The sequence below is a fragment of the Balaenoptera ricei genome, chromosome 2, assembly GCF_028023285.1.
Source record: "Balaenoptera ricei isolate mBalRic1 chromosome 2, mBalRic1.hap2, whole genome shotgun sequence".
Classification (NCBI taxonomy): domain Eukaryota; kingdom Metazoa; phylum Chordata; class Mammalia; order Artiodactyla; family Balaenopteridae; genus Balaenoptera; species Balaenoptera ricei.
The window spans coordinates 33,082,152-33,630,336 of NC_082640.1; the positions used below are offsets into that span (position 1 = coordinate 33,082,152).

At 42.1% G+C, this 548,185-nt stretch overlaps 4 protein-coding genes, 2 non-coding genes and 3 pseudogenes across 16 annotated transcripts; 4 read left to right on the forward strand and 5 right to left on the reverse strand.

The window, feature by feature from the left end:
• Positions 1 to 50,314: 50,314 nt before the first annotated feature.
• TRNAE-CUC (transfer RNA glutamic acid (anticodon CUC)) lies at positions 50,315 to 50,386 on the reverse strand. Its single transcript has one exon. It is a non-coding gene; the product is annotated as a tRNA-Glu (tRNA).
• A 617-nt stretch (positions 50,387 to 51,003) lies between these two features.
• Positions 51,004 to 348,238, reverse strand: MTHFS (methenyltetrahydrofolate synthetase). 7 transcript variants are annotated; one of them, XR_009501074.1, is made up of 6 exons: positions 348,055 to 348,238; positions 339,895 to 340,156; positions 241,556 to 241,641; positions 237,662 to 237,806; positions 235,807 to 235,859; positions 51,318 to 51,332 (listed from the first exon to the last, which is right to left on the reverse strand). XR_009501074.1 is itself a non-coding variant. In XM_059915346.1 (5 exons), exons 1-5 carry the CDS (start codon positions 348,169 to 348,171, stop codon positions 51,329 to 51,331), a joined length of 525 nt encoding a protein of 174 aa, XP_059771329.1. In that variant the 5' UTR covers positions 348,172 to 348,238; the 3' UTR covers positions 51,247 to 51,328. The 7 variants fall into 7 exon arrangements, 5 of the variants coding, with proteins under 5 accessions (XP_059771330.1, XP_059771329.1, XP_059771328.1 ...); XR_009501073.1 differs by lacking the exon at positions 51,318 to 51,332 and adding an exon at positions 161,779 to 161,799; XM_059915346.1 differs by lacking the exons at positions 237,662 to 237,806; positions 241,556 to 241,641 and adding an exon at positions 161,711 to 161,799 and having other exon boundaries at positions 51,247 to 51,332.
• LOC132360297 (AKT-interacting protein-like) lies at positions 101,713 to 102,614 on the reverse strand (annotated as a pseudogene).
• On the forward strand, positions 276,583 to 285,968 carry LOC132360798 (riboflavin kinase-like; annotated as a pseudogene).
• A 5,630-nt stretch (positions 348,239 to 353,868) lies between the features above and the next one.
• On the reverse strand, positions 353,869 to 362,418 carry BCL2A1 (BCL2 related protein A1). The gene is made up of 2 exons (XM_059915349.1): positions 361,834 to 362,418; positions 353,869 to 354,042 (listed from the first exon to the last, which is right to left on the reverse strand). The coding sequence occupies exons 1-2, from the start codon at positions 362,251 to 362,253 to the stop codon at positions 353,935 to 353,937; spliced, it is 528 nt and encodes a 175-aa protein (XP_059771332.1). The 5' UTR covers positions 362,254 to 362,418; the 3' UTR covers positions 353,869 to 353,934.
• Positions 362,419 to 422,096: 59,678 nt separating this feature from the next.
• ZFAND6 (zinc finger AN1-type containing 6) lies at positions 422,097 to 497,422 on the forward strand. Of its 4 annotated transcripts, XM_059912314.1 has the most exons (8): positions 422,182 to 422,262; positions 463,115 to 463,271; positions 473,079 to 473,202; positions 481,135 to 481,305; positions 482,549 to 482,657; positions 483,551 to 483,651; positions 493,758 to 493,871; positions 496,507 to 497,422. In XM_059912314.1, exons 4-8 carry the CDS (start codon positions 481,152 to 481,154, stop codon positions 496,653 to 496,655), a joined length of 627 nt encoding a protein of 208 aa, XP_059768297.1. In that variant the 5' UTR covers positions 422,182 to 422,262; positions 463,115 to 463,271; positions 473,079 to 473,202; positions 481,135 to 481,151; the 3' UTR covers positions 496,656 to 497,422. The 4 variants fall into 4 exon arrangements, with proteins under 4 accessions (XP_059768299.1, XP_059768296.1, XP_059768297.1 ...); XM_059912313.1 differs by lacking the exon at positions 463,115 to 463,271 and having other exon boundaries at positions 422,178 to 422,262; XM_059912316.1 differs by lacking the exons at positions 463,115 to 463,271; positions 473,079 to 473,202 and having other exon boundaries at positions 422,097 to 422,262.
• On the reverse strand, positions 475,168 to 475,274 carry LOC132361865 (U6 spliceosomal RNA). Its single transcript, XR_009502130.1, has one exon. It is a non-coding gene; the product is annotated as a U6 spliceosomal RNA (small nuclear RNA).
• An 11,697-nt stretch (positions 497,423 to 509,119) lies between the features above and the next one.
• Positions 509,120 to 538,757, forward strand: FAH (fumarylacetoacetate hydrolase). 2 transcript variants are annotated; one of them, XM_059912311.1, is made up of 14 exons: positions 509,120 to 509,304; positions 513,960 to 514,070; positions 515,232 to 515,353; positions 515,846 to 515,895; positions 516,258 to 516,348; positions 518,115 to 518,212; positions 518,303 to 518,355; positions 522,832 to 522,931; positions 523,689 to 523,819; positions 525,654 to 525,729; positions 527,878 to 527,924; positions 529,788 to 529,889; positions 530,647 to 530,764; positions 538,506 to 538,757. In XM_059912311.1, exons 1-14 carry the CDS (start codon positions 509,224 to 509,226, stop codon positions 538,583 to 538,585), a joined length of 1,260 nt encoding a protein of 419 aa, XP_059768294.1. In that variant the 5' UTR covers positions 509,120 to 509,223; the 3' UTR covers positions 538,586 to 538,757. The 2 variants fall into 2 exon arrangements, with proteins under 2 accessions (XP_059768294.1, XP_059768295.1); XM_059912312.1 differs by lacking the exon at positions 509,120 to 509,304 and adding an exon at positions 513,657 to 513,805.
• A 6,806-nt stretch (positions 538,758 to 545,563) lies between these two features.
• Positions 545,564 to 546,385, forward strand: LOC132359068 (annexin A2-like; annotated as a pseudogene).
• The last annotated feature ends 1,800 nt before the right edge of the window (positions 546,386 to 548,185 follow it).

A 548,185-nucleotide genomic window follows, 5' to 3' on the forward strand; every position in this document is an offset into this window, starting at 1 on the left:
GCCAACCCCACTCTCCTAAGCAGGCAATGTCCACGGGAGAAATGCCTACTGTAACTAGACTATGTCATAGTGTTATGGCCTGTGGGGCAGATATAATAACAGAAAACAGGAAACTTCCTTTCCTCTATCCACTCCATCGTCTAATTTACAAAATGGGTGCACATACGTCATGCCACACAAATGCCATGGTCATGTTGTAGGAGATGATTAGGGCTTGGATCTGCCCTCAACTGTGCCCAAATATTCTGTGACTTTGAGACGTCACCTCCTTCTTCTGGACCTCGGTTTTTCCATTAAAAACAAACATGCGAACAAGCAACAACAATAAGACACTCAAGATGATTTAACTTGAGAATCAGCAAGTTCTCCCTGAATTCTCATATTCCATGATGCTATTTTAGAATTTTCAGGGATATTTTAAGTCCATCAAGAATTATACAGGTTCCATACATATGTGTTAGTATATGGTACTTGTTTTTCTCCTTCTGACTTACTTCACTTTGTATGAAGTGAAGTAAGACTCTAGGTCCATCCACCTCACTACAAATAACTCAGTTTTGTTTCTTTTTATGGCTGAGTAATATTCCATTGTATATATGTACCACATCTTCTTTATCCACTCATGTGTCGATGGACACTTAGGTTGCTTCCATGTCCTGGCTATTGTAAATATGCTGCAGTGAACATTGTGGTACATGACTCTTTTTGAATTATGGTTTTCTCAGGGTATACATATATGGAATCTAAAAAAAAAAATGGTTCTGATGAAGCTAGGGGCAGGACAGGAATAAAGACACAGATGTAGAGAATGGACTTGAGGACACAGGGAGGGGGAAAGGTAAGCTGGGACGAAGTGAGAGAGTAACATTGACATATATACTACCAAATGTAAAATAGATAGCTAGTGGGAAGCAGCCACATAGCACAAGGAGATCAGCTCAGTGCTTTGCGACCACCTAGAGGGGTGGGATAGGGAGGGTGGGAGGGAGACGCAAGAGGGAGGGGATATGGGGATATATGCATACATATAGCTGATTCACCTTGTTATATAGCAGAAACTAACACAACATTGTAAAGCAATTATACTCCAATAAAGTTGTTTAAAAAAAAAAGAATTATACAGGGCATCACATCCATTAAATATGCAGGTCCCACGTGAAACTCACATTTTCTAGTCATCAGGCTTGGGAAGAGAAATATCATTATTTCACAATGTCCCCCAAAGAACAGAGCTGCCAAAATGTGTCATTGTGCCGGGTCCCTGCAGTGAGACCCTCATGTGGTTTCTCACCGGTTTCCTCACAGGGTTAAGACAGAAGAGGTTCTTGTGCACACACATTTGAACAGGGGAAGGGTAAACACCCAAGCTACTTAAATTCAGAAACACCTTTGTTTTGACCTCACTTGAATTTAATTTCCAAATCACAATATTACAGATTTAAATAGAAGGTCCAGAGGTGCCAGGGAAGAGTAAAAATAGAAGCTAGAATGACAGAGGGGACCATCCTCCAGTGAGTGGTATCTGACTTATTAACAGACAGAAACGAAAATTGATTTATAAATGATCTTGCGGAGGTAAAGGCTGCTGCCTACATTTTAAAGTTAATGTGTAATTATATATGAAATTCTTAATTACACTTGTTATCCTTAATTACACAAGCAGTATAGGAATACATTTCCCTTTTCAAAAATTAAAACACTGCAGATAGGGCTTCCCTGGTGGTGCAGTGGTTAAGAATCCGCCTGCCAATGCAGGGGACACGGGCTCGAGCCCTGGTCCGGGAAGATCCCACATGCCACTGAACAACTAAACCCGTGCGCCACAACTACCGAGCCTGCATGTCACAACTACTGAAGCCCGCGCACCTAGAGCCCGTGCTCCGCAACAAGAGAAGCCACCGCAATGAGAAGCCGGCACCCCAACAAAGAGTAGACCCCCTGCTCGCCACGACTAGAGAAAGCCCACGCGCAGCAACGAACACCCAACGCAGCCATAAATAAATAAATAAATAAAAACACTGCAGATAAAGCTGATGTCCTCACTGATCACACCTCACCCTCTCCATCCTGAGTTCCTGTTTGATGCATATCCTGTAAGAACATTTTCCTTGATTTTACATAATTTTGATATATATTGATAGATCCATAAAATTATGTCATTTAGTAGTACATTAATTGTTATTGATTTTTAATAGCATATATAATTTTATTCTACAACTTGTTTTTCACTCAATGAAATGACTTGAGTTTCCACCCATATTCCTATATACATTTATGTTGTTTCAAGTTTTTCACTTCAAACATGACTGCAATGAGCATTTCTGTACCTGCCCCTTTGGGTACATATGGGTCGTGGGTGAATTGTTCTTCAAAAGCAGCTGTATCATTTTATAGTTCTACCATTTCCTGTTTAAGTGTCAACACTTTATATTATTTCCAAACTCTCTTGATTTTGCCAGTCTATGGGTGAAAAATGGTATCATTGTTTTAATTTGATTTCTTTATTTATGAGAGAGTTGAGTATCTTTTCATTGTATATTTTCTGTTATTTACTGTATATATTATATGATCACTTTTCTATTGGGTTATTTGCATTGATTTTAGGAATTGATTTTTAGGAATACTAATTTTTTTCCAATATTTTTTACAGATGTATTCTCCCAAGTTGCAGACACCATGCCCCTTCCCCCTTTAAGATATTTGTGTGTGTTTCCTAAGAATAACGACATTCTTTTCTGTAACCACAGTCCCGATATTAAATTCAAGAAATTTTACATTGAGGCTGTAATTTTACCTAATCTAACCGCTCATATTCCAATTATTTACTTGTCCCAATAATATTCTTAATAACCTTCTTTATTCTTAATAGCATTCTTCCCCTCTAGTACATGATCCATTCTGAACGCAAATATTGCACTTGCTTCTCCTTTGTATTTGGTCTCCTTTGATCTGGAATAGTTCCATAGCCTTATATTGTCTTTCATGACATTGACATTTTTGAAAAACTGAAATCAATTATTTTATAACATGTCCCCCTCTTTGGTTTTGTCCGATGTGTCCTCATGATTAGATTCCAGTTTTGTATCCCAGACGGAGTGAGTACTACAAACGTGACCCTTCGTTTTTCTCAAGGTATCACATCTGGAGTGTCCATCAGACTTGTTGGTGATATTAATTTTGACCACTTGACCGCGGTGTAACTGATCAGTATAGTTACTATTACCCTTGATCTTCATCAAACTATCCCCCTAGATTTAGCATTCTTGCCTGAAACAATCTTCACTATTATGACTACAAAATAGTGATTTTCCACCACTTATTCCACATTTACCAGTCAGGTTTCTACTGTAAGAAAGAGCCCTCCCAACCTGATGTTCATCCATTCATTCATTCATTCATTCTCTCTCTCATCTACCTATCATCTATCTATCTACCTATCTATCTATCTATCTATCTATCATCTATCATCTATTTATTATTCGAGTAGATTCACAGATTCCTATTTTATTTGGTGATAACTCATCACTGTCTCTATTGTTTTGGTTGCTGTAACAAATACCCACACACTTGGTGTCAGGAGTGCTGAGAGGAGAGAGAGAAAATTTTTCCTTTAGGAGGGGAAGGTGATGAATAGGCTGGAACTGAAGAGCATGAGTTGGAACTCATGAGGACAGACTAGAACCATCTCTAACCTTGAGGATGTAGGTGCCCTGCAGAAGTTGCGGCCCTAGTCACAGAGCTCAACACACATACCTGACCCAAGAGTCAGAGGAGCTGAAGGAGGACCTAGGAGACAGTAGAGCAATTGCACACCCACTGGCTACTTCACACCTACGGGTGAATCAGCAGATTGTCAACAAGTGCGTGAGCTACAAAATGGCTGTGGCTTCCCTTGGGCTTTCCAAATCGTTCATGAACCTCCCCTGGGGCCACCCTAGCCAGAAACATGTGAGGAAGTGAATTCTAGGAAATGTAGTGTAGCCTAGCCAAGTTGATAGATTCCAAAGTCTCAAACTTTTTGAGTCATTAAATCATCAGACGGGGTCTTTCTGGGCTTTACTATCAAGGGGAGCAACTTACAGCCACCATTTGCTTCATCTACTGCACTGGTTACCAACATCATAATCTAAATTCCACTGTTTGGTAAATGTCATAACGTCATGGAATCACCTAGAAGAATAAGACAAAAAGCACATAGAATTAGGCAGAATAAGAGGGCTTAGGGACTCCCCTCCAGGCTGCATCCACCCACTACTCACAACCCCTCTCCCAGCACTGTTTTTCTTTATCCTGGACTCCTTCACTTCTGCTTCTTGTTCATTTTCTTATTCAGTCTGGACTCCACAATCTGTCACTCTGGCACCCCCCTTACCAATACCCACACTTCCTTGTCCTTTTGTCTTCTTTTCTTTAGTTTTTTTTCCAGTTATACATGCATGGAGGTTGAAAGAACCAAATTGTTATATGACTTGCAACTAGAATATCAGTCTTCTACCCTCTTACCCCCACAATCTTCCATTTGTTGGAGCAACTACCTTTAATTCTATTAGCTTATTCTTTTGGTATTTATCTCTCTGTCTCTAAATAACACTTATTTGCTCTTAATTTTCCAATTTCAGGCTCGTCTATGGTCTTTCTACTATGGGGAATGAGAATATAGCCCTTTTTCATTCTCATGAAATCCTCGCTTCCCTTTGCAAGTATTCTTTTGGGTGCTCCATCCTTCAAAATAGTTTTATGGTCATTTAGTTTAGTTCGATACTTAGTGTTTACCTAGGTATGACTATGTAATTTCTACTTAGAGTGTCTTTCTTGCAAAACTTTTTGTCTTGCTTGGAGTTCATATTTGACTTCTTTTTCCGTAGTTTTTCTGTATTTGTTACTAAAGTAATCTCAAGTGTTTCAATTTTTCAACACACTGAGATTCTTCAGGTCTATCAATGGCAACTCCTTGAAAAAAATCTCTCCGACCGTCTGAACTCTGGGCTACTCATCGACCTCACCCGGGGTATAGCTCCTATCCTGGGACGGCTCTTCACCATCATCTTTGGAATCCTCCAGCTCTTTCCCCTGGTGGCTCCTGAATGCCAGGTCTCCCTATTTCTCGGCCTTTTCATCTCTCCTATTCTCCCTTCATGGTTGCAGTATCTTCTCTTCTTCTCTGAAGATGTTAGTGTTAGTTTTCCTCTCCCTGCAGATCTCTTTCCTCAGATGTCTGGCATTTCGTGGTTGTCTGCTCATATTGAAGAGTGAGGCAATACAAATCTGACTGGCAGCTCTGCTGCAGTGGGTTTCACTTTATAAAGGTCTGGCTAGTTTATTCCACTGGACAATCCAGTTGCCCAGGATCTTTATGTGATTACTCATGGTCAGTCAGATCCTCTGAGAAGGATCTTCTAGCTCCTGGCTAGACAGTGAGAGCCAGGCTTCCAGGATTTGAGAGCTGAGTAACAAGGCTGAGGGCTTCTGCTTTCCTTAATCTCCCTGTTTCTAGGGTGGTCTTCCTGTTCACGACTCTTCCTGTTACACTTCAGTGCAAATGCCCTGTTCTTTCCTCTCCAGAAAATAAGCCTCCACTCTTCTGCTGCAACAATATAGGGCTAAAACCATCAACCCCTTTACATTTACTTTTTAGCTTCCAGGATTTTGTTGTTGATACCTCTTCTTCTACGTGTGTGGGCTTATACTTTTTAAAAAGTACCTCTAAGTGTTTCTTTTCCAAGAGGGAGCAACAGTAAATGTATGTGTTCAAGATGGCCTCTTTACCCAGAATTCCTCTGACTTCCCAGCACACGTGCCCATCAAAACAGCAGCCTTGGAGGCAGAGTCAAGATGGTGGTGTGGGAAGACACAGAGTTAGCATCTCCCCACACCTAGGGCACCTCCTGGCCACAGGTCAGGGACTCCGACGCCCATGGAGATGGGAGGAAGCCCAAAGTGAACTGGATCTTGGTTCACGAGCTGTGGGTTGGGCCGAAGCTCATGCGGTGGGGACTCAGAGTCAGAACAACTGGACTAACAAAGGACCTCAGACCCCAGGGAATATTCACCTGAGGGAGATCTCACAGAGTTCCTCATCTCAGCACCAAGACCCAGCTCTACCCAATAGCCTACAAACTCCAGTGTTGGAAGCCTCAGGCCAAACAACCAGTAAGACAGGAACACAATCCCACTCATTAAAAAAAAAAAAAAAAAAAAAAAAATATATATATATATATATATATATATATATATATATGTCATAGATGAAGGAGCAAGGTAAAAACCTACAAGACCAAATAAATGAAGAAGAAATAGGCAATCTACCTGGAAAAGAATTCAGAGTAATGATAGTAAAGATGATCCAGAATCTCTGAAATAGAATGGAGGCACGGATTGAGAAAATACAAGAAATGTTTAACAAAGATCTAGAAGAACTAGAGAACAAACAAACAGAGATGAATAACACAATAACTGAAATGAAAAATACACTAGAAGGAATCGATAGCAGAATAACTGAGGCAGAAGAACGAATAAGTGAGCTGGAAGACAAAATGGTGGAAATAACTGCCGAGGAGCAGAATAAAGAAAAAAGAATGGAAAGAATTGAAGACAATCTCAGAGACCTCTGGGACAACACTAAACACACCAACATTTGAATTATAGGGGTTCCAGAAGAAGAAGAGAAAAAGAAAGGGTCTGAGAAAATACTTGAAGAGATTATCATGGAAAACTTCCCTAACATTGGAAAGGGAATAGTCACCCAAGTCCAGGAAGCACAGAGAGGCCCTGTGCTTCCCTAGGAAAAACATATCAAGACACGTATTAATCAAACTAACAAAAATTAAATTCAAAGAAAAAATATAAAAGCAGCAAGGGAAAAACAAAAAATAACATACAAAGGAATCCTCGTAAGGTTATCAGCTGATTTTTCAGCAGAAACTCTGTAGGCCAGAAGAGAGTGGCAGGATATACTTAAAGTGATGAAAGAGAAAAACCTACAACCAAGATTACTCTACGCAGCAAGGATCTCATTCAGATTCGATGGAGAAGTCAAAAGCTTGAATGTAAATGGATTAAATGCCCCAACCAAAAGACACAGACTGGCTGAGTGGATACAAAAACAAGACCCATATACATGCTGTCTACAAGAGACCCACTTGAGACTTAGGGACACATACAGACTGAAAGTGAAGGGATGGAAAAAGATATCCCATGCAAGTGGAAATCAAAAGAAAGCTGGAGTAGCAATACTCATATCAGACAAAATAGACTTTAAAATAAAGACTGTTACAAGAGATAAGGAGGGACACTACATAATGATCAAAGGATCAATCCAAGAAGAAGATATAACAATTATAAATGTTTATGCACCCAACATAAGAGCACCTCAATACATAAGGCAAATGCTAACAGCCATGAGAGGAGAAATTGACAGTAACACAATAATAGTAGGGGACTTTAACACCCCACTTACACCAATGGACAGATCATCCAAGCAGAAAATAAATAAGGAAACACAAGCTTTAAATAACACAATAGATCAGATAGATCTAATTGATATTTATAGAACATTCCACCCAAAAGTGGCAGAATACACTTTTTTCTCAAGTGCACATGGAACATTCTCCAGGATAGATCACATCTTGGGTCACAAATCAAGCCTCAGAGAATTTAAGAAAATTGAAATCATATCAAGCATCTTTTCTGACCACAATGCTATGAGATTGGAAATCAACTACAGGAAAAAAACTGTAAAAAACACAAATACATGGAGGTTAAACAGCGTGCTACTAAATAACCAAGAGATCACTGAAGAAATCAAATAAGAAATTTAAAAAATACATAGAAACAAATGACAACAAAAACGTGATGACCCAAAACTTATGGGATACAGCAAAAGCAGTTCTAAGAGGGAAGTTTATAGCAATTCAATCTCACCTCAAGAAACAAGAAAAATCTCAAATAAACAATCTAACCCTACACTTAAAACAACTAGAGAAAGAAGAACAAAGAAAATCCAAAGTCAGTAGAAGGAAAGAAATCATAAAGGTCAGAGCAGAAATAAATGAAATAGAAATGAAAACAATAGCAAAGATTAATAAAATTAAAGCTGGGTCTTTGAGAAGATAAACAAAATTGATAAACCCTTAGCCAGACTCATCCAGAAAAAAAGGGAGAGGGGGCAAATCAATAAAATTAGAAATGAAAAAGGAGAAATCACAACTGACACTGCAGAAATACAAAGGATTATGAGACTACTACAAACCACGATATGCCAATAAAATGGACAACCATGAAGAAATGGACAAATTCTTGGAAAGGTACAATTTTCCAAGACTGAACCAGGAAGAATTAGAAAATATAAACAGACCTATCACAAGTAATGAAATTGAAACTGTAATTTAAAATCTTCCAACAAACAAAAGTCCAGGACCAGATGGCTTCACAGGCAAATTCTATCAAACATTTAGAGAAGAGCTAACACTGATCCTTCTCAAACTCTTCCAAAAAAATTGCAGAGGGACAAACACTCCTAAATTCATTCTATGAAGCCACCATCACCCTGATACCAAAACCAGAAAAAGATATCACAAAAAAGGAAATTATAGACCAATATCACTGATGAACATAGATGCAAAAATCCTGAACAAAATACTACCTAACAGAATCCACCAGCTCATTAAAACGATCATACATCATGATCAAGTGGGATTTATCCCAGGGATGCGAGGATCCTCAATATACGCAAAACAAACAATGTGATACATCACATTAACAAGTTAAGGAATAAAAACCATATGATCATCTCAATAGATGCAGAAAAAGCTTTTGACAAAATTCAACACCCATATATGATAAAAACTCTCCAGAAAATGGGCATAGAGGGAACCTACCTCAACATAATAAAGGCCATATATGACAAACCCACAGCAAGCATCATACTCAAATGGTGAAAAACTGAAAGCATTTCCACTAAGATCAGGAACAAGACAAGGATGTCCACTCTCGCCACTATTATTCAACATAGTTTTGGAAGTCCTAACCACGGCAATCAGAGAAGAAAAAGAAATAAAAGGAATGCAAATTGGAAAAGAAGAAGTAAAACTGTCACTGTTTGCCGACGACATGATACTATACAAAGAAAATAGCCAGGACATGGAAGCCACATAAATGTCCACTGACAGATTAATGGATAAAGATGTGGCACATATATACAATGGAATATTACTCAGCCATAAAAAGAAACGAAATTGAGTTATTTGTAGTGAGGTGGATGGACATAGAGTCTGTCATACAGAGTGAAGTAAGTAAGAAAGAGAAAAACAAGTACTGTATGCTAACGCATATATATGGAATCTAAAAAAAAAAAGGTACTGATGAACCTAGTTGCAGGGCAGGAATAAAGATGTAGACATAGAAAATGGACTTGAGGACATGGGGTGGGAGGGCAAAGCTGGGGCAAAGTGAGAGTAGCATCGACATATATACACTACCAAATGTAAAATAGTTGGCTGGTGGGAAGCAGTAGCATAGCACAGGGAGATCGGCTTGGTGCTTTGCGATGACCTAGAGGGGTGGCATGGGGAGGATGGGAAGGAGGCTCAAGAGGGAGGGGATATGGGGACATGTGTATGCATATGGCTGATTCACCTTGTTGTGCAACAGAAACTAACACAGTATTGTGAAGCAATTATACTCCAGTAAATATCTATTTAAAAATAATAATAAAGTTATAAGATATTGGCTAAAAAAAAACCCAAACAGCCTGATTCAAAATGGGCAAAGGACTTGAATAGACATTCCTCCAAAAAAGATATACGAATGTCCAATATGCACATAAAAATGTGCTTGACAATACTAATTATTAGGAAAATGCAAGTGCAAATCAAAACCACAATGACATACCACTTCACTATTAGTATGCTTATTATATATATAATAACAGGAGAAACTGGAACCATTGTGTATTGCTGGTGAAAGTGTAAAGTGATGCAGCCACTGTGAAAAATAATTCGACAGTTCCACAAAAAGTCAAATGTATAATTAACGTATGATCCCACAATTTTACTCCTAGTTATACATCCAAAAGAATTGAAATCAGGACTCAAACAGATATCGTTCACCAATGTTTATAGCAACATCCTTTACAGTAGCCCAAAGGTGGAAATGCCTCAAATATCCATCAACTGATGAATGGATAAACAAAATGTGGTATATACATACAATGGAATATTCTTTTAAGAAATGAAATTCTGGTACATGCTACAACAGTAATGAAACTTGAAAACATTGTGCTAAGTGAAATAAGCCAGACACAACAGGACATATATTCTATGAGTCCACCTATATGAGGTACCTAGAATAGACAAATTCATAGAGACAGAAAGTAGAATAGAGTTTACCAGGGGCTGGGAGGAGGGGAATTATTGTTTAATGGGTATAGACCTTCTGCTTGGGATGATGAAAAAATTCTAGAAATGAGTAGAATTCTAGAAATTCTAGAAATGGTTGTAACAATGTTATGAATGTAATTAACATCACTGAACTGTATGCTCAAAAACAGTTTAAATGGTAAATTTTCTACTCTGTATATTTTGCCACAATAAAAAAAATCTGTTGACTATAAAATAAACAAACAAACAAACAAACAAAAAACCCAGCAGCCCTAAATCAATCCCACCCATCCTTGGTTGTCCTTTACTTCTGAAGAGCATCTCACAATCCATTGGATTAGTGCTCCTGTAAACATGTTATCTTAAGCCACAGCTGAGTCTCAGAACTGCCCAGGAATCCTTATTTATGTTCCTTGGGAGCTCTAATTCCCATTCCACACCCACCCCTTCAGTGTCTCCTAGAGCTTCCCATTGGCCTCAGACTTTGCTTTCAGCAGAGCACATAGTCTCCTCCTTCATAGACAAGAGAGCCATAGGTCAGGAAGCCATCGACCTTCCTGGCACCACCCCCTTTCCAAGCTTAGCTGCATCTATGCCCGTCCTGGCCTCCTTCTTCCTTTCTCTCCCCTGAGTGAGGTTCAACCCTGCACCCCTGCACTGGGCCCTCTCCCTTTATCTTACCCCCATGGAGCCCACTGTTTTGTAACCCCAGCCTCTCCCTCTCCACCAGCTCCTGCCCATGGGGACATGGATGCATGTCCTTTACTGTCTGGTCTTTGACCAGTTCTCCTGACTCATCTCCCCATCCTCCCCTTGCCCATCACGCTCCAGCCTCGCGAAGCATAGCCAGTTCCCTAAACACACATATCTTCTCTTCACTCTGGGCTGCAAATGCTGATCCCTTTCCCTGGACCACCCTATTCTCCACCGGCAGATCATGCCTGTCCCTCAGAAGTTAGCTAAAATCCTCCTCGTCAGGATACTTTCCTCCCACCCCAAAGCTTGGTGGGGCCACTCCTGTGAGGTCTCATCTAACCCTCTGTCTACTCCCATGAGCCACTTGCCACACTGAATTGAACTCTTTTCTCATCTGTCTCTCCCACTGGACTGTGTTCTCCTTGGAGGCAGGGACTGTACTGACCACGAATCACCAAGACCCATCACAGTGCCCAGCATACGGTTAATGTTGAATTCCTTTTGGACTCACTTTCTCCTTCTCTGGGAAGAATCAAGCCTTTTGGGAGAATGGCAAGCAAAGGGGAAAACAGTCCAAACAGCAGGCTGCTACAGTTTATCCACTGAGAAAAGGAACTCCACAGTTCCTCCATTCAACTGTCTCTCCTCGTCATCATGGCAACAACTAGAACAAGCAAGGCAACAGGGAGGTGAAGGACTTGCCTTACGGGGGTGCCCCAAATTCCCAGTCTGTAGATATTCCCTGAGATAAAGTTAAATAGGTCACCTGTTACACCACCATTCATTACTCTGCTTAATTTACATGTGTTTTCCTTCCTAGCATGGGGAGGGAGCTCCACTGCGAGGGCAACTAGGGGTAATACACGCCCATCTCAGCCTTTACCAAAATCTGAACTCTGCTTGGTCAAACATCCATTGGGCCCTTCCTTCTGTGATCCAGAGGACAAAAACTTTCTTCAGTTCTGTCTGTGTTCTCTCCAGGATCCCATCAATTCCTACATTACTTTCTAAAGTTAATCTCTTAATACAAAGATATATTGTACCACATGGGGAATATAGCCAATATTTTATAATAACTATAAATGCATATAACCTTTAAAAATGGTGAATCATTATTTTGTACACCTGTAACATGTAATATTGTACATCAATTATATTTCAATAAAAAATAAAAACAAAAAAATCTTAATTAATTTCATTAGTATTAACTAACTTTGATACTTTCCTGGCTTCCAGTACGATAGATTCGACCTCTAATCAACACTGTTACTCAAGAATAAACATTCAATAATTACTTACTGAATGAATGAACCTCAGTCGATTATCAACACATCATTTGTACCTACCTTGGCCATCTGGAAAGCAAGGTCCATTTCCTATTTCGCATTATGACACAGGTAAATAAATTAGTCCAGACAAGTGGCAGATTGTGAAATTATGAAAATGAATAAATCATCCGGGCAACAATAAATCACATTAAGGTATAGAATCACAAAGCTTTATTTCTATCAGCCCTAAGGATAGCATCCACTCTCCCTGCATCATCATAGTCTAATAATTACCACTGCTTGCAAAACAAAGCAACAAACAAACAAACAAACAAACAAACCCACAAGATTAGTTGTCTTGGATGTTTAACCTACATTCATATGCTGGATGTCCCCAGCTGAAAGTGAACTCTTCCTCTCTTAAACTCCTATATTTCTATTTTTTAATGGATTTGAGTCAAAATTGATTTGAGTCAAAATTTCTTTTTTTTTTTTTTAAGCTGAAAAGTGTCTCTACTGGATGCAGGGGAGCAGAGGTGCACGGGACATTTATCAATTAGTGGCCAGGGAAGGCTCTCTTGACGAGAGATGAGAGAGGCCAGCCACACAGCCCACTGGGGAAGAGCATTTTGGGAAGTGAGAAGAACAAATGCCAAGGACCCTTGTCAAGGTTGGCACATGGAAAGGGGGACAGTTTGGAAAACTGAATAAAACAAATAGAAATGAACAGTCTCCCTCCTCAAACATAACCACTTATCATCTTTCCTTTCTATATAGTTTTTCCCAACCAAAATTATGGCTAGACTTTTCCTTAGCACTGGCCTGCATTTTCCATGTGGCCATAGGTATACATGCCATCATTACTTAAGCACTCCTTTATTGTTGGACACCTGCCCATCATAAGATGAGGTGGGATTTCCCCAAATCCTTCTCCTCTGCATCTTCCAAAACAAGTCCACACCCACTCACATTTCAAAATTCCATTGAGAAACAACAAGGCAGCCGTCCAAGAGGGCCCCATGGGGAAGACTAAGATCCCAGCTTTGCATGAAGTCCTCAGGGTCTCTGCCCCTGAGCTCTGTGGGTCCTGGGTCCCTATATTTCTCATGCCAACCTCTTCCTCCAGTGCGTCAGCCTGGATGTAAAGTCAAGATAGAGACAAATGATCCAAATGGCCTTCTGTCTGAACATCTCCTGGTCAACTCCACCCTCCCACCCCCATGCCCTCAAGGTCCCTCTAGCAGTCTGACCCTGCAGAGGGAAAAGGGCCCAGTCACCCAGTGGGGAATGATTACTAGGCATCAGGGGTTCTGCTCTCCAAGAGTATTTTGGTCTCCTTGTTCACTTGCTCTAGGAGGAAACCTCACCCTGGGGTGTTGACTCACCCACATTGCCTCTCCCGCAGGAGGAAGGCCAGAGGCGGTGGAAGAGTGGGGAGCAGGCTGGTGCTCTGACCATGACCATGGAAAGACGCTGTGGAGTGGGCAAAGCCCCCCACCTCATATGGCCCGGGAGGAAGCAAGAAGCTGTTCCAACTCGGCAGCTGTTATTTACACTTCCGATAACGTGTGACCCTGGGAGTATAGAAACAGTAGTAGATGACTCGAGAGAATAGGGAAACGAGGCCTTTGACAAAGATGTGTACTATTTATGTGAAACCCGATGCCTCTGCTAAAAATAGAGCCCGGCACCAAATGCTCCATCCTGTTACAAGCACTACACAGATAATAAAGTTATTTCACATCCATCTTTCGCCCAGGCTGCTGGCCCACGTGTTTGTCATCTAACAGCATCTCAATTTTCCAGGGGCTGATTTCAGCATAATATTACAGAAGTAGCATGCTGTTCTAGCCCCAGCTCCTCCACCAGCTAATTGTGCCAGTTGCTGTTATTGGTAAAATGAAAGGTAAGGAGATAAAATGGAGTTTAAGACTCACTTCCAGTTCTATACTTTATGAATCTAAGAAATCATTTGGGTAGTTGATGGCTTAGATGGAAATGTGGCATTTTCACTTCCAGGAATTGTTTGGAATTGCTTGTAAGACATGTAATGGACACGTAGGTTGCTTCCGTGTCCTGGCTATTGTAAATAGAGCTGCAATGAACATTGGGGTACATGACTCTTTTTGAATTATGGTTTTCTCAGGGTATATGCTCAGTAGTGGGATTGCTGTGTCATATGGTAGTTCTATTTTTAGTTTTTTAAGGAACCTCCATACTGTTCTCCATAGTGGCTGTATCAATTTACATTCCCACCAACAGTGCAAGAGGGTTTCCTTTTCTCCGCACCCTCTCCAGCATGTATTGTTTGTAGATTTTTTGATGATGGCCATTCTGACTGGTGTGAGGTGATACCTCATTGTAGTTTTGATTTGCATTTCTCTAATGATCAGTGATGTTGAGCATCCTTTCATGTGTTTGTTGGCCATCTGTATATCTTCTTTGGAGAAATGTCTATTTAGGTCTTCTGCCCATTTTTGGATTGGGTTGTTTTTTTTTTTTTGATATTGAGCTGCATGAGTTGCTTGTAAATTTTGGAGATTAATCTTTTGTCAGTGGCTTCATTTGCAAATATTTTCTCCCATTCTGAGGGTTGTCTTTTCATCGTTTATGTTTTCCTTTGCTGTGCAAAAGCTTAGATGAATGGATAAAGAAGATGTGGCACATATATACAATGGAATATTACTCAGCCATAAAAAGAAACGAAATTGAGTTATTTGTAGTGAAGTGGATGGACCTAGAGTCTGTCATACAGAGTGAAGTAAGTCAGAAAGAGAAAGACAAATACCGTATGCTAACACATGTATATGGAATCTAAAAAAGAATAAAAAATAAAAAAGGTTCTGAAGAACCTAGGAGCAGGACAAGAATAAAGACACAGTTGTAGAGAATGGTCTTGAGGACACATGGAGGGGGAAGGGTAAGCTGGGACGAAGTAAGAGAGTGGCATGGACATAGATACACTACCAAATGTAAAATAGCTAGCTAGTGGGAAGCAGCCACATAGCACAGGGAGATCAGCTTGGTGCTTTGTGACCACCTAGAGGGGTGGGATAGGGAGGGTGGAAGGGAGGGACACGCAAGAGGGAAGAGATATGGGGATATATGTATATGTATAGCTGATTCACTTTGTTATAAAGCAGAAACTAACACACTATTGTAAAGCAATTATACTCCAATAAAGATGTTAAAAAAAAAAAAAAAGAAGACATGTAATGCATGTCGAATGAATGGCTTTATGCACCAAGCCATTCAACTTGAATTTTTGTAATTATGAAATTTCACCCACATAGTCTGAGTTCAACCAACCCCACCAGATGCAGGGAAAATCCCTGCATGACTTTGAATAAACATCAACTCTTACCTGCAAGTGAAGAAATCTAACTAGAATGAGCAAATAAGACAAAACAAGGATTTTCTAAAAAGAAATTCATATGATTAAAATGTAGAAAGGGTGTGGGAAAGGGTGGCTGGGAGCTGTCCTTGGGGTTTGCTGGAACTAGTGACTAGATGCTGTCAGGAAGCATTCTCCCCACCCTCCCCTCTGCTTCCCCCCACACCCGCACCAGGCTGGTTCCCTCACGGGCTGACTGGTGGGATGTGGGGTGGGGAAATGGGGAAGAGCCTGGCAGCTGGAAGTTCCAGATTCATGTCTTTATAGACCCAGGGCTTCAGAAGAAAAGAGGCTTCTCTTCTCTCAGCTCAAATTTGAAAAATCTCAGGGAAGGACTGTGATTGGCTTGCTTTGAACCACAAGCCTTCCTATTGGTCCATCTATCTGTTCAAGGAGGGGGGAATATGATTGGCTCAGCTTGGGTCACGTGCTGCCCCCACCCCAGGGGAATGGACGGGGCTCTGCTACTACAGGAAGTGGAGAAGCACTCACATGGCCACAGGAGAATTTGTGACTGAACAGGAAGGAACTGAAACACACATTGCTCTTATTTGGCCTCCATTTAGAGATAGAGTAGGAGCATGTCACAAAGTGGTTCTGAGATTTATAATAATCTGAATGTCTGAAGATGTTTATAAAAGCAGAATCTCTTCAGAATGATCCCGCCCACTTCATGGTAGGGACAAGAAGGAACTGATATTTGGGGGAGATGTAATTTTTAAGGAAGCAAAAAGGATTTCTCTTTAAGGAAATGATTTTACATGTTGTAAAAATTTTGCTAGGTCTCACAATGTTTTCTAAGAAAGGCGTAATGAGACTTATGTGTTTTAACTTCATACAGAAAAAAAAAAGGAGCTCTGTGTGGATAAAATGAAGTGTCAGGACTAAAATAAGCAGTTACTGAGACTTGAGGATAGGGCTTTAAAAGAACCACACGCAAATTAAAACAATTCTCTATCCTTTTACACCTATTAAATTAGGGGAAGTTTTTTTTTTTTATGATAATACCTAGTTTTGGCAAAGTTCCAGTGAAACAGGTGCAATTAATTGCTCATTGCTAGAGGGACTATGAATTGGAAAGTGATTTAACAATATGCACTTATAGCCATTAAAGTGCTTGGCTCTTTTGATCCAGTAATCTCTCTTCAAGGAATTTCTCCTTAGGAATTAAACTAATAGAAGGTAAAATAAAAAAGCTCCTGGAGCTTTAATTTTTTACTGGAGAATAGTGAAGACCAGGGTCATGTTTTATTTATCTTTGTGTCTCCAACAAGTATGACCCAGAGTTGGCACTTTAAAGTTTGTTAAAATAATAACTGAACATACAATGTTCACAAAAGGATATTTAAAAAATGAATCATGTATGATCATTTCAAGGTGAAAGGATGTTGTCATTAAAATTAAGAACTATGAAAACAACATTGTAGTTTGGGAGAAGGCTTATCTTACAGGTCTGGGGGGAAAAAAGAAACTAGAGCCTATATAACATTGTTCCCATGTTCTGATTACAAGTACGTAAAATTTATCTAGGAATCTGGACATGGAGTGGAAAGGAAACAGAAGAAAGCAAACAATTGCTAGTTGGGGTGAATTCTTTATTATATGGTCCCTTAATACTTATGCAATGACATGTTTTAGATTAATTGATATGTTTGTGAAATAGAACTGTTATGGCAGAATGGCCAACAAGACCCATCTGGGTGGCAACAGAGCCCTCACGAGCCTGCCAGGAAGGAATTCTCTGCTCTTGTCCTCACCCTGTGTCTTGGTAGCCCTTAGAAATGGAATCTCCCAAAGCAATCATATCTGCACCTATGAATGTGTCCCCATAAGGGTGTAAGTACATAGATTCACAAATATATGAACGTGATGTTTGACAGACCAGCATGTAGAAGTATTCAAAATGATACCAATCAAAGGTAGACATTTTCTTGTTGTGATATTGTGATTTATAATAAGAAATATGTATTTAACCTTTGTCCCTGTTCCTGGCACAGAGCTCTTAAATCCTTGTAAATTCCTAAGTGATAAGAGCACTAGGGCATTTTTTGTTCTAATGAGGTGACTGTGGGTGGGCTCCTTGATGGAGGCTTGTCACCAGAAAGACCAAACCATGATTAGAAGCTTGGAATTTTTAGCCCCACCCTCCATTCTCCAGAGAGTGAAGAAGGGTTGGAAATGAAGTTAATCATTGATCATGCCTACATGATGGTGAATTCATAAAAATCCCAATAGTAAGGGGCTCAGAGAGCGTCCATGTTGGTGAACACGTGGAGGTGCTGGGAAAGTGTTGTCCAGAGAGGGCCTGGACACTTCATACCCTTTCCCACATACCTTGCTCTGTGCATCTCTTCCATCTGTATCTTTTATCATATCTTTTTATAATAAACTAGTGAACAGTAAGTAAACTGTTCTCCTGAGTTCTGGGAGCCATTCTAGCAAATTAATTGAAACTGGGGAACGGGTCATGGGAACCTCTAATCCATAGCCGATGGGTCAGAAGCACAGGTGATAACCTGGACTTGGGATTGGCATCTGAATTGGGAGCAGTCTGCTGGGACTGTACTGTAAGATTAAAAATGTTTTCTTTACTTTTTGTGTGCGTTTGTTTTTTATGTATCATTCATGTGAAAAGTATTATAAACCTACTACAGTACAGTACTATACAGTTGACTGTGTTAGTTGGGTACCTAGGCTAAATTTGTTGGACTTAAACGAACAAATTGGACTTATGAACGTGCTCTCGGAACGGAACTCGTTCGTATGTAGGGGACTTACTGTACAACGCCCCAACTCAGGGGAACATTTCTTAAAATCACCCACCTTCAGATTCAGCCTGATGCACCCTCCCCTTAACTCCCCATTAAAACACTCATAAAAAGATGAAAAGGAGAAAATTCACAACCGCGGGACATGACGGATAATAACCAACCATATGGCGGAATGCAGGGGAGCGATCAGGACTGCAGCGTCAGTGGGGCTGTAGTAGCAACAGCAGCCGTGGCTGCAGCTGACTCCCTCCAGTGAGGCCTGGGGCTCTTTGTCCACCCAGAGCTGCAGCGTCCCTCAGGAAGGTGCTTATTTTCAGCTAGGGCTTCTGCCTTCCGCCAAAAGCCACGAGTTCCCTTCCTTCCACCTCCTTCCCCACACACAAGGGAATGAGTGGCACTGACTCCTTTGGAAATTTTGTAGCCCAGTTTATTCTTCTAGCCTACTCCACATCCCTCATATTCTTAATCACTCTCTTAATGTCATTGTCCTCACTCTGTCCCCTCCTGTGATCTCATCCTCAGGCTGCTCTGGGCTACTTCTCCCTGATTCAGTTCCCCAATGCTTTCCTGTGTCCTTTAGAATTCCATGCGCTTTTTTTCTTTTTAAAATTTTTACTGGAGTAGAGTTGATTTACAATGTTGTGTTAGTTTCAGGCTTATAGCAAAGTGAATCAGTTATACATAGACATATATCCAGCTGAAAATGGGACAAAGGACCACTGAATGAGCTTTGCTACTGTCTTGAGTGGGACATTAAGGGATAGAAAAAGCATTTGAAAACTCCCTGTCTTTGGTGTCCTAAAATTTTCCTACCTTTTGAGTAAAAGAATCATGATAAAGTCTCACTAAAAGAGGAATGTGTCCTTTGATTTTGAGGTTTTCCAGCAGATGCATGCAGCTGGGCAAGGCCAAGGGAAGATGCTCCTCTTTTTCCAGGTCTCCTCTGACCAGGTGCTGGGCTGGAGCTGAAAGCCACAAACTCCAAGATCACCACAGCATTTCAAGTCATGGGCATCAACCCAACGTGATCAAGAAGGTGGGCACCAAAAAAGAAGAAGAAGAAGAAGAAGGCGGGCACCACAGCTCCTGTTTCCACCACTGGCGACCAACAGTGACCAAATAAGCTTTCCAGGGGGATGGGATCTACGCCGAGGAAGAAAGAGAGAGGGGAGCCTGGGATGGAATTTTGGACTGCTCTGAGTTCATCATCCTGAGCTGACTGCTCAGTCACAGGAGTGGGCTGAATATTCTGAAAACATCTGGATTAAGACATCTGCTGGAGGGTGGGCTGGAAGATCAGAGACAGAAATTAAGGGCAGTTTTAGAAATAAATGAAAGACTACATATTCGTATCCAAGTCTAGGTCTGCTGAAATATTTTACCTCTCACATAAAATTCTCTTAAGCCTCCCTTTAAACCTCATCTTTAGTCTAATGAGGACCTCTGGTACCTTGATCCTCGACTGTCTCCTCAACCTGCAGCCTCCTCTTGCCCTCATTTCCCACCCCTGATGTCTAAACCCACAGGACCCGCTTTCCTGACGATGCACTTACTTTTTGCCCTTTTCTCATACCTACTGAGAAAAAGACTAGCCTGTATCCACCCAACTGCCTGCTTCTTCCAGTCCCATACCTTGGATTCTGAGTACTGTTGGAGAAAATTGCATAACCATGCACATTAGGGTCATTACAGATGTGTGACCTCCGAGCTCAACAAGGCCTTCCACATTGCTTGGAAATACTTTCTTATTTCTCAAGTCAGCTTTCATTTACATTTTTTCTCAGTAAACTCTCCTGACACCTCCTAGCCACTCCACCACACTCATCTTCCACCCATCTTCTCGTCCCCCGATATTCATGTACACATGTACACACTGCCCATCGGGAAAGGAGAAGTTGTCAGACTAGACTTCTTGGAGCTCAGTATTTTGGAAATCTGTTTTATTGTCCAGGGTTTTAGTTTTTGATGGTGTCTTTTTAGTACACATATAAATTCTTACTGTAGGTTTCTGGAAGGGAAACCTAATACAGTAAGTCCCCTACATATGAACCTTCAAGTTGCAAACTTTCAAAGATGCGAACATGCATCTAGTTCCAGCAAGGAACCAGAACCTGTACCATCAAAGTCAGGCATGAGTGAAATTGCAGTTTGCCCTCCGTCTCCTATTGCTGACAATCCTTCAGCTCTACCATCTCACACCTCCTCTCCCTCCTCCAGTTAGTAACTCTTCTTGCCTGTTCACTTGATGCCAGCCCCTGTATGCCAGCTGTTGTACTGTACTATTGTACTTTTCAAGGTACTGTACTGTAAGAGTCAATGTTTTCTTTATTTTTTGTTTTTTTATGTATTATTTATGTGAAAAGTATTATAAACCAATTACAGTACAGTACTATATAGCCAGTTGTGTTAACTGGGTACCTAAGCTAACTTTGTAGGACTTAAAAACAAATTGGACTTATGAATGCGTTCTGGGAATGGAACTCGTTCATATGTAGGGGACTTAATGTGCCTGTTCCAACTTTCCTAGTTTTCCTTTAATCAAAAAACAAAAACAAACAAACAAAAAAACCCAATCCCTCCCCTCCACTACGACAACAACAACAAAAAAACACCTTCAAAGATAATGGAAAAAGTCAAAGTAGTACACAGGCAGAGAAATTAGTTTCCTAGAAGGAAAATCAGCTGGCTCAGACTTTTCCTTCACAATATTCAATTCCAAAAGATAATGAGAGTTTTTTGCAGAACTTTTTTGGGGAAAGGAAATCTAAATACAATAATTTTTTAATAAGAGAAGGCAAAGAATGACATCATAGATAAACACATGACCGTACATCCCACCACTCAGATACCTCTCTTGCAAAAACTACTCAAAACTTTCCTGTGGACAGACAGATAAATTAAATACATGAGTGGAGAAGTTGAAGCTTAAAAGAAACTGGAAGAAAGCTTGGAATTCCATTTAATGATAGAGTGGATTATATCTATAGTGTTCGCAAATACATTATAGTTAGAAAATTGAAGGAAAAAGCCAAAAAGTTTCTTGTAAAGATTTAGAAGAGAAATAACAACAATCATGTGAAGCTCATCTAACTCTTAAGTCTATGTAGACCTCACCACAACTGCCCATTCCCCAGGAGCTGGACCCGATAGACATGAACAGACCGCTCAGCTATGTCTGTACTAGGTGATTCTGCTTCACTGGCCACAGGTAGGCATCTGACTCAAGCTAAGCCATTAATCATCCCTACCAAGAGTCTGAATCTTGTACTGAGAGACGCAGCACCTGAGCACCTTTAAACTGAGCTATGTTACAGTCTTCCAGAGTGAAGGCTCGTGAATCCCTCCAACTAGGACCACTGAATCTGCCCTGGTCCCTGTCCATCTCAAGCCATGGCCATATCAATAAATGTCCTCTTTAAGTTAAGCTAGCCATGGTCCATCTCTGCTATTGTTGACCAAACGAAGCTTAACTAAGGCAGAAGTTGCTACGAGCAGTGGAGATTTTCAATTATCAGGATATAGAGAAAAGGAGTGTGGTGAGGAGAGGAGAGAAGTGAGGATGCGCTTGAGACAGGCTGGGACCTGGGACCTGGGACCCTTTGCTGCAGTGCTGGCACCTGGACAAACATCTCCTTGAGAACCAAAATACAAAGAAACTATAAGGGACTTAAAATAACTGCATGCATGCACAGTTGGGGCGAATTATGGACAACAAGATACAAAAAGACCAAAAACCCAACTGCCACTTCTGAAGAGCCCAGAACTGCACATGCCCCCTGCACACAACACCACCTAAGGGGTGGGCAAACCACCTAAGCCACCCCTCCAGCCCGACCCCTGGACCTGACCCTACCCTCACCCCATATAAGGAACAAGCTTGCCCTCCCTCAGCAAGCAAGCAAGGGAACCTGTTGTTTGTTCCTGCTCCCCGCTGCTGCAGCAGGGGTCCAAATAAAGCCTTGCCTGAATTTCTTTTCTGGCCTCTGATCAATTTCTATTGATTAAGGAGGCCAAGAACGCTGGTCAGTAACATGCTCACCTTCCTATCCTTGTCTGGGAAGGTGGCAATCTTTGCCATGCAATAGTGACATAGTTAGTGAAACTGTTGCTTATCTGCTCTTGGGACTTGACTCAATAGTAGTTTCATAGGATTTTAGCATGTTTCAGTTACTTCTTTAGACTTTATGGTACAAGATGAGAGATACAAGCTCCAGTCCAAGATAGCCATTCTAAAAATTGATAGAGAATAGCATAAAGTATGTGACTCTGTGAAACAAGGCCTTTTATGGACATCACCAGAAATCTGAGGCAGCTGAGGATCAAATGATCATATACCTGCCAAACTGCAGCAGTCAACCTTGCCAGTTCATCTTCTTTATAAAGCTAAAGTTAGTGTCCTGATCAGAAAGCGGTAGAGTTATGGCACTTGGGAGGTGTCACGTCTGGGAGAGGCCAGAGGAGTCTGGGCATCCTGGGATTTCCCGTTGCCCCGCTTGTTCCTCCAAATCACCTTCAAAAGAAAATGAGTGGAAGGGGACTTCCTTGGTGGTCCAGTGGTTAAGACTTCTCCTTCCAATGCCGGGGGTGTGGGTTCGATCCCTGGTCAGGGAGCTAAAATCCCACATGCCTCGCAGCCAAAAAAACCCAAAATATAAAACAGAAGCAATAGTGTAACAAATTCAATAAAGACTTTAAAAATGGTCCACATCAAAAAAAACTTAAAAAAAAAGAAAATGAGTAGAAGAAGGGATAATCCCCAAAGACTGTGAACCTGGAAAAGAGAGGGTCAACATCATGTTAGATTTCCTTGCCAGATGGGACTTCAGCTCGTCTCTCATAGGGGAGAAGGAATTTGGTGAATCACACGAGGTAGAGCCCTATTTGCATGTATGGGGGAAAAGGATGTGTGCATGTATGTTTGCACATGCGTGTAAGCCTGTATGCTGGGAAGTCAAGGGGAAGAATGTAGTGAACAACTATTGCGTGATTCGCTCACCTTCTCTTATTTTTCTGGAAAAGGACTTTGTGCTCCTCCATCTACATGGAGAAGAGGAAGCCGTGTTTACACAATATTGCCCTGCCTCCTGGCTACCTAACTCAAGCTCTATTGGATTCAAGCTGAATCAAAGTCCTTTCTCACAAATTTCAAATTCAAATTAAGATATTGATATATCAGCCTGTCTGCTCTCTGTGTCTGGATGATACATTCTGGAGCCATTACCAGTGACTGAATTCCTTCATGTGAACTAGAGAAAGAAAGCTGGACTGCATGACAAGCAAAGTATCAAAAATGCATGCTGAGCAGAATACATAAGAAAGACCTGCCTGAGTCTTTAATGCCGCTCCAGTCTGTCTGTGAAGGCTGACTGCATCCTCGACTGGGATTTAGGATTTCCTTGATTTGCATGATTCCTCTAAATTCTTCATATAACACGCTTAGTAGTCACACTTTGGCTTAAGGTTTCTATTTCTAGCAACCAAGAGAATTTTAATAGCCATGATCATATATCGAATTTACATTTCTTTTTTTTTTTTATTTTATTTTAACTTTCCCTACAATCCAAGTGAAAACCAGCCGAGGAGTTCAGCTTCATTAGTTGTGGCACGTGGGCTCAGTAGTTGTGGCTCACAGGCTCTAGGGTGCAGGCTCAGTAGTTGTGGCGCACGGGTTTAGTTGCTCCGTGGCATGTGGGATCTTCCGGGACCAGGGCTAGAACCTATGTCCACTACATTGGCAGGCGGATTCTTCACCACTGCGCCACCAGGGAAGCCCTAGAATTTACATTTCTTAACTTTATCTTACGTATATCACCCTTCTCTCAAGTTTCATCAACAACTTTAACGAACTTTTATCACAGCTCCTATGACAGTAAACAGTAATTATTTTGCACATAGACCACCCACTATACTATGAATTCATGAAGAGACAGGATGGTGTGTTATTCATCTCTTGATCCCCAGACTATCAAGGGCTAAGCTGTCTCACTGAGCACCTAAAACCAGGTGGCAGTGTCTGCAGTGGGAACAGAATTTCCTGCCTTGGCTACTGCTTCCAAGGGAAGCTCCTGACTCACCTGAGAGTCATGATGTGTCCTTGTCACCCCAGCACAAGAAGGCCAGGAGATTGAGATAGTGGGGACAAGTGGGAAATTTCTAGGGGAATCACAAGCTCCAGCACGTCTAGAGCTGCACTGCCCAACCAGTAGCCCCACGTGGCTCATTAAACACTTGAAACGTGGCCAGTCCGGAGTGAGATGTGCTGTTACCATAACATACACACTGGCTTGTGAAGACACAGTAGGAGAAATACAATATAAAGTATCCTGTTAATAACGTTTACACTGATTACATGATCTATACTATATTGCTTTATATAAAATATGTTATTAAAATTAATTTTACCTGTTTCTTTGTACTTTTTTTCCTAAATTCTGTTTTTTTATTGACGTATAATTAACATATAGCATTATGTTGGTTTTAGGTATGCTACATAAAGATTCAATATTTCCATGTATTATGAAATGATCACCACAATAAGTCTAATTAACATCCGTCACCATACATAGTTATAATTTTTTCTCGTGATAAGAACTTTTAAGATCTATTCTCTGAAACAACTTTCAAATAGGCAATACAGTATCATTAACTATAGTCACATGCTGTACATTGCATCCCCAGGACTTATTTTATAACTGAAAGTTTGTACCCTCTGACCCCCTTTACCCATTTCACACCTCCCCCCCACCCCCGACCTCTGACAGCCAACAATCTGTTCTCTGTATCTACCAGTTTGTTTTTTTCTTTTTGCACCTTTTTAACATACCTACTAGAAAGCAAAACGACACATGTGGCTCTCCCCGCATTTCTATTGGATTGTGCTGTAGACTTTCTTTGACTGAGGATAGAGAACAGGGAAAAAGGAGGAGATGGAGGAGGAGGGAGAGGAAGGTGAAGGAAGAGAAATTGTCTTTTTTCCGTGAGGAACTTTGCTTCAAAGTTAACATTCATTGAACACTTACTATGCTGCAGGCACCAAGCAGAGAACTTTTACATGTAGTATTTCATTTAATCTTCACAACAACCGTATAAGGTTTCTATTACAACGATCGCCACGTTATTGATGAGGAAACTTAGGAAAGTGCAAGTAATTGGCTCAAGGTCCTATAGAGAGTGAAATGGTAGAGCTGGGGTGTGCACAGGAGCCACACCCACACTCTCATCCTTTATTCTTCATCCTCTGTCCTCTGTGTAGTCCAAGCCAGAAGCTCTGTGTACGTTCTTGCTGACTTCTCCCAGAATCTCTGGGCCAAAGCTGCATTGTATAATTTTCTTTAGTAGAGAGTTCACTGTTTTTTCCTTGAGCAAACATAAGAGGAGTCCTGGTGGATTCAGTGATTCTGGATATCAGATCTCAAACCCAGCCTCCCTGGGACCATCCCACCCCGCACCCCTTCGTGATAGAGATGGAAGAAGCCGGATTCTCTGAAACCCTGGCTCAAGAAAATTGGATGGGACCTAATCAGCTGAAAAAACAAAGCTGCAAATTGATCCTGACATGGGAAGTCATCAAGTATCTGCAACGAAATTTCCAAGCTGTCAAAACTGTTCAATATGCATTCACTTAGAGCGTGCGGGATTAAGAATTCCAATTCTCCACCAGACACCAGTGACGAGCGGAGAAAATGAATGGGGCATTATGAATCTAATTTTCTGATGCTAATTGTCTCTGGAATAGCACAGGTCACAAACACCATCTTCCCCTGTAGCAGCCTTGAGAGCGTAATTGGATTTCCATCTGGTTCTTTGTAACCAGGGACCCCACCACTTGGAAGATGAGCTACAGTGCTTACTTAACACAGCAGGGATCCAGTCCTGGATGATGTCTGTGCACCTTCTGGTCTCTCTTGGCACCAAACAGCAGTGCTGGGTCCTTTCAAGTCAGGCGATGGCACCAGGGCTCCCTGGAATTTCTCAGTCCAGGCCTGACTACAGGGCTGAACGCAGGACACACATCCCTGGAGCTCTGGTGTATCAGTGTCCTAGGGCTGTCATAACAAAGTACCACAAACTGGGTGGCTTAAACAACAGAAATGTATTGTATCCCAGTTCTGGAGGCTAAAAGCCCAAAATCAAGGTCTTGGCAGTGTTGGTACCTTTTGAGGGTTGTCATGGAGAGTCTGTTCCACACCTCCCTTCTAGCTTTTTCTGGTTTGTTGACAATCGTTGGGGCTCCTTGGCTTGTAGAATCATCATCCCAATCTCCACTCTCATGTTCACACAGAGTTCTCCCTGTGTGTGTTTGTCTCTGTGTCCAAATTTCTTCTTTTCATAAGAACACAAGCCATACTGGATTAGGGTCCACCCTGATGACCTCGTCTTTACTGGATCATCTACAAAGACCTTGTTTCCAAATAAAGTCACATTGACATGTACTGGGGTTAGAACTTCAGCATCTTTGGAGGAGACGCAATTCAGTCCACAGCACCTGGGATGGCCAGTGTTCCCTAGGAGGACAATTCTGTCCCTAAACAACCGTCCAGCTTGGAGGCAAAGTCATCTGTCCACTTGACTATTCCCTGCCACAGACCTGGTTTTCCCTGGGACCCTTGCTGTGGTGGCTGGGGACAGGCAGTGCCCTGTTCTCTCTTGAGCCCCTGGAGCCCTTGGGAGAAAAAGTTCTAGAGCCATGACTGTCTTGTTCTGTGCCAGCTCGGGCACCCAAGGGTGGGGTGGGTGGGGGCAGAATGTACGCTGTCTCTGTCTTTATTCTTTGCCTGCACCTGTAACAGGCAGTGTGTCACCTAGATCCATATTCAGGTCTAGGCTCTGCCATTTACCGTCCGTGTGACCTTGGAATGTTCTTTGACCTTCTTCAGCCTCATTCTTCTCATCTGTCAGTAGGGACCAGGCTGCTCACTTCCTTCCACACGTTGTGGTGAGGAGCACAGGGGGTGGTTTGGATAAGGCACGGAACACAGGGTCTGGCGCAGAGTTGGTGGGTAATAAACAGTAGCTTCCATCACTAAGCCTCGCTTAGGCAGAGCCTGACTTGGGGGGAAGCAGCTCCCACCCTCTGAGAGGCCACCCAGCAGATGTCATTCCGAGGACCAGCATTTCCGGGAACCATTTCTTCTGACTAACCACATGCGTGCCTGGCTTCACACACTCTTGAAGATTCTCACTGTACAGCCTGTCGGCATTTGAGTTCCAGAGACAAATGCTGGGCTCAGCAGCCCTGGAGTTGGGAGCCGGATGCAGAGAGGGAGAGAAAATGCATGTGAATGAAGGAGACTGGAAGACTCATAAAGAATTCCACTCGTGAGGATCTACCGGAAAAACAAAACACCCTTTGACCAATCTCCCAGGGCCCAATTAGACCACTGCTTTAGCAAAGTTGATTTTGAGAGGTGAGTATTCTTTCCTCTGTGTCTTAGAGAAGAAAGGAGAAAAAGAGGGAGGGAGGAAGGAAAAGAAGGGAAGAGAGGAGAGGAGAGGGAGGGAGGAGAGGGGAGGGGAAGGGCAGGGGGAGGGACAGAGAAGGGGAGAGGGAGAGGGAGCAAATGAGAAAAATCTATGCTTCTCCTCCTAGAGTACACATTCATCTTCTCTGATGAACTCTTTCTCAAAAGACTGAGGCACGAGTTACTCTGACCCCTCTGGCTCCAGGGATGGGTCAGCTAAAGGCACATGCTCACTGTTTCCACAATGCTCCATGGGTCGCCTTGGAAGTCTGTGCCATTCTTGTCTATTCATGCGCCTGCCATGAATATCCGGTGACCTCCTGGTGGCAGAGACTCTGCCTTATTCACCTTGGAGTCTCAGGGACACGGTAGGTGCTCAGAAGGTTTGTAAAACAAGTCAACGGGCAGATGAGATGCGTCCACTACCACACACACACGAGGAGGAAAAGAACCGTCAGCAAAGATGCTGTTCCCCCAAATCCTTGATGCCAGCCTGCACTCTGTCAACAGTTGGGGTCCACGTCAGGCCTGGAGTCCTTGGAGGGGTGTCGTCGTCTCTCCTTCCGGCTGGCTTCACGCCTGGTGTAGGGTGGACCAGGCTGGCAACACGGAGGGCTCTCCTTCTGGGAGCTGCCGTGTGCTCTCGCTGTTGCCCTGCTGAAGAGGCATTGCATGAATGGAGTCACCTTCTGTCCCTCTCCGGGACTTAGCGTTTCCACCTCCAAGACAGGAGTGGCTGGACTAGACCACCTCTAGGTGTCCTTTCACTATCAGCGCGTCTCTCTACCAACCACCGATGCAGGTCGCACTGCGCACAACAGTTACCCAACTGAGGAAGCAGGTCACTCCGGGAAACCAGCGTGCACTTCATGTGCCAGGCTTTGCTCCATGGCTGAGGCCACACCCACAGGAGAACATAGGCACCTGTTCCTCCTTTGTCCGCCCAGAAGGGTTACCCTTTCCTAATCCATCTGCCCAGGAGGGGCTATTTTCTGACTTGTCCATGAAAGGGAGTCTTTCTTCTACTTCAAAAAGAAGTACTGGGACTTCCCTGGTGGTCCAGTGGTTAAGACTCCACCCTTCCACTGCAAGGGGTGCGGGTTCGATCCCTGGTCGGGAAACTAAGATCCCACACGCTGCGTGGTGCAGCAAAAAATAAATAAATAAATAAAAATTAAAAAAAAAATAGATAATAGATTGAAATGTCAAAACATAGGGGAAATTAAAAAAAACAAAAAACAAAAAAACAAAAAAGAAGTACTGTGTGGGCTAACATCCACCCTACAACCAACTGCAACAAGAATGACCCAGTAATTTTCATCCAAGTGTGGGAACAGGAAGCTCATCTTAGGCTTCAGTTTTCTAGATCTTTTCCAGAATGTTCTGTAAAGCCTGGCTTTGAGGTTATGCTCCAAAAGGTACTTTCCTTTCCTTGAATCTTCATGATGCAGTGATAGGGGGAAGGGTGGCTTCCCATTGATGTCCATTATTAACACCTTCATTATGTGTTAGAGCCCCAGGCTTACCACGCTGGCCCACGCCATGCCTCTTTGAACTTACGTGATGGTTAATTCTACGTGTCAACTTGGCTAGGTCACCATTTCCAGATATTTGCCCAAACACTGATTCAGACACTGCTGTGAATGCATTTTTTAAGATGAGATTAACATTTAAATCAGTGGACTTTGAGTAGAACACGTTAGCCTCCATAATGTGGGTGGGCCTCGTCTGATCAGTTGAAGGCCTCAAGAGAAAAAAGACGGACTCCCCCAAAGAAGAGAGAATTCTGCCTCCAGACTGCCTTGTGGGCTCAGGCTGCAGCATCAACAGTTCCCTGAGTCTAGACCCTATTTCCAGGTTGTCTCCCTCTCTGACTTTGTCCTAGTTTTGTTCCCCCTGTGAAATCTAGGTCTTTAGGAAAGGGTGTGCTAGGAGAGCGAATGAAATAATTTTTCTGGGTTTCCAACCAAATAGGTCTCTCCATATCTGTTGAGGATGCCAACAAGAAAACAAGTCTGGGTGGAAGGGCTTGAGGCTAGGTAGCGACAGGGAAGCCTGTGGGAGATAACAAGTCTGACTCCCGAGACAGCAGAGGGTAAGCTGCCCTCGCCATCCAACTCAGCACCTGCTGACCCAGGTGAGCCACCCAAGCCTGCTATTCGCATCCTAAGATCCAGGGCACTGCCCTCCAGATTCCACTCCAAATGAGCCTGGTTTAGGGCATTATACTTACTGAAAAATTGACGAGTCAAATATCTCAGACGTTGGACCCATTTCCTGAAGGGCCTATTCTAGTTACAGAATCCCACCTTCAAGCCCATTCTACCAAGGAGAATTCATAATCAGTAACATCCGAAGGGAAAATCGCCTGGCAGGAGAAGGCAGGACAGTGCCTGAGAGTGGACAAGTTCCTCGAGGGGAGATGTTGGATCTATTGGCCTCAAGAGCTCCAGGACCCAGCACGGGACCTGATACAAAGGAACGAAACTCTGCTCAGCCGAAGGCCAGAACAGAGCCCGGAGGAAAAGCCTGGAACACGCAGGATGCAAAAAGGAAACTGCAGGAAAAGGAAGGCATCTGGAAGCTTGGAATGGGCACAGGATTTGGACTTTTCGGTTTATAAAAACTACTTTCTGTTACCCTCCATCAGCTCTTTCTGAAGCCACAAGGATTAGGGGTAAACATGTCTCAATCCCCATTTGATAGACAGAAGCTCAGGAAAGTCTATTGACTTGCCCACCCAGTCAGAGCCAGAGCTTGAACTTGAACCATCTCCTTCCAAATTCCAAGCCCTGTGGAGGGAGGAAGGTCCTAAGAAAGGAACTGGGGTGTGCTTTTTTTTTTTAGATTTTTTTTTTTTTTTTGATGTGGACCATTTTTAAAGTCTTTATTGAATTTGTTACAATGTTGCTTCTGTTCTATGCTTTGGTATTTTTGGCTGTGAGGCATGTGGGATCTTAGCTCCCCGACCAGGGATTGAACCCACACCCCCTGCACTGGAAGGTAGAGTCTTAACCACTGGACCGCCAGGGAAGTCCCTGGTGTGTCCTTGATGAGATGATTCATTCTCTTCATAATAATCGGCCTGGGGCAGAACTGGATGAAAGCTACCTCCAGGCTAATTATTTTTCCCACCAAAGAAAAGCCCCTCTCCGCAGATACCGTTTTGTCCCCCTCATTCTGACACCAATTCCCATGCGGAAGGACACAAGAACAACTCAGCTCAGACCAGCCCCATTCCGTAGCCTTGCTTCTAGCAGCTAAAATTGTCATCTTTGTGCATCAACTCGTATCAGGGCTGCAAATTTACCAGTGGCACGCAGATTTGCAAAGAAAACATAGCTTCTTCATTTTCCACAATTGATGTAAGGAAATTCAATCTGATCTAATAATGTAAAACAGTCTCTTTAGAGAACTCAGCTTCTTTTGGATAAATGTTTTGTACTTTTTAATCCCTTTTCACCTTGCTTATCTCCAAGATGGCATCTGGAGGTATTGATATGAGAGAGCTGGTTTGTGTGACCTAAAGGTGCTGAGAAAGACCTCAGATCCACACGGGCCACACTCCCACGGTCCCTTCCGGCTCCTGTAGTCTGTATGAGGATGCCGCTGTCCACCTGATCGACAGGAGCCCTGCTGGCTCCAGAGGCTGAAGCCTGTCCTCCTTGGTTCTGTCTGGGCTCGACAGTCCTGCTCTCTTGATTCCAAGTCAATCCTCTCTAGGACTGCGTGTCCCCTGAGGTCTAGCTGTGCTGCATGGCCAGTTCTTGGTCAGGATGGTCTGCCATCTGGCCCACAGCTACAGCGTCCCTCACCACAATGCGGCAACACCCGTCTCCCCGAGTAAACCTCCCAGCCAACACCATCAATCCCTGTGATCTTCTGGGGGACCAGGAAAAAAATGGACACTGTCCTCGCCCTCCCGCCCAGCCCCAGGAGCTGAGGAAGCCTCTGGAGGCTTAGCTGGGAGGTTCCTCACTTCAGCTGGGAGAGGGTCAGAACACACCTCTTTCCCTACTTACTCACCTGCTTCTGACAGCCTCCTTCCTCCCGCAGTTTTTTTGAGGCCAGAAGGGGTGGGATTTCCCTTTCCTTCTTCCCTGATAGAGACATCCCCTATCCTGTACTTTTAGGAGGCATTTGTAGTCCCCTTTCCTGGCACTTTGGTGGTGGAATTGCTGCCAGGAAACGTCGCGTTTGGGTGAGAGGGATGAAAACCCGTCTGGTACTTTTGAAAGATGACCTCATTACACAAGAACATCAGTTCCTCTGGCCAAGCTTCCAGACTGGGCAGAAGACCACTCTCTGGCCACACGTGCTCTTAACACCTCAAAGACAGGCAAGCAGGAGGGAAAGGAAATTACTTAGACCCGAAAGAGAACTGATGTTTTATAGCAAGGTGAACATTTATTCCAACACAGAGCAAAAAGCTCCACTTTCAAATTGGTCAAGGGAGCCTCGTGGCTGAAGTCCAAGCACTGAGCCCCTAAAGGCACAGACAGACATTGAAAAATGTTTGTTTTATAGGAATATTTTGCTGGTAGCATTCAGGGCAAAATGCTCAATAGCTGGCAATATCTGAGGTGTCCAGCCCAGACGTTTGACATGGCAGCCTCATTTGCCAAGGTCGTGCCTCTGGTTCCCATGTGGAATGAGAGGACTCTGGTTCCAGGACCACAGGCTGGCTCCCCGGGGTAGGCCAGCTGGAGCAGAAGTCTGAGCTTTTGGTGTTAACGGGAGGCAATATGAGCGAGTGAGTGTGGCTGACTCAACACCGTAAGTTATCCCTTTGGAAAAAAATGCATCTTAAAACTCACATTCTACCAGTGTAAGAACCATGGTTCATAAACCTCCTGCATCTGCCAACAAATCAACAAAATGTGTGTGTGTGTGTGTGTGTGTGTGTAAGTGAGAGATGAGGGGCGTATAATTGATTTGTTTTGTTTTTACCAAACATTCAAAGGAGTATCAGACCTGTATCAGCATCCGGTGGAATGAATTTAGTGCAGGGACTTGGTTACACTGGTGAAATATGGAGAGGAGGAAATAGCAAATAATAGGAATTAATGAAATAGAGGACGAAATCTGTAAGAGAATCAGCAAAGCAAAATAATGGTTCTTTGAAAACGCTAATAAAATTGATATCTTTCTATAGGGGCTTTAAAATGTGTCCACAAATTCTCTGACAATCTTCTCAAAAGTGGAGCCTAATCCTGTTCCCTTTGAGTGTGGGCTATACCTCGTAACTTTCTTCCAATGAGTGGAGTAAGTGGAACTGATAATGTGTGACTTCAAGACTTTGCTGTCACTTGGATCCCTCTCTCTGGGGGAAGCCACCTGCTATGTTGTGAAGACACTCCAGCAGCCCTAGAAAGAGGTTCACATGGTGAAGAACAGAGGCCTTGAGGAATCTGAACCGCCTGCCAACAACCAGCACTGACACACCAAGCATGTGACTTAGCTAACGGGGAAGGAGACCCTTCAGCTCCAGTCCCAGATGAGTGCAATCACAGACGGCACCTTGACTACAGCCTCGAGGGAGACTCTGAGCCAGACAGCCAGCTAAGTCATTCCCAGGACCTACCCCCTCACACAAGTTGTGTGAGATAATAAATGCTTATAGTTTGAAGCTACTGAGACTTAGGGTAATTTGTTATGCAGCAAGACATAACGAATACACCCCTTACTCCCAAAGGAAAGCTAATCAAGAAAAAAGAGAGAGAAGGCACAGGTCAATATCAGGAATAAAAAAGAGGATATCACAAAAGATCTAACAAACATTAAAAAGCTGTAAAAGTTATTTGAAGAATTTTGTGACCATAATTTAAAAATTTAAAAAGAAAAAATTCTTAAAAAAACACAATTCACCCAAACTGAACCAAAAGAAATGGAAGACTTACAGAAAGAAAATTCCAAGCCCCGGTCCAAAGAATGCCAACTCGTTTCATGAGGCCAGTAAAACTGTGATAGAAAACCTGAGAAGGACATTACAAGAAAAATCAAATATAAGCCAAACTCTTTATGAATATAGATGCAAAAATCCTAAATAAAATATAGCAGTTCAAATCCAGTGATATGTGAATTCTTTTTTAATTTTAGCAATGCACGGTTGCTTTAACATTCAAAAATTAATCATTATAATTCACCACTTTAATGGAGAAATAGAAGAGAGGTCATATGATCACTTCAAATATGTGCAGAAAAAGTATTTGGTGAAATTCAGTATCTGTTTATGTTAGAAGCATTTAGAAAGCTAGGAATAGAAGAGGACTTCCTTAATCTGATAAAAGGTATCTACAAAAAGCCTGCTGCAGTCATTACACTTATGGAGGTCTCCCCTGAGGCTGATAATGCACCAGAGTTTCTTGCTACCCTCAGTTTACTCAACACTTCACAGGAGATTCTAAATCTTCTCTAAAATAAGAAGGTAAAGGAATTAGAAATGAAGGGGAAAAAATTATGTTTAGTCATAGATGGCCTGATCACATAAGAAAAATCCAAAGAATACGGATATTTTCCTCGAATTGGTAAGTGCACTTAGCATACAAGCTCCCTGTTGCCTGTACCCCAGACCCAGGCTTCCAGTCATCTGGAACCTTGCCAGTCATCAGGGTGAGGAGAAAGAGCTGATGAACCATGCTCTGACTCTGAAATCTTTTGCCCGACGTAACCCGCATTACCTGCGTCACATGTCGTTGGCCAAAGCATGTGACACGGCCACTCTACAGGGTAGGGCCTGTCATCCTCCTGCAGGGAAGGGCATGGCAGAGGTGAAGTGATGCTACAACCTGTCCTAAGAGTAAGGGGCAAAGGTGTGGAGGACAGAGAAAGAAGCAGGGAGAGAGACAGGTGTGATGGCAGGTGACAAGACAGCAGGATTACAGGAGAAAAGTAGCCAGTGAAAACTTCCTGGGGCAGAGCTGCCAAAAGAGCGGGTAGGTCTCATCCTCATCTTCATACAGTAAGTCCCCTACATACGAACGAGTTCCGTTCTGAGAGCGCAATCATAAGTCCACTTTGTTCGTAAGTCCAGCAAACTCAGCCTAGGTACCCAACTAACACAATCGGCTATATCATACTGTACTGTAATAGGTTTATAATACTTTTCACACGAATGATACATAAAAAACAAACACACAAAAAGTAAAGAAAACATTTTTAATCTTACAGTACAGTACCTTGAAAAGTACGGTAGTACCAGCTGTTTTACGCTTGTTTCTGGACATCCTAGGCTTGAAATAAAGATACTGTACTACTGTGCTCTATACAGTACTGGACAGTAAAGTACACAAAACCACAACCACTTGTAGAGGATGCACGCACGTGATAATGTACACCAGACACATGAACTAACTTACGTGATTGGACATGCAAATGCAAGTTCGCATCTTTGAAAGTTCACAACTTGAAGGTTCGTATGTAGGGGGCTTACTGTACTTGTTTGCTTTGGTATAACATGAACTCCTATTTCACGAACATCTGATAAAGTCCATCACATACATAAACGCTTTGTGTGTTTTTGCAGGATATCAGGGACAGGAGATGAATTTCATATTTGAGTGTGCAGAGCAGGGAAGAGACTAGCCATGGGAGGTAAGAAGCCCACGAGGACAAAAGTTCAGCAAAAGCAGGAAACTAGAGCCGTATGTGACTGAGAATTTACGCCCCTGGGAATTTTCAGAAATCTGGAGACAGGCATTGGAATTCCCATAGATATGGAATTAGAAGCTTAAACTAATTTTCTCTAAATCTCAGCCTTCTTGGCTAAGATCCAGGTTACATCTATGACAAGCAAGCATTTCTTAAATTAGAAACTAATTAACAAATATTATGGTTGTTCTGAAAACTCCAACCATATCCGTCAGTGATGAGATAGCTGAAGTGAGGTGGGTAAGTGGAGGTACAGTGTTCTGCTGGGTTCTTCTTAGTGTTGGCACAAAGTTACTCAGGGAGATCATTAAATAATTTTAATCCTTGTGTATTGCAAATGGTGTGTAACTAGGTTTTCTTCTTAGCTAATAAAGGCAATGGAATTAATAAATATTACCCAAGACTTTAAAATAATTTCAAATTTCAGAGACATAAAATAATGTTTCTGATGTTAAATCTAAACAATTCTTTAAGAAAAACAACAACAACAGGGATCTAGATAAATATTCAACCCAGAGTCAACCTTGCTGTTGTGTCACCCCTAAACAGGGGCTTAGGTCATTTCCATGATGTCAACCTTCACTACAGCAGCAAGAATTTTATGCCAGTCTACATTGAAATGGGAGCCTTTAAAATGTGTTTGGACATAAAAGCCAATGCAAATGAGAATGCACAAATCTACACAAAATCTTTGCCATCTAGAGCTTATATTTGCTTTAGCTATGAGAAATCAAGCCAACCAATCTGAAAATGAAACTCAAGGAAATTTGGGTTTCCCTGGTGGCGCAGTGGTTAAGAATCCACCTGCCAATGCAGGGGATGTGGGCTCCAGCCCTGATCTGGGAAGATTCCACATGCTGCGGAGCAACTAAGCCCATGCACCACAACTACTGAGCCTGCGCTCTAGAGCCTGCGAACCACAAATACTGAGCCCGTGTGCCACAACTACTGAAGCTTGCGCGCCTAGAGCCCGTGCCTCACAACAAGAGAAGCCACAGCAATAAGAAGCCCATGCATTGCAATGAAGAGTAGCCCCTGCTCGCTGCAACTAGAGAAAGACCGCGTGCAGCAATGAAGACCCAACGCAGCCAAAAATAAAATAAATTTTTAAAAATAAATAAATTAATTAAAAAAACATAAAACAAAAACTTAAAAAAAAAAACTTAAGGAAATTAAATTTTGCACGTGGCCAAACATGTGCTGTGTGCCAGCACATTTGACGTTGCGTATCTGTGTGCACCCTTCTGTCTACGTATAGACAGAGGCTTGGAGCAAGTAAACACCAGGTCTTCTTCATCTATCAGCATTCAGTCCATGTGCTGGTTTGGGTTTCCTCAAGGACAGACTTTACATTGAGGGTGTGAGCGCAGATAGTTTATTTAGGAGGTGATTCCAGAATGCAGTAATAGGAGGGAGGAAGTGAGATAGGGGAGAAAAAGTAGCCAGTAAACAGTGTGTTAGCATGCAAAAACCCTACTGGGATAAGGAGAAAACTGGATATTAATCCTAACCCAGAACCATAGAGCCAATGTAAAATACTTGTGTCAGAGTATTGTCAGAAGGGGCAAGGGAGCTGGAGTATACCCCAGTTGCCTTCAGTCATTCGTTAAGAGCTCCTTGAGGCAAGGCACTAATTCTCCAGTACTTCCAGCTTGTCCCAGGCTCTGCCACCTACAAAAGCCCTCAGGCAGAGAGATGCAGAGACTGGCAGATGGAAATCAGCCCTACTAGACCATAATGCCCAGAGCTGAAGAGACACAGGTGGGGCTCTGACAGCCACCTCTGCTTCCATTACATCTCCTGTCTTCCAAACCATCCCTGTTTGTCTGTTCCTTTATGTTCTAGTATTTCTTGCTGACTTTTATGCAGATTTTGATGAGGGATAGGGGGTCTCCTGTCCTCTGCTCTGCACTATCCTGTTTTAAGAACTGACATCAAATGTTTACCCACTAGTAGGGTCTGAAGCAGATGCAACAGAATAACCAGGACAAAGGCTTAAAGTGATCAAAGTGTTTTCCATCCTGATCCACAACGAAGAAGCCTCCGAAATTAGCCCCATGGTAGCACAAGTGTCAGCCAGCCGGCTGCTTCATTCTGCCAGCGTAGGCTCCACCCTTATTCTGAGACACTCGCTCCCTCCCGGAGAAGAGCCCCCATGTGCTCTCTCGAAAAGCCTCACCAGGGACCTTCAGCTGTAAAAAAAGCCTTGGCTGAACCAAGCCCCGCTCAGAATAGCAAGTATCTAAGCAGATCTGCATGGCACTGTCTTCCCAGCAGGGAAACGCTGCCACGGTGCCCATCACACTCTTCCTTAATTATCTCAGCATAGCACAGAAGCTAGAAAGCCCCCATCATTAACTTTTATGGAGGATGTTTTCCAAGAGGCTGCCCATGTCCCACCCCGCTCTTCAGAACTGGCAAGTGATATACCCAGAGCTTGCAAAGAGTTTGAAAAGTTGAAGGTGGCCACGATCCATCTAAGACAGTTATTCTCAACCAATGGTGTTTTTTTTTTTTGTTGTTGGTTTTTCTTTTGGGCCGCTCCGTGCTGCACGTGGGATCTTAATTCCCCAACCAGGGATTGAACCCGTGTCCCCTGCAGTGGAAGCGCAGAGTCTTAACCACTGGACCGCCAGGGAAGTCCTCAACCAGGGGTGTTTTTGCTCTCCCCTTCCACCAGGAGACACTTGCAACGTCTGGAGAAATGTATGAGAGTGTGCAGGTGCTAGCTGGCATCTAGTGGGTAGAAGCCATGAAAGCTGCTGAGTCTTCTACAAGGACAGGACACCCTCCCACAATAAAGAATTATCTTGCCTAAAATACCAGTGGTGTTGAGGTTGAGAAACCCTGTTCTAAGGAGATAATTCTGCTGGACCCTTAGACACCCCCTTGCAATCGTATTTCATCCCTTCAACCCTGACTCTGCCCCTCGCAGACTTCCTGTTTTGCGAATTAAGCTCTAAACAAGACCTCCTTCCACTCTCCAACCCTGTTATGGTCTCAGAATTCTCTGCTCAACTCAGCAGCTAGTCCCTTTCATCATTCTAGTCTCAGAATTTCTCTCTCAATGTCCCCTCCCCAAATCTTTTACATGTCAAAGTTCCTCTTCCAACATCCATCTACTTTTCTTCATCCTAAGCCCAGAATGTCCCCATCTCTGCTGTGAGCCCATCATCCCCCAAACAAGCCTTTCTTGGTTCTTGGATCCCGATGAAGAGAAACTTCTGTGATGCCCTCCCAGCTCTGAAACAGCAGCTCTGGGGCCGACCTTTCCCAGGGAGCAGACATCTGAGTGTCTGGCTAAGAAGATTCTAGGATTCGGGTTCTCTGGTCCCTGCCTCTGACAGCCGGAGCCCTCATTTCTGGTGCCCATGCTAGCCGGTGATGGTGAGACGGAGGCCGCTCTGTGTGCTGGCTGCGATAGCAGACAGGCGCCCTGTTGTAGTAGCCAGCCCTCCCTCAAGCAGAGTCATCTTTGGGCCTGGGGTTAGGATGAACAACCTGAAAGCTTGGGCACTGAAGGTCCAGGGATGGTTGGCTTGGGACTGTCCTGGTTCTAAAAATGAAAGTCCTGCAACCCAGGTATGCCCTCAGGATGGTTTTCCCCCCCTACCTGGGTGAGCTCAGTGGGAGCAGCTGGAGGGCAGGGCAGAGCTGCGGCCTCACTCTTCACTCGGGTTCATTTGGGACAAGAGGCGTTCTCCCTGATGCTTCTTGGGTTTAAGTCTGGAAGTCTGTCTCAGAAACTCAGACTTGATAGTTTCATGCCATGTAGTTAGGTTCAACAGACCTCCTTGGAGCATTGCAATAGACTTCCTACTCCTTGCCACGGGCACAGAAGACACGAGACCACGGCTCCTGCACCGGAGGACCTCTGGGTCTAGTGCTGTGTGGAAAGACAGAGAAAGTGCAGAGTGGCAGGAGCTATGACAGAGGCCAGGGCTGGGAAGGAAATGGAGAAGGCAGTCAGGGAAGGCTTCCTGAAGGTGTCAGCGCCACAGAGTGCGGGCCGAAAGGACAGAGAAGCTTTGCCAGGCAGCAAGGGAGGATTAAGGAAATATTTTCCAGTTGAATGAAATAACAAGAAAATAAATACATTGAGAAGCCTTGGCAATGCTTATAGACTTAGATGGAGTGGAGAGAGAAATGTAATTCTCTTTGATCATGGAATGAAAGTATATCTGTATGCTTATAAGGTAGGCTTACCATTTTTGAAGACATATCTCCACCTATTGCCCCGTTTTTCATTTTCATAACCCCGCTTGAGGGTAAAGAGATAGAGATTGTTATTCCAATTTACACTGGGGGAAGTTGGTCCCACGGAGATAAGCAGTTTGTGCAACTCACATGTCTAGTTAAGGTCTCCAAGTTTTGACCTTGAGGGAGGCTGCCGAGTACAGTGTGGACCGCCTGGGCTTTGGAACTAGACAGACTTTGCAAGATCCCAGATTCTTTACTTATTAACTCCATGACCTTAAGCACATTACTGAGTCACAGTTCCCTCTTGTAGGAAATGGGGAAAATAACATCTCCTGTGCAAGGGCTGTCGTGAGGGTGAGATGAGGATACCGATTTCAAGGGCCTAGTAAGAGCTTGGACCAAGTAGGCCATTAAGAAATGGTTTCTAACAGACACAGAGAACAAACGTATGGATACCAAGCGGGGGAAGTGGGGGGGAGATGAATTGGGAGATCGGGATTGACATATATACACTACTATGTAGAAAATAGATAACTAATGAGAACCTACTGTATAGCACAGGGAACTCAGTGCTCTGTGGTGACCTAAATGGGAAGGAAATGCAAAAAAGAATGGATATATGTATATGTAGAGTTGATTCACTTTGCTGTACAGCAGAAACTAACACAATGTTGTAAAGCAACTATAATAAAAAAAACCCCAGAGAAACCAAAAAAAAAAAAAGAAAAAAAAGAGAAAAAGAAATGGTCTCTACAAGAATTTGGGCTCTTAATTACGAATATCAAAGGATAAGTTTGCTGTTAAACTGAAGAAGTTTCCACTGTTTAGATCTTTCTTTTGTGGGTTTGCTTGCTTGTACTTCTAGAACTCGATTCTCAGTGTGCTCAAATTAATTAAACAACCTTTCTTCAAGGATGAGAAAGCCGATGTGCTTTTGAGGGGCTGCTAATTACACTCGATATCTCCTTTAATAATATGAGGTTAGAAAGAGCTGAAAGTGAGATTCTTAAGTGCACAAGACAACCATGGTGATGACACGTGGACCTGGATTGAATCCGTAAACTTGTGTACTTGGATTCTTTTCTTCGTGTAGTGCTTATATATATATTGAAACCAAGGAGTGGAAGATGTTATCTTAGTGAAGATAAGCCACTTCAAAGGGCGATGCAGTCCAGCCTCCACGCTTTTATGACCAGCAGCTGAGGAGAGTGGATTCATGCAGCTCCCTTATCCCTGACCCAAAGCTGCTCATAGGATTCACCTTCCCCCCTGACTGCCTGGTGATGGCCTTGGTCATTGTTGCTGGCTTCAACTTCAGTCTTATTTGTTCCTTTTTTTTTTTTTAAAAAAAAAAAGCATTCTTCTTCCCCTTTATCTACATAGAAGGAACGTCTACCGTTTCCTTGGAGATGCCCCTTCTCTACCAACGTTGCTGAGGGTACATTGACCCCATGTCTGCCCCCAGCTGCTCCAAGTCTCTCTCTAGTTCACCTAGGAAATAGCAACACAGATGAGAAAGAGCCAGGCTGGTTAGACAAGCCTGAGCTCACATCTTGACTCCGCCACCAATACTGCAACAAGGATCGTGTTTACAACTTCCACGGAATCTCCTTTGTCTCTAAAATGCAGGTGGTGAAAGCTACTTGTAGAATTGCTATGAAGATGAAATGTGGCCAAGTCTGTAAAGCACCTAGAACAGGGCCCACACAAGGTAAATGTTAAATAAATGAGGTTTTCCCCTTCCACGTGATCACTGCCTCAAAATCCAGCCACTGCATTCATTAGTTTGAGTCTCGCAAAGTCTATTACAAAGACCTGAAAGCAGATGAAACCCAAAGTGATTTTAGCCAGTACCACTGCTATAGTCATTATTCCAGAATAAGACCCCAAGGGCTCACTCCAGTAGATAACCTACACATCAGAGTCTACCATGAGCCTTCTGTGTGCCAGGCACTGAAGTCGTGTCTGTGACCAGGACATACATAGTCTCTACCTTCTGGAGATTATAAATAATGAGTGAATGTCCACCTTCAAAGTAGCATAGATGGTTTCTGGGGGGTGGGGAATAGAGATGGAGATTGTTACCCACAAGGACGGTGGCTATCATTTTCCCAAAACTCAGCAGGGCAGGCATGGGCAAGTAGAACCTCCAACAGGGAAAGATGCGTATTTCCAGCCAGGGCTACAGTAAACCCCGGGGGCTACCTGGGAGGACCAGTAAGAAGTATCTCCTAAGGAGAAAAAAGCAATAAGGGGCAAGCCCAGTCCAGGGAAAGTCAACGCCTTTGACCCGGCTCCGCCGTTGCTACAACAAGGCTCTAAGAATCCTAACATCTAGGATGCCTTAGTAAACGATGCTTAGATGAAAAGTCACATGGTGCGGGGGAAGGGTTTATCTAGTAGCCATTTGACCAGAAGCCTAAAACTGCCTAAGAAAGCAGAGATTGATCAGTAGCTAGAGTCAGGCAATCCTGGTCCCGGCGCTCTAGCTGGGAGGCATTTCTGCAACATGGGGTTTTGTGCAATTCTCAGAGAAAGAGAGGCTGTGCCATGCTGACCTGTAGCTGAGGAGAAGAATCCTTGGGGTCTGAGTCACAGGTCAGGATCCAGATGCAGCAGGAGGCTGGATGACCGCTGCACATTGCAGCCAGTTCAACAAGCCCAGAGTGGAGCTCAGGAGGCCACGAGCAGGCATGACATCACAGTGGTTCATGGGGGGCCAAACAGGATGCTGATGTCCTTGGACAGAATCTTCGGTCACAGCTGGGGGTGCTCATAGCACAGACAGCAGCCCCTAACCAGAAAACATACGGCAGGCACTACTATATCTTCTTTGCATATGCCAAGGGAAATTATTTATGTTAAACTTGGATACACATTTAAAATTGTTTTGCTTCTGTTTTTGCTAAGTCACTTGTTTATGCAAAGTCCCAAAGGTCTCTTTGAATTAGAAATTTTAGGTCTTATTGAACTAGAACGACCCCAAGCTAGCTACACCCAACTCATCATCCTGGGGCAGTGGTTCTCAACTGGTGGTAATTTTGCCTGCCTCCTTCCCCACGGTCCCGGGGTCATTTGGAAATGTCTGGGACGTTTTTAATTATTGTGATTGGGGCGGTGTTATTGGTATCTGGTGGACCCAGGGATGGTGCTAAAAATCCTACAATGTTCAGTACAGTTCCCACAACAAAAAATTATCCAGCTCGAAATGTCCATATTACTAAAGATGGGAAGCCCTTCTTTAGGGCAGTCCTGCCCCTAATATTCGCAGGGTCCAGAACAAGTATGCAGACACAGGGCCTTGGCTTGTGCCTGCCCCACCCTTCCCCTCTGCCCTAGCTCTTTCCTGCACTGGGATAGGCCTTGCACACACTTATGCAGACAACCCTGTCTGCACATGGAACTCTGTCCACACCCCCATAGACCTAGAGGAGCACAGATCATGGGGACAGCTGCAGGGAAAAGCAATACAGAGTCTGGTTGCAGACTTGGGGACAGGGAATTCTGAGGCCCTGAATACTTGGACAGTGATGTGGCAGAGGGGGTGGGTCACAATTTCATTGTCCCTTAGAGCAAGGTACAGCCAGAGGAGAGCTAGGGCAAGGCCCTGTAAAGCCTGGGCCCTGGGCCAGGGGCCCTTCAGCCAGAGTCTGTGGACAATGCCGCTGCAGGCTCTACGCAGGTGTGAACCATGAGTCCAGGTCATGTGACACCACCAGGGCCGGGAGCTTAGGGAGGGTTAGGAACTAAACATGACCCTCTGAAGACCTTGGCTATCTATTTGGCGCCGGCCCCCTCCGTCAGCTCTTTGGACCCCAGAAGGTGGGGGAAACCCCAGTTTCAGAAGAAAGGCTCATCAGAGAGCAAAGGCTGAGAGCCTGAGAAAGAAGGAGATCCCAGGGTGAGGAGAGCAGAAGGGGAAGAAGCAGCATGAAAACAGCCATGAAATTCCAACCGTCTGCCAGTCCTCTTTGATTCCCCGGACTCTGAGATAGAAACATTTCAGCTCCTTTCCCTCATTTGACTTAACCTAACTTTATGCTTTGGAAAATGACCCGGTTAAAATGATGTGCCCAGACGTAGAAATTGGAGAGTGGAATGAATGACCCGCTGCTCCCAGACGTGTGAAGATCGATGTCTTCCTGCCCTGGCATCCTTACCTCCCAAATGTCCTTTCCATCATTCCCCTTGCTCCACCCCTCCCCCACCTCCATCACTGTCTCGGTTCAGGTGCTCATCATTTCTCCCATGAACCATGGCAACTGTCCTAATTGGTCCCCTGATAACAGTCTCCACCAGTGCCTCCTCCACATAGGCTGCTGGAAAACCCTTCCTATAACACATCTCCAGACACGCCACCCCAAGTTCAGAACCCTTCCGCGGCTCCCCACGCCCACAGAGTACTGCCCACATGCCTTAGCATGACACTGTCCCCTGACTCGATGCTTTCTGCTCCAACTTCAAGGTTCCTGTTTTCATGTCTGGACCCACCAACCGGGGGAGCTTTCCAGGTTTATCTCCCGGAACTCAAAGCCCTGTTACTTCTGTAACTTCTCCCATAGTGCCTCTCAGACCTGACGCCTTCAGGGCCCTGAACTTTTTCTACATTTCCAGTGCAAGTCCAGGGGAACGGCTAACAGAGGCATCATCACCGCATCCCAGAGGCGCTTCAGAAATACCATCAGGGACCAAAGCTAAAGAGGTTTGTAATAGACACAGAGATGCACTGCCCAGCTCTCCCTTCCAGGAAGGACCTACCCAACCGCAAGGCCAGGAGTCAGCAAAGAGCTGTGGTTGTCAGCTCCTCCAGGGCCACCTCTGCTGCAGAGCCCTGCCTTGCCGAGATGCCCTTCCCTGTGCAGCTCTCACCTGGTGACTGAGGTGGGAGTATAAAGGCCTGGCCATTTGGGTCCAAAAGAATGCAACTCTAATGACCACTGCTTGCTCCAGAGAGCCCTGTAAGAGCAGCAAGGTTTTGTTAAGCCTACATTGCATTTTCACCTCTCCTTTTGCCCAAATTGACTGGAGCCTCCAGCAGAGGATTCGGTTCTATAGGAAGACCCAGAAAGCACACTATTTACCAAACCCAGAAGGAATGTGCCCCCACTGCACTAAGTCCAGCAGGGGTCTCCTCTGTAAGCTGGGGCTGGCAGCAAAAGAGGCTGCTACAGAACTTGGCTTATGCAGGGCATGGGGGCTTAACCACCAAAAGCCAAGAAGTTGCAATTATTGTAATGACCAGTGAGGACAGAGCGGTAGCTATGGGACCATGACCCATAATAGACTATGGAATCTCTAGAGGCCAAATGTATAGGCAATAAACAAAGGTACTGGCCAGCTTATAGCAGCAGAAGAATTCAAGGCTAGATGACCAGTAGGTCGACAGAAGTTGACCCAATGTACAATGCTACAACTTTTGCCTGGTTCCTGTACCTGGGTCAAATTTTAGACCGAGAACTCGTGGACTGAACAGGTGGCTGGGTCCCCAAGAGGAAGGATTCCGCAACATTCTGGCAAGTATACACATCAAATAATCTTCCCGTCCTTTCACAAAGGAACCTACAACTATGTACTAAGGTAGCTGTATACCAAGGAGAGGAGAATGCCCAGATATTTCAAGGATTGTTAGTCACAGTTGACATTGATCCCTAGAGACCAAAAGCTTCATCATGGCCCTGCTGATAGGGAAATATGGGGGCCAGGTAATAAATAGATCCTTTCCCAACATCCAGGTTATGGAGGGCCTGCTACATCCACAGACTCACACAGCGATCATTTTCCTGGTCCCCAAGTGCATAATTGGGATTGTAACACTCAGCAGTTCATTGGGTCCTTGGCCTGTAGGGTACTAGCTGTCTAGAGGAAAAGCCAAATGGAAACCTCTGAAATTACCCCATCCTGACAAGAGAATAAATCAGAAATCATATTGCATCCCTGGGAAGGAGGCAGAGATAAGTACTACCCTCAGGTAGGAGCAGAGGTGTTGTCACCTGCATGTCTCCAGGGAATTCTTAAGTATGGCCCCTCTGCAGAAAGCCCATGTATCCTGGAGGATGGCTAGAGACAACTGCAAGCCCAACCAAGTGATAACCCTGATCACAGCTGTAGTTTCTTTGTTACGACAGATTAATATGGCTTCAGGTACATGGTATGTGGTCACTGATTTGGCAAATATGTTCTTCCCTATCCCATTCAGAAAATAGGAACGGAAATAATTTGTATTCACATGGAATGGACAACAATATACATCTACGATTTTGCCCCAGATATATGTTAACTCTCTTACCCTCTGTCATGATGTAATCGGAGGAGATCTGGACCATCTGAACATCCTATATAGGATCACATTGATCCATTACATCGATGGCATTATGTCAATCAGGAGAGATGAGTAAGAGGTGGCTAGTCACATTTGCACTCCAGAGGGTTGGAGATAAACAATATGAAGACTCGGGGCCTGCCACCTCCATAAAATTTTAAGCCCCTGTGGTCAGGGATATGCTGGAACATTTCTTCCCAAGTAAAAGACAAATTATTGTAGCTTGTCCCTCCCACCACAAAGATAGAAGCACAACACCTGGTGGGCTTCTTCAGGTTCTGCTCTGCAAAGGACGCATGGAGGTGGACCTGTGAGCACGAGATCCTCTGGTCATATGTACCTTGTCATCCTGAAACTGCCGGCCTGAGAGACCATTGGAACAGCCTGTGAAACCACAGCTGAAGCGCCAGCCCAGAGGCAATATTCTGCAAGGACAGGATGCCATCCCTCAGGTTGGCATATTTGCACAAATCAATGATCTTTAAATGGAGCCGTGTCCCCAGGAGGAAGAATACGAGAACCCAGGATCCACGAGGTAGAAGTGGTGAGCGACCCCACTTACCATGAATTCCTAATGATTCCGGGTAGGCTGCATACTTCCCATCCCCATTACCATGGGCTCTGCAGGCTTAGGGGTCCTGCTCCCCAGAGGGCACACACATCTTCTCTAGGGGCCACAGCAGGGGTCCCATTGAATTCTATGGTGTGTCTGCTGCCTGGGCACTTTGGATTTCTTGTGTTGAGGGACCTTGTGTTGAGGAAGAAGAGAAGTCACCATCTGGTCAGGGTTAGATGACCCTGATCACCAGGACAGGAGCAGGTTGGTGTCACACAGTGGAGCATGGAGGAATGTCTGGGTCCTAAGTGATCTGCTTGGGTCCCTCTTGAGATTCCCCTACCCAGCTGTGATTATAAATGGACAAGTACACAACCTCAGCCTGAGAAGGGCATGGTGATGAGGCATTCAGAGATTTGAGAATTCATGGTCCTTCCCTTCCTAAGCAAAATCATTTTTTATGGGCCACGCCTCTGTCTCCGTGCCTTGCCAATGCTTCAAGGTGTCAGGCATGCCGAGTCAGGCAGGATGGCCTTGGAAGCTCAGGAACTGACTCAGCCTGGACGGGGGAGAAACAATGAAAGAAAGGCAGCCTGGGGTCCAGAGACACCAGAGGGTGGCTGCATCATCCCTGCTCTTGCCTTCAGATCTGGCCCAGCCTCCTCCTTCCCTGGACTCATGACACATTTAATCCCGGCTACCGCCCAGCAGTCCCATGTGCTTTGTGGACCTCAGGGGCCCCAGCCTGCCGCCTATGTTCCGTAACTATCTGAGGGTGGGCTGAGTCCTCTTAGAATTTCCAGTCCCCCATTGCTCCTTCTCAACAGCCGCTGTGGTCTTCCTGTAACAAGGGGAGCTGTGCCCAGCAATGGCACAGACTCACTGAACGAGTGAACCTCAGAAATGTCAGAGAAGACCCGGTCCAACGTCTTCCTCTTCCACATGTGGAGACTGACGCCCAGAAGGTTTGGGTTTCTCACCCAGCTGGGAAGAAAGACAGGCACGTCTCAAGTCTAGGCCATAGGACTACAGGTTTGGTGCTTGTTCTCCATTTTCTAGATGCAGTATTTGGAGACCTAACTCTCAGCAACTGAGACTGGGGCATATCCCCGAAGTAAACTGGGAAGGGAGAAGAAGTCTCTCTATACTCATTCACGCCTTCATTCCTTTATTTAACAGATATCTGTGAGTTCCTGCACCGTGCCAGGAAGCCGAGTTCATAGGGACTTCCCTGGAGGTCCAGTGGTTAAGACTCTGAGCTGCCAATGCAGGGGGTAAGGGTTCGATCCCTGGTTGGGGAGCTAAGATCCTGCATGCTGCATGGCACAGCAAAAAAAACAAAAACAAAACCAAAAAATACAGAGTTCATGCTCCCGTGGAGTTTACAGATTAGTGATGGACACAGACGAAGATGACTTAAAATGATTACATAAATAAATATGCTTGTGAAATAAATATCACTTGTGAAATGAAGGAAGAGAGAAAGGGAGGAGGAGGAAAAGAGAGAATGCAGAATGCTTAATTAAGAAGTACTTTCTTGCTAAAAAATGCTAACCATCATCTGAGCCTTCAGCGCGTCATAAACCTTTTGCTGACGGAGGGGCTTGCCTCCATGTTGATGGCTGTTGACTGATCAGAGCTGTGGCTGCTGAAGGCTGGGGTGGCCGTGGGCATTTCTTAAAATAAGGCAATAAAGTGTGCTCATCGATTGGCTCTTCCTTTTGCTTGAACACTTAGAGCCCCTGTAGAGTTTTAATTGGCCTAATTTCAATATTGTTGTGTCTCAGGGAATAGAGAGGCCCCAGGAGAGGGTGGCTGGTCAGTGGAGCAGTCATAACACACACAACATTGTCAATTAAGTTCACCACCTTATGTGGATGAGGTCTGTGGTGCCCCAAAACAATTACAATAGTGACATTCGAAGATCACTGATCACAGACTATCATAAAAAAAATATAATAACAATGAAAAAGTTTGAAATAGTGTGAGAATTACCCAAATGTGACACGAATTGAGCAAATGCTGTTGGAAAAATGATGCTGATAAACTTGTTCGACAAACCAGCAGTTTGTAAAAAATGCAATTTCTGCGAAGCCCAATAAAGCAAAGTGCAATAAAACGAGGTATGCCTGTAGATGGAAAACATGTGATTTGGAAACTGATTTTGGTTTAAATTCTAGTTTCACCAATTTCAGGTTTGTTGATGCAAGCCATTTCACCTCTTTGAGACTCAATTTCCTTATTCACAAAATGGGAACAATAATACTGCACAGAGTTGTTGGCAGGGATTAAACGTTTTGTACCATTCTTGGCATAGAGTAAGTGTTGATATTAGTTTTCTAGGGCTGCCATAACAAAATATCACAGACCGAATGGCTTAAACAACAGAAATTTATTTTCTCACAATTCTGGAGGCTGGGAGTCCAAGATCAAGGTGCCAGCAGGGTTCGTTTCTGGTGACAGCCTCTCTTTTGGACCTGTAGATGGCCACTTTCTCACTGTGTGCTCACATGGTCTTTGTTTCTGTGTGCACACAGCCCTAATATCTTTTCCTCTTCTCATAAGGACACAAGTCCTATCGGATGAGAGTCCCACCCTTACGGCTAATTTAACCTTAGTTACCTCCTTAAAGGTCCTATCTCCAAATACAGTTGCATTGGGGATTTGAGCTTCTACATATGAATTTTAGGGGACATAATTCAGTCCATAACAGTGCTCAATAAAAGTTCCATCATACCTTCTTCACTTTTTCTCCTAATTGTGAAAGCAATGAAAAAATAAAATGGAGGGATACTTTTACAATCTGTTAAGCATCAGGGTGTTAACCAAGAAAGTGCCAGGGGTGCCCAGTTATTTCTTTATGAAGTCGACAGTATTTCATGTCAGAACTGATAGACCTACAAGTAAACCTTCACAGGGACCCACTTTGCAGTGAACACACTCAAAAACGGAGAGGAAAAGGGGTATTTGGATATGGAAAAATACTTGGGAAATCCTATATGCCCAGCTGCTCATTAAAGAAAAAAATCATTAATAACAGTAAGGATGTCAACAATGCAGTAATAACAGAACTGGAGAAAATAGAATTGACTACGAAAAATTAATTTGTTTAACTAGAATAAAATTGTGGTCCACAAATAAGCTACAAATAACTAAAACTGGGGGAAAAAGGTGAGAAAAAATAAAGTAGCATCAAAACCCAGATTTTACCAATGAAGAAATGGATGAGAAAGGAGGACAAAGGAAAAGAAGTAAAACCTGTAAAACTCATCTTTCATCGGCTATAAAGAGGAGTTAAAAGTTGTGCTTGTTTAGAAAGTTTAGAAATGGTGATTGTAGCTGTAAAAATGTTCGTGGAATGTCTCATTGATCGCAAATGATTTTTTAAAAATTAGAGGGTTACTTTTTAAAATTCTTTAAGACAGAAAATGAAGTATAAAACAATCGTTTATCAAAACACACATCAAAAGAGAAGACAGAGGACAAGTAGACATAAAGTGGGATGACAGATGATAAACACGGTGTGGTGTTTATAAAAATGAATGTAAGTGGCCTATCAAGCTATTTAAAGATTGTACTTTTTTTCTCCTTTTGGCTGCGCCTCTCGGCCTGTGGGATCTTAGTTCCCCGACCAGGGATTGAACCCGGGCCACGGCAGTGAGAGTGCCGAGTCCTAACCACTAGACCACCAGGGAATTCACTAAAGATTATATTTTTTAAAAAGTTACCATTAAGTTGTCCGTAAGATATGTTTCTGCAGCAGATTCTAAAAGTTAAAAATAAATTCATGGGCCAGAATATGCCTGTCAAATTCAAACCAAGGAACAGCCTGATTAATTCTGGACAGCACAGTGTTTAAAAGCAAAAGTTTTACATAAGACTTGCAAGCACATACAGCAAAATACTATAAAAATACACGAGAAATGAAACAAAAACGTGCTTTTTTTGGTTTTTTTTGGTTGGGAGAAAGTAATTTACCATTATCAGTCTATTACAGATCCAAGTAGACAAGAGATTAAATAAGGACATAGAAAAAACGAAAGACACAATAAATGCAGTACATATAACAGACTTATACTAAGTTTCATAATCCACAAATATGGATTACTTTTTCTTTTGAAGTATACATACCTGCTCTATAAGCAAAAAATGATCGCATACTAAATCATATCTATAAACACAAGAGCAGAAGTTTTATAGATAATACTTTGAGATCACAATGCAATAAGTTAAAAATTCAAATAGATATTAAAAAGAAAAAATACTCAGACATCTAGAAACTAAGAATAACGTCTTGCATGTTGCTGAGACAAAGAGGAAATTGAAACCGAGAGAAACAGAAAGAGACAGGGAGAGATGGGAGAATAAGTGAGAATGAACTTAACACTTCTGTAATAGAAAATCACATCAAGGGAAAAATAAAAGAAATAAAACAATACCAGAAAAAAAAACTGAAAGAAAGAAGCAATGGAATAAGAAGAAAAGAAAAAAAGAGAAAAGCAGTGAAATGTAGGGTTTAAAGGGCTCCAAAGCTGAAGTCAAATGGACCTGGGCTGCTTATCTTCACTCCAACACACACAGCTCTGCAACCTTGGAACATCTGGTTAATTTCTCTGTGATCCATCTTCCCATGTTTCTCATCTGTAAAATATGGGTAACAGTGCCATTTTTATAGGGTTGTTGTAAAAATTATATTCAATAATGTCTGGTAAAGCTTAAAGCACAGTGTCTGGTAAAAAACTGATAAAGGATGAATGAACCTTAAGAGTTTGAAGTGGTAGTTACTGTTTCTGTAAGAATGGTAGTAGTAATAGCAGTGTTACTAAAAGCTACAACTTTGAAAGGCAAACAGAACAATCAAACAAAGCCTCTGGTCAACCTTTTAACAATATAAGAAATACAAAATAGATCATTAAATATGAGAATGAGATTCTAGTAACTAATAGTACAGGAAAAATTTTAAGTATATGGCAATATTACATATAGTTGTAGGATAAGAAATTTATCAATTTCAAGGATAGTTATTCTTCACGTGTGTGTGTGTGTGTGTGTGTGTGTGTGTGTATGTATGCATGCAACTGTATGGGTATGAGTATGTATAAAGATGACACAACACATACTCACACACCCCTAAAACAGATGGGGTCAAAGACAAAAGGAAACACGAATAAGTCATTAAAATTTCTCAAAGGTCCTCATGGATTTATTGATAAACCTGTCTAAATATTTAGGACATTTACAATCTCCACCCAACACCATAAGTTCTTAAGTACTAAAAAAATTTTTAATTCATCCTATTTGTTTCTAATTTCTACATCTAACTGAGAAAAAGTTTGAAATGGATTAGAAGAAAATATCAGAGAATATTTTTATAGGCTGAGAGTAGGGAATTATTTCTTAAAGGTAAAAAGCACTGATCACAAAGAAAAATATTTTAAAATCTGACTGCATCAAAATGACAATTTTTTTATTTGAGGTATAACTGATGTACAATATTATGTAAGCTTTAGGTGTACAACATAGTGATTCACAATTTTTAAAGGTTATACTCCACTTATATTTATTATAAAATATTGGCTATATTCCCTGTGTTGTACAATATATCTTGTAGCTTGTTTATTTTATACCTAGTAGTTTGTACCCCTGAACCTTTACCCCTATTTTACCCCTCCCTCTTCCCTCTCCCCACTGGTAACCACTAGTTTGTTCTCTATGAGTCAGCTTCTTTTTTGTTATATTCACTAATTTATTTTATTTTTCAGATATCATACAGTACTTGTCTTTCTCTGACTGACTTAATTCACTTAGCATAAGGCTCTCTAAGTCTATCCATATTGTTGCAAATGGCAAAATTTCATCCTTTTTATGGCTGAGTAATATTCCACTGTATATATGAAGCACATCTTCTTTATCCATTCATCTGTTGATGGACACTTAGGTTGCTTCCACATCTTGGAAATTGTAAATAATGCTGGTATGAACATTGGGGTGCATGCACATGTTGGAATTAGTGTTTTGTCTCTCTCCCTCTCTCTTTGTTATATATCCAAGAGTGGAATTACTGTGTCAAATGGTAGTTCTATTATTAGTTTTTTGAGAAGCCTCCATACTGTTTTCCACAGTGGATGCATCAATTTCCATTCCCACTAACAGTGTACAAGGGTTCCCTTTTCTCCACATCTTCACCAACATTTGTTATTTCTGGTCTCTTTGATGATAGCCATTCTGACAGGTGTGAGGTGATATTTCATTGTGGTTTTGATTTGCATTACCCTGATGATTAGTGATGTTGAGCATCTTTTCATGTTCCTGTTGGCTAACTGTATGTCTTCTTTGGAAAAGTATCTATTCAGATCTTCTGCCCATTTTTTAATCAAGCTGTTTGGTTTTTTGCTGTTGAGTTGTATGAGCTGTTGATGTATTTTGAATATTAACCCTTTATCTCTCATATCACTTGCAAATATTTTCTCCCATTCAGTAGGTTGTCTTTTAGTTTTGCTGATGGTTTCCTTTGCTGTGCAAAAGTTTATAAGTTTGACTAGGTCCCATTTGTTTATTTTTGCTTTTATTTCCTTTACTTTAGGAGATAGATCCACAAAAACAATACTACGATTTATGTCAAAGAGTGTTCTGCCTATGTTTTCTTCTAAGAGTCTTATGGTTTCGGTCTTACCTTTAGGTCTTTAGTCCATTTTGAGTTTATTTTATCAATATATGATGTTAAAGAATGTTCTGAAAATGACACTTTTGGGCATGATAAAAATGCAGTAAAGTTAAATAAAAAGATTAGAAAATATATGTGTGGCACTTCTAAAGACAAAGAATTATTTTCCAAAATACCTAAAGAGCTTCTACAAATTAACAAAGATAAGAACAACAGAAGAATAGAAAAAGAATGAGCAAAGATAATGACCAGGCGATTCCAAGATATATGATGCACAACATAAAAAATACAAATACCTCTATGTTCTCTAAAAATAACAAAAATCACAGCAAAACCAGGGAAAATATTCTGGAAGTGTCCCTATCAGCCATATTGCAGTGAAGTGATATTTTGGTTTTGACTCTCTCTCTCGCCATCCCCATCCCTGCACTGTATTAGGAAATGGAATACACATATATCTGTGTATCTTGCACTGAATGTGCTGGGCACATAGGCGCACAATCAATGTGGAACTGCTGAACTGAATTATGAATTCTATTAGGGGCACAAGGAAAATGGTTATTTACAAAAGAGGAAATCTGACTAGAAAACTGACATATGGAAAAAGATTTAGGCTCCCCAGTGATCAAAAAATTGCAGATTAAAACAGCCAGGCATTACCATCTTTCACCTACTTCATCAGCAAGAAGTCAAACAAGATCACAGCCTGGTGGCCTCAAGCAACAGGGCAGCGAGGTTGTGACCACTCTCGCCCCCTCACTGGAGCAGAAGTTGCTGAAGATTTACCATGGTGGCTTCAGCACTGCTGTTTCTTTGATTTGCTTACCAAAAAATGCGGTGAAAACCAAGTGTAAGCACCTTGGCTGCCAGAGACCCTGAATGCCCCATCTTTCCATACTAGCAGTTACCGAAAAACCTCAAAAGGCCATTTTAATTTCCTCTCCCTGTTCATCTGAGATCTGGTTTCTCAGGCAGCCGAGGTGCTGGATGAACGCAGGGAAACCCATCCATCAATGCTGTGGCTGCCATAGCATGGCGATTTTGAATCTTGCAATAAAACAAGATTAATGGGCTTGACTTCAGTTTGACATTTCAGCAATGAGGGTTGTGTTTGCCAGGTTTCTACACCCCTTTCCTTCTTGTCTCCCAGCCATTTTGTAATCACCAGCCAGGTCCCTCCTGCTCCTTTGGATTCCTGAAGCGAAATCATGGAAAAGGAACACGTATCGTGAGCTTGGAAAAGGCAAATCACTCTGATTTCTGCTCGTCTTCAAAAGCTAGTGGGGATTTCAGTGGGAAATGGACTCTCACAGCCATGGTGATGGGACCAAGCATTAACTGTTGAATTGTCTGAGTGATCACCTCATCCAGCCAAATGCACCTACCGTGTATGCGCCTACCATGCCCACTGTGTGGGCAGCTGGGAGAGGGGAGAGGGAATATACAAAGAATTCTAAGGTGTCTTCTCTAAAGGGGACTGAGGGCTGTTGGCGTGGTCAGAGCTCAGGGACGTGGTTCTAAATAAAAGTACAAGGAAAGAGCAAATGGGTTAGAGAGCTGGGGACAGGCTTCTTGGGGAAAGTGGGACTTGAGTTTGACTTTAAAAGAAGATGGGAGGGGGGTGGAAAAAGATGGTGGACTAGGAGGACAAGGAATTCACGTCTCCGCACAACTAGGGCACCCACCAGGCACTGGCAGGGGACCACAGACACCTAAGGGGATGGGGGGAACCCCCAGAGACCAGGTATGATGTGGGGCATGGGGAGGAGTGAGGGGGGAGGAGAAGTGGAGGCGGGATGAGACTGGCGCCCCTGAGCTGTGGTGGGGGGAGGGGAAGGGATCCCACGCCCAAAGGGGGAAATTGGGGGACAATTTCCCAGGGGCCAGGTTTCCCCTGCTCACTAGGGCCCCTGGGAGCCTGCTAAGATCCCAGGCCTTATCCTCTGCCCACTGAGGCCCCCTCTAGCCACTCGGGTCCTGAGGGAGTGGGAGGGAGGGAAGGGGAAGCAAAAGTAAAGGCCGGACCTCTGGGACCTGCACCCCTGAGGGGTGGCTGGGGGAGGGGAGGAGTTCCTACACCCTGCGGGACCCACCCATGGCTTGGGGTCCAGTGGGGATGGGGGAGACAGTGGGGAGGGGCGTGAAGCAATGGAAGGGAACGCGGCCAGCGCGTTCCCTGCCCACTTAGGCACCAGGGAGCCTACTGGGCTCCCGGGCCTAAACTTCTGCCCTCGGAGCCTCCCTCCTGCCACACAGAGCACAAGCCCCGCCCCACACCCCCACCCAGGCCCCTACCTCTACACTCGGAGACCCCCTCTGAGACCCCCTCCAATGCGCTGGGCCTAAACCCCACCCACACACCCTCACCCAGGGCCTTACCTGGAAACTCCACACTCCAGAGGCCCTCCTTTCCCGGTGCTGCCTCTCCCCTTCCACGCAGGTCCTAAGCAGAGGCCCCGCCCCTTGAACATCACCCCACCTAGGCCCCGCCCCAAGGCCTTTTCCGGCTGCTGTGTCCTGAGCCTAGGCCCCGCCCCACACTCAGACGTCACCCCCCCACCCGGCAAGGTCCACCCCACCCTAAACCCCGCCCCTGCCTAAGTTCCACCCCCACCTAAACTACACAACCGTAGACAAGGCTTTTTTTTTTTTCCTCTTTTAGAGTGGGGTTCTGTTTTACCTTGTTGATTCATTTATATATATATTTTTTCTAATAAATATTTTATTTTTCTAATTTTATTTTATTCTTTCTACTTTGTTATTGTTCTTTCCTTTTGGCTTGTTCCCCCACCCCCACCTTTTTTTTTTCTTTTTTCTGTTGTGGTTTTATTTTACCTTGTTGCATTTGTTTCATTATATTTTTATTTTTCCTAATATATTTTTTATCTTTCTAATTTTATTTTGTTTTTTATTCTTTGTTATTGTACTGCTCCTTTTCTTCTTTCTTTTTTTTTTTTTTTTTTTCCTGCCACACCACATGGCTTGCAGGGTCTTGGTTCCCAGGCTGGAAGTTGGGCCCAAGCTCCTGTGGTGGGAGCTACAAGTCCAAACCACTGGACTAACAGAGAACCTCAGACCCCAGGGAATATAAATCAGAGTGAGGCCTCCTGGAGGTCCTCATCTCAGCACCAAGACCCAGCTCTATCCAACTGACTGCAAACTCCAGTGTTGGACACCTCAGGCCAAACAACCAGTAAGACAGGAATACAGCCCAACCCATCAAAAAAAATTAAAAAAAAATATGTTACAGACGAAGGAGTATGGTAAAAACCTGCAAGACCAAATAAATGAAGATGAAATAGGCAACCTACCTGAAAAAGAATTCAGAGTAATGATAGAAAAGATGATCCAAAATCTCGGACAGAATGGAGAAAATACAAGAAGCATTTAACAAGGATCTAGAAGAACTGAAGAGCAAACAAACAGTGATGAACATCACAATAACTGAAATTAAAAATACTCTAGAAGGAATCAACAACAGAATAACTGAGGCAAAAGAATGGATAAGTGAGCTGGAAGATAAAATGTAGGAAATAACTGCCAGGGAGCAGAATAAAGAAAAAAGAATGAAAAGAATTGAGGACAGTCTCAGAGACCTCTGGGACAACATTAAATGCACCAACATTCGAATTATAGGGGTCCCAGAAGAAGAAAAAAAGAAAGGGTCTGAGAAAATATTTGAAGAGATTATAGTAGAAACTTCCCTAACATGGGAAAGGAAATAGTCAATCAAGTCAAAGAAGCGCAGGGAGTCCCATACTGGATAAACCCAAAGAGAAACACACCGAGACACATATTAATCAAATTATCAGAAATTAAATACAAAAAAAAATATTAAAAGCAGCATGGGAAAAGCAACAAATAACATACAAGGGAATCCCCATAAGGTTAAGAGCTGATCTTTCAGCAGAAACTCTGCAAGCCAGAAGGGAGTGGCAGGACATATTTAAAGTGATGAAAGGGAAAAACCTACAACCAAGATTACTCTACCCAGCAAGGATCTCATTCAGATTCGATGGAGAAGTCAAAAGCTTTTCAGACAAGCAAAGCTAAGAGACTTCAGCACCACCAAACCAGCTTTACAACAAATGCTAAAGGAACTTCTCTAAGGAGGAAACACAAGAGAAGAAAAAGACCCACAAAAACAAACCCAAAACAATTAAGAAAATGGTAATAGGAACATACATATCGATAATCACATTGAATGTAAATAGATTAAATGCTCCCACCAAAAGACACAGACTGGCTGAATGGATACAAAAACAAGACCCTTATATATACTGTCTACAGAAAAATCACTTCAAACCTAGGACACATACAGATTGAAAGTGAGGGGATGGAAAAAGATATTGCATGCAAATGGAAATCACAAGAAAGCTGGAGTAGCAATACTCATATCAGATAAAATAGACTTTAAAATAAAGACTGTTACAAGAGATAAGGAAGGACACCACATAATGATCAAGGGATCAATCCAACAAGAAAACATAACAATTATCAATATTTATGCACCCAACATAGGAGCACCTCAATACATAAGGTAAATGCTAACAACCATAAAAGGAGAAATCAACAGAAACACAATAATAGTGGGGGACTTTAACATCCCACTTACACCAATAGACAGATCATCCAGACAGAAAATAAGTAAATAAATAAGACACAACAGACCAGATAGAAACTGCTTTTTACTTCATAGTACTTTTTTGGTGCCCTGCCTAAATCCTGCTAGTCTTCCTATAATTAACTGATGGTAAAACTCGCCCTCATTAAGTCTTAATTTATTCCAAGATTTTCTCCATGGTCATTTTTCAACATTCTCTCAACAATGTTAGCATATTATAGAAATTAATTCTAACTGTAAAAAAAATCTTTGTCTGCCTGTCTATCTATCTATTATCACTGTTCTTACCTAATATATCATCTATTGAGATATATAGATTCTTTTTTCCTATTATATATAAATATTTGGTTATTTTAAATGTTATATAAATATCCATATGCTGATATATATATATATATATATATATCAAAACCTGAGATTGTATTCCCCCAAATTATCCTCCAATAAAAAGAGTATTGCCTTATATTCAAGTCCTTAAAAATTCTCTATTAATTTCCATTTCTTAGTATTCTGAATAGGAAATTGCTGTTTGGGAGAAGGCATATTTTTTCCAGATGATTTCATTCAGTGCCCAATGATAATTGAATTGAAATGCTGTGCTGGATTGTCTGATGTTAACCTTATTTAACTTTTTATGACTTTAAATATTTTTGTCAATATTCTTGAATACCCTATATTGAAAAAATTATTACTTTCAAATAATGATAATTTTTTCTAATATTGATATATTTTCTTTATTTTAATATATGATCTGTCACATCAGAATACTGATAAATAATGGTGGTGGCATCATACATTTTGTTATTTGTTTCTGCTAGTAATGTGATAAATCAAGTATTTCATTAAGTGTGGTGTAGTTTCTGGTTCTAGACTAAATTCTTCATTATGTTTAAAAAATAAACTGTTATTCCTAGTTAACTAATAATTTAAGAAACTGTATTCTGTTTGGCATGAAAATATTTTAGGAGAGTTTTGTTTATTTTGATCTTTTTGGTTTAACCTTTTTATAAATTTCTGGTATTAATGTAAGAAGACAGGAGAAAATGGTCTGTATGATTGTATTTCTCAGAATTTATTAAATTTTCTTTCTGGAAAAAAAAAACCGAAAGAAGATGGGGACTTCCCTTGTGGTGCAGTGGTTAAGATTCCACGCTCCCAATACAGGGGACCCGGGTTCGATCTCTGGTCAGGAAACTGGATCCCACATGCATGCCGCAACTAAGAATTCGCATGCTGCAACTAAGACCCGGCACAACCAAATAAAATTAAAAAGCAAAACAAAAAACGGAAAAAAAAATTTGTTTAAATAAATAGAAGATGAAGGCGGGACTTCCCTGGCAGTCCAGTGGTTAAGACTTCGCCTTCCAATGCAGGGGGTGCTGGTTTGATCCCTGATCAGTGAACTAAGATCCCACATGACTTGCAGCCAAATAACCAAAACATAAAATGGGAATAAAGATGAAGACCTACTAGAGAATGGACTTGAGGATATGGGGAGGGGGAAGGGTAAGCTGGGACAAAGTGAGAGAGTGGCATGGACATATATACACTACCAAATGTAAAATAGATGGCTAGTGGGAGCAGCTGCATAGCACAGGGAGATCAGCTCGGTGCTTTGTGACCACCTAGAGGGGTGGGATAGGGCGGCTGGGAGGGAGGGAGACGCAAGAGGGAAGAGATATGGGGATATATGTATATGTATAACTGATTCACTTTGTTATAAAGCAGAAACTAACACACCATTGGAAAGCAATTATACTCCAATAAAGATGTTAAAAAAACAAAAAAAAAAGAAAAAGAAAAACAGAAGCCATATTACAACGAGTTCAATAAAGATTTTAAAAATGGTCCACATCAAAAAAAATCTTAAAAAAAAAAAAAAGAAGATGAGAGGACATTCTACAGGGAGGCAAACAGCATGGGGAGGTACTCAGAAGTGGAGGGCAAGACGAGGGCAGGAGCAGATGGGCCCAGAAATGCCTTTATGCCTTCTCATGTCCTGTGTCCTTGCCTGTCAATCTAGCTCAGACACCGAGGCCAGCATCCACTCGTGGGCACCTCTCTTCCTCCAGAGCCTTCCCTTCTCTGCTCTCCCTTCTCTCTTCCTTTTCTCTGTGCCTCTTCTTCCTCTTACTTATGTTGATTGACTCTGTTCTAGTTGCTACACTGCTTTATAGCTACTTTTTATGATTTTAAGTTGATAGTAAATTACTATGTATACTGCCTTATAGGACTTCCCTGGCGGCACAGTGGTTAAGAATCCACCGCCAATACAGGGGACATGGGTTCAAGCCCTGGTCTGGGAAGATCCCACATGCTGCGGAGCAACTAAGCCTGTGTGCCACAACTACTGAGCCCACAAGCCACAACTACTGAAGCCCGCGCACCTAGAGCCCGTGCTCTGCAACAAGAGAAGCCACCGCAACAAGAAGCCTGTGCACTGCAACAAAGAGTAGCCCCTGCTCGCCACAACTAGGGAAAACTTGCACACAGCAACAAAGACCCAATGCAGCCAAAAATTAATAAATAAATTTATATATACTGCCTTATAATTCTTATGTTGATATGTTCATCTCCTGTAATAGTTATTGAGTAGCACAGTACCTGGAACATAACAGGTACTCTGGAAATGTTTCTTGACCTTACTGAATTAATTCAGATTGATTTGTATATGAGGCTACAGGGGCTGGACAAGTGCTGAGGAGGAAAAGGAGGAGGAGACCATGAGCATAGCTTTAACAGCTCACCTGTATACAGCACTTACTACCTGCCAGTGCATTTAATCTGCACGACAGATCTATTGAAGAGGACGCTGTTAATCTCCCCATTTCACAGAGGAGGGCGTGGAGGTGGAGGTGAAGTAACTCTGAGTCTCAGAGTCAGTGAGCAGAGGAGCTGGGCTGTAGAGGCAGGCAGCTGGCTGTCAAGCCCCCTCTTAACCACGATGATGGGTGCCCCCTCGGCAGCCCGGAGACTTGTCACTGCAGATAACAAACTGGTGGCTTAGAAGCCTGAAGCCTGAAAGGGAACTCTATCCCCATTCTTATTTAAGTCCATTCGGGCTGCTGTAGCAGAATACCATAGACTGGGTGACTTATAAGTAACATTTATTTCTCACAGTTCTGGAGGCTGGAAATCCAAGATCAAGGTGACAGCAGATTCAGTGTCCGGTGAGGAAGCTCTTTAGGGTGTCCTTTATGAACACATTAATCCTACTCCTGAGGACTCCACCCTCAAGACCTGATCACCTCCCAGATACCCTCACGTTGGGGGTTAGGATTTCAACATATGGACTTGGAGGGGGACACGAATATTCAGTCTATAGAAATTCCTTACTCAGCATAAGAATACTCATAATTAACCTTAACAAACCTTGTTTATTTTCTGCTTGTTTAAATTCAAACTTCATTAGTTGACAAGGCAACGTATGGTTTAAAGTGTAGCATGGGAAAACTTAATTTGAAAGAAAACTATGAAGTTTGAGATTTCTAACACTTTGGGATTCATAATAATACTGATAATAACACTAAGACATGGCTAAGCATTTGACATGCACGATCTTATTAATTCTTCCAACAACCCAATGAGGCAGATACTATTATTATTATTCCCATTAAAAAATGAGAGGAATGAGGGTTTGTTACACTAAAAATGACAACAAAACAGATAACAAAAACTCCCAGGAACCAGGAATCATGGTTATTTTTAAAAGACCTGCTAAGATGCTAAGTTAAGTTTGGGCAAAGATATACCAGAAAAATGTGAGGGAAAATGACTGTAATATCAATATCAGAAAAAGTAGAGTTCATGGGTAAAATATTACAGAAACAGAGGGAATAGTCATTTTTTGTTGTGAGGCCCAATTCATAATGGTGTGGACCTTTATCAAGTTGCACTGTTAACAGAACATTGCATCTAGATATATTTAAGAAAAAAGAAGAAAATGAAAGAATAGCAGTGAGAGAGATCAATATACCTTTCTCAATGCTTCACAGATGAGGAAGGCATATAACAAACAAGAATACAAAGGACCTAAATAATAAAATTATTAGGGTAGATTTAACAAATTTACATTACATTCTGGGCCCTATCAACCAGACTGGTGCCCCTAGACATGACATGGTCTGTATTGGACTACAAAGAAAATTTTAATTAGAAACTTGTAAAAGTAGAAACTGTATGCACTCATTTTTCAAGCCTAATAAAATATTTATTTTTAAAATCCAATCACTTGAAAAATTTAAAAAGCAGTATCCTAGGTAACTCTAGGGTAAAAGAAAAACATCTAAACAACGAAGAGTAAAGTGCTAAGAAAACTGAAATGAGAATGCTACACATCAATATCTCAGCAATAATAAAAACAAAGTTATCGCATTAAATTTATTTACTGCAAAAGAAGAATGAATGAAGCTAAATCAAGTATTTAGCTCCATATATTAAAGACAGAGGGGGAAAATAATGAAAAGAGGAGGAAAGAATAATATGAACAAAAATTAATGATTAGTTTTTAAAAAGTAAAGTTGATACATTTATTCAGAGGTTGCATTTTTCATTAAACCCATAATCTAGGCAAAACTAGTCTAATCAGGAAAAATGAGTGACTATTCAAGATTAGAACTAAGGATGGATATCTAGTTATAGACAAGAAGGAAATTAAAGAGTAACACTTTAAACTCTATCTTAATAGGTTTGAAAATCTGGATTAAAAATACTTTAAAATTGTACCCCCAGAGACACCCAAGTCCCTGTTCTGCATCCCTGTAGATACTCTCTGTCCCACAGTACTCGTTAGGGCCTGTCCATAGAATCCTAGTGCTCTTAGGCCATAACTGTGAAGCCATTGGTCAATAAAAATATCAGTTACCAAAACTAACTCCAAAAGAAATAGAAACAGTGAGCACTATAATACATATTGAAGAGATAAATAGCCAAAACAGCTGCTTTCCCCACTAGACCATGAGCCAAGTGGGGGTAAGGACCACACCTTATTCATACTGCATATTATTCATACTCACTTTCATACTATAATCAAAGCAGTATGGTAGTGGCATAAAGACAGACACACAGATCAATGGTACAGAATGGAGAGCCCAGAAATAAACCTACACACATATAATCAACTAATCTTTGACAAGGACGCCAAGAATCCACACTGGGGAAGGACCGTCTCTTCAGTAATGGTGTTGGGAAAACTGGATACCCACATGCAGAAGAATGAAACTGGACCGCTATCTTACACCACTCACAAAAATTAACTCAAAATGGATTAAAGACTTAAATGTAAAACCTGAAAACATAAAACTTCGAGAAGAAAACATAGGGTAAAAACTCCTTGACATCTGCCTTGGTGATGAGTTTTTGGATATAACACCAAAAAGCACAGGCAATAAAAGCAAAATAAACAAGTGGGACTACATCAAACTAAAAAGCTTCTTCACAGAGGAAACCATCAACAAAATGAAAAGGCAACCTATGGAATGGGAGAAAATATTTGCAAATCATATATCTGATATGGGATTCATATCCAAAATATATAAGAAACTCAATAGCAAAAAAAACCCACAAAAAACCCAAATAATCAGATTTTTTAAATGGGCAGGACTTCCCTGGTGGCTCAGTGGTTAAGAATCTGCCTGCCAATGCAGGGGACACAGGCTCGAGCCCTGATCCAGGAAGATCCCACATGCCGCAGAACAACTAAGCCCGTGCGCCACAACTACTGAGCCTGTGCGCTAGAGCCCACAAGCCACAACTACTGAGCCCACATGCTGCAACTACTGAAGCCCGCGTGCCTAGAGCCTGTGCTCCACAACAAGAGAAGCCACCGCAATGAGAAGCCCACGCACCACAAGGAAGAGCAGCCCCCACTCGCCGCAACTAGAGAAAGCCCACGTGCAGCAATGAAGACCCAATGCAGCCAAAAATAAATAGGTTAATAAATTAATTAAAATGGGCAGAGAACCTGAATAGATACATTTCCAAAGAGGACATAAAAATGACCAATAGGTACATGAAAAGGTGCTCAACATCACTAATCATCAGGAAAATGCAAATCAAAACCACAATGAGATATCACCTCACACCTATTAGAATGACTATTATTGAAAAGATAAGACATAATAAGTGTTGGCGAGGATGTGGAGAAAAGGGAACCCTTGTGCACTGTTGGTGGGAATGTAAGTTGGTGCAGCCACTATGGAAAACAGTATGAAGGTTCCTCAAAAAATTAAAAATAGAACTACCATATGATCCAGCAACTCCACTCCTGGGTATTTATCCAAAAGAAACGGAAACACTAACTCGAAAAGATATCTACACCCTCATGTCCATTGCAGCACTATTTACAATAGTCTAGACATGGAAACAACTTAAGTGTCCATCTATTGATGAATGAACACAGAAAGAAAAAATATGTGTGTGTGTGTTTGTGTGTGTTCATGTGTGTATAAAATGAGATATTGATACTATTTGGCCACAATAAACGAGGAAATTCTGCCATTTGTGGCAACATGGATGAACCTTGAGGGCATTATGCTAGGTGAAGCAAGTCAGACAGAGAAAGACAAACACCACACGATCACACTTATATATGGAATCTAAAAAAACAAAACAAAAAACCTAACTCATAGATATAGAGAACAGATTGGTGGTTGCCAGAAATGGGGGGGGGGGGAGGGTGAAATGGGTGAAGGCAGTCAAAAGGTATAAACTTTCAGTTATAAAATAAATAAGTCCTGGGGATGTAATGTACAGTACAGTGACTGTAGTTAATAGTACCTTATTGCTTGTTTTAAACTTGCTCGGGAGTAGATCTTAAAAGTTCTCATCACAAGAAAAGAAAATTTGTAACCTTATTCATAATCATATTCATATGCATATTATTCATATTCACATTCATAGTATAATCAAAGCAGTATGATACTGGCATAAAAACAGACACATAAATCAATGGAGCAGAATAGAGAGCCCAGAAATAAACTTACACATATATAATCAACTAATATTTGACAGGGAAGCCAAGGTGTGGTGATGGGTATTAACTAGACTTATTGTGGTGTTCATATTGCAAAACACACATATATCTAATCATTATGTTGTACACCTGAAACTAATATAATGTTATATGTCAATTACACCTCCATTTTTTAAAATTTACTTAAAAACAGATATGGAATGACCAGCAAGATATTAATTAAGTGAAAAATCTAGGTATAAACCAATTTACCATGTGTGTAATATATATATATACATATATATACACACATACACACATATATACATACTATTAATATATATACACATATACATACATATTCATATATATACCTATAATCTGGATATGCATGCAGTATCTCAGGAAGGATATATAAGATTCCAGTATCAGTAGTTGCCTTTAGAGAAGGGCAGTAGGTGATGGGGGGCAGAGGAAGGGGGAGGGATCCTTTCTTTTCCCTATGATCCCTTTGAATGTTTTAAATTTGGTATATATGTGTATATTCCCCACTTAAAAGCAAACAGGGAAAATTTCTGAAAAATATGTCAAAAACTATTCCCACTAAAACAACTACCAAAAAACTATTACAAACAAAAAACAAACACTCTAAATAGGAAGTCAATTGGGCAAAAGACAAGACCAAACAATTCTCAAAAGAAGAATGGTCAGGGACTTCCCTGGCTGTCCAGTGGTTAAGACTTTGTGCTTCCAATGCAGGGGGCATGGGTTCGATCCCTGGTTGGGGAACTAGGATCCCACATGCTGTGCAGCGCGGCCAAACAAACAAACGAAAAACGGTAATAAAAGTGTATTACAAAGTGCGGTCAAAATAAATGTCAACAATTGGTCAGTCTCACAGAGAAACAGCCCCCAAACCCCACAGTTTCTCAACCCAAAGTGCAGGACGGGCCAGTGATTGGCTTAGATTCTCCAGCATGGATCCCTAGAGGGAGGGGGTAAAGAGGAAGGGAGGGAGTTAGGAAGGAGCGAAGTAGGAGAAGGAGGGAAAGAGGTAAGGATGGAGGGATGACACCTGATCTGGTCCTTGGGTGGGGAGTGACAGGCAGGAGACTGGGACAATTTTCTCCCCTGAGCAGGAAACAGGATCCGAGGCTACATGTTCACTTTTCCAATCTAAGGCTTATCATCCCTTACAGTATTTATAATCACAGCCCCATGCAAATTTACGTGAATTTTCTTCCCTTTCCCTGTTTTAAAGTGAAACCTTAATGAGTCAAAGAATAGAGTCTTCAGGAAGAGATTCTGAATGAGCTCAACTGCCTCCTTCACAAGTTAACTCTTTCTAGAATAGTCATAATGGCAATTAGAAACAATCCAAATGTTCAATAATTACAAGCTGTTGGTTGCTCTGCTCTACTTTTTATCTCACCTCATTGACTTTCCCCAATAGCCTTATAAGTTAGGATTTATTTCCATTTTATAGATGAAGTCGTGGAGGCTCAGAGCATTTAAATAACTTTCCAAGCATCCCACACGCCAAACGTGGGGTGGCCAGGATTTAATACCAGGCTGCACGGTCCTCTTACATGATGTCCAGATGGAGACCATTTTCTCTCTACCTCACAAGACCGTACAAATAGTGTGGAAGGGATGGCCACCTTTATAGTCAGGGATGGGCATGTCCCACCCCACCTGTCACCACACCCCACATGGATCAGAGCCAGAGTGAGGAGACAGAGCCAGGACGGGTCACTTGCTGACATTAGCACAAAGAGAAATGATTAACAAATCAATGAGATGAGTTTCCATGGAAACCATCCACCTAAAGTGATATCAGTGTGCTCCTGGATGGATGAAGGAGCTTCTGAAATCTTAATAACCAGCCTCAAGGAAGACAAGCTGTCAGGCTGAAAATTGTAAGATCCCATTGTTCAACCTTTGTTTAAACATCACTGGGCCAGGCAATAGAGTGGACAAGAAGCTCTATTGCAGCCAACAAAGCTTTTGTTGACTAATAAGGAATTTTAGAAAAGTGAAGTTGGATGAGTCACTAGTACTTGTCCGTATCTATCCAGGAGTGAGACCTATCTGAAAAGCATCACCCCAGACACTACATGTCATCTCTCGTCAGTCCTCATGTCACTGTGCCTTTGTGCTACTTGATCACACCTGCCCTCTCATCTTCCTTTCCTGCCTCTCTGTGTTACTCTCTGTGTCCTAACCTGGGATCTCTTCTCTGAACACCCCAATTGTTTGTCTGCCTTCCACTTCCTCTAGTGACCAGGACTTTCCAGGAGTGCCTACTGACAAGCCCCAAGCAGCATGTTCAATCGTCACCCCATCTCCACCTGATGTCTCTCTAGGACCTGTAACCTCCTCCAAGCTGAAATCACCTTCCCCTCCTACACTTCTGTCTCCTCCTTCTAGGTCCTGAAGGAGGACCTAGAGACAATCACACAGAGTGAAGTAAGTCGGAAAGAGAAAAACAAATATCGTACAATATCACTTATATGTGGAATCTAGAAGAATGATACAGATGAACCTATCTGCAAAGCAGAAATAGAGACACAGACGTAGAGAGCGGAGGTATGGATACCAGGGTGGGAAGGGGAGTGGGATGAGTTGGGAGATTGGGGTTGACATATATACACTACTGATACTCTGTATAAAATAGACAATTAATGAGAACCTGCTGTACAGCACAGGGAACTCTACTCAGTGCTCTGTGGTGACCTAAATGGGAAGGAAATCCCCAAAAGAGAGGATATATGTATATGTATAGCTGATTCACTTTGTTGTACAGCAGAAACTAACACAAGATTGTAAAACAACTACACTCCAATAAAAATAAATAAATAGTAAATAAGAGACCACCATCCTTCCAAGCACCTGAAGGAATAGACTCACCCATTCCTTTTATTCACCTCCAGGGTTTCATCAGTAATCATTTTCTAATTGATCTGCTTCCTCAACATCTCATAGATCTAGCCTCTCTTTTCCATCTCCGTTTATACAACCTCGGTGTGGGTCCCATCATCTTGAAGGTTGCTCTATTGAAAGTACCTCCTAATTCGTCTTTCTGCAACTTACCTAACCCTAGCTACGTGCCATCAATAGTGCTAACTTTCTACAAATCCAATCGTGCTTTCACTGTTTAAAAGCCTCCATTGTTCCTGAGTCCACACAGCACATTAAAATCTGACCTCAACTCTGTTTTATTCTTGTCCTTGTTCCCCTCCCTCCTCTGTCTCACTGTCCCTTGTCACTCACGGAAGGCAGTGTCCAGCCTCCGGTTTCTTGGTTGGAACCCTCATGTCCCCTCTTCAGTCAGGGGAGACCCACTCTTCCTTCCACACTGGCTCTGATTCCCTCCAGAGGGAAAGCCTTTCCTGACTTCCTGGAGAACTCCCCTCTCCTCTGCTATGTGCCCATAGCTCTTTGTTCATCAAGATAAAGAAGACGAGGGATCAGAATAACAGGAGCCAACTCTTACTGGGTGCTTGTGAGCCACATACTGTGCTCAGCACTAACTTGCTGCCTTATCTCGGTGAATCCTCACCATAGCCGTCCGAGCCCACCTGCTTTAAAGGCGAAGAAGCCATTATCAACACGTGTGTGCGTATCGTGTTTCCTTATCTGTCTCCCCATCAGATTGTATATGAGCTCCCGGGGATAGAAACAGTGATATGTATATTCCCAGTGCCTGGCAAAGACCAGACATGTGATGAAAGCTCATTAAACCCTGAATGGAGGGAGGAAGAGAGGGAGGGGGGATAAAAGGGAAGCGGGAAGGATAGAAGGAAAAACAAAGGAGAAGGAAAACATTCCAGACTCTTATCACAGCCTCAACCTGCAATTCCACAAGAAGATCCTGTTCCCTTTGCTCCAACTTCACACATACCAAGCATCCTTCTGACTTGTAATCTGTCTCCTGAGCACACCTTCCCTGTCACTGTTCCAGGCTCTCCAATAGCAAATAAAGAAAGCATAGCTGGACTATACTTGGCCTCCCGTGGGTTTTTAAAGTTTTTTTTTAATATTTATTTTATTTATCATTATTTAGTTTTGGCTGCATTGGGTCTTCATTGTTGTGCGTGGGCTTTCTCTAGTCGTGGCGAGCGGGGATTACTCTTCGTTGCGGTGCGCGGGCTTCTCATTGTGGTGGCTTCTCTTATTGCAGAGCACGGGCTTTAGGTGCGTGGGCTTCACTAGTTGTGGCATGGCGGGCTTGATAGTTGTGGCTCGCGGGCTCTAGAGCACAGGCTAAGTAGTTGTGGTGCATGGGCTTAGTAGCTCCGCGGCATGTGGGATCTTCCCGGACCAGGGCTCAAACCTGTGTCCCCTGCATTGGCAGGCAGATTCTTAATCACTGCTCCACCAGGGAAGCCCCTCCCGTGGGTTTAATGTGACTTGTGTTCCCCGGATCTGGCTCCTCTGTGTGACCAAATAAAGCCAAGGTTAAGATCATCCAAAGCTGGTTCCAGACCTCTTGCGGCCTCCAGGAAGGTGTAAATCTGCCTTGCCCTGTTCTACCATCCTCCAGGCTATGCCTAAACACTTTCTCTGTCTCTCCCCCTATTGTCTCTCAAACCACCTTCACTACAAATAGACAAGCGATGCACCAAAAGTTGACTTTCCCATTATTTCAGTTTCCCTCCCTAGACAGCTCTTGGGGCCTAAAGTTGATCTCATATTCAGATCTATGTATGTCATGTTGACAGAAGTATCCAGGCTGGCTGGCTCAACAAGCTGAGTCTTTCTTGCATTAAAGCAACAAAGAAGCTGGCTTCTGATTAACAAGGAAATGACTCAATGGGAGAAATTTCCCAGACTCCCATCCAACAATTCATATAAGGTCAGAAGAGGGTACTGTTCAGAAGGCAACACCACGATATTGACTTCCTGAGATGATATATCGGAGCGAGAAGAAGGACTTAAAGAAATCAATCTCACTGAGCTTAGCTGCACAGAACTGGTTTTGTTGTGTGATGGAGCCCCAAAAGCTCAGTTACTTCTTTAATGCATGTGAGTCTGTGCCTCGTTTTTCATTAAACCTGTCATTTGACAAATGCAGGCTTCCACATGGCCAGCCCCGGGGGTGGCTGGCTGAGAGAAGGCCTGTCTGGAATGGCCATTTTGGGATCCAAGGGAAATTAAAGTATACCAAGGCCATAACAAAGGCCCTGGGCAGCCTGGGGCTGGGGTAGGGACACAGGGTCAGGCTTGGTCATTGTTCCGCATCAGGGGGAGCCTGTTCCAGGGTCCGTGACCAGACCAAGAACACAGGGGAATCGGGTCTATTCCAGTCCCTTCCTTTAGCTGATGCGGTTGCTTTTCTCCAAGGAAATGAAAGGGAACAGAAAAAGATTCAGCACTTATTAAGCACTTACTGTGTGCCAGCCACTGGGCATTGTACTCTATATATACCATCTCATTTAATTCCTACCGCAGCACTTTGATCAGGACATTCTACCTCATGGATGAGGAAACTGAGGCTCAGAGCTGGTAGAACTTTGCCCAAAGCCACATAGCTAGGAAAAGGTGTTGCTGGAACTTGGGGTCAGTTTCCTTTGGCCTGTGTGTTGTGCTCCTGGATAATTTTGACCAGAGGGACAAGGACTAGTCTTACAAGAGGGTCTCCCAGGCCATTAGATGTCTTCAGGCCCAGAGGAGACCCTGTTACAGAATGAAACTTCCCAGTGAAAGGTGATTCAAATCCTGTAATTCATGCTGTCTGCACAAAATAATCTCACACATTACCAGGCTTCATGCATGCATAAAAAAAAATTATTCAAAGTGAATCTATCCACTGATACTTAGATAAATAAGGTATTTATATACTTGATATTAACCAGGTCAGTTTGTGTGTTTTGTGTTTATATCTGAAACAAGGCATGTGTCCAACACGCACATGACAACACAATAATAATATCTTACATGATACCACGGTTAATAGGAAATGCAGTCCTAGCAAAACAATGAAGATGTGTTTGATGAAAAAATATTCTATACTACTTTAATTTTTAAGTTTAAAGTAATTAAAAAAATAAATAATTCAGTTCCTCAGTTGTACTAGTCACATTTCAAATGCTCAATAATCATATGTAGCTAGTGGCTGCCACATTGGATACCACGATTTTATATTATTTTAGTTCTACTTTCCTATTAGCCTTCCAAAAATTAGTTCTTATTGATATTATTAGTTTGACAATAAATGCTTATTTAGATAGCTTCTTATATCCCAAATGTTCTTTTGCACCCAGTGTTTTTCATATTGTATTATATTCTTTAGTAGTTGTTTCAATAATGATCTATAAGTAGTAACCTCTTATTCAGACTTTGAAACTTTTCTCTTATATTCTCTCTCTTGAGTAATAACTTACCCAGGTTTGGGATTATAAATTGTCAGTTATTTTTCCTCAGTACTTTGAAGATAACATTTAAATTTTTATAGTCCCTAATGATGTTGAAAAGAAGTCTTCTGTCATTCTAATTATGAGAAGATTTTTGCTTTGTTTTTAGTTTAATGACTTTTTTGCTTTTAAGACATTTTGTTGTTACTGGTCTGTCATCTCATTATGCTATGACTAGTTATGGAGTTTATCTTGCTCTGTATCAATGCACTTTTTCAATGAATAGAATTGTATCTTTAACTTGGAAACTTCTCATCTACTATTTTTGCAAATATGTTCTCTGCCCACCGTTTCTGGAACTCCTATTAAATACACGTGAATCTTCTCTTTCTTTCTTTTATGTCTCATATTTTCTATCTCTAAACTCTGTGCTATACTCTAGGTGGGTTTCTCAGATCTATCTTCCAGTTTACTAATTCTTTCTTTAGGTCTGTTTAAACTGCTATTTAACTGATCCGTTGTGTTTTTCAGTTTAATGACTGTAAATTTAATGACTATATATATATTTTATCTATGTAGGTTCTATTTTTTCCTATATACTTTTTAATGTATTGTTTAGGTCTTCCATTATTTTAATCACTTTAAACAAATTTATTTTGTGGTCTCAAATGGTCTTAATAGTTCTAATTGTTTGGGCGAAAATCCTATTTTTTGTTGTATCTGCTTTATCTCACAGTGATCCAATTCCTTATGCGGTTTGTAGATAATTATTGTGAGCTCATATTTACTAGATATTGTTTTTTTCCCTGAGATGTCCCATATGCCATAGTTTTGGAAGTATCTTACAGAAGGATATTTTATTTTGTTGGAGCCCCAAGAATTCTGTCCATCCTTCATGCTTACAGTTTACACATCTGGTGGCTAGTAAAAACCCATAACCTATACCATGTAAGGTATAGGCTTGGGACTTCAGTTTCTGCTCAGAGCCCCAGGTATGTAGCAAGCTTCCCTGCAGTTTCTCTTGGCTAGTGGATAGAATTTCTATTGCTTCTTTTTATAGAGTTATCCTAGCACGTTCAGGTTCTTTATACAGTTTACTGCCTCAAACATGCCCAAACCACAGGTTTTGTCCCAGTATAAATATTAGAACCCTCGGTACCCATATCTGGTCCCCCTACCCCTTAGGGCTTCCACTGCATCTGCTCAAGTGACCTCTTTCTTCATTCCTAGAACCTAGGGACTTCTCTCCCTTTTTTCAAGCTTGGCTACACATTTCAGAAAAATTATATATTTTTTTAAAAATTTATTATTTATTTATTTATTTATTTTTGGCTGTGTTGGGTCTTCGTTGCTGCGCACGGGCTTTCTCTAGTTGCATCGAGTGGAGGCTACTCTTCATTGCGGTGCATGGGCTTCTCATTGCAGTGGCTTCTCTTGTTGTGGAGCATGGGCTCTAGGTGCGCGGGCTTCAGTAGTTGTGGCTTGTGGGCTCTAAAGTGCAGGCTAAGTAGTTATGGCGCACGGGCTTAGTTGCTCCATGGCATGTGGGATCTTCCTGGACCAGGGCTCGAACCCGTGTCCCCTGTATTGGCAGGTGGATTCTTAACCACTGTGCCACCAGGGAAGCCCAGAAAAATTATATCTTATAAGCAAATGAGCGTGTTTATTGTGGGAAGAAAGTATACACCCATGTCTCCATGCAAAGGTTTTTGTCTTGGATGTTCCTCCAGCAACATTTGAATTATACAGTATAAGAAGCAGAGAGAGAAAGAGCATTTATCAAGCCAAGGGGAGAAAAAAAGTCTTATTACTATCTTCCCTCAAAATTGAAAAATACTGTTCAAATTCTTTCTTCCAGGGCAAGAATGTCTTTTCAGATCTCTTACAGATGTGGACAGAATTTGTTAACTCTTAGCTGCTCTTACTGACAAAACCATTAAGGCACTCCTGTGCCTGCCCTGCCCTCTCCAAAAGACCTTATTTTAAGAGCAGAGCAGCTCAGCAGGAACCACGGAGAGCAATTCTGTCCTTAAACTCAGAAGCCCTCGTACATATAACTCTAACACTTGGTTTTTCTTATTCCTAAGGCCAAAGAAATGACAGCTTGAAGAAAGAGAGAGTGGTATGAGAATAAGTTCCAAAAAGCAATTGATTCATGTGGAACTCTCAGGAATGCTTTTGTTTGCTCCTTTAGGACTGTAGGGAGGTGGATAGATAGTCTGGCCTGTTGACAGGGGCAGAAATCAGTTATACATCCTGTATAAGCAGAGTCCAAACACACACACCAGCTGCTTCCTCCCCTCTGGTCCTGGGACATAGCCGTACTCTAAGTTGCCTCTTTTCGTGTTACCCCCAAGTGCATTAAGGTAAAAGAATATGGAAAAATCCCTTTACTCCTTTAGGGAACAGAGCTTGATAAAAACCTTTATCACAGTTTTGTGTACTTATCCATACTTACCTGTCAGGATCCTTTGACTTCAAGCAACAGAATTGATTCTAATTTAAAAGGAATTTTTTTGCAAGAATACTAGGAAGCTTGCTTTCCTTGTGTCAGTCTTCATATTCCCAGGCAAGAGAGTCTAAATGGCATCACTTGGGTCACATGTCTATCCCTTGGTGATGGTGGGGGTGGGGAAGGAGATGGGGTATCATTACTGACAGAATCAACCATTCCACAACGAAAGGGGAAGGGATACAGGAAGACAAAAATTAACAAGCTTCCAAGGCCTTATGGGAACCAGATATAGCTACTGGGGCCGGAGCTTTCACATTCACACTGAGACAAGATAATGGACTTAAATTACTTAGCACAGGACCTGGAATATAGCAGGTACTCAAAAATATTTTTTAGTTCCCTTCTTTCTTAAAACTTTACTTTAAAAAATACACGTTGGGCTTCCCTGGTGGCGCAGTGGTTAAGAATCCACCTGCCAGTGCAGGGGGCACGGGTTTGAGCCCTGGTCTGGGAAGATCCCACATGCCGCGGAGCAACTGAGCTTGTGTGCCACAACAACTGAGCCTGTGCTCTAGAGCCTGTGAGCCACAGCTACTGAAGCCCGCACGCCTAGAGCCTGTGCTCCACAACAAGAGAGGCCACCACAGTGAGAAGCCCACACATCGCACCGCAACGAAGAGTAGCCCCTGCTCGCCACAACTAGAGAAAGCCCACGCGCAGCAACGAAGGCCCAATGCAGCCCCCCAAAAAATTAAATAAATAAATAAATAAAATAAAAAATACACCTTCCCAACACCTCTAATCTTTTCTAATGTAATGTGATTATTTATCCATCATTAGTTATTGAACAACTGAGTTTCAGGTGTTGTGCTTGGTGCCATGACCAGTTATGTCCTGGAGTGGGACGTGGCCCCTGGGAGTAGAGAATTTGGATTGGAAGAATGTGAGGGGTGGAAAGGACCTTAGAAACCATCAAATCAGAATCTCTCTTTTTCAAATGGGAAAAATGAGGCCCAGAAGTGATAAACGACTTGCCTATGTTCAAAAGGACAATTAGTGATGTAGTCAAGGGTGGGACCCAGGTTTCTTAACTCGGTGAGATACCCTAAGTAAAGCACCCAGTGCTGGACCTGATGTATAAGATGTTTCAGGGCTTGGGAGCTTCTTCTTATCTTCCAAACTCTAAGATAAGAGCCCATAGGGACCAAACAATAAATAAATGAATAAAGTAAATAAATGAGGCAAGCGTTAGATAACCTTCACAGTGAAAGAAAGATGGTTAAGGACAACCGACCCTCAGCTCAGTGGTGGGGACTGAGGCAGACTAGACTTCCCACATCCTATCCGAATCCAGGATTGGCCTCTGCCAGCCCCAGCTGGCTGCTGCCATGCTGCGATGCAAGCCCAGTGATACAAGATCTCTAATTTTTCAAGAGAAGCTCAAATTTGGGTATTTGTATGAATTCTCCATGTTTTAAAATGTTGATTCAAATTACTTTTTATTGTAGCTTCACAAAACATAGTTTGGGTTCACTCTAAGCTCGGGGCTACCTAATTTACCTTCCAGGAGTTTCTATAGCCTGGAACTCTGTGGAAAGAATTCAAGGGATCTGTGAACTTGGTTGGGAAAAAAAATTATATCTTTATTTTCACTTAGCTCCAGCTTAAATTTAGCATTTAATTCCATTTTAAATGTAGGTTACAAGTCTCATTATCAATACCTGTAACTTTTGTCCCCAGTAGAAATCACAGATGCTTTTATAAGGCAAATCAGTTGTCATAGATATTTAGAAATATAATTTACACTCCCACTACTTTGAAATTAAGGTGGATATTAAACTCTCCCCTGGATCTCAATCTCCCTGTCTGCAAAGGCCACAGCCGACCAATGATTGAGCACACCTGCACCTGGTAGAAGTTCAGCCACAAAATGATGAGGTGGTGCGATTTGGTCACTCCCAGGGGATGACCCAGTCACCTATGTGGCTTTCCAGCATTCCCTCTATCTGCAATTGCTGGTTGATTAATATGAGAAAGACGTGAGTCAAAGATTATCCCAGGGTAAAACGTTCAATTCAACTAAGCCACAAGCAGTTCATTATGTCTTTAAAAAATAAAACTTAAACTTTTCTGAATTTTAAACACATTTCCTCATTATTTAATGGATTTAATGGGTTAATAAAGAAGCACAAAATGACTATATCTCATACTCTTCATGTCATTTTTAGTATTTCTATAATTATATATTAATACATTTGGTTAACTTTGTAGTCCTTTGTATTTTATTTTATGCATTTAAAAACTTGATTTCACTATCTAATATATGACACAAATGAGCTTATCTATGAAGCAGAAACAGACTCACAGACATAGAGCAGGCTGGCGGTTGCCAAGAGGGAAGGGGAGCTGGGGAGGGATGGATTGGGAGTTTGGGATTAGTAGATATAAACTATTATATATAGGATGGATAAACAACAAGGTCCTCCTGTATAGCACAGGGAACTATAGTCAATATCCTGTGATACACCCATAATGGAAAAGAATATAAAAAAGAATGTATGCATATGCATAACTGAATCACCTTGCTGTACAGCAGAAACTAACGCAACATTGTAAATCAACTATATGTCAATAAGAAAAAAATTTTTAAATAAAAAAAATTAAAAAAATCCCGACCATGCTACTATGCCCTGGGAAGCTAAAGTGAAAACAAAAACAAACAAAAAACAAAAAACTTGATTCCACTAAATGCCATGTGGTATCCTGGATTGGATTCAGGAACAGAAAAACGGTTAGTGGAAAACTGATGAAATCTGAGTAAAATCTGGAGTTTAGTTCATAGTAATGTAGCATTGTTAATTTCTTAGTTTGATACCTATACCATGGCTATGTAAGATGTTAACAGTAGGGGAATCTGGGAAGGGCATACATGAATTCTTTTACTACCTTTGCAACCCTTCTGTAAATCTAAAATTATTTCAAAATAAAAAGTTTAGAAAATACTCTCACATTTCCAAAAAAAAAAAAAAAAAACAGTCCATAGCCTCATGAGACTGCTGTAGGAGTCCACAATGCAGAAAAAATTAAGAATCTGTGCAAGGTAAGAGAGGTTTTCTTAGAGCCAGGGCTATATTGATGGGAATTTGGGCTAAGCTAGAGAGGGTGGACACTGGTTCAAGTCCAGCAGGATCTCAGAGGAAAGAAAAGGACCAGACTGCATTCAGGGAACTTCTGGGACCTTAACCAGGCATCCTAGATTCCCTTCAATCAAAGCAGAGCCTCATTTCCAGCCAGTCTCCAGAATACTTCTCAAATTTCAGCTGTGATGAGTACCGGGTCCCTCTCACTTCCATGTCTCTGATTCTCTGATTTCTTTTCTGGATCAAATCATATTTTTCCAAGATTCAGTTCACTCACTACCCTAGGAAGCTGTCCTTGATCTCCTACTATCACATCCCTGCCTGCATCCAAGCTGGGATGCATGACTTCCTCGGGGATTCCACAGAGCCCAGGGCTTCCACCCATGTGGCACTTTCATGCCCTAGTGTGTTCATCTCTTCCTTTGTCATCCCCCTCACTAGGCTGTGGGCTCCTCCATGGCAGAACTGTATCCTTCTCATCTCTGTATTCCAGGAACAAAGTCCCTGAGATGAAGTAGGTACCCATTTGTTGAAGGAGTGGGACAGGCAAAGACTCCGTGTGGAGAAATTAAGAAACGATGTCTTTAAGGGCAGTAACAGTCATGTAAAGTCTTCCTGAGACCTTGAACTCTTGTGCTACTCAAGTCCAGGCCTGGGAGCTCCTGAACTCCTTCAGAGGACCCCAACAATATTAGGGGCCATGTTATAACCTTAGCAGGACCCCGGAGCCCCAGAATCAGCATTCAGATCCAGATGTGTTTCCTGAACTAAGAATCTCCTGGCCTCACAACTCCTGGAGCTTAGGAAGTAGGATGGGGTTTTTCTCTCCTTGCCCGACCCAGAGGAATGAGGGGGAAACCCTTGTTCCAGAAATAAGCTCCACATACCTCTATCTCCAGCCCAGCTGTCCCCCACACCCACGTCAGCCCCGCAAGGTTTCCATGCCTGGCTGGTCTCTGTGCCCATTGACTCCAAAAAATGTCCCCTCTGTAACGTCTGAGACCCTCCTGAAAGGGAGAAGCTTCGTGCAAAGAAAACAGGCTTTGCAGTCCATAGAACACGGGTTTAAAATCTGGCTCCATCCCTTGGCAACTCTGTGAAAGAGAAAGCTGCTTGCTCTCTCTATGTCTCAGCTTCTGAATCTAGGGTAGGAGTGGACATAAGACCGTGTGACCATACATGAGCTACTCCACGTGAAGGGTTTGGCATGACCACAGAGAGCGGCTGTAACAAATATAAAAGGCATCCTTTGCTAGTAAGAAGAACAAAGTCTAACAAGGAAGACAGACAAATTAAAAAAACAAAACAATCAATGTGCAGTAAACTGTGTGGTCTACTAGAAATAGATGGAAAGACGTCCCAGGAGCCATGGTAACCCAGAGTTAGTGATGTCTGACCTGTAATTTCAGAGATGGACCAGGAAGGTGTCAGTGGTGGTGGTGGAGGGGGAAGGTACATATTGACAATCCTAGAGATGAGACAAAAGCAAGGCCTTTCTAGGGAATTACAGATAGTTCAACAGGGTCAAGAGAGGGCCTGAGCAGTGGGTGCTGCCTGAAACATGAAGCCAGAATGTTCAGCTCAGCCTCCCCTAATCCCCTGGCATTTGCTAGGGCCTCAGATGGGGCTCTTGCCTCAAAGCCCGGATGACACTGCAGTTCTACCTCGGGTTGAATTTGCCAGAGACTCTTGTGCAATTTCTATTCTGAATTTTATAGCAGATCATCGTCAGAGGGGTCTTCTTCCTCTGTGTCTGTCAGATGCTGTTCCCCATCTTTTATTTTGCAAGGTGTTTTTTGGTAGAACCCATTTCCACCCATGTGGCACTCTCATGCCCTAGTGTGTTCATCTCTCCCCTTGTCATCCCCCTCACTAGGTCGTGGGATCCTCTAGGGCAGAACTGTAACCTACTCATCTCTGTATCCCAGGAACAGACAGTGTCCCTGAGATGAAGTAGGTACCCGTTTGTTGAAGGAGTGGGACAGGCAAGATATAATTGTTAGCAAAGAAGATGGTTGTAAGCAAACAAGGTGGGAAGACTGCCCTTGATCTGACTTTCTGTCGCCTTGTGAAATAGCCAAATGCCTTCCTTATATTACAGTCGAAGATAAATGGACATGTGCAGATCCCAGGGTAGTTCCCAGATTCCACACAACGTCTATCTACTGGAACTCTAGTGAAACTTCAACCCTGGATGCCATTTCTCTAATATCGTGGACTGGGGGAACTTTGAAATTCCTGTTCCTAGCATACACTGACTGCTTTCAGAGGTTTCCCACTCTTTCAGGAATGGCACTTCCTGGGATATGATGTGTCACTTCCTTTCCTACTTACCACAGGGTTCTTTTCTGGGAGTTTGCTGTCAATAAAGCAGAAGTAGCAGGCAGCCCATGAGGAAACAAGAGCCGGAACACTTCATATATCAGGCGGGCCATGGGCAGTTTTCTAGGTGGCACAATCCCTGGTCACTGAATCAAGAGAAAGATACAGGAGGCAGCTGGGTACCATCTTTCCATGAGCCTTCAGGTGGCCTTGGCATCAGGCCGCATAGCCCAGGACTTCCACGGGAATCCTGGTGGGGCTCCCTTGACCCAGCTCCACCGACTTGGCGATTAGTAGAGTTCCACTCAGATTCAGACACGGGTGTCTCTGTCAGCCCTAGGTGTAGGGGGAGTGAATCTCTATTTTTGATGTACCTTCACAGGTATAGTGGGGACCGTGGAGAAGCTGTGATGAAGGTTGCTGGGCAGACATTGTTATAGATCTAAAGCCACCAGTGGTCTGTTACTAACAAATCCAAGGACATTTTCTGGCCCCCTCTTCTTGGATTCTCTGTGTTTCAGACACTGTTGCCTGTTTCCTCCCCATCTGTTCCCACCTCTACTCCAGTTCTGCCTCTGCATACTGTTGCAGAAACATCTGCAATTCTCTGGACCCGTGACTCCCACTCTTCTAAGACTTTCCACACTTCCTTCTTTTTGGCCATTCCTCTGCCCCTTGCCTATCTAGAAGACTCTCTCATTGTTAAATACCCTTGACTGAGGTTGAGTTTCCTCGCCTCTCCCACACATGAGCCAAAACAGAACTACGTTGACTCATGGACGCAGAGGTATATTTCTTGCACACGTGAGTTTTCAGTAGAAGATAATTGCCTCTCTACACCCCTCACGGTCTAGACTGGGACACTTAACAGAGGGGTCCATGTCTTATTCACCTTTATCTCTCTAGCGTCTCTTAAGGAATTACATTTATATAAGTGCTCAATGAATGTGTACTGAATAACAGTTTTAAATTAAAAAATTATTCTCAATTATCTTAGCATATTAAACTGACATTCTTGATTGGCCATCTGACTTCTCCATCAGATGAGGAAGTCCTCAAAGGCAAACACTATGTTTTTGCCTCTGGATTCCATTCCCGATGTTTAACTCAAGGCTGGGAGCATAGAAGACAGACACTCAGAGGTGATGGCTGATCAAAGGAATGGATGAAGAAATACATGAAACAGTATGCTGGTAGGAAAGAGAAAAAAGGAAACCTGCCCTTTCTGAAACTTCCTAGCTGATTTCCTCATCCATAAAATAAAGATAATAATATCTATTGCACGGAAATGCTTTGACAATGAAGTTAAAGGCGACAGCATTTGCGAAAAGACTTTGCAATTCAAAGCATGCAGGAGACATCTTAAAAATGTGAAAAACAAACAATCAAAAATCTTACTCATTGATTACCTACAGATATGCCATTTGAAATATTCATTTTTTCCCCCAGATCCAAAACAAGAATAATAGTCCCTGACTCTGTGGAATGAGATCTGCTTGGAATTCCTTATAGGTGCATAGATTACAATTGCAATTTTGGTTAAAAAAGAAATAAAACAGAAGAAATTCCCTAGAGAATAATGTTATTTTTTTTTAAAAAAGAAACCCAAAGTCAACCCCTAAAATGTTTATTTAAAAAATTGAAAATTTTGAGCCCTATCGCAAATACATTACCGTTAGATTACCTGACATTATGATTCATAAAATATCACCAGGCTGCTCAAGTACATATTATAAATCGTCTTCCAGACACCTGGTTGGACAGTGTCTCTGACAGCTGTTCCCACAGCCAGGAGTGTCGTCAGAGTTGGTGGGCACCTCACCTCGGGGGCTATGACTCATGCAGACCCGCTGGGAAATTCAGTCATTAGAAGCAGTGCAGTAAGGCTACAAAATGGCAGAGCAAGGGGTCCCCTTGGAGGCTTTCTCCATGCTTGCCAGCAGGGGTGAAGTGCATTCTATGGCATTTGAGGTCACATGGCCTCCCAACCTGCATGCTTCCTTTTCTCCACTGTAGCCTCCAGGGGAGGGGGGGATGGATTACTTTGCTCAGAAGGCAGAATCAGCAGATGTTACTGATATGGGACTGGAATTCTGTACTGTGGCTACCACACAAGGCTTTTTTTCTTTTTCTTTTTATTTAAAGCCAAAGCAGCATCAGTAAAGGTTTTAGCAATAAGCCTGCAGTTGCCATTTTAATAGATTCAGCATTGGGTCATGTGCAAGATCTGCTATTTAAGATGTGCATTTACAGGCCACCATTGAAAATAGCTGCCTTTAAAATTCCTTGGGCTTCAGACTTCCTACATGGGGCAAGACTCTGTCACCAGAGTTGTAGCTTTTATCAGCATCTGTCTTCCCTGGTCTGTTGGAGACCCTGACCTCCTATTGCAGACATCTCTACTAGGGCATGGGATATGACATTTGCCCCCTTTTTGTCTCTGATAGCAAATGAGAGAGCAAGAACACTGGGCATTGGCAAATGAGAGTGAAACAATCTAAAAAGAAATAGAATTTAAACCTCTTCTCTGTGAACACTCTGCCCCTAAGAGTATGCTCAAATCACATGACCTTGCCTTTGACCCATCAGTTTTACTCTCCAGGGGCTGCTCATGCGGAGTCTTGAGCTCCCCCTAGAGGCTAGGGCACGTTAGGATCAGGAACCACAGCTCCACCTGAGAGGAGGACATAGACTTACTCTTGTGGACAAAGATTTAGCACCTGAGGAGAGCCCTGGACATCCTATGTCCATCAGGTCAGAGTCTTTCCCTGACCCTCACCTTCTTTTCTGAGTCCAACACAAATGATACCTCCATTCCCTTGCCTGGCATCTCCGGCTGATAACTGTTAGGCTGGGTGGGGACCAGGATGCTGGGCCCTGACCCCAGAACTTCCAGCTGCCGGGTGCTGCTCTGAATGGTCCATTCACCCAGAAGCAAGATGTCCATGATCACACAGCACCTTCTGTCCTTACGCCCCACCCACCGGAGCACCCCTACCACACACACACACACACACACACACACACACAGAGATGGCCGTGCCAGCCAGGGATAGGTTGAAATCAACCCCAAATCATTATCTAAAAAACCTTGACTTCTCTCCAAGGGCCCCTTACAGCCCAGACGATGCTCCCAGGCTCCAGTCCTGCAGAATCCGAACTCATCTTCCCTTTCCATTAGCCTTGGGGGCTGAGGTATCCACTTGCCTAGGCTGTTAAGACTATAAAGCAAAAGACACTCATTCAACAGTCTCCCCCAACCCCTACCATGAGCCAGGCCCTGTCCCCAGCACCCATTCTGAAGAAACACAGTTCCAGAAGTGGATGGGTTCACTGTCTGCTCCAGCAGACACAGAGGTGGGTCCTTCCTGAGAGGGGAGTTAAGCGCTCCCTCTGTTATAGGCGCTATGTCAGCACACCCACAGGACTGGGTTTCCCACGAGGTCTATTAAGCAGATGGGCAAGGCAGAGACGTAAAAAAATGGAGAAAATATTTTTTTAAAGAATATGGATATCTCCAAAAAGGAACTTTGAATTATCATAACAGGAAAAATCAGAATTTTGGGGGACTTTCTCTCACAGCTTTTATGGCTCTGGTGTTTTAATTTGAATTATGTATGAGACCAAGGTGTCAACATGGCTCTTCATGCTAAGGTCTCTGAAGGTCAAGTCCATCTCTTCCTTGGGGGTTCAGGAAAAGCTCCCCAACCATCACTTTCTGGAGCCATTTAGACAAAGAAGGGAGATCCTCTTCTGCTTTATACCATGTTTCACTGCTGTCTTGTTTAACAGAAAAATAAGCCTGTTGGGGACGGGTTTGCATGTCTCTGGGTGCAGTTAAGGACAATGGGTAATATATTGTCTCAACAAATATGTAACCACATTTCACAGTACCCTGGGGAGGGGCCGTTTGCTGCTGCCAGCGGCTGGCTCTATATCTTCGAGAGAAAAATATTCCAAGCACTGCAGACATGATACATTAGCAGAAAAGGATGGTACTGTATGGGCCATCTGAATGGGAGCTGTAGGAAGAGAAGCTTGGGATAGCGGGGTGAGGGGCGGCACATAAGCTTCATATAATTACTGCCCCTGAATCCAATCTTGAGATCTGCATTACACCCTGAGATTCTAACGGGGACCACGCCCCTGAGATGGATAAACTGTTAAAATGCTCACTTTCTCTGGCCTGCTCTCTTGCCACTAGCTGTGCCCTTGAGATGGGTTTGAGATAGGCTAGGACCTGGGACCCTTTGCTGGGATCTGGGACCTTTTGCTGCAGTGCTGCAGCGCTTGCACATGGACACACCTCTCCACGAGCAACAAAATACAAAGAAATTGTAAGGGACTAAAAGTAAGTGCATGCATGCGCAGTTGGGGCAAATTCTGGACAAAAGATACAAAGAGACCAAAAAAAAAAAAAACAAAACCCTACTGCCACTTCTGAAGAGCCCGGAACAAAAACTGGGTGTTGGGAGCAAAAGCAGGGTACTGTGCATGCCACCTGCACAAAACACCATGTAAGGGGTCGCAGAACACCTAAGCCACCCCCTGGCCCGACCCCTGGACACACCCCTACCCTCACCCCGTATAAAAAACAAGCTTGCCCCTCCTCAGGGAGCGAGCAAGCAAGGGAACCTGTTGTTTGTTCCCGCTCCCCGCTGCTGCAGCAGGGGTCCCAGTAAAGTCTTGCCTGAATTTCTTGTCTGGCCTCTAGTCAATTTCTACTGATTGGGGAAGGCCAAGAACCCTGGTCATTAACAGGTTTAAAAGAGTCCCTTTATCCCTAACTCCCCTACACAGTACTTTGTACCATGCAGAACCTTCAGATGGGTTGTTTCCATTTGTAGAACTTTCCTCTCTCTGCACTCCCCTTCCCTCCATTGTCTGTAGTAGTTCACCCTGTAGGCCTCCCTATTAGATAGCAAGCTTCAGAGGGCGGACACCACATCTCACCCCTTTCTGGTCACCCATCTCCCACCAAGGGTTGGGCTGAGCACGTGGTGAAGAATGGGTGCTTACTTAAAGCTTGTTGAATTGAATTGAGAGGCATAAATCACAATTCAGATTCCTGAAGATTCAGTTCCTGAGTTTAAATACATCAGAACAATTTTCTTCACCTTAACACAAGTTAGCAACTTCCCCAGCTTGAATCTGCCGTAGTGAACTCCTCCAGCAGAAGTGAAGCAAGATTATAAACTGTGCCCGAGTCTGGGAGCTTTTTAAGGAAATGGGAAGTGACACATTTGTTGGCAATACTCATGAATGGGAGCCCAGGTCTGGTCTGAGTAGACAAACAGAGATTCCTCCAGGCTGTTACAACTTTCAACTGGGTCAACCTGTGGTAAATATCCACATCCTCTTAGCTCAGTAAAATCACCATCCGTTTCCCTATGTATCAATACAATGCAAAAGCCCAGATTTCAGAAGGTGAAAGCCAGGCATCTGAAAGACCAATGGCTATCTGCTCAGAAGTCCTCGGCTTGGTAACACCATGGAGTTGCAGAGCAGTTACAAGTATCACCGGCTGAGTTCCTCTTAAGTGCCAGCATGCAGACCACACAAGTAACTTAGGACAAGGTCCCTGAGCTCCAGGGGTTCAACGTCTATCTGGAGACAGAAATGAGTAATGTTATGTAGTCATTACTGCATAGAGTTAGCAACAGGGACAAGCATGGCGAAGTGGCACTAGACCTGACCAGGGTTGGAATGTCAACCACAAAGACTTCCCAGCCCCCTGAGCTGCATGTTGAGAGACAGAAAAGGATTACATGGATGAAGGAACAGTCAAGGGATGAATGAAGAACACTGAGGCCTCCTGCAGGAGGGAATTATATGTAGTACAGAACAGCTGAAGTATGTATGAGGAGGGGAGAGGCTGGAGAGGTTTGCCTGTGATGGGACAGGGTAGGGGGACCGTGCTAAGGAGCATGAGAAGATGTTTCAGCCCAGAAGCAGCAGAGAGTCACGGAGGGGTCTTGGGTGTAACTGGGGACTTGCTCTGTGTTATAGAAAGATCACAGGTCTGGAAAATAGATTTGAGAAAGGTAAGTCTGGAGGCAGGAACACCACTTAGGAAGCCACCAGGTGAGAGGCAAAGGAGAAAGAATCGAAACCTATTAATCAGATTAAATTAGTGAAGCCAGTGATTAAACAATCACACAGAGAGGAGAGGAAAGCAGAAGTAAAGGATGCTAGTTCCAGGTCTCTGGTAACTGGGAGGAGGACAATTCCATGGGAATGGCTGAAGGAAAGCACTGAAGAACAAGGAGGCTGGTTTCCAACGTGTCTACTTTGAGGTTCCTGCAAAACATTATACGGGAGAAATCTACACAGTTAGAGGTATGGAGCAAATCACAGGAGAAGAAGGCTGGGCTGGAATTAAAGTTCTTCACAAAATATTATTGCCTGTGCCTTACAATGGGAGACTGAGTAAATGAGTTTGGGAATACTGTATTCTGTATCCTAGACTATACCCCCATCTTGGAGACTCTCAAGGCACTGTAGCATATTAAGTTTCCAAGATATCCTGCAACAAAGACATCTTCTTTATTTCATGTTGCCCAAGCTTATTTGTCTGTGGAACACCTTTTCCAATGAGGAAATGTCAACCAGATGTTGACATTGAGGGCCACAGTTGGGGACGGCCAGTCATAGGTGATGGGTAAAGCCACAAGAGTGCAGATTGGTCCGTGTGTGTGTGTGTGTCTGTGTGTCTGTGTGTCTGTGTGTTGGTGAGGGGAGAGTTAAGGACAGAATCCCAGCAATATCACGTGGCACTGTCTCCTGTGTGTGTCTGTCCAAGTTTCCCCTTTTCATAAGGACACCCAAATCATACTGGGTTAAGAAGGTGATTGTTAGCAAAGAAGGTGGTCGTTTGTCTTTAAAAGCTTCCTCAAGATAATTAGAAAGAAATGTTTGGAAATGAATTGCCATCAAGTACCTACTATGGGTCAGGCACTGTGCATTTGCATAAAGTATCTCATGCCTAGTGCCCAGAAATTCCATCCATCGTTAACTTCAACGTTCCTGGAAGAGAGCTTTGGTTCCAGAAAAAGCGCCAGATTGGTCTATGGATCAGTGATTCTCTCAATTTACACCTAATGAGACTCATATAACTAATTCTGCCACTCTGTTGCTCAGAAAATTGCACTGGTTCCCCCTTTAAAGTTACAAAATAAAGTCCAAGTTCCTAATCTGATTCTCAAGGCCTCCACGATCTGTGTAACATTATTTCCTGCTATTTTCCTTTGCATACCCCACACTAGAATACGCCCCTGCATTGCATCTTCCCCCTCGCTGTCGGGTCTCACACTCTTCCCTCCGCCAAGCACACCTGCCACACTGCCATCACTGCTGTCACCCTGACTGCTTCAAGATCCACTACATATGCCAACTCCTTCAGGGACTTTTCCCTGACCCTTTACAACCGGAAGTAACATCTCTCCTCTCACCTGCACACATTTATCTGCATCCCCTATGACATGATCATGATCAACCTGTCTATCACTAGTTCTGCACAAGAGTCACCTTTCCTCCAGTTGTGGGGCATATAAGGGCTAGTTCAGCATTTGATGCCTGCTCCCCAAAGCACCTTGCAGTGTCTGGCACACAGTAAGATCTCAGTGGGTATTTGCCAAGTGGATAAAAAAAATTAAAGACACTGTTCTTGATTGATAGGAAAAGATCAAAAAATAATATTGAGAGGCCTGGCCTAGGGAATCTTTCACGATAAGCAAGCCCAGATCATGGAGAGGCCCTGTAAACTTACCTGCAGCAATGTAAAGACAGTGCTGGAAGGACAGAGTGTAAAGGAGGGTTAAAGTTAGGCTCTTTGGTCACAAGCAACAGAAACCAACTCTAGCTGGTATAAACAAAAGAGGGAATTTATTGGAAGGATACCTGCATACTCATAGAATTGCCTGGAAGACTGACCACATAGGACAAAAACCACTTGACTTTTGGGGGCCACCAGTCTGGAATTCATAAAGTCCTAACTATTTTTGTGTCCCTCCATTCAAGAAACAAAGTTCCAGGACAGAGTACAAATAGCCTCAACATAGGTCACATGCTCAGCCCTTGGCTGTATCAGGGGTATGAGACAAAATATCCAGCATAATTAATATTATGAGTATTCTGAGTATATTCTCAGAGCCGTATATTGTGTTGGCTGCCATCAAGACAGTACTACAGCCGAGTGCTATTTCAGGGGGATTTGGACATTCTGAGTGCTTTGCATCTTCTAAACTCACCCAGCTATCCCTACTGCACTTGTCAGGACCTCGTTCTTTTCTCTCTTTTTTTATTTTTAAACTTTTAAAATTGTATTTTATTTATTTATTTTTGGCTGCATTGGGTCTTTGTTACCGTGCGCGAGCTCTCTCTAGTTGCGGTGAGCAGGGGCTACTCTTTGTTGCGGTGCGTGGGCTTCTCATTGCGGTGGCTTCTCTTGTTGTGGAGCATGGGCTCTAGGTGCACGGGCTCAGTAGTTGTGGTTTGCAGGCTCTAGAGGGCAGGCTCAGTAGGTCTGGCGCACAGGCTTAGTTGCTCCGTGGCATGTGGGATCCTCCCGGACCAGGGCTCGAACCCATGTCCCCTGCATCGGCAGGCGAATTCTTAACAACTGCGCCACCAGGGAAGCCCAGGACCTCATTCTTTTCTGATTAACGCTTCAACTTACAAATGATCCCTGGTGAGGCTGTATATTCAACTGACCTTGTCATTAAAAAATCCATGGGATCCAACTCTGAGTTTGATCTTCAGTTATTTCAGTTCTAAAATTACAAGAATTAAGAGATCATTTTGGAACTTTCACAAAACATCCCTGAGTTTCATTGTATTCCTTGATGTTAGAATCTAGGAATTTGAACTGTTGGTTATCATGCTTGAAGTTATTGAATGCTATTGGAGACACCTACCTTTGCCTACCATATCAGACAGTGTTCCTGGTCAAAAACAATAGAAACTACCTGCAGCATACTTAATACACCTATAAAGAAGATATTAAGGCACTCACAGAATTAAATGGAAGGCTGGACAACCAGACTTTGAGGCAGGATGAAAACCATATCAGGAACAACTCAACCTTCAGGAATGGGCTACTGGAATCTACTTCCCATCATTGTGCTCGAGATCCAACAGCCCAGGAAAAGGAACATGGTGGGCAGAGTGTAGCTGAGGGCCATCTATTGGCTGAACCAAAGCAGTGAGAGGACCTCCCAGAAGATGTAACCTGCAGGGCTCCTCCTGGGTGGGCTGTTGGAGACAGTAAATTTGGCTTCCTTTTTCCAGGGTTGGTCTGAAATATGGGGTCGTCACAGCCCCAGGGTAGCCCTTATCAACTGTTGGTGGGAGTTGGTGGATGAATAGCCCACCTCCCTCACCCCTTGGGAGACAGTTCTGAGATGTGTCCTTTGCCATCCCCCAGAGGTCCCTAGTAGGACTGAGCCCAAGATGCCCATGGTGGTGACCTGCTCAGGGCCACACTTCCCTTCCCTGTCTCACTTCCCTAACCTCCTACCACCGTTTCTGAGATCACCTCCCAAATAAGCTAACTGTACCCCATCCTTGTCTCAGTTAGGGTTAGGGTTAGGATTCTGGAAGAACCCAATCTAAGACACCCATACTGCTTCTCATCCAGCTTACCCCAACCCCATGGGTCTCCACTCTCAAGTGAGAACTAAATAGGGAAATTTTATAAAGGTGAGCTTCTCAAAAATCAGAAGAGACCGCAAATTATGTGATTCCATTCATATGAAATGTCCCCAGTAGGCAAGTCCATACAGACAAAAGTAAATTAGGGGTTTCCAGGGAATAGGGAGTTACTGCTTAAGGAGTTCAGAGTTTCTGTTTCTGTGATGAAAAAGTTCTGGAAGTAGTGATGATGATTGTACACACTGCGAATGTAATTAAAGCTATGGAATTGTACACTTTAAAACGGTTAAAATGGTAAATCTTATGTTATATGTATTTTACCACAATAAAAAAATAGTAAGAAAATCAGGTTGTAGATTTTTACATTTCAAGTATAAGAGAGACTATACATTTACTGTTGTCTTTTTTTTTTTTGCCTAAGACAACACCCATAATAACCCTCGCAATTCCTGCCATCCGCCGTCTGGGTTCCCCTTTTGGGTTCCCCTGTCCTCGGGCTCACTTTGCTGCAGTGGTGATCACATACAATGTTTGCTGGGCTTGTGGACACCCACGGTGAACCTCAGGACTTAAGCTGGTCTGCCTGCACCGTTCTCAGGGCCGGTCACACGCAGCTGGGTCCGCAGAAGCCTGTGGTCCACAAACAGATGGGAGTTTCCTCTTAATTTACCCCCTGTGAACTCCTTCCACACCACTTAGCAGTCTCCTCTCACATCCAGACCCTGAGGGTCAATTTGGAGGTTGATGACACCCATATGCACGATGCTTGAACTGAACGTGGGTGCAGCTGTTGGGGGCTACTAGGACCAGATGTTCGGCTGATGATCTTCTGGGGCTCAAGAGGAACTCGTCTGAAGCGGTGTTCATAGGAGACTGCCTGCTGAGAAACTACTGCTCTGTCTTAGAAAACCGTTGTCTTTCAGTGAGCCTTAAATAGCCTGAGTTTCAAGGACTTAAGGAGAGAGAGAAAGGTGAAGGTTTGGAAAAGCAGAGGTCACCCACCGGTAGGTGTGTGCCTTGCAGCTACGTTTTGTTCGGCCCTCCCTGCATTTTTAAAACTCAGTTGCCATGATTTACAAATTGCTCACCCACTCGCCACCTCCTACATCTCACGCCTGGCTTGCTTTCTCTTTTTCACTTCACCTGCCTGACCAGAGCATGCGTTCATGTTTGTCCTTCCCAGTTTTACGACTCTGAGGCATGACGGTGATATCGACCAGGGGGCTCGGCCTTCCCCAAGCAATAGAAATTGACTAGAGGCCAGACAAGAAATTCAGGCAAGGCTTTATTGCAGCCCCTCTAAAGCAGCGGGGAGCGAGAGCAAACAACAGGTTTCCTTGCTTGCCCGCTCCCTGAAGGGGGGTAAGCCTGTTCCTTATATGGGGTGAGGGTAGGGGTGGCTTAGGTGGTCTGCCCGCCCCTTAGGTGGTGTTGTGTGCAGGGGGCATGCACAATACCCTGCTTTTGCTCCCAACACCCAGTTTTTGCTTTGGGCTCTTCAGAAGTGGCAGTTGGGTTTTTTTTTTTTTTGGTCTCTGTATCTTTTGCCCAGAATTTGCCCCAACTGCGCATGCACGCAGTTATTTTTAGCCCCTTATAGTTTCTTTGTATTTTGCTGCTGGAGGAGAGGTGTGTCCAGGCGCCAGCACTGCATCGAAGAGTCCCAGGTCCCAGGCGGTCTCAACAGGATTCAATGACTCCTCCTGAGCTGCTGTTCCTGGGTGAACGCTGAAGAGTGGCTCATAGGCAGAATAATCATGTCTTGTCTTTGTTTCTCTAAAATGGAGGAAATCTGTTTTCAGCTTCCCCTCAAAGAACACGATGTTTCTTTTTACTGAAAGGAGTTTTGAAGCTCTCACCCGAACATGCAAAGAATGCGGCCACATCAGAGATCCTATAGGCCCACGGGGCAGTCAGATAGGGGATCCTGAGTTCTGAGATCTCAGCCACGACTGTCACCAGCCACCTGTTTAAGGAAGCAGAACCTTCATACGTCTCAACTGATACAACCTCGTCCGTCGAGATGGTTCTTTGAGTAAAGGGCATGCCGCAGACCCTCATACCCCAGTTCCTTGTCCTTCTGGGGGTTCAGAGGCCACATTTCCCAGCCTCCTTTACACTTTGGCGGGGCTTGTGGCTGAGTTCTAGCCAGCTGGGCTGAAGCAAGGTGTTTCCCACGCACAAAGCTCCATCCTCTCTCCCTTTCCACCGGTGGCATGGAGAGGGGCTTGGATGTAGAGCAGAGCCACGAAACGGAAGAAGGACCCTGGGTTCCTGAGTCGCCGCCACCTCCCACCGAAATGACTGCTCTTCCTTCCCTCTTCCCCTGCTGTCCTTCCTCATTCCACACTCCGAATCTCAGTGTTCTCCAGGATGGAATTTTCAGTCCTTTCCTCTCCTCATGATGTATGCTCTCCTTATGTGACCTCAGCTACCACCTATGGGCCAGTGCCAAATACCAAACACCAGTCCACATCCTTTCTGACCAGACATCTGCATCCCAGGGGAAGGGACATGGAGAATTCACAGGCACATGCATTAAAAAGTAAGAACATCCTAGATAGTGATAACGGTTTTGAAGAACATTCTAGATAGTGATAAGGGCTTTGAAGAAAATGAAAACAGGGTAATGAGACAAAAAGGGCCTGAGAGAAGGGACTTGCTGGTTTCCATGACGTAGTTGGCCGAGTGAATCCTGTGAATGATGAGGATTAGTGACAGCTCCAGTCAAAGCGTGCAAGCTGGACCAAGCTCAGTGAGTCAAGGAGACCAAAGGGGGGCCAGAGTGGCCAGAGCCCTGTGAGAAGATGGAAAGGAGCAGAAAGAAAGACCAGAGAAGAAGGCAGGGGCAGATGGTGCAGAACATTTCCAGGCTTGCTAGACACTTGCACTTTTAAAAGTGCATTAAAAAGCCATTGGAGGATTTTGAGCTTGCGGTTGTTATCATCTGATTTACATTTTTAAAAGATTACTCTTGCTGCTCTGTGAAGGACAGAGTGTCAGTACCACGGACCAGTAAGCAAGCACTGCAGTAGTCAGGGGCAGGGTTCCAGGGCCTGGGACTAGGGTGGTAACCAAGGAGGTGAAGAGAAGTGGGATCTGAGAGCAAGGCCAGGTCTTGCTGCAGGATTGATGGAAGGGATGAAGAAGACAGAATCAAGATTACAGATTTCGTCATTTAGGCAGATGGAGTGGAACCATTCAATAAAGTGGGGCAGTCTGCGGGAGCAACAGGTTTGGGAATATAATGAATTTAGTTACGGTGGGTAGTGATAAAGACAGTGGTCATGGTAGTGGTAGTAGAAGCAGACGAAAATCAGAATAGTGTACAGGACAACCTCATTGTTCCTATGGAGTCTTTAGGGAGATAAGTTATTTTAAAAGCAGTTTTCAATTTAGAATATGTATATGGAATTATTGAGGAAACTTTTTCATTTCATTGTTAATAGAAAGTCAGTATAACTGAATCTAACATCCTAGTTTAAGAGATGGAAGTTACCTTGTATATAGAACAAGGTCATTAAGACTTTCTTTTCAAATGAGGCTATGTGTGTGTGTGTGTTTGCTGAACTATTTTTTAAAATTATGTAAGTTTTGGATATACAGTATCACAATTCAACATCTGTATACACTATAAAGTGATCACTACCACAAGTCTAGTTACCACTCATCACCATATAGTTGAGCCCTTTCACCCATTTTGCCCACCCTCCAACACTCTTTCCCTCTGGTAATCACTAATCTGATCTCTGTATCTGAATTTGTTTTTGTTTTATTTTGTTTGTTCACTTGTTTTGTATTTTTAGATTCTACATATGAGTGCAATCATATGGCATTTGTCTTTCTCTATCCGACTTATTTCACTTAGTGTAATACCCTCAAGGTCTATCGGTGTTGTCACAAATGGCAGAATTTCATTCTTTTCTACGGCTGAGTAGTATTCCATTGTGTATATGTACCACATCTTCTTTGTCCATTCAACTGTCAATGGGCCCTAAGGTTGTTTCCATATCTTGGCTTTTGTAAACAATGCTACAAAGAACATACAAGTGCATACATCTTTTCAAATTAGTATTTTTGTGTTCTTTGAATAAATACCCATAAGTGGAACAGTTGGGTCATATTGTACTTCTATTCTTAATTTTTTGAGGAATCTCCATACTGTTTCCCATAGTAGCTGCTATGGGACCAATATATAGTCCCACCAACAGTGTACCCAACAGTGTAACAGGGTTCCCTTTTCTCCACATCCTCTCCAACCTATGTTATTTCTTGTCTTTTCAATAACAGCCATTCTAAGAGGTGTGAAGTGATATCTCATTGTGAGATATCTCATCTCGATAAATGCCAAAAAAGCATTTGACAAAATTCAACATCTATTTATGTTAAAAAAAAAACTCTCAACAAAGTGCGTGTAGAGGAAACGTACCTCGATATAATAAAGGCCATATATGACAAACCCATAGCTGACATTATACTCAATAGTGAAAAGCTGAAAGCTTTTCCTGTAAGATCAAGAACAAGACAAGGATGCCTACTCTCACCACTTGTATTCAACATAATATTGAAAGTCCAACCACAGGAATTAGGCAAGAAAATGCATTCAAATCAGAGAGGAATAAGTAAAACTGTCACTATTTGCAGATGACATGACACTAGACATAGAAAACCCTAAAGACTCCACCAAAAAATACAAACAAACAAAAAAAACATTAGAACTAATAGATGAATGCAGTAAAGTTGCAGGATACAAAGTCAATATACAGAAATCTGTTGCATTTCTATACACTAGTAGTGAACTATCAGAAAGAGAAATTAAGAAAACAATCCCATTTACAATTTCAACAGAGAATAAAATATCTAGGAATAAATTTAATCAAGGAGGTGAAAGATCTGTACACTGAAAACTGTGAGACACTAATGAAAAAAATTGAAGAAGACACAAATAAATGGAAAGATATTCCATGCTCATGCATTGGAAGAATTAGTCTTGTTAAAATGTCTATACCCAAATTCAAAGCAATCCTTATCAAAATTCAATGGCATATTTCACAGAACTATAACAAATAATTCTAAAATTCGTATGGTACCACAAAAAATTTCGAATAGCCAGAACAATTTTTGAGGAAAAAGAACAAAGCTGGAGGTATCATTTTTCCTGACTTCAAACCATACTACAAAGCTATAATAATCAAAATAGTGTGGTACTGGCATGAAAACAAACACACAGACCAATGGAACAGAATGAGAGCCTAGAAATAAACTCACACATATATATGGACAATTAATTTATGACAAAGAAGCAAAGAACATACAATGGAGAAAGTATAGTCTTTTCAGTAAATGGTTCTGGGAAATGGGACAGCCACCAAAACTGCAAAAAAAATGAAACTAAACCACTCTCCTACACCATACACAAAAATTAACTCAAGTGGATTAAAAACTTGAATGTAAGATATGAAACCATAAAATTCCTGGAAGAAAACATAGGTGGCAACCTCGTTGACATTGGTCTTAGCGACATATTTGTGGATCTGACTCCAAAGGCAAGGGAAACAAAAGCAAAGATAAACAAATTGGGATACATCAAGTTAAAAAGCTGCTCCACAGCTAAGGAAACCATCATCAAATGAAAAGGCAACTTACTGAATGGGAGAAGGTATTTGCAAGCCATATATCTAATAAAAGGTTAACGCTCAAAATATAAAAGAACTCATACAACTCAACAACATAAAACCAAACAATCCAATTTTAAAGAAGGGCAGAGGATCTGAATAGACATTTTTCCAAAGAAGACATACAGATGGCCAGCAGGCACATGAAAAGATGTTCAGCATCACAAATTATTAGGGAAATGCAAATCAAAACCACAATGAGATTAAGATTTTTATCATTATCATATTAGCTTCCTCCCAAATGATTATTTTTTAAATTCCTCCATGAACTCTGAGTAGTTACTATATGAACTCACTGTCCAATAGCGGAGCTGTGAGCCACATGCAGCTGCTAAGCACATAAAACGTGGCTCATCTGAATTGAGATTTGCTCTAAATGGAAAATACATATTAGATTTGAAGACTTAGAGAACCAAAGAACGGAAAATATCTCATTAATACATTACATATTGATTACATTTAAAATGATCATATTTGGGGCATATTGACTTAAGTAAAATAAAATATTCAAACTAATTGCAACTATTTATCTTTACTTTTTAAATGTGGTTACTAGTAAATTTAAATGTAAGTAAATATAAGTTCACAGTCTTATATGGGCATGATTTGTGGTGCCCCCAAACAATTACAATAGTAAGATCAAAGGTCATTGATCACAGATCACCATAGCAAATATAATAATAATGAAAAGGTTTGAAATATTGCAATAATTACCAAAATGTAACACAGGGACATGAGCTGAGCAAATGCTGTTGAAGAAATATTGCCAATATATTTGCCTAACGCAGGGTTGCCACAAACCTTCAATTTGCAAAAAGTGCAATATCTGAATTGCAATTAAAGCAAAGCGCAATAAAACGACGTATGCCTGCAATTTTTAATAGGCATCATTTTGGGTTTGAGTTTAGCTACACGTAACAGAAACCTACTAACAGTGAATTGACCAAATAAGGGTTTATTTTTCTCAGGCAACAACTAGACCACAGTTGCTAGCAGTTCAAGGAGGGCAGGGATGAAGCCTCTCTGAGTCTCTTGGACTTTGATTCATGGTCACCAGAAGGTGGCTGCAGCTCCAGCTATCACATCCAATATAAACACAGGAGACAAGCAACAAGATGTCACCTGTGTTTGGTCCCCATTAAAAAAGTTTTCCCAGAAGTCCCACCCAATGGCTTCTTTTTTACATCCCATTGGCTTGGAACTATGTCATATGGAGACTAAGAAATGTAGGTTCTTAGCTAGGCAGACAGACATCCCTGCCACAACAATGGTTGGAAATATCCATTATCCTGCCAAATCTGTCCCCCTGGGAAATAGTCATTGGCTGATTGTCACTATTATCCCATCCACCTTCCCTTATTTTATGTACAAGGCTGACTAGATCAAAGAAAAAGAATCAGGATCATATCAGTTCTACAAGGTTCCAACCACTGTTGTGTTAACATTGCTCAAACTTATCAGGTAGATTTCCATTAAGTCATATCCTTCTCATTCTTTCAAAGTAAAATTACGATACAGTTTTAGGGATACACTATATGCATATGTTTTGCAAATTCAGTGGAGGAGAAATGCTTAATCTAATGCAAAGAGAAAGTCAGGTCTCTTTCACTCAAAATTATCTGTCCAGCTCCAAGAGCACGTCTCTGTTAGGCACTCAGGATTTCAAATGGAAAAAGGACCCCTGTTCTCAGAGAATTTGTAGGCTACTGGGAGGACGGGGTAGGAAACAGAGATGTCACATGCACACATATTTGTCATAATAATTAGTATGCTTATTGCAACAAATTTTAAACTTCTATCATTGCGTTGCTTTCAGGGAACAGGAAGAGCTTGCCATACACATAATTACATGTCACTGATTAAAAATATAAAATATAGTGCACCATGCTTGGTGTGCCCCGGGTATTGCATGCGCTATTGACTGTACATGCATTGCCTCATTTGCTCCACTGAATAGCCACCTTCAAGGTAGAAATGGTTATTATGCCCATTTCAACACATGAGCAGACTAGACTGTTTGGCCCTCTCTACTGCTCTTCACAGTCTTTATCATGATCACGACTAAATACGTAACTGTGGGATCACCTGTTCACTACTGATGCTTCCGGATGGAGGGTCAGCTCCCTGAAGGCAGGAACCACATCTGTCTCATCCTCCACTGCATCGCCAGGGCCTGGCTCAGCGCTGGGCACAGAGTGGACACTCCCGTTTTTCTGTCCAGTGAATTCATTAATAATTAGATCCAGGGTAGCAAATCTATCGGATGGATAGAGTCTGCTTGCAGAGCTGGGTTAAGAAGACCTGACTGATCTAGAAAAGTACTGTGATTTATCAGTGAAGTTCATGTGGGGAATGAGAGTGGGGAAGGGTGGCACCTGTGTTATGAAGTTGCCAGCTCCAAATTAGATTTCATGAATTCGATTCTAAAGCCCTTGTATTATGCTGCTTTTATATTAGTCATAGTAGCCAACCAGTACTAAACATCTAGTAAGCAAACAATTGCTTTAATTAATTGATTTGGTGCCTGGCTAACAATCAGGCACCAAAAACTAGTTTTATTCAGTAAAGATCATCTTCAAAATGTGCTCATCCAAAAAAAAAAAAAACAAGACAAAAAAACCTTGTTAATGCCCCATTACCTGGGACACCAATCTGGAGTTCACAGATAGAACTCAGGATCCCCAAAGTCTCTAAGGAGATTCATCAAATTCTGCATCAGCCTGGCCAGCGATGTTTGCCAACTTTTCATATATTTCTTCATCTTCACACTGGAAACAAGGCTATTTCTCAGCCGGAGATATTGAGAAGCATAAATAATCAACAAGCATTTGTAAAGCAGTTGACACGAGCTAAAGGGCTTGCTGACTGAGAACAAATGAGAGGATTCATAAATCCCGTTTCCATCATCCCATCCATCTCGACCTCTCCCTGTCCATTTACTTACCATCATTTAGTTTTAATCAGAAAATAAGTTACCTCAGCACAGAGGAGTTTTTAAAGATCACATAGAAAATATGACAGAAGGAGATCAGGTATAGGCTATGAAAAATGCATTGACTGCCAGCAAACAAGGGATCCAAATTACTCAAGCCCAAGCTATTTTCACTTATCCTTGGCTCCCGCTGCCTGCTACCTGTATTCAATCAAGGCATTTGAGAGCAAACTATGATATATTTTCCCTTCAAGGCCTTGTATGTGGTTGCAGTTAGCCCCTTGAGCCAGAGAAAAACGAAAAGACAAAGAAGTAAAGAAAAGAAAAAGAAAATCAATAATGAAATGAAAAAACAGAACACATAAGCTTGAGTGTATGGGTGTCCACATGTAACCAACACCAGCATGTCTTGTCTTTTTCTTTTTTTTATTAATTTTAAAAGTATTTATTAAGCAAAAGGTGGGATAATACATTTGTACATATGGGAACCTAACAACTTAGTAATGAAATTAAGAATACAATTCTATTCAAAATAGCATCCACAAGGAAAAAATACTTATGAATAAATTTAACAAAAGAAATGTAAGACTTGTACACAAAAAATTTTAAAGCTTTGCTAAAGAAAATGTAAATAAATGGAGAGATAGTCCATGTTTATGGAAAGAAAGACTCAATATTGCCAAGGTGATTATTCTCCCCAAATTGATCTATAGATTCAATGGATTCAATGCAATTCTTTTTTTTCCTTGTTGGTTATTTATTTTAAATATAGCAGAGTCTGGGATTGACATGTACGTATGTCTTTTCAAACATTTGTTACTGTCTACTTGACCTGCTATGGACACTCCAGAGAATGGTTGATTCGTTAATACATCTAGGTAGGTGTCAGGTGTTGAGCAGGCATTCAATAAATCATTGTTACACATGGAATTTACTTCAAATGAAGCAGCAGTAAAACTAAATCTTGGGCTTCCCTGGTGGCGCAGTGGTTAAGAATCTGCCTGCCAATGCAGGGGACACGGGTTCGAGCCCTGGTCTGGGAAGATCCCACATGCCGCGGAGCAACTGGGCCCGTGAGCCACAATTGCTGAGCCTGCGCGTCTTGAGCCTGTGCTCCACAACAAGAGAGGCCGCGATAGTGAGAGGCCCGCACACCGCGATGAAGAGTGGCCCCCGCTTGCCACAACTAGAGAAAGCCCTGGCACAGAAACAAAGACCCAACACAGCCGTAAAAAAAAACAAAAAACAAAAAACTAAATCTTTACCTGGCACTGATACATTTCAAAATAATTATGATACTGTACTAATCCTTAGCATTTCTCTTAGTTAAAAAAAAAAAGTCTTCTGCCTTGCCAATCCCCTGCCCCACAAACCTGTCATAAAGCTTATTAATTCCCAAGCAGGTGCTGAAAAGGTCCAAAAAAGCAAGGAAAGGTAACTTTGAACGCCATGAGAAAGAGTTCCGACTTTATTCTATAGCCCCTGAGGAATCAGCAAAATGTTTTAAACGTGAAAGTAAAATGGTGAGGTTTGTGATCAATAAAAATTATACTCATGATGATATGGAGGAGGAACTACAGGAGAGAAGCTGGATGCAGGAACACTAGTTAGAAAGGAGGCTGGTGGCAGTAGTTGAGGTATCCTGGCGGAGGTATGTTGGCAAAGCAGAGGTGACGGTGGGGGATGGAGCTGAGGGACCAGCAGAGTTGATGAGCACTGAATATGCAGACAATGAAGATGGAAATTAAAGGCAGGAAAAAGAGACTTCCCTGGCGGTCCAGTGGCTAAGACTCCACGCTCCCAATGCAGGCAGTGCCAGTTCCATCTCTGGTGGGGGAACTAAGATCCCACATGCTGTGCAGCACAGCCAAAAGAAAAAAAAAGAAGGCAGGGAAGAAAGAGTAGTTATACAGCAGGAAGAGTCAGTAGGCCAGGCAAACACTGGCACGGTGAGGGAACCAATAGACAAATTCATTTTTGTCTAATAACAACACAAATTGAAACTCTGTGGTGTCCCCATAGTATAAAATTTAACTTCATCTTTGAATCAAGAGCACATCTTAAAAGTTATCACGTGCCAGAGAAAGCCCGAACACACAGGTAGGAGAAGCAAATTGCAATTGGACGTCCAAGTTGATGCACTGGCCCTGCATAGACCTGATGGAGGTGTTTAGGGGCTGGCAACTTAGCTAACCTGGGCCAAATGACAGGAACCCTCAAATGAGCACTTAGGTCCATGAGAGACTGTGTCAAAGGGGTGAGAAAACCTGCTATCAGTGAAATGTTTTCTAAAGCAAATTGTATGGCATATCCTGAAGGTGATTTAAAAAGCAGTAAAAAGGTGAAACTAATACTTATTTCATCTTAAAATTTTAATCAATTTATTTCCATATAGGACATTATGATTCTAATTTAATTTTCTCCTAAAATAGTGAACCATGTATATTAATATTTTTCAATTTTTATCCTACCAATTACAAATGCTATCTTTATCATGTGTGATAGTCTGTTTAGGGGGTGGGTTAACTCAGACTCAATGACTAACAAGGGGAGAAGGGACCAACAAGCTTTGCTTGTCCAGTGCAAATGGAATCATTCCAGAAAGCAGCCAGCGTGGTGCCTGCAACATCTTGGTTTTACATTAAAAAGGGGTACCTATCTCTTTGGGGGAAGCGTCAAAGCTTCCCCCACTGTCTGAAACAAAGACAGTGAAATCTGTTTCACTCCACTGTCTGAAACAAAGTTGCTGGCTCAGAGGGGCCCTCACTTCACAGAGGTTCCCCTAAGAGCCTGGGCCTTGTTCATTGATTGTTCAGCTGAGCTGAAACCCAGGCAGCTGTGGAGAACTGAAAACTGTGTGGTCATTCTGATCAAGGGGCAGACCTCAAGGCTGTGCTCGTAGCTCTGGCTGTTGCCATGGCTCACCTGTTTGGAAACAAGGCTTTCCTAGGCACTTAGAAACCTATAACCTGGCAGAGCAAAGACACCACACACACAAACACACACACTATATATATATACCAAACTGGTCTCCCTGTGCTATGCGGCTGCTTCCCACTAGCTAGCTATTTTACGTTTGGTAGTGTGTATGTGTCAATGCCACTCTCTCACTTCGTCCCAGCTTACCTTTCCCCCTCCCCATGTCCTCAAGTCCATTCTCTATGTCTGCGTCTTTATTCCTGTCCTGCCCCTAGGTTTTTCAGAGCCTTTTTTTTTTTTTTTAGATTCGATATATATGCATTAGCATACGGTATTTTTCTCTTTCTGACTTGCTTCACTCTGTATGACAGACTCTAGGTTCATCCATCTCACTATAAATAACTCAATTTCATTTCTTTTTATGGCTGAGTAATATTCCATTGTATGCATGTGCCACATCTTCTTTATCCATTCATCTGTTGATAGACACTTAGGTTGCTTCCATGTCCTGGCTATTGTAAGTAGAGCTGCAAAGAACTCTGTGGTACATGACTCTTTTTGAATTATGGTTTTCTCAGGGTATATGCCCAGTAGTGGGATTGCTGGGTCGTATGGTAGTTCTATTTTTAGTTTTTAAGGAACCTCCATACTGTTCTCCATAGTGGCTGTATCAATTTACATTCCCACCTGGGAATTTAGTATTTTTTAAATACATATAACAAGCCTTAATTTTCCAAACATCCAGAAGTTTGAAAACTTCTTCAGGAGAAAATACAACCATATTGGAAAAAAAAAAAAAGCAACTACAAACAAGTGTTCTGGTTTCCTCTCACTCACCTAATATGTATGTCAGTGACAGCAGTTTGTATACCAGTAACACAGTAGGCTGAACACTGAGGTTCAAATGTTCTTCCACTTAAAAGAGCTAATAAATTATGGAAACTGCTCTCTGTATACCTCTCCTTTCCATATCCTAACATATGTATAACTGAAACCACTGATTTAAAAATCATTACATAGCGCTGAACTCTGCCTCCATCAGTTTAAATGAATGCAACTTCCCTTTAGCATTATATTCCAAAAAATACATAAGCCCCAATAATTTGGAGTACTAAACTAGATAACCCGCCTAAAGACACTTTTGACAGAGGTAATGCATTACATATAAAGAGGTTTCCAGAACTTGCTGTCAGAACCTAAGCATACACGGACAACACTGACATCGGCCACTGCGCACACCGTTTTACTCTGCAGGCAGTCCTTTGCCATTGGTCAGCTTTACTAGCTCGAGTCCAGCAGGAAAGCGCACGGTGCACCAGATTCACCAGCTCTTAAGTTGCTACTGTGTTCTCTTCTTTACTGAAATGTTTTACTGAGCGAGGCTTTACCCACGACAGGCCAGCAATGTGAAAACTTTTATTGTGCTGTTCTTCAGGCTTTTTCTGAGTCAGCATCTTCTCTCTGGCTTCATCGGGTACAGAAGGATTCCACAGAGAAAAGCTAATTGCATAGGGGTCTTCTACTTTAGGTTCGTCAAACAAAGGAGCAGTGCACACCTTAACACTGTCAACTGAATATCTTTTTCGTACAGTACTGCAGCCTCTGGATTTAGGGGGCTTGCTGTATCAATCTTGTAGAAAACTCTCCTTGCTTACATCAATACTTGCCAAATATTATTATGGATCCGCCTCCATTTTGCAAATGCTTTCTTCACATTCAGTTCAGCTGAGGTGGAATCAACTAGCAAGTGAAGGACGGGAATATCAAACACCAAACGTGGACAGTCACCATCTGGGTACTTATCGGGGATGTAAACTGTAAACTTAAAGACACCATCTTGATAAAGTCCATGCTATATGAATATTACTCCAAACCACAGTAATGCCGATCAATAAGATGGCTGCACATAGACACCTGGTAGCTTCTGCTTCACAAGCAAGGTAAATTCTGCAAGAAGGGAGTATTCCAGGTAGAAAGGTCTAAGAAGCATGTGTGCCATTTGTTGACTCTGTTGCTGGGCAGGAGATGAAAGCTTAGTTATGGGCAAAGCATTTTGGGGACTAGAAGGCAGCTGTTTCTTCGGAGCAGTGCGTGGAGGACTGGTTTTCACATCCCCTGTTAATGTCTTCTCTTCACCATCAGATCGTTTGCGTACAGAGCTTGTAGACATGATCCAGAGAAGGTTCATAACGTGTACTCCAAACAAAGAAATTCAATGGTCTGTGTCATCAAACTCTTCCATCCTCAGAATTCACTTTACCTCGGTGTTTTCAATGCAGTGCTCCAGGCTGCCAAGAACCATCGCGGCCCTACAGCATCTCAGGCCTCAGTGCCAGCCCGGCCCCAGCCTACTCCCTGCCAAGCCCAGCCCAAGAGAACTGACACCTTTTTTTTTTTTCCAATTAGTTCCTGACCAGGAATCGAACCCGCGCCCCCTGCAGTGGAAACTCGGAGTCTTAACTACTGGACCGCCAGGGAAGTCCCGACCTCACTAAGTTTTGATAGTTTTCTAGTTGCTTATACTGGGTTTCCTAGGTAGACGAAAATAATAGTAATAATTTTACCTCTTACTTTCCAATATGTCTATCTCTTATTTATTCCAATTTATTGTTTTGGCTAGAATTTCTAGAAATTTATTAAATATATAATAACAGCGGGCCTCCTTATTCCTGATTATCACAGAATTAGTCTATTACTATTATATATAAAGTTGGTTCTATGTTTGAAATAGATTTTTTCTTACGTTAATAAAGCATCCTTTTGCTTTTTAAATGATTGAAATCTCTTTAATGGAGACGGTACAAACTGGGAAGCTCTGTGGCGAGTTGGAAAGCACACCCCCATCCAGAGGTGTAATCAGTTCCAGCCAATGGCTGCCATAGGGGCCTGAGGTGGCCAGACTTGCTCTTTTTCCAAGAGAACGCCCAAACATGGATTTTTAAAAGTAAAAATCTATTGATTTTTAAAGGATGACATTATTCCACTTTTTAAAACACTATTTGGGCCACTTCTGTGAGCCAGATGCAGCCCTCAGACCACCAGTTTACCAACTCTGATGTTTGGGATTGGAAGACTCTGAAGAATTCTAAGCTGGGGGACATCAGGTTTTAGAGAGAATAATATAAATGTAATTTTGGACATGTTAAGCTAGAAATAAACCAATGAAATCTTCCAGTCAGCAGTTGGAAACATGTGCCTAGAAAATCCCTTTACATTGTTCTAAAAAGACCAAAAGGTTCTATGAGGATGTTAGTATCCCTGACGGCTCTTATACATTTGACACCATGGATATCATTCCTCTGACAGCAGCATTTGGTATGTTCCAGGCTCTGCGCTAAGGGATTTATATGTGGTATCTCACTGAAACTCACACACTATGACTTAGTTACCATTACTAGTAAGGAGGAATAAAATAGACAATAAAAGTTATCAGTATGTTCAAGGTCATTTCAAATTTGAGAAACATGAATAGGATATAGGGTTACACTAAAACACAGATCAGAAAGTACACACACGGGACTTCCCTGGTGGTCCAGTGGTTAAGAGTCTGCACTTTCACTGCAGGGGGCTTGGGTTTGATTCCTGGTCAGGGAACTAAGATCCCACATGCCGCGCAGTGTGGCCAAAAGAAAGAAGAAAAAAAGAAAAAAGGAAAGTACACACACAAATACACTCTTAACATCAGTTGGCTTCTTCTTCAAGAGCTAACAAGATGTAAGTATCTGGCATTCTTTTCACAATGGGACATGGTATAGTCACCACAAATGAAAGACAGGGCAGGCTCCAAATGGGATTGTTTGGAACATGATTCCCCCACCCAGCCTGTTACGGACATAGGAAACTGGGGTGTGGATCCCGTGAACCTGGGGTCAGCAGCACTGTGGGACTTCTCAGGAAGAGCACTAGGGAGGAACTAGAGGGAACCAAGGAAGGCGCAAGTTGTGTACAAGTGCCAGTCCAGTGAGACTCACCTAGAAATTTGGGGCACAGCAGATTCATTGTGGGTAATAAACAGGTGGGCACATAGCCACGGTGTCTCCCCTATTCACTAGGCAGCCTCATAACCAGAAGAAGCCTTGAGGCAGAAGACAGCTGGGCTCGGCTTTCCTCATGCCCTGTAGGAAGGTTCTGGTCTAGAAGCAGTCTGCACAGCTTATTGCTGATTGCTGTCCTGACCCTTCCTGAGACAGCAGCATCTAGACCTGCTCCGTCACCTGCCGAGCAGGTCCATTTGGCATTTCACAGGTACCAACGGGTGTGGAGGGAAGTCTCATGCCAGAAGCCTCCAGAGTTGGTGCCCTGGTTTCTGCAGTGAAACGAAGACAGATGGGTTGGAAACAGGAAGCAAAACATCCTGTATGGAATCACACAGGGAGGGGGACCCCGACGGAGCAGTTGTCTCCCAGGAGATTTGAAGCTTTAAAGAAAACAGCTCCGAGCGCCTTCTAGGAAAGGAGAATGTTTAAAGGACGCAAGGTGGTGTTTCTCCCTTTCCCTCTTGTCAAACATCATTTGCTAAACTGATTTTTAGCAAAAGCTGGCGTCTTATGCTCAGAGTCTCTTTTCACATTAAATATACCCCTAGTTCATATCTTTCTAGCCCGGGATGAATTTGACCTGGTATTGAAATTGTCAAGGGAAATCAGTTGAGGAGACAGTGTCAGAAACATTGTCTGAGGTGAGAGCTTGAAGAAGTTATTTTCAAACAAAACAGCAGCCACAAAGAGGAGATGGGCAGCTGTGCGTGGGGTAGGGGGAGAGAGGGAAGCACCTAGGCGCCCCCAGCAGCAGGGTGCAAATGTGTCACAAGGAGGTGTCAGACAGTCCATGCAGAAGGATTCTGAGCTTCAGACCATCAGACATCACCCACTTCCAGACATCAAATGAGATAATTCATGTAAGAGTGCTTTGACGATATAAAGCATTCAGGAGCCATAAATGTCATAATTATTGTTACTCTCATTACTAAATCAGTGGTGCTGGCTGTCTCTCTTGCGGAGGACACTTTCAGACCCGAGGTGGATGAAAAATGTCTTTAATACACATTTGGGCTCTCTTCTCTATATTTCTCAGCTCCCACATATGAGTCAGGCTATCAAATGGAGCAAGACAAGAGGACACTCTGTATCAATAATAACCATCCGTCAGGCGTGCAGAGGAACCCACAGTCTGCAAAGCACTTCCACTCCCATCACCTCGCATCTCCCCACCACTGTCGGGAGCTGAGTCCTCTCCCCAGGGTCAAGGACAGGGTCAAGGACACAACTCTTGGCCTTTCTGCTTTTGTCTCCCTGACATAAGAACTCCGCCCTCTTGGTGTCTCTGAGGTGGTCCATCTTTGGAAAAAAAAACACAGAACAGTTGGAGGGCGCACTAGCTCCTTGACTCCTTCTGTTCTGGAGGCCCCTTTGTCAGAGAAAAGAATGTGTGCAGGTAACTTCTTCCTTTAGCCCATGCATCTGGGAAACACCAGGGCTGGCCCTCCCCTTTTATTTTCACACGTCTACGTGCCCCACCAGACGGTGCGCAGCTGGAGCTTATTCACTGCAGTAAGTACACTGGTTAGCACAACATCAGGCCTTAGGAAGTGTCCAATAAGAGATACTGAAGGAATGAATGAGTGAAAGGCCTTTGGCATTGCCAAATTACTCCACTGGCCAGTGGACTCCAGTATCTCGGCCCTAGATCCTTGATCTTTCCCACATCCTACAGGGGGTGCTCTTTTTGCCATTCCCGCCTTCTTCCTTCCTGGCAGAACATGATTTGTTCTGGAATCTACCCACACTGCTTTGTGCTTCCAGATCCACCTCATGCTCAGCTCCAGAGATGGATCCTGATGAGTCCAAGCTCAACATTTCGCTTTACATGGAAATCCTTTAGAGTGCTCATTGAAATGCATATGCCTGGGCCCCATCCCTAGTGAATCAGACTCACTGGGCCTGGGAATCTGAATTTCATGAGCTCTGCAGGTGATTCTTCTATCTGGGTAACTCTGGCGTGCCTCATCTAAGCTAAGTAATGTGTCAGCCCCTTGGCAGTTTTATTGGTTCAGGACAACAAGACCTAATCAGACGGAAGGGAAGTGTGAACATCCTGTGGTATAGGGAGAGGTCTCTCAAACTCTGTAGCTGGCTGTAAACAAGGAAGAATATATGTTGTCCTGAAGGCTGCTGCCACCCTCCTGTACCCACCTGGGGAACCAGCCCAAAGATCCAGCTACCCGCTCACCGGGGTTGGTAGAGAGGAGCGACAGAGACAGTGTGTCCTTGATAACAACACTGGGACATTGAATCAACCAACCCTGGAGACTGCCCTAGGTTAAACTTCTCATTATGTGAGATAATAAATGTCTTTACTGCGTAAGCCACTGTGGGTCAAGTGTTCTGCTCCCTGCTGAAAGCATCCTGATTAATTCAGCTCCTGGCAGGCAGCAGCTATACACATCTGAGCTGCACACCTAAGCAGCCGGAATCCAAATAGTAATAAAAATAGTGAACACGGACTGAGTTTACTATGCCAGGCACTGTGCCGAGCAGTTTGTATGGATTATTTCGATCATTCTTCATAGCTATCCTATCAGGTAGTGAGTTACGGGCTGCCCTCATTTACAGATGAGGAAACTGAGGAAGAGAACATTTAAATAACTCATCCAAAGCCAGTGGCAGAGCCAGAATGTGAATCCAAGGAAGCTGACCCCAGAGTTTACCATCTCAAAGCCAAACTGAGACGCTGCGTGTTGAAGCCTGCTAGTGTTCGAACAGCCCCTCCGGTGGGGCTGAATTCTGTCAATAGGATTTTACCATCTGGGGCAATTTGTTCAACTCCACCAACCTAGGTACTAACCCACGCCGAAAGCATCAGCCAGGAGAGAAATGCCAGCTTCCCACTGGAAGAACAACGGCAGGGCTGGGACCCTCAGAGACCTTGAATATGTCCAGTCCTCAGACACCAGAGGGAGGAGGGGCCCAAGGAAGGAGCCACTGATGATCTTTTCTGTTCAGATTCTCCTGCTGTGTGAATTGTACGGCAGTAACCCCAGCTGCAAATCCGGACCCATCTGCCGATTTTAAATTCACCTGAGTGGATGGGCAAGAGCAGGGGATTCAAATGACAACTGAACATGTTCCAGTCACTTTACAGGGCTCATCTCTGTTTCCCGTATTTCTTGAAGTGGAGTAACTTCGCATCGATTTTAAAGCGGACTGCGTCTTTAAAATGGAACAGAAATGAAATACCCCTCTCCATACATACGATACATACAATACACAGACTATGTCCAAATACATTCCAGTCTCCAGGGCCACAATACAAAGCCAATTCAATCAGCTAATGAAAGACAAAAAAAATGTCAGCCAGTTTTTGTTCTCTGTTTTTTGTTTTAATCCATGTAGATAACTAGTCTGTAGCTTTTCTTTTTCAGCTGGCTATTCTAGCAGCTAAAAGCATGGTAGCATGTCTACTTATTTTTAACTATATATGTATATACACACAGCCACATCTGTTCCTAATATGTTCACAAATGTTTTACAGTTCTCAAAGTATATGTGATACCTTACTTGATCCCAGAACATTTACGCTGTTAACAAACACTGAATGAGATTCTGCTTTAGCCTGGGCACTGTTGCGCATTGAGACTTTGCTACCCGGAGCGGGTTCCCCAGGCCAGCAGCCTCAGCATCACCTGGGAGCTCGGTAGAAACACAGCATCTCAGCCCCACCCCACACCTGCCAACTCAGACTCTGGTGACTCCATTGCACTGCTCTAGAGCAGCGGTCCCCAAACTTTTGGGCACGAGGGACAGGTTTCACGGAAGACAATTTTTCCCCGGATGGAGGGGGTGATGTTTCAGGCGGTAACGCGAGTGATGGGGAGCGATGGGGAGCGGCAGATGGAGCTTCGCTTGCCCGCCGCTCACCTCCTGCTGTGCGGCCCGGCTCCTAACAGGCTGCAGACCAGTAGCGGTTCATGGCCCAGGGATTGGAGAAGGTGACAAATAAAATATAGTCCTTGTCCTCAAGGAGCTCAGAAACTAGAGGAAGAGAGGAACACAAAATCGGGGAATCACGATCCAGCGTGCCAATTGCCGTGAGGGAATCAAGGTCAGCGGGTGCTGGGAGCCCAGAGGAGGGTGTGCTGGCCCTGGGAGGTCAGGCAAGGCTCCTGGCAGGAACTGATCTTGAGCTGGCCACAGTGGAGTGGGGGAGACACCCTCCCGAGAAGGTATGGGAGATGGTTCACACAGAAGAGGGGCCCCTGTTGAGAGAGTGAAGCTGTCTGGGATGATCTCCACATCCAAAGCCTTATTGGAAAACACTGGCAATGATATTCTTTAGGCACCAGTGGCCTTTGCATACCACAGATAAAGAGGGGACTTTGTTTGCACCTCTGAATCTGGGAAGCATGGATGGGTATCTGTGGAAGATGAGGCTGTGTGTTTAGCAACATAGATGTGATCCCTGTGATACGCCATAATGTTTCATTTTCACTTAGTAACAATTTAGTTTGCACGTGCTCCTTGGGTAATCCCTCATCCAGCCTTAATAGCATGCAGGGACATCTGAGTCCCCTACATAAGAAGCAAATGAAAGAAGAATGCCTCTCTCTCTTTTTTTATTTTTTAATTAATTTTTATTGGAGTATAGTTGCCTTACAATGTTGTGTTAGTTTCTGCTGTACAGCACAGTGAATCAGCTATACATATACATATATCCCCTCTTTTTTGGATTTCCTTCCCACTTAGGTCACCGCAGAACACTGAGTACAGTTCCCTGTGTTATATAGCAGGTTTTCGTTAGTTATCTATTTTATACATAGCAGTGTATATATGTCGATCCCAATCTCCCAATCCATCCCACCCCCACTTCCCCATCTGGTATCCATACATCTGTTCTCTACATCTGTGTCTCTATTTCTGCTTTGAAAAATGCCTCTCTCTTGACCCATTGCATGGAAGAGGTCACTGACACCCAATAATGTCATTTCTGGTACCTTCCAGTAAGGCATACATGACTGAAGTCAGACTTTACAGAGTTGATGGACTCAGCCCAAGATTCCACAGGCTCTGTGAGAGTCCTGGTCATCATATGTCACAAGCTGTGATCTGGCAGGGGGAAGAAGAGGCTAACACAGGGAGGGTCTGCCGTATGCCCAGGGCTGTGCTAGGTGCCTTTCTTTCTTCGGTCTTCACAGCAGCCCTGGGGGTGGGTATTACTTCCCCTGGTGACAAATAACAAAGCAGAAGTGAGGGAGACCTCTGTTGGTTCCTATATCAGACTCCAAACTCCTCCATCTCCACTCCTATTTCTCATACAAGGTACTACAACCCCCAAGACTTCTTTTTTCTGCGCCATCCTTCCCCATCTCCATCCCTCTCCTTCCCTCTCTCAACCTCCCATCCCCCCCAGACTCTGTGTCTCAGGCTTTCAATAACAGTACTCATCACTATGGTGCCCATGGGTCCTGCTGACATCCCATTAGTGTCAGCTTCAAAATGCATTTCCATCTGCAGTTCTGCTGCTGATTATTTCCTGCCTTTTAAAAGCATTGATCTTGATCTGCACTTCAGCTCTCTTCTGTCTTGCAACACCCTTTCTGAGAGATCACTGTGGGGCTTTCACCTCTAACATCCTGTATGTTACATTCTAGCAGCTCCTTAGTTTTCAGTTTCCCCCTGAAGGACACATGGGAAGGCTCATGGGGCCCTGATACTGGGAGGGTAGTGATGTTGAGACAGGACCAGGGTAGAGATGAAGCAGGCAGGGTGCTGAAACCATGTGGCCTGGGGAAGAAAAGCTAGCGAAAGCCCATACAAAGACCATGCCCAATGTCCGATACCAAGAGCAAAGTTCCAACATAAATGAGACAAACAAGTAGCTTGAATGACAAACAAGTCATTCCAGAATTGTCCTTTTATGCAATGCTGCAGTTTCTACAAGTGGAACTTGAAGGAACCTGCAGACCTGATCACACGTCGCTTTAAAAGCTCTTTCCTCTGGTATGGAAAGCTGGATGGTCCACCAACAGGGCAACGCTACCTTCAGTTTGAAACATATTTTTTCTGTCCAATTCCTCCCTGGGTGGTTTAATCAAAACAACAAAAGCAGAATGCTGCCTTACTTCTTCTAAGCATCCTGGTAATCATTTTCTGAACTTTCTTTGGGTGCATCTATTTTGAATCTTGTGGAATAAAGGGAAACATATTCAGACTTCAGAGCAGGATGAACTATTTTCAGCTACAAACTAAGGAAGAATGATCTTCCCCCTACACATGCATACCCCTGCACCAGTGACTAAACAGCTACTGTCAAGTCAGTGGCAAGAGAGAGAAATAGTTTAGAACAGGGTCACAAACTTTCTGTAAAGGGCAGATAGTAAATAGTTGATACCAGAGAGCACACGGTCTCTCACAACTACTCAATTCCACTGCTGCAAGAAAGCAGCCGTAGACAATATGTAAATGAATGGGTGGAGCTAGTTTACAATATTTGAATTTCATATAATTTTCATATATCATGAAACATTATTCCCTCTTTGCTTTTTTCTTGTTAACCATTTCAAAATGTAAAATCCATTCCTAGCCCATAGGCCAACAAAAGCAGGCAGTGGGCTTCATTTGGCCTTTGGGCCATAGTTTGGCAACCCCTGGCTTAGAAGGTCCCTATGCAAAATGTGATCCTTCTGGTGACTTCCCTAGCGGTCCAGTGGTTAAGACTTCATCTTCCAATGCAGGAAGTGAGGGTTCGATCCCTGCTCGGGGAGCTAAGATCCCACATGCCTCGTGACCAAAAAACCAAAACATAAAACAGAAGCAGTATTGTAACAAATTCAATAAAGATTTTAAAAATGGTCCATATCAAAAAAAAATCTTTAAAAAAAACAAAAAAACTGTGATCCTGGAATTAAAAATAATTTACTTTCCAGAATATTAGACATTCTCCTATCAGTGGTTCTTAATCTTGTAGGCAAATCAGAATTATCTATGGACCTTTTATTTAAAAAAATACGAGGGCTGGTACTTCCCTGATGGTGCAGTGATTAAGAATCCTCCAGCCGGGGCTTCCCTGGTGGCGCGGTGGTTGAGAGTCTGCCTGCCAATGCAGGGGACACGGGTTCGAGCCCTGGTCTGGGAAGATCCCACATGCTGCGGAGCAACTGGGCCCGTGAGCCACAACTACTGAGCCTGCGTGCTTGGACCCTGTGCTCCGCAACAAGAGAGGCTGCGATAGTGAGAGGCCCGCGCACTGTGATGAAGAGTGGCCCCCGCTTGCCACAACTAGAGAAAGCCCTCGCACAGAAACGAAGACCCAACACAGCCATAAATAAATAAATAAATTAATTAATTAATTTAAAGAAATAAAATCAAAAAAAATTATTAAAAAAAAAAAAAAAGAATCCTCCTGCCAATGCAGGGGACACGGGTTCGAGCCCTGGTCTAGGAAGATCCCACATGCCACGGAGCAACTAAGCCCATGTGCCACAACTACTGAAGCCTGTGCGGCTAGAGCCTGTGCTCCACAAGAGAAGCCACTGCAGTGAGAAGCCTGTACACTTCAACAAAGACCCAATGCAGCCAAAAAAAAAAAAATGAGGGCCTAAGCTACCAAATTAGAGTCTCTAATTAGAGAGTTATTCTATGGAGTTACTATGTCATAATTTAGTGATATGCCATAAATTATTGAATCCCTTACTGATGGACATTTAGGTTGTTTCCAGCTTTTCACTATGATTGTAAAAAATCTAATGAATGTCACTGTACACATATTATCCAATTGTGTCCTTAGGATAAATTCCTAGATTGTTTTTTTTTTTTTTTTTTTTTAAATGTCTGAAACATTTATATTAACATATTTCCATACAAATACAAATATAAGATTTTTAGAAATTTCATGTAATGTCTGAAACATTTATATTAACATATATACAAATTCCTAGATTGTTAACTGGTGAGCCAAAGAGTATAAAAATTTCCAAGTTTCAACTCTGTTCCAGATGGTGCTGTGAGTTTGCACTGTAAGACACAAAACACAATCCTCGGCTCCAAACCGAAGCAATGCTCAATCTTAAACATTGTTGTATTAAAAAAAAAAAGTGATAAACATTCTGATGGACCAGAAATGGGAGGTTAATACATAGCCCTGGGCAGGGCTAGAGCTGTGGACCTTCTGGGCGCCAAGGCCATTAATAGACAGAAGTAGCCCGTATTCAACTTCAGTAGGGGGCGGATGTCAAGCCTGGCTTGTGAAATCAGGAGGTGGAATACAATGAGGCGGGGCTCCCTTACCCATGAGCAAAGGTTCAAAGAAGCTGGCCCAGCTCCCTGGCTGTATTCTACATTAAGCTGTTGTCCAAGGTAGCAGGAGGGATTAGCCATTTACCCAGGCAGGACTTGGGCCAAGCTACCCATCGGCTCCAGAACTAGATCTGAAATGTCCTCGTGAAATAAGAGCTTCAAGCTTCTAACGTAAGTCCAGGTTTTGAGCTGCAAAGCTGAGGTCATTATACTTCTCGACATAAAGAAGGTGAGTAAGAGACAGAACCGAAAAGGCCAAGAATGGTTCCTCCCCATGAACCACAGACTAAAACTGCAAGACATATGAGGACAACCGATGCCATAAAAGACAGACATTTAACACAACTTAGAGATCATTCAGTCCTGGGAAATTTAAGATAATAAAGCAATTTTGTAAAAAAAAAAAAAAGCCTCTAAGAAAAGTATGGTCAATATTATCAAAAAGGTAATGGAAGTTATAGTCACCTATTTTAAACTTTGAGGAAAAAAATCAATTTTTGGATATAAGTTAAAATTTTAAAGAAAAAGAAATGCAAGGCATAATTTACACAGTAGCAAAAGTGAGAGAAAGAAAGGGAGAGATGGGGACAAAGAAAACTTTACCAATCCAAGAGAAGGCAGGAAAGGAGAAACAAATAAATAAATCACACTATAGAAAATAGAAAATAAGATAGAAGAAATAAGTATACTGTACAGAAACCAGAGAAAATGTAAACAAATTAAACCCATATATTTAAATTAGAGACTATTAATTGGATTTTTTACTTCAATTATGTACTGGTGAAAACAGACATGTTTAAAATCTAACAGGGTCAAAATTTTTAAAGTAAAATTTCAGGTGGAAGTTATCATTATAAAGAAGGAAAATTGACCAGGAAGAGACTTCCAATGAACATTAAACATGGCAGATTGAACACTCTGTGACTTCAACCCTTTCAATCCCAAAAATGACGATAAAGAGAGGAAAGGCTTAAAGCTCAAAACTGGCACAGCATTGCTTTCATTGCATTCTGTTGGTCAAGAAGTTACAGAGTTCAGATTCAAGTGGAAAGGACATAGACCTCACCTCTCGGGATCAAAGAATTTTGGAGCTATGTTTTTAAAACCACCACAATTATGAAGAATAGAAATTAAAGTATCAGCTATCGTATAACAGCAGCCTGAAAGGGGTGAAAGAAACAAATGGAAGAAAGGAAAATCTACTGACTAAAAATTTCCCAGAATTCACCTATGTAAATTCTTGATATAGATAGCTCTTAAGAGTATCGAACAGAATAGGCAGGAGGGGGAAAATACACGGTTAGACATTGTGGTAAAATTAAAGGACACACACACACAATCCTAGGAGTTTCCAAAGATAAAAAGGAACAAGCATCAGAACAACAGAACAGGAAGAAACAATAGATAGTATTTTCATGCCCCACCCCCCAATTTAAACCTAAAGAGAAGTAGAGGAAAAGAAGACCAGAAGTTTACGACATGCTAAAGCATTTGTTGAGTTTGGGGTATAACGTAGCTACACATAAGTGGAAGAAAGTAATAGAGAAAAATAGAATCAGGTATGGAAATTAATAATTTAAGGGTAACCTAGAGAAGAATAAAAGGCAAATGTATAACTTTAGAGTCAGCAGAAGAAAATGTTCAATAGAATAAATAAATACATAAATAAATAGAAATAGAAAAGACAGGGGGGCAGAAAAAGTTCTACTACTCTTACATTAATTACAATAAATGCAAATGGAGTAAACTGACCCAAACAGGAAGCTCTCATATTGAATTTAAGAAAGAAAAAGAGAAAGAGGAGCAATAAAACATAACAACATTCAGCAACATATGGTCTCCAACAGACACGTTTTTAACAAAATGATACAAAAAGGAGTGGGGAAAAGATACCAGGCAAAGATGAACTCGGCCGAGAAAGCAAGTTCAGTATCAGACAAAACAGAATTTAGAGGTAAACATGATAAGAAACAAAGCTTTATATTATACACAGATAAAAGAAAAAATAGATGAAGACGATACATGTACCTAACAAGATACCCAAAGAATATGTACAACAATGCAATAACTAATAGGAATATGAGGAGAAATAAATCAACAATTCTAATAGGAGACTGTAACATTTCTCTCTCAGAAACTGATTGCTCAAGAGACTAAAAAATAAGCAAAGATACAGAATATTTGAATAACATGATGAATATACTTAAAATTTTTTTAAAATGTAGAGAAGTTTATTCCCAATAGAAATGTAGCATTCTTTTGAACCCACATAGAATTTGGTAGATGGTGCATTTTAGGCTGTGCAGGAAGCTCCAATAAATTCAAAGAATTGAGGATGTTCTCTGACCATAATGTAATAAAATTAAGAATAAAGAAGAACAGAAGCTGTATTTTATTTTCTTAAAACCTATATATCTGCAAGTTTAGAAGTATACTATTAAACAAAACAAAATCATAAGGGAAATTGTGAAATACTTATTGCTGAATGACCGAATATTACATGTCAAAATTTGTGAGATATGGATAAAGCAAAAGGGCATTTTTAGTTTTAAGTACTTTTATAAGAAAACAAGAAAAGTTGAAGTAATAGACAAATCATTCAACTCAAGAAGCTAGAAAAAGAAAAAAAAAGCAGGAAGGAAATAATAAAGATTAATCCAGAGAGAGAACTAGAAAATAGTAGAGACAATTAATTAATTATCCAGTAAATCTACTGGGTTGAAAGACTTCTGATGAGACTGACCATGAGAGAGAAAGAAAAAGGATGAAGTGAACAAAACAAGAATAAAAAGGGGGAAATAATTACACACAACAGCAGAGATTTAAAATATAATGAGAGATAACTTTGAAAACAAACATGAAATGAACACATTTCTGGAAAAAATTTTAAATGGCAAAGTTGACACAGGGGAAATAAGTAGACGAATGAACAGTTAAAGGATTTAAAATGGTAACTGAAGATCTCTCCTGCTCGCAAGATGTGGCTTAAATGTAGATTTCCCCCAATCCCTCTACAAAAACAAAAGAAAAGCCATAGGCAACATCTTAAAATTAGGTGATAACGGGAATTCCCTGGTGGTCCAGTGGTTAGGACTCCACTTTCACTGCCGGGGACCAGGGTTCAATCCCTGGTTGGGGAATTAAGATCCCGCAAGCCGTGGCAAAGACCAAAAAACAAAAACAACAAAAAACTAGCTGATAACATATTCCCAAGAACTTCAGAATGTGGGCAGCTGGGGGTAAGCCAACAACATCAAGAGTCTCACAGCTGTGTGGGAGCAACCCAGGGGCACATGAATGGACTAAGAAATAAGAAATCCAGAAATTACCTACCAATACTCACCTCCAAAAGGACGGAACCCTCAGATGAGGACCCTGCTAGCCAATATGAGAACACTAATCAAAACAGGAGTAGCCTCCCAGGTTCTAGGGTATGAGTGAGTTGTCCAAAGATTAGGACAGAATTTCTGGAGGGATGGGGCAGTCAGAAATCTCAAGGGAAGGAGAGAGCCCTGCACCAGGGAGAAACAGCTAGGAATGGAACACAAATTGATCAGGGCAGGCATGCATGGGCTGAAGGAGAAAGGGGGTTTGGATATTACCAGGGAAGAGAATCTAGGAAGACAGATCTCAGGAAGGAGAATTCAATATTAGAAACCCACTAACACAATTCATCATATTAATAGAACAAATTTTAAAAAGTCATCTCTATAGATTCTGAAAAGAAAATTTAATACCCATCTTAAAAACACTCAATAAAATAAAAACTGAGTGATGTTTCCTGAAAATGATGCACAGACCTCAGCGTAAAACTGCCATCTGACTTGAAGAGAAATCACTAGCAAGAATTCTTAATCATATTTGTTAATCTATGCATTAGATGGGTAGAATAATTACACCTTTATTTTCACTAACCTCCAACAGAAATTTAGCTTTTCCTTCAATTATGAATGCAGGTAATAAACTACCGTGGTATTAGAATTACCTATGACTTTGTCACTAATAGAAATCACAGATATTTTCATATCATACTACAGCTGTTGCAGGTTTCTCAAAATAGTATTTATGCCTCTCATTGCTTTGAAATCATGGTATTTATTAGACCTGCCACTGTATCTAGTATTTAGTGCAGTAGTAATATTCCAATAACTACTTTAATAGTTTCCTTTGCAGTCCTATGTATTTTATTTTATGCATTTAAACTCTTGATTCAGAGAAGGGGGTCCATAAACTTCACTTGACTACCAGAGGGGTCCAGTGCACAAAAAAAAAAAGGGTTATGAAACTCCTGCCTTCAGGGGAGAAAAGGAGGGTGGGATGAATTGGGAGATTGGGATTGACATATATACACTATTGATGCTATGTATAAAATAGATAACTAATGAGAACCTGCTGTATAGCACAGGGAACTCTACTCAGTGCTCTGTGGTGACCTAATTGGGAAGGACATCCAAAAAAAAGGGGATAAATGTATACGTAGAGCTGATTCATTTTGCTGTACAGTAGAAAGTAACACAACACAGTTGTAAAGCAACTATACTCCGATAAAAATTAATTATTAAAAAAAAGAAACTCCTGCATTTGTCACTTTCCTAATAAAATTAGGAACAAAAGATGGATGTCCATCATCTCCAGTGGTGCAAAGGATCCTCAGGCCAGAAGTCTAGCAAATTTGCAAATGATAATCGAGCCTTTACACACATACACATGCAGTCAATTTTTATTTCTTGCTAAGTGAAAAGCTAGGGCAGGAAGATGAAGAATGGGAATGAGAAAATTAATCCCAAGCAGGATGCAATCCTGCCGCCAACATTTGCAAATTTCTAACCCTCTCAACTGAGGGTACAGCTTTAGCCTGCCTGGGTTCCCAAGAGAATCCAGGCCAGACCTAGCAGGAGGCAGCAGGTCAGCTCCAGCAGCAGGGGGCACTTGGAAACAAGGGTCCTGTCTCCGTCAGTGCCCAGTGTGTCTCGGGGGGTAGCTGTGGGCCCACCGGAGAGGCGCCAACATTATTCCTCTTTTACTGCTCCTTCTGGCTCTTTGGGCCCCCGACTCCTGCTCACGCTCTGGTTCCCTTGCAGATACTACAGCCCTATGCTGAACCTCTGTCCATTCGTCTGGAGCCCCGACTCCTTATCTGGCTTTAACAAACCTTCTCCCCCAATAAATGGGAAGAGAAGGGGTCAGGGTCTGTCCTGGGCTCCCAGGGGCTCACTGGAACCAACGAGGCCATGATGTTGTCATCGACCTAATAATGAAGACTGCCGTTACTTAGTGAAGTGTTGCAAACTCAAAGTTTGCAGAGGTTCCAGCAGCTATATACAATATATTAGGGAGTTGTGAGGTCGGGAGCTGAGATGAAACAAGCATCTTCACCTAAAGACATTTTAAAAAATTTTTTATTTTATATTGGAGTATAGTTGATTTACAGTGTTGTATTAGTTTCAGGTGTACAGCAAAGTGATTCAGTTATAAATTACACATATCCATTCTTTTTCAGATATTTTTCCCATATAGGTTATTACAGACTACTGAGTAGAGTTCCCTGTGCTATATGGTAGGTGCTTGTTGATTATCTATCATATATATAGTAGTGCACAGCCATAAAAAAGAATGAAATACTTCCATTTGCAGCAACACGGAGGGACCTAGAGATTACCATACTAAGTGAAGTAAGTCAGACAAAGACAAATATCACATGATATCACTTATATGTGGAATCTAAAAAAATGATATGAATGAAGTTATTTACAAAACAGAAACAGACTCACAGATATAGAAAACAGCCTTATGGTTACCCCAGGGGAAAGGTGGAGGGGAGGGATAAATTAGGAGTTCCCCTAAAGACATTTAAATAATGTATAAAAATACAGGCGCTCCACCAAGTAAGCCAAACAAAGCAAGTCTGCAGGCTTTATTCAGCCCCAGGGGCCATCAGTTTGCAAACCTCCAGCAATATGTGCGGCCTCTACAAATGTCTCAGTCCTGAGCGGAGAAGCTATGCCCGAAACCAAACCTATATACACGATAGTCTCTGTGCCCCATAATCTGGACTATTTGGTCCCTGCAAGCCCTGCCATATCAGATTCCTTGTTTCTTATACGCACCAGCTCAGCTTCTGAGAAGCCAGCATGCCTGGGGTCTGGCTAATGACCCAGGTCAGCACACCCTCCTGTGAGTTCTCAGATCCTCTCTTCCTAAAAACATGCACAAAATTGCTGCTATAACCGAAGAGAATATTTGGCCAAAGAAGGTGGCATTTAGAATCTAAATATAGTTATCAGTCATGTGCAATTTCTGCATTGAAAGGAGAATATATAAACTGGAAATTTCTAAACTCTTGGAGTAGAATATGATTGTGGGCTTCATTCATGAACCAATTCTTTTACATAATTCATGCTTATTTAAAAATATCCTTGTCATTTGACAGCCTACAGAAAGGTAGGTTGAGTAGAAAATTAGCATTAGCACTGCCTGCAAATTGCAGGTTTTAATAGCTCTAGTCACAGTCAAAGAAATAACCGGAGAAGACAAAATTAAGGAACTGGAGCAATCCTAAAAGCCCAACAGAAAAAAAAAAAAAAAAAAAGCCCAACAGAAAGGGAGAAATGGGAGTCCTTACCATTGACACAGCAGCCCGCCGTTTGCAAAGGGCTTTCATGTTTATTATGCACTGTGATCCTCACAGGCTATGTGTGGAGGGCTTATTATCCCAGATCCACAGGTGAGGAAACAAGGTCCACCGTGGTGCTCTCAGCACCCCAACTAGTAAGTTCCAGAGCCAGGATTTGAAGAGGGAGGTGCTGGCTCTACCTTCCATGTTGCTCCGCTACATGGGTCAGCAAAACTTTTCTGTAAAAGACCAGACAGTGGAATTCCCTGACAGTGGTTGAGACTCTGCTCTTCCGCTGCCGGGGGTATGGGTTGGATCCCCAGTCAGGGAACTAAGACCCTGCAAGCTGCCTGGTGCTGCCAAAAAAAAAAAAAAATAAGACCAGACAGTAAACATTTTAGGTTTTGAGGTCATGGGTCTTCGTTACATCCAGTCAACATTACATTTGTTACATCTGCCAAAGCCGCCAAAGACACTATGTAAACAAATGGGCATGTCTGTTTTTCGATTAAACTTTATTTACAAAAACAGGCAGAGGGCTGAATTTGGCCCCAACTGTAGTTTGCTTACTCCTGCTCTACCACCTTCAAGTGGTCACTCTTCCCTTGTAGTCTTCTGAGTCACCTCACAGTTGAACTGGTATAGAAGACGGAACAGTGCCGAAAGAACAGGAAGTAGAGAGGCAAGTGCTGCGATAGGAGAGTCCCAGGAAACGACATTATTTAAAAGAGAGTTTGGTCAGAGTCCTGGGTGTTTGAATGTCGGGGAGGACGTAGGATAGACATCCCTCTAGCTTTCTCATGAACAAAAGGGCACCGCCAGCGACCAAAATGATTGTGTTTCCTAGAAAGGAAATAAGAAGGAGTTTTGAAAGTACAAATCTGATTACCAGTTTGCTTAACAAGAGTTTTGTGATCAAAGTAAGACTAGAAAGAAACTACGAACCCCATATCATATTTGGTTTCATGTCATTTGGCACTCACATCCACGGAAGCCCAGGAGGCTCATCCATGTCCCAGTACATTCTTCCATGCCTGCCTGTGTCATGCACATCTACCTTCCTCCCTCCCTCATTGCAGGGATGTCTTTCTCCTCCCCATAGGAAGACAGGCCACACCGAACATGCTACCTCTTTCACAGTAATATGGACTACCTCCTTCTATCCAAGGACCACAGAAGAGCCATTTACAAACATTATTAACTTTGCATAAGCAAATCTCCTTTGGGCAGATACAGATTCCTTACTGGTCAATGGTAGAACCAGAAAGTAAATGTGTCCCTTCCTTGTCATCTATAAGAGAGAAACCGGAAAGTCAAGCTACAAGGAAGCAGGGACTGGAGTATTAAGGAGGAGCCATGAACACCCAAGAGATAGAGAAGCAGTCCTGAGAAGGTGCAAACCCTAGAGTCTCTATAGAGTGAGGGGATGGAGAGTCTTGAGGTGTGAGTCTGTGAGTGGCAAAAGGACATCTGCAGCCCAGAAAAGAGTCTGCAAGGAGTTCAGCTAGAGGCTCTAGCCCTCATCTGGGGGTGTGGGGTGAAGTGGGGAAAGCCATCGGGTACCCCCAATCTGGCTCTCCTCTCACTGCCATGATGGGGAAAGCAGTCCTCTTCCAGGCTTGCCACTAGGAACCTGGATAACATTTAGGCTGGTGTGCAAAACAGCCCACAGGCACTTGGCCAATCTCTTTATCCTGATGAGGGGAACCAAGTACAGACCCCTGACTCCATGATGGCCATTGAGGAGATAATTACAATGGAGTGTGATCAAAGTGGGCAGAGGGGGCCAAAAGGAGACATCTAACCCAAGGAGGGTCAGGAAACATTTCCTGGAACGGTGACCAGGGAGTGAGTCAACAGGGAGCACGACTCATGACTTAACTTGCTTCATTATGTCAGAATCACAAATTGGCTGCATCTGATCCAAAAACTTTTTTTCTCATCTAATGTTTTGTTTTAAAGTTCACTGCCAAAAATAAAAAATTTCACATAGAAATCTGGACTCCTGATTTCTTTTTAAAGAAATGGAAAGAGCTACGATTCTAAGCCACATTTTTGCATGGTACCAATCCATTGGATCTGAGTAGCTAATGTACCCTTTCAAGAGGGTGTATATTCCAGAACAAGTAATTCTAAAATTTATATGGAAACACAAAAGACCCCAAATAACCAAAACAATCTTGAGAAAAAGAACAAACCTGAAGGCATCACATTCCCTGATTTCAAGCTATGCTACAAAGCTACAATAATCAAAACAGTATGGTACTGGCCCTAAATAGACACATAGATCAATGGAACAGAATAGAGAACCCAGAAATAATTGCCCACACTCATATGGGCAATTAATCTACAACAAAAGAGGCAAGAATATACAATGAAGAAAAGACAGCCTCTTCAATAAATGGTGTTGGGAAAACTGGACAGCTACATGCACAAGAATCATACTGGACCACTTTCTTACATCATGCACAAAAATAAATTCAAAATGGATTAAAGACTTAAATGTAAGACCTGAAACCATAAAGTTTCTAGAAGAAAACATAGGCAGTACACTTTTTGACATCAATCTTAGTAATATTTTTTGAATATGTCTCCTCAGGCAAGGGAAACAAAAGCAAAAATAAACAAATGGGACTACATCAAACTAAAAGCCTTTTGCACAGTGAAGAAAACTATCAACAAAAGGAAAAGGCTGCCTACAGAATGGGAGAAAATATTTACAAATAATATATCTGATAAGGAATTAATATCCCAAATATACAAAGAACCCATACAGCTTAGCATCGAAAAAGCAAACAACCTGTTTAAAAAATGGGCAAAGGATCTGAATAGACATTTTTTTCAAAGAAGACATACAGATGCACAACAGGTGCATTAAAAGATGCTCAGCATCACTGATCATCAGGGAAATGCAAATTAAAACCATAATGAGATATCACCTCACACCTGTCAGAATGGCTGTCATAAAAAAGACAACAAACAACTCTTAGCAAGGATGTGGAGAAAAGGAACCCTTGTACACTGCTGGTGGGAATGTAAATTGGTGTAGCCACCAATGGAAAATAGTATGGAGACTCCTCAAAAAATTAAAATAGGACTACCATAGGATCCAGCAATTCTACTCCTAGGTATTTATCTGAAGAAAATGAAAGCATTAATTAGAAGAGATATACGCATTGCAGTATTATTTACAATAGCCAAGATACTGAAGCAACCTAAGTGCCCATCAATAGATGCATGAATAGAGAAGGAGTGGTGGGTCCCTGCCTTGCATACAATGGAAGTCATTCTTAGTAGCCTGTACGACAGATATTCTTCCCATCTTCCTGACTCAGACCCAGAACCCCAATTGTGTTTGGAACAGCAGTTTCCCAGACCTGGTGATTAATGGTGATTTGACCTAATCCCAGCATTTCACTCTTGTTCCATTTGCCAAACACATGACTTCCCAGCATCCTTAAAAGGTAGAAGTTGACATGTCTCCTAGCTCCGGACAATGCAACTTAAGGGGAATCTGCTAGAAGCACTTAAGAAAGATTTGGCTCTCCTGATTAACCGAGTAGATGCAGATGGTACTATTCCTCCATGCCTCTTCCCACCTTGAACGTAGCTGTGATGCCTGGGGCTACAGAAGCCATCTGGTAGCCATATGGGGACCAGCTATCACATTAAAGACAGCTGAGCAACCAGACAGCAAGAACAGAAGAGAGGTAGACCCTCACGACATCATGGAGACCCTACACCATCCTCGGACAGCCTCTCTTTGGACTCCTTGTAATGTGAGAGAATTAAAACCTTTATTACTTATGGTACTATTAGTGCTTCTGTTGTTTGTTCCTGAAAGAATTCCTCCTCCTTCCTACCTTTTCTCTGGATTTCCAAATTCATTTTGTTATACTGAAGATAATTTATGTATTTCACCTAGAATAATGTCTGGCTCACAGTAGGCACTCTGTAAGTCACTGCTATTCCTGCTTCTGCAATTCCTCGTCTTTAAGACTCAGATTCTAATTCTCTTCCACCTCCACGATTTCAATTGTCTGGGTGAATGCTTTAATAATGAATCACATAAGGTTGCCTAAAACGCATATTGAAATATCACTTTTTTCTGGATATCTTTTCTCCTTTGCTATATTATGAACTCTTGAGAGGGTGAAATCTATCATAATTTTCCCCCACAATATTGTATTTGGTCAGATCTAAGATGTCATTCATTTTTAAACACACCATTATTTTATGAACTACAAAGAAAGAAAAAACTGTGTCAATTTAATAACGCCATGTTGTAAAATATCAGACATAACCTAATTTCAGATATGTTGAAATATGGGAGGAAAAGGTGCCTTTCAGAATTGAGAGACTGAATGTACAAAGAGGCAATGGCCAGACCCTATACCAAAACAGCTCTGACTCACAACCTGTAGCAACCAGTCCAGAAAAGTACACCGCGACCTCTGTAATAATCAGCCCCAGACGCTCAAGACTTGAGCAATAACTGACAGCTTCTTTCATTTTTGCCTCCACTGCCAACTTAGTAACAACTGGGGAAGGCCCAATATGAATCCCTAACTGATCACAGAGGATGCCACGCTTCTAGTTAGCCCGTCTCCTGCATCCCCTCGCAAACAGCCTCCCCTCAGGGCACACCTGAAGCCTTCCCTTTTGCCCACTCTAAAGATATCCACTCCTCTGCCTGCCTTTGAGTCTCTGCCAAACGCAAGGGATGAGGCTGATTCCCCTACAGCGGCAAGTTCAGAAAAAAATAGCCTTTGCTTGGTTCCATTCAGGCTGTCTGTGTTTATTTCCACAGAATCAATGACTTTCCATAGTAGTAGTTTTCATGGCAGTGTTCATTTGCTCAGCAAGCATTTATCTTCTGGGTAATAGGAACAGTGAAGCCGAATCTGGCCTCTGTACCCCGACACCAAATTAAGTCTCAGAGACAGAGTTTTGGGTGAAGTAGAAAAGAATAGCTTTATTGCTTCTCCAGGCAAAGGGGGCCACAGCAGGCTAATGCCCTCAAAACTGTGTGTCCCAACTTGGAGAGGGTAGTGAGAAATTTATAGTAATGGTTCAAAGAGGGTGTGATCAGCTCATGGACCTTCTTCTGATTGGTTGGTGGTGAGGTAACCGGGTGTCAGCATCATCAACCTTCTGGTTCCAACCAGTCTGGGGTCTATGTGCTTGTGGGCAGCACACCGTCATTAATGGCTAACTTCTCCCACCTGGTGGCGGCTTCAGCATCCGCAAAACAGCTCGGAGATACTGTTGTGTGTATCCCTTGGAGGGGCACCAGGACCCTGCCCCAAGGCTGCACTATTGTTCCTCTTGACTGTTTGTTTCTCCCTGGTCTCACATCCCCTCCCTTCCCTAATTAACAAGTGCTTGAATCTGCCCGTTGGAACCCAGGGAAGGTCATGGAGGCTGAACGAAGCCTATTTTCTGTAATCAAGAAATGGGGGACACAGAAAGTCCCCCACAGGGCCCTGCTCGGTATCAACAGTACAGGATTTCGGGTTGGGGGATATTTACAGGGAGGGCCTGGACCAGGGAACCACTGATTGTAATAGTTTAGCTGCGGGGCCACTCAAGCCTGAACCGAGGGGATAGCTGTGAAGAGACAAAGGAGCATGGGATTGGGTACAGTCTAAAGAAAGGAGATGACAAATTTGAGGTGGAATCAAAGCAGAAGGAGACAGACCTACTAGAGAACGGACTTGAGGACACGGGGAGGGGGAAGGGTAAGCTGGGACAAAGTGAGAGAGTGGTATGGACATATGTACACTACCAAACGTAAAATAGACAGCTAGTGGGAAGCAGCCACATAGCACAGGGAGATCAGCTCGGTGCTTTGTGACCACCTAGAGGGGTGGGATAGGGAGAGTGGGAGGGAGACGCAAGAGGGAAGAGATATGGGAACATATGTATACGTATAACTGATTCACTTTGTTATAAAGCAGAAACTAACACACCATTGTAAAGCAATTATACTCCAATAAAGATGTTAAAAAAAAAGAAAAGCAGAAGGAGAGGCCACTCAGGCTGAGGACGGGGAGAAATCCCAGGGGACCCCGAGACATGAAGCCCCGTTAGGCCAGAGGCTCCGAGGACACCACGGTAACTCCAAGAGGTCAGGACAGGGAGCAGGTTCCACAGAGGAGAGCTGACCCACAGATGCTGAAGGAACACCCTCGCCACCATGAGGAGGGGAGCAGGTGAACGGAACCTGTCGTGTGCAACCCGGTGTGTCACGTGTGTGTTCTTTGAAGGGAAAAAGATGCGACACAGGGCCACCGATGGATATGGCTGAATGTGACTCTCCCTGGACGGCATCATGGCTACTAGACTGCATTTGGTTAACCTATGTTCCATGGATGTCGCTAATGAGGTATCACTGAATTAACTGGAACCACGAAATAAAAGTTAGTCATTTGTCAGGCCTTTCTCCCTAAAAGAACTCTCTTTTGGAATTATTGATGCCTTGGAAATGATGGGGTGTGCCCCTGGGCGTGAAGCTCTGGGTAACAAGTGAGCAGAAGACTGGAGAATTCATTCATTGAGTCTGTGCCATTGAATTCACCCCTTTAAAAGCCTCAGGGGGCTGAGTATCATTAAACAACATTAATTAAAATACTAAAGACCAGAAAAGGGCAACCGGCAGAAGGGACAATGGAACGACATCAAAGAGATGGAAAATAACAAAAATAGCAGCCATCACTATGCATTAAAGCCCAGGAGGCTGACAGCTCAGCTGGAGCTCCTGCAGAGGAAAGCTTCATGGACACCAGCCCTTGAGCACAAGAGGAAACATGGTGGCAGGCAGGAAGGGACCCAGGGGTGCACAAAAGGGGTTCCTTTCACTTTCCACAGACATCCAAGAGGTTCAGGCCTGCGCAGATCATAATTAAACACTGTCCTATGATTACCTTAGAAGTTCCTATGAATACAGAACGTACCACTGCCTTTGTGGTTTAATATGCGGCTGCATAGTCTCAGTGTTTTAGGTTTTATTTCAAAAGGAGGAATTCTAGCATTTTGCTAAATTACAGAATGATTCTCTGACATGAATTTCTCTAGCGCAACCTCTATTAGATGTAAAAATAAAGCACTTGAAGCCACCATGAGTAGTGGTGTGGTTCCAGTTCAAGGTGGGGAGATATCAGTACAGTGAGGATGGATGACCCCCAGGTGGAGGTGTGAGGACCATGTCAGACCAAAAGGGTATTGACCTCAGGCAGCCTGGCTCTGAGTTCCTCTCCCCAGAGAGAACAAGTGTCATCAACTTCTTGTACATCCTTTCAGAGATAATCTATGCACAGATCAACAAATATATGCAAAAATACATTATTTTTTACAGAAAAACTAATATATATAACACCTATATATATTTTTTCTTTTAGAAATATAAATGGAAGGGTCAAGCTGTTCACAGAGACAGAGACCAGGTGAGAAGGAGTAGTTTTCAGTGCTGAAGAAATGAAGCCATTCTTGGCATGTTAGATTTTGAGGTATTTATGGTATATTCAGGCGGATATTTCATTAAACAATTAGAAGTACAGCCAAACTGTAGTGAAACTGCCCAGTAAATCTGTTGAATAGAATTAATGTTAAAGTGGGTGTACATCAACACCTTTCTGTGAAAACCTGATCAGCGCAAAATAAAAGAGTTTAATAAATAAGTAAATAACAAATAAATAAATAAATGAAAATACATCTTAGAGACCTTTACATACTAGATCATGCAGAGCTGCCAAACTCGTCTCAATACCCATGGGAGTATTCCATTGTATATATTTGCCATATTTTGTTTAATCCGTCCTCTGGTTAAATGTCCACTCTTCATTACAATTAGTGCTGGAATGAATAACCTTGTACGTGAATCAGTTTCAGATGTGCAAAGATAGATATAGGATACATTCTTATGAATGGAATTGCTGGATCAAAGAGTATGTACAGGGCTTCCCTGGTGGCGCAGTGGTTGAGAATCTGCCTGCCAATGCAGGGGACACGGGTTCGAGCCCTGGTCTCGGAAGATCCCACATGCCACGGAGCAACTAGGCCCGTGAGCCACAACTACTGAGCCTGCGCGTCTGGAGCCTGTGCTCCGCAACAAGAGAGGCCGCGACAGTGAAAGGCCCGTGCACCGCGATGAAGAGTGGCCCCCGCTTGCCACAACTAGAGAAAGCCCTCGCACAGAAATGAAGACCCAACACAGCCAAAAATAAATAAATTAATTTAAAAAAAAAAAGGCAAGAGCTGAAGATCAGCCTGTGAGTAGGCCCTTGCTCTAAAAAAAAAAAAAAAAAAAAAAAAGAGTATGTACAATGAAGATAAAAACAGCATCTACTTCCTTGAATTGTTTTGAGAATTACATGAGCTTTTGCATGTAAAATCAGACTAAGGTCTCAACAAATAGATGTTTTGCAAGGCACTGTGTTGGACGCTGTGGAGAGGAACGGTGTGGGGTACAGAAGTTCCTAAACGGAAGTGAATTCACAGTCCCTCCCTTCAATGCTTCAAGTCCAGTTACCCCCTGGTAATTCTTGGTAGCAGGGCACACTAGTAAATGCTATCTTGGGCATATACACACAACTCTACTAAGTCCAGGGAAGAAATGGATAAATTCCAAGCGGAGAAGTTTTCACAAGAAATGGAGTTTATGAGACGGGTTTTGAGGTTGAGAAGGATCCAACTAGGCAGTGAGAAGGGAGAGGCGAGTTTCCAGATGGAAAGAATCACAGGAGCAAAGATCAGGTCGCCAGAACTGACCCTCCGAAGACCATGGAATTCTCGGAGATCAGGTTAGTCTGTCCGGATAAGCCTCACTTTGCGGCCACTTTGAAAAAAATCAGATAGGGACTGGCCATAATACTAAAACATAGTCAAGGTTGGTGCAGAGCCTTGGTTGATTTCTCTGCTCTGAGAAAGGGGCTCCAGGAGTTGGGAGGTTCTTCTTAAATCTTCCACATGGAACACTTACTCGCTCATGCCAAGTCCCCTGAGAAATTACAGCAAAGCCTCCTCACTGGTGTGCACTTCCAAAATCAAAAGGAATAGTGATTCCAGGTGCCTTTTAGCAGAAACTGGTATTTCATCTAAATGTTGCAACTACCACATCTGTTTTTACTGATAACAGTCTCTTCCTGGGGAATAGGGACTAACAGTTCACATTTCACAACTTGGCTTAGAAACTTATGGGCACCGCATGGCTTAGCTGAATCTCAACGGTGTCACTGAAAAGTTTACAAAGGAAACCTGCAACTTGCAAGTTTCTATGAATGCCTGAAAGGATTGCTGCACGATACTTGCCTCTGGAGTTCCGTGGATGTTTCCTGAAGCGGCCCTCCTAGTTGGGGCTGAGAGGTGGCACCTGGTATAAGACCACATTGCTCAGGAATAGCTAGCAAGGACATTCTCCCCAGCCGGGTTTCCCATCTGTATGTTGGGAGTAACAGGTCTCGAAAAACGTGGAAGTTTTCATGCAGGAAAAGAACATTTGCAGATTTTATGTACCAGGAACTCATTCCTTATATAGTAACTGTTGGATCATTTTATAAAATTCTTAGGTCAGCCCTGCTGACATATCGTTCAAGCTGCAAATCTCAGGGCCATCTTTTGATTCCTTTCTTTCTAATCTCCTCCCCACCTCTGCCATATCCAATCACTTCTATTGATACTTTTGCAGTCTCACATCTACACGCCCCTCCTACCTTTCTCACCTCCATGGCCCTAAGCTCTGGACCTCATCCTGTCTTCCCCGCATCATTGCAGCAGCCTCCTAACCAGTTTGCCCTGCATCTGGTCTCCTTCGGGCCTTATCCCTTCTCCATGCAGCTGAGGGAGGCCGGAGAATGTCACCCCCAAATATACCACTTTAGCATATTGATTATTTGGGGTTAAGGGCATTTGAGAAAGAGCGGATGCAAGAAAAGCACTCTGACCCTCCATTTTATTCCTGAAGGCAGGAGATGAAATGCCTACTTGAAAGATGTCCTCCCTATACCAAAAAGAAATTAACATTCTTATCATCAAGGCCCAGAAGTCGAGACCCAGAGAATTCTAAACAAACAGACCTTGTGAAAACAATTCTGATCTCCCCTTAGCCTCCCACATACTTGAGTAACTTTTCCATGATTGCCTCTCTTTTACAAGCTACTATAAAGCCTGTAGCTTCTGCCATTTCTTTGGGTCTTTGTTCCATTTGAGGGCTCCCTTGTCATGTAGAACAATATCAATTTGTAGGCTTTCTCCTGTCTGATGTCCGTTTAATAACCAGACCCAGCTGAAAACCCTAAGAAGGGAAAAAGTCAACGTTTGCCCCCCCCAATTCGGTTACCAGAGTGCTCTTTCTGAAACCTAGATCTTGTATCATTCTCTCTTTAGGGTGTGCTCATGGCCTCCAGAACGAAACGTAAACTCTCTGGTTCAGCATTCAGGACCCCGCCTGGTGTGGCCCTGCCACCCGTCCAGCTTCATCTCTCTTTCTTCTCTCCCATTCCCTGTGCTACCCACACAGGCTGAAATTATTTGGCGTTCCTGGAATAGACCATAAGCTTCTAGGGCTTCATTTCTTTACTCTCACTGTTGATTCTGCCCGGAAGCCTCTTCTTCTCCCCTCCCCATTCCTTAACCCCCATTTCCTGCTGGAGCTTCCCAAATAACCACCAAGCAGACGCACTAAACCTCCACGTGGCTCCAAGAGCGCCTTGTGTCCCTCCAAAGGCCTCTCCCCAAGAAGACTGTGTCTGAGAAGAAGTCAAATCCAGACCATCTTTATGGGAACAGAGTTCCAAAAGGCAGATTTTAAAGTCTCTTTCGATATTGTATGATATCACTTATATGTGGAATCTAAAATAAATGCAACAAACTAGTGAATACAACAAAAAAGAAGCAGGTTCACAGACATAGAGAACAAACCAGTGGTTACCAATTGTGGGGAAGGCGAGAAAGGGCTGGGGGCTTGGGAGGTACAAACTATTGGGTGTAAGATAGGCTCACAGATGTATTGTACATCGTGGGGAATATAGCCGATGCCTTGTAATGACTGTACATGGAGTGTAACCTTTAAAAATTGTAAAAAACTTTTAAAATAAAATAAGAAGATAAAATAATAAAGTCTCTTTGGAAATGCATGGGATTTAAATTCACAGAATTCTAGGAAAATTTTTCCAACTTCATAATGCTATAGATATATGTGCTTAATAGCAAAGACAGTCCCAGCTTGCCTGGCTGTAAAATATGGGTCTGAGTGAAAAAAGTAATTTCTGATTCTCCTACATCCTATAAAATTAAACCATCCCTATGTTTCCTCCTTAAGACTGCAGGTGCTTATGTTAGCTTGTTCAAGCACAAACCTTACTGTTTTACATCTTGATTTTGTGACACACTGTCATTAAAACCTTGTTGGGAAGTTTTTTTTGAAGACTAATGATCATATCATCTTATTTGAATTATATATACTAATTATAAACATTCAAGTAATACCTAGATAACTAAAACTATAAACAGAAAACAAACCCCAAAAATCTCCCCCAAATCCATCCCCCCATGTAAGTCTCATTCATATTGGTGACCAGTTCAAATACTGCTCTTTTTGTTATATAGAAACTGAGATTGTGCTACTTGTGTTATTAAAATAAGAGATATTTAATGTAATTTTACTTATATTTAACAGAACAAAGAGGAATTGACAAGAATTTGAAGAAATTTCAAACTTCAGGCAAATGTTTCCTCAACCACAAGAGATAATCATTCTTAAAAGTTCCCTCTAAACTTAGGAAAACTTTAATTAGGAATGACGGCATGAGAGCCCTTTTTTTAACTTTATATTTGAATTTGGGCACAAGACTGGAATTCATTCATCTATTCATTCATTCACTGACCACTGACCACATGCAAGACTGTGTTCAGGCCCTAGCAATTCAACACTGCAGTTAATAAATATAATTTCAGGTGGAGGTGTGTGCTAGGAAGAGAAACAAAGCAAGGTAAAGTGTTAGGGGGCTAATTAAGATCAGATAGGCATAGAGAGCTTCTCTGTGGGAAAGAGAAGGAACCTGAATGAGATGAAGAAGTGAACCATGAAAATATGTGGGGAAAGAGTATTCCAGGCAGAGAGAACTGCAAGTGCAGATGCCCCAAGGCTACAGTCGGCTCGGGTATAATAGGAACAGCAAGGAGGCCAATGTGGTGGGACCTGAGTGAGCAATAGGGGAAGGGGCGGGAGATGAGAAGAAGCTGGAGGCCAGATGAGGCAGAGCCTTATAAGCCTGGGTAAGGCATTTAGATTTTTTTCCATATGTAATGAGAAGCCATTGGAAAGTCTTGAGCAAGGGAGTGACATGACCTGGTTTGTTTTTTGAAAAGAGCACGCTAACTGAAATATGGAAAATAGTCTGTGGTGGGCTTGGGCAAGAGTAGAAGCAGGGAGGCTAGTTATCAGTTTACTGCAGTAGTCTAGAAGAGAGAGGACCAAGGCATGGGCTGGAGCATGGTGATAGAGGTCAGAGGTGCCAGATTCAGTCTATCTTTTGAAGGTAGAGCCAAGAAGACCTGCTGGTGGGTGGACCGTGGGGTGTGTATTAGTGTCCCAGGGCTGTAGCAGCAAAGTACTATAAGCTGGATGGCTTAACAACAGAAATTGATCATCTCCCAGTAGTGGATGGAGGCTAGACATCTGAAATCAAGGTGTCCCTCTGAAACCTGTAAGGGAATCCTTCTTTGCCTCTTCCTAGCTTCTGGTGGTTTGCCAGAAATCTTTGGCACTCCTTGGCTTGCAGTTGCATCACTCCAATCTCTGCCTTCACTGTCACATGGTTTTTCCCCTGTGTCTGTCTCCACATGGCTGTCTTCTTATAAGGACACCAGTCATATTGGATTAGGGTCCACCCTACTCCAGTATGACCTCATCTTAATTAAGCACATCTGCAAGGAACCAACTTCCAAATAAAGTCACATTCTGAGTGTTGGTGCCCAGGGCAGGCTGCCCCCAAATTTGCTTCAGTGGCATATTGATTATTTTAAATTAAAGTTCCTTAAGAAACAAGTGGTATAAGAGGGACACTTTGACCTGCCTCTCTGCCTCCCTGAAAGCAGGAAATAAATCTCTCATGTGAAAGGTGCTCTCCCTGTATCTGGAGGTAGAAGGACACCCTCATTGCCAGAGATGGGGAACTGGCGCAGAGAACCCTGTATAAACAAACCCTGTTATTCCTTTAATTTACTCTCCCAAGCCCAAACTCAGTTTAGAGTCTTCACTACTTAACCACTCAAAGTTTCTTTGTCTTGTCAATTCCTCACAAATTTATTATTTCTTTGTCTAAAAAGTATAAATGCTGCCTGCTTTGGCCACTTCTTAGGTCCCATTTCTATGGGACCTGTGTGCGCAGGAATTACAATTTGTTTCTTTTTCTCTTGTTAATGTCTTGCGTCAATTTTATTAGTAGTCCAGCCACAAGAACACAAGATGGGTAGAGGTGGAAATTTCCCCTCCCCAATATGAGGTACTTGTAGTAGTTAGGATTTCAACATCTCTCTTGGGGGTGAAGGAGGGTAGGAAATGGGGGGCAAACACAAGTCAACCGTAACGGGATATAAAAGAGAGAGGGGAATTGAGAAAGATGTCTTGGTTTTTGACCTAAACAGTGACGTGAATGGTGTGCCATTTATGGAAGTGGGAGAGAAGGGATGTCTCCAGGTGGGACCAGATTTGTGGGGGAAAGTAAATAAAGAATTGTTTTGAAAACGCCATGTTTGCGATATCTATGGGATGCTTGAGTTGCCAGTATAGGGAAAACAGTTGCATTTTCAAATTTGGAGATCAGAAAAGAGGTATGGGCTGAGGAGGTAATTTTGGAAATCGTTGGTTTATTGAGAGTTTTTTTAAAGCCACGGAACTTGATGAGATTATCTAGCAAAGTAAACGCAGGGAGAAGAGAGCAAAGATCTAAGAACTACACCTCGGGACACTCCAACATGTAGAGGTGGTGAAGAAAAGGAGGATCAAGCTAAGAAGACAGAGACAGAGCGGGCAGTGAGGTAAGAGGAAAACCAGGAGAGTGTAGAGTCTCAGAAACCAAGTAAGAAAGCATTTCAGGAAGGAGGGAGTAAACTGCTGCGTTAGATGCACTGAGGGATCTAGTAAAATGAGGATTTGGTGTTGACGTTCGATTTAACATGAAAGTCATCAGCGATGTTGACACAAGTAGTTTCAGTTGAGTGTTGGTAATTAGATCTGTTTAAGAGAACATGTAGGACTTCCCTGGTGGCGCAGCGGTTAAGAATCTGCCTGCCAATGCAGGGGACACGGGTTCGATCCCTGGTCCGGAAAGATCCCACATGCCGCGGAGCAACTAAGTCCATGAGCCACAACTACTGAACCTGTGCTCTAGAGCCTGCGAGCCACAACTACTGAGCCTGCATGCCACAACTACTGAGCCAGAGAGCCACAACTGAGCCCGTAAGCCACACTACTGAGCCTGCGCTCTAGAGCCCGCATGCCACAACTACTGAAGCCCGTGCACCTAGAGCTCGTGCTCCGCAAAAAGAGAAGCCACCGCAATGAGAAGCCCACACACCACAACGAAGAGTAGCCCCTGCTCTCCGCAACTAGAGAAAGCCCGCGCTCAGCAACAAAGACCCAATGCAGCCAAAAATAAATAAATAAATAAATTTTAAAAAAGGAGAGAACATGTAAATATAGAAAACACTTTAAAGATGTTTTTGCCTTTAGAAGAGCAGATAAGGGGCTTCCCTGGTGGCGCAGTGGTTGAGAATCCGCCTGCCAATGCAGGGGACATGGGTTCAAGCCCTGGTCTGGGAAGATCCCACATGCCACGGAGCAACTGGGTCCGTGCGCCACAACTACTGAGCCTGCGCGTCTGGAGCCTGTGCTCCGCAACAGGAGAGGCCACGATAGTGAGAGGCCCGCGCACCGCGATGAGGAGTGGCCCCCGCTCCCCGCGGCTGGAGAAAGCCCTCGCACAGAAACGAAGACAGAACACAGCCAAAATAAATAAATAATTAATTAAAAAAAAAAAAAGAAGAGCAGATAAATAAGGTTATAATTGGAGGAGGATGCAGGGTCCAGGAAGAGTTATTTTTTCTATGAGAGATATTGTGGTATGTTTAAATGGTGCTGGGAATGGTTCAGTAGAGGGGAAAATCGTTATTGAAGGAGAGATGATAATTACAGAAGCAAAGTATATGAGTAGGAGAGAGGGTTCGGGATTCAGGGCACAAGTAGAGAAATTGGCCTTAGGCAGAAGCAGAGAGAGTTTATCCTTTGAGAAAGAAGGGAAGACACACTATGTATGTATAGGTATTAGTAGCCATGCAGAGCTGGTAGTAGACAATAAGGATGTTCTATTCTGATCACTTCTATTTTCCTACATTTTAAAAAAGCTAGATCATTAACTTAGACTGAAAAAGGGATGGGAGTGGGGCGTGGGGCTTTGGGAAGAAGGTTCAAATAGTTATCCAGGAGGCTGGGCAAAGGAACTGACCAGAATCATGCAGAAGGCTTCGAGAGCAAGAGCCCTGAGTGTGGTTGCTTTTTTCTCTAGTTACATTTAGCAGCTTAGCTGCAGGTGAAATGTCACCAGATTAGGTGAGTATGACAGAGGAAGAAGGGGGAGAGAGTTGAGCGGTTAAGCAAGTGAGTTGTCATAATGATGAACCATGGAATTCATGATAGATAAAAATGAAAGTCAAGAAGTAGAGTTCATGACTAGCAGTCCTTAGAGAGTCAAAGAATTGACCCTCGAAGAAGTGTGCTAGAAAGGTAAGAGGTGGTGGTAGAATGGTAAATTTGAATCAAGATGTTGGAAGTGGTGTGACTGCAAGTAATGGCTGAAATGTGACAGAGGAAAAGCTCGTGAGAGGAGAGGAGATCAAGAAGCCAAGAGGCCGTGCTTTGGGATGAGAAGTCTACCTAGATGTTTAGGTCACCAAGCATGATGACTGCAGAGACAGGCAGTAAATGCAAATGCTAACATTTCAACGAATGAATGATCAGAAGGGAATGAGCACAAAGACTGGGCAGCAGTGCTACAAGGAGGATTAATGGGTAGTACAACTGATGACATTTGCTAAAGGAGCTGGGAGCCCTTACAGAGAAAGGAGCTTTGGTCAGGTAGCAGCAATGAAAAATCAAGGAGACTTACTCCTTTATCAGGTCCTATGACATAAGGGTGTCGGGGTTAATGGTGGGTTTCTTCTCTCCTGCTCAGCTTCTCTTCTACCCTGCTCTCCTGCTCACCCATCTTCTAGCTGACCTATCCACAGCTGAGCATAGGAGGAAAGGGAATGGAGGAAAAAGTCTTACTTGGCTGGTACTTTTGTGACATCTAGAGACTTTTATGGGTTTCTTGGAGTTTGGGAAACTGGGAAACTTCATCTTAAATTTCTGTGATGTGCAATGTTCACTGCAGCTCTATTTACAAAAGCCAGGACATGGAAGCAACCTAAGTGTCCACTGACAGATGAATGGATAAAGAAGATGTGGCACATATATACAATGGAATATTACTCAGCCATAAAAAGAAACAAAACTGAGTTATTTGTAGTGAGGTGGATGGACCTAGTGTCTCTCCTACAGAGTGAAGTAAGTCAGAAAGAGAAAAACAAATACTGTATGCTAACGCATATATATGGAATCTAAAAAAAAAAAAAAATGGTTCTGAAGAACCTAGGGGCAGGACAGGAATAAAGACGCAGATGTAGAGAATGGACTTGAGGACACAGGGAGGGGGAAGGGTAAGCTGGGATGAAGTGAGAGAGTGGCATGGACATATATACACTACCAAACGTAAAATAGATAGCTAGTGGGAAGCAGCTGCATAGCACAGGGAGACCAGCTCGGTGCTTTGTGACCACCTAGAGGGGTGGGATAGGGAGGATGGGAGGGAGACGCAAGAGGGAGGGGATATGGGGATATATGTATATGTATAGCTGATTCACTTTGTTATACAGCAGAAACTAACACAACATTGTAAAGTAATTATCCTCCAATAGAGATGTTAAAAAAAAAATTTCTGTGATGTGGATGATGCCTTTCCTCTAGCCTGGCTAGTTATGACTCCAACACTGAAACCTGGCATCCAGAGGTGGGCCTCATATACATTCTCCTTGTGGGAGCCCAATTGCCCTCCTGGTGGCCCTCTTGGACCAAGACCCTTGGGCAAAGTCTACATTCCATGCTGGTTTTCTCCCACAGGGCCCATGCCTGCTCTATGGAAAAACTCTTGAGAGCCTGCCCTGCCAATGGTGGGAGTCCCCCCTCCCACCCAGGGCAGCCCTCCTTCTCCAGGTTCTGCTTCCATGGGTTGAGAGCATGCTGCAGCCTCTTGCCTTTAGAGTTCATAGGCCTGAGTCCACTACTGTGTCCCGTCAACCTAGTAACACATTCAAGCTCTAAAAGTGAAGACATTCTCACTAAACCTGGGGTGATCTCAGTGGGAAGATGCCACAGCACTGCAGCAACTTTCTCCAGAGACATTTTCTCTTTCTCCTTCCACATTCACTCTTTTATACTCTGCAGGAAAGTGATGGACGAGGGGACAAAAGAACCTGGTTTTGGCCACTCCCTCCAAAAATTCTGCAAAAGGGGCAGCAGCAAACTTTGAAGCATGGGGAAACATGGCGCCTATTATTTTATTCTTAGCCTCAGGGCTATAATGAGTCTCAGATAACACTGCTTAATGTTCTCAGCCTTCTTCACTCCTCTGCAACTCGAAACTCAGATTTTGTTAGTGACATTATTTTTACTTTTCCAAGGTTTATAAATCTTATATCTGGCTCTGTCACTATAATTCCCACAATAAAAGGACCACCAGTCCTCAGTTTTTTCATTCCTCAGGGTTTTTTTTTTTGTTTTTTTGTTTTTTTAATGTCTTGGTTGCCTTGATTTCATTGTCAGTTAGGTTTTTTGCTCACATATATTTTATTCACATATGCCTGAAAGACCTTTGCTCAGATACTCAAAAGACTGCTTGACTACACAGAAGACTCAGATGTTGCACCTTCTTTTGCTCAAAACTTTATAGATACTGCTGCACTGACTTCCGTCTCTAAATGACCATCTAGTTCTTTTACCGTGGACTCTCCTTTGTGAATTTGTTGCCTCGATTTTATAGTCGAGTTGTTTTATTGTTCTTCTTTTCTCCCTAGAAAAGCTCGTGTGTGCTATAATTCTCATTTGAGCATTTCCACATATGGTCTTCATACTTGAAGGATGATTTGGGTGGTATAAAATTATTGGGTCAAACCTTCTCTTCCCTTGAACTTTAGTCATTGTGCCACTGTATTGTGGCATTGGATTTTGCTGTGGAAACATCTGAGGTCAGCCAGATGTTTTTCTTTGTGGGTATCTTGCTTTTTCTGCCTGGTACATGAAGAGATCTTTTTTCTTCTTTTTTTAAACTATATAAATTAACAACCTGTATTCAGCAAATCCTAATATCCCGTATTATTCTATGTCCATTTTTCCTGGAACATGGTGGGTTCTTTCAATCTGTATCTTTCCTGCTTATTTCAGGGAAGTTTTTTTTTCAGTTACATTTTAGGCTGTGATTTTTTGTTTCATTTGTTTCCATGTCATTTATTCTCTACTTTCTGGCACATAATTTATTTTATGTGGGGCCATCTTTATTGATTATTTATATCGATTAGTCCTTCTTGAATTGCTTTTATCTCTGACTCCTCTCCAGTCACTCAAGCCCTTCTTCTATGTTGGCAATTCAGTTTTCAGTATGTCTTTTCCAATCCTTGATAGTTCTAATTTAGTTATTAGTTATGTAATCCTGTTGTTTTGGTTCTCTCTCCTTTTTCTTTTTATTCTATTTTTAAAAATCTGTTGTCAAACACTTAGTTTATGGAATTCACATTATTAAGATCTTTAGAGTAAAGTACTCTCCAGTAATCTTCTTTTCCTTGGGATATCCTCTTTTGCAGACTATTTCTTGATCAATCTTTGACTTGCAATAATAATCTTACCATTTTCTGTGTTATTTTAATAAAACCATTATTTTTTCAGCTTTGTTGAGGTCTAATTGACAGATAAAATTGTAAGATATTTAAAGTGTATAACATAATGATTTGATATACATATACTTTGTGAAAAGATTCCCCCATCAAGTTAATTAACACATCCATCACCGTATATGTATATATATTTTTTTCTTTCTTTTTTAGTGAGAACATTTAAGTTCAACTCTAGTAGCAAATTTCAGTTATACAATATAGTGTTATCAATGTTTCATATTAGATCCTCAGATCCTAATTCACCTTGTAACTGAAAGTTTCTACCCTTTTACCAACCTCTCCCTATTTCTCCTACCTACTCCTCAGCACCTAGCAACTACTTTTCTACTCTCTGTTTCTATGAGTTCAACTTTTTTAATTTTTTCTTTTTAGATTCCACACATAAGTGATACCACGTGGTATTTGTCTTTCTCTGTCTGCCTTATTTCACTTAGCAAAACACCCTCCAGTGAAACCATTATTTTTACTGCTTACAGTTAGTGAGTGATTTCCTATGTGCCAGACCCTGTTCTATGCACGTTCTATTTATTAACCCTCCAATTCTCATAACAATCCTGTGAGGTAGGTACTAGTATTAGCCCTATTTTAAAGATGATGAGATTGTACGTTTGAACAGTTGCTATGATATTTGTTTTCATCTTGCTCATTCTCATGTGGGCAGTATTATCCCTACTTTTCACTTGCTCCAGTGTAGGATGGAAGAATTCTCTTTGACACCATTTTACCTTCATATGACATCTGATTATCTTCTTTTCTGGCTATAGTTTGGGAGCTAGAGTAATGTGTCCTGTTGTTCTTTCTACAACCATAGGGTTTGGGAGGAGAGGGGAGAAGAAAGAAAAATCTCCTTCAAGATTTTGTGAAATGTCCTGGTTCACTGCCTTTCATTTAAAATGCTCTAATATGGGACTTCCCTGATGGCGCAGTAGTTAAGAATCCGCCTGCCAATGCAGGGGACACATGTTTGAGCCCTGGTCCAGGAAGATCCCACATGCCGCGGAGCAACTAAGCCCTTGAGCCACAACTACTGAGCCCTAGAGCCTGTGCTCCACAACAAGAGAAGCCACCACACTGAGAAGCCCACACACAACAACGAAGAATAGCCCCCTCTCACCTCAACTAGAGAAAGCCCGTGTGCAGCAACGAAGACCCAACGCAGCCAAAAATAAATAAATAAATATAAAAAAAAATAAAATAAGATAAAATGCTCTAATAAATCCCCAAATTTAGTAGAGAGCCCTAAACAACAGAAATTCCTGGATTTTGTTCTGTGCATTAGAGGATATTCTAGAAGGCTGCAATGACTGGGAACTGAAGCGCATTTCCTTGAGGATTTTCCTTGATGTTTCCTCCAGGTAGCTCACTCACCTCCTTAGTGTTTGAGATCTGAGAAAAAAACTCTCAAGATTTTTTAAACAGTTGATCTTTCCCCAGTACACTTTTGAGGTGAGATAGAAGTGGTACTAAGACCCATACAGAGTCTTGCCAATAACTCTGAATTCTTTCTTAGGAACTTTTTTTTTTTAAGTTGGGACATGAAAGAGTACCACTTTAAATAGTACCACTTCCTGCTTTCCTTTTTGGTGATTTTACTATTTTTTTACTTATGTGGTCAGATATTAGGAAGGGGGAAGTTTCTATGACCTGGCTTCATTCTATCATCTTTACCCAAAACCTGGCTGGTATTTTATGACTTCCTTAAATAACTGTTTCTGGCAATCAATGTTTGTTTTTTCCCCAGGACAGAAATTTCCATTTTATCATAAAAGCCATGCTAAATATGATATCAAACTACTGAGATTCAATTACAAGAGATGTTTTGTTTTTGCTTTTTTTGAATATATGTGTTCCACAGACTAAGTATAACCTGAAAAAATACAATCCTCAGAAGCTCTCCCTTCCTCACAGGGGGCCTATTTGTACAGTCATTTTTGGTCAGGATGCTTTTGTTTCTGGACATGGTCTCCATACCATCTGAGAATAGAAGTTGATCTTTAAAATTAGACCTTAGAAACTTTAATTATGTCAGGAGTAAAATGAATAAACAAACAAACAAAAAAACCAAAAGGAAATGCTTCTATTATTTATGTTTTAAATGAGTTTCTTCCTCTGGAAGCCTCAGAGGAGGAGATATTTTTAAATGTTCTTAAAAAGTAACTTTTACAGTGTTTTTCCCAATTGCTAAGTTGAGACCTGGTTCATGCTTCTGATTTTGTTCGTTGGGATGGGAGAAGGGGGAATAGAAATGATGGCTAATTGCAGAAGAGCCACTTCTACAAAGCCACAGCAGGGGGAGGGAGGAAGCAGAGGCCTCTGATTCACTTTGAAGGGGAGACTCGCTCCTCCTCCTCCTTCTTTGGCTTGTGCTTTTGGCTTGTGCTTTTGGCTTGTGTCGTTTTGCCCCCAAGAGGGATGTGTTTTCACATTTACTTTGTGTTGAGAAAAAGACACATCCAATCAAAGGGATGAAGCTGCCCTTGACATTAATAAAGTTGATGAAGATAAAAAAGGGAAATGTAGGTACATCAGACTTCTCTACTCCTAAGGTTTCAACTCCAGTGACTTCTTGCATCTTTAAGCCGTTTCTCTCTCCTGAGCTCCAAATGCCTACTTGACTTCTCCATCTGGAGGGCCCTAGAACTCAGCATGTCACAGAGCAACCTCAGCTCTTGCCAGATTCACACGTATCAAATGTTCACAGATCTCTCCTTTACTCAGTGGATGGGACCACTAATGTAGACCAGGAATTCAGGAATCATTCCTTCCTCTTCACTCAATCCACTCAGGAAACAGGTCATATAAATTCTACCTCTGAAACATCTCTCCGTGACATACTTTTCCATCACTATTGTTCCTGCTATGTTTCAGGCGTCCTGATCTCTCGTCTGAAAGATTGCAGTAGCCCAACTAGTCCCTATGGTAGATGGTGTTTACCAAGGTAGCTGCACCAATGTCTCCCATCCCCCATGATCTTGACTCTCCTGCATGGGGAGTGCAGGTGGGGTCTACTTTCCCTCCCCTTGAATCTGAGCCGGCACTGGGACCTGTTTCAGTTGATGAATGCAGCAAAAGTAAGTTCCCAGGCTGGGCTTCAGAGATCTACATTTCCTACCTTTGCCACTTGGAATGCTCCCTCCAGAAGCCATTCTCCTGAAACCACTGTCTTGTGAAGAATTCCAAGCTACCACCCTCCCACTGGAGAAAGAAAGGCCTCTCTCCACTGGGAAGGGGGCTGAGGAGTACTGAAGGGCCAGACAGCAGAACGAAGCCTTCTTAGACCTTCCAGCCAAGTTCAACCACCAGCTGAAGTGTAGCCAATACCAGTGGAGCAGATCTGTCCAGCCCAACCCTGCCTGGATTCCTGACCCACAGTAAGAGGAGTGAAAGAAATGACTCTTGTGGACTTCCCTGGTGGTGCAGTGGTTAATGAATCCGCCTGCCAATGTGGGAGACATGGGTTCGGGTCCTGGTCCGGGAAGATCCCACATGTCGTGGAGCAACTAAGCCCGTGTGCCACAACTACTGAGCCTGCGCTCTAGAGCGCATGAGCCACAACTACTGAGCCCGTGTGCCACAACTACTGAGCCTGTGCTCTAGAGCTTGTGCTCCGCAACAAGAGAAGCCACCACAATGAGAAGCCCGCGCACTGCAACGAAGAGTAGTCCCCGCTCTCCACAACTAGAGAAAGTCCATGCACAGCAACCAAGACCCAGTGCAGCCAAAAATAAATAAATAAAATAAATAAATTTAAAAAAAAATAGAAAAGCACTAAAATACACACACACACACACACACACACACACACACACACACACATATATATATAAAAGAAATGACTCTTGTGTTCAGCCAGTAGGCTTGGGGTAGTTTGTTACACAGAAATAGATAGTAAACACAGTCGCTGTACGTCTAGTCCCACTGTTCTAGACCCTTTGCCGTACTGCCACCAGTGCTGTGATCCTGAACTCAGAGTGATCACATCACTGCCTTTCCTACAGAATCAAAGCCAAACCATATTTAGCCCTTTGCTGAATAACCTTTTCAGGCAACCCCTTCTCTCTGGCCCAGTTCCAGCTTTAATCACTCCTTCCTTCACTCCTGACACGCCCAGTTTCCTTAACAGCCCAGACGTTCATCTCCCTGTGCATGGTATCACATGATCCTGTATCCCACTGATGTTCTTCCTTCATCAAAACCATACCTGGTGGAAAGTTCAATTCCTCTGTGACGTCTCAGAGGGCCCATAGCTTTCCCCTACCCAGCCCCTCTGCTAGCTCTGCTTGTTCAGGACCTCCTCCCAGACCTGACTGCACATTGGAATCACCAGAGCAGACTGAAAAACAATTTCCTCAACTTCTCCCCAACCTATGGAATCAGGGACTAGGGGTGAGGCCTAGACATCTGGATTTTTTAAGCTCCCAGGAGGCATGGACATGCCCAGCAGAGACTGGCATCAAGGCCTGACTTCGTACTGAATTATTTGCCACATTGCCTGCCTTCTCCAGCAGCTGGAGTTCCCAGACGACAGGAACTGCTTACTCATATCCATGTCCCTGGGTCTAGCCTCCCCCTTATTGAACACAGGAAGGAAGGAGTGGTGTTGGGAGGTCTATAAAGCAGAGTCAGAAAGGCCAGGAGAGGGGACTTCCCTGGTGGCGCAGTGGGTAAGACTCCGCACTCCCAATGCAGGGGGCCCGAGTTCAATCCCTGGTTGGGGAACTAGATCCCACATGCGTGCTGTGACTAAGAGCTCACATGCCACAACTAAGGAGACGGCGAGTGCAACCAAGGAGCCTTGGAACCACAACTAAGGAGCCCATTGCTGCAACTAAGGATCCCATGAGCCTCAACTAAGGAGCCTGCCTGCCGCAACTAAGACTGGATACAACCAAATAAATAAATAAATAAATAAATTTTTTAAAAGGCCAGGAGACCAGTGTCTGCCTTGAAGGAAGAAAGAAGCCAAAGAGGCCAGAGACAGACCTGTTTGTCACCTGCTCTCAGCACAGTACTTCCCATGCTCCAACCCATCATGTTTCTAGACCCGTCCAACTGGGAGCCCCGGAGGAACAGGGGCTGATTCTCCTCCCTACTGCAGAGCTTGATCTTGTGCCTATAAGAGAATAACCACACATAAAAATTAATGGAATGAACGAATGAGGCTTAGAAACCAAGAGGAAACTGACCAGTTCCGACTGAGTTCTCTCTTCTGGTCGGCTTCTACACCATGTGTCTCAGGCCTGGTCTTGGTAACACTGACTTACTGTCCACAGGACATAATCTTCTCTACCTCGTCCAGTTCTGAGAGTACAGAGTGCCAGTTAGGCCAACCTGCATGAAAGGATTTGCCTAGAGCTACCTATGAGTCCTTGTTCAATTTCTACTCACAAGAGCTGCTTGCCATGCCTGTATCCGAGGGGGATGTGTCATTATATCAAACCCATTTCTGTATCCACAAAGGTTACTGTTTATTTCTGCGGCTGGGTCCCTTGCCGAATAGGCAAACTTTAGCTAGATGCCCAAGAGAATAGTTACTGATGTATATTAAGGATGGAATGAAACAGATAGAAACAGTAATGACAAAAAATGAGCTAAAAAGTCAAGTGACGGCGTGTTTTCTCAATTAAGCTATACTCTCTTTGGTGCTAAATATCCAAAAGTCAGTTAAATGAGTACCAACTGACTACAACTCTCTATTCCTTGAATGAGATTCTATATACTCTTACCCACCTTTACAGATTTTCTATTGGAAAAATATTTTTCTCAGAAATCTGTTTCTGGAGAACAATGAGAACAAGAGAGTTTTCAGTTTGGCAGAATCATTTTCCTATTTTAACAAAGGAGACCCAGGGTTTGAATTGGAGTCAGCCCTGGAGGGAGGGGTGACCCTAAGTCAACAGTCAAAGTAGCCCCCCTCCCCCCTCTCCCCTCCCCTTACCCCACATGCCTTTAAGGGGTCTGAGAATGCTTCGTGCCCTAGCTGACCAGCAAACGTTACCACCCCTTTTCATTTCATGTAATGCCGTCTATCTGCTAGTGGGTTTGACGCTTGTCCGGATAATGAGCAGCCTGCCAGGCTGCCAGCGAGCGCTGCTCTTTAATTCAGAGCTTCCCCCCGGAACCTCATTCCTGCTGTTCTGTAACCTGGGCTCTTAGGATTTCCTGCCAAGTGGGACATGGCCTTGTCTCACATCTGCATGTGTGGCTTATTCTCAAAGACACCTGTTTTCTCCAGTGACAAGACTCACACTTCAAGAATCAGCCAGGCTTTAACACAATGGACCTTGGCCACATGACGTTTTCATTTTTCTTGAGTCAGAGCCTTGACTCTCAGGTTCAGTCCTTGAATAGCTTTGCAGAAAAGAAGCTGACATGAATATCATGCACTTAATTTTTCCTATCTAATTGAATTTTTTAGAATCTATTCTTGAGAATGTGTCACATGCGAGACACAGGTCTAAGTGCTGGGAATATAGCAATTAAGCAAGACAAACTGTGGGCCTACTTTAATAAAGCTTACATTCTTTGTGGGGAAAGAAATTGAGAGAGAGAGGATAAATAAATAAACAAAGAAATAAGAAAACTTCAGATGGTGAACTGTGCTTTGAAGAAGATAAAACAGGGTCATGTGATGGAGGGAAGCTTCTCTGACTAGATGATGTTTGAGCTGTAACCTGAATGTCGAAGAAAAGCGAGCTGTACGGTGATCTGGAGGAAGAGCACTCTATGCAGAGGGAACAGGAAGTGTAAAGGTCCTGTGGCTAGAACAGACTTGGGATGGCTGAGTGTGAGAGAAACAGAAAGCTGGCTAGTATAAATAATGTGAATTGATGAATGTGGTACAGTTTGTCAGAGAGGTGGGCAAGGGCTAAATCATGTCATTTAATAAAATGTGCTGTTTCTTAATCTCTCCCTCTCTCTCCGATCATATATATATATATATATATATATATGAGAGACAGACAGATACAAATGTCTCCTGTGAGGAGCAGCACTTACATGGGGAAGGGAAGTGCAGTGGGGGATGCTCCCAGTGGCACAGGTAAAAAAATGAGCTTAAGTAACCATATATTGATAAGCTATTCAATATCCTTATCTCTCTACTCAATTTAGAATCTCAAGTACATGTGTATTACTAAGGATACCATGTATCCTTCGTAATAGTGAATAGACACTAGATGTCTATTCATTAACATTTATTCAATACATAAGTGGTGCCAGATGGTAAGCTAGAGCAGGGATCAACAAACCTTTTCTGTAAAGGTTCCGATAATGAATATTTTAGGCTTTGCAGGCCATATACAGTCTCGCTCACGTATACTGTTTTGTTTTTTGCCACTCTTGAAAAATGTAAAAACCATGCCTAGCATGAGGGCTGTACACAAACAGGCCACAGGCTAGATTTCCCCTGTGGACCATAGTTTGCCAACCCCTGGCCTGAAGGTCAACAAGACATGTCCCTACCGTAAAGATGCCCTAAATCTGGTGGGGGAGAAGACAGACCTGATAATACAGAGTGATAGAGATGAGTTCTCAGCAGGATGAAAGGACTCGGGGAGGGCAGTTAACCCAATACCAGAGGACCAAGGCAGGCTTTCTGCGGAAGCGACGTCTAAGAGGATGGGTGGGAGCCAGCCAGGTGAAGAGGGGAAAATGAAGATTCAAGCAGGAAGAAAGACAGCATAGGCAAGGGCCTGGAGATGAGCGCAGTCACAGGATAAATTCCAGGAGCAGCAAATCTCTTCACTGTGTCTGGAATCAAAGGTTGTAAACACGAATGCTATAGAGGCTGGGTGGTGAGCAGAGGACAGCAGGCCCTGGGAGGAGCCGCGGCACCACATAGCACTGCTGACCTTGGGGTCAGCCTCTCGGGTACGGCGAGGGGTGGTGGAGACTGTGCCCTGGCTAAAGAGCGGCTGGTGCTTAGCTCCTGCTGACGGAACGTGGCCCAATGTTGGCAAATCTGATTCTTCAAAAGACAGAAGAAGTTTTGATTTTAAGGTGAGATTCCATATTTTCAAAGATTGGTGATGAATTTTTAATCAATGTAAATACCGTGAGGATCAATATTCTGTGGGCACAAAGATGTCTGCAGGCCAATTTTGGGCACTTGGCCTCTGGTTTACAGGCTCTGGACTACAGCATAAAGGGCCGGGGGTGAGACCACAGAGGCCAGTCAGGGCCCTAGGGGCTGGATGATGGAGAAGAAGAAGAAGAAGAAGGAAGGAAAGGGGAGGGGAAGGAGGAGGAGGACATGGGTGGCAGGGGAGGGGGAGGGGGAAGACGAGGAGGAGAAGGGGAAAACAAAAGGAAACCTGGCCACGTGTCAGAGCTCATGTGTAACCGGACCACACGATGCAATTTATATTTGTAAGGGAGAGGCCGTGTGGTGAGCTAAGCCTGCAGAGCACACGGCTGCACTCATCTGGGAGGTTGGGGGCCTGGGGGGCGTGGGAGACACTCGTACCTTCTGAAGAGGGGTGGCGGGAGCAGAGAGGTCTCTAAGACTCTGAATCTGCTGGGAGACAGCCGCCCATGTAAGATGAATCCCTCTCTGGAGTGACGCAGTGGAAGAGAATAAGAATGGGTTCCAGCATATATACACTACCAGACGTAAAATAGATAGCTAGTGGGAAGCCGCCGCATAGCACAGGGAGATCAGCTTGGTGCTTTGTGACCACCTAGAGGGGTGGGATAGGGAGGCTGGGAGGGAGGGAGACGCAAGAGGGAAGAGATATGGGGACATATGTGTATGTACAACTGATTCACTTTGTGATAAAGCAGAAACTAACACACCATTGTAAAGCAATTATACTCCAATAAAGATGTTAAAAAAAAAAAAGAATGGGTTCCAGGCTCTGGACCAAGTTCATGGGCAGCTGGCCAGCCACTGAAGCTGCAGACTGACAGAAAACCTCAAACTGAACTGAGAACACCCAGTATGAGGAAAACAGGGAGAGATGAAGGCAGGAAGTTTAGAGTCATTGTTAAGAAAAGAAGATATGCAGAAGATAATCAAGGAGCAAAAGAAAACCCTGCAGAGGGAATTGGGGGAGTAGATGCTGGGCCAGGCTCTACCTGTCCTCAGGGGCCAGGTGCCACCTGTCCTCAGGGGCCAGGCTCCAGCCTCCACACCCTTGCTGCCTCCCATTCCTCCAGCTCGGAGGCTCAGCCACCTCACTCAAAGCTGCTACTGGCCGACGTCTTCCATGAGATCTGGTGCCGTCCCCCCATCAGGCCCTGGAGAGTCCCTCTACCCTGCTCTAGGTTCCTTCAGACCAGTGGGGCATCAAAGTTGGGTTCCCCAGGTAGTCCTCAGCTCATATCGTATTTCAACATAAAAAATGTTTAGTATTTTCCACCTCCTAACAGCAAAAAAAAAAAAAAAAAAATTGTATCATAACTTCTAGACTAATTAGTTTTTAGTGGTGTTTAGCTTTCTCTCTCAGTTAACATATAAGGAAAAAGTGTGGTCATGCTGTCTCATAAAATTAGTGGAGTTATTTCTCATCTTTATATTTGACTCATTTAATTATTTTCCAAAGCAGAAGACCGATGTTTGATACACAGACACATCATACACATTTACCAGGTTCATTTCATAAATGTCCTTTTGCATACCTATTACATTGCCAGATTGCAAATTCAGTAAAGAGAAACTGCATATTGATTTATGTTCTTGTTTTTATAACATTATAAAATGGATGAATTAATTACATTAGTTCTGCAGCATTTTAATCCTGACTTTTCTGCTTTTATTATCTATCCCGCAAGATGGGTTCTATAATTTTTTTCCAGTGGTATTTATAATAGTCCTTGAGATCCTCATTAGCATGTTTGATTGAATTGACAAAAACATCAGATGTTTGTCACAACGGACAGTAAGAACTATCTGACTGAGTGGTTTTACAGTGAGGATTAACTTTGTCAAATAGATTATATGGCAGATATTTTAACATACATTTAATAAAACAAACTTATAGTTCCAAGGTTTGATGAAACTATATTCAAAGCACATGGTAATAAAAAAACACTATATCAAAAAAGATTGTCTCAGCAAAAGTGGAAGGCATTAGCAAACAATATGTTGCTATTTTAAAACTATAACAACAATTTTAAAATTATATCTGGTTAAACAAGGTGCCTCTAAGCAAAATAATAGTCTGGATTATTAATAGATAATTTATAATATTGTAAAAGCCTTTTCTGTATACTTCCCAGTAACTGAAAAAGTGAATGACTCTCCGAGTGGATAACTAATCCTTTTCCAAGCCGGGTGGCTCTTAATTCTTTGCCTTTAATAAAACTGAAAAAAATTTGATGATAAATCAGTGTGAATTTTAGTAAATAAGTCAAAAGGCATTCAAAGCATTAAGCAACAGTGATGTAGCAAAGTTTTATTTCTGTGTAATTTTTTTTTTTTCTGTGTAATTTTTTATGTGAACAAGTTTTCTCAATGTTTCCATCTACTAAAAAAGGAGTAGGAACAAAATAGATGCCGGACTCCACTTCATTGCATACGTAAGTCACATTCATACAGAGATATAAGAAATAATTGGGAAAACCCTCATTCTCCTCATTAATAAGTATATTTCCAATAAAAATTACTTATATTTAATAATCATTAGTAAAAAGTTAATATATGTTGTGACTTTTGATCATGTGCTTCTAATGATTATGATTTTGACTCAGTACATAAGACTTTTTGAACAATTAAAGCCTGTGGTCACAGAAAAAAAAACAAAATTTAAAATTTAAATTTATAAGACAATCTTATTGTGATAAGTGTGATAGAATGATCAATAAAAAAACTTTCAAGCATGAAATATATGTGCACTAACATAAAATTCTGTGGAAGAAGTAGAAGAAAAAACACGAATTCATGGATAAAAGGAAAACATAAAATTTCAAAATGTTGAAGAAAGGAGTTTAGGTATTTCTGTAAGTGGATAAAGGGGGTTTCATATCACATGGCATTTAGATTCCATTGGATCCATCTTTAGATATATGAATTCTTACTTGAAAATTGTCCGTTTTTGCAGCATATTGGAAATCACATCCTTTGCTATTATTTAAATAGATGCAAAATTTTAGATACTAACTTTTGTGCATAAGAGTCATAGTTTTTCAAAAAGTCATTTAGAGGTATATGAGCAAAATGCTTGAAGACCACTGTCCTAGACCCTTAGAGCTTCAAAGACTTTTGAGGATCAAGAATTCCAGTCCTGGGACTTCACTGGCGGTCCAGTGGTTAATGCTCCGGCGCTTCCAATGCAGGGGCACGGGTTCTATCCCTGGTCAGGGAACTAAGATCCCACACGCCAGCGCGGCCAAAAATAGCAACAACAACAAGAAGTCCAGCCCCTCCACACCTCCACCAGCACCATTCTACAGATGAGAAAACTGAACCCAGAGAGAAAGAGAATGAGCTTCCTGCCCCCCCAGCGCTTTACCCTTGCCTAAGGCACAGAGTGAATCACATCCAGCCCTGGCTAAAAACGCCAGGCACCCTGACCTGCCCCCTGGTGCTCGTCCCAACACGATGCTCAGTGGTGATAGACACGCCCTCACAGGTGCGCAGGATCTACAGTAAACGCCACCCTTGCCGAGCTTCAATGTCCCATCTCTCTTCCGGGTTTCCTCAGCATTTTGTGCACCTCTCTCTAACAGCTTTCCGCTGTTGCCAACATTATCAAACATCACTGGGGCTGCTGGGACAGAAATGACATCCTGGGACCTAGAAAGACAACAGGGACAGACAGAGGGAGGAGGGTAGGCCTCCACGGGCAGGGCGCTAGTTGAAGACACAGCGAAGCTGGGACAGAGAAAAAGATGTTAACTACACTTGTTCCCGTGCCAGCCTCAGTCAGGGCTGAAGGACAGCAGAGCCAAGTGCATGGCTGGAGGCTTCTAGGGTCTCCTTAGTTATTCAGCCTCTGTCACACTTGATACCTATTCTTTGGGTCCAAGATAGACATAGAACTATAACAGTGACATGACACTTGGGTCCACAAATACGGTAGGGCAGGCAGAAGATTGCCAAGCCTGAATAATTAACAATCAATAGCTCCACACTTGCAAAGAAGAGTAAATTATATGCATTGAGAGCCTAGTTGTGATGTCTCAGTCATTATTAAACTGGACTTTGTTATCTCAGGTATAAAACCAAGTTTATTTATCAGTATAAAATGTATGTGGCCTTCAGGTAGTACTAGCGTGCTACAATTGCAGCCTGAATTTTAAGGTGTATGTCTTTACATTGAAAAGGAGATCAATACACTTGGAATCTTTAAGTCAAAAGCAACAGAAAAACATAAACAAAACTTTGTCATAAGGCATTTAATTCAAGTTAAACTGAGTATGATATTTTGGAATAATGGTTTTTGGTTATTTTATTTAAAACATTTATGTTCATCAAAGAGAAATGCCAACAATAAAACAAAAATGGTACCACTCAAATACATTTTTTTGCTGACATTTTAAAAATAAATGTAATATGGTTAAGAGAACGGAAAGACAAGCTACAGACTGGGAGAAAACATTTGCAAATTACGATCTGACAAAAGATTTCCATCCAAAGTACATAAAGAACTCTCAAAACTCAACAATAAGAAATCTAAATAAAGTCTGAAGTTTAGTTAATCATAATGTACTAATGTTGATTTCTTAAGTTTTGACAAATAAACCAAGGTGATGAAATATGTTAACAAAAGGAGAAACTGGGTGAGGATTATCAGGCAACTCTCTGTACTATTTCTGCAACTTGTTTGTAAATCTAAGTTTTTTCCCAAAGTAAAGTTTATTTAAGAAAACTCGACAAAAAGGAAATACGCAACTAAATTCAAAAATTGGCAAAAGACATGAATAGACACATCACCAAAGAAGACACATAGAGGACAAATGTGAACATCAAAAGGTGTTAAGAACATCGGTGAAAATAATGGTAAGACTAAGGACTTCAAAAATTCTCTCCTCCGTTCCTCCATAAAAGTAACAAGAACACAGGCAAAAATTGCCTAAATCAGCTTTTTCCAAACTCTGATTTTAACCAGAAGCTCGCAACAATCTAAAGAGCATTTATTTTTTTAATTTATTTTTTTTAAAAAGAGCTGGATTTCAGTAAGTATAACAAACTTTGTGGCATTTAACTTACCCATTTAACTCAAACTTCCTTATTCCCTGATCCCAGTTCCACAGTGCCCTTGAAAACCAGTAGCCTGCAACCACAGCTTCGGAGACTAAACAATGCACTTCTAAGTAACACATGAATCAAAGAAGAAGTTTTGAGAAAAATCTAAAAATATTTTGACCTAAATGAAAATGCAGCTTATAAAACTTTGCATGATGTACTGAAAGCAGTACTTGGAGGGAAATTTATAACACTGAATGCATGCACTGGAAAAGAAGAAAGATCTAAAATCAGTCATCTGAGTTTTCACCCTAGGACTATAGAAAGAAGAGCAATATGAGCCTAAAGCAAGCAGAAGAAAACAAATATCAAAAATTAGAGCAGGAATCAATGGAATTCAAAACTGGAAATCAATAGAGAAAATTAATAAAACCAAAATCTGGTTCTTTGAAAGATCGGTAACATTGATAAACCTCTAGTCAGGCTGAAAAGAAAGAAGACACAAATTATTAATATCAGAAATGAAAGTGGGATCCATCACTACTGATTCCAGGGACACTAAAAGGATAATAAAGGAATACTAACCTTTATGAACAACTTTAATAGCATAGATGAAATGCAACAATTCCTTGAAATACACAAACTGCCAAAACTCACACAAGGAAAATAGATTATATTAACAGGTCTATGTCTATTTTTAAAGTTGAATCAAAAGTTAAATTTCCAAAATAGAAAGCACCAGCCCAGATGGCTTCACTGGCGAATACTACCAAACATTTAAGGAAGAAAAGTTACCATTTCTTTACAATCACTTCCAGAAACTAGAGGAGGAGGGGACACATCCTAACTCTGTGCAGCCAGCATTACCCTAATACCAAAACTAGACAAAGATAGTACAAGGAAGAAAAACTGCAGTCCGATATCTCTCATAAACATTGATGCAAAAATAATAGCAAATTGAATCTAGTAATGAAACAGAGAAGGACCCCATGGTCCTTACCCCCCATGTCCTCAGCCTGCCTCTTGTCTGTGGAAAAACTTTAGCCAAAGAATAAGTTTAATCAGAGAAGTTAGAAAATGCAGAAACAAAAGAAAACAGTCCAACAAGACTAAATAATAATAGTTTAGTCATTAAGCATAGTCAAGGAACTTCAGTTCCTCTTCAAGGGCTATAGATAATATTCTGAGCCATATCCTGTGAGCTGTCTTGTAGATACTGAAACCCCCAACAGGTGGAAGAAGTTAAGTACATGATGACCAGGCTGTAACCATGACATAAGCTGCCACAATTCTGAGAATTGGTCTCAAAGAAATGGGAACAACCCGACCCTGGAACTGAAGATTAACTGTACTTAAAACAATCAAGATGACGCTGATCAGACCACCACAGGACCAATTTCAAGATGACTGTCAGAGCTGCCTGTGCTGTTTCTGCATGTAGCCCCCTCCCTTCACCTATAAAAGCTCTTGCTCACTGATTGTCAGTAGGGGGGCAGGGGAGTGGGCCTTTGGACAGGAGTCCGCCCTCCCCCTAAAGCCCCACCAGCTGCCAGCATCCAAAATAAAGCAAACTTTCCTTTCCACCAACCTTGCCTCTTTATTGGCTTTTGAGCAGCAAGCAGCCAGACCCCACTTTCAGTAACAGTTACATATAAAAATAATTATAAGCTATGACCAAGTGGAACTTAATCCAAGTATGTCAGGCTGGTTCAACAGTCAAAAATCAATTAATGTAATCTACCACATCAACAAGCTAGAGGAGCAAAGTTACATGATCTTATCAAGAGATGCAGGAAAAGCATTTGACAAAATTCAACACCCATTCATGATAAAAACTTTTTTTAAACTCTCAGAAAATGAGGAAAAGAGGAACAGAGGGGGACTTCCTCAATTTGATAAAGAACATCTACAGAAAACCTATATTCTTTCTAGTGAGAAACTATATGCTTTTCCCCTAAATTCAGGAGTAAGACAAGGATGTCCTCTATCACCATTCCTATTCAAGATCATACTGGAAGTTGTAGCTAAAGAAAAAGACAGGAAAAGGAGATAAAATATTTACAGATTGGAAAGAAGAAAGAAAACTCCTTGTTCACATATAACATGATTGTGTAGAAAATACCAAAGAATTGACGGAAAACTCTTGGAACTAATAAGCAATGATAGCAAGGATATAGGATATAAGGTTAGTATAGGATACAAGGAAATAAATCTTGGTGAGGAATGTTTAGAAATTGGAATTCTAATACATTGCTGGAGGGAATGTCAATTGCTTTCCTGTATACCAACAATGAAAAATTGGAATTTGAAATTAAAAACACAATACAATTTACATTAGCACCAAAAAAAGAAAGGAAGGGAGGAAGGGAGAGGGAAGGAAGGAAGGAAGGAAGGAGGAAGGAAGGGGAAAAAAAGAAATACTTAGGTATGAAGGGCATCTGTAAAAAACCCACAGCTAACGTCATACTTAGTGGTGAAAGACTGAATGCTTTCCCTGTAAGATCTGGAACAAGACAAAGATGTCTGCTCGTACCATTTGTATTCAACATTTGTACTGGATGTTCTAGTCAGGGCAATTAAGCAAGAAAAAGAAATGAAAGGGTTATTAAAGAAAAAAAAAAAGAAATGAAAGGGCATCCAGATTGGAAAAGAAGAAGTAAAACTATTTTTTTTGCCTATGACATAATATGATATATAGAAAATCCTAGAGGGACTTCCCTGGCGGTCCAGTGGTTAAGACTCCGTGCTTCCAATGCAGGGGGCATGGGTTCGATCCCTGGTCGGGGAACTAAGATCCCACATGCCGTGTGGCATGACCAAAAGATAAACAACAACAACAAATATATATATATATATATATATATATATATATATATATATATAGAGAGAGAGAGAGAGAGAGAGAGAGAGAGAGAGAGAGAGAACAAATTGGGAAGAAATATTTGTAACATATATAATTTTTTTAATTAAAAAAAAAAAGAAAATCCTAGAGAATCAAAAAAACCCTGCTATAACTAATAAATGTATTCAGAAAAGTTGCAGTATACCAGATCAATATACAAAAATCAATTGTATTTCTGTACACTTGCAATGAACAATCCAAAAATAAATTTAAGAAAGCAGCTCTATTTACAATAGCATCAAGTAGAATGAAATGCTTAGGAGTAAATTTAACAAAGGAAATGAAAAACTTATACTCTAAAACAAGAAAACATTGTTGAAAGAAATTAAAGGAGATCCAAAGAAATGGAAAGGCATCCCATATAACACTGGTACCAAATTGATCTCCAGTATCAAAGCAATTCCTGTCAGAATCCCAGCTGACTTCTTTAGGTAAATTAACAAGCTCTTTCTAAATTTCTTATGGAATTGCAAATAACCCAGAATAGCCAGAACAATTTTGAAAAAGAAGAACAATGTAGGAGAACCCATACATTTCAATTTCAAAACTTACTACAAAGCAACAGTAATCAAGAGTGTGGAACTGGTACAGGATAGGCATATAGATCAGTAGAGTAGAATTGAGAGTCCAGAAATACATCCATATGTCTATTAATATTTGACAAGAGTGCCAGGACCATTCACTGGGGAAAGAACAGTCTTGTAAATAATCACCTCCAACACCTCCCACACTGATACTATACTTTTATTAATTAAGCCTAATATACAACCTAATAAGAAGCAGATGGTTTCTCATTGCAATAATTCTGAAGAGTGACTGCTTTGTTTTTGTTTTTGAAAATAAAAATGCATGGCAAATCTTGGAATTTTTGAAACTGGAAGGGACCAAATTTATCATATAAGAACTCATCTAATCTTTGCATTTTACAGCTAAAGAACTCCGTGATTTGCTCAAGAACACACAAATAACTGTCGTAATTGGGAAAAGGGCTAACTAGTCAGGTTTCCTGCCTCCCAATCCTGGGTTCTTTCTGTCTAATGAGTTTGTGTCTCTAAATTATGTCTCTTCTATGCAGGTATGAAGAAAATTACTAACCAAGGCAATCTATCAGAGTGACTAAACACACACACACAACACATCTTATTTTGTGTAACTAGCCTAGAAACTTATGAGAAAGATCCTCTTCTTGTTTAAAGCATGCACAAATCTGGAAAGATGTTTTAAGAAGAACATTAATGGTCTTAGAAAAAGAATTGATTTATTCAAAATGTAACTCAATATTCCATATGAATTAATGCCTGGGTTTATGTATGAGCTGTCTACATTTGATTTTTTGTATTAGTCATAAAGATTATTTGGACCACAGGTTTTACCCTACCCATTTCTAGTTTATTCCCTCTTCCATCCAGGTCCTATGCTCCATGGTTCACTTCTAAGACTAGGAGTTGTGTCAGAAGGAGAGGGGAGCAGTGCCCCATGCCATGGGTGTTTGTGCTTTTATGCTATCAGTTTTACCCTATATTGACAGCAGAGAGAGTTAAAAGACATCTTCCCTCCCTCCCTCCCTTCTTCCTTTTTCCTTTCTTCCTTTTTCCCTTAACACAAAGTGTGTAACCTCATTCTCTTTGTAAAAGACTGAAGTAATATGAAATTACGAAGCATAAAATGTGACTGTTCCTTTGCAAACCCTCCTACTGCCCTCCCTGGACATAACAACGATTCATAATTTGGTGGGTTCTCTTATTCCATAGTCTCTCTCTTTATTCCTTTTCATCCACACATATGTAAGTATGAACATATTTTTATTGAAATGGAACCACACTCTATACATTGTCCTGCTTTCTTTGTAATAGTTTGAGATGATACTGAATCATTGCACATTGGTCCACCTCATTTTTTTTAAGTGCTCCGTGATAAAGTAGCTAGTACTTAGGTAGAGGTAACTATGTGTAAGGATCTGTTCAAAGTGCTTTACATTATTAATTCATTTAATCCTCACAATAACTCTGTGAGATAAAGGAAATCCTTATGCTTAATTTATAGATGAGGAAATTGAGGGAGTGAGGTAATTTTCCCAATGACACATAGCTAGTTAATTGGTGCAGATGAGATTCAATCCCAGGCAGTCTGGCATCAGAATGCCATGCATTTAACTGCTAGGCTGCATTACTCCTCCATAATGTAAATGTTCCATAATGTATTTAAATAGTTCCTTATTAAGGAATCTTTAGATTGTTCCTAATTTTTCACCATTATAAACGATGCTGTAATTACCTCCTCATACATGTAATCAAGTCTATCAATCTTTTCTTTCACAGCTTCTGAATTTGCATCTTGTGTGGGAAGGCCTTTCCATCCCTAGGTTATAAATAATCCTTCATTTTCTTCTATAACTTTTATGGTGTGGCTTTATTCATTTAACACTTGAGTTCTTCTGGAATTTGTATTGATGTATGGTGCAAGTTAGAGGTCTAATTTGATTGTCTTCCATATGGATAGCCAATTGTCCCAATATCATTTTTTTCATCTTTTTTTTTTTTAGTTGAAGAGATATTTCCCAAGAAAATCTTTTAAGACTTAAACAGCTTACATCAACATATTCAGATCTACCCATGCTTAATCAACTGTTGAGAAATATAATCATAGGGGTTCCCTGGTGGTGCAGTGGTTGGGAGTCCGCCTGCCAATGCAGGGGACACAGGTTCGAGCCCTGGTCCGGGAAGATCCCATATGACACAGAGCGGCTGGGCCTGTGCACCGCAACTGCTGAGCCTGTGCTCTGGAGCCCGCCAGCCACAACTGCCGAGCCCATGTGCCACAACTACAGAAGCCCGTGCACCTAGAGCCCGTGCTCCACAACAAGAGAAGCCACTGCAATGAGAGGTCCGCACGCTGCAGCGGGGAGTGGCCCCCACTCGCCACAACTAGAGAGGGCCCGCGTGCAGCAGCGAAGACCCAACTCAGCCAAAAATAAATAAAATAAATAATTTTTTTAAAAAAGAAATATAATCATAAAATGTCTCATTAAACCTACAGGAAAACGTTTACAGGATGGAGAGAACAAGAATAGAAATCAGGGATTTCCCCTCACCCCCCATATCAAATACACTGAATGGATATTTTATCATGGAAAGATTTTGAACTTAGTTCAGACCCTGGATCTGTCCCTTAAAAAATAGTTGGTCTTGAGTAAATCTTCTATGCCTCTGTTTCCTCATCTGTAAAAGGGGAAGATAGTAACACCTGTCTCAGAAAGCAGCTGTAATGATGAGAGCACCTGGTACTCATTAGGTGCATCATCCAATGTGAAAGGTTTGATTTCCCTTTTTTTTTGTTAAAGAACTAAAGTGTCCCCAAAAGACAGTCCTGTTCTTATACCCAAAAGCCTTTAGGTGATACAATGTCTGTTATTTGAGAGCATTTGCTTTTCTGAGACATTGTACAATGTTCTCAGTTTGACCTTGGTTTCAAGGGACAGAGTTCCAGAAGCAGATGTAAAGGTTATTGTTGATTTCTTGGTAAAATAAAGAGAATTCAATTCCTTTTATTTATCTTTACTGACTCAAAAACACTAGGAGAAAAAAAATTGTTGAAAGTCAAGTTATGCCTCCCTTTGTCCTATCTTTCTTCTCCATAGCTGCTATTTCAAACCTTGTTCTTTCTCTGACCTTCTACTCTGCCACCACATTTGACAGCTAGCCTCATCTCACCTCCTCCATCAGAGAAAATGAAACTCATCTTCCCTCAACTTCCTGCTGCCAAAGTCACCAGCACTTGCACCTATACTTGACCCATTCTCCTTCCCACCAGTCCCTCCCGCCCAAGTACTGGTCATTTGTCTGTCTCCCTCACTGGTTTATGAGCATAAGGACCAGGTCATTGGAATACTGTTTCCCATCACTTAGCACAATGTAGGATCAGAGTAGACATTCAAAACACTAAAGGAAACCAGAATATGTCACCCAAAATATGTCTCTTTGACATAAAAATTATTTTAAGCTGGCAGTAAACATATTAAGAAGCAGTAAACTTATGAAAAGCTCTCTCTAACCTCCTCTTTTTCTGCCTAAAGGCTGGATATAAATTCTACTTTTACTGAAGACAGACTCCTGACAGCACCAGGAGAATCTGCAAAGAAACCTAGCTGCACTAGTATCCTCCCATATATTACCTTCCAAAGTTTGCTGCCCTTTGAAGCCTAAAACTTCTTTCCTTTGTCCTGTCATTTCTCTTCAAACTCGTTGTTCTTTGTTGAAGATGATACATAAGCCAGAGTTCTAAGCCACTATTTTGAGTTACTCTTCATTCAGTTTTCTCCCATGTATGCTGCATGAGTTAATAAACAGTTTTTCTCTTATTAATCTGCCTTTTTTTTAAGGAATCTAAGCTGAAAACCTAATATGGGTAGAGGTAGATGTTTGCCTTGCCTACAACACATTTTTAAATGAATGAATGAGACCTGCTTCCTTGGTACTCACTAGTTTATCAGGAAATGTTATACCTACAAACATAGTACTCTAACCCAGACAGTTAGTCAAGGTTAACAGGAACATATAATTGATATGGTCTTTTTATTTGAAAAAATTGCTATCAGTATTTATCAAAATAAATTCTATTTAAAAATTATAATAAATGAGATGCCATTTATGGCAAAATTTGTCTTTTAAAGGAACATCCCTGGACATCTGGAGATGCATTCCACCTCTCACTACATCACAGATGACTATTTCCAACCTGACTCCACCCAGAACTCTTGCTACTTCCCACCTGAAATTCCCACTCACAGAGCCCAGGAGCCTGTCCATGTCCTCAGGAGACCTGGGACATCTTGCTGCAAAATGGATCAGAGGCATCAGGACTCAGCAGAAAAGCGCCTCTTCAGGATTTGAATCCTCTGTTTTTGCAGCTGCAATATTCAACATCAAATTTCTTTACATCCCAGCCATTTTATTGGACGTACTAACAAACAAACTCATATTTTCTTGATATGATTCACCTGAACTGAAACTAAAGCTTTACTAACCCAGCATTCTACATGGCACCCCTCTCTATGCTCATCCATAATAATCAGTCATTCACCACAATAACTCTCAATGCTTTTTCCTAGCAAGGAGCAATCTAAAGGGTCACCTTACAAACAATGGGTGGTTACTAATTTATCTTTCTACTACCCCCTCAAAATCACTGGAAATGTGCACTTTACCCTGTCAAACTGCTCTATTAAGAATTGAAAGAGGCAACATTGTGCAGAGAACATGGAGTTGCAATAGCACAGATCTGAGTGTGACCTTGGCAATTTACTTAACCTCTCTGAGATCCAGTATCTGAAAAAAATAGGAATAATACACCAACTTCATAAGGTTGATATGGTATGAGGATATTACCACCAGCGATTTTGACTTAATTATCCAGGTAATTTCAAAGCATCTCCAGGTGATTTTAATGCACAGCCAGAGTTAAGAACCGCTGGGTAAATTCTTCTCAAAAGTATTATCTCCATGACCACCCTTCAGAAACTTTAAAATGACTTATGAATATTAAAAGCGGGATTAAGAATATAAACAACCTCTTTTCACCTGTGTAAGCAAAACTAGAATATGCTTAGGAATGGAAAATGCTAACATTCATAGTAAAACTGTCCAACCACTGAGTTAAGAATGAATATACATACAGGGCTTTTGAGGAAAGCTTCGTCTTCAACAAAGAACGCAGAGTTATATATCTGAATTATTATGTCCCTCCAAAGTAGTTACTACATGAAGATAAGCCATAAAACCTATTTTAATGATGTTGCCACTATGGAAAAATAAATTTATTAGAGAGAAATTGCCCTTTGAGACTGAGGTAGATTTATTAAAATGTCTTAAATGGCGAAAAAATTTTGATCTTTGGTTGCAGATTTAACTTCTGGAATCAATAAAGTATCATTTGAAATCAAGTCAGGTGAGTTTGTAGTTAACCAAGATGGGAGCTCTCATTGTAGGCATTGGGCCTAATGTCTCTGAGGGGTTCTTGCTACATATCATATCCTTCAGTAACTAGCACTCAACCTAGCACAAGTCACGGCTCAGTGATTGAACTTAAATGAAATATTCAATACAAAGACAGATTATCACAGGTGGCCTTGAAGGTCATTCTCAAAGAAAAGATTAGAAATGGTTGGAGCAATATTGGCCTCATTAGAATAAGGATGTGGTTTTCCAGACAGGCAGTGTTCATGCCACATGTTTGTTACAAAGACCATTTCAGTTCTTCCTAAATATGTTTGGATTAAAGGGGAGTGGACCCATGACAAAACCATGGTATCTCTAAGAGATGGTGGTGGCTGTGTCTTTGGAGCTTTCACAGGGGGACATTCATTATAGTAAATAACCCAAAATGTAGGTCTGACCCTTGGCTGTGCAGGCTCAGAACAATAACTACCAGTTTGTGGAGAATAGGTCTGACTCTCCAGGCTGGACTCCCATTAATCAACATGATGAGAATGATGTATAACACCAGAATTCCAATTAGTTATGTTACAAAGAGAAGTATAACAGTTGTAGGGCCCAGAGACCTCTGGTAATTATGACCAGCACACTTTCTTTCAGAAAGCAGACCTGGGTGGGAAGTTCAGGTCCATCAGAAGGTGGCACAGTGAACAGGAACTTGAGATTGGGTGAATGAGTGAAGGCCTCCACAGCATCCAGTTGGGATAACCTGAGGACTATTTCTCACAATAGGGAGAGCACTTTGGTGGGAATGCCACACTCAAGTTCAATGACCAGGATTGCTTCTCCCCCTTATTTAGGAGGAAATGGCTCAAGTTCACCTCTCCACTATCTTTTAATGTTCATTTCCACCACTGTCCAACTTCTTTTCTGACATATTTATAATCTATATTAGTACATTCAGTCATGTTATATCAAATCTTGTGAGCCTTAAAAACAGTGTCTTTTTAAGATGACTTTTCACCTTTTGCTCTGGTCTATTGTGAATTGACCTTAATGCTTGACTCTTATTTCCCTGTTTCCCAAATTTATGAAGTTCAGGAGATACCTAGCCCATTATGTTCTGACAATACTTATAGTACCAGAAGTCTCCCATGTAAAAAAAAATTTTTTTTCAGAAGAAAAATCCATTAGTCTCTCAACAAATATCAATTGCACCAGATACTTTTCTAAATGCTGGCAATTCCATGGTAAACAAAACAGATAAAGACCAAAACCTCATGGGGCTTACATTCTAGTTGAAAAAAGGAAATAAATGAGAGAATAAATACTTATATAAAATGATTTCATATGGTGATAAAGTAAAAATAAAATTAGAAACTCCTACTAAAATATTCATTTGTAAATTAAGAGAAAATTCTTACCTCTGGGAGATTTTCAAGTCTACCTTACATGGTCCCAAGATGACTAGAAATATCATGGTCAAAGTAGAAAAATAAAAGGGAAGGTCCCACTGGAAAAAAAAATGCAGAAAAATATGAGATCAGGGACCTTGGAAATTCACATACCCATGACAATGAGAACAAGACCGGTGTGGTTCTGCAGTTCCAGAAACCTATGCCTGTGAATTTTCTCCCCGCTAGTGCTGCTTGTATTTCTGACAGTTTCCTCAGGATCTATGGCCTTAAATGATGCATGGAGAAGGGGGAAAGTGGAATTACTCCTTTATGCCATACCTGAATTTAATGTCTTGCAGCAGTGCCCCAGATTTTTACTTTGGGTCTTGCAAAAGTAATATCTCTTGGGGAAAAATGGAGGCAAGAAGTACCTGAACAGAGAACCATCATATTTAGCCTAAGAAAAAGGAAAGCGGCAGCCAGAAGTAACTATGATCGTTATAGCATGTATCATTTATTGAGTACCCACTATGTCTCACGTACTGAAGAGGCGTTTGCGTATTTTACCCAAATAAACTCAAAGACCCTGTGTAACCCGATTTCCAGGCAAAGGCACATTCAAAGAAATGCAATCCAGTAGTCAAAAGAAATTTTAAAATAGTTCTGTTCATTACTTGCATTTGAAATAAACTCCTTAAAATTCCCTTTTGTCCCCTCTCTATTCTCATATACCCTTTGCAGTTCTACAGTATCTTATCCCAGCCTCACCCTCCACTTCTGCACAGAATGCACTGAAAACCCGCCACCACTGGGATAGGCTCTGGTCTCTCCTTTTTCTTCCCCTTTTCTGCCTGTTTATCTGATTCTCCATCTCTAACCATTCTCCTGATTCTAAATCACAGACACCCAGAGAGTCAGACAAGCAAGGCAGAAATCATCTTATAAGAAGGGGAATGGGTGAAATCGGAAATACAAAGACAATATTATCTTTATTAAGTTGGGACAGGGGGAAGTAGTAGGAAGGGGGAAGGCTGAGAACATTCACATGTTAATAAGTGTGAGAAATGATTATAATTATGGCCCTAGTGAATCCCCTTCCTTGCTCCCAGCCGCTCTGCAATGAGACATCCCTCTCCTTAAATCTGGACTGGCCTTGTGATTTGTTTGGGTCAACAGTATGTGGCAGAGGTGATATTATGCAAGGTCTGGAATCTTGTCCTGAAGAAGTTTTGCAGTTTCTGGTTTTGCTCTTGGAACCCTGAGACCATCATGCTGTGACGAAACTCAGTCCAGCCTGTTGGAGGATGTGGAAGAAAACCAAACCATCCCAGCTACCAGCCAACACCTATGGCCAGACGTGTGCTTGAGGCCGTTTTGGACTCTCCAGCCCCAGTTGAGCCATCAGATGACACAGTCACATGAGGGATTTCAGACAAGACCTGAAGTAGAACTGACGAGATTGCCAACCCATGAAATTATAAGGAAGCAAATCATGGTTTTGGGATGGTTTATAACAGAGCAAAGGTCATTCACATATAAATCATTAGCTCGTGTAATTCTTACAACACAAAGTAGGTTATTCTTACTTTATAAATGAGAAACTGAAGTTCTGCAAAATTAAGTATCTCATTCAAGGTCACAGAACTTCCAAATGATTAAACTAGCTTGGTATCCTGGTCTGCCTGCTTTCAAATCTCATTTTTACATGGTCCTTTGACTCCACCTCTGAGATCTATGAGTTACATCTACTAAGAATCATTCCTTCTGTTAAACTCCTAGAAACTGATCACTGAAAACAGTCTCTTAACATCTCCCCCTTCCCAGAAACTTTAGGACTTATACCTTCACATCCATACTGTTGGAAATCTGTACACTTTGTGTTCCAGTTTGTGTCTCCATGGCACATTATATATGGTTAAGGGCATTGTTCAATTTGGACTTTTAAGGCATTTTAATGGCTGTCTAACTTCATTTTTGTTCATTTATTTACTCTCATTAATTAGCTATCATAATTACTATCAACTGTTGAATGTTGTACTCTGCATGCATTATCTAATTTAATCCTCACAAAAACCCTACCGTGTTGCCATTGTCACCCCCGTTTTTCCAACAAGGAACCTGAGGTTCAGAGAGTCATACAGCTAGGAAGTGTTGTAGCTGGGACACAAACCTAGGCCTGTCTGATGATAAAGCCTGTGCATTTAACCAGTGGATTGTACCCAGTGGTGTTCTGGTAAGTAGTTTACAGCTGGCTCTATGAGAAAAAGAAAGCCATGATTTGTAGCTTTTGTGATTCCCGTGGTATAAATACTCATATTATCATTGATGTCAAGCTAACAGACTGACTTCACTGAAGGCAGAGTTGGGGAAAGCAGAAAATCTAGAAAAGCCCCTAACCCCACCATCCTCTCCAACAGACAGACATGGCTTATGACATGGGAGGTGCAAGAACTTGGCTGACAGCACAGCTGGCCATCTTGAAGCAAGAAAGCTGATAAAGAGCTGTGGCACAATCCAGAAAACTTAACCAACAGTCAGACGTCCCAAAGATGTTTCTGTTTTCCCGTGACACCCTGCCTATTCACTGGCCACTGTTATGGCAGGCCATGTTCCAAGAAGCATCACATGAATCACCTAGTCCAAAGCTTTCAGAGCCCTCAAAAGACCCCTCATCCAACCTCCTCTGGATAAACCCCTTTCTCCTCATGGCCAGGGTATTGGCTTCATGGGTTGGGGGTTCCAAAGGAGCTGAAATGAGGGAACGGATTTCTTTCTTTCTTTTCTTTTTCATAAATTTATTTATTTATTTATTTATGGCTGCATTGGGTCTTCGTTGCTGCACGCGGGCTTTCTCTAGTTGCGGTGAGCGGGAGCTACTCTTTGTTGCAGTGCGCGGGCTTCTCACTGGGGTGGCTTCTCTTGTTGCAGACACGGGATCTAGGTGCTCAGGCTTCAGTACTTGTGGCACGTGGGCTCAGTAGTTGTGGCTCGTGGGCTCTAGAGTGCAGGTTCAGTAGTTGTGGCGCATGGGCTTAGTTGCTCCGCAGCATGTGGGATCTTCGTGGACCAGGGCTCAAACCCTTGTCCCCCGCATTGGCAGGCGGATTCTTAACCACTGTGCCACCAGGGAAGTCCCAAGGGGGTATGGATTTCTATTGAGTCAGCATAGGGTATGGACACCCAGAAAGTACAAGTCAAGTCAAAGAAGCAGGAGAGGAAATATGGCCTGATGTCTAAGAGTGTGAACTCCCAAATCAGAGAAATCTGGATATGATTCCCAGTTCTACTTACTATTAATCATGGGACCTTAGAAAATTAATTTAATTTTTCCATGCCTCAGTTTCCCCATCTATAAAATGGAGATCCTAATAATACCTTCCTCATAGAGTTATGAGAAATACATACGCTAATGTACATAAAGATTTTAGGACAGCTCCTGGCACATGAAAACATTCAGTAAAGAATAGTTCTGAGGGACTTCCCTGGTGGTCCAGTGGTTAAGACTCTGAGCTCCCAATGCAGGGGGCACGGGTTCAATCCCTGATCGGAGAACTAAGATCCTGCATGCCGCATGGCACGGCCAAAAAAAAAAAAAAGACACATTTAAAAAAAAAAGAATAGCTCTGAGCATTATTAGCTACTACTCTTTAGGGAATGCTGAAGCTCAGATACCAAGAAGATGAAACGTAAGTACTGAATGGGATCGGCAAGAGCAGAGTGGATGTCAGGCTACAAAATCAACAATGGGGAGTTTTAAAGCAAAGAACTTGATTTCAACTTTTATTTTAGCAGAAAACCCTGGCCGGCTTTAAGAGTATATTAGACCAGAGAAAAGGAGACCCCTGTCAATCCAACCGAGCGATCACGAAGGCTTGAACTAGGAGTGGAGATGGTAGGAGAGTTTTGAGAGGAATACCAGGGATGGATGAACCTCGTGATGTCAACAGTGAGAGAGCTTCCAGTCTCTGGTGAGGGCGGTTAGGTAGATGGTGAGGCTGCCGGAAGCACAGAAGGCTGAGGGTGTGTCTGATGAGGAAAGCTGCAGCCATGGTAGGTCAAGATTATGTGGCAGGTGGCTGGGGAGGTGAGTCTGGAGCACTGGATTTGGAATCAGGAGGCATCGGGCCTGGGGGTTCCTATCTCCTGCAAGCAGCCACCCATGGCTTCTCCTTCAGGTGCCAAAGCTCTTGCCGACATTGATCTAAACCTCAATAGAGCATGGAGTGCTGGGAAACTAGCAAAAAGGTAAAAGAGTTTTTGTCTGAATAAATAAGGAGGTGATGAACAGCAGCTGCTGGAAAGATAACAGCTTTACATGGTGGTAAATAGGATCTTGTAGAAATTTTAAAGTACGGAAGTATTTTAGAACCACAGCAAAACCTCTCGAGATAGCAGTAAATATAACAGAAGTCAAAGAAATTAGAAAACCAAGATTCCATTTTAGGAAGAATTCTTCCCCATAAAATAAGTTTTCCATTTTTTGTGTATATGAGAAGATTAGAAAATGACCGAAAAATGGAAAGAAGGAGAAAACTATAAAACACAGTTTCATACAAACAATGTAGTTATAAACATTTTAGAATTGTTTTCTTCCAGTCTATGTTTACTATGTGTAAAGTTCTTTTCTTGTATAGTTGAAAAAATATATATGTATTATATGTATATATACATATAATACATATATATATCTTTGTATTTTGCTTTTCCACTTAACATTATAGCAAAAGCAATTTTTGCAAGAATATACAGGATAATTCATTCAACAGAAAAACTAGTCTTAAAATAGACCATTTCATATAGAAGAATTTATCAAATTATAAAAGGAGTGTTAAAAAACAATGAGAAAGGGAAGGTTTATCAATAAATAGGGCTGGAAAATTGATTAGCAATTTGAAAAAAGCATTCATTTAAGTCCCTATCTTCTCCTTTGCACTAAAATGAATTACTGGTGGATTTTTTTAAAAAAGAATTTTTTAAATCAAATACAAAAGCTAGAGCAAATGAAATTAAATATTTATTGGACTTCTGGAGAAAAAGGACTGTCTCCTTTCTAAGCTAAGACTTGGTAGAATAAATCAAATGTAAATTACAAAGGATTAACATCTTCTCTCCTTTGAGAACTCAATCAAATCAATAAGAAAATCACTAAACCCCTAATGATAAAATGGGGAAGGCCATAAACAGACAAAGGAGATAGTCAACCAGCCAACAAACAGGGAAACCTGTGACTCCAGTAATAATCAAAGAAATGTAAACTAAGCACAATGTTACCTTAATTTTTCTTTACCCATTAAATTAGCAAGCTTTAAAAACTGTAATCAAGAAAGCAATCAGGAGAAGCCAGTTATGCTGTAATAACCACCACAAAAAGTAAGGGACTGAAAACAGTGATTGACAAATTTTTTCTGTAAAGTGCCAAAGAGTAAATATTTCAGGCTTTGTGAGCCAACTCTGTTGCAACTCTGTTGCAACTACTCAACTCTGTCATTATACCAAAAAAAAAGCCACCATAGATAATTCATAAATGAATGGATATGGCTCCATTCCAATAAAATTTTATTTAAAGAAAAGGAAATGAGCCAGATTTGGCCTGCAGGCCAATAGTTTGCCAACTCCTGGCTTAAATTTTTTTTTTTTAATTGGGGTATAGTTGCTTTACAATGTTGTGTTAGTTTCTTCTGTGCAATAAAGTGAATCAGCTATATGTATACATATATCCCCTCCCTCTTGGACCTCCCTCCCACCCATCTAGGTCATCACAGAGCACCGAGCTGACCTCCCTCTGCTATATAGCAGGTTCCCACTAGCTATCTATTTTACAAATATAGTTTATATATGTCAATCCCAACCTCCCAATTCATCCCATCTCCCCTTCCCCACCCCCCGTCTCCACACGTCCGTTCTCTACATCTGTGTCTCATTCCTGCCCTGCAAATAGGTTTGTCTGTACCATTTTTCTAGATTCCACATATATGCGTTAATATACGATGTTTGTTTCTCTCTTTCTGACTTACTTCACTCTGTATGACAGACTCTAGGTCCATCCATGTCTCTACAAATGACCCAAATTCGTTCCTTTTTATGGCTGAGTAATATACCATTGTATATATGTACCACATCTTCTTTATCCATTCATCTGTCGATGGACATTTAGGTTGATTCCATGTCCTGGCTACTGCAAATGGTACTTAAGTTTTATTTCTGCCTCATGCTACATGTACATTACAGGTCAGCAGGGATGTTCAGTTCATTATAGACACTTAGGGATGCAAGACGCTGGAGGCTCCAAATCTGCTTCTGCTTCTACAGTTACTTTGTTGGGGGAATTCTAGAAAGTCACACACAGACAATTCAATGCTCTGACCTAGAAGTGACATACATCACTTCTGCTCACATTTCACTGGCCAGAACTCATCATCTGGTCCTGCCCAACCACAGGGGGGCAGGAAGATCAGATTTCCTTCTAAGCAGATCTGGTTACCAGTGAGCAGCGCTAATGATAACCTCACTTGGTACTAGTAAGGATGAAGGGAAGCAGGCATCATCATCTTTGGCTGAATTTGGATGGTTGTCCATACGCAGTAGCATTGCCTGGCATAGCAAATCAAAATACAGGACAGCCAGTAAACTTCATATTTCAAATAAACAACAAACAACATTTTTTAGAATAGACATTCCCAGCCACTCCTTTCTGCCAACTTGCATTAAGTGGCAGAAACTATGTCTGCCATGTTGGGACCACCATGCTGAGGATACCGGAATGAAACAGCAGCAAGAGTTCAGGTTTCTGAAACTACTCATACCAAGTGCTGACTTTGTGCTTGGCACCTGCGTCGTGCTTGAGAGCAATTGTTTTCATTTTACCGGAAACAGAGACTAACAGAGTTTAACTATCTTGCACAGATCATAAATGTGGCAAATGGTGGATCAGAGGTTGGATTCTTAATCTCCATGCTATACGGGCTCCCTACTACGCTATCAAAGGGAATGTCTGGGAGATGCAGGGTTCTCCTCCTCAGTTTCCTATCAGTGAAGCAAAGGGGCACACCAGGAGGTATCTAAGGGGCCCCTGGTTCTGACAGCCTCTGAATCAAGGATGCTTTGAAATCAATCATTTCAATACAGGAGAGTTGCGGGACAAGAGATGTGTATTTTTGAGAACTGTTCTAGTTTAACCAATATCATCACCAGTTTTGGTGATTTCAAATGATTAACTGTGCCAAACCCAGTGACTCACTTACACCAAAGAAAGTGCCTGCTCGGTGGAAGACAGCAGGAACTTCAACGTGGGGGCCTAAAGAAAGAGCCCATGTGTTGGTCTAACCTGGGAGCCAGACCCCCTGGAACTGACACCAAGCTCAGCCCTTAACTAACTACGAACACTCAGGCAAGTTACTTATGCTTTCTGTGTCTCAGTTTCCTTCTCAGCAAAAGGAAGGTAATAAGAGACAATGCCTCGCAACGTTTTTATAAAGAGTAAAGGAGATGATACATAGAACACACTTAAAACACATCGCCTGGCTTATACATTACAAATAAGTAAACAAACAAATAAATGATAAATAAATGCTATACTTTATTATTATCGTCTTCCTCCTGAGTTCACTCTCCTTGTTCCTTCCTTTCAGCTTTTGACCCTTTGACCCTAGAATGACCCAGTAGATTTGAACATCATACTTGCCCTGCTAAGACTCTGGCACCTATTTTTAAATGATCCTGGCCCTAGCTCCATCTCTCCTGCTAGGATAAGACATATTTCCAGGGCTCACCTAGGATCACCCCAAACCCTGCCTTTGGCTTTATACATCTGTTGTGGCCCCAGAATCCCATATATGCCCCCCTTCCCTGAGCTGCAGACAAAAACCCGTCCATACCTAGTTTGGTCCCATAACTAAAGATTCCCTCCCCTGAGGCAGGCACTGATTCAGGGAGTGAAGAATGCAGCAGGGAGTAAACAGGCAGTCTTCCTGCCCTTGACAGTGACAATGCAGGTGGCAGGTAATAAACCATCAGGGACACACCTGTCAGGTGGAGATGAGTGCAGAGGGATACAGTGACCACCAGGGTACTATTTTTGCAGACAGTGTGGTCAGAGTTGAATGAGAAAGTTCATTTTGTTCTGCGAAGTACAGTGAAGAACCGGACTTCAGCTGCTACTTGGAAGAATACAGCTGCGTGTACCACACGTGGAGAAACAGGGAACGTTCCACACTATGAGAAAGAAGTCTTTCAAGGAAGTCTAGGAGCCATTTAGCTTTTCCAGTGGGAGTACATGCTCATGGAGGCTACAACCCTTGTAAGCATCAGGGTTTGGATCCTAGCCAAATCTGTCTACTGCTGGAACCCTAGAGGTTTCAATGGGAGCGGTCATCTGTGGTCCCTGGGTTAGTTGTATGGGACTCCACGGCCATATCGCAAGTCAGCATAAAGCTCTTGGCTTAAGAAGCCACCTCAGGATGCTGAAGCCAGGCTCCCAAAGCAATGTGGGCATCATCTCCACGAGGGAATATCTGAGCAAAGCCCTCTTGATTCCTTGAGGACATTTGCAGCGGGTCCTTATGAACCCAAACCACAGAGAAGTTGCCTCCTTTCAAATCTTCCTCGTCCTCCTCCCCCTCCTCCTCTTCGTCACACCTCTTCAGCAGCAGCACACAGAGGGAAGAAACCTGATCTCTGAGAATCTTAGGTAAGAGGATGGTTTCTGACGGCCCACTGGGACTGCCTCACCTTCCCTGAGAGAAACCTGGGGGAAGGGCCCTGGTGGAGGATCCCTGTCTGCAAAGCCCAAGATGCAGAAACGTCACAGCCCCCCACCCTCCTCCCTGACCCACACAGACTCGTTCCCTTCAAAAAGACACATTGTATAGGAAAACACCGACATGCTTCGTAGAGCCTCTTCTTATTCTAAGCAGAACAACTTCATCTTGAATTGGCAAAAAAAAAAAATAATAGTAAGTTTGTAAGGGAAGTCATGCGCAGCCAGGGGCCTTTGGGGGAAGGGGACCATAACATGCCCAAGGGCTTCCTGTCGGTGAGGTTGGCAATCATTTCAGAGCAAGGTATGAAAATGCATTTCATTCATAACCAAATTAAAAGGCTTCAAGCTCTGTGAGTAATCTTGGGCTGGTCTCTCTCTCTTTCTCTCTCTTTTTTTTTTATTATCAGTCTCCTAATTTAACCATCTGGAATTCTTCTAAAAGTGCCATCCTATTCAGCATTTAGAAATGAAGGACTTGACTTTAAATGGGAAAACGTCCATTTCATTTTGAAGACAGAACTCAAGTTCTCCTATTCTGCACAAATCACAAATATGTATGCTTAGCGATGGTAAAGGTTAACTCCAGATAATTCATTTCACACATGACAGAAGACATGTAAATGTAATGAACTGACTGAAGAATGCACCCTCTCTCTAGGGTCCCCAGGTCCTAAGATATCTTTTCCAATCATGTGGAATGTTCGGTGTCGTCTATGCTAAATAATATTCAGGTGCAGGGTGACATGCAGTGTATGATGTAATCGTGGGCTGAGCTACTTGTCCTGGTCCTGCCAACACAGTTTAAATCAGTCTTGGTTTCTTGATCTCTAGATTGGAGCTGAAAATGAACCTCACAGTGTTTTTATGATGCTCATAATTTAAATAAAAGCATATTCCTACATTCTTGGGAAATCCCAAAGCACTATATAAACGTTACTTTCCAAATAAGTATAATTCTAGGGTCTAAGAATTGGAGGTCCCAAAGAGCCATGGAGGTAGGAAAGAGGTGCTTGAGTCCCCTTACTAACTCAGCTGTCATTTGGTAAAAGCGAACTCTGTGAGAGAAGGCAGTGGAGCTGGTCAACTGCTACGTGCAACAGAGCCAGGACTTGGAGACTGGTTACATGAAAGGGATTCAGTAAATAAGTCACGATATTGCAGGTAACTAGAGCCAGGTTGCTCACTGTCAAAGAAGAAAGGTGGCAAAGAGAAAGACTAGAATATATCCAGGGGCAGTGGATTGGAATTGGAGTATCAGTGTGAATTTATGATTTGTAATGGAGAAAAAGAGATAAATGTCTTAGCCCCACAGGACCTCAGAATGTGACTTTACTTGGTCACATATCTCTTGACCGTGATAATCAAGTTAAAATTAGGTCATTAAAGGGGACTCTGATCCAGTGACAGACACAGGGAGAATGTCATGTGAAAATAAAGGCAGAGGCACTTCCGTGGCAATCCAGTGGTTAAGACTTTGCCTTCCAATGCAGGGGGTGCAGGTTCGATCCCCGGTCAGGGAGTTAAGATCCCATGGGCTTCGCAGCCAAAAAAACCAAAACATAAAACAGAAGCAATATTGTAACATATTCAATAAAGATTTTTAAAATGGTCCACATCAAAAAATCTTTAAAAAAAAAAAGAAAAGAAAGGCAGAGATTGGAGTGATCCTTCTACATGCCAAGGACCACCAAAGATTGCCAACAAACCATCAGAAGCGAGGGGAGAAGCATGAAACAGATTCTCTCTCATAGCCCTCAGAAGGAACAAACCCTGCCTAGATCTTGATCTCAGACTTCCAGCCTCTAGGAATTATAAGAATTAATTTCTGTTGTTTAAGCCCACCCAGTTTGTGGTACTTCGCCAGGGTAGCTCCAGCAAACTAATATGATATATGTGCATGTGTATGTACTTACATATACATATTTCCTAGCTCTTTCCGTTAAGAGAGCCAAGACCTCCCAGACCACAGAAGGTCTTCCAGATCTTGGTTTTTAAATACCATTCTTCACCAAACAGAGCAGGACTCCATGAAGAAATGGTTAAGTCCAAGGCTGACACAAAGAAAATACAAGATGAACCTGGAACACCTTGATATGCCAGAAAGTCAGGAAGTACTCAAAGAATGATGAGCATATCTCAAAAGGACACAGAAGCTAGCCTGAAAAGTCTCCCACTCACCAAAGATGGAAAGATTTGAGCATCAAAATAACTGATGATAATAATGGATTAGATTCCCTTGAATAAAATAAGAATCCATGAGTCTGCATTGATATAAATAAGTGAATGAATAAATGCATAAAGGGAAAGCTTTACCTTATAGTTGAATGCCAACTAATAAAGGTAGAAGAAATTATGGAATTAGAAAACACTACAGTGATAATTATTTGGGCAAGAATCATCAGTAGATGCAAAAATCTGCAAGTAAAAGTTTGATGAGGAAGAAGATATTTACTTATTCCCAAAGAACCTCTCCATAAAATACATTTTAATCACTGAGCACAAAGCACTTATGAATTTATACACACACACACACAAATATATGGGAAAGAGAGATTCAGAGAAAGAATGATAACACATATGCAGTAAAATGTTAATAATGGGGGAATCTGGGTGAAGTGAGTGTATGGGTGTTCATTATATTCTTGCAACTTTCCTGTCAATTTCAAACTATTTCAAAATAAAAAGTTAATTTAACAAAATGGAACACACACACACACACACACACCCCTACCTCAGGATGGTATAAATGTTGTGATATTGTGATGCTGACCACTTCTCCAGATCTTCAAGGAAAGCACAAGCCTTAGGTCCATCTGCCTTTTCCAAAAGCGGAAGGAGACGGGCACGTAGATATTTCAGGAGAGATCCTTTCTGCCTGTGGTCAGTAGTGAGATATCACTGTCCATCAGATAATCACTTGTCTTTGGAAGTGTCAAAGCCAGCTCCTCCACCCCAAGATAAATGTAGCACAGACATCATGTAAGTGAAGAGAAAACATGTAGAGGATAAGACTGAGACCTAGGTGGAGCCAGAGAATGATGCTTCTCTCAAACCTCTCCTGCTGACAGATACAGGTGGGTGAGCCCATCTATGATGGTGCTACCTGAGGTAAGGGCCTGACCTCCAAGGTCTATTGCTTCATGTTTCCCCAGGCACTATCTGAGGGAAACTATAAAGCAAAACATCAAGGCATATTGCTAAGATGCAGAATTCAAAAAGATGAAGGTTAAATTCAAAGAGAACTTAACATTTACTCGGCACTTTTCTTATGTAACAAGAAGGCAAGAGGTAGCTGGTTGCTGACATTGATCCAGTAGCTTTAAGATCATAGAGCTGAAGTCTCTGAGATTTACTTGGCCTTTCCCTCATGAACCCAAAATAACTGCTGCAACTCCAGCCATCACATCTGCATTCCAGGCAAAAAGAAAAAGCACATCAGCTGAATCTGTTCCTCAATAGACAAGAGAGCTCTTAGAGAACAAAATGAAAGGTAGTCACAATGACTGATGACTCACTCCACTGTCAGAGAAGGGAATTGTTGTTTTTCCTATAAAGCATGACCAGTAACCACAGCATGCTGTTTTGCCTTCTTTCCTTTTCTAAGATGAGGTTTTGTTGTGGTTATCCAGTATAGCAATTATATTATGTTTCCTGCAAATAGTAATGCATGACAGAGGCCTAAGCAGTGAAAACATTTAATTATCTCACATAGCAAGATGGCTGGAGGAAGTGAATTCTGGTTTTGGTGAGCAATTCAAGTATATCAGCAAAAACAAAGCTCTTTCTGCTCTGCCATTTGCAGTAGGTTAGCTTCTTTTTCTTAGTTGTATAGTACTGAGATATAATCTCAGGAGAGATTTTCTCTCTCTGCTGGGGGTTTCCACGCTGGAAAGATGTGAATCTGAGGCCTTTGGAAGCCATTTTCCCACCACATGAAAAGAGAGTGTAGGCAGGAGAAAATCTGCAAGAAAGAGCCAAGACTCAGAACAAGAGACAGCGCCCTGGAACTCCACTGGCTGGAAGTTCACCTCCAAGTGTCCCTGTTTCTGTGCCCATGGGTCATCGTCCTTTTTAGTCTTTCCTCTAGTTTTTGACTAAAAAATTGAGTAGTCCAGAGTCCCACTTCTGTGTACGTACCCCCAAAAATTAAAAGCAGTGTCTTGAAGAGGTAGTTGTACACCCAAGTTCACAGTAGCATCATTCACAATAGCTAATATATGGAAGCAACCCCAGTGTCCATAAATGGACTCATGGATAAACAAAATATGGCATATACATGCAATCGAATATTACTCAGTCTTAAAAAGGAAGAAAATTCTCACACGTGTTACAACATAGATGAACCTTGAGGATGTTAAATGAAATAAGTCAATTACAAAACGACAAACACTGTGTGATTCCACTGATACGAGGTCCCTAGAGTAGCCAAAAATCACAGAAACAGAAAGTAGAAGGGTGGTAACCAGGGGCTGGAGGAGGAGGGAATGAGGAGATGTTTAATGTGTATTAAGTTTCAGTTTTGCAAGATGCAGAGTTCTGGAGTTTGGTTGCACAACAATACAAATGTACTTAACACTGCTGAACTGTACACTTAAAAATGGATAAGATGGTAAATTTCATATTATGTGCATTTTGCCAATTTTTTAAAAAAATTTTAATGAACTGAGTGGTGTTTCTGTCATGTACAACTAAAAGTTTCCTGACTTTAAAACCCCCAATGTAGGGGGCCCAGGTTCAATCCCTGGTCAGGGAACTAGATCCCACAAGCATGCTGCAGCTAAGAGTTAGCATGCCACAACTAAGGAGCCGGCGAGCCGCAGCTAAGGAGCCCACCTGCCGCAACTAAGTCCCGGCACAACCAAATAAATATTTTTTAAAAAGAGAATAAAAGGAGGGGGAAGAGGAGGAGGAAACATGCTGTAGAGAAAGAAGAGAACCGATTGGAGAACCCCAACATTTAAGGTCAAGCTGGAAAAAGAGTAAGAGTGTAGATGACCAGATGAAGTCTCCCAGAAATGAGGGTGATGAGCCAGGAGAAAATGATGGCAAGGAATCCAAAGCACAAAAGTCTCAGGATAGAGAGGATTTGTCAACAAATTTGACTGGCCTTCTAGTGGCTAAATAGTGCAAAAACTGAAAAGTGTCTATTGGATTTGACGATTAGAAAGTTTTTGCAGAGCAGAAGCAAGAACTACAATCCTGTAGCCTGTGGATCAAAAACCACATTCACAGGAAGATAAACAAGATGAAAAGGCAGAGGGTTATGTACCAGATGAAGGAACAAGATAAAACCCCAGAAAAACAACTAAATGAATGGAGATAGGCAACCTTCCAGAGAAATAATACAGAATAATGATAGTGAAGATGATCCAGGACCTCGGAAAAAGGATGCAGGCAAAGATAGAGAAGATGCAAGAAATGTTTAACAAAGACCTAGAAGAATTAAAGAACAAACAAACAGAGATGAACAATACAATAACTGAAATGAAAACTACACTAGAAGGAATCAATAGCAGAATAACTGAGGCAGAAGAATGGATAAGTGACCTGGAAGACAGAATGGTGGAATTCACTGCTGTGGAACAGAATAAAGAAAAAAGAATGAAAATAAATGAAGACAGCCTAAGAGACGTCTGGGACAACATTAAACACAACAACATTCGCATTCTAGGGGTCCCAGAAGGAGAAGAGAGACAGAAAGGACCTGAGAAAATACTTGAAGAGATTATAGTAGAAAACTTCCCTAACATGGGAAAGGAAATAGCCACCCAAGTCCAGGAAGTGCAGAGAGTCCCACACAAGATAAACCCAAGGAGAAACATGCCGAGACACATAGTAATCAAATTGGCAAAAATCAAAGACAAAGAAAAATTATTGAAAGCAGCAAGGGAACAACGACAAGTAACATACAAGGGAATGCCCATAAGGTTAACAGCTGATTTCTCAGCAGAAGCTCTACAAGCCAGAAGGGAGTGGCATGATATACTTAAAGAGATGAAAGGGAAGAACCTACAACCAAGATTACTCTATCCGGCATGGATCTTATTCAGATTCGATGGAGAAATCAAAAGCTTTACAGACAAGCAAAAGCTAAGAGAATTCAGCACTACCAAACCAGCTCTACAACAAATGCTAAAGGAACTTCTCTAAGTGGGAAACACAAGAGAAGAAAAGTACCTACAAAAGCAAACCCAAAACAATTAAGAAAATGGTCATAGGAACACACATACCGATAATTACCTTAAACGTGAATGGATTAAATGCTCCAACCAAAAGACACAGGCTTGCTGAGTGGTTACAAAAACAAACCCATCTATATGCTGTCTACAAGAGACCCACTTCAGACCTAGGGATGCATACAGACTGAAAGTGAGGGGATGGAAAAAGATATTCCATGCAAATGGACATCAAAAGAAAGCTGGAGTAGCAATACTCATATTAGATAAAATAGACTTTAAAATAAAGAATGCTACAAGAGACAAGGAAGGACACTACATAATGATCAAGGGATCAATCCAAGAAGAAGATATAACAATTATAAATATATCTCCACCCAACATAGGAGCACCTCAATACATAAGGCACTGCTAACAGCTATAAGAGAGGAAATCGACAGTAACACAATAATAGTGGGGGGACTTTAACACCTCACTTACACCAATGGACATATCATCCAAAGTGAAAATAAATAAGGAAACAGAAGCTTTAAATGACACAATAGACCAAATACATTTAATTGATATTTATAGGATATGCCATCCAAAAACAGCAGATTACACTTTCTTCTCAAGTGCGCACGGATCATTCTCCAGGATAGATCACATCTTGGGTCACAAATCAAGCCTCAGTAAATTTAAGAAAATTGAAATCATATCAAGCATCTTTTCTGACCACAACGCTATGAGATTAGAAACGAATTACAGGGAAAAAAGCATAAAAAACACAAACACATGGAGGCTAAACAATATGTTACTAAATAACCAAGAGGTCACTGAAGAAATTAAAGAGGAAAGCAAAAAATACCTAAAGACAAATGACAATGAGAACACGATGATCCAAAACCTATGGGATGCAGCAAAAGCAGTTCTAAGAGGGAAATTTATAGCTATACAAGCCTACCTCAAGAAACAAGAAAAATCTCAAGTAAACAATCTAACCTTACACCTAAAGGAACTAGAGAGACAAGGACAAACAAAACCCAAAGTTAGGAGAAGGAAAGAAATCATAAAGATCAAAGCAGAAATAAATGAAATAGAAACAAAAAAACAACAGCAAAGATCAATAAAACTAAAAGCTGTTCTTTGAGAAGATAAACAAAATTTATAAACCATTAGCCAGACTCATTAAGAAAAAGAGGGAGAGGAGCCAAATCAATAAAATTAGAAATGAAAGAGCAGAAGTTACAACAGACACCGCAGAAATACAAAGCATCCTAAGACTCTACTACAAGCAACTCTATGCCAATAAAATGGACAACCTGGAAGAAATGGACAAATTCTTAGAAAGGTATAACCTCCCAAGACTGAACCAGGAATAAATAGAAAATATGAACAGACCAATCACAAGCACCGAAATTGAAACTGTGATTAAAAATCTTCCAACAAACAAAAGTCAAGGAACAGATGGCTTCACAGGTGAATTCTATCAAACATTTAGAGAAGAGCTAACACCCATCCTTCTCAAACTCTTCCAAAAAATTGCAGAGGAAGGAACACTCCCAAACTCATTCTATGAGGCCACCATCACCCTGATACCAAAACCAGACAAAGATACTACAAAAAAAGAAAATTACAGACCAATATCACTGATGAATATAGATGGAAAAATCCTCAACAAAATACTAGCAAACAGAATCCAACAACACATTAAAAGGATCATACACCATGATCAAGTGGGATTTATCCCAGGGATGCAAGGATTCTTCAATATATGCAAATCAATCAATGTGATATACCATATTAACAAATTGAAGAAGAAAGACCATATGATCATTTCAATAGATGCAGAAAAAGCTTTTGACAAAATTCAACACCTTCAACATAATAAAGACCATATATGACAAACCCACAGCAAACATCATTCTCAATGGTGAAAAACTGAAAGCATTTCCTCTAAGATCAGGAATAAGACAAGGATGTCCACTCTTACCACTATTATTCAACATAGTTTTGGAAGTCCTAGCCATGGCAATCAGGGAAGACAAAGAAATAAAAGGAATACAAATTGGAAAAGAAGAAGTAAAACTGTCACTGTTTGCAGATGACACGATACTATACATAGAGTATCCTAAAGATGCTACCAGAAAACTACTAGAGCTAATCAATGAATTTGGTAGAGTAGCAGGATACAAAATTAATACACAGAAATCTCTTGCATTCCTATATACTAATGATAAAAAATCTGAAAGAGAAATTAAGGAAACATTCCCATTTACCACTGCAACAAAAAGAATAAAATACCTAAGAATAAACCTACCTAGGGAGACAAAAGACCTGTATGCAGAAAACTATAAGACACTGTTGAAAGAAATTAAAGATGATACAAACAGATGGAGAGATATACCCTGTTCTTGGATTGGAAGAATCAATATTGTGAAAATGACTATACTACCCAAAGCAAACTACAGATTCAATGCAATCCCTATCAAATTACCAATGGCATTTTTTACAGAACTAGAACAAAAAATCTTAAGATTTGTATGGAGACACAAAAGATCCCAAATAGCCAAAGCAGTCTTGAGGGAAAAAAGCAGAGCTGGAAGAATCAGACTCCCTGACTTCAGACTATATTACAAAGCTACAGTAATCAAGACAGTATGGTACTGGCACAAAAACAGAAATATAGCTCAATGGAACAAGATAGAAAACCCAGAGATAAACCCACACACCTATGGTCAACTAATCTATGACAAAGGAGGCAAGGATATACAATGGAGAAAAGACAGTCTCTTCAATAAGTGGTGCTGGGAAAACTGGACAGCTATATGTAAAAGAGTGAAATTAGAGCACTCCCTAACACCATACACAAAAATAAACTCAAAATGGATTAGAGACCTAAATGTAAGACTGGACACTCTAAAACTCTTAGAGGAAAACATAGGAAGAACATTCTTTGACATAAATCACAGCAAAATCTTTTTTGATCCACCTCCTAGAGTAATGGAAATAAAAACAAAAATAAACAAATGGGACCTAATGAAACTTCAGAGCTTTTGCACAGCAAAGGAAACCATAAACAAGACGAAAAGACAACTCTCAGAATGGGAGAAAATATTTGCAAATGAATCAACAAAGGATTAATCTCCAAAATACATAAACAGCTCATGCAGCTCAATATTAAAAAAACAAACAACCCAATCCAAAAATGGGCAGAAGACCTAAATAGACATTTCTCCAAAGAAGACATACAGATGGCCAAGAAGCACATGAAAAGCTGCTCACCATCACTAATTATTAGAGAACTGCAAATCAAAACTACAATGAGGTATCACCTCACACCAGTTAGAATGGGCATTATCAGAAAATCTACAAACAACAAATGCTGGAGAGGGTGTGGAGTAAAGGTAACCCTCTTGCACAGTTGGTGGGAATGTAAATTGATACAGCCACTATGGAGAACAGTATGGAGGTTCCTTAAAAAACTAAAAATAGAATTACCATATGATCCAGCAATCCCACTACTGGGCATATACCCAGAGAAAAACATAATTCAAAAAGACACATGCACCCCAATGTTCATTGCAGCACTATTTACAATAGCCAGGTCATGGAAGCAACCTAAATGCCCATCGACAGACGAATGGATAAAGAAGCTGTGGTACATATATACAATGGCATATTACTCAGCCATAAAAAGGAACGAAATTGGGTCATTTGTTGAGACGTGGATGGATCTAGAGACTGTCATACAGAGTGAAGTAAGTCAGAAAGAGAAAAACAAATACCGTATATTAACGCATATATGTGGAACCTAGAAAAATGGTACAGATGAACCAGTTTGCAGGGCAGAAATTGAGACACAGATGTAGAGAACAAACGTATGGACACCAAGGGCGGAAAGCGGCAGGGGGATGGGGCTGGAGGTGTGATGAATTGGGCGATTTGGATTGACATGTATACACTGATGTGTATAAAATTGATGACTAATAAGAACCCGCTGTATAAAAAAATAAAAATTTAAAAAAAAGAAAGTTTTTGCAGAGCTGATACAGTAAAAGCAAAAGAGAAGTTTCTGAATTACAGTGAGTTGAAGTGTTCAGAGGTGAAGAAAAGGGACAGAAAACACAGACAGTTTTTAATGACCGTGCAAGATGGTCACTTAGAATCAATTCCATAAGCATGGTTTACAACCAAGAACAATAGGGAGGCAAAAGTGAAGAAGCAGCACTAAGTGTGACCACATTGGGAGGAAAGGGCAGGAAGACCCGTGTCCCTGCCCAGCGGACTTTCTGCTGACAGTCTGTTTTGAAGACTCAGGCTGGCCTGCTCCCTGCGTCAGCCCCTCTTCTCCCCTAGAGTGGCCTGTGGATCCCCACCCTCGCCTTGGCCAGCAGCCTGAGTCTGATCTTGGCCAGGAGGGTTTTAATCAGGACCAGCCCCACACCATAGCACTGAGCCCCAAACCGTCACATGGTAGGATGTCCCTGCCCTTTTCACCTGATGCTGTTATGGAGCTGTCGCCTCATTCCCAAAGACAAGTGCTCCCCTCCTGTCCCAGTTTGAGGGTTCCACTTGATCCATTAGTTTACAGTAAAATCACCTGTCTCCCACCTACTGCCATCCTCAGCGGTCCCTATTCTCACGCCCTATGGCTAGACCCATCCAAGACTCTTTGCATGTGATAGGCTTTTTAATATTCACAATAATCCAATAATGGTTGGACCAGTGTAGAAACTGGTGCCCTGAGAGACTAACTAAATTGATCAAGATCAGATGGGTAGGGGCTTCCCTGGTGGCACAGTGGTTAAGAATCCGCCTGCCAATGCAGGGGACACGGGTTCAAGCCCTGGTCCGGGAAGATCCCACATGCCGCGGAGCAACTAAGCCCGTGCGCCACAACTACTGAGCCTGTGCTCTAGAGCCCACCAGCCACAACTACTGAGCCCATGTGCCACAACTACTGAAGCTCGTGCGCCTAGAGCCTGTGCTCCGCAACAAGAGAAGCCACCACAATGAGAAGCCTGCGCACAGCAACAGAGACCTAACACAGCCAAAAATAAATAAAATAAAATAAATTAATTAAAAAAAAAAAAAAAGATCAGATTGGTAGGAATGAACTGACCCAGGCATCCCCCCAGGTCATCTAGTTCCGGAGTCGATGTTCTTCCACACCACATCAGCTGCCACTCACAGCATCCCACACAGGCACACTGCAGCCGCGTATCTCTGAATGCCAACTGCTTTTTGTCCATATTACTATCCTTCACCACCTGTACAAACGCTCCTATCATCCTTTCACTCTGACAACTATTTTTTGCCTGAATGCCTCATACCTGCTGCCACCTGCTGAATACCATATTTTCTTGCTGCTTGACTTGTGGACCACAGACTAGCAGCACCAGGCATCACTTGGAGCTTGTTAGAAATGCAGAATTTGGGGTTCTGCCCCAGATCTACTGAATCAGAATCTGTATTTTAACAAGATCCACAGGTATATGCACATGGAAGTTGAGAAGTGCTACTGTATTTTACCTGCTAACTGGGCTTCCTCCCTGACTTAGCGGCTACAGCTGGCCCTCCACCCTCCCACCTCATGCGGGCAGGTCTCCTCCCAGGTCCAAGTGTCTGAAGTTGGCCCTGTCCACACTGCAGGGTGGCCATGCCAGGCAGAGTCCAGAAGTATGAGTTCATCCATGACTTCCATAATGTGATAACACAGTTTAAGACCTTTAGAAAGACGCTGGCTCTGTAAGCTACATTTGTATGCTTCTTTTCTTGGGTTCCTTAGTAGGAGTGTGAGTGTTTGCATCTGGAAGTGATTTTCATTTTTAGTCCTCTATAAATAAGCCAACACATGATTTCCTTCATTACACTCTGCCTGGGGCCCCTTCACTCATTCATCAGCACCCACAGCTGGAGCAGTCCACACCCCCATTTCCACCCTCCCCAACCCACAGGATCAGTGTAAACTGTGGATTTGAGGCTGCAGTGTCATCACCTGTCCTGTGGGCCTGGCCTGGACAAAATGCCGGAACTCACAGGTAGCTCCTGCTGGAGCCCCAGTCAACTTACCTCAGCTTGTACTTCCAGGTCGAGGCTTCATTCCTGAGTTTCTGTTTTGTTACCTGCCCATATCCAATCCCCCTTCTGGAGCCCTACACTTCCCTTTATAAGCTCCTCTCGTTACTGTGGCTGAATCTGCCAGACGCTTAGCTGTCAGGCTTGGCTCTCCTGCTAGGACACCTACCAATTTATCTCACCAGTTGTTTGCCAGTATCATCCAGAATCTGCCATAACCTTCCAAACTCTGCACTGATTTAAGTCTCAGACTGACTGCTCGAAGAGAGGACGCACTTGGCAGGAGATATGGGAGGAACTTCAAGAGGACTTGTCTGGTTAATGTTTTTTGAGGTGAACAGAATGGATTTTATGTCACCATAGTTTTCACATGAATTCTTTATACCATACAAACTGTCCTACTTAATATCACTTTCTTTTCAAGGTTGTCTGGATGCCCCTGGAACAGTAGATTGCCCAGGGTTCTGGCTAGGAATCACATCTCTGGGACCTGGAAGGTGCCAGAATTGGGAAGTGCTCACACTCAACTCTGGGGTGTGCCATGAGTTTGAGCCAAAAGAGCCCTGGGATTAAGGTAGCTCTGGAATTGCAGCCCAAAGATGTCAAATGGAAAAGGGAGGCAGGCAAAGAAGGAAAAGGGAGGCAGGCAAAGAAGTAAAAGGTCTAAAGTAAAGAATCTACCATTGAAATCAGCAAGACAGGACAGAAACAGGAAGAAGAATCTGCAGAGATTCCTGGGGATGCAGGTCCTAAGAAAGTGGGAGCACAACTTTAATACAGAGCCCATAAATTTGCCATAGGTGGGGGGAGAAATAAAAGGGCTAACCTGGTTCAGACCAAACAAAGCAGGGCAAGGGATGCTAGCTGATGCTATAGTACATAGATGCTGGACTGATAGCTTCATTGGAGAAAAAAATTGGATACAGGTCATTCTACCAAGCTGACATACCAGCCCAAAGTCAGGAGCATAGCACCAAAGGACACTGCACAACATGGCCAATAAACACACAAAAAAAGTTCAGCATCATTAGTCATTAGGAAAATGCAAATCAAACTATAGTGAGATATCCTCCTATGGAATGGTTAAAATGTTTGAAACTGACAATACCAAGTGTTGGTGAGAATGTGGAGCAACTGGAGCTCTCATAAACTGCTGGGAGGAATGTAAACTGGTATAACCACTTTGGAAAACCTCCACTCCCAGGTATGTACCCAAGATAAATAAAAGCATATGTCTACACAAAGATTTGTACCCAAATGTTCTTTTCACCATTTGTAATAGCCCAAAACTAGAAACAATACAAATTTCCATCAACAGGTGAATGGATAAACAAGTTATGGTATATCCATACAATGGACTACTACTCAGCAATGAAACAGAATGAACTACTGATACACACAAAGCATGGATGATTTCTACAAACCATTTGCTGGGATGAAGGAAGCCAATCAAAAAAGAGTACATGCTGTATGATTCCATTTATAAAAAATTCTAGAGCATTCAAATCAATCTAAAGTAACTGGAAGTAGGTCATTGTTGCCTGAGGATGAAGGTGGATGGAGGTATGGATGGCAAAGAGGATGAGGAGTGTTTTCGGGGTGATGGAATTGTTCACTTTCTTCACTGTAGTGATGGTGTCATACATCCTTTTTGATCCATTTTGCACGTGTCAAAATGCATGAAGTTATACACTTTAAGTGTATGCAGTTTATGATACTTCAGTTATACCCCCCCCAAAACTGAATAAAAGCAAAACAAAATAAAACAAACAAAAAATCCAGTGTGCAATTCACCATGTTCCCTTTCTTCTTCCTGCCATGGTGACCAGCAACCAACAGATGACAGTGAAGCCTCTGTCAGTCTCCATTCCTGAATGAGACATGGAAAAGGTTTGCCAGCCAAGCTGGAATGAACATGTAGCATAAGCAAAAAATAAACCTTGATTCTTCTAAGCAAGTGAGACTTAGGGGTTATCTATTACCGCAGCATAACCCTAACCCATCTGACTGACAACAATCCCCAAACCCAACATATTATCCAAAGTCTCATTAAAAAAAAAAAAAAGTTAACAGTCCAAAACATAATAGAATATGAAACACTACAGTATATAAAATCTGCCAAAGGAATTTATGAAACATAAATCAGACTTCTGTTTATTCAAGTGACAGAGTAATTATCAAGGTTAGTTCAAGATAGAAATTCTTGAAGACATCCATCATACCCGTCACAACTTAGGTGGTCAGAGGAGAGTTAGAACATGATAGGAACAGATGGGAATTTTGAATATGCCACAAGCCACTCCTGTATGACACTAGGATACTATTCAGAGCAGACTGAAGAACACAGAATACACTCTAAAGAAGGAAAAAGACAGTAACATGATGGTCACTAGCTGTGAGATGCACTGAAACATCTCTCTACTCTTGGGGAAGAAATTTGGTTACATAGAGACTATTTGAGGATCCATCCCAGATAGTTTAGACAGGACTTTCTCAATTAATACGGGGGCTCCTTGGAATGAGAGCTGAAAGGAGATCAAGATTAATGTTTCACAAGAAGTAGGGCAAATGGAAAGGCAAATTCCTGACAAGAGACTAGACTGGCCTTTGGAAGAAAATTAATACTTGATGTGATAAAGTATTTCATCTTGGGCATTTCAAGAAGGAATCAGATGCCAACATCACTAAGAAAATGAGACCAGAGTGTGGGCCTAAGGCAGGGTCTATCACAGGAGATGTGAGACGGACCACTACGCTCAGCCGTATATTTTCCCAAAGGCCTCAAAGGTACATGTTTTGACGTCATCTCCAGGTGAGACAGAGTCACAGAGTACACTGATAGGACAGAGAGATGATGTTTTCACCGGGGAGCATTAGGCGTGTAGCCCATCATCAAACCTACTGTACAGTGTTAGCTATAGGACATTTTTGTAGTAGAAGTATTCACTTGTAAAATGTAAACTTTAAAATATGATCATTTTTGCAACCACGCTTCATCTTCCCTTCATTTTTACAAAAACAGTGCCCCTCTAATAATGAGAATGGCCTGGGTATTCTCAGTTGCTGAGAAGCTGCAGACAAAGCATTCATATCCATACCCCTACCCTGCCAACTACCCACTCTACCCCCAACCTACAGGACTAGACCTCTTCACTCCCTGCTTCGGAGCCAGTAAAAGTTTAGGGCAAAAGTAATGTATTCTGAGGAAGGATGCAGCCATCGGGTGACAGAGCTCTCATAAAGGGTGCTGTGGGACAAATAGAAAGAGGACCAGGGAGGTAAAATTAAGAAAATAAGAAAGTGTCCATGGAGGATGCCTTCTGAAAGTCTCAACCATAATGTCTAGTCCACCTTTTATTCCATGAATGGTTCACGGAGCATTGTTCATATAAACTTTCCAATGCTATTTATTCTGCTTGCTCCAGGTTACTGGAATTTTCTGTAAAGTGAGTCACCTAAACTTTCTCCTGAATTCAAATCTTCCCTTCCAATCTCCTCCCAATTCAGTCTTTGAATGCCTCTGGTTATATGGCTTATCCATGGCAAAGTTCAGATGCTCTTCATTCCTAGCTCTGTTCACTTTTCCCAATACCAGACACAGTAAATAGATTTTATGTCCCAAGTCAACTATCATTGATTGGTAATGGCACCTGAAGGAGAGTGTTAAGAAAGATTTTTGAGATTGTACCTAAGCTTGATGTGAAACAGCATCCTAATTGATTACTGATTTCTTCCACGGGGAGGAAGAGTAAGGGCAGAAATCCCTGGGATGTGCTACCCCCTGCACTGTCTTACACTCATTTCCTTACCCTGGGTCTGGACTCAATCCTATTTTAAGACAAATCTCTAATTAGACTTCACACTGTCTCTATCTCTAAACCACACAATTCCTTTGGGAAGTATACAGGGTATAACTCCTAAATAATAGAGCCAAGAAAAATATGTGTGTGATTAAAGTAGCAAGATTATAAGGAAAATATCTGCAGAAGTTGGTGCTCCTCTGGAGACATGCAATTCATGCCGCGTTAGGACAGCATACCTTCCTTCCCCTGAGAGCGCACATTCCCTTGACACAAAAATAAAACAACGGGTGGGGGAGTTAACCTCAATTAAATTCCAGATCTGGGTGGGATGCAGTAGAGAGCAAGGGCATGGTTGTGTCAAAGACAGACACTGATTTTCATTTCCAGAAATCCATTATAGAGCAAAAAGCATAATTATGACAATTACACAATAAACACAGAATATGCTCACAATATACCAATATAAATATGACTGCCCTATGATGAAATTTTGTGTGGCCATGGGCAAAAGCTTGAACAGAGCACGAATAAATATAAATAGCTTGATTTGTTGTAGTCGTCAGAGCATGGGTTAACCTTTTCTTTCTTTTTAGTTTGGTTTCCAACAATGTTGTTCGTACAACAAATAATTTGTAAGAAGCCATTAAGGTGACTTGGTGACAATCGGAAAAGCAATTATAAATTCCTGCATCTCTGAAATGAGACTGAACCAATGGTGCAGAACCAGAGCAGGGAGAAGCAGAGCCTCTGCGCTCAGATTTTTTTTTTTTTTAATTTTGCCTGAGTAAAAAGAAGGTTTGATTTAAAGAGAAAAGACATCTTTATCTGAGTATCGTTTATCTATGTTTTAGTCTAAGAACATGACCGATTTACGAAGGATTGCTCAAATGGCCTCTAAGCTTTACCCCACGTATTCACTGCCGAGCAGTTTTGTTAGGCACTGACCTACTGCCACAGTGCCCCAAGTTGTACTATTCATCACTGCCTTGGGGCAAGCTGTGCATCTCCTCAAGGCTCTTCTGCATGCACTATTCTGATACCTGAAGGAGCCACATGATATCAACTGCTCCATCACCAGTGCCTTAGCAAAGCTGGATTGACTGCTGGTCCCCGAGCAATGTCCTCAATGTCCTGAGGTGAGGGAGGAGCCAGGACTCAGAGCCAGTGAGTGGATTCCACCCAACCCCCGATGTGTAGCAGTTTGAGGGTGCATCCTGACTGGTCTAAGTCAGTCCTGGTATTCTCATCCTCTTACCAATGAATGGGTCAAGACCCGTGGAGGACGTTAATCAGCACAAGGTTTTCCTGTGTCCTTATGATTGGCCCAAGTGGGGCCAGTGAGACTCTAGAAAAGGTTGCTGGGCATTTCTTTCTTTGGATGTGGCTGCATCCACATGTGAGGTCTAGAACTCTGTTGCTAGCCTGATTAAAGCAGAGTCAAGAGGATTACAGGAAAATAGAAAGTGTGCCACTGGATTAAGTCAACCTCAAGATCAGCCCACCCTTGAATTTCTAGTCATATAGCCCTCGTTGTTCATGACAGCTTGAATTCCATCTTCTGCTGCATCCTAACTGATGGCTAGACCTCATCTCTGACCTCCCTGCTGAGCCAGACAAAGGAACCCAGATGACACTGAAAGTTGAGACAGGCAGGCAAGACCCACCTCCAGGGGTTCTCTTATCCTCTTTATCCCCACCCATCTCCTGCACATTCACACACATTTACCTGGAATTCAGATGACAAGAGAAGTGAAACAGGCTGTAGAGATCATCTTAATTAAACTTCTCATAATACTGATGAAGAAACTGGGATTCTGGAAGGAAAAGGAACTTGCCAAATACTATTCTGAGAGGCAGAACTATATCCTTTGATATTCAACCAAAATTTCAAATTCTTGGCAAACTCCCCAATAATCACCTCCCCGACCACTTTTCCAAGCAGAATAGGTTACTTCTAATTCATTGGCATCAATATATTTGTACCTACCTCTATTTGAAATAACCCTATAACATTGTGATTACTGGCCCCCACTAGACTGTGCAGTGACATATAACATTATACTAATTTCAGATGTACAACATAATGATTCAATATTTGTACATATTGCAAAATGATCACTACAATAAGTCTAGATAACATCCATCAGCATACATACCTACAGAATTTTTTTCTTGTGATGAGAACTTTTAAGATCTATTCTCTTAGCAACTTTCAGATATGCAATACAGTGTTATTAATCATAGTTGCCATGTTGTACATTACATCCCCATGACTTGCTCATTTTAAAACTGGAATTTTGTTCCTTTTGACCCTCTTCACTCAATTCCTCCAACAGATTGGCAGCCACCAATCTGTCCTCCGTATCCATGAGCTTGGTTTTTGTGTTTGTTGGTTTTTATCTTGTCTTTTGTTTGTTTGTTTGTTGTTAGATTCCACATATAAGTGAGATTCTATGGTATTTGTCTTTTTCTGACTTATTTCACTTAGCACAATGCTCTATCCATCTATTTGTCACATATGACAAGATTTCACTTTTTTATGGCTGAATGATATTCCATTTTTTAATACATGCCACATTTTCTTTATCCACTGATCCACTGATGGACATTTAGGTTGTCTCTATATATTGGCTACTGTAAATAATGTTACAGTGAACGTAGGGGTGCATATATCTTTTTGAGTTAGTGTTTTCATTTTCATTGAATAAATACCCAGAAGTGGAATTACTGGATCATATGGTAGTTCTATTTTTAATTTTTTGAGGAACCTCCATACTGTTTTCCAGAGTGGCCGCACCAATTTACATGTCCACAAGCCATGCACAAGGTACCCTTTTCTTCACGTCTTCGCCAACAGTTGTTAGTTCCTGTCTTTTTGAGACAAGCCATTCTAACAGGTGTGGAGTGATATCTCATTGTGGTTTTGATTTGTATTTCCCTGATGATTAGTGATTTTGAGCATATTTTCATGTACCTGTCGGCCATCTGTTTGTCTTCTTTGGAAAGATGTCTATTCAGATCCTCTGCCCATTTTTAATTAGATTGCTTGGTTTTTTGCTACTGAGTTGTATGGGCTGTTTATATATTTTGGATATTAACCCTTTATCAGTCATATCATTTGCAAATATTTTCTCCCATTCAGCAGGTTGCCTTTTCATTTTGTTGATGGCTTCCTTTGCTGTGCAGAAACTTTTTAATTTGATGCAGCCCTACTGTTTATTTTTGCTTTTGTTGCCTTTGTATTTTGAGTCAAATCCCAAAAAATCATTGCCAAAACTGATGTCAAGGAGCTTACTGCTTATGTGTTCTCTCAGGAGTTTATGGTTTCAGGTCTTACATTCAAGTGTTTAATCCATTTTGAGTTCATTTTTGTATATGGTACAAGACAGTGGTCCAGTTTCATTTTTTTGCATGTGGCTGTCCAGTTTTCCCAATACCATTTATTGAAGAGACTGTCCTTTCCCCATTGTATATTCTTTGGCTCCTCTGTCATAAATTAATTAGCTGTGTGTCGGTTAATTCTGGGCTATTCTGTTCCATTGATCTATGTGTCTATTTTTATGCCAATACCATACTATTTTGATTACTATAGCTTTGCAATATAGTTGGAAATCAGGGAGTGTGATGCCTCCAGCTTTGTTCTTTCTCAAGATTGCTTTGGCTATTCAGGGTCTTTTGTGATTCCATACAAATTTTAGGATTGTTTGTTCTATTTCTGTGAAAAACACCATGGGAATTTTGATAGGGACCGCCTTGAATCTGTAGCTTGCTTTGGGTAGTATGGACATTTTAACAATACTAATTCTTCCAATCCAGGAGCACAGAATATCTTTCCATTTATTTGTGTCATCTTCAATTTCTTTCATCAATGTCTTATACTTTTCAGTGTACAGGTCTCTCACTTCCTTGGTTAAATTTATTTCTAGGTATTTTATTCTTTTTGTTGCAATTATAAGTGGGATTGTTTTCCTAATTTTTCTTTCTGATGGTTCATTATTGTGTATAGAAACAGATTTCTGTATATTAATTTTATATCCTGCAACTTTACTGAATTCATTGATTACTTCTAACAGGTTTTTGGTGGCGTCTTTAGGGTTTTCTATATATAATATCATGTCATATGCAAATAGTGACAGCTTTATATCTTCCTCTCCAATTTGGATGCCTTTTATTTCTTTTTCTTGCTTAATTGCTCTACCTAGGACTCCCAATACTGTGTTGAACAAAAATGGTGAGAGTGGGCATCGTTGTCTTTTTCCTGATCTTAGAGGAACAGCTCCCAACTTTTCACCATTGAGAATGAAGTTAGCTGTGGACTTGCCATATATTGGCCTTTATTATGTTGAGGTACATTCTCTCTATATCCACTTTGTTAAGAGTTTTATCATAAATGGATGTTGAATTTTGTCAAATGCTTTTTCTGTGTCTACTGAGATGATCATATAATTTTTATCCTTCATTTTGTTAATGTGGTATATCACATTGATTGATTTGCAGATGTTGAACCATCTTTGCATCCCTGGAATAAATCCCTCTTGAACGTGGTGTATGATCCTTTTAATGTGTCGTCAAATTCGGTTTGCTAATATTTTGTTGAGGATTTTTGCATCTATGTTCATCAGGGATATTGGCCTATAATTTCCTTTTCTTGTGGTGTCTTTCTCTGGTTTTGGTATCAGGGTAATGCTGGCCTCATAAAATGAGTTTGGAAATAATCCTTCCTCTTCTAATTTTTGGAAGAGTTTGATAAAGATAGGTATTAATGTTCTTTGAATGCTTGATAGAATTCACCAGTGAAGCTGTCTGGTCCTGGACTTTTGGTTTTGGGGTGAGACTGTGCACTTCTTGAAGGCAGAGACCACTGTCTTCAGGTGCCTGGTACTAGTAGGTATTTCACTGTTTGTTGAATGACCAGAGAAAAATCTTTAATTCAGTAGAACCTCATCATGTTAAACCCATTAATTCTAACTTTGTTCACATAGAATCTGTGATATTTCTGAATGGGGATATGGTAGGCAGAATTTCTAAAATGACCTCCCAAATCCTTCATAACCTGTGAATATAATGAGATACCACTCCTGTGATTATGTTATGTCATATGATACCATTGGCCTTTAAAAGGAGCCATTAACCAGATGGGCCTAATATGATTACAGGAGCCATTAAAAGTAGACAACTTTCTCTGGCTGGATGCAGAGAAGGAAAGCAGAAGAGAAGTCAAAGAGATCTGAAGCATGAGGAAGATATGATGCACCACTGCAGGCTTTGAAGACAGAGGGGTCATGTGCCAGGGAATGCAGGCAGCCTCTAGAAGCTGAGAACAGCTCCCAGCCAATAGCCTGCAAGCAAACGGGGACCTCAGTTCTATAAACACACGGGACTGAATTCAGGTCTGTCAAAAACCTGAAGGAGCCTGGAAGCAGACTTTCTTCTAGAACCTCCAGATCAGAGTCCAGGCCACAGACACCGTGATGTTAGCTTGGTGAGACTCTAAGCCCAGAACCCAGCTGAACTTGCCAGGACTTCTGAGCTAAGAAACTTTAAGATTATGAATGGGAGTTTTTTAAGGAGAGGAAATATTGTTTTAAGCTGCTAAGTTTGTGGTAAGTTGTTACACAGCAATGGAAAACTAATACAGAGGGTTATTAGGGCAGTGGGGGAGGGGAGTTTTGCTAAGCAAATTATTAGAGTAAACCAGATTTCAATTCTCATGTTAACCTACTTAGAAACAATTGGTTTCCAGGCAGTTTGTTGAAAGGACTTTGGGGATCATTTGACCCTGAGGAAAGAGGTTGCATCTCAAGCCAAGTCCAATCTCAATTTGCACGGCTACCAGGAGTGCCCTGTGGAGAAGAATTGTGAGGCCAAGCCTGGATTCGAGGTAAAATCAATCTGTAATTGATCAACAACATCTGCCAGGAGCAGAGAACATAGCAGTGATTGTATGCATGACAAATAGCTACTATTCCAACTCTAATCCTAACCTACCCATTTGGGAACTACAAATCCAGGGAAAGGATAAGATCACGTAGTCAATAAAGAGTAGAACTAGGACCCCAAGTCTCCTAGCACCCAAATCTAACTTTCTTTACGCTGTGCAGAGTTTACTAACTTCCGCTGAGCTAAAATATTGATCTTGCTCTGATTCACACCTCAAGACTCCCCTGGCCATGGCAGCAGCCCATGGCTCACATCATAAGTACTGGTGTCTGCCTGGGGACAGAGCCCATCTTGAGAAACTTACAGTCCTGCAACCCACTATGTGTGGTCAGAGCTGGCCAGTAGAAGGAGACCATTTTTCCTTCTCCTCTCTCTCTCTTCTCCTAGGAAGGTGGAAACAAACTAAAACCCTGGCATGAAATGAGAAGGCTTCAGTCCATGGAGAATGCCAAAAGGAACTCAGAGACACACGGTGAAAGTCAGTGGACACAGCAGAGAAGAAGCAAGCAACTCACAGACCCTGGGGAACTCCCCATGCCATCGTGTTTATTGTTACACATGGGGTGGCAGGCCTCACCAGGCAATACAGAGGCTCCTCTTGGAATCTTACAAGGGCCCTGGAAATGGCCATTTCTTACTCAGGGAGTTGTCTGATATTTGGTTTCTTCTGGAAAGCCTGTGATTATGACTGAACAAACTCAAAAGCAGCCTCCGGAAAAAGCTGTCCAAATTCTCTCTCCAAATAGTTGTTTCTGTAACGAGATAGATCCCAGACCCATCTGTGTGCTCCGGAAGGCTCCTTCCTCTTGCTGGCTTCTTCGGGTTCTGCTTAATGGACTTCTGATTATAGCAGTCCCAGAGTGAGCCCGGCTTATATATGAGGAAAGGAAATCAGCAGGGAACACTCACCTTATGATGCATAGAGAATGAGCTTCTCGCTGGAAATGCAAATTTTGAAGGATGCAAATCTCACTTCTGAATACATAATGGTCCCTAATTAGCTCACAGGTAATTAGCGCAATTACCAAGGGCCAGCACACTCTTAAAGCTGTGTGCCTAGGGTAATTTTCCCTAGGAAACATAAACTCAAATGGTTAAAATTCCCTTTCAGCAAAGATTACGTTTTTCCACACATTAACATTGAACCAATGTTGGTTGTATGTGGTCATAAACGTTCCTGTTTATAGCCTTCTTTGTAAGTCATTGCCAGCGGGATCTTAGCTCCACCCTTAGTTTAATAATGAGTGAAGCCTGTCTGACAAAGACATAGAGATGTAGGGGAGCAAAATTTGCCACACCAAAATGCCTCTTTGGCATGGGATGATTTGGAGCTGAAAACAATCAAGGCCAAAAAGACTCAGGAAGAAGCTTTGACCTTCTCCCTAACTGCCTAGAAGAGGACCTGTTCCAGAAGGGAGCTGTCACCACAGGTAACCGTAGTGTGAACTAGGTGTGGTAGACAGGGAGGAACCTAGCAAAGTCTGTTTCTTAAAATCCCTCTCTGTGTCCCACTGTCTCTGCTGGTGCAGCAAACATTTGTTTACCAAACACTTGCTTTTCAATCTCCTGGTCAATTGCTTTCCTCCCCTTTGAAGTCACAAACCACTATCCCCAACATCCTCTTTTGTCTTTTGCTGAAGATGGTATTTAAAGTGGGGACTTGGCCATTTTAGCAAGCTACTCCGTTTTCCTGGCTCTCTCCCATGTATACACGTTATTAAACTTTCATTTGATTTTTTCTTGTTAATCTGTTTCATGTTAATTTAATTCTTAGATCAGCCAGAAGAACATAGAAGGGTAGAGGACAATTTCTTCCTCCCCAGCTATAGTCATCTATTGGGTGAGCCAAGGGCCGGGGTGGGAGGTGGGGGTAGATTTGAAGTTAGTTATAAAGTTCTCAAAGGCATAGGAATATTCATACTTTTAAATTCAATAACCCCACTTTGGGGACCCTTTTAGACAACGGAAATCATCCTAAATAATGAAATAACTCTATGCACTGTCTCAGCCTGGGTTGCTCAGACAGCCAGAGTGAAATTTTAAACATTTATTTACCACTCCTTTATTATCAAGGAAGCAGGAGTGGGGGAAAAAAGGAGAATGAAGCAGAAAAGGAGAAACAACCAACATGGGGGATGAGGAGCTACCCATTGCTTGGTGTTAAGTAAGACTGATTATTTGATCTCACAAGACTGCTTTGAACAAGGCCATACAATGACCATGAATCAGCACAGTCCATCTGTCAGGAGGAAGTGAAGAAATTATCCCCCAGCTTCCATCTCCCATTGGTCAAAGTCTCCCCAATGAGGCATTAATTCCTTCATACTTCCAGGCTGCATGGGTGTGGATGCCAACAAGGTCCCTCAGTGTCTCACACCTCAGATTCCACAAGGGATCCTGGGGCATGCAATGAAGTGCAGTAGGATGTGCACTGAAGTTGGACAGAGTCTATCCGGATGTGGTCACCACAGAGGCAGTTGAGGCTGGACTACATGCCCCAAAGCCATAGAGATGGGGAAGCTAAGAGGATCTGAACAGGACTGATACATGCACAAAAATGTCCCTCTCAGTGTGGATTCCAATCAAAAAGCACAACCTTTGCAGTTAAATCATCTTCTCTGTGAATCCTAACTCTACTCCTCACTAGTTGTAGGACTTAGGGGAAACTAATTTCTTGGCACCAAGATTTCCACATCTATTAAATGGAAATAATACCTACCACATAGGAATGTTTCAAGGTTTGAATGAGATAATCTGTGTAACACATGTGGACCAGAACATAAACTTAGCAAAACTAAATTCCCCTCTCCCTATAATAATAAATTGAAAATAACATACATTTCCAACCATAGAGGAATGGTTAAGTAAATCATGAGGCAGCCAGGTAATGGATCTTCTCTGTGCATCCTTTAAAAATGACAATGGGGACTTCCCTGATGACACAGCAGTTAAGAATCCTTGCTCCCAATAATGCAGGGGGCCCGGGTTCGATCCCTGGTCAGGGCACTAGATCCCACATGCATGCCACAACTAAGAGTTCTCATGCCCCAACTAAGAGCCCACCTGCCGCAACTAAGGAGCCCGCCTGCCGCAACAAAGACCTGGCGCAACCAAATAAATAAATAAATATTTTTTTAAAAAATGACAAAGAATACGTGGGAAAATGGAAAATGGCTTATATATCGAGGAAAGGCACAATACAAAATTGTGTGAGTACAATGCAGGAGGAGGGTGTTGTATGCACACAACATACTATGTGCAAATACTTAGTGACATGAACACATGTGGCATTTCTTGGGGAAAGATTTGAAAACACTAATGAGTAATGCTACTAATGACTAATGTGTTTGAAAAATACTAATATGTAATGTCCGTCAATACCATTCACTCTTTTTCCTTGTTAACAGAACTCCAAATTTGTTCAGAGTGGCAATGTGCCCACGACCAAATGACCAATCATGATTTGTTTCAACCAGTCTGGAAACTCTTTCTCTCCAAATTCCCAACCACCCTAGCAACTGAAGAAGGCCATGTGATATGCTTCTGGAAAAAAAAAATGGTCTAATGGAAAATCTGCCCTATGGAGTTTATGAAAGCTTTGTTTTCCTGATAAAAAAAGAAGAGTAATATGGCAGGCGCTGTCCCTTCCCCTTTCTTTCCTTGGATGTAGATGTAAAGTCTGCAACTACAGCAACCATCCTGTGAAGATGAGGTGACCAGCGTGAGAGGAGGGTCCAGAAATTCAGCCCTGTCATTTTTCAGCCACTAAATCAACATCAAAAACTACTTTCAATCTCTACACATTTACTTGTTTAAACCTCTACCGTCAGGTGTTCTGTTATTTGTAACCAAACCAACTGATATAAGACACCGTGCTAGTCAATTTACATTCCTATATCATTGATTTTTACAGTAGACATTTAAGGTATGTTTTATCAATATAATTCCCATTTACAAATAAGTAAACTGAGAACCTAAGTGACTTACCCAAGGTCATCACACTATTACATCTCCAAACCAGAATTCATACCCAATCCTTATCTTAGAGTCCTTTCCACAGCCTCCATAGAACATAGTTGTGTACAGAATACAAGGGAGATTATAAGGCAGAGAAGCCACGAGGCTGGTAAGAGGCACCGAGTCCAGGTTAGAAATGGTGTTGTGTGCCATGTTAGGGGTTTTGACTTTATTGTATGGGTGATAGAGAGCAGCAATATGTCAAGATCTACCCTTCAGCAAACATCGCTGCCATGTTCCCAAGGCATTGTGCATGACAGAGCTCAATAAATATTAAATGAATCCACCCATCAATCAATAAACCAATAAATAATTGGATAAAATTCTCCATGTACACATGGAGAATGAATCAGAGTAAACAAGGTTAGAGGCAAGAAGACCATTTAGGAGATAACTGCAATACCTACTCCACATGAGAGATGTTAAGTAATGAACTATGGCAGTGTCTATAGGACAGGAGGGGGGAACAAATTCAAGAGCAATTCAGAAAACAGAATTGATAGGGTCACAATTCTCACATGGCTACCGGCTTGTCTTCTTAAAAGAATATTTTTATTAGGCCACTTGGCTGACCAAAAACCTTCAGTGGTTTCCCACTACTTGCAGATAGATTACATCCTAAAGTTTGCCACCTGGCGTTCATGGCCCTTCATTAGCTTCTAGCTCTAAATCTTCAGAGTAACTATTCATCAAAAACTGTTGAATAGAAAGACAAGTTAATTAATTATTTAATTTGCATAACATTTAATCATGTACAAATACCTTCATCTACATTATTTATTTGTTTGGGTCCTCCCTCATTTGCTATTTATTGTTTCCCAACAACCATGTGAGTTAAGCAGAGGCAGGACTGGGCAGTTACAAGTTGTATGGTCTTACAGATGAAGAAACCAAGATTCAGAAACACCAAGTGTTAAGTTGACCCTCTGGTCAGACGCTCCCCATCTGCTGCCTCTGTACTCAAGACGAATCCTGTACTGCAACTTGACCCCAAGGTCATGGTCAACTTACTCAGCTTATTGGCCCCAGAACAGAGGGCATGCCTGGTATCCACTGACTCTGTCCAAACCTCAGATGAACTCATGATCAAATCCCACACCCAGAAAGCTTTCTGAGCAAGAAAACTGAAGTCATCACTCTTAACCCAGAAATTGGTTTACAGATCTTTGTCCCACACAGATGGATCATAAACTGCTCTGTTGAACACTTTGTCAAATATGAAACTTCTGAAAGCTTTTTAATAGGCAAAGATGGTTCTAAATCTTTCACAAATATTCTCTTAATGATTGCTGTGGCAAATATTTTCCCTCTGGCTGGACTGTATGTCAATATCTAGAGTTTCTGACTAACCACAATTCATCCTTCAAACTCTGCATTAAGTATACCTCCTTCAGGAAGTCCTCTGGGGTAGAGTTGGCTTTCTGTCCACCAAAGATTCTGCTTCCTTCCTATAGGTTTGAGCTGTTTCTGGAGAAAGGCTGCCCAGCCAGGGACAGCATTTCCAACACTTTAAAGCCTAGATGGGCCCATGTGACTGGTTCTAACCAATGAAATGTGAGGGAAAGGAATGAGTATCACTTCCAGGCCAAGATGATTAAAAACTGGGTGTATCTTCCCTAATCTCTCTATTCTCCCATCAACTGGCCAGAGTTCAGCACTCATGGAGACCTTAGAAGCCACAACATACTGAAGATGCAAGGCTTTTGTTGGATTGAGTCTCCAGACTTGGAGCAGAACTTCTCTATCCACTCAATCCCTTACCCCTAACCCCAGTGCCCATTAACCAAGAACACCTGCAATCAACTATTAAATGAGTTAGAAATCTCTTTTATAATGCCAAACCCTTGAAATTTTGGATTTTGTTGTCATTGCTGCTGCCATAGCTAAAATTATCATGACTAATACACCCTATAAATCCCTTCAATAGTGTTTAACATTTTTTTTTAAAGCTCTACTAGCTTCATGAAAAAGCTATACTACAACTTCCATGGTTGTTCTTGTTGTATTAGAATATAACACAGTCATTCATGTGTCCATCTTTCCTACGAACTTATATCTCCCCCTTATTTGATTTCAGTATTGATCCCCACTCATTCAACATACTTTTATATAAAACTATTTTGTCCTCTAAGTGAGGAGACTACAACAATGTAGTTCTTATTATCCTGGTTTTACCCAAAATAAGCAAACAAACAAAAACCACTGAGGTTCTGAAAGTTTAAATTGTCAGTGTAGCCTGACTGAGTACAGACCCCAGGTGCCACATGGTTTGGTGGCCAGTAATGATAATCTCTAACTGATTCCCACTTCGATGTATATGGCCAAGGTGCCCTAGTTAATAACTTGTCTTCTGATATAGCAATGTTTTCTTCTCTTTTGTTCTTTTAGAAATTTTTAAGAGATTTCACTACCTAGTGGAATACATGAGGAATGTTGATTCTCTCATCCTCAGGCCAGCCTCAGCCCAGCCTGGGCAAATCCCATCTCAGAAACCTGCTTGTCATAATCTTCTATCTAGATGCAATGCCATTCTTAACAATATTGGGATTTCATTAATAAGAAAAAGAGGGTAAATGGCTACTGAGTAGAAAAACAGCAGTTTCTGCCACATTACTCTGTTATGTTCAGGGCTAAATTCCCATTGAAATAAGAGCCAATCAGAGTTCTTAATTGGAATATCCAGAACACAGCCAAAGTAAGCAGGTAATGGTCCAAAAGTATTAAGCATGAATGATCTATGACACCATAAAAAGTCCAACAAAGGAGAAACTACAGCCAAAGGGGACACAAACAAGGAATCTGGACAATAAAGCTGAGAGTTTAAACAATGATCTGTCCACAGCCCACAAGATGATTATGAAAAAGAAATGGTGCTTTGCCTCAGCCCAGAGATGTTTGGGCATAAACCAGTTGCAAGTGTGGTTGGTCCAACGTTTACTGAGATGGCAATGGAAAATTTGTCTGTAATGGAGGTGGGTGCAGAAGAGCAGCTATAAAACTGCCATTTAAATGACGTTACACTCCTATTCAAGAACCTTGCTGGCCTGGTTCTAGATGGAAATTGGAACCTAAGCATTCATCTTCCCATTCTTGTGATTTTCTAATAAAATATCTAAAGACATGAAAAATAGGAAATTTTGTATCAGTGCAATGGAGGGTGCCATCACAGGCTAGAAAATTTATGTAAGTTGTGCAGAATGGAACTGGTTGGGAAATTGGAAATTTCTAATCATCTCCTAACTGATAGCATCTGAAGAAAAAGCTCATCTAGAAAGGAAATTGGAAGCCTCCCTAATAGAACCACAGAGCACACCTAATTGGCAATGGTAGTGTTTAAAAACAAGTACAAGTAAAATCTAAAAAAGAGTGGATATATGTATATGTATAGCTGATTCATTTTGCTGTACAGCAGAAACTAACACAACATTGTAAAGCAAGTACACTCCAATAAAAATTAAAAAAAAAAAAAAAGAAAACAAGTAGAGGTAGAAGGGACACAAAGCTTATCCCTATAAATTATTTATGGACATGCCCCTGTATTGGGCACAAAGCGGTTGTCTATATTTCTCATCTCCAGCCTTTACATGAAATTAATTGAATAGTAAGAAAAGCAACGGTGTTACCTGCAGTGGGCTCCAAAGTCAGCACTGGGGGAGGGGTAGTGTGCAACTAAATAAGCTGCCCCAAAACAACACAGAAAAGCAACTGTTCCCCATGGCATGGTTAACTCTGGTAGCCTCTCCCTCTGTAATATCCACCACCAGGTAGAACTCTCTAGCTTGAAGAAACTCGTCTGAAAACTTGCAGCAGCGGGAGCAGAGACAAGACTGTCACAGGACAATTTAGATGGAAGAGACCCAGACACTATTGACCACTAAGGAAAGTGCAAGTTCTCACAGGACAGAATGGAGGGACTTTACAGGCTCTCCCAGGTCACGTATAGTGGGTGAGGGAGTAATGAGTAAAGCAAGGGCATAACCACAGCTGACATCCAACAGTGGCAGTGGTGCTGGTTAGATATGGCTGTGGCAGCCCTGCTGACAAAGATAGGGATAAATAATCATTCAGCACACTAGGGTAGATCCTACTAAAGATCTGCCTGTGGCTATAATTCCCTCCCATCTCTCACAGGTAAATGGACATCTAATCTAACAAACCCAACTACTGTGGAAAAAACATTTCCTTTCCCATTTTTCTGAAGCTGAAAGATTTTAAAGGGATCCATACAATTTTTAATAGTTCAAGACTCAATCATGGGAAGTCATATACCTCTCTCTGTCTGAATGAGAAAACATAGTCCCTGAACATATGAAAAGATTAAGGCATTAAGAAAAAAGAAATATATCATAATCACTCTGAGTGACAATGGTCTAAATGCACCAATTAAAAAACAAAGACTATCAGAGTAGATCAAAAAACATGACCCAGCTATATGTTGTCTACAAGAAACCCACTTTAAATATAAAAATACACAAATTGTATATCTGATAAGAGGTTCATATCCAAAATATATAAAGGATTTATACAACTCAACAGCAAAAAACCCCCAAACAATCCAATTAAAAAATGGGCAGATATATGTATACATATGACTGATTCACTTTGCTGTACAGCAGAAACTAACACAACATCGTAAATCAACTATACTCCAATAAAAAAAAAAAAGTTGGCAGAGCATATGATCCTGCAATCCCACTCCTGGGCATATATCCAGAGAAAACTATAATTGGAAAAGATACTTGCACCCCAATGTTCATTGCAGCGCTATTTATGATAGCCAACACATAGAAATAACCTAAATGTCCATCGACAGATGAATGAATAAAGAAAATGTGGTACATATATACAATATATATATATACTCAGACATAAAAAATAATGTCATTTGCAGCAACATGGATGGACCTAGAGATTATCATACTAAGTGAAGTAAGTCAGAAAAAGACAAATACCACATGATATCACATGTGTGGAATCTAAAATATGACACAAATGAACTTATGTATGAAACAGAAATGGACTCACAGACATAGAGAACAGACTTGTGGTTGCCAAGGGGGGAGGGGAGGGAGAGGGGAGAGGGATGGATTGGGAATTTGAGATTATCAGATGTAAACTATTATATATAGAATGGATAAACAGCAAGGTTCTACTATGTAGCATAGGGAACTATATTCAATATCCTGTGATAAACCATAATGGAATAGGATATGCAAAAGAATGTGTGCATATATATATATATATATATATATATATATATACACACACACACTATATATATATACTCTCACATATATAACTGAATCACTTTTCTGTACAGCAGAAATTAACACAACATTGTAAATCAACTATACTTCAATAAAATAATTTTTTTTATAAGAAGGGCAGAGGATCTGAATAGATGTCTTTCCAAAGAAAACATACAAATGGCCAACAGGTACATGAAATAGTGTTCAACATCACTAATCATCAGGGAAATGCAAATCAAAACCACAATGAGTTATCACCTCATACTTATTAAAATGGCTGTTCTCAAAAAGACAAGAAATAACAAGTGTTGACAAGAATGTGGAGAAAAAGGAACCCATGCACACTGTTGGTAAGAATGTAAATTCATGTAGCCACTATGGAAAACAGTAAGGGTGTTCCTCAAAAAATTAAAAATATAAACATCATGGGAACCAGCAATTTCACTTTTGGGTATTTATCTGAAGGAAACAAAAACACTAACTGAAAAAGATATGTGCACCCGCATGTCACTGCAGCATTATTTACAATAGCCAAGACATGGGAACAACCTAATTGCCCACTGATGGATGAATGGATAAATAAAATGTGGTACATAAATAAATAATGGAATATTATTCAGCCATAAATAAGAAGTAAATCTTGCCATTTGTAACAACATGGATAAACCTTGAGGGCATTATGCTAAGTGAAATAAGTCAGACAGAGAAAGACAAATATGTGATCTCACTTACATGTGGAACCTAAAAACAACAAGAGGAAAGCTACATACTGGGAGAAAATATTTGCAAAAGACACATATGATAAGGCACTATTATCCAAAATGTACAAAGGACTCTTAAAACTCAACAATAAGAAAACAAAAAACCCAATTAAAATATTATACTTCCAATTTCTCCTTCTCCACCTTTGTGCTATTGTTGTCATATATTTTGCTTTTATATATGTTATAAACAGACCGTACATATTTTTGCTTTACACAATCAGTTATCTTTTAGGGAAAAATGAATTTTATATTTCCTCTCATTTTATTCCATTTCCAATGCTCTGTATTTCTTTGCATAGATTCAAGTTTCTGTCTGGTATCATATCCCTTCCTCCTGAATTAGTCCTTTTGTATTTCTTATAGTTCAAGTATGCTGGAAGTAAATTATCTCAGGTTTTTCCTATAAGAAAGTTTTTATTTCTCCTTCATTTTGGGGAGATATTTTGCTGGGGATAGCATTCTGGGTTGACAATATTGTTTTTCAGTACTAGAGATGGCACTCCACTGTCTTCTGACTTGAACAGTTTCTGATGTCAGCTGTAATTCTTACCTTTGTACAAGTATTCTCTTTATGTAATGTATCTTTTTTCTCTGACTGCCTTTAAGATGTTCTCTGTCTTTAGTTTTCAGTAGTTTGCATATGATATATCAGATGGTTTGGTTTGGTTTTACTTAGCATGCTCTGAGGTTCTTGGATCTGTTATTTGTTGCCTGTTATTAAACTTGAAAAATTCTTGGTCATCATTTCTTCTGTCTCATTCTCTTTCTTCTCCCAGTGTTGGAATCAAATTACATTTGTTCAACTGTTCAATATCGCCCAGTGATATGCTGATGAATGTGCAACAACAAGCTCTCTACTGGGAAAAAGAGCCCTGATGTGTGGCATAATTTCCTTTGTGACATTCCCAAGTTCTGTGTCATCTGAGTCTGGTTTGTTTGACTTCTTTATCTCTTGAGAGTGCTTTTTTTTTTTCTTGCTTCTTCATATCCTCATAAATTTTTGTTGAAAGCTGATCATCTTATGTAGGACGGTACAGAATGAAATAAATTATTGTTATGCTTGGAAATTCCTTTCCTTCTGCTAGGTCTTTAATGTGAGGTTTGAATCAACTTAGTTAGAAGTTGAATAGGTTTTGGAATTTCTTGTGGTGGTTACACTAAGTGCACTACAGTCTTCAAAATCCTTTAGTGTTGATTTTTGTTTAAAGTAGGGGCTGGTATGCCAGAGGGTTTTTCTTACTGTATGCTCCATCCATAACTTTAAGGCTTCCCTTTGCACTGAATCTTGGAGAAGGTCTCTTTGCATGCTCTTGCCCCTCTCCCAGCAGTATACTACTGTTATTTGTTACTCGACACTTGACAGTCTAATAGGGTGAGGATACAAAGTGAAAGGCAATGTCCTCATTGTTCTGATCAAGTCTCACTCTTGGGCAGGCATGCTATTGGTACCCCTAAGTCTCAAAAGTGGGACATTATCAGCGACCCTTCCCTGCCTTCAATTGTAGATCTAGACCCAGTATATCTTCCTGCCCCTCCCTTAAGGATAGAGGGCTTGTTCTATTCCCTTCCCACAGCTGCAGTTTTCACCAGTAACCAGCAGGTGAGCGTTTTTGCCTGTTCTTCGGGGCTTGAGGCTTTTGTCCCATAGAGGAAGATATGCTGTTCCCCTCCACCATGTCTGCACCACAAAAGACACTTTAGTAGGTTTCTCACTCTGCCACCAACCTTTTTTGAGGCCACCCATTGAGGTCCTTGGAGAAGAGCTTCAAGTGAGTATTAATTCCCCTTGTGTCTGTAGCCCCCAGAGGTTCTATCTTCTCTCACTAGCTGGTACCTGCCTTTAACATTTTGTTTAAAATCTTAGCTGAATTCTTACAAATATCCAGAAGCATCTGCCCCAGGTAAGCCAGTACATATGTCCTATCTCTCCTTCCTTATTTTTCAAGTCAGTTGGTTTTCTTACAACTTCAAGTCTCTGGTAGATTCAAAGAAAGTCGTGAATCTGTAGGTTTTCAAGTGTTGTTTTGGTCATAAGTGTAGAAATTATTCTCTTTTCAGCTTTCTGCTCACAAACAGGAGCCAGAGTTCCAGATGTGGATTATTTTTAAATTATAAGACACTGTGTTCAACTTTATAGTAATAAATTTCAAAATCTCACCAAAATGTATTTATTTCTGCAAATCTTGTTTTCAACTTAAAATTATAAAATATTTTGCTATTATTATGAAAGATTGGAGATAGGTAACTGGTTTTTTTTTTCTTTTTTCTTTCTTTTTTTTTTTTTTTGATAACCTGAACTCAGTGGGACACAAACCTAAATTTTTTTTCTTTCCAACCACTGCAACCTTCAACTCTGCCTTGTCTGTTTCTCTTATCAGCACCTTGATGACATCGAGGGCAAAACCTATAGCTTTCTGGTCAGTTTTAGATAATTTTTTTAAGTCCAGTCCTATTTAAAACTTCAGGTTCTTATCATCCTACCCATCTCCCCAGCTGCTCTCTTGGCTGTACTGACTGGGCAGCTATGTCCTCTGCAGAACAGGCCCTTGTCTGGTTCTCAGGGGAGACCACCACAAGTTCTTCAGAAGGTAGTCTCCACTGTACAGTTGCCCAATGTGGGAGATCAACCCTAGCCTGCCCTCTTCTGAGTCAGACTCAGCCTCAGCCTCTGCCCTGTGGTACTTCCCCGAAAGCTTCTCACTGTCAGACCTCCACTCTTGGCTTAGAGGCATGGGGCTGATGAATTCTTCAATGTTTAGTCTTCTGCTCAGTGGTATAGTTGACACACCAAGTGAATCATTTTGTTGACACTCCCATCCTCTACAGGACAAAATTATTTTCAGCAATAAACATGAAATGAAACAAATAATCATAGCCAGGAAAAAAATGCCAGAGAGAAAAATGGTCATTGAACTTCATATATACAATCATGCCTATAAAAAAATGAAATAAAATAAATATTAAAGCACAAAAAGTTCAAAAGTAAGGGATTACTTCTTTTTAGCTAATCTAGTTTTAAAAAGAAAAACTTGTACCTACATATTGGCCTGTCACAGTAATGAATAATATCATTATGGTTTCTATTTTCAAGGCTTAATATCTGCACATTTGTCAATGACTTCTAAAAATTGATGTTCTTTTCATGTTCATGTTCAATAGACAGTATAGCCAGATTTATCATGTTATTTTGCTTGTAGTTGACAAAAGAACACCCTTTATAAATTCTAATGTCAAAAAAGTTTCTTTCACATGAAGCAAGAGATACACAAATAGGAAAAATCTTAAGTATAAGTTAGACAGAAATTCATTAAAAATCCCATTTCACAATAAATTCCAGAAATCAAAATAACATCCATGTCTTTGTTTCTTTGGGATTGACTCTGGAGACATTCAGATAGAAAATTTTCACTAAAATGTCATCACCAGAAAATTCAACATAAAGGTCTATTGCATTTGGTAAAAACTTCTGAAGTTTTTCTTCTTCTGCAAAGAGCAGAGAAAATGGCTGATAATAACAAACAGAGACACTATTTGACCCACTGCTTTAGAAAGATTGCTTGCTTTTTGGTGAAAATAATTCCCCTTTTGGCTTCTCCTGGCAGTGAGGACCAACATCTTTTGTCATTTCTCCGGGCATTCATAGAATGATAGAATTGAAGTCACTCAGGTCCTATTTCTTTGTCTTTACAATCACTGTGCTACACTTATAACGTGTTTCTAATCCACTGTATAGTTGTAGATATGTATAGTACAAGGAATGGAGATACCAATTGTTCCTGGAAAAAGCTCAAATGATTCAGAATCCTTATGAACTTACTCTCCAAAGGAATGCCTGTATCTGAGTTCATGGGCAAGGAGCGGGGAGGGGCATGTGCCACGGGGAGTTGTTCGAACTAACTTCCATGTAGATTACAATGTTTAATAAATAAGTCATAAATATGTGCAAAGGTGAGGCATAGAGTAAGTCCCCTATATACGAACAAGTTCTGTTCTGAGAGCGTGTTCATAAGTCCAATCTGTTCTTAAGTCCAACAAAGTTAGACTAGGTCCCCAACTAATACAGTCGGCTATATAGTACTGTACTATAATAGGTTTATAATAATTTTCACACAAATAATACATAAAAAACAAAAAGTAAAGAAAACGTTTTGACTCTTACAGTACAGTACCTTGAAAAGTACAGCAGTACAGTACAACAGCTGGCATCCAGGGGTTGACATCGAGTGAACAGGCAAGAAGAGTTACTGACTGGAGGAGGGAGAGGAGGTGGGAGATGGTAGAGCTGAAGGACCGTCAGCAATAGGAGACGGAGGGCGAGCTGCAATTTCACTCACGCCTGACGTTGATGGCACAGGTTCCTTGCTGGAACCAGATGCACATTCACATCTTTGAAAGTTCGCAACTTGAAGGTTCATAGATAGGGGACTTACTGTTCACACACACATTGCTAGAACTCAGTAACTACAGCAGTTGTTAGAACTTAGACTAAAATAATTAGGTGGGGGGAGGACAATTTTATTATTGACATTGTTTAAAATTGGCAGTGTAGGGTGTTAATAAAAAGCAGACCGTTTTTAGCTGGTGATACACCACAATGACAGCTTACATAGGCCGGCTTCAGAAGTGGGGCTGGTGAGAGTCACGGGATGAGTCTGGGCCTTCTGCTAAGACACAGGGAGATGTCTCTGGCACCCCTCTTGAAGTCGAGTATTTAGTACCTATTTTCCTCAGCGTTAGGACTCTAGCAGGTATTCTAAAACATGGAAATGCTTTTTTTAAAAAAAATATTTTTATTTATTTGGCTGCGCCAGGTCTTAGTTGCAGCACGTGGGATCTTTAGTTGTGGCAGGCGGGCTTCTAGTTGCGGCATGCATGTGGGATCTAGTTCTGTGACCAGGGATTGAACCCAGGGACCCCTGCATTGGGAGCACAGAGTCTTAACCACTGGACCACCAGGGAAGTCCCAACAACATGGAAATTCTTGCCTGTTACTCTGTTTCACACAATCTTCCTCCTCTCTGGTGTAACTCCTGCATTTCAAAGAGAGAAATCCCATCCAATAATGTCGTCTGGTTATCTTTCAGTAGCTCCCCAACACTAAAAAGACGATGCTTAAACTCCTTAATAAAGGGAATGTGAAAGAAGAGGGGCAAAGAGCTAACGTTTGCTGAAATTCTACTATGTGCCAACCACTTTACATGAGTTATTTTATTTAAACCTTACAACCTCCGTGAGAGGTAAGTATCATTATCCCACTTTTTCAACTGAGGAAACTAAGACATGGAGAGATGAAGTCTGTGAGACACAGAGCGATTAAGACCTAGTAGCACATAGCTACAAGCAGAGATCTGGGATTTCCACCTAATTCTAAATCTGAAATTGGACCCTGAACCTAAGTCAGTTTCCAAGCCCAGCTTGTCCCAAGACTCTATGCAACCCTCTTTCATCATGGACCTTCCTCTGTCTTTGAGCTGGAGATCCCCCCATATACACACCTTGGTTGCACATTGGAGTCACTTAGGAAGCTGTTTCCAAATATTAACAGGGGTGGGAGGGGCTGGAGAAGGATAAGCCCCAGGGATTTTAACATGCAGCCAAGACTGAGAACCACTGCTTTAGAGCTTACGTCTGCTCTTCCCCCACATCATTTGTTCTAAACTCACTGAGGTACTTTGGGGTTCCCCTACATGGGTCGTGTTAGTTCACACCTCAGGGCCTTTGTGCTTGCCATTCTCTCTGGCTAGAAAATCTCCCCATGATTTCTCTGTCTGCCCATCCCACAAGATTCAGCCTCAGTGTCACCTCCTCCGGATCTTTCCCCAGACCGCCCTGGACACAGGTTGTTGTTCCTCTACCCTCAGGCATTTTTTGCATAAATTTGCTGACACTTATCCCAAGTTATTTTCATTATTTTTTTGTCCTGTATCCCTTCTAGAATCTGAGTTCTTTTTTAAAAAACTTTTTTTAATTTTGTTTTTTCACATCTTTATTGGACTATAAGTGCTTTACAGTATTGTGTTAGCTTCTGCTGTACAACAAAGTGAATCAGCTATATGTATACATATATCCCCATATCCCCTCCCTCTTCAGCCTCCCACCCACCCTCCCTACCCCATTGCTCTAGATTGTCACAAAGCATCAAGTTGATCTCCTTGTGCTATGCAGCAGCTTCCCACTAGCCATCCATCTTACAACTGGTAGTGTATATATGTCCATGCCCCTCTCTCACTTTGTCCCAGCTTCCCCTTCCCCCGCCCCATATCCTCAAGTCCATTCTCTAGTAGGTCTGTGTCTTTATTCCCGTCTTGCCCCTAGGTTCTTCGTGACCATTGTTTTGTTTGTTTGTTTTTAGATTCCATGTATATGTGTTAGCAGACGGTATTTGTTTTTCTCCTTCTGACTTACTTCACTCTGTATGACAGACTCTAGGTCCATCCACCTCACTACAAATAACTCAATTTCGTTTCTTTTTATGGCTGAGTAATATTCCATTGTATATATGTGCCACATCTTCTTTATCCATTCATCTGTTGATGGACACTTAGGTTGCTTCCATATCCTGGCTATTGTAAATAGAGCTGCAATGAACATTTTGGTACATGACTCTTTTTGAATTATGGTTTTCTCAGGGTATATGCCCAGTAGCGGAATTGCTGGGTCATATGGTAGTTCTATTTTTAGTTTTCTAAGGAACCTCTGTACTGTTCTCCACAGTGGCTGTACCAATTTACATTCCCACCAACAGTGCAAGAGGGTTCCCTTTTCTCCACACCCTCTCCAGCATTTATTGTTTGTAGAGTTTTTGATGATGGTCATTCTGACTGATGTGAGGTGATACCTCATTGAAGTTTTGATTTGCATTTGTCTAGTGATTAGTGATGTTGAGCATCCTTTCATGTGTTTGTTGGCAATCTGTATATCTTCTTTGGAGAAATGTCTGTTTAGGTCTTCTGCCCATTTTTGGATTGGGTTGTTTGTCTTTTTGATATTGAGCTGCATGAGCTGCTTGTATATTTTGGAGATTAACCTTTTGTCAGTTGCTTCATTTGCAAATATTTTCTCCCATTCTGAGGGTTGTCTTTTCGTCTTGTTTATGGTTTTCTTGGCTGTGCAAAAGCTTTTAAGTTTCATTCGGTCCCATTTGTTTATTTTTGTTTTTATTTCCATTTCTCTAGGAGGTGGGTCAAAAAGTATCTTGCTGTGATTTATGTCAGTGTGCTCTGCCTATGTTTTCCTCTAAGAGTTTATAGTGTCTGGCCTTACATTTAGGTCTTTAATCCATTTTGAGTTTATTTTTGTGTATGGTGTTAGCAAGTGTTCTAACTTCATTCATTTACATGTAACTGTCCAGTTTTCCCAGCACCACTTACTGAAGAGGCTGTCTTTTCTCCATTGTATACTCTTGCCTCTTTTATCAAAGATAAGGTGACCCTATGTGCTTGGGTTTATCTATGGGCTTTCTATCCTGTTCCATTGATCTATATTTCTGTTTTTGTGCCAGTACCATACTGTCTTGATTACTGTAGCTTTGTAGTATAATATGAAGTCAGGGAGCCTGATTCCTCCAGCTCCATTTTCCTTTCTTAAGATTGCTTTGGCTATTCGGGGTCTTTTGTGTTTCCATACAAATTGTAAAATTTTTTGTTCCAGTTCTGTGAAAAATGCCATTGGTAATATGATAGGGATTGCATTGAACCTGTAAATGGCTTTGGGTATTATGGTCATTTCACAATATTGATTCTTCCAATCCAGGAGCATGGTGTACCTCTCCATCTGTTTATGTTATCTTTGATTACTTTCGTAAGTGTTTTATAGTTTTCTGAGTACAGGTCTTTTGCCTCCTTAGGTAGGTTTATTCCTAGGTATTTTATTCTTTTTGTTGTGATGGTAAATAGGATTTTTCCTTAATCTCTCTTTCTGATCTTTCATTGTTAGAGTTTCTGGGGTGTCAGTTGTAATCTCTCCTTTTTCATTTCTAATTTTATTGACTTGAGTCCTCTTCCTTTTTTTCTTGATGAGTCTGGCTAAAGGTTTATCAATTTTGTTTATCTTCTCAAAAAATCAACTTTTAGTTTTATTGATCTTTGCTATTGTTTCCTTCATTTCTATTTCATTTATCTGCTCTGATTTTTATGATTTCTTTCCTTCTACGAATTTTGGGTTTTCTTTGTTCTTCTTTTTCCAGTTGCTTTAGGTGTAAGGTTAGATTGTTTATTTGAGATTTTTCTTGTTTCTTGAGGTGAGCTTGAATTGCTATGAACTTCCCTCTTTGAACTGTTTTTGCTGCATCCCATAGGTTTTGGATCGTCGTGTTTTTGCTGTCATTTGTTTCTAGGTATTTTCTTTAATTTCTTCTTTGATTTCTTCAGTGATCTCTTGGTTATTTAGCAGTGCACTGTTTAGCCTCCATGTGTTTTTATTTTGCACAATTTTTTCCCTGTAATTGATATAAAGTCTCGTAGTATTGTGGTCAGAAAAGATGCTTGATACAATTTCAATTTTCTTAAATTTACCAAGGCTTGATTTGTAACCCAAGATGTGATCTATTCTGGAGAATGTTCCATGTGCACTTGAGAAGAAAGTGTATTCTTCCGCTTTCAGGTGGAATGTCCTAAAAACATCAGTTGGGCTCCCGGGGGCCCAAGTGGGCAAGGGAAACCTGGTCACACTCCCTTTTGATCCTCTGCCTTCCCAATGGTCCGCCAATATCCCCCTTTGGGCGTGGGATCCCTTCCTCTCCCTCAGCCTCCCCTCAGGGGCACTGGTCCTGTCCCGCCTCCACTTCTCCTCTCCCCCTCACTCCCCTGCATGCCCCATGTCCTACCCAGTTCCTGGGGGTTCCCCTGTCTCCTTAGGTGTCCATGGTCCCCCACTGGTGCCTCGTAGGTGCCCTAGTTGTGCGGAGATGCAAATTCTGTGTCCTCCTAGTCCGCCATCTTGAGTCTGCCCCTCCTGAGCTCTTTGAGAACACAGGTGAGCATTCTCCTCTGTGTCTCCAGCTCATAAGATCATCCATGATAGATAACAGGCTCTCAGAAATACTTCTTAAATTCATAAATTTTACTTTCGTAAGAATGAAAACCACCACTGAGCAAGGAAGGCTCCACTTGTTCTTTGATTCTGCTCTTCCTACCTATGGTAAGCTTGACCTTGAAAACCCATGAGTTGAGGCCAGGTTCCTTCACCAACCAGGTGACCACCGTCCCGATTTTCATCCTGACACACAGAGAACACAAGTAGATCCAAGAGCTGACCTTGCACACTCAGCCCCTCCAAGTGGCAGCTCATGAGGCAGCTGGTGTACAGCTGCTCCAGCCAGGCCCGGGTCCCAGCCGGGCCCTCCCTTACCTGCTGTCCTGTTCCCTGGACTCTGTTTGCAGGACAGGACAAGTCCTCTTGCCCTTTCCCGTCACTCGGGGAAACATCCAAATATGGATTTAGCTTGGAGTTCAAAATTCTCAGAAGTACTCAGATTTAGAATGTGGAGTAGGGAGCCTCAGGAGTGGAGGGTGGGGCTGACAATTAGCACATCCTTTCAGAGTCTGTGATCCACTCTCACACATACTCTCTCTTTCAGGCCTCTAAACTACTCTTGAAAGCAGACATTATCGGCCTTCCCTGGTGGTCCAGTGGTTAAGACTCTGTGCTTCCACTGCAGGGGGCGCAAGTTCGATCCCTGGTCAGGGAACTAAGATCCCACATGCCGCAAGGTGTGGCCAAAAAAAATAATAAAATTTAAAAAAAAATTTTTTTAAAGAAAGCAGGCATTATTATCCTCATTTTACAGAGAAGGAAACCAAAGCCAGAGGAAACAAGGAATGTGTCTCACATCACACAGCTAATCAAAGACAGAGTTGGGATCCAAGGCCAGATCTCCTGACTCAGGAGCCTGTACCCCCATCACTTGGTGCTGCCTGATTTCACTGGGCGCATTCCCTAGGAGAAGTTGAAGAGGGGTTTCTCAACCTTGGCACTATTGACATTTGGGGCCAGATCATTCTTTGTTGAGGGAGGCTGCCTTGTGAATTGTAAGATGTTTAGCAGTATCTTTGGCCTCTATCCACTAGATCTCAATAGCACCTCCTGGTTGTAACCACTACAACAAAATGACTCTTGAAATTGCAAAATAACCCCAGGGGGCAAAAATCACCCTGAGTTGTTTGCACGTTCAAGGATTTTTCCGCATTACAGTCACAAATCTTACTTTCAAATGACTGCAACTTATTCTGGTTAACTTAAGGGGAAAAAAAAGGGAAGGTATTGGAATAATATTGGACAACTCATAAAATTGATGGGGATTCTTTAGATGAGGTTCAGAAGAAAGGAGAGAGACCAGGGAAGGTTACTCTACTAAAATCACACCGTGGGAAGACTTCATTGTTTCTTTCAACAAATATTTAACTTTACAACTTGGGATTGAGTGCCTACTATATGCCAGGTACTTGGGATACATTAGCAAGTGAAACAGACAAAAGTACTCATCCTCATGGAGTTTGCACTCTAGTGGGGAAAAGCATATAAATAATAAATATAAAAAGTAAATAACATGGTATGTTAGAAGATGGCAAATGTAGCCTTTTGAAAATGTAGAGCAAGGTAAGGGGGACATGGGTGCTGGGTGTGAGTAGTGACACGTCTCATTAACTATGAGTCCAGGCGAGACATCACTGCCACACTCACGTCATTACTTCTGGCCCCTGCTGCCCATTGGAGACCACTAGGGTCACTGCTCCTCCAAGACGGTGGATGTCACTACGAGGGGGATGAATTCTATGTTCCCTGTTTCTTTTCAGGGCTAGCTCAGCTTCTCTCAGGTGTGAGAACTGCTTGGACAAACCTGGGTCACAGGAGTGCATCCCAGCTCCCAGGACACAGGACAGCAGGTATCTGGCCATATCTGCTTCTGTAGTAGTGAAACGGAGCAGGACCCTATGGTCCTTGCCCCCCGTGTCCTCAGCCTGCCTTTGGTATGTGGAAAACGTTAGCCAGGGAATAAGTTTAATCAGAGAAGTGAGAAAATGCAGAAACAAAGAAATACAGTCCAACAAGACTAAATAATAAGGGGACTTCCCTGGTGGCACAGTGGTTAAGAATCCGCCTGCCAATGCAGGGGACATGAGTTAGATTCCTGGTCCGGGAAGATCCCACGTGCCGCGGAGCAACTAAGCCCGTGTGCCACAACTACTGAAGCCTGTGAGCCTAGAGCCCATGCTCTGCAACAAGAGAAGCCACCACAGTGAGAAGCCTGTGCACTGCAACGAAGAGTAGCCCCCACTCACTGCAACTAGAGAAAGTCCGTGCACAGCAACGAGGACCCAACACAGCCAAAAGTAAGTAAGTAAGTAAATAAATAAATAATACATTTTTTAAAAAAAGGACTAAATAATAATAGTTCAGTCATTAAGCAAAGTCAAGGACCTTTAGTTCCTCCTCAAGGGCTACAGATAATATTCTGAGCCATATCCTGTGAACTGTCTTATAGATACTGACACCCACACCAGGTGGAGAAGTTAACTACATGATGACCAGGCTGCAGCTATGATACAAACTGCCACAATTCCAAGAACTGGCCTCAAGGAAATGGGAACAAACCAACCCTGGAACTGAAGATTAACTGTACCTAAAACAATCAAGATGACGCTGATCAGACCACCAATAACCAAGTTCAAGATGACTGTCAGAGCTGCCTGTGCTGTTTCTGCATGTGGCCCACCTCCTTCCGTCTATAAAAGCTCTTGCCCACTGATTGTCAGTGGGGGTGAGTCGGCCTTTGGACAGGAGTCCGCCCTCCCACCACCGTTGCCGGCATCCAAAACAAAGCAAACTTTCCTTTCACCAACTTTGCCTCTTTATTGTCTTTTGAGCGGCGAGCAACCGGACCCCACTTTCAGTTGCAGTAGGAGGTAGGTTCCCTATCCCACTATAATGTCCACATAAGATGCCAGGCAGAAAAAAGAAAAGGACGGCCACTGTGAGGACATAAACCCAGAAATCAGGCCAACTGGCAGGGCAGATGAGAGGAATGAGGTAACTATTTCAGAGCACATTAGCAGGGGGTTGATGAGAGGAGACCAACAGAAAAGATTCTGGTCTCAGAAGCGGGCTCAATTGAGCCCATTATGTGTCTTCTTATAAACAGGTCCTTTTTAAAAAAACCCAACAGACTGTAAATAATTATGTACAAACTCAATTTCCACTTCAATGAGTCTGTGTTAAGCAAGGTCTGATGAAGAAAAACTGAGCCACTTAAATTGCTGTTTCCATAACCAGTACTGAGTATCATATTTAAATTTGTAGAAACAGTGATTAGGGCACAGAGGGTCACCATTCCAAACACAGCATCCTTCTCCTGTGTTGTATTAAACACCTCTTCTAGCTGTTTGCCTGAATGTGTGGTTCTGATTCATCTTCTAATTGTTGTCAAGATACAGTTCAGTGGTGGAGGTTAAAAAAAACAAAATGTCTGGGCTTCCCTGGTGGAGCAGTGGTTGAGAATCTGCCTGCCAGTGCAGGGGACACGGGTTCGAGCCCTGGTCTGGGAAGATCCCACATGCCGCGGAGCAACTGGGCCCGTGAGCCACAACTACTGAGCCTGCGCGTCTGGAGCCTGTGCTCCGCAACGAGAGGCCGCGATAGTGAGAGGCCCGTGCCCCGCAATGAAGAGTGGCCCCCGCTTGCCGCAACTAGAGAAAGCTCTCGCACAGAAACGAAGACCCAACACAGCCAAAGAAAATTAATTAATTAGTTAATTAATTTAAAAAAAAAAACAAAAAAACAAAATGTCTAAATCAGCAGAGAAATGAACATGTGTGCTCCTTCCCTTTCAGTTCATCTTTTTAAGGCTCTTTGGCAGTCATCATTGGCGAGGTTTTCATGCTGGCTGGTGGAATCACAGGTAATGTTCATCTAGCCCACACCGTCATGAGCAGCATCCCTCTGTTTATGGTCAGTACCCACAACTGACAGGTAGCTGTACCATAGTGGACGTGAAGTATTTTAATACCGGCTGATAGAGCCTTTGGGGCAATTGGCCCTTCTTTTATAATAAGTTATGAAACAGGGATTTGGAAGTGACCTTACAGGGCATGGAACCTACTCTAATTTCACAGGTGTTAAAAAGAGAGTCCAGAGAAAGAAAAGGATTTCTTCAAAGATGTGCAGCAACTCAGTGTCTTTCTGGTTTCCCTTCCTGGTCCAAGATGGGAAAAGAATGAAAATACTATACAATAAGCAGCACCTGGAACAGCTCTGTTCCCATAGCCACATTTTTTAGAAGTCAAAAAAAGACAGGTAAAATAAGTACTACTAATATATATTTTTATTTAACTCAATAGATCCAAAACATTATCACTTCGACATGTAATCAATAGAAAAAATTAATATGAGATATTTTACTTTCTTTCCTTTATACTTTCCTTTATACTATTTTTACGGCACATCTTAATTGAGAGTGCGGCTGCTGTATTGGACAGCATAGAAGCTGGTTTATTTTTGCATCTGTGAAGTTCCTTCTCTAATTAGCAAATGAGTTCTCAAAACATCTTTAAGAGTTGGCAGAATGAGAAAAATTAATCAACTAATTAGAAATTTAAGTTTAAGCCTTTGGAAGAATTTCACTGTCTTGTAATGTGTTTCCAGGGAAGAGGAGTACATTTCCCTCTTTGGTGATTTCAAGGAACAATTAAGCTCCACAGATAGTCTTTGATGCCGGCTGTGCTGGGCTCTAGGGAAGCCCCATCAACAAGACAGGCTTTCCCTGCCCTCCAAGTTCTTGCCCCTCAGTGGAGGAGTGCTCTGTGCTGGGAGGGTCACCAAGGGCTGAGGGTGGATGGACACCACACCTGTTCTAGCATTGCTTTGTGAGAAGCCTGTGGCCATATGAAAGAAAATAGTATGAAGTGTTGGAATTGAGAGCGCTAAGAAAGCACTCCTCTTCCCTCTAGATTTTAACCAGCTGAGAGATGCCACAGAATTCAGATGAGCACCACTGGGCCAGTCTGACGGCTGCTAGTTAAACCCATGGATAAAACGGGCTTTCTTCTCCCTCCCTGTGGATTCAATGCCCTCCTAGTCATAGAGAGAATAGCTGGACAACTCTTAGCGGGCTTATCACATGGAGGAGGTCGCGTGCCAGAGTGCCTGCAGCCTGCCAGGGGAAAGAGGGCCAAGGAGAGGGGAAAGTGGGCTCTGCAGAGTCAGTGCCCTTTTCCAGTCTCACCATCAGATGAGTCATCCCACCTCCCCTGGGATGGTAAGGGTGGTGCTTTCTCCCCAACCCCTCCGTAACTCAGGATCCCCAGGGAACAAGCTGGTCAGGAGCTCCTGGTGTGGAAATGTCAGTTCCTCTTACACACGTGTTCTGTGGCCGTAACGCTGAAGCACGTGGTCAGCCGGAAGTGTTAGCATCCCCTGTGAGGTGGGACAGAAGGGGAGACCAGCCTGTCATCAGGACAGGCCCGCTCCTGCTGTGTGTGCATCACACTGCAGACACAAGCTTCTCTTCTGCGACTGGTGATGACCTGCTCAGCTTTAGGCCCCAAAGGACCCTGGAATGGAACCAAGCAACATATTAACTACAGGCCACCCTGAACTTCAGGCCAAAAATACACTCACTAGTCTAGTTCCAACTTTGAATTATGCCAAGTCACACTGTCTGGAACAGGCTACTCGGAGACAAAACAACAAGTACAAGTGGCAATACAGAATTTCTCCAAGAATTACAATGCCAGTCACATAGATAATGCCCTAGCTGGAACTATTCTGAACCCCTTCCCATTTCTTATTTCCTGGGAAAAATTGAGGTCCAAAAATTTAAGTTCCCTTCCCTTGTAACTTGAAGTTCATGCAAATTCTCACAAATTTTTCTCTTCCTGATCTCTCAGTCTGGCATTTCCAGCCATGGTGTTTTCACCCAGAGTCTGGGTGGAGAGAAGTTTCTTTCAGCAGCTTGAAGTCTGGGTTCTCTGTTTTTGGAGTGGTTGAAGCTCTTGTAGGTGCAACATTTTAGACTCCAAGTGTCCATAGGATACAGAAAATTATCACAGCACCAGCCCTCAACCATAGTCACTCTCAGACCCTAGAGCAGTTACCCCAGGGAACCATGCCCAATGGCACCCAGACCCGCATTGCTATTGTCGGCAAATGATCAAGTAGAGATGTAGTGGCCTCTTGGGTAAACAGAAAAATCACAAGAGGAAAGCGAAATCCTTCTTTGTTTCAGCCCTGCCAAGGATGCTGGCCCGTCTACACTGGCTGTCTAGAATTCCCCACCAATGAGGATTCACTCAAGTGGAAGGAATCGCTCATTAAGGGTGTAATTGTGCTCCCAAGTCCTTCCCCTCCCAAACCAGGCAGAAGGCCAACTGTCCCTCAGCCCTGGGGCTTGCCCTAGAACCCTGAATAGAGGCAATGCCCTCTGCTACATGCTTTACCCTGAATCTTGCCTTTCCAGCTTTTAATTTCCCATGCCTTGGTTAAGCTTCTCAATTTCAATGGGAGTATAACCATTCCTTTCCACCAACCTTTTCCCTGTTCCAGCAGGGTTTAATTTCTCCTGGCTCCCAGTCCCTTAACCAGAGCTAAGAAAGAGGATGAAGGTGGAAAACAAGCAAAAATACATTTACCTTCTACCCCTCAATGCTCAGCAGTACATAAATTGTAAAAGCTAGAAATCAGAGCACGCGCACTTGAGCCTTATGCCCCAGGGACCAGAGTAAAAACACCATGAAGGGTCTTATCCCTACTCTGCAATCTAGGAGGAAGCAAAGCCCTTGCCCTCTCCATGTGGGACTCTGAAGTTCCCAAGGACTAAAGCTGCTTTTTCAGAGGCGATTCCCTAAGAAAAATCTTCCTGGGACTCTCTACCTTGACCTGAGACTAGACCTCTGCATGCTAAGAGGAGGTTCCAGGCCAGCCCATCTTGCCTTAAGATGGACACAAGGCAGAGCATTGCTTGGGTAACCAACTGGTCCATGAGGTCCACTTGTAATAAAGAAGCTTGTTTAGCCAGCATCTATTTAAGGCGACTACACACCTACAAACATCAGTCACGATGTAAGCCCATTGCAGATCACAAATAGCAAACAGTCTAACTAAACCTTTCAACCCAGCTGCACCAGTCAAATCTTGCCATGTAGGATTGTGGTCATTGACTTTTTTGTTAAGTGGCTATTTTATATACATTTTTTATTGAAGTATAGTTAATGTGCAATATTATGTTAGGTTCAGGTGCACAACATAGTGATCCAGCAATCAAATACATTACAAAATGGTCACCACAACAAGCCCAGTAACCATCTGCCACCACACAAAATTATTACAGTATGATTGCCTATATTCCTTGTGCTATGTATTACATTCCTGTGACTTATTACTTTATAACTGGAAATTTGTATCTCTTTCTTTAAATTAATTTTTATTGGAGTACAGTTGCTTTACAATGTTGTGTTAGCTTCTACTGTACTGCAAAGTGAATCAGCTATATATCCCCTCCTTTTTGGATTTCCTTCCCGTTTAGGTCACCACAGAGCACTGAGTAGAGTTCCCTGTGGTCACTGACTTTTGACGGTTTCTTATTAGGGGTCCCGGTCGGCCCATCATATGGTGAAGATTCAGGGTGCTAGTTAATCACACCTCTCTCCATTCCACATTGTGAGAAATAGACACAGAAATTTTATTGCTGGTACAGTTGGATAAAATTAGAAAATGGGACTTGGACCCAAGGGCAAACTGCTCTTTTTCCCCTCCAGCTGCAAGCAGAGTATCTGAATATCTGAATAATATCCTCAGGTCTCTCCCCCATCCCCAACTCCACCACGCCCCTATGGGGGCAAAGCCTGTCTCTGGATACTTATCACATGTAGAAGGCAGAGAAGAAGAGAGAAGGCAGTGATAGAAAGATTCTAAAATAGAGAGAGCTATGGAGAAGGTCAGGCAAGGACACACCTGTGCGGTGGCACTTTTCCAAACCTCACCTATTAGGCAGGTCACCCCTCCCACGGGAAGAGCAAAGAAGGAGTGGGGAGAAAAGCAGACGCCACCTCCCAGTGCTCTCAGGGGGTAAGTTCCCTTTTTTCTGGCTGGCAGTAAGGGGGGGAGAGGAAATGGATGCTTCCACCTGCAAAAAGATAGGAATAATTCGCTCTGATACAACTATAAAATTTCACCCCAGAAGGGCTGTTAAGACCCCAGAGAAGCTAACTGACTTAATTCAAGGTAATACAATAAAGCTAACCTGAGATCCCAGACCTTTTATCCTGGGACCAAGTATGTTAATTTATTTCTTTCTTAAGCTAACAATTACTAATCACTCATCATATGCCAAGCATATGGTATCTATCACATTTAATCTACATAAGAATCTTATGAGGTGGGGTCTATTTTATGGCCATATTATAGATATAGAAATTTGGGCACAGAAAGGTTAAATAACTTCCCCAAGGTCACACAGCAAGTTAAAACAAAAAACACAAAGTCGGGCTTCCCTGGTGGCGCAGTGGTTGAGAGTCTGCCTGCCAATGCGGGGGACACGGGTTCGAGCCCTGGTCTGGGAAGATCCCACATGCCGCGGAGCAACTGGGCCCGTGAGCCACAATTACTGAGCCTGCGCGTCTGGAGCCTGTGCTCCGCAACAAGAGAGGCCGCGATAGTGAGAGGCCCGCGCACCGCGATGAAGAGTGGACCCCGCTTGCCACAACTAGAGAAAGCCCTCGCACACAAACGAACACCCAACACAGCCATAAATAAATAAATAAATAAATAAATAAATAAACAAACAAAAAAAAAACACAAAGTCAGGCTTCAGACTCAGATAGTCTGGCTCCTGGGTCTGTGCACTAACTGTACTGCTACAGTCAGGCAGGAGCCTGCTCCTAGAATCTAGACCCATGATTCAATCACTGTTCTCCCCGGTTCGTGCCTTGTGGGAGATGCATGCCCAGGCATGGAATGGACCTGGTAGGATTGTCAGGGGGCTCTCTCCCATCTGCCCAGGATGAGGCTGACCTCCTTATCTCCTCCTACACTCACAAAAACAGCCCCAGACAGTTACTTGGTTAGAGGTAGAGTGGTTAGCAAGACATTATCCCTGCTCTATGGAACTCACAGTCTTCTCGGGAAGACCAGCATTGAAAATAAGATTATTACAAGACCATGTGGTATGTGCTCAAGCAGAGGGTGTGTACAAGATCCATGAGGGTACAGAGGAGAATGTGATTAACTTCTGTATAAGGACACATATGACACATTCGAGCTGGGTCATTTGAAGAGAGACTAATAACGGGACTACCTGCAAAGGCGAAGCCGGGGATTAGGTACAAAGCCTGGGACTTGCAACCGCCAGAAGCCATCACCACCCCTAAGTCTGCTGGACAGCCCTCTAGACACATGTCCCCTCTCCAGATTCCAGAAACTACACATCATCTCCAGGAAAGGTGATCTTATAAAAACTAATTCTGCCACATAGCAGAATCGCCGAACTCCCAGTTCCCTGAAAGATATAGATAAAGGCCTGACACACATTCCTAAGCTGTTGTTACAGAAAGCAGACCTCCACCCAATGAAAACTGCTGACCACAAGAACATAGACCCTAGACTGTTTGAAGCCAGAAGGTTGATGATGCTTGAAACTTCACCTTGATGCCAACCAATCTGAGAACTGTCCAAGAGCTGATCATGCCCTACTCTTTGAACACTATAAAACTGCTCACTACCTGCTCCAGAGTGGGTCACACAGTCTTGAAGGCATTAGCCCACTAAGGCATTGAAGTCTTAGCCCACTGTGGCCCCCTTTGCCTGGCAAAGCAATAAAAGCTACTCTTTTCAGGGACTTGCATGGTGGTACAGTGGTTAAGAATCCGCCTGCCAATGCAGGGGACACAGGTTTGAGCCCTGGTCCAGGAAGATCCCACATGCCGCGGAGCAACTAAGCCCATGCGCCACAACTACTGAGCCTGTGCTCTAGAGCCCGCAAGCCACAACTACTGAGCCCATGTCCCACAACTACTGAAGCCCGCTCACCTAGACCCTGTGCTCTACAACAAGAGAAGCCACCACAATGAGAAGCCCACGCACCGCAACGAAGAGTAGCCCCTGCTTGCTGCAACTAGAGAGAGCCCGTGCACAGCGACAAAGACCCAATGCAGCCAAAAATAAATAAATAAATAAATTTATTTTTTTAAAAAGCTACTCTTTTCTACTTCAAAAAAAAGAAAAACAATTTCTGTAGACGACTCACTGGATCCCTGTTACTGGATCCCTGTTGCTATCCACTGAGAGGAGCATACTGGCAGTTTTTAAAGATTGCTCTTGGCTGCTGGATATATTTTGCTGAGTATGACTTTGACTTATACCGAGCCACTTGAAGCCCCAGCTCTTATGTGGGTTACATGTTTACAGAGATTCATAAAATCGTGTGTTCTGTAGGAAGGTTGGTGGAGACAGAGGACAGAGGCAGAAGACATAGAGGACAGAGCTTGCTGAAAATCTGGTTGGAACCAGATTGAGAGTATTCTTGTAGTCTGTGGAATGCCTGCTAGGAAAATACAGAGAGAGAATCCTGGGTCCAATGCAAGAAGTGAGAGCTGAACCAGGAGGTGGGGAGAGACAAGTCCTAGACTGGGGAGAAAAGCAGGAAGCTTGATTGACCCAGGCAACAAGCTACAAGAATTGAAGGGCTAGAAAGCTGGTAGTCAAGGTGAGGGCTGACTAGAGACTGCTGTGTCTACCTGAATGAGCGTGTAGCTGAAGTGTTTTGCTGACCTAGGATTAATTCTGAAAAGGCAGAACCTCTAACTGGCATGAGACTCCTCCAGACTCTCTCATTAAGGTCACCTTGCAGTCCTGGGCAAGCTGGAAGATGAAGCCCAATCACAAAATGTACTTGCCAAAGTCAAGCCATCTGAGTTTGAGTTGGATGGCTGGGCTTATGTTTAGAGGCCTGCTTCCCTGGCTTTGAGGATTTCTATCGTGGAGTGGGAGAGAAGGGAGTGATAAAGAAAGGCAGCAGCAGTGGAAAAGCAGAGAGTAACTCCATCAACAACAGCAGTGGTCCAGGCCCTGGTCTCTCTTTGCAGGCAGAGGAAACAGGATACAAAGTAGCCAACCATGGAGGGTCATCAAATACCCAAGGACAAGCTGACAAGGCCAATGACAGTGGGAAATCTCGGGAGGGTCTGATGGGACACCCTGTTTTCCAACCCATACCCTCTGCTCTCATATATTTAGATGCCTGTGCAAAAGAAGGCATGAGTGAATTTAGAGACCTGTCCCTTGGCTCAATGGGCAATCAGGATCAAATGTTAATATAATAACTATCCTTATCACAGGTGATCGCTAAATCTAGGGTCCTGGCCAGACTTTTAAAGGGAAAATCAAATATGGATATTTGAGGCTGAATGAATATATTTTTAATTAAACCACATACCCAAGTATATCAAGCGTTGGAAATGTGGTTCTGTTACACTGATGTTTCTGTTATTCACTGAGAATTTAATGAGCCTCTGTCTGAAATAACATCACTGAAAATGCTTGCAAATCATGTTTGCTAAGCATCAACAGCCGAATTTTCAGTACACCTCACTTAGAGATTAGCATAGTGTCTTGAGAGTAATTAAACATCATTACTTTAGAACCAAAATGTCCCACACAGTGGGTAAAATAACTGCATATGTAATTGTCTAGACATCTCTTTAAACAAAAGAATTCCTAGTTTCAAATGGAGATGGGTGATGGAATGGACAGACTATTATATTGGTTTTGTTTTTCTGTACAAATCTGAAAACCCACAGTGGTGGTTTTCATAGTTTTAGTGTTTTGCTTTCCACTAAGAATAGGAAATTTTTCCATGTTGACTTGAGAGGCTCATATTTCCTCTTTAATATCTTCATCTCTCTTACTGCAAATTTAGTGTTTACTGGTACTACCTGCTTACTCATGTTGAAGCCCTGAGAACCCAGCCTGCCAAGACTCCTGGCCCCAATCACTCACATGCACATGCACACACACACTCCAAGCCTTGGAGCAGCATTACTGATATTTGGGGCTGGATAATTCTTTGTTGTGGGGGACTGTCTTGTCCATTGTAAGCTGTTTAGCAGCATCCCTAACCTCTACCCACTATCACTGCCTGTGATACCCTCCCCATGTTATGATAACCAAACATGTCTGCAGAATTGTCAAATGTCCCCTAAGGACACCACTGACTACACAATCAAGGTCTGTAGCGGAGCCCTACCTCTTTTAAAAGTGAATGTGAAGAAGATGTGGTACATATATACAATGGAATATTACTCAGCCATAAAAAGGAACGAAACTGTGCCACTTGCAGAGACGTGGATGGACCTAGAGACTGTCATACAGAGTGCAGTAAGTCAGAAAGAGAAAAACAAATACCGTTTATTATTGCATATATATTGAATCTAGAAAAATGGTACAGATGAACTTATTTGCAAAGCAGACAGATACAGAGAACAAATGTATGGTTACCAAGGAGGGAAGGAGGGGGTGGGATGAACTGGGAGACTGGGATTGACATATATACACTACTATGTATAAAATAGATAACTAATGAGAACTGACTGTATAGGACAGGGAACTCTACTCAGTGCTCTGTGGTGACCTAAATGGGAAGGAAATCCAAAATAGAGGGGATATATGTAAACGTATAGCTGATTCACTGTGCTGTACAGCAGAAACTAACACAGCATTGTAAAGCAACTATACTCCAATAAAAATTAATTTAAAAAAATAAAGAAATAAAAGTAAAAGAGGGGGAAAAAAACAAAGTTAATGTGAGATCAAGGGCCTGACTTTTGGGAAGAACTTGGCAAACATTTGCTCTGTGCCCTAAAAGGGGCTGCCAGTCTGGGCACCAACAATGACACATAACAACCTACACAAATGGCACGAGGAATTCGCTGAACTGGTCTCAGAGCTACTCTGTTTTACTCCATTGTGATTGAACTGTTCAGAGAAAAGTACAGCTCTGTTAAGGAGTGTATGACAGAAGACAGATGTTAAACAAATGAAGGTAGCAAGTAACTGACCAACATAAAGCAGTCATAGATTTTTTGAAAGGAAAAGGATTTAAAACAATTAATAGCTTATGAAGGTTGGTGATTGGCTGATGGTGATGTATATCCCTATCTGATTCCCAAACATTTTTGAGACTATGAATGTGGTTCTTTTGAGATTTGTCCTGGTTGGACAGAAACCATGGCAAGTTTTTGTCCAGAAGAACGTCAGGTAGCATGTTCTCTTTTTCTCTCTGTTTCTGGTGGGGCAAGAAAGACAAATGAGGAGTGAAGGTACCACAGTGATGCAGTTTAAGGCCTTTCCCAGAAGAGACAGAATGGGGCAAAGGGAATTAACATTTATTTAGAGTCTGTTCTGTACTAAGAACTTCACCTGCATGGTAACCTCATTTTAGGGTCATCTTGTCCTTTGAGATTTAGATAAAATTGACTCAAAGTCTCTCTTTCAGGCCCAGAGGGGAATCCAATCCCTCTCTTAAGATTTCTGTGAATTCCCTAATTATTAGAGAAATGGAAATCAACACTACAATGAGGTATCACCTCACACTGGTCAGAATGGCCATTATTAAAAAGTCTACAAATAACAAATGCTGGAGAGGATGTGGAGAAAAGGGAACCCTCCTACACTGTTGGTGGGAATATAAGTCGGTACAGCCACTATGGAAAACAGTATGGAGGTTCCTCAGAAAACTAAAGATAGAATTACCATATGATCCAGCAATCCCACTCCTGGGAATATACCCAGACAAACTATTGTATAATTCAAACAGATACACGCACCCCTATGTTCATAGCAGCACTGTTTACAATAGCCAAAACATGGAAACAACCTAAATGTCCATCAACAGATGAATGGACAAAGAAGATGTGGTATACGTATACAATGGAATATTACTCAGCCATAAAAAAGAACAAAATAATGCCATTTGCAGCAATATGGATGCAACTAGAGATCATCATACTAAGTGAAGTAAGTCAGAAAGAGAAAGACAAATACCATATGATATCACTTATATGTGGAATCTAAAATATGGCACAAATGAACCTATCTACAAAACAGAAACAGACTTACAGACATAGACAACAGACTTGTGGTTGCCAAGGGGGTGGGGATGGGGGAGGGATAGATTGAGAGTTTGGGGTTAGCAGATTCAAATTATTATATACAGAATGGATAAACAACAAGGTCCTACTGTATAGCACAGGGAACTATATTCAGTATCCTGTGATAAACCATAATGGAAAAGAATATAAAAAAAGAATGTCTGTATGTGTATAACTGAGTTACTTTGCTGTACAGCACAGATTGGCACAGCATTGGAAATCAACTATACTGCAATTTAAAAAAATAAAATAAAATAAAAAGATTTCTGTGAATTCTTGCAGCCTTACATTCTCGTTGGCCACCTTTACTCAAATGCCCTGCTCCTCTGGCTTTCTCTGTTTCACTCACATCTCACTCTATTTGTTTTTTCCTTCAAATGCTGAATAGTCTCTTCCCTTGACTTTCTCAAAATATCCACTTCTTTCTTTCTTCCTTCCTTCCTTTCTTTCCCTCTAAATTTGTCTGTCTTTTAGTCTTTCAAATTGACCATTTATTACGTACCAGGCAACTCTGATAGGTCCTGGGGATAAAAAGATGAGTAAAATCAACATTGAACTCATAATAGAGAAGAGGGACAAAAATCAAATAAAGGATACAACTTAATATACAATCATAAGAACAACAAAGGAACAGTCCATGAGGCTTGAGAGCATTTCATAACCCAGAGAGTCAGGGAAGACTTCCCTGGGTGAATGACATCCCTAAATTCTGAGGGATGAATAGGAAGAGGCAGAAGAGAATCCAGGCAGAGGGAAGAGCATATCCTAAAACGTTTCAGCAGGAAGGAGCCAAGGAAACAAAAGAATGCCAAGTAGATGGGATGCAGAAAGATAGGATAAGTGTAAGGAGAGATGGGGAAGAGATGTAGGAGGACCAGGACATGCAAGCCAGGATAAAACTCTATGTGATCTTTAACCGGATAGCAGAGAGAAGACACTAAAGTATTTTCAGTGTTGGTGGAAAGGAGAGCCTGGCGATGGGATGACAAAGTGTTGAAAGTCATGGTTAGATGTGAATTTCTCTTAGTGAGCTATAACTTACCTATAGAAAAAAATGCATACGGACCAATGAAATGTAAATGTAAACACCAGTATAATCAATATCCAAACGAGATATAGAGCAATTCATCTCCCCAGAGACCACTGCTTAACCTCGTCAACCTCCTTATCCTTTCCCCACAATTACCACCGTTCTGAAATCCTTCACCATAGACTAATTTTGCCTGCTCTTATAATTCATGCAAATGGAATATACTCTTTTGTATGTGGCTGCTGTGTAAACAGCAGATTGTAGAGAGACAATGGTGGATGTGAAGAGACCCAGAGAGAGATAAAGACCATTAAATCCACCGTGGAGACGGTGGAGACAGAGAAGAAGTGGGTGGATTGAGGAAGGAGCTATTTTGGAGGTAAATCAATGGTGAAGGATTGGCTACAGAGGTTGAGAGAAGGAGGTATCATGGATGGCATTAATATGTTGAGAGAAGGAGGTTTCAATCTGAAGGAGGTATTAATGTGAAGGTTTGGAGTCTTGGAAAGCCCAGTAGCACCAACAACTTGAATTGCACATGACAATGGTGGTTCCTCAAAATATTAAACATAGAATTACCATATGATCCAGCAATTCCACTTCTGGGTATATACCCAAAAGTACTGAAAGCAGGGACTTGAACAGATATTTGTGCACCCATGATAGCAACATGATTCACAATAGCTAAAAGGTAGAAACAACCCAAATGTCCATCCGTGGATGAACAGATGAATGAATAAACAAAATGTGGTATATACATACAATGGAATATTAATTATTCTACCTTAAAAAGAAATGAGATTCTGATACATGCTACAACATGGATGAATCTTTATGAGAGTACGCTAAGTGAACTAAGCCAGACACAAAAGGGCAAATATGTATGATTCCACTTTTATGTAGGTACCTATAATAGTCAAATTCATAGTGATATAAAATGGAATGGCATTATCAGGGATTTGAGAGGAGGAGGGAATGGGGAGTTAGTGTTTAACGGATACAGAGTTTTAGTTAGGGAGGATGAAAAGAGTTCTGGAGATGGATGGTGGTGATCGTCGCATAGTGAATGTACTTAATACCACTGAACTGCTTACTTAAAAATGGTGAAGATGGTAAATTTTATGTTATGTATAATTTACCACTATAAAAACATAAGAGGAGAGCATAATTTGACCCTCATTTTCTGTGTTAATTAAAAGATTAAACGTTTCAATTGCACATAGATAGCCTTCTTAAAACTTCTCCAGCCCTCCTTGACTATTAAATGGTGGGTGGGTAGGGACCTGGTACTTTTCCACGGGTCCCTACCCACCCACCCAGAATCATACTCCCAGCCATTCTCTCTGTCCCTGCCATCTCTTCCCTGCTCCACACCAGTTTTCTGTCAATTTGCTTATTAAAGTTGCTTTTCTTTTTTGAATTATTTTACAGCAGGTTCTTATTGGTTATCTATTTTATACATATTAGTGTATATATGTCAATCCCAATCTCCCAATTCATCCCACCACCACCACTGCCCCCCCAGCTTTCCCCCCTTGGTGTCCATACATTTGTTTTCTACATCTGTGTCTCTATTTCTGCCTTGCAAACTGGTTCATCTGCACCATTTTTCTAGATTCCATGTGTATGCATTAATATACGATATTTGTTTTTCTCTTTCTGACTTACTTCACTCTGTATGACATTCTCTAGGTCCACCCACGTCTCTGCAAATGACCCAATTTCGTTCCTTTTTACAGCTGAGTAATATTTCATTGTATATATGTACCACATCTTCTTTATCCATTTTTCTGTCGATGGGCATTTAAGTTGCTTCCATGACCTGGCCATTGTAAGTAGTGCTGCAATGAACATTGGGGTGCACGTGTCTTTTTGAATTATGGTGGTTTTCTCTGGGTATATGCCCAGCAGTGGGATTGCGAGGTCATATGGTAGTTCTATTTTTAGTTTTTTAAGGAACCTCCATACTGTTCTCCATAGTGGCTGTATCAATTTACATTCCCACCAACAGTGCAAGAAGGTTCCCATTTCTCCACACCCTCTCCAGCATTTGTTGTTTGTAGATTTTCTGATGATGCCCATTCTAACCAGTGTGAGGTGATACCTCATTGTAGTTTTGATTTGCATTTCTCTAATAATTAGTGATGTTGAGCAGCTTTTCATGTGCTTCTTAGCCATCTGTATGTCTTCTTTGGAGAAATGTCTATTTAGGTCTTCTGCCCATTTTTTGATTCGGTTGTTTGTTTTTATAATATTGAGCTGTATGAGCTGTTTATATATTTTGGAGATTAATCCTTTGTCCACTGATTTGTTAGCAAATATTTTCTCCCATTCTGAGGGTTGTCTTTTCGTCTTGTTTGTACTTTCCTTTGCTTTGCAAAAGCTTTTAAGTTTCATTAGGTCCCATTTATTTATTTTTGTTTTTATTTCCTTTACTCTAGGAGGTAGATCAAAAAAGATCTTGCTGTGATTTATGTCATAGAGTGTTCTGCCTATGTTTTCCTCTAAGAGTTTTATAGTGTCTGGCCTTACATTTAGGTCTTTAATCCATTTTGAGTTTATTTTTGTGTATGGTGTTAGGAAGTGTTCTAATTTCATTCTTTTACATGTAGCTGTCCAGTTTTCCCAGCACCACTTATTGAAGAGGCTGTCTTGTTGTGTTTCCTTATTAATTTTCTGTCTGGATAATCTGTCCATTTGTGTAAGTGAGGTGTTAAAGTCCCCCACTATTATTGTGTTACTGTCGATTTCCTCTTTTATAGCTGTTATCATTTGCCTTATGTATTGAGGTGCTCCTATGTTGGGTGCATAAATATTTACAATTGTTATATCTTCTTCTTGGATTGATCCCTTGATCATCATGTAGTGTCCTTCCTTATCTCTTGTAACAGTCTTTATTTTAAAGTCTAATTTATCTGATATGAGTATTGGTATTCCAGCTTTCTTGTGATTTCCATTTGCATGGAATATCTTTTTCCATCCCCTCACTTTCAGTCCGTATGTGTCCCTAGGTCTGAAGTGGGTTTCTTATAGACAGCATATATACGGGTCTTGTTTTTCTATCCATTCAGCCAGTCTATGTCTTTTGGTTGGAGCATTTAATCCATTTACATTTAAGGTAATTATCGATATGTATGTCCCTATTTCCATTTTCTTAATTGTTTGGGGTTTTTTTACTTCTCTTGTGTTTCCTACTTAGAGAAGTTCCTTTAGCATTTGTTGTAGAGCTGGTTTGGTGGTGCTGAATTCTCTTAGCTTTTGCTTGTCTGTAAAGCTTTTGATTTCTCCATCGAATCTGAATGAGATCCTTGCCGGATAGAGTAATCTTGGTTGTAGGTTCTTCCCTTTCATTACTTTAAGTATATCATGCCACTCCTTTCTGGCTTGTGGAGTTTCTGCTGAGAAATCAGCTGTTAACTTTATGGGAGTTCCCTTGTATATTATTTGTCATTTTTCCCTTGTTGCTTTTACTAATTTTTCTTTGTCTTTAATTTTTGTCAGTTTGATTACTATGTGTCTCAGTGTGTTTCTCCTTGGGTTTATCCTGCGTGGGACTCTCTGTGCTTCCTGGACTTGGGTGGCTATTTCCCTTCCTATATTAGGGAAGTTTTCGACTATAATCTCTTCAAATATTTTCTCAGGTCCTTTCTGTCTCTCTTCTCCTTCTGGGACCCCTAGAATGCGAATATTGTTGTGTTTAATGTTGTCCCAGAGGTCTCTTAAGGTGTCTTCATTTCTTTTCGTTCTTTTTTCTTTTTTCTGTTCCACAGCAGTGAATTCCACCATTCTGTCTTCTGGGTCACTTATCTGTTCTTCTGCCTCAGTTATTCTGCTATTGATTCCTTCTAGTATAATTTTCATTTCAGTTATTGTATTGTTCTTCTCTGTTTGTTTGTTCTTTAATTCTTCTAGGTGTTTGTTCTTTAATTCTTCTAGGTCTTTGTTAAACATTTCTTGCATCTTCTAGATCTTTGCCTCCATTCTTTTTCTGAGGTCCTGGATCATCTTCACTATCATTATTCTGAATTCTTTTTCTGGAAGGTGGCCTATCTCCACTTCATTTAGTTGTTTTTCTGGGGTTTTATCTTGTTCCTTCATCTGGTGCATAGTCCTGTGCCTTTTCATTTTGTCTATCTTTCTGTGAATGTGGTTTTCGTTCCACAGGCTGCAGGATTGTAGTTCTTCTTGCTTCTGCTCTCTGCCCTCTGGTGGATGAGGCTATCTAAGAGGCTTGTGCAAGCTTCCTGATGGGAGGGACTGGTGGTGGGTAGAGCTGGGTGTTACTCTGGTGGTCAGCGCTCAGTAAAACTTTAATCCACTTGTCTGCTGATGGGTGGGGCTGGGTTCTCTCCCTGTTGGTTGTTTGGCCTGAGGTGACCCAGCACTGGAGCCTACAGGCTCTTTGGTGGGGCTGATGGCGGACTCTGGGAGGGCTCACGCCAAGGAGTACTTCCCAGAACTTCTGCTGCCAGTGTCCTTGTCCCCCCGGTGAGCCACAGCCACCCCCCACCTCTGCAGGAGACCCTCCAACACAAGCAGGTACGTCTCGTTCAGCCTCCTATGGGGTCACTGTTCCTTCTCCCTGGGTCCTGAGGCACACATTACTTTGTGTGTGCCCTCCCAGAGTGGAGTCTCTGTTTCCCCCAGTCCTGTTGAAGTCCTGCAATCAAATCCCACTAGGCTTCAAAGTCTGATTCTCTGGGAATTCCTCCTCCCGTTGCCGGACCCCCAGGTTGGGAAGCCTGAGGTGGGGTTCAGAACCTTCACTCCAGTGGGTGGAATTCTATGGTATAAGTGTTCTCCAGTTTGTGAGTCACCCACCCAGCAGTTATGGGAATTGATTTTATTGTGATTGCGCCCCTCCTACCGTCTCATTGTGGCTTCTCCTTTGTCTTTGGAAGTCAGGTATCTTTTTTGGTGAGTTCCAGTGTCTTCCTATCGATGATTGTTCAGCAGTTAGTTGTGATTCCGGTGCTCTTGCAAGATGGAGTGAGCACATGTCCTTCTACTCCGCCATCTTGAACCAATCTCCCCTATTAAAGTTTCTTTAATCTGTTGCCCTGATTTCTAGTTCCACCTTACATTCTATGAGTTTTCCCAGTGACCTTCCAAAAAGTCCTACATCTTTGTTTAAGCTACTTTGTTTTGCTGCTTAGGTTTTGGTACTTGGAAGCCAAAGAGAAAGTGACTTTATGTGTTTATAGTAAATGTAACACAAAACAACATGATAATGGAAACCAAACCTTTCACTAATATGAATAAATGTAAATAACCTAAACTCACTTAAAAATCTATATGTATATATAGATTTTAGATCAGTTAACAAAGCCAATAAAACTCCATGTTTTCTTAAGGGACACATACACAAAACCAATTCAGAAAGGTTAAAATAAAAGGTAAAAAAAATTTTAAGGTAAAGATAAAATGAAAGCAGGTGTTATGATCTTTGTGTCAAATAATCTATAATTCAAGATTAAAAGCATTGGAACTTCCCTGGTGGTGCAGTGGTTAAGAATCCGCTCGTCAATGCAGGGGACATGGCTTCGAGCTCTGGTCCAGGAAGATCCCACATGCCGCGGAGCAACTAAGCCCGTGCACCACAACTACTGAGACTGTGCTCTAGAGCCCATGAGCCACGACTACTGCAGCCTGCGTGCCTAGAGCCCATGCACTGCAACAAAGAGTAGCCCCTGGCTTCCCTAGTGGCGCAGTGGTTGAGAATCTGCCTGCCAATGCAGGGGACACAGGTTCGAGCCCTGGTCTGGGAAGATCCCACATGCCGCGGAGCAACTAGGCCCGTGAGCCACAATCACTGAGCCTGCGTGTCTGGAGCCTGTGCTCCGCAACAAGAGAGGCTGCGATAGTGAGAGGCCCGTGCACCGCAATGAAGAGTGGCCCCCCACTTGCCGCAACTAGAGAAATCCCTCGCACAGAAACGAAAACCCAACACAGCCATAAATAAATAAATAAATAAATAAAAATTAAAAACAAACAAAAAAAACCACTTATAAAAGAAAAAAAGGGCTTCCCTGGTGGCGCAGTGGTTGAGAATCTGCCTGCCAATGCAGGGTACACGGGTTCGAGCCCTGGTCTGGGAAGATCCCACATGCCGCGGAGCAACTGGGCCCGTGAGCCACAATTACTGAGCCTGCGCGTCTGGAGCCTGTGCTCCGCAACAAGAGAGGCCGCGATAGTGAGAGGCCCGCGCACCGCGATGAAGAGTGGCCCCCGCTTGCCGCAACTAGAGAAAGCCCTCGCACAGAAACGAAGACCCAACACAGCCATAAATAAATAAATAAATAAATAAATAATTAAAAAAAAAAAAAAAAAAAAAAAAACTGCCTTTAAAAAAAAAAAAAAAGAGTAGCCCCCACTCACCGCAACTAGAGAAAGCCCACGTGCAGCAACAAAGAACCAGTGCAGTCAAAAATAAATAAATAAGTAAACAAACAAGCCACTGGAATAATAAAAAAAAAAGATTAAAAGCATTAAAATAGACAAAGAAGGATACTTTATAACGCTAAAAGCCATAATGCATAATGAAGTTGTACATAAATTTCTGTGCACAAAATAATATAGCAGAAACTTTAATAAAGCACAAACTATAGAAGATAAAAGGAAAACTAGACAAATCCACACTAATAATAAGAGAATTTAAAACACCTTCCTCTGACCTAGACAGATTAAGGAGAAAATATCTAGCAAGGATAAAGAAAAACTTAATACATAATCAATAAAGTATACCTTATAGCTATATATCAACCCTGTACCATGATAATACAGGATATTCCTTCTTTTCAATTACATTTAGATCATTTATGAAAATAAACCATATTTTAAGCCATAAAGAAAATCTAAATTAATTCCAAAGATAGAAATATTATTAAGAGCATTCTGACCAGAATAAATAGTGGTTGTGACATGGTATCTCATTGTGGTTTTGATTTGCATTTCCCTAATAACTAGTGAGTTGAGCATCTTTTCATGTGCTTATTGGCAATTTGTATATGTTATTTCGAGAAATGTCTATTCAGATCCTTTGCCATTTTTAACTGGGTTTTTGTCTTTTTGTTATTGAGTTGTAAGAGATCTGAATACCAGTCCCTCTTCAGATATAGGACCTGAAAATATTTTCTTCCATCTTATGGGCTGTCTTTTAACTTTCTTGATAGTATCCTCTGAAACACAAAAATTTTTAATTTTGATAAAGTCCAATATAGCTATTTTTCTTTTGTCACATTTTCTTTTGGTTTCATATCTAAGAAAACATTTCTTAATCCAACATCATGAAGATTTACTCTTCTGTTTTTTCCTAAGAGTTTTATAACTTTAGCTGTTATATTTAGGTCTTTAATTCCTTTCAAGTTAATTTTTGTATATGCTTTGAGGTAGCTGTCCAACTTCATTCTTTTGCATGTGGATATACAGTTGTTCCAGCACCATTTGTTGAAAAGACTACATATATTTGTTCCCTTATTTGTTTTAGCACTCTTGTCAAATATTAATTGACCATAAATTTGAGGGGCTTCTTTTTTCCTGTATCCTCAATTATATCCCATTGATTTATATGTTTATCCCTATGTTAGTATCACACTGTTTTGATTACTGTAGATTTGTAGTAAGTTTTACAGTTGATAAGTGTGAATTCTTCAATGATTTTTTTTGGAGGGGGGTGCTATTTCAGTTTTTTTGCATTTTTGCATTTCTATGTGAATTTTAAAATCAGCTTGTCAATTCCTACAAAAATAGCAGCTGGAATTTTGATAAGGATTGTACATTTTACATCTTGTTTTGCTTCATTTAGTTTCAATGATGGGGTTTTTAATCTATGGACACTTTGATCAAAGTGTACTCCACTAAGCAGGAGACGTTGTGCTGTTTGCCCTCATGATGCCAGCAGACATCCTAAAAGTCTATAAAGTGCCCTAATAGACAATGAGCCAAGTCAGTCTGTCTTTCCCTGTGTCACCCAGTGAACCCACAGGCCACCACTACTAAGGGACAGGAGGTCTGAAAGTGGAGACAAAATATTCTCTCCTCACCCCCATTTCAAATATTCTTATAAACTAGAAACCCTGTCTGATTATTGCAATTAATGTTCTCAGGCCAGGAGTGGACATAAATCAGCCCTTTCAATAAATCATACCAGTTTGAGTTTGCTACCCATCACACACACACACACACACACACACACACACACACACACACACACTTTCCATTTGCCCTGCAAAGACTTAACACTTCTAGATAAGCTCAATTATTCATAGAAAAGTGCTTTTTCCTTCGTTTGACAATAGTTTTCAAGAGAGGCCTGGCAAAAGCTGAAAACTCAGCTGTGGGGCTTCTTTTGAAAGAAAAATTGGCTTCTGATTGTACATAAGTGATAATGAACAAAGAATACATATTATGTTGGCCAGATTTCATATGCAAATTAGACTAGCTTCGCTTCTTAACTTCTCCTTCTCCAGCAAAAATATGGTAGGGGATGCCTTAGTCTGATTAAATGTAAATATTCATGTAGACCTCAGCCATCTTTTGGTGAGTTAGGAACCAGTATATTGAATTACATCAGATAGAAAATCATTCTCGTGACTTCCTTGGTGGCGCAGTGGTTAAGAATCTGCCTGCCAATGCAGGGGACACAGGTTCGACCCCTGGTCTGGGAAGATCCCACATGCTGTGGAGCAATTAAGCCTGTGCACCACATCTACTGAGCCTGCGCCCTAGAGCCCATGCATCTCAACTACCAAGCCCATGTGCTGCAACTACTGAAGCCCATGCACCTAGAGCCCATGCTCCACAACAAGAGAAGCCACTGCAGTGAGAATCCTGTGCACCAAACAAAGAGTAGCCCCTGCTGGCCACAACTAGAGAAAGCCCGCACACAGCAATGAAGACCCAACGCAGCCAAAAATATATATATATATATATAAAAGAAAATAAAGTAAAAAAGTAAATCATTCTCACATTTATGTCCTAAATGTGGACTAACTTTGCATTAAATAAATTTATTTTTTCTTCTTAATGAACTTAAAATGGAGGCTGACACTATAAATAGGTATGCATAGCTGAAATCCAGGTTTGACTATAACCTAAATGCATTCTTTGTAAATTCATCCTTCAGGGACCAGACCCATGTTCTGAATATTCTGTACAGAGTAATCAGGTAAAAATAGTAACATATTGCTGACCTGGCAGACTCTCATCTCTACAGGTTCACTTGTAGTGCTGGAAAGCAGAGAACCTAAAAGCAGGGGAAAAAAATTAGGTGAAATAAGGTGATTTACACAGATGGTACTTTGTAGGCTATCGTATGATAAAAATGTTATTTATTTCTATGATAGTGATTATTATTATTATCAGAGTAGAAATCAAGAGGCCTTGATTCTACTCTCTGGCTATGTTATATATTTTTTAGTTTTCTGATACTTTGGCGATCCTTGGCCAGATGCAATAGAAACTAACCCTTTCTTTCATGGGCAGAGTAGGATTTCTATCCCACAAGAACAGGATGAATGGGGCTGTTCTGAGTTGAAGACTACAGGCCTCTAATTTTGGGATTAACCTTCAGAGCCTGATTCCAAGATCTTAGACTCTCCATCTCTTCAACCCCTCTCCCCTCCCACCCCCACTGCACTCCATCTACCACCTGCCATCACCATCAGAAAAGCTGAGCCTACACATGAACAACCTTAGCCTTGGAAATACAACCTATCAATGACAGATGTACAGGATCCACAAGGAGAAAGCTGAGGAGGCACAGTCCTTATGCAGCAAGATACAAATTCTGACTTAAGACCTGTAGTAATCCATCAACAGAGGAATGGAGATTCCTTAAAAAACTAAAGATAGAACTGCCATATGACCCAGCAATCCCACTCTTGGGCATATATCCAGACAAAATCATAATTCAAAAAGACACATGCACCCCAATGTTCATTACAGCACTATTTCCAATAGCCAGGACATGGAAGCAACCTAAATGTCCGTCAGCAGAGGAATGGATAAAGAAGATGTGATACATATATACAGTGGAATATTAGTCATAAAAAGGAACGAAATTGGGTCATTTGTAGAGACATGGATGGACCTAGAGACTGTCATACAGAGTGAAGTAAGTGAGAAGGAGAAAAACAAATAACGTGTATTAAAGCATATATGTGGAATCTGAAAAAGTTGGTATAGACAATCTTATGTACAAAGCAGAAATAGAGACACAGACGTAGAGAACAAACATATGTAAACAAAGTTGGAAAGGGGCGTGGGATGAATTGGGAGATTGGGATTGACATATATACACTACTATGTATAAAATAGATAACTAATGAGAACCTACTGTATAGCACAGGGAACTCAACTCAGTGCTCTGTGGTGACCTAAATGAGAAGGAAATCCAAAAAAGAGGGGATATATGTATACGTATAGCTGATTCACTTTGCTGTAAAGTACAAACTAAAACAATACTCCAATTTAAAAAAGATAGAAATTCTGACTTATGACCTGTGGCAGTCCATCAACAGAGGAATGGATAAAGAAGATGTGGAACAGAGGTACAAGGCCTTCACATGCAGCACCATGTGAGCAAGTTAAACTGGACCAAGCACAAAGGAAAGAAAGGGGAGACCTTCGAGGTGGTGGAGGAGTAAGACGTGGAGATCACCTTATTCCCCACAAATACATCAAAAATACATCTACATGTGGAACAACTCCTACAGAACACCTACTGAACGCTGGCAGAAGACCTCAGACTTCCCAAAAGGCAAGAAACTCCCCACTTACCTGGGTAGGGCAAAAGAAAAAAGGAAAAACAGAGACAAAAGAATAGGGACGGGACCTGTACTTCTGGGAGGGAGCTGTGAAGGAGGAAAAGTTTCCACACACTTGGGAGCCCCTTCATTGGTAGAGATGGGGGTGGGCAGGGGGGGAAGCTTCGGAGCCATGGAGGAGAGCATAGCAACAGGGATGCAGAGGGCAAAGAAGAGAGATTCCCGCACAGAGGATCAGTGCCGACCAGCACTCACTGGCCTGAGAGGCTTGTCTGCTCACCTGCTGTAGCGGGTGGGGGCTGGGAGCTGATGCTCGGGCTTCGGAGGGCAGATCCCAGGGAGAGGACTGGGGTTGGTTGCATGAACACAGCCTGAAGGGGGCTAGTGCAGCACAGCTAGCCAGGAGTCCTGGAAAAAGTCTGGACCTGCCAAAGAGGCAAAAGACCATTATTTCAGGGTTCACAAAGAGAGGGGAGTCCTTCCCCATCTGCCCACAGAAGGCAGAGCACCGCCTAAATGAGCTTCAGAGATGGGTGCAAGCCACGGTTATCAGCTTGGACCCCAGAGACGGGAGTGAAATGCTAACGCTGCGGCTGCAGCCACCAAGAATCCTGTGTGCAAGCACAGGTCACTATCCACACTCCCCGCCAGGAGCCTGTGCAGCACGCCACTGCCAGAGCCCCGTGATCCAGGGACAACTTCCCCAGGAGAACACACTGTATGCCTCAGGCTGTTGCAACGTCACGCAGGCTCACCCTGCATTCCAATTATAACTACTGTACCCCTTCCTCCCCCCAGCCTGGATGAGCAAGAGCCCCCTATTCAGCCGCTGCTTTAACCCTGTCCTGTCTGGGTGGGAACAGAGGCCTCTATACGCAGAGGTGGGGCCAAAACCAAAGCTGAACCCCAGGAGCTGTGCGAACAAAGAAGAGAAAGGGAAATTTCACTGTGCAGCCTCAGGAGCAGTGGATTAAATCCCCACAATCAACTTGATGTACCCTGCATCTGTGGAATACCTGAATAGAAAACGAATCGTCCCAAAATTGAGCAGTGGACACATATTAATCAAACTATCAAAAATTAAATACAAAGAAAAAATATTAAGAGCAGCAAGGGAAAAGCAACAAATAACATACAAGAGAAACCCCATAAGGTTAACAGCTGATCTTTCAGCAGAACTCTGAAAGCCAGAAGGGAGTGGCAGGACATATTTAAAGTGATGAAAGGGAAAAACCTAAAACAAAGAGTACTCTACCCGGCAAGGATCTAATTCAGATTTGACAGAGAAATTAAAAGCTTTACAGACAAGCAAAAGCTAAGAAAATTCAGCACTGCCAAACCAGCTTTACCACAAATGCTAAAGGAACTTCTCTAGCCAGGAAATACAAGAGAAGGAAAAGACTTACAAAAACAAACCCAAAACAATTAAGAAAATGGTAATAAAAATATACATATCAATAATTACCTTAAATGTAAATGGATTAAATTCTCCAACCAAAAGACATAGACTGGCTGAACGGATACAAAAACAAGACCCATATATATGCTGTCTACAAGAAACTCACTTCAGACCCAGGGACACATACGGACTGAAAGTGAGGGGATGGAAAAAGATATTCCATGCAAAAGGAAATCACAAGAAAGCTGGAGTACCAATACTCATATCAGACAAAATAGACTGCAAAATAAAGACTATTTCAAGAGACAAAGAAGGACACTACATAATGATCAAGGGATCAATCCAAGAAGAAGTTATAACAATTGCAAATATTTATGCTCCCAACATAGAAGCACCTCAATACATAAGGCAAATGCTAACAGCCATAAAAGGGGAAATCGACAGTAACACAATAACAGTAGGGGACTTTAACACCCCACTTTCACCAATGGACAGATCATCCAAAATGAAAATAAATAAGGAAACACAAGCTTTAAATGACACAACAGACCAGATAGACTTAACTGATGTTTATAGGACATTCCATCCAAAATGACAGAATACACTTTCTTCTCAAGTACGAATGGAACATTCTCCAGGATAAATCATATCTTGGGTCACAAATCAAGCCTCAGTAAATTTAAGAAAACTGACATTGTATCAAGTATCTTTTCCAACCACAAAACTATGAGACTAGATATCAATTACAGGAAAAAAACTGTAAAAAATACAAACACGTGGAGGCTAAACAATACGCTACTAAATAACCAAGAGATCACTGAAGAAATCAAAGAGGAAATAAAAAAATACCTAGAAGTAAATGACAATGAAAACACGATGACCCAAAACCTATGGGATGCAGCAAAAGCAGTTCTAAGAGGGAAGTTTATAGCAATACAATCCTACCTCAAGAAACAAGAAAAATCTCAAATAAACAACCTAACCTTACACCTAAAACAATTAGAGAAAGAAGAACAAAAAAAAACACACCAAAGTTAGCAGAAAGAAAGAAATCATGAAGATCAGTTCAGAAATAAATGAAAGAGAAATGACGGAAACAATAGCAAAGGTCAATAAAACTAAAAGCTGGTTCTTTGAGAAGATGAAAAAAATTGATAAGCTGTTAACCAGACTCATCAAGAAAAAAAGGCAGAAGACTAAAATCAACAGAATTAGAAATGAAAAAGGAAAAGTAACAACTGACACTGCAGAAATACAAAGGATCATGAGGGAATACTACAAGCAACTATATGCCAATAAAATGGACAACGTGGAAGAAATGGACAATTTCTTAGAAAAGCACAACCTTCCGAGACTGAACCAGGAAGAAACAGAAAATATAAATAGACCAATCACAAGCACTGAAATTGAAACTGTGATTAAAAAAACTCCAAAAAACAAAAGCCCAGGACCAGATGGCTTCACAGGTGAAATCTATCAAATATTTAGAGAAGAGCTAACACCTATCCTTCTAAAACTATTCCAAAATATAGCAGAGGGAGGAATACTCCCAAACTCATTCTATGAAGCCACCATCACCCTGACACCAAAACCAGACAAAGATGTCACAGAACAAAAGAAAACTACAGACCAATATCACTGATGAACATAGATGCAAAAATTCTCCACAAAATACTAGTAAACAAAATCCAGCAGCACATTAAAAGGATCATACACCATGATCAAGTGGGGTTTATCCCAGAAAGGCAGGGATTCTTCAATATACACAAATCAATCAACGTGATACACAATATTAACAAATTGAAGGATAAAAACCATGTGATCATCTCAATAGCTGCAGAAAAAGCTTTTGACAAAATTCAACACCCATTTATGATAAAAATTCTCCAGAAGGTAGGCATAGAGGGAACTTACCTCAACATAGTAAAGGCCATATATGACAAACTCACAGCCAGCATCATTCTCAATGGTGAACAAATGGAACCATTTCCACTAAGATCAGGAACAAGAGAAGGTTGCCCACTCTCACCACTATTATTCAACATAGTTTTGGAACTTTTAGCTACAGCAATCAGAGAAGAAAAAGAAATAAAAGGAATCCAAATCGGAAAAGAAGAAGTAAAACTGTCACTGTTTGCAGATGACATGATACTATACATAGAGAATCCTAAAGATGCTACCAGAAAACTACTAGAGCTAATCAATGAATTTGGTAGAGTAACAGAATACAAAATTAATGTACAGATATCTCTTGCATTCCTATACACTAACGACAAAAAATCTGAAAGAGAAATTATGGAAATACTCCCATTTACCATTGCAACAAAAAGAATAAAATACCTAGGAATAAACCTACCTAGGGAAACAAAAGACCTGTATGCAGAAAACTATGACACTGATGAAAGAAATTAAAGATGATAGAAACAGATTTAAAGATATACCATGTACTTGGACTGGAAGAATCAACATTGTGAAAATGACTATCCTGCCCAAAGCAATCTACAGATTCAATGCAATCCCTATCAAACTACCAATGGCATTTTTCACAGAACTAGAACAAAAAATTTCACAATTTTTATGGAAACACAAAAGAGCCCGAATAGCCAAAGCAATCTTGAGAAAGAAAAACAGAGCTGAAGGAATCAGGCTCCCTGACTTCAGACTATACTACAAAGCTACAGTAATCAAGACAGTATGATACTGGCACAAAAACAGAAATATAGATCAATGAACAGGATAGAAAGCCCAGAGATAAACCCACGCACATATGGTTACCTTATCTTTGATAAAGGAGGCAAGAATATACAATGGAGAAAAGACAGCCTCTTCAATAAGTGGTGCTGGGAAAACTGGACAGCTACCTGTAAAAGAATGAAATTAGAACACTTCCTAACACCATACACAAAAATAAACTCAAAATGGGTTAAAGACCTAAATGTAAGGCCAAACACTATAAAACTCTTTGAGGAAAACATAGGCAGAACACTCTATGACATAAATCACAGCAAGATCCTTTTTGACCCACCTCCTAGAGTAAGGGAAATAAAAACAAAAATAAACAAATGGGACCTAATGAAACTTAAAAGCTTTTGCACGGCAAAGGAAACCATAAACAAGATGAAAAGACAACCCTCAGAATGGGAGAAAATATTTGCAAATGAAGCAACTGACAAAGGATTAATCTCCAAAACATACAAGCAACTCATGCAGCTCAATATCAAAAAAACAAACAACCCAATCCAAAAATGGGCAGAAGACCTAAATAGACATTTCTCCAAAGAAGATATACAGATTGCCAACAAACACATGATTGAATACTCAACATCATTAATCATTAGAGAAATGCAAATCAAAACTAAAATGAGGTATCCCCTCACACCAGTCAGAATGGCCATCATCAAAAACTCTACAAACAATAAATGCTGGAGAGGGCGTGGAGAAAAGGGAACCCTCTTGCACTGTTGGTGGGAATGTAAATTGATACAGCCACTATGAAGAACAGTATGGGGGTTCCTTAAAAAACTAAAAACAGAACTACCATATGACCCAGCAATCCCACTACTGGGCATATACCCTGAGAATACCATAATTCAAAAAGAGTCATGTACCACAATGTTCATTGCTGCACTATTTACGAAAGCCAGGACATGGAAGCAACCTAAGTGTCCATCGACAGATGAATGGATAAAGAAGATGTGGCACATATGTACAATGGAATATTACTCAGCAATAAAAAGAAACAAAATTGAGTTATTTGTAGTGAGGTGGATGGACCTAGAGTCTGTCATACAGAGTGAAGTAAGTCAGAAAGCGAAAGACAAATACTGTATGCTAACACATATATATGGAATCTAAAAAAAAAAAGGTTCTGATGAACCTAGGGGCAGTACAGGAATAAAGACGCAGACATAGAGAATGGACTTGAGGACACAAGGAAGGGGAAGGGTAAGCTGGGACAAAGTGAGAGAGTAGCACTGACATATATACATTACCAACTGTAAAATGGATAGCTAGTGGGAAGCAGCTACATAGCACAGGGAGATCAGCTCGGTGCTTTGTGACCACCTAGAGTGGTGGGCTAGGGAGGGTGGAGGGAAATGCAAGAGGGAGGGGATATGGGGTTATATGTATACATATAGCTGATTCACTTTGTTATACAGCAAAATCTAACACAACATTGTAAAGCAATTGTACTCCAATAAGGATGTTAAAAAAAGAAAAAAGAAGAAGATGTACATATATATACAGTGGAATACTACTCAGCCAATAAAAAAATAATGAAATAATGCCATTTGCAGCAACATGGATGGACCTAGAGATGATCATACTAAGTGAAGTAAGTCAGACAGAGAAAGACAAATAATCATATGATATTGCTTATATGTGGAATCTAAGAAACTAATACAAATGAACTTATTTACAAAACAGACACAGACTCACAGTCTTAGAAAACAAACTTATGGTTACCAAAGGGGAAATGTGTGGGGGAGGGTTAAATTAGGAGTTTGGGATTAACATATACCCGCTACTATATATAAAATAGATAATCAACGACTTATGTTCTGTAATAACCTAAATGGGAAAAGAATCTGAAAAAAGAATGTATATGTGTAACTGAATCACTTTGCTATACACCTGAAACAAACACAACGTTGCAAATCAGCTATAATGCAATATAAAATTTAAAAATTTTTAAATTAAAAATTATGTGCTCAATTAAAAAAAAAAAAAAAGGACATGGTAAGATGATGAGTGAATTGTGCTCAATGGCCTTGGTTTGGAATCAGGGAAGAATGTACCAATGGACCACCATGTCCAGTTCCCCAGGCCACTAGACATGGCTTGACTCTGCGTGGTTGCTAAGAAATGGAGGAACTGGTAAGCTCTCTGTTTGGCCAACTGAGGCTGCCATTAGTGTAATCCACTAGACTCAGCAAGGCCACATAAAACCAAGGTGGGGGGAGGGTCTTGCACAAATCCCACGAATGCAGAAAAACAGGAGGACTCTAGTCCTGTCTCCTTGGTCCCTAGGACTCTACCACCATGGCACGTTATAATGGAAATGTTCCAGGATCTGAAGTTAGACACCCTGAATTCAAATCCTAGCTCCCTCACTTAGTGGTCACATGACTTTGGTTGACTCTTTTAACTTTTTTAAGTCTTGGTCTCTTCATCTGAATTAAATGCCAAAGTCAGTTCTTCTATGAAAATGACCAGTGCACATCAACCCTTACTTAGCTTCCTCCTATTCTAGACCTTGAAAGAAGCCCTGGTGACTAGCTAGACTCTGGTCCCACCCTCCCAGGGGCACCGGCACTCTTGCTGGGTGTGGGACTGGACATCAGCCACCTGGATGAGAAGCACTGAGTACTTGACTGGCCTCAGAGCCCTTGCCTGCTCACACTCGGCCAGTGCCACCTGTGCTTGAGGGGGAGGCTGCAGCCTCTGAGCGTCAGCAGTGGGTTGTCACATGCTAGCAATGGGGACACAGCAGGGCACTGTGGAGGTTCCAGGCACACACAGTACTGGGGAGGCCACAAAAGGCTGGCACTCCTGTCTCCCTGGGAATTCAGCAGTTTCATTGGCTTACCCAGGATGCATTGGAGGGGAAATGGCAGATAGGTATGGAGGAGATCCATGCCCGGAGTGAAACCGGTCTCCAAAGGAGAAGAGTAAGCCTCATCCTGGGTGGCTTTTTCTTGGCTACCTGCCATTCTAGGAAGAGTCATCTACACCCTTTCTCCAATTCTCCACCACACAGCTCTCAGCCCACACTGGTTCAGCACGAGCCTCCATCACTCCATGACCTTGCTCTCATCAAGATCATCCACGACCTCCACATTGGCAAATCCAAAGGGCACTTTTCCAGTCCTCACCACACTTGCCTTTCAGCAGCATCTTGCCAGTGCTGGCAACTCCAATCTCTCTCCTTCTTTGTTTTCTCTCAAGTCTTCTTTTGTTTTTAATCCCTTTGTTTTACTCATTCCTTCAACAAATATTTTTTCGTACCTCCCACATGTCAGGTACCGGCCTAGGCACTGGGAATGTGGTGGTGAGCAAAAGCAGAAATGATTCTGATCCTTATGAAAGCTACACTCTAATGGGAAAGTCCTATGTTCATCTAATAACCACGCAAATAAATGCTGAATTGCAACCCTACCAATTGATTCACTGGAGAGGGGCACCGTGCACGGAGGGAGGTCTGTATCAGGGAACTTGACCTTGTCAGGGAAGTCAACAAAGTCTTCCCCAGGGAGGTGATGCTTGCTGAGATCTGAAGGATGAATGGGCGTTAACTAGATGAACAGGGTGAGGAAGAGCATCTCAGGCAGAAGGAACAGCCCATGGGAAGGCCATTTAGAAAGAAACATGGTGGACAAGTCTGAAAGGTATCTCAGGTCACAGTCCCTAGTGCCTGGGGCAGGGATTCTGGTCCATGTGATGTATTGAGGAAGTGCTCTCAGAAGGAGATGAGGGAATCAGGATAAGGAACTAAGCAAGGATGTGGTCTTAGCCAATCCCACAGGGCACTCTCGAGTGTGAATTACACCAGGGCTGGTTTCACTTGAGGCAAAGTGATGGTCTTTAGTACTTCTGTAGAAGCCGGTCATCGGCTGTGGGTTACACAGGGGGAGGGGGTGTGGGGACACACAATCTGCCAGGTAAAGTAGCTCCTACTGACCAAAAGCAGTGCTCCAGAGATGGGGCAGCTCTGAGCCCTTTGCAGCCCACCCTTACAGCAGCTGGAGCGTGGACTCCCCAGCCCCGTAAAGGAGATCGGAGCAAAACACCAACAGCATCCACTACAGAAGCCATATGGCCAGATTCCTGAGCAAAAGGAAGCTGCTCTTCTCAATCCTTGGCCCTCAGCTAAGTCCTTTCCCCTCTCTCTTGCCCAAAATTTCCTTTCCTGTAAAATCTTCAAGTTCCTCTCTGGCCCATTCATACATCATAGTAATTTGGGGTTTTTTTGTTTTTTTGTTTGTTTGTTTTTGGCCGTGCTGCACGGCATGTGGGATCTTAGTTCCCCGACCAAGGACCAAACCCACGCCCCCTGCATCGGAAGGGCAGAGTCTTAACCACTGGATCACCAGGGAAGTTCCACACCTTGGTTATTTTTCCATCTTTTGGCTCCCAGGCTAGAGTTCACTTCAGGACACAGCCTTGCCCGCCCAGTTGTATGGCCTCAGTGGTCTGGTATCAGCATCACTTTCCAGCCCTCCAACAAAAGAACCACAGGAGTCAAATTCAGAGAACACCAGGAATGCCTGACAGTTCATGCTAGAGAATTCTGAATTTAACCTCTTATTTTAAGAGGTTAAAATAAGGCTGGTCACCCATTTATGTGAGAAGTTGGGAACCCAGAAGTGGGTACCCAGAGGTGTCAGAGCTGATGTGAAAGGAGAGCCTAGGAAGAGAGTGGGGCTGGGCCCGGGGCAAGCAGGAACGGGAAAGCCTGGCATGTTATAGAGTATGGCCCAGGCAGGGACAGCCCTGGAGGAGCAGATTCCCGTGGGGAGCCGTCGCGCTGTTCGCTTTGGCTCCCTCCCCGCGCCAGACCTTGTAGGCCACTGCCAGGCAAGTGGAGGCTTTTCTTCTTCACTTCTGGCTTTTCACGGAAATTTCCATTGAGCTAACACTCATATTCTGTGTAATAGGCTAAACACTAAATATTCAAATTCAGGAGAGAATGGAGCAGGCACCAGAAAAGAAAAAAAAAGAAAAAAGAAATGTTAAGATTTTTAGCTTTAAAGAAACTCACTCCATATATACATAAACGGTGCAAATAAATGCTAACAGTCGGCTCATGGTAATCCACAGAGCTTAACATCTCAACCCCACTCATGATTTGGTCTTTCATAAGCCAATTGCATATTACTGTATATACAGAACAAGAAAAATACGGCAATCCTTTATTAAACAACTGTGCTAAGCTTTGCGTACTTCATTTAAATAGTGCTAGGTTTTACATAAATCACCTTCTTTTAATCCTTTCAACAACCCTTAGAAAGGCATTATCTCCATTTTACAGATGAGAAAACTGAAACTCAGAGGTCAGCAAGCTGGTATTTGGCAGACTGAACATAAATGCAGATCTTTCTTTTGACCACAAAAAGACACCATTTACAACAAAAATACCAGATCTTATGTATCCAAATGAAGTTTGCTCCTTTCAAATAGGCCGTTGAGAGACCACAAAATATTCTTCCTTTGAAATAGCTTTGTGAGCCTAAAGCATAGTCTTCTGAATGTTCTCATTGCAGTCAAGGCTTTGTCCTTGAAGACTAGAGGTGATTTCCAACAGTCGTTTGAAGCAAAGGCTGGTTGGGCATGGCGGGGGGAGGGGACAGTGTGGGCCACAGAGCGCCTGTCCTTCAGTCCAGCCACCCTCTCTCTGTGGAGGCGTGGCCTCACCTCATCCCACTGTACGTGCCTCTTCTGTCTCCTGACTTCAATGTGAGAATGGGATCCAAGCCTGGCCATTCTGGCCTGGCTACCTCATCCTCCCGTTCATCGTGTTTGGTCCAGAAGTGGGCACAGGGGCAAGGCAAATCAGAGACCCTCTGTAAGCTTTAGTATATCAATTTTAAACAAAAGGGTCTCTCTTCCTTTTGGATTGTGTATTAGTTTCCTCTGGCTGCTGTAACAACTTCCAACAGATGTGGTGGCTTTAAACAATATGAATTTCTTCTTTTACAGCTGCAGGTCAGAAGTCCAAATCAGTTTCACTTAGCTAAAATCAAGATGTCAGCAGAACCAGTTCCTTCTGGAGGCTCCAGTGAAGAAGCTGCTTCCCCGCTTTTTCCAGCTTCTAGATGCTACCTGCATTCCTTGGCTTGTGGCTCTTCCTCCATCCTCAAAGCTCATCACTCCAACCTCTGCTTTGTCATCCCATCCTCTTCTCCTGCCTTTGATCTTCTTGCCTCCCTCTTCAAAGAACCTCTATGATCTCATTGGACCCACCTGAATAATTCAGGATAATCTCCCCATCTCAGGATCCTTAACTTAATCACATGTGCAGAGTTCCCCTTGTTACTGGACCAAACTTGGGTCCACTCACTGCACACAGTAGAGCCAATCTACTGACACCAGGTTGTGATGAAGGAAAATACAGAGTTTACTGCAGGGCGTCAAGCAAAGAGAACCGGCAGTTCATGCTCAAAAGACCCAAACTCCCTGATGGCTTTCAGAGAATGGTTTTTTTGGTTTTTGTTTTTTTAATTTTTATTGGAGTATAGTTGCTTGGGAATGAAACTGTGCCATTTGCAGAGACGTGGATGGAACTAGAGACTGTCATACAGAGTGAAGTAAGTCAGAAAGAGAAAAACAAATATCATACGTTTACGCGTGTATGTGGAATCTAGAAAAATGGTACAGATGAACCTACTTGCAAAGCAGAAATAGGGAAGGGGTTTTCAAGGCAGTGTCAGGGAGGGGGTAGCAAGGTGCTTGATCAGCTTGTGCTCAGTTCTCAAACTGGTTGGCATCAAGGTGAAGTTTTGAGCATCATCAGCCTTCTGGTTTCAACTGGTTTGGGGTCTCCGTGCCTGCAATCAGCAGTTTTCAAGAGGTGGAGGTCTGCTTCCTGTAACAACAGCTTAGGATTGTGTGTCAGGCCTGTATCTGTGTCCGTCAGGGAAGCGGCAGTTCGGTGATTCCGCTCTGTAGTGGATTTATAGTCTAAACTGTTTCGAATTCCTGGCCCAACAGCTATTCTTTGTTTCTATAGCTTCACGTTTCCTAATCATTAACTCTTGAGCCAGCATTGAGACTCAGGGGAGGCCTAAGGGACTAAAGCCAAAGCCTCCTGCTACGAAAGACAGGGACATGGTGCTACGAAAGACAGGGACATGGTGCTACAAAAGACAGGGACACAGAGGCTTATATATTGCTTCACTTTTGCCATGTAAGGTAACACAGTCACAGGTTCCAGGGGTTAGGCCATGGCATCTTTCAAAGGCCATTATTCTGCCTAGCACAGATTGTGAGTTTGGGGGCTCTCAGTGGCTATGACAGCAATGTGAGGAAAGTCTGACTGCAGGGGATAGAGTGAGTAGGAAGAGAGGACATAAGAGAGCAGAGGAGCAAGAGAGAGAAAGCTGGCAGCATCTTTGAGCCTCTGGATTCAGTGGTCCCTGAAGGAATGACAGAATGGGACCCTTGGGCTGCAGTGGCCAAGAGATGGAGAGAGAGAGAAGTTTCAGACCTTGAGCCAGCTGTACAACAGTCACCTTCATCCTCGGGTATCCAGCTGTGCTTACGTCACTATCCAACATGTACACACTGCTATATTTAAAAAGGATAACCAACAAGGACCTCCTGTATAGCACAGGGAACTCTACTCAAAGTTATGTGGCAACCTGGATGGGAGGGGAGTTTGGGGGAGAACGGATACATATATATGTATGGCTGAGTCGCTTTGCTGTGCACCTGAAATTATCACAACATTGTTAATCAGCTATACCCCAATATAAAATAAAAAGTTTTTAAAAAATAAAAATAAAAAAATTTAAAATTTTAAAAAATAAAATAAATAAATAAATAAAAGTGGAAAAAAATACCATATTTTCATCAAGATGGAAATGTGACTACCAAGAATAGATGATTTTCTTCTAGTGTAAAGTAACTGCTCCTCAAAGGTAAGCACCAGGGTGAGCAATGAAAAAAGGACACGGGTTTTGGAAAAAAGCACCTGGTATCCCAAGGGAGGTAGTGAAAAGGACATTCATTTGGGAAGTTATATATTCTTGTAATTTTTTCAAATGTTTTCATGTTTTGTAGAACAGATGCTTATTGTTTCTCCCCCTTCTCTTTCATCCAATTCTTAGAAAATACACACATGATTCATTCTCAAAGGACCCCACCACAGGATCACTGTTGATTGGATCAGGGGCAATACCCAGCCCAAGCTGACCAATTAGATTCTCTCACAGGCATTTGTAGTTGGAACTCAGAGCTGCTAGTTAGAGTTAGCTGGTACTTAAACAGAGTTTTTTGCTATGTCCACAGAGTCAGAGGAAACTGACCTACAAGGAGAGAAATTATGTGAATACACAGAGAAATACAAGATCAGAAGACAGGAAAGACAGAGGAAAACAGAGACACTGAGAGAGACAGAGACAGATAAAGCAAAAGTAAACAAACACAATAAAATTTTAACATTTGGGAAATCTGGATGACATGTATCTTAGGATTCTTTGTACTATTCTTGGAACTTTTATGTAAGTCTGAAATTACATTAAAATTTTTTTGATTTTCAGAAATAATGTAAACAATAAAAACACTCCAGGTAAAACACACTGCTAAGAAAATGAAGAAGCAAGTGCAGACTAGGAGTAAATATTTCCAAAATGTAGATTTGATAAATATATAAAGAACACTTCCATCTAAGTGCAAAGAAGACAACCTCATGTATTTAAATGGGCAAATAATTGGAATAGTTAACCCACCAAAGAGGATACATAAGTGGAAGCTAAGTACAAGAAAAGATGTTCAACATCTTTAGTCATTAGGAAAATGTAAATTAAAACCATATTAACTTACTTCACTCAGCATGACAATCTCTAGGTCCATCCATGTTGCTGCAAATGGCACTATTTTATTCCTTTCTATGGCTGAGTAATATTCCATTGTATATATGTACCACATCTTCTTTATCCATTCCTCTATTGATGGACATTTAGGTCACAGTGTGTGAAGTAAGTCAGACACAGAAGGTCAAATATCATATGATACTGTTTATATGTGGAATCTTAAAAAAAAAAGGGTACAAATTAACTTATTTACAAAACAGAAGTAGAGTCACGGATGTAGAAAACAAACTTATGGTTACCAAGGGATGGCGATGGCGGGGGGAGAGAAAAATTGGGAGATTGGGACTGACATATACACACTAGTATATATAAAATAGATAACTAATAAGAACCTGCTGTATAGCACAGGGAATTCTACTCAATACTCTGTAATGGCCTATATGGGAAAACAATCTCAAAAAAAAAAGAGTGGATATATGCATATGTATAACTGATTCACTTTGCTGTACACCTGAAACTAACACAACATTGTAAATCAACTATACTCTAATAAAAATTTTTAAAAAACCACATTAACATACCCCTGCATGTGCACTAGAATGGCTAAAATTAAAGACTGATAGTACCAAGTGTTGATAAGGATGCAGGACAACCAAAACTCTCATACATTGCTGGTTGGAATGCATAATATAGTACACCCACTTTGGGAAAGTTTGGTAGTTTCTCATAAAATTAAACATGCACTTACTCTATGACCCAGAAATCTCACTCCTAGTTATTTACCCACAAAATATGAAAACATAAGTCCACACAAAGGCATGTACTGTATTCAGAGCTAGATACAACCCAAATATCTACCAACTGGTGAATAGATAAACTGTTGTCTAGCTATACAATAGAATACTACTCAGCAATAAGAAGGAAGCAAGAATATAAGCAAGAAATGGGGATGGATCTCAAAATTGTGATGCTGTAGAATCCATGTACAGGAACTTCTACCCAGAGCAAAACTGTGACAGAAAGCAGAGCTTCTTGGGACCCGGGTGACGGGAGGGGACTGGTCACAAAGGGGCCTATGGGAACTTTTGTTGAGGGGGAAGGGGTGTGGAAATATTCTCTATCGTGATTGTGACAGTGGTTATACTACTGCAGTATATCTTCCACAAAGCTCATCAAATTGCACTTTTTAGACTGATAGATCTTACTGTGTGTAAATTATCTTGATAAAACTGACTTTAAAAATCCTCTTCTCTCCTAGAGCAAAGGATACATCAGCCTTCCAAAACAGTGAAGCTTTTTGCTAGCCCTTTGAGAGAAGGAAGGAGAAAACACCTAATTTCTCTAGCTGGCCATCCTGCCTCACTTATAAAACATCACCCTGCATTTTAATAAGTTTATATTGATTTCTCTCACTTGCAACCAGAAGAGCTCTAAGATATTTCTTGATGGAGAGAAAATTTAATTTCTTGAGGATTCAGAAGTCCAACCTACCTAGAAACGCAACATCATAAAATCTTCTAATATTGTATTTAGATGGCTTTATCCCTCCTGGAATGCTCATTTTCAGCTTGCCATCTTCCTAATATTGCTCCATGCGTATGCAGAGCAATTCACCACCCAACTTTCACAAAGTCCATTTGAGGACTCAACTCATCAGACTGTAATGATTCCAGAAATTAAGATGTTCCAGGCAGAATGGTCTCAATGTTCGTTCTTCTCACAGATCGCACAATTTAAAGTTTAATTCTCTGTGATGATTCCATCAAAGGAACAGTACCTGTAGATGAAATTATTCTAGTGCTGACCTTGTTTGGACCATAACATTCAGACAGCTCTGTATGTTTCTAGCCGAGGGGGAAATGGCAGAACTCTGGGACCCATCTAACTCCCAAGGGCTCCTGAGCTGTTGGTTCCTGCCTTCTAGTCCCGTGGCCCGTGTGACAGCTCCGTGGAGAACACGGTCCCCCTGGTTATTAGCCCACGTCGTATGTGCTGAGAACAACAGCCTTGCTGGGCAGTGAGCATCGCACAGGGACTGTCACCAGCCATGGCGCAATGGCTCATCATGGCGTTACAATTCCGTTTGACACTGGGAGTCAAGTCCAAGGAGACCAGCCTCCGAACATTTAAGTGTTTGTATCATGACAAACATCATTATGAGACAGAAAGAGCCTATCAGTTCTACTGTGTAATTTTAAACCTCAAACTGTCAAAAAGAAAATTCCTCATCTTCTCATTTTGAGAAGCCTGTTATCATTCCAGGGTCCTTAACAACTCACTCAGTAGCTGGTTAAGTGCCCTTTCTGAGCTGACAGAGGCTCATTCTGTGCTAGTTCAGGTGTCTGAAGAGTTTAGAAGCAGGAGGCTGAGCCCAATGGCCTGAGGAAGCTCCTAGCTTCTCTAAGCTTGAGTGTGAGATGCTGGACAGAATGTGCCTTACTGTCCTGTTTGTTTTTAATTAGAAAACCTAGGTTGACACCAACAGGTATACCTGTTTCTGCATATGTGAGCCTAAGTGTGCACACACTGGCATTTGTGGGTCTGCATGAGTCTCTGGGAACTTGTGAATGAATGTCTAGGCCCAGTCATCTGGATACTTTTCTCTAAGTGTTGACAGTCTTGGGGTCTGAGATCCTTCACAGCCTGGGCCTCGCAGTTAGCTGCTCCATCTCCACATGGTCATCTGCTTGGTTCAGACCCACAGCCTGTGAGTCCTGGTGATGGAAAGAAAAGTGCCCTGGGCAACAGACCAGGGCTGCAATTGATTAGCTGTTCAGCATTAGGCAGATTTCTTTACCTCTCTGATGTATCCCCATTTCATTATCAGTAAAATGAAACTAAGACAAATCCGTGGGACTCGTGGGAGGATTTGAGAAGCAGACTTGTGCTGGAGCATTTTGCCAGAGTGTGTATTATGTAATAATAATGGACTAGGACTTCCCTGGTGGTGCAGTGGTTAAGAATCTGCCTGCCAATGCAGGGGACACGGGTTCGAGCCCTCATCCGGGAAGATCCCACATGCCGCAGGGCAACTAAGCCGGTACGCCACAACTACTGAACCTGCGCTCTAGAGCCCGCGAGCCACAACTACTGAGCCTGCGTGCTGCAACTACTGAAGCCCGCGCGCCTAGAGCCTATGCTCCACAACAAGAGAAGCCACCGCAATGAGAAGCCCGCGCACTGCAACGAAGAGTAGCCCCCGCTCGCCGCAACTAGAGAAAGCCCTCGCACAGCAACGAAGACCCGATGCAGCCAAAAATAAATAAATAAAATTAATTAATGAATTTTTAAAAATGTTTAGACTTAGATTTAAAAACAAATAAATAATGGAATAGTGTTGTATTGTTTAGGAATACTTCTTGTCATAGTTTGGGTTCCCCTAGAGGTAGATTCTGAGACAAGGATTTGAGGTCAAGTAGTTTATTTGGGGTGTGAAGAATGAGGAAGAGAGACAGGGAAGGGAAGTCAGCCAATAAAGTGTGTATTATAAACCAGCTACCGTTATGGGGACAGAGCTTAACCCCACAGGGCCACTCTGGGAAATAGTGCAGAATACACCCCTCGGGGTTACCCCGACCTAAGCCTGAGGGTGCTGATGGGGTCACACACGAGCTCTGTGGGTCACTGGTGAAGAGCTGCTGGTGGGCAGACAGTTTTTCTCAGCTCTTGCAGCCTGACGTAGACAAGGGCCGAGAGCTGCAGACCTGGCCTATGGACCCTGGCCAGCTCCCACTAGACGCAAGAACTGTGGTCCGCGAGCCAGGGCCGGGCAGCGCCTGGTTCCAGGTTGGAAGAGCAACACTGCAAAGCTGGGTTTCACAACAAAGACCTAAAGTCTGGGCAGGCTTGGATTCCAAAACAGGAAGTGCAAAAAAAAGGGCAATTTCAGATCTGTGCCTGTCTCTCTTTCATTTAGTCACAAAAATAATTACTTTTGAGCACCGGCTCTACGTAGACCTTGTATTCAGTGCTGCAGATACGGCGATGAACAAGACAGACTCACTCTGCCCTCCTGGAGTTCTAGTACAGATGCCCGACTTAAACCATCACAAAGACAAACACGCACTTACATACAGTCATGAATGTCATGAATGATAAGTACATGTCATCTGAGTTGAACGGCGTGTGGGACAAGGGGACATCAGGGAAGGCTGCTCTGAGTAAGTGACACTTAAGCTCAGACTTAAAGGCTGCGTAGGCGTGGCCAGGCGAAGGGGAGGGAAACTCCAAGCAGATGGCCTAGCGTGTGCAAGGGCCCCGGGGCAGAGAAGAGCTTGGCTTTCTCCACGTGCTGGAGAACATGTCTGGGGCCTGGTGCGAGGGAACCTGCTGGGAAGTGAGGCTGGAGTAGGAGGGAGGGTCAAACCAGGCAGCCTAAGAAAGACTACGGATCTTATCCTGAGTGCCTTGGAGATCAGTGAAGGGTTAAAGCAAGGGAGGGACGGGATCCAGCTGGAATTTGGGGAGCTACTGTCTGGAAACAAGACACCCGGAGCAGCTCTAGTCGTTGTGTTACCTGGGCCCAGCTTGATGTGGGGCTTCAGGGAAGACCAGCCTCCTAGGGGAGCTCTGGCGGGGACAACACACAAGAGAAATGCCAACATCTACAAGACAGGTCTAAATGAAAAGGTTCAGAAGATGTGAGAAGGGGGAGATGGCATTTTGAGGCAGGCCTTGGAATATGGGTGATGTTGGACCTGAGGGTTGGTGTGGAGAGGGGGCCCAGACAGAGGGGCCAGAGAGACCAAAGGCAAAGCAGACCAGGTAGTTGTCCTTGGTGTCCATCCGGGCAGGAGGGGGCCTGAGAGGGCACAGCTCCTCTGCTCCTTTTGCCACCACATTCAGCCTCTTGACTGCCAGTGCAGGTCATGGTGATGGTTCAAGTGTCTGGAGTGGCTGCTCTGATCCCAAGGGGGCCAACATGGTCACTCAAGCCTGGGTGGGAGATCAAAGATGCCTGGGAGTCAGCAGGAAGCCACCTGAGGGCATAGCTGGACATCTGTTGGATGGGCTGGATGGTGGGGTTATTACTTCTAGTCAAACTCGCCCTTGCTCCATTCAAGCCCCACACAAACAAATGAATAACCACCTAAAACTACTTTTCTGTTTGGGAATTTCAGCAAACCTGCATGTGTGTGCGTGTGCATGCACACATGTGCACACATGTGTCGATACGAACATGCACCTGCAAGTGTCCATGAATGTGCCCCATGTCAACGTGCATGTAATTAACAGCTCAAGTTCATAGAGCGCTCACCACCACTCGAGGTTCTCGCTTGAATCACCTTATTTAATCCGCACCGTAGCCCTGGGCAGTAGATAATATTGTCATTCCCACTTCACAGACTGGGAAACTCAGGTGGGATGTTAGCCAGATACCTCTCTGTGTGCAGAATGCTTTCTTGTTCCTAGAATCCTAAATCATACATCGACTCCTAGAAGGAAAGAGATTTTCATCTTTCATCAAGGTCATGCACAGAGACAACAACCCATGCTTCTTTCCCATAAAGCCCTTCAAAAAACTCGACAAAAATTGGACATGAAACAAAACTAACATTTTTCATGTAGTCTATTAGCAGATGTCTGCCAGAATATTAGGAAAAGACAAGACATGCAGTTCACGCAGGAAAAAGAAAAATAACATGGTAGAATGCAGCAGAAAATGGCATGTTTCACGATTTCTCTGCTCTCTAATAAAACAAGTCATGAGTCTGATCTCCAAAGGCATCTGTTCTAAATCCACCACCTGACTTAATAACTCTTTAAAAACAAACAAGTAAAATTTAATCTGCTCATAATGAATATTGTTTTTAGGTTTCCAGCATATAAAAAAAAAATCATAGGTAAAAGGCAAAGCATTCAAGCCATCTTGGCTTTCCCATCTATTAAATCATTTCAGCCTCAGTCCAGCTTTTGACCATCCAAACTGACTTGTAAAATGACCCCGTTAATTAGTGTGGAGGAATCTAAAGTGTGCGTGTGAAGCTGCTGGCCTTCCCTTTATGATGACTCCAAAGAAAACCGTGCAGATCTTCGTGAATCCACCCTGCTGCCTTGCCCTTTGCTCATTCTTTCCTAAGGAGAATTCACAGAACCCTTAGAGCCATGCCTGGCACAAGGTAAGCACCATAAAAGTATTAACTACAAGTAGGATGCTGTTGGTCACCACCACTGGCCAATTTCCTCTCCTGTTCGTGCATCCTCTCAGCCCACAAAAGAAACAGCCTCCTACGACCCCTGCCTGCCCTGGAGTTTATCTTAAAGTCAACTGAGCACCTCACTTTTCACCACACGCCCCCAACTCTCCACTCCCACCACCCTCACCTTTCTTGAGTCCTTCAAATTTGCTCTTCTCCCTCCGACAATAAGACCTCGCACACTGTTCCCCAGCCTGGGACGCCCTTCCTCCCTCTTCTCCCACTTGACTCTTGCTCATCCCTCAGACTGCACCTTAGGTGTGGTCTCCCCAGGAAGCTTTCTCTGAGCTCCCCGCGAGTCAAACCGCCCCGCAGTGGACCTTCACCACCGCTTCATGTCCTGCTCCTTCAGGACGCTGTGGGGTGAACGTTCAACTTGTCTGATGGGTGGTGTGTCCCCTCTAGTGCATCTCCCCAGGAGGACTGGAATTCCAAAGAGGCACGACCACAGCGCCCCAGAGCTGAGCACCTGGTCTGCAGCATAGCGGACACTCGGCGATACCAGCTGCATGACCTTACACAAATGGGGTTGAAATAACAGCGTGAAAGGGAAGGGGCTAGAAGAGCGACAGCAAGAATGAGAACAGATGCTCTCCTTGGCTCTCTTTCATCCACCCTCTGGGTCTCTCCATCCCCATCCTGGTCCTTCCGCAGCCGCGAGACACAGGCCCATGCTGGTCGCCTCAGAGCCCATCTGGCTACAGTGCAATCACTCTGCCCAGAGCTCTTAGGACGCACCTGCTACATCTCAGTGACGAAGTGGCTCCAAGAAATACCCAGTCCCTGTGTCCAACCCTCCTCTCCTCTCCCCGCCCTGAGGGGAGCTCACCACATTCCAGTGCCATCTGCTTGGACACAGAATGCCAGGCTCCCCCCCTGGCAGGAAGGGCCCTGTTGGCAACAACGGTCCCTGGGCCACCATGGAACCGGCAGCCAGAGTAGGTGGGCAGAAGGTGGACACAATGGTCTGGGGTCAGGGACACAGTCCCAGCTGCTGAGTCCCATGGAGGACATGGGAGGTGAGCCGAAGGTCTCCACGGAAGGCAGGATGGTGGAACGGGCCGGCTCTGGGGGAAAACTGTCACAAGCCATGAGGGATGGCATCCTGCTGGCACTGAGTGTGCCCTGAATCCAGAGGGTGAAAGTAAAGAAAGAATGCAGTCAGGACAAGGTAAGGAGTCTGGCTCAACACCCCTAAAGGCCAGACTGGCTGGAGAAAAGGGGTGTTGGGACTTTGTTAACATCCGTTAGTAGAGCCCTGGGTGGGGTGCTGGATGGTAAGCCACGGTTCAAAGGGCCACAGGGGAAGGTGAGGTAGAGAGGTCTGCTCCTCCCAGGTCCTGGGGGTGGTCTGTGGCACACCTGGAGGGACCCCAAGGGGAGGTCAAGGCAGGGTGCAGACAGTGTGAGCAGCAAGGCGGGGGGCACGTGCCTTTATTAGGGTTCAGGGTGGAGTGTTTCTGGGGTTCCCAGGCTAAGGCAGGAGAGCAGGGTTTTGGCAAGCTCTGCGGGGTTCTGATCTAAGGGACACAGAAGGGGAAGGAGCTGGGAGGAACAAGGGACTGTTCATCACCAAGGCCTATGGGGGAGTCATGTCAGGAACTGACACTCTCCTGTGACTGTGGGCGGTTACCTGGGGCGTGCTCTCGAGGGAGGGGTTCTTGTCAGCTCACGGCCCCTGCAGGAGGCTCAGCCCACAACACGGATGCCGAGGCAACAGTGTTAAGCAGTCGTTTAACTAAACTCTCCACAAGGGGCTAATGTGTGTCCTCATGTACCAGCTGGAGTCAGGATCCGGTCTACACCAGCACAAGAGAAGGCAGGAAACATCATCCAGACTAGGAGAGAGGCCACCAACAGCAAACCCACAGTACTGCTCAACTGCGACAAGGCCCTTGGTGCTAAGATGAAGGCCACCTGCCATCTCTGAAACAGGCTTGCTGTGTGGTACTCCCTCAGGAATGTTAGTAGAAAGAGCAAGGCTTGTAACTAGGGAGACGTGGGTATGAATTCCAGCTCATCCCCTACCAGCTGTGTGACCTCAGGTAAGTCACTTAACTTCTCTGAGCCTCCTCATCTATATGGGATTTGTAAACACTGCCTCACAGGATTAAGGAAAAGATTTAGGTAAAGTGCTTACTGTGTGCCAAGCAGTGAGCAAGGCTCTGTAGATGAAGTTGTGAGCAAAGCCAGGCATGGCTCCTGCCCTTATAGGACTCGGGGCCTAATGGGAAAGATGGACATGAGGCAAGTTATCTCACAAATAAATGTTTCATCACAAATTGCAATAAACTCTAGGAATAAAATGTATCAGAAAGCTCAACATCTCTAATAATTAGGGAAATGCAAATCAAAACTACAATGTGATACCACCTCACACCCATGCGGATGGCTAGTATCAAAAAAACCAGAAAGAAACAAGTGTTGACCAGGATGTGGAATAATTGCAACTTTTGTCCACTGTTGGTAAGAATGTAAAAATGGTACAGTTGCTATGGAAGAACATTATGGGGGTTCCTCAAAATATTAAACACAGAATTACCATATGACCCAGCATTTCCATACCAGGGTATACACCCAAAAGAAATGAAAGCAGGATCTGAAATAGATATTTGTACACCCAAGTTCATAGCAGCATTATTCACAAGAGTCAAAAGGTGGAATCAACCCAAGTGTCCATCAATAGATAAATGGATAAACAATATGGTATATGTACAAGGGAATATTATTCAGCCTTAAAAAGGAAAGAAATTCTGACACCTGCTACAACATGGAAGAACCTCGAAAACAGTACATTAAGTGAAATGTCAGTCACAAAAGGACAAATACTGCATGATTCCACTTACATGAGGGCCCTAGAAGAGTCAAATTCATAGAGACAGAAAGTAGAAGGGTGGTTACCAGGGGCTGAAGAGGGGGAATGGGGAGTTAGTGTTTAATGGGTACAGAGTTTCATTTAGCAAGATGAACATAGTTCTGGAGATGGATGGTGGTGATGGTTGCACAACAGTGTGAATGTACTTAATGCCACTGAACTGTACACTTAAAAATGGTTAAGATGGGGATTTCCCTGGTGGTCCAGTGGCTAAGGCTCCACGCTCCCAATGTAGGCCAGGGTTCGATCCCTGATCAGGGAACTAGATCCCACATGCTGCAACTAAGTGTTCGCATGCTGCAACTAAAGATCCCACATGCCACAACTAAGGCCTGGTGCAGCCAAATAAATAAATAAATATTTTTTTAAAAAATGGTTAAGATGGTAAATTTTATGTTTCATTATATATTAACACATAACATTTTTTCAATTGGAAAAAAACCCATCAGAAGCTAGAGAGTGGGTAACAGTAGGCCTTGACCTGGTGTAGTTTTGGGGTCCTCCTGGAGAAAATGACATCAGAGTTCTGATGGATGAACAGGGAGATCAACAACAGCCTAGGATCAAAGGGGAGGGGAGGGGAAAAGAGCACCTGCAAAAGCGAGGGGCGTGTGTGGCAGCGTTGGGTGGGAGGAGCTGGCACTTTGGAGGGACTGAGAGGAGGTCACAGAAGCAGCAGGCGGATCCCAGGGGGCACTGTCACCCCCAACAGGAAGCTGTGACAAGCTTCCTAGGTCTGGCTTAGCATCCATCAGAAGGGCAACCCTCAGCCTTACACACAAAAGAGCACAGCACCTACCTCAGGATGGTTTCCAAATTATTCAGACATTCCCCCAAGAGCATAGGGCAGCCTTGATTGAGAAATCTTTGAGGTTTCTTGATTGAGAAGCCTCTGAATTGAGAAATCTTGATCCCTTTGTCCCCAGATCGGGCCTTAGTCCCAAAAGGCCTCTCTACTACTGCTCTTGGAAAGCCCAGCACATGCTCAGGACAAGGGTTTCTGGGAGCCAGGCTAAGATCCCAGGATTCTCAGGATGGGTGTGCACATAAGGTGAGCTCTGCACCCACCTGCCCCGGCACCCAGCCTGCTCACTCAACAGGACGGAACATGGCGCTTACATCCAGCAATCTCCTTGTCAAAGCACCAGCAGGGATTCTTTTTATGTATTTCTTGGCTTTCTCCCGAAAGTCACCTTATCTTAGAGTCTCTGCCCACAAGCTCCAATAGCTACAGCTTTACAAAAGGGGGAATGCAATACAGCAGTTTCCAACCTCTCAGCTCCCTTAAGTCTCTGCCTCTTCTGTCTCTCTCTGTCGGCTTCGCCTCTTCTAGAGCGTGTAATTAAACCAAAAGAGCATGGAAAACCCCCTTCTAACCAATAAATCAAAACGTTGGTCTCCTGTGACATTTTTTTCATTACAGTTCTGTAGGCCAGGCATTCATTAATTCTCCAGGATGGAGTTCACTGCTGGGACATCCAAGTAGAATTAATGTAGTCTTTGAGTAATTATGTATTTTTTAACTATCCTTCTTTTCTTTCCTAAACAGCCAGAAAGAATTGTTCATAAATGAAGGAAAATGTTATGGTCTCATGAGTTGGGTATTTGTAAAGAAGAAGATTCAAATGAGGGTACAAATTAGAGTAGCAGGAAACATTTGGGGTATTTGCTGAGTCAAGGAAGATCCATTTAGAAAGAGGTGAAAATAGTTCAAGCACCGCTTAAAAACTCCTGACATGACATTTCAGCTTTATAATGAGTACAACTGGGGTACAAGTGGCCTTGAGCTCTCGTCCTTGTGCCCTCTCCCCACCCCTGCCATCCCATCAACTCTTTCTTCCTAGCTGTGATAGACATTGCTAGTGGCTTATCCAACACTGATTCTCTCCTTCTCTCAATATTCTATTCCAATAATAGAACCCTGATTTTGTTCAGCATGTCAATATGTCTAATTTAAAACATCTCCCCAACTCCACTGCAGGTAGAGGTGACCTGGTGAATCTGACTAGCCAGTGATATGTCAACAGTAGTCTGGTGTGTGGGACCTTAGGGATAACAAAACCAACTCACCTGGCATATGGCTGTGCCTTTCTATCTTCTTCCTGCCTGGGATGTGAAAGTGATGCCTAGAGGAAAGGCAGCCATCTTGCAACCATGAGGATGAAACCCACAGGTTAAGAATGACAAAGCAGAGAGCCAAAAGAAACCTAGGCTCTTGGTTTCTCCCTTAAGCAGGTGCGCCGGCCCTGAATAGGCTTCTTTAGGAAATTCCTGTGTGTTTAAGCCATTGTTAGATAAGTTTTCTGTGACATGCAGCCAGTGCAAGCCCTATATGATGTACATTTCTAGCTATCAGGACACTTGCAGAGCCAACTAAATCATCCCAATTTGCAAGAGTTCCCCTCTGTTAACTGGAAAACTATTACAACAACCCAATTCAGGCAGGACTGCTAATGACCTAGGCAGTAATCAGCAAAATGTAGCCCACAGGCCAAATTCGTCTCTCCACCTATTTTTGTAAATAAAGTTTTTTCGTAACACCCATTTGTTTATGTGTTGTCTATGGCTGTTTTGCATTGTAACCACAGAGTTGAGCAGCTGGGAGAGAGACTCTATGACCCTCAAAGCCTGAATGTTTACTATCTGACCCTTTACAAAAAAGTTTGCCAATTCCTGGCCTAGATCCACCACGTAGGGCGTCTGCTGTAGGCAAAGGAAATATTGAATGAGTAATGAAAGAAGGCAATTATAAATGCCAGCTGTGACCAGTTGTAGAAAATGAGACTATAATACTCATGAATATTTCTTTCTTATTTTGATATAAATATTTGTACAAATAAGCCAAGTACTTTCCCCTTTATCATCATAAGCTGTGTTAATAGCAGTCAGCCTTATATGTCAGTATTTAATATCTCAAAGGGAGAGTGTGAATTGGCTAAGAAAACAGCAAACATTACCCCAAGACCAAAAAAGGGACTTTATATCCTGTTCTGAGGAAAGGGTTAGTGCCTCTTTGGCTGAATGCAGGTTAGTTGTAGCACATGACACAGAAGCATGACTTCATCGTTGTCTTTATTTGGAGACTAAGTATGGATTAAAGAGACGCGTGTGGGTGCCAAGCTGACAGAAGTGGACCATAGTGACTTTCTTAGGCTGAACTACATTTCCCAGAGCCCCCTTTCCTGTAGGCTTTTGGTTAGGGCAGGGCACAGGGGGATCACTGTGGGAGATCCGGGCAGTGGGAGGGGAGCAGTAGCCATTTTACTCACACGTATGGTCACTGCTCTGCTGACCCAGCCCATTGGTGTGATGCAGGAAATCAGGCCTGCAACTGCCCCACCTGCCTCTGAATCCTTCAGCTTCTCCAAATCCTGGGCCAGATGTATATGGTTAGCTCCAGGATAAAGGGCCTGGCTTCTGCAGACCACCCACACCATCGAGGTCAGAGGCAAAAGAACTGACACGGGTTCAATCTATCCTTGTGGCCCAGCTGGTATCTGTGGTTCCAGCATGTTCTTTCCCTCCTCTATCCATCTTCTCTTCCCTACGGCCCACCCCATGATCTTCAAGCTTCAACACCAAATGCAACACATGAAATTCCTGTAACTAACCCTGTCACAGAACCAAATATATATGTGTACAAGTTTCTAGGGTTCTGCTTCTCTGTTTAAACCCTGACTGATACACTGAGTATCTTCCAAATGCAAGGTATGTTTGAGGAGCTGCTGGCAGAGGAGGGGACAGAAAGCGATACCTGGAGCTCCCACTGTGACAGAAGGAAAATGGGTTCCAATTTTTTTTTTTGATTATTCATTCCTTTAATTTCTCCTCAGATGCAACCATAAATCCATATTATTAGATTTTCAATGAATATTAATTTCTTAAGGGAAATACATAGATGCTCTAATTTTCTTTTCCCCTCCTAGGTTTATTGAGATGTAAATGATGTAGGACATTGTATAAGTTTAAGTTATACAAAGTGATGATTTGATACAAGTATACATTGCGAAATGATGACCACAGTTTGGTTAGTTAACACCTCCATAACCTCATATAATTAACTTTTTTAAATTAATTTTTTATTAATTTTAATTATTTTTATTGTTGCTGTACAATGTTGTGTTAGTTTCTTGTTATACAGCAAAGTGAATCAGCTATACATATACATATATCCCCTCTTTTTTGGATTCCTTCCCATTTAGGTCACCACAGAGTGTTGAGTAGAGTTCCCTGTGCTATACAGTAGGTTCTCATTAGTTATCTGTTTTATACGTAGTAGTGTATGTATGTCAATCCCAATCTCCCAATGGACACTAGGGGGTGGGGGGAGTGGGATTGGCATTGGAATTGGAAAATGTGTTCCAGTTGCTCAAATAAAAAGGAAAAGGGGATAAAGGCCACAGAACAGGTATAAACAATGTGCTCCAGGGATGTGGAAGTAGCTAGAGCTTTGGAGACGGCCAGACCTGAATTATAATCGTGGTACCACCACCTACCAGCTGCGTGACCTTGGTAATATCACCCAGTAGATGCCTTTGTTCCTTCCCCTTTTCTCTCTGGAAGGGAACTTCAGGGAAATGATGTTTTTTGGTGGTGGGGAACACGTCAGGAAACGTTTCATAGAAAAAGATGTGATGTTTCAACCAGGCCTTGCAGGAGAGTGGTTCGTATTTTTCCATGGCGTGTAGAATGAGTTAATGCATTTCCGTGGGATAGAGTGGGAAAAGGTGATTCTGCAAATATTCAAAAGCAATTTCATGAACCAGTGAGCTCCCATCCATCTGCTGTAACAGACTGGCTGGGCACTGTGGAGCCTTAAGCAGTATACATTCAGTGAAATTATGACGCCCACCGGGGATATATCATATTTTCTTCAAGGCTGAAATGAAAAGATATACAGTACACTGTACACATAGGCCTATTAGGCTGGGAGAAATCTCAGAGCCATTTTGCTGTTCATGGAAGATCAGTGATAAATCAACCTGTATAATCTGCAACCGACTGTTTCATTTGTTCTTTAATGTTCCTCTGATCTTTTGGAGATGAAGGAATTTCACATAAAACAAGTAGTTTGATGAACTTTAATCTTGCCCATAACTGGATAATAAAATTGGGTACGTGCAGTAATTAAAAGGATTGTGAAAGAAGAGTCAATTTGCAGTTTCATATTGAGCCTCTTCCATAAACAGAGGAGTTCAGTTCAGGGCACACTCAGCATCAAAAAGTGGCCCCAGGGGCAGGAAAGCTACACTTTTTTGTTAGAGGAAAAAGTATTTATGGAGAAGATATGCCATGTCAGTCACTGCTCATATTACCACCTAAGGCACCTTGAGATCAGGGACATCAGTTTTAAAGATTAGGCTCCGACCTGTTAGCGAGCAGGAGGTTAACCGCTCGGTTTTTACTTAAGTGAGTTCATTTTTCCAGGTTATCTGTAGATTGGTTCATCTATTACCCATTCTCCACTGCTGCCGGTTTTGCATAAGTGCAGACTTGCAACTTGCACACAAGTCTGCATGTGTCAAATCTTTGTTTCTGGGCTCCCTAGTGAGGCCTGCCATGCTTGCTCCCAAACTTAAAAATCTCCAATCTCGGGGCTTCCCTGGTGGTGCAGTGGTTGAGAATCTGCCTGCCAATGCAGGGCACACGGGTTCGAGCCGTGGTCTGGGAAGATCCCACATGCCGCGGAGCCACTGGGCCCGTGAGCCACAACTACTGAGCCTGTGTGTCTGGAGACTGTGCTCCGCAACGAGAGACCGCGATAGTGAGAGGCCCGCGCACCGCGATGAAGAGTGGCCCCCGCTTGCCGCAACTAGAGAAAGCCCTCACACAGAAACGAAGACCCAACACAGCCAAAAATAAATAAATAAATTAATTAATTAAAAAAAAAAAATTCTCCAGTCTCTCCTCTGCCCAGTTGGGTCCTGCTGGGCTGGCTCCAACTCTTTTCTTAGGGCCTTCAAGTCCTATATCTGGACCCTGAGCTGGACCTACAGTGAAACCACCTTTCCTGGGTCAATCCCTGCACCTTGAGGAGCTTTCTCCGTCATCACTTTCTGGTTTTTCCAACACTTCTCTTTGGCCTGCTCCAGTCCTGGCCATGGCTTGCTACCAACCTCTCCATTCTCAACTAGTAACTGACCACAGACCCAACAGTGTGGACCGTCTGCCACCCAGATCCTGCCCAGCTTTAACTCGGCTACCACACCAGGCCATTCTAGTTCCTTCAAAGCCTTGCCCTTCGTGATCTTTAGGAAGCCTTTCTTTGCAATACAGCACATAAAAATATGATGGATTTCTCGTTTATCAACTGATAATAAAATAGCCAATGGCCTACAAATTGTTGATCTCCTTTGATCAATCCTGCAAGATACAGCTGTGAGGACAAAATCAAACAATGGATTAAAAAAAGGATCTGTAATCAGGAAAGTCCTAAACACATATGAATGCTATTACATGGAGCAAGGGCCACCTCTATTTTACGTATAAGGAAACTGCCCCTCAAAGAACAAAGGTGACCTGCTCTAAGCCTCTCAAAGCACAGGAGGCAAATTCAGAACTAGAATGCAAGCCACTCTTCCTACACTCTAGTGATCAGTATTACTGCTTTCTTTCTATTGTTTTTAATAAATCATGCTTCTTTGATTTTTGTGTATGATAAAACAAACAGAGATATAGCCATATTAACATTTTAGTATATATTCTTCCATTGATTTTTTTTTCCTACAAAATGCAATTGCTGTTTTTTTCCCCCACAAAATGCAATTATTGTGACATATTGCTTTGTAACCTGTTTTTTTTTAAACCTGAGAACTTCAACATTCCCCCTCTTTAAACATTCATCAACAATATTTTTAACGGCTATGCAGTGTATCATTGGTATAAATGTGCCAGTCCCTCATCGTTGTGTGGCTATATTTCACCAGATAACACAAGTTATCGCTCTGAAAACAGCCCCATGCTGAACAAATTTGTTATAACTCTGGGCAAATAGCTTACATTATTTCACTGGGATAAATTCCTGAAAGTAAAAATACAGGGTCAAAAGTCATGGAAAATTATAAGATATCTGTTACATTTTGCCAAATTGCTTTCCAGAAAGACTTAAAAACTTATACGCTCACAGCAGTATATAAGAGTGTCCATTTCCCTGCATCAGAGCCAAAACTCACTATCATTGTTCTGATTAGTTTTTACCACTCCCATGGTTTGACTTGGAGCTCTACGATGATATATGAAATTAAATATTTCTCACATAGTTGTGGCTATTTGTGTTTCATTGTTTAATTATTTTTTTAACATCTTTATTGGAGTATAATTGCTTTATAATGGTGTGTTAGTTTCTACTTTATAACAAAGTGAATCAGATCTACATATACATATATCCCCATATCTCCTCCCTCTTGTGTCTCCCTCCCACCCTCCCTATCCCACCCCTCTAAGTGGTCACAAAGCACCGAGCTGATCTCCCTGTGCAATGTGGCTGCTTCCCACTAGCTATCTATTTTACGTTTGGTAGTGTATATATGTCCATGCCACTCTCTCACTTCGTCCCAGCTTACCCTTCCCTCTCCCCGTGTCCTCAAGTCCATTCTCTACATCTGCGTCTTTATTCCTGTCCTGCCCCTAGGTTCTTCAGAACCTTTTTTTTTTTTTAGATTCCATATATATGTGTTAGCATATGGTATTTGTTTTTCTCTTTCTGACTTACTTCACTCTGTATGACAGACTCTAGGTCCATCCACCTAACTACAAATAACTCAATTTCATTTCTTTTTATGGCTGAGTAATATTCCATGTATATATGTGCCACATCTTCTTTATCCATTCATCTGTTGATGGTGTATCTCTTCTTTTATGAATTACCTTTTCATGTCCTTTTCCCTTTTTCCACTGGGCATATTTCCTTATTTTCTTATTGATGTGGGTAGCATTTACTGTGCAGTCCATGCATTAGGACAGTGAGAGACCTCCAAAGTGGGACATGTCCTCCTGAGCCAGACAGAACTAGGGAAACTGGTCTTACCATACAGTCCAGAGAAAAGGAATTTGACAACTTTATCCTCCTGTCTGAGCTCCCATCTGCTGAGAGGTGGTTCTGGAGAGAGCTGTGGTGAGGAATGATAGAGGGAAGGTACACGAGAGGATACTACAGCCCCTGTTCTGATTCTGGAATAGGGAGAAGGAAGAAGAGGGGGAGTGGTGTGAGGAGAAGGAGGAGAGAAGGGAAGAAGGAGAGAAAAAGGAGATAAGGAAGAGAAAACAAGGGGAAGACGTTAATGCAGGAAAATGTTATTGGGCGACTCAGCAGAACGGCAGGGAATCAGCAAGGAGATGGCAGGGGAGCCAGCAAGGGTTAAGAAGGATGTCAGTGGTGAAGTTCAGCACTGTACTCTAGTCCTACGACTGGCAATTGGAGGATGACAAACAGATATAGTCAAGCAGGCAAAGGGAGCTTACATTAATGCAGGGAGGAGAGGAGGTGGCAGGGGACGCCCGCAACTCCTAGGCCACCAAAGTACCCTGGGCTCATCCCTGATCCCCAGATTGCAGGTCCCTTTCTACATTATCACACTGCCTTCTGCGCTAAAGCCACTGCAAATTAATGGACTTCTACGAGGCAAATAACTTCCTCTTAGACTGAAATGCTGGCAAAAGACCAGTCATTTTTCATCTCTGATTAAAACGTCTAAGGAAGAAATTGGAAATAATTCAGCAAAAGGAAGCTCCCACTCTTGAAGGTGCAGAATGCAAAAGAAATTTGGAAGGGGTAGTAAAAAGGCAGCACTCTGCCCTCTCTGCCAGGCTCTTTCTCACCAGTATACACAGGGCTTATTGGTAGGTAGGTAGGGTCACTGGGGTAACTGGAATAAGCTTAGGCAAGCAGAATACAATCGGAAAGTGCTCAGGACCCTGGAGTCACTTGTTCAGTGTTTCCAAATTGTGCCTTTGTTAAAAGTACTTGTTAGAACTACAAATTACCAGTCTTTTTCCCTGGAGACTGTGATTCAGTATGCCTAATTTAGGACCAGGAAATGAGACTTTTAAACGAGGGCCTCAGGTGGTTCTTATGATCTAGCAAGGAGTTGATTCTGTCCAGTGCTTCTCACACTAAAACCGAGAAGATCAGACAAACAATACCAAGGAGTTTCGTTCTATGGCACACTAACTTATACAGATCAACATTTCTACTGCAAACAAATAGAAACTATGAACAAAATTACGTTTTTTAAAAATTCTGTTTAAAAAACAACAGAGAGCTAGCAAATGTGGCGAGATCTCAAGGCACTGAGACCTCAGAGAAGGAAATCACAGGAGGTGAACCTGACATTGGGCACAGCGTTTGGCCTTGAAGCATTTGCTGATTCTTAAGAAAAACCTAAAAGCTGAGAAGCTGTGCTTTGTAGAAACTGATCAGTGAAGAAGCCAAGAGAAGGAGAAACAAAGTAGAAACCAGAGGCCAACAGGGTGTGAAGCTAAAGGTGTTTTTGTCATCTCGGCAAACTGGGGGAGAAAAATGGGGGCTCAGGGCAAGACGGGGTATCCTGGTACACACCCCAAGATTTCAGCTAGAATCTGAAACCTAGGAACAAGGACTAACCAGAAACAGAGCCTTTTTCACAAAGACTAAAGCCTAGTTTCAAATCTGCTCAACCCAGACTGGATTATGATGATCTGCCACTCCCTTAACTTCCAAAAGCAAAAGTAGATCCTCTCAGAGTCTCAAATTATCTCACAATTTTTCATACACAATATCTGACATTCAATAAGCAAATTACAAAGCATCCTAGGAGATGTGAAGGGCCAAAAACCAAGAGAAAACATAGACATAGAAAGAGATCCAAGGAGATGCCAATATTGGAATTATCAGATAGACTTTCAAGATAACTGTGAGTAATATGTCCAAGAAAATGAAGGACATAAGGAAATCCAAAAAAGAGGGGATATATATATATATATATGGCTGATTCACTTTGCTGTACAGCAGAAACTAACACAATATTGTAAAGCAACTATACTCCAATAAAAATTAATTTTAAAAAGTATTAGTCATCACAATAAGGATTAATAATGAGTTCCAATCTGTAAGTTTGACTGAAGCATTTATCCTGCCTCTCTTGTAAAATCTACACCTCAATTAATCAAATAGTTAATGAGTGGAAGTTGCACCTTTTAGATGTTTTCCAGCTAATAATAAATGAAGATAGAATGATAGAGAATAGGATAGAATGTAACCATTTTGCAATCCTAATAAATAAAGCAAAAAAAAAAAAAGAAAGAAAAGAAAATGAAGGACAAGGTGGAAAATATTAGTAAAGGATTAAAATGTATTTTTAAAAATCAAATAAAAATTCTAGAAATGAAAATATAATAACTAAAACTAAGAACTCCATAGATGAGTATAATAGTAAATTAGGCACAGCTGAAGAAAGGATTAGAGACTTCAAAGGTCACTAGAGAATATCTGGATTGAAAGAATGGAGAGAAAAAAATAGATGGAAAATATTGAACGGGGATGGGGAGGCAAGTATATAAGACAAAATGGGACATGGCAAATAGGTCCAACACACATGTAATTGGAGTCTTGGAGAGGAAAGAGCAAATGAACAGAAGCAATTTGACAGAGATAATGACTGAGAATTTTCCAAAACTGACCAAAGACATCAAACCATAGATGAAAGAAGTGTTATGAACCTCAAACAGAATAAGTACAAAGAAAACCATATCTGGGCACATCCAGTAAAACTGCTAAAAACCAAAAACAAACAAAAAATCTGTACAAAAACCAGAGATTAAAAATTAAATTAAATTTTAATTTATTAATGTATTTTATTATTTACTTTCATTATTTTATTAATGACCAATTACATCAGAATCCCTGAGAGCTGGGCCAGGACACAGAGTGGGGAGTGCTTTTTACATATGTAGGTTCTAGAGCCCCACCATCAGAGATTCTGATTTGGTCAACGTGGAGAAAGGCCCACGAATGTGCATTTTCAACAATCCACTGAGGTGATTCTGATGTAGAAGTTCACGAAACACACTTGCTCAAACCTAGCTATGTCCTTATCCCTTTATGTTATAGCTGAGGAAACTGAGGCCCAGGCCAGTTGCAGGGTCACAGTTAGTGTACTGCATAGTCAGGGGTCAATTCTGAGATGCAGTTCTTCTAACCCAGTAACTGCAGCATCCTAGTCCACTGCAGGGAGGGCCTATAAGGACTCAAAACCAGAGGAAAGATGGCAGGGAGGGATTGGAAATTCCTGATCACCTAGATGAGACAGGCACTATACAAGGCACTTTCACAGACTTCCTCGGATTCTAAAAGTGGGCTCAAGCTATATATACCATTTACCCAACTTACTGTGTGCCAGGCACTGTATTCAATGCTTTATCCATTATCTTTTTAACCTTTACCACAAACCTACAAGGCAGATATTATTATCATTCCCCATTTTATAAAGAGGCACAGAGAAGTTAAGTACCTTATACAAGGTCACACAGCTCCTAAGTGGGGGAGCCAGGATTTGAACCCACAGAGCTTGATTTTAGAGTCTATACTCGTAACGCCTATGTTCCACATGCCCCTTTCACCTACCAACTCTCACACACTTACCACGGAGGCCAAAAGATGGCTCCTTTAACTGCTCCCCATCTAGACTGTTTTTGGTGGGGGAGTAGCCTGATAGAGCTAAAGGTGCACATGACCAGGACTTGGAAAACCCGGGCTACAGCCCTAGCTGTGCTGCTTCATCCTGTGGTTCTGTATTTAAGTTCCCTCCCTCCTGTGCTCACCAATTTTCTTCACCTGGAAAATAGGGGTAATAATATGTATCTCAGGATTGTGGTAAGGATTAAATGCCTCTGAAGACCTATCGCTAATCCAAGAGTGAGCTCCAGGGTGTGGGTTGACACCGGACGGGATGAGGTTGGGCTCTGCTGCTCTTGGACAGACCTGGACACTTCGCCTGCAGGGTGGCTGGCTGCACGGTGGCAGGTCCCAAGAAGCTGTGAGGCTCCATCTGCAGTGTGACCCTGTGCAGCTGGCCTGCAGCGTGCCACAGTGTTCATTTCCGCAACAGCCAACGCCTGCTGCCCAGGGTGAGCTCATCCTCTGTCCACAATCCGCACTGCCGACAATTCCCACGTTATTAAGTGGCTCGCCCAGCCGCACTTGGTTTCTTAAAATGGCATGAGCAGTCATGCAGTTATCTATAGGTGTTTCAATAAACTTAGAAATCTGATCATCTCATTCTCTGAAATTTCCCTTCTGGTGCCTGATGTGGGTGGGATTTTTTTTTAAACTTTATCTAAGCCTTAATTTAAAAATGGATGGATTCGATGGTAGAAATCAATGCATTTACAGGTGATAATAACACTGGCAGGACTAGGTCTGGGCAAAACTATCAAGAGGATAAAATGAGGTATGGAACCCTTCCCCTCTCCTTTTGTCACCTGCTCTCTCATTCTGGGGGCACGGATACCCACCTTCACCCCTGCAGCATCTGCCCCAAATCCAGCACCTTCCAGTGATTTTCCTTCATATTCAGGACTCCTTTATGGTCCCTTAGTCCCTAGCAGAACATACCCAGGGTACTGCTTTCTGCTAGATAACATTGGAGGTCTCATAATCATGTGACAAGGACCCTTCCTTTGCAGAAAGCCCCGTCCCCCTAGGGTTCAAAGTGAGGGTGTTGGGGAAGAAGAGAGGGGAAGGGAGAGACATAGAGATGGGAGACGGATTTGGAGGGAGACAAAGAAAGAAGGAGAGAGAGAAGGAAAGAGAGGGAGCAAAGGGATGAGAGGGGAGGGAGATGGGAAGGAAGGAGAGAAAGATAAGGGGGGGAATGCAGATGTGTAATGGTTGGACCATCTATAGAGAGACTGGAAAGCAAGAAACATAACCACTTGGTGGATGACAGAAAGGCTTCTAAGGAAATCGAGAGAAAACCCAGATTTGCGGGAAGTAGCCCACTGAGGACTGGTTGAGTACTGGCACTTTGTGATCAGAGAGAAGTAAACCAAAAGGGCATTTCTGTAGGACTTCCCTGGCGGTCCGGTGGTTAAAGCTCCACGCTTCCACTGCAGGGGGCACAGGTTTGATCCCTAGTGGGGGAACTAAGATCCCACATGCCATGCGGCAAAGCCAAAAAAACAGAAAGAAGCAAAACCAAACAAATGAACAAAACAAAAAGGCATATCTGAGCTCACAGAGAAACCCCAGCTGGCCCAGTCCTGGAAAAAGCTGATTTCAGGAACTGATTTCTACAGATCCAAACTGGAGGGGCTAAGCTAGAGCAGCTGCCCTCACAGGGCTCAGGGCTCCCCAGTGGGAAGCCCGGTGAGACCACTATAGCCACCTTTTTGGCCTTATGATGACAGCCTGGCCTGGCCCCCAGGCGTAGGTCCTGAAGGGGGGACCAAAGTCCAGCTCCACATGAAGGGACCCCTCTCCCAGTCTTCCCATTTATGCCAGGTGACTGTCTCTTCCAATCTGCCACATGCCCAACTTCGTGGACTCCAGTACTTGAGGGAACTCAAGCAACCAAGCCCAAACTGAGCTGGTGGCCCCAGGACCCAGGAGAGCTCCCTGTAAGCGTTCAGGAAGAGAACGAGGAGTACTTCCTTTCTCCAGCATTCTAAATGAAGATGGAGGCATGGGGTGGTGAAAAGAACATGGGCTTTAAAATCAGGGAAGACTTGGTTCAAATCCTGAGCCTCTGCTTATTTGGAATATGATCCTGGTCTCAGTTTCCTCTTCTGTGAATTGGGCATAGTCCTACCTCCTAGAGTGACAGGGACCTGAATATGTTAGTGTATGTATATACACGGGGAGTAGCTGTCCTGCACTTCCGTGTCCCTGGCTCTGGTGGGAGACTTCAGCCAGAGTAATACTCCTGCCCTCTCTCCCTTCCTCCTCCCCACCACTGGCTGCTAGGATTCACAGAAGGACCTGTGAGTTTGATGGATTCAGCCTTCCCTGGTTTCTTTGTTTTGGACCTGTCTCCCCATAGAAAAAGTGCTCTCTGCCACACGCTGAGCTCTTGCCCCTGCTAGCAGGGCCTGTGGGTGTCTGGCCAGTTGTACTCGTGACGGGCTGAGGATGAGTGCAGGAGCCAAGCAGGAGCCAAGTCTCAGGAAGCCCTACAGCTAAGCCACATCCTCCACCCACTATTGACAAAGCTGAGTCACAGGGGCTTCCCTGGTGGCGCAGTGGTTGAGAATCTGCCTGCCAATGCAGGGGACACGGGTTCGAGCCCTGGTCTGGGAAGATCCCACATACCGCGGAGCAACTAGGCCCGTGAGCCACAATTACTGAGCCTGCGCGTCTGGAGCCTGTTCTCCGCAACGAGAGAGGCCGCGATAGTGAGAGGTCCGCGCACCGTGATGAAGAGTGGCCCCCGCTTGCCGCAAATAGAGAAAAGCCCTCGCACAGAAAAACGAAGACCCAACACAGCCAATAAATAAATAAATAAATAAATAAAATTAAATAAGTAAATAATTAAAAAAAAAAAAAAAAGCTGAGTCACAGATGTAGAAAACAAACTTACAGTTACCAGAGGATAATGGGGGTGTGGGAGGTGTGGATAAATTGGGAGACTGGAACTGACATATACACACTAATATATATAAAATAGATAACTAATAGTAACCTGCTGTATAGCACAGGGGACTCTACTCAATACTCTGTAATGGCCTACATGGGAAAAGAATCTTTAAAAGAAAAAAAAAAAGAAAAAGGAAGAGTGGATACATGTATATGTATAATTGATTCACTTTGCTATATACCTGAAACTAACGCAACATTGTAAATCAACTATACTCCAATAAAAATTAAAAAAAACAAAGCTGATACTTGACTTACCCTCTGTCTGAGCCCTGTGTCTGTCCCTCAGCTGGTTCTGAACTCAAGAGGGAGAAGAAAGTTAATGTTTGGTGGTTCCTGGTACATAGAAAGCACTCCTTAAAAGCCTGCTACATATGCATCCCCCAGAGGTAGGGTCCCTCCACCAAACCTGGCAGAACTCCCAGGATTCTCAGTCCACCTGCGGGACATGTGCCTCCTATAAGAAGCAACCCAGCAAGCAAGAACCAGTCAGCAAACCTGTCTCCCGTTTTGGTGACGCACCCTGATGGACTTCGGGTAAAGTTTCCAGGGTTCTATTTCCACTTGCTCCTGCCCCAGGGTCAGGGGCCACCCTGTTCTCCGGCAACCTGTGAGCCATGGCACCCTCTGCTTAGAGGTCCAGTCCTCGGCCAACATATTCAGCTTCTCCCTCCAAGGAAACTCCAGAGACCACGGTCCAGAAGACACTGACTGTTTTTCTTTCTTGTCTGCTGCTCCATGTAGTTCTGATGGGGCTGCAATCACAGGGCCCTTCTTCCTGACCTTAACAAGCCCATCATATATTCCCTCCCAGGAATTTGAATATTGAGCAGAGATGCCCTGACATCCCTCTAAAGGATTTACAAGTTTCTGCCACTAGGATCCCCAGGGCTGCCCTGTTTTCTGTCCTTCGTGCATTTAGTTCTTCCTTCAGTTCTGTGAACTCCCAGTATCAGATTTCTCAGGAAACAAAGTGAGCTGGAGATTGGTGTGCAGGAAGTTTACTGAGGAATGCTCTAAGGCTTTGAGGGAGGGAAAGAAACAGAACCGGGCAGGGAGAGAACTGGAACTGCAACGCAGCTGTGCACAGCGCACAGGCTTCAGCCAGTCCCATGGGAGCTGCAGCTGGGCTGGCCCTTCAGTGGCGGCCTGCCTTGAAGCAAGGAGCCAGGCCTTCGTACCTCTACAATGACCAGACACTGGGTATGGGCTGTCACCGAGAAGGGGCGCTAACCTTGGGAAAGATGACTTTGTTTAGCCAAGAGCAATTCCAGGCGAGGGCCTCAGCTCTGAGCTGCCAGCAGCCAACATTCTGGCAGCTGGAGGAAAGCATATTTCAGTCCTAAAGGGGGATCAGGCAGCTCATCACAGTACCCACTGCTCCTTCCAATATCTCTTTTTCTCTTACTTAAGTTCGGTCTCTGCTTGAAGTAAAGGACCATAGCTGATATAGTCAGACACAAAGTAACCTCAGACAGTAGACTCCAATTTACCTCCTGCCTTTGGAGAGCTCTCTTCAACAACTAAATCAAGGTTTATCTGTCCACTGTACGTCACCCCCATTCAAGAACGAGAACAAGAACATGAACTTCTATCAACAGGAATGCCGTGCAGACTGCTGACCACCATGGAGTTCCGCTTCGGTGATCGGTCTGTGCCTGTCAGCTCTCCATGTACAATTACCATGTGTAAAATGTTGTTCCATGGGGCTTTTCCTTGTCCCTGGAATTTCTGCAGTCTCCAAGGCAGGGACAATGGTGACAGGTATCTACACATTCTGAAGAGAAGTGATGGACATGTTGTTTTAGCCTGGTGCCCTGAAAAGCAGATCCTGGGACAAGGAAATGCATGCAGAAGTATATTTGGGGAAGTGGCCTGAGAAACAAGAATGGGGGACTGAGAAGAGGAAGCAGAGAAAGGTCACGGAAGTTCAACGCTACTAGCCTGGTGATCCTCGGAGGAGCAATGCAGAAGAGAACTCAGAATTGTCTGCCCAAAGGTTAGAAGTGGAGAGAATTCATCCACGGGCTCCTGACCTGCACTGGTCAAGCACTGCCCCTTGGGATGCTGACTTCCCCGCACTGCCAGGTGTGCACATGTGCCAGGATGACTGAGAGGGCTCTTGCAAGGGTCTTAGTCAGACATGACATTCCAGGGTGGGAAGCCCTGCAGGTGAGGAGAGATGCTATCTTAACCTGTAGGCAGCCAGTTTGCTGCAGCCATGGCTGGAGAAAAAAGCAGCCCCAGAGGACGTAGGAGCAGCACAAGAGGTGTCCAACACACATATCCGTGCCGGCTTTACCAGCAGGTAAAAGGTAGCCAGCATGGTTCTTCAACTAGCCATCACAATCATCCATCTCCAGGTTGTATTAGAAAAGATAAGAGGTTAAGACGATTCTTTGAAATAAGGGGCTCTGCAGGTATAGAGAATGCTGTGTCATTTTCCTTGCCCTCCCTGTGCCTCTGGAGGGCAGGGGCTGGGAGGAGGCTACCAGAGGTCAGCGGGAGAGTGGTTCGGTGCACGCAGTCCCAGCAGAGGTTCTCACAAAGTGCCTCTATGAAAGATAGCCCGTAAGTGGGCATCTGGCATGCAGAAGGCACTGACGGCCAGGTTACGCCAGCGCCCACTCAGGTGAGCTTTGTCCTTTTCCTCCATTGTCAGAACTTTCTGAGCCAGAAGAAAGGAGCAAGGGAAGTGAAATACCACACCGAGACCTCTCCCCACTTCCCCACGAGTGGAAGAAAGAAACAAGCATGGAGTTGGATGAGAAAGTGAACTTTTGATATAAGGTTGGACTGAACTTTTTGAAACCTGAGAATGGAACTTCTTTTTATATCTGAAGGGTGATCCAAAAACTAGAGGATCTGCCCAAAATATGTTCCTGCACAGGAAAGGGAGATCCAAAAGATCTAAAGAAAAAGAAGAGAACTATTTCTGGATTGTACTTAACCTGGGTTGAGAGTCATCCCTGAAACTGAATGCAGCCTCTAGTCCTCACCAGATGTTAGCACCCAGTGGACCAGGAGGCATGTGGGATCAGAGAACACATCTGGGACAGGCTGCACACCTGCAGAACACTCCTGGCTTGAGGGGTTTATACCTCTTCCACCCTACATGGCTCTGGTGTCAGAGGTCAGCTCCACCAGGTGAAACCTACTGCACCTGTAGACAACTGGACATACTTCCCATGGCTGACAAGAAGGGCATTCCAATTTAAGCTGAGCTGCTTGCTCCGTGTCTGTCTCTGATATTTACCTATTCCCACATTAGACTTATCTCTAAACATAAGACTTTAGATCTCTGTAAAAGTTTTCCTATAACTTTAGCATGCATAAGAACCCACTGGGGTGCTTGTTTACAATGCAAATTTCCAGTCCCCTATCCCTCGAGATTCTGATTTAGTAGGTGACCTGTAGAAAACAGTCTGAAAAACAGTGCTCTAGAAAACAGTGCTGTCTAACAGAACATTCTACGGTGTTGGAAATGTTTTATCCCTGTGCTTTTCAATACAGTAGGCACTTGATATGTGGCTAGTGTGACCAAAAAAGTGAATCTTAAATTTTATTCAGTTTTAAACAATGTAAATTTAAAGAGCTACCTGTGACTAGGGCCGCCGTCCTGAACAGCACATTAAAAAGCTTAGGGCTTTGCTATTCAGAGTGCACAGCAAACCAGCAGCAGCACCTGAAGGTTTGTTAGAAATGCAGAGTTTCAGGTCCCACTGTGGACCTACTGAATCAGAATCTGCAATCTAACAAGATCCCCCAGGCGGGACTTCCCTGGCGGTCCAGTGGTAAAGAGTCCACGCTTCGAGTCCCCGTGCGAGCCGCGCCGCCACTGCCTCCTCCAGCCGGAGCCAGTGGCACAGGTTGCGCTGCCGTGAAGTGGTTCTCGCAGCCGTGGCGGCGGCACCGGACCAAGCCCGGGGTCCGCGCTGGGTGAGGAAGCCCGAACTCGCAGAGGGGAATCCCTCTCGCTTCACCCCAGCCCCTGGCTGCACCCGCGGTGGGGCGGGGATGCTCCGCCAGCCCGCGAACCGCAGAGGCGGTGGCCGCGACCAGACCCACACGTGCGCCTCCCAGGCAGGAGGAGGAAGTAGCGAACAGGGCACCCCGCATCTGGAGGGGACAGCCACGCGCCCCGCCCCTGCGTCCGGAGCGAGAGAACTCCGAGCCTCCCACCAGGCAGAGCGCGGAGGAGCGGACTGTGCACCCCGGGACCGAGGAACCTTGCACTCCTGATCCCTTGGCAGTGGCCGTCCGGGCCCAGCGGTGGGCACTGCGTGCAGCTGCACCCAGCCTGCCGCCCAGGCAGGGGCGCCAGGGTGGGGCTGACCTGCCAACAAAGTTGCGGACAGCGTGGGAGACGCCAGCACCCCCTTTCGCCATCTCCAGCTCATGGACGAATGATTCTGCCTGTCTCACCAAGGATTGATGCTACAGAGTAAGGAAACTGCTCAAAGAACTCATGCAAGTGGAACTTACAGCTTCCTTGATCAGACTCAACATTCAGACATCAAAGTAGACTGCAATACCTGTGTGGAAATAGAGGACAGAAAGCTGTGTGGAGGACAGGCTCTTGGTGCTACAGCCAGGCGTCAGGGCTGTGCCACTGAGGTGGGAGAGCCAAGTTCAGGACACTGGTCCACAAGAGACCTCCCAGCTCCACGTAATATCAAATGGCGAAAATCTCCCAGAGATCTCCATCTCAACGCCAAGACCCAGCTCCACTCAACGACTAGTAAGCTACAGTACAGGACACCCTATGCCAAACAACTAGCAAGACAGGAACACAACCCCATCCATTAGCACAGAGGCTGCCTAAAATCATAAGGCCACAGACACCCCAAAACACACCACCAGACGTGGACCTGCCCACCAGAAAGACAAGATCCAGCCTCATCCACCAGAACACAGGCACTAGTCCCCTCCACCAGGAAGCCTACACAACCCACTGAACCAACCTTAGCCACTGGGGACAGACACCAAAAACAACGGAAACTACGAACCTGCAGCCTGCGAAAAGGAGACCCCAAACACAGTAAGTTAAGCAAAATGAGAAGACAGAGAAACACAGCAGATGAAGGAGCAAAGCAAAAACCCACCAGACCTAACAAATGAAGAGGAAACAGGCAGTCTATCTGAAAAAGAATTCAGAATAATGATAGTAAAGATGATCCAAAATCTTGGAAATAGAATGGAGAAAATACAAGAAACGTTTAACAAGGACCTAGAAGAACTAAAGAGCAAACAAACAGTGATGAACAACACAATAAATGAAATTAAAAATTCTCTAGAAGGGATCAATAGCAGAATAACTGAGGCAGAAGAATGGATAAGTGACCTGGAAGATAAAATAGTGGAAATAACTACTGCAGAGCAGAATAAAGAAAAAGAATGAAAAGAATTGAGGACAGTCTCAGACACCTCTATGACAACATTAAATGCACCAACATTCGAATTATAGGGGTCCCAGAAGAAGAAGAGAAAAAGAAAGGGACTGAGAAAATATTTGAAGAGATTATAGTTGAAAACTTCCCTAATATGGGAAAGGAAATAGTTAATCAAGGCCAGGAAGCACAGAGAGTCCCAAACAGGATAAATCCAAGGAGAAACATGCCAAGACACATATTAATCAAACCATCAAAAATTAAATACAAAGAACAAATATTAAAAGCAGCAAGGGAAAAGCAACAAGTAACACATAAGGGAATCCCCATAAGGTTAACAGCTGATCTTTCAGCAGAAACTCTGCAAGCCAGAAGGGAGTAGCAGGACATATTTAAAGTGATGAAAGAGAAAAACCTACAACCAAGATTACTCTACCCAGCAAGGATCTCATTCAGATTTGACAGAGAAATTAAAAGCTTTACAGACAAGCAAAAGTTAAGAGAATTCAGCACCACCAAACCAGCTTTACAACAAATCCTGAAGGAACTTCTCTAGGCAGGAAATACAAGAGAAGGAAAAGACCTACAATAATAAACCCAAAACAATTAAGAAAATGGTCATAGGAACATACATATCAATAATTACCTTAAATGTAAATGGATTAAATGCTCCAACCAAAAGACATAGACTGGCTGATTGGATACAAAAACAAGACCCGTATAAATGCTGTCTACAAGAGGCCCACTTCAGATCTAGGGACACATACAGACTAAAAGTGAGGGGATGGAAAAAGATATTCCATGCAAATGGAAATCAAAAGAAAGCTGGAGTAGCAATTCTCATATCAGACAAAATAGACTTTAAAACAAAGACTATTACAAGAGACAAAGAAGGACACTACATAATGATCAAGGGATCAATCCAAGAGGAAGATATAACAATTGTAAATATTTATGCACCCAACATAGAGCACCTCAATACATAAGGCAAATACTAACAGCCATAAAAGGGGAAATCGACAGTAATGCAATCATAGTAGGGGACTTTAACACCGCACTTTCACCAATGGACAGATCATACAAAATGAAAATAAATAAGGAAACACAAGCTTTAAATGATACATTAAAAAAGATGGACTTAATTGATATTTATAGGACATTCCATCCAAAAACAACAGAATACACATTCTTCTCAAGTGCTCATGAAACATTCTCCAGGACAGATCATATCTTGGGTCACAAATCAAGCCTCAGTAAATTTAAGAAAACTGAAATCGTATCAAGTATCTTCTCCAACAACAACACTATGAGACTAGATATCAATTACAGGAAAAAATCTGTAAGAAATACAAACACATGGATGCTAAACAACACACTACTTAATAACCAAGAGATCACTGAAGAAATCAAAGAGGAAATCAAGAAATACCTAGAAACAAATGACAATGAAAACACAACGACCCAAAACCTATGGGATGCAGCAAAAGCAGTTCTAAGAGGGAAGTTTATAGCTATACAAGCCTACCTTAAGAAACAAGAAACATCTCAAATAAACAACCTAACCTTAAACCTAAAGCAATTAGAGAAAGAAGAACAAAAAAACTCCAAAGTTAGCAGAAGGAAAGAAATCATAAAGATCAGATCAGAAAAAAATGAAAAAGAAATGAAGGAAACGATAGCAAAGATCAATAAAACTAAAAGCTGGTTCTTTGAGAAGATAAACAAAATTGATAAACCATTAGCCAGACTTATCAAGAAAAACAGGGAGAAGACTCAAATCAATAGAATTAGAAATGAAAAAGGAGAAGTAACAACTGAAACTGCAGAAATACAAAGGATCATGAGAGATTACAACAAGCAACTATATGCCAATAAAATGGACAACCTGGAAGAAATGGACAAATTCTTACAAATGCACAACCTTCTGAGACTGAACGAGGAAAAAATAGAAAATATGAACAGACCAATCACAAGCACTGAAATTGAAACTGTGATTAAACATCTTCCAACAAACAAAAGCCCAGGAGCAGACGGCTTCACAGGCGAATTCTATCAAACTTTTAGAGAAGAGCGAACACCTATCCTTCTCAAACTCTTCCAAAATATAGAAGAGGGAGAAACACTCCCCAACTCATTCTACGAGGCCACCATCACTCTGATACCAAAACCAGACATGTCACAAAGAAAGAAAACTACAGGCCAATATCACTGATGAACATACATGCAAAAATCCTCAACAAAATACTAGCAAACAGAATCCAACAGCACATGAAAAGGATCATACACTATGATCAAGTGGGGTTTATCCCAGGAATGCAAGGATTCTTCAATATATGCAAATCAATCAATGTGATACACCATATTAATTAACTGAAGGAGAAAAACCATATGATCATCTCAATAGATGCAGAGAAAGCTTTCGACAAAATTCAACACCCATTTATGATAAAAACCCTCCAGAAAGTAGGCATCGAGGGAACTTTCCTCAACATAATAAAGGTCATATATGACAAACCCACAGCCAACATCATTCTCAATGGTGAAAAACTGAAACCATTTCCACTAAATCAGGAACAAGACAGGGTTGCCCACTCTCACCACTATTATTCAACATACTTTTGGAAGTTTTAGCCACAGCAATCAGAGAAGAAAAAGAAATAAAAGGAATCCAAATTGGAAAAGAAGAAGTAAAGCTGTCACTGTTTGCAGATGACATGACACTATACATAGAGAATCCTAAAGATGCTACTAGAAAACTACTAGAGCTAATCAATGAATTTGGTAGAGTAGCAGGATACAAAATTGATGCACAGAAATCTCTTGCATTCCTATACACTAACGACGAAAAATCTGAAAGAGAAATTATGGAAACATTCCCATTTACCATTGCAACAAAAAGAATAAAATATCTAGGAATAAACCTACCTAAGGAGATAAAAGACCTGTATGCAGAAAATTATAAGACACTGATGAAAGAAGTTAAAGATGATACAAATAGATAGAGAGATATACCATGTTCTTAGATTGAAAGAATCAACATTGTGAAAATGACTCTACTACCCAAAGCAATCTACAGATTCAATGCAATCCCTATCAAACTACCAATGGCATTTTTCACAGAACTAGAACAAAAAATTTCACAATTTGTATGGAAATACAAAAGACCCCAAATAGTCAAAGCAATCTTGAGAAAGAAAAATGGAGCTGGAGGAAGCAGGCTCCCTGACTTCAGACTATACTACAAAGTTACAGTAATCAAGACAGTATGGTACTGGCACAAAAACAGAATTATAGATCAATGGAACAGGATAGAAAGCCCAGAGATAAACCCACGCACATGTGGTCACCTTATCTTTGATAAAGGAGGCAAGAATATACAGTGGAGAAAAGACAGCCTCTTCAATAAGTGGTGCTGGGAAAACTGGACAGCTACATGTAAAAGAATGAAATTAGAACACTCCCTAACACCATACACAAAAATAAACTCAAAATGGATTAAAGACCTAAATATAAGGCCATACACCATCAAACAGAGGAAAACATAAGCAGAACACTCTATGACATAAATCACAGCAAGATCCTTTTTGACCCACCTCCTAGAGAAATGGAAATAAAAACAAAAATAAACAAATGGGACCTAATGAAACTTAAATCTTTTGCATAGCAAAGGAAATCATAAACAAGACGAAAAGACAACCCTCAGAATGGGAGAAAATATTTGCAAATGAAGCAACTGACAAAGGATTAATCTCCAAAACATACAAGCAACTCATGCAGCTCAATATCAAAAAAACAAACAACCCAATCCAAAAATGGGCAGAAGACCTAAATAGACATTTCTCCAAAGAAGATATACAGATTGCCAACAAACACATGATTGAATACTCAACATCATTAATCATTAGAGAAATGCAAATCAAAACTACAATGAGATATCATCTCACACTGGTCAGAATGGCCATCATCAAAAAATCTAGAAACAATAAATGCTGGAGAGGGTGTGGAGAAAAGGGAACACTCTTGCACTGTTGGTGGGAATGTAAATTGATACAGCCACAATGGAGAACAGTATGGAGGTTCCTTCAAAAACTAAAAATAGAATTACCATACGACCCAGCAATCCCACCATTGGGCACATACCCTGAGAAAACCATAATTCAAAAAGAGTCATGTACCAAAATGTTCATTGCAGCTCTATTTACAATAACCAGGACATGGAAGCAACCTAAGTGTCCATCAACAGATGAATGGATAAAGAAGATGTGGCACATATATACAATGGAATATTACTCAGCCATAAAAAGAAACGAAATTGAGTTATTTGTAGTGAGGTGGATGGACCTAGAGTCTGTCATACAGAGCGAAGTAAGTCAGAAAGAGAAAAACAAATACTGTATGCTAACACATATATATGGAATCTAAAAAAAAATGGTCAGAAGAATCTAGGGGCAAGACGGGAATAAAGACGCAGACCTACTAGAGAATGGACTTGAGGATACGGGGAGGGGGAAGGGTAAGCTGGGACAAAGTGAGAGAGTGGCATAGACATATATACACTACCAAACGTAAAATAGATAGCTAGTGGGAAGCAGCTGCATAGCACAGAGAGATCAGCTGGGTGTTTTGTGACCACCTAGAGGGGTGGGATAGGGAGGGTGGGAGGGAGGGAGATGCAAGAGGGAAGAGATATGGGGACATATGTATATGTATAACTGAATAACTGATTCACTTTGTTATAAAGCAGAAACTGACACACCATTGTAAAGCAATTATACTCTAATAAAGATGTTTAAAAAAAAAAGACTCCATGCTTCCACAGCAGGAGGCACGGGTTCGATCCCTGGTTGGGGAACTAAGATCCCGCATTGCCCGCCGTGCAGCCCCCAAAAATAAATAATAAATAAAAAAAAATAAAAAAAAAAAGATCTGCAGGCAATCGATAAGTCACTTTCGAGAACATTTTGGTGCCTCATTGAGATCTCCCATTCCTGAACCACCTGCTGTTAACACAGCTCTCTTATTCTAGATGCATTCTAATAGCCAACTGTATAATGATCTAATCTAGCTCTTACCCAGATTATGGGATTCTGATGTAACTAGAATTATTGGTCTAGAAGAAATGAGGTGTGTGTGTGTGTGCGTTGAGAGAGAAAGAGGGAGAGAGAATTATGAAGGGAGGTTGTAGTCAAGTTAGAAAGGGTCCTAGATGCTAGCCAGGGGTTTACACCTTATTCTTTGGGCAACAGAGAACCATCAAAAGCTGTTAAGCAGGCAAGTGATATAAGTAGAGTTATATATTTTACGACGATAACGCATGGAAGCGTGGAGGATGGAGTGGAGGAGGTGGCTCGCCACACAGGTATCTCCATTGTCCGCTGGGTCTTATATCAATATTAAGCATTACTACAGGGAGTAGCACTGGCTACCTTATCTTCTTGTTAGATTTGAGGAACAGCAAATATTTAGGACTTATAGGATCTATCTATTCTCCAGCATCAATGTCCACAAGTATCCAACCCAAATCTTCAGAATAATATAGTACTCGTTATCTCTGTTCTTGAGAGGAAATAAACACTTATTGCATTTCAATCCTAAAGAGATTATTTCTCAGTGATAAACCAAATGTTCACCATTTTTAATAGTGAACTCCTTGGGATCTGATTCACCACTGAAACAATTGTTTACTTCTAAAGTATGATTTTTAAACATATCATTTTAAGACTAAAAGTATAGGTAGGGACTTCCGAGGTCGCCGGCGTTCCGGAGCCCAGACGCAGCCTCTGAGTCGCCCCGCATCTTCTGTTCGGTCAGCGTCGTGAGGGTCTCGCCTGGGCGTGTCGTCCGCGACGCTCGTTCCGTTGTACCCCTGTGCGCTCGTCCCGCCGGCCGGCCTGCGGAGCTCCCACCCGTGTCCCCCAGCGGGTCCGGGCACCGCCTCGATGGCGGCTCCGCCGGACGCGCAGGCTGGACCGCAGCCCGCACCCCGAGCTGACGGCGTCATGAGGCACCTGCCGTACTTCTGCCGCGGCCAGGTGGTGCGGGGCTTCGGTCGCAGCTCCAAGCAGCTGGGCATCCCCACAGCTAACTTTCCTTAACAAGTAATAGATAATCTTCCAGCTGATGTATCCACTGGCATTTATCATGGTTGGGTCAGTGTTGGAAGTGGAGACGTCCATAAGATGGTGGTGAGCATAGGATGGAACCCATACTACAAGAATACAAAAAAGTCCATGGAAACTCATATCATGCATACTTTCAAAGGGGACTTCTATGGGGAACTTCTCAATGTGGCCGTCGTCGGCTACCTCAGACCAGAAAAGAACTTTGATTCTTTAGAGTCACTTATTTCAGCAATTCAAGGTGATATTGAGGAAGCTAAGAAACGACTAGATTTACCAGAACATCTGAAACTCAAAGAAGACAATTTCTTCCAGGTTCTTAAAAGCAAAATAATGAATGGCCACAGATGGAAAAGCATCTTATTTATTCATTCACTGTTTTCTAATATTTTACTGCTCATAACTCTACAGTCTCATCTTGGTTATATTTTAAAAATCAAACATTTTCCTACAGCTGTGAATTAAACAGTACAGTGTAGTTACCATGTTATGTTCCAACTGTTCAATTAAACCCATCATGTTACAGTACTAAAAAGGCTCATTTTAAAAATCAAGATTCTTTTTTATGTAATATGCTGATTAAAATGTACACTCGAAAGGTCTTAAGTGTTTTTTAACTTAAGATGTGTACTAGTATTGTAATTTTCCAAGTAAAAGTGTCCCTAAAGGCCACTTCCCTATAAGATTTTCCCCAGTAAATGATGAGGCAAGCAATTCTAAGATCTTTCACAAAATATCTATTCATCTAAAATGGAGAGATGAATCCTCCTGCCTATACAAACAAGCTAGCTATTAGAGGGTGGTCGGGGTATGCTACTCTTAGGATTTCAGAGTGTCTTCAAACTGAAATCTCAATGTTCTCAGTATGAAAAACCTCAGATCAGATGCTTATATTGTAAGGAAAATGCTATTCGCCCAGTAAACCCAAAAAAGCAAATGGATGAAATGAAATATATATAAATATGGGTAACAGGCAAGTCACTAGTTTGAGATGAGAACTATAATTCTCATGGTAAAATTTTAGCATGCATGTACTGTGTAGCATGCTCTGCCAATCAGAAGGCTTATAAAAGTAACTATATCAAGCAGAGGTTTGACAGTTTATTACAAACCTAAGGGGAAAAATCCAGACTTCGTATTGTTGATATTTTGTGCATTTATATATTATTATAGACATAAAGACTTGTGAAATTTCATTTTAATTAGTCATTTCCTTTAAGGGCTCAAATCATTGTACTGGGTTCCATTTTTGTTACAGCTGCCTCAGTTCTAATTGGTCTAGACTCTCTCCCTATTAATTTTTTTGCTTTTCTTTTAAAACAGTAAAATGACTGTTTTTCGAATCTCTAGGTCTCATTTTTGTGTTGTATAACACTTCTCTCTTTAAGAGTAGATATTCTTCAACATTTTTCTTAACCTTTGTTTTCTGTAAACAATTGTCAGTGTTTTTCCATTTAGAATATCCAACTCTACATTTACAAAATGTAGAGTTTCATCTGCGTCTGTATCTGCCATCCCATCCCTTCACTATATGAAGAGTGATTAAGCGCCTATCTCTTGCATTTTAGAAAAAACACCCAAAACTTCATCTGTAGGTTTCCTCAAAGTTTAAATGAACACCTAGCAGTTCATTTATATATACCAGTTTCTTAAACAACACAAAATACTTGTTTCTCCCCTAGGGAAACTATTTAAGAGCCAACTAAACTATGAAATACAAAGTTATTTGTTTTTAATGTAATTATATGTTCCTGAGCAAATGCAAACTGTTGTAGTTGTGTGTGCACAATGTAATTGAAGGCTAAAGAGTGCTATCTAGAAGATAATTTTAAAGATAACTCATTATAAAACCATTTTCTCCTAATCTGCATAAATGAGAGAACTGATTTTAACAAAACTGTTTATATAATATTTAGAAAAACATCTAAAGCTAATGTTGGAGAAGGAGCAAGCAGGAATAAATTCAGTTGGATTGTTTTGACTTTTTGGTGTATGAATTTATGACAAACAATGTAGTATGTGTCTTTTTCATTTCTTCTTTATAGAAATACTTAGAAAATATAATTTAATGTTAGAAATCCTATACTTGAAAGAAGCCTCAATTATCAGTGGTTCTGAGACAAAGTTAAAAACAAACATGGAAGGTGTAAAAAAGATTTGTGTTTCTTTGAGTAGCTTGTGACTGATTGTACCCTCATTAAGTGTGAAAATTCTTTGATATTGTCACCTTACATTTTGTTAAATAACTATTGTTTCTGAAAAACCTATAGTGTGTGGTTTAGGAGTTAGTTAATAGTGTCTACAATTTTTTAAGTTTTATATTAAGTATTTATATATTATAAGAAATTGCAATAGGGCCACTTTTGATTAGTCAGTGTTTTCAGGCCTTGAAATAAATCTTGACCAAGTGAAAAAAAAAAAGTATAGGTAGGATATTCACGGGACACATATAAGAAAAACAGCTGCAACTGGGGGGTGGGCAGAGGTATGAAATGCAAAGAGAATTGAGGGACTTAAAAAGTGCTCCTCGTCTTTTATCTAAGCTCAGAAGTCCTTTGATGCACCCAAACAGTGGATACTGGTCAGCCAGGCGAAGTCTGAGAGGAAAAGAACCGAAAGAAAGGCATCTGCTGTTTCCTAGGTGACAGGGTTCTTTAAGGCACTCTGTTTGTCAAGGACTAACTTAGAGAAATTATTTCTCCTAGTACTCAAACACTGTGGGCAAGAGAACAGCCCCAAAAGAGCACTCAGAAGACAAGGAGACCGGTATTGGGACACAGGGGACCAGCGAGATGAAAGGGTCATGGGAGGTCAGATACATACATGCGGTCAACAAGAGCCAAGGAGACGAGGGGCAGATGAAGTCAGTGCCCTGCAGCTCAGGCCGTCTCTTAGTGGAGGGACCGGAGAACCAAACCCTCTACCCATCCAGCTGGGAGGACATGTTCTTAGAGCAGTGGTCTCCAAACAGGGTGACACGCCCGAGGGAGTGGGCAAGGTGAACCACTGGGGCTTGGGAAGAAATTAGAATCTCTAGTTATATTTATTTTTTATCTTTAAAAGACAAGGAATTAAGTTTTGCTGAAGTTTAAAACACAGACTGACATCGGCTCCTCACTCTGCCAGCACATCAGAAGGCCCCACGTCCAGTTAGTATGCAAGCCAGAAAATAGCTGATGGATAGTGTGAAAGGAAGTGTTTCGTTCCTTTCAGCACACTGAGACGTACTGTGTTATTTTAATATTTCCAGGCACACGGATTTATGTGTTATATTATGTAGTTTTTACTAAACCAACCCTCTTAAAATGGAAAAGTGGCTTAAAAAGATTCTTGCAAAGAAACAGTAGCACAAAGATAATTCGAATAATGCAAACACAAGCGAGCAACAATAGCTGATATACTTCTGCTAAGGGTAAAAGCTATTCATCAGCCATATGACAAGGAAAAAAAAACAGTGAGGGCTTCCCTGGTAGCGCAGCGGTTAAGAATCCGCCTACCAATGCAGGGGACAGGGGTTCGATCCCTGCTCCAGGAAGATCCCACATGCCGTGGGGAAACTAAGCCCGTGCACCACAGCTACCGAGCCTGCACTCTAGAGCCCGCGTGCCTAGAGCCCGTGCTCTGCAACAAGAGAAGCCACCCCCATGAGGAGCCCACGCACCGCAACAAAGAGTAGCCCCCGCTCTCCGCAACTAGAGGAAGCCCGGGCGCAGCAATGAAGACACAACGCAGCCAAAAATAAATAAACAAAAAATAAATAAATTAAAAAACAAAAACAAAAACAGTGAGATTTGCCAGGAGTGAGCGGCCAAACTTGAAATGATCACAAAGATATTTTGTAGCAGGGATCTGTGCTCATCATAGTAATGATGAACCTCACTCTTCATATATATATTGAAAAGTGTGAAGCCATCGTGGTTAGAGGAAGCTATGGGTCCAGAAGATGAAGACAAACCTCCATAATGTTTTCAGTAATATTTAATATCATGAATTACTAATATATTTTACACAATGTTCCCTAAATATAATCCTAAATGTTTATGTCTTTCTTCTTCCTTAATAGTAAAAACCCAAAAAGTAGCATACCATGTAGAAAACACTTGTTCTTCCTGCCATGGAAATATGGATGAAGTACTCATAAAACAATTTAGGGGTAAAAATATCTGGGCACATCTTTTTTGTCAAGATATACTATTGGATACCATGTAGAAAGCACTGCTGGGACTTCCCTGGCGGTCCAGTGGTTAAGACTCTGCACTTCCACTGCAGGGGGCCTGGGCTCGATCCCTGGTCAGGGAACTAGATCCCACATGCATGCCGTAACTAAGAGTTTGCATGCCACAACTAAGGAGCCTGTGTGCCACAACTAAGGAGCTGGCGAGCCACAACTAAGGAGCCCAGAAGCCACAACTAAGGAGCCCAGATGAGGAGACTGCCTGCTTGGACTAAGACCTGGTGCAACCAAATAAATAAGTAAATAAACATTAAAAAAAAAAAAAAGATGAGTTTTGCATGTATTTTTTTACACAAAGGTGAGTATTCAAAACGTTTTGACTTTTCTATGATTATAAATGGCCACCAGTAAATTGCTACCTAAGCAAATATCTCCCCACGTTCCCACCTCTACACCAAATACATCTCATTTGAATCTTCAGGGTAAAAGTCATATATCATCTAAGACACAGAAAGGAACTTTTTTCAGAAAGAAACATGATATGGAGAGAGCATACTGAAAACGGTCATTTGAAAATATTTTCATCATTATATGATTATGTTGCGATAAACTATGCTTGACACCTATAAACACTTTCATATCTGCACAACTAAAAAACTTGGAAGCAGAATTTTCCTAACTCAGTTAAAAATCTTTCAAGGAGTTTCAATAAGTTTTAAACCCATTTACTAACAAAGTAAATGTGCAGCATCTTCTGATTAATATGCAAGAATAATCCACCTCAAGAATATGGATACTTACTCGCCCAATTTCAACTTTTTAAAAAATTTGCAAAACTGACAGAACTGCAAATGTTAGTGTAAGTGCAGTACTGCTTCCATGTGGATCTGCTTATTTCTGGAAGGCATCTTTTTCAACTATAGAAGCCCTTAAAACCAAATACTAAAATAAACTGAAATTAGAACCAGACTTTTGAATCATTCAAAAGGGGTTAAAATAAGGTTTTCAAAAATAGTAAATTTCCAAAAATCATCCATCACATTGCTCTCCTTTATAGAAATTGAGTACATTATATTATAAATTATAGATATAACTGTTTCAATGATCTCATCTTTTCCTTTTATGTGTATGTTTCCTAACAAAAATAATTATTATTTAAAAAGAAATTTGCCACTTATTTTTTTTAACATCTTTATTGGAGTATAATTGCTTTACAATGGTGTGTTGGTTTCTGCTGTATAACAAAGTGAGTCAGCTATATGTATACATATATCCCCATATCTCCTCCCTCCCACGCTCCCTATCCCACCCCTCTAGGTGGTCACAAAGCACCGAGCTGATCTCTCTCTACTATGCGCCCATCTCTGGAGCTTGCTTAGGTGGTGCTCTGCCTTCTGTGGGCACACTGGGAAGGAATCCCCTCTCCTCATGCACGCCGAAACAAAGGTCTCTTGCCTCTCTGGCAGGTCCAAACTTTTTCCCAGACTCCCTCCCAGCTAGCTGTGGCGCACTAGCCCCCTTCAGGCTGTGTTCACGCAGCCATCCCCAGTCTTCTCCTTCGGATCTGACCTCCGAAGCCAGAGCCTCAGCTCCCAGCCCCCGCCCACCCCGGCAGGTGAGCAGACAAGCCTCTCGGGCTGGTGAGTGCTGGTCGGCACCAATCCTCTGTGTAGGAATCTCTCCGCTTTGCCCTCCGCACCCCTGTTGCTGCGCTCTTCTCCGTGGCTCCAAAGCCTCCCCCTCCCTGCACCGCCCCTCAACCCCCACCCCGCCCCCGCCACCCCCGTCCCCACCAGCGAAGGGGCTTCCTAGTGTGTGGAAACTCTTCCTCCTTCACAGCTCCCTCCCACTGGTGCAGGCCCGTCCCTATTCTTTTGTCTCTGTTTTTTCTTTTGCCCTACCCAGGTATGTGGGGATTTTCTTGCCTTTTGGGAAGTCTGATGTCTTCTGCCAGCATTCAGTAGTTGTTCCGTAGTTGTTCCGCATGCAGATGTATTTTTGATGTATTTATGAGGAGGAAGGTGATCTCCACATCTCAGTCCTCCGCCATTTTGAACATCTCCCCACTTATTTTTAAGCACATAAATAAACATATATTTGGGGCAGGGGCTTGCAGGGATTAGAGATCACCCTTAAAGGGCAGGAGGCCTAAGACTGCCTGGACATAGGAGGAAAGATGACCACAAAGATGCAAAGAAGAAATGTACTAACAAAGCCAAACAGCACAGATTATGCAACACACACATATGGACTGGCCAAGGAAGGAATTGCAACTGCAGTAATAGAAAATGTGCTCCAGAATAATCCAACCCTGAGATGCTGCTGAAAGGAGAGGATCTCAGCAGCAAGTAGCAACCAACGTAAAAACCGGCAAGGTCACCACGCACCCAGGGCAACAAACACATTGGTTCATTCCTTCATCGAGGATTTATTGGCCATTTATTTTGCGCTAGGGACTGTGATAGGTACTGGAGTAAACCATGAACTTGGCAGAAAATCTTCCTTTGAGGAGGTGACAGGCAAGTGGAGGAAATAAGCATGTTAACTTCTGACTAAATGCAATGTAATTAACTGAATTTCAATGATCTCTGAAAGGAAAAAAAAAAAGAACTGGGACCAGAAACCAATAAGCTTCTGCACCATGTCACCTACGCCTAGACGTAAGACACAGTTATCAATCTCTTACTTAGTAGAATTCTGTAATTAGTGTACTGTTCTTACTGATATCTGTTAGATGAACTAAAGTTAATGGTTTACTTTCTGGTTAAATTAAGCACAGTTCTATAGAATGGGCAGCAATTATAGACATACATATATTTCCAATTCCCCAATACTAAGGATTGTTCTGTTCAGGTCTAGTTGCTATTTCTCTTCTGCCTGGACTGTCCCCTCACCTAAGACCATCATCATTCTTCTTTCAATGTTGGCTCTCTTCCTGAGTTCGAGGCTTTGTTCCCAGCCTCTGCTTGTGTCACCATCACCTGCACCGTCAGGGCTTTTTCCCCTTTCCTATACCCTCTGCGCAATGACCACTGCCCATTAATGGTCACTAGGGAAAGGTCCTCTTTCCAGGTGAGGGACCCTGCAGCCCTCGGGCTTTCCTGAATCTCAGCACCTGGGTCTTCTGGCCAGTTGATTCTGTGTTCTGTTTGCACTTGAGGAGCTGGGGAGGGGCTTTTCAATGCTCTCCTTTGCCAGAAGAACAACACAGATTAAGTTCTAACGTGTTAAAGTTCTAAAGTTTCCAGACCTGCAGCCATCCAGGAATTTTACTGTTCAACCACTTCAGACCAACAGCCATGTCAGCTATGTTAACTTTCACCTTAACCTTATGGCTGAAGCAACTGTTAAGATTTCTCCCAGTACCGTAATGTGGTTTCACAGCTTGTAGAAATTCTGTCTCCCTCCCATTTCTCACTGTATATACTATATTGTGAACGTTTGATTTTAGCCCAATTGACAATTTTTAAGTGTTTTTACTTTTGTGCATAAAACACCAAATCATATGGTATTATGAACAGGGATGCGTGTTTCAAATGAAACACATCTGAATGTATTCAACTAACTCATTCAAAAAAAATTCTCATTGTCATACTAGATAGTCAGAATCTGAATCAACACTTCTCCATTCAGACTGGCTACACATCCAGAGTTCAACGGCCACATGTAGTGCTAATGCTGGCCAATTCTAGAAAACCGATTTGTTCATGTGGATGAGAGTATCAGATGAGGAGAGACACAGGTCATTAAATAAACTGTTTCCTTCACAAACTAGAAAATATGTTTCTAGAGTCGAAAACAATGCCAAAGAAGTAAAGTCTTTCCTCCAAACTAACAACTATTAATTTCTAAGCTAAATAATTTTATGTCAATATAAATTACAATTAGCAATCTAATAAATTCTGGTACCTTAGATTTTGAAAAAAATTCTCTAACACCCACCATTTGTCTGTGTGTCTACCGAGAGTGGAAAGTATAAAGATTATCCCTGTTCTTTGGCACTCACAGTCTGGTGAAGGGGTAGACATGACCATTAATATTTGACATGTAGGACAATGTAATAAGGAGGACAATGACCAGGGCCGCTTAAACAAGTGAAGGAACACAGGAAGACTTCACAGAAGAGGTGACATTGGAGCTGAGTCTCGAAGGATAAACAGGAGTCTTCCAGATGAACAAAAGAGGAAAGAGCACTGCAGCCAGAGGAAAAGCACACTTACAAGGCACAAAGGGCAGAAGAAGCTGGCAGTGTTGAGGGAGCTATGTGAACGTTTGCATAAGTTGTACAGAAGAAGAATACGGGGAGAGGAGAGGCTAGAAAGAGACAAGTAGGGGTGCTTCATGATCAGGTTCATGTTTGATAAGATCACTTTGACTGTAGTTTGAGAAATAAAACGAAGAGGACCAGACTGAAGGCAAGGAAGCCACGGCTGAGGCTCTTGCTCAGTTCAGCTTAGAGATGCTGAGAGTCTGGACAAAAGGCACGACAGGACGAGGAGAGAAGGGAACAGGTAGAAGAGGGTTTCGGAGGCAGAATCAACAGGATCTGGTGAGAGGTAGGATGTGGGGTGTGAGTGAGAGAGCAGGACCCAGGAAGCCCCCTGGGTCTCTGGTTATAACCAAATCTTCCCCCCACAAAATTCCCGTTCCCTGGCTGTGATGGCACCTGCCAACCTTCAGCCCAAATTTCATTTCCAAAGCAGATACCACCCATAAACAGAAATAATTTCTAACTTACAGGATATCAGATCTTAAACTCATAAGTGACTGACACACAGAACAGCAGAGATGGAAACAAATCGGCCGAAATTAAAATATTTAAATCATAAAAGGTTTCAGTCCTTTAACCATCAAAAGCTACAAACTGTCAGACATAAAATTTCAGGTTGAGTAAGTGAAGCCATGATGAAAGGGTATAATATTCTTGGAGAACTTTGTACACAAAGCAAACACCAATGAATCATTTAATAATTGCTGAATCTCCATATGCGTGCCAGACTGACCCAGGCCCATGACAGGACTTAATGAAAGTGTCCACTTCAGATGAGTTTATTTTCCCCTCACACTCTGAGTTGGAGCATAGTGCCTCATAAATATTAAACTTAAACTATAAAACAGAAAGATCAACCTGGGACATTAATACCAGGAAAGTTAAACTGAAAATCATATGGTGATAGCCTCCGTTTTAATTAATGTTCTATTACACACACTGCTATTGATTTTTAAAAAATTAATTTATTTATTTATTATTTATTTTTGGTTGCATTGGGTCTTTGTTGCTGTGCACGGGCTTTCTCTAGTTGCGGGGAGCAGGGGCTACTCTTCGTTGCAGTGCACGGGCCTCTCATTGCGGTGGCATCTCCTGTTGTGGAGCACGGGCTCTAGGCGTGTGGGCTTCAGCAGTTGTGGCACACGGGATCAGCAGTTGTGGCTCATGGCTCCAGAGCGCAGGCTCAGTAGTTGTGGCACACGGGCTTAGTTGCTCCGTGGCATGTGGAATCTTCCCAGACCAGGGCTTGAACCCGTGTCCCCTGCATTGGCAGGCGGGTTCTTAACCACTGCGCCACCAGGGAAGCCCCTGCTATTGATTTTTTTAAATGGTTTCATGTTCGGTATCTAACAATTACACTGAAAACACTACAGCCCATATTCACATTATTGTGCAATTTCCACTAATTTCTGACAAGGGAAAATACACGTTTGGCTTTTCTCTGGCACAAAACCTTGATTATTTGGCTGTGGTCATCAGGATTTAAGATGCTGAGGAGTCTTCGTAAAGCACTTCATCTACCTTCATGTCATTTTCATCCACGGGGACCTGAAGGCAAATCTGCTCTTTGAAAGCCAAGGCCAGGGTGTAGGGCCTCACATCCTGGGACTGCAGACAGCGCTTCAGGTAGGCATCGTAGTAGCCCTTGCCCCGCCCCAAACGGTTGCCGTGTTTGTCAAACCCAAGACCCGGCATGAAGATGAGATCAAGTCCCCCTGCGGAAATGAGGAATAAATTTACGAAGGTTAATGGTATCTGGAAAAGACTGATCGCTTCCAGATCTGGTTTTTGTTTTTTAATGACATCTACTTTTTTTCTGATTTTTAAAGAAATACGTGATCACTCTAGAAAAATCCTAAAAGTAAAGAGTTGGACAAAGAAAGAAGTAAAAATTACTCAGCAACTAGTAAGTCCGTCATCCATCCCCTAGCCATTCTTTCATGTATACCTGTACAAAAATGCCAGATTCCCAGGCCCCGTCCACATGTAGTTAAAGAGAATCTCCAGGGATAGGGCCTAAGAATTCCTTTTTCTCTAATTTTCTTTCTTTAAGCATACAGCTGACCCTACATACTGTCCCAGGACACTGACAACTGCAGGAGTGGGAGAGGGTCAGAAAGAAGCCAGAAAAGACGGAGCTATTCTCAAAGTCGATGAGCAGAAGGAGGGTTAGCTGTTAGGAGGACCAAGCTTACCCTCTTCATTTCCCCTCTTACTGGAGAGGGAAGGCCAGGTTGTCCTACTTCCCTGGATTCACGTGAGAGCAACCTTCAACCCACTCAGGAACATTCCAAAGGTACAAGATGGGGTCCCATAATTGGTCCTCTGGCTGGAACTCTCCCAGGGAACACAGGGACCAGAACTGGCCATGGCATCATCAGGGCAGAGCAGGCTGCTGGGGCTCAAGGTAGAAGGCAGGGTCTTGAAAGTTATAAAAAGCTGACCACAGTGAAAGGTGTGATGAATGCTATAAAGGTCACGAGGATGTCCATGGATTTTGTGAGGTCCAGGGAATGGTCCTCCAGCCCCTGGCAGGGAGCATGACGCGCCAGCACTACTCAAGAGCCACATCGCTTATGCAGTGCAGCAGTCTGCCCTGTAGCCTTCGTGTACTGAGCCTTGGCCTTTTGAGGGCTGTCCTGGGGGCTTCTGGGTGACCTACAGCTTAGCAAGGGCTAACCACTCACGCAGCATTGCTGGCAAGGACATACCAGGGTTGGAAGCCATGAATTCTCTGGAACGGGATGTTCAGAGTAGAGGTATTCAGACTGCCAGCTAGGCTGGCCCCCACTGTCAGCAGCTGTTATGGCTCCCTGCAGAACTGTGAGGTGAACTCAGCTTCTCTCCGGCTCCCAGCACACACCTGTAATCCCTTGCCTGCAAAAATCTGGCAGAGCACGCCTCAGATTACAGTCCTGACCTTCTCATGGAAACCTGCTCACCTACTCCAATCCCAACTTGCTAAGAGGCCCTGGTCACTGACTTTCATCTTTCCTCCCTGTCCCTGCCCTGCTCATCTCTCTCGGGAATAATGGTGGCTTGTGCACTTGACTTTGCTTCCTCCAAGTCCTCCTGCTGTTGCCAGAGCACTCCTGGGCTTAAAGTTCAGCTCCGTCATTATACCCAGAACACACACGCACACATCTTTTCCTAGGTTTCTTGCCTCTTTACAGTGTGGCAAAGGTGCTTTGTAAAGTCCTCTGGAGGATACACAGATACATTCCTGCCCTTCAGGAGACGGAGTTCAGTTAACGTAAAAAATGCACACGTGTAACATCCATTCCAATGCAAGGCAGCAGTGCCTGCCAATTGCCCAAAAAGCGTTAGGGACAAGAAGTCCTAGAGACTTCAGCAGAGGGAGAGCGACACGGCTGGGTGGTCAGGGAAGTATCCATGGGCAACTTTGAGTTGACCTAGGTTTTTAAGAATGTGCCAGAGTTGGATCTGAGTGTATTTCAGAAACCAAGGGAAGGATGGCAGGAGCAGAGTGATGAGGAGGTAATAGGGCAGAAGGATCAGGCTGAGGAGTAGCAGAAGGCATGTGGAGTTCGTCAGGTAGGGGCATGAAGATTTGGGAGCTAAAGGCAAAGAGACCCCTGCAACCCAAAAACAAAGAACCCAATTAAAAAAATGGATGAAGGACTTGAATAGACATTTCTGCAAAGAAGACTAAAAAATGACCAAAAGGTAAATGAAAAGATGCTCAACATCATTAAATCATCAGAGAAATGCAAGTTAACACCTCTATGAGACATCACCTCACACCTGTTAAGACAGCCATATTTTTAAAAAACAGAAAATAATAAATGTTGGCGAGAATGTGGAGAAATTGGAACATTTGTGCATTGTTGCTGGGAATATAAAAAGATGCAGCTGCCGTAGAAAACAGTATGGAGAGTCCTCAAAAAATTAAAAATAGATCTACCATATGATCCAGCAATCCCACCTCTGAGTATTTACCCAAAGAACTGAAGTCAGGGTATTGAAGAGAGCTTTGTACTCCCATGTTCATTACAGCATTATTCACAATAGCCAAGAGGTGTTAATAACCTAAATGTCCATCAACAGATAACTGGATAAACAAAATGTGGTACATACAATGCAATATTATTCAACCATGAAAAAAAAGGAAAATGTGTCATACGCTACAACGTAGAAGTACCTTGAGGACATTAGGTGAAGCAAACTAAGCCAGTTGCAGAAGGATAAATACTGCATGATTCCACTTACAGAAGGTATCTAAAGGAGCCAAACTCATAGAAGCAGAAAGTAAAATGGTGGTTGCCAGGGGCTGGGGGAAGAAGTAAATGAAGAGTTAGATCTACTGTACAACATTAACAAGCCTGTACCATATATTTTAAAATCTGTTAAGAGGGTGGATCTCATGTTATGTGTTATTTACCATAATTTTTTTTTTAAGGCAAAGGTAACAAAAGGACAGCCAGGAAAATTTCCATCAGAGTCAACACACGAGAAAAAGAATGTAGAACTTCAGAGCATTCACCTGTAGGCAGTTGGCAGACGAGAACGAAGGAAGGAAACAGAAAGCTAAGGAAACAATGTTCTCAAATCCCTCGCGTTAGAATGAATCCCGCTCCCTCTATTCCTGCTCCTCTCTGCACTGATTATAGCTCTCCCGGAAGTCTACCTTGCACTACAGCTGTTTGTATATGTCTCTGGCTGCCCTACCAGATCAAAACTTTCCTTGAGGACCATAATTTTTTCCAAGTCATCCTCCATGCTTGAATTTTAATAGAATTCTAGGCCAAAGGAACCCTGAAAGATGAGTATATATATATATATATATATATTTATTTTTAATGATTTTCTTTTATGTGGACCATTTTTAAAGTCTTTATTGAATTTGTTACAATACTGCTTCTGTTTTATGTTTTTTTGGGTTTTTGGCCATGAGGCATGTGGGATCTTAGCTCCCTGACCAGGGAGTAAGGTAAGGGCAAGACAATATCATTAGATTCAGCAACAAGGGAATCAGCAGGGCAAGGATACTTTAAGTGGGGAGATGGGGACAGACGCTGAGCTGCAGAATCTTCACTGACCAAAAAAAAATGAGGAAAGAGGATTCTACAAGGCCTTTATTTATTCTTGAGACTGAAAGTCTGTGCTAGGCACTGAGGATTCAGTTCACCTTCAAAAAACATCCTTTTTAACTCTGGCCAAGGAGGCAGCAGCTGGGCCACAGACACCTCTTAGGATGCTCTGAATTCAGACTCCCCATCCTGGGTTTTGCAGAAGAATATAATCAGCTCAGCCAGTGGACTATCTTTGCCCTAATACTAAAGAGAAGGCTGAAAACAGTCAGTGTGAGAGCCCAGCAGTTAAACAGAGTCTTCTAACCCTACTTTCAACATGTCCTGCGCAGGGCCTTCTATTTCTTTCTCCTTTCTCTTCTTTCTAAGTAAGGTGTCATGGCCATGTCTCCCACAAAGTCCTCCTCAGGGACTTCGTGGCTCAGGGTCTCCTTCTCCAGGCACCTCTCTGCAATATTGCCAGAGTCCTCAGCTCCACTTGTGATTCTGAAGGTGCCATTTCCCCCAGAAGTTCAACTACTCACCCTACCTCCAGGCACTGCCGGTCCCAATCCATCCTAAAATGCGGCCTTCATCATGACTCCCCATGCCCCAGAACTTTTAGTCGGTAATGATCTCTTAAAGATAACATCCAACTGGGTATGCAGGGCCCACTACACTCTCACCCCAGTCACCTCTCCAACAGTACCTCCCATTAGTTTACACTTGGGAGATCCTAGTTAAATGGATGGACTTGTTGTCCCACAAGCCCACTCCACAACTTCCCGCTTTTGCTCTTGTGACTCTATTTTCCATGTCTGTAAGGTCCTTCTAATCTTTTTATTAATTTGTCTAATCATAACAGTCCTAACAAACCTCAGTGAAACTTCCATCTAGTCCTCCCTGCCCATGCGGTTCAGTGTGACCAGCTATTATCCTACACTGCGAGGTGCCCACGGTCCATTAAGTAGGAGGAATCTTTTCCCCTACCTCTGGGAGCAGAGTTGTGTTTCCCCAGAGAGATGCTGAGCTCAGTTCTATTTACTATGAAGGGAAGAATGAAAGTAAAAGACAGAATGAGATGTCTCGTGACCGTATTTATCTTAGTTTCCTGACTATATTCAAGAAGTTACCAATCCCGGGGCTTCCCTGGTGGCGCAGTGGTTAAGAATCCGCCTGCCAGTGCAGGGGACACGGGTTTGAGCCCTGGTCTGGGAAGATCCCACATGCCGCGGAGCAACTAATCCCATGCGCCGCAACTACTGAGGCTGCGCTCTAGAGCCCGTGAGCCACAACTACTGAGCCTGCGTGCTGCAACTACTGAAGCCCGTGCGCCTAGAGCTCGTGCTCCGCCACAGAAGTCACCGCAGTAAGAAGCCCGCGCACCACAAAAAAGAGTAGCCCCCACTCACCGCAACTAGAGAAAGCCCGCGTGTAGCAACGAAGACCCAATGCACCAAAAAATAAATTAAATAAGTAAATATATTTAAAAAAAATAATAATAAGTTACCAATCCCACTACTGGGCATATACCCTGAGAAAAGCATAATTCAAAAAGATACATGTACCACAATGTTCACTGCAGCACTATTTACAATAGCCAGGACTTGGAAGCAATCTAAATGTCCATCGACAGATGAATGGATAAGGAAGATGTGGCACATATATACAATGGAATATTACTCAACCATAAAAAGAAATGAAATTGAGTTATTTGTAGTGAGGTAGAGGGACCTAAAGTCTGTCATACAGAGTGAAGTAAGTCAGAAAGAGAAAAACAAATACCATACGCTAACGCATATATATGGAATCTAAAAAAATGGTACTGATGAACCTAGTGGCAGGGCAAGAGTAAAGACGCAGACGTAGAGGACGGACTTGAGGACACAGGAGAGGAACGGGAAGCTGGGACAAAGTGAGAGAGTAGCGTTGACATACATACACTATCAGATGTAAAACAGATAGCTAGTGGGAATCTGCTGCATAGCACAGGGAGATCAGCTTGGTGCTCTGTGACGACCTAGAGGGGTGGGATAGGGAGGGCAGGAGGGAGGTGCCAGAGGGAGGGGATATGAGGATATATGTATACATATAGCTGATTCACTTTGTTGTACAGCAGAAACTAACACAACACTGTAAAGCAATTATACTCCAATAAAGATGTTAAAAAAAAAAAGAACAAATAGATTATATGAAGGCAGGGCAGGAGCAATAACCTATAAAAGTATTAATTGAGCTTAATGCAAAAATGCAAGAAGAGAGCACTCCAATAAAATATCCTTGCATGAAAAAAAAGGAAGTTACCTGTTCAGACCATCCTACGCAACATCTAACTCTCATCCAAAGTCCAGCTTCTGGAAGAGGAGAAGAAAGCAGAGAAGCTAACACTTGTTAAGTGTCTACAATGTGTCAGGCACTATTCTGTGCCCCAGGGATAGAAGGATGAATTAAATCAGCTGCTCAGTACATCTACCTGGTGAGGCAGGAGGGCAAGGATTACTACTCTCCCCTGAAACTTCACAGGTGAAGAAACATACACAGTGCTCAGAGAGGTCAAATTGCTCCTTAAAGGCATTCAGCTTATAAGAAATGAAGCTGAGGGCCGGCTGCCCAGGTGGATCACGATTTGACAGCACACAGTGCTCCTACTGCCAAAAGGTACAAGTGGCCTTAGGCAAAGGCACAGAGGAAACATGACCAGGGCAAGCGCCTTAGAGACAGTGGAGCAGAGGGGTGGCGTGTGCAGACTTGGAGACAGGCTACCTGGGTCTGAATCCCAGCACTACCACTTATTAGCTATGAAACATCAGTCAAAATTGCCTTCACCTAAAATGGATAAGCATATTATGCTGTAAAGAGTCTCTAAGCTATTAATACCAAATGTCAACTTAATCAATTGCTGCATGCATACTCCTTAGGCCATGTAGAGACACGGGCACTTCCATTAAACAGGCTGCTCAAACATGAAGAAGCTGAAACCCTAAAATGAAATACAGAATCAATAATTCTTAATAGCTCTTATGGTAGAACTCTCAAAAATCAATACCATATGCTTTGAACTCATTAATGCCTACCTCGGAAAGAACAGATTGAAGCACACCCCCCGAATCACCTGATAAATGGAAAATTTATAAATGGAGTATTTCCTGCCATATCAATAAACAAAGGATGTCACAGTCACCAATGATTGCAGCCCTCCAGCGTGAGCTGGTGAGCCCTGAGAAAACTCAGGGCTGAAAAGAATACTTGCCTTCTAGCAGCCATCAGACTGCAGCCACTCCCTGCGGTGAGCCCTGAGGAAACTCAGGATGTGAAAATACAGGATACAGCCCCCAGATAGCTGAGGTACATATCAAAGGAATGATTTCAGTGAGCCCAGACTCTTGCATCTTCCCATACATAGAAAAGTGCTGATTTCCTTGAGATATCTGGTTTTCTTTGTTTAACAATAATCTTTTGACATTCCTGACTATCTGCCCTTTGTTGAAAAATTCCTATATATCCTGGCTCCTCCCTCGCCCCTTCGGAGCAGTTTCTCAGAGCTATCTGAGATGCTGTCTTTTGGGCTGCAGTCCTCATTTTGCCCCAAATACAACTTAACTCGAAACTCTCACATTGTGCTTTTTTTTTTTAAGTCAACACACTCTTCATAGTAAAACAGTAGAGAGCATACAAGCTAGTAAACAAAACCATTTATGTGATCATAGTCATAAAATATACTCAAGTTCTGATTATATATAAAAATTGGGTTTTCAAAAAATGTATTTCCCTGCAAATCCATAATGCTCTTAAAGAGTATGAAACCACCTAACACAGACAGCTATTTTTTAAAATCTCATTGTAAATGCACCTCCACTCTTTCTGCTATGTTTGTTCACAATGTATTCTGCCCACTTGGGAACCTCCATATAGAATCAAACACACTATAGTAAAAACCATCTATTAAAGACATGATTATCATATGATTGATATTTCTGTGTTGTTATTATAAGATCCTTTCTTTTAGCACAGGTCCTAACATTCATGTCAAAATACAGGGACTGTATTTGTCACAAGAGCACTGGGACAAGCACCCAACACCATGTGACGCATCCGCTCCCCTAGGATCCCCAGGTATGACAGGTCGCTCCACTAATCAGCTAATGAGGTATTCAGAACGTAAGACAATCTCTGTGTGTCTTATATTTAAAATCTAAGTGTTTCCAAGTTCAAGCTTGTAAACCCTGCAAACACTGACCATGTGTTTAAATGAAGGAAGTAGGAGATGATAGGAATTTAGATTCTTCTAGGTAAAGCTGAGAGCAAAGAAATAAGAAACATGAATAGTATTTGGTGACTTAGCTGCCGAATATCTTACCAACAACATCCTCCTCCTCCTAACCCAGAGAGCCCCGAAAAATATCGAGGACAACAGGACAGAATTTGAGCTAAGATGGATTATAAAGACCGATCACCCTTTTACCTATAATAAATATTGGCAAACCCCTATAAGAATATCTCAGGAAGGATCCGAAAAAAAACCAGTAACAGTGGTTGGCTCTGGAGAAAGGAATCAGGGACCAGGACGACTTACTTGGGTGGGAAGGATACTTTACACTTTCACTCTATCCTTTGGACAGTTTGTATTTTTTACCGTGTGCCTATATAACCAAATTCTGCTAAACCCTTTTAAAACATGAGCCTTCTAGTGTTTCAAGGACAAGAGCCTTGGAGTCTGTATAGCACAGCAGTTGAGTGTGCCGGCTTCTAGAGAGACTGCCTGGGTTTGAATCCCCTAACTACCACTTACTAGCTAAGAAACATTAATCAAGTTACTTACTCTCTCTTAATTCTCAGTTTCTTCTCCTTAAGACGTAAATAATACTACTACCTACTTTGATAGAGTGACTAAATAAATAAATAAAGGCAGGTATGTAAAAGCTCTAGTAAATGTTCAATAAATGTTAGCTGTTATTATACTTAGGGTATGAATAATACCTATTCTCTTTCTGTGAACTCTGAAAGTTAGTTCTCTTTGAATAATCAAAACAGTCCCAGCACTAATACTCCAACAGAGTTACGGTACGTAGATTTCCAGTTAGCCCAAACCACCTAAAAAAGCAGAGCTGAATAGCTGCAACAGACATTGTTCGGCACATAAAGCCCCAAATATTTACTATCTGGCCCTTTACAGAAAAAGTTTGCAAAGCCCTTCTTTGGAGCATCTACCATAGGTTAAAAAAGAAAAACAAAACAAAACAAAACTATATTTCAGCTTATCCTATCTTCGCAGATATCGACCAAATAAATTTTATTGGAAAAAAAGAATTAAATTGTCTTTATTACAGATATGCAAAAATGCTTTGCAGAAAACAGATCAACAGCAGCAGTAGCTTTATCCAAGTGGCATTTTCTAAATGTTTACTTTGGCTCTGAGTTTGGGATACTTTCACTGTTGTTCATAATCAGATGGACCTTAAAAAGTTCAACAAAACTGAGAAGAAATTATAGAACTTCCTATGATTTTTCACTAACCTCAGGCAACCTCTGGTTGTCTGATTTTTCACTAACCTCAGGCAACCTCTGGTTGTCTGATTTTTCTCATCTGTAAAATGGATAGACGGAAACCTTCAATTTCCCAGATCTCTTTAGATTCAAAGCTTAGTGATTCTGAGAATTTTAAGGACAATTCCCTGTATATCTGTGTGACACAATCAATAAAGCCAGTCACAAAAAAGCAAATGCTAAATGATTCCACTTATATGAGGTATCTAAAATAGTCAAATTCATAGAAACAGAAAGTAGAACGGGGGTTACCAGGGGCAGGTGGGAGGGGGAAAGGGGGACTGTTAAATGGACACAGTTTCAGTTTTGCAAGATAAAAAGGTTCTGAAGATCTGTTTTACAACAATGTGAATATACTTAACACTACTGAACTTATACACTTAAAGATGGTTAAGAGGAAAACAAAGGAAAGATCAGCAGCTTCAGAGAGCCAGGCTGAGTCTTCAGGAAAAATCAGAACTCCACTGGCAGGTGGGGAAATCACAGAGAACAAGTAGGCAGTATCTTCAAGATTACAGGGGAGAGAGCAAATAGATCTTTTCTGGCACTTAAAAAAACTCTACATACAATATCCCTAGTTAAGCGGTTTTGTTCCTTATAAAATTTATTACAAAACTGCCCGCTCTTCCTACACACTACCAACGATATGTCAGAAGGGACTCCTGAGAGGGCCCTTGTCAGCCAGGTCTCTGGGCTGCAAACGAGACCCAGGACTCTGGATACCACAGTTCTAGCCCTCCCTAGCCAATAGAAAATTGGATTTCCTTCGAAGCTTCTAAAAACCTTTAGAAAGGGTAAAACAAATACGTTCCTTTGCAGTCAAGAAACTGTTCTGTATTTTGATTGTTGTAGTGGTTACACAAATCTATACATGTGACAAAACTGCACAGAAATATGCACACACATACATATAAATGAGTAGATGTTGAAACCTGAATAAGGTTGGTAGATGGTACAAAGTCAATGTCCCATTTTCGACCTTGTACTACAGTTGCGTAAGAGGTTATTATCGAGGGAAACTGGGTGAAGGCTACTTAGGACCTCTCTGTACTATTTTTTTCAACTTACTATTTCAAAACAATAAATCTTTAGAAAAGCATCTCATACTGTGACTTCCAGCTCAAAAAGTCTAAAATCATGATACAACCACTATGTAGAACAGTATGGAGGTTCCTTAAAAAACTAAAAATAGAACTACCATATGATCCAGCAATCCCACTCCTGGGCATGTATCCAGAGAAAACCATAATCCAAAGAGATAAATGCACCCAATGTTCATTGCAGCACTATTTACACTAGCCAAGACATGGAAGCAACCTAAGTGTCCATTGACAGATGAATGGATAAAGAAGATGTGGTACTTATATACAATGGAATATTACTCAGCCATGAAATAATGCCACCTGCAGCAACATGGGTAGACCTAGAGATTATCATACTAAGTGAAGTAAGTCGGATAGAGACAGACAAATATCATATGATTATCTCTCATATGTGATATCTAATTTTTTTAAATGATACAAATGAATTTATTTACAAGACAGAAACAGACTTACAGATATCAAAAACACACTTATAGTTACCACAGGGGAAACGTTGGCGGGGGAGGGATAAATCAGAAGCTTGGAATGAATGCACACACTACTATATCTGACAGATAATCAACAAAGACCTACTGTATGGCACAGGAAACTCTACTCAATATTCTGTGATGTCCTATATGAGAAAAGAATCTAAAAAAGAATGAATATATGTATATGTATAACTGAATCACTTTGCTGTACACCTGAAACTAACACAACATTGTAAATCAACTATACTCCAATAAAATTTTTAGAAAAAGTCTAAAGCCAAACCAGCCCAAATCTACCCTCAATCTTACCTTCGTTTCATTGACCTTAAACTCTAAACAAAATCACCTTTTCGCCAGGTGTCCTGATAGATTCACTTTCTAGCCTTCACAGGCTTGTCCCATATTTCGAGTCTCTGTACTTTATGGAAGTCCCACTCCATCTTTAAGACTCAGCTCGGGCTTCCCTGGTGGCGCAGTGGTTGAGTGTCTGCCTGCCAATGCAGGGGACACGGGTTCGAGCCCTGGTCTGGGAAGATCCCACATGCCGCGGAGCAACTAGGCCCGTGAGCCACAACTACTGAGCCTGCGCGTCTGGAGCCTGTGCTCCGCAACAAGAAAGGCCGCGATAGTGAGAGGCCTGCGCACCGCGATGAAGAGTGGTCCCCACTTGCCGCAACTAGAGAAAGCCCTCGCACAGAAACGAAGACCCAACACAGCCAAAAATAAATAGATAAGTAAGTAAATAAAGGAGTTCCTTATAAAAAAATTTTTTTTTAAAAGTAACTGAAAATGGTTCATAGATTTAAAAAAAAAAAAAAAGACTCAGCCCATGGGTACTTCCTTCACCTTCACACCAATCCACATGGGCTCTCACTCCTCCAAAATCCAGTGAGCACTGATGTCAGAGGGGTAGGTGCTTAGCATATGTACCCTGGAAGCTTCCACCTCTGCAATGAAGATTAAATGGCCCATATTTTTTTTTATAAGCAGATACTGATAGGGAAGAGTCAGCTGATTAAAGGAAGGATATTTCTCTGAAACTGTCATTTTGCCCACTTCATAACTTTGTCTAAAGTTGCCCTTAAATGTTACCCTGGTTTCTTTACCCTGAATTCTCATAAGACAGAATAAAAAAAACATTTTTCTATTACTTGGTGTATTTACTGGAAAAGATTATAGATTCTTGGATAATATTTTCTGACACAGGTGGTACTGAATGATTTATATCATTTCTCTTAAACATAACCAAATAGGCTGTGCAGAGAGTGGGCAGGGAATTATTCCATTGGCCGTATACAAGTTCTGATGTTATATCTACAGTATGAAGAACAGGACATTCTATCAAAGGTCACTTTCATATCCAATAATTCTACATTCAGGTAACAAAAGCCAACTGTTTTCTGTTCATTTCACCCAATTATTATTATAATCTAAGAATCTAACATCTTGTTCATAAAAACTTTTTAATATTTACCTACCCAAACAAATGGAAGAGCATCTGCTTCCCTTTCTCCCAAATACAGCTTCTATACTGGACTCTACATATTTTCTTCTCTGTGGTTTTGGTGACTATCTTTTACCAGTCTTTCAGAGACAGGGTCTTTCAGAAACAGGAACACCTGAGATTCGGCCTCACTCTGTGTGACTGGGTGACCTTGGACAGGTCATTTCCCATCTACTACACCTGTTCTTTCTTCTGCAAAATCAAAGGATTGACTTAGATGATCTCCAAAATCTCTTCCAGTTCAAATAATCCCCGGTATGCTAATTAAATGACTAAAGAATATATAAATGTGGGAGACTGGAGACAAAACCTCCACCTCAGACTAATAAATTTATAAAACACTGACATCTACTGGAAATTGGTGAAACTACTCAGCCCATCCAAAATATAGCAGCCTTTAAAAACCTAGTCTTAGATACCTCACTTTGAAGACATGTTATCAAAGATGCAAGTTTCTTATGAAATTAAGTTTTCTAAAATTTCATTTTATAGAACTTAAAATTTTGAAGGAAATAACTTTAAAATTACTTCAGAGACTTCTGGAACCGTAAGTCTGGTTCAAATAGAACCATTTAGAAATTTGAGCCTAGGTTCCTAAGCCTTCCTATATGACAAAAATAACCAACTTGAAAATATAATGGAGGAGGAGCTTCAAGATGGCGGAAGAGTAAGACATGGAGATCACCTTCCTCCCCACAAATACATCAGAAATACATCTACATGTGGAACAGCTGCTGCAGAACACCTATTGAGTGCTGGCAGAAGAACTCAGACCTCCCAAAAGGTCTTTTTAAAAAGTTTCATCATGGGGGGCCCTGAACCAAGATGGCAGAGTAGAAGGACGTGCTCTCACTCCCTCTTGCAAGAATACCAGAATCACAACTAGCTGCTGGACAATCATCAACAGGAAGACACTGGAACTCACCAAAAAGGATACCCCACATCCAAAGAGAAAAGAAAAGCCACAATGAGACGGTAAGAGGGGTGCAATCACAGTAAAATCAAATCCCATAACTGCTGCGTGGGTGACTCACAAACTGGAGAACACTTATACCACAGACGTCCACCTACTGAAGTGAAGGTTCTGAGCCCAACGTCAGGCTTCCCAACCTGGGGGTCTGGCAATGGGATGAGGAATTCCTAGAGAATCAGACTTTGAAGGCTACTGGGATTTGATTGCAGGACTTCGACAGGACGGGGGAAACAGAGACTCCACTCTGGGAGGGCACACACAAAGTAGTGTGCGCATCAGGACCCAGGGGAAGGGGCAGTGACCCCAGGGGAGACTGAACCAGACATACCTGCTAGTGTTGGGGGGTCTCCTGCAGAGGCGGGGGGTGGCTGTGCATGACCGTGGGGACAAGGACACTGGCAGCAGAAGTTCTGGGAAGTACTCCTTGGCGTAAGCCCTCCCAGAGTCTGCCATTAGCCCCACCAAAGAGCCCAGGTAGGCTCCAGTGTTGGATTACCTCAGGCCAGACAAGCAACAGGGAGAGAACCCAGCCCCACCCATCAGCAGTCAAGCAGATTAAAGTTTTACTGAGCTCTGCCCACCAGAGAGTGGGCAGACTGCCCACCACCAGTCCCTCCCATCAGGAAACTTCCACAAGCCTCTTAGATAGCCTCATCCACCAGCGGGCAGACAGCAGAAGCAAGAAGAACTACAATCCTGCAGCCTGTGGAACAAAAACCACATTCACAGAAAGACAGACAAGATGAAAAGGCAGAGGGCTATGTACCAGATGTAGGAACAAGATAAAACCCCAGAAAAACAACCAAATGAAGTGGAGATAGGCAACCTTCCAGAGAAAGAATTCAGAAAATTGATAGTGAAGATGATCCAGGACCTCGGAAAAAGAATGGAGGCAAAGATCGAGAAGATGCAAAAAATGTTTAACAAAGACCTAGAAGAATTAAAAAACAAACAAACAGAGATGAACAATACAATAACTGAAATAAAAACTACACTAGAAGGAATCAATAGCAGAATAACTGAGGCAGAAGAACGGATAAGTGACCTGGAAGACAGAATGGTGGAATTCACTGCTGTGGAACAGAATAAAGAAAAAAGAATGAAAAGAAATGAAGACAGCCTAAGAGACCTCTGGGACAACATTAAATGCGACAACATTCGCATTATAGAGGTCTCAGAAGGAGAAAAGAGAAAGGACCAGAGAAAATATTTGAAGAGATTATAGTCGAAAACTTCCCTAACATGGGAAAGGAAATAGCCACCCAAGTCCAGAAAGTGCAGAGAGTCCCATACAGGATAAACCCAAGGAGAAACACACCGAGACACATAGTAATCAAATTGGCAAAAATTAAAGACAAAGAAAAACTACTGAAAGCAGCAAAGGAAAAATGACAAATAACATACAAGGGAACTCCCATAAGGTTAACAGCTGATTTCTCAGCAGAAACTCTACAAGCCAGAAAGGAGTGGCATGATATACTTAAAGTGATGAAAGGGAAGAACCTACAACCAAGATTACTCTATCCGGCAAGGATCTCATTCAGATTCGATGGAGAAATCAAAAGCTTTACAGACAAGCAAAAGCTAAGAGAATTCAGCACCACCAAACCAGCTCTACAACAAATGCTAAAGGAACTTCTCTAAGTGGGAAACACAAGAGAAGAAAAGGACCTACAGAAACAAACCCAAAACAATTAAGAAAATGGTCATAGGAACAGACATATCAATAATTACCTTAAACGTGAATGGATTAAATGCTCCAACCAAAAGACACAGGCTTGCTGAATGGATACAAAAACAAGACCCATATATATGCTGTCTACAAGAGACCCACTTCAGACCTAGGGACGCATACAGACTGAAAGTGAGGGGATGGAAAAAAATATTTCATGCAAATGGAAATCAAAAGAAAGCTGGAGTAGCAATAGTCATATCAGATAAAATAGACTTTAAAATAAAGAATGTTACAAGAGGCAAGGAAGGACACTACATAATGATCAAGGGATCAATCTAAGAAGAAGATATAACAATTATAAATATATATGCACCCAACACAGGAGCACCTCAATACATAAGGCAACTGTTAACAGCTATAAGAGAGAAAATCGACAGTAACACAATAATAGTGGGGGACTTTAACACCCCACTTACACCAATGGACAGATCATCCAAAATGAAAATAAATAAGGAAACAGAAGGTTTAAATGATACAACAGACCAGACAGATGTAATTGATATTTACAGGACATTCCATCCAAAAACAGCAGATTACACTTTCTGCTCAAGTGTGCACGGAACATTCTCCAGGATAGATCACATCTTGGGTGACAAATCAAGCCTCAGTAAATTTTAGAAAATTAAAATCATATCAAGCATCTTTTCTGACCACAATGCTATGAGATTAGAAATCAATTACAGGGAAAAAAACGTAAAAAACACAAACACATGGAGGCTAAACAATATGCTACTAAATAACCAAGAGATCACTGAAGAAATCAAAGAGGAAATCAAGAAATACCTAGAGGCAAATGACAATGAAAACATGATGATCCAAAACCTATGGGATGCAGCAAAAGCAGTTCTAAGAGGGAAGTTTAGAGCTATACAAGCCTACCTCAAGAAACAAGAAAAATCTCAAATAAACAATCTAAGCTTACACCTAAAGGAACTAGAGAAAGAAGAACAAACGAAACCCAAAGTTAGTAGAAGGAAAGAAATCATAAAGATCAGACCAGAAATAAATGAAATAGAAACAAAGAAAACAATAGCAAAGATCAATAACACTAAAAGCTGGTTCTTTGAGAAGATAAACAAAATTGATAAACCATTAGCCAGACTCATTAAGAAAAAGAGGGAGAGGACTCAAATCAATAAAATTAGAAATGAAAAAGGAGAAGTTACAACAGACACTGCAGAAAGACAAAGCATCCCAAGAGACTACTACAAGCAGCTCTATGCCTATAAAATGGACAACCTGGAAGAAATGGACAAATTCTTGGAAAGATATAACCTTCCAAGACTGAACCAGGAAGAAAGAGAAAATATGACCAGACCAATCACAAGCACCGAAATTGAAACTGTGATTAAAAATCTTCCAACAAACAAAAGTCCAGGACCAGATGGCTTTACAGGTGAATTCTATCAAACATTTAGAGAAAAGCTAACACCCATCCTTCTCAAACTCTTCCAAAAAATTGCAGAGGAAGGAACACTCCCAAACTCATTCTATGAGGCCACCATCACCCTGATACCAAAACCAGACAAACATACTACAAAAAAAGAAAATTACAGACCAATATCACTGATGAATAGAGATGCAAAAATCCTCAACAAAATACTAGCAAACAGAATCCAACAACACATTAAAAGGATCATACACCATGATCAAGTGGGATTTATCCCAGGGATACAAGGATTCTTCAATATACGCAAATCAATCAATGTGATACACCATATTAACAACTGAAAAATAAAAACCATATGATCATCTCAATAGATGCAAAAAATGCTTTTGACAAAATTCAACACCCATTTATGATAAAAACTCTCCAAAAAGTGGGCATAGAGGGAACCTACCTCAACATAATAAAGGCCATATATGACAAACCCACAGCAAACATCATTCGCAATGGTGAAAAACTGAAAGCATTTCCTCTAAGATCAGGAAGAAGACAAGGATGTCCACTCTCACCACTATTATTCAACATAGTTTTGGAAGTCCTAGCCATGGTAATCAGAGAAGAAAAAGAAATAAAAGGGATACAAATTGGAAAAGAAGAAGTAAAACTGTCACTGTTTGCAGATGACATGATACTATACATAGAGAATCCTAAAGATGCCACCAGAAAACTACTACAGCTAATCAATGAATTTGGTAAAGTTGCAGGATACAAAATTAATGCACAGAAATCTCTTGCATTCCTATACACTAATGATGAAAAATCTGAAAGAGAAATTAAGGAAACACTCCCACTTACCACTGAAACAAAAAGAATAAAATACCTAGGAATAAACCTACTTAGGGAGACAAAAGACCTGTATGCAGAAAACTATAAGACACTGTTGAAAGAAATTAAAGATGATACCAACAGATGGAGAGATATACCATGTTCTTGGATTGGAAGAATCAATATTGTGAAAATGACTGTACTACCTAAAGCAATCTACAGATTCAATGCAATCCCTATCAAATTACCAATGGCATTTTTTACGGAACTAGAACAAAAAATCTTAAAATTTGTATGGAGACACAAAATACCCTGAGTAGCCAAAGCAGTCTTGAGGGAAAAAAATGGAGCTGGAGAAATCAGACTCCCTGACTTCAGACTATACTACAAAGCTACAGTAATCAAGACAATATGGTCCTGGCACAAAAACAGAAACATAGATCAATGGAACAAGATAGAAAGCCCAGAGATAAACCCACACACATATGGTCAACTAATCTATGACAAAGGAGGCAAGGATATACAATGGAGGAAAGACAGTCTCTTCAACAAGTGGTGCTGGGAAAACTGGACAGCTACGTGTAAAAGAATGAAATTAGAACACTCCCTAACACCATACATAAAAATAAACTCAAAATGGATTAGAGACCTAAATGTAAGACCAGACATTAGAAAACTCTTAGAGGAAAACATAGGCAGAACACTCTTTGACATAAATCACAGCAAGATCTTTTATGATCCACCTCGTAGAGTAATGGAAATAAAAACAAAAATAAACAAATGGGACCTAATGAAACTTCAGAGCTTTTGCACAGCAAAGGAAACCATAAACAAGACGAAAAGACAACCCTCAGAATGGGAGAAGATATTTGCAAACGAATCAACGGACAAAGGATTAATCTCCAAAATATATAAACAGCTCATGCAGCTCAATATTAAAAAAACAAACAACCCAATCCAAAAATGGGCAGAAGACCTAAATAGACATTTCTCCAAAGAAGACATACAGATGGCCAAGAAGCACATGAAAAGCTGCTCACCATCACTAATTATTAGAGAAATGCAAATCAAAACTACAATGAGGTATCACCTCACACCAGTTAGAATGGGCATCATCAGAAAATCTACAAACAACAAATGCTGGAGAGGGTGTGAAGAAAAGGTAACCCTCTTGCACGGTTGGTGGGAATGTAAATTGATACAGCCACTATGGAGAACAGTATGGAGGTTCCTTAAAAAACTAAAAATAGAATCACCTTATGATCCAGCAATCCCACTACTCAGCATATACCCAGAGAAAACCATAATTCAAAAGGACACATGCACCCCAATGTTCATTGCAGCACTCTTTACAATAGCCAAGTCATGGAAGCAACCTAAATGCCCATCGACACACGAATGGATAAAGAAGATGTGGTACATGTATACAATGGAATATTACTCAGCTATTAAAAGGGAATGAAATTGGGTCATTTGTTGAGACGTGGATGGATCTAGAGACTGTCACACAGAGTGAAGTAAGTCAGAAAGAGAAAAACAAACATCGTATATTAACGCATATATGTGGAACCTAGAAAAACAGTACAGATTAAACAGTTTGCAGGGTAGAAATTGAGACACAGATGTAGAGAACAAACGTATGGACACCAAGGGGGGAAAGCGGCGGGGGGGTGGTGGTGGTGGTGTGATGAATTGAGTGATTGGGATTGCCATGTATACACTGATGTGTATAAAATTGATGACTAATAAGAACCTGCTGTATAAAAAAATAAATAAAATAAAATTCAAAAATTAAAAAAATATATAATGGAAAAAATTCCATTTGCAACAACAAATACTAATTGATTAGGAATACACTTATCAAGAAATGGGCAGAAACAACATGATTAAAAGCAAAAACATCTATAAAAGAGCAAAGAAAAAGCCTTGATTAGGGAAGCATGCCATATTCCAGGAGAAGGCTGATGTAAAGAAATCCATTTCCGCCAAACTAATCTAAAAATCTGACACAATTCCAACCAAGGTCTCTAGAGGATCTGAGGGGAGAAACTGACAAAATAATTTTAAAGTTAATCTCAAAAATGAATGCTAAGAGTAGTCAGCCAAGTTTTTTTTAAATAAGAATAACGGGGCAGGACTTATTCTACCACGTATTAAAATACATTAAACAGCCTTTATACAGCTATGTTAATCAAAACACCATAGCACTAGTGCCAGAATAAGCAAACAGATCACTGGAAAAGAACTAAAATGTCCAAAAACAGACCCAAACATATACAAGAATTTATACATGAAAATGGTGCCATTTCATACCAGCAAGAAAGGGGTATATTATTCACTAAATGGTGTTAGGACACCTGGCTATTTTTTTAATAAAAAGTTAGGTTCCTTCTCTATACATTAACGCACATTCAAAACGGATTAAGACTTTAATATTAAAAAACATGAAATAATAGGATAAAATGAAAATTTACAGATTTTCAAGAACAAAGAAAGATTCCCTAAAAAGAAGCCAAAGGTAAAGATAGTAAAGGAAAAGACTGACAGATTTCACTAATAAAATTTTAAAATATCTGTATTCCCCCAAAAATAAAAACATATACAAGATTGAAAAGAAAATAATAAAATGGATAAAAATATTTGCAGCATACATGACAGACTAATTATTAAATTTAATATATAAATAATTGTTACCAACCAGAAAGGAAATGATGAATAAAAAAAAAAAAAAAAAGATAAATTCTCCAAAAGAAATGGGGCCAAAAAAGCACTTTATAAAAGACAAATTAGGAAGGGTTAAAGAACATATAGAGAAAAGAGAACCTTTGTACACTGTTGGTGGGAATGTAAATTGGTACAGCCACTAGGGAAAACAGTATGGAGATTTCTCGAAAAACTAAAAATAGAGCTACCATACGATCCAGCTCCATTCCTGGGTATAGATCCAGAAAAAATGAAAACACTACTTTGAAAAGGTACATGCACACCAATATTCATAGCAGCACATTTACAATAGCCAAGGTATGGAAGCAACCCAACTGCCCATCAACAGATGAATGGATAAAGAAGACGTGGGGTGTGTGTGTGTGTGTGTGTGTGTGTGTGTGTGTGTGTGTGTGTATCTATATATATATAATGGAATATTACTCAGCCATAAAAAGGAATGAAATTCTGCCATTTGCAGCAACATGGATGGACCTAGAGAACATTATGCTTAGTGAAATAAGTCAGAGAAAGACAAATATTATATGATGTCACTCATACATGGGATCCAAAAGATAATACAAATGAATGTATGTGCAAAACAGAAACAGATTCCAGATATAGAAAACAAACTTGTAGTTACCAAAGGGGAATGGAAAGGGGGGAGGGGCAAATTAAGGGTATGGGATTAAGACATACCAACTACTACGTATAAAATAGATAAGCAACAGAATATTTTATATAACACAGGGGATTATAGCCATTATCTTGTAATAACTTTTCATAGAGTATAATCTGTAAAAATACTGATTCACAATGCTGTATACCTGAAACTAATATTGTAAATCAACTATACTTCAATAAAAAAACATACAAAAGCTTATTATACATTTTGACATTTTCCATAATGAACACATATTAACCACTGTTAATTTTCTGAAGGAGGAAATTATAATAAAATTGAGGATTACTCTTTTGATTAATTCTTCAAAACAAAACCAGGAACATTGATAAATCAAAACTAAGATATTTCTAAGGTTGAAAAAATTCAAGCAGTAGGGCTCATAAGATGACCTAAATGAATTTCTTCAGAGACTGTTAACCAACTTTTTCAATCTATTTATACATTGAGTATACTTTCAATATACTAGTCAGGTTTCCTGTGGCAATGCACCTTTTTGAGAAACTTATTAAAAGGGATATATTTCCTCCCAATAAAACCTCATAACAAACTACTATTCACACTTAAAGACTCGGCTCAGATAGTACTTCTCTTCCCAAACACTTCCGGGCAAAGAGAACCCTGTCCTGGGTCCCCAGAGCACTCTGGGCGCATACCACCCCCAGCCCCCCACCCCCCCGTAATTGTTACAATCAGGACTGAAATCGCTATTTCATGTAAAAGAGTAGTGATCCTCATCAATCATCAAGCACTATGTACTAGGCATTGTACTAAAAGCTTTATACAAATTTTATTTCATCTTCATAACAATGCAGTGAAACAGATACCCATTTTCAAATGAAGGAACAGAGACTTAGAAAGAAGAGGGGGTTTACTCATGTCCATTTGGCTAGTACACAGCAGGACCAGTAAACAAACCCAGCTCCATCTGAGACCAAAACCCCACTCTTTTTTTTTTGTGGCTCTGTTGGGTCTTTGTTGCTGCACGCGGGCTTTCTCTAGTTGTGGCGAGCGGGGGCTACTCTTTGTTGCGGTGGGCATGCTTCTCACTGCGGTGGCTTCTCTTGTTGTGGAGCACGGGCTCTAGGCGTGCGGGCTTCAGTAGTTGTGGCACGAGGGCTCAGTAGTTGTGGCTTACGGGCTCTAGAGTGCAGGCTCAGTAGTTGTGGCACACGGGCTTAGTCGTTCCACGGCATGTGGGATCTTCCTGGACCAGGGATCGAACCCGTGTCCCCTGCATTGGCAGGCGGATTCTTAACCACTGCGCCACCAGGGAAGTCCCCAAAACCCCACTCTTAACCACCCTTCATCCTCCCTGTCCACACAGCTGCCTGCCCCAACAAACTGAGCCCCTCATGGCCAGAAATTGCTGCCCCTTATGTATTTTTTCTTTTCCGCAGTATCACTTGGGGTCTGGCACATGACAGGTGGTCATGAGTGTGCACGCATTCATTGTTTCTTTCTTTTTTCTTTCATTCATTCATTCATCCAGGGAAAGATCAAAATACTCTTATATGACGGTGGTGAGTATGTAAAGTGGCCGAGCCTTTTTTGGAAAGCAATAGGGAAATATCTATAAAAGTTTAGAATCCATAGCCATTCCACTGCCAGGAATTGGTCTTATTTGCTTAAGTATGCAAAAATATATGAGGATATTCTTTATGTCACTGTTTGTAACATTTTTCAAAAGGAAGCAATTTAAATGGCCATCAGCAGAGCATTGGTTAAATGAATTAGATGCTATGCAACCATGTAAAACACTATGAGAGATGTACCTGTGCTGCTTGGGAAAGAATTCTAAGGTTTATTAGCAAGTGAAAAAGCAAGATGTAGAAAAGAATGTAGAGTATAAAACTTACCTGTATAATTTTTTTTTTAAAGAATGCATCCATATAGATCTAGAAGGATACCCAAGTATGTTAACAGCAGTCATACTTGGGGAACAGCCTGGAAAGAGGTGAGGTGATATTTTTACTTTTCATCTACACCCTTTCTAAACCACTGAAATTATTTACCATGGGCATGTAATTACTTTTATGGATTAATGGATTAAATGTTGCTCTACTATTGTGAGGTTCTTCTTTTTTTTAATTAATTTTTATTAGAGTATAGTTGCTTTAAAATGTGTTAGTTTCTACTGTACAGCAAAATGAATCAGCTATACATATACATATAGCCCCTCCTTTTTGGATTTCCTTCCCATTTAGGTCACCACAATGCATTGAGTAGAGTTCTCTGTGATATACAGTATGTTCTCATGTGAGGTTGGTTTTTTTTTTTTTTAAACACCAACACAAACTAAGATGAAGTACAGTTACCTTGGATTGGCCAAGATGGCGAGCTGTGTATCAATCCCCTACATTCCACTTTTTTTCCTCAAAGTCTATCTCCTTATCTAAGGATTGGGCACCTTGTACACAGATATGCCTCCTTCCCACCATCAAAAGAGAAACAAATAACATAAGTAAAATCAGCCTTTCCTTCAGCATTTTTTCATTTTATTTATTAAACCTACAAAGGGTACCTGAGAGAGGCAAGTCTTACCTCGAGGCAGCAAGTTAAATCTGCTTTTATTTATGGGTTATCACTAATGGAACATGTGGCCGAAAATACAAAGTTAATAATTACTCTTAGGAAGAGAGATTGGAAAAACTGATGGGTGAGTGGCGGGATGATTCTTGTACTTCTAATTTCCTACTCTCATCTATCAAATCAGCCCTAATGAGAGACTATCTTGCCCAAAGAAACCATTCTTTATTCCAACATCCCTCTATCATTTTTTTAAAATTTATTTATTCTTTTTTATTTATTTTTGGCTGCATTGGGTCATTGTTGCTGTGCCCGGGCTTTCTCTAGTTGCAGTGAGCGGGGGCTACTCTTCATTGTGGCACGCGGGCTTCTCATTGCAGTGGCTTCTCTTGTTGCAGAGCACGGGCCCTAAAGCACACGGGCTTCAGTAGTTGCGGCACGTGGGCTCAGTAGTTGTGGCCCGCGGGCTTTAGAGCACGGGCTTAGTTGCTCCGTAGCATGTGGGATCTTCCTGGACCAGGGCTCGAACCTGTGTCCCCTGCATTGGCAGGCGGATTCTTAACCACTGCGCCACCAAGGAAGTCCCAATCCCTCTATCATTTTATCCTTCCCTTTCTACAGCAAAAGCAGAGGTACCAAAAAAAACTACCTTTATCTGTAGTCTCTTAATTCTAGCCCATAATTCATACCCATTTCCATATACTTAAGGATTGCTGTTTTCTCCTTTCAGCTAACCCTTCCCAAATTTATATTTACAGTTTCTCTCCACTTTTACAATTATCCTAGTCTAAGAAATAATTTCAAAATCATGTGACCGAGAAACCTCATCTAGAATGGGGAATTAATATTAGTCTGGCCCTATTTGTCATAGCCTCATCTTTTAGCTACCAGGCTCCTGTCTGTAATCTCAGGATTCACCTCATAACCATACTCTGATGACTCCTGAATCAGTATCTCCTGTTTCCTAACCTCCAGATCTATACATCCAACTAGCTGCCTCCCAGAAACTCCCTGAGGCCCCAGAGAAACCTCAACTGGGATTAATTATCTGCTCCCTGAACCCCACCAAACCTGCTCCCCCTCCTGCATTCCCCCTGCCTTAGTTAATAGCCTCACATGCAGATGGCAAAGCCAGACTGTCCCTCAATGTCCTCAAATGGTCAGTCACCAAGGCCAGCAGGCTCTACATCCCGCCTGTACCTGCATGTACCCCTCCACTTCAATCAGGTGGTCATCGTTTCTCATCCATTCTACTCCGTCAGATTCCATCTGATGCCTCACTCTTTTGGCCTTCATCTCCCCAGCCTGTCCTCCTTACAGCTGGCAGAGCAATCTTTCCGAAACACAGAACTGGTCATGTCACTCCCCTGACTGAAGTCCTTCAACAACTTCCCAGCACCGACAGAATAAAGTTCAACCCCTTAGGTATGACATACAACACCCTCTGTGATGTGGACCTGCCAGGCTCCTCCAGCCTCGGGTCAGCCCACGACCACCAACCGAGTCACAACCTGCCTTGGGCTGAGTGTGGTACAGGCTGCTGGGGGCCCACCTAAACATCCATTCTCCCCTTCCTCCTTAGTAGCAGAACCAGGAGGCCATGAATCCCACCGTAAGACTGTATTTCTCAGCTTCCTTGGCAGCCGCATACGGCCTCGTGCCCAAGCTCTAACAAATGGGGTTGATGACACAAGGGGTGCTCTTTTTCCCCCACCACCCTCTTTTTCCTCCTGGCGCCTGGAATGCAGAGCTGACAGCAAAAGCTTGAGATGCCATGCTGGACCATGTGGCAGATGAAACAAGACTTGTCCCTGATGACTGTGGGGCTTCCAGGGCAGCCACAGACTTCTAACACTACTCCCAGACTTCTTTTCCAAGTAACCCACTGTCACTTTAGGGTTCTCTGCCATACACAGCCAAACCTAATTCTAACTGATAGGTTCAACATGCCCTCCTCTTATTCTCAGCCATGCACACGATGGCAGCAAGGAAGGGCACTGTGCTGTGTCACAAAGAGCGTGCCTTTGGCGAAAGCAGCCCTGGCAGGAACTCCTGGCTCTGCCTCTTAACTGCAGCGTGTCTATAAATAATGGTCTTTCTGAGACTCATTTTCCTCATCTGTGAGACTGACAATATTGTTGTCATGATGAATAATGAGGTTCCATATACAAAAGCAGTTAGCATAATGCTTAGTATGTACTAAGACACTCAAAGGGTAGCTACTCATAATTTACCAGTATCTCTGCTTCTGAACATAAAGTTCCTTGGGGGACTGCTGCCTCACCTTCTGTGCCCACTACGATTAAATTTCCAGAATCTGAGCTCTCAGAGTCCTTTACACACCTTATGCTGTTTCCTCCTGTAGAGTCTAAGATACTTCACCCTTATAAGCAGGCCTCGGGCTATGCCAACTTAATACTCTCATTCCTGGCACAAAGCCTGGCACATAGGAGGGCTCAGAAAATATGTGCTGCATAAATGATTGAGCAAATAAAACATTTTAGAAAGAAAAAGAAAGGGCAGAGTGTTATATAATTGATCACTGGGCTCCATTTCTGATTTTTACTTACCTAATTCTGACTTCTTTTGGGCTTTAGGCATATGGAATACAGAATGTCTTTATGTCTGGCACTTACAGTTTCTCAGAGTTAAAAAAAAAACACAAAAAAATTTTGTTCAGTCCACGCAGATTTCCAAATATTGTGATATGGTTTTTGTTTGCTTCAAGGGAGGGGTTCATAAAAAAAAAAAATCCTGTAGCAACTTTTACAGATAAATCCAAAATGTTATCAGTAACATAACTCCCACAGTTCACAAAGAAAAATCTTGATTTGCAAAAGATACACAATTTCTACTACAAGGAGACAAAGTAGAAACGAACCTGAACTTGTCAAATTATCATTATTAAGAAATAAGTCTTAAAATTCAAGATAAGGACCTCAGCACACCTATCTGACTTTCTACTCCTCCAGTGAAATGAACAAGGGAAAATAAACTCAGGAGAAAATATCTATTAGTATTAGAAACCAGGAAAGGATGCCATGTCTATGTCAGAAACTTTGAGGTATTTTTACAAGGTAAAATTTAGGAAAAAAAGAAGATGATAATGAATCACATATTAAAGAAAAGCCTGCCTTGGGAACAGCTGGAAGAAACCACAGCAGAACCTCAGTCAAGTCACAAGCCAGGAAGAGGAGGTATGTTATGTAATGGTAGGTCTCTGGGCAGCAAGCATTCAGGAAGCAAACCTTGACCCTTCTAGGGCCTTGGACACCCAGTGCAAAGTCAATTTAATAAGATGCCTGGGTCCTCATCCCAGCTTACACTTGGTGCAGTGTGCTGAGCTAAGTGTAGGTACAGCCACAGCTCCTAACAAAGGCTCCAAGATACAGAGTTTCTGCCCCTTCAAATCTAGGGCTGTCCCTACAATGCAGAAAACAAACTCTTTTTTTAAAATTTAGGTATAATTGGCATAGCATTATATTCGTTTCAGATGTAAAATGTAATGATTCAATGCTTGTATATACTGCAAGATGGTCACCACCATAAGTTCAGTGAAAATCTGTCACCATTACTCAGCCATAAAAAGGAACGAAATTGTGCCATTTGCAGAGACGTGGATGGACCTAGAGACTGTCATACAGAGTGAAGTAAGTCAGAAAGAGAAAAACAAATATTGTATAATATCACTTATATGTGGAATCTAGAAAAATGGTACAGATGAACTTATTTGCAAAGCAGAAATAGAGATGCAGACATAGAGAACGGATACTGGGGGAGAAGGGAGGTGGGATGAGTTGGGAGACTGGGACTGACATATATACACTACTATGTATAAAATAGATAACTAATGAGAACCTTCTGTGTAGCACAGGGAACTCTACTCAGTGCTCTGTGGTGACCCAAATGGGAAAGAAATCCAAAAAAGAGGGGATATATGTATACTTATAGCTGATTCACTTTGCTGTACAGCAGAAACTAACACAATATTGTAAAGCAACTATACTCCAATAAAAATTAATTATAAAAATATCTGTTACCATACATAGTTACAAAATATTTTTTCTTGTGAGGAGAACTTCTAAGATCCATTCTCCTAGCTATTTTCAAATATACAGTTCAGTATTATTAACTATAATCACCATGCTGTACATCACATCCCTGTGACTTATTCATTTTGTAACTGGAAATTAAAACAAACTTCATACACTGGCAAAGTTCTCTCCAGCAGTTGCCTACAACACACTTGCTCCCTGCTCCCCTCACTTTATTACATCTCTAATCAAGGAAAATAAACTAGCACATTTAAACTTTTCCCTTCTTTCTCTATCTGGGCCTGAATATTCAGGCACATAATCTCTAACAGAGCCTATCAGAAGTACCAATATGGGACAAACCTAAACTTCTTTCAGAGGAGTGAAGAAGGAAAAATCACGGCAGTTTGAAGTTTTAGAAGTTTAATTAAAAAGAAGAGAAGGAACAGGGGCACCTTTTTGCCTGTGTGACAGCTATGATGGCTTTTGAGAGGCTAATGCCTGAGGATAAATACAGTGGAAGGAATATAGGCAGACCTCATGAATAAAAGGATTTGTGTTTTTGTCCAAGGGAGGCCCTGATCATAGGTCTAGAAGACCACTGCTTTGAGTGCCACAGTTTCCTTTCAGCCTAAGTTCTCCCTTCGCTGTCTCTCATGATTGTCTCTTTATGTAAATATTAGCTTTACCTGTAAGGTATATTGTCCAAACATTTACCTTGACAGAAGAGTCTGAATCTACACTTCCCAGAGGCTACCCAATGGCATTTAAAAAGAGCACTGAGAAAGAGTCCTGGATACAGCAGAATGAAAATACCCCTTGTCAGAAGTTAGGATCTGGGCAGAACCCAAAAACAAAAGGGGAGCTGATGTGGATGTGTCTACAATGTGGTGGGGTGACAGAGAGCAGCTTGATAAAACAGATACGCAGGCCACATAAAGCACTGCGCTCTAGGTGTGCAGGGTCTATGCAATGGCAACACTCTGGGGCTATGTGATCTATTCAGTGAGTGTACATACACAGGGACGTGAATGCAAACATACAACCGCCAGGGCATTTTTCTGCAAGAACTTCTAGTAATAAAAACATACTCCTGGGACTTCCCTGGTGGCGCAGTGGTTAAGAATCCGCCTGCCAATGCAGGGGACATGGGTTTGAGCCCTGGTCCGGGAACATCCCACTTGCCACAGAGCAACTAAGCCCATGTGGCACAACTACTGAGCCTGCGCTCTAGAGACCGTGCTCCGCAACAAGAGAAGCCACCGCAACAAGAAGCCCGCTCGCCGCAACTAGAGAAAGCCTGCGCGCAGCAACAAAGACCCAACGCAGCCAAAAATAAATAAATAAATTTATTTAAAAAAAAAACATACTCCTTTAGTATCAAAAAGGCAAACCTGCAAAACCATGTACATCAACTATTTATTTTACTTCCCACAGTTTCCCCCACTCCCCAGCCTCCGTCTAATTCACCTCTCCTCTGAAACAGCTTAAGACAATGTTAAATATTTCTATTCAAGGTAGTGCAGGTATATCATCACCACTCTCCTCACTAACTCTCCCAACTCAATAGAAACGTAAAAGTTAGCAAACTATGCAAATGAAGTACAATTCTTGCTTGATTCCCATCATCAATTAACTGTTGAGGTGACTGTAGAAAACCAAATTCTCAATGGAGTAAAATCAATATGCTCTTTCCAAAGACGTAAGATTGCATAGCAAAAAACCACTTTTTTTTTAATGGTGAAGGGACACAGGTTTCCTGTGTGCCTCTTTATGTACATTTCCATATGTCACATATGCCAAATATATAATATCATTTTCACTCATTATTTTGATAGATATTTTTCTTATGGTGACCCAAAATAAATAGACTGCCAGATATTTCTCCAGCAAAGATGGGTTTATTCAGGATCTGCAGAGAATTGCAATTAGGGGTCTGCAACCATGGTGAGCCACATGCAAGTCTCCCCACGGCAAGGGAAAGAGAACACTTTTATGGAAGGGGAAAAGGAAGCTGGAAGTGGGGGACTATAGGAAACAAGGAGTCCATGCCTTTCATTGGCTAAGTCCTTGCCAGGAAAGGAGTCTATTCTTCCCATGGGGCTCTGCTATCATCCCAGGGCATGAGCGCTCCCCACCTCCGGTCTCCTGACTATTTAACTGAGTCTTCTGTTTATTAATTTTTTACATTTATACTGCAGCGAAGTCTCTTTTTCCCTTGAAGCTTGTTATAACCATCAAATTCAGAAATATTTCTTAAGTTTTTTTAATGTGGATTAGTGAAAAGTATAATGAGTAGAAAAAAGTAAGATGGTCAGAAAAACCAACAGAAGTTTTCCAACCACATTTATTAAAGACACCTAGTTACCAGTGAGCAACTAGAACAAGTATGGGGAGAGGGGCATACCTAATGAAAGTTCTAAGAACTTTTTCTAATGAAAGCTTCTATCACAACTATGAAACTTGTAACTTGTCCAATCTAAAAATTATGTTTCTAAATAAGAAGATTAAGAACCAGCACTAAAGAGGCAAAATTTTAAATCCATAGAAGCCTTCAAACTCTTCAACTTGGAGAGGTATCTCCAGTTAACACACAGACCTACAATTTAGTGAGAACATAGGAGAAGACATGTTGAAGCTTTGTTATAAGTGTATGTGGGACAGAGAAGAGGGGAGGAGAGGAGAGACAGAGAGAGAGGGTGTGTGTGTGTGTTCCGAGCTGCCCCAGTAATCAGCTATCCAAGGTCGGTACGGAGCGCTCTGGAATTTTTGATTTATGATTTCAGTGAGGTCTGAATGTTCCCTAAATGCTTTGTGATTTGTAGCGCAGTGCCAGGAGACATAAAAGCAATAAGCAAGGTGCTGCATGCAGAACGAAGTATCTAGCTTGTTTTTAAGCACTCTAAACTTAAATAGGAATTTCCACTGAAACTGTATTCAATTCAATTGAATAAAAGAGATTAGAGAGGAAGACAAAATGTGTAATAGTTTGTACTTTATATTAACTTTTTCTCTCCCATTTCAATATGGTATAATAAATTTTCTGCCAATTCAGTTATAATTTTATGATGTGAAAATGAGTTATCACTAAAAGAGCTCTTTATTGGGTTTCTGAATAGAGCAGACACTTTCTTCACAGAAGATAATCTTCTCAGATTCAAAGTGAAATATAACTTGTATTTTGAAGGCTTTGGGGAGAGATATTTCTAGGTATGTTTTTCAAAATGTAGGTCTTTTCATGAGAAATGAAAGAATGGTGAGTGTTGCTGGTTTATTTGGTAATATAAATATCAAAGCACTGAGTCCTAACTACTGGACCACCAGGGAATTCCACTAAGTATCAATGAATTCATAAAATTAATGAGTACGAAATTTGTAAATTTCAAAGATAATAAAAATTCCTAAAAGAACCCAAGCAGCAAAAAAGCAAGTGTCTTACTAAGGAAAAAATTGATATGACACAAGACTTCTCATCTACAGTGCTAAATGCCACAAGAAAATGGATCAATTGTCTGGAACAGGTCAAGAAATTACAGCCCCAGGGCCAAATCTGGCCTGCTGTCTGTTTTTGTAAATAAAATATTACTGAAACATTGCCATATCCTACATAAATATTGTCTATTTTATATTACAACAGCACAGTTGAATTGTTACAGAGATCCCACGGCCTACACATTTACTATCTGGCACCTGACAAAAAATGTTTGCCAACCCCTGGTCTAGAATTTTGAGTGAAAAAAAGAAAAGTGTGACCCAAGAATTCTTACTCCATTCAAGAATTCACTGCATATACAAACACAGGCTCAAAAATAAAAGCATTCCAAAAATATGCCACCCACAGATCATACTGAAAAAATTTACTTAAAGGAATACTCCATCTGACCAAGAAATTAATAAAAATACATAAGTCAAGAATGAGGAAGACATGATTTAAAAGCAGAAGCAATGAACCATGAACCTAGGAAAATTTAGAGTTGACTTTAAATGACTGTCCTTTATAAATATAGTAAGAAAATAATCAAATGTCAAAAAATTCCTTAAAGAATAGATACACATTTTAAAATTATTATTATTGATTTTAAATCCCAGTTTATGTTTATTAAAATCTAGGACAAAAAGCACATTCACTTTCTTATCTTTTACAGGAGTAAAAAAGTCAATCAATACTATATTGATAATGCTAATGAGAATTTGAGGTTCAAAAACATTTTAATGTAAACAGTAATAGAAATGGATACCTGACTATGAAGTACTGAAGAGAAAAAAGGATACAAAGGAAAAGGAAATAGCAAAAAAAATTCTTTTTCCAAAAACAGAAAACAAGATAACAAGTAACAGAAGGGAACGCCAAACACACCAGTTATCACCAAAAAGAGGACAGGCTGAACCCTTCTAATAAAAGAAGACTCCCAGTTGGGTGCAAAAACAAAAATCCAATTGTATGCTATTTACAAGAGGCATGCCCACAGACAATGGCACCAAAGATTCAGGAGAAAGTCAAAGACATATTCAAACACAAAGAGGTAGCAAAATTGATAATAAGGTAGAATTCGAGACATAGAGCTTTACATGGAAAAAGAAGGTTGGTTTATATCCATTAAAAAAATCCACAATTAAACACAACAGTTAAGAAGTCTTCAGTGCTAAGAAACATAGTGTTGAAGCATATTAAACATGTTAAAAGTCAGAGAAATTAACAAAACTTGCATTTGTTTTCACCAAAATGTTTAAGTAAAATTAACACTTGAAGAAAATGTACTGTTTGTCCTATTGCTCAGTGAGCCCACTGATATTCCACCAGGGGCCAACTAAAAGATACATGCCCTTTTGAGAAGTAGATGCATAAACCAGTGGCTTACAAACTTTCTGGAACCTACAGTAAAAAAAACACCATGACCCATTTTATATACACATAAACACGGACACATACACATGCATGCACACATATACAGATACACATAGACACACATGCAAACCTTTACTTAAATAAAAGGTTTTTTTCTCTGTCTTTTTTTTTTTTTTTGTAATGCTACTAAACTGAATTTAAAAGCCCCAATGAGTCAGGCTTGAAGTGTGAAAACAACTGGTCTAGACAATCGGATAAACTAATTCATCCCAGGACTTCTTACAAGTGATTCTGGCTTCCAGCATCACTACACCCAAAGAACACTTAAATTATTATGTGTATTTGCTTTAAACCAAAGTAATGAGATGGGCAGTTAGGAAGACATTTTTTGTTTCTGTTCAACTTCCATCTCATAGCTCCCTGCCCACTTCATCCAATAGTAATATTGGCTTGTTCTGCTTGCTTATTTGTGGATAATTAGTTAATACATATCTGATTTTATAGATGATGAGGAGGATAAAAAAAATAAACATTGATAGATTATGTTCGCATTTCTTTGCAGCTACTATCAATCATTCATTCAACATACAATCATTAGGCTTATAGAATACTTTTTTTTTTTTTTTGGCTGCATTGGGTCTTCGTTGCTCCACACAGGCTTTCTCTAGTTGCGACGAGCAGGGGCTACAGTTCGTTGTGGTGCGTGGGCTTCTCACTGCAGTGGCTTCTCTTGTTGCAGAGCACGGGCTCTAGGCGTGCAGGCTTCAGTAGTTGCAGCACGCAGGCTCAGTAGTTGTGGCACGTGGGCCTTAAAGCGGGAAGGCTTCAGTGGTTGTGGTGCACGGGCTTAGTTGCTCCACAGCATGTGGGATCTTCCCGGACCAGGGATCGAACCCATGTCCCCTGCATTGGCAGGCGGATTCTCTACCACTGCGCCACCAGGGAAGTCCTATATAATACTTTAAAAAGGATATTTAAGCCGATGTAGAAAAAGGTGATACCTCAAATTCATTAGGGTACTGTGTCAAGCCCAAACACAACAAGGGAAATGTTTCAAGACTATTTATGTGTTTCTTGAAAGGGCAGCAGGACTGCCAAGTGAAAGAGTTACAGGAAGGCACAAGCTTAAAATAAAGCATAACTTCTATCGTTTTATAAAGCGGTCTAAAGTGGAATGGGCTTCCCTCTTAAGTGGTGGGCTCCCAATTCCTGCAAATATTAAGGTAAAAAAAAAACCTCTGAAGTTACAAGCACGGGATGTAATAAAGCCAATTCAACAACACAAAGCACACTGAGGTGTCATAACATAGGTAGAAATACAAAGGAAGAAATGTTTAAATCTGACTGAGGAAGCTAAGGAGACTTAAAGGATGATTAAGATTCCAAAAGTCAGACAAAGAAGATGGGCATTTCAGGTTGAGGGAACTAGAAGAACAAAGACAGAAAAACCTCCCCAAAAAAGAACACACACACACACACACACACACACACACACACACACACACCCCTCTTTTCCTCTTCCTTGAATCTTGCTACTCAATCTGGACTTATTTGCTAGGCAATGAAGACAAAGTTTTCAAGTGGTGGAGTGATACAATCCAGGTGAGTTTTAAGGTCACTTTGGCAGGAACATGAGACAGAGAAGTCAAGTGTTCGGACAGGGCTGGCCAGTTAGGAGGTCACCACAATAACCTAAGATAGAGAATTCAGCCCTGACATTTGCCAAGTGGACAAAGGCAGAACTTCATTTCACTTTACTGGCCCAGCTTCCTTGAAATCATCTCTTGTCCTCATTTTTCAATGGAGAAAATTCCCTAAGTCACTTCCCTGGAAAGAAGAACAGGTTATAATTCATCATAAAGAAACATCCCAGTCTTGTGGCCTTTCAAAATGCTTTTTTTTTTTTGATGTGGACCACTTTTAAAGTCTTTACTGAATTTGTAACACTATTGCTTCTGTTTTATATTTTGGTTTTTTTGGCCACGAGGCATGTGGGATCTTAACTCCCCAATCAGGGATCAAACCCACAGCCCCTGCACTGGAAGGTGAAGTCTTAACCACTGGACTGCCAGGGAAGTCCCCTCAGAATGCTTTAATGAAGAATTTTAAAGGGCTGTTTTCACTGCTGAAGGCATTCGAGGAAATAGATCCTCTGGGCTCCTGCCCATAAAACAGATGGATAAGATGGAGGCTATCCCTAACCTGTGGTTAGACATTCTCTAAGACATCAACAGCCCCACGCTTCCCTGGTGGTGCAGTGGTTAAGAATCTGCCTGTCAATGTAGGGGGCAGGGACACAGGTTCGATCCCTGGTCCGGGAAGATCCGGAACACATGCCACAGAGGAACTAAGCCCACGCGCCACAACTACTGAGCCTGCGCTCTAGAGCCCATGAGCCACAACTACTGAAGCCCGTGAGCCACAACTCCTGAAGCTCACGCGCCTAGAGCCCATGCTCCGCAACAAGAGAAGCCGTCACAATGAGAAGCCCGTGCACCGCAACGAAGAGTAGCCCCCGATCGCCGCAACTAGAGAAAGCCTGTGCGCAGCAATGAAGACCCAACGCAGCCAAAAATAAATAAATAAATTAATTTATTTATTTATATTAAAAAAAAAGGACATCAACGCCCCGAAACTGTTCCATTAACCCTTGAGGACGGAGTGAGAGAAAAGGAGAGAGGACTTGCTGATGACGAGAGCAGGAGAGGGGCACGGACACCCGTGGTGTTATTTACTTACAAACCAGTTTTCACCACTCTGACTTGAGGTTTAAGGATCAGAAGACGAAACTAAAAACAACTTATTTTTTTCTAATTCAAACTCCTCTTAAAAATTCTGCCTCGGGACTTCCTTGGTGGCACAGTGCTCTCAATACAGGGGGCCCGGGTTCGATCCCTGGTCAGGGAACTAGATCCCACATGCATGCCGCAACTGAGAGTTCACATGCTACAACTAAGGAGACTGCGAGCCACAACTAAGGAGCCCACGAGCTGCAACTGAGGAGCCCGCCTGCCGCACCTAAGGAGCCCATGTGCCGCAACTAAGACATAGTGCAACCAAATAAATAAATAAATATTAAAAAGAATTCTGCCTCTTCTCTCAATTTAACATATACAGAAACATACATAAACCTAATAGACATTTTAATACCTTGATTAAAGGTAATAAAATAAAAACTGAATTGGAAAAGGAGTTTAAACACCTGAAGTTCTATAGGTAGAGAGTTTTAAGTCACCTAGGTTAGTCCTTTTAATGACACTTAAGTGTTCCATAGTACATTCAATGAATCATTATGTTTGAATAGAACATTTAGCAGGCTAACACATCTTGGCAAGATACTTTTGCCAAGGTCATAATCCCTAAGGAAGTATCTTTTCATCTTAATGGGCTGGGAGTTAACAAAAAGTAAACTACCACTCTCGGAAATGAGAATATAGTCTGAAGTTGCTGCTGCAAAAGATAAAATAGACAATCCTGGAACAGCTCCAAGGAAGCCTACCATGTGTACACTTATCATTCATATGAAAGGCCCTGTTACAAGTGAAAGCCTAGGCTGTTCTTCCTGTGCATTTACTTGAATATAAATGACTGAAAAAAAAGCTTAACTTCACAACCAGTGTACTTTTAGATACATGTGACTTAGCGCAAGTTCTTCCTTGGGAAAATATGACGATGTTCCCATGCATACAATTACCAACAGTACCTGTTCCGTGAATAATGGTTCTGGTGCAGTATACTGTCAGGAGAGAAGGAAAATCCAGGTGGTAAAGCAACATTAATGAATGAGGTGTTAAGAAGAAAAATGGCACTTCAAAGGGCACTGGAGTGGAAAACAGGAGAACTGGGGGACCACTGCATTGTTATTAACTGCCTGTATGTCCTTGGGGAAGTCACTTGAACTCCGTGGGTTTCAATGATCCCCTCTGAACACAAGGAAGATGGAATGAGGACCATTAGTGTTTGCTCCACCTCCCTCAGTGCCTAACTCTGAAGGCAACGTTCTCAACTGTCCTGAGGGAGAGGTCACCCAAAACTCCTGCGAAGGCCTGTGGAGTGTGCAGAAGAACATGATAAGTTAATGCCCACAGACTGGATTATGAACGCAGCATGGACCCAGAGGCTGTTACACGCTTCACCGGGCACTCTGACTCAGGAGACGCAACAGACTTCAGTCTAGGTATGACTGTGCGTACTTGGCATTGTAGAAGGACACAGAGCAGCATCTCCACCTCCTCCTGGGCCCAGGAGCTACTCCAGCATGCAGCTTCTTTTGCTCCCTCATCCACATGGGGTGCATCAAGAGCCAAGGTGTGTGCAGGTCCCCTTGAGACCTGTGAGTTCCTACCAAGTTTTTACATGGATCAAGACTCAGAGACCCAAGGCCTATGCACCAACTCATAGCTCCCAACCCAGGTGCAACGGCACACAGCAGACACAGCAGGTACAACATTCCACCTGGATCTTAACTCTACACCTTCCCCAAAGCGAGTGCTGGGAGAAGATCAATTGCAAGGTTATTCCAGCCCAGGTCTAATGTGAACCCTTTATTCCCAAATACCAAATAAAAGTGTCACAGCATCTTATAAAACAACTATTTCTGATATACTTTTTAAAGTGCCCCTAGGTAGATGCTTATTATTTTTTAAATCCAGCTTTCCTTTAATGACTATAAAATATTGATCATCCATAAATTTATATAAGCGTTCTTTGAATTCATAATAGTGTTGGCTTTACCTCAAGACACTGTCACTGAAAGTCTGATGTGAACAACATGATGCTGGGGGACTTCCCTGGTGGCACAGTGGTTAAGACTCTGCACTCCCAATGCAGGGGGCCTGGGTTCGATCCCTGGTCAGGAAACTAGATCCCACATGCATGCCGCAACTAAGAGTTTGCATGCCACAACTAAGGAGTCAGCAAGCCACAACAAAGGAGCCTGCTGGCTGCAACTAAGGAGCCCGCCTGCTGCAACTGAGACCTGGTGCAACCAAATGAATAAATAAATAAAATATTAAAAAACAATAAGAAAACAAACAAAAAAAACATGATGCTGGCACCAGGAGTACAGATGATTTAGGAGAAGGGCTCTGCTCTTAAAGAGTCCAAGTCGGGGCTTCCCTGATGGCACAGTGGTTAAGAATCCGCCTGCCAATGCAGGGTACACGGGTTCGAGCCCTGGTCTGGGAGGATCCCACATGCCGTGGAGCAACTAAGCCCATGCACCACAACTACTGAGCCTGTGCTCTAGAACCCGCAAGCCACAACTATTGAGCCTGCGCTCTAGAGCCCGTGAGCCACAACTGCTGAAGCCCGCGCGCCTAGAGCCCGTGCTCTGCAACAAAAGAAGCCACAATAAGAGGCCCGCGCACCGCAGCAAGGAGTAGTCCCCGCTCGCTGCAACTAGAGAGGGCCCGCGTGAAGCAACGAAGACCCAACGCAGCCAAAAATAAATAAATAAAAATTAATTAATTAATTTTTTTAAAAAATAAAGAATCCAAGTCTCCAATGCTTTTTCCTGGGCCACGAAGCAATTCTCTGACATCCAGCTGGGTGTCCTACAATTCAACTCAATTCTGACACAGTCTACCTGGGGACAGTGTCAGATCCTACAGGGTAAGGGCTCAGTCCCACAAGACTGCCCGCCCTACCTGCAACCCCCATGCCAGATGCCAATGGCAAGTCCAGGTTGTTACCTGTACTTCTGACCTACAGGCTATACATCGGAGGTTCCCTCCTTGGGTTGGATTAACTTGATTAATTTGCTAGAGCAGCTCACAGGACTCAGAGAAACATGTTACTAACTAGATTACCAGTTGACTGCAGAAGGATACAGCCCAGGAGGAGATATACAAGGCAAGGTACAGGGAAAGGGCGCACAGCATCCAGCAGCTCCACGGGCTCGCCAGCCAGGAAGCTCTCCAAACCCCGTCCTTTGGGTTTTTATGGAGGCTTCACAGTAAAGGCATGATTGATTAAATCATTGGTCACTGGTGCCTGATTCAACATCCAGCCCCTCTCCCCTCCTCAGAAGTCAGTGCAGTGGGGAGACTGAAAATTCCAACCCTCTAATCAAAAGTTGACTCCCCTGGTTGCTTTCCAAAGTCACCACATCAACATAAACTCAGGTCTGGTTGAAAGGGGTGTGCTATGAATATCAAGACACCTTTATGGCTCTTATTACTTGGGAAATTCCAAAGATTTTAGGAGTTCTGCCAGAAACTGGGATGAAGACCAAATATGTATTTCTTATTATAAATCACAATATCGCAAAGTCTCTCAGCAAAGAAAAGAAATATACCCCCTAGGAGAATTTGTACAACAGGGGGATATATGTTAAGTGCTGGGTGAGTAAGAATTAGAGAAGAAAGGGACTTGAGGATTGGGGGCAGTCAAGGAAGTGTTAGAGAAGGTGACAACAGCTTATTGTTGACAATAACTGACTTTTTTGTTTGTTTGTTTTTGGTTTTGGTTTTTTTAAAGATTTATTGATTGATTGGTTGATTGATTGCTATGTTGGGTCTTCGTTTCTGTGCTAGGGCTTTCTCTAGTTGCGGCAAGCAGGGGCCACCCCTCATCGCGGTGCGTGGGCCTCTCATAATCGTGGCCTCTCTTGTTGCGGAGCACAGGCTCCAGACGCGCAGGCGCAGTAATTGTGGCTCACGGGCCTAGTTGCTCTGCGGCATGTGGGATCCTCCCAGACCAGGGCTTGAACCCGTGTCCCCCGCACCGGCAGGCAGACTCTCAACCACTGCGCCACCAGGGAAGCCCTAACTGATGTTTTTGATCCTTCACTACATGAGCCAGTTCACTACAAGGCACTTCACATACATCATCTTACTTTATCCTCTAAGCAGCACAATGAGTGGCCACTGCAACTATCCCTGATTTCATAGGGAAAAATGTGTACTTTGTGATGTTGAGTAATTTCCCCAAGTGGTAAAGCCTAGATTCAAATTCAGATCAGTCTGACTCAAAACGCAATGACATTAAGAGCTAGACTAAAAGATACCACCTGGAAGGAACACCTAAGACATTCTAGCCTTGAAAAACAGTAGGTGTAACCAAATTTCACAGTAATGCACATAGTGTGTTCTCAGATGACAACTCAACCACTGCAAAAACAACAGAAGCCACATCAGCAACAAGAGCCCCTTTATTGAGCACCTAGTATATGCCAAGCACTTTTCATTCAAGCTTCATAACAGACCTGTGAGGTAGCTTCATCCACTCACAGGTGACAAGACTGACACTCAAAGGAGTTCAACAACCTCCCCAAAGTCACATAGTTAGAAAGTAGCAAAAGTAGAACTCACATCCAGGCTTATCTGATTCCCAAGTCTGGGTTCTCGACTGCTGTGAAATACTGTCTTCCAGCAGACTACTTTGGCTGAAGCAGAGGAACTGCACCAGGCGGAAGAAGGAGTCAAGGTGAAAAGACAGAGAGGCCCAGACAGCGGCCTGAATGTTTAAATTTTATCCAGTATCCCTTCTCTTGGCAACAGTTAGCTAGCAGGAACCTCAGTCTGCTCAGGCACACAGATCTATGCTGGGTACCGGAAAAGGCTTGAACAGGGTAGATGGCCTGTGCAAAAGAGGTACTTTAGGAAAGGCAATATGGCCAGGAAACCAACTGGAAGTGTATTCCAATGGAACAGATATGAAGAATCAAAACTGTAGACAAAGGATTCCCCAAAACTGGAATTAGAGAGAGACAGGTGATAAAAACATTACAAAGAAAAACCTGGTAATACTTGATAACTGGATGGGTAGAAAAGAGACAAGAATAAGTTTATGTTTACAAACTGGCTACTAACAGAAATGTGAAAAACACAAAGAGAATGGTAAGAATGAATTTTGACATGCTGAAATCCAGGGACAGTGGGACATCTAAGTGGCAACAAAAAGCTGAACAGGACAGCACAAAGGAGAGGGCCCTGTGATATGCTGGCACAAATCTGCCTCCGGAGGACAACAGGTTGGTTAACTCCACAACTGCAGGGACCAGGTCCACCCTGTTCCCCGCTGCATCCCCCATCACTCCTCCCACAGACGAGCGCTCAAGAAATATCTTCTGAATAAAGTATTACAATCCAACCCAAATTTCTCCACCCTATCGTCAAGGATATCACGACTCTGCCAAATGCCTTGATGAAATTCATACCCACTCTCTTTATTATATTCTTGCAGGTGCCATGCAATCCTACTGAAGAAAGAAAGGAGGTCAATTTAATGGGAATGACTTCAATAAACCAATCCTAACCCTCCCAAAAGTACTGATCATGAACAACCTAGAGGGATGTTACACATGTCATGTTCAAAGATTCTGTCCTTGACACTGCCCCATTCAGTCACTTCAAAATGTTTTGGTTGAGGACTAGAAAGTCTTCATTATGATCATTTATTTATTTGAGTCATGTGTCAGGCACCCACACATAGGTATGAATTCCTAAAGAGCTTCCAGAAAGATCAAAAATAAAAAATCAGCCCTGACAAGGTTATGACTGCAAAGAGCCTGTTATATTCTATAGAATTTCAGAAATGATTGACAGCATAGATGAGTTTGATTTTGGACTGTCCAGTATCCATTGCCCTTGTTCTGGAAACAGTACTTCTTGTTCCTGTGGTGAATCGCTCCCAGCCCACTCTCAGCTCAGTGGTTTGGGTAGGGCCGCACAGGGGGGCACAGGACCGTGTCCAGTCAGTCAAACACATCCTTTCTCCCTGGTTACAGTGAGTGGCTCAGGGATGGACAAGTAAGACCCAGGCCTAGGTCACTCAGCCTCGTCCATGTCCTGGGCCACAGTGATTGATTTCAGAATGGCCACTTGATCCAATTCGGGTCAGTAAGAGTTAAGACCAGGACTTTACTGGGACCGTTAGAAAACAGACTTGCTCTTTTCTGCTGGGACTGCTAGCAGTAAGGATGCTGTGGAACCTGAACTACCACAGCCACCTGTGGCACCAAGAAATGAAGCCAACATAGATGAAAGCGGAGTCAAAAGGCAGAGACAGAGTAGATCCTAATGACTCTGATCTGGCCATATCTAAAGCTAGCCCTTCTGTGGATTTTTCAGTCTCTGGGCCAATAAAATCCTATTTTTGCTTAAGCCACGTTGAATTAGATTATGTCCTTTCAGTGGAAAGATTCCTGGCTAATCTAGTTGCCCAAGCAGCCCTCACTTTGAGAACAAATTCAGTAAAGAGGCAGCCCTTCCACTTCTTTTACCCTTCTGTTATTTTGCTATATACATAATACAAAAATAGCCCGTGTGAAATTTTTGCTTAGGAACTTATAATTGCAACTGAGGACACCAGAGCTCACTTTTTTCTAACCTGCCATAACGTGAGCGAACCAGAAAGATAAGCAGGCTACAGAAGCTATACTGGGGACAATCTGAGCTCTAGTCAGCTTGCAAACACTGTGAAGCCAGATTTATGCTGTAGCACTGAAGATGCCACATTCTAAACTGCTGATGTGAGTAAAAATCCACGGTGCAGAATGTGATGCTGGGAGATAACAAACAGCAGAGACTGCGAATCGAACATTCTATAAACAACAGCAAACAGCATTAGCTCCCAGGCTGCAATCGCAAGAAACTACAGGTATAATTCCCTAACCCTTTGCAATGCCGAGTGCAAGCATCTGCAAAGAAAAACACATGGGGAGAAAAAGCAACCTGTCCCACCAACACAGCATGAATAAATGGTATGGAGGAGAAAAAAAATGAATAAGCAGTTTTGTGAGTGAACTTTTTTCTATTCAGGGCCAAGCCCTGAACTTCTATATTCTTAATATTCTGTATCTTTTCATTTGACTTATATTTGATATATACGACAGGTTGGGATAGTCATTCTACTTACGTATGTTTTCTGTCTCCCCAGCTAAAGTGTGAGCGCCTTGAAGTCCAGGACCTTATCTTTCCAGAGCTAACACAGTGTCTGATACAAAGTAGATGTTCAGGAAATGTTTGTTGGAAATTATCAAAATGTTAAACACTCAGGTAGCATTGAGTTGACTGCATAATGAATAATCCTGCCTTCCTTGTTTAAAATTAATAATAGTTACCATTTACTGAATAGCTCCTATGTGCCAAATGGCGTGCTAAAACCTATATATAAATGATTTAGCTCATTTGTTTGAACTGAGTTTATCCTAACCAGGAAGTACAGCTAAGTTAAGAGGAAAGATCATGCTTCTTCCTTACTCTTCCCCGCTATCGTACTTAAACAGAAATAGAACAAAGGCATGAAGGTTCAGGGTGACACATTTTAGCTCAACCAAAGGAATATATTCTACAAGGAGCAGAGCTGTTCTACAAAGACAATGGGCTGCCTCTGGAGAAACTGGTTACTGGAGGATACCAAGTAGCATTTCAATCAGCCGGGACATCACAGAGTGATGCAAGCATGGAAGGAGCTGTTAATATGGTCAATCAGAATTAGGAAAGTGCCCTGGGCTTCACCCATAAGCCCGTGAGTCTGGAGAAGTAGTTGATGAAGTGTGAGCAATGCCAGAGCCTACAATTCCTATCTTTTCTTATCTATAAGCCTGGGCTACCTCCCAAGATACACTACATTCCCTTATGTTTCATTGTCTTAAAATGTTTTATAACGTTGGCATTCATCTGGTCTAGGAGGTAGATCTGAGTGTACTTTTGGTGTCTAAACATCTAGCAAAGCACAGGACTGTATAATATAGGAGAAAAAGTAGCAAAGTAAATAATCCCCCTACTACCATGAGACCTTGACTCTGTCCCTTCCCATGCTGTCATATTGATTTTATAGGTTATGTTGTAACAATAAAAAGGAACAGAAATTGAGAGAAGATTGCATAAAGCTTCACTGGGATTTCTTTGCGACTATTTAAGTCTTAATCAAAAATACATACCTCTAAGACAGGTTTGAGGCATCGTAGTACAAAATAGTACCCTTAGCTTGTTTTGCTTCCAGCTCTTTGACTGCTTGATAATGATTAAATCTCCCAAGTGGTTGTTGGCCAGGGAATAGCACATATAAAGGTCCAGCAGTAGAAAAAGCAAAATGGGGCTGGCCTAATTGAAAAGATACATACACTCCAATGTTCACAGAAGCTATCTGCAATAGCCAAGATATAGAAACAACCCAAGGGCCCATCAACAGGTGATTGGTTTAAGAAGATGTGGTGTACGTGTGTGTATACACACACACACACACACACACACACACACACACACACACACACAATGGAATACTACTCGGCCATAAAAAAGAATGAAACATTGCTATTTGTGGCAACATGGATGGATATAATATCAAACATTATATGATGTCACTTGTATGTGGACTCTAAAAAAAATAATACAAATTAATCTATATACAAAACAGAAACAGACTCACAGACATAGAAAACAAATTTACGGTTACCAAGGCAGATAAATTAGGAGTATGGGATTAACAGACACAAATTACAATGTATAAAATAGATAAGCAATGAGGATTTACTGTACAGCACAGAGAACTATATTTAATATCTTATAATAACCTATAATGGAAAATATATATATATATATATGACTGAATCATTCTGCTATACACCTGAAACTAACACAATATTGTAAATCAACTATATTTCAATTTTTTAAAAATGGGGTTGGGAAACTGGGAGAGATTCAGAGTGGCTGAAACTCAGACTATAAAGTGAGGGAGTAGAAAGATGTAAAAATGGGAAGAATAGCAAGGCCAAATCAGGAAGAGCCTTGTTAAGGAATGTTTGATTCAAACTAAGGGCAGCAGAAAGTCACTGAAAGACTTTAAACAGGGGAGAGAAATGGTCAGCTTTGCATTTCAGAAATCTTGTTTCAATTACTACATAGATAATAGATTGAGAGGGAGGAGAGGAAGAAGAGTTAGGAGGCTGTTGTAATAACCCAAGCAAGGGAAGATGGTGGCTTAGACTGCAGTGGTAGCAGTGGGATTAGAGAGGAGTGGACAGGTTCAATAAATAACTCAATAAGTAAAATCACCAGGACTCGGCAATGGGCACACATGGAACATGAGGGAAAGAGAAGAATCAAGGATGATCTTGAGATTTCTGGCATGGTGAATTGGGTGGTGATGGTACTATACACTAAGAGAAACACAGGATAGTGGGCATGAGGGAATATGATTCAGTTTGGAACATGTTGTGTTGGAGATGACCATGTGATACCCAAGTAGTTGACAGGTCTGAGCTGGAGATATAAATGCTTATAGCATTAACAATAAGGTACTCATTACCATACAGACCATAATTGAAACCATGGGAAATGCAATATTATTCAGGGAAAATGTATAATCCAACCCACAAGGTCAGGGCAGGAGTCTGTGAAAAGGCAACAATACCTTAATACCTTACTATTACAGTTGACACTTCACAGCTTACAGAGGGCATCGCACCCTAAACTAGGTTAGGCCGGTGTCTTGGAATATAAGTGAAATACAAATTCATCCTTGTAGGAAAAGTGACCCCCACTGACCCAACCATAACAAGCGGATCAGAGGTCTAACAACCCATCACAGCCTGAGAGTATCCTAAGGTGCAGATTCTAATACCGTAACACTCACCTGTGGACAAGGCCTCCTCCCGAACCTCGACCTCACTGGGCTGATGAATATTCCAGGATGTTTTGGGAAGTGAAGAGATTTCCTCAGGCGATGCTAATTTCACCATATCCATGTGATTGCTCTGGAACTGGTACCGTGGGATAAAGCAGGTTTTGCCTTGTTGGAAAATGTCCTTGATGATCTCTTCTGTCTCAATTTCATCTTGCATACTCAGAAAGATGGAGATTCTTTTGGACTTTTGATATTGACTATGGGTAAACACCTAAATGGGAAATGATGGCGGTTATAATTTCCAAGATTATACTTTTAAAAATTAGTGGCTCCCCTTAACAGTTTGAACACTTTCTCCTTTTTCTCTCAGCCTTCTCCAACCTCTTTATCCAAAAACAAACAAACAAAAACAGCAGAGTGGTATATAATAGGTCAAATAATACTGCATCCTGAAGCCTGACTTTAACTTCTGGACCCAACACTTACTTCTCTGATCCTTTTACACATCTCTGGCAGGTGTGACAATTCATTAAAAAGTCACTGTGAGGCCCTGCTGTCTGCATCGAGAATTCCAAGCTTGACCCCCACCTACCCGTTCTAGCAGACTTCAATCCTGTCACCCACTTCCCCGAGAGTCTCTGCTTTATTTTAACTCTGAACCTCTCACAAGCTTCTTTACTCCTTGGATGGTCAGCCTTCTCTCCTGCCAAATTCTACCCATTTAAGCCCAACTCAAGGCCTAACTTTCCCTGACTCCTAGAGAACCCTTACTATGTTTAGAGTCACTATACAACCTAACAATTATGTGTTGTCATAAGTTGATTATTAATTGTTTGGCGTGCCCTAAATGTAGCATCCTGGCCAGTCTGTAAACTCCCTGGGGCAGACAGCATGCCATACAGTCCTCTTAGCTCTACCCACCTCCGTCCCATCTGCTATAAGCTCTTCGGTTCAAATGAATGTTAAAATGTTCACAAAGATGGAAGGTGGGGGGATCCTGGAGAGGCAAAGGCCCTCTAAAAGCAAGTGCCATGTTGTAAAGAAGGTGCACCTGGGGGAAAGCAACCCTTCGTACTCAGTTTAATTAACTGATTAATTAATTTTTTGACCGTGCTGGTGTGCGTGATCTTAGCTCCCCGCCTAGGGATTGGACCCATGCCCCCTGCAGTGGAAGCACGGAGTCTTAACCACTGGACCGCCAGGGAAAGTACCCCCTTTGTACTCAGTTTAATCATTCATGAAGCAGAAGAAATGGGCTGAGCTTTGCTCACACAAGAAATTTTAATAATCTCAGAACTTCCCCAGTCTCAGAAGTTAGCTCTTAGTTCCCTTTTTTTTTTCTTCCTTTTCTGTTCTTCCCTGTTCTCCGAGCTGAGAAGGAAAAGTTACTGCAGAAGTGACTTATAGGGCTTTCCTGGTGGTGCAGTGGTTAAGAATCCACCTGCCAATGCAGGCGACATGGGTTGGAGCCCTGGTCCGGGAAGATCCCACATGCCACGGAGCAACTAAGCCCGTACGCCACAACTACTGAGCCTGCGCTCTACAGCCCGCGAGCCACAACTACTGAGCCCATGTGCCACAACTACTGAAGCCCATGTGCCTAGAGCCTGTGCTCCACAATAAGAGAAGCCACCACAATGAGAAGCCCACGCACTGCAACAAAGAGTAGCCCCAGCTCGCCACAACTAGAGAAAGCCCGCATGCAGCAACAAAGACCCAATGCAGCCAAAAATAAATAAATAGATTTATTTTTTTTTTAAAAGTGACATAATATGAGTGCCAGAAAGACACAGGCACAGAAAGTCAAGTTATTCCTAATAAAAAGGGACACAGAAGTTAAGTAGATATAGCACACCAAACCAGTGCTAAGGAAGGAAGTTAACTCTACCTTTCTGAGCAGTTACATAGCTGTTATCAGGCCTGAAGTGGGCAAAGCAAATGGAACTGTGAAACCCAGAAGTTGGGCAGACCTGAGGTTTTTGGCACCCAAGTACTTTCTGGGAAAGTTAAATGTCTATATTGTTCTCTTTAAAGCAGAACACAGAAAATCAAAAGCTGAATAAGCAGTAATAAACATCAGTTAAAATTCAGTGTGAGACTATGTATACACACTTATCTTTCTTTCTTCCTCAAATCTCATTTATATGACAGTAAAAAAGCACACAAAAAAGAAAGCCAGGATAGCACTGATAACAAGAGGATAGAGATTTCACTAGTTTCTGCAAGACAGAGTGGATGGGACAGTATTTACAGACAAAAGAGCAGCAGATCACAACACTTGGGGAACATGGATGTAGGTTAGACAGAATCCATTCTTCCCATGGAATTCCAAAGTGACTACAAAAAGCAAAGGAAATCCCCATTAGCTATCACACCTTCATTCATAAATATGTACAGACAGTAACAGTTCATCAAACATTTTAGAAAGCCAAAACACAAATTAGAAGGATTTTTTAAAAGGGGGATTGATACAGCCACTATGGAGAACAGTACCTTAAAAAACAGTTCCTTAAAAAACTAAAAATAGAACTACCATATGATCCAGCAGTCCCACTCCTGGGCATATACCCAGAGAAAACCATAATTCAAAAAGACACATGCACCCCAGTGTTCATTGTAGCACTATTTACAATAGCCAGGACATGGAAGCAACCTAAATGTCCATCAACAGAGGAATGGATAAAGAAGATGTGGTATATATATACAATGGAATATTACTCAACCATAAAAAGGAACGAAATTATGCCATTTGCAGAGACGTGGATGGACCTAGAGACTGTCCTACAAAGTAAGTCAGAAAGAGAAAAACAAATTAATGCATATATGTGGAATCTATAAAAATGGTACAGATGAACCTATTTTCAAAGCAGAAACAGAGACACAGGTGTAGAGAACAAACATATGGATACCAAGGGGGAAAGGGGGTGGGGTGGGAGGAACTGGGAGACTGGGATTGACAGATATACCCTAATATGTATGAAACAGATAACTAAGGAGAACCTACTATATAGCACAGGGAACTTTACTCAGTGCTCTGTGGTAACCTAAATGGGAAGGAAATCCAAAAAACAGGATATATGTATAAGTATGGCTGATTCGCTTTGCTGTACAGCAGAAACTGACACAGCAGTGTAAAGCAACTATACTCCAATAAAAATAAATAAATAAATAAAAATAAAAGAGGAGGTGGGGGGAGTGATCCAGCAGGAAACTGAGATAATTATAATTCCGAGAACATGGATTTTAAAAAATTCTAATTAGTTTTCTCAGACAAGTTCAAGAAGATAGGTGCATCTATAAAACAACAGGCTGCTTTGGAAAGAAAGCAATCGGAGAATTAAAAAATACCTGGAAATTAAAATTAAGATTACCAAAATTAAAACAATTCAGGAGAAAGCCTCAAGTAGGGGAAAAAGACAAAGATGTGGGGAAAATGAGAAAAAATGTTAAGAGACATAGAAGATCAATCTAGGATTTTTACTATTTGATTAACAGGAATTGCAGAAAGGAAAAGAAGTAATCAAAGACATAATAGATAAAGATACCAGTCTTCAGACTGAATGGAGGTCATGGATGCTGAGCAGAACAAAGAAAATTAATTTTAAACTTGAAATTCAAACTCTCAATCAGGTAAAAACATTTCCTAATGTATAAAGTATTAAAAACTTTACCCTCATAGATATTTTCTCCCAAAAAAAGTTACTAGAGAATACAATCTAATAAAATATCAACAAAAAAAAAGGGGATTCTCTGGTGGCGCAGTGGTTAAGAATCCGCCTGCCAATGCAGGGGACACGGGTTCGAGCCCTGGTCCAGGAAGATCCCACATGCCGCAGAGCAACTAAGCCCACGCGCACAACTACTGAGCCTGTGCTCTAGAGCCCGTGAGCCACAACTACTGAGCCTGTGTGCCACAACTACTGAGTGTGCGCTCTAGAGCCTGCGAGCCACAACTATTGAGCCCACATGCCACAATTACTGAAGCCCACGCGCCTAGAGCCCGTGTTCTGCAACAAGAGAAGCCCCCGCAATGAGAAGCCCGCACACCACAACAAAGAGTAGCCCCCGCTCACCGCAACTAGAGAAAGCCTGCACACAGCAACAAAGACCCAACGCAGCCAAAAATAAATAAAGAAAATAAAGAAAAAGAAGAAGGAAGGAAAAGATCTAAGAGAGAAGATACTGGATTCAAGAAACAGCCCTAACTTAAAAGCAGAGAATGAGGAACCCCAGGGCAATGGCTATAGCACAGACTGAAAGTCGACCAGACCAGAAGGAGCAGTGGACTAGAGTACTTTCAAGAAGAAAGTGGATTTATTTTAACAGACAAAATGAAAAAGAATCTATTGATAAGGCATATTCTTGTTTTGCCAAAAAGGAAAAACAAAGGCAATCAGAAACTTGAACAGAGAGCTAAATTAGAAATTTATACTCCAAATAGAAAAATTAAGCACGCCATAATTTCAAGCAATTATAAAGCATAAGAAAAAAGAAAGTATTTGAGGGCTTCCCTGGTGGCGCAGTGGTTGAGAATCTGCCTGTCAATTAAGGGGACACGGGTTCGAGCCCTGGTCTGGGAAGATCCCACATGCCGCGGAGCAACTAGGCCCGTGAGCCACAATTACTGAGCCTGCGCGTCTGGAGCCTGTGCTCCGCAACAAGAGAGGCCACGATAATGAGAGGCCCGCGCACCGCGATGAAGAGTGGCCCCCACTTGCCGCAACTAGAGAAAGCCCTTGCACAGAAACGAAGACCCAACACAGCCATAAATAAATAAATAAATAAATAAAAATGAAAAAACAAAAACAAAAAGAAAGTATTTGATATTAACACTTGAAACATTCCCCTCCTAGCCACACACATCTAGTGACATTGAATTGTATATCCTTTTCTTACACATTCAATGATACAATTTGTTTCTGTAGTGAACACTATATATATAACCACAATACTGTAAATACTATTTACTTGAATTTCAAGTTTGAAAATCAGGCACAGAAAATGCTCAGTAGACTCATTATAGTTATAGAACAGAACACAAATATTATAAAAACTTGGCAATGTAAATATAATGATACAGGTGTCAGAAATAGGCAGATAGAATGGAAAACAAAATGAGTACTTGGCACTAATTTCCTCATCTTATTTGTTGAGGAGTCAAGATATGGCATAAAGTATAATTTCTTTACCACACATTACTTTTCTGATAAAATTCTAAATTATTAAAAAAATGCTGTGTCAATAAGAATAAATTTGCCTTTTTAAAAATTATTGGGAGAAAGGCATCATTTAATACCTTTACTGTATTGAACATGCACTATGGCAAAACACTGTTCTAGTGCCAGTATGTTGATATTTTGGGCCTGGATCCATTGGTTGGTCATGAAGTCAACAGTGGGTTACAATCAGCAAATGAAATAGAAAATATTAAAGTTCGTTGTATATAGTAAGAGTTGTCAAACACCTGGTTGTGAGACAGATTTCTTATATGAGTACATTTATTTGTATGGAGTAAAATGTGTTTATTACTGGGAGTCATGGGTCTGCTTTTGAATTTTTCTCTCTCTGATGCCAGCTCTCAGTTGTCAATCTACTGGTATCAGTGGTTCTGTCTCTATATGGCTACTATTCCCACCTGGAGTTTTTTTTAATTCTAATCTACTATAGACAAAGAAACCAAACTGAACTCATCTTTATTGTTCCCATGCCCCTCCAAAATCTGCTCCAACTCTTACCTTCCTTGTGCCTAGTAATGTTCAAAACCCTTTATCCCCAGCTCTAAAGTTTGGAATCATAGGTGACCCCCCTTTTCCAGTACTCTCTAATCTCCATCCAGTTAATTGCCAAGTCCCGCTGATTCTCACTACATAGTCTCTCATTTACCTGCTTTTTCCCCTCACCTTCACCGCCCATGCCCTTGTTTACATCTTTATTACCTCTCACCCAAATTATCACAACAGCCCCTTACTGGTCTCCATGTATTTTTTTTCTCATTCTTCCACCCCCAACCCATTTTCCAAAAATGCTGCCAATATTCTCTTCCTAAAGGATATATCAAATATATGTAAAGCACTCAATGCATCCCTTAACACACTTCTTTAACCTTCACGATAGGTCTTCAGGGATGACATTATCCTTCTTACAGATAAGGAACCAGAGGCTCAGAAAGATTAGGGGACTTGTCCAAGGCCATATGCAGCTAAAACGCAGTGGAGCCAGATTAAATCCAGAGCTAGAGTTCCAAAACCCATGTTAAATTGTCTTTCCTTCTCTTGCCAAAATATTCCTGCACATGTTCACCCACCCTATCTTCCCTTCACCTGACAAAATTCATCTTGTACTACAAAATATTTCTCAAACATCTCCCCATAGAAAGAAAGCCTTCTGATTCCTCCTCCCCTAAGCTTGGTTTCTACAGCTTTGGTGTTTACCTTTACCGTACATCTCAAAGCACTGCAATTCTTTATTCACATGTCTGTTTCCTCTTGAAGACTCTCTGCTCCTTCAGAGCAACAATCCTACCTTAATATTTATTTGGCTGCGCTGGGTCTTTAGTTGCAGCACGTGGGATCTTTTAGTTGCGGCATGCAGGCTCTTAGTTGCGGCATGCAGGATCTAGTTCCCTGGCCAGTGATCGAACCCGGGCCCCCTGCATTGGGAGCGCATAGTCTTAACCACTGGACCACCAGGGAAGTCCAACAAGCCTATCTTTTTCATTCCTACAACCCAGTACATAGCAAAGTATGGCCCACAGTATGAGTTCAATATATGTGAATTAATTAGCTAAATTTTAAGCACCTAGAGAGTAAGGATAAGATTCTATACTTCTCTACATCCACTAAAGCAACTAATGCCTTCCTCATATAGCTAAAAATACTGAGTTTGAATAAATAAACTAACATCTGCATAGATCCCCTCCTGCACACCTATGTATATGAAGAGGGGGATGAAATGCTTGTATTTGCTTTACTGCTTTAACCCATAGGAACCTTGAATTTGAGAAACTAATGGATGATAGACTAGCGAAGGATAATTTAAAAATTCTCACGGCGTATCTAATTTCAAGGGACATCAAGGAAAAGAACTCCCATGCTAATTTCCGAATATAACATTGGTATCTATGTCAGAGACAGGATGCTGGGGAAGACGGATCATTAGTTTGACTTAGAATTACTAACATTTACTTATTCACGGGACATCAATTTTTTTTCCCTCGGGCGTCCAACAAAAACCAGTCTCCCAGACATCTTTAGCACATGCCTTCAGGACAGGATCTATCCGCCATTTTACTGATACGAAAACTGGCATTACATGAACTTGTATTATACTACACGGTAGTATATAACAAGTCAGTCTGCGAAAGTAACAAAATCGAGGTATTATAACCAACAGGCACGAAACTGGACTCATTCCCCTAATTTCCCTCTTCTGCTTCCTATCTTCTTGGGCAGCCTAAGTATGAGAATCAGTTCTTTCATTAATTCAGAAAAGCATTTAATGTTCACCTACTGAGTGATAGGAGGAGGCTAGGCCCTGAGGCTACGGAGACAGGGCTCTGCCCTCCACAGGCTCAGTGAAGGGCTTCCATCCTTGAGCATCTCTGCACCCCATCTTGGGCTCCCTCGTCTGAAGTAATTGCATCTTTCTCTGATCATTTTACTGCTATGACTGGACTCTAATTTTTTTTATTTTTTATTTTTTGGTCGCGTTGCGTGGCATGTGCGATCTTAATTCCCCGACCAGGGAGCCAACCCGCGCCCCCTGCAGTGGAAGCGCGGAGTCCTAACCACCGGACCGCCGGCGGGAAGTCCCCTGTAATTCATTCAGACTCACTGAAGGCACACTGGCGCTCAGGTGTCCGCCCGTCTCCCCCTCTAGATCTTTCTGCTCTTACGCTGCTCTTACCTCAGCAGTGTGTCACCCACTTCCATCCTCTCCCTCACAAACCCCATAACTCTCCACGGCGCCATCGCCCCGGGACACTGAGCACAACATCGTCCCAGCACCTACAACAGGACTTGCGCGCGCTCAGGGGAACACTGCGCGCCTTCAGCGGACGTGCGCGCGCCGGACGGACGTGCGCGCGTCGGAGGCCTGCGCCTGCGCAGATCCGCAGGCCTGAAGGCGTCCGGCCCCGGCGTTACGGTGGCTGTCGTCGCGTTCTCCCACCTTCTGGGCCAAGAGGCGGGACTGGCGCAGCCGCTCCTCGGCGCTCAGCGCCCGCAAACGCCGCTTCAGCTCGGCCCGCAGGCTCCGCTTGGCGCTGCTCACGGCCGCGGCCGCCATCTCGCGGGTGCGATCCGGGTCCCGTCCGCAGGCCGCTGGGTCCGCCCGCCCCGGGGAGTGTCCGGGCTCGGCCGGGCGCGCCCCCCGCTTCCGGGTCGCCGGGCGCACCACGCCTCCCGCCCTTGGTACCCGAACTAAGTGCCTTCGCGGTCAATGTACGCCCCTCCCCCAGCAAGTCGAAGGCAGCCGTGACAGCTCTGCACGCCTGACCTCCCTGGGCCGGCGGTACTACTGGAAGTTCTGTAAAGGCTCAGGATTCCCTGGGTGCCACGTGTCGTGTAGTACTGGGGCTCTCTGGGGCCTGAAAAGGCAAAGGCAGGCCGAATAGAGAAATCTATATGATACGCAGTCCTGTTAGCTAAAGGGAAGATGACTTTTTTAGTCTGTAATAAAGACTTCCTCTTTTTCTTTTCCAGTAGCTGGGAGGGAGCTGGTTTACTGCCGATGGGCGGGACAGATCCTTGATGAAGCAAGTGATTTTCTGTTACTATCAGCATGTCTCTTCTGTTCACCTCTGGAGAACTCAGGACTGAAAGTTAGTTCATTACAGACTCAAGGTACAACAATATTTTCACTGTAGAATAACTGGAACTTGCTCCTACTATAAAAGTTCTGAAAAAAAAAAAAAAAAAAAAAAAAAGTTCTGTTCTGGGACTTCCCTGGTGGTCCAGTGGTTAAGACAACGCTTCCAAAGCAGGGGGTGCGGGTTCATCCCTGGTGGGGGAACTGAGATCCCACATGACGCATGGCCAAAAAAAAAAAAAAAAAAAAAAAAAAAAAAAAAGTTCTGTTCCTTCAGAAACAGAAGATTTGAGAAAGTGTAGACACCAAGAATTTTTTTCTCTTGCAGGGCATGTGACCTGGATTGGGAGGAGAGAGGATAGTAGCTCAAGGGAATAACTAGGCGTGGAGAAAGGCTCCGTAATCTGATGAAAAGGTGAGAAAGTTAATTAATCGGTGGATAAAGAAAATAAACTTTGAAATTGTTGGAAATTTAGAGAAAATACAGCAAGTCTATGTGAAGGTTTAGTAAGTTTTATGTCAATAAATCAACTTTGCTAAAATGTGTGTGGAAAAAGAAGCATTGAAGAATAGCTAGGAGAACGCTGAAGAAAACAAAAGACCGCAGCAGGGAACTAGCCTTTCCAGACACTGCAACATATTATAAAGGCTCTGTAATTAAAACAGTGTGGTACTGCCACTTGAATATACAGTGGACCAGTGGAATAGAATAGAAAGAACAGAAGGAGATATAGAACGGACTTCCTAGCCTCCATAATCACATAAGCCAATTCTTTATATTCTCTTTATAGATAGATATTGTCTATTTGTTCTGTATCAATACATACGTATATATATACACACACATACACATATATCAGGAGATAATATTAATAGGAGATATATTATCAGGTATATATAATAAGATATAAGGTATATATATATATCCTATTGGTTCAGTTTCTCTGAAGAACTCTAATACAGATTTCTATATGCTAACAATGAATAATCTGACATTTAAAAAACAATTCCATTTACAAGAGCATTAGAAAAATAAAATACTTAGGAATAAATTTAACAAAGGGAGAGTTAAACTTCTGAAAGCTACATGGCATTGTTGAAAGAAAGAAAACCTGTATAAGTGAAAGGACAGCTCATGTTTATAGATCGGAAGACTTAGTATTTTTAAGATAGCAGTACTCCACAAATTAATCTATAGAATCAATGCAGTCCCTATCAAATTTGGCCTTTTTGCAGAAATCAATAAGCCAATCCTAAAATTCATATGGAAATGCAAGGAACCCAGAATAACCAAAACAACTTTGAAAAAGAAGAACAGAGTTGGAAAACTCACACTTGCCAACTTCAAAAGTTACTACAAAGTTACAGTAATCAAGACAGTATGGTATTTGCTTAAAGATAGATAGGAAAATGTCATAGAATTGAGAGTCCAGAAATAAGCCTTTACATTTATAGTTGATGTGGTTTTTTTTTTGACAAAAGTACCAAGATAATTCTATAGGTAAAGAATAGTCTTTTCTAACAAATGATGCTGGGACAGCTAAATGTCTACATGCAAAAGTTAACTCAAAATAGATAAAAGACCTAAATATAAGAGCTAAAATGAAACTCTTGGAAGAAAACATAGGCATAAATCTTCATCACCTTGGCTTCAGCAATGGTTTCTTAGTTATAACACCAAAACCACAAGCAAGAAAGGAAAAGTAAATTGGACTTCATCAAAATTAAAAACATTTGTGCATCAAAGGACACTATCAAGAAAATGAAAAGACAACCTACAGACTGGGAGAGAATATTCACACAAGTCATATATCTGACAAGGGACTTGTATCTAAAATATATAAAGAACTCTTCAACTCAGCAATTAAAAAAAAAAAGATAATCCAATTTAAAAATGCGCAAAGGACTTGAATAGACATTTCTCCACATCAGATATCCAAATGACCAATAAGCACTTAAAAAGATCACCATTAGTCATTAGAGAAATCCAAATCAAAACCACAGAGAGGCACCACTTCTTACTAGGGTGGCTATAGTAAAAAAAACGAGATAAATGTTGACAAGGGTGTGGAGAAATGGGAACCCTTATAATGTTCTACATACATATACATACAAGAAGGGTGTGGAGAGAAGCCAAAATAGAATACAAGCAGGGACGAACAAACTGAACTGTATTGTCAGTGATTAGCATAACCACAACAAGTGGGTGGAGAAGAAAAAAAACTAAGTTAAGTAACTTTGGAAAACAGTATTTTGACTGTATACTGTAAGGCCAAAGACAAAAATAACTTTACACAAATATTGCACTAGTTAGTACGTTTATTTTTCACAGGAGTGTATATTAACAATTGTGAAGTGACTTTATTCTAGAATTGAACAAATAAGGAAAGATATTGTGGATAATGAGTCAGGTTTCTCCCTGTTGGAAAAAGAAGTTACACATAAAGAAAGAGGGAATTGGGGAATGAACCCTGTGGTGCTGGATAATTAGAAGTGTCAGTATTGAAACTAACACAACATTGTAAATCAACTATACTCAAAAAAACACCGAAGTGTCAGTATGAACCCATGGTTTTAAATATATAAACAAATGGATAGATACAGAAATAAATAGAGATATGTATATTGAAAGCGCACATATATTTCCTAGCTCTGTTTGGGAGAGGGCCTAGAAGCAGTGACACTGCAGTAGCAATGAAATCTAGCAACCAGATCTTGATTTCTAAATATTCTCTGATAAACAACCAGGGCTTCTTGATTCTAGAGTTGAGGCAGGAACAAGATGGGCCTGGAACAAATTGTAGGGCCATAGAGTAAGGAAGTGATTTTTTTTAAAATAAATTTATTTATTTATTTATTTTTGGCTGTGTTGGGTCTTCATTGCTGCACACGGGCTTTCTCTAATTGCAGTGAGCGGGGGCTACTCTTCGTTGCAGTGCGCGAGCTTCTTGTTGCAGTGGCTTCTCTTGTTGCAGAGCACAGGCTCTAGGTGCACGGGCTTCAGTAGTTGTGGCATGTGGGCTCAGTAGTTGTGGCGCATGGGCTTAGTTGCTCCGTGGCATGTGGGATCTTCCTGGACCAGGGCTCGAACTCGTGTCCCCTACATTGGCAGGTGGCTTCTTAACCACTGCTCCACCAGGGAAGTCCCTATGTTTTTATTTCTTTTGAATAAATACGTAAGAGTGGAGTTGCTGGGTCCTACAGTAAGTATGTGTTTAACTTTATGAGAAGTTGCCGATCTGTTTTCCAAAGCAGTTGTACAGTTTGCCATTATCACCAGTGGTGGATGAGAGTTCCAGTTATTCCACATCTTCCTCAAGGGTGGTATTATTAGTCTTTTTTATTTTAGCCATCCTGGAGGATGTGCAGTGGTCTCATTGTGGTTTTAATTTGCATCTCCCTCATGATTAATGGTGTCCCAGCATCTTTTCCATGTCTGTTGACCATCTACTTTTGTGTGTGAAGTGTGTGTTCCAATTTTTTGCCAATTTTTAAATTAGGTTGATGGTCCTGTTGTTATCGAATTGTACAAGTATTTATTCTGGATACAAGTCCTTTGTCAGATAATAATGTGACATATATTATCTCTCATTCCATGGCTTGCTTTCTTTGAGTTTTTTTTTTTTAAACAGCTTTATTGAGATATAATTCACATACCCTCTCTTTGACTGCTTAACTGTGTCTTTTTAAAAGAATTTTAAAATTTTGGTGATTTCTAAATTACCATTTTCTTTCTTTTCTGGTTCAGGTTTTTTGTATTGTAGCTAAGAAATCTTTGCCTACTCCAAGGTTGTGAAGATTTTCTCATGTGTTTTCCTCTTGGAGTTTTATAGTTCACATTTAGGTCTGTGATCTGTTTTCACTTTCATTTTTGTGTTTGGCTTGAGGTAGGAGTTGAGGTTCATAAAAGCCTTTTTTCTTTAAAGTGCTAAACAGAACACACAGTGAGCTGCACTTTGAAAGACCAGGTCACCAACCAAGCCAGAAATGGTCAGTGATATCCCAGTGTCACTTTGTTAAATAGATCATGGCAGTGTAAAAGCCAGGGTTTGTGGTTTCTTGTGCAAGTGTATTCCAGGTAGCAGTACCCTTACACATGCTTCCTGTTTATGTCCGTTCATGACTATTCATTCCCACCACTTAGCTCTGATTAATGCAAAAATGAATTAAAACTTAACACAGTTCAGTAGGGGGAGGGGAGGCACTTGGCTGAAGAGGGAAAAAGAAAATGCTCCCTGCCTCCTGCAGACACAAGCCCAGGTGGCCTAGGTAGTTGCCTCTCAGATGTGATTTGATAAGTAACCAAAGCTACTTTTGTCAAAAATATTTCCCTGCTGACTTGCCCCAGTGTCCTAATCCCCACCATTAAGAATCACTATGAGAGGTAAAGCATGAATTAACTGAAATCCCCTGTGAAAATGCCCATAGCCTGAAGGGGGTGCTGGGGAGGGAAGGCTGTGGTTTCTTTATTGGATCAATCAACAACTTCCTAGGAAAGGAAAAGCAAGCCCCAGTGGGGCAGAGATTGTATTGAGGGAGGAAAAGGAAGAGTGGGAAAGTCGAGAACAAGGTACTGTGCTCCCATGTTGCAACCAGATTTGCTGACCTAAAAAATCAGAACACAGGGGCTAATAAAAGACATAATTTTCTACTTTGTGAAATTTTTAAATAGAGAGTTTAACAGTGGCCCAATGTTGAATGGTTTACCTGTCTTTGTTCAGACTATCCCGGAGTCTCCTCCATATCTGGTTGCCATATTCATCAACTTTACATGGCAACTCTAAAGTGTGGCAGAGAGGGCATTGGTGGAAAACCCTACGTAAGCATCTAGGGGCACCGGGGACTCCAGAAAGCTTGGAGCCCAGAGGTACATGAGAAGCACACCTCACCCATCATCAGTCTAGACTGGCGACACCGAAAATGATTTTTGGGTAATGGACACACCCTTAAGAAAATCTGCCAAAGACATCACCTTCCTGGTCATCATTCTCTTAATTCAATCTCTGTACCCTGTATTGAGCTTTACCCTTTTGTTGGACCCGCAGGCAGGACACAAATTACGTACAGAGACAAATACATACAATTTATTCATTAAAATGGGGACAAAATTCCCATAACTCTGGAATGTCAAGTTATATCATCAAAGTTCTTTGTTTAGAAGTAGAAGTAAGTGTTGGCAAGTGCTTCTTGTACAATTCAAGAAAATTAGGCAGATTTCACAATATGGAGTGTCCTTTTTGGTCAACAGTACTGCTTCAGGAGACATAATATTTCACAGATCATTCCTGTAACTTCCAGAAAAGTCAGCCAGCCAGATTTGGGTTCAAACTTCTTTACAAAGCCATTTTCCTATGAGAGAACAAATTTAACATTTTAAAAATTAGTGGAGACTAAGTTTGCTGGAATGAAAAGCAAAGAAACTTTCATTTAAAAAATGCAGGTAGTCAATCTTCTCTGTACTTTCACCAGTTTTATTCTATTCATCCTTACTATCATTCTCTATCTCCCATTCCAGACTGCTCTAGAGCAGCACTGTCCAATAAAAATATAGTGTGAGCTACCTATGTAATTTTTTTTAGTAGCCACATTTTTTTTTTTTTTTTGCGGGATCTTAGTTCCCCAACCAGGGATTGAACCCACACCTTCTGCAGTGAAAGCGAAGAGTCCTAACCACTGGATCGCCAGGGAATTCCCAGTAGCCACATTTTTAAAAGTAAAAAGAAAGAGGCAAAATTAATTTTTAAAATATATTTAGTTCATCTAAAATGTTATAATTTCGGGACTTCCCTGGTCGTCTAGTGGTTAAGACTCTGCACGTCCACTGCAGGGGGCATGGGTTCGATCCCTGCTTGCTGAACTAGGATCCCGCATGCCTGCCTCACAGCCAAAAATAAATGAATGAATGAATGAGTAAATAAATAAAGTGTTATGATTTCAATATGTAATCAATATGGAAACAAGATATTTTACTTTTTTTTGTACTGAATCTTTAAAACCCAATGTGTGTTTGTACTTAGGGCATCTCTTAATTCAGACCAGCCACACTGCAACTGTGCAAGAGTCACAAGTGACAAGTGGCTGCTATATCGGATGGCATAGCTCTAGAGGACAGAAAATCTATCTTTTTTTTCCCCTCTTTTTCTTTCAAATGTCTGGCATTGAAATATGCATTCATATTTGTAAACCCCATTGTGCTGAGAGTCATAAGGACTCAACAGTAAAGCCAGATTAAATCAGTGCCTCTGAGCCTGTGAGAAAGTTGTGGTTTCCATTACAATTCATTCTCTTTTTGATCAGACATGTTTTTTTTAAACAAATAAGAGTATAAACTGGACACTGTATGTAATTAATTTATAATCTATTCTTATAGAGTATCCTCACTGAAAAGTACCTCTGAGATCACCCGGCCTAATGCCCTCTCTTATTTTGACAAATGAGGAAACTGAGGTCCAGAAAAAAAGTTACATAAGGTTACCTGACTTCTTAGTGCTTGGACCTCTACTGGGATGCAGACACCATTCTTTTCACTCCGTAAATTTTCAAACCACCACCAAGAAGATTAGAAAATAGTTAAGATAATTTTTTTTAAATGTTCATCTTGTAAACATTTGCTCTGCCTCCAGCAAGTTCCATTTCTGGGGGTTACAAATGCCTTCAAGTAGTTCACAGTCTAGTGTGACTAATATCAAAATGTAAACCAAGCATATTTCTTTGACAGAGAACTCTGTAGTGCCTTGGAATTGTCTTTTTGAGCATCACTGGCAGCGCAGACAAACACCAGTCAGGGGAATTTTCCATTGAAAAGACTGAGCAAGAAAGCCAGCTTCCACTAACCCTCTGTGTGAAGTGTGGAGTCATGCTGGGAGATGCATGCTGTCACATGCTAACAGAGGAGACAGACTGCCCCTTCTCTTCTTCCTCTTTCCCCTGCCCTTACACACTCACACATTTCCCGTACATTCTAGGTGTGCATCCACTTCAGTGCTTGCCTTCCTAGAATTTTCACAAACCCCGTATTAATGGGGCACTCTAAAATGATTTTTATTATTGTTACAGTGATCACCATCTATTACAATTAGGCAGTTAATATGTCATCCTCTTATATATATTAAAGTTCTAAACTAAAGCATGAACAAAGGAGAGACTTCTCTGGTGGTCCAGTGGTAAGACTCCGTGCTCCCAATGCAGGGGGCCCGCGTTCGATCCCTGGTTGGGGAACTAGATCCCGCATGCATGTCACAACTAAGAAACCCGCATGCCACAACTAAGACCGGGTGCAGCCAAAATAAATGAATAAATATTAAAGCGTGAACAAAGGAAAAAACTGACAAATTCAGCAATACGAAGATTAAAGTTTTTTAAAACGATAAGAAACTAAAATAAGAAGAACAACAGACCAGGAGACTATTTACATTTGCCATGAAAGAGTTCGTTCAAATGTGAGAGAAAAATCATCAAGCCCTTAATAGTTAAAAAAGGCAAAGGCTGTTAAAAAGAGAAATATAAATCATTAACAAGTATATGGGGGGAAGAAGGGGTGGGATGAATTGGGAGGTTGGGATTGACATAGATACACTAATATGTATAAAATAGATAACTAATAAGAACCTGCTATATAAAAAAATAGACCCAAAAAAATAGAATTGTCTTAAAAAAAAGTATATGGGAAAGAATTCCACATTACTAGCAGTTAAATAAATTCACATTTTAATACATGTTATTGTTTTTTAGACCTATTAAATTGACCTTGTTATCTTAAGCCTATTAAACCCTCAAAATTATATCTAATGGTTCCGCCCAATGCTGGTAAAGTTGTGGCATTGTCCCATTGATACAAACCTTCTGAAAGCAATATGTATTCCAATATGTATAAGTAGTGTAATTATACTCATATATGAACCAATCATTCTAGTGTTAGAAAGTGATCATGAGGCGATCTTCTAAAATGTGGGGGGAAAACCATCTTCATGTTCAGTATTGAAGCATTATTTCTAAGAAGGGAAAACAGAAACCAACCCAAATGTCTAACAGTTGGGAATTGCTTAAGTAAATTATGATGCATAAAACTGGTGGGATATTCTGTAGACACTGAAAATGTTAACATGGAATAAGTGAGGCAAGTTGTTTAAAAAATCACTCTGACTGCTGTGTGGAGAACAGACCATCGCAGGGCAAGCATGGAGGTAGGGACACTGGTAGGAGGCTCTGGACACAGTCAAGTGAGAGAGGAGAGTCGCCTGGGGGCACTGGGTATGCAGTATTTCAAAGGTGCCCCCAACAGAATTTGCTGATGAGTTGGACGTAGGGTATGAGGGAAAGGGGTCACGGGTGACTCCCAAGGTTAGAGAGCTGAACTTAGGTTTCCTGAAGGACCCACAGGAAGACTTGAACTATGTTTCACCTTAGTTTTCATTAAATGATTTTTAAATCTCAAGTTAAAATCCAAAAGAAATACAAGACGAATCTGGCCCCCAATCTGTTTAGTCAAAGGATATGTAAGAATTCTTGAGATCGTATTACATCGCTGCTAGATCTTTACGCCTTTTGGAAATGCCTTTGCCGGATTGAATACTTAGTCAGTCGTCTACATGCCTGTGTATGTCCTTTTATTTGCCCTCACCAGACCATTATTTAAAGCAAGATGATCATAAAAAAATACAACCTACTTTGCCTAACTCTTATGACTCAGACTTTAATATACTGGTCACTTGGAAAGCACCAATTCTGACTGTACATCCCTACTTTCAAAAGGGGCTTTCTTTTGGTATTAGAGTAGTTTTAAGAATTACATATTTAAACTTTCTGGAATTTCCCATGTAACCTTCATAGTTGTATTAATATTTGACAGTTTACAAAGCACCCTTACAGAAATGTCCTTTAATCTTTTAACTTCCCTTCTAAGGTACGTATTACTGTCTTCATTATATATTACATATAACATAATATAATATTTATTATATGTATTATATTAGGAATTTGAGTTTCAAGTTACTTCTGAAACTCACTCAAGATCACACTTCTAGTGAATGGGAAAACCAGAGTTCAAATCTCAGTTTCTATGCTAGTTCATTCAATCATTCCATCAACAAATATTTGTTGGCTACCTTCTATACCATAGGCCCTGGGCCAAGCATGCAGTATTCAGTGGTGCTTTAGGTAGACATGATTCCTCCCGTGTGGAGCTGAGGGCTGAGTGTCCTTTCCACTCAACCAGCACAGGCACAGGAGAATGCTTTACTGAAGAGGGCAAAAGTAAGAAAGCCACCTAGCTGCAAAGGAAAGGCAATCCCAAGGGGTGAGATGAGTTTCATCTCAGGCACATTCTAATGGTTTTTAAGAACCAGCCTTTCCTCATGAATGCCAAAGACTGACAAAAACAAATAGCACTAGCTCTCCTGTGAGATCTATGAGAGGCTATTCGTTTTCAGCACGTCAAATTGGCAGAGGGACAGGAGGAAATAACGGTAAATGTGGAAGAGGAATAGAAAGCGAGATGAGAAGCAGCAAAGAAAAGAAGGAGAGAAAGAAAAGAAGGGAGAAAGAGGGAGGGAGGGAAGGAAAAAGGGGAGGAAGAAAGGAAGGAAAGTAACTCACTTAATCTCATAAGTAATCAAATTTAGGAGATTATGACCCCATTTTTGATACACTGGTCTTATTTTTTTTACCTTTAGGGCATCTGTTTTAGATGGTGGCTAATATCTAACTATAGTTGATATAATTTCTGGAGATTAAATCTATTCAGGGAAGTTAGGCAATATTACTACTAATAATAACAATAGCCTTAAGCTTGTATTGAGTTATTTGTAGAAACTGTGTTCTGGGTGCTTTATATATAATATGAACTGATTTAATCCTTACACCAGTCCTAGGAGATAGACAGCAGTAGTCTTCCCATTTTACACATGAGGTTTAGGGAAGTTAAATAACTTGTTTACGTCACACAGGTAGTAAGCATGAAATGAACTCAGGTCCGTCTGATTCAGATTTGGTGCCCTTATTATCTCTGCTGTCCTCACGTACCACATTCTTGATCCAAAAGTTTTCATAAAATCTCTGGGCACACTTAAAATTTAATTAAATATGGGTACTCTCTAGTTGTAGGTGAAATGCCCCTCTCATCTCTCATTATAGGTATGCATCTTTAATCTGGAGCCAATGACAAGCACATATAAATGACTGTGGATAGGACAAGAGATCAGTGATTTTTTGGAGAGTTTTCCAGGACGGTAGAAAGTCAGAAGTTGGTGCTTCCTTCTTGATGAAGTTGTAAAATGCCTCCTCATCTTCCTCTCTTCCTATGGGCCACCTGACTCCACTAGCACAGGCATGGGATTGTACCCTTTCCCCGGAAGTAAGTCATTCAAGAGTAGGTTCATTCATTTGAGCAGATTTGTCAACATCAGTATGCAAAGAAGATACTGGTTTGCCATGCTGGTCTGTACTGATTCAAAAAAGCACTGCCCGTCTTGAACAGATTCAGTGTCTCCTGTAGGCTGGGAAAGGAATATTGAGGTTGCTTTGAAATGACATCTTAAAGGGCATTTCTATTCTGTCTAAGCTGTTCAAGTGTAAAAGTCAAGAGCTGAAAACCTACATAAGGACTTGGTGAAGGCTGATGTGTGTGTGGGGGGCACATGTGTGTTTATATCCTGCCATACTCACTCACACTTACACCTGTACCGCCCCCAAAAGATGAGCACACTTCTAGACTTTCTCAGAGACAATTCCACACCCTCCACTAATTATGAGTTCCAGGAGCTTACAAAATTTATTGTTAAGTTAAAATTTTCAGTAACGTTTATTCATTTTCTGTGTGTTCCAAATACAGTGCAAACTCATGTGGAGCTTGCAAACTAGTCTGCTCATACGTGGGCCTCTGTGCTAACGAACTTCTGCCTTCACTTGAAACCTACACAGCATAATAGCTGAAATTTCCACCCGTCTTTCAGTATAGCTTTCCACAGCAACCAGAAAAAAACACGACCAAATATCTCACATACTTTGTCTAGCCCCAAGTCAGGCTGAGTTCCAGGAAGAAAAGGTGATGGAGAAAGGGGAGTGGCTGCAGTAAGCCCTATCATTATGCAGGAAGACCTCAACAAAATGCAAAAAACATCAAGTAAAAGATTTCATCAACGTTTAAAACATAAGCACCGAAGACATCTATAGTTTTAAAAGACAACAAATTAGAAGATATCTACCACATATATAAAAATAATTTGTGTCCAGAATATTCCAAGAATTCCTACAAATCAGAAAAAGACAAAATAATAGGAAAACAGCAAAGGATATAAATAGGCAGTTCTCTGAATAAGAATTACAAATGGTCAATAAACATGTAAAGACGCTCAATATGAAAAGATGCTTAACCTCACCAGTAATCAAGGAAACAAGAATTAAAACAAGATAAATTAGGTATATATTTTTAAGCCAGCGGAATAGGGAAACTATGACAGACTACTATAACCTAATGTTAGTCAGCCGGGATGGGAGGAAATGTGGGATATTTGAACAAGCTGTGACGGGAGCATGACAAAGTGGTAGAACCACTTTGGAGGACAAGAATCTAGTAAATTTTAAAAAGTGTTTACACCATGACCCAGCAATTCTATGTCCCAATATCCATCCTAGAAAAACACACACAAGGGAAGACATGATTAAAGATATTCAATGAAGTATTGTTTGTGATAGCTCTGGAAATAAATAAATATCCATCAGCTAGAAATAACCAAACATTCAACAGCATTTACATACAACAGCGTATATGTAGTACTCTTGTTTTTTTGGATATGCTGCGACTGAGCCCCCTGCAGTGGAAGCACGGAGGCTTAATTAACCCTTGGACCGCCAGGGAAGTCCCTGTAGTACTCTTTAAAATACTTATTAACGTGGAACAACTAAGCCCATGCACCACAACTACTGAGCCTGCGCTCTAGAGCCCGCGAGCCACAACTACTGAACCCATGTGCCACAACTACTGAAGCCCATGCGCCTAGAGCCCGTGCTCTGCAACAAGAGAAGCCACCGCAATGAGAAGCCCGCGCACCACAACGAAGAGTAGCCCCCGCTCACCGCAACTAGAGAAAGCCTGCGCACAGCAACGAAGACCTAACACAGCCAAAAATAAATAAAAATAAATAAATTTTTAAAAATAAAAATAAAATACTTATTAAAATGCCCTTGGGTGAAAAAAAAAAAAGAATAAGTACCATGTACTATTTATACAAATAATTTCTAAATACTGTAAATTATTTAGTATTATATTAGTATTGTTACATAGTATTTAACAATTTATAACAATTGTTTTTACAAAGAAGTGCTGAGTATATTTTCTATGGATATGTTCAACAGGCATGTATTGCATGTAAAAGAATTGATAACCAGTGGATAGCTCTGGGAAGAGGGGAGGCCAGGGTTTGTGTTGAAGAGAGGACATAAGTGCTGTAAAAAAAGTAAGTATTCAGTGTATTGGGATATAAAGAAAAGCATATACGTCCAGCTGGGAAAGGCCCCTTATCAATATGAGTTGTAATATAGGCTCCCTGCACGATCTTAGCTTTTTGAGACACTGATAATAAAGTGAATTTTTATTTGGAAATTCTTGAATAGTTTCTTGCTGGTGGTGTAGTACATTATTTTTTTTTAATCACTAAGCTTTACCAGCCAGAATTTGTCATATTAGAAAACTGAAAAAAAAAATCAATTTGTAAGCAATGAACTTGCAAAAATTTACACCTGTCTTTTGTAACGTAATATCTAAATATAACAGCATCTAATACCAACTCTTTCTGTACTAATTCTGCATTGTCATGACAACGCTAACAAGAGCTAAGTCTCAGACTAGACCCTGACTCTAAAGATGCATTAGGGAAGTGCATCTTTGATTAATCCCCAAAACTCACTCCTGCAATTTACACGGTTAGGAATAAAAACTGAAACCACAAGAGTTTTCCAACTATAAAGTTTTAAGATTCATTGGAAATGAGCCAGAAATTTTATTTTAAAATTTTAAAACTTTTAGAACAAACTACCCAAAGAAAATATAATCCTTAGGTAGTTTTTTTTTTTTTAATCAGCAAGGAAACTGTCAATTCCTATTTCAAAGTAAAGAACAACGAAGAATATTTCCATCACACATACCCAGCCTCCGTTCTGCCTTATCCATTCTCCTGTGTTTTTGGTTATGAACTCTGCAACAAAGTAAGAAATCTCCTTGTAAGTGTCCACATCTGGGGCAATTCGCTCTCCTAGAAGTTTCTTGATGAGAATACCTTCAAATGCAAATATGGTCACAATCCTTCCCCAGTTAACGATGCCATCTTCAAATTCCCTTTCCATCACTTGGTTGAATATTGTTCTGGCGGTGTCTACGGACACAACATCAATATTGTCCAAGAATGGTTTCAAATTCTTTTCAACTTCGTTTTGGACTGAGAAAGCAATGTCTTGTAACACCCTGGATGTTTTGCTTGGACCAGATCCAGGCTGTGGTATCTGCAAGACGTACTTCAGGTAGTCCTGGGCCAGCATGTGAATATAGCCAAACTCGCTGTCGGTCATCTTCTTCCTGCTGGAGAGCAAAGTCTTGAGCTTGTTCACCTGGAAGTGACTGAGGCAATCTGAAGCACAAACTCACGCAGCTTGGCGTAATATGACACATGGTATCTGGAGGCTGGTGGAATTTCTGTTTGCATCACTTGATAGTATCCTTCCTCCTTGTCACTTTCATGCATAGGCTCTGTGTGAAAGAGAAAGTTTAACATGTGAAAGAGGAAAATGTTTCAAAGAGAGGCCACTTCCTCATCCTGTAAGTGATTAATGCAGTTTTTAAAGTTTTAAATTCAAGGATGTGGAGAAATTAGAACCCTCATACACTGCTAGCAGGATTGTAAAAGAGTGCAACCCCTGTGAAAAGTTTAGCAGTTCCTCAAGAAGTTAAATACTATAGGGACTTCCCTGGCAGTCGAGTGGTTAAGATTCTGCTTCCACTGCTTGGGGCACGGGTTCCACCCCTGGCCAGGGAACTAAGATCCCACATGCTGTGCAGCGCGGCCAAAAAGAAAAAAAAAAAAAGGTAAATATAGAATTACCTTATGACCCAGCAATTCCACTTATAAGTATATGCCCAAAAGAACTGAAAACAGGGACTCACACAAATCCTTACACACGAGTGTTCACAGCAGCATCACTTACAATAGCCAAAAGGTGGAAACAACCCAAATGTCCATCTGCAGATGATGCAATAAACAAATTGTGGAAGATTATTCCACCATAGAAAGGAAGTGCGGATACATGTTACAGCATGGATGAACCTCAGAATCATGATGCCAAGTGAAAGAAGCCAAACGTAAGAGGTCACATAATGTATGATTCCATTTATGTGAAATATCCAGAATAAGTAAATCCAGAGACAGAAAGCAACTCGGTGATTGCCGGAGGCTAAGAGGAGAGGTGAGTAACTGCTTAGTAGGTACAGGCTTTTATTTTGTGATGAAAATGTTTTGGAACCACATAGAGGTGGTGGCTGCACACCATTGTGAAGATACTAAACGGCACTAAATTGTTCACTTTAAAATGGGTCATTTTAGGGGTTTCCCTGGTGGCGCAGTGGTTAAGAATACGCCTGCCAATGCAGGGGACATGGGTTCGAGCCCTGGTCTGGGAAGATCCCACATGCCGCGTAGCAACTAAGCCTGTGTGCCATAACCACTGAGCCTGCACTCTAGAGCCCGTGAGCCACAACTGCTGAAGCCCACATGCCTACAGCCCGTGCTCTGCAACAAGAGAAGCCACTGCAATGAGAAGCCTGCATACCGCAACTAGAGAAAGCCCACGTGCAGCAACAAAGACCCAACACAGCCAAAAATAAATAAATAAATAAAATAATAAAATAAAAAAGTAAGAAAAATATGTTCCCCAAGAGCATTAAGCAATGGGTTAGGCGTTAAACCCGTACAAATCTAAAGACTGCAACACAAGATACTGCTAGATAAAACTAAAGCAGGGGACTTCCCTGGTGGCGCAGTAGTTAAGAATCCGCCTGCCAATGCAGGGGACACGGGTTCGATCCCTGGTCTTGGAAGATCCCACATGCCACAGAGCAACAAAGCCCGTGCGCCACAACTGCTGAGCCTGCACTCTAGAGCCCGCGAGCCACAACTGCTGAGCCTGCATGCTGCAACTACTGAAGCCCACACGCCTAGAGCCTGTGAACCGCAACAAAGAGTAGACCCCACTCACCACAACTAGAGAAAGCCCCCATGCAGCAATGAAGACCCAACGCAGCCAAAAATAAATAAATAAATAAATAAATTTATTTTAAAAAACTAAAGGTGTTCAAGCTTCTCCATCCCTTTCCTTTCTGTTATTCATTTCCTAAGTCCAGTCTCCTGTCAAAACAGTCTAGTATCTATGGCTGCCCTAAACGTAAGAGATCCTCTAAAAAGTCACACTAGGAAATTAGTAGCTTGATATTTTACTCCTGAGCGCCAGGATTATAGAACAGGTTGATTAGAAAGGACTCCTTAAGCCAAAGGAATTTTCCTAGGATAGATTTCCTGAGCTAGACTTTCAGGTGGATCATCGTCCTCATGGCAGTTGTGGTCACAGCCACTAAAGGTGTGATCACGGTGTTCCAAGCTCTCTTAACAGCATTTTACTCACAGTAATTCAAATACGTTAATCTTCACAACCCAAGAACTTCTGATAGAAGACAAAATCCCGCTATAAGCCAATACCTCTAATTCCTCTTTAAAAAAAAAAAAAAAAATTTATTTATTTATTTATTTATTTATTTAGGCCGCACTGGGTCTTAGATGCGGCATACGGACTTCTTAGCTGCGGCTCGTGGGATCTTTAGTTGTGGCATGCGAACTCTTAGTTGGCAGAATGCAAGCGGGATCTAGTTCCCGGACCAGGGATCGAACCTGGGCTCCCTGCATTGGGAGCTCGGAGTCTTACCCACTGGACCACCAGGGAAGTCCCCCTCTAATTCCTCTTAAGTCAGCCAAATTGTCCAATGTATGGATAGAAATTAGGAGCCAGAAAGAACACTAGACTTGGAGTCAGAGGACCCAGCCTCGGTCCTCCCCAAATCCCTGCTCCCTTACTATGTGCCCTGGGTTTGTAAAATGCGACCATACACATTGACCTCAGAGGGGTGAGGTATGAAACAGATGACCCCTGTAGCACCTACAACCACACCTGGCACAATGTGGGGGCCTAATCAGCCCTGGTTCCCCATCATTCTTTTACGGACTAATGAGAAATCGGGCTTCCTGGTAAAGGCATAACTTCCTAAGCGCACAGTTTCAAGTGAAATGCAAATCTGCCATTTATTTAGCTTTGGCACCAATTCTGGGAAACAGCTGGCAGACGTGGTGAAATTACTGGCTAAGAAGAGCACTGGGGGTTTGGGGGCGGATTTCAAGTCTCTTCACCAGAGTACCTGGCAATTAAGGCAGTTAGGGAACCATATCCCTGTCTGCTGGCTGCATCTTACTGTCGACTGAGGAGCCAGTCTCGCTAGTAGGCAGGAGTAGTGGGTGGGAGAAAGAGGAGATAATGCAGGGTCCCTTGAGAAATGGAATTCACTTTTTTTTTTTCTATCCACTTATGCAGTAACTTTGATTCTTTGCATCAGTGTCTCTGAAGAGCTGCAAACAGGAAAAAAAAAAATCCATTTAACTTGTAGTTCTGAATTATCCCCAGAGAAGGAAGGGAGAGATGGTGCTTAGGGTGCTGGTTCATAGGAACTTGTGAGCCATGAAAACGCACCTCTCAGACCTCATACCACGAGAATGTAATTGACTAAGGGCCCCAGGTGCTGGGCCCTGAATCTACTGCCTACCCGACTCTGCACTGAGGCCGTGCTACCCACGGGCTGTCCCCAGTCAATGACTGGGCAAGGCAGGAATAGGAAGAGCGATTCCTGTAGGTCAGCCTCCTTTGAAAGGTGACTTTGATTCAGTGACTTGCCATCAGCTTTGTGAAGCCTTGCTTAGACTGCACTCCGGCCTGAGGCTCTTCTTCCTTCCTCCTGGCTCTTCTTCTGCCAGGTCAGCCCTGCGCTGTGGTCTGACAGCTCTCCCAGCCTCTTCCACCTCCCTGCCCATTTCCCGCCCCCCCCCCCCCACAGGCATTTTCCCCCACTAAATCTCTCACACATCTAATCCTCTCTTGGCATTTCCCCCATGGAGTTCTAAACTGACACGGGACCTGTATAGAACAAGAGAGCGTACAGACACGTGGTCAAGCCACTTCTCCAGGATCTCCCCTGGGGAAGTCGCCCCCTCCCCTCCTAGACGATGCCTGTTGGCTCACAAGAGCAGGAAGCCAAGTGCAGGCGGCTTTCTCTGCTCCAAGCACCGTAAGAACCACCACAGGGATGGGAAAATGTATTTTCTCCCACCATTACATTCCCATGGTGATGAGCATTTCGGGAATAATAGTATAAGCATGTGGTTTAAGAGTGGCAATTAAGCCTTCCAAGGTCAGGGTCTACCTTTTTTCTCTCTCTTGCCAGTGTTGAAGCCTGGACCCAGGGAAGCCAGGTGGTTGATCTTTGTTGAACAAATGAAACGCACTGATGTCACAACTGGGGCCAACTACGTTTAAGGCTCTATATTCCTGATCTTCTGGATCTGAAAAGGAATTATTTAAAAAATTCTTAAGTATTGTAGCCTGCTTTAGTTTATTTTGGAGCATTTCCAAATACTCACTTTTCAAGGATAGGTGGAAGAAAGACAAAGTCTTTTCTGAAAAGAATTATTTGTATATAAAAGTGCAGAGAGACTGGAGTGGGGGTGTGTTGCAGTGGAGCAAAGTGTGGGACAGAGACAAGTAGCTGACCAGGAACCAGGCGGGGGACAAAGGGAGGTATCCTTTCTCAATGCCACTGTCACCTGAGTCTGCGTTCACCAGGGCCCTGTATCTAGGCCATTTAAGGACCAGCACATGGTTCCCTATCTCCTGAGCAGCTCTGTCCCCATGAGGAGCTTTGTATGAAATCAGGGGTTCACCTGAGTACAGTCTGAGGGAGTCAGCCAGAATGGGTGGGGTCTGGAAACCATATGTGTACTTTTTTTTTTTTATTGAGGTATAGTTGTTTTACAATGTTGTGTTAGTTTCTACTGTACAGCAAAGTGAAGTAGAGTTCCCTGTGCTATACAGCAGGTTCTCATTAGTTATCTATTTTATACATATTAGTGTATCTATGTCAGTCCCAATCTCCCAATTCACCCCACCCCCTCCCTTTCCCCCCTTGGTGTCCATACGCTTGTTCTCTACATCTGTGCCTCTATTTCTGCCTTGCAAACCGGTTCATCTGTACCATTTCTCTAGATTCCACATATAAGTGATATTATACGATACTTGTTTTTCTCTTTCTGACTTAATTCACCCTGTATGACAGTCTCTAGGTCCAACCATGACTTTACGTCCAACCATGTCTCTACCATATGTGTACTTAACTACTCCATAAACACACACTAAGCTGCTACTGAGTACCAGGGTTTGTGTTAAATGCCAGAGAAAACTTTCTGCCCCTAAAGAATTTTTAATCTAGAAGAAACTATGCCACATTATAGGGAATTGCATCAAAGGAACTGCAGAGGGAATAATTAGAGGAAGTTGCAGAGGTATAGCTTCAAATACGGGGATCCTTCCTGGAACCCATCCTAAGGCCACGGAGCCAGGCTTCTGAGAGTCTGGAAGTGCACATGTACGACACTGATCTACTGTGGACTGAGGCGTGCAGATGGATGGGGGAGGGGGGTTGACGGTAGAATATGATTTCCCAAATCTGTGCACACCTAGTAAGCACCTATGGCCTGACGAAAGTGTTCTCCATACTGCACTCATTTTGCCAGAAGTTTCTACTGAAGAAGCATGGCATCTTGGCTAGGGCTGAGGGAATTACTAGTGTTTGTCGTGAAACTAAGAATAAGAAGAGTATGAAGCCTCCTAATAACTAATTAACAACTTCTTCCAGTTGTAAAGTACTGGGGGCTGCAATGTTGCAATTATTATCACAGACATATATGTGAACTACAACCTCGTGTCTAGCTATGGTGTTTACATAAATTGCCACATCCATACACATATGTTGTCTATTGCTTTCTAATAAATCGGCTCCCAACACTTAGTGGCTTCAAACAATAATCATCTATTTTGCTCATGAATGTGAAACGTGGGCAGGCCTCAGGATGGATGACTGCTCTCTGCTCCACGATGTCTGGGGTTTAGCTGGAATGTCTCAACAGCTGCGGCTAGAACAGGTGGGGTCGGCCGGGCATCTCTCTTCGAGTAGTCTCAGGATCTCTCTGTGTGGTCTCTCCAGCGTGGCAATCTCAAATTGGTCATACTTCTCACATGGTGGCTGAAGATCCTAAGAGCAAGCATTCCGGTGACAAATGTAGGAGCTGAGTGGTCTCTTATAACCCAGTTTAGAACTCACAGAGTATCATTTCTATCATATTCTAGTGGTAGAAGCCATTACATGCCTGCTCAAATTCAAGGAAAGGAAACACAGACACTTTTATTGATAGGAAGAGTGTCAAGAATTTGCAGACATGTTTTAAAATTGCCACAATGTGCAACTCACACGCAAAGTCACTTATAGACACAATCATGTTCGTGTACAACGTAACCAATATCATCCTCATACAGTCCTTTGGATTGGAAAATCAGGGAGGCAATTCTAATCTTGGGGTGATCCTGCCTACCTCTACAACCATCAGGTTACTGCAGGGCTGAGAATCCTCTGGATTAGATCCTCGGAAGCCAGAAGTCTTCTAGGTGGGTTGAGGCACGATTGCCTGGAGAAGACCTCATTTAATCTCCCTCCTGATCGCAGAGATCTCATCATGCCATGAGTCCACCTCCTGCTCTGACCAGGAAGCAGAAAGCAATGACTGACAAAGGTTAAGTTTTGATGGGGAATATGAGGGAAGAAGCCTGAAGCCACCATGGCTGATGACTGGCTCGAGGACTAAGGGTCCTGCGTGCATGACCTCAGGGAGAGGCTGCCGAGGTCAACTTCTCTTTTCCCCAAAGGCAGACCTTGGGCGGAAACTTTCTGGGCTTTTGGCTGCTTCGGAGGAGGTGGCCCAGGGGAACTCCCACCGTGGTTTACTCTTTAGCTCCTCTGAGCTTATCATGACTGCTTCCCTTTTCCAAGTCTCCGGCCGGGGCAAATTCTCTGCAGAGAGCAATGGTCTTCAGTGGGAACACCATCGTAACACAAAAGGGAGGGGGGAAAATAGAAGCCACCTGGGTGCCCCCCCCCCTGCCCCGTCATCTCCCTTGGTCTGATGGAGCCAAGCCTCGATAATCAGAAAACACAGTGGAGGCAAGTCCCCTCCCTTTCACAAAAAGCCAGTAGCCCAGTGCGACAGGGCTCCCAGTGGGCGCTTGGTTCCTATCGGAGGAGACGAATTTCCAGGAAGTCCTAGGAGCAAGATAAGCAGGTGGGACTTCCCCCAGTTCTCCTGTGGTCTTTGGGAACAAGGCTGAAACTGGGCCCTGGAGAGAACAACCAGCTGTGGACCAAGGGAGCTGAGAGGCAGGGAGGGAAGATGAGAGGTGTCGCCAAATGCAGCTCGTGGGGTGGGGTTTTGACTAAGGTTATAGAGGCCACAAAGGAGATGGAGGAGGAAAGAGTAGGGGGTGCCGAAGCCAGGGGGAGGTGACAATTATAAATGGGCCCACATAAGACAGAATGTCTGAGTGCAACATGCCCTCCTGCACTGATTTGCCCCTCATCCCTTCTGCACACCTGTGTGGACAGGTGTGTGCTCAGACCATCTTTCCTCACCCTCTCTGAATCTCACTTGAATACCCATCGCTCATTCCGCTCCCCAGATCGGGATCCTCCAAGGGCTTCCTGTTGTCTATGAAGAGAAGCCCAAACTCCTCGAAGGGTCTTCGTGCTCTGACTCGCCCTCACCTCACCCCAGTCCTGCCCCCTGCCCTGACTCTGTGGGGTGCTCTCCTTGCTCCAGGAATTTGTTCTTCCTGCTGTCTCCAACGGCAGTGGCTTTCCTCTTTCATCCGTATGTCGCTGAACATTCTCCATCTTCAAGGCCCAGTCAAACCAAGCCTTCCCTACTCACCTGAGCCGGGAGAAATCTCAGCGTGTGTTCCCACAGGGCCCTGTGCCCAAGCAATAACATATCTGGTGTGTCTTATATGGCAGCTATGGTGCTGTCTGGTGCCCTTGGCTGGCAGCTCTCCTAAGAAGAGAGCTGCCTATTCATCTTTGATTTCTTCAGAAGGCCCAACGCAGGGACTGACACATGCAAGACACATGTTGACTGGATTCTATTATTATCATGGCCAGTAATGTCGAGTATTTGACAAATGGCCTACTTCACAATTAGACTGATACTGTGGCTGAAGCTATATTAGTATTTCGGTTAAGTTTTACTTGGCAAAGCAAAAGTAAAATTATCTTTTCTTTCCCCAGATGTCATCTTGGGGGAAGTACAAGAGAAAACACTATTTGAATAGGAACTTCAAGTGATTTGGGCAGAGGGCCTCGGACTTTCCACTGCCCTAAATGGAATGGCAATCAGACACAACGCAAATGAAGGAAGCAGAAGCGTGCTCGGTAAGAGCAAGTGAAACTGGGCCTCTTAAGGGCAATTCTCTGTTGGAGACGCAAGAACTCAGATTTCCCCAAAGAGCAAAGTGCAGACGGCCAACAGCCACTCACTTGGCCAACTGCTCAACAAACTTTACTGAGTGCCCACCACATGCCAGGCCCCGCGCTGGGTCCGCGGATGCGTATGCAGGGGTTTTGTTTCATTAACACAGGTGTAAGGGGATATGACACAAACCACCGGAAAATTCAAATGCAGAGTAAGTGCCACAAGACTAAATGACATCAAAGTTCAGTCTGGAGGAGAAAGAAAGGACTTCCCAGAGGAGGCTGGGAAGTGGCCATGCTTCTCTCTTTGGAAAGGCAGTTGGTAAAAGTGAATGAAGTCCCTGTGCAGAAAGGAGGGGAGCTGACAAGTGGGGAGAGGGTCCTAGTGCCTTCCAATCCTTGGTTGCAATTGTTCCATCCCACGTTTAGATATCTGAGACTCTCAGAATGCTTTCAGTAAATTCTTCTTTTTGTTAAAGTTAGAGTTGTTTCGTGGAAGGGCTTCAAAACTAATGTATTTCCCCAACACAGTGCCATCAGGAGAACAGGCTTTGGCTCTACTGAGAACATTCTTGAAAAACGGTCAGGATTAAAGTTTCCTGAGAAACTCTGTTCATAGTAGAGTGGGGTGAACAGTGGCTGCCATGAGGTGGGTGCACAGTGAGTGTCAGGGGTTTCTCCCTTCCCAGCATGGGACAGTGGTCTCATGACCTCCATTCTTGCGGTTCATGGGACTGCACTTTCCTGGAGGTACAATTCCATGTGGTCTGGGTAGGACTGTCCTTGGCCTTCTCCTGCTCCCTCTGCCCCCTGACAGTGAAGGCACTAGATCCTGCCCCTTCTGGCCTAGGATTTGCTCCCTCAGTTACCTCCACAGTCTCCTGAACCGGCAAATCTGTTCCTCCCTACTGGATCATTCTCATCAGCAAGATCAACATTTAGGAATTCCTCTCATCTTAAAGGAAAAAGAAAAAAGCCTCCCTTGACTCCCGTCTACCTACAATTACTACCACATTCTTCTCCTCCTCAAAAGAATTTTCTATACTTTCCGCCTCCATTTCCTCCCATCCTATTCTCCCTTGAACCCACTCCAACTAGCCCTTTATCCTCACGATTCCACCCAAACTGTCCTTGTTGAGGCATGACGGTCTTCCCTCCGGCCAGTGCGGAAGTGGAGGGCACCAAAGAGCCTTCCAGACTCTCTCTTTCACACCTATCCGTGTAGGTGTGGCAGGGGCGGAGTGGTGTGGTCTGACCCAGAATGTAGAATTCTGGGACTTCTTCTTCCCACCCAGTCTATCTCTCCAGCATGCCTTTCCTCTGAACTGCAGACTCATATACCCAACTGCCTACCTAACATCTGCCCTTGAATATCTAATAGGCATTTCACATCATCATGTTGGAACCAAGCTTTGCGTTTCCCACATGCCCCGTAGCCTACCCCTCCCACTGTAGTCCTCATCTCAGCAAACGGCATCACCATCCACTCAGTCCAGAACACTTGGGACCATGCTTGTCTTCTCTTTCGACCACACACTCCACGTCCAATGTATGAGCACAGCCTCAGAACTCTCCCTTCAAAATATCTCCCCAATCTGACCATGTCTCACCACGTCCACTGCCACCAAACCTAGTGCAAACCTCCATCATTTCTTGCCTAAAAAACACAGCAGTCCCCCAACTGATGTCTCTGCTTCCATTCTTGCCCTGCAGTCTACACTTCCCAGGACCACCAGTTAGTTCCCTTCACTCACTTTGCACTCACCACCCCCCACCATCTCTCGAGTCATCACTCTCTCTGTCCACACCAGGCTTGCCACTATCACCTAACCACCAGCTCTAGCAGGTCACCTTTCTCCCTTGAAGAGGCTCAGCCTGGCAGATAAGAAGTGAGAGCAAGAGGAAGATCTTCCAGGAGTTTTCTGAGTTCACTGAAACAAAAGTACCTGCCACCTGTGTGGAAGACGAACTTCTTCTGCGAGAAAATCACAGCTGTGCACCATCTTTCCCATCGAATAGCACGGTACCTGGCAGGGGTACCAGAAGGCCGAGGCATCCTCTTAGACACCTCCTTGAGGAGGTAGCTCTCTCCAAGGACATTTAGCACCAGAAGCCTTGAAGCCTGTGGAGAGAGATTTTTGTATCAGAGTTTCCAGCTTTCATTGCAGCAAGTGATGGAGCTGGATATAAAAATGTGGTGTGCTGATTTAGACCAAAAGTATGAATTACAGAAGTTTCTATGGCTTTTAAAGTGACATGGACAACTTGCATTCTGACATGTAGAGTTTCCTCATTGACACTTGCATTAAAGATTGCAAAGAGGAGGCCTTGCTCTTCAAGGCTACTGAAATGATGCCCTGTGTAAAAAGGCCGTCTGGGCCTGGCTGGGGACAAAGAAGCTGCCATGGAGAATGGGTTGTACCTTTTTGACTGTGGAGGAGCTTCTGCACTAACATTGTGCCTCAAGAAATGAGGATCCATGCCTGCGATCACATCTTCCAGTGAATTTCCTAGCAGCAATGAGGTTTACACAAGTGACTTTGTTTACCTAATATTTAAACACTTGTTTATACAAAGAAATAATTGTCAGTGCTATTAAGATGGAATAAGAGCTCCTAACTGAGGCCTTGCCTTGAGGTTTATTGGAATGAACTGCACTTTAATGAGGCGGTAGCTGGCGTTTGTAACAGACAGACTTATGCTAGACCTGGGTTTTAGAAAGATTTTGGAGCAGAAAATCCATTTGACTTTCGTGTGTATGTGTGTGTGGCAAAACATGCATAACATAAAATTTATCATCTTAGCCATCTTTAAGAATACAGTTCAGTGGTATTAACAACATTCACATTATTGTGCAATTGTTACCAGAATGTTTCCATCATCCCAAACCAAAACTCCACACCCATTCTTCCCTCCCCGCCCAGACCCTGGCAACCACAACTCTACTTCCTGTTTCTACGAATTTGAAGTGCCTCATCTAAGTGAAATCATGCAATATTTGTCCTTTTGTGACTGGCTTATTTCACTTAGTGTAATGTCCTCAAGTTTCATCCATGTTGTTGTATGTGTCAGAATTTCTTTTCTTTTTAGGGCTGAATATTCCATTGTTTATACATACCACATTTTGTTTATTCACTTGTCAATGGACAGTTAGGTTGCTTCCACTTTCTGGCTATTGTCAATAATGTTACTATGAATATTGGTGTATAAATATTTGTTTGAATCCTTGCTTTCAAATCTTTTGGATATAGTATATCCATAAGTAGAATTACTAGATCATATTCATTTGACTTTATGAAGACTATGTTCATTGGAAAAGAAGACTAACTTTTTGGAGTGTAGGAAAGTAAGAGCAGATAAAAATGATGTCAAGTTCAACAGATAATTCTTTTACCTTATAAAATAACAGAAGACATGCTTTTATTTCACTGATTCTCTCTCTCTCTCTTTCCTTCCCCCCTCCCTGTCACATGCATGCACACACACACATACACAGAGCTACTTTATATGCATTAAGAAGCTAGACCATGAATTGACCATAATGGGAAAAATGTCCATTATTGGCATCTCTGAAACTACCTCAAAACCAGTCCTGTGGTGTTACTAGTGGTGTCACTTAGGACATGAGGTATCTAAGGCAAAAGCTAGATTGTTATGAAACTCTGCGGAAGTGTTGACAGTGTTTGGCTTTTGCAAGCAGGCTGACTTTTTTTTTTTTTAAACTTTTGGGTTTATTTATTTTATTTATTTATTTATTTATGGCTGTGTTGGGTCTTCGTTTCTGTGCGAGGGCTTTCTCTAGTTGTGGCAAGTGGGGGCCACTCTTCATCGCGGTGCGCGGGCCTCTCATTATCGCGGCCTCTCTTGTTGCGGAGCACAGGCTCCAGACGCGCAGGCTCAGTAACTGTGGCTCACGGGCCTAGTTGCTCTGCGGCATGTGGAATCTTCCCAGACCAGGGCTCGAACCCGTGTCCCCTGCATTGGCAGGCAGATTCTCAACCACTGCGCCACCAGGGAAGCCCAAGCAGGCTGACTTTTGATGACTTTTCTGTAACTGTACCATCAGCAATCCTGGCTATAAGAGGGGAGACCCATAACCTACTTTGATTAACCCCCAAACTAAAGATTAAATACTTGATTACCATTAAGCAAATGAAACCATATTGAATTTTAAGATATCAACCTCATTACTTCAAAGCAGACTTTAAAGTCTATTTACTAAATAGTTTGTATTAAAAAAAAAAACAACTGGCACTTTAACACGTTTTATGTAGGGTCAAGGTTTAAAATACACATGTATTATAATTTATGACACTCTCCTGTTTGAAACCCTGTTATGGCTTCCTTTAACACCGGAACAAGATTCCAAACTCTGTACCATACCTCCAACAGTCCAGGCCGTCTGGCCACTCCCCTTTCTGCCTAGTTCCTGCCTCCCTTCTGATTGCTCAGCTCACTCTGACCACACCTGGTACACACCTGCACATCCTGCCCCTCAGGGCCCTTGCACTCAAGTTCCGTGCTACTTGGGATCCTCCCCTCCAGGTACTTGCATGGTTTTTTTCCTCACCTTATTTACTTTATAGCTCTTATCACTAGAATACTTATTTGTTTGCTTCCGTTTTTATTGTCTGTCTCTCCCACTAAAACATAAGCATCTCGAGGGCAGAGGCCTCTCTTTTCACCACTGTAACCTCAGCATCTGGAACATAGTGGGCACTCCATCATTATTTGTTGATTGAATCCACGAATGAGTGGAGAAAGCCTGTTTGAGATCTGGAGAGTGACAGAGCCTCAATGACACCATTCCAGCCTCTGAATCCAGCCAGACCTGTACCAGATACACTACTGGACTTTTCAGTTACGTCAACCAACAGAATTCTCTTTTTTGGCCATTAAGATGTGGGAATTGTCTGTTACACAGCATTATTACAGCAATGGCTGACTAAACACTGACTTTTAAACAAAAAAGAGAATTTTATTGGTATATCTAGTGCAGGTATAGCTGGATTCGGGGTCTCAAATGGTGTCATCAAGGCATTGGGGTGGGGGGGAGTCCACATGCCCCTTATCTCCACATGCCTGTTATTCTGGGACCAGCAGCTACATACTATCGTAAATAGTGTTGTAGCGAGTAGAGGTTTTAAACGTGCTTCAGAGTTTGGTGTGGCCTCTTGGGCTTCTGCTATCTGTCATGAGAAAAGTGTGTCCTATATAGCTGTGGCCAGGACATGGAAACAACCTAAATGTCCACCGACAGATGAATGGATGAAGAAGATGTGGTACATATATACAATGGAATATTAGGCATAAAAAGGAATGAAATAGTCTCATTTGCAGAGACATGGATGGACCTAGAGATTGTCATACAGAGTGATGTAAGTCAGAAAGAGAAAAACAAATATTGTATATTAACACATATATGTGGAATCTAGAAAAATGGTACAGATGAACTTATTAGCAAAGCAGAAATAGAGTCACAGGTGTAGAGAACAAATGTATGGATACCAAGGGGGGAAGGGGGAGTGCAATGAATTGGGAGATTGGGATTGACATATATACACTACTATGTATAAAATAGATAACTAATGAGAACCTGCTGCATAGCACAGGGAGCTCTACTCAGTGCTCTGTGGTGACCTAAACAGGAAGGACACCTTAAAAAGAGGGGATATATGTATATGTATGACATTCATTTTGCTGTACAGCAGAAACCAACACAACATTGTAAAGCAACTAAACTCCAATAAAAATTAAAAAATAAAATAAAATAAAACCTCTACTCACGTCACATCTGCTAACATTCTATTAGCTTAGCCAAATCCCAACAAGGCAGGGAAATATACTCTGCCTACTCTAGTGGGAAGTTTTGTAAAGCCGTCTGGAAAAAAGGTGTGGATTTATGACTTCATTACAGGGAAGGAGTGAACAATTGGCAACAATAATCCAATTTATCACGTTCAGTGAGCATCTGTCACTTGGTGATTTAAAAGTCTTGGCAAATATACGTGAAACCTTGGGCTAAAGTAACAGAGAAGAGGCAAGGGGCTTCTCTCTGAGAATCACAGAATGGCAGAGAGGGAAGGGAACTGGAAAAGGTGTCCTTAGGTCCAAATGTCTCATTTTACAGATGAGAGAGGGAACTGAGGCCTAAAGAATCTCAGTGGTTTAACCAGAGTCACGTGGTTCATAAAGAAAGCTTTTGCAAAAAAAATAATAAATAACTAAATAAACAGAGAAGAAGTTGTCCTAAGAGAAGTGGTGATGGAGGTCGGAGGTAGAGACAGGTGGGCCTAGAGGGCCGTGTGAGTGCTTGCGGGGCCCCGGGAGACAGCATCAGGAGGAGACAGACAAGGACGGCAGCCCTGGGCACATGTTCAAGCAGCAGTGGTGGCACAGCCTTGTTCCTCGGGAGCTGAGGCAGACAGGGAGGGGGATCTACGTTCTGCCTTCGGGGGTCAGGTGGCAAGCGTGGGAAGAGCCAGAGAGAACCGAGCTCTGATCCCAGCTTGGCCATGCTCCCACTCTGTGATCTCGGAGACATCTCCTAAGTGAATACTAGCAATAACGGGTGTGTTCTGAGGATGATTCGCCTTCCCTGTCCGTAAAGAGCAGCAAAGGACTTCGCGCAGGACTTTGCCCTCGGGAAGCCCTCAGTCAGCACAGGGCTCCTCCACCCCCCAAGGGCCCTCCTCTGCTGGCTCTGCTCGTGCCCCAAGACTTTGAAAGGTAGGCATTTGGGGCTTAGAGCACGTGTGAATGTATTATAGTATTTGCTTGGCCTAAAAGTTTGTTCGGGTTTTCCTTAAGAGGTTACGGAAACACCTGAACGAACTTTTCGGCCAGCCCGATATTTTTGCAGGACAGTATAGACAGGGCTGGCTTGGCTTTCTCAGCCCCCAGAAAGGGTCCTCCCTTTTCCTGAAGGGCTACGGTGCTACCCCTCCCCTGCCCCTCAAGATGCTGCCCAACTGGCAGTGAGGGAGAAGACTCCCTCCAGATCACACCTGTAGTCCCCCATGCCCAAAGCCTTCTGGAATGCTCTTCCCCTTGCTCTGCTTATATCACCTTGAGCCAAACCAGGAAGCAGGAATTTGCTCCTGCTTGATGGGGACCTCCCTTCACCCTGGTCTGAGTCAGAAGCCACAGTGGCATCAGCCATGAGCGGATCTTATAAAGGAGAACAGATTCCCTCCCTTCAAAAGCCACCATCTCTGTGGTTTTTCTTCTTCAGGGTGAGGCTGTAATTAGTGCTTGGAGGCCCAAGGCCATCGGGGTCCAGAGAGCAGGGGGCCCAGCAGTAAAGCACACCCCCTTCCAGTGGGGACACAGCCCAGCTGAGAGAAAGGCCCTGGAGAGGAAAAGACATTCTGAGACCTGGGTGCTAGTCCTGGCTCTGCCACTAACTTAAATCCCTTTACCTTCCAGAATTTCCTATGGGTTTAGAATGATAACACCTACCGTCATAGATGTTGGGGGAGCCAAATGCGCTGATCAGAATGAAGGTGTTTCACGAACTCGGAAGCGCCATATCAGTGTGAGCCGCTTCACTGCGCTCTAAGGAGCGTGGGGTCTTTCGGAGTTCTCCTAACATTTTCCCTCCTACACAAGAGATTTTGCTGCAATGTTCTGTGGCCTTTCATTGCTTGGAGCTGGAAGAGTCTATGATGCTGGGAGTTCCGAGGCCTGGTTTCTTGTCCCGTTTTCCTCATTCGGCTTCAGTTTTTCCACCTGTAACCTAAGAAAGTTGGACCAAAACATTTCTTTTTTTTTTTGGCCGTGCCATGCGGCATGCGGGTTGCGGGATCTTAGTTCTGTGACCAGGGATAGAACCCGGGCCCCCTGCACTGGAAGCACGGAGTCTTAACCACTGGACCACCAGGGAAGTCCCCAAAACATTTCCAGATTCCCTCCCAGCTCCATAAGTTCTTCGATCCTTATCTTAGATCCTTATAAGGGCTTATTAGCCTCCTAAAATAAGTTGAGTAGCTTCTACTCTAACAAAAAGGAAAAAAAAGTTGGGAGAGGAGGAAACAAGCTGGGCAAAATGTTGGAAATTTGTGAAGCTGGGTGAGGGGCACGTCGGGGTTCTCTATTCTCTTTATCTTGTGTATTTTAAAGTTTTTCCAGGCTGGAACTTCCCTGGCGGTCCACTGGTTAAGACTCCATGCTTCCAATGCACGGGGCACGGGTTCAATCCCTGGATGGGGAACTAAGATCCTGCATCCCACATGGTGTGGCCTAAAAAACAAAAAAAAAAAACAAAATTTTTTTCCATGCTGAAAAAACGGTTGTTTTGTTTTTTAATAGAAGCTCCATTGCATTTGAGGGTCTTCATGACCTTTATTTTCTGGCACCCTCAAGAAGTAACCATTCCTAATAAAAGGTACCTTCCAAAGGAAACTCCCTCCCATTGTCATCCTTGTTGTCCCCATCTCCATCCCTGCAACAGACAGCTTCAACAGCCATACTGCTCCAGCATTAGAAAAGCTCGGGGAATTTCCAGAATCTTCTATTCCCACTTCCCATTTCTCAAGAGATGAACTATCACATATGTAAAGAAAAAAGTCACAAACAGGGGAAAATTCAAATCCTTGGCCAAGTTAGGGATTTTAAGGAAGCCTCCCAGTGGAGCTCCTCCCTGCTGAACTGTTTGTATGTAGTTCAGGGTCACCTGCTCAGTTCTTCCCTCAGCCAGAGGGAACTTGGGGTCTCTCCCCTTTGCCAACCTGGCTGGGCTGGCAAGCCCAAAGGAATGTACTGCTCCTCCCAGGCCTAGGAAAGGACTCCCAGGGAGATGCCTGACCTATTCCCTCAGGAATAGAAGGGCTGGCAGGATTACTGGGACTCAAACAGAAGGAAGGGAACCCCAGCCCACCCCTCCTCTCTGGCTCTGTGTCCTCTCAGCCTGCCAAGCCAGGGTGGCAAGTGCCGCCTGCTGGCTCTGCCCACAACAGGTGATCCTGTGTCTACCTTCAGGAGCTGCGTGCCTCTTCACAGCCCAGGAGGGCCGCCTTTCTAACAGAACTGCAGGCAGGCTTTCCAGACTCTCCAGATGGTGCGTGCAGGCAGACAAGCCTCTGGGATCACTGGCAGCAAAAGTACCAGCTCAGATTTTACCAGATTTTCTCAATTGTGTGTTTTATGCAAAAACAGCCACCACCCTAGACCTAAATAACTTAGGTTTTTATCTGGCCCAGGAAGAGGACCCTGGGGTGGGTGCATGGGGAGAGGAGCGCTGTATTTAGTCATCGTCCTTTCATGGAATATTTACTGAATACCCGTTATGTACCTAGCTCTGAGCTGGGTGCTGAAGTTAGAGAAAAATCAGACAAGTCCTGCCCTCAGGGAGTTCCCAGACCAGAATAAGTAGCAACAAGACAGGTATAGAAGCTATTAAAAAAAAAAAAAAAATAGAAAGCAATCAGTGTCAAGGAAGCATAGAAGGTGATACAAAAACGTTTAAAAGGGAAAATGAATATTCCTCAAACATCTAGCATGTGCCAGGAATGATGCCAGGAACCTTGCAAACATCATTTCATTTAAAGCTCACAGAGTATTATCTCTATTCCACAGGGGAGGAATCTGACACCCAGAACTTGACAGTTCACCCAGCTAGAAGCAGCAGAGCCAGGAGTAAAACCCAGCACTGATTCCAACATACGTATGTAAAATGCTACTTATAAGTTTTTCTTAAATTCATATATGCACATAGATGAATATATGCAAACATCTGTTCGCTCTATTCATCATAACAGGTGAAGTGTCAGTCTTGCCACTGATTCTGGATTATCGGGGCTCCCCTGTTGCTGGGCTGGGCAGGCTGATCACTCAGAACCTACCGCCGTAGGCCTCCGCGGAGCGCCACCTCGTGTTTCCAGGTAGGACTGCAGCAGAGGAACAGAAGCCTTTGCCTCTGTTTAATATAGGAGTGGAAAGCGCTGCTGTCCCCGTTACCAAAGGTTTGGCCTGGACTGAGAAAACCCAGAGGCCCCTGGCAAGCGGCAATAGCAACTCCTCATGGGGAAGCACCTGCAAGTCAGTGTGGCTACGTCTGTTTTGTTTGCAATACACGTCCCTTGTATTTTAAGAAATCCCTTGTCTGTGACAGCCGTTTGGTAGGCACCGGAGATTTGGCAGGGAAGATGTTGGCCCTTGAGCTGTTCCCAGTCTAGTGAAGGAGACAGCCAAGTGCATGACGATCGTAATCCCCTGGGCCAAGTGCTCTGATAGAGGGGGACACAGGGTGAGTCGGAAAGCCTCCCGACGAGATGACGACGGAGCTGACGCTTTAGCACGTGTAGGAGTTTGCCAGGCTGAGAAGGAGGCATGGAGAGATGGGGCGGGAAAGAGAACAGAAGTTCAGGGTAACTGCAACTTCAGTATAAACCAGAGCCCAACAACCAGGGGAAGAAAGGTGAGCCGTGGTCAGGGGCTAACAGGAGTAGTACTTACCCTGTGGATAGTGGGGCTTAAAGCAAGGCACTGACTCAGTCAGATTTGCATTTGCGAAAGAACATTTCAGGAACAGAGGAGAGTTTGGCTGGGAGAGGACTGGAAATGATAGAGGCTGGGGAGGAGCGTCTGTGATTCTGCAGTGCCTGTGTAACCAGGAGGGACATGCTTGGGACCCAAATTAAGGTAGAGATCATGAGGATGGAGAGGAAAAGATGGATGAGAGGCATTCAAGAAGCAGACCCACAGTGACTAGCGACAAGGCAGTGAGGAAGCTGGAGGCGTTAAGGAGGTCAAGGACACACTCGCTGAGGTTAAGAAACCCAAGAAGGAGGGCATGTTCAGTGGAGAGGATGAGACCCGCCCAGGACATGCTGGAGGTACCGAGGGAATATTCAAGGGAGGTGGTCCAGTGGGTCTACAGCTCAGGAGAGATGTGCCTGGAGGACTCCTGCCGGGGAGAGGGGGAGTTAAAGGATCCGGGCTCTGGGACTTCCCTGGCTGTCCAGTAGTTAAGACTCCGCGCTTCCACTGCGAGGAGGGGTGGTGGGGGCGGGCTCAATCCCCCTGGTCGGGGAACTAAGAGCCCATATGCTGCACAGCCAAAATATAAAATTAAAAAAAAAAAAAAGGATCCAAGCGCTATGTTTTCCCCAACGCCTCCCACCTCCATCAGAGCACCTCCATTTGTATGTCTTAGTGGTGGGCTCTGCATAGGAGTTCAATTGGAAAAAGGGTTCTGTTGCTTTAAAAAAAAAAAAAAAGAAAGAAAAAAAAAGCTCACTACAAGACCTAGTGACCTCTAGGGCTTTTCCTGTTCTGCTGCTTTATGTTTCTCTTGAAGGATTTATTCACTCATTCCCTAGACATGCATGGAACACATACTATATAATGACAGGATCTATAAACCTGAAGATAACCACGATGTGCCCCTCCCTTCAAAGGGCTTAAAATCTGGCAAAGGAGACAGTAGGAGAAGGGGCGATCACACAGAACATGAAGTAGGGAAGGATTTTAAAGAGGAGATGGTGTTACCGAGTCCAAGCTCGCTCTGATCGCCGCATGACAGGCCAATTAATCGGAGACGAGCTGTTGAGGCAAAGGAGTATGACTTTATTCGGGGTTTGGATGCCAGTTTCTTTTACAGCAAAGAGAGTGGGAGGAGATGAGGAAGTAAAGTAAAAAGGCCATAAGTTTTTGAAATATACCCTGGAATGGCCAGCCTCGGGGAGAGGATGTGTTAATTTCTTCTTTATTGCAGCCATCCACAGGTGGACAGGGTCAGGATGCTTCCGTGAACAAAGGCACTTTGGTTTAACATTCAGGCAGAGGGGCAAGGTTCCCCGAGGCAGGCCATTCTGTATATCCTTTTAGTGAACAAAAGCAGCAGAAAGCAAAGGTTAAAGTAAAAGAAACAGATCCAACATGTAGTCCGATTTGGCTCTTCCCTGTCACAATGGCATTTGCACTAGCCTTTGAAGAATATATAGGAGTAGGATCTCCATGTCCAGTGATGGTGGACTAAGTGATTCAGACCAGCTCTCCTGAGGACGACCTGAACACCTGCTCACCAGGAGCGAGGCAGCAGTGAGATAGGAAGGCAGTAAATATGATTTGGCCCAGATACAGGATGGGGAGGACACCCAGAGAGGTGAGTCTAAGCATTTGGGGCCATTTCTCCCAGAGGGCCAGTCACTGATTCTCAGTGGTACTGCTGAGACGCTACAAGCTCTTCTGATGTATGCACATCATGACAAAGTTGGGCTGACTCCAGAATTCAAAGTTGTTTAGTATTTTTAAAGTTATTCAGTATAATTTTCCAAATTGACATAAAAAGGGAAATGGTAGGATCAAGTCAGGAAGTGTAGAAAAACTTTTGATAAAACACAATATGCATTTTGGGGCTTCCCTGGTGGCGCAGTGGTTGAGAGTTTGCCTGCCAATGCAGGGGACATGGGTTCGAGCCCTGCTCTGGGAGGATCCCACATGCCGCGAAGCAACTAGGCCCGTGAGCCACAACTACTGAGCCTGCGCGTCTGGAGCCTGTGCTCCGCAACAAGAGAGGCCGCGATAGTGAGAGGCTCGCGCACTGCGATGAAGAGTGGCCCCCGCTCGCTGCAAGTGGAGAAAACCCTCACACAGAAACAAAGACCCAACACAGCCAAAAATAAATAAATACATTTATTAAAAAAAAAACACACACAATATGCATTTTGAATTTTAAAAAGGTAACACACTAGTAATACAACTTCCTTGATCTAATAAAGAATATCTACAAAAAAATACCTGCAGCAGACACAGAATTTTTATATGACCAAGCAATTCCACTTCTAGGTATATACTTGAAAGAACTGAAAACAGATGTGCAAACAAAAATGTGGACATAGCAGTACTACTCACAATAGCCAAAGGGTGGAAACAATCCAAACATCCATCAGCTGATGAATGGATAAACAACATGTGGTATATCCATACAATGGAATATTATTCAGTCACACAAAGCAACGAAGCATTGATACGTGCTACAACATGATGAACCTTGAAAACATTATGCTGAGTGAAAGAAGCCAGGCACAAAAGGCCACATATTGTATGTCCATTTTAGCGATTGCCAGGGAATGGAGGGAGGGGAGAACGGAAAGTGACTGCTTCGTGGGTATAGGATTTCCTTTTGGGGTAACGAAAATGTTCTGGAACTAAATAGTAGTGATGGTTGCACAACACTGTGACTGTATTAAATATAACTAATAATAAATTTTATGTTATGTATACTTTACCACACACACACAACATAGCATTTACCAAATGTTGGTGAGGAGGTGAAGCAACCGGAATTCTCATGACTTGCTGGTAGAAATGTAAAATGGTACAACCACTTCGGAAAACAGTTTGGCATTTTCTTTTAGGGTTAAAAGTACACTTGCCATATGACATCCAATTCTACTCAGGAATTAACTCAAGAAAAATGAAAATACATGTTCTACACAAAGTTTTATAAAGAATATTCTTAGCAGATTTTTACATAATAGCCCCAATCTGGAAACAGATCAGTTGCCCATCAACAGAATGCTGAACAAACAAACTGTAGTACATATATAAATGGAATATTTCTCAGTAATAAAAAAAAAAGAGAATGAACTACTGATACGGGCAACAAGAGGGATGGATCTCAAAAACGTTATGCTAAGTGAAAAAAACCTTACAAAAAAGTAAATACTGTATCATCCCATTTATATGAAATTCTAGAACAGTCAAAACTAAGCTACAGTGGAAAAAAATCAGAAGTGGTTGTCTCTAAGGGACAAAAGTGGGGACTGAATGCGAAGGTTGTAAGAGAACATTCTGGGGTGATGGCAATACTATATCTCGATAGGGGTTCGGGTGACATATGCATTATCAAAATTGAGCAAGTGTACATGCATCATGAAGAATCTCGTGTGCCCTTAACTGACTGTAAATTTTACATCCAAATGAAAAACTATAAGCAAATATTAAATTCTAGTTAATAATATGTATGCTGAACTATCCGGGAGGACTGTACTGATGTCTGCAGTTAACTTGAAAATTGACTAAAATAGGTTAATCAATGGATAGAGTGATGAAAAGATGGATGGTTACGTGATAAAGCCGGTAGAGTACAAAGTTAATGGTAGAATAGGTATATAAGTTTTGATGCGTACACAAGTTTTCACTGACTATAAAAGACTTCTGATTTTTGCATATGCTTGAAACTTTTCATAATAAAATGTTAGGGAGGGGAAACCCTTTGACCCAGCAATTCCACCCCTAGGTATTGACACAAGAAAAATGAAAGCATATGTCCACGAAATAGGCTGGTGCAAGAATGTTCATAGCAGCTTTATCCATTCTAACCAAACAAGGGAAACAACCCAAATGTCCATCAACAGAGGAATGTATAAACAGAGTGTTTATCCATCCATACAATGTAAAACTAATCAGCAATAAGAAGTAATGAACTACTGGTACATGCAACAAAGTGGAGGAATTTAACAGATATTTGCTGAGAGAAAGAAGCTGGACACCAAAGAGTTTGTAGTGTATAATTTCATTTATATGGGACTCTAACATGGGCAGATCTACTCTAAAGTGAAAAAGATATCACGACAGTGGTTGCTCTGGAGTCTGGGGAAGATTGACTGGGAGAGGGTATGAGGGAATTTTCTGGGGTAGAAATGTTCTACATTTAGACGTGGCTCTGTTTTACACAAGAATATCCATTTGTAAAATTTGTACTGCTGAGACATGTGCATTTCAATGTATATAAATTTTACATCAGGAATAAAAAACTATAATAAAATGATAATTGAGTGGAGGTGGGTGGGTGTTTCTTGAAACAAGAAAGGCAGGATGTTGAGTCACATTAAAGCTGTATGATGGGAGTTCATTAAACTGTACTGTTTATTTTGCATATGTTGAAATTATTTCCATAATAAGAGACTTTTAAAAGGATATGATCTGCACTAGCATTCAAAAATATCAATATAGCAATAATTTAAGAAAAGATGTACAAAACCTCTGCAGAAAACTATTAAACATTATTAGGAGAAACTGAAGAAAACTTAAATAAATGGAGAGATACAATGTGTTTATGGATTGGAAGACTATCTGTTAAAGAAGTCTATTCAATGTAATCTTGAAAAAAAAATTTCAACTGGTTATTGTAGTAATTGACAAGTTGATTCCAAAATGTTTGTATGGAAATGTAAAGGACCTAAATAGCCAAGACAATGTTGAAAAAGAAAAGTTAGAAAACTTGAATTACCATATTTCAACCCTTACTATAAAGCTACATTAGTTTAGGACAGTGTGATTTTAGGACAAGGATAGGAAAATAGACCAACAGAACAGAATAGAGTCTAGAAGTAGATCCATATTATGAGTTTGACTTTTTTAGATTCTGCATATAAGTGAGTTCATGCAGTATTTGTCTCTCTGTGCTTGGCTTATTTCACTTAGCATAATGTCCTCCAGGTTCATCCATGTTGTCACAAATGACAGGATTTCCTACTTTTATAAGGCTGAATAATATTCCACTGTATGCATATGCCATATTTTCCTTATCCATTCATCACTGATGTACACTTAGGTTGTTTCCATGTCTTGGCTATTGTAAATAATGCTACAATGAACATGGGAGTGCAGATATCTCTTCAAGATATTGATTTCATTTCCTTTGTATATAAATTCCCCCCAGAAGTGGGATTGCTGGATCATAAGGTAGTTTTATTTTTAATTTTTTGAGGAGCCTCCATACTGTTTTCCATAATGGCTGTACCAATTTACATTCCCACCAACAGTGTACAAGAGTTCCTTTTTCTCCACATTCTTACCAACACTTGCTATCTTCTGTCTTTTAGATAAGAAACAAAGAGTAGAATGATTGTTGCCAGGGGCTGGGGTAGGTGGGGGAAATGGGGAGACGCTCACCAAAGTGTACAAAGTTTCAGTGTGCAGGATTAAGTTCTGAAGTTCTAATGTAGGCATAATGACTATAGTTAATAATATTGTATTGTATACTTGAAATTTACTGAGAGTAGATCTTAAATGTTCTTACCACAAAAAAGATTAAATATGTAAGGTAATGGATATGTTAATTAGCTTGATTGTGGTAATCACTTCACAATGTACACATATATCAAGACATCACATTGTACACTGTAAATACATGCAATTTTTATTTGTCAATTATGCCTCAATAAAATTGGAAAAAATTAACCCATACATATAATCCCTTGACTTACAATTCAATGAGGGAACAGATGATCTTTTCATTAAATGGTAGTGGGTAAAGTGGATACTGTACATGGGGGGGAAAAAGAGAATTTTAACTCTTACCTCATATCACACATAAAAGTAATTTGAGCTGAATCATGAACCTAAATGTGAAAGGTAAAATAATAAAGCTTCTAGAAGAAAACACAGGAGAATATTTTCAAGACCTCAGGGTAGGCAAATGGTTCTTAAACAGGACACAAAAAGCTCTATTCATAATAAATAATTGATAAATTATACTTCATTAAAATTTAAAACTTCTCTGAATTAAAAGGCACTATTAAGAGAGTGAAAGACACCATGGACTGGAAAAAAATATTTACAAAGCATATACCCAACAAAGGACTCATAACCACAGTTTATAAAGAACTTCCACAAATCAATAAGAAAAAAAATCAACCTGATTTTTTTTTTAAATAGACAAACGATTTGATAAGAAACTTCGTAAAAGAGGATATACAAATGACCAATAAATATATAAAAAGGCGTTCCACATCGTTACTTGTTAAGGAAATGTGAATTCAACTCTAATATGATACTACTAGCCACGAAGAAGAATGGCTAAAATTAAAATGAATGACAATACCAAGTGTTGGTGAGGATGTGGAGCAACTGGTACTCTCTTACATTGCTTTTGTGGGTGTAAACTGGTATATCGCTTTGGAAAAGGTCTGGTGATATCTACACATATGTCAACACTATGACCTGACTATTCTTTTCCTAAGTGTGTGTGTGCATGTGTGTGTATCTATCTATCTATCTATCTATATATATATATAAGAGACATCTGTGCTATGTCCACAAAAGATGTGTATAAGAATGTTCATAGCAACTTATTTATAATAGTCAAAAACTGAAACAACTCAGATATCCAACAACAGGAGAAAAGATAAACAGATTTAGAACAGTGGCTCTCTTAGTGAGGAGGTTATAAGTGATTGGAAAAGGCGCTGGAAAGTCTTTTGGTTTGCTGTAAATTTCTATCCTGATCTGAGTGGTGGTTACATGGGTATATACATCTGTAAAAATTCACTGAGCTGTACACTTAAGCTCCAGTACTTTATATACTTTATGCATGTTATATCTCAATTTAAAATATTTTAAAGTTCCTACTAGATACTAGAAAAAATATATTTATGACAAGTATTTCCTAAGTAGTAAATTAAAGCACTAACAGTAAGGAAAAGACTGATAAATTTGACCACATAAAATTTAAAAACTTCTCTTTATCAAAGGATTCTGTTAAGAGAATGACAAGCCTCTGAGTGGTAGAGAGATTTGCAATACATGTAACAGACAAAAAGCATCACATTCACGTTACGTAAAGAACTGATTATATATACTATATGTGTACGTATTATATAGAGATAATTTGACATACATTTATATATGTACTATATACATTTATATATGTACGTATATACATATGTATGTGAATAAAATATACATGTATTTTATTATGTGTTTATTTTATATATATGAATGTGTATATGAATGCACATATATACATACATGTATATTTTAAATATATATATATATACATACATACATATGCATATATATATATATATATATATCTCCAGAATAAGGAAAGAAAGAGTACACAGTAAAAAAATTAGTGAGAGACTTGAATAAGAACTTTGCAATAGAGAATACTAAATGGCCAATAAATAGATATAAAGGTGTTCAATCTCACTAATCTTCAGAGAAATGCAAATTAAAACCATTTACCCCCACCAGAATGGCTAAAATTTAAAAGAGCAACAATACCAAGTGTTGGTACAGATATAAAGCAGCCACTGCTCTCATAAACTGCTGATGGGAATATAAACTGATACAATCACCAGTTTGCTGGATTTGTTAAAGTTGACAATATGCATACCCTAAGATCCAAAAATTCCACTCCACGGTTTGTATCCAGCAGAAATGAAGGCCTATATAGAACAGGAGAGATGCAAAAGAATGTTCACAGCAGCATTATTCATAATTGCCAAAAATTAGAAATAATCCAAATGTCTATCACAGCAGAATGGATAAATGATTTGTGGTGTATTTATACAAAGGAAATCTACACAACATTGTAAGTGAACTACCTACAGCTACGCACAGCAACCTGGATGAATTTCACGAGGACAAAATTGAGGCAAAGAAGCAAAACACCAAGAGTACATTCTGTGTGATTCCATTTATATAGTGTTCAAAACAGGCAAAACTAAACGGTAGAATTTAGGGTTGCATTCGGTGAAAAGAAAAAAGAAAATGCAGGGACGTTTCCATAAACATCAGAATGATGGAGAGAGGACTGTAATTAGAAAAGCCTTTGGGGGAGGGGAGTAGAAGTGGGAGGAGGCGACGCTGGCGGACTGAGAATGTTCTCTTTCTTGATCTGGATGTTGTTACTTGGACATTTGCTTTATAATAATTCACAGAGCTGTGAATTTATGTTTTTTACACTTTTCTGGGTGAGTGTCACATTTCACAATATTTTTTAAGAAGAGACAAAAATTACTGCGGGGAAAAAAAGAGTATAGAGGACTTCACCAGGCAGAGAAGGGAGAAAAGCATTGGAAAGATATGGGCCCGCAGAGCCCACGCCATAGTGGGGCAGTAGGGTTGTGTGGTGGTCCCACAGCAAAGAAGGGAGCAACGGCAGATGAAGCCAGAAGGACAGTTCGAGACCAGACGAGGAAGGACCCTGAATACTGTCGCCACGTGAGCCTGTGAGGCTGTGCTCCACTCACCCAAGAGGGCAAGGGGTCCAGCCTGGCGTGTGCTGTGGGAGGGAGGGGCTCTATTTTGCACAAAGCTCCACCTCCTGGAGGTCACAGTATCTCCTTCCATTATCTTCTCCTGTAAGTGTGAAGCTTTTTCTTTTAATATGGTAAGGACAAGGAACTGTACTCAGGAGGCACAGCGCATGATAACGTGCACCACGCACCAACATCAGACTCCTCAAGTCTGTGCAACGCTTGCTTTGCGGTCCTAGGAGGGGGCTCCCGAAGAGGAGACTTTGGCTTCTTTGCCACCCCGGCCCCTGCTGTTCCCAGCAACCTAGAGAGCACTCTGCGTCTGGTGAGGGCTCCTCAAACACGGCAGACTTCGCCGACTGACGGGCTCCACGCCTCCACTTCCCATCATTACTGAGGCTGGGCCAAGGATGGCAGAAGAATTAAGCCACTATAATCATTATTGGAATGAGGCGATCTCAAAGTGGGGGCAGGTCCCAGCTGCTACAAAATACAAAATACGGAAAGGCCAGACTGTTTGTAGAGATTTTACTTTGTGGATGGTGGTGTCAAAAGGACCAGTGAAGAGTCTTACACGAGGTGCTGACGGCCTGGGGCCATGCAGGTGAATTTCCTCAATCCCTCCTCCCACCCCACTCCCTTGCACTTCCAGCTCCTCGCTACAAAGTTCTTGTATTGGCTGAATATCTTGGAAAGCCTCCTCTCCCCATCATTAGATGGGTAAGGAAACTAAGTATAAACATTCTTCAAGCCAGCTGGAAGGTGAGCTAACGAAGACGGGTAGGAAGCCATGTTGACTGTTCCTCGTGAGCACATCAGCACCTGTCACGCTCCCTGCTGCCCTCCTTTCCTCTCTGTGGCTCTCTGACTCCCATCTGCCCCAGGTTCCTAGAAGACTTAGGGGGCCCCAGGGGCATTGAGGGCCTTCAGCAACAAGGCAGTCTGGCTGCTGATCGTATAACCCAGAGTCCCCGTTTCATAGGGACCTGAATCTCTTTGCCTGGGCCTCAGCTCTCCGAGAACCTGTGGATTCTGCCTGGGTCTCCAGCTCGTGCCGTCGCCTACTTTCCCATTCCTGTCCCATTCCCTGTGCTGAGGTGAGGAGTCCTGCCACTTCTTTTATTTATTTATTTAGGCTGCGCCAGGTCTTAGTTGCAGCACGCGGGGTATTCAGTTGCAGCATGAGGGCTCTTAGTTGTGGCATGCACGCAGGATCTAGTTCCCCGACTAGGGATGGAACCCGGGCCCCCTGCATTGGGAGTGTGGATTCTTAACCACTGGACCACCAGGGAAGTCCCCTCCTGCCACTTCTTGCAGGACCTCCTGGGCAAAAGCTAATACTCAGAGTGCATCTTTGCTTTTAGTCTCTATACTGATTGAATAGCAAAAATGGGACGTCCACCTTATAGCAGAACAGGAAAACATGGGAATCCAGCTTCATAGCCGATAACATACTCTATGTCCAATTACATTATTTTGCCAATACATTCCTTCCGTGCTCTGGAAAGTCAAGATATTGGGGTGACATGAATAAATGATGTTGAAATGTTGGGAGACAGGCATGTTATTATGTACACAGGGATATGAATTCCTCCATCCATGCTATACACTGTTCCCAGAGGCCAACCATTCACCTGGACCCATCCACACCTCTTGACAACATGCTCTCTGGTTTCCACACCAAGAGCCCAATGGGCACATCTAGTTGCAGGTTCTTGACCCTTTTGACCTACTTCATCTAGTTGGAGTTAATTGCTCCATATTCAACCATGTCACACAAAAAAACCCAGAGGTGAGGTAACTATAGTTCAAAAGCTGGCCATCCTAATTTGATGCACTAATACATTTTGCATGACAGTTAGGAAGATGGGGCATAAGTGGCTCAAAATGAAACTCGGTCATGTATAATTACAATGTAATGAAAAGAATATAATTTAAAACTATTAAATTAAAAAAAAGTGTCTGCATTGAGAGTTAGAGATCTTCCATTAAGGATAAATCTCCATGAAACATATGGCTTATAGTGGCCTAGGGGGTCTCGCTTGAACCTCACCAAAGGTGAGTTCAATTAAAAGTTCATCTTAGCTTCAAACTTTATCAAAGCCTTGAATTCATTAATATTTTCAATAGCTCATCTCTCTCATTTTAAGCCCTTCAGGCTCCATTACATCTGTTTGCTGGATTTGGACCTCTTAAAGTCTTTTTTTTTAAACCCAGGTCTTTGGACAGAGCCGTATTTTAATTATACAGTATAATTTTTCAGTTACCATTTTCTAGTCTCTGTTATTGTCAACTATTTATCGGCAAATGCTTAGACACAGCTATTCTTTCTAGGTTGAAGAAGCCAGAAACTATCCTGATACTATAATAATCTCAAACTATACAGGTTTTTCTCACGGCTTAAAAAAGTGTGGGGAAAAAGTTGTGTCTCTTCAAGTAATCTTTGTTTTTTGGCTGCCTTGGGTCTTCGTTGCTGTACACAGGCTTTCTATAGTTGCGGCGAGCGGGGGCTACTCTGCATTGCAGTGCACAGGCTTCTCATTGCAGTGGCTTCTCTTGTTGCAGAGCACGGGCCCTAGAGTATGCGGGCTTCAGTAGTTGCGGCACGTGGGCTCAGTAGTTGTGGTGCACAGGCTTAGTTGCTCCGTGGCATGTGGGATCTTCCCAGACCACGGATCGAACCCATGTCCCCTGCGTTGGCAGGCGGATTCTTAACCACTGCGCCACCAGGGAAGTCCTTCAAGTAATCTTTTAAAATATGTTTACACTGTATAATGTTCTCACATCTTTATAAAGAGTGGCCAGCAACTCCACCTGCAGAAGTAGAAGCACAGAATATATCCCGCATTCTCCCACTCCTCCCAGCCCCCAGTCAGTGGGGGGTGAGCAGGGGCTAGTGGGATTCTGGAGGAGGTCCCTCAGAACTGGAGAACAAATGGGGCCAATGGACCAAATGGTATAAAAAGGCTGGAGGTGAAGGTAGAGACAGGAGATGCAAACAGATGGGGGATGTCTGGGACTGAGGGAGATCCCCAGCAAGGATGGGAATGGACTTTGGAATGTGGGAGGTGAGCGGTAAAATCCCACAAGAACACTCCTGGGGGCAGGTCGACAAGCAGGATCAGAGGGCTCTGGTCTCCCCACCCTCTATTTTTGTGTGGCACCAAATGTTGCCTTGAATCTGGGGGAACCAGAAATTTAGGTCAGCTCCCTCCCTTATGTGATGACTGAGCAGCTCATTGATACAGAACCCTGGGTGGTACTCTGGTGAGGATACCAACGGACACTCAAACAGTACCACTGTGGCAGAATTTTTCAGCCTACTTGCCTGATACCAGCCCTGCTTGAGCAGTCATAGGAAAGCATGGTGGTTAAGAGCCAGGGGCCAGTCTGGATGGGTTCAAATCCTGGCTCTGCTGCTTATTAGCTGCATGATCCTGGGCAAGTTACTTAATCACCTTGTGACTCAATTTCCCTATCTATCTGTAAAATAGGGATAATAATAGTACGTATTCTACAGGGTTGTTGTAAAGATTTCATGATTAATACACATGAAGGTCCTACAACAGGGCCTGGAACATAGCAAGCACTCAATAAATACTAGCTACTATTATTATGTGAAGTAAGTCAAAAAGAGAAAAACAAATATCGTATAATATCGCTTATATGTGGAATCTAGAAAAATTGTACAGGTGAACTTATTTGCAAAACAGAAATAGAAACACAGATGTAGAGAACAAACTTAAGGATACCAAGGCGGGAGCGGGGGTGGGATGAAGTGGGAGATTGGGATTGACATACATACACTAATATGTATAAAATAGAGAACTAATGAGAACCTGCTATATAGCACAGGGAACTCTACTCAGTGCTCTGTGGTGACCTAAATGGGAAGGAAATCCAAAAAAGAGGGGATATATGTATACATATAACTGATTCACTTTGCTGTACAGCAAGAAACTAACACAACATTGTAAGGCAACTCTATCCCAATAAAAATTAATTTAAAAAAAAGATCCTACAACAGGGCCTGGAACATAGTAAACACTCAATAAATACTAGCTACTTTTATTATTGTTTCCACTATCTTGGTTCAAGGTCCTGGCATCTGAAACCTCCCTCATAATTCTTCCTTCCCCAGAATCCTCCAAATTCCCACCCACATTTCTTTATCCCTTATTTCTTTAATAAGGACCAAAAGTCCTTATTCTCTCATTTTTTTCTTACAATAGGCCTAGAGTTCCTATCAGGCAGAGCCTGATTGCTTCACAAAGAACCCGTCCAGTCGCATGAACAAAGAAAAAAAAATGATAAACTGGGCTTCACCAAAATTAAAATTTTCAAAGGACATTATTAAGAAAATGAGATGACAAATAGCAGACTGGGAGAAAAAGTAAACAGAATACATGTATCTGACAAAGAACTTGTATCCAGAATATACAAAGAACTCATAAGATGACAGCACAACTTTTAAAAATGAGCACAAGATTTAAAAAGGCATTTCACAATGGGTAAATGGCTAATTAGCATTGAACAGAAGCTCAACATCATTAGTTGGTATGGAAATGCAAATTAAAACCACATTGAGAGAGTTCGCAAGGATGCAGAGAAAAGGGAACCCTCCTACACTGTTGGTGGGAATGTAAACTGGTGCAGCCACTATGGAGAACAGTATGGAGGTTCCTCAAAAAGTTTAAAAATAGAACTACCATATGAGCCAGCAATCCCACCTCTGGGTATATATCCAAAGGGAATGATATCACTATGTGGAAGAGACATCTGCACTCCCATGTTCATTGTACTATTTATTCACAAATGCTAAGACATGGAAACAATCTAAATGTCCACTGAGGGATGAATGGATAAAGAAAATGTGGTACATACATACAATGGAATGTTATTCAGCCATAAAAAAGGAAGGAAATCCTGCCTTTTGCAACCACATGGACAGGCCTTGAGGGCATTATTCTAAGTAAAATTAAGTCAGAGAAAAACAAATAATGTATGATCTCACTTATATGTGGGATCTAAAAAATAAAATCAAATTCATAGAAACAGAGAGCAGATTGGTGGTTGCCAGGAGCTGGGGAAACAGGGAGATGTTTGTGTGTCAAAGGTTACAAACTTCCAGTTATAAGAAGAATAAGTTCTGGGGATCTAATGTATAACATGGTGACTATAGTTAATACTACAATATTTTATACTTGCAAGTTGCTGAGAGTAGATTTTAAGCATCCTCACCAAAAAAGAAAAAAAAAAAAAAGACAACTCTGTGAGGTGATGGAGGTGCTAATCAACTTGATTGTGGGATTCATTTATTTCACAAGATATATGTATATCAAATCATCACATTGTACACTTTAAATATATTACTAATTTGTCAACTGTACCTCAATAAAACTAGAAGAAAAATGAAAATAAAACACATTGAGAGATTACCTCTCAATATCCTCTAGAATGGCTGAAATAAAAGAAACAAAAAAGAAAAACATGGTCCAAAAGGTTACATGCACCCCTATGTTCATTGCAGCACTATTCACAATAGCCAAGACATGGAAGCAACCTAAATGTCCATCAACAGAGGAATGGATAAAGAAGATGTGGTACATACATACAATGGAATATTACTCAGCCATTAAAAAGAATGAAATAATGCCATTTGCAGCAACATGGACAGACCTAGAGATTGTCATACTGAATGAAGTAAGTCAGATAGAGAAAGAGAAATATCATGATATCACTTATAAGCAGAATCTAAAAAGAAATGATACAAAGGAACTTACAAAACAGAAACAGACTTAGAGAATGAACTTATGGTTACCAGGGGAGAAGGGTGGGGGGAAGGGATAGTTAGGGAGTTTGGGATTGACATGTACACTCTGCAATATTTAAAATGGATAACCAACAAGGACCTACTGTATAGCACAGGGAACTCTGCTCAATGTTACGTAACAACCTAAATGGGAAAAGATTTTGAAAAAGCATAGATACATGTATATGTATAACTGAATCATTTTGCTGTAAACCTGAAACTAACACAACTTTGTTAATCAACTATACTCCAATATAAAAGACAAAAAAGGCTGACAACACCAAATGTGGCAAGGATATAGAAAAATTGGGGCCTCATACACTCCTGGTGGGACTGTAAAATAGTACGGTCATTTTGGAAAAGAGTTTGGCAGTTTCTTATAAAGTTAAACACAAATTGACCATACAACCTCACAATTCCACTGTTTGGTATTTTACTCAAGAGAAATAAAAATATATCCACACGAAGAAGTGTACTCCAAAGTTCACAGCAGCCTTATTCATAACAGCCCCACATCAGAAACAACCCAAATGTCCATCAACAGGGGAATAGATAAAAGAAATGGAACATCCACGCAATGGAACACTGATTAGCCATAAAAACGGACTGCCAATACATGCAACACCAGGCACACGTGTTCAAAACGTTATGCTAAGTGAAAAAGACAGACACACAATAATTCTTTTTTGTGTGTGATTTTTTGTGCCATCTGATTCTTTCACAGGAAATTCCTAAACGGGCAAAACTAATCTTATAACGGCAGAGAAAGCAAATCAGTGGCTTCCTGGGGCTGGGGTCCAGGAATTGACTGCACAGGGGCATAAGGGAACTGTTTGAGGTGATGGAAATATTCTGTATCTTGATTTTGCTGGCTGGTGGTTACATGGGTTTCAAAACTTGTAAAAACCCACTGAACGGAAAAACAAAAAAACCCCACATGAAATTGTATACTTAAAATGGGTGCATTTTATTGTATGTAAATTTCACCTCAGAACATTTGATTTTTAAAAAAAGCAGCCAACCTCGTTTCTTTAGCAACAGAAAAACCAGTTCTCCAAGTAAGGGGTGGCAGGGGGTAGGAAAGTTGGTAGGGGGTGGTCAGTTTTTAAGAAACACAATTACTTGAATGGTGCTCCCTGGGAGGAAAGATGTTTCATTAGTCCTGGAAAAGTTGTTCTACCCTGCCCCGCACCCCTCCAAAAGGGCAAACCACTCCTTTAAGTCATTTGGCGGGTGGGGGGTCGGGGGCGAAAATGTGTGTCCTATTACCCTGCAGCTCCCTCTTCCCTCTGGCACTTCAGTTCTGCTGGGGTCAGGGCAGCAGAGGTAAAGTCCCTGGTCTGAGTCCTCTTGTGGCACAGGTTCCAGAGACAGGCAGGGAAGCAGAGCAATAGATGCTTTCACACCTGTGCCAGGTGTGTGAGCGCTAGAAAGAGAAGCTGGACTCAGGAGCTGGGCCTGGGGCTCTCCACGGCCTGTTCTCCCGTAAGGGTAGAGCTGGTGACACGGGAGAAACAGGCCGTTTAGGCCGAGAGTCAGAGGCCCCACCTCCCTTCTGCTCAGGATCTGACGGCCCCTGAAGGCCAAGGTCTAGACTGAGCTGTGGCACAGCCTCCACTCCCCACTCTCCATCACTCCCACCTTCAACCCATCACCAAATCCTGTCAGTCCTCATCCAAGCACATTTCAAATGCCTCCCTTTTCTTGATCTCGCCGGTCCTCACCCCAGTTCAGGGCACTCTGCATCTTTGTACGTATCTCCCTACTGTTCTTCCTGCTCTCGTTTTTTCCTCCCTATACTCCATCCACAGCAGTCAAGTGATCTGTTAAAAAAGTAAACTAGATTAGATAACTCTTTGCCCCAACCCGTTCAAAGATAAGTCATTACTTTTAGGAAGAACTCCGAAATCCTTAAGTTGTCCTTTGAAGCTTTGCAGAATCTAGTCCTGCCAGCCTCTCTGGAACCATGTGATGCCTTCTTCTTCTCATTCATGATGCTTTGGCCACCCTAACCCTCTCTCCCTCTCCTCAAACACACCCTCTCTTTCCTGCCTCTGGGTCTCTGCACATGCTATTCCCTCTCCTTTTGTGATCTTCCCCTCCACTCTTCACCTGGCCCACGCTTCAGGTTTTAGTTTAGAAGCCACATCCTGCTCCTTTATGCTCACGTAATACTCTGTAATATTTTTCTTCATACATTTTGTCATATTCTGTAATTATACATTGATTTATGTGACTATTTGTTTCATGTCTGTTGCCCTAATTATACTTCACAAAGGCAACAACAGCGTCTGATTTGCTCATCACTAGATTCTCCAGCCCAAGCATCGTGACTGGCACTTAAGAGGCCTAAGAAAATATTCTTTAAGTGGATGGATGAATGAATAGAGGAGTGTTTTTACTTATTTTTTTTATTTTTGTGTATTTCTTTTTATTATACCAATTTATGTGCAAAGAGTTACTTTCCACTTGATATAAATAGAGTTTCATACTAGAAATTCCATGGAGTTCAAGCCAGTCCTTACTTGCATTCCTTGAAACGGAGTAAACAAACTGGACAACCTTCCTTGTGTAGGAAATGTGATATCACATGTTGACCATGTGCTGACCCTCTCAGCTTAATACCCCGATACTGTTCCAAAGTCCTAATTTGCTTGGTTTAGCCTTTCCAAAGTCTTTATCTTAGCTCTTTTTTAAAAAAAAAAAAAAGATGTACTTAAACGAGTTATTTTGCTGGTTGCTTCCATATTGCTTCATTCAAAATCCAAAATGGAGTTCAGAAAGAGAACAAATAAAATTATAGCTTAAGTGCAAACTACATTTCTGAGTATCTGCCAAGTAGACATATCCAATCCAGTGTACTCCTTCCAGTTCAATGGATTCCCCATTGGACCACCCCTGAAAATGTCAGTAGTCTTCATGAACCACACAGAACTGTCTCTTAGTTTCCCTTTTACTCTTAACATTACCAACTGCCTATCAAGTACTGCAGAGAAGTGTTTTTAAAATCTAGGCTTTATTATTTTTTTAGGTATGGCAAGGCCAAAAGATCAGGAGATGACTACCATTGAAAAAATAGTTTGTTAAACCCACAGATCCCAAGAGAAGGGGGTACGGCAAACCATGGGGGCACACAGGGAAGGCCCAGCGTCGGCCAGGTGTCAGAGGCAGTGAGGGGGAAGTGTGGACAAGAGCCTTCACGGAGGTTTCCTCAGTAACAGGTGAGGCAAGGTAAGAAGGCTGAGGACTGGCTAGTTTGAATAATCTCATTTGATTCTGGGCATATTTGGGGCTGTCCTTAGTTGCCTTAGTGGGGCTATCCTTAGTGGTGCCTTGGTCCTCAGGTGATTAGGGCAGGTAGATCATGGCTGGAGTAGAAGAGCCCAGTAGAGGAGGTAGTTGGGGGTGTGGGATCTGGATTGGTTGGTTTGCACTTGAAAGGTACACTCCCAGGTGAGCTGCTTACTATCTCTAGGAACTGGCTAATCCCAGGAAGGGCAGTCTCTCCAGAGTCAGCTGGGCCCCAAGAGGTCAAAGCATCAGAGTACAGCAAATAGGAGATGTGACAAATTCAAGGGGCAAGCTGAGTATTTAATTTGAAGGAACTCCCCCAGAGGACTGGTCCTTCAGTTATTCTCACACACGCACACACACACACACACACACACACACACACACACGCATACTCTACACCCAACCATAGGACAGTAGGAACGGAGGAAGCAGCCCCTGGGCCAGGGTTATTGAAAGAGGTGCTCAAAGCACAGCTCTCTGCTTTCTTTCTAGAAGCAGAACAGACACTTCTTCCTTCCTGTTTCCTTTCTCCCAGGGATATTAGGAACAGTAACCACCTTCCCAACTAGAAGCCTGTATAACTCCCAGGGGACCTGGGCTTCTGCTTCAGAAAAGGACACCCATTCAGCTGGAACCAGAGCAGTGACACGCTCTGGGGAGGGCAGCACACCTGCTCCACGCGCAGAAAGTGCCTATGGGAAGGCCTGTGAGTTACCAGGAAGAACCCAGCCACCGGCAGATGCATTCCTCCCAGGGGTGGGGTGTTGGTCAGAGTTCTAGGTTGTGGACCACAGAATCCACCCCAGCTAGTTTGAACAGAAAGCTTTACGCAGGGTTAAAGACAGATCACAGAATCAATGGAGGGACTCAAGGAACAGACACCAGCAGGAGGCTCCAGGAAGCACTCCCCAAACCACAACACAGAACGGTGCAGCCACGGGACCTTCCGCTCGTGCACGACTAAGCAGCTTCAGAAGCAGGCATCTCCCAGAAGCTGCTTCCTAAATCAGGAAGCCACCACCAGCAGCCACCAGATCCATACCGCCTCTCCCACAATCCCTGTCCCATCTTCCTCCTGACATAATCCAACGTCACATGCGCGTCCATCTGGTTGGTAGAAAGTAATTCACGTCCTGTACTCTAGGGGCAGGGGAGTCTGGGAAATGCCATTTTTAGCTCCGGCCTCTCATTTAGAATGGGTGTGTGTGTCTATTAATCCATGTGTCCACCACACATGGTTTGGTACCTTTCACTGGGCCTAGTATATGTTTTTAAAGGACCGAGCATGCTTACTTTTTTAAAACTGTGAATTATTGGACAAAATTCTCTGTCCCTAAATCTCAGTGGCTATGGCTCTACTCCCCATGACCCAATTTTCCAGATGCTCAAGGCGCACCTTCCTGGACATTTAAAGATTACTGTCCTCTACCCTCTGTTGGCATATACATGGCTTTTTAAAACACAGAACCTAACATTTGCGTAAAATCCAACTTAAGATTATAGCTGCTTATCTAGAAGATGATCACATTTCCCAGCTAGATGAGCCAGTATTTTCTGCTGGGCCAGCTCAAGAGGCTTAGCAACTGGTCTTGGCTTTTTCTGTCCCCTGAAATGCATTAAAAAAAATAATCCCCGTAACCCATAAGACACACAGGTGAGGAATACCTTATCGGTATCCTCGGGATTTACATCAAGATCTCTGAGTTCAAATCCTGTCTCTCCCATGATTTCTATGTGTAATTTTGGGCAAGTCACTTAACTTCTTGAGACAGCAATTTTCTCACCTATAAAACAGGCCTGGTAGCAACTACTTCATAAAGCTGTTGAGAAAAGGAAACAAGATAATAATATATAAAAACACTGTGTACACTGAAAAACTATTGACCTGAGCTAACAAGTAGGCTTCATCTCATGAGCCAACTCCCATGAATTTATTAGCACTGCCTGGAGAAGTGGGTTGAGAAGGATTCTGAGGCTGTGGCTGGGCTCACTGGGAAACAGTGCTATTGATTGGTAGAAATGCCTGTTGTGATTACCAGAGATTGTTGGCATTGGGAGGGCATCACAGATGCCACCTATTTGACATTACCACTCGGATGTGTGGGTGTTGTAATTATCATTATAATGGCAGAAGTCTTCTGGGGTGGCCTTAAGAAGACCGTCGTTAAAGAAGCAGCAGAGGGACTTCCCTGGTGGCGCAGTGGTTAAGAATCTGCCTGCCAATGCATGGGAGGACACGGGTTCGATCTCTGCAACAAGAGAAACCACCACAATGAGAAGCCCGTGCACCGCAACGAAGAGTAGCTCCCGCTCGCCGCAACTAGAGAAAGCCTGTGCACAGCAACGAAGACCCAACGCAGCCAAATATAAACAAAAATAAATAAATTTATTTTTTAAAAAGCAGCAGCAAATCACCTGAAAAAGAACAAGGCTTGAAAAATCAAGTGATTTGTTTTGTCAGACTAGGAATTGATTTCCCAAAACAGCAAACTCCAGCAGCGCCGTGGTGCGCTAGGAACAGAGCTGAACACTTGGTTCCTTCTCATTTCCCTTGGGAGCCCCTTCTCCTCTGCTCCTTTGTCAAGTCTTCAGGCCAGGCCCTCTTCCATTGCCATGACACGGACTCCCAGAGTGATCTTATCCCCTCCTATGGCTTCACACCCTTCCATGGATATCTCTGGCCCAGATCTCCCAAGAGCTCTCCACCTGTGTATCCAACTGCTATCTGCACATTTACACTCAGTCTGTATGAGACCCAGTGTCTAGTTGCAAGCAACAGAAAACACCTCTGGCACATGTATGCAGAAAAAACCCTTCACTTAAAAAGATACCAAAGAGAGACTTCCCTGGTCCAGTGGTTGAGACTTCGCGCTTCTAATGCAGGGGGCGTGGGTTCGATCCCTGGTTGGGAAACTAAGATCCCACATGCCGCATGGCAAAAAAAAAAAAAAAAAGATATTAAATAGCTCATGGAGTCTCTGAAAGGACAACCAGGCAACATAGCAGAGAACAGTGTCAAAGGTCAAGCCACAGAACAGCCACCAGAGGACACAGGCACAGCATCTTGGGCCACTGATCTCATGGACACTGAATAGTGGATACTGCAGCTATGACAGCTGCCACCACAGCCTCTCAACACCGGCCACCTCCTCGCTCACCTGAATGGATTCTGCTCAGCTGCTGCTTCTTTGAGTTAACTTACAAATCAAAGTCCAGGGGGCGAGAAATGTCTGAGTGCCAGAGCCTAGGTTGTGTGTCCATGCTTTTGACTCAAGTAAGTCTGAGAAGGCAAGTCTTGATTTTTCGCTTTATGGTGGGAGGTAGGCTCTGCTTCATAAAGTTTGGAAGAGGGTTTGGGTGCTAGGTGGCACTTTCAGGCCAAGGTGGTTAAGAAGTAGGTGTGTGTTCTTCACTTTCTCCCCCCCTTAGCTCTACGGCCCTGGGAGATGGTGGAGCCACAAGATGGAAGGATGCTGAGTCCCTTAAACCACCATGTCACCATGCTGACCCTGAATACCCGCACTGGAACGTCATGTGGACCAAAAAAAATTTTTTTTAATAAAAACTTTTTTTTTTTTTTTTAGGCCACTGATATTGTGGAGTTTATTTCTTAGAGCAGCTAGTACAGTAAGTCCCCTACATACAAACGAGTTCCGTTCCGAGAGTGCGTTCATCAGTCCAGTTTGTTCGTTAAGTCCAACAGAGTTAGCCTAGGTACCCAACTAACACAATCAGCTATATAGTACTGTACCGTAATAGGTTTATAATACTTTTCACACAAACAATACATAAAAAAAACCCACAAAAAATAAAGAAAACATTTTGACTCTTACAGCACAGTACCTTGAAAAGTACAGTAGTACAGTACAACAGCTGGCATCCAAGGGCTGGCATCAAGTGAACAGGCAAGAAGAGTTACTGACTGGAGGAGGGAGAGGAGGTGGGAGATGGTAGAGCTGAAGGATCGTCAGCAATAGGAGACGGAGGGCGAGCTGCAATTTCACTCACACCTGACGTGGATGGCACAGGTTCTGGTTCCTTGCTGGATTCCATTCTATCTACCCTCTTGAAAAAACGATCCAGTGATGTCTGGGTAGCAGCTCTTTTTTTCTCGTCATAGATAACACGGTAGCACTGGATTGCATTCTGAATGGCTGCTGCAACCTTCGTGTACCATTCTGCGTTCGGGTCCTGTGCCTCAAAAACTAACAGTGCCTCCTCAAATAAAGAAAATCCCCTTGCCATTTCCTGCGTCGCGAATCTCTTCGGTTCTTCAGTTACCTCTTCTTCCTCTTGTCTCTCTTTGTCCTTTCTCTGGGCATGTTCGCACCTTTGAAAATCTGCAGCTTGAAGGTTCATATGTAGGGGACCTACTGTGTTATCCTAACTTTCACAGTGGCCAAAATTAAAAATTGCCACTTCATTGACTCAAGAGATATCTCAAATTCAGGAGGTCATCGTCTTTATCCAATACCTCCAAACTTGTTCTCTTTTGTTGTCCGTCTCCCCAGTCCTCAGTCAGAACCCTGGTTGTCACCTTGCATTCCTCTCTCTGTTTCCCTCCTGAAATTCAACCAGAGACCAAATCCTGCAGATTTTCTCCTATCAGTCCTCTCCTCAGCGTTCCCACTTGGGCTGCCTTGGCTTACTCACCGATTCTCATCTTTTTCCTGCCCTGACTATTGGGTCAGTCTCCTAGTTGGTCCCTGCCTTCATTCCACCTCAGCTCTCGTTCATCCATCCATCCATCCATCTATCCAACCATCCATCCAAAGATCCACCCATCCATCCATCCATCCAATCATCCACCCATCTATCCGTTCAATCTGCATTTATTAAATGCATCACCCTGTGCTAAATAGTGTAGATACTACAATAAATGAGTCTCTGACAGAGATGACTGGGAGGACCAACATTAATGAAATAGTCCCACTAATAAATAATTAATAGGTGCTATGAAAGAAAATGACACGTTGTTCTGAGAGTATCATAATGGGGCCTTAAACTGGTCAAGGGGCCAAGGAAGCCTTCCCCGTGGAGATGACCTCTGAGCTGAGGTCTAAAGGATGGAGGAGGCAAACTGGCAGAGGTGGGGGCTGAGGGGAATAGGACTATGATCTTCCAAGCAGAGGTAACAGTGAGTGTGAAGGTTCTGAGACAGGGAGGATCAAGACACGTTTGGGAACCTGTAAGTCCAAGGCAGCACAGGAACCAGTCTTTTTTATCATCATGCTCCCCGGACCTAGCAGAGTATCTGGCACATAATAGGGTTTCAACAGTTTGCAAATGAGCCAATGAAAGAGTGGGTAAGTGAAGGGATGGGTAACAGGGGACAGATGGACAAGATATTAAGCTGAAATTCATGGCACGAGGTACAACCGAGAAACAGAGCTTCAGCCTCCTCCTCTCCCTGCTCCAGGTTTGCCCAACTCCAACCCCTACTCCACCCTAGGTCCACAGGTGCTTACACCCATCATAGCACTTAGCACACTGAGTGTAACTGACTGGTGACTGTCTTCCTCCTCCCCCCTAATAATGAGCTCCACAGGCACCTGTCTTGTTTACCAGCACTGCCCAGCACCCAGTCCACTGCCTGCACAGAGGAAGCATTGCATAAACATTTAGTGAGTTCGTAGGCATGGGAGGCAAACACCAAGCATCAAAGTCAGTGGGGGCAGGAGAGGGTGGAGTCCGTTGTAAAACATGAGTCAACTGCAAGCGTCAGTTGGCACAAAAGAGGCTGAGAGCACACATATGCCTGTGGCATTTAAGAGCCACATCTGGAGACGAGCCCAGAACCAGCACAGGTGAGCAAGGACACAGGTGTGGGAGACACGGGGCAGGCCCAAGTCACTGGTGATGGCCTCCTTCTGGCTGCTCGAAACGTTCTGACTTACACCTGCCAGGTCATGCCATGGCCTTCAAAAAGGAAACACCCACACCTGACACTTCACAGCTTCTCTACTGCATTATGGCTGTGTGTGTGTGTCTGGGCTGAATTCCTCTGGGACACTTGCACTCCCCAAGGGAGCTCCCTTTTCTATCATGAGCCTCAGCATGCTGCTAATGCCCTGCCCGGTGCCCTCTGAGTAGGATCCAGCAAATGTGTGTTGCAGGAATGAACAGCTGGCAGAAGACCTGGCAGTCAGACCAGCTGGTGGGGAGGACCCTAAACAAACAGAACCTTTGCCAGGAAATCTAGCAACACAAGGCCCCATGGATGACCGTGAGGTTGTTGTCTGAATGCTTCCTGTTTGCTTGCTTGAAACCAGACTTCCTACAGTGTCTATTCCGGTCCTCTCGTTTTGACTTGCCATCTTTCAAAATGATCAGCTTCATCATGTCATCCTGTCCTTTTGGCTCCTAGTTTCTGCAACAACTAAACTGCATCTTCATGTAATTATTCATTAAGCATTTACTGAGTCTCTATTATGTGCTAGATATTAAATCTTCAGACTCAAGATTCTGAAGAATCTGGTAGGAAACACAGCCAAAGAATAAACATGCACAATTCAGGGTGATAAGAGAACAAAGCACCCAGGGGTCACTGGGAACAGACACCCAAATCAACATAATGTATGATTTTATCTTCAATGTTTTTTTCTGACTTCATTTCCTCACGTGTAAGAATGACTAATGAACCAGAATTGGAGGAATTTGGGTCAGAAATGCCACTAACTGTTTCCCACACACCCAGCTGTGTGGTCCTTCAGAGCATCTGGGAACAAACACCAACCCTGCATTGTTCAGGTTTCCAGGGCTCAAGCCTAGGGATTTCACCTCGGGGCCAGCAATTAGTCACTTTGTGTGCGGCCACCCCTCATTCTCAGCTGCCCAAGGACCTCAATCCTTGGGCCTCGTCACTCTATACTAGAGTGACCAACTGTCCCAGTTTCCCCAGGACCGGCTCAGTTTTTTTGTTTGTTTGTTTTTTTAATTGTTTGGCCATGCCGCATGGCATGTGGGATCTTAGTTCCCCGACCAGGGATCGAACCCATGCCCCCTGCATTGGAAGCATGGAGTCTTAATCACTGGACCACCAGGGAAGTCCCCTATTTCAGTGTTAGCATTGTCCCGGGAAGCCCTTCAGTCCTGGATAAACCAGGACAGTTGATCATCACCCTACACTCTGTACCCTTTGCTGCACATGCTGGTCTGCACACGTCCCAGGGCAGCCGGTCTGGGGCTCACAGAGGGAGAGGCGGGAACTGCTGCAGGGAAGGATCTTGGGGTCAGCACCTGCCTCTCCGATCTGGCGCCCTGCCAGCCCCAGCTCCCAGGCTCCAGGCCATTCAAACCTGCTGCCTGCTGACTCAGCCACACCTCTCTGCTGAGTCAGTCCCGGTGGGGAGGCAGGAAGGGCGGCTTTGAGATCCGCGAGGAAGGGTGGAGATCCTGCTGCTCTTGTCCATTCCTCTCTCCTCTATCTTAGCAGCCAGCAGAGTGCTCCCCGGAGCAGGGGCCAGTGGTGAATGAGTTCAGAGTAGCCGGGGTTTCTCCATTCAGCGGGGCTTAGAGGAAGCCCTTGGCCCAGGCCACAGGCCCCCCTTCTCAGGTCTCTTCTGTGGCCATTTGGACACAGGACCTCCAGCCCCCAGGGACCAGCCTAGAGCACCCATGTGGCCTGGAACCCAGCCCCCTCTCATTTTCCCACTCCACAGGGACTCTTCAGGGCTGCCCGGGCCCCTTGGCCGATATCTGACAAGCACTCTGCCCCCTCCCACCCTGAAGGGGCCTCGCCTTGTTGCTGCCAGCGTCCCACGGCTCAGGGCCAGGGCTTCCGCCTCCTGGGCTGATCTCAGGGTGTAGGCTACCCCGTCGCCCACAGTCTGAAGTCTGGCAGCTGCCTGGACTAGGTTCCTATGTTTAACCCGATGCCTCCCCTGGGAAATCTGTATGCTGACTTTTCTGAACCTCTGAGCTGGCAGCTCCCGTGCGTTCTGTCCCACCGCTCCCCCCCAGCTGCACTCTCAGGGTCAGTTACAGTCAGGCAGCTGATGCGGTGAAAACGAGGCACCATGGGAAGTGTCAGTCCTTCCTCTTCTCCTTCCCAATCAACACTTTCACCACCAGCTAGCGGCTGGGTCGCTGGAGAGCTGTGAGGAGGCTGTGGGAGGAGCACGGGACTATTTCTAGACTCACTACCTCCCAGCTGGAAGGAACCCAGCCTCCCACCTGTGCGGGAAAGGAATCTTGCTGCTCTCTGCAGAGAAACAGCCTTTAGCCTTTGCTTAAATCTGCCTTGCTGGGATGTTCACTCCCTTTCCGGTGTCTAGTGACTGGTTGGGTGGTGCCCACTGGTAGCGAGTTTTCCCTCCATACTCATCTCTTACATGGAAACCAGCCCCTTAGACATGCCGTACTCCAGTGTTGAGCTCCTAGGTGAGCTTAGTGGGCACCGCTGTGTCTGGAGTAACAGCTCTCCCAAAGGACATGCCCAGCCCCACTGTATTAATCAGGGTCCCAACAGGCAGCTCGCTCATTAGAATAACGCAAGGAAGATTTATTGACAAAGGGACTCTTTACCAAGTTGTAGGTGAGATATAGAACCACAGGGATAGTGCAGTGACCTGCCTCAAGTAGCAGTGGAGATCTTACTCTGTAGGCCTGCAGGACTAAAGGAGGAACCCTGGGCAGATGGAGTCCAGTACAAGAGGCTGTCTACCAGGACTACCTGGGGCTTTCCAAATACACTCTCCACCCCAGACTCCCAATGCTTGGGTGGGACCCAGGGGCCCAGGGGCAGGAGTGGGGTCTTCAGGTTTCTTGGAGCAACTACCAGTGAGTGCAAGCTGGATTACCAGGACCTGCAGAACAGAGAATCTGGATTTAATCATCGAATATGCCAGCTGAGTCTGGGGCTGAGAAAGAGCAAAGTTTGAGGGCTCAGGATTCAGGCAGCTGCTGGCCTGAGCAGGAAACCTGGGCAAAGTGCACAGAGAGCCAGTGAGAGGCCCCGCATATGGGGTGAGTGCATAGGGTCTACTGTTTTTGTTTGTTTTGACTGTGCTGTGCAGCACGCGGGCTCTTAGTTCCCCGACCAGGGATCAAACCCGTGGCCCCTGTATTGGGAGCGAGGAGTCAACCACTGACCACCAGGGAAGTCCCCACGGGCTCTATTGTAATTGGCCTCTGGCTGTGGTCCAGCCTGTATTGCTCCCCAAGATTTCTTTGCTGCTCCAGACTCAGGATCCATTTCCTTGAGTAACAGATCACTCCTTCCTCTCCCCACCAGGGAGCTCCTTGTCAATCCCTGTCAATTCAGATGGGTGACCCTGTCCTGTCCTGTTGGCTGGTCCATCTCAGCTACGGTCTCTCCTTTGGGCCTGGAGCCTTGTTCTGGGGGCCCATGTACTGCCCAGTCAGTCTGTGATCCAAACCAGTGCTTCTCAAAGTGTAAGATGCGTAAAAATCCTCTGGAGATCTTATTAAAATGGCAATACCGATCTCCACTAGGTCCCGGAGGACTCAGAGGTGATGCATTTCCGACAGGCTCTCAGATGCTGCTGATGCTGCCTGCCCACAGACCACACGTGACTAGCAAGGCATTAACCCAGTGGTTTTCACACTTTGGATCAGAACCACCTAGAGAACGTGATAAAAACACAAAGGCCCAGGGCCTTTTCTCCTTCCAGGAGCCTGGGTCTCAGTGGGCCGTGTTAGCTCTCCAGGGGATTCTGACACACACTAGAGTTTGAGAACCACTGCTCTAATCCACCACTGAGCCTGCATGTGGCAGCTGGCCGGCCTGATTGCGTGGCACTGGTTACCACCTACATTTGAGACCCTTGCACGACCCCCTGGCAAGGGCTCCTGTAAGACTCGGTTTCATAAGGATGGCCTTAGGTTGTAAATCCTACAGGGAGGGTCTGCGACCCCTCCCTTTAACCCACAGCGTGACCAGGAAAATCGTCTCTGTCAGGATATAAATTACCACGGAGCTCCTAGTAACTGGAGCTTTGAGGGAGTAAAACGTGCCCAGTGTGGGAGGCCTGCGGCCAGGCCACAGCTAATGGACACTTCCACGGCAGCCTCTGTGTTTACTTTCATCAACCAGTTATCATACTGTATAGTTTTATTAGGTTTTTCTTTTTTTTTAACCTTTTGGTTTTTTAAAAAATTATTTTCAGATTATAAAATACAAGGTCATTGGTGAAAATATGAAATATACACGAAAAAAGAAAAGTCAATAGGAGGACTTCCCTGTTGGCGCAGCAGTTAAGAATCCACCTGCCAATGCAGGGGACAAGGGTTCGAGCCCTGGTCCGGGAAGATCCCACATGCCGCGGAGCAACTCAGCCCGTGTGCCACAACTACTGAGCCTGTGCTCTAGAGCTCATGTGCCACAACTACTGAGCCCGTGTGCCACAACTACTGAAGCCCACACGCCTAGAGCCCATGCTCCACAACAAGAGAAGCCACTGCAATGAGAAGTCCACGCACCGCAACAAAGAGTAGCCCCTGCTCGCCGCAACCAGAGAAAGCCCGCGCACAACAATGAAGACCCAACGCAGCCTAAATAAATAAATAAATAAATTTATAGATATAGAAAAAGATACCGCACGTGGCAACTAAGACCCGGTGGAGCCAAATAAATAAATAAATATTTAAGGGGGAAAAAAAAGCCAAAAGTAAAAGTCATTCACAATCCCATTACTCATTACTCAGAGAAAACTATTAACATTTCCCATCTTCCTAGGCATGCATATGTGTATGTATATATAGATAGATACATACATATATAAATTACACATTGTTTTAGTTTTTAATATAAAATATATATTCATTATAAGAAATTTAAATACTTCAGAAGTAAGTTTCCTCTTACCACTCAAATCCATCCCTCAGAAATAATAGACACTATTTTCAATTTGATATCTGTCTTTTCAGGTACTTATTTTATTTGTATGTATACATGTGTCTATATTTTAACATAAATATGACCTTAACATAGTACTGCTCTGTGACTTGCCTTTTTCAATTACTATTGAAATATTTTCATACTCAACTTTCTCTCTTGCTTTATTCACTTAACTTCCACAGGTAGTTTACGGACTCTCTGTAAACTGAAATATTCAACTGAATAGATATAGTTATTGAAACTCACTTAGCATTTCTTGGTTGTTGTTGTTATTCTTTCTTTTTAATCAATTAATTAATGTATTTTTGGCTGCGTTGGGTCTTCGTTGCTGCGTGGGCTTTCTCTAGTTGTGGCGAGCGGGGGCTACTCTTCGTTGCAGTGCGCGGGCTTCTTATTGTGGTGGCTTCTCTCGTTGTGGAGCATGGGCTCTAGGCGCATGGGCTTCAGTAGCTGTGGCACGCGGGCTCAGTAGTTGTAGCTCGCAGGCTCAGTAGTTGTGGCTTGCAGGCTCTAGGGCGCAGGCTCAGTAATTGCGGCATGTGGGATCTTCCCGGACCAGGGCTCGAACCCGTGTCCCCTGCATTGGCAGGCGGATTCTTAACCACTGCTCCACCAGGGAAGTCCCGTTGTTATTCTTGATTTTAACTTAGTTTTTAAATTACACAAGCAATATGTGAGTATATTCAAACTATAAAAAATTCAAAGTACAAAGCAAAAAAAAGAGCAAAATCTCAGTCTTCTTCCTTCCTTCCCCACCCATATTTCTGTCCAGCAGTAGCCCCTAGTGACAGTCTTTTCTGTGCACTGACATATATGTACATATTTACTTAATTGGAATCACACTGTACCTATCGCTCTGCAACTTGTTTTTGCCATACACCACAGAAGTCAACAGGGCCTTCACTAGCTTTGAACTGCCTTTACCCTTTACCAGATTTAGAAAAAGCACTCCTTCCTCAAATAAAATATTGTTGTTAGGGTATTACTGCACAATCTGCTCCGCTCTGCCCAGGGTGTGCAGCAGCCTGGCTGTGTACCCACAGCACCCACACTGTCACCCACATATACCCTGAACTCCCTGGACACCAGGGTCCTTGGGCCTCCAAAGGGTGCACACTCCACCTCCAGATGAGGAATGTGTGTGAATCTCTAGATTCAGAGTTGGGAAGGAGGCAGGAATTGGTGTAGTAGGTGAACAAGAAGAGACTTCAGTGGGCTCTCTCGTGCAGTGGACAACCTGGAGATGAACTTGACTGTATTCAACAGCTACACAGACATCCATAGGACGGCTGTACAAAATTTAGTCAGATGTTCCCTTATGGATGGATATTTAGGTGGTTTTATATCTACCTACCTATCTACCTACCTACCTACCTACCTGCCTATCTACCTACCTGCCTACCTACCTACCTACCTATCTGCCTAACAGCTGTCTCTGTTGTTATTATCAGTACAAACAATGGTGTTAGAAACTTCTTTATTCACACTTTTTTGTGTCAGTTTCTGTGGTCTAGACTACAAAAAGTACAATTACTGGGACAGAGACAGGTGCATTTTAAATTTTGAAAACTATTGTGTCTGGTATTTCGGAGCCCCAAACTGCATGATTGAGAGCCCTTGTTTCATTGTGTCCTTTTCAGCTTTACATATTATTAAAGCAATTCCGTAATTCTGGAGGCAAGACATGGTCTCTTACTATTGTTTTACTTTGCATTTCTTTGCTTCCTAAGTTAGGTTGAACACGTTTACAACTTTGCTGGGCAATTCCTTTTTTTTTTTTTTTTTTTTTTTTTAACGTGATAATCCATTTATTTATTTATTTATTTATGGCTGTGTTGGGTCTTCATTTCTGTGCGAGGGCTCTCTCCAGTTATGGCAAGTGGGGACCACTCTTCATCGCAGTGCGCCGGCCTCTCACTATCACGGCCTCTCTTGTTGTGGAGCACAAGCTCCAGATGCGCAGGCTCAGTAATTGTGGCTCACGGGCCCAGTTGCTCCGTGGCATGTGGGATCTTCCCAGACCAGGGCTCGAACCCGTGTCCCCTGCATTGGCAGGCAGACTCTCAACCACTGCGCCACCAGGGAAGCCCGGCAATTCCTTTTAGTTGTTTGCTAACTGTCTGTGTGCGTCCTTACTCATTTATCTATTCCAAGAGGCCATCTAATTTTAGCCACGGCTGTGTTAGATAACTAATTAGATAACATTTATAACTACTGTTTACTGAGTATTTTTGTGCCAGACACTGTGCTAAGCCCTTTGCATAAAATGTTTTTCATTTAATCAACCTAATGAAGAAAATATAATTAACTCCACTTTAAAGATAAGGAATTGAAGCTCACGGAACTTAAACAACTTGCTCCACATCACTGACCTGGTAAGGGAAGGAGCCACAATTTGAGCCCAGCACTGTGTGCCCAGCGTTCTAACCACTGAGCTGTTTTGTCGCCAGGGTCTCTTGCAACTTTAATATTTTGTGATTCATTGACCGACTCATTCATTTGACAGACAGACAAGGGGGCAAACACACATCTACCTGGTATCCAGGCACCGGTGAGGTTGCCAGGTGCTACCTCTAAGGGCAACACCCGTAGTGCTGAGTGAAGGCTGTGCTGTAGGCTGATAAGAGACACGGGAAAGGGCTGTTATGGGAACCTGGATGAGTAGCTGAATGGAACAGGCCACATGACAGGAGCTATGGCCTTTGGTAGAAGAATATCATTAACCTTCTGTGACCCAGCAGGAGTAGAACCAAGAATCAATAACCTGACCTCATGATCCTTCCTCCCTCCCATCTCCTGCCAGTGTTTCCAGCTGGAAGCCAAAGGAAAAGGATGCTCTCTGAGGCAGTCTATGTGGGTCAGCCTCTCAGGGCACAAAGTTGGGGGGAAATATGAGAAAAGTGTATCCAAAGAGGCAAACAGAAAATATAAAAAAAAAAAAAAAAAAAAAAAAGGAAAATATCCAGCATCCTGTCTTCTGCATATCAGTGGTGGGTTCCCAGCAATGGCTGGGCATCCATTTGTCTTGCTCACTGAATAGGATACACCTTAGAAGTGGCCAGGAGTGGGGTCTGTTGGCCCAGGGCCCAGCCAAGGCAGGTCACTGATGCATGAGAGGAAACAGGTCCTGATGAGTGTCTGAGGGGTTACTGAGAGTTGTTGGGTTGTTTTTTTTTTTAAATTATTTTAGAATCGTTTTTAGATTTACAGAAAAGTTATGAAGATAGGTACAGAGCACCCAGTTTCCCCTACTATCAACTATTACTTATGGTACATTTGTCACAATTAATGAACCAATACTGATACATTATTATTAACTGAAGTCATACTTTATTGAGATTTCCTTAGTTTTCACTCCATGTCCTTTATTTGTTTCAAGATCCCACCCAGGATAGCACACTGCATTTATTTGTCATGTGCCCTTCTGCTCTTCTAGACAGTTACGCAGACTAAGATAGGCTAAGAGAAGTAAAATTCTGAAAATACAAATGAGAGGAGCCTAGTGTAGAAGAAACAAAGCCAACATGGAAATCAAACAGTGTGGGAACCTCCATACGGAAGAGACACAGCTCAGAGGTAAATTCACCATCATAAAGGCTTCTGTATACGAGAGATAATAAGAAAACAGACACTTTATGATTTTAGGGGAAGGGGAAGTGTCCTATAAAACTATTAGGAAGAAAGTAATTAAGTATTTAAATTAATTAGAAGCTATAAAAAAGAGAATTGATAAATATAAGATGGTACATTTTTAAAGTGATGATGAAAAAAAGATAATCCTCTGAACTTTAGTCAAGAAGTGGGAGTCATTACAATTAGAGTGAAGAAAAGGGATATACAGATAGGTTTAAGAGAGTTCTATGTCTAGAGAATGAATGCCTAGCTTGGCCATCCTAATGTTGTTAGGATGCCCTGCCTGGGTGAGGCCTGTAGCAGATCCCCTGAGAGGCTTCATGGGGTGGCATTCCCTACCCTCGTGTGGTTACCTCAGGCCCTCAGTCTTGCATCTCAGAACACTGATTTTGTCATCAGATTCATTTCTCATAGAGGGACTCGAATTAGCCAAGTTCGTAAAACTGATACATAAATCCAAGCAACAATTTGCAAATTGAAAAATGAGAAATATAACTGAGGCTAGAAAACAGCCCAATCATATTAACTCCTACCAAAGAAGTCAGAAATGGAGCTATTAATAATCAAAATAGCCTTGTAGAGAATGGAAACTGGATAAACACATCACCTTACAAGGATGGTCTTGCCAGCTAGACCAGCATATATGAAATCCAGCTGCTGAAACTATGCCCTGGACAGTGCTGAGATGGGCACTGCCAACGATTGCATCTCTGCCTCTCCTCTGTCTCTGCTTCTATGGTGACCGACTCTCCCCCGCTTATAATTGACACATGCTTGTTTCAGATAGGTTAGTGCATTGGAAAAGGCTACATTAACAATGGAAGGCCTGGGGCCACTCTCTCTTTAGCTATGAAGTCCATGGACATAGGTCCATGGTCCACAGATAGGTATAGGAACTCCCTAAAATAATTTTCCTTATACCTAGTTTGCACAGTTTTCTAAGGAGAGAATCCATAGCCTTTATCAGACCCTCAAAGAGGTCCACAAACTAAAAACAATGACTACAACCTTTTAACATTTCTACTATAGTCCTAATGAGTTGGGTTTGCAGTTCAACTCTCAGCAGACAATTTTAAATCCTAGTGCTTGGAGGCAACCCATATGAGCCCTGGAGTACTCAGTATAAGCATACACTGGCAAACTTGAAAATCTCAATGAAATAGACAGTTTTCTATAAAAACATGTATTGTCAAAATTGATAAAACATGGAGTGAAAAACCTGACTCCATCAGTAAGTCAAGCAGAGACTGAGAAGGTTATCAAGAATAATATTGGAGGGCTTCCCTGCTGGCACAGTGGTTGGGAGTCCACCTGCCAATGCAGGGGACACGGGTTCGAGCACTGCTCCGAGAAGATCCCACATGCCGCAGAGCACCTAGGCCCATGCACCACAACTACTGAGCCTGTGCTCTAGAGCCCGCGAGCCACAACTACTGAGCCTGCGTGCCACAACTACTGAAGCCCACGCACCTAGAGCCCATGCTCTGCAACAAGAGAAGCCACCACAATGAGAAGCCCACGCACCACAACGAAGAGTAGCCCCTGCTCGCTGCAACTAGAGGAAGCCCGCACGCGGCAACGAAGACCCAACGCAGCCAATAAATAAATAAATAAATTTATATATTAAAAAAAAACTAACCTTTGGAATTGTCTCTGGGCCCATGGGGCAAGGCTATGGGTACTCCTGCATCAGATTATCTTCACGCAGGTGGAACTTGGGACCTGGAGAGGAGAGGGGAAGGATTCGGTTCAGGGGTAGACTTTAGTCCTCCCAGCTTCCTTGCTGCTGGTAGTAGGGGAGTGTCTGAATACCAGCCCCACCACTGGGCAGAGGAACTACTGCTGGAGAAGAAAGCAAACATGTATAGGACTGCCAAGACGCTGACAGCTGGAGTAACGCAACCAACAGCAAAATGAATAGCAGAGACTCTTCTGTCGATTTGGCTGATGTTCTGGTTTTCTCTCTTTGAGGGTAAGTATCCTTTGGCCTGAGTAAGTCCCCCGGAATTATCATGGAAGGGAGGGTAAGGGAGAAGAACCTTTGCCATAGGTAAATTGGGAGTTTAGAATCATTTAATGTAAGCTCATTTGATACTACTGATGAATTGGGCTATATCAAGTAGATATAGATAAAGAAACCTAAAATAGAATAGTAGCAGATGTAATTAAACCATGTAATGAAATAAAAACTCACCATAGCTACATGAAGTAATGCAAGAAAAATCCAATATAAGTAAATCTACTAATATACTACTTTACAACTGTGGATCAAATCTGAAAATGATCTCAGAAATGATCTCCAAAGATGGGGAAAAGTCAGTCATACAACTCATAGCCATTTCTAATAAAAACTAAATATAAAAATAGAAGTTACTTCCTTAACATCATTTTTTAAAAGGTGTTTATTCCAAATAAATCAGCATTTGTCAGAAACTAGCCCAGAGTGCCATATATTGTCAATATTATTTAATTTCTTTGGAAAATTCTGGCTACAGCAATAAGACATGGAATGTAATAAGCATTAAAACTGGAAAAGAGAGAGAGAAAATACTATTTCATTAATGACAAAAACAACAAAAAAATTTAAAACTATTTTAAAAGATCAATTAAATGGTCAGGTATAAAAGAAATATACAGAATTAAATATCATTATAATATTATCAATGACCAGTTTGAAAATATAAAAAAAAAATAAAATTTCATCCACAGTATCGACAAAGCATAATACAAGTGAGTTATTAATAACAAATACTATGATCATGTGCATTTCTCCAGACAATGCCAAATGTCCCCCGGGGGACAAAATCATCCCTAGTTTAGAACCATTGTTCTACATCAAACTATTCTGAGAATAAGAATCACCTGGAGGCTTACTAAAAATACACTCCCAGGCTCCTTCCCTAGAGATTCTGATTTATTGTGACCAGATTATGGACTTGCAATCTGAATTTTTTAAATGTTCCAGGATTCGTTATTGGAGGATTTTGAGAACTGCTCCATTAGGAATGTTGGCCCAACAGAGGTTTCGTTAAGGGAAACACTGACTGAAACCGCCCACCCTGGCCAGGCACCACAGTAACCATTTGCATGAGTTCTCTTAAACAGAAGCTCCTGGTAAGCAACACGGAACTAGCAAGCCACCACCAACTGGAAGAATTCAGGAAAGGTCAAAAGGAGACACCAGTCTGTATGTCCTCCCAACCTCAGAGAATCTTCCTCGCTGGAATCCATGTTGGCTGAGCAATGTGGGCACCACCAGGAAGGACCCTGAGTCAGAATGATTGGCCAGAGACGACCCGGAAACTAACCCCATCACCATAAAACCGGAGACTGCGAGCCACGTGGCAGAGCAGTACTCCTGGGCTCCCTTACCCCATGGCTCTCCGCCCGGGCGCCCCTTCCCCATAAAGTCTCCTGCTTTGTCAGCACGTGTGTCTCCTCGGACGATTCATTTCCGAGTGTTCGACAAGAGCCCGCTCTCGGGCCCTGAAAGGGGTCCCCCTTCCCGCAACAGTTTGACCTGCTCACTTTGTGCTTCAGGAAGATCCTTCTGGAGGCAGCTGGAGGATCCACTGGGTGGGCTGTGGAGGATGTAGAGAAGAGAATAGGAGTTGGAGGCTATTGCTTCCATTCAGGTGAGAAATAATACGGGGGGTGTATGCGGCAGTGGGGGTGGGATACATTTCAGAGATATCTCTAAGGCAGAATCAGTGAAATTTGTGACTAATTAGATGTTGGGGAGGGGAGGACTTAAGAAAACGGTGAGTCAACATTTAAAACTTTTAAATTTTGATACCGTTAAGCAAGCGAAAGGACAACCCACAAACGGGAGACTATATTTCCAAATTATGTATCTGATAAGGGGCTTGTATTCAGAATATGTAAAGAACACTTATAACCAACAATGAAAAGATAAATAACTCAATTTAAAAATGGGCAAAGGATCTGAGTAGACATTTTTTCAAAGACAATATACAAATGGCCAGCAAGCACATAAAAAGATGCTCAACATCATTAGCCACTAAGAAATGCAAATCAAAACCACAAGATACCACTTCATACTCATAGGGTGGTTATACTCAAGAAGACAGATCAATAATGTGTTGTCAAGGATGTGGAGAAAGTGAAACTCACTCACTTATGATGGGAGTGTACAATGGTATAGCCCCTCTGAAAAACAGTCTAGTACTTCTTCAAATGGTTAAACACAGAGTTACCATAATTCCACTCTTAGGTATATACTCAAGAGAAATGAAAACATATATCTCCACAAAAACTTGTATACAAACGCTCAGAGTAGCACTATTCATAGGAGGCAAAAAATGGAAACAACTCAAATATCCATGAAGTGACGGATAAATAAATGTGGTATATCCATGTAATGAAATATTACTCAGCAACAAAAAGAAAGTATTGCTACAACATGGATGAACCACGAAAACGTTATGCTAAGTGAAAGATGCCAGTCACAAAAGACCATGTATTGTATGACTCCGTATTTATGAAGTTTCTAAAACAGGCAAATCTATAGAGACACAAAATAAGATTAGTGGTTGCCTAGGGTTGGGTGGGGGGTTTGGGGGAAAAAGGGAGTGGCTACTAATGGGTAGAGGGTTTCTTTGGGGGTAATAAAATGTTCTAAAAGTGATTATGGGGATATTGGCACAATTCTGTGAATATGATAAAAACTACTGAATTGTACCCTTTTTAAATATTGAACTATAGTTGTTTACAATATTGTGTTAGGTTCAGGTGTACAGCAAAGTGATTCAGTTATATATATATTTAAAACTTTCCCATTGTAGGTTATTACGAGATAGTGAATAAAGTTCCCTGTGCTATACAGTAAATCTTTGTTGTTTATCTATTTTATATATAGTCATGTTATCTGTTGATCCCATACTCCTAATTTATCCCTCCCGCCGCTTCCCCTTTGGTAACCATAAATTTGTTTTCTATATCTGAGAGTCTGTTTCTGTTTTGTAAATAAGTTCATTTGTATTATTTTTTAGATTCTGCATATAAGTGATATCATGTAATATTTGTCTTTCTCTGAACTGTATCCTTTGAATGGGTGAACTCTATGGTATATGTATCAAATCTCAACAAAGTAGTTTTAAAAAAATTTTTTTAAAGAAAGGAAAAGGATGAGGTTCTAGCTCTAATAACTGGAAATGAGGTGTCACCATTGGCCAAAATTGGGACCACAGGAGGCAAGAATGTGTTTGGGGGAAGAAAATGAACCTTGGATATATTGAATGCCTCTGAGAACAGACACTGGATACCATGGTCTAGAGCACAGAAAAGAGGAAGGACTGGAGATAATAATGCAAATTATCATTTATTGAGCATCTACTAGGTACCTGTGCTGTAAATGTATTGTTTATGTATACACTGCCAATGAGAAGAGTTATATTAATATAGACACGTCAATGAGAGGGGGCCCTTTAGCTCTCTTACTTCCTGCTGTATCCTGGTAGTTACCAACACAGGCTGGCAGAAAGTCAGCATGCAATGTTCGCTGAATGAGTACAAATGTAGTATCTTTTAACCCACATAACAACCGTTTGAGGTAGGTTTTTGTCCCATTTTACATGATTTGCTTAAGACCACAAAGCTAATTAGTGGCAGCGGTCTGTCTGAATTCCAAATCACTATGCAATGCTGTCATCTCTCAGTACAGACTTGGAACTAAAGGGAGCAAAAGAGGCCATGTAAACCTAGTTTCTGCAAATTCATAACAAATATACGTGAATACCCAACTGTGTTAGGTGCCAAGGTTAATACAATGATAAACTGGGCAAGAATCTGAATGAAAAGAAATTTAAGATAAAATCCCTAGGAACTTGCTCATATCCTTGCCAGTTCACAAAGCTCCTTCACACATATTATTGCATTAACCACCCCCTACCAAATCCCTAATAAGTAAAAATACTATTGTCACTCCCATCAGGCTTTTACCCTCCACCTAAACTATATTCCTCCAAGGTGATTTCCATGTTGCTAAATGCAACAGTCAATTCTCAGTCCTCTTCACACTTGAACTATCAGCAGCTTTTGATACTTCCTCCTTAACCCACCTTTTCACTTGGCTTCTAGGACACCAAACTCTTTCTCTTTTCCTCCAACCTCCATTTCCTCCTTCTTGGTCTCCCCTGTGAATTCCTACACTTCTCCGTGAACGCTCAATGTCAGAACCCCCAGGGCTCAGTTCTTGGTCTTCTTTGTACTCACTTCCTGCTCAGTCTCAAGGCTTTAAGTACCATTTATATGATGATGACTCCCAAACCAATATCTTCCCCTCACCTGAGCCCCAGCTCCAGCGATATACATCCAACTGCCCACCTGACATCTCCGTGTAAACATAATCTCGAATGCAACGTGTGCCGAAAGAATCTCCTGATCTCCATCCTGCTCCCTCTTTCAGTTGCACAAGCCAAAAACCTGGATGTTGCCTTTGACTCTTCACTGTCCCCCGCTACGTCCCATCTATCAAGAAATTCTGTTGGCTCTATTGGTCCAAGTCACCGCTCTCTCTCACGTGGATGCAGACAGTATCCTCCTAAAAGTTCCTGCTTCTACCCTGTTTGCCCTGTTAGTCCACTCTCAACATGACAGGAAGAATGATCCTTTAAAATCTAAGTCAGATCATGTTACTTTTCTGCTCAAAACCATGCACTGGCTCTACAGTAAAAGCCAATGGCCCCCCCAGGCCCTACGTGAGCAGGTCCTCCCTACCTCCCTAACTTCCTCTCCTGTTCTCCCCAGCTCACCTGGCTCTAGGAACACCAATTTCCTGGCCGTTCCTGCCTTGGGGCCCATGTTCTAACAGTTCTCTCAGTCTGGAATGCTCTTCTCCCTGGTATTCAGGACTACACCCTCATCTCTTACAATTCTATTCAAACCTCACTTTCTCAATGAAGCCTACCTTGACTGCTCTGTTTAACACTGCAACCCACCCTCCCACATCCTCTACCCTGCTCTACTTTTTCTTCAGTCTATATACCACTTGCCATCTTCTAACTCACAACATAAATACTTATTATGTTTTTTGTGTCTCCCCCATTAGAATGAAAAATCTATAAAGGTAGTGATCTTTGTTTTGTTTGCTGATGTTTCCCAGACTCATAAAAGATTGAGACCCAGAGAGGTTGAGTATTGCTCAATGTCTCTGAGTAACACGTTTGATTAGGGATCTGAACCCTGGCCAAAATCCTAAGTTCTTTTCATATAGTTCTTCTACCCAGTGACAAGAGGGCAGTGAACAGCTGAAAGTACCCCAGGTGGCCCAGGCTGCAAAATTATTCCTAGTACCAGAAGAATCCACCAAACTGTTATAATTCACCATTTCCTCTCCTTATAGTTCTTGTTCTATAATGGCTTCCCATTTCCCACTAAGTAAAGTCAACTAACTACTCAATTTGGCTTCGAAGATCTGTAAAATAATTGACCCTAACACTATCTCTAGTCTCCATTATAACCTGATCTCCAGTCCCCATTATCAGGGATGATGTCCTTGGGCAAAATCCTCTTTTGTTGCATTAGTCCATTGTTTGTATGTACATTTTTAAAATTAAATTTGAATGCATTTTAAAACCACATTTTGAATACCTTTAGGCCCTGGGCAAGACCCTCCAGTTTACTACTAGCTCCCTTCTTTGGCTTACACTAGATGTAACTTCACAGGACACTCCTTACCTTGCTCCTGAAGCATCTGTTTGACACGGCGTAACATTTCACATTCTGTTCTTCAAACCCTGCACTGCATCTTCCAGCCTCTTTAGGGGAGCAGGAAAATGCTTCTTTTGGTTCCCAGCAGGCTGGGCCGTATGCACTCTTCAGTGCCAAAAACCAATGCCACCTTCTCCTTGAAAACTTCTTTCTGGCCCCTATCTCTCCTCTATAATTAACTGCTTCTTATCCCAAACCCCTATTTCAAAACACCTTACCTTTACAGTCAGTCACCTCAAAATCTCCCCCCAGCGCCACCCGACTAGGGTGAGAATAGTGAGATACTTAAGCTTAAAATTTAAAGGGGCACCAAAAATCTCAGTAATCAAGATAAATAATATTTTAATTACTATATATTTTTAAAATTAAATTAAATTCATTCACTTTTTTTGGCGGGGCATGTGGGATCTTAGTTCCCCAACCAGGGATCGAACCCTCGCCCCCTGCATTGGAAGAGTGGAATCTTCACCACTGGACCGCCAGGGAAGTCCCTAATACTATATTTTTTAAACATCAAAATTAGGTCCAAAAAAAAGATTCATGAACAAAACATCAAATATAAAATTAAAGAGGATCCTCAGGACTCGGTCCGCCTCCTACCTGCTGGCCCCATCCGAACCCCTCTTTCACGGTAGGACTGAATATCCTCGAACTCCGATCTTGTACTTCTTGAACTGCATGTGAGCCCGAAGGCCGAAAAACTGCGGGAGAGCCGTTCTCATCACCCCACGCCCCAGCTCAGTAGCGCGGCCTGCTCCACTCAGCCGGGAAGCGGACACGCTCTTCTGGAAACTCTGGGAGCCGGGTGCCTGTGGGGGCGTGTGTGTCGGTGCATATATATGTGTGTGTGTGGCACACGTGTGCACGCGCGCTTCTCTTCTTCCTTCTCTTTCCAAGCCACGGCTCAGGGCGGGGCAGAGTACTGCCTTCGAGTGCACACCCAGACCCTGGACTTTGCGCTTGCAAAGATGGAGTGGGGGCACGAGGTTGCACGTGGGGAGAGCTCGGAATTCCTCTTGCACAACTGGCAGGTGGAGCGCAACTCTTTCTGGCGCCTCAATCCGGGACAGGAACATGGGACTCCCTTCGAGGTAGCAGAGGGACCTGAACCTATCTGCCCCCGACCCATCACATCTCCTCGAAACCCCTCGAAACGTCCTCCCGCCGCCGGGAAGAAGCCCCCAGGGCGAGCGGAGGAAGGAACAGTGGAGGCGGAGAGGGCGGAGGAGCGTCTCCCCTCGCTCCGCCCCGCCTCTTCTCTGGGCCGTAGCCAATCGCTGCGCGCTCCGAGCCCTGGCCCCGCCCCTCACCACCGGCTCCCGCCTGCGGCTCCGCCCCGGCCGGTGATAATTAGGCTGCGGGCGGGGGGGGGTGCCGCGTCAGCGGTAGGAGTCGGCCAATCCTGGAGCTCTCCTCCGCGGCCGCGTCACAGGCCGAACAACCAAACAGAAAAGTTTAATAAACAGCAGGCGGAGGGGCTGGTGGCGGCGGCCGGGCCGGGGCGAGCAGCGGTTCGGTGGCTTCACCTGTCCCCATTCACCGGCGGCGACCGGCGGAGGCGGGCAGCGCGTCAGGCGGAGAGAGCCGCCGCCAGGTGAGGACCGCGGCCCACAGGGCCCTGGCGGCCCGGCGCCACCCCTCCCCCTCTCACTCCCTTCCCCCACTCGGCTGAGGCTGAGGCGAGGCCCGCCCCCGGCTCTTCCCGGCCCGGGGGAGCCGGAAGCGGAGGGCGGCCGGCGGGCGCAGCAGGTGGTGGGCCGGCCGCTCGCTCGCGGGCCCGGGCCGGGCGTTTGCTGAGGGGCGAGGGGATTCCCGGCCCCGGGGGCAGGGGCCGGGGCGCAGCGGGCCCCCTCGGGCGCGCGCCCGGCGCTCGCGGTCCGGGGCTTCCCGCCGGGGGCGGGGGCGGGGGCTGGCGCGCAGAGGTCGAATTCCCCCTCCCTGCGGGCCTCGGGGGCCGCTGCGCTCGCCGCTCGCACCCGGTGCCAAGCAGTTGGTGGGTGAGGGGTCGGAGGGAACCCGGGCACCCTCGGGCGCGTCCCTGTCACCAGCCCTGGTCAAGTTCCCCGCCCCGCGGCTCTGAGCCTGAATCCTTTTTGGAATGTTTTTCACCTGCGGTGTTTTCAGAAGCCGGCAAGGGGGAAAGTCTAGCAAGTCGGACTAGAAAAGGGGATTGGGGTCGGTCTCTTTTTCCTCTGCTGCTGTTTGGTGGACTCAGGATTTCTGAGTTTTCTTCTCAAATAGTATTTTCAAGTTGCCGTCTAGCTACGTAAACAAGTACAGCAGAATATTGTGTTTGAAATAATTTTAACTTTACGTTGAAAGCTTGTGCTAAACCACACGATTAAGGTGCTCTGATGATTTATCTTAACAGCTAGAAGGTCGTTCAACATTGTGAAGAAGTTAAGGGGGGTTACGCACAGACCATTTATGTTTAAAGTTGTTTGGCGGTAAAAACTGGTTAGTTTTTAATGGTTTAATGCTCCGATAAAGAGATTTAAAGTCCTCTTGCAGATTAAATTCGGAATGTGACTTTTTAATGTAAAATCCCATACACTTTTAAGGTTAGTTATGTAATATTTATATTGCCAATTTTAGGACACTTGCCAAGTTTCCCATAGTCTAGGGCTTCAGGGGAAAATGTTCTCTTTCTGCAAAATTCCCAAACAGGTTGTCTTTTAACTTTTTTTCTTTAACGTTTTAAAACACATTTAATGAGACAGGGATCGCAAAGGTGTACATGAGGAGTATTTAGGGGTTGTTGGATTATTATCTTGATTGTAGTGATAATTTCCTGTGCCACAACAGATCACATTTTACACTTTAAAGTATGTGCAGTTTATTGTATGTCACTTATACCTCCATAAAGCCCTTTTTTAAAAAGCCAAGTATTCAAAGTATATTTGATACCACAAAAGTATGAATACACACAATACGGTATAAAGAGATAAAATATAATACAAACCCACGATTTGCACCCCCAAACCAGTAACTGGAACATTACCAAAACTTACATATGTTTATGAGTTTCTTACCTGTCTTATACCTCTGCCTCTCCTTACTGAGGTAATCATTTCAGTTTAGTGGATTTTGTTTACCATTCTGTTTCGTTTTTTAGAAAGTTTCATCACATAACGTTTGTGTGCTCAGTGTGTTTAGTTTGCTTTTCTTTTGAGCTTTATAAAAGTAGTACGCGACTGTAGTTCAGTCCTTTCATTGCTGTACAATATTGTGTTAATCTTCCGTAACTCATGGGGCTTCAGATTATGTTTTTGATTTTGCTTTGCTGTCAACAGCTGTGGTTTATGAACATTTCTTGTTTCCTGGCTCCTGGTGCACAAGTGCGAGTTTCTTTAGAGTAAATGTAGATTTCATTGGGAAGTTTTAGGTAGTCAGGAGTAAAATAGATTGAAATACTAGAAATAAAATAAATGAAAAACTTTAGGATTCTCTTTTATGTTTTAATGGAAGATTCATATCCGTAGTGGTTGGTTCACAGTTTTTGAACATTTGCATGAGAAACCAGGGTTCCTGTTAATCTGTATACAGTGAATCTTTTCCTTGGAAATCCTGTGGTAAGAAGTCTGGCACTATTTGATACCTCCATTTTCAGTGCAAAATGTAAGCATAGTAGAAAAAACACTTGATTGGGTATAAAATAAATCACTCTGTGTTCCTCCTTCCCCCTTTGTAGTCTCTGGCAAGTTACTTAAAACTTCTCTTGTGCCTTAGTATACTCATGTAAAAGAAACCTGTCCTAAGTTTATCCTTTCAGTTATGCAGACTTTAGTTAAGGGAAGCACATATCAAATGGCAGAGCCTTTAAGGAAAAGGATTAGGGCCAAAGTGTTATTCTCTGGAATTACATTAAGTGTGTCCTTGGGAACATTTTTGGAGAAAGCTGTGTGGTGAGTATTTACCGGGATATGTTAACCACACATTTAAGTACTTTTTATTTCCTTTGCCTCAGATTTGGGAGTGCTTTTATTTATCATGCAAACAGCAATGCAAAGACAAATTAGGGAGCAGGATTAACTTCCTGAAAACGGTGTGTGTGTAAGTAATATGAGGTTATGTATATCTTTGAATAAGCTGTTTTTTATTTAAAGGCATGAGAGATGGGGTGTGTGTGTGTTTTAAACAGTGTATGCAGCCTGCAGACAAATGTCAGGATGCTTTGTTTTGATAGGGCTATTTTATCGTGTTAAAAAAAAAACAAACTCACTTTTGTATTTGATTATTAGGGCATTTTTTTTTCAAACTTTCAGAAAAGTTACAAAGAATAAATAATCATTAACATTTTGGCAGGTATACCCCCAGTCTTTCTGTTTTTGTGTATTCTTCATATCCTAAACAACTAAATGTTGAATTGTAAACAGTACTAGACTGCTTCTATCTTCAAAACTTATCCCAAATATGATCCGTCTCAACATCTTTGTTGTACGAAAGATGGTGGTAGTAGTCACCTAACTGGTATCTTTGCTTCAACATTCTCTCCCCTACTGTCTACTTACTTTTCCTGTGCAGAACAATCATTTAAATGTATAAATTAGATTATGTTATTCCCAGACTCAAAACCCTCCACAACTTTTCAGTACAAAATAAATTCAAACTTTTTTATACCCTAGACCAGCAATGTCCAATGGAAATATAATAGGAGTTACAAATGCGAGCCACATAAGAAATTTAAAATTTTCTGATAGCCACATTTACAAAAAAAAAGGGAGAGAAACAGGTGAAATATTTTTTTAACCCAAAAATATTATGATTCAACAAGTAATCAGTATAAGAAATTATTAATGGGGTATTTTACTTATCTTTTTTCAGACTGTCTTCGCAATTCGTTGTTTTTTCCACTTCAGGTACTTTTTAGGCTGGCCTTGCTTGTGGCTACAGATTGGACGGTGCTGCTCGAGACTATCAGGCCTGCCAGCATCATACACTTATCTCCTGCCACTCTCCCCTGACTCATGTACCCCCAGTAATACTGGTCTTTTGGGGGGTTCATGAGCATGCCAAGCTTAGTTCTCTTAAAATTGTTTTTCCTTCTGCCTGGAACACTCAATCGTGTTGTGCTCAAAAGTCACTCCTTTTGAGATGCCTTCTCAGACCACTTTCCCTGACGACTCTGTTACCCTTCTTCGTTTCCTTTTAGAACCTAACATCTGAAATGATTTATTTGGTTATTGTCTGTATCCCCTGCTTGAATGTAAACTGCTGGGGGGCACAGGATTTCCTCATGTTTATCATTAGGTCCCCATACATTAAAAATATAATTTTTAAAAGGTGCATACCATTTCATCTCATGAAAGTACTGTAATTTAACTAGTCACCTGTCGTGTATAACGTGTTACTTTATCCCATTTTCACTATTATAATGTGGTGAAGAACATCTTAAGAGCTAAATCTTACTATGTATTTCTCATTCCTTTAGGATTCAGCCTGTCTTAAAATTGCTTAAAGGATGTAAACATTTTTTGTCTTTTAATAAATACTGACAAATCTTGTCTTAAAAGTTTGACTAACATAGTATAAAGTTGACCAAACCTGTGTAAAGTTTGACTGAAAATATGAGAGAATACACATTTCCTCCATATCTTTACCAAGAAATAGTATTTTCTTTCCTTCTTTCCCTTTCCGTAAGATTATTTATTTCTTAGACTAATTAATTATGATAATGAGTAGAGATATAGGTTTTGGACATCTAGTTTGTCTTTGGCTCATTTGGGGTGGTGTTTTATATTTGCGATACCCTTTTTAGCCTTTTATATATTTAGGATAGCCACCCTTTGACACATACTACAAACATTTTCCCTGACTCTTCATTAGCCTTTCATTTGTTTACGATATATTTTTTTTAATAACGTAGAAGAGTTTTTACCTTTTAAGAAGTTTAGGTTAATACTTTCTTTTTATATTTAGCTTCTACTTTCATATTTAATGGATTCTCTTACCCAGATAACTGTTTTCTTCTAGTTTTTTTGTGGTTTCATTTTTCACATCTATCTCTTTTCTGTTCATCCCGGATTTATTTTGACATAACATGTGAAGTGAAATAATTGTCCTTATTTTTTGCTAGTTGGACATTGTGCTAAGTGCTGAGTATACAATGATAAAAATGATACAAGGTCTTTGCTCTCATGGAGTTTACAGTCTGTTGGAAAAGCTAGGCTATTAACAAACCGATGAGTAAACAGTTTTCAGATTTTGATAAGTGCTGGGAAGGAAAGAAATAGGGTGTGTTGATAGAGATTAGAAGGTGCTAGTTGGATGTCCTGAGAATATAATGTTTAAAGTTAGTGGTGATACTAAAGTGTGTTTGGGGAGTTTTCTTAGCTTCCCCAGTCTGTCAGAACATTAAAAAAATAATGACACACTGAACTTTTTCTGTAAAATTTTTTTGTAAAAATTGCCTTGCAGACAGCTTCAAACCCCACCCTACCCACTCCACCCCGTATCTTCCAGTTGGATTACTGCCTTAACGCTTGTCCTGTATAGAAAATTTGGAACTGTGATTCTGAGTTCTAAGATCAGGAAAGTGCTGGGGGAAATTTCCCAAGTAAAGGGAACTGCTAGCACAAAGGGGACGAAAAGTACCTGGCTTGATTTAGGATTTGACCGAGATTGGAATGACTGGAGTTTACTGAGTGAAGAGAGTGGGACAGACTTTATTGCAAGACTTATTATTTCCAAGTGGTAAGGCTGCTTCCACTTCGCCGCCACCTTCCTATCCTATTTATATTCCATGATCCAAATCAGTCGCCTGCAAATAACTTTGTTTTGCTCCTTGATACTTTCCTTCATTATTTCTACTGTATTTTCACTTTTTTCCCATTCAGGATCTTTGCATATGCTGTCCCCGTTTGCTTCATTGTGATTTCCTTGATGAATTAATCCTTAATGCTGGCAAAAGAGGTTAAGTTCTTCTGTTGGCTGTATTTACTCTTTTCACATTGGACACATGTGCTTTGTTTTAGCATCTTTTTCTTCTAAAGCTGTGCTTTCCAATCTGGTAGTTACTAGCCATTTGTGGCTATTTATTATTAACTAAAATTAAATAATACAAAAAAATTCATATCCTCAGGCTTACTAGTCACATTTCAGGTGCTCAGTAGCCACATGTGACTAGTGGCTATTATAATGGACAGCAGAGATAGTCTTTTGCAACAATGAAAATTTATCTTAATTTATAAGTAATCATGTGGCTAATAGCTATGGTATTTTATTTAAGTAGCCACATCTGGCTATTGAAATATGGCAAGTCTGAATTGAGATGTGCTGTAAGTATGAAATAAGAACTTGATTTCTAGCACAAAAAAGGGAAAAGAGCTCAATTTTTAAAATATTGATTACATATTGAAGTAATGCTTCATTACTTTAAAAAATGCTTTTACATGTTTTGTGTTAAATAAAATATTACATTTAATTTAACTTTATTGAAATGTTTTAGCGTGGCCACTAGAAAATGGAAAATAGTATGTGGCTTGCATTGTTTTTTTGCTGGACAGCCCTGGTCTAACTCTAGACTGTAAGTTTCTACAATGGAGAGACAGTTCACCATGGCGTCCACAGCAGCTAGTGGTGCCCAGCATATAGTAGGTGTTCAGAAAGTTAGATGAATGAATAAACTTTTCAATAGGTAGAGAATGCTCCTTATTCAACTTGTGCTTTTTAAAATTGTTGGTTTTCTTCATGACTAAAATTAAAAGTGTTTTCCTGTGACTTGAGAAAAGAAGCTTTTCTTTTGATAGCTATATAAAAATTATCCTTATGAAATAATTGCTATGCATCATTCGTCTTTTGGGTTTTTTGGGTTTTTCTGGTTTTTTTTTTCCTGGCTTAGGCTGCTAAAGAAAGGCGAATTTAAAGTCTGCCAATCTGTTTTCTTTCATTTTTCTACATCTAGCAGTTTACTTAGATGATCTATTGCATGTTATTTGGCACATGAAAATTTATGACTATTAAATCTAAATAGGGCTTCCCTGGTGGCGCAATGGTTGAGAATCTGCCTGCCAATGCAGGGGACACGGGTTCGTGCCCCGGTCCGGGAAGATCCCACATGCCGCGGAGCAACTGGGCCCGTGAGCCACAATTACTGAGCCTGCGCGTCTGGAGCCTGTACTCCGCAACAAGAGAGGCGGCGATAGTGAGAGGCCCACGCACCGCGATGAAGAGTGGCCCCCGCTTGCCACAACTAGAGAAAGCCCTCGTACAGAAACGAAGACCCAACACAGCCATAAATAAAATAAATAAATAAATCTAAATAATTGAGGGTTATGAGTGCTTTTTCCTTTACTTATATTTCGGTCTCAATATTATGATCTTTGTTCCTTTTTAATTTACATTTATTGGTGACCTTGTTTATTCCTTTAGACTTAAAGCAATTTACTGTCTTATAGAAAGACATCTTTTCTATCAGCTTGGTTTATGCTTTCTTATCTGTTTATTTTCTTAATGTTTCCTTTGTGTTTAGTATTTTGCTGAATGGGCCATCACCACCCTCCCTCTCTCCCCGATTCTCACCTTGTATTTTTTTCCCTTAATGAGTTAGAAGATAGTCATCAGGAGTTGCAAACTCAAATACATACCTCACTTTTGTAGACACCATGTATTTGTCAGGGAAATATTTAATTTTTTTTTCCTCTGTTAGTTGGTGTTTTTCAGACTTTATCCTTAGTGACCCTAGTCATGTTTTTGCTAATGTCAGGGTGGTCCTTTCATCTACTACTGCCTTAACTACCTGTATTTATATTTTATATTTTATATTATATATAAAATACATTTTATATTATACCTGTAATTATATTTATATAGCTCCCAGGGATACTACTGCCAAGGATTAATTTCTGTTGTAGGAAGAATAGTTTGAGCTATTCTCAGTGCTTAAAAATTCTATGGAAGTTTTCACCCTGCTCTGTATGTACCAAAAGTTGTTCCTAATAGTCTAGGTATTGATTCTTTATATAGGGTCTTTTTAATCAAAAGTGAAATGAGACCAAGTTGTTCAGTGGCTTGTGCTCTTCTAAATTGTTTTCAGTTGATAGGTTTGGGAAAACCTCTGAACTCCCACAAAAAATACACAATACGTCCTTTGAATACTTGATGTTCAAAAAGTGGTATTGTCACATGCAATCTGGGAGCCTTGAAGCTTTTGCAGCCTCCCTGTTCCTATGAAGCAATATTGTTTTCAAATAATCTCAGTTGTGGTAATGCTTTTTTTTTTTTTTTTTTTGGTAATGCTTTCTTTTCATTTATTTTTGCTGTTGTTTTCTTCTACTATGGATTTAGAAGAGGAATAAAATACCCTTAATTTTAACCTGTAAGCCACCTAAAATGATTCAACTTGAAGTTCTTTCAAGTAGGTCCTGGAGATCTTTGAACAATCTGGAATAGCTAAGTCTATATTTCTCTTTTCTGTTGGTTATAGATTGAGAGTGGTGTTGGTGTTAAATTAGTGTATGTTCTATGCGTTTGTTTTCCACAGATAATTAACTTCTATGTGAAAAATTAGTATTAGAACAAAGGTTCATTTGGTTCCCATAACTGTCTACTAATTTTATGCTTGGCAAATTTTAAGATTAAAATGTTTGCCATCATTTTTCTATAACCCTGTAAAGTTTTGGCCACCTAAAACTTGTTTTACGATTAACTCAAGTTCTATGCGGTAACTCAAATTATGTATTTTTTCTGTTGTTTGTTCCTGTACCTCTTCGGCTTCCAGTGTCCTTTTGCAAGTGTTCACACAGTGGGAAGAAAACCTGAACTTGACTCGTGAAGTACTGGGCATTCACAGCCATGAATCCTTGCAAAGGATTTTGGGACTAGACCTCTGTGAATTGGCTCTTTCAATTTGTCCACTTAAAAGGCATAATAGATTATGCAGCTGTTTGGGCTTCTGCAGGGTATTACTCCATATTCATGTCTAGTTGCAATTATGTGAATTTTCAGTTTCTTACAAAGACTTCTCTTTGTATTCAAAACAAGTTTGTTGGCTTTATGTTGTTCTAATATATGAATTTTCTTTGAGGAAAAATGCTTGAAAGGTTTTTAACTTAGAAAACTAAATTCAAATTAAAAATTATATAAACATACTGAATATATTTTAAGAAGGAGCTACGCTAATTTGCTTTAATTTTGAATCTTTTTATAAATCAGTCAATTTTTGGTAGAGGTGAATATTATTTAAATGTCATTCAATCAGATAATGATTAATGTCAGAGTAATAGTTAATGGATCAAGCTCCTAAAACCATACACAGTTTTAATTAAAATAAACATAATAAAATACAGCAAATTTAGTAATGTACAAAGTGACTATAGGTCTTTTTTGTTGAAAAATCAGAATCTCTGTAGTAAAAATAACATTTAACGTAACTTACTATTTTAAGAGGCGTATGTATACCCTTCAGCTGTACCTTAGGGTTTCCATGCCACATTAAAGTAATACTTAAGTAGGGTGCAAAATAGTGTCCACCCATCTCTTAAAAAAAAAAATAATTTTTTAAAAAAACAACTTAAACCATCCCAAACTTTATACCTGAACATGTTCATTAGAACAAGTTGCCTTCTCCTTTTATAGATATCCATTTGCAGTGGATAAGCATTATCCTTGCAAAAACTCGCGTCAGACCTGTAAATGTGGTAATATAGAAATAATGTTTCTGCCTCATTTTTCTTCAGTTTCAAATAGAATTATCAGTCTGATGTCACTGAAAATTTCACTCTATTCTTGTGATACTGAGAACGTAAGTATCAGTGAATTTGATAGCTTAGAAATGAAATTTTTGCATTCAGTGTTTTAGTGCTATGTATTTTCACTCAAGATGTGGTTTTATGTTTAAGTCTTAGAGAAAAGACTGTTTTGTTCTTATTAGCAAAATTTTGCAGTGGATTTTCTGTTGCTGTTTTAAAATTTTCATACAAAATGTGAACTGTATTGAAAAAGGAGTCTTGTCTTTATAAAGCATAACTTCACCTTCAGGCTCTGTAAAGAATATCAAATGATTTAGCTTAAAAGCATTGTATTTTAAACAGTTGGTCGCTGAACTGCAAATTAATGCTGCTTCTGTGAGATTTTCATTTCTGTTACTTGGTTTATTTATTTTTTACCTAGACAAAAGGGTAAGCAAATAGTATGTGATGGGAAAACTGAAACATTACCTACTGTTCCTTTAAGAAACCAGCTTATCCAGGGGGTTTTAGTGTGTTTACCTAACCTGCTAGCAAGGAAAAGTTCTTTAAAATAATGGATATTAGCCGTATCCAATCACAATTATCAGTTTCACTAACAGGGAGGAGATTTTACTCTTCAGCCACTAAAATTGGAGAAGGTGGAGCTTGGTATTCAGGTTTGGTTGCTTTGGAGTACAGCTTCAAGTGAAGTTAATCTGAGGTGAAGCAAACAGAAAATTGTGGAGGTTTTGTTGGTAGGATTTTTGTTCTAATCTTTTAATGATCCTTTATTTTACACTTTTGCTCCTTTATGCTTCTGTGTATGTCAGGTTTTGTCATTGTTGCTATTTTCTGATGCAAACTGAACATTAAAATTAAGCAGGGAAGCAGAACAAAAGGGCTGTTTGGACAGGAAATAGGTGTTCAGAGAAGCAAACTTGACTTTCTTTATCATTACTTTTAGTTCAGAATTTAAGTGTCATTAAAAAATCCTTGAATAAAAATCATCTCCAGTAACAGGCTTTTCTCTTGGATTGGATGTTTGAGGAGTCATTTGTCAGTTTTTGTAAATGACATCTTGAGGAGGTCTATTTGATATGTCATTTTCCATAAACTTAAGATGTTAAGTTGCTAAAAGACATATATATGTGGGTAGGGTTAAGTTGGTCCTTTTTAAAGAATTGAAATGCCAGCTGTTTTTTTTTTTATCCCCCAGTATACCTCCCCTTTTTTAAAACTTCAGTATACTTTAAATCTAGCAATATTGTTGGCATTTTTAATATGCTTATAATTTTAGTTTTGTTTTTTAAAAGATCATGGATTCATTTTATATAGAACAAGGTAAAACTTTCTCCTTCGTTCAAACTTCATTTCTTTCAAAGGTGGACGTAAAGTAATTGACACCCTTTTGAAACAGGAAATGGATGGATTTCTATTTTTCAGAGGTATAGGTAGACTACCAAAACTTAAAAAAAAGTATTTATGAATCTATTGACATTTCTTACTTATGAAATAATTGTAGTATGTTTCAGTACCAGAAGTTTCCTTTAGAGGCTCTTGTCTTTATATTGTTGCTCTTTGATCGCATAGAAATTAAGGTATAGAATAATTTGAATAATCAGTATACTTGTATTTGCTATGCTGCTTCTTCCAGATCATGCAAAAGTTTTTAAATTAATGCTTTTCTGCTCTATTGCATAAGCAATACTATAGTAATAATAAAATCAAGAAAAGTCACCCAGATATCCACAAGAAGATCATCGTGAGGTGGTCTTATTTTTTTCCTCCTCTTCTATTCTGCACCTTACCATATTCTTATATTTTCCCCCTCATTGTAAATAAAGGCAGTTTTATGTTTTTTCATTAAATTATATCATCTATTATTAAAATTGTTTTCATTTCATTTGCTATATAATTCTCTTAGGTTAATGGGACCTTAATTTACCTAGTCTTTTACCTGTTTTACGTTTAGATTGTTCCTAATTTTTCACCATTTTAAACGGTATTGTGTTGAACAAACCTCTTTGTGTAAATTTTAGAATACTTTCCTCTTTATTTCTTTTGGAAAAATCCCTTGGAGTGGGCTTACCTAGATCAAAGGATATAAACACTTCAGTAGCCAAATTGCCTTTCGAAAAGGTTATTCCAATTTATATTGCCACCAGAAGAATGTGCTTCAAAATTTCTCTAATGGGTAGCCCCTTAAGTGTTCTCATTAAAGTGTGCCTCTGAAGCTCTCTGACTTGTTGATTAGTTTTTGCCTAAACTAATAGCCTATTTTAAATTCCATTTTCTAAGATGTAGATGGATCTAAATCCATTTTCTGGACATTAAGATCAGCTGAAGGAAATTGGGAGAATTTTTACCCACTTAAGTGAGCAGTTATATTTTTGTTGGTTATATTGTATGTATTGCTTCATTTAAGTAGAGGGCTTAATGTTTTACATTGGCATTGTTGTTCACGCCAGCTTTTCTCAGTACATGTTTCTTTGGTAAGCACATACCAGAAGAAGTATTTTCTTTTAAGAAAGTACATCAGGAACATTTTTTGAGAGGTGGCGGTAGTATTTGACTTAACTCTGAACAGGTATGAATAGCACATTTCTGATTTTTAAGTACAATATAGAAACAATTAGTATGTATAGATCTAGGTTTTAAAATGATATATTACACCTTTCCAGTATTTCGCAGGCCTTCAATTGAAGGCAAGATGACTACACACACGTAGTGTGTTACTTGTCCTATGTTGTTTCCGTTTGTCTTTAAGAGCATTCTCCGTTTGGCAATAACTTCTGCATTATGTATATACTCTTGCCAGCTAGTCTGTTAAATAGAATAGGCTATAACTGTTCAGGATAGGAACTTGTTAACTAATGCACCAGAATAAACTTAAAAAGTTGTTTTAAAGCAAAATTCTGTAAGACGTTTAAAAATTCTAATTTTAATTTATAAATGGGAGCTAGTGTTAAGTCATGGGTTAAGCTCTAACTCACTGATGGAACCAGTAGTTGAGCATGTATGTATAATCTTGAATTAAATAGTCTAGCTCATTTTGAAGTTTAAGTAATTTATTTTCTGTAAATTTTTGCTGATAAATTTAGTATCTCTAACTTTCAGAGCTAACGTTGGTATGTTGGTCACTGTGTTTGTTTCAGGGGGAAGTTTTTTTTTTTTTTTCTTTTTCTTTTAATGCCTATTTTGTTTTTCATGGCTTAAGAGTTTGATTTTTCCAGATACTTTGGTTTTCTTAACATTTGGAATGGAAGAGAAAAAACTTAAAACTAATCACTTTTAATTAATGAAATAATTGTTGCAAAATACATTTTCTCTGCATTTAAATTTGCTAGATGTGTCAGAATTTTATACAGATAATCTAAATACTTTATTCATGAGTAGAACAATTGTTTGAGTTTCACCTGAATATTTAAAATTTATGTTGGTGCTTAAATATTTATATCATATTTCCTTTGTTCTGAATTTGAGAAGATGTATTTAATTTTCTTCTTAACAGATTCATCTTATTGCTGCCAGGTAGAGATGAAGGTACTTGTAAATATAACAATTTTAGTGAAAGTCATTCAAATTTGACTGTAGATTACATTTTGATGGGTACCCAACATAAAGGTTTACCTACTCCTCTAGTACTCTGGTAACATTAGAACCTTGAGAACAGATAATCTTTAATTGTTTCTCTACTGTACTGGTCTCTGGTTGCAGAACTAGGGAGTATCCTTTTTAGTACACTGGTTTCATTCGTAGTGTAGAAGCCAGTTTTCTAGAGGGAGAAGAATCTCTAAATGACCTAATATTGAGGCAAGATAACAATAGTGATAGCTCTATTTTATTCTTTTAGAATGGAGAAAAAAAGTGATCTAGAGGGGGGATATTAAATGCATTCAAAGTCTCTATTGTTTGTCTCCATTCAAGGGGAATACAGTGATTTTTTCATTTTCTTAATGACATAAGGAAGAAGGTTAAGGGGCAGCAAGTTGGTAAAACTTGAAAGAGCCTAGAAACCGTGGCTTAGTAATTACAAGGTCTCTTTGTTCTGTGTAATAGGGGGACTTCACAGTTCTGCAGTGTTTTTCCTGTATGGCTTCTTTATAAAAGTAGGTAAATGTTTTAGGAGGGTTTTTTGTTTTTGTTTTTAAATAACTTAGGAATGCTTATTTATTAACTGATGTGTATATTAACCTGTTTGGCTGAATCTGATTTTCTGCATTTGTATGTCATTAGGAAAAAAAAAGAACTCAAAACATTATTTTGGCTAGTAATGTTATGGTAGAAGGGAACAGATCCATCTATCTCTCTATACCTTTTTTTTCCCTCCCCAAATAAGCATCTTGGGTACTTCCCCTACTCCCATGTTTGTTTGTTTGTTTGTTTTGTTTTTTGGTCAGTACTTGATTTCTTAGCAAAATTTAGCACTACTGACTACTCTTTACTTCTTGAAACTCCTCCCATAAGTTTAATGATATGCCTGAGCTTCCTTCTGTTTGTGATCTCTGTCCTTGCAAATGTTTCCTCTTTACAACCATTAAGTATTGGAATTTTGTAGGATTCTGACCTTAACATTCTTCTCTCTATATTCTTTTTGGGTAATCTCCAGTCCCATATCTTCAGTTAATATCCTGTATATATTAACAATTCTGAGATTGGTATCATAAATAGTTTTTTGTTTGCACTTGAGACCCCTGTTCACCCAGCTCATGAATGTTTCTTCCATACCTGTGTTAAACTCAACAAAGCTGAACTTATCTGCTTATTTTGTCCTCCCCAGCAGTGTCCCTCAAGCCCTTTTTTCCCTCCTCTCACAATAGGTGGGTATTACTATCCATGCTAGAACCCAGGTGTCATTCTGATTCTTCCTTTTCTTCATCCCCAGTTAGCCACAACTTCCTATTGATTTTAAACCCATAGTAACTCTAGGATCCATCCTTCTTTTTCTTCACCATCTTAGCAAATGTCATGCTATGGTTTCTCAGATTACTAAAACAGCATCCTGACTGATCTTCACTTGCAGTTTTGGCTCTCTATAATACATTCTTCACTATGCATTTACATCTGTCTATCTGCTTAAAATTCTTTAGTGATTTCTTATTGCCCTTTGAACTTTCTTAACTACCAGCTAATTCTGTGCTAAGCATTCTCTCAGGTAGTCACCAGACAATCTTAAGAGGAGAAGTATTGTTACCTTCATTTAACAAGTGAGATGATTTAATGAGAACCTACTGTGTAGCACAGGGAACTCTACTCAGTGCTCTGTGGTGATCTAAATGTGAAGGAAATCCAAAAAAGAGGGGGTATATGTATATGTATAGTTGATTCACTCTGCTGTTATATAGAAACTAACACAACATTGTAAAGCAACTATACTCCAAAAAAAATTAATTAAAAACACAAGTGAGATGATTTAGAAATGCTTGCTGATTTGTCCAGGGTTGCGTTAGCTGGTGAGTGGCTAGCATACTTTGAACTGAAGTTTACCACAATAAAGTCCTTCCTCTTAACCACCCAGCCATGTGCCTTACTAAGCTAACCCCTACTTACTTCTCCATCTTCTTTTTTCCCCACACCATTCCGAACTATTTGCAGTCCCTCCTTCTAAGACATACTCAAAACTTGTTGCCTGAAGGACTTCCCTGGCCATCCAGTGGTTAGGGCTCTGCACTTCCACTGCAGGGGACACAGGTTCGATCCCTGATTGAGGAACTAAGATCCCGCACGCTGCTCGGTGCGACCTAAAAAATAACAACTTGTTGCCTGAGCCTAAAGGTGCTTTAAGGAAAACAAACATTTTCAAAGAAGAATTTCTGACAATTTTTTGGAACACTCCAAAAAGATACGACATTTTACCATCCCTAGAATGTAAGAAAGTAAAAGAATGAGACATAGGAAAAATAAAAGTAGTTTTCCATATGGGGTTAGTTTTGAATTTCAAAGCTGTTGAGTTCCTCACATTTAATAAAAGCTTGAGACCTAGTTGTGCAAGAGGAAGATTAGGGAAAGTGTGAAAGCACTTTATCTGAGCTATTTGAAATGCTAATGACCTCCTTAAATAGCTGTTAGCCAGGATGTTGTGTTCATTTTTTCATCCAGGTGTGTAAAGAATCTACCTGTGAACACAAATCATGAGGTACTGAGTAACTTATAGGTAGGGAAGTAGTCTCCATATATTTGTTTATATATCAAGTATATCATCAAAAAAGTTAAATACTGCAGCTAATCTTGCCTAGAAAGAAAATTGAGATAAACTGAGAAATAGTTGACTTGGAATCATTTTCATTTCAAGTATTTTCTTTCTTTCCTCTCTCTCTCTCCACCATCTCCCTCCAACATATTTTAAGGCAAAAGGACCTCCCCTGGACCAAAAAACCCCAAGAACCTTTTAAATCTATAGCTTTTAAAGAAACTTGGTGTTAAAAGAAAAAGAGCAAGTAGATAGAGCTTTTGTAAATATAGGTAAATATTAGTCTCTTTGAAGGGTTTCATTTCTTAACTATAGTTGGGAATTAATGTAATTATAAATTTTTAATAAAAATCCATGGTTGCCCATTATAAAAGCAGAAGTTTTTGGTTTTACCATTAAAGTATTTTAGAAGTGGAAAATGCCATACTACTCTCAAGTTTTAATTTGGTATATTTTACTATCCAGAGTAATCTTTTGCTTTTTTTTAAATAATAAAATTGTCAACTAACAGCTCATTTAATAGATGTTAAATGTTCTAATACATTCATATAATAATAATAAAAAAACAAGAAATTTGAAAATAATATATTATTTAGCTTTGATAAATAAGAATACACAGTCATTTTTCTCTTAAATGTTTAGATAATTACTTAAAATATATAATGTACGCCTTCTGAATGAGAACCAAATCCTGATAGCTATAGAACTTATAAAATACATTCACTTTTAGTAGGAAAAATAAGTCTTGGCAGATTAAAGTGGAAACCTACACTGAAAAGGTCTCGTTAATTGCCTAAAATAATTGTTTCAGTAAGCCAGTTCTTAGTGAGCTGTATGCATAGAGGCTAGTCAGGTTGTCAAACCCAGTTGACTAGTCAGGTGAGTTTACAAAGTGGTAAAAGACTGGTTCTTTTCTGAAGGATTCGTATCTTATAAGTCAGTATTGTATATTACTGAGTGCCAAATTGTGGTTTGTTAAAAATGATTGCTGTAGGAGACAGAGTCAAGATGGCATACTAGGAGGATGCAGAATTTGTGTCTCTTCACAACTAGGGCACCTACAAGGCACCGGTGGGGGGACCATGGGCACCTAAGGGGACGGGAGGATCCCCCAGTGACTGGCTTGCGGGATCTTGGTTCCCAGGCCGGAGGTTGGGCCCGAGCTCCTGTGGTGGGAGCTCCAAGTCCAAACGGCTGTACTAACAGAGAACCTCAGACCCCAGGGAATATCAATTGCAGTGAGGCCTCCCAGAGGTCCTCATCTCAGCACCAAGACCCAGCTCTATCCAACTGTCTGCAAACTCCAGTGCTGGACATCTCAGGCCAAACAACCAGTGAGACAGGAATACAGCACTACCCATTTAAAAAAAAAAAACAAAAGAAATGACCAAAAAAATTGTTACACACAATGGAACAAGGTAAAAACCTACAAGACCAAATAAATGAATAAATAGGCAACCTACCTGAAAAAGAATTCAGAGTAATGATAGTAAAGATGATCCAAAATCTCAGAAACAGAATGGAGAAAATACAAGAAACATTTAACAAGGATCTAGGAGAACTAAAGAGCAAACAAACAGTGATGAACAACACAATTACTGAAATTAAAAATACTCTAGAAGGAATCAATAACAGAATAACTGAGGCAAAAGACCAGATAAGTGAGCTGGAAGATAAAATGGTGGAAATAACTGCCAGGGAGCGGAATAAAGAAAAATGAATGAAAAGAATTGAGGGCAGTCTCAGAGACCCCTGGGACTACATTAAATGCACCAACATTCAAATTATAGGGGTCCCAGAAGAAGAAGATAAAAAGAGAGGGTCTGAGAAAATATTTGAAAAGATTATAGTCGAAAACTTCCCTAATACAGGAAAGGAAATAGTCAAGTCCAGGAAGCACAGAGAGTACCATACAGGATAAACCCAAAGAGAAACACGCCGAGACACATATTAAATTATCAAAAATTAAATACAAAGAAAAAATACTGAAAGCAGCAAGGGAAAAGGAACAAATAACATACAAGGGAATCACCATAAGGTTAACAGCTGATTTTTCAGCAGAAACTCTGCAAGCCAGAAGGGAATGGCAGGACATATTTAAAGTGATGAAAGGGGAAAACGTACAACCAAGATTACTTTACCCAGCAAGGATCTCATTCCAATTCGACGGAGAAATCAAAAGCTTTACAGACAAGCAAAAGCTAAGAGAATTCAGCACCACCAAACCAGCTTTACAACAAATCCTAAAGGAACTTCTCTAAGTGGGAAACACAAGAGAAGAAAAAGACCAACAAAAACAAACCCAAATCAGTTAAGAAAATGGTAATAGGAGCATACATATCGATAATCACCTTGAGTGTAAATGTAAACGTATTAAATGCTCCAACCAAAAGACGCAGACTGGCTGAATGGATACAAAAACAAGACCCTTATATATGCTGTCTACAAGAAACCCACTTCAGACCTGGGGACACATACAGACTGAAAGTGAGGGGATAGAAAAAGATATTCCATGCAAATGGAAATCACAAGAAAGCTGGAGTAGCAATACTCACATCAGCTAAAATAGACTTTAAAATAAAGACTATTACAACATATAAGGTAGGACAATACATAGTGATTAAGGGATCAATCCAAGAAGAAAACACAACAATTATAAATATTTATGCACCCAACACAGGAGCACCTCGATACATAAGGCGAATGCTAACAGCCATAAAAGGAGAAATTGACAGTAACACAATAATAGTAGGGGACTTTAACACCCCACTTAACACCAATAAACAGATCATCCAGACAGAATATAAATAAGGAAACAAGCTTTAAATGACACAATAGACCAGATGGACTAAATTGATGTTTTTAGGACATTCCACCCGAAAGCAGAAGAATACACTTTCTTCTCAAGTGTTCATGGAACATTCTGCAGGACAGAGACCCATATCTTGGGTCACAAATCAAGCCTTGGTAAATTTAAGAAAACTGAAATCGTATCAAGTATCTTTTCCGACCAAAATGCTGGAGACTAGATAATCAGTTACAAGAAAAAAACTATAAAAAATACAAACACATGGAGGTTAAACAATATGCTACTAAATAACCAAGAGCTCACTGAAGGAATGAATCAAAGAGGAAATCAAAAAATACCTAGAAACAAATACAGTGAAAACACGATGACCCAAAACCTATGGGATGCAGCAAAAGCAGTTCTAAGAGGGAAGTTCATAGCAATACAATCCTACCTCAAGAAACAAGAAACATCTGAAACAACCTAACCTTACACCTAAAGCAATTAGAGAAAGAAGAACAAAAAAATAACCCCGAACTTAGCAGAAGGAAAGAAATGATAAAGATCAGATCAGAAATAAATGAAAAAGAAATGACGGAAACAGTAGCAAAGAATGATAAAACTAAAAGCTGATTCTTTGAGAAGATAAACAAAATTGGTAAATCATTAGCCAGACTCATCAAGAAAAAAAGAAGACTCAAATCAACAGAATTAGAAATGAAAAAGAAGTAACAACTGACACTGCAGAAATATAAAGGATCATGAGAGATTACTACCAGCAACTCTATGCCAATAAAATGGACAACCTGGAAGAAATGGACAAATTCTTAGAAAAGCACAACCTTCTGAGACGGAACCAGGAAGAAATAGAAACTATAAACAAACCAATCACAAGCACTGAAATTGAAACTGTGATTAAAAATCTTCCAACAAACAAAAGCCCAGGACCAGATGGCTTCACAGGCGAATTCTGTCAAACATTTAGAGAAGAGCTAACACCTATCCTTCTCAAACTCTTCCAAAATATAGCAGAGGGAGGAACACTCCCAAACTCATTCTACGAGGCCACCATCACCCTGATACCAAAACCAGACAAACATGTCACAAAGAAAGAAAACTACAGGCCAATATCACTGATGAACATAGATGCAAAATTCCTCAACAAAATACTAGCAAACAGAATCCAAGAGCACATTAAAAGGATCATACACTATGATCAAGTGGGGTTTATTCCAGGAATGCAAGGATTCTTCAATATATGCAAATCAATCAACATGATACACCATATTAATTGAAGGAGAAAAACCATATGATCATCTCAACAGATGCAGAGAAAGCTTTCGACAAAATTCAACACCCATTTATGATAAAAACCTTCTAGAAAGTAGGCATAGAGGGAACTTTCCTCAACATATTAAAGGCCATATAGGACAAACCCACAGCCAACATTGTTCTCAATGGTGAACAACTGACTAAGATCAGGAACAAGACAAGGTTGTCCACTGTCACCACTATTATTCAAAATAGTTTTGGAAGTTTTAGCCACAGCAATCAGAGAAGAAAAAGAAATAAAAGGAATCTGAATCGGAAAGAAGAAGTAAAACTGTCACTGTTTGCAGATGACATGATACTACATATAGAGAATCTTAAAGATGCTACCAGAAAACTACTAGAGCTAATCAATGAATTTGGTAGAGTAGCAGGATACAAAATTAATGCACAGAAATCTCTTGCATTCCTATACACTAATGATCAAAAATCTGAAAGAGAAATTAAGGAAACACTCCCATTTACCATTGCAACAAAAAGAATAAAATATCTAGGAATAAACCTACTTAAAGAGAAAAAAGATCTGTATGCAGAAAACCGTAAGACGCTGATGAAAAAAATTAAAGATGATACAAACAGATGGAGAGATATACTATGTTCTTAGATTGGAAGAATCAACATTGTGAAGATGACTATACTACCCAGATTCAGTGCAATCCCTATCAAACTACCAATGGCATTTTTCACAGAACTAGAACAAAAAATTGCACAACTTGTATGGAAGCACAAAAGACCCCGAATAGCTGACACAATCTTGAGAAAGAAAAACTGAGCTGGAGGAATCAGGCTCCCTGACTTCAGACTATACTACAAAGCTACAGTAATCAAGACAGTATGGTACTGGTACAAAAACAGAAATATAGATCAATGGAACAGGATAGAAAGCCCAGAGATAAACCCACGCACATAGGGTCACCTTATCTTTGATAAAGGCGGCAAGAATATATAGTGGAGAAAAGACAGCCTCTTCAATAAGTGGTGCTGGGAAAACTGGACAGCTACCTGTAAAAGAATGAAATTAGAACACTTCCTAACACCATACACAAAAATAAACTCAAAATGGATTAAAGACCTAAATGTAAGGCCAGGCACTATAAAACTCTTAGAGGAAAACATAGGCAGAGCACGCTGACATAAATCACAGCAAGATCCGTTTTGACCCACCTCCTAGAGAAAGGGAAATAAAAACAAAAATAAACAAATGGGATCTAATGAAACTTAAAAGGTTTTGCACAGTCAAGGAAACCATAAAAAAGACGAAAAGACAACCCTCAGAATGGGAGAAAATATTTGCATACGAAGCAACTGACAAAAGATTGTCTCCAAAATATACAAGCAGCTCATGCAGCTCAATATCAAAAAGACAAACAACCCAATCCAAAAATGGGCAGAAGACCTAAACAGACATTTCTCCAAAGAAGATACACAGATTGTCAACAAACACATGAAAGGATTCTCAACATCACTAATCATTAGAGAAATGCCAATTAAAACTGCAATGAGGTATCACCTCACACCAGTCAGAATGCCCATCATCAAAAACTCTACAAACAATAAATGCTGGAGAGGGTGTGGAGAAAAGGGAACCCTCTTGCACTGTTGTAAATTGATACAGCCACTATGGAGAACAGTATGGAGGTTCCTTAGAAAACTAAAAATAGAACTACCATATGACCCAGCAATTCCACTACTGGGCATATATCCTGAGAAAACCATACTTCAGAAGGAGTCATGTACCACAGTGTTCACTACAACACTATTTACAATAGCCAGGACAAGGAAGCAACCTAAGTGTCCATCAACAGATGAATGGATAAAGAAGATGTGGCACATATATACAATGGAATATTACTCAGCCATAAAAAGAAACGAAGTTGAGTTATTTGTAGTGAGGTGGATGGACCTAGAGTCTGTCATACAGAGTGAAGTAAGTCAGAAAGAGAAAAACGAATACCATATGTGGACACAAATATATGGAATCTAAAAAAAGAAAAATGGCTCTGATGAACCTATGGGCAGGACAGGAATAAAGACACACGTAGAGAATGGACTTGAGGACACGGGGAGTGGGAAGGGTAAGCTGGGACGAAGTGAGAGAGTAGCACTGACCTATATACACTACCAAATGTAAAATAGATAGCTAGTGGGAAGCAGCTGCATGGCACAGCAAGATCAGCTCGGTGCTTTGCGACCACCTAGAGGGGTGGGATAGGGAGGGTGGGAGGGAGACGCAAGAGGGAGGGATATGGAGATATACATATGTATATAGCTGATTTACTTTGTTATACAGCAGAAACTAATACAACACCATAAAGCAATTATACTCCAATAACTGTGTTTAAGAAAAAAATGTTGAAGGTTATATATGTTTGAGTCTGCCCAGGTGATGCAGTGCTGCTACCAACTTTTTAAAAATTTTATTTAATTTTTTTTTGGATATAGAGCAAAAGCTTTAATTCTGTTCACCTGAAAAGGGACAACCCCAAAATGGTAAAGCAGAAAGAGTAATAGAGGGACATGCTCCCATCCACATTTTCCTGGTTCAGTAGGTTCTGTGTAATTTTCCAGTTGCCCAGGAAGCTCCAACTTCATGGGATTCTTCAGGTGATGAAGAGGCATGGAAAATACACTCTGGATGTGAGAATGACGCGACTGTGAGCAGTGGTGAACTATTGAAAGCTTCTATGCAGAGAAGTGGTGACAACAATGTTAAAGAGGATTAATTTAATAATTACAATACATATACTGAACACTGTATCAGAGTTTAACTTTTTTTCTAATTTTTAAGAGCAGTTTTAGGTTCACAGCAAAATTAAGAGGAAGGTACAGAGATTTCCTGTGTATGACCTGTGTCCCCACACATGCATAGCCTACCCCATTATCAGCATTCCTCACTGGAATGGTACATTTGTTAAAATTGATGAACCTGCATTGACACATCATTATCACCCAAAGCCCATAGTTTACTTTAGAGTTCACTCGTGGTGTTATATATTCTGTAGACTTGGGCAAACATACAAGGAGATTTATGCATCATTGTAGTATCATAAGAGTATTTTCACTGCCCTAAAAATCCTTTATATTCCTCTTGTTTAACCCTTCCCTCTCCTCCTCTGCCCCTGACAACACTGGTCTTTTTACTGTCTCCAAAGTTTTACCTTTTTTAGGATGTCATGTAGTTGGAAGCACACCATATGTAGCATTTTCAGTTTGGCTTTTTCTCTTAGTAATACGCATTTAAGCTTCCTTCATGTCTTTTCATGGCTTGCTATCTTATTTCTTTTTGGGACTGAATAATATTCCATTGTGTGGTTGTACCACAATGTATTAATCCATTTCCCTACTGAAAGACATCTCAGTTGCTTCAGATACTTAACTCTTCACAGAATATTCCTTTGTCACCTGCCCTAACTGAAGCTTTCCCAAAGACCGCCACTTTCCTTTGGTCTTCTCGAGCGGTGGCTGTTGATTCTTGTTAAAAGGGGAGTGAGGTCTGTGTTTTCTAACTCCCTTTGTCAAACCATTGCTCTTCCAAGCAGAAATCCTGTGATCCTTCTAATATGACTGCTTCTCCTGTCCATTATCTTATCTATATCATCTTCATGTTTATTGAGGATTTTGGCACCTGGTTGAAGTTCTTTTTTCTCCTGTTTAGCCATCCAAGTGATTTTCCACTTCTATGAATTCAGGGATTTTGGTTTTTTTAATGTATTCTTTTATCCTCAGTGCCTAGAACAGTGGGTGGCACATAAATGTGCTCACTTAATATTTATTGAATAAATAAACTTTTAATAAATAAATTTTTAAAAACTTCCTGACTTCTGTCTCCACAGAGCTTTAGCAATCTATTCCAAAGACCAAGCCTGAGACCTTATCGCTGCTTGAAACAATTCCACCCCAGAAATTTTTTCTGAGTATAGAAGTATAATACATGATAATTACTAAAAATTTAGTAAATAAATAGACAAAAAAAATCACTCATAATCTAGCTGTCTAGAGATGAAAATGGATATTTTGCCTATATCTTTCTAGCCTTTTTTTTCTCTACACGTTTTAAATTTTTTGAAATGAGGAGTCATAACGCAAATACTGTTTAAAAAACCCAGATGTTTTATGTGTGTGTAATTTTAGGGTTTATTGTGAAATCTTTCCATGTAATTATTCTTTATTCACTCAAAGCATATTAATGCCTGCTCTGTGCTAGGCAGTGTGCCAGTTGCTAAAGATACAACATTAAAGGAAACAGCCCCTGCGCTAAAGATGCTTACATAAATCTCCTAAGTGATGACATCATTGTCAATGGCTCCGTAGTGTTCTGTTGTATGAAGTACCATAGTTTGTTTAACCAACCCTCTGTCCTTTTTGCTTAGGGAGTAATTTTTTTTTACTCTGAGAAACAGTGCTGCCGTGAGTATGTCCTTAGGATAAATTCATAGAAGTGGAATCTTGGGTCAAAGTGTACATGCATTTTTAAGTTGTTCTGGGGAAAAGTTGTACTACTTTATATTCTCACCAAGAAAATATGTATTGGGTTGGCCAAAGAGTGCTTTCGGTTTTTAAGTAAAAATAAAAGACACATTTTTCATTTTCACCAAGAGCCTCATTGAACAACATATTCACCCTTTTGTTCCACTGCCTTCTGCCATTTTTCAGGCAACTTCATAATTCCATCTTCCCAAAACTTTTTATCTTTTTGAGCAAACAACTGTTCCAGGTGCCCTTTATAGTCTTCCAGGAAATTGAAATTTTTCCATTAAGAGAATTTTGTAAAGACCTAAATAAATGAAAATCTGAAGGTGTAATGTCTGGTGAATATGGCAGATGAATCAGAACTTACCAGCCAAGCTGTAACAGTTTTTGCCTGGTCATCAAAGAAACATGCAATCTTGGGTTATCTTGATGGAAGATTATGTGTTTTTTGTTGACTAATTCTGGACACTTTTCGTCGAGTGCCGCTTTCAGTTGGTCTAATTGGGAGCAGTACTTGTTGGAATTAATCGTTTGGTTTTCCAGAAGGAGCTCATAACAGAGGACTCCTTTCCAATCCCACCATATACACAACATCACCTTCTTTGGATGAAGACCGGCCTTTGGTGTGGTTGGTGGTGGTTCATTTCACTTGTCCCACGATCTCTTCCGTTCCACATTATTGTACAGTATCCACTTTTCTTCGCCCGTCACAATTTAAAAACAGATCATTTTCATTACATTTAAGTAGAGAATTGCATGCAGAAGTATGGTCAAGAAGGTTTTTTTTGCTTCACTTATGTGGAACTCAAACATCAAAGCAATCAACATAACCAAGCTGGTGCAAATGATTTTCAACGCTTGATTTGGATATTTTGAGTATGTTGACTATGGTCCTGCGTGGTATAACGTTGATTGTCCTGAATTAATGTCTCGATTTAATCGCTATCAACTTCAACTGGTCTACCCGACCGTGGAGCATTGTCCAGCGAGAAATCTCCAGCACAAAACTTCACAAACCACTTTTGACACATTAGATCAGTTAAAGCACCTTCTCCATACACTGCACAAATCTATTTTTGCAATTCAGTTGCGTTTTTACCGTTCTTGAAATAATAAAGCATATGCTGAAAATGTTGCTTTTTTTTCTTCCATCTTTAATGTTAAAATGGCTACACAAAAATTCACCAATTTTGGTAAGTTTTTTTAATGCATGCTGATATGACAGCTGTCACATGCAATCTAACAAAATTGTTTCGAATGAAGTTAAAGACAACTAAGTGCTACTAGAGCCATCTTACAGAAAAAAACGAATGAACGTTTTGACCAACCCAATAAAAGCTAGTTTAACTGCGTAATAAACCAGTAGGTATGTTCATTTTTGAGTGATTGCCAATTTGGTGAGTAAAATTTTTTTCTTTAGTGAGGTGTAATTTCCATACCATAAAATTCACCCATTTAATAAGTGTTCAGTAATTTTTAATAAATTTACAGAGTTGTGTAATTACTACCACACTGCAGTTTTAGAACATTTCCATCACTCCAAAAAGATCCCTTGAGTCTGTTTATAAACAGGACTCATTTCCATCACCAGTCCTGGGTATCCAGCCAATATAGTCTGCTTCTCTATCTCTGTAGATTTGCTCTTTCTCAGCATTTCATATAAACGGGAATCATAAAATACATGGTCTTTTGAGTTTGGCTTCTTTAACCTAGGATGTTTTTGAGGTATATCCATCTATCATTAGCTTCGTCCTTTTCTTTTTTTTTCCTTCCATATTTATAATTAGCTTGGTCCTTTTTTTTCTTTTCTTTTTTCTTTTTTTCCCCCTTTTCTTTCTTTTTTTCTTTAAGTGGAATTAAACAGCATTTATCCTTTTGTGTCTGGCTCATTTCACTTAGCATAATGTCTTCAGGGTTCATTTTGTAGCATATATGAGAATTTCACTCCTTTTCAAGGCTAAATAATATTCCATTGTATGTATATATGTCACATTTTGTTTATCCATTCATCCATCCATGGCCATGGTGTTGTTTCTACCTTTTGGCTATTGTGAGTAATGGTGGTATAAACATTAGTATATAAATATCTGTTCTAGTTCTTGCTTTCAAATCTTTTGGGTATATGCCCAGAAGTGGAATTGCTGGATCATAGCAGTCCTATATTTAGCTTTTTGAGGAACTGCCAAGCTGTTTTCCATAGAGGCTGCACCATTTTACATTCCCACCACCAACGCACGAAGGTTCCAATTACTTCACATCCTTGCCAAAACGTACTGACTTTTTGAGAATAGCCATCTTAATGATATAAAGTGGTATCTCATTCTGGTTTTGATTTGCATTTCTTAATGATTAGTGATATTGAGCCACTTTTCATGTGCTTATGGGCCATGCTTGGGTGTACCTTCTTTGGGGATATGTCTATTCAAGTCCTTTGCCCATTTTTGGATTAGTTTGTTTGGATTAGGTAGTTCGTTGAGTTGTAGGAGTTCTTTACATATTCTAGGTATTAATTGCCTATCAGATAAATCATTTGCAAATATTTTCTCCCATTCTGTGGGTTGTCTTTTTACTCTGTTGATAGTGCCCTTTGATGGACAAAATTTTACAGTTTTGATAATGTCCAAATTATGTTTTTCCTTTTTTTGCTTGTGCTTTAGGTATCATATCCAGGAAATCATTGCCAAATTCAGTGTTTATATCTTTTGCCATATGTTTTCTCCTAGGAGTTTTGTAGTTTTAGCTCTTATGTTTAGGTCTTTGATCCATTTTCTGTTAATTTTTGCATGTGGTATAAGGTAAAGGGTTCAGCTTCATTCTTTTGCGTGGATATCCTATTTTCCTGGCACTGTTTGTTGAAAAGACTGTCCTTTCTCCATTGAATTGTCTTGGCTTAATCACTTTTTATTGCCAAATAGTATTCATTGTGTAGATATATACCATATTGTATTTATCCATTTACCAGTTGATGGACATTTGGATTGTTTCCAGTTTTTGGCTAGTCTGAATAATGCTGCTATGAACATTTACATATAAGTTTTTGTGTGGCATACATTTTTGTTTCTCTTAGGTAGAAACCTAAAACGAATTATTGGGTCATGTGATAACTGCATGTTTATAGGAAATGGCTAAACTGTTTCCCTGAGTTTCTGTGTCTTTCACATTCCTACTAGTAATGCATGAGTTTTTCACTTTACTCTCACCAACACTTAGTATATATGGTAAGTCTTTTTAAATTTAACCATTCTAGTAGATGTGGAGTGGCATTTCATTGTGGGGTTAACTTGCATTTCTTAAATGACGAATAACTAATGTTGAATGCTAATCTATTTTTCTGGCTGTAGCCTCCTGTCATTCCAATTCTCGCTCTCTTTTTTCCACCACACTTAGTCTTAAGCTTGATTAAGACCTCCACTTTCAACACCTGTTGTTTCTTCTTTTCCTTAGCTTCAGTTCCCTCTTCAATCACTTTTCTTCTCAGTATTCTTAGCTTCTAGTCTTGGAGCAGTTCTACCGTTTATATACTCTGCTTTTAAAACTAAGCTGCTGAATGCTACCAGAGAAAGTCACAGAATTTTATGTTTTGATACCACTGTGAATTTTTCTGTAACTTTTAAAATTTTTTTATTTATTTATTTTATTTATTTTATTTTTGGCTGCGTTGGGTCTTCGTTGCTGCGCGCAGGCTTTTCTCCACTTGCAGCAAGCGGGGGCTACCCCTCGCTGCGGTTTGCGGGCTTCTCTCGCTGCGGTTTGCGGGCTTCTCGTGGTGGTCTCTCGTTGCGGAGCACGGGCTCTAGGCGTGCAGGCCTCAGCAGCCGCAGCACATGGGTTCAGTTGTTGTGGCACGCGGGCTCCAGAGTACAGGCTCAGTAGTTATGGCACACAGGCCCAGTTGCTCCGTGGCATGTGGGATCCTCCCAGAGGAGGGCTCGAACCCGTGTCACCTGCATTGGCAGGCAGATTCCTAACCACTGCGCCACCAGGGAAGCCCTTTCTATAACTTTTTATTTTGATTTAGTTTCATATAGAAGTTGCATAAACATTACAAAGAGCTCCCATTCCCTTTTCCTAGGTTATCAATTGTTACGCTTTGTCCCATCTGCTTTATCATATTCTCTCTGTCTTGTGTGTGTGTGTGTGTGTGTGTGTACAAATATAGGCACATTATTTTTTTCTGAATCATTTGAGAGTTAAGCTGGAGACTCAGGTTATATAGCTATTAAGTGGTAAAGCAGGGATTTAAATTCAGATCTTTTTTTGGTCTCCCTTGTATCTGGCACATACTTGGTGCTCTGGGAATGCTTCTTGAATTGACCAGTGACTACAGCTCACCTGTTAGAATCTATATCGTGTCTCTTCTTGGGGTTTTAGCATGTATAGGTGCGTGGGCTTTGAAGTCAGACTCGCTGGATTCAAATCCTTGCTTTACCACTTACTAGCTGTTTGACCTGAGCAAGTTCCATAATCTCACTAAGCCTCAGTTCCCTCATTTCTAAAATGCAGGTGATAATAGTCCTACTATTATTGTGAATATTAGAGGAGACAATGCAGGTAAAGAATTTATCATGGACTCTCTCATTTCTATTCTTATCTTGTCCTACTACTCTGATTTAGCTACTAGCTTCTCTTAGTTTGTCCTGCCCCATGATTTTTTAACTGACAGAGTTGATGAGACATCTAAGTGAATTTCTAGGCAGTTAGCAAAAAGAGAACTCTGGAGAAAGTTCTAGGCTAGAGTCATACTTGGAAGACATTTACTCAGACCTGCTAGTTAGAGCTTTGAAACTTGAACTTTGTAGATAAAAAGACAAATAGCAGGTGATGAGATATTGAGATATAGGTCCAGGAGCCATACATCTTTGGACATAACAGTTTTTAAGTATTTTTTAATTGGCTTCTAAACTTTTGAAATATTTCAGAAATATCAACTTTTTGGCATCCATAAAATACAGTCACATACTTGGAAGCAGTACAGAAATTTGAGGTACCGTGATGTTTCTGCCCCTTTTCTACACCCTCTCCAAAGGTACATGTTTTTTTCAATAAAATATTCTATCTTGTTAGATCACATGTCCTAGGTTTTGATTCAGAAGATAATGGTCATCATAGGTCATCATAGGTGTGACCCCATTTGACAAGTAGGAGGAAGAGAAATCATCAAAGGAATTAATTCCAAAGTAAGATTTCATTAATGTTATATTGGTTTTTTTGTTTTGTTTTGTTTTTTTACTGCGCAGTCATCCTTTATTTTTTTTTCACATCTTTATTGGAGTATAATTGCTTTACAATGTTGTGTTAGTTTCTGCTGTATAACAAAGTGAATCAGCTATACGTATACATATATCCCCATATCCCCTCCCTCTTGGGTCTCCCTCCCATCCTCCCAATCCCACCCCTCTAGGTGGTCACAGAGCACCAAGCTGATCTTACTGTGCTATGCAGCTGCTTCCCACTAGCTGTTTCACATTTGGTAGTGTATATATGTCCGTGCCACTCTCACTTCGTCCCAGCTTACCCTTCCCCGCCCCATGACCTTAAGTCCATTTTCTACATCTACGTCTTTATTTCTGTCCTGTCCCTAGGTTCTTCAGAACCTTTTGTGTGTGTTTTTTTAGATTCCATATATATGTGTTAGCATACGGTATTTGTTTTTCTCTTTCTGACTTACTTCACTCTGTATGACAGACTTTAGGTCCATCCACCTCACTACAAATAACTCAGTTTCATTGCTTTTTATGGCTGAGTAATATTCCATTGTATATATATGCCACATCTTCTTTATCCATTCATCTGTCGATGGACACTTAGGTTGCTTCCATGTCCTGGCTATTGTAAACAGAGCTGCAATGAACATTGTGGTACATGACTCTTTTTTTTTTTTTTTTTTAAAGTGAGGTTGAATAGCTGCTTTTTTTTTAAAGTATTTGTTAATTTATTTATTTATGGCTGTGTTGGGTCTTCGTTTCTGTGCGAGGGCTTTCTCTATTTGCGGCAAGCGGGGACCACTCTTCATCGCAGTGCGCGGGCCTCTCACTATCGTGGCCTCACTTGTTGCGGAGCACAGGCTCCAGACGCGCAGGCTCAGTAATTGTGGCTCACGGGCTTAGTTGCTCCGAGGCATGTGGGATCTTCCCAGACCAGGGCTCGAACCCGTGTCCCCTGCATTGGCAGGCAGATTCTCAACCACTGCGCCACCAGGGAAGCCCTACATGACTCTTTTTGAATTTGTATTGTTTTTTTAGTCAGTAAGATGTCAGTAACTATTCGTTAGTTGCTTTATTTATCAGAGGAAATGGGGCAAGGGGGACATGCACATGAAATCAGAGAAAGTGTAAATGATAATCAGAGAAAATGTAAATGATCACAAGAATCCCTGATGAATTTAGATGTTTAATTGCTGGCTTGTATATTATTAAACTCCAAACCATATTTTATTCTTCTAATAATTTTGATAGTTTTCTCAGAATAATTATCCCTTTGAAGGAAATGGGTTACCAGGACCTCTTCTCCGATTCCTTTTACAGAATAAGTTCCATGTAGATAAAATTTTTATAGTTATTTTTTATAGTGCTGTCTTCCCATGAAAATCAGGAGTAAAATATTTTAGAAAAATTGCACAGAGCCTTGCCAATTTGTCATCAATATCCTTGGTTTGGTTGTCTCTAATGAACAGATTCCAGACTTCCTTGGCGGTCTAGTGGTTAAGACACTGCGCTTCCACTGCAGGGGGTATGGGTGTGATCCCTGGTCGGGGAGCTAAGATCCCGTGTGCCGCACATCGTGGCCACAAAAATAGAAGAAGAAAAAAAAAACAGATCCCAATTTTAAATACATACATATCTTTAGTACCTCACTCTGACCGTGAGTGTTAACAGGTGATAAAATTCTAGAATTTAAAATTTTACTGTCTGATAATGAGAAAGCTTATTTCTCAAGTTAAGACCAAATCAGTTGCAGTGATTATTCATTTGACATTTTGGGGTAGAAACTGTTTTATATTTTCAGTACCTTAACTCTTAAAATGAGAATGCTACATAAATTGAGGATGTTTATTAGCAAAGAGAGAACAGTATCCTGGTTTGCTGGTTGTGGCCACTTGATTTCACATTTATGGTATATCTTAAGACAAAACAAAAATATGTATGAATAACTATAGAAACACAAATATATTTCATACTAACTAGAAATCTTGCATGTCAAATGAGTCTAAGTGACTGTCAGTTTTTTTAGCAGAGGAAAATGAAACTGAGTGTTTATTAATAGGAAAAGGTAGAATTATTTTGTACTGCAGGTGAAATATTTTTTTTTACCTGTCATTTGTTAGACCTAGCTTTTTAAATAGTTAGAAGAGATAAAAAGGTATTAAGTAATGTTCAAAGTACATAGGTAGCAAGATAATTATACCCCAGAGTGTCTATAAGGTGTTAGCCACAGCTGAGCGTTTTTAAATGATCATAATCCCAGGAGGTCTAATTATTTCATAATTTACATTTGCTTAATCAGAATGTATATTGAATGGGCACTCTGTCTTTTTGATGGAAACTTTTATTACATAGTTGGTTTTAGAAGTTTAGAAAAAGCAAGAAAAGAAACCACATTAACCACAGAAGTTATTCTCTGCAAAATTCAACTTGGAATAATACAGGCATAAGGATATATTGTAACTTTGTTCTATAAAATCACACTTTTGTGTGCCTGTCTCATATGTTACCTTTTTTATTTAAAAAAAAAAAACAGGGAAAAGCTCATAAAATTCTCAGTTCTTAATGAGAAATAGCCATCTTGGGGAAGAAGGGCTTGTTTTGTCTTTTCTGTTAGTATAGGAGGGTATCACTGACAGTGTTCCCATGTGGTTAGGTCCTCACCCTCTGGAAATGATTGAGGCAGAGAGCATGATGCCAGGTTTTTTTTCCTATTAAATACTTATTCATTTTCTCATTGGGGTGCGTGTATCTTTTTGAATTAGTGTTTTGGGATGTTTTACATATATATCTATATATATAGACACACACCCAGGAGTGGAATTGCTGGGTCATATGTTAGTTCTGTTTTTAGTTTTTGGAGAAACCGCATGTTTTCCACAATGGCTACACCAGTTTACACCCCCACCAACAGTGTACAAGGGTTCACGTTTCTCCACATCCTCGCCAACATTTGTTATTTGTGTTCTTTTTGAAGATAGCCATTCTGACAGGTGTAAGGTGATATCTCATTGTGGTTTTGATTTACGTTTCCCTGGTGATTAGCGATGTTGAGCATCTTTCCATGTGCCTGTTGGCCGTTTGCATTTCCTCTTTGGCAAAATGTCTATTCAGGTCTTCTGCCCATTTTTTAATCAGGTTGTTTGTTTTTTTGATGTTGAGTTGTATGAGCTGTTTATATCATTTACAAATATTTTCTCCCATTCAGTAGGTTGTCTTTTCATTTTGTCGTTAGTTTCCTTTGCTGTGCAAAAGCTTTTAAGTTTAATTAGGTCCCATTTGTATATTTTTGCTTTTATTTCCTTTGTTATAGGAGATGCTTCCAAAAAAATATTGCTCAGATTTATGTCAGAATGTTCTGCCTTTGAGGAAAACTCAGACTTCTTAAACTTGCTTATCTCTTGAAATTTTGAATCATTCTCTCCTTGGTCTTTGGTTCTGTATGACTTAAAGTCAGGTCCTTGGGACTTTAACTTCCTGGCAGTATATTGAGGCTAATGTTGGAGCTAGTTGGACTTCATCCAGCAGATTTAAGACAAATAAATAAGGAGCTATTATAGGGCCCATTGCTGATGAAGTAGAAACAATTTTCAGCTGAATGCTAAATGGCTTCAAAGAGTATGGTGCCTAGCAATTTATTTTGTGTTTTTAAACTACACATAGAAACAGAAGAGAAAAGCCTGATCTTGGAATGACTGATTTAGGCCTGCCAAACAATTACAGGTATCACTAACATAGGAACTTAAAATTATCGAGGTGATCTCTATGTAGCATTGAAACAAGATCAGTGGAGATTCATGCGTTGACTTCTAAGTAGTTTTAAAGCTAATATGCTGCTTTTTTTCTTAATTAAGGGAGACTTGAAAATTACTCAAATTACTGGTGATTTTTTCAGCATTAGAAGTAGTGAAAATATACAGATAGGGTTTTTTTTTTTTTTTTTTTTTGGCTGCATTGGGTCTTCGTGGCTGCGTGCGGGCTTTCTCTAGTTGCGGCAAGTGGGCTTCTCGCTGCGGTGACTTCTTTTGTTGCGGAGCACGGGCTCCAGGCTCACGGGCTCAGTAGTTGTGGCACACAGGCTTAGTTGCTCTGTGGCATGTGGGATCTTCCCGGACCAGGGCTCGAACCCGTGTCCCCTGCATTGGCAGGCAGATTCTTAACCACTGTGCCATCAGGGAAGCCCACACGTTAGGATGTTGTAATGCTGTGAAAAAGAGACTACTTTGATTGTACTTGTATATAGTTTTTGTGTCTTAAATGACCTATGGGTTACATTAAATTCCTGAAGAGAATATAGTACAAATTAGAAAGTTTTAAACACAGACGTCATCTGGCACACTAATTTTAGATTGTCATAGATTAATCCGCTTCACTATTTAATGGCCTGAAGGAGGAAAGGAGCTAATTTAAACTGGATTAGTGTGTTCTACACTGTTAAAGCATTCCCAGATTGATCCTAAAAATTAAAGATGGAAAAGACTGGTAATTTGATTTTTACACAGGTGATCGGATTTCCTATAATTGGTATATAGGGGTTCAGGGTTTGTTTTTGTGATGTGGGTAAATGCAAGTCAAGTGTTAATCCATTATATAAACATTTGAGTGCCTAGAACACCTGTTCTATGCAGATGTGCCAGATACTAGAAATACAGTGGTGGGCAAGACAGATGGCTCCTAAAATATCATGTTATTAAAATGTAGTGGGCTGAATTACATGGTCTAAATTTCACCAGGAAAGTGGCTTGTGTATTAACATGTACTTTGTTTCTAAGTAGTGGTGTTTTTATATTTAGTTTTCTCCATATATACATATCTCACTTCCAACAGATAATATTTATCTACAAGATAATTATTAACTGGGATAAATGCAACAGGATTTATAGACAAAAAATGGTTTGATGTTTATTGGAAACTTTTTTTAAAATCAACTATATATTCTCAGTGAACAGAACACGGTATTTAAAACATCAGTTGTTCAAATTAACATTTTTATTAGATGGGTAGTAACAGTTTAATTTATTCAGACTTCTAAATGGTAAGAGTTATGAGACAAAGGACCACACCTAACTCATTGAGGCTGGATTTGTGTCTTATATTTTTTATATCCCTCACAACTCTGCATATAGTCAGTGATGAGTGAATGGATTCATTGAAGGTGTTTACCTGGGAGTGTTTTATCTTGGCAATTTTGATATAACCATTATACTAATAGAATTGAGAAAAATTGTTTAAATAAAAGGCTGCTCTTTTTTAAAAAAAATAGCTGCTGTTTTGAGCATTTCAACTTTGTAGTAAATGAGTAAAAATGTTTCGAATAAATTACAGGGTTTTTTTTTTAATACTTTAAGATTCTTTTAAGGTCTCTGAAGAAATCTCTTGGCCTCAAATTACCCAGCTTATTATAAGGTAATCTTTAGGTTTTATATTTGATTACTGGTTACTAAACTTTTCAGGAGAAGGATTTTTGTTTTTAATGAAAGTTCTTATCTGATAAACTGTTCAGGAACACGAATTAGTTTGTAGCATAACTAGTAATTGGACAAAGAAGTGAGGGGAAACTGCTTTTCTGTATTTTATGAAGAATTAGGAAACATTCAGAAGTGATTCTTGATGAAAGGAATAAGCTATGCTGCCTTTTATTTTTAAAAATAAATTTATTTATTTATTTATTTTTGGCTGCATTGGATCTTTGTTGCTGCGTGCAGGGTTTCTCTAGTTGCGGCGAGCGGGGGCTACTCTTTGTTGCGGTGTGCAGGCTTCTCATTGTGGTGGCTTCTGTTGTTGCGGAGCATGGGCTCTAGGCGCGCGGGCTTCAGTAGTTGTGGCTCGCAGGGTCTAGAGCGCAGGCTCAGTAGTTGTGGCGCACGGGCTTGGTTGCTCTGCGGCATGTGGGATCTTCCCGGACCAGGGCTCGAACCTGTGTCCTCTGCACTGGCAGGCGGATTCTTAACCACTGCTCCACCAGGGAAGCCCCAGTAACGTGTTATTTTAAAAAGCAGTCCGAGTTGATCTTGTTTAAGGTACCAAATCATTTCCAGGTTTTTGAAATGATATAAGAAGTTGATATGGAGAGAAGGTAAGAAAGGGAAAAGTTTGTTTTTCTGCTTATATCTAAATGAGGATAATTTTTTAGAAAATTATTTTAAAATGTAAAAAATAAAATAATTACTTAGTGGAAAACTGATACTTGCAGAAACTTGAACTCATTAGTTATGTGGCTCATCTTGGTGTAACTCATATTTGTAATATTTATCCTTTACCTAGCATAGGTATAAATCTGAGTAATATTTTGAACCAGAATGGCTTTCTCTACTCCACTGTCCTTTTTTATTATTTTTAAAAAGTAGTTTTATTGAGATAAATCTGCATACAATAAAATTTACGCATTTAAAATGTGCAGTTTTAGTATGACAGTTGAAAATAGTTGTATAACCATCACTTTGATCGTGATGTGGAGCATTTCTGTCACACTTTGGAATTAATCTTGTCTCCTACCCCTGGTCCCTGGATCTACTTTCTGTCATAGTTGCTTTTTGTAGCAATTCATATAAATTGAGTCATACGTTATATAGTCGTATTTGTCTTTTTTCACTTAGCATAATAATTTGGAGATTCACTCATGTTGTTATGTTCATAAGTAGTTTATTTCTTTTTATTACTGAATAGTATTCCATTGTGTGGATATACTGCAATTTGTTTATCCATTCACATTTGATGGATATTTGGATTGTTTCCAGTTCTTGGCTACTATAAATAAGGCCACTATGAACAGTTGAGTACAAGTCTTTTCAGGGACATGTGTGTAAATACCTGTAAATGGGAGCTTTGCTGTAGTTTAAATGTAAGGCCTTGTTTCTTGGTTTTGATGGAGGAGATAGAAAAATTTATATTAAACCAGAAGGTCAAAATTTATCTCAGGGAAAGAGTTGAATTGCCAGCTGTTACTCCTATTCTTATACTTTTGTTTTATTCTTTATCTCCCTCCCCCCCAAAAAAGGCTATTACCTTTTCCTTTAACTAAAACATCTTATAAAATGGCATTCCTTATTTAAAACTCAAATTTATAAGAATATGCTAATTCCTTTTCAGCACAGTTGTTCTCAAAGAGCTTTTTTTTTTTTTTAAGTATAGTTGAATTACAATGTTGTGTTAAGAATATGCTAAATTTTGAATGGGCTAGTTGAACCATGGCTATTTTATACACTTCCTGTCCCCTACCCCCTAGTATTTCCACCTCATATTAAACTTTATTGTTTTGGAGTCTTTTTTCATTTCTTTCTATAGCACCCCCTTTCTCTTCAGAATAGGGACCTGTATAGTACAGATGGGTTAAGGGAAATACAGAAGAAGCTACAGATAAAGAAAGGTTCATAATTTGTCATGTCATATATTAGGGGTTTGCTGGAAATTCAGATGCAGACCATGTTGATCTGACTTAATGAAACCTGTGAAGTAAGCTGTATTTGCTGACTCATGTATATATGTTATAATCTTTTCGGCAGTGTAGTTAAGAATTGATTTAGAAGCAGGTGATACCTGAAAACTTGCTCCCTGCCCTCCCAAATATATTCATATGTATACATACAAATGCCCATATACACATCCCATATTTCTTAAGTTAGGGATTTTAGGTTTAAAATTGGATTAAATTTTGAGTTGGTCAGATTTCAGTCACAGTGTGGGTTATTCTAATCCTTTTATTATAACAGCATTTACTGCAGCATTTAGGGAAATGGAGTTTGAATTGAGGTCAGAGGAAAAATTTGGAGAGTTAGCAGGTAGATTGGGTAGAGTATTTGACACATGCTACCTGAGAAAAAGGGAGAGAAGGCAGGGAGTGGGATAAAATAATTTTGCCTGTTTTGCAGTTGGGCATTCTACAAGTACTTATTAAAATTAAAATGCCTTTTTTAAACAAACAAGGTAATGTTTGGTGCTGCTGAGTTACAAAGATTAATGTGATACAGAGCCTGCCTGAAAGAAGGCCACATGGCTCAGTAACACTGTTCCAGACCTGGAATTAGCTAAAGTGTACCAGTAAATATTGTACCAGTTAACGTTGCTCATACCTGATAAGAGGGTATATCCAGATTAGTATAGGAGACTAAATTCAGCCCTTCGTCCCAGGTCAACTTTGTCCTGACTCTTCAGTTTTGCTGGCTATCTACCCCTCCAATTGCTGCCTCTGTCTCTGTTAGACTGTGAGCTAAGTGACGAGTTGTTCTGCTGCTTTCCGAGGTGGATTGTTTGTGAGATTTCTTACTAGAGAGACTGCTGTTCTGGGCCTACTGACAAGTAAAACAAAAATGAAGTATGGGCATAGGATGCAAATAATTACAATATAGTCAAAGCTATGCTCTTAACCAACTGTCGCAGTCTTACAAAGACTGACTTTTATAGTAGGTAAAAGACAATCCAAAATAAGTTAAAATGAGGGAAAATAGGTTAAGCCATTGGAGAGGAAGGAGAACATGAAATTAGTGAGGTAATAGTGAAGATTTTCTCCTTTCTTGCATTTTATTTTATTCATTTTCTCTCTCTTTTTTCCACCTCTTTCCTCCCTCTCCTTTAATTTATTTTGTGGTTTTATGCCACAGAAATATTTGTGTTTTGGCCTCTCAGTGATTAACATTCTGTTATCTTGTCTTTTCCAGGTGCTCTGTAGGTCAGTGTGTGCTTTGTTAGCTTCTTATTGGCATAACAGAGTTTGTTTGGGTGGGACGTTTGTTTTAGTATTTCCCTTGTATGTTATTGATCACTCATTAACTCTTGCTTTGGTATTGCTTTGCTACCTGGCATAACTAGAAATTAATTTAATTTGGAGTTTTTAACAAGGACACACCTGCTACTGCATATCCAGTTGAGGAATAACCCTGCTTTATTGGAGAAGTTTGTCTCTTTAACTGCAATAGAATAAGAAGGTTGAGAGGAGGCAGACATTCACTTGACTCATAAGCATTCACATCTGATGTTTTCAATGAGAGCACTATTTCTTACAGTTGATTAAAATGGATAACCACAAATCAGTTTAGATTGCTGTTGAATTAGAGTTTGAGTGTATGGAGATGAGATAGGAAATAATGGTTCGCTTGTTATTGTTAGGTATTTGGTTGAAATCCTTAGAATATCAGGTCCAAATATTTATTTTTCTTAGGTTTTATTTTGAAATAATCTCAAATTTATAGGAAGTTGCATTAATAATACAAATAATTCCCATATACCCCCTGGCAAGATTCACTCATTGTTAACATTTTGCTACATTTGTGCTATCATTCTGTTATATTATTTTTTTTTCCGAACTGAGAATAAGTTGCATGCATCCTGTCCCTTTACCATATAGTACTTGGACATATATTTTCTAAAAACAGCATTCTTATATTTTCAAGGACATTCCAGTTATCATATCAAGGAAATTTAACACTGATATAATACAATTCTCTAATACACAGCCCACATTCAGATTTCTCTAGTTTCCTCAATAATGTTCTTTAATAATTTTTTTCTCAGTCTAGGATCCAACCCACAATCATTCATTGTGTTTAGTTGTCATGTCTCTATTTTCCTTTAATCAGAACCATTTCCTTAACCTTTCTTTGTCTTTTATGACATTGACACTTTTGAAGAGTGACAGACCATTTATTTATAGAATATCCCTCAATTTGGGTTTGTCTCATGTGTCCTTGTGATGAAATTTAGGAAATATAGTAGCTTGGGCAGGAATTCTACATTACTGCTGTGTGCTTCTCAGGGCATCACATCAGGAGGCATATGTCCATTTGTCCTGTTTTCAGTGATACCAACTTTGATCTTTTGATTAATGTAGTATCTGCCGAGTTCTTCCACTTAAACGTTATTATTTTCCCTTCTCCAATAAGTAATTTGTGGGGCGATACTTTGGGAGTTAATATATGCTCTTCCTCATCAAACTTTCATCCACAAAGAATTTTAACAAATGGTAATTTTGCCTGAATCCATTATTAGTATGACAGTTGAAGTTCAAATATTTACTTGCACAAACCCAGTAATATAGGAGGGAGGCTGTTCTAACTGTTGGATTCTTTAGCTTTAGGAAGTATTTTGTGTTGAACTGGAATTTGTCTCCTGAGACTTTGACACATTGTTTCAAATTCTGTACTCTTGTGCCACTTGTGAGATAAGACTGCTCTTTGCTTCTCTTTAACAGCCCTTCATAATGCATTCCCTTTTTGTGTTTTCTCTAGGTTATGTACTCCCGTTTCTAACAGTTTCTTGTGAGAGGTAGCTTTCCTGAATTTATAACCATCCTGTTGGTTTCCTGATAACACTCATTTATCAATATCATACTTAACATAGAGTACCAAATCCAGATACCAATTCCAGATATGGTTTATACCAATTTCAGATATAGTTTGATCGGTGCAGTAGATTGCTCTTGCTTATAATCTAGCTTGATACGTAAGAACACCAGGCTTTTGAGACAAATAAACCTGGATTCAAGTCCTTTCTCTGCCACTTATTAGCTGTGTAATCATCAGCAAGTTCGTAATATCTTTAAACTTCAGTTCCACAACCTGAAAAGAGTTGGTAATAATTTCACCTGCCTTTTAGGGTAGAATGAGGATTAAGTGTGCATGTAAAATTCTGGGGATGGTGTCTCTTGCACCGTAATCACTCATTAAATGTTAATTATTATTTTATAGAAAGGATGTTTCTGTTTTTACAGCCCATGATTGGTGCAATTTATTTTTTAGCGTTGTAGTTTACTGTAGACTCATTTAAACCTGTGGTGAAAATCAGAAAGTTTTAATAAGTTATACTGAAGCACAGTTAGCCTGTTGAACAAATATTTTAACTTAAGTGAAAATTATTCTATCAGTTACAACTTTTATAAAGCTCTGAGTTATTTTTTAAATTATTTATATGTACAGTATAAGTAGATTATAAAGAAACATTTGAGTTATTTTGAATGAATCCTAAAACCTTTAGTCATCTTTTATGACATAGCAAATATACAGTCAATTTTCAGCATTAAGTAAAACTTTAAAAATTAGCCAGTGAATTTTGAGTGTTTGGATGCTGTCTATTTCTCATGGTGTTTTAAAACCATGTTGTTAATATAAATAGTAAATTTACTCTGTAAAATCCTAAAACTTTTCCTAAAATTTACTATAGAAATTGGGGTTAATAATGTACCTTTATGGGGGAAAAATTGTTATCTAGCTATTTTAGGACATATTGATTGAACGCAGTTTTATTTTCCAGACAAGCTTTCTATAACACTTGAGTAACCTGTCGCAATAATGATACTACAGAAATTTTAATCTGTGGAGAAATGTGGTGTAACCCTTCATTGTAAATGTTAGAAATATGGCTCCTCTTTCTGTTACAATGGGACCAAGAGTCTCTTTCTCCCCAGTCAGGAGGGTCCCAAAGGATATTCTTGGGACACTGAGGGCACCCCGCTATCTCCTTGTAAAAGTTGTTCTTTAATTGGTGGCTCTTTATGCTAAAGAAATTAGCTTAACTTTAGGAAAAAAGAAAAAATACCTAGTTTTGCTTACTTTGGGCACAAATGATTATAAAAAGTAATTCTTCCTTACCTAGCCTGTGGCCAGGTGAAGAAAAATCTGTATGTTAAAGTTACATATTGTTAAATTATACATTAGTGTCAGATACCAAATGAAATGTTTTTCTTAATTTTACATAGCAACCCTTTTTATATAGTTATAATAGTGAAAGCACTCCTTAAAAGTTTAGACAATTAAAATGTACATAGTCAGTTTGAACTGTCTCAACTCTGTTTCATGTTAAATGTGTTACAGGAATGAATCTGAAGTCTGCTGCAGTAAAACACTGAAGGCTTTAAAATGTTTTCTTGCATAAAACTCAAAGTTTAGCTGCTTATGAGGATAGGGAAGGCAGGAAGCTAATGTCTGTCTCAAGATACAGGACAGCTGTTTGCTCATCAACCTCAACTGTGTGAGTAGACTTAAGCCTGTAACCCTATGTAATTAGGCATAATTTAAAATTTTTAAAATCTAAAGTGCTTAAAGATAACACATCAGTGTGATGAGATATTTTTTAGGGTCTATTTTTTTTCTGGTGGGTGCGATGTTGAGGGTGGAGTGGGTGGTAGATTTTTATTTATAAAATATTTTTGAGAATATCACTTAATAACCATACATCTTTTTTCATCATTATTCCATTACTGTGAAGCAAAAGAATATAATTCTTTAGATCTCTATTTTGCAGTTGATTTCAGCCTTTTAAAATTAATACTTTAACCAAACAGTCATGAAAATGTATTTGGGGAATATGATGTTAGATATTAGTATAGAAAATTGCTCTTGGAAATAATTTAATAACTTAAATTATACTTAATAATTTTTTAAAAATTTATTTATTTGGCTGTGTTGGGTCTTTGTTGTAGTGCATGGGCTTCTCACTGCGGTGGCTTCTCTTGTTGTGGAGCACGGGCTGTAGGCACACAGGCTCAGTAGTGGTGGCATGCAGGCTCAGTAGTTGTGGTGCATGGACTTAGTTGCTCTACGGCATGTGGGATCTTCCCGGACCAGGGATCGAACCCATGTCCCATGCCCCATGCATTGGCAGGCGGATTCTTAACCGCTGCGCCACCAGGGAAGTCCCTAAACATGACATTTCTTGATGACACACAGCTGTATTTGTCTGGAACATGAAAGATTGGTCTTGCATCAGATGTAACTCCACAAAAGAGGAGGAAAGGAAGCAAAACTATGTCTTAAAGAATGTTGGTGAAAGTTAGGTATATTTTCTCTGGGTTTTAGGTAAAGTGATTTTTAGCAAATTCAGCAAAGTCATTATAATGTTATTTTAAAATAAAGGCATGGATGGGTGAATTAAGTGGTGTTGCAGGTTTTGAGTTCTGTCAGTAGTGACTGCTTCTTGGATTAAAGTGAGCCATTTTTTTACATTTAGTTGCTGATAGAGTGCTTTTTAATCTAGAAGCACTGGTAGTGTTATAGATGGTGCATTATTAAGTCTTTCAGGAAGGATTAGGTATCAGTGGTTTTATTGTAAGAGAATCTCCTGTGTTGGGGATGATCCTACTAAAGCCTAAAAAAAGTAGTCTGGGTTTCAGCACTGACCATCACTCTTACTGTGTGTTTAGAAACATGGTAGGTGTTGTGGGGGGAGGTTGTAGCAAGAAGTAGAAACATGGCTTTATGTTCTGTGAGAACTTGCTGTTTACTGGAATCTAATCAGGGGCCAGAACACATCTGAACAGATACCCATTCTAACTGAAAAAGGGAAAGGGGGAGATTATTTTAAAAGATATGTGAAAAATCTTGTGGAATTGGCAAGAAGTTTACAGCTTTGGTACCTTTCTATGTGTTTGGTGTTCTTCCTCTTCTCCACCCCAACCTTTTCAGATTGGTTCATTGGGTCAGGTTTTCACCCATGTCTGCTTAACTTTTCTGGAGATATTATCCCATGGTACCAATGGAGCAACAAGAGTTAAGACGTGTAGGTAGTACAGGTTGTATTAAAAGGGAATGTTAACAAGGAGTCATAGTTGGCAAGTCTAACTGCAATTTGTTTAACTGATTAGGAAGCAGGGAGGGGGCTGATAATACTACCTTCCTCATATAGATATGGTGAAACTAAATGAGACAGTTCATCTAAAGTGCTTAGCACAGGGCCTAGTACATGACACCTAATGTTTTCAGTGAGTACTTACTAATGTATATCGAAGTATGTACTTTTCTGATCTGATTTTTTAATTTAGGGAGAAGGTTTGGAGAACTTAAGATTAAATGATGACCTATGGATACCCCACTCAGAGCATTTATTTCAGAGGTGGAGTGGCTGCCTAACTGGGCTGGTAGTTATGCCCTAAACTGTTCATGATATTCTGTTAACCTTAGATTGGCTTACTGTTGAGCATTGTATGTTTTTAATCAGGAGCTTAGAATAGTTTTTCCGTATTTGTTTTAGCCATTTGAACCCTTTGTTCAAATGAGATCTTTTACAGAAACCTGATATTTAAAAATACTAAAAAGGAACTGTTCTGCTTGAAGCAGAAATGTTCAACCCAATCTACCATCTCAGTTTTCTCTTCACCTGTGCCCTCTGCCTCAGCAATCATTGACAGAATGCCTAGTTATAAGAAGTAGAAGCACACTTAAGAGAAATTAATTTAATGAATGATTGCCTGAATGGATAAGCATGCATAAGCCCATGCACGCCCTTAGATGTTTTGAGATTTTATTTTTGACTCTGGCTGCTTGTAGACTGGCTGTTAACTGAAGTTGGCCATGATATTGGTTTATCTTGAAAGGTGGTACTAATAAACAACCCCAGAAACTTGTATTTTACTTTACAGATATTGTTGACCATACCACATATCACATTGTGTTCTCCTTATAAACTATATATGAAACACTCACTCTTATGTTATCTGAGTCAAGGTTAATTGTATTTCTGAGTAATTGATTTCATTTTTCTTTTGAATATTGTACCTCTTAACTAGTCATATCCTTTGCATTGGCTACTAGGAAGAGTAGAGTCAGCTGAATGGCTTCTAATTAGCAAAAAAGCCCTATGGGCATGCGTTTTGTTTTAACAATATACCTGACTCCTCATTTTTTCTACCACGTTGTCTTGGATTGACCATTTTTGCTTCTGTCTAATGTTGTCGTATAGCATGCATTTTTAAAGTCACCTTAAATCCTTTTCAGCGCACCATGAAGTACATAAAAAATCATAGTGATGTGTTTAGTGAACAGCACTTGTTAAACCCTCCTTCCCATTATAGGGTGATGGGATTCTCCATTGCTTATAGGTTTAAATTCAGACACCTTAGCGTGGATACAAAGCCTTCACTATATGGCCTTACTGTTTCTAGGATTAGTCCATCCTGTATTCCAGACACACAAGATTCTCTCGCCTGATAAGATACCGTACTTGCTTTATCCTTCCCCATAATTATAAATAGTAGGTATAAGCACTTACTAATCAATGCATCCTTTTATAAACTTTGGTAGGAGGATGTTAGAAACCTTTCCCTCACACTTGTAATCAAGAAATCATCTCAGTAGGAAGTAAGATTAAGAGATCTCCTAACAGGTGATCACTGTCTGTGAGACAAAGGACACCTTTTATGTACCTGCCCTTTGTGAGCTGTGGGTAAAGAAGGAGTCTTGGATTTATGACTGTAAGATGTTATGGAAAAACCCGAACGAACTTTTTGGCCAATGCAGTATTTGTGGCTTCTTTCTCACTACCAAAGTGGAGATGAGTAGTTACCACAGACTATATGGCACACAAAGCCTAAATTATTTACTTATCAGGCCCTTTAGAGAAAAAGTTTACCAACTCGTAATCTACAGTGTTGGGGATACAACCCTGAAAAAACTAAATAATCATTTTGTGTATTTAATTTGGTTTTTCTCTTTTATATTAGTCTTTACAGACTATATTATTTGTTCATTGTTCATATTTCAATTCATATTGAAATTCGATGTTGATTACTATAAATAGCTCCCATAACTCTGAGTTTGTGGGGTATGTGTCCTTAGTAGGCCTTTCCCTGAAATGAGAAACTAAGAGCTGTATGCCCAGATTCTGTCTAAGGGTAGACTTCAATTTGGGGTATGTGGGTAGGAAACTAGAATGAGGAAGACTTTACTGTGCAGTACCTGTATCCCAGAATAGGTCAAAGAGGAAGAATACAGTGAAGTATAATTAGTTTCAAGATTTAATAAAATTAGTACTTTTATTGTTTAATCAGGAATATTCGTTAAGTGGTGCTTTTTGGGGGGGAAGAAGGTAAGAGTATGGTGATGAAGAATACAGTGGCTGCTGACTGCTAGTACAGTTTGGTGCATGAAGCCAAGGCTCCAGCTTGTTTTACCTTCCATTGCTTTTATGCTGCCAGTCGACACAGTGAAAAGGCAAATAACAAGTTCTTGCTTTTATGAAAATAGTTTTGACCTCCTGGGCCTCTGAGAGGATCTCAGGGGTTGGATCCCCAGGGGGTCCACAGATAAGCTTTGAGAATTACTGACCTAGGGCATGGACTCCAGCCAGACTGCTAAGGTTGACTATTAGTTCCATCACTTACTAGTACTAGCTGTATGACTTTAAGCAATTTACTTTAACCTCCCCATGCTTGTCTGTGATATGGTGATAATACCTATTGCCTAGGTTTGTTATGAGGATAAAAGAGTTGAAGTTTATAAACGTGCTTAGAACAGTGCTTGGCACATAAAGCACTATATAAATATTATTAAATAAAACCAAATGATAAAGCCAGTTATTTGTATAAAAAGTGTTATACAAAGTTTCAGAAGAACAGGAGAGATTTAATTTAGAGATTGACCATACAATGGAAGAAATCAGGGAGAAACATTCATTTACAAGTATTGGAAACTAAGTTGGAGATTTGCCTTAGGAGAAGAGATTTCTTAAAGGGGCTGGGAACAGGGAGGTGAAGCACAAATTCATGCATGTTGAATTATGAGGTTTAAGGTCAAAGAAGAAGAAATAAAAAGAAGGTTCATAAATGTGGATCTTGCATACATAGAGCTTATTTTGTTAGTCTTTTGGAGAAGAAAAGTGAATGAAAGCCCATGAATGTGGAAACCAATGGGAAAATTTGAGTGGGTTCCCCATTTTGCAAAAAAAGGTATTGGGTTGCCTTGTGCAGGTAGTAACTGCCTAATTCTTTAAGATACGCAGTATGGAACCTAGGTCGGTTTGAGAACGTAAAATTGACTACAACTTTAATTATAAAATTACTATGTTTGGTATGCCAACTTAGGCAAATTGCTAAATGAACCTCTCTCTGAGTGAAATGAATTAGAAAAGATACCCCACAGCTTAGAGTGTGAGGCTAAGCATCTTTGTTCAGTGCACAAACTGTATAACATATGTAGTGGGCCCTGCTGGCAAACCTAGATCTTTTCTCAAACAGCAAATTCAGTTTCTTTTAAAAGAGCCTATTGCAGCCTGTTTGCCTTGTGGTAAATACTTGGTTACTACAGGTTGTAGTACAAGGGTGCTGCTACCTTGCCAGCACAGTTTCCTTCATGCATTCAACAAATATTGAATGTCTGCCATGTGCCAGGCATTATTTTAAGCATCAGTGAACAAAATGGACAAAATCTCTGCTGTTACAGAGGTAACATTTTAGTAGAGGGAAGAGAGATAAGTGTAATTTAATAGTAAATTAAGATGAAAGGCATTAAAGAAAAATAAAACTAGAAAGGGTAATAAAGGATGCTGGTTGCAATTTTAAATGGGGTAAAGGAAGCCCTCTCTCAGAAGATGACATTTGAGCGAAGGACCTGAAGGAGATGAGGGAACCTAGTTGTAGTGACTTCTGGAGGGTAGAAGTTACAGCAGTTACAAGGGCTTATGACAGGAGCATACCTGGCATATCTGTATATGATCAGGGAGGAGTGGGAGAGGAGGTCAGGTAATGGGGGAACAGATTATAAAGAGCCTTTAAGTCATGGTAAGGTGTTTGGCTTTTACTTGGTGAATTGAAGGATTTTGAGTAAGCAAGCAGTGTGATCTGCTTTAGATTTTAACATGATCACTGGCTGCTGTATTGAAAATACACCATAGGAAGATAAGAACAGAAGCAAGGAGACCTAATATACCAGTAACTTTATTAGTTATCAATTGCTATATAGCAAATTATTCCAAAAACTTCATGGTTTAAAACAACAAACACTTATTGTCTCACACAGTTTCTGTCAGGAATATAGACGTAGTTTAGCTGTATAATTTTGGCTCAGAGTCTCTCATGAGGTTGCAGCCCCAGATGTTAGCCAAGGTTGCAATCATCCAAAGACTTAACCAGGGCTGAAGGATTTGCTTCCAAGTTCACTCATACCCCTTTTGGCCAGAGACCTCAGTTACTCAGCAAGTGGGGCTGTCCTTATGACAGTGGTAGCCGCCTTCCCCGCAGTGAGTGATCCACAAGAGAGAGAGAGAGAGCAAGGCAGTAGCCATAATGTACAGTTGTCTTTTATGACTAGACTCAGAAATGACAAACCAACACTTCCACAGTACTCTGTTGGTTATCCAGACCAACACTGATAAAATGTGGGAGGGGACTACAAAGGGCCAGAATATCAGGAGGCATGGGGATCATTGGGGGCCACCTTGGAGGCTGGCAACAAATAGAAAATGAAATTTTAAAAAGATACCATGTATTGCCTTTTAACAAATTAAATACTTAGGAATATCTAATAAGAAATATGCAAGACCTGCACGAACACTGTCAAAACATTACTGAGAACTTAAAGAAGACCTAAATAAATTTAGGAGTCTGCTGTGTTTGTACATCTGTAGATTCAACACAACCCTAACAGGTCCCCCCCACCAACCCCCCCCCCCCATAGAAATTGACAAACTGAATCTAAAATTTGTATGGAAATGGAAAGTGCCAAGAATAAGCAACACAGTCTTGAGGAAGAATAAAACTGATACCAGCTCTCCAAAATCTATAATAACTTGAAACAGGATAGACGAATAGACCAGTGGGATAGAATTGAGTCTAGGAAAAGACCCGCATTATGTGTATGATAACCCATGTACGGACAAGAGTGAGACTGCAGTGCAGTAGGGAGAGGACAGTCTTTTCAATAAATGGATTTGGGTTAATTAGATAACCATATGGAGAGAAACACGAATCTTAATCCCTACCTTATTCCATACAAAAAATCAACTCCAGGTGGATTACAGATCTAAATGTGAAAGGTAAAATAATAAAATTAGAAGGAAAGTAGAGAGCATCTTCGTGACCTTGGAGTAGGCAAAGATTTTTAAAATAACTATAAAAGATAATTGTTAACAAAATCATATTAAGGTGAATTTTGGTTTCAAGACACCATTAAAAATGGAAAGACAAACCGTCGTGGAAGGTAAAGTAAGCAAAAGACAATCCAACAGAAAAAAATGCACAAAAAACTTAAATAGGCACTTAACAAAAGAGGATTTTAAGAATATTTAAAATAGAAAGGCAGATGTATTAATTTCTTAGGGCTGCAATTACAAACTAGGAAACTTAAAAACAACAAAAATTTATTCTCTCACAGTTCTGGAGGCCAGCAGTTCAAAATCAAGGGGTTGGCAGTGCCATGCTCTGTAGAAGCTCTAGGAGAGAATACATTTCTTGCTGCCAGATTCTAGTGGCTGCATGCATTCTTTGGCTTGTGGCCACATCACTCCAGTCTCTCCCTTTGTCTTCACATCACCTTCTCCTCTGTGTCTCTCAAAACTCTCTCTGCCTTTCTCTTATAAGTATACATGTGATTGCATCTTAAGCCCAACTAAACAATCCAGGCTAGCTCCTCTTTTTAAGATCCTTAATTTAATCATCTTTTGCCATATTAGGTAGTATTCAGAGGTTGCAGAGATTAGCACATAGACATGTCTTTGGGGCTACCATTTAGCCCAGTATAGCAGGCAGTACTAAGTATTGGTGAGGTATGGAGTAACCGGAATGCTCATACATTGCCAGAGGCTCTAACGTTGCCAGGAGTGTGCAAATTTGTATAACTGCTTTGGGAACTGGTAGTATCTGCTTAAAGGTGAACATACATATACCCTATGACCCAACATGTCCCCTCCTAGGTATATACTGAGCAGAAATGCGTATGTATGTTAGTCAAAAAACACATACAATAATGTTCATAACAGCAATATTTGTCATAGTCATAAGCTGGAAAGCTCCCAAATCCCTATCATCGCTAGAATAGATAGTGGTTTAGTCATGCAGTGTAATATACTAGATAGCAAAGAGAAGGAATGGACTGTGGTTAGACACATTAGCATGGTTGAATCTCAAAAACAATTTGAGAGAAGCCAGACACAATGTGTGTACACTGTACAATTCCATTTATTAGAAGTTCAAGAATAGGAAAAGCTAACCTAGGGTATTAGAAGTCAGCATAGTGGTTATCCTTGGGGAAAGGATAATATTTGGAAAAGAGCATGAGGAAGCTTTTGAGGCGTACTGATGATAATCTGTTTCTTGATTGGGGTGCTTAGTTACCGAGTTGTGTTCAATTTGTGAAAATTTAAGCTTTACACTTGGGACTTGTATATGTTTAAAGAAGAAAAGAATGGGAGTTGTTGGTTACTTTTGTAGGTTTCTTTACTATAGGACATCTCAATTGAACTAATGGAGTATCTTTCATTTTGATATGCATTGATTATTCTGTTCTGTTTGAAAGTTTTAGTAGAGCAACTTGATTATAACATTTGTAAGGACTTTGAATTGCAAGTGACAGAAGCCCAAAGCAAACTAAAGCAAAATGAGAATTTGTTCACATAACTGGGAAGTCTGAGGGGTGGAGCTGTCCTCAGTAAGCCTTTGTCTTGGCTGTCTCCTTCCTACCCATTTTGGCTTTGCTTACCTTATTTTAATTAATTATGTGGACTCTTTCTCCATTGTGGCAGAGACGGCCACCAGCAGCACCAGGTTTACATTGTATTGTCTTCAACGTAATCTCAGAGTAAAGTCTGCCTCTTTCCCAGTAGCACCAGTAAAATCCAGGGAGGAATGAGTGATTGGCTCAGACTGAGACATAATGCCCCGGCTTGGATCACGTGCCCACCACTGAGACAGGTCTGGCCCTGAGGAGGAGGGGTTAAGCCTACCCAAAGCAAATGAAATGGTCTTCCCACAGGAAAGAGAGGTTCTGTTAATCTGAAAGAGGAAGGAAACATACCAGGCAGACAGAAACTATCAGTTTCAGGAATATGGATGTCTTCCCAGTCCAGTTATTGAATGATTTTATAATTATTAAGACACCACGGATTTTATTTAGCCTTGGTGAATAGAAAACTGTGTGCTAAAATAGAGGACAGTTTGTACTAAGAACATTACTGTCATTTTTCACATCATAGCTACAACTCTCTGTATAAACTATACCTGGTGATACAGATTTGGATGAAATATTGCCTTTCATAGTTCTTTCCCCTTATTGGGTGATGAACATATACTTAAATAAGAGATGAGGCTTAGCAAGAGCAAACAATACTTTAAATTTACATTGCTTGGATTAGAGAATCCCACAGTTAATAGTACCTGTGCTTGAGTCCCATGTCTACCTAGACTCCCCACATCTTCTTCAGTGGTGATTGCATTAAAGTCATTTGCTTATTTAATCCAGAGGTTGGCAGACTTTTGGTTCATCACCTGTTTTTGTTCAGCACATGAGCCAAGAATGGTTTTTGCATTTTTAAGTGGTGGGAGGAAAAATCAAAAGAGGGACATTTTATAATGTGAAAATTCTGTGAAATTCAAATTTTGGTGGCCATAAGTATAGCTCATTTGTTTACATATTGTCTGTGGCTGCTTTTACATGACAACAGCCGAATTGAGTAGTTGTAACAGAGACTGTATGGCCCTGAAGCCTAAAATATTTACTGTCTGGTCATTTACCGAAAGGTTTGCCAGCCACTGATTTACACATTTTTGGGCAGAATGTGACAAATTAGAGTCAGATGATGGGAATGCCAATCAGAGTTTTTCTGAAACCTGTCTTCTTCAACTGGAAACACTTATAGTGGCTTCTTTTTGTGAGATTTATCATACCAGTCAATGAAAACTTTCCTTATATCAATAACTGGGAGGTTTGTATATATTAGAATTAGCTTTGGAGTCTCTTATCCTTACATAACGTAGTATGTTGAAATTGATGAATTATTTGCTGGGAAGGAATACGTAGTATCCTCAAAGATGTATTCTCATGTTAGCTGGACTCGCGCCTTTTTGTCTTTCAGCCCAAGAAACAGCAGGAAAGACAACCTGACATAGGGAACTGGGGACTGCTATACAGAGAGAGAACTACAAAGCATCCTCAGTGCAGTAAGAACCCTAATCCAAAGTCCCTATACTTTTATCAGAGTGAGTAGCATTTGTCCCAACTGTTCTATATTGAGTCATACTTTCTGATCTATTTGTTTTATGAACTTTCCTAGATATTTCGTAATCTCTGCAAAGGTTCTTGACCTCCAGAACATAGGTATGTTGCCCATATGATAGGTATCATCATAGGTTAAGATTAGGTAACTGAAAGTGAAGGTAGCCTTGAATTGGAGAGTATAAGCTCTATCTAAGAGGGTCCTAACTGATTGGTTTTAATTTGAGGAACATCAGTCCACTGTTGTCAGGTCTTGCTGTTTTTCAAGAGAAGCTGGAAACCTGGGATTTTTATTTGACATTCCCCAATTTCTGAATGCTAACAATTTTTAAAAATTAATATGTGCTGGCTTACCAAACATGCCTGTGGGTCAGATTTAACTTGTTTGCCAGTTAACAACTTCTGTATTTAAGTCATCATTATAAATTATATATCCTCCCTATTTATTTCAGGAGGAGGGAGAAGAACAATGAAATGAAAAATTGTGTGTGCCTTTTGTAACTGGCTTGGGTTACTGATCATTCTTGCTGAATGACTGTTTCAGTATATAAATTATGAGTACTGTGATTGAAACATTTTTCATCAATCTGTTTTCACCCCTTTTCAATGGAAAATAACCAGTTTTTGCCTGACATGAATACTTTTAACAATAATGAAATGTGTTTATTCAACAAAATATTTTGTAATATTCATATTAGGCATAAAGGGGATTTGAAGAAGAAACTGTTTAACTGGGAAATGATTTGTATACCTGTAAAGCACTTGGGTAATGGTAAGCTTAATTGCCCCAAAAGGGTGGTGTACAGACAGCTTCTGTAGAAATACAGAGCAGAGGAGGATTGAGGTGGACAGAAATGAACCCAGAAGAAGTAGAATTTAAGCTGATTGCTGAATAAGAGTGTTATAGGCAGAGTGAGGAAGTGGACAACGTTTACGAAGGAAGGAGCAGTATGAGCTAGAAGCTTGTTTCCAGCAATGAGGATGATTTGTTTCAAACAGGCGCAAAAGGACCCTCTGTTTTTAGGCAGAGCAGAGTTGGAGCAGTTACTGAGTTTCTGCTAGGTGCCAGGCACTATATGGAAGCTTTCTATATACATTGTCTTAAATAAATATGAGCACACTTTTTAAAATAATTAATTGATTAATTAATTTAGTTTTGGCTGCATTGGGTCTTTGTTGCTGCGTACAGCTTTCTCTAGTTGCAGCGAGCGGGGGCTACTCTTCGTTGCGGTGCACCGGCTTCTTGTTGCGGAGCACGGGCTCTAGGTGCGCGGGCTTCAGTAGTTGTGGCTCGTGGGCTCTAGAGCGCAGGCTCAGTAGTTGTGGCACATGTGTTTAGTTGTTCCGCGGCATGTGGGATCCTCCAGGACCAGGGCTCGGACCCGTGTCCCCTGCACTGGCAGGCGGATTCTTAACCACTGTGCCGCCAGGGAAGTTCTGAGCACACCTTTTTTTTGGTTTAAAGATCTTTATTGGAGTATAATTGCTTTACAATGGTGTGTGAGTTTCTGCTGTATAACAAAGTGAATTAGCTATCCGTATACATATATCCCCATATCCTCTCCCTCTTGCGTCTCCCTCCCACCCTCCCTATCCCACCCCTCTAGGTGGTCACAAAGCACGGAGCTGATCTCCCTGTGCTATGCGGCTGCTTCCCACTAGCTATCTGTTTTATGTTTGGTAGTGTATATATGTCAATGCCACTCTCTCACTTCGTCCCAGCTTACCCTTACCCCTCCCCGTGTCCTCAAGTCCATTCTCTACGTCTGCGTCTTTATTCCTGCCCTACCCCTGGGTTCTTCAGAACCTTTTTTTTTTTTAAGATTCCATATATATGTGTTAGCATAAGGTATTTGTTTTTCTTTCTGACTTAGTTCACTCTATATGGCAGACTCTAGGTCCATCCACCTCAGTACAAATAACTCAATTTCATTTCTTTTTATGGCTGAAAAAATATGGAACGCTTCACGAATTTGCGTATCATCCTTGCGTAGGGGCCATGCTAATCTTCTCTGTATCGTTCCAGTTTTAGTATATGTGCTGCTGAAGCAAGCACCTGAGCACACTTTTAATGAGTTGAACTTAAGGAAGTTTAGTAACACGTCCAAGCTCTTAATAGGTAATTAAAATGGCAAAACTGGGATCTGACCCCAAGCCTGTTCACTTTTCACTCAGCATACTTTCCAGGGAAATTGGGCTGGTTAAGGTAAAGTATGTAGAGCATGAATGCCAGGTCTAGTACTCCTTTCTGGGGAAATTATTTAGTAACTAAAACAGAAGTAATATGATGAGAACTGGGTGTTTTAGGAGAATTTAAATAAGTGGATTGTGAGGAGAGGCAGTAAAACAGAAGAAAAAAACTGTTAAAATAACCCAGGTGTGAAGTGATGAGTCAGAATTGGGATGCAAAAGAAAAGAGCATGAGATATTTCAAAATGAAAATTATTGGAACTTGGTGACTTAAAATTCTAGGGGATGAAGCAGAGGGAAATAAGTTTAATTGACATGTATTTGCAGTTATAATTGAGTCTGTGTTGCATTCATTCGTTGCAGTCTATGTTGCATTCATTCATTGCTGTCCTTTTGTCAGAATTTTAATAATTGATAATGAATTTTCTTTGCAATCTTAAAATATATGATCTTGAATTTTTATGCTAATGAGAATTTTTAGGTTAAAAGACTTAAAGGAAAAACAAATTTTCTCAAGAACTTGGTTAAGCTAATTAAAGCTGCATAATATCTTAAGGTTGAATAAATGAATGAAAGTTTAAATTATCTTTAAATGAAAAGAATAAGAATTCATGAATGCTCATGAATTTATGTTTGGCAGGGACAGGATGGACTTTGAAAGTCATTCTCTTTGTTTTTTTAGATCAAAAAAAGGACATTGACCTAATTGCTTACTAGATATGTGACCTTGGGCAAGTTATTCAGTCTCTTTGAATATCAGTTTCCTCATTTAAGAATGGGGATATCAGTAATACCAACATCATAGGGTTCTGGAGAGAATTAAATGAGATAATATAAATAAAACAATAAAGGCAGTTTTTGGCCCATAGTAAGCTCTGAATAACTAAATACTATCCGAGTGGGGTAGAGAGGACAGTCAGTTGTAGGTTTGATTATGAATGTTAAGAGTCAGAAATCACATTTTCTGAATTCTCTTTAATTTGTAATTTTTCCTTTTTTTTAATTATACCATGCTAATCCATTTTTCTCTGTATGTCTGGTAATCTCATTCTTTACCTCCTTGGGTTTGTAGTTTTATAATCCCACAATACATAGAGCAATTAAGGAATTGTTCTGCCTTCTCATGCTCTTTCCTCTTTTCCTTCCTGAATGCCAGGCTAATGGGCCCTCCAAATTGTTTACCTACCAAAAAGGTACAGTAGCAAGGGGATGCAAGATTTCCAGTTTCTCCATAGCTACCCCATCTTTGCCACTACACATAAAGATAAACTAAGATACCCTTTTATGGCTTTTGGTCTTTTCCTGAATCTTCATGGAAAGGTACATTTTGTGGCCTAAAAATGAATAACTAATGCTGATTCTTTTCCTTTTTCTCTTTCTCTCTCTGTCTCTTTTTTTCTTTTCTTTTTAAGTAACCTGTGAAATCTTTTGTGCTTTTTATCTGCCAGGATAATAGCTTTTTATAAGAAAGCTCTTGACTTATGAAAATAATTGCTAGTTTGCTACTGTGCAGGGCAGTTTGGCTTGGGGAAGTTGCTAGTGTTACATGTTTTAAATTTTAGTCTTACTATTCAGAAGCAGGGATTGTGATATAAAAAACTTGGTGGTCATATTGTACTTTTAATCTGTGAATATTTACTTGAGTTTTTATAGAAATAAGATATTTATCTTCTCTGGATGCTTGTACATTGCCAACATATACTGAAAGATTTATCAGTACCAGTGGGGAAGGTTCTTTAATTCTTATAACATATCATTTTAATGTCATTAATAAGTAGCATAGAATAGTTGGTGATTTAGAACAGTGTTTCTCAAGAATTCCCTGGCAGTCCAATGGTTAGGACTCGGCGCTTTCACTTCCCAGGTTCCATCCCTGGTAAGAGAACTAAGATCCACAAGCTACATGGCTCAGCCAAAAAAAAAAGTGTTTCTCAATCTTTTTTCCTTTATTGCCCTCCCCCCCATCCCCAGGAGCCTTTTAAAACAGTTTTTTCCTAATTGGCTTCCTACCTCCATAAAATTTTAATTCCACATATATATAATAGTTATCTATTTATGTATGATATGTATAGCTGTGTTTTATACATAAATAGTAAGGGGTTTTTTTTTGTACTCCCATTCCCCAAAGAATCAGTGTTTGCCTTCTTGAGGTGATTCTGCCTGCATTGATGGTTTACAGCAGTGGATTCTCAAAATTTTTGGTTTCAGGACCTTTATATTCTCTAAAATTATTGAGCACGTTGAAGAGCTTTTGTTTATGTCTGTCATATCTAGCGAAAATTTTATCATGTTACAAATTAAAGTGAGAAAAATCACAAAATATTTATTAATTTATTTAAAAGTATTTTATGAAAAATAACCATTTCTCCCTCCCCCCTGCCCAAATGGTTTGGTGAGAAATGTGGCATTGTTACACATTTTTGCAAATCTCTTTAAGGTCTGGCTTAATAGCAAACAGCAGGATTCTCATAGTTGCCTCTGCATGCATTCTGTTACAATGTTAAAAAGAAAAGCTGGTGTCATACAGATACGTAGTTGGAAAAGGAAGGAGTATTTTAATAACATTTTCAGATAATAGAGGTTTCTCTTCTTTGATATCACACCAAAATGTAAGCATTTGTAGTTTCTTAAAGGGATAGTTGCACTGTAGAATCTCATACTATATAAAAACCTTTTGTCTGTTACTCTAAAATCCAGTGTTCTTTCCCTTTGAATAAATCTTTTGTTCATGAATAATTTTGTACTATCATACGTTGGTCACTTAGGAAATATTGGCTTACTGACTTATGCAGACCTTCCAAATGTCGATAATAGTACCAACTACTCACATGTCATTAATATAACCACTGACCTTATCAAAGACTCTCTAAAAATTGGAGATACTTGTCAAGCTTTTTTTCATTTGAATGTTGTCCTCAGCAATAAATAGTATTAGTTATTTTTCTTGAAGTGACAGGCTTATTACTTCATTCATTTTTGAGAAAATACCTGCCACATACTCAAGTCTGAATAACCAGAGTTTATCAGTTGTTCTTTGAAATAAAAAGCTTGTTCTGTGAAAAAGGTGACTCGGTTAGGTTGTAACTCAGACAATTGCACAAGTGCTTTTTCTTCAGTCATCATACTTTTTATATGCAGCAGGAATGCTTTATGTGTACTTCCCAGTTTGTCACAGAAAATATTAGCAAGACGTGTGTGTTCAGGCTCAAGATTTAATAAAATTAATAATTTTATTGTGACAGTGTGGTGATGAAGAATACAAGGTAGTATACTTCAGTGCCACTGTTATGGTTTGGCTCCTTGATGAAGCTCCAGGTTTTTACCCACCATTGCTTTTGCACCACAAATGCACATGTCAACATGGTGGAAAAGGCAAATAACTAGTTAGCATTAGTATGAAAACAGTTTTGACCTCCCCAGGGGTCCAAGGAACAAACTTTGAGAACCACTGATTTAGAGCTTGGACTTCTACTGCATCTCAGCTCCATCACTTATTAGCTACATCCATGACCTTGAGCAATTACCCTGATTCCAAACCAGACAAACACACTATCCCTCATGAATATAGGCCCCCAAAATCAACAGAATGTTTGCCATTTGCTTTTCTATCCTAACATTGTTAATGGTTTTTTTTAGTTTGATACACTGTATATGTATTTACAGAACTACAGGAAAGGGAGGGTTTAAAAAAGTAGCATATATATAAAGCAGAGCAGCCAAGATTAGATTCTGAAATGACTTGCCATCATGAAGTAAAAAAGATGTTGGTCAAAATCCCAAATTACATTCCTGTGTCTAAAGATCTTTTTTTTTTTTTTTGCAAATTTTCCTAAGGGTTTTAATTAATTAATTTATTTATATTTGGCTGTGTTGGGTCTTCGTTTTTCTGTGCGAGGGCTTTCTCCATTTGTGGCAAGCGGGGGCCACTCTTCATCGCGGTGCGCGGGCCTCTCACTATCGCGGCGCCTCTAGTTGCGGAGAACAGGCTCCAGACACGCGGGCTCAGTAGTTGTGGCTCACGGGCCCAGTCGCTCCGCGGCATGTGGGATCTTCCCAGACCAGGGCTTGAACCAGTGTCCCCTGCATTGGCAGGCAGATTCTCAACCACTGCGCCACCAGGGAAGCCCTAGATCTTTTATTTATATTCCTAGGCTTAAAGGTCTAAAGATTCTCAACAGTTTTAGGTTTTTCTTTTTAAAGGCAAATGCTAAACCTGCTTTGTTTTGTAATGGAGTCAAATGCATTATTGCTCTTGGTTCTGAAATTTGCATTAAATACCCTCCCCCCATTCCACAACTGTCTTTTCAAATAATTTAGGTGAAGAAAAAAAATCTGTTAATGGTAAACAGTGAATGTTTATCAATTCAGGGAAACTTCAGTGGCAGAACAGTGTCCTTCTTTGCTTAGTCTTATCCTGTATGATCTTTGAACATACACTCATCTGTAAATACACATACACGCATTTTGGAGGAACCTTCATTTCATTTGGGAGGCTTTTGTTTTGTTTTGTTTTTTAATAAAGTGAGATAGAACCTCTTTTTACCTTCTCATGTTATTTATGCCAAAGAACCACTTGCTGTATGGGAGAAATGGCACATGGAGTTCTTCCATCTGCTGTAATTGATTATTGCCTGTGTGGTTCCCAAACAGTTCCTCTGCCTGTTAGTTTTTAAATTTTAAATACTCTAAAAATAAATAAATATTGTTCCCAATTACATAAGTAGTATCTTCATTTAAGAGGATTTTAAAAGTACAGAGAAGGTGCAAATCAGAAAAAAAAAATCAGTTAGCTTTGCCATCCTTGGATATATTCTTTCTTATCCTTATTGATGGTTAATAGATGCCTTTTTTTGTCCTAATTGGCAACATATTGTATATACATTTCATATTGTGCTTTTTCATTCATTATCAGCAATTTCCTCCAAAAAGAATTCTAAAATATTTTAAATGACTGCTTAACTTGTGAAAAAAATCCATTCTCCTAATGTTAGATATTTAAGTTATTTTAAGTTTGTCAGCATTATAAATATGCTGTAAAACACATCCCGTGTGTGTGTGTATGTATATATATATATATATACATACATATGTATATATAATTTTCTCCTGATTATACCCTAGTTATTCTGTTGAACGAGAATGATTGGTTCAAAAGGGCAATCTTTTACAAGGCTCTTAAGGTGAGTTGCCACATAGCTTTCCAAAAAGATTGACCCAACTTCTCATTTTACCATTGTTCTGCCAATTTCTCCACATCTTCACCAGCATTGATATTATGTTCAATGCTTTTTAAACAGAAAACATTATGCAAGTTAAAACATGAACTTTTAGCAAAAGTTTAAATGCTTAAAAGTTAATAATACAACACATAGCAAACTGTGTATTTCTTATTACTAGGAGTCCAAGCTGAACCTAGACTTAAAGGATTTTCCTTAACATTCTGATGGTGCAGAGTCTTTAGTACAGATACCCTTCTCTGGTTCATAACATTTTTTGAACCAGTACAGACCTACTTGTATAGAGTGGGTCAGAGATAAAAGTTTAGTTTGTATCCTTTTGATCTTTATTTTTTTCTGTCTCTACCTCAGCCTATGTGTTGAGACAGCTGCACAGAGTGGTTTAGGGCAGAGTATAAGTGCATTTTCCTTTATTATATAAAGCAAATTTGGATAATGTATGATTGTAGTGTGTGTCTGAGTTCTTTGCTAATTCTGTGTAAATTTCAGGTGTGCAACAGAGGAACATGGCTCAAGAAACTAATCACAGCCAAGTGCCTATGCTTTGTTCCACTGGCTGCGGATTTTATGGAAACCCTCGTACAAATGGCATGTGTTCAGTATGTTATAAAGAACATCTTCAAAGACAGAATAGTAGTAATGGTAGAATAAGCCCACCTGGTAAGTAATTCTTACCTGGTAAGTAAAACACAGCACTATTCATAATTGAGATACACCTGAATAGCACAGGGTACCCAGCACCTTTTTCTGCTTTCACATTTTACTTCTATTACTACATTTACATCAGGAAAATGTCTCATTACATATTGTGATTATCAGTGGTAGGGAAACAGGAATAGGAGTGTCTTTACCCATTGAAAAGAACTACTTCTTACTTGCTGTGTTAGAGAATTCTATTATCTTATTAAAATAGAGGCACACTTCATTCAAGTATATATAGCTGTCTTGGAAAATAAGGTGTAAGGGAGTGAGGGCTGTACGAGGACCTTGCTTCTTTTATCTAGGATGACTTTTGAAGCCAAGACAGTTGTAGAAGGAAAGAGTGAGTTATATATAGCCACAGCTGACTGTAGAAAAAGCCTTTCTCCATTAGGAAGGAGAGGTGTAACAGTTTGACTCAGAGAAAGGGATGTTCATCCCCAGTTCATTTGAGTTCTTTATGCATTTTTATGTCAAAGGATTCTCCTGGAATTGAAGTGGCTTTTGTTTCAGTAGTTGTGTAAGAAGGATCATGAGGATTTTGAGTGTAAGCTTTGCAAAAGTAAAGTGTTAATGGTACTCATCTAGGATAGTTCTCATGTAGGTTAATACCTAAATGTATAGGTTTTTGTGGTGAATGAAAGTGCAGGCTGTTATTAGTTCATTTAAAATTGTGTGTAGAGTCTTTCTCATCATTACTTCGTGTTGAAGCCAAAAGCTAGAATCATTTAATCAAAACTTCTTTACTTAAGGCTAATATCAAATGAATATAAATTGTTTTTTAAGTCATCATCTACATTTCTGCCTTTCAAAGAACAAGTAAAATAATATAACCTGAGCACAGATTTTAATTTTGAACTTACGTTTGCCTTACTGCTAAATTCTTTTTTATTTGAAATATTTGTGCGCTAGTACTTGGAAGACATTTGTGAATTAAAGGGTTTGGGTAATAATCAGTCCTAAGAAATAGTAGTTTAATTTTGGATATATACATTTTGTATATGGTTTCCTTGGTTAAAATCAGCATTCTTTTCATAGGAAAACTATTGAAAAAATTTTAACTAAAGTAATGAACCGGCATATTATATAGTAAAACAAAATCCATATACTATATTTCTTGGAAAACTGATCTTGATTTTTGTAGATGAGGTGTTGGCCTGCCCAGGGTACAGAGTCACTAACCTGAGATGTGGTCCTGTTACAGCACCTTCTGTCAGTAGTCTGTCTGAGTCTTTACCAGTTCAGTGCACAGATGGCAGTGTCCCAGAAACTCAGTCGGCGTTAGACTCTACATCTTCATCAATGCAGCCAAGGTAAGATGTAGCCTCTGAAGTGTGATTGGAAAGCTATTGAAAAATAAAGCATATATTCCATATGATCAGTTCTATTAAGAAGGAAAACTATGTGAAGTCACTTTAGGATTAACTGGCATAAAATTGTATCTGTCTCATTATTATTAGTGACTAGTCAGAAAAATCTTTTTATTGGGTTTAAATTGGGGTGGGAGTAGGGAGTTGTCTTTTAAGTCTCAGATTTCCTTTCAGACAGGTTTTTCTTTATTTCTTTTCATAATATATCCTGACCAACCCTTGAAGTCCTTCTGAAGCATGTTCAGTTCTTCTAGTCATAGGCTTATTATGCAAGTACTAGTGCTTTGTATTAAAAAGTACAGTCTTGTCACAGGTTCTCTTCGTTTAATATCATGATGTGGTACTGATATCTATTTGTATTGTAGTGTATTTTTTCTTTTTAACTTTGAAGTCACATCATTTAGAAGCCTGAAAACACAGAAATGTTTGTTTTATTCTTACTCTACTGTTAGGAAACAGATATTAAGTTTCTACTCTGAAGTTCCTTTTTCCAGTTTATGATGGGAGATGTTCAGTTCTGCTATGCCAGTGTATCATATACAACTTTGTATTAGGGTTCCTGAATCATGTCTTTATCATACTAGTTTTCATTTAGTGAATTCATACACAGTGGACATATACTGTTGCTTTATTTTCAAAGCAATAAACTTCTGGTCCAAATTGGTCTCAAGTTTCAAAGCTCTATAGTTATGTTTAAGTTATAAAAAAAAGTATCTCTGATTAATTCTTGTCTTAATGATCTACTTACATATGTGAACTCTTACTTATTAATCACTTTAGTTACTATTCATGCATAGAGATCATCTTTTAAAATCTAAATATTTTTGCTTTTCTAGCCCTGTATCAAATCAGTCACTTTTATCAGAATCTGTAGCATCTTCCCAAGTGGACAGTACATCTGTGGATAAAGCAATACCTGAAACAGAAGACCTGCAAGGTTTGCACATGAACTAGCATATATTTTGTCATTTATTTAACATTTGAATATTACAAGCCAGGCACTATCTTAGATGCATATGTTTTTTAAATTACCTGCCTAAGATAACATATTTTTACATTTGTTTTCTTTATGAGCAGAATATTTTATATCCTCAAGTATTTAATTGACTGAAATGTTGGGAGCCATTTCCCACCTATATATAATTAGGTCATCAGCATAAACATAGAAAATTAAAAATCTGTTTTGTTTAAGAAATGTAATTAAATGAATGAGTGGTGGTATTATACTTTTCTCTTTTACTGTTTTGCCCAATTTAACCTAAATACTATTTCCTCTCCCAGCAAACTGGGGCTACTGGTTTGAGAGGAATCTCTTGCTTTTGACTCAGGTTATGTAAGTGACTGATTATTTTGACTGGCAGTGACCCCCTCTTTCCCCGTGTGTGACTTCCAGCACAACAGTCACATTCAATTACTCTTATTTATAGCATGGTGTCTCTTGTTCTTGCCCATGCTCTTTATATCCACATTATGTGGATTAAAGTGAAGTGGATCTAGGAAGACTTGAAAATGTGTTTGAAGGCTTTCTTAGTGGGCAGAGATGGTGGAGGAGGCATTTAGGATGCTGTTAAAAATCTGTGCTTAGTTATATTCTATTACTGTGTGGAAACAATGTGTAAATTGAGAAGGATACTCTGGAAAGACAAGTCCAAAGATGAGCTGTGTGTCATTTTACCTATGGCGTGATTTAAAGGGAGAAGATACCATGCCCAGTGAAACCTTCCATTGTACATGGTGTTCACAGGGTGGTGACAGATACATCTGGCAATCTTAGCTGAAGTTTGCTGAAGTTTAAATTTAGTTAAGCTGGCTAATTCCCCTTCCTCTGATTTCATGCCCAACAAATGATTGGCATAATTTGCCTCTTTGTAGATTTTGCTATAGAAAAATGTACTGTCTGGCCAACATAAGTATTCCAGTATAATATTGTAAATATTCATAAATAGTATGTGAATAATTTTTATTTTTTAGTTAAATAGGAAAGTTTAAGGACGGGCAGAGATAAGGAATATTTTAAAAGCAGAAATAGAAAAATTCCCCAAATCTAGTTATCCATTAGACATGGGAAATAAGACAGGGGGTGGTATTAAAGCTTTAAGTTGTATGACAGTTGAAATGGCAATGGTGTGGTTGTTTGCGACCGGGAGGTTGAAAGAAGTAATGGTTAGACAAGATTTTAGATAGAGTAAATTGGAAGTGGTCAAATTTCAAAACTTAAAATCTCAATTGGAGGTTGTAGATAGTTAATAGGTATTTAAATGTATGATCAGTATTATGTCTGAGATTTGGAAGTCCTTGCCACAGGTTGAAAATGAGAGGCAAAATCAAGAAGAGCAAGTAGGATAATGAGTCAGCAAAGGGGACAGGATGAAGTCATCTAGATCCTGGTTAGTTTTAGGCCACAGATGTCAACAGAGAATTTTCAAGAAGCAAGGGTTGCTTAGCAATTTTGAGAGAGAGCTAAGTAAGGAAGAGTGAAAATAGGCTGCCAACCATGAAGGTGTTATTTATGTCTTACAATCAAACAAATTTTAGAATGTTGGTAGTGGGAAAATATATGCTGCTTAAGAATAAAATAGCAGGGATTTCCCTGGTGGTGCAGTGGTTAAGAATCCGCCTGCCAAGGCAGGGGACACGGGTTCAATCCCAGGTCCAAGAAGATCCCACATGCGGCGGAGCAACTAAGCCCGTGCACCACAACTACTGAGCCTGCACTCTAGAGCCCGCGAGCCACAACTACTGAGCCCATGTACTGCAACTACAGAAGCCTGCACACCCTAGAGCCCGTGCTCCTCAAGAGAAGCCACCGCAATGAGAAGCCCACGCACCGCAAAGAAGAGGTAGCCCCCGCTCGCCACAACTAGAAAAAGCCAACACACAGCAACGAAGACCCAGCGCAGCCAAAAATAAAATAAATAAATAAATAAATAAATTTATTTCTTTTAAGAAAAAGAATAAAATAGCAGTTGTTTTGCAAGTGTGACAAAAAATGAAGATTGTAAGTTGGTGAACTAATGTAATAGGAAGTGACATTTATGGTGTATGGAGAACAATATAGTTTCCTCCACATAGCCCTAGATACATTAATGCAAATGGTGGTCTTGATGCCATATTAGGAGAAATTGTAGGGGGGTTTTAAATTGTATAGACTCCTTTTTTCACTGTAATTTCAATGACTTGTAAGTTAAACCAGTATTAACTTTTAAGTACCTTTTAAAAACTTAGCATTCATAATTTCAGCATAGCAGAATCTTTGAACAATCAGATGTAAGTTTCATCTGAGTTTGAGAGGATTAGTTTTCAATGGGTAAAATCTCTTAACAGCCTAGTTTTTAAAAAATACCTTATACTGTTGAATTTAAAATGTCTTTTATTATAAACATGCACACGAATATGTGTGTGTATATATACACATACACTCATAACACATAATGTACTTGTGATTTCCCTATTTGATAGGAACAAATGCAGAGAATATTTTTTCCATCTACTTAATAGATGGACGAAAAGAGAAGAAGTCTTTGACTCAAGTCCTGTGGTCATTTGAGCTGTAACTGGAACCTAGGCACCTGACTCTAGACCATTATTCTTTCCACTAGACAGTTGTGGTGCTTCCTGGACTAGGATGTCCTTGTGTGTGTTTCTGTTGCCATATCCAGCCCTCCCTCAGTTCCCAGGGTAGGATCAACTGGTTTGGTGACCTACCCAGGTATCTGTTTTCTTCCTTATTATTCCACTTGTATTCCTCAAGGGAAATTTTTTTAGATAGGAAGATCATCCCAGGTGGAAGAGGGTACAAGAGTAGCATCTGTGTGCCTAAGCCAGAATTTCCTAACATTGTTGTTGGAGTTTTCAGAATAGTGTCCTTTAAACAGCTTTTTTTCTCTGTAGGTATTCTGCTTATAATTAGGTAAGTTGCCACCAGGTGGGTGGTACTGCTTCCATTTTGTCCTCATGGCTCTGAATAATTTTTCTCCTGTTTAACGGAGAAGCTCTGAAGAATTTTTTTCATGTCTACCTGAGAATTTACCATATTATTGCATCTTTCTCGTTTAATTATGCCTTTTAGCTTAATAAACAACGGTACCTCACTTACACAGTATCAGTTAGGAATGACAGATTTCCAGTTTATGAAAGCTTAGCTTTGTATTTTAAAAAATTTTTTTTAAGTTTTTTTTTCCGGCTGCGTTAGGTTTTTGTTGCTGCACACGAGCTTTCTCTAGTTGCCGTAAGTGGGGGCTACTCTTCGTTGTGCGTGGGCTTCTCATTGCGGTGGCTTCTCTTGTTGCGGAGCACGGGCTCTAGGTGCGCAGGCTTTAGTAGTTGCGGCATGCAGGCCCGAGAGCGCGCAGGCTTCGGTAGTTGTGGTGTGTGGGCTCAGTAGTTGTGGCTTGCAGGTAAAGCGTGGGCTCAGTAGTTGTGGAGCACGGGCTTAGTTGCTCCTCGGCATGTGGGATCTTCCCAGACCAGGGCTCAAACCCGTGTCCCCTGCATTGGCAGGCGGTTTCTTAACCACTGGACCACCAGGGAAGTCCCAGCTTAGCTTTTTAAAAACGAAAACATTTAAGTGTCTTTGTGCACTCTAAACTATCATACTTCATTTCTATTAGAACAATATGCTTAACTTCAGTTAACCTCTCAGTCCCTCAGATATTGGAGCAGAGTAAAAAGAATACGGAATTTGGATTCAGAAGTTCTGTTCTCATATCTTGATACCTCCTCTTCTCTGAACCTTATTTTAATTACTTTTGAAGGAGAATAATAACCATGTCCACCTTAGAAGTTATTAGAAGTCAGTGAAATAATGAAGATGAAATGTGTTTTGTTAATAACTACAAAGGATATTCTTATTCTGTATAATCCCAGTGTTTTTGGGAGGCTTAGCATAAGAGAATATGGAAGCTTTCCAGCAGTAGAATGTAATCATGACTAAGGTGGTGAGCTCTCCATCACAGAAGTGTTTTCAGAGAGCTGACTTATTGTCAGGAACAAAGTAGAGGGGATCCCTGCACTGAGTGGCAGAGTAAATTAGAATTCTCATAATCTTTTCAGCTCTGAGGGTTCCTTTCTTCATACCAAGTTGAATTGTCAGATCAGTTGTTCAGAACAATCAGAGAGGAATAGTCCCTTTCAACTAAAAATCAGAAATTTGTATGGATTAAAAATCAGAGATTGATTTTTAAAGAGTGGATGATAATAGCCAATACAATCTGGACAAAGTTGGAGGACTAACAATTCCCAATTTAAAAACTTAATACAGGCTACAATGATCAAGACTACATGGTACTAGTATGAGATGAGGATAGTCATATAGATCAATGGAATAGAATTGAGAGTCCAGAAATAACATTCTCACATTTACAGGTAATTGATTTTCCAACAGGGTGCCAAGATCATTCCATAGGGGAAAAACATATGATGCTGGGCCATTTAAACAAATAAAGTTGGATCCCTACCTCACACCGTACACAAAAATTTACACAAAATACATCAAAGGCCAATATGTAAGAGCTAAAACTATAAAACTTGTAAGAGAAAACAGGCATAAATCTTCATGACCTTGGATTAGTTTTCTTTAGACATGACACCTACAGCACAAGCAAAGAAAAAATAGACACATTGAACTACATCAAAATTAAAAACCTTTTTGCTTCAAAGGACTATCAGGAGTGAAAAGGCAACACAGAAAGGGAAAAAATTTGCAAATCATATATCTGATTAGAACATATAAAGAAATATAATTCTACAATAAAGACAACCCAATTTTTAAAAGGGCACAGGGTTTGAATAGGCATTTCTCCAAAGAAGATATAAAAATGGCCAAAGTGTTGTTAAGGATGTGGAGAGATTGGAACCCTCATTCATTATTGTTGGGAATGTAAAATGGTGCAGCCACTTTGGGAAACAGTTTGGCAGTTAAAAAAGTTAACTCAAAGTTAAATAGAATTAACTATATGACCGAGAAATTCCATTCCTAATTCCCAAGAGATTGAAAAAATGTGTTCACACAAAAACTTATATAAGAATATTCATAGCAGCATTATTCATAATTAACAAAATATGGAAAGAACCCATATGGCTGTCAACAGATGATTGGATAAACAAGAAGTGGTATATTCATACACTGGAATAGTGTTCGGCCATAAAAAAGAATGACGTTCTGATACGTGCTGCAACGTGGATGAACTTTGAAAATATACTAAATAAAAGAAGCCAGGTACAAAAAGCCAGCGTATTGTATGACTCCATTTATGTGAAAGATAGGCACCATGAAGAGGGCTTTTTTGCTGGAGAAGAGTTTGTAAAAGCAAAAGCATACTGGTAGGAAAACACGAAATTTGGGAGATAGAACAACAGTTGCTAGAGTGGCCAGTTCAGACAAGTATGTGTTGGAACTAAAGTTGGAAAGATTGTCTAGAATCAGGTCATGGAAAATCTCTAAGGTATTGGGTTCTAATCCATGATAAGGGAAGAGAGCCATTTTGAAGGTTGGTTGCTTCTTTTTGTTTGTTGTAAGATGGCACAAAGTTGTATTTTAAGGATTAATGTAACAGTATTTTGCCTCCAAATAGCTGCTGTTAGAAACTGATCTCATTTACAGAGCTGCTCTCTTCAGGATGGTGGCCACTAGCCTCATGTGATCACTTGAAATGTGGCTAGTCCGAAGTTAGATATTTAGTGCATATTTATTTGCTAGTTACACTCTAGGTGTAACATATACAGTGCTTTTGAAGACTTAGTAGCAAAAAAGACAAAGTGAAATATTCTATTAATACTTTTCATGTTGATTTTGTATTTAAATGATAACATAAATTAGTTTTATCTGTTTCTACTTTTTAACATACCTGCTAGAAAACATAAAATTAAATATATGATTCTCATTATTTTTTTTTGGACCCTATTTTTTTTGGACCCTATTAGCCCACTATGCAGGCTAATTTTTCTCTTGAATATTAAAAAATTTTTTCGCTGTGTTGGTCTTCGTTGCTGCGCAAGGTCTTCCTCTAGTTGCGGTGAGCGGGAGCTACTCTTTGTTGCAGGGCGCGGGCTTCTCATTGCGGTGGCTTCTCTTGTCACGGAGCACGGGCTCTAGGCGCGTGGGCTTCAGTAGTAGTGGCACACGGGCTCAGTAGTTGTGGCTCACGGGCTCTAGAGCACAGGCTCAGTAATTGTGGCGCACGGGCTTAGTTGCTTCACGGCATGCATCTTCCCGGACCAGGGCTCAAACCCGTGTCCCCTGCATTGGCAGGCAGATTCTTAACCACTGTGCTGCCAGGGAAGTCTTGTAATGGATTTTTGAGCTAAGAATAACATAAAGATCATTTTGTCCTCCCCCTTATTTTGCAGGTAAGAAAGTGAAGTCCAGAGAAGGGAAATGAATTTTATCCCAATGGGTCATTGTAAAAATGTACATTTATTCACTAAATATCTGTTGAGCAACTGCTCTGTGTAAGCACTGGGTATACAGTGGTGAACAGAAATAGTCCCCACCCTCAGAATGCTTAGTCTAATACTTGAATGAGACTTGTCATGACAAGTTATATATATGGATATATGTTATATTATATATATAACATATATCCATATATGTAAGGGATATATGTTATATTACATAGATATTGTATCTACTGTAAGATAATGTTTGGGGATTGCGTATTAATGTCATCTTATGTTCAGTTTTATTTTTCACCATGTGTCTTGACTATCCCCCAAACAGGTAGTGCTAAATAGTTTTATGTATTTATTGTTATATTTGTGTACTTTTTTCTTTCTTTTCTTTCTTTACTTCCCTCCCTCCCTCCCCCACTTCCTTCCTTCCTTCCTTCCACAGGACCCAGAGCAGAGGGCCTTGTTCCTCTTGAATGTGGTCCTCCATGTGGGTAGTTAAACTAATTTTACCTGCCTGGTGCTTTTTGAAGGATCTTTAAAGTAGTGGCCAGAAGGCTTTGTCTAGTTGAGATTACCATTAAAAATTATTAGCGAGTGCTATACAGTTTATCTCTCAGCCTTTATGCCATTGCATAGGCCTCCCGAATAGCCCTTTAGGACCAGTGGATGCAACACAGGCAGCCACCTGTTCTTAATCATTAACAAGTGGGTATTCTCTGTTTACAATTCTCAATTCAGAATATGAAAAACTGCCTAGTTCTGAGGAAACCGTCCTTATTTTGGCTTCAGGTTCAATAAGAGTATGGCCCTTTGGCCCTTAGTCTACTGTATGGCTTGCTTGCTTGCTTATTTATTTATTTATTTAGTATGGCCCTTTTAAAAGATTGTTTCCTTTTACATAACTTAGAGTTTGATAATTATGGTTTGCTTTGATCTTAAATCTCACATGAAAATTGGGGAAACAGGAATAATTTCTAAGAATCTTAGACTTTTACAGAATACTGTTATCATCTTGCCCATGAATTCATTTGGTAAATGTTTAAATTCAGGTACCAGCCACTAACTGCAGGTAAGCTAAGGTTACCTTAGTCTGATGAGGATAGTGGACATTGGTCAGCCTCAAATTTGAACCCTAGTTTATAAGCTTTTAGCGTGCCACCTAATCCTTCACTTCAAAGGTTATGCAGTTACCTCAGTTAAAGAGAAACCATTTGCCTTGACAGATCTTTAGGGTTAATACTGTGAAATGTCTCTGTTGAGGTATACAGTAGCATTTGTATCCATAGCAGATAAATGTATTTTCACTATTCTCCATTTCCAGATACCAAAGTTTGTGTCTCAGTAGTTAAATTGGTTTTTTTTTTAAATATGTAATCTTGTGGGATAGTGGTGTTGTTACTGCCAGTAAAGCATTATTTATATTAGTATATTTGAGTATCAGACTTGCTTGGGAGAATAGGTATGCCTTATAGATGTCAAAGGTAATAAATAGAATAGATTCTTTTCTGATTGCAAGTTAACTATTTTTGAGCTCTTTACACACAGCCAAACCTTATCTGATAGTGTTCTAGGAGCTGGGGATAAAACAGTAAGCGAGATATTCAGCCCCTGCCCTCATAGAGCTTACATTCTAGGGGTATTTACTTATTAAAAATAAAAGGCTTTATGTATCCACATTTTGTTTCAAAAGTAAAATGTAGATATTGGTAGCACTGTCTCCCCATCTAGCTTTAGAATGTCCAGGTGGAATAATCATGTTATAGAGTTCTTCATTCATGCATATTTATTTGTTAGTTTGTGGTGTTTTGCCTTTTGTCATATTTTGTTAAAATATGAGATAATGTGTTAACATAAGCAGGTTAGAATCTATTACATCAAATGTTTGAGCATCTACTGTGTGTAGTTCACTGTGATAGGTGCTGGAAATTCGAACAGGGAATAGGATGCTATCCCTCTCCTCAGCAGGCTTACAGTGTAGTTGGGGAAATGGAGCACATAAATACAATAGGTAAATAACTCAATACTAATTCAGCTCAACAGATATTTATTGAATGCCTGCTGTGTAGTAGGAGGCACTGGTAACAAGGATGAAAATGACAGGTTCCTGCCCTGAAAGGTTAAGGGCAGGTTAAGTCAAGTAGGCATTTATAATATAATAGTACAGAAAGTGCTACCGGGCATAGTAGGGTTTCCTAGTCTAAGTTGTGGGGGAGGGAATGGAGTAAGAGTTGATAATATAAGCTTAAACAAAAAAGACACCTTGGAGTTAGCCAGGTAAGGAGGAGGGACAAGAGGGGCATAGGAAAATTGTTCCACATAGAAAGGACAACTTTTACAAAAAGCCCAGAGGTAAGAGAGAATTTAGTATGTCCAGGGAAACTGCAAATACTTCAGTATGGCTGAAGCATGGAGTATTGTTGATGAATGGTGAGAGACAAGGCTAGAAAAGAAGGATGAGAAAAGTCCTGAAGGACCTCTGGGCTTTATTTATCCTGGGGGTTAGTGGGGAGTTGTCAATTTTAAACATTGGAGGGCACATAATTAGATTCTCATGTAAGGCAGATGATTTGGATGCAATGTGTAAAGCATGGATGGAAGAGGGGGCTCATGTGAAGTGCCCAGAATTTGGTAGAGAGTATTTAAGGGAATTAAGTGTAATCAGAGTGAAACATTGCAAGAGAACTGAGACAGGGTTTCCTGGAGGTTTTAAAGGGCAATTGACCTAGGTGAAATGAGAGAAAGGAAGCCCTTTTGAATTGGTTGTACACAGCAAAGGTACCTGGCATAGTCCCATAGATTGGTTAAGCAGTAGATTACTGAAGAAGAAGGACTGGTTGGTGATAAAGTTGGAGAGGTTAAATCCTTGATCCCTGGCAAGTCACTGACTGTTTTAGAACAAGACACCATGTCTGCTAGGTCACCTGATAGATTCTAACTCTAGTAACAGCATTTGGGAGGGCCAGGGTAGTTAGTGAGAGGGAGTGGCGGGGGACACATTAGTTAGGATTTAGGGGCAATAATTAGACCTGAATTTTGGTGCGGCTGGCCTTGGCTTCAACACTTAAATCAATTTATTATCTTAATTATAACATTTTAATCAATTTGTCTTATTCTCAATATTTTAAAGGTTTTATATGAAACATTCTGAGAATTTTGAACATACTTAGTATTCCACTAAATCTTGGTTTCAGGCTTTTTCCCCTTATTGTCTTTGAAATGTACATAGTTCTGAGCTCAACAATATTTAGAAGTTTGCATGTGACCATTTTCTTACACACTCCCTTAGAATACCCAAGTAGTGTTTGTGTGTTGTATGTCTTTTATTGGTCAAATACATAATTATTAGAAATTTTAGAAAATATAGTGCTTTTAGAGTCACTTGTTAACATGTCAGTGTATAGTCTAGATTTTCTCCATGTGTGTATACATACATGCATACTTTGCATACATATATGCATTTCACCAAAAGGGGGTCATATTATTTAAACTACTTTGTAACTTAATGTGAGCATCTTTCCATGCTAGTAAGTAAGTAAATTACTCAGTTATCCTCTGAATAAACAGATCAGTGGGGGTGGGGTGAGGGGTAACAACCACCCAAATTTCAAAATCTCATTGAATAATTAAATTTTACCACCTTCCTATTTTTATCAGCTTCAGTATCAGAAACGGCACAGCAGCCATCTGAAGAGCAAAGCAAGTCTCTTGAAAAACCAAAACAAAAAAAGAATCGCTGTTTCATGTGCAGGAAGAAAGTGGGACTTACTGGTAAGGGCCTAAATCACATGGTTTAAAATAAAGATGTTATTTATGATGATGCATGACTTACTATTAATGGCTTCAATTAAGATTGTTTCTGTTCCCATATGAGTTAATAATGGATATGCTTCACCTTCTGAATTTTCTTAAATAAAAGTAGCTTTAATTACATACCTAATAGTGAAATGAATAGCTTTTCTTTTAAAAAATTCATTTCAGCTGAGTTTGAGAATATTAGACAGGTAAGGTCAGTGTGCCAGGTGCTGTGAAAGGGCAAAGATGTGGCTCCTGCCTTCAGAGAGCTGAAATTGTTGTGTGTGAGAGAATATTTAAGTCCTTGGTGAGCTGTGAAGTACTTTCTCTATGTAAAGTGGCTAGTCACAGGTTGTCATGAGGGTTCAGAGAGCTCATATATGTAAGGTGATAGCCGCGTGCTGCCATGCAATAAGTAATCAATACATGTTGACTACTATAACAGAGCTGTTAGCTGGGATTGTTATTAAGAGAGGGAGAAGAAAATGTTTGAAATATTACTTGGATATTTGGCAAAGAGTACATTTAAGTGCAGTCAAATAGATTTCTTTGGGAATTCAGGGATGGGTGTGATTAATTTATGTAAAAGAAGAGGAGTAGAGGCCCATCAAAGTCATGAAGGTAGAATATTTCAGCTGGGTCTTGAAAGATGAGTAGGACTTAATAACTGATGGAAATGGGAGCATTTCAGGCAAAAAAAAAAAAAAAATACCTTGAACGAAAGCTCGCAGAAAGGATAGGGCATGTTTAGGGGACCATAAAAGGGGATTGTAGCACAAAATATGTGAAGAAGGGGGTTAGATACCACCATAGAGATAAGGCTCATGATGTGTACTGTGGTTAACTGATGGGGAACAGTTGCAGCTATAGTTACCATTTATTGTTTACTATGTGCCAGGCATTGTGCTGAATACTCTGCCTAAGAAATTGGCTTAAGAGGAAATAATTTTTTTTTTTTTAATTTATTTTTGGCTGCGTTGGGTCTTTGTTGCTGTGTGTGGGCTTTCTCTAGTAACAGCGAGCAGGGGCTACTCTTCATTGCTGTGCATGAGCTTCTCATTGTGGTGGCTTCTCTTGTTGCAGAGCACGGGCTCTAGGTGCGCGGGCTTCAGTAGTTGTGGCACATGGGCTCAGTAGTTGTGGTGCATGGGCTTAGTTGCTCCGTGGCATGTGGGATCTTCCCAGACCAGGGCTCGAACCCGTGTCCCCTGCATTGACAGGCAGATTCTTAACCACTGTGCCACCAGGGAAGCCCGAGATAAGATTTTGAGTAAATTATGTTTTAGGAAGGTTTGTCTGGCTAAGGTGTAGATAAAGAGGAAAGGAGATTTACAGTCTGATATCAGACATGTTTAAAACTGGCCCATGCCTTGGCAAATGTATTTATTTAAAGAATACAGACGTGAACAAGTAAGGCATTTTAAAGTGTACATATTTAGCATCAAATACTGTCTTCCTAAACCTCAGAAACTTCGACTTCATGATTAGAAAGAAGGCTGCGACTTAGTAATTTCTGTCTTGTCAGTCTAGTATTATTCTTGGCTCCATTTTTTATTCATTATTATGAAGTTATAGGGGAATTCCTTGGCGGTCCAGTGGTTAAGACTCCACGCTTTCACTGTCGAGGGCCCAGGTTCAGTCCCTTGTCAGGGAACTAAGATCCCTCAAGCCGTGTGGTGCAGCCAAAAAATAAATAATAAAATTTTAAAAATAAAAGAAAATTATGAAGTTACAGAGTATCTTTTTGAAGTTTAAAAAAATTTGGTAAAGGAAGTTTACATCAAATGTCAATGTTTAAAATATTGATTCCTATGTTCCATTTCCAGCAATTCCATCATTACCATAAAATCCTAATTTGGGGGTGCAGGACTGGTTTTATTTAAAGACTATCCACACTGCTTATTTCTCTGTTTTGGCTTCAATTCTTGGGGCATTTCCCTAAAATAAGTAGCATTTATTGCATGTTTACTATATGTTAGGCACTTAATACTTCCTCATTTAATTCTTACTGTAACCAATTCCAAAGTTAGAGATGCAGAATCTAAGGGTCAGAGAGGCTAAGTAATGTGCCTATGTTAGTAAATAGATTCAGACTTAAGCAACCGTAACTCCATCTCATGCTCTAAATCACTCAGCCAGATTACAGTTCACCTCTCCATTGGAGGTTAGCCAAGGAAAGCTAATATACTACACTATTTGTTAACAGTTCTGTCAAAAGTTTCATTTCATCTTCCCTAATTAAATCTTAAGATTGCCTTCTGACAGTATGCTTATTTTTTCACATTGTAGTATTTGAGGAGTGTTTCACATTTTCAATTTAGCAACCCTGTTTTTGATAGGAAGCAGTTGTGTCACAGGTGAAAACTTGCGCTCAGAGAAGTGGTTATGACTTGGTCTGCTGATACAAACCTGTATTTGTAGGTAGGAAAAAGAAATGAAGCTATCAGCTATGGATTTTGAGAATGTTACTAGGTTGTGAAACCGCTTGTTTGGAATGATTCTTTAGATTGCTGCCCTAAATATATGACCTTTTTAACATTAATTATGCTAGAGAGTTTAATATTTTTAGACCTTCCATTCAACTCACGTATGTGCATTAATCCATTTTCAGGGTTTGAATGTCGGTGTGGAAATGTTTACTGTGGGGTACACCGTTACTCAGATGTACACAATTGCTCTTACAATTACAAAGCTGATGCTGCTGAGAAAATCAGAAAAGAAAATCCAGTAGTTGTTGGTGAAAAGATCCAGAAGATTTGAACTCCTGGAATACAAAATCCTTTGACCATCTGCAAACTAAAAATTGACTTGAGGTTTTTTTTCCTAGTCATTGGGAATGTAGAGCAATGTATCTTGCATAGACCTTTTAATCATGCATGTCATCAGAAGAATAGATTTTTGTTTTTGTTTTGAAAATGACTCTGAACATTTATTTACATTGCAGTTTCTGTGGCTGAAAAGACTTAAGTAAACTTTACAAGTATTATCCTTTTAAGATCATTTTAATTTTAGTTGAGTGCAGAGGGCTTTTATAACAAACGTGGAGAAATGTCGGAGGGCTGTGATTTTTCCAGTATTAAACATGCATGCGTTAATCTTGCAGTTTATTTTCTCATTGTGTATGTATATATAGCTTTTCTCTGCAGCACGATTTCTCTTTTGATAAATGCCCTTTAGGGCACAACTAGTTATCAGTAACTGAATGTATCTTAATCATTATGGCTGCTTCTGTTTTTCATTAACAAAGGTTATACATATGTTAGCATATAGTTTCTTTGCACCCACTATTTATGTCTGAATCATTTGTCACAGGAGAGTGTGTGCTGATGAGATTCGAAGTTTGTGTGTTTTTAAATTTTTTTGAGCGAGGGAAGGAAAAGCTGTATGCATTTCATTGCTGACTGCAGGTTTCTTTCAGATTACGTTCATTGGTCTGTGTGTATACAATATGAAGAATGATCTGAAGTAATTGTGCTGTATTTATGTTTATCTACCAGTCTTTGATTAAATAAAAAGGAAAACCATAATGTTCCCTTGTATTACTTTTTCTCTTATTCTTTCTGGTAGTTCATTTTGACTTTTGGTCCTTCAGTTTTCTACTTTACTTAATTTTGTGAGATGAACTCACATCTGTTTGTGAGTAATCTTAGGATGACAAACTGTGATCTTACATTCCTGTGAGTTGAACATGTCATATTTTCTAGCTCTTGTCTGATTCTCTGTTCTGAACTCTGTCACACTGAATTAGCATCTAGTAGAAGCTTCGTTTTGGTAGGATTAGAGAAACAGAAACAGCATAACTCAAACACAGCAATTGGAGAATTGTGAAGTAGAAAGACCTCCAAAAGACCATTTGTCCTGTGGTTTCAAACTTACCTGGCCGCCAACCTTTTTAAAACTTGAAATATTATGTAAAACAGATTAAAATAGTATTTTGCAGTACAAATGTCTATGTTTACATTTGTTTGCTTACTACTTGTATACTGTAGCTTAGTATGTATATTCTACCTTCATATGTAATGATGGCTTAGCACTGAAATCTGTAAATGAGAGAAAACCATTATGACTATCTCAATAGATCCAGTTAAAGTATTCAATAGAATTTAATACCCATTCATGATAAAAACCCTTGATAAATTAGGACTAAAAAGGAATTCCCTTAAGGTGATAGTTTCTATGTAAAACCAAATAAACAAAAGACAAGCATCTTCCAAAAAGAGGAAAATTCATTTCCCTTTAAAGCCAGAAACAAAGGGCTGGTTTTCCACTATCAGTGCTTATATTCAAGATCATGTAGAGATCCTAGCCAATTTTATAAGAAATAGAAAGTAGGAAACTCATTATTTGTACATTACATGTTTGTTTTTTTAGAAAGCCCAAATAACTCTAAAGAGAAAGTACCAGAAATACAGGGTTTTGTTAGGTGGTAGGTGTAACATTAATTTTCAGAAGGCAGTTGCATTTCTTTATAGCAGAAACAACTGGAAAACTGGAGGACATCTTTTACAATACCAAGTACCTAGGAAATTAACAATGTATGTTGAAGACCTCTTTAAGAAAAAATGCTTAAACATTATTAAGAGATAACTAAGACCTCAAAAAATAGACATGTTCGTGGCTAGGCAGACAATATCATGAAGATGTCATTTGTACCCAAATAGACCTATAGATTCAAAGCAATTCCTATCAAAAATCCCACTAAGTTTTCTCCTGGAACTTATTAAAGTGATTCTAAAGTAAAAGATAAAGGAGAGCAAAAGGCTAGGACATTTCAGAAAGGAAAGAGCAGGGAGGTGGGCATTTTTCCTGCTGATGTTAAGACTCACTATGAAGCCATGTTAATTAAAATAGTGTGGTATTAGCTAAGGGCTATACAGAATCCCAGTAGATTAGACCAAAATGCCCAGAAAAAGCCATGCATGAGCTGAACTTGGTATAAGAGAGATGGGACACCACACTGGGGAAAGGAGACTGTTAGGTACTGAGAGCACAACTGGTTATCAGTGTGGAAAAAGGTGAAAATTGATCCCTATGTCACACCATAGGGGGAAAAAAATAATGTCTTAAATGTAAAACAATTTTTAAACTCTCAAAAAAAAAAAAATGATTACTGCTTAGACCTTGGGATACAGAAGGACTGTTTAAGACACAAAGCATTAACTGAAAGTATTATTGATGAATTTGTCTATTAAAAAGAGGCATTTTAAACCAAAAATACCTTAAGCTATCTTCAAAGAAAGGGAAAAGCCAAGTTACAAACCAGTGCAAATCAAGACCATAGTAAGATACTATTTTACACTCATTCAATTGGCAAAAATTTTAAAGTCTGGCAGTATCTAGTGTTGGAGGGATTCCACATAATCTCTTAAAGTTTCCTGATATTAAGCAAAAGTGGTTCAATCCTTCAAATGCTTTGGTAATTAATACCTTTTAAAGTTGGACTTTCAAACATCCTATAATCCAGAAATTTTACTCCTAAGTGTATACCCAAGACAGACTTGCACATAGGTGTAACAGGAGACATATAGGAATTTTCATAGCATTGTTTACAGAAAGCAAAAATCCAGAAACCACTCAAGTCCCCGTTGAAGAATGATGGGTAAATAAAATGTGATATATTCTTACAATGGAATAGAAATATAGTGATCAGAACTAGAGATCCCTAGAGACAACAAAATAAAAGGACCAGATAGTAAGCCAAAATACACCTTTTTGCAAGTCACATAGATGGAATTTATATGAAGAGAAAGCAGGGTAGTGATGACAGAATTCAGTATGATATCCTTAGATGGGAAGAGGCCAGGCATGTGGTACCATATGATCAAGGCCTTGACTTTTCTAGACATAACTAAAAGCAGGCTATGTGTGAGCCAATGCTGAGAGTCTTATGAACCAAGAATTACGATTAATCCAATTTCCTGTACCTGAAGTCCAACGTCATAATTATGAATCTTTTTTATGACCACGTGTTAAAATCGGGAGTTTTGGCGATTATTTGTTTGTTGTTGTTATTTCTTTTTTTTTTCTCCATGCACATGGTTTATTCTTAAAAAATTTTTATTGAATATTTAGGAAAAAGTCCAAAATACAGGTAAATAAGTCAAAAGAGGTAATCCTTTTTAAAGATAATTATACAAATTGCTTAATTGCGACTTTAGTTCTAAGTAACTCAGCTTACTAGTATGGCTGACCATTTCTAATGTAGATGGTTAGTTGTTCGATGGGGTTTCTAGATAAAACACCAAAACCATGATTCATGAAAAAAATTTTTAAGTTGGACTTTCTTACAATTAAAAATTGTTCTGCAAAAGACATTGTTAAGAGAACAAAAAGACAAGCCACAGACTGGGAGAAAATAGCAAAACATATCTTATAAAAGACTTATAAATATAAAAATAACTCTTAACTGTATGAAAACAACCCAATTAAAAAGTGGTCGAAATATCAAGACACCTCATCAAAGAAGATATAGATGGCAAATAAGCAAATGAAAAGATGGTCAACATAATATGTCATTGGAGAATTGCAAATTAAAATGAGATAGCTGCAGAGAACACGGGTTCGAGCCCTGGTCTGGGAGGATCCCACATGCCGCGGAGCAACTAGGCCCGTGAGCCACAATTACTGAGCATGCGCGTCTGGAGCCTGTGCTCCGCAACAAGAGAGGCCGCGATAATGAGAGGCCCGCGCACCGCGATGAAGAGTGGCCCCCACTTGCCGCAACTAGAGAAAGCCCTCGCACAGAAACGAAGACCCAACACAGCCATAAATAAATAAATAAATAAATAAATAAATAAAACCCAAAAAGTTAAAAAAAAATCATGAAAAAAAAAAAATGAGATAGCACTACATACCTATTAGAATAGCTAAACTCCAAAACAACACCAAATGCTATTGAGGATGTGGAGCAACAAGAACTCTCATTCATTGGTGATGGGAATGCAACATGGGACAGAAGAAAGTTTGGCAGTTTCTTAAAGCTAATCATAGTCTTACAACCTAGCAATTGCACTCCTAGGTATTTGTCCAATGAATTAAAAACTATGTCCACTCAGAAATCTGTACCCAAATGTTTTTAGAAGTTTTATCCATAATTGCCAAAAATTGGAAACAATGAAGATGTCCTTCAGATGTACCAATAAACTGTGGTATATCTATATAATGGAACAGTATTCAGCAATAAAAAGAAATGGGCCGTCAAGGCACAAACATGGAGGAACTTTAAATATATTGCTCAGTGAAATACGCTGTCTGAAAAGGCTTGCTACTATATGACATTCTGAAAAATGCAAAACTAGAAACAGTGAATAGTGGTGGCTATGGGTTCAGGTAGAGGAAGGAAGGAATAAATGGGTGAAGCACGGGATTTTAAGGCAGTGAAACAGTCTACATGACACTGTAATGGTGTATATGTAACAGTATGCATTTGTCCAAACTCATAGAACTGTACAACACAAAAAGCAGAACCCTGGGAATTCCCTGGTGGTCCAGTGGTTAGGACTGGGCGCTTTCACAGCCAGGGGCCCAGGTTCGATCCCTGATTGGGGAACTCAGATCCCACAAGCCATGAGGCACAGCCAAAAAAAAAAAAAAACCCTAAGGTAGACCATGGACTTCAGTTAATAATATTGTATCAATACTTGTTTATCAATGATGACAAATGTACCATACAAATCCAAGATGTTAATAATAGAGGAAACTGTGTCAGGGCAGGGGCATATATGAGAACTCTTTGTACTTTCTGCTTAATTTTTCTGTGAACCCAACACTGCTGTAAAAAAGTCTATTAGTTAAAAAGACAAGGAAGATGGCTGTCCTCTGTTGGAAGGTTCAGACAACTCTGTAGCGACCCCTGCAGAAGATGCCTGGGACTGCTGCTTCTGGCTCTCTGGTTTGGTCTACCTTTAGGTAGCATAGCAAACCTTTCACCTTAAAAAAAAAAAAGTCACGTTAAATTTCAGGGCCATGGGACACCACTACATACAGCAGAGTCTATAGGTGTACTGTCTAGTAGAGTAACCACTAGTTTATATGTGGCTTTTTAAATTTAAGGGACTTCCCTGGTGGCGCAGTGGTTAAGAATCTGCCTGCCAATACAGGGGACACAGGTTCGAACCCTGGTCCGGGAAGATCCCACATGCTGCGGAGCAACTAAACCTGTGCGCCACAGCTACTGAGCCTGCGCTCTAGAGTCCATGAGCCACAACTACTGAAGCCCGCACGCCGAGAGCCCATGCTCCCATGCTCCACAACAAGAGAGGCCACTGCAATGAGAAGACCGCGCACCGCAACAAAGAGTAGGCCCCGCTCACGGCAACTAGAGAAAGCCTGCGTGCAGTAAGACCCAAGGCAGCCAAAAATTAATTAATTAAATACATTTATTAAAATTTTTTTAATTTAAATTTTTTTAATTTTTAAATTTATTAAAATTTTTTAAATTTATTTTTTATTTTTATTTTTGGCTGAGTTGGGTCTCTATTGCTGTGCACGGGCTTTCTCTAGTTGTGGTGAGCAGGGGCTACTCTTCGTTGTGGTGTGTGGGCTTCTCATTGTGGTGGCTTCTCTTGTTGAAGAGCACGGGCTCTAGGCATGTGGGCTTCAGTAGTTGTGGCACATGGGCACTAGAGCACAGGCTCAGTAGTTGTGGCTCCTGGGCTCTAGAGCGCAGGCTCAGTAGTTGTGGCCCGCGGGCTCTAGAGTGCAGGCTCAGTAGTTGTGGCGCACGGGCTTAGTTGCTCTGTAGCATGTGGGAGCTTCCCGGGCCAGGGCTCGAACCCGTGTCCCCTGCATTGGCAGGCGGATTCTTAACCACTGCGCCACCAGGGAAGCCCCTTAAATTTAAATTTAAATCTGTTAAAAATAAAATGAAGACTTTGATTCCTCATTCACTGGTCACATTTCAAATGCTCCAGTAGCTCCATCTTGGTTAGCACAGATACAGAACAACTTCATCACCTCAGAACAATCTATTAGCAGTGGTCTAGCCCAGTGTGTTGTGTCCAGGGGAGCTGTGCTGATTTCCGTCAATGCGCAAGCAGGAGCCCCAAGATCTGACAGAGGAAAGAGCAGATTTGGACCACCCCCTCCAAAGAGAATGTGGGCAAGGTAGACGCTGAAGATTCAGGACTCCCCTGGTCTGTCCGGCAAGGGGGATGCAGTAGGGGGGTTTGGAATAATAAGCAGAGAAGGCAGATGGCAGACTAGGAGTAGAGCTTTTGATCTGGAAGCCTTAGGTAAGAGTGAAGCAGGTCTAAACTTAGTGCTATATTCCTGGGGTTTCTTAGAAAGGAAGGAGCAGAGATGTTTATGAGAGACATATTTCAGTGGGCAGCTATTGTTGACAGGAAAGCAATGTTTGGGGAGAGAGGCACTGAATTGTCTGTTCAACTATGCCAAACAGGTTGGATACAGAGTACATGTTAAATGTTGAAATTTCTCTGCATTTCTGGGTACAGGATGCGACCCACAGCTAAAGCTCAAAAAGACCCTGAAAATTCAGATGGAAAAAGGAAAAATTTGGATGGGAAAACCCTTCAATAAGTATTCATACAAAAAAGCAAAACAAAGTTTTAAGTATCTTGTTGAAATCACAGAGAAGGAGGATCTGAAAAGTTGCATGTGCTTTGATAACAATAAACGAAAGCTCATTGTATGGTACACATTATTATCAAGTAATACAATTGTCAATGACGTTCTCTCTACTTAACATGCTGTTTATTTATGGGTCTTTCAGATCCTGCTTAAATCCAAAATGGCTTTGAGGTAGTATTCCATCAAAACATGGATACAATAGTACCTGAAACAATTAAAGCAGACTAAAGACAGAATAAAAGAGGGCAGGAAAAAGAAAATTTGTCTTGCAAAAAACCCAGCCCTGGTTGAGCTGGTTCATTTGGCTCTGCTTCAGAATTATCAAGAAAAAGAGGGAGCTCTGACAGACCGAACTCTTCAATGAAGCAAATGTCTTCTCTCCTTAAGGCTCATGCTCAGAAATGCTTATTGTACACGTTTTAGAGGGGACACCATGTGTTTGGCATGTATACCATACACTTTAGCATCAGAGGGATGTGTATCATGTGCAAACATTAGTGACATTCTGTTCTCTCCAAGGAGTTCAACCTTTAGAGGACCTTGGAACTGGACTCGGAATTCAAGTGCAAGTGAAATTTGTGGGGTGGGGTGAAGGGAATGGATGGATTCCTTAGGGTTGCCCAAAAAGGCCACCCTCCTTCTCCCAGTACAGGCAGAGTCCACTTCCTGCTTATCTGAATGGCAGTTGCCAGCCTCTCGGAGCCCTTGCAAGACATTTGCGCCCTGGATTCAGAAAGCCCTTTCCAGTTCTCTTGTAAGGGAGTCAGGGGCATGCTTGTGTGAATGAGGCCAGCAGTGCAGCTGTTGGAGCCTCTTGTGTGCTACATTTTGGCATCCGAGGGAGGTACTGAATTTGGTGCTACAGAGGCTCAAACCAGCCCTTCATGATGGAGGTGCCAAAACTCACTTCCAGTCCGGAAAGCACCCATACCCTTCGACCCAGGAATTTACCCTCCAGCAAAAGTGTAGGAAAAGGAAAACATTTTGTGCATGCAGATCTCATGGCTCCATTGTTATTACAATCCCAAACATTGCAATTTCTTCAGCTGATGAAAATGATAATAATGAAGCCTATTTGGCCACAAGGAAAAATGTTCAGGAGAAAAATGTAAGGAAAGACTAAAAAATTGCCCCTCTGTAAAGTTCACAATGATGGAAAAATCATGTGCATAACAAATGGAACGAGCAAATAACATGAAAATGTGAAAACTGTAGGATGGTGGGATTACAGGCAATATTTTTTCCTTAAAACTCTTTTTTATAATTGTTGTAATGTACATGCTCAACACACCCCCTCCCAAAAGAGGAGAAAGAAAAAATACAGTGTATTTGCAAGTCACTTCAAATGTTTTTTTCCAAACAGAGGACAGCTTTGGTGTCTTCAGACACTATATATAATTAGTGGGTTGGCAAGTCTATTTTAAAACTACGAAATCTTCCTCCCCCTTCAACTATCTCATGCCCACACCCCTTCCCATACACACATCAGCCCCACACCCTTCCCCCCAAAAGTTTTCTCTTTACATGGTTTTTATCATCTAGGCTTTCATTAGCTTGTGAGTATTCAGGGGAAGCTCCTGGCCCATTGCTCACACAGCCCATGCTCAGAAAATAAGGAAGCTGTGCAGTATGCCCAGGGCCTGGATGGGGGGGTGGGGGGGTGGGGGGCAGGGGAGGAGGCTCACTGGTTATTGATTAATTGCCTTTAGTCAGCAGTTTCTTATTATTTCCTTAAGTATTTATGGAGCACCTATTCTGTGCCAGGTGTTTTTGTTTTTGTTTTTTTTTAAAGGTAAAGCTATTTTAATTTTTTATTTATTTATTTTATTTATTTATGGCTGTGTTGGGTCTTCGTTTCTGTGCTAGGGCTTTCTCTAGTTGCGGCAAGTGGGGGCCACTCTTCATCGCAGTGCGCGGGCCTCTCACTATGGCGGCCTCTCTTGTTGCGGAGCACAGGCTCCAGATGCGCAGGCTCAGCAATTGTGGCTCACGGGCCTAGTCGCTCCGCGGCATGTGGGATCTTCCCAGACCAGGGCTCGAACCCGTGTCCCCTGCATTGGCAGGCAGATTCTCAACCACTGCGCCACCAGGGAAGCCCTGTGCCAGGTGTTTTGCTGGGCCTTGACAAAGCTACACAAAGAATAAGACAGTTCCTGTCTCTATGGGGAGAGGCAGGGCCAGTACAGAACAAGTAAATAGTTTAGCCCTGCAGCTAAAGAGTCACTAGAATTCTGTAGGTATTAGGTGCTGCCTGGAAGAGTAACCGAAAGTGGGGTCCAGCTGCTCGCTGCTCAAAAGCCAATAAAGAGGCAAGGTTGGTGAAAAGGAATGTTTGCTTTATTTTGGATGCTGGCAACTGGGGTGGGGGGGGAGGGTGGACTCCTGTCCGAAGGCTGACTCCGCCCACTGACAATCGGGGGCAAGAGCTTTTATAGACGGAGGGAGGGGGCTACATGCAGAAACAGCACAGTCAGCTCCGACAGTCATCTTGAACTTGGTCATTGGTGGTCTGATGAGCGTCATCTTGATTGTTTTAGGTACAGTTAATCTTCAGTTCCAGGGTTGGTTTGTTTCCATTTCTTTGAGGCCAGTTCTCTGCATTGTGGCAGCTTATGTTATGGCTACAGCCTGGTCATTATGTGGTTAACTTCTTCCACCTGGTGCGGGTTTCGGTACCTACAAGACAGCTCACAGGATATGGCTCAGAATATTCTCTGTAGCCCTTGAGGAGAAACTAAAGGTTCTTGACTTTGCTTACTGACTAAACTATTATTGTTTAGTCCTGTTTGACTGCTTTTCTTTGCTTCTGCATTTTCTCACTTCTCTGATTAAACTTATCCTTTGGCTAAAGTTTTTCCACAGACAAAAGGCAGGCGGAGGACATGGGGGGCATAGACCATAGGGCCCTGCTCCGTTTCAGAAGGCTTCTTAAGGCCACAGAACAAGAGTTGGGACCCTGTCCTGTTTCTTTTCCCCTTTCTGGAACCTGCCAGAATGAGTCAGAACATGTACCACTGCCAGAGACTGCCCTTCATCCCCTCCTCCCCCCGCAGGGCAGACTTAACCAAAACTCAGGTCTACCCTTGGCACAGACACTCAGGGTAGGAGATGAGAGCCGAGAACAGGTTGAGCAAGAGGGAGCCCCTTGCAGGGTGACCACTGGTCAGCTCCAACCATCTCCGGGCCTAGGGAGGGGGTTCAGCAGCCAGTCCTACTTGTAATGCCCCCTCATCTCAGGCCTTCTGGTTTCAGGCCCTCTTAATCTCACATGATGCCACCAACCCAGCCTCTCCTCCCTCCAAGCCAAACTGCAGGGCAGCCTCCGTAACTCTGCAGAGTTGTGTGTGTGTATTTTTTTTTTTAATTTTTAAAAAACTTTTATTAATTTTTTGGCTGCATTGGGTCTTCGTTGTGGTGCACTGGCTTACCGTTGCGGTGGCTTCTCGTTGCGGAGCATTGGCTCTAGGCGCTTGGGCTTTAGTAGTTGCAGCACACGGGCTCAGTAGTTGTGGCACACGGGCCCTAGAGCGTGCAGGCTCAGTAGTTGTGGCACACGGGCTTAGTTGCTCTGTGGCATGTGGGATCTTCCCGGACCAGGGCTCGAACCCGTGTCCCCTGCATGGGCAGGTGGATTCTTAACCACTGCACCACAAGGGAAGTCCCAGTCACCTACAGTTTTAATACTTGGTTCTAACTACAAGCTCTTTGGTACACACTTCATTGCTGATCTTGTTGAAAAGGCAGCGTTGTTTTAGAGGTGAGGACAGAGAAAGGAAGACAGGAAGGAACAGCTGGGAGACTTGGGACTGGCTGTTGACAAATGTGTTTGAAGAATGAAGATGACTGAACCTCATTTAGGGAGCAGGATAGTGGATGAGAGGAGATATGGGCAAGACATTGCAGGCAAAGGAGGTGCAACTTCTTATTTACTTTTAGGTCTTTCCATCTATCATTATTATTCATTATGAAATGTTTTTGAAGGGAAACAGTTTGTTATATTTACAAACCTTAGGATGATTCTGCCACCTTTAAAATGTTCTTTAAAAATAATTTCTAGAATTTTGGCTTAAATTGGTTTTCAGATTTATTTTCAGACAGCTCTGCTTGTGTATCCATTAATTCTTTAACTTTGGACTCTAATGTCGTAAGAATTCCCAAGCAAATTAATCAAAAGTCAGTGTTGCAAATACTGGTTTGTGTATTGATGAGTATTGTGCAGCCTATACTTTAATAATTTTAACCCACTTAAAGAAATAATTTTGTTAGGTTTCTAAGAAATTGCATTTCTATTATAAATGTATTTTCAGTCAGTGCTGACCACTTTACCTTTATAGCTGTGTTCTCTCTTTTTCTGATTGTCTTCTTCAAAAAGAAAAGCAAAACCCAGACACAAAGAAATGGCTAACTTTCTGGTTGGATGTCCCTGGGGGTAAAAAAGTAGTTAATTGATAACTAACTCTGTGCCAGGCATTATTTGACCATCACAGAAACCCTGGAGTAGGTATTGTTATTATGTCTGTTTTACAGACGAGGAAACGGATGATTGGAGAGTTTAACTTGCCTAAGCTAAACACTTTTGTGCTGTCAGAGGTGGATCTCAAATCTTCATCCTTTTTGCTGTGTCACCAGCATTGCAGAGAGGATTAAGGTGTAAATTTGTTCTTCTTCTCTCCCTCCCTTCCTTCAGTTTTTTCTCCCTCACTCCCTTTCCCTCTCTTTCTTTTCTCTCTGTATTTTTTTTCTCAGTCTCCCCTTTCAATCTTTACACACAAACAAATAGAGTTTCTGTATGCCAGGCACAAATGCTCCACAATTAATTCAATTTTCCTATCAACTCTGTGAAGTAGGAACCATGGTCATCAACGTCATACAGAGAAGAAAGCTGAGGCAGAAAGGGGATAAGTAACTTGTCCAAGGTCAAACATCTTGTCGGTGTCATTTTAACACTAGAATATGAAATAAACAGGTGAGTTACATTTTCTAGAATATTAATCTCATTAATGTAAGCCTTCCAAACAGGCACGACTCTTCCTTTCCCCGAAAAACTGGAAATGCCATAGCTGACAGATTAGCATGGTTTATGAAGGCGGAAAGGACGAGACTGGAAGCATTGTACCAGCCCAGGAGGCAGCGTCTGGCGTCAAAGGGTCTGCTGTGTCCCGGAAACCCAACAAGACTTCTGTTGAGCAGAAGAGCAGGCCACGCAGCCGGGGGAAAACGAGGCTGAAGTCACCAGGGACAGAGCCTTAAACGCCAAGCTGGGGATTGCTCTTGGTAGGACCAGGGCCCCTGGGCCTGGCAGCTGGACCGAAGTCTCCCGGGAGGTGGACTCCGGGACGAGGACCTTCAAAGAGGAGGCGGGGCTGCTTGGAAGGGTCAAAACTGTAGTGGGAGAGCCCGGAAGGACTGTGCGGGGGTGGAGCTTGCGAAGCTGGAGTGACAGGGAGAGGAGGGATTGTGCAGGGGTGGAGTTTGCGGAGGAACAGGCCTCGTGGAGGGGCGGTCTCTTGGTGGGCGGGGCTCGAGGGCGGTCTCTTGGTGGGCGGGGGCTCCAGGAGGGGCGGAGCCCTCGGAGGGGGCGGGCCGGGTCCTACTGTGTCATAGCGTCAGCTCTGGAGGGACGGGCCTGAAGGGGCGGAGCCCGCAGGGGGCGTGACCTGCCTGACCACCTCTGCGAATCCCGTCCTGCTGGCCGCGCGCAACCCGCAGCCCGTCGCCCTGCTCCGTGCCCACCAGCATGTCTTTCGTCCCAGTGGCCGAGGATTCCGACTTCCCCATCCACAACCTGCCCTACGGCGTCTTCTCCACCAAAGGCAACGTGAGCTGCAGCGCTCGGCTTCCGGGTGCGGGGAGGGAGGGCTTCCCCTCCGCCCGGGACCCCCATGCCACCTTCCTGCTCCGCCCCTGGCTTCAGCCCAGCCCTGCCACCTTCAGCCAGCACCCGACGGAGCAGGACGTCGGGCCCGTCGTTTCCCTGCTAGACGCCTCTCGCGAAGACCCCCGGTGTCATTTGGGGCCTAACGAGCGGTGCCTCGCATTCTCCTCCCTGGGGAATGCGATGGGAGGTGGGGTGGAAGCAAGGGCCTTTTTTCTTTGGAGGGGCTGATCATGGAGAGTACTTGTGGGTTCATATCCCTCCTGGTAACTTTCTAGACGTGCAAGCTATTGAAATTCTCAGCCTCAGTTTCTGCAGGTTTGTGTGAGAATTAAACGCAAAATGAAACGGTACATGAGTCTCCCTTTTAGGTAGGCAGAGCAAGTCCTATTATTATTACAGAGGAGTTGAAGCACAATCATCCTCCCTACTCCGAAGTCTTTTGGCTTTGTTGTCTTCCCCCAAGGCACCACGTTGTGACCGGTTGTTTTCTCCCAGGTTAGCTTCTAACCCTAGAACTCGGGAAATATTATCTGACCCGGTATTTTCAGTAGCTCGGAGGGATGAGCGCCTTTGCTGGCAGTAGAGCCCTGGGATCTAAGAGGTTACGTTTCTTTACCTCCAGCTGGCCTTCTTTCAGCTCCCTGGGCTCCCTGGCATTCCCTTGCTGGTCAGAAGAAGCCCTTTTGGGCAGAGAAATGAAATTTCACTTAGTAAGTGTAGTCTGATTGGCAGAAAGAAATCTTTGAAAACTGGGGGTTTATCAACAAATATATAAGAAGGTCCCTGGGTGGGGAAAGCAGATTCCCTTGGATTTATTCATGGTATTTTGGGCTTAGCTTTCTGCTCCCAACTTTAAAGGTAAACTCCTGATTCATAGAACCCCAGAATCTGCTTGCGCCCAAGTGTTGAGGAACCGTTTGCTAAATGGAGCTCCTGGCAGTTAGCCCCTTCCTGGAAACTGGGTTCCCTGCCCCCATGGCAAAAAATGCCTAGGTCTAGAAGATTCAACATGTGGTTTCACAACTGCCCGGCCTGGCCAGTTGTTGCAAGGATGCAAAAAGGTAACACTCAGTCCCCTGGAGGGCCGCAAATACAAATAAGAGGCATGTTAAACCTTAACCTGTGTTAGCCAAGTGCACTCTGCTGGCGAGCCCTCCCCTGCACTCCTCTGACACTTTGTCCTCAGCTGTGTGTCCTCAACCTCTACTCCACAAATCCATTAGGCAGAAGCCTTTGGGGGGTGGGGGGTGCTCTGACTTGCTCTCCCAGAAGGCTCTGGAATGAATGCCCCTTAGGGTATGGCTAGTGGCTTGCAGACTCCATGCCCCAGCTGTTCCACATTAGAATGTGCAAGGACAGCCACGAGGGAGGTTCACTGCCCTCTGAAAAGAGTGCTGGGCGTTGGGAGTGGGCCCCCTGGGCATTGCAGAAGGCTGAGGGCCTTCAGGCGGAAAAGGCTGTGTCTGAAGCTATGGCTGCAGGCACTGGACATTCCAAAGGTGGTGGCTGCCTGTCCAGGCTGACCTAGTCGCCAAGGCACAGCCTCCCTCTCCTCCATGCCAGTGGCCAGCCGTGCATAATTTGGGTGGAACAATAGTGAATGAATCCGGCTTTCATTTTAGTCATTCTTTTATTCAGTGAATGCTTATGAACCCCAACTCTGGGCCAGATTCTGGACTGGGAGTTGGGGATCAAAGGCACACGGGACACCCTCCCTCCACCTTGGGTTGCTCATGGACTAGTAGAGCAGACCCTGGCTCTCTCTGTGAAGACAGGGACCGTGGCTTCTGAGAAACAGACGCTGCAGTCATCTGGAGCTGACGGCCAAGGTGCTCAAGTCCCCATGGTTCCGGCCCTGCCTCTGCCTCCAGACCCTCTGCTCTCTCCAGCCACACTGGCTGCCTTTCAGTTTCTGAAACATTCTTTTTTTTTTTTTTTTTTTTAAATGCACAACGTGAGAGTTGTGAGTTAAGTTTTTTTTTCTTCCCCAAATTAATTAATTAATTAATTAATTTTTGGCTGTGTTGGGTCTTCGTTTCTGTGCGAGGGCTTTCTCTAGTTGTGGCAAGCGGGGGCCACTCTTCATCGCGGTGCGCGGGCCTCTCACTATCGCGGCCTCTCTCGTTGCGGAGCACAGGCTCCAGACGCGCAGGCTCAGTAGTTGTGGCTCACGGGCCTAGTTGCTCCGCGGCATGTGGGATCTTCCCAGACCAGGGCTCGAACCCGTGTCCCCTGCATTAGCAGGCAGACTCTCAACCACTGCGCCACCAGGGAAGCCCTTTTTTTTTTTTTTTAATATTTATTTATTTACTTTGGCTGCGCCGGGTCTTAGTTGCAGCACTGGGGATCTTTTAGTTGTAGCAAACTCTTAGTTGCAGCATGTGGAATCTAGTTCCTCAACCAGGGATCGAACCCAGGCCCCCTGCATTGGGGGCGCAGAGTCTTAACTGCTGGACCACCACGGAAGTCCCAGTTTCTGGAACTTTCTAAGAGCAGTTTCCTGCCTCAGGACCTTCGCACGTATTGTTCTTTCTATCTGGAATACTCTTTTTTCCTACTCTATGTATGCCTGATTTCTTCTCACTCTTCTGGGCCCAGCTTAAATGTCACCTCCTCACAGAGAGCTGTCCCCTAAGCACCGTCACTGAACGAGCTCCCCACTGAACTCCAGCCACAGTTATCGTCTGTCACCTCACCGTGTGCTTCCTTTTGCTTCTGGAGGGTGGGAACCATGTCTCTCCTCTATCGTCAGTACTTCTGCAGCCTTAGCATACTGCTGGGATGAATTAGATGCTCCATAAATTTTTTTGTCTGAGTGAATGTCTGCCCTGTGACTGGTCTCGTGATAAGAGATTTACAGATGTTAATTAACTGAATTCTCACTACAAACTTGCTGTTGTGCTACTGTCCCCATTTTACAGATGAGGAAACTGAGGCTCAGAGAGGCTAAGAATCCTGCTCCAGGTCTCACAGCCAGTAAGAGGCAGATTTGCACCCCACAGCTGTGAGTTCCCAAACCCCATGATTTTCCCTCTGTCAAGCTGGGAGGTGGGTAAAGCTTTCCTTTGGACAACATTCTATCAGATATGACCAAATGTTATAAAGCAGAGGCAACGCACACGCATTCTCTTAAAGTTAGACATAGGATATCTCTTACTAATTTGTCTCCCTCAGGTTATACATGGGAACCTGAGGCCCTCAGAGGACCAGGGACTTGTCCAAAATGATAAGATGGTGAATGACAGAGTAGGCAGGACCTCAGGGATCGGGAGTCTAACACTGAAGAAAATAACTCCCAACAGTTAAAGTAGAGGGACTCACTCTCTCAGGTCCTCACGTCTAGGTCTAGAAGATTCAACATGTGGTTTCACAGTTGCCAGGGTTTGGAACACAAGGGCAGCTTCTCGCCGTTGCTTGCAGCCGAGGAGACAGGCAGCCACACTTTTGATTAGGTCTCTGATGTTGCTCTGTGGCCTCGGCTCCTTCCTTCAGCTTGGTGTGGGGGCCAGGGTCAGAGAAGTGGCCCAGGGGTCTGCCTGCACATCCCCTGAGTGGGCAGCCGCTGGGGTCCAGGTGACCCAGCTCATTGCCCAGGGAGATGAGGCCCAGCCTCTCCAGGCAGCTTCCTCATGGGCAGGGTCTGCCCGGGGCCTCAGGGCCAGGTGAGGGTGTGGCTCCGGTCTACCCCTGTGCACGGAGGGATAGCCATCTTCTGTCAGCCCCCTGAAATGAGCAGCCACTGGAGATAAGGCCAGCCAGTAGCCCCACCTCTAAACTCCCTGGGACTGAAATGGGAAAGCTGGTGGTTCGGGAGAGCTGGGAGCTCAGCTCAGGACAGAGCTTTAGGAGGTCGAGTCTGCAGACATGCTCTCAAGCTCCTTGTTGATGAGCAAACTTCAGGGCCATGTGGACAAAGGTCAGGCTTTGCCAAATATTTGCGACATTGTCACACTCAGGGCTGAAGCTGGGATTTGATGGTGCAGAAAGGAACTTTCCGCGCGTGCTCTGAGCAGTCTGGCTTCATGCTCCCTGGTGACCCGAGCTCTGCTCTGTTTGAGCCATAACAGAGGTCATTAGTCCAAGCCCCTGGCCCTCAGCACTGTGCCTGGGACATGCTCTGCTGTGCAGAGGAATTGCCCCCAAGGGAAGGCCTAGGTTAAACCTGAGAAATAATCCAGTTGCCTGGTGAGGTGGTGAGCTCTTCATCACCAGAGGCATTTAAGCAACACCTGAGGAGCTTTGCTGGGGCCTTTGCCTGGATAAGGGGCTTGGACTAGGCCTCTTTCAACTTACCCACTACAAGGGGTGTTTGATTTATTTTCCATTCAGGAAACACAGATTCTTTTCCCTTCTTGTCCTAGAGGCAGACATGGCACCAGGTTCTTCCCGGACAGAGATCACAGGGTCAACTTCAGCCCTTTGAGAGGCAAAGGGAGCTGGGGTACGGTACTAAGGATCCAGTTCCTCAGTCCCTCTCCATAGAGGGCCATCTAAAGACAAGAGCTATGGGCTCGTAAATAGACAGACTTGCTGGGTAAGTGAGCCAAGCCCGGCTGAGGCTTTGCCCAGTGCTGACCATGCCACCTTCCTCCCAGCCAAGACCAAGGATCGGCGTGGCGATTGGTGACCAGATCCTAGACCTCAGTGTCATTAAACACCTCTTCACTGGGCCTGTCCTCTCCCAACACCAGGATGTCTTTGATCAGGTAGGACATTGTGACATGGCTTGTCCTGGATCTCAGTGGCCTTTGTTGCAAATGCCACTAAGAAAATGCCCTTTGCCTTCCATTTCTGATAGAGGTAGTGCCTTGAGGGCTCAGAGATTTTACTCGGATAAGGTTGGGGTGGTTGTGAGACAGACAGGCTGGCAGGAGGTAGCCTTGGGACAGCGCAGGGTGGGTTCCTGGGTGAGGAGAGTGTCAGTCCCTCCACAGTCCTAGGCCCTCCCCAGTTGTCTTTGAGGTGATGCTCTCCAGTAACTGGTTCATTTCCTCATTTTAAGCTGGTTGAGTCTCTGCTTGTTCCAGGCCAGTGCTGGGCCCTCTGAGGGAGGGAGCCATGAGCCCTGGCCTCCAGGTTTGATTCCAGCCTGGGAAGAATGGACAGCTTGCCCCAAGTGCCCACTGTGTTGCCACCACTTTAGGAGTCAGCCTGAAGGATACGTACATGAGTGATGGACGTGAATTCACTTCCTTGTAAACGGTCCAGTGCTTTGGTGTGCGTCCTCCCTCCCGTTCCATGGAAGGAAGATGATATATATTGAGTACCTCCTATGTGCCAGGAGTTTTACACACATCTCTTGTTCAATTCTCACGACGACCCTCTGGCGTAGGAATGGAATCCTCACTAGATGGATGAGGGTCTAATCTGAAACGGGACACAATTCTCCCAGGTCACATGGCTACAAGGATTGGAGCTGGGGTTGGAACTATGGCCTGGAGAATCCACAAGTGCTTTTTCTGCTCCACTTCACTGGCTCAGAAACCTCTTCTTAACTCATGTGAAGGGGATTGGTGTAGACTGCAGTACCCCTGCAGACCGGAGGCCCCCCCGGAGGAATGCAGCCATCTTCACTGCAGGCGGGGCCAAGCTTAACCAGGCAGCTGTCCCAGATAGGAGCTCCCAGGCTTTGCCACTTGCCTGCAAGTCCATGAGGGGATGAAGCCCCATCAGGAAAGATGACACATCTCCCCAGCTCGATGAACAGATGACAGAACTAAGAACCAAAGTCCTGAGAGTTTGAATGAACTGGGATAAGTGACAGGGGACCCAGAAAGCTGGCCAGGCTCTCTCCTGTCAGTAGGAGGGGTAGCACAAGGGGCTTTCCCATGTGTGATCTTCTTTCTTCCTCCGCATCTTGGTCCTAGCCAACTCTCAACAGCTTCATGGGCCTGGGTCAGGCTGCCTGGAAGGAGGCAAGAGGATTGTTGCAGAACCTGCTGTCCGCCAGCCAAGCCAGGCTCCGAGATGACACGGAGCTTCGGAAGCGGTGAGGAGCCCGTGGACCATGGCGGGTGGGGAGGAGGGGACCTGGCTTGTCGGAAGAGGACGGTGTGGTCGTCGGGGACATTCCGAGTCACGGGTTGGCTGCCTTGGCCTCATCCAGCCCCGACCTGCCTGGGCTGCATTTTGGTGGGAGGGCTCTGGGCCGACTGGGATTACCTCTCTGCCTGGACTGGGGTGTCCAGGCCATGCCTGGCCCACCGGCCCACTCCCTTGTTCACTCAGCCATTCCTCATCAGCATCATTTGTGTCCTTGTCTGGTTTCCAAACAAGGGGTAATTTAGCCCGTTGCCTAGAGTGGAACATAGAAGCGGGGGAGAGGCAACTTGTCTTTAGTGGGTGGATGCCCATCCTGGGGTGGCCCCAGGCCGGTCTGGAAGTGCTCGCTGGAGATTGTGAGCAGGATTTGGGCCATGATCTAGGCTGAGCCTGTCAATGACCGAAGCTTGACCTTGAAGCCCCTTGTTCTGTGTTTCAGTGCATTCACCCCCCAGGCTTCTGCCACGATGCATCTTCCGGCCACCATAGGTGAGTCCAGTCTCTTTACCAGGATGCACACGGAGCAGCTGGCTGCTCGGGGGGGCAGGCACAGCTTGAGCAAAGGCCTGGCGAGCGGAGCCCGCGGGTGGGAGGGGTGTCCGCCACTCTTTTGCAAATTCCATTGTCTGTTTCAGGAAGTCTTGGCTCCTTGTTTCTTTTTCGTTTCTCAATTGGGAGTTCTCAAAACGAATTTTTAGCGAGGCGACTTTGTGTCGCATGTCGGGCGTGCTCTCCCGGCCCCTTCTGCCCACCTCTCCTTGTTCTCCCGCTCCGACCCCACTCGGAACTGGCCCTTCTCTGACCTGTGGCATCCAGGTCACTGACAGCATCTCCCGGCCTTTCCCCTGCAGGCGACTACACGGACTTCTATTCCTCTCGGCACCACGCCACCAATGTCGGAGTCATGTTCAGGGGCACAGAGAACGCATTGATGCCCAATTGGTATGTTCTGGACCAGTGTGTGGCTAAGTTCCAAGTCTGTCTTTACGTGCCCGGCAGTGTGTTGTCCCAGGAGCTGCCAAGTCCTCTCAGGTTAAGGAAACCCAGGAGGAAAGCTAACAATGATCATGATGTCACCGCTTCTGGAAACGGTGGCCTCAGACTCTGGTCCTCCTCTCCCCTCAGCCCTGGACCTGCTGTGGGATCATGGGGACTTCCCTTAAGCTCTTTGATCTGGAGAACACGGGTTGGAATTAGATCCTGACTCACTCACATCCTTCCAGATCCTTTTGTTTGTAAGCTGTGAATTATGGTTCTATTGGCAAGTCTTCCATGCCAGCATTCTCCATACTTAGCCTCTTCCGATGGATGAGAATCCTCAAGTGTGCCCAATGCTGCGTTTTCTCAAAGTGTGGTCAGCTCGAAACAGGAGCTGCATTTATTTATTTAATCCTCATAGGGGTTCTGAGGGGTTGCCAAGGCTATGGCTGACAACCCCATTTCACAGGAAGGGAAACAGACTTAGAGAAGGGGCAACTTGCCTGAGGACAAACAGGGCCAAAGGCTGTCTCCTAACTCCCAGGTCAAGGCCATTGCCGGAGCCTAGAACGCAGAGCCGAGATCCTTGCCCTTTGCTGTGTGTTGTCCTCTGGATGAGACGGTTATTCAGAGCACAGTGGCAGGCGCACGCCCCAGGCCGGGTGCCCTGGGCCACACACAGTCACTGGGGTGGACAGAGACTTTCCCCTTTTTTAGTGGGTGTTTCAGATAAGCTGTGCCAGAAGGGGCTGCGTCTGTCAGAACCAAGAGGAAGAAGGGGGAAGAGAGTGGGTTACGACCCAGAGAAGTTAAGCAACCAGGCCAGGGTTGCAGAACAAGGCCAGGGTGCATCTAGGACTGCAGGAGGCCAATGAGTCAAGACTCTGGCCCTGTGCATGGTCCAGGCCAAGTGGGGGAGTCTCAGCCCATTTCCTTCTGCAGGGTAAGAGCAAACAGGCTTTCTCTCTCAATGTTTGATGCAAAGTGGTCGGTGGCTGTGCCTTTTTTACTTTATGCATATATCGTTTATTATAAAGGTAATATATGCTTGTTGTGATTAACCAAAACAGAAAATACATAAAATACATAAAGTAAAACACTAGAAATTTAAAATGTGCATACCATTGGACCCACAGTCTTACTTTCATGTATCTATCCTACAGAAATAATGTTTGTATTCAAGGACAAAGATGTTTACCAGCAGTCTGTCTAAGGACCCAAAGCTGGAAGCAATCTGAATGGTTATTGGTGGAGGACTAGTTGAAAAATCATGGTCTGTTCACAATATGAAATGTTTTGTAGCTGTTGAAAGAAAGATTTAGGATCAAAAGTCATGTGCATGATATATATATATATTTTTTTAATAGATTTATTTTATTTATTTATTTATTTTTGGCTGTGTTGGGTCTTCGTTGCTGCAGGTGGGCTCCTTAGTTGCGGCACGTGGACTCCTTAGTTGTGGCATGGAACTCTTAGTTGCAGCATGCATGTGTGATCTAGGTCCCTGACCAGGGATCAAACCTGGGCCCCCTGCATTGGGAGTGCGGAGTCTTAACCACCGCATCACTAGGGAAGTCACTGGTTATCCATTTTAAATATGGCAGTGTATACATGTTGATCCCAAACTCCCTGACTGTTCCTTCTCCCTTTCATTTTTAATTTGAAAACATTTTGAAATTTACTTTGCACATGTAACAGTGTTGATGCTTTCTCTCTCCTTTCTTCATCAGGCTGCACTTACCAGTGGGCTACCACGGCCGTGCTTCCTCCATCGTGGTGTCTGGCACCCCAATCCGCAGGCCCATGGGACAGATGAGACCCGATGACTGTAAGTACCCTGCCGTGCTCCACTCTGTGTCCCCACACCCTGAGTTCCATGCCTGGCACTCACTAGCCTCTCTTTCTGGTATGATTCCAGCTAAGCCTCCTGTGTATGGTGCCTGTAAACTCTTGGACTTCGAGTTGGAAATGGTAAACCATGTCTTGGTGTTTTATTGGCGTGGGGTCTGTATATACAGTAAGGCAGGAGAGCTCCCTGGGATGGCCGCCCTGGACAACGGGCCGTTCCCCGATCTCAGCCACGTTAATGGCAGTCCTGGGTCCCCACTTGGCCATCGGAAGTACTGTCCATCCTCATTATTCACTGATTCCGTATTTGTAAATTCACCTACTCAGTAACAGTTCGTTCGTAACCTCCAAGTCAATACTAGCGGGAGCTTTTGGGGGTCACCTGGGGGCATGCACAGGGTGGCAGAAAATTTGAGTCTCCCGATGTGCATGTCCCCATCTGAGGTTGAACAAGGCCCTGCTCTGCCTTTGTGTCTCAGCTCTCATACTGCAAACAAGTGTCCTTTTTACTCTATTCAGTGCCACGTTATTTTCCGTTTTTGTGCTTTTCTTTGAGGTGCTAGCTAGTGTTCCCAAGCAGAAGAAGGTTGTGATGTGCACCCTGTAGAAAACGTGTGTGCTGGATAAGCTGCCCTGGGGCCTGATAGTGCCTGTGCCTTGAGTTCATGTTCATGAATCAACCACATACAGGCAGACCTTGTCTTACTGCACTTTGCAACATTGCACTTCACAGATATTGCGTTTTTACAAATTGAAGGTTCGTGGCAACCCTGCATCGAGCAAAGTCTGCCGGTGCCATTTTTCCAACAGCGTTTGCTCACTTTGTGTCTCTGTGTCACATTTTGGTAATTCTCGTAATATTTCTTTTCTTTTTTTTTTTTAAATAAATTTATTTTATTTATTTATTTTTGGCTGCGTTGGGTCTTCGTTGCTGCGCGCGGGCTTTCTCTAGTTGTGGTGAGCGGGGGCTACTCTTCGTGTGGTGTGCGGGCTTCGCATTGCAGTGGCTTCTCTCGTTGCAGAGCATGGGCTCTAGGCGTGTGGCTTCAGTAGTTGTGGCACATGGGCTCACTAGTTGTGGCTCTCAGGCTCTAGAGCGCAGACTCAGTAGTTGTGGCGCACTGGCTTAGTTGCTCCGCTGCATGTGGGATCTTCCCGGACCAGGGCTCGAACCCGTGTCCCCTGCATTGGCAGGCGGATTCTTAACCACTGCGTCACCAGGGAAGTCCCCTCTCGTAATATTTCAAACTTTTCTTTTTTTTTTTTGGCCATGCCACACGGCATGTGGGATCTCAGTTCCCCAACCAGGGATCAAACCCACGCTCCCCTGCAGTGGAAACACGGAGTCTTAACCACTGGACTGCCAGGGACGTCCCAATATTTCAAACTTTTTCATCATTATTGTATTCATTATGGTGATCTGTGATCGGTGATCATTGATGTCACTGCTATGACTTGCTGAAGGCTCAGATGATGGTTAGCATTTTTTAGCCATAAATTATTTTTTAATTAAGATATGTACATTGATGGTAGACCTAATGCTAGTGCACACTTAATAGACTACAGTATAGTGTAAACATAACTTTTTTTTTTTACTGGAGTTTCAGTTGATTTTAAAATTTTTTTTCTAAAGTTCTTTTTTTTAACTTTTTATTTCATATTGGAGTACAGTTGATTAACAATGTTGTGATAGTTTCACGTGTACAGCAAAGTGATTCAGTTATACATATACATGTATCTATTCTTTTTCAAATTCTTTTCCCATTTAGGTTGTTACGTAATATCAAGCAGAGTTCCCTGTGCTATACAGTAGGTCCTTGTTGGTTATCCATTTTACATATAGCAGTGTGTACATGTCCATCCCAAACTCCCTGACTATCCCTCCCCCCACCCAACCCCCAACCTCCCCCCCTGGTAACCGTAAGTTCGTTCTCTAAGTCTGTGAGTCTGTTTCTGTTTTGTAAATAAGATCATTTGTATCATTCCTTTTTAGATTGCGCATATAAGCGATTTCATACAATATTTCTCTCTCTCTCTGACTTCACTCAGTATGACAATCTCTAGGTCCATCCATGTTGCTGCAAATGGCATTATTTCATAAACATAACTAACTTTTATGAACACTGGGAAACCAAAAAAATTCGTGTGGCTTGCTTTATTGAGATCGTCACTTAATTGTGGTGGTCTGGCACCAAACCTGAAATATGACCAAGGTAGGCCTGTATATGAAACCAGGTGTCCTTAAACAGAAGCACACACAAAGCAAGGTTATATGCTGATTTGTTGATGTGAATGTTGTGACCAGAGGCTGGCAGGAACTTAACCCCGCATTTCCCCTAGAAGCGATATACCTGTATTTGCTAACTCGGTGTTTCTAATGACTTTATAGAATATAATTATTACCAATAACAAGAATCAACTACATCAGCCCCATTGCACTTGTGGCTGGACCTGCACAACCTCAGAACTGTGGTTATTTCAGGGCTGTGCATTTTTTTAAATTAAACTTATTTTGAGATCATTGTAGACTCATGTGCAGGTGTAATAAACAGTACCGAGAGCTCCAGAATCCTTCACACACTCTCCCGCAGTGTAACATCCTGCACAGCAAGATTGCCATCTCACAGCCAGATGTTGACATCAATCCAGTTGGTTCCCTCACCCCAAGGACCCCTCATGCTGCAGGGCTGTGCATTCTGAGAGGGACACTGAATTCCAGGAAGCCCCCAAGGTCAAGGGACCAGGAAAGAGATGGGAAGGAGGAGCTGAACTGGCTGGGAGGATCCAGGGACACCGGCAGTGTCTTCAGTCTCTGCCGGGTCGTTGGATGCTGGGTAGCGGAGCCAGGCCCTGGGCAGGGAGGTGCGGGCAGGCCATGGAGGGGGCTTCTCATAGTCAGCACTCAGGGCTTCAGGTGATGCTCAGGGTGTCTCCTCATGCAGGTGGACGGAAGGGGCTGCGGAGTCCGCTGGTAGGGCTGGGGGCGTGGGAATCTAGGTTGATTGGAGGCAGGCTGGACCTCCCCGTAGTTCCAGCCCTGCCTTGTGATTTCTTTGGATTCTGTCCAGAGGAGGGGAGCAAGTGGGCACTAGTCCCCTAGTCCCAGCAGGGCGTTACCGGCCAGCCCTCTGCCCCCTGATGCCTTTGTGAGGCTGCCCCGTGAACCCTAAGAGGAGGTTTCCCAACCCAGATCCCCCAGAGCAGGGCCCCCTGGTTGGGGGCCAGGGTCTTCTCTCTGGGGGAACGGAGGACTCTGCAGACAGATGCTTCACCTGTGTTGGTTCCTGTTTTGGGGAGGGGGCAGGGGGGTGGTGGAAGGGGTGGGCATGATTTCGACCAGGGTTCTTGGCCTCCTTAATTAATAGAAATTGACTAGAGGCAGACAAATTCAGGCAAGGCTTTACTGGGGCCCCTGCTGCTGCAGCAGGGGGCAGCGAGAACCAACAACAGTTTCCCTTGCTTGTTACCTGAGCTGGGGGGGGTGGGCGGGGAGGCGGGGAGGGGCGGGGCGAGCTTGTTCCTTATCTGGGGTGAGGGTAGAGGTGTGTCCAGGGGTTGGGCCGGAGGGGTGGCTTAGGTGTTTTGCCCACCCCTTAGGTGGTGTTGTGTGCAGGGGGCATGCGCAGTACCCTGCTTTTGTTCCCAACACCGTTTTTGCTCCCAGGTTTTGTGGTCTTTTGTATCTTTTTGTCCATAATTTGCCCCAACTGCTCATGCACGCAGTTATTTTTAGTCCCATATAGTTTCTTTGCATTTTGTTGCTCAAGGAGAGGTTTGTCTAGGTGCAAGCACTGCAGCAAAGGGTCCCAGGTCCCAGATGGTCTCAGGCAGGGGAAAAATAGAAAGTCAGAGTGTGGAGAAACAGTGACAGGTAGGGAGCACAGATAATCTTGACGATGGTGGTAAGGTTCTCTATAAGATGGCATCTTTTTTTTTTTTTTTTTTTTAGAATCTTGACAAAACTTTGCAATGTTTAAACACTGTCACAGAATGACTGTAACTGCAGCCTAGGTCCTGCAAATGTCATAGCTGATTTTGTGTGCTTTTGACAGTTATCTTCTCAATGTTTTCCCCCCAATGATGTCTGCATATTCTCTTGTTTCCTGGACATTGCGCTGATGATGCTTTCCTCTGAGACGGTGGGTGATGGGCTGGGGTGTGGGATACGCCCCGGCAGGCTCTCTTTGCTGCATCACAGAGGCCTTCTGATTTTTTGCGATAGGAATACAAACCCTGATATTTTCATTTTTCACAAGCCTGGTGTAGCTGTCAAATCTTAAAATGCAGAGCACGGTATCGGGTGAAGGGGAAAGGGCAGAGGTGTGGAGTGGGCTGAAGGAGGGAAAAGGGGGCTGCCTTGGTGATCAGGGGCCATGAGTGGGGGCCCTGGGTGGGCACTGGTACGCAGCTGCTCACCATGTCCCCGGGGTAGCCGTCTGTCTACTCGGGTGCCGGTCATGACATAGAAATACAGTGGATTCGAACACAGCGGTCCAGGTCCCTAGCCGGGGTTTGGAAATGCCTGACCTTTACCCTCCAGGCAAGTGACCTGGGGCAGCAGGTCAGAGCCAGATTCTCATCAACTTTTCCCCTTGTCAGGCTTTCTTTGTAGGCCCTGGGAACAAATTTGGAGAGCCGATCCCCATTTCCAAGGCCCATGAGCACATTTTTGGAATGGTCCTTATGAACGACTGGAGTGGTAATTACGGGATGTCGGGCGTCCTGGTGTTGAGTTTCCTGCGCGCACTCTGCTCTGGGTGAAGGCTGGGTATTTGGGAAGCCGTGGATGGTCTCCTGGGTCTGGTGCCGGTCAAAGTGGCTGAGAGCACAGGCTTGGGTATCAAACAGACCTCTCAGCTCTGAGCTCTTGGCCAGTTACTTCACCTCTCTGAGCTCCAGTTTTCTTGTAAGTTGAACAGGGACAGGCTGATGTCACAGCTAGTATGTTTGAGCAATTTTGTGCCAGGCCCAGGGCTGAATATGTCACATAGACTCTCCTGCCAGATCCCTACGAGACACTGATAATATTACTATTCCTATTTTACACGGGTGAGGAATGAGGCACAAGGACGACTTCAGCTAGTTGCTGAGCTAAGATTTCAAACAGAGCAGCCCGGTTTCTGAGCCCATGTCAACCCCTCTGCCGTTTGTAGGAGCACAGTGGTGCCGTGAATCTCAGCAAGTGTTGCCTCCCAGTATGGGGATGAGCTTCCAACCCCTTCATGGGGAAGTATCCCGCCTGCCCTTTGGTCATCCTTCTCTTCGCTGCAGCCTGGCACAGTGACCTCAGAGGACCTCTGTCCTTGGTCCTGGGGCAGCCAGCCTGCTTGGGGCCAGAGCACGGGGGTGGGGGAGGGCCGTGCTGAGTGTCTGTGCTCCTTGGTCAAGGGGAGCGGGGAGCCTTGCTGCGGGGCCCGGTCAGCCTTTGTAAGCCCTGCTCGGCCCTTCTTCTGTAGCTCGAGACATTCAGAAGTGGGAGTACGTCCCTCTTGGGCCGTTCCTCGGGAAGAGTTTTGGAACCACCATCTCTCCGTGGGTGGTGCCCATGGATGCCCTCATGCCCTTTGCTGTGCCCAACCCGGAGCAGGTAAGCACGGCCTCTGCAAGAAGTCCCAATCCCAGGCCCCTCTGCCTCCGAGGCTGTTTGCCCACCAGGCCTGGAGAGGGTCTGGAGGATGCCCATGTGCTGGGGGTCCTGGTTGTGGGGACCTCCAGGCAGGCATGGCACTAATCATTCTGCCTTGTGCTTTCCCTGCCCCCTGCACAGTTCTTGAGGAGAACATGGAATTTTGTAACCTTTAGAATCCTCTGAGGCTGGGAACTGGCCAGTTGGCAGGAAAAGGGGTCCCTTCCAGTATCACCACATTGCACAACTTTCCAGGTCAACAAGTTGTGTTCTGTGTGATGGCGCCCCCTGGAGTCCAACTGATAGAATGCAGCGTGGAGTCAGACAGCAAGGCGTCCGTCCTCGTCCTGAGCCTCGTGTCCCCCGAGCCTCCTGTCCCTGCACCACTGTCCAGGCCCGTCTCACAATCCTAGCCCTCACTCCTCTGCCTGTCCCAGTCTGGCCGCTGCTCCCACCCCATCAGCACCGGTGGTCTCACCAAAGTGCCCAGTGACCTTGGTCAGTGCCGGGGCCTTGTGCCCTCTTCAGTGTGGACCCGTTGGTGGCCCCCTACTCTTCCTAGGCACTCTCTCCCCCTGGCTTCTGGCATGTGACCTGTCCTGGTTCTCCTGTATCTCCTAGAGTCCTGCGACGCTCCAGCCGCCTCCGTCCTCCACATGGGGGCAGCCCTAGCTGAGCTCTGAGCCTTGCCCTTCCCCCGGTCCTGTTCCCCCTCGCCTGAACATCTCGCCTTGCTCACACGTGGCTCCTGGACACCTCTCAGCCTTCCTGTCATCCCATGGAGCTGTGCTCCGACACTTGGAGTCTTTCCCCACAGACCGGTGCCTCGTGAAGCTCCTGTGCGGCCCTCACCCTGTCCCCTTGCTCCCTCCTCTACCGCTCATGCCACAGTATCTCCCTCCCCATCATTTTCAGTCGCAGAGACTTGTCTCTTCCGTCTTTGGTGAGTCCCACCCTCCCAGGACCGCCTGGCCTGCCGTCACACGCCCTGCTCGTCCCCTCCAGGCTCCATCCCTGGTCCAGATCTCTGTTCACAGGCACTGCTGCACCCTTGCCAGAGACCTCTGGCCTCTGTCTCTCTTCATGCCAGCCCTTCCCAAATACCCTTTACGTGCAACCTTGACGACCCTTGCCACTTCTGAACGATTATTTATTGAATGCTTTTCTTTAAAACAGCTTCCATCTGAAAACTCTCATAATGTATTTAGAAAAGGAACTTTATGACCCTATCTGCATTACTAGCCGCCAAGTTAATCATAAAAAGAAACACATAACCATTAAAATAAAATCACCCCGCATTGTCTCATGGCCCACTAGTGATGCAGGTGCATGTTGCTCTTTGGGAAAACACTGCTTTTGGCCAAAGTGCAGACCTTCTGGCCTGGCTACCAAAGCTGCCTACACACTGAATCCAGCACTAGAAGGGCGGAGCGCCTCTGTTGGCCGCCCCTGCCTTCCGCCTTCCCTTTCTGTTGGCCTGGCCTCTCCCTGCAGGCCTGGCTTTGTTCCCACATCCCACTGTCCCCCTTCCCCAGCGCTCCCCTCCCTGGCTTTCTGGGTCCTCTCTCTACCTTTGACCTGCCGATGCCTCTCCCTCAGCTGCTTTTCCCCAAGTCTAGCACACATGACCACCCTCGCTCCCCAGTGTCCAGGGACACAGTGCTGGGCCCTGGAGAGGGGACACCCCTTCCCCCTCAGGTTCTCTCTGCCAGCTGCTCTGCTGGGCTGTGGGGCTCAGCCTGGGCCAGCTCGGCCCGCTGGCCCAGCCCCTCTGTGCTGTGCTCTGCCCTCACAGGACCCAAAGCCCCTGCCGTATCTACGCCATGACCAGCCCTACACATTCGACATCAACCTCTCTGTCACCCTGAAAGGTACTGTCGTGGGGTCGAAGGGTGTGTCCAGCAGCTGGGTGGACCCCTGTGCCCAAGTGCCATTGCCCAGGTGGCTGCTGAGCTTCTGAAGGGGGGAGGTGAGGGGGTGCCACCTGCTGCAGACTGGGAGACACGTGGGGCTCTTGTAAAGGACGGGAAGGGACACCCTTGTGCTCATTGGGAACTGCACGGGGCCCACGTGGCCTTAGCCCCACAGCACCGGACTCTCAGCTGCTAGGGCCAGAAACCGTGGAGTCTGGGACCTCCACCCTCCACTTGAATCCCCTCTCCAGCCTCTCCAACCAAAGTCTGCCCAGCCTCTGCTCACACGCCACTGCCAACCCCTCACCCTTGGGTGGCATGTTTTATCCAGTGCCCGTTTGAAAGCCTGTCCTCGTGGGCCTGGCTCTGTCCTCTGGGACCACATGGAGGCAGCACACCCAGCCCCCGGTCCTGCTCTCGGTCAGCCCTGAGAGCCTCGCAGCAGGGCCCGTGTCCCCCTGAGGCTGCCCCGCTGGGCTGAGTTAATAGGCCAGTGGAGCAGTAGTAAGAGAGAGCCGGGCTCTGCAGGCCACGGCTGGGGTTCGAGTCTTGGTTCTGCCCCTGCCCAGCGGTGGGACTTTGGACAAGTTACTGAATCTGTCTGTGCCAGTTTGTCGTCTGGAAAGTGGGATAATGGTGGCATCGACTTCAAGGTGTAATTGTGAGCGGTAAGCAAGTCGATTCACATCAAGGTCTAGAACAGCACCTGCACCTGGGTAGAATCAGGTGTCATTTTCCGATCCTGATGGGGGCCCTTGGCGCTGGGAGAGGGCTAGTCTGGGGGATGCACACAGACCTCCTGGGCCACGCTCTGGCCAATCTCTTTTCTTCCTAGACCTCTCTCCTCCTTTTGTCCTGTTTATATACCCCAGGCTCTGCTGTGGCTCTCTCACTGCAGCTTCCAGGGTCTCCATCCTTCACGGAGGTGATTCTGGCAGCAGGCCGTGTCCGCCAGGAAGAGGAGGGAGCTGTCTCTCTCGGGAGTAGGATGCTCCACACGAGAAAGGGCTCCTAGGAAGAGCCTCATAGCCGCCAGAGCGCCCCTGGAAACCTGTGCTGGCCCCACTCTTTCACCTTATCAATTGGGAAAGTGAGGCTCAGAGAGGAAAAGGGATTCACCCCGAGTCGTTTAGCCGGCAGATGGAAAGGCTGAGACTACAGCCAAATGTCATAAGCTCTGGGCTGGTGTCCTCCTACCCACAAATGCCTCTTTGGAGCTCATTTCTGTCTTGTTTTCATCCTGCCCATCTGGAAACATCCAGGGGAGTGCACTATCGGAGAAAGGGACAAGATTATCAAGAAGGTGCAGTGCCCAGAGATGTAGAAAGACCCGGAAGAGGGAGGACCGAGTGCAGGGATGGCTTCCAAGACCCTTCCCCACACCAGTCCTGAATGTGCAGTTCTGATGTTCTGAGTTGGGGTCTGGGTGAAGCAGGCTTGGGGGACCCTGACCTTCCATGGGGCCGATGAGCACACCTGTTCTGTGCAGCCTCAGAAAGGAAGACAGGGCCAGGGGAGGAAGGCCAGTCCTTGGGGAGTAGAAGAGCTTTCTGATTTTTAGCACTCTTCAGAAATGGTACAGCAATGGCCTGGTACCTTGTGTGTAGTAGATGTGTAAATGTTTAATAAATATTGTTGAAATAGTAGCACATTATCCATCACGGGAGGAGTTTGGCAGGGGACAGATGGCCCCAGCTGTCCAAAGGGCTCTGGGGGGTATGGCAAGTCGGTTTCAACTTGTACACTATCTCCAGTTGATGATCAGCTTCCAGGAGCATCGTGTTAAGGGGGGTTCTGAGGCTACATCTGATCTCAGGGGATACCAGTACTGTGATCAATTTGTGCTGTCTGCCGTGGGTGTGGGAGGAGGAAGTGGTGTCTTGTGTGCATCTCTTTGCCATCCGTGGACTAGATCCTCTCTGTGGAAGGCTCCCAGCTCTGATACCCTATGAGCTCATTGGTTCATGGACTCTTTTAGGTAGAATCACATTAGATAATGGGAAGCTTAAACCACAAAACAATTCCCCCTACAAGGTGGGTCCCTCCCTCCTTGATGAATAGAATTAAGTCTCTTTGTCAATGTTACTTGTCTTGTCTACCCAACAGGAGAAGGAATGAACCAAGCCGCTACCATATGCAGGTCCAATTTTAAGGTAAGCTTTGAAGTTAGGCAAACTGGTTTTTGGAAGTGAGGGAGACCTTTCTTCCTGGGAGGACCAGGGGAATAGCATCCATTTTGGGCTATGATGATGGGTCAGCATGTGGGCCTAGAGCTTCCATGGCGCTGTTTCTTTCCAAAGAGGCCAGGAGGTCACAGAGACCCCTCCAGATGGAGGCTGCGTGGACACGGCCAGTGCTTTTCCTGGGGAATAATAGATACTCCTCTAAGGGGCTAGTCCCTGACTTCTCCTGTCCTGCCAGGGGCTGGGTTGATCAGAGTGACTTATTTTTTTAAAGTGAACTTTTAATTGAAGCATAACACGTAAATATGAAGTTGCACATGTTATAAGTGAACAGCTCAGTGAATTCTCACAAAACAACATCCCTGTGCAGCCAGCACCCAGATCAAGAAATAGGAAACTTCCAGGACCTCAGCTGTCCCCTGGGGCCCCTTCCAGGCACATCACCACTCTCCCCGTCAGGTGTAAACTCTCTGCTGACTTCTGTTACCCTACATTCATTTTGTCTGTTTTTTAAATTTTATAAAAACGGAATCATATGGTATATGCTCTTTTCTGTCTGGCTTCTTTTGTTCTAACATGTTTCTGAGCTTCAACCATGTTGCAGTTTGCAGTGGCAGTTCATGATTCTTGGCTGTTGTATCGTGTTCACAGTATAAATGTTCCACAATTGATTTTTCCATTCTACTCTTGATGGACATTTGGGTTGTTTCCATTTTTTTTGGTAGAGTTACTGTGAACATTCTAGTCCAAGTCTTTTGGTGCATGTATGTGCGCATGTCTGTTGGGTGGATATCCAGGAGTAGAATTGCTGGGTCATAGAGGATATATATCCATACTCAGCTGAGGGGTACTTCCAAACACTTTTCCAAAGGGCTTGTTCCAGTTTATACTCACACGAGCAGCATGTAAGCGTTTTGACTGCTCCACATCCAAGTCAACACGTGATGTCGCCGGCCTTTTCATTTCCGCCTTTCTGGGGGATTGTGATTTCGGTTTGCATCTCCCTAAAGACTGATGCAGCTGGGCACCTTGTCATATGCTTGTTGACCGCTTGAACATCCTCTGATTCAATGTATTCCTTTTTCCTCCAGTCTCCCTTCTAATTTAACTTTATTCTGGGCTCCTTAGGCTAAGAAGGAATAAGGGGGCCTCCTTGAAGGGGTCTCTTGGGTAAGAATCCATTTCTAAGATTTCCCCTGCCTGGATGTGTAGCTCCAGGAGTGGCAGATATGAGAAGCTGTGACCTTGGAGAGGCGCAAGCGTGCCGCCTCTGAGCTGCTCGGGGAGCGTGTGGTCCTCGGCCGCCCCCACCAAGCCTGACCTCCTTTAGTGCTCCTTCATTCCTCAGTCTGCTCTGAGGTCCTGTTTGAGTCGTTCAGCTCTGTTGCCCAGTGTCTGTTCCAAAGCACAGGGTGGGAGAATGGAAAGGAGGTCTTTGCTCATGAGAAGCTTCTGCTATGACGAGGACCTAGACCTTGTCAACTTAGGACTCAGGGGTAATCGCAGGACAGAGTGGAATTATGGACAGATGAGCACATTGCAGATTGAGGGTCTGAGCAGTGAGGTCGGCTCCTCGGGGAGCGGTTCTTGGAGAAGGTGGGTTAGGGGAGGGCTGGAAGGAGCAGAGGAGCCGGGGCTGTAGCTGGTGAAGGGCCGGGGAGAGAGACGGGGAGGGTCACAGGGTAGCTGCAGGAGGACAGCTTGTCCTTGCTCTGAGGGCTGGGAGAGAGCCCAGGGAAGGCCTCAGTGAGTGGCGCAGGCTGGCAGACTGCTCCAGGAGGCTGGGAGAAGCCCACCCCTGCCCATCCCCACCTCTATGTCCCTCGCCCGCAGTATATGTACTGGACGATGCTGCAGCAGCTCACTCACCACTCTGTCAACGGCTGCAACCTGCGGCCAGGGGACCTCTTGGCTTCTGGAACCATCAGCGGGCCGGTGAGTATCTGATTGCCTTGGGGGCTGCCCACCTGGAGCACCCCTATTCCCCCTACAGACTGGAGGGCCCTCAGCTCTCCCTTAAGAAGGGATTCCAGCCCGAAGCAGGTGTATCTTTCAACTCTGTCCTACTCAGAGCTTCATCCATCTCTGGGTGCAGAAGGGGCTTCTTTTTCAAATTCAGAAGAGGCTGGTGTAGGGATGAGAGGCTGTGTCTGTGTACTGGGGGAGAGTGAGAGTGACACGGGGGCAGACTTGGGAAGCCACTACAGTGTCTGGTTGTCACCACCTCACAGTGCGCCCACCCAGGATGAGTGGCCCCACTGATACCCCCCCTCCATGAGCCCTTGGTGATGACTTTGGGGTGGTGCATGTAGCAGTCGCTTCCGGCAGGGTCGAGACTGCAGGCCCTTTGATGGAGAGTCTCTTCCCAGTGGGTGGGGTCAGGCACGACAGCGTCTGGGTAAGCCGCAGTCTCTGCAGTGGGCAGGGGCCTGGCAGGAGGGGCCTGGGCACGCTCGTCCAGCATCCCGCACCTCCGAGTCCTGAGTGGAGTGAGCAGGGCAGGTAGGGTGCCCGGCCTCGAGGACACTTCTGCAGTGGTCCCACCGAGTCAGGGTCTCTGAGGGCCGCAGGACCCCCCGCGCCTTCCCAGCCCCCCTGGCCCCCGCCTTGCTAACCACTGTCCACACCAGATCCGCCACGCTCACCATGATGTAAGTACATATCACACCTTCTTCCCTTTCCCGTCATGAAGGAGCCAGAGAGCTTTGGCTGCATGCTGGAGCTGTCGTGGAGGGGAACGAGGGCCATAGAGCTGGGGAATGGACAGACCAGGAAGTTTCTGCTGGACGGGGATGAAGTCATCATCACAGGTGAGGGGGGCGGGGCCTGCGGGCATCCTCTCCTCCTCGCCCGCGGGCGCCGTCCTAACCGTCTGGCCAGGAAGCCATCTGTCCCAACTCGTCTCCACTCTGGCAGTCCCAGGTCTGTGTCTGCTTGTACTGGCCTTCGCCCCAACCCTGGCTGCCGGGGACTTTATTTTTGTTTAAATTAAAAAATTTTTTTTATCTTTTGGCTGCACCGCGCGGCATGTGGGATCTTAGCTCCCCGACCAGGGATCAAACCCATGGCCCCTGCGTCGGAAGCGCAGCGTCTTAACCACTAGACCGCGAGGGAAGTCCCTGCCAGGGACTTTAAATCAGAGTCTCCCTGAACCAAAAAGACTTCAGAAGTTCTGCTTTGTCTCCTTCCACCCTGAGCAAAATTCTAAAATAATGACAGGTTCCCATTGTTCTGGACTCTGCAGTGCAAAGACCCTGTGTCCTCTGACCTTGTGCCCTATGACCCTGTGCCTTATGACCTGGCTGAGTTAGTGATGAGATTTCCCAGCAGCCCATTCCGAGGAGGTCAGGACACCCCTTACATCTTGGGGGGTCGTTCTGTCCACCACATATCATTGCTGGAGAGGAAGGCGCCACCGTGGTCAGCAGCCTGTTCCTCGGAGTCAGGCGCAGGTTGGACTCCCACATCCCCACCGGCCCTGTGACCTTCTTCAAGTTATTGAACCTTTCTGGACTCAGTTTCCTCATCTTTAAAATGGAGTTAATGATACAGTAGTTAACCTCACAGCATGGTTGTAAGGATGAGACGACCCAGGCTATTCCTTCAGGGGACGTTGCTGGAGCAGCTGCTGTGACTCCCATGCTGGGGTTCCAGTGGTGAACAAGGCAAGTGCAGGATCTGCCCCCTGGGGTCACGTTCCACTGTCACTGCTGCACCTGCATTTTACAGGTGGGACAATGAAGGCCTAGCAGGGGGTAGATAACTTGCCCAGGATCTTGCAACCAGTAAGTCATGAAATCAGATTTCGCATCCAGGCAGCCTATCTTCAGAACCCCAATTCTTAACCCCTTTGATAATATCTAAAGAGCCTAACAAGGTGCATGGTACCTTGTGAGTGCTTAAAATTGGTGACGGTCTTCACCGTTGTCCTCATTGTCATTGCTGTTTTTTCCAGAACCCAGTTTTGAGAATGCCCAGCATCCTGACCCCTCCTTAATCGGAGTCCCTACCTGAAGCGTGGGAATCAGCCATGCCCATCTGCCCTACAGGCAGGCTAAGGGGGCACCCGTTCTCTGCACTCGCTCTCCACATCCTGGGCTCTGCCTGCCGACCACACATTTCCCTTCCTGTGTCCTATTGTCACCCCTGTTTCCTGCCCCTGTCTTGGTACTGCTGACTCTCTGCTCTGTGGGCTGGGACCTTGGACCCATTTCATCTGCACATCCTGTCGGCCGTCCCTTTGAAGTGTCCTGCCATCTCTGTGCAGCTGGCTTGCTCCAAGCACCATCGTTCCGTGTCTGGATTACTTGCACAGCTTCGCTCCAGCCCCCTGCAATCCATCCTGCTCATGGTGCCTGGAAAATCATCCTTCAGGTCTGCTTTCCCCCTGTTACTCTTCTGTTCCTGATTTTCTCGTGGCACCCTGTCGCCTGTTTCATTAAATTCATACCCTTCCCTCATCTGATTCTGTCCTCCCCACTGAGCCTCATTCTAATCATAACCCTGCTTTCCCTGCTGCCTGCAGACCTTTGAGCTTAAATCTGGCTCAGTTCAAATGACGCCTTCTCTGGTTGCTCAGGGAGAATCAGTCTGTCCTCTCCACGAGCAACTCACTGAATTCTGGTTAATTGTACGCATGTCTGTTTCCATGCTTGGCTAAGAGCTTGTATTAGTTTCCCAGGGCTGCTGAAACAAATGACCACAAACTTGCTGGCTTAAAACAAAAACGTATTCTCTCATGGTTCTAGAGGGCAGAAGTCTGAAGTCCAAGGGTTGTCAGGGCCACACTTGTTCCAGAGGTTCAAGGGGAGGACCCACTCTCTGCCTCTTCCAGCTGCTAGTGGCTGCTGGCATTCCTTGGCTTGAGGCCACGTCACTCCAGTCTCTACCTCCGTCTTCACATTGCCTCCTCTGCTTCTGTCTGTCAAATCTCCCTCTGCTGCTCTCTTATGACACACTTGTGATGGCATTTAGGGTCCACCCAGATAAGCTCCTCGTCTTAAGATCCCTAACTTAATCACATCTGCAAAAACATTACCATATAAGGTAACATTCACAGGTTCCATGGTTTAGTATTTGATACCTTTGGGGGGCATTAGTCAGCCTACTACAGAGTTCTTAGAGGACAAGGTCCAGACCTTACCTCTCTCTGCAGTCTGACTGTGTGCCAGCCACATAGTGGGTGTTCAATGTGGTTGCTGGTTGGTTGAATAAATGAAGTGGATTGAGTAGAGAAGATGCAGGCAGAGCTCAAGACAGCAGCAAATGATGCCCAGAATTAACCAGTAAGTACCCATTTTGCCCCTACTGTTCCTACAGCCCTATCATACCCTTTCTAATACCAGTTTTAACTAATGGTTCCTGAATATCTGTGGGGGCCAACCGTGTTACCGCCACGTCCACTTCCATGATTCTGTTTCATACTCACAGAAGCCCTTGGGTAAGGTCATTGCCCCGATTTTACAGAGTAGAAAACTTAGGTTGATCGGAGGTAGGTTACTGGCGGAAATTCACACACCGAGGGAGCAGGATACGGTTCGGGTCTTCTGATTCCCTTGCCAGCTTTGATCAAGAGGTGCTACAGTGCTTGCCAGAACTACTGCAGGCCCTCAGTCGTGGTTCTGTGGATCGAGTGAAAGCGTTTTCTGAAGTTTTGGTTTGAGGAGAGGAAGGAAGGAGATGGGATGGGAGAGGAGGAAATGACGACTTCAGCTCTCTCTCTTGTCACTATTATATAAGCCCCCAGCTAAGCTGCTGTGGACCCGGCAGCTGCCCAGGGCCTGGAAGAAAGGAGATGAGTACTCAGGCAGATGGGATTCACATGTATTCTGTCATTTGAGTCAAGGAAGGGGTGAGGAAGGAGCCAAAATGCTGCGAGGGTCACTTGTTTGTTTGTGTACAGTGCCTTGCTCCAGAAGGATTTATGGAGGCCAGGCAGAGAAATTCAGAGAAGGGCAATTCCTTGGATCTGAAGATGCACATGTTGGCAAGAAAAGAGGGAAACGGGAATAGATTGGTGGAATTCCCTGGAACAAGAATAAAAATTACAATTTGGCAATAGAGAGGTAGAAGTTATATATTAATAAAACAAAAAAACAAACAAAAAGAAGAGATTTCATTCTGAAGGAGATGCCTGACAAATTCTAGGGAGTGAATGTGGCTGAGACTTGAGCTCTGTGCTCGCATGTGGGGAGGTGGACGGGGGGCACGGGCGTGTCAGCTATGTTGTCTTTGCTGAGGTCACCACAGTGGGCGGAGTGCTGTGCCCTCACCTGCCACGACCCCTCTGGCACCTGACCTGGGTGAGCCACCCTCTCGCCGGAAGCCACGCTGAGTTTCTGTGGCTCTTTCCCAGCCCTCTTCCTACTTCTCTGGCTGTACCCACTCAGATGCCACCTCGTCATCTCCCTGCTCTGTCATCATGGGCGACTATTCCCCAAATCCGTTTCTAACCACTGGAATGATAAAGTATAGAAACCAGGATTTGAACCCAGGCAGTTGGGTCCCAGGGTCTGTGCTCTTAAACCAGTGTGTCATGTTGCTTGTGGTGCCATGTGGTTCTCATTTCTGGGAGACCAAAAGCCCCAGCCCAACCAATGGTATCCACTCCTGTGCTCCAGCCTTGGCCAACCTTTTGGGCAAGGAGACCTCCTCTGTCTACAGAACAGAGCACCCACTGCCAACCCCAGGCATCTGGGCTGCTCTTGCTGCCTGGGACACCCTCCACCCCCTCCCACCATTCTTAATCCTCCATGTCTTCTAACGCCCAACACAAGTTCCATCTTTTTTAGTATTTCCATTCTTGTTTCTAGTGTTGCCACAGACTTTTCCCTTATATCTATATTGCTTTGACCATTTCCATAGGAATATAAGAGAAGGAAAGTGTTAATGTATAGAATCATGCCCTATCTTGAACCAGAAGTCTAGCCTAAAGCTATTTATCATTAACTAAAACACAAAATCATTAACTAAAACACAATCTTTAACTGAAACACAAAAAAACCACGATGAAGACAACAGTAACACAACAGCAATTTATCGTGCACTTACTGTGTGCTAGGTACCGTGCATGTCACTTTACCTGCATTATCACATTTAATTCCCATGGTGCTATTACTCTGATTTATAGATGAACCATTGGAGGTCTAGAGAGGTGAAGTAGCTGGACCAGAATCACACAGCTGGCGGGTGACAGCCCTGGAATGCAACCAACTCCCTTGGAATACAAAGCTCACCACCTTCACTTCCCCACAGTTGCAAGCCTTTCCCATTTGCTTTCCCAGATCATTTCCTTTAGTTTCATTCAGTGACATAATACCGTTGGGACTTCCCTGAAGCTCTGGTGGCAGAGAAAACCCTGGTTTCAGGCCTGGCTCTGCCAGTAACTCAGCTGGGTCTGGCTCCTGTCTCTGGGCCTTGGGATCGCCTCCCTCTGGGAGGTGAGGGGTGCACCCCGGTGTGCTTGCAGGGGTGGCATTCCAGGAAGCTGGAAAACGGGGCTGTAGCTATGGATTCTCATTCCCATTGGTGGGATGGAGTGGGGAGTAGGCAGAGGGTCAGTTTTCAGGAAAGGGCCAGTGAGATCAGATAACATTCCAGAGGAGATGAGTATACTTTTCCCTTCCATTTCCGTGGTTGATGGAGCCCAACCCAGGGAGGCAGGGAGCTGCTTTTGCCCTCTGCCCGGGGCTCGGTGATACGCTCTGACTTGGGTGCAGACTTTCCTCATGCTCTGGCCTCTCGGGGCCCTCTGTCCCTGCCTGAATGCACCTGCCCCCAGCTTCTCCTCCCTGCAATGGAGAGCAGCAGCTTGGGAGCCTGGAAAGACCCTGGAAAGACCTTTCTCAGCTGGGTGCAGAGCCTCACTTTTCATCCTTTGGGCCAGTGGTCTCAACCAGAGTGGCTTTGCCCTTTGGGGGACATTTGGCGACGTCTGGAGACAGTTCCGGCTGTCTCCGAATGGCAGCCAGAGATGCTGCTAAACATCCTAAGTGGACAGGACAGCTTGTCACGAGAAAGAATCATCTGACTCAAAAGGTCGTCTCCTGACGTTAAGAAACCCCATCTAGACCATCTGCCTGCCAGCTGTAAAATGGGGAGGTCAAGTGGCCAGCTTTCCTACCAGGATGTAATCGTGCATCTGTTCTCAGGAAGCAGGCAGTGCTGTTTGCTGGGGGTGGTGGCTCTGTTGTAACCCAGGGCAGGAAGGAGCAATGTGACTGACAGAGCACCCGGCGTTGGGGATGGGGAGGAGGAAGACACCCTCTCAGGATTTGCAGCTCTCCAGGAAGAAGGCGCTTTGAAAATGCTGCAGCTTGGAGTGAGCTGCTTTGATAGATGATTGATGAATTTCTGCCAGGTTTTGCTTTAATAGGCTTTTCCCCCCACCAGGGACACGAATATTTCTGAGCACTGAGATTCTAAAGTGACTGATGGAAAAATAATGAAACAGAATAGGCAAGGATGTTGCTCGGGACAAAAGGTGACACTGAGTGTTAAGGGTCAGTGCTGGGGTGGCAAGGATGTGCCTCGGTGATGCTGGGGAGGGCGAGGGGCTGGTTTGGGGATGTTGCTGAGGTGTCCAAGCTGCCACCTCCCCAGAGAAGGCCAGCGGTCAGAGCAGCCCTCACAGGGAGGGCGGGTAGGATGACTGGGCAGGTGGGGGGAAGTGGGAGGAGACAGGCTGGGTAGGCTGTACTGAGCTACAGGTGGCCGTGAGGACTGTCCCTGGGCTCGCTGGAAGGGCTCACGGGGACGTCCCTGACCCCGTCTCCCAAAGCTGACTTTGGTCTCAGTGTTCAGTTGGCTGGGAGTCCTCTCAGCCGTGAGCTTCGATTTGTTTCTCTCGGTTGTGGGAATATTGCAACTCCTTGCTTTCCCTTCTTCACACTGGGTAGCAGAAGGCCTAACTCCAGGTTTGGGGGTCGTCTTCAGCAGGTGAGGGGGTCTGGTGGTGTTTTGTGTAACTCAAGGTCACGGGCATCCCCTGCAGTGGCCCTCGTGTTCGTCATGGGCCAGGTGGCCGTCACCTCAGCACTGCCCTGGCTCGTGGTGCTTGAGAAGCATCTCAATCGGAGCAGCCTTGGAGCCTCTGTATAGGCCTGACACTCATAAATCTATGTGTTTCCATCTATCTTCTCTCTAGGGGCCACTGGAGAGGGCGCTCTTTAAAACATAGCTGTAAAACACAGCTTTCACTGTCTTGCTGAAAACTCCTCTGAGTCACCGCAGTGCCCTCAGGAAAAGGTTCAAACTCCTTAACATGGCTTCTAAGAACACTCTGTAATCTGGCTTCTCAGGAGATCCCACACAACAGCTTCACTGAATAAATGCACCTCGTGCATCTCTCGCCTGGGTCTCCGTGCCTTTGCACACGCTGTTCCCTCTGTCTGGCACACCCTTTTCATTGTGTTCCCCCTGGTGAACTCGTATCCACCTGTCAAGTCCCAGCTCTGGTGTTCCCTCCTTTCTGCTCCTGTCTCCTCCATGCTGCTCTCCCAGCTCCTCCTAGACTTTTCTGCTCTGACTCGGACAGCTGCTCCCACTCAGTGGACCCTTCTCAGGTCCAGGGACCAGGGCCTCCTCCTCTCTGCCTTTCTGTTGAAATGGAATTGAGTGAATTTGTATAACATCTGCTCTGGGAGAGATGTCATGCTAGGGCTTCAGCCACGTGTTTCATCGAGTCCTCACAACCCTGAGAGATAAGGATTGCTATTCCCATTTGCAGACAAGGGGGCTGAGCTCAGAGGTTAAACAAGTTGCCCCTGATCCCCCAGCTTATAATCATCATAATAGCTGACACTGAGCATTTCCCCTGGGGAAGGCACTCTTTTGGAGTTCTCTGTGTATTAACTCACATCATCTTTGCAACAGCCCTGCGCAGTGAGTACTATCATTAGATCCATTTCACAGATGAGGAAACTGAGATCCAGAGACTTCCCTCGTGGTCCAGTGGTAAAGACTCCACACTCCCAATGCAGGGGACCCGGGTTTGATCCCTGGTCAGGAAACTAGATCCCGCGTGCTGCAACTAGGCTAAAGGAGCCTGCATGCCACAACGAAGATCCCACGTGCCACAACTAAGACCCGATGCAGCCAAATAAATAAATATTGTAAAAAACGAAGAGAAAAGAAACTGAGTTCCAAGGGGACTCAAGGTCATGGAGCCAGTAGGTGGAGGAGCCAGGCTTTGAACCCAGTCAGTCTAGCCTCAGGCTAATTAGCAAGCCTAGGATTTGAACTCAGACTTACTTAGGGAGAGTTGACCTATACCTATTCCTTTACCTCTCAGGAAAGCCATTGTGCCATCCTTGCACTGCTTGTGAGGGTCCCTGACAGTAGGGCGGGCCTGGAGTTCCATCTTGGTGCTCCTGCAGCTCTGCCCAGCTTCTGGAGAAGGTTGTTTTTCTGTCGAAACTACCTGTTTGTCATTCTGATGGCGTCTTCCTGCCTTGGGCCCAGCTGTGTGCTGACCGGCACTGTGGCCGCTTGGGCGGTGGTTCCCCTGAGCCCAGCGGCTTCGTGGCTGACCCCTGTCCTCCTCCGTTGCAGGACACTGCCAGGGGGACGGGTACCGCATTGGCTTTGGCCGGTGTGCAGGGAAAGTGCTGCCTGCCCTTTCACCAGCCTGAGGTTCTCTCTGCTTTCCTGGAAACACAAGGCTTGAGCACCGCCCTCTCCACCTCCCTGCGGGAGACCAGGGACCCCCACTGTGGCCGCAGACCTGGTTCTTCATTCAGTAATAAATAAAGCCATCGTGCTCCCTCTCCATGCTCTGAGCCTGGCACGGCTGTGACTGCGCAATGTCTCCTTGTGTTCTTGGTTTGTGTACCGCTTCCTTGAGAGACATTCATTAATTTGTTTTCTAGTTTTTATTAGTGAGGCTGAGGGTCTGATGTTTCTCCTGAGACATTCTAGAGCTCCCAGTATTCTCTGGAACATGGAAAAAAGAATGGCACTTGTATTAGCTCAGATTCCTCCAGAGAAACACAACCAAGTAGATGTGTATAGAGAGAGAGACATTTATTTTAAGGAACTGGCTTATGTGATTGTAGAGGCTGGCAAGTCCAAAATCTGCAGGGTGGGCCACAGGCTTGAGACCCAGGGAAGAGCTGCAGTTTGAGTCTGAAGGTGGTCTGCTGAAGAATCCCCTCTTCCAGGGAGATCAGGCTTTTTTCTCTTAAGGCCTTCAGCTGACTAGATGAAGCCCACCCATATTATGGAGGATAATCTGCTTTACCCAAAGTCCACTGACTTAGATGTTAATCTCATCTGAAAACTACCTTCACAGCCACATCTAGACTGACGTTTGAACAAATATCTGAGTACCGCGGTTCAGCCAAGTTGACACATAAATTTATGCACCACAGTACCCCTCGCGTTCAGTATTTCTTGGGGCCGACTGATGGATGTACATGGGGTGCAGACTTGGTTCAAGGGCCCTGTAGCCATATCAGCACATTGTGAACCTTTGGCTGAGCCCCCAGGTCAAGGGTTCACACACCTGAACTGTGAGAGGGCAGGAAAAGGGCCAGGGGCTTGCTTTTCTCCCCTTGCAAGCCCACCAGAGTCAGGAGAGTGAGCCTTGCCCCGTCTCCTCTGCCCTACCCACTGCAGGCAGGCAGCCTGGTTGCTGGTGACCACAGGGGAAGAGGATGCCTGGTGACACATCTTGGGCCTCATGGACCCCACACCAGGGCCTGGGAGGATGACTGAGCCTGCAGAGCCTGCCCATTAGATCACGCTACTCATTCATTCATTTATTCACCAAATCGTTATTGAGTGCCTTCTCTGTGCCAGGCACTGTACTAGGCACAAGAGGTGCAGCAGTCACAGAAAAGCTGTGACTTATGATGCCCTTGTGCCCTGTGATGATTACTTCCTAGTGGAGGGAGATAGGCAGGAAACAAATGGACAAGGAAAAGATATACACTATTGAAATGGAGCAGGACCCTATGGTCTATGCCCCCCATGTCCTCCGCCTGCCTTTTGTCTGTGGAAGAACTTTAGCCAAAGGATAAGTTTAATCAGAGAAGTGAGAAAATGCAGAAACAAAGGAAAACAGTCAAAGGAGACCAAATAATAATAGCTTTGTCTTTAAGCAAAGTCAAGGACGTTTAGTTCCTTCTCAAGGGCTATAGATAATATTCTAAGCCATATCCTGTGAGCTGCCTTATGGATACTGAAACCCACACAAGGTGGAGAAGTTAACTACATGATGACCAGACTGTAGCCATGACATAAGCTGCCACAATTCCGAGAATTGGCCTCAAAGAAATGGCAACAAACCAACCCTGGAACTGAAGATTAACTGTACTTAAAACCATCAAGATGATGGTGGTCAGATCACCGATGACCAATTTCAAGATGACTGTCAGAGCTGTTTCTGCATGTAGCCCCCTCCCTCTGTCTATAAAAGCTCTTGCCCCCTGATTGTCGGTTGGGGGCCAGTCAGCCTCAGGACAGGAGTCCGCCCTCCACCCCCACCCCCAGCATCCAAAGTAAAGCAAACTTTCCTTTCCACCAACCTTGCCTCTTCATTGGCTTTGAGTGGCTAGCAGCCGGACCCCACTTTCGGTTACACTATGACAGATGGGGATAGGTTCTATGGAACAGTGGGGGACGTGGGTGCCGTTATAAACAGGGTGGTCAGAGAAGGCCTTAGTGCCTCGGGTTCTTAGTGCTTTTTTGCTAGACAGCTGAAGAAAGTGAGGGATCAAGGCAGATGGACATCTGGGGCACAGTGCTCCAGGCAGAGGGTCCAGCCAGTGCAAAGACCTGAGAGCGGAGCATGTTTATCAATTCTAAAGAACATTAAGGTATTTCTTTCTCACCTAAAAGCATTTTGGAGCCAGGAAGTCTGGAGTTTGTATGGCAACTCCACAGTGTCATTAGGGACCCAGGGTCCTCATCCTCAGCACATGGTGTTCAACCTCAAGGTCACCGCATGGTACAAAAAGCTGCTGGAGCTCCAGCCAACACACCCAAGTTCCAGTCTTGCAGAAAGAAAAATTAAAGAGGTGAGGGTTGGGGAGATGAAGGGCTGAAGGGCCCTCCTCCTAGCTGAGTTAGGTACCCTTTGAGCAGCCTTCCTGGGAACCCCATACTACACTTTTCTTGTGTTTTATTGCCAAGAACATAGTCACAAGACCACACCTCATTGCAAGGAAGCCTGGGAATATAGTCTTTTAACTGAACACATTGCTTCTTCAGCTTAAAAATCAGAGCTTGATTGCTAAAGAAGAAGGGGAGAATGAATCCTCGGGGGTGGGGTACAGCTCGTAGTCTCTGCCACGCACAGGCTGGGAAGCATCGTGCGCTGAGGCTGAACTGGTCTCGCACAGCTGATTTTATTCCACGAAGCTGCGCCCTGGGGCCATGGTCTTCAATGCTTTGCTGATTTCAGTGGAAACCCTGTACAGTAAGTCCCCTGCATACGAATGAGTTCCGTTCCAAGGGTGCGTTCGTAAGTCCAACAGAGTTAGCCTAGGTACCCAACTAACACAATCGGCTGTATACTGCTGCTTTTACACTTGCTTCCAGACATCCTGGGCTTGAAATAAAGACACTGTACTACTGTACTCTATACAGTACTGCACAGTAAAGTGGCCAAAAGCACAACCACTTGTAGAGGATGCACACACATGACAATATACTCCAGACACGTGAACTAACTTAACGTGATTGGACATGCAAACGCACGTTCGCATCTTTGAAAGTTCACAACTTGAAGGTTCGCATGTAAGGGACTTACTGTAGAGTCACCAGGGTCTCCCAGAGCCCTACTATCTAGATAAGATTGATCCAAACATGTATTCTCTGAATTTGGAAGACCAAAGTCTTCCTTGGGTTTGTTCTGAATTCCTGTGGGCTGTGTTCCCAGGGCCACCTCTGCTCCTGCTGACTCCACTGAAATCTCTGTTCTCCACCCTGTGTTTGGGTTTGTTCCCTTAGCTCTATCTCCTGGCATCAGCATGCATGAGTGACCCATCTTGTTTTCCTCACCTAAATACACCTAAAGAGCTACTGCACATGGCAGATCTTCACCAGAGGTCCCTGGGTCGTGGGCAGAAGTCATCTAAAATCATTATCAATCCATTTGCCCACTGGCAGCAGAGAGTGCTGATGCCAGCTATGGAGATCACATACTTATCCCCTCACTGTGCATTTAATGGGCTTAGGGGCTGGTGATGCTGGATGAACCCGCTGGATCCGGCCCTGGAGTCTGAGACACACACAGGGTGGATGTTAATAGGGGGTCTGGCGTGGGATTTCTCCAACGATTACTTTCCCTTAACCTTCAGCAACATGAGCCTCTTTGTCTTCCAGCCTCGATCTCGAAATTCCCATTGCCAGCTCCAGATGAGAAGTGAATTTAATAGTCTTTAGTTCGGGAACCGAGCTCACTGAAACCTACCTGTGTATAATGGTAATGAAATAGACAAAAATGCTTTTCATGGCCAAATTTTCTCTCTTAAACAATGGTATGTTAAGAACTAGAGACGTTTGATCAAATAGATGGAGCTGACAGATCTGGTGATGAACATCCCAAGGCAAATTGGCTGTAATTATCACTATATCTTCCTTATTAATTCATACTTCATTCACGCTTCCCGTTTTAACCAGTGGCCCATGATGAATCTAAATGGATGACTATGCAACTGAGAATAGAATCCATTTTAAACTTCACTTGATCAGGAGGAACAAGCCCCGTGATGTTTCTGACAGGATGCGGCCTGCTGGAGTTTATACTGGAGGGTGTCAGAGGGAGCTGGCTGGACTCACGGGCATGCCACTGTCCTGGGCCTGGCAGGCACTGGGTACCAGGGCCCAGGAGCCCCTGCCCTGGGCAGGTGGGGAGCAAGGAAGGAGGAACCTTGTTGCTTTCACCGTGGGACTTCCCTGCCCTGCGCCCGCTCACGCACACTGGTTTACCTTAAAATGCCATTTAGAGCTATTCTGAGGATGAGGGTAGATTTGGGCCAAGATAATGTTTTTGAAGACAAGGGAACTTTAGGATTTTTTTTTTTTTTGGCTCCACCGCTCAGCATGTGAGATCCTAGTTCCCCGACCAGGGATCGAACCCACGACCCCCGCATTGGAAGCGCGGGGTCTTAACCACTGGGCCACCAGGGAAGTCCGGGAACTTTAGGATTTTAAGTATCATAATTAATAATTATCTCAAAGAGTCTCGATACCAAAATGGACCTCCAAAGTGTTTACATTTAAAATTTTCTTTTCTTTCTTTAGTTCGGGAGCATGTTCCTTTTAGCAACCCCAGAAAAATTAATGTGGCAGGGTTGCATTCCACAGTAAGAGTTTGTTTTCTGTGTATCTCTCTCTCTCTGTCCTCTCTGATACCCCAGGGCTGAGGGAGAGGCAGAAAGTTACTCAAAGAACTACCGAGCTATGGGAGATGGTTACAAATGATGCTTGCTTGAAGGGTCTGCTTTGTCTGTTTGGCTTTGGTTTTTTTCTGCTCTTAGAGAGAAACTAAATAAGACTGGGGCCAGTCTTATTTTGAGGCTGTCTGCCAACAGCACACAAAAGCTGGAACAATAAGACCTTTCTTGAAGCGAGATCTGGATGGAACATCTCTGTGTCTACAGAGGACTTGATCCCAGAGATGAATACACTATTGCTGTCTGTGATTTTTGAGCAATGTCTGTCTTCATTAGATTTTAAGCTCCTGGGGGCAGAGTCAGCTTTTGCTCATGGAAAGTTCTTCATTACCTAGCACGGTGCCTACCTAGCACAGAGTAGGCACTCAATATATACTTGTTAAATAAATGAATGAATATCTGGGAGATTATTGGGGACAGGGATTATGTCGTATTCATAAGTCCACCCCTGCTTGGCCAAGAATACACATGGAGACCCACTTATGTCTCAATATTTAAGAGATACAAGTGAAGCTACAAACTGTTAAATACTCTCTATTCTCCTACCTTGGCATACACATTTTCATAATTACGAAACAAAAATATTTGCAAAGCTATGGTTTTTATATGATTGAAAACTGGCAAAATAGCAAATATAAATGAATATAATCATCATTGCACTTGAAGAGTGTTGATGGGCTGGTGATGTTGGAATGAGCGTTTAAGATGTACAAATTCATGAATTGCTATATCAATATTTTTAAAATAAAATTTTACTTTTTAAGTTAGTTTTTCTTGCCTTAATTTCATTAGAATCACTAATTATCCTATCTTAATCAAGCTTTTCACATAATTTGGGTTTTATTGACAGACTAATGTAAATGATTACAAAGTAAATTGAGTTATACTCAAAGTATATGAAATGTAAATATTTTCATCAACACCTTAAATGTTAAAAATTGAAAAATTTACTTTATATTCATTTCCAGTTATTTTTCTTTGACATTCAAAATTATCTATTAGGAAAAGGCAAGATACAAATTATAATTAAAGAACATCAGCATTTCATATCAAGCTTATTTAAATCAAGTTGAAATGTTTAAATTTATTTTTTTTAATTCGATTAAATCCTATTAAGTGCTTTTTATAAAAATAAAACTATTCATAATCCTAGTGTTCAGTGACCATCTGGTTGCCAAAGTAAAGAATTAGTATCACGCTCCATTTATGTTATGTCGAGACTTATGTATATATAAATTAATATGAATTAGTTAACATTGCAAAATGTGCCCTAATTGCCACGTGCAGCTGTTGTGAATCCCGTGCCAGAACCACAGATTGGAAAACAATCAAGAAAATGAATTTTGGGTAGGACTGAAAAATGACACAGGTTGGGGCAAGAATCAGTTGCATCCATGCTAGGAGGAAGTATTGAGTGACCTAATCAGTCTCTTCTCTTACCAAAGTGCTTTCACTCCCCCGCGCCCCGCCCCCCCGCAGGAGGGAGGACGCGCCCATCACCAGCGTTGGCAGTGACCCACCACACGGCTGTGTGGCATTCACGTGGGCACTTTTATTTTGAGGACGCAGCCCAGAGGTGTGAAGAGGCGTTCCCCTGGGGCCTGGGCAGTATTACTCTTGAGAGGTTACGTAGGATACAGGTGGGGCCGCATCAGGATGAGTTCCAAGGGGAGAGGGGCCCGCGTGCTCTTGAATATATTCATTTGTGCGTGTATGTTTGTGATATGCTGAGCCCTCCGGGGCATGGATCCCAGGGAAAGCCCGCCTATTCCCCAAGCCTAAGGGCACTATTGCTTCTTTACCTCCATCTCTGGACCCGGCACTGTCTCAGATAGTTTTTGTATAAACGAAGAGACTTGTTCATTTCACATAGCTAGTGAGTGGCAGAGCTGAGACTGGATTCCGCAACTTTGAACTTCTAGGGCAACACTTTTCTCAGCCTGGCAAATTGTGGTGTTTTGTGTTTTTTTTTTTTTTTGAGAAATGGTAACATTTTATTACCATTAAAACAAATCTTTTTATTTGGAAATAATTTCAAACTTACAGAAAACTTGCAAGAATTAGGATAGTATAAAGAACACCATATAAAGACCACACCAGAAGTTCCTGGCCATGTTTAACTATCGCTAACGTTTTACCCCATTTGCTGTGTTATTTGTGCTCGCTCTCTCTTTACGTGTACATATGTTTATACTCTCCAATATGATATATGTAAATGTATATATACTCTGAAAGCCTCCATGAAGGGGCTGGGGACCGATGAGGACTCCCTCATTGAGTTCATCTGCTCAAGGACCAACCAGGAGCTGCAGGAAATCAACAGAGTCTACAAGGAAATGTACAAGACCGATCTGGAGAAGGATATCATTTCCGACACATCTGGTGACTTCCACAAGCTGATGATTGCCCTCGCGAAGGGTCAAAGAGCAGAGGATGGCTATGTCATTGATTATGAACTGACTGACCAAGATGCCCGGGATCTCCGTGTTGCTGGCATGAAGCAGAAAGGAACTAATGTTCCCAAGTGGATCAGCATCCTGACCGAGCGGAGTGTGTGCCGCCTCCAGAAAGTATTTGAAAGGTACAAGAGCTACAGCCCTTATGACATGCTGGAGAGCATCAAGAAAGAGGTCAGAGGAGGCCTGGAAAATGCCTTCCTGAACTGAGTCCAGTGCATTCAGAACAAGCCCCTGTATTTTGCTGACAGACTGTACGACTCCATGAAGGGCAGGGGCGCTCGCGATAAGGTCCTGATTAGAATCATGACCTCCCACAGTGAAGTGGACATGTTGAAAATTAGATCCGAATTCAAGAAGAAGTATGGCAAGTCCCTGTACTATTACATTCAGCAAGACACCAAAGGCGACTACCAGAAAGCGCTACTGTACCTGTGTGGTAAGGATGACTGAAGCCCGCGATGGCCCAAGGGTCCAGGATGGCTGCTCTGCGCTCCCAGCTAACAGTTCTACACAATCGGCTTGTGGCTAACAGTCCCCTTGTGCCCATCCCTGGGAGGATGACGTTAGCACTGCCCACCCCACCCGCTCCATCCTTAGTTTAGTTGCCTAAGCATTACCTGGCTTTCCAATCTAGTCTCTCTTTATAGTCAAAGAAATGAACATTCCCAGGAGTTGGAAGTGAAATCTATGATGTGAAACACTTTGCCTTCTGAGTACTGTGTTGTAAACAGATGAATAAACTGAATTTTTACTTTAGGGAAAAAAAAATAAAGGTAATAAAAAAGAGTTCACCTTCATCGGGCAGGGGACAGTGGTACCCCTTAATTGCATTACCTCAGGAATTTGCCATTTTCCTTCTCTCTGTTGTATTGTAGGGGCCCTGATCACCTTAACAACCCACAGAACTTCATGAGTGTCTATTATATAGATGACATTATGCTAACCGGCTCTGGTGAAGTAGCAAGGACCACACATGGCACATGCTTGCCAGAGGGTGAGAGAAAACCCTTACGGAAGTCCAGGAGCCTGCCATATTGGAGAACTTTCTAGGGTTCCAGCAGTCGGGGGCATGTTGGGATATTCCCTCTTAGGTGAGAAACCTTGCTTTTCCTTGCATCATCCATCACGAAGAAAGAGGCTCCATGGGTGATGGGCCTCTTTGGGTTTTTGAGGCAACGTGGAGCACATTTGTGTGTGCCACTCTGCTGCATTTACTGGGTACGTCATAAGGCTGCTGGTTTGGAATGGGACCCAGAGCAATCAAGGGCTCTAGAACGGTTCAGGCTGTGACGAAAGCTACCTGACCAATTGAGCCTTAAGGCCCAGCAGACCCAATGGTACAGGAAGTGTCTGTGGCAGATAAAGATGCTGTCGGGAGCTTCTGACTTTCCCCAGTAGGAGAATCAGAGTGCTGACCCAACTGCAGTAAGATTGGAAGAGAGGACTCAAGGCAGTCTTGAGGAGATGTATGTAGAAGGATGTCTTTGAAGGAGCCCTGAATGTGAAGATATTCATGTGCCACCTAAATGCCTATCAAAAGGTATCCATTGCAGAGAATGCGGTCAATAATCAGCTGGACACGATGACCCAACCTGGGGATGCCTTCCCCTCTCCACTCTGGTGTGTTCTCAGTGGTACTGTGAACAAAGTGACCGTAGTGGAAGGGATGGAGGCTGTACATGGGTTTAACAACATGGGCTTTCCCTCACTAAGGCTCGCCTGGTTGGTTTCCATCACTTCTGGGTATGCACCCTGCCCAGGAGGAAGCCAATGCCCAGCCCCTGATACACGGCGTCCTTCCCCAGGGATGGGTCGTGCGAGACAGGCCAGCCACCACTGGCAAGTTGATTACACTGGACCCCTTCTATTATGGAGGGTGGTGGGAATAGATTCGTATTCTGCATACGGATTAGCTACCTCTGCCCTCCTCGCCGTTTGTGGTGTTTCATTTATCTCAGCGTATCTCACAAACATGACCTTCAACCAGACAACCCATTTGTTTCTTGTTTGTTTGTTTTTTAAAGTTTTTTTTTTTTTTTTTGATGTGGACCATTTTTAAAGTCTTTATTGAATTTGTTACAATATTGCTTCTGTTCTGTGTTTTGGTTTTTTGGCCCCGAGGCATGTGGGATCTTAGCTCCCCGACCAGGGATCGAACCCGCACCTCCTGCATTGGAAGGCGAAGTCTTAACCACTGGCCCGCCAGGGAAGTCCCTGAGAACTCATTTGTGAAGGAAGTGCAGCTGTGGGTTCATGTCCAGGAAATTCACTGGTTTAGCACATGCCTCATCACCCAGAAGCAGTTGGCTTGAGTGAAGTTTAGAATGGCCTGTGGAAGGCTCAGGTATGGTGGCTGACCTACAGGACGCAG

Coding starts and splice junctions, on each gene's coding strand:
- MTHFS (XM_059915343.1), bottom strand. CDS start 348,171: ATGGCGGCCGCGGCCGTGAGCAGCGCCAAGCGGAGCCTGCGGGCCGAG. Junction 340,157..348,054: donor CCCGCCTCTTGGCCCAGAAG/GTGGGAGAACGC, acceptor TTTCCCATTTAG/GTGTTTACCCATAGTCAATA. Junction 295,663..339,894: donor GGAGGAGGCCTTGTCCACAG/GTGAGTGTTACG, acceptor TCATTTCCGCAG/GGGGACTTGATCTCATCTTC.
- BCL2A1 (XM_059915349.1), bottom strand. CDS start 362,253: ATGACCGACAGCGAGTTTGGCTATATTCACATGCTGGCCCAGGACTAC. Junction 354,043..361,833: donor TAAGGCAGAACGGAGGCTGG/GTATGTGTGATG, acceptor GTTCTCTCATAG/GAAAATGGCTTTGTAAAGAA.
- ZFAND6 (XM_059912316.1), top strand. CDS start 481,152: ATGGCTCAAGAAACTAATCACAGCCAAGTGCCTATGCTTTGTTCCACT. Junction 481,306..482,548: donor TGGTAGAATAAGCCCACCTG/GTAAGTAATTCT, acceptor GTCCTGTTACAG/CACCTTCTGTCAGTAGTCTG. Junction 493,872..496,506: donor GAAGAAAGTGGGACTTACTG/GTAAGGGCCTAA, acceptor ATCCATTTTCAG/GGTTTGAATGTCGGTGTGGA.
- FAH (XM_059912311.1), top strand. CDS start 509,224: ATGTCTTTCGTCCCAGTGGCCGAGGATTCCGACTTCCCCATCCACAAC. Junction 515,354..515,845: donor GACACGGAGCTTCGGAAGCG/GTGAGGAGCCCG, acceptor TCTGTGTTTCAG/TGCATTCACCCCCCAGGCTT. Junction 527,925..529,787: donor TATGCAGGTCCAATTTTAAG/GTAAGCTTTGAA, acceptor CCTCGCCCGCAG/TATATGTACTGGACGATGCT.